This window comes from Chiloscyllium plagiosum, unplaced genomic scaffold (assembly GCF_037043375.1).
Source record: "Chiloscyllium plagiosum isolate Xiang-an unplaced genomic scaffold, Cpla_swu_hap1 HiC_scaffold_7, whole genome shotgun sequence".
Classification (NCBI taxonomy): domain Eukaryota; kingdom Metazoa; phylum Chordata; class Chondrichthyes; order Orectolobiformes; family Hemiscylliidae; genus Chiloscyllium; species Chiloscyllium plagiosum.
In genome coordinates, this window is record NW_028270145.1 from 47,010,425 (window position 1) to 47,510,192 (window position 499,768).

Here is a 499,768-nt window from a genome sequence, read left to right on the forward strand (position 1 = left end):
GTGGAAGGATATCAGTGTACTTCCTGCATGTGCCTCTAAATTTATGATCACTGAAAAACACTGAAAACCGGGTCAACCTTTGGAAGAAAAGCTGTTCAATTAATCATCAAGTTCTACGGGAATCGAGTGGCACAGGCTGCAAACTGGAGAACTTGATTTTCTTTAGTTGGTAGTTTATGCTTTACACAGAACAAATTGAGTATTTGTTTCAATAATGTTGCATATATTTTATGCCTCATGGTGTACATACCCTGAGCACCACAAATTTGGCAAGCATTGAAATCCATTTGGATGGCATTGATCTGGTCAAGCTTGGTTGCATGCCATCTTCAGCAAGTATATACTGCACTTCAGGTATTGTCGTCTCTGCAATGGCACTTTATAACTGCCTTGTGGAAATCAATGTCTCTGACATCCAAGAGTTTTCCCTCAACCCACCCCACGTTTTACATAGAATCGTAGAATCCCTACACTGTGGAAACAGGCCATTCGGTCCAACAAGTCCACACTGACCCTCCGAAGAGCCAGACCCATTCTCCTATCCTATTACTCTGTGTCCCCTGACTAATGCACCTAACCTATGCGTCCCTGAACACTGTGGACAATTTAGCATTGCCAATTCATCTAACCTGCACATCTTTGGATTGTGGGAGGAAACCGGAGCACCCAGAGGAAATTCACACAGATCCGGGGACAATGTACAAACTCCACACAGACAGTCACCCAAGGCTGGAATTGAACCCGGGTCTCGGCAGCAGTGGTAACCACTGAGCCATCGTCTCAAAAGAATTGAACAAATTTGCCAAAACTTATTTCCCTTTTATAAAATCATGGTGAATCTGCCTGATCATATTATGGTTTTCCAAGTAAAAGCAAAATACTGTGGATGCTGGAAATCTGCAATAAAAAAACGTGCTGGAGAAACCCAGCAGGTCTGGCAGTGTCTGTGGAGAGATAAACAGAGTCCATGTTTCAAATTTGTTATGACTCTTATTCAGGTTTTCAATTGGATCTGAAATATTAAGTGTGTTTTTTCCTTCAAGGCAGCTGCTAGATTTGGAGAAAGTGAGGAATGCAGATGCTGGAGGTCAGAGTCAAGGGTGTAGTGCAGGAAAAGCACAGCAGGTCAGGCATCATCCAAGGAGCAGGAGAACCGTTGATTCTCCTGCTCCTCGGATGCTGCTTGACCTGCTCTGCTTTTCCAGCACCACACTTTCAACAGCTGCTCCATTTATATGGTCTTCCAAATGCCTTGTGGCAACACCCCCGAATGACAAAATCTTGCATTTTCTGTTCTAACCATGCCAGGCTGCTTGGCCAGTAGTGCATGCTTTTCTCTCTCCCTCTTTTCTTGAGCAACTTCCTTATTTCCCACCTTCCAATTCGTAGATACTCTTCTAGAACTGATGGTAGATCCAATGTAATGCAACTAGGATTTCAACAGTCGCCTCCTTGAAAACTCAAGGATACAAGTTTTCAGGGGATTTCTTGGTTTCTATCCCCAATAATTTGTCCAGTATGCTTTCTTTCATATGAATGACTTGATTTTCTTCACACTCATTGAGGTCTTCAAAATTGTAAGTGGACTAGATAATGTGAAGCTGTTTCTGTTTGTGAAATAAACAAGAATGGGAGGGCATAGATTAAAGCAATGTGAAAATGGAGCAGGGGGGTCACGAGAAAATATTATCACATCAACTGGTTACTGGATGCGTGGTGGAGGCAGGTTCAATTGAAGTATTCAAGAAGGCATGGGATGATTATTTGGATTGTGATGGTGTGCATGGATATGGGTAAAAGACAGGATTTTAACACTTGATATTAGAGCCAGATGTGAAAATACAGCTGGTTGCAGGCATGATGACTGACTTCCTTCTCATCATAACAATTGTGATTGAACACTTAGTTCCCCACAATTTTTGCCTTTTCCTGTGAAGACAAAGAGAGGGCAGCACGGTGGCTCACTGTTTAGCACTGCTGCCTCACAGCACCAGGGACCCAGGTTCGATTCCAGCCTTGGGTGACTGCCTGTGTGGAGTTTGCACATTCTCCCCGTGTCTACGTGGTTTCCTCTGGGTTCTCTGGTTTCCTCCCACAGTCCAAAGATGTGCAGGTCAGGTGAATTGGCCAAGCTAAATTGCCCATAGTGTTAGGTGCATTAGTCCGAGGGAAATGGGTCTGGGTGGGTTACTCTTCGGAGGGTCGGTGTGGACTGGAGGGGCCGAAAGGCCTGTTTCCACACTGTAGGGAATCTAATCTAATCTAAAATATTAGTTTAATGCCACTGCTGTTTCCTTCTTGCCATTGGAAGATGCTGTCCCCAGATACTGCCAGACCTGCTGAGTTTCTGCAGGAATTTCTTTTTGTTTTAGGTCTTCAGCATCCACAGTTCTGTGTTTTACAATTTATGATGTGTTTACTTCTAAGGAAACCACATCAATATTGGCCAATGTCTTCCTTTCTATGTACTTGTAAAAAGGCTTAGATTCTGTGCTGCTTGGGTATTTCTTGCTCATTTACTTTCATTCAGTTTTTTTCTTCATCAATTTAATCGCTATCCATTCTTTACGTGAGCTTGAAAAAATATACAGGAATATCTTGAATTAGGCTGGAGAGATTACTTGAGTTTGATATGGAGATGGGGACTAGGAACATCAGTAAGAAAATCTGCAAGTTTGTTCAGAAAGTATTGGCTGTAATAGGTTACCCAAGTATGTAGTTAGCATGGTTTCTTTTTAGGCCTTACGGGGGAGCTGGACAAATTCCTGTGGTTTAGTGGAGGTCAGCAAGACTAGTGTTTGCAACGACTGCAGTTTCTTGATTGTTTTGGAGGTCCAGGCGGACTCCCATTGGATGACTGGATGGATGTAGACAGGCTGCACGTTTTGGTGGAACTGAGCTCAGCTGGGTTTTCTCTTGTAGAAGTTACAACATTATCAACATTTGATATCTGAATAAGAACACAGAAACAAAGAGCAGGAATAGGCCAATCGACCCGTCGTTCCTGTCCCACCATTTGATAAGATCAACTACAATCTCAAATCCACCTCCCCTCCGTGCTGTTCTGAACGGAAATCAAAGGGAGCTTTGCGCCTGGGTGATATGTCTTCCTGGTTTTACAATAAACATTTCTGCTAGTGCTGTTGCACAGAATGTCATCCACAATCATTTCGATTTTGTCCAGGACATTCAAATACCCTTGGAAAGCAATGAAATATTGTGAAAAATTGGCTACAATTAGAGTCGAAAATCGGCGGAGCTAACTTAGATCCAGCAGTCGCCACTTTCCAGGGTGTCAACTTGCGTGGTAGACACTATCTTGAAATGAATAACCTAAAAAGGTTTTTTTTCCCCCCCAGCTGTAATATTAGAACATTAGCACTTAGCAAAACATTTCTCTAATTATGGCTGGAGATCTTTAGCAAGCTTTTAATAATCGATTTCTGAGAAGACAATGTTGAGTAGAGAAAAAGGCTAACTCCAAAAGCTGCTGTATAATATTTGCACTTGTTTACAATTATTAACGTGACCATTATCCAAATCACCACGCTTTTTTAAAAATGTGGTATTGATTGTAGACCAGCATTTCCACTGCACTCGGGAAAATTCACAGGGGAAGTTTTGGAAGTTGTCAAAAATCTGATGTTGCCCCTCCCCCCAGGTACAGTGAGCCCGCCGAGAGCACCAGAAACCCATTTTTGCTGTTTCATTAGTGTCGACGTGTTTCCACTCCAGCCTTCTGCGACCGACCTCGTTTTGTACATCCACGAGGCACTATGGAAAGGCAATCAGTATCTTTGCCAGAATTACGACTCCTTTTTATTCACTTGCTGGCCCCTTACTGATTTAAAACAAAATCTCCGAAGCACAGCAAGTGAAGGCATAATTCGAGATGATGTTTTACACCCTGGAACCGTAACGATGAATATATTATCGAATAACGGTGGAAAATCGAAGATCATCAAAACAGGCCTGGGTTCATGCTGAACGTGTTTTTCTAACCTGCTCGCCATCTGTGTTGTGCTAAAAAGGCCTTTTGCTCGATGAATTGAACTTTCACATGACCAGGTCTGATATTGACACAACGAAATGCATTTGAACAACAATAAAAACACTTTCACATGGGTGGTTAAATCCGAACACTTTCGCTGTTAGAAAACCAATGTTCCCCCTCTATTTTTGAAAAACGTACTGAGGATGCTAGAAAGCTGAAATGAAACAGTGTTGGAGTAACTCAGGAGGTTTGGCAGTGTCTTTGGAGAGAGAAACAGTTAACGTTTCGAGTCTACATGACATGACTTCGACTCGAAATGTTAACTCTCTCTCACCACCGATGCAGCCAGACCTGCTGAGTTTCTCCAACACGATTACGAAGGTGCAAGAGGGAGGAAATAACACCGCAGTGTGCCTATTGTATGTTAGCACAGTTCTAAACATAAACTCCATCTTTAATAGCGATACAGTCAATTAGTCTCCATTGAACATGTTGCGCTTGGAGCTCCGTTAGTCGGTTTGTAGGAGCGCGGAAAATTGGAAAATGAATGTCCTCTAACAAGTTGCGAGGAACCGAGCTCTTCCTCCAGTTTGAATTTGTAAGCCATGGTTTGGTCAGAGGCATGGTAACTATACACTGTTCTCGATCTGACCCCCACCGTCTTCCTTTTAATCCGGCTGCCTTCAGCCTGGACAAAACGGTTCAGCACGTCGTCATTTCCCGTGGGACGTGATCGAGTATTTTCCCTTGAATTGGAATGGGAAAGGCGATGGATAATGGATACATTGGCTGCGAGAAGCTCAAAGACAACGAGGTCGGCGCATCATGTGGAATGGGCGTTGGGATCGTCTGTGTTCACTGAGAACCATTTACACCCTGGAGCTCGATGCTGCAAAGAACTAATTCGGGACACAAGAGCCTTGAAGAGGTTGCCACGGATTAATGACTGGCTCAGATAAGACAAATAAGTGGACTGAATAGGAGTACATATACAGAAATACTGGACTTGTGAAGTATGCAACTTGCTGCTGGAACGCTGAAGGGGATCAAACGTGAGGAGTGAACGTGACAGTGAAACGTTGAATTGGAACAAAAATAAACGCGATGAAATAATTTGTACTTAACAAGACCTTGCTTGTCCAAAGCGCTTCGCAGTCGCTTGTTTGAAGTGCAGTTAGTTTTGTTACCTTGTTAAATGCAGTGTCCAATTTACACATTTTTCCGAATATTGTTTGTGCAATCTAACAATGACCAGTTCACCTATTGCTGCTTGAGAGGTGTGTATTGAGAGACGACAAAATGAACTCTTTAATCATGTCTTGTGCCTGAGTTGATTCCCTGTCGGATTTCGGTTTAATACCTTAACTAAAGAAAGAGAAAGACAAATATCTTCCACTCATCAGTGGAACAGTGTAGAGAGTACACAGTGAGGCGAAGGATGTATGAATAGGGGCAAAGGTGCTGCTTGTCTTCACATTTTTTACATGAAAGAGATAACAGGATTTCAAAAAAAAAACGCCACTCTTACTTCGTGATATATCCATTAATATGGAAAAGGCTGTGCTGCATGTCTTATCTGGGCCGAAACTGAAGATGAGATGTGGCTCACGTGCTGAAGTGTACGAAGTTAAAAATCACACAACACCAGGTTATAGTCCAACAGGTTTAATTGGAAGTACTAGCTTTCGGACTCCAAAAGCTAGTGTGCTTCCAATTAAACCTGTTGGACTATAACCTGGTGATGTGTGATTTTTAACTTTGTGCACCCCAGTCCAACACCGGCATCTCCAAATCATGCAGAGCGTGAGAAATGCTGCAGCAGTGCATGGGTAAGGTGGATAGGTATAAAAGTGCACAAAAAGAGGAGCAAGTTATTGGAAGTCGGCAATAAATGTCCGCATCCGAAAGAAGAAGAGATACTTTGTTGTGCGTTTACACGGGGTCATTGATCACAGCGATGCAAACTCAAAAGATCAGCAGAAACCAACGAGAAATGTAAGTTTGCATTAATTCGTGGCTTGTGGACAGAAACGCGCGTAGTCTTGATGAGTGAAGTTTCTGTCCCATTGCGATTCCCATGGGTATGTCAACATTTCTGTGTAATCACAGGGACTGATCAACTGTATCCACCGTTCTGTTCTAAAGGGTTAAGCTGAGCTGTGGATGTGATGTATTTATCTCCGAGCCCGTGACAGTTCCGGTGTGTGTATTTCCTAAGACACCAGCTTGTAGGTGAGCGGGTCAGCCCTGGGCGCGATGTGCGCAGGCTCCTGTGAAAAGCCGGCGAAGGAATCGGCGGAGCGCGGATCTGCCGCTGCAGCCCAGATCAGCGATGCTGGGGATGGGAGCACCGAGATCCTCGAAATCTCGCCCAGATTTTATGTTGAAGCTGCAGCCAGAAGGGACGGCGAACCACGGGCACGAGGTATTTCCAGGGGATGAGGGGATTGTCTTTTCTCTCTGTGCTTACGGTTGCACTGCTTTTGGAGCTGATCATTCCAGCGAAGGTTGTATGTTTCTTTTTCTGAGTTTTTTTTTGCTGGTGTAATTTTAAGCCTTTTCTCTATTATTAGGCGAATCAGGTCGCTGCCGGGTGGTCAGCCCGAGGAAATGTTTTATTGAGAGCTGGAAGTGGTTTAAAATTGTTGTCAATTTCAAGGACTCGTCTCATTATTAAACAGAAATTCTTTGGCATTGAATTCGAAAGGGGCACTTGGAGCATCGGTTTGATGGGGAACTGTATAGAACCGTTGCTTTCCTATTCTGGATTGAGATGGGTGGAAATGTCAGAGAAACTTCAGATGCATGGCGAATAGTTCAACTTGTGCCTTAAATGGCTCCACTGAAGTGACCTACATTGTTTCACGGTCTCGCTCATTTTAAATCTGTAGAATACAAACAAATAACACGATTCCTTTAAAAATAGAAAGCGCATTTGATGTTAAAAGTGATCATGCTTACAATGTATTTTACTGTTTAGTGATTTTGTTAAAATGGGGGCTGTCATCAAATATTTCCGAGGCTTGATGGAGCGGGGTAATCCATCCAACGATCTTGACTAAAATGGGAGGGGGAACTGCGCCTTTATCCAGTCCCTAATTTAAGTTAGACAGCAGTGCTATTGATAAATCATGTAATTTTGGTACAGTGTTTAACTGCCGTATAAAGCGAGGCAAAATTAATATTGTGATGTCTGTAGCCATGTCGCATTGTTTTCGAACGATTGATCCCAGTAGTGTCTTCAATGTTGGAAGCAAGGTTCTCAGTTACAGTGCTCTACAGTTGAATTCCTCCGCGAATAAACGGAAATCTCGTGAGACACCTTCACTGGTTATTAATCCAACGTGAGACTGACATATAGTAATGAAGAAACGGTTTGCTTTGATAGGTTCCTGTCAGTCACTCAAGCCTCAGATGTACTGCTAATCCGCTTTGTTCGAGACAAAACCAATTCAGGTCTAAATATAGCACTGTGGCACGGAGAGAAAATAATTTTAATTACGAGTTGTACATATGGTCATGATCTAGAGAGTCAGACATCTTTTTTATCTTCCCGTGGTTATTTTATCCAGTTCTGATGAGTTCATCTAATGTTCTGTTATTGATTAGAGAGAAGGAAGGTAGATGGATTTCCTCAGATCAATGCTTTAAAATCAGCTAGTTGGCTGTTTCTTTGAAAAGTCCAGAGTGCGGTGCTGGAAAAGCACAGCAGGTCAGGCGGCATCCGAGGAACAGGAGAATTGAATGATTCCTGGTGAAGGACTTACGCCCGAAACGTCGATCCTCCTGCTCCTCAGATGCTGCCTGACCTGTTGTGCTTTTCCAGCACCCCACTCTGATCAGCATCTGCAGTCCTCACTTTACCTTGGTTCTTTGAAGAACTTGACTTGATGAGGTTCAGTTTGCAGCTTCTAACGTGAGCTTCATGGAGGCTTCACTGTGACCGAGATAATTGAGTGTGTGGGCAAACACGTGGAGATGTAGTATAATGTGGATAAATGTGACTTTATGCATTTGCGAGTGGAAAGCAAAAAGACAGACTATGATTTAAATGGTAATTAAATTGGGAATTGTGGATGTACAAAGGAATCTGGGTATCCTTGTCCACCACGCAATTAAAGTTAACAGGCAAGAACAGTAGGTGATGAGAAAGGCAAGTGTGTAGGCTGGGTATCATTTACTTGTAGGTCTGAAAACCGAAAAAGATCCAAAAACAGAACCTCTTTTCAGAAGATGGCCCAAATAGATCTGTAGACACAGAGTTCAGGCCCATTGGAATATTACTTTGCTTAACTTAATCAGTCCCAAACAAATCTACATTTTTTTTCACAAATGGCCAAACACAGCATGCCAATGGTTCTATTTGGATCTGTTCAGGTCCTTTTTGAGAAAAAAAAATGCTTTTCGGTTCATTCAGGTTGTGAAATTCTTTTCCAAAGGACCCAAGCAGACTAGGAGAATCAAAAACCAAAAATATATTTTATCTGAAAACCAGTAGGTGATAAGGTTTGCAGATTAAGGGTTTCCGACTTGTCTACTGGCCTTGAAAGACGATTTGAGTCTTTAAGTAGGCATGATAATGCAGGCCTTGATGAGACCATACCTGACGTATTGTGAGCAGTTTCTTGTCCCTCCCTAAGGAAAGATGCAGTTGCATTGAATTGAATCAATTATTGTTACATTATTCAATATAAAATGCAGTGAAAACTGTGTATCATTGCCATGCATAGGTACCATTCACATTAACTTAAAATGAAATTATTGATAAAGAAAGACAACTCAAAAAGCGTCCAACGTTTCCTCTGCACTGTTACAGTCTCCTGGGCTTCACCAGCCCATACCATGCTGCAGTCAGTTGACGTAGATGAAGGACAGTTCAGGTTCACAAGGCTTGATACTGAGTGCTGTGCGATGAAGAGAGCTTTGTTTGACTGGGCCTGTGTTCACTAGAGTTTAGAAGTCTTCAAAAGGGAGTTAATTGAAAGGCATAAATTCTAACCAAGCTGGACAGACAAGATGCAGAGAGGTGACTTCCCTTGGTTGGGGAGTTGAGGATCAGAGATCTCAGGGTATGGAGAATCCATTTAGGACTGAGGTGAGATGTTTCTCCTCTTAGAGAGTTGTCAACCTGCAGCGTTTGCCACACAGAAGCCTAAGCAGACCAGGTCACTGGGTGTATTCAAGAAAGAGATTTGATGCAGTTTTGGATATTAAAGGCACCAAGAAGTTTGGAAGGAAAGTGAGAATATGGTGTAGAGATAGAGGATCAGCGATGATCATATTGAACAGAGGTACTGCCTCAAGGAGCTGAATGGCCTGCACTGCTCCTCATTGTTATTGAGACAAAGATTCCAGGCCATGTTACCTGTGTTAGATGCCACCCTAATCAAGAGTTAAGTAGGAAGGATTGTGAACCAGAGGTTAGCACCTTTTCAAACCTAGTTTGAAAATTTAAAAAGTGGACTCGAAAGACAGATGCTAGCAAAACTCTTTTTTTTAAATGTCCCAAGGAAAAAATGTGTTAACATGAGTGATGATGAATTTAATCTCCTGTATCATGTGAGTAAATGGGCAAAAGGACAGCTGTGCCGATAGACCAGATTTGCGGCTTGGAAGAGAAAAGAGAGTTCAGATGTCTATTGATATCCCCACCGTGCTTTGATTTGAAATGTATTCTGGAGAAGTTGCCCCCGAGTCGATTATGGCCAAAGATGAAATGGTTGATCACCACTTGGTTAACAGTATTTTCTGATAATGATCTCCAGGTATTGGAAAATTCTCCACAGCAAGGGGTGCAGCACTATAGTTCTGAAATTAATAGCACTGATTGGGAAATGGGCATTTGACATGAAATGAAAGCTGATGTCTTAGACACTGCTTTATTAATGACGACTGATGTGGGAATGATGCTTGAGATGGGAGAGAAGAATGAATATCGATGAATGAAGACTGTTTTGGAATACAGCTATGAAAGTTTTTAAAAAATGGTTTGCATGTGATAAAGATGAAGGAACAGTGTCTTTGGGGGCTTCAAAGATGACACATTCCAGATTGAAGGCGATACAAGAATGGATTGCTAAATCATTGCATTGAGCGGAATGGACTGATTGGTATTAAAGAAAGATGAGTGACTATAAAGTGGAACAGTTTTATGAGTCACTTGGGATGTAGATGTTGCTGACAAGGCCAACATTTATTGGCCATCAGTAACTGCACATGAGAAAGCAGCAGCAAGTTTATTCCTTGACATCTTATAATCCACATACTGCAGGTAACTTGGTGCTTTTGGTTTGGGGAGTTGGAGTATTTTGATTTGTTATATTTCAAATTTGCATGGTGGATGAAAGAAGCATACAATAGTGATGATATTCCTGTGTGCCTGCTACTAATGTACCTGTAGGTTAAAATAAAGTTGGGTGGTGGAAGGGAACAGCGCTGTCAAAGAACTTGTGCCGAATTGTTGCAATGCATCAAATACATGTTGTGATGCTTGATAGGCCAGAAGCTTACAATTATAGATGAGATGTGGATCAAGCTAGCTATTTTGTCTTGAATGTGCGTGAATGATCTTTGGTTTTAAAGAGTTTTACCTACTGAAGTATGTATCTTTTAGGTGGTGGAAAGAGTCCTGAAGAGTGACCCATCTCTGTTGAGGTGATTATAACCACAGCATTTATGTGACTGGTCTGGTTAGCATTTTGGATCCTTCGTGGACTTTGAAGAACAATGATTTAACAATAGTTATGTTGTATAATGTCAATAGAGGTTAGATACACTTGTTGAAAGGCATCACTGTATAGCACGTGCGAGACCATGTTACATCCATCAGCCAAAGCTGAAATGTTCTTATTTGTGTCACGTGCAGGTACCGGCTGCTTCAATATCTGAGAAGTAGCAAAATTGGAACTGAACACACTTCAATCATCAGTTCACTCTCCCATTTCTGACTTCAGATTCAGGCAATGTAATTGATGAAGTAGCTGAAGATAGTTGGGTTTGAGGTACAGTCCTGAAGAAACTCCAGCCATATCCTGGGACTATATTGACTGGGTTTCAATGACCACACCCACCTTCCTTTGTGCTGGGTTATGATTTCAACCAGTTGAGATTAAATATCTCCATTCCCCACACCCCAACTCCCCTATCTGAATTAATTTTAATTTCTATAGGGGTCCTTCATGCAACAGTTGGTCAAATCATGCCTTGGATCAAGGGTTGTGGCTGAGACTCTGGGGCTGAAGTTAATTTCTTGTGCATGTTTGGATCAAGGCTGTAGTAAATTGTTCTCAATAAAATCCAAACTAATAACATTGTCGGTTTTACTGATGATTGAGAGTTCAAGTGTTCTTGTTGCATGTGTTATTGTCCTTATATCTGAGCAGGAGGCCCAAGTGCAAGTCCCACATGCTCCGGAGGTGTATAATAACATCTCTGAACATCTGAAAATATTTCTGCAAGCTAGCTATTTGAATAGTAGTGGGAGTGGATTCATCTGGCCTTTCATGAATGGGTTCACCTCTTAGTTTTCCAATTTGGGTTGATGCCACATTTGTAAATGTACTGGAAAAACTTGGCTAGAGATCCAAATAGTTCTGACGTACTTCATATTCATTAATGACACTTGGTGGTTGCTGTTTGGGCCAGGTCCCTAGTTGTTTTTGAGAAGGTGGTGGTGAACTGCCTTCTTGAACTGCTGTGGTCCCTGAGGTAGCTATCTGATGAAGGAGTAGTACTTTGAAAGCTTGTACTTCCAAATAAAACTGGACCATAACCTGGTGTTGTGTGATCTTTAACTTTGTACACTCACAATGCTATTGGGGAGCATATTTCAGCATTTTGATTCAGCGATAGTAAAAGAATTGTAATATATTTCCAAGTTGGGAAGGTGAGTGGCTTGGAGGAAAACTTGCAGGTGGTGATGTTTCCCTGTATCTGCTGACCTTGTTCTGGATGGCAGTGGGTTGTGGGTTTTCAAGATGCTTTTTAAGGAGATTAGGTGAATTTTTGTATTGCATCTTGTGGATAGTAAACACAGCTGCCACTGAGTATTAGTGCTGGAAAGAGTGGATGTTTCTGCATGTAGTGCTAATCAAACAGGCTGCTTTGTCCTGCATGGTGTGAAGCTTCTTGATGTTGTTAGAGCTACTCATCTAGGCAAATAGGGAGCATTTTATCATAGTCCTGACTTGTGCCTTGTTGATGGTGACCAGTCTTCAGGTCATCAGGAGGTGAGCTATTCGCTGCAGGATTCCTAGCCTCTGACCTGCTCTTGTAGCCACTATAATCACATAACCTCTCCAGTTGAGTTTCTAGTCAATAGTAACCCCCAGGATGTTAATAGTGGAAGACTGTACATTTTCGGTAATCAAGCAAGGGTGATGACAGGGTTGAGAACTTTTTGGCTGTATCTCCACACTTTTCTTTAAGCATAAAAGTGGTCGCATTATTTAGAAAAAAGAAACATAGGACAATTCATCAAATATTCCAGAAATATTATATTTATGGATATTTTACTGCTTAATTTGTTTAGTACATGTCATTTGACAGTTGCAAATTTGAGTGCTGCAGCAACTTTGTGTCAACTGAGTCAACCTGTTTATCTCTGTTTCATTAATAGTAAAAAAATTACTTAGAATGTACAGCATAGAAAGAGGCCACTTACTTCATCTGATTCAAGCTGCACACACTCTTTTCTCTCACCGTAATTTGGCTGAGTTGTTTTCATTTGTCAGATCCTTTCATCTGTTCTCACTTGAGATTATTGGACACTGGGAGAATTGAGGGATATGAGAGGTGGGTGAGAAAGTAGAATTGAGGCAGTTGATGAGCCATGATCTTACTGAGTGGTAGAGTGGGCTCAAGAGGCTGTATGCCTTCTCCTGCTGTTTCTCATATGTTGCGGTCATCCTGAATATTAACTATACCATCTAGTTTGGTATTACTTGCAAGTTTTCAAATTGTTCAAGTACAATTCACAAAAACACATTACCTTTTGTAGGTCTAGATTTTAGAACCAACAATTATGACTGTTTGAACCGCTCCAGAAAGAACAATCCGAGTCTAAATTTTACATCAGCATATAAAACATCAGTCCTTTAAATATTTCTTTCCTGCACGCTCAGTTACAATTTTTTTGTTTTTTAATGTAGTAAATGTATTTTGTTTAGAAACTGTTATACTTGATTTTAAGTATTTGTTCATTCATGCATACTTATGCATTTTTTTTGTTTTGACAAAGCTGTTCTGTGTCAGCAAACAAACTATGATGTTTGTAGTTCATTTAAAGTTATTCTGGCTTGTGGCAGAACTTTGAAATTATGATCGTAGTTTTATTAAAATTATGTCTTATTAAAATTTTCAAGTTGAGTTAAATAGGTGCAGCTTTGTATCTGCTTAAAAGATCTGAAGCATTTGAAGTTTTATCAATTGTCTTTTATTGTTAATTAGCAAGAAACATTTGTAATTTTTCTCTGTTTAAACTTATTCATTATTCATGTAAATAGAGCAAGAAGAATGACATATCCTTTTGACATTAACCTATTTTCACAAGTTCAGAAATAATTGTAACTGGGAAGAAAGTATTATTTTGAGCACTTTTGTATTAACACTACTCTGCTCCTCTAACTGTGTAGTGTCACTTGAGTCAATATTGCCATTCCAATGTAAAAATTTAGCGTACTTTAGTGAACTGCAAAGAACTTCACAGTGGAGAGAGATATGAAAGGCATTTTCTTGGGATCATCTTTGAACCGCAGTACAAAATCTTTGCTTGTCTTTAGCAATCCAGATGTGTTTAGTGAGAACACAATTAATGATTGAGACGGTTTCAATTATGTGTTATTGGGGTCTTCGATCTCAAAACCGAAGCTGTTTTCTTTTACATATCTGTACACTTACTTACTGCAGGTGAATTTTCAGACCTGTGCTATCTTTTAAGAATGAAAATTTCTGAATGAATCTTTTCACTTTTTCTTTCAATCACCTACTGAGTTTTCAAACTTGGCAGCAATCAGTGCTGAACTCCAGTTCGTATGTTTAGATTTTATAATGCTTAATAATTTTATATTTTGTCTAAGAAAAAAATTCTGGGGATCAAGTATTTTGTTTACATGAAATTGCCATATATACCCTTTGGATGAACTTATACAGGGAAGATCAGAAGTTTGGTTATATATCACTTGTGAATTGCCTAGGTCATTTGAAATCATGTTGCAAATGATATTGAAGTTACCGTACTGTTTGGATTTGAACAGGGGTCCAAACTTAGTGGAGCAAACTGTATCTCACCACTTGGACTATATTCCAGTACGTTAGTCATCGCCAGTTTAAAATAAATGTCCTGCTGCTTAAGTCTTTTTCTAAGCTTATCCAGATTAATTTATAGGTTGAATGCAGGAGCTGTGATCCATGGTTTCTTTTTAAAAAAAAGTGTTGTGAAATTCTTGCAAGATAAAATGGCCAGACTGCTTTTGAAGATATGCGCAGACTCCCTCCCTCTACTGTTACAAACAAACAGAATGTATGTTGTACTTTTTCAAAGCACTACACATGAGAAATATACTTGAAAGGCGTGGATGTTTTTATGCAAGTTCGGACCACCCATGCTTAGAAGTGTCCACCCATCGGAAGAATTTCAATCGCATCTAAGCACTGTATAAACAAGGTGCTCTGGCAGAAACATTCAACAATATTGGAACACAATGGAATTTTTGAAACAAGTGATTCCACCAAATGTAACCTTGTTCTTCCTGGGTGTTTCTGTAGTCTATTTCCTTCCTCTGCTCGCAAGGTTATTCCTCTCAATGACTTGAATTACATCATTACAGCACAAAGGGATTGTTAGGTCTGCCCTCTTTCTGGTAAAGTTGTAACTGATGATGTTTGTGTGTGAAAGATTTCATGGTACAGTCTGCAACAGAACAAGGAAGGGAGGATGCCAAACTTGAAGAAATTCTCTTGGTGTCCAAGCCATTACTTAAAAATTTATATCTCAAGTAACATCAGAATAAAAGTGAATGTTAATTTATGTTGCTGTTTTAGGGTTGAGTCTTTTGCTTTGAAGTTTAATTTTCTGGAGCTACATTTGGCAATATCATGTTAGTGTTGTGGAATTCTGCCTCTTCCTCTATCAATCAAAAACATTGAATACAATCTTTTATTACAATCCACACCCAATTTTTGTAACAGTTTAACTGTTCGGAAAATGCTTAATTAGATTGCTAAATTTGGAAATGCAGAGTTATAAAGTTATTCAAAATGTCATCCCTATACTGGAGATCATGACTAGAGAGATTATAAAAGAGGAAACATTAGGCAAAATTGTCTAGACTGGAATCCTTACACCTTGCAGTTTGTTTTTACCTCTTATAAAAAGAACAGAGAAACAGTAGAGAAGGTACAACAAAGGTTTGTGAGGATGACATGGAGCTGGGAATTTGAGCATCTGCAGTATTTTTGGTGTTCAGGGGCAGTTTGGATTCATTTCAAGGTGAGGCAAGGTGAATGAATAAGATGGAAATAAAAAGCAACATATGCTTGAAGGGTTAGATGAAGAGGAGACCACATTTATTTATGAGGAGCTTAGTTACTGGTGGAGATGAGATAAGCTGATTCCCTTGCCTGTGTTGTAGTTTACTTTTTGTGCCAATTGCACACTACAGAGCTGAACAAAACTAATTGTAAGTCAGAGGTACACCTCCTTGACTGTCTTGAAATGTGGTAGCTTCCTGAGGATAACATCAGCTGTGTTTGAGTTTATACCACACGTGCGACTGTCCATACTGTGAGACATACGTTAGGTATATGTGATGTGATGACTAAGCCATAGTTATTTCACTAGCGTGATCATTACAAAAATGTCTCTTCTGTTTCACTGTAAACTGCATAACTTCACTATATTTAGTTCTCTACATTGATCAGCTCAGAGCAATAATTTTAATTAGACTCATGGAGTTACAAGGTTACTTCGGTCCAACTAGTCCATGCTGACCAGGTTCACAAACTAAACTAGTCTGCATTTGGCCCACATCCCCCTCAGATTACAATTGGATCTTGATCAAATGGGTGAATGGGCTGAGAAATGGCAGATGAGTTCAAACTGGATACTTGTGAGGTATTGCATTTGATATAACAAACAAGGGTGTAGGACTTACACAATTAACGGTAGGGCCTTGGGTAGCATTATAGAACAGAGACCTAGGGGTGCAGGTACATAATTCTTTGAAGAGATTTACCAGGATGTTGCTGAGTATGAAAGGATTGAGTTATAAAGATAGGCTGGATAGGCTGGGACGTTTTTTCACTGAAGCGTAGGAGGTTGAGAGGCGATCTGATAGAAGTTTAGAAAATAGTGAGAGGTATAGATAGAGTTAACGGTGGTTGTCTTTTACCTCGGACTGGCGATTTCAAGTTAAGGGGGCACATTTTTAAGGTGGAAGGAGAGAGATTTTAAAAAAGACATGAGGCAAATTATTTTACACAGAGGCGAATTCATGTGTGGAATGAACTTCCCGAGAAAGTGATGGATGTGGGTATAGCAACACTATTTAAAAGACATTTGGGTAGATCCATGAATAGGAAAGGTTTGGAGAAATATGGGTTGGGAGCAGACAGAGGGGACTGGTTTAGTTTGCGATTATGTTCAGTGGGGACTGGTTGGACTGAGTGGTCTGTTTCGGTGCTGAAAGAATCCATAACTGCATTATTCGTGCACTTATCCAAATGTCTATTAAATGTTGTAACTGTCCCTGAACCCACCACTTCCTCTGGCAGTTCATTCCACACGCAAGCCACTCTCTGTGTAAAACAGTTATCCCTCATGTCCATTTTAAATTGTTCTCCTTTTACCTTAAAGATATACCCCCTAGGTTTGAACCATCCCACCCTGAGAAAAAGATCATTGCTATTCACCTTATCTGTGCCCTTCATGATTTTATAAACTTCAATAAAAGGTCATCCTTCAACCTCCTACACTCCAGTGAAAAAAAGTCCCAGCCTAACCAGCATATTTTTTATAACCCAAACCCTCCATTCCCAGCAACATCCTGGTAAATCTTTTCTGAATTCTCTCCAATTTTATAATATGCTTCCTATAACAAGGCGACCGGAACTGTACACAGGACATCTGTACAACCTCAACATGACATCCCAATTCCAGTTTTGATTGGTCTGAGCAATGAAGGCAAGTGTGCTAATGCCTCCTTAACACCTTGTCTACCTGCGACGCAAATGTCAAAGAATTGCGTATCTGAACCCTAGGTCTCTCTCTTCCACAAAACTACCCAGGGCCTTACCATTAATATTTATGTCCTGCCATTTTTGTTTTATCAAAATGCAATGCCTCACATTTATCCAAATTAAAGTCCATCTGCCACTCTTTAGTCCATTGACCCAATTGGTCAAGATCTCTTTATAATCTTACATAACCTGCTTCACTGTCCACTATACCACTCATTTTGGTGTCATTCACAAACATACTAACCATGTCACCTGTGTTCTCATCCAAATGGTTTATATAAATGGCAAACAAAAATGCATGCAGTACTGATCTTGTGGAACCCAGCTGGTCACAGACTTTCAGTCCAAAAAACAGCCCACCACCACCCTCTGTCTCACCATCAAGCCAATTCTGTTTGAGTTACTTTCTTCTTACTTAAAACCTCATAAACTACTGAAACTAATGGAATACTAGAGGATAGTAAGGTTGCAAATTAAAGATCGGCATTGTGCATTGACCAAACTGATTAACACGGGAGAAAAAGGAGGTGATGTCCCATTGATTTCATTCGTTATGTATTTAGGTGGCGCCTCAACTCCTCATCAAGGGTGTCATAATTTTCAATGTAATTTCCAAAGCTTGTTTTTTCAAGTGTTTTTTAAATATACCATTAGTTCCCAGTTTCCCTGCCGCACTAGGGAAGTTAAGAGCAAGGTAACAAGTGTTTTTAATGTCCTGTCTCACATGTTGCGAGCCATTAAGATGAACTTTGGTTGAAATACTGGTTACATTTTTGTGACCTGCTCCTCGTTCTAATGCAATTGTTCTCCTCTCTATCGAAAGTCCGAGATCTTTCCTGAGGTATTGTTCAAATATCTTGCACATGGATGTTCTTCTGTGGAAAAAGTGGAAGAAAAAAAGAGAGATGGTATTTATATAACCTTCAGTCCATCCACCTGTATTTAATAGTTAGTAAACTACTTGAAGTGTAGTCACTGTTATAAACATGGCAGCAAATCTGTACACAGCAAACTCTCTCAAACAGCAATACAATAATAATCCGGCAGTCTGCTTTTTGTAATGTTAATTCAAGGAAAAATATTGATCTAAACGTTGAGGTTAATTCCACTCATCATCATAATGACATATTGGAAATGTTTATGTTTGCCTTAAACTGAGGACCTGGCTGCATTCTAACATCTCAGTTCAAGGTGACACCTTCAATGGAACAGCTGTCATTCAAGAATGCTTATGTTTGGTGTTGATGTCTCTGGAGTGAGGTTTAAACCCAGATAGTTGTGACTTAGAGATGCAACTGCTGTCATACCTATTGAACACATGACATGTTTTAGTAGTTGATTCCAAGCAAGTCAATTACTGGGAGATTAGAACAACAGAGAAAATGCTGGAGAAACTCAGCAGTTTTGGCAACACCTGTTCAGAGAGAAATGTAATCAACATTTTGAATCTGATATGGCTCTTTTTTATAACTGAAAAGTATTGGAAAATTGTGTTTTTTAGTACTTTTGATAAAGGTAGAGCAGGAGCAAGAGAACAGATGGTGTGAAGGTCCAGTGCAAAAGGCAGAGGGATTATTCATAGTACCAAAAGAGCAATAGAGATGTGACTGTACATGAAAGGGCGAGAATGGGTTCTCTCCAAAAATGACTAAGTAATCAAGCCACAAAGAAAATAAGGCTTGTTATTGAGTGCTTGAAAGGGTGGAATGTGGTGAAGTTGCTTTGAAGAGGTTTTCAGATCTCTACTTAGCCTGAAAAGTGTGCTTGGGATTTGGACAGTGAGCAAGGAGAAGGTAAATGGGCAAATGTTACACCTGAAATTGCATGCTAAGGTGCCATAGGAAAGTCAGGAAGTCTTCGTACTCATGGAGGAGTGAGTCAGGGTCTCATAGAGGCAATGGCCCCTGTAGATTCCTTACAGTGGAGGGGAAGATGTGTTTGTTGGAGGCATCCTGCTGAACGTTGTGGAAATGGTAGATGATGATCCTTTGAATGTGGAGACTCTTGGGGTGGAAAGCGAGGACAAGAAGAATGCCATCATTGTACATGAAAGGAGGGCAATGGGTGGGGGCAGAATTTGGGGAGATGGGTCAGACACAGCTTGTGGCTCTGTCAACCACAATGTGGGAGGATCCTGAGTTGGGGAAAAAAGAGCAGCCTGTTGGAAGGTGGCATTATCAGAACAGAAGTGACAGAGGTGGACAAACTGAGCAAATGAAATGGAGTCCTTGCAGAAAGTAGAGCAGAAGGAGGTGTTGTCAAGGTAACGGTGAGCTGATGGGTTTTTCATGGAATTTGGGGGACAGCATACCCCCAGAAATGAAAATAGTGAAGTAAAAAATGGGAAGAGTTAGAGACGGACTGGGTGAAGGTGAAAGAAGGATGGAAATTGGAAGCAAAACTGATGAATCTTTTTCACTTTTGGACAAGAGCAGGAAGTAGGACTGAAGGTGCCATCGGTGTATTTGACAAGGAGTTGTGGGTTGGGACTTGAATGCAGCTCGAATAGGGAATGATTCACATACCCCATGAAGAGACAGGTATAACTGAGACCCATGCGGGTCCCCATAGCCATACCTTTGACTTGGAGCAAATGAGGTGAATTCAAGGAGAAGTTGTTCAAAGTGAGAACGAGCTCAGCCATGCGAAGGAAGGTGGCACTGGGTGGAGACTGTGCCAAGTCTAGATTAGAGTGGTGCTGGAAAAGCACAGCAGGTCAGGCAGCATCCGAGAGCAGGAAAATCGACGTTTCGGGCAAAAGCCCTTCAACAGGAGGAGACTGTGCAGGCCTCTTCATGAAAGAAGCAGAGAGCCTTTAGGTCTGTCTTAAATACAAGCGATTCCATCAATCATTAGGAGCATCATTTTAATTTTGTTTCTTCAAGCATCATGGGATAGAGGACCAACTTGCTTCAGAGCTCCGTGCTTTCACAAGTTATTGTACTTAAAATATCCAAAATGTTTTTTGGCCAAAATATTGTGGTAACAAACCACTGGCACTTGTTAATATATATTAGTGGGAAGTTAAACCACTCAGTTTGAGATACTGCTCAGCTGGTATTCTTGGAATGTAACAAGGATTGCTATTAAAATAGCTAGCTCAGAATTTAATGCATTTTTGTTCTATTTATATCAGTGAGAGGCTTTAAACATAGCAGGTGATAATGAGCTTCCCTGCTAGGTGCAGTTCTGACTAGTTATTTTTGTGTCTAATGCATTGAAATTGAGATTACCATGATGTTTGACTAAGCAGTTTATTTGATGAATCTTTCACATGACTAAATTGGTGCATGCTGTGTTTATTAAAATTTTTGAAATTAAGGAAATAATTAGGAGTTTGGGGAGATTTTTCTCACACTGACGTGTTCACAATATCTCATTGGACATCCTTCTCTTCTAGGGTATGTGGTACAGAAACTAGCCATGCAAGACCAACTGTCCAAGCCAATGTTGATGCTATACTCCAGCCTTCTGTCAGCATTGCTCATATAAATTTATCAATGTAATCCTCTTTCCTGTACTCCCTCATACACTTGCCTGGTTTTCCCTTAAATGCATCTGTACTATACACTTCAACTGCTTCCTGTGGTCACAACATTTAAACAATTATCTCTTTTAAAAGAAAATGATAGGCTTTATAACTTAAAACTATTGGAACAACAGAGTATCCTAGAGGAAAGATGTTGTTAAACTTGAGAGTGCAGAAAAGAGTTAGAAGAATGTTGCTGGGACTGTGAAGGGTTTTAGCTTGAGGGGGTTGCTGGATAGGCTCTTTGTTTTTCCCCTGGAGCATTGGAGGCTGAGGGGTGACCTTATAGAGGTTTATAAAATCATGGATGGATAGGTGAATAGCCAAGGTCTTTTTCCTAGCATGACAGTGTCTAAAACTTGAGGTTTAAGGTGAGAGTAGAAAGATTTCAAAAGGACCTGAGAGGTAACTGTTTTTGCAGAGAGGGTGGTGTGTGTATGGAACAAGCCTCCAGAGGAAGTGGTGGAGGCAGGTACAATTACAACATATAAAAAGCATCTGGGTGGGTTACGAATAGAAAGGGTTGAGAGGAATATGGGCTAATTGCTGGCAAATAGGATCAGATTAATTTAGGATATCTGGTCGGCTTGGACGAGTTGGACCAAAGGGTCTGTTTCCCTGCTGGACAGCTGTATGACTCTTTGATTCTAACTGATGATTGTTTGTGTTGGTGCTCAGTGATTTGAGTGCAACTAGCTGTATTTGTATCTTACTCGGTTTCACAAGTCTTGAATCCTTTCGGCCAGTTGTGCAAACCTTGTGGTTTTAATTCTCGTTTGACTGTAAAATTCCTTACCTTCTACAGTGTACTTCAGTAGTTGAGGTTTGGAACTGCTTCTTTGGCACGGTCACCAGAGATACCCGTCTTTTTAAGCAAAAAAATGAAAACGTTGCCTGTTGGTTAACCTGTTCTGTAAAATTAGTTTATTTGTCAAAAGGTAGATTATTCCAAGTAGTTCCTGGCATCTTATGCTGTAGATGCCATCACAGATTTAAAAGATAGACTGAGTAGTTGTTGCAGGCTCTGAAGAAATTCTCACTGAGAGACCTTTGTGATCAGAATGGGAACATTTGATAGGCAATTGATTGTGCATGATTTTCTGGGTACTCTCAGCATTGAATATAATGTCATGAACAAACAAACACAAAAAAAGGACTAATATACAGAACTGATGTGTTATATTGTTTTTAACTGAACCAGCAACATGTAGCTTTTTAAGAGTCTGGAACTCTCTGCCTAAAAGGGAAGAAATTGGAAAGCAGAGGAATGTTTTAGTAATATAGTACATGGAAATATATTTGAAGTGCTTTGATCTGGAGAGTTATGTAGCAAGAGATGTAGATTGGGCCAAATAACACTTTTCCTGCAGGCGCAAACACTGCCTCCTCTGCTCTAATGTTTCCATGTTTCTCTGATTTTCAGAGACAGCCAACTTGGAAATGAGAAAACAAGAATAACCAAACTGTGTTTTAAAATGTCTTATTGAAATAAAGATTGGGACTTTCAGATCGATGTGAAGGTAGAAGCTGGAACGTTTGGAAGAAATCTTGATTTTAAATTTAAGGAACATAGTTTTCAGAATAGTAATTAATTATATTGGGAACATTGAACTATGTGCTCTCTGTTTTTCAGGGCTAGCTTAGTTGCTCAGCAGTAATGTTCATTAAAATCCATTTGTATTCCTCCTCCTCAATTATATATTCATGGTTGAACTTTGTGCTAAGGTAATACTGTTATTTATCATTTGATTTGTAGAGGGTTATGATAAAAGATCCTGTTTGTGATGAGGGCTTTAATAAGGTGTGTGCATGCACATTTAAGATTCTTGCTGAAAAGATCATACTTGGGACTTATTAGCGAACAGCAAGACTAATTCAGATGTTGTATCTCAGAATAAACAGAAGCATTTGTAATGCATGAAAACGTTAAGAATTTTTCACTTGGGAGTTCATCTTTTGCATGCTTTTTTGAAGGTCCTCCAAGTGCACTTTTTTTGGACTAGACAAGTTTGATTTCTGTTTTCTTGTACTGGATGCCATGCTGGTATCGTTCAGTATGAATTTACAGACTAGACAGTTGCTGTGTGATCAACACTTGTTGGAAGATATTGACAAATTTCTGCAGTTGATTCCAAGAAAAAAAATGAATGAACTAGAAGATGAGCACAGTGACAAAGAAACATGATCTCATCAAGAATTTGAGTCTGACCATAATCTAAATGTTATTTGCAATACCATCTTTAGGTCAGCTTCCATTCACCTGAGGGTCATTGGCTTGATGATTCTCTGGGCCTTCATTGATATAACATAACTTGATTGAGCTCTCCTCTTTACATACATCCACACATGCAGAAGATGAAATATTGGACTGGCAAGGTATGCCACCAGTTTTACACCACGTCAATGAAAAGTTACATCAGAAAGTTTTCAAATGGGCAGTCTATCAATGCTTTAGGTCAGAAAGATTATTTTAATCTTGTTTTCTTTCTCACCCTGCGAGTAAGAGCCTGGTTTCCATTTGGTACAGATTAAAAGTCTGAAGTGCTTTGTGGTAGGCACTGTTAGTACAAATTTATATCTCATCATTCTGCATTGCAGCATTAGTCACAGTACCCTTGAGGCAAAAACTGGGCTAAAGAGTCGAATGGTAAATTTAGGTGATCCACTAATAACACAGTGGGTTCTGCAGCAACCCATCACTTTTTACTCTGCCACTAAGATTTTCTTTTACTTAATTCAAGACAGTTCCAGCCAGAATATGGGTTTTGGGCAACCTGTAGCAGGCATGTCAAAATGTGGTAAAGGGGCACTGAGGATACATTTGTAAGAAAGCCATTGAACTGCAGTGTTTTCTCTCAAGTCGAGTTACTCATTTTTGAGGGGCTGATGTGACATTATCCCCATTGGGCAGGGCACATAGTCTATGTTGAAAAGTGTGGCACTGGAAAAACAAGTGTTTCGGGCTTGTGCCTTGATCTGGAATATGACCATGAAGGGCTTATGCCCAAAAAGTCGACTCTCCTGCTCCTTGGATGCTGCCTGACTGCTGTGCTTTTTCATCGCCACACTTTTCAACTCTGATCTCCAGCATCTGCAGTCCTTACTTTCTCCATATAGTCTGTGTGCCTGATGTGAGATTCTGGAAGCAACTGTTCCTGTCAAATATTGGTCATGGCAAAACAGTGATAATGCTTTAGCAATGCCTGCAAAGGATCTCCAATCAGGTCAAAACTTCCTGCTGACTTATAACTGACCAAAATGAAGAAGTCGCATTCGGGATGGTACCAAACACGTCGAGAGACTTTGGAATGTGCAGAAATGAAGAAGTGGCCAAGGGAGCAGATTCTAAGCAATGATGTTTTTATTTGTGTGTGACTGTAACAAACGTGCATCAAATGATTTCTATTTATATACCAATTTTGTACTTGTCCACATTTCTGTATTTAATTTCACTGAAGGTGGAAGATGTAAAAATGTTTTCTTTTCTTTAAGTAAAAAAGTAACTACATAATTAAAAAGCAGGCTTGATTTCCAAATGAGGAATTCATTTCCTTCGCTCAATTTTGGTTAATGTTTGATTCATGAATATCCTGTCTGCAAAAAAAATGGATCTGAAAGCTGTATGCTTCTGCATGGATAGATAAACCAGAATTGAAAAACTTGCCTGCGCCAGAATGAAATTGTTGCTCAAATAGAATTTTAATTTTGTCCGTGTTCAAGTTGAAGGATCACTGTTGAGATTCTTGCGGTTCTGAAAAATGAATTGCCAATTGGTAGATTCAGGATTTGGCTGAAATTGCATTGAAATCAATTCAGAGATGATTTTGTTTGGAGAGTTTTCAGTGCTGAACATTCGGAAAAAACAATGGGACCATTTATTTAAAAGTTGTTCCCAAGGGCTTGTATTAGGATTTCACCCCACTGCCATGCATCAAGGTCCTGAAGAAGGGCATGTGCCCGAAACGTCGAATCTTCTGTTCCCTAGATGCTGCCTGACCTGCTGTGCTGTTCCAGCAATAAAGTTTCAGCTCCTGATAAAACAACCCTAGCACAGAAAACAGTTTGCATTTATGTAGTGTTTGTTGTGTAGTAAAATGTTTGAAGATGCACAGAAGTTTAATTGGAAAAACAAACAGAATAAAAAGGACAATATTAGAGAAATGATGATTAACAACTAAAATGATGTTCCAGGAATCAAATTTTAAGAAGGTTATTTCAAAAAGAGAAGGGTAGAGGGCATTAGGTCATAATACCAAGCAGCTGAGGGCATATTTGCCAATGTTTTGAGAAGGATAAAAGGGAACCATAAAAGGCCAGAATTGGAAATTGGAGGAATGAAGAATGTGTCATAAGGGTGAGGCATCTAGACTGAAGAAGATCAGGTAAAACTAGGGGGCATAGGTTTTATGTGAGGGGAAAGATACAAAAGGAACCTAAGGGACAACTTTTTCACGCAGAGGGTGATGCATATATGGAATGAGTTATCAGAGGAAGGGGTGCAGGCTGGTACAGTGACAACATTTAAAAGGCATCTGGTTTCAAATATGAATAGGAAGGGTGTTGGGGGATATGGGCCAAATGCTGGCAAATGGGACTAGATTGATTTAGGATATCTGGTCAGCATGGACAAGTCGGACCAAAGGGTCTGTTTCCGTGCTATACATCTCTATGACTATTAACGTGAGACAAAACCATTTCGGGACTACTTCATTTAAGATGAGAATCGTAAATTTGAAGTATCTGGGGAAACAGAAACTAGTATAGTTTAGCCAGATTGATACAGAAGCTGTTCTTATGTGGTAGGATGCAGGCAACAGCACTTTGGGTGAAATGGAGTTTTGGAGGATAGGGATGAGGAATCAGATTGGGATTGTTTACTACACACGTGTTCAAGATTTCAATGAATGCTTTAGTATCAGGTTGACGTGCCATTTTGCTTTGTACCCTTTTGACTATATCCGTTGCAAGACAAGCAGATGCTCACTGAAGGAAGTTAAAAATCTCAACACCAGGTTATAGTCCAACAGGTTTATGTGGAAGTACTAGCTTTGAGTGCTGTTCCTTCTTTAGGTAACTATTGTAGCAGGATCATAAGACACAGAATTTATAACAAAAAAAATCACAATATCATGCAATTAAAATGATACAGAGTCATAGAGATGTACACCATGGAGCCAGACTCTTCGGTGCAACTCATTCATGCCGACCCGATATCATAACCTAATCTCGTCCCATTTGCCAACACTTGGCCCAAATCTCTCTCAACCCTTCCTATTCATATACCACCCAAATGCCTTTTAAATGTAATTGTACCAGCCTCCACAACTTCCTCTGGCAGTCATTTCATACACGTACCACCTTCTGCATGAAAAAGTTGCCCCTTAGGTCTCTTCTATATCTTTCCCCTCACACCTTAAACCTAGGCTTTCTAGTTCTGGACTCCCCCACCCATGGAAAAGACTTTCTCTATTTATCCTATCCATGCCCCTCATGATTTTATAAACCTCTATAAGGTCACCCTCCCAGCCTCTGGTGCTCCAGAGAAAACAAACCCAGCCGATTCAACCTCTCCCTATAGTTCACATCCTCTAACCTTAGCGACATCCTTGTAAGTCTTTTCTGAACTATTTCAAGTTTCTTAACATATTTCCGATAGGAAGGAGACCAGAATTGCATGTAATATTCCAACAGTGGCCTAACCAATGTCCTGTATAGCCACAACATGACCCCTCAACTCCTATACTCAATACTCTGACCAATAAAGGAAAACATACTAAATGCCGCCTTCAATATCCTATCTACCTGTGACTTTACCTTCAAGGAGCCATGAACCTGCACTCCAAGGTCTCTTTGTTCAACAACACTCCCTCGGAGCTTACCATTAAGTGCATAAGTCCTGCTCTGATTTGCTTTCATAAAATGCAGCACCTCGCTTTTATCTAAATTAAACTCCATCTGCCATGCCTCAGTCCATTGGCCCATCTGAACAAGATCCCCTTGTACTCTGAGGTAACCTTCTTTGCTGTCCGCTGCACCTCCAATTTTGGTGTCATCTGCAAACTTACTAATTATACCTCCTATGTTCACATCCAAACAATTCATATAAATGACTTAGCACTGATCCTTGTGGCACGCCACTGATCACAGGCCTCCAGTCTGAAAGACAACCCTCCACCCCTACCCTCTGTCCTCTATCTTTGAGCCAATTCTGTATCCAAATGGTTAGTTCTCCTTGTATTCCATGAGATCTAACCTTGCTAACCAGTCTCCCATGAGGAACCTTGTCAAACGCCTTACTGAACTACATATAGGTCACATCTTCTGCTCTGCCCTCATCAACCCTCTTTGTTACTTCATCAAAAAACAAACTAAATCAAGTTTGTGAGACATGATTTTCCATGCACAAAGCCATGTTGATTATCCCTAATCAGTCCTGTCCTTCAGGATTCCCTCGCAACAACTTGCCCACCTCCGATGTCAGGCTCATAGGTCCATAGTTCGCTGGCTTTTCCTTACCACCTTTCTCAAATAGTGGCACCATGTTAGGCAACTTCCAGTCTTAATATATTGAACAAATCTAGTTAAGTCTTTCATCTTTTCAAATGGGTTGCAGGTTTCACTTCATTAATATGTAAGTCCCAGAACTTCTTTTAAGTCATATTTTCGAGAGAATGTTTCATTAAAAAAAGTGACATCTCAGCTTAGACAATGTATTAAATGTGTGAGATTAGAGTCTGTCTGTATACCAACTTTGAGTCTCGGTCACCCTCCTATGCACACGCAAACATTTCCCTCTCACGTATACACGTACTCAGATGTACATAATTACACTCTGTCTCTCTCCCTCCAACACAGGCATGCGCACACACGTGTCTATGGGGTGAATTTGCATTTGCAGTATTGTATTTGTAGCTATGTTCTATTTTTGCTCAAAGAGCACACAACCTGCAGGTAGTCAACCCATGTAACATTTTACAGATTCCTACTTTGGAAATAGAACCTGTCTGACCCAAGATTGGGATACAGGCAGACTCTAACCTCACATCTTTGACATCTCAGCTCAGACAATGTATGAATGTGTTAAGAGTAAGAGGTTAGAGTCTATCTGTATCTCAATCTTGAGTCAGACTGGTTCTGTTTCCAAAGTAAGAATTTATAAAATGTCATGTGGATTGACTGCCTGCAGGTAGTGTGCTTTTTGAGCAAAAATAGAATGTATCTACAAATGCAAATTCACTCCATACACTTGTGTATGTGTGTACGCGCGTGCATATATGAGGGAAAGAGAGAGAACATAAGTCTGCATGTGTGTGCGCATGTGAGAGAGAGAGTGTGTTTGCAAGTGTGCGTGAGAGCGGCAGAGTCTCAAGGTTGGGATGCAAACAGACTCTAAACTCACACCTTTTATGTATTGTCTGAGCTGAGCTGTCACCTTTTTTTTAAATGAAACCTTAAGTTATCTTGTTACATATTAATGAACCGAAACCTGCAATCCATTCTAAAAGATGAAAGACTAGGTTTGTTCAATATATTGTTTTAAATGCATGACACTGTGATCTTTTGTTATAAATTCTGTGTCTTATGATCCTGCCCCACTAATTACCTGATTAAGGAGCAGCGCTCTAAACGCTAGTACTTCCAAGTAAACCTGTTGGACTAGAACATGGTGGTGTGTGATTTTTTTCACTTTATCCATCCCAGTCCAACACCGGCACCTCCACATCATAACTGAAGGACGTCACAGTCAGGAGAAAGGAATAGTCCATGTTGCCATGGCCATTACTTTGGCTCACACACACCGTGAAACCAAAAAACCTAGACCTCACTTCTGATGTAGAGTCTAGATTCATACTTGCGTTAGCGTTTTTTGTCAGTGCTGGTGGTAATGCTAAATTAAACCAAAAATGTTACAATAGAAGGGACTGTTCATCCCTTGGCTCTAGTCAGTCTGGCCATTGCTGAAATCAGTTATCGAACTGACTGAATTCACCCATGAGCTTTTTGCTTTGTAGTATTTTTCAAACCTTGAACAAAGTTCATGTCTACTGTACCAATTATAGTGTGTGTGAATGATGTTGGAACTGATGTTAACGATCACACCAAAGCAGAATGAATAGTGGGAAGAAAGAAACATGTACAAGATGAAGACATTGCATTGAACATCTGTACTCCATAACCTATAATTGCGTGAATGTAAAGAGCATGAGAGAAACTTGCCCTCGGGTAAGGGTGATCTAGGGCTGCGAGAGACCAAGAGGAATGGTTACCTCATGAGAAGGGAATGGATCCTGGTGTGTCCCTCTCTGTACTAAAAAAAAAATCAAAAAATGCTGTAGTAGAATTTATGTAGAGCATAGAGGCAACAATGGGACTTCAAAATCATACACTGTGAACCAATGAGGCAGAGGATAAAAAAGAGATGACTCCAAAGGGTAGAACAGAAACTCTGAAACAATGTGGGAACATTTCTAGTTTCCTCTGGTGTAAAGAGCATATTGAATTTGAAAAATTATGTTCATGTGACTTTTTATTTTTCTCAGAGGGTTTGATTCGGCAATAATTTTTAAGTGCAAGCAGGAATCCTTTCTTAAAAATTGCATCCATTTGCTTTACCTTCTCTTGTGATTAAAGCTTAATGACTTGCAAGGTCACTGTGGAGGCACAGAAAGGAGTAAGTGCTGTATTACGTTCAGTGAATCATGTTGTGCTATCAAAGATGTAGATGCAGAGCATTCATTGTTTTTTTTCATGGAAGCGTGCTAATTTTCAGGTGTTACCTGTAACTCCAGGACTGCACTGATCTTGCGCCCAAAGGCTGTAAGTACAAACTTATTCTGAGAAGTCAGCACAAAATCACAGTTGATGCTCAGTGTTGGATATGCTTTTTTTTTTGAATAAAATTGTTCACCTAGTGTCCCGTCAGTTGTCAAAAGACTGTAAATATTTTGGCTGCATAGTTTAAAAAAAGCATGAAGTTTTCTTGCTGTTTTAGCCAAACTTTGCATTTCAACAATTTTTCCAAAGTGACCATTGATTTATTTACTTATGTAATTTCACTGTCTCAGTACAAATTGACTGCTGTGTTTGTCTGCATTGCAACTCTGCAGTGCTTTCAAAAACAAAGCACTTCAGAATAAAATGACATCAAGAAATATACTAGGTATTGATTCCTTTGGCTATTTCTTGTGTTAAATAAAGTGTCTGTTATTTGAGTACAAGAGAGAAATACCGGTTGGCACTGCTGTCTCACAACGCCAGGAGCCCGGTTTGACTTCAGCCCCTGGCAACTATGTATTTGGAGTTTGCACACTTGGAGTCGTAGAGTCATACTTTCTTCCCACAGTCCAATAATGTACAGGTTAGGTGGATTGGCAATGCTAAATTGACCACAGCATTCAGGGATGTGCAGCCTGGGTGGATTAGCCATGGGAATTACAAGGTTGCTGGAATAGGGTATGAGGTGGGTCTGGGTGGGATGCTTTTTGGAAGGTTGGTGTGTACTCGAAGGACCAAGTGGTCTGCTTCCACACTGTCGGAATTCTGTGATTCTATGAAATGTTGTGACTGCAACACTGTCCAGCAATAAGGCTTGTTGATTGAATACTCCTGCAAATTAAGGTTTTCCAATTTCAGTGGAATTGTTTTACTGCAAGAATATACATATCGATTTTGTAACTTTAGCATTATCTTGAGCTGTGATTCAGTTGATTGCAAGCTTGCCCATGTATTGCAAGGCTCTGCGTTCAAGTTCCATTTCAGAACTTGAGCTCAAATATCAGGGTAGATACTGCAATGCAATACTGTCAGAGATTATAGGTTTTGGATGAGATGTTAAACCAGTGCCCCATTTGCCATGAAGTAAAGTGAAATTAACTCAAGTTTTCTAATCGAGTGCCCTTGTTCAACATGAAAATGATCTGATCATATTACTGTTTAATGGTGGGGGGGGGGAGGGGAAGGTGGGGTTGCTAAGCACAGATTATTTGCAATGTTTCCGACATTATAATCGACTGCATTTCAGTCAATACTTTATTGGTGATAAAATATTTTGGATTTTGTCCATCTGGTGGTTTTGAAAAACACAATATAAATGTATACCTTTTTTGTTCTGTGAGCTTTTAAACAAATTAGTCAGGTACAAAACCAATTCCAATATTGAAGTATGTTTTTAACTTGTGTTTCCATCACTGAATTTCTGTCATACCAGCAATATTAACATTTATTTTATAGCTTATGGAATGTGGTTATCCCTGGCTTGTCTCCATTGCTGTTCCAATGAGCAGTGGATGGTGAACAACTTTCTTGAATGCCTGCAATCCATGGGCTATAGGTAGACCCACAATGTCATTAGGGAGGGAGTTCAAGATTTGGACCCAGTGACAGTGAAGAAATGGCAATATATTTCCAAGTCCGGATAGTAAGTGGCTTGGCGGGACACTTACAGGGGGAGGTTTTCACATGTGTCTTCTGCCTTTGTCCGCCTGCATGATAGATGCCATGGGTTTTGATAATGCCTTCTGAGGAACCTTGGGGAATTTCTGTTGTGTGAATTTCTGTAGTGTGTCTTGTAAATGGGATGCACTCCTGCTAGTGGGTGTTGATGGTGGAGGTGGAGGGACTGACTGTGGATGGGATGGCAATCAAATGGGCTGCTTTGTCTTGGAAGGTATCAAGCTTCTTAATGATTGTTGGAGCTGCACTCATTCAGGCAAGTAGGGAATGTTCCATCACATTCCTGACTTTTGCCTCAAATGGTGGAAAGGCTTTTGGGAGTCAGGAAGTGAGATACTCAATGCAGGAGTGCCGGCCTCTGACCTGCTCTTGTAGCCCCAGTACTTAGATGGCTTGTCCAGTTCCTGGTCAATGGTAATTCCAACAATGTTGGTACTCAGAATTCTGAGATGGAAATGCCATTGAATCTCAAGGGGCAATTAAACCAAATTGGCCAATATCAAGTTCTCCTATTGTCTTGTCACCGGGCAAGCTCCTGTATCTCTGTGGTATGGGTTAACTGTTGCACCTTCGGAGGTAGCTGTCCTGTCATTCCCTGGGGCCACTGTCCCGATCGGAGTCATTGACGGGAGGATAATGCCATCAGTGTCTTGTTTTGAATCAGACAGAGTTCCCGTTTTGCTCTGCTCCTGGTTCAGAGTGTTGCTGCACGTGGGTGCCCTGAACTATGTTGCGGTGGGTACCTGGGATTCACTGGGCCCCGCGCGGTGACTGTTTCTGGACTGCAGGAGCCTGCTCCTCTCCTTCCCGCAACTTGATAGTTTGCCTGTTCGTTTGTTTGTGGATCTCCTTCTGCAAATCTCTGTCATCAGAGGAGCTGCTGGTGTGACCAACATGCAGCTCTGTCTCTCCATTTTGCTCCAGAGACCAATGGTTGTTGGTTGTTGATGGGCCACTCACCTCAATCCAAACTGCAGGAGTTTCTCAGGATAGTGTGCATTTGGCTCAGAAGTGGGGAAATTCGCTGATGTTTTTACGTTTAGCACTGTATGAGACCGCTCGGAAACTGTCTGTATCCATTTGCAGCAAGATCCTGAGAGTGTCCAGCTTGACCTGATGACCAGCAAGCAATATTTGTGAGATGCGAGTGCCAGGTAGTGATAATCTTCAACGAAGAAGATCCTAACCATCACTCTGCATTCAATGACACTGTTGTCATAAAATCTCCTATTCTTGGCATCCTGCTGATTACCGTAGAGCAGAAGCTGAACTGAATCAGTCACATAAATACTGTGGCTACAAGAACAGGCCAGAATTCTGCTTGGGATAGCTCACCACCTATCTCACCAATTCCTGTCCATTTCTATTGGGCACAAGTCTGGAGTATGGTGGAATTCTCCCTACTTGATGAGTGCAGCTCCAGCAACACTCAAGAAGCTTGACACCATCCAGGACAAAGCAGTCCACTTAATCGGCATCACTCTTCACCACCTTCAGTATTCATACCCTTCCCCAAAGGCACACAGTGGCAGCAATAAGCACCATTTAAAAAAAAAAATACACCATGGTAACTCATCATGGCTCCTTTGACAAACCTGTGACTTCTACCAAATGGAAGGATAAGACAGCAGATGCATGGGAATGTCACTATCTGGAAGTTTCCCACAAAACCATACACCATCCTGATTTGGAATCACGTCATTGTTCTTTCGCTGTTGCTTAGTCAAAATCCTAGAACTTGCTTCCACCAGCATGTGGCCTCACATTCCAAGGACTGAAGCCTTTCTAGAAGACAGCCTGTCAGCACCTTCTTCAGGACTATTAGGAATAAGTGATGAATGCTGGCCGAGCCATGAATATACTTAAAAAAAAGGTCCAGCCCTGTTTTTAGAAGGATTTGTCCCTGCTTTAGAAGTCAAATTATTCACTGCAATATACTGTATTGACGGGTGTAGGAACTAAGAGGCATAAAGGCAATAAATGTGGTTTTGACCGATTTCTGTGCTGTGACAATCTATGTGTAATTTGTCTCCTGTGAAATTAACTCATTTATATTGAACACCAGTTTTTTTTTGTACGTTTACTTTTTTTTTTAAAACTCGTGTATGTTCTGCCCTTTCCTGAGCATGGTAGGTTGTATTGGATATCGTTCTAGTGTTTCTGTCATAGCCTACCCTGCGTATTCAGAGATGCTGATTATCATCTAGACTAAAAAATCTTATCTGTTTTGTCCAGCTTGCTGGAGTGTGATTGTGTACTAGTTTCAGTGCTGCTCTGGCTGAGATTAATTACCTCAGCATGGACATGAACTGAACCCAGGATTCTCTTCCTCTCAGCAAATCAATTGCACATAACTAGGGCAGCTTCATTGTCGGATTTGTTTTCTCAGTTTCAAAAATTCCTCTCCCCTTCAAATCAAAAATGAGCAGTTTGAGTACATGCCTCCATAACTCAGCATTGAGTATCTGGTATGTAACATTTTACAATCATTGTTCTGGGAAACTTCTTTCATTGTTTATAATATTGAGGAATGAGTTAAACTACCTAGTTCAGGAAAGGTGTCTCAAGTGCATTCTTCCCCCTGGCCAGACTTAAATGTTTTAGATTTTGGATTACTTGTTGACAGATTAATGTTGTCATTCCAAAAGACTGCTGACGTGTGCTTAAAATGTACATTTTAAATAGAGGGGTGGATTGGACCTCTCTCACTGAGTTGGATCATGACAAGCTACTGAATATAAACAATTAAAACATATGGACAGGTAAACAATATAAATTTTGCATTGTTGACTGGCACCCAAAGAAAGTAATGTCTGGTATTTGGGCAATTCATAGTTTTGGATTTGAAGTACTATACTTGTGGTACTTCAGTACCACTGGTTGACTACTGTCTTAATACATCTATTATTATGTGGATAGACAAGCACCCCACCTTTTGATTGAGGCAAGATGTTTTAAATTTTAGGGCAGCACGGTGGCACAGTGGTTAGCACTGCTGCCTCACAGTGCCAGAGACCTGGGTTCAATTCCCGCCTCAGGCGACTGACTGTATGGAGTTTGCACGTTCTCCCCGTGTCTGCGTGGGTTTCCTCCGGGTGCTCCGGTTTCCTCCCACAGTCCAAAAGATGTGCAGGGTTAGGTGAATTGGCCGTGCTAAATTGCCCGTAGTGTTAGGTAAGGGGTAAATGTAGGGGTATGGGTGGGTTGCGCTTCGGCGGGGCGGTGTGGACTTGTTGGGCCGAAGGGCCTGTTTCCACACTAAGTGATCTAATCTAAGTAATCTAATCTAATCTAATCTAAATATAATTTAAATAAGACAAAGGTCAAAGATGCACCTCTGAAATTGCACTGCCAATTTTCAAATGATACAACACTTCTGTGTGCTCTGTACAACCGAGGGCACAAAGTGGGTAACGGGATAATGCTTTAAAGTATGTCTGGAGACATGTGACAAGTTTGTGTCCATTCTTTTTATGATACAGTGATGTGGAAGCTCTTGATTGTGAATAATGATAGCTGGTTATACTCAGTGCTTCAGTTAGCACGCAAGATATATCTCATTAATTTAAAATTGTTGAGTGTCAACACAAGGCTACTGTAATTTGCCGTTTGTGAAATGTTATGAACCTTGAGTGTATGTTTTTATCCTAACTTTGATTTTGCACTTGAGTATCATTATCAATGTAGTTTTATGCAGTTAGAATTTGGAAAATCATAATCATATCTCAGAATTGATTGCCTCAAGCATATTTGCACATACATACCCTGTGTATATGCAAGATTAATCCTAATTGTCTATCTCTGCATCACAATGTCTCCACTTCAATGTAGTAATAATGAGGCAAATCAGTCCTGGAATTATTAGGGTCACCTTACCCAAGATGTAGAATTCTGATTACCTTTCGACGCAAAGTGAAGAGTGGTGATGGTTCAACTTTTAAAATTACTGGTTCAATTGAAAGTAAGGACAAAACTGAGACAAGGTGAAGGAGTTGAGAAATTATTTAGAGAAAAGTGGCCTGCCCTTCTGAATTTCTTTCTTAAATTTGAGAGGAGAACTCACTAGGTTCTCTGAAAGAATAGTTAATTCTCCTAACGTTGCCTAATTATCATAATTCTATAGGTCGACATGCATGTGTATGAGACTACCTGAGTATTCCTGAATGAGAAAGTAAAAGATACTAGGAAGTCCCGGACCGATTCATACATTTGACTCATTGTAATCATTACTCTTCAATTTTCAGATATAAAATAAAAAACGTGAGTTAGTTAGTTTTTGTTTTCAGTTAATTATGACATTTAGACATTTGATTTTCAGATGAATAGTATTTCATGTTTACCCTATATGCAATTTGTTGTCTCTAATGTGAATGAAAGGAGTAAATAATGCCTAAAATTTTCTGTTACATTTTCATCAAACACAAAACAGGTGTTAGAACTTTACTGGGAAGAGTGCACCATAATCAAGCCTCACTGTTACACAACTGTCACAAATATGGAAGCCACCAAGGTCATCAATTTGTCTGACTGATTCCTATTCAACCCAAGAATAATTCACACCAAGTTTCATCATTAATAGGAAGATAAAAAATGGTCATAAAAGTTCTTCATTAGCAAATGGCAGAGAAAGTGACAAAAAATTTTAAATCCATTCTTCCGCAACCATCCGACATCACATTCAAGTCCCAAATGCATGTTCTCATTCAGGAGCAAGACTGTCAAAAGAGAGGATTTGACACAAATGTTATGGGAAGAAACCATAGAGGAGGAAATAAATTCTGGAGATCAAAGTACAGGCCATAGTACTTTGAATTTAACCGACAATGATACGTTTTTGGCTATACAGCAATGGTCATTTTTTGATTCACTTGTTGGTCAGATGGACCTAGGTCTGTTGATGTACACAAATTCTTTCCTTTAAGTGTCTTTTTTATTTTTTGTTTGGCTTTTCTCTCTGGTTCTGGCTGCATTGCTCCCACCAATTTGTAGCAACCTGCATCTTGACCAATACCAGGGCTTTCAGTAGTTGAAAGTGCTTGTTTAATACACAGGGCAAGCGGCCTTATGTTTCACTCCAGGAAGAATTTCAGTTTATATGTGATCTGCACTTTTATAATGAAGTTGTAAATGGTCTTGATGGTATGTGGAACTGTCAAGCTGCCATGTTAATTAAATCCTTTCCCTTTCAATATCAAAAGATCCCATAACATCAGGTTATGGTTCAACAGGTTTATTTGAAAGTACAAGCTTTCGGAACACTGCTCCTTCGTCAGATAGCTCCAAAGATTTGTACTTACAAATAAACCTGTTGGACTATAACCTGGTATTGTGTGACTTTTAACTTTATCCACCCCAGTCCAACACCGGCACCTCCACATCATGAATATCAAAAGAAGCTACCTGGCTTGTGTGAGAGAACTATAAATCTGTTCTCGCAACTTTAGCCTTGATATTATTCTGATAATATTGCTTGACAGCTTCCCCAGTCCTTTCTGCAGCCTCTCATTAGCATAGTGGTACATGGTGATACAGTAGTAATGTAATTGAACTGGTAATCCTGACACTTGTGCTAATGGGTTCGAATATTACACTGTAGATGGTGAAACTTAAATTCAATGAAAATCTGAAAATTAATATTTTGATTGACAGTGACTATGTAAAAACCCATCTAGTTCACTCATACCTTTTATGGAAGAACATCTGGTAACCTTACCTGGTCTGGCCCTGATTGATTCTGAATGACTCTTTGAAATGGCAAAGCAAGTTTCTCAGTTCAAGAGGAGTAAGACCTGAATAATGATATTGACATAATTGGAATGTGTACATCCCATGAGTGAGTAAAAAGCTGTAAATTCACATTTTATTTGCTAGCTCAAAATGATATTAAAACAATAAGAGACTTTGCTCTGTCAGAATGAATATAAATGTTTTTATTTTTCTATTTAGGATGCTGTTTTTGAGGGGATTTGGATTAATTGATTGTGCTTGCATTGGTATTTTATATGCTGAACTGTACAATAGGTGTCTAGAACTTAATTTCATTTCCTTTCTATATGGTAGGCACTTGGTGAATTGGCATTAAGAGTGCAAGCCACATAGCGAAGGGCATGCATTAGTGCTGAGTTAAGATAAGGAGCAGTGATGGATGGACAGTTATGAGCTGATAGTAAGATTAGATTTAGATTACATTACAGCGTGGAAACAGGCCCTTTGGCCCAACAAGTCCACACCGACCCGCCGAAGCGCATCCCACCCATGCCCCTACATTTACCCCTTGCCTAACACTACGGGCAATTTAGCATGGCCAATTCACCTGACCTGCACATCTTTGGACTGTGGGAGGAAACCGGAGCACCCGGCGGAAACCCATGCAGACACGGGGAGAACGTGCAAACTCCACACAGTCAGTCGCCTGAGGCGGGAATTGAACCCGGGTCTCAGGCGCTGTGAGGCAGCAGTGCTAACCACTGTGCCACCGTGCCGTCCACGGTGCTTGCTTTCTTAGTGTTCACTCACTTCGCACTTCTTGGATGCTCAAGGCATCTCGTCCTTGCCTTGCTCTGCATTATTGTATATTGTTGCCTTACTTAGGACTCACAGCCTTCCAGTACTTCTGTATTACCTTGCCTCTTAGTGCTGTCACAAAATGACTGGGGTATCTGGAAGAGGCAACGAAGTTTGCATTGAAACCAAAAGCTGTTGGACCGTGGGTTGATATGGAGGTTATGACATGAGGGTGACTGAGTATGTGGGTTAGTTTGGGTAGGAGCACTGGGGAATTGACATGGATGGAGAATGGGAGTGGGTGAGTACTAGAAGGCCTAATGTTGAACAACACAACCAAAACCAAGTCACAAAGAACTAAAGTGAGGACCAGTTCCACCACAGAACACACCAGATGGCCTCCTCCTTTAGAGATCGCAATTTCCCTTCCCACATAGTTAAAGATGCCCTCCAATGCATCTCGTCTGCATCTCATTCACATCCCGCCCCTCCGCCCGTAACATGGACAAAACCCTCCTGGTGCTCACCTTCCACCCGACTAACCTTTGCATAAACCACATCATCTGACGACATTTCTGCCACCTCCAAATGGCTCCCACCACCAGGGATATATTTCCCTCCCCACCCCTTTCCGCCTTCCGCAAAGATCATTCCCTCCGTGACTACCTGCTCAGGTCCACACCTCCCAACAACCCACCGTTCCGTCCTGGCACCTTCCCCTGCCACTGCAGGAATTGCAAAACCTGCACCCACACCTCCTCCCTCACCTCCATCCAAGGCCCCAAGGAGCCTTCCACATCCATCAAAGTTTTACTGCGCATCCACCAATGTCATTTATTGTATCCGTTACTCCCGATGCGGTCTCCTTTACATTGGGGAGACTGGACGCCTCCTAGCAGAGCGCTTTAGGGAACATCTCCAGGACACCCGCACCAATCAACCCCGCTGTCCTGTGGCCCAACATTTCAACTCCCCCTCCTACTCTGCCGAAGACATGGAGGTCCTGGGCCTCCTCCACCAATGCTCCCTCACCACCCAACACCTGGAGGAAGAACGGAACATTTTCCGCCTCGGAACACTTCAACTCCAGGGCATCAATGTGGACTTCGCCAGTTTCCTCATTTCCCCTCCCTACACCTTACCCAGTTCCAACCTTCCAGCTCAGCACTGTCCCCAGATTTGAAAACAGGGACTTAACTTGTCAATGGGTCCCTCCTTAAAGGAAATGTAACTGACTACATTTCACATTTTGCACCACTAAAATCAAAGGTGAAAATGAAGCTTCTCCCTAGTTGCTACAAGCCTTCAATGCCATAAGTGTCAATTTTCACTCTCCCAGTTCCAGAGTAATGCTCCTGGTTGAAACAGAAATCTCAGCAAACTTTATTTTAATCAGGCTGACATCAATGTTATTGGTCTTGAATGTCAAAAGACAAATTGTACTTTGTCACTATTGCACAATGGTTGATCACAAATCCTTTATGTACCCGAGATTCACACACTAACAGCAGGAACTCAGAAGCGGTCAAGAGCAAAGTCGTGGTTGATGTCAGGATCAGAGTCGTGGCTAATATTTCCCCTGCCCAAGGCTGGCAATGTTGGGGTCAAGGATGCAATTACAACTGCATGCCCTAACCAACAGAAATGACCAACAAGCTTAACATCTGTGGTAGCTAAGTCACTTGAGTAGATTCTGAGGGATAAGATATACATGCATTTGGAAAGACAGAGTTTAATTAGGAATAGTCAACATGGCTTTGTGCAAGGGTGATCGTGCCTCACAAATTTGATAAGGGTTCTTTGATAAAGTAACCAGGAAGGTTAATGAAGGCAGGGCAGTAGAGGTAGCCTATCTGGATTACGATAAGGCCTTTAAGGTTCCACACAGGCTGTTTTGGAAGGTTAGATTGCATGGAAAGCAGGAAGAACTGGCAAATTGGATACACAATGGTCTCAATGGTATGAAGCAGAGGGTAATATTGGAAGGATGCTTTTCAGACTGGAGGCCTGTGACTATTGGAGTGCCTCAGGGGTCAGTGGTGGGTTCATTGCTGTTTGTTATCTATATCAATGATTTGTACAAGAATGTAGAAGGCATCATTAGTCAGCTTGCAGACACGAAAATAGGAGGTGGACAGAGAGGAATGTTGTCAAAAATTGCAGCAGGACCTTGATCAGCTGGGGAAGTGGGCCGAGAAATGACAAATTGAGTTTAATCTAGATCAGTGTGAGGTCTTGCATCTTGGAAAGTGAAATCAAGTAGGAGTTTCATGGTGAATGGCAAGGCCTTAGGCGTATAGCGGAACAGAGGGACCTTGGAGATCAGGTGCATGGTTCTTTGAAAGTAGAGTCACAGGTAGACAGGGCAGTGAAGAAGGCTTTTGTGACACTGACCTTCATCAGTCAGGGCATATGGTATCGTAGTTGGGAAGTTATGCTGCAGTTGTATAGGATGTTGGTGAGGCAGCACTTGGAGTATTTTGTTCAATTTTGGTCATCTTGCTATAGGAAGGATGTTACTAAACTGGAAAGAGCACAGAAGAAATTTACAAGCATGTTGTCAGAACTCAACGGTCTCAATTATAGGTAGAAGTTGTAAAAGATAGGATTTCTTTTCTTTACAGCATGGGAGACTGAGGGAGGATCTGACCGAAGTGCATAAGACCAGGAGAGGCATGGATAGGGTGAATGCACTCAGTCTTTTTCCCAGGATTGGGGAATCGAGGACTAGAGGGCATCAGTTTAAGGTGAGAGAGGAAAGAATAAAAGGGAACCTGAGGGGCAATGTGTTTACACAGAAGGTGGGACACAACTGGAATGAGCTGCCAGAAGGACAACATTGAGGAACGTACATTACCAACTTTTAAAAGGACAAATACATGAATAGGAAAGATATAGAAGGATATGGGCCAAGAGCAGGGAAAGGTGGTTACAGCATGGATGGATATCTGGGTTGCCATGAGCCAGTTTGGACCAAAGGGCCTGTCTCCATGCAATAGGCCTCTATGAAAAGTTGAATCTCTTGGTGTTTGTGAATTAAGTCTTTGGAGTAGCAAGTACATACTTAAAAAACAATTTCTTTGAAGCAGAACATTCAATTGTTAAAAATGTAGCTGAAAGAAATAATTAATTGTTCAACACAAATGTTTCACACTTCCCTCCCTTCAAATTTGCCCTTGGTGTGAATTATTGATAGGCATCAACTGACCTTCAGAAATCATAATGTCCTTGCCACTACAGTCATTTATGAAACTCCGCAGGGAAATGATGCACATAGCCAATTTACATCAGTTCTGTACCCCAGCATTCTTGGATTGTTGCCTGAAGCATCCTTCAGAATGCAAGGAAAATTTCATTCATTAAGGAGGTCACTGAATTTTAGAAACTGGGCCAGACTTCAGTTTTTCAACACTGCAATTTCTTCCAAATGCAAAATTGTAAAATTAGTCTTTGTTGAAGCATTTGAATTTACACTCAAGATAGTATTTAAATATTGACCCAACAATTTTTATGGAAGACTGCTCGAGTTGCAAAAAATATCTACATGCACTCACTTAATATCTTGATAAATTAAAATTAAATGTTTACTACAACAATATCCTGCATTTATGTAGCACCGTCAACGTAAAAGCAATGCTCCAGTTATTTCTGTCCCATGGAATAATCCTGTAACAGAGGATCCCTGCTAGTAAAACATTATTAAGCAATTTTAGGTGCAGACTAATCAGAGAATCTGAGTTTGTCACATTATTTATCTTTTTAATGCACAAAGCAATAAATCATTGCAGAACAAAAGAACTAATGAAAGCGTTAGCTTAGTATCTGGTTTTTAGACATCACTGAATTTGGAAAAGCACAGTAGCACTCAGTGTTACTTGTTACTCATTTGTACTGAATACTGTTTTGATGTTGAGAGATAGAATTACTCTTCATGTTTTGTTTAGACATTTTATTTCAGAAACCTCATTAACACACATTAATCACTGGATATTAATAAACATAGCTATTTACATAACTATTTTCTGAATGAAACTATTTGCATTTTTATTCAGTTCGCTGCGATTTTTGTTTGTCTATGTACAACGTCAGGATCTACATTGTTAGCTTGAAACCAACTGCAGTAATTCGCTGCAAATTTGTTCCTTATTAAATTTACACTATCAGAAAAGTACAAATGCTGAATTGTTACTTTAAACTTACTGAAGAAATACACAATTCCACACCGACAGCAAATTTGAATTACAATGGAGCAACGTGAAAATCAAAGTTTGCAACAATCAAGTTATTTGTACAAATTTTCTGCTGAGCACAGATGAATGCTTCATTAAGACAGCTCAATTTTTCCTCTTAGGAAATATATGTCTAAATTATTTTTGTGTCTTTTTACAAGGTAAATTAACTCAGCTCATAATAGCCAATAATACTGATTACCCTACCAGTGGGCAGCATGGTGGCTCAATGTTTAGTCCACTCAGTTTGATTCCACTCGGGTAACTGTCTGTGTAGAGTTTGCACAGTCTCCCTGCGCCTGCGTGGGTTTCCTCTGGGTGCCCTGGTTTCCTCTTAGTCATGCTAAATTGTGCATCGTGTGCAGGGGTATGGAGACTGAGTGGTTTAGCCGTGGGAAATGCAGAATTACAGGGATAGGGTAGGGGGTGGAGCTGAGTGGGATGCTCCTCGAAGTGGCCTTGATGGGTCGAATGGCCCACTTCAGCACTGTAGGGATTCTATGATCAAATACCAACGGGACAAGATCCAATACACCTTTGGGAATACGATCTTGGGAATTTAATTAGGGTGGCACAGTGGTTAGCACTGCTGCCTCACAGCGCCAGAGACCCGGGTTCAATTCCCGCCTCAGGCCACTGACTGTGTGGAGTTTGCACGTTCTCCCCGTGTCTGCGTGGGTTTCCTCTGGGTGCTCCGGTTTCCTCCTACAGTCCAAAGATGTGCAGGTCAGGAGAATTGGCCATGCTAAATTGCCCGCAGTGTTAGGTAAGGGGTAAATGTAGGGGTATGGGTGGGTTGCGCTTCGGCGGGTCGGTGTGGACTTGTTGGGCCGAAGGGCCTGTTTCCACACTGTAAGTTATCTAATCTAATCTAATCTAATCTAATCTAACCATCTGCATACTTATAGCATTGAGGACAGAATAACAGATGAAACACACAGAAAACACTCCCGGTACAGAGAACAGAAGACAAGATGGCCGACAGCATTCATTTCGAACCTGGTTTTGCTGTTTCACTGATCCAGTAAACCAACTATCTGCAGCTTGTCAGATGACATGCAACTGTAAATAGTTGGTTACACTATATGAACTAAATCCCACATTTACCTGAAATAACCCAGAAGAAAAGATGGTTAATGACTGTAATATTTCCATTGAAAAGCATACGACAGCTTGCAGGTGCATTGAATATTGTCTTCTTGGACCATAACAATGTCTATTGCTCATGATTTGTGTGTTTAGCAGACTAATTCACTCCTCAGATTTCTGAAATTCCTATCTCACCAGAAGATTCCATGTTTATTCATTAACAATCTCTCAATCTATAAAGGTAACGAACACTTCAGCAAATGTTTGAATTATAGATTTGTTATCATACTATGTCAAACAGGAGAATGTCAAAGAACATTATTAAACAGAGTGCAAGTCAAGATTGCACTCTCCTATCATTAAATTCTTCAACAACCTGCTTCAAATTTGCATTCCCTTATTTAAAAAAAATGGCAAGTGTAATCATGTGGTTGCTTTTCTCCCTTCTACTCAAGGCAAACTGCCATTGGGGTTCAGTCCTAGGAGTTCACTTTTTTTTTTAATAATAATAAACAAGCATTCACTTTTTAAAAAATAATTGACCATGGAGGTCATCCAGCTGAGTCCAACCCAGTTTTTAATCTGGGAGACAAGACAGTGATCAAAACCAAGAACACAGTTTATCTCCATATGTCAGTAACCCCAGTGCTGCATGATTAAGATGTTCATGTCCCAAGATCAAATCAAATCTGGGACCTTCTGGGACTCTTGTCTTAATCCAACAAATGTTTTGATCTCCACACCATATGAGTTCTATAAATCTGCTTCATGGTAAACCCTAAATCATCACTCACTGATACGCAGTCCAGTATTTTTATTTGTGAATAACCTACATTGTATTCCTCTAATTTAAAGAGCTTCAAAACTCAGTTTTACTCACCTGGGAGATCCTGCAGAATAGGGCCTAGTGACAGATGACAAATGCAGTGAAACTATATTAGTTTAGTCAGCACAACTTAAAATAGTGAAGGATATTACTCATTTGCATCTCAGGTCAGACTATTGCTCCAGAATCAAATTAGAACTAAATTCTAAGTGTACCAGGTGTAATTTGAACAAAATATTCCAGTTCCTCATGTTAGCACCACTATAATTAAAACTGCATGTGAAATATAATGGAATAATATAACTTGATTGGTATATCTTTGTAGTTTCCAGAATGCTGTGTGAGGTGAGATGAAATAAACATCACTACCTAACAGACATAAATGTGTGACATAAAAAGAATAGGATGCAGCAGACCATAAATTGAAAGAATTTCCCTAGAAGACCTCAGGTAACGGAGATTGGGCTGGCTCCCTAACTTATATCAGGCGCTCCCCCAGCTACCCAAGTAGGAGATAACTGGGGCTCTGCTGACAAGTAACAATTGCAGGGCAGAGCATTGAGAAGCGAAACCATTTGAACCTGGGAATGGAGTCAGGAGCCTTGAACACAGATGGAAGAGGTAATCAAGAGAATAGAGGAAGCAGGAAGTAGCAGGGCCATCAGCATTTGTCAACACTTGGCCAGTATCCCTTTAAACCCTTCCTCTTCATGTACCCATCCAGATGTCTTTTAAATGTTACAATTGTACCAGCCTTCACCACTTCCTCGAGCAGCTCTTTTCATACATGCACCACCATCGGTGTGAAAAAGTTGCTCCTTTTAGGACCCTTTTAAATCTTTCCCCTCTCACCTTAAACCTTTGCCCTCTAATTCTGGACTCCCCCAACCCAGGGAAAAGACCTTGTCTATTTACCCTATCCATGCCCCTCATGATTTTATAAACCTCTATAAGGTCACCCCTCAGCCTCTGATGCTCTAGGGAAAACATATTCCAATGGTTAGAAATTATTGCCTTTCTCCTGCCTTTCCCTGTACTCTTGCACATTGTTCTTATTCAAATGATTAAATGCTGAGTTCTTCAATGAGTCAATTGAGCCAGTCTCCATAGTACTTGAGGCAGCGCATTCTTGATTTGAGCCAAGATTTATTGTCCCATCACATTTTCTACTTCTGCAAATCACTTCAACCTATGCCCTCTTATTCTCGATCATTTTAGGAGCAGGAACAGTTTCTCTCCACCCACTCCATCTCGACCTCGAGACTGGAAAATTTCTAATAGGTATTCTCTCAGCTTGCTTTTCTCCAAGGAGAATAGAACAAACTCTCCAATCTCTGCTCATAACTGAAGATTGATATATAAACAGAAAGGGATGCAAATACTAAATAGGTCAGACACTGCTTGTGGAGATAGAAACAGAGATAACTGCTTGAAGTTTTACTCGCAAGGCTCGACAAAGAAGTGCCCCAACTGATGCAATTTTCACTGGCACAGGGTCAGACAAAAGGGTGGAATGGAGTTGAGCACATTGCGACACGACACACTGCGGAAGTGGCTAACGGGACTATCAACTCCTGCAATCAGGTAGTTAGAAGGCTCAGTCTGGATTAAAGTGGTGCTGGAAAAGCACAGCAGGTCTGGCAGCATCCAAGGAGCAGGAAAATCGACGTTTCGGGCAAAAGCCCTTCATCAGGAATTGAGGCAGGGAGCCTGCAGAGTGGAGAGATAACTGAGGTGGGGGTGGGAAGAAAGTGGCATAAGAGTACAATAGGTGAATGGGGGTGGGGATGGAGGTGAAAGGTCAGAGAGGAGGGTGGAGTGGATAGGTGGAAAGGAAGATCGACAGGTAGTACAGGGTTTGGAGACAGATAACAGTGATGATGCCTTGTCGTGAGTGACAAAGTTCTGAGATGTTAGCCTTTTTCATCTGTTTTAATTTTCATTATTTGTTGATTGCTTTCCAAAAGTTTTAGACCTTCCTCAATTTTCTTTGTGTCAATTTTCCAAGAAAAACTAAGGTTGGAAGAGTAATGTCTGAGCTTGGACTTATAAATATTTCCTTAATTGGATTGGGTAAATCGGCAACGTCTTTTTTCCTGGGGTCAGGGAATCCAGAACTAGAGGGCATAGGTTTAGAATGAGAGGGGAAAGATATAAAAGAGACCATGGGGCAACTTTTTCACACAGCGGGTGGTACATGTATGGAATGAGTTACCAGAGGAAGTGGTGAAGGCTGGTACAATGACAACATTTAAGAGGCATTTGGATGGGTATATTAATAGGAAGGGTTTGGAGGGATATGGGCCGGGTGCTGGCAGGTGGGACTAGATTGGGTTGGGATATCTGGTCGGCGTGGGCAGGTCAGACCAAAGGGTCTTTTTCCGTGCTGTACATCTCTATGACTCTATAACTATATTATTTCAAACAGATTGCTTTGTGTGTGATTCTGTAAGAGTGACAGGGTGCAGGAGGGGAAACATCAGAGTGGGGAGGAAGCATGAGCTAGGGCAGAGGTGAGCACGAGGGAGGAAAAGAGAGGAGTGTTGGAAGAGCTGAATGGCAGGGCATAAGGGGAGAGTGTGCATGAGCAAGGAAGTATGGGGAAAGAAAACGGAGGTGGGTACGTGAGGGTGGAGGACATGAGCAAGGGAGATAGCATGAGTGGGGAGAAGGGGGCCACAATGTTTTTCATTCCACTGGAACCTTCTTGGAATCTAGTGAATTCTGAAATAGTTTGACCAATGCCGCTTGCTTCCAGACCCTCTGGCCCAGGTGATTTATCTGTCTTTAGTCCCATTAGTCTATCCAGTATTTTGTCCCTTGTGACAGAGATTGTGATATGATCCTTCCTCCCATTAGCACGCCTGTTTCTGTTATATTGAGTTGTTTCTCATGTCCTCCAAGCTGAAGGCAATTGCAAAATATTTGATTTTAATTACCTGCCATCACCCTGCTCCGCATTTTTAATGTGAGACTAGCTAAGAGGAAAAAGGATGCGTACATAAGGTCTAGGCGACTGAAGTCAGACGAAGCTTTGGAAGAATATCGGGAATTAGATTAGATTAGATTACAGTGTGGAAACAGGCCCTTCGGCCCAACAAGTCCACACCGACCCGCCGGAGCGAAACCCACCCATACCCCTACATATACCCCTTACCTAACACTACGGGCAATTTAGCATAGCCAATTCACCTGACCCTGCACATCTTTGGACTGTGGGAGGAAACCGGAGCACCCGGAGGAAACCCACGCAGACACGGGGAGAACGTGCAAACTCCACACAGTCAGTCGCCTGAGTCGGGAATTGAACCCGAGTCTCTGGCGCTGTGAGGCAGCGGTGCTAACCACTGTGCCACCGTGCCGCCCACTTATGTGGGAATGTAGGACAAATCTGAAATGAGGAATTAAGAGGGCTAAAAGAGATATCCTTAGTTAGCAGGGTTAAGTAAAATCCCAAAGCCTATATAAGGAGCAAGAGGGTAACGAGGGAAAGGGTTGGCCCACTCAAGGACAAAGGAGGAAAGATATGCGTAGAGTCAGAGATTCTTAATGAGTACCTTACATCGGTATTCACCGAGGAGAGGTACAGGGCGGATGTTGAGGTTAAGGCTAGATCTTTGAGTACTGTTAGGCCAAGTCAGCAGGAGGGAGGAAGCGTTGTGTATTCTAAAAGATATTAAGGTGGACAAGTCCCCAGAATGTGAGAGAGGAAATAACTGGGGCTTTAATCGATACCTTTGCAGCATCCTTGAAAGAAGGGAAAGACCCAGAGGACTGGAGAATTGCTAATGTTGTCTCCTTGTTTAAGAAGGGTAGCAGGGATAATTCAAGTAATTACAGATGTGTGAGCCTGACGTCAGTAGTAGGGAAGCTACTGGAGAAGATACTAATGGAGAGAATATATACCCATTTGGAGGAAAATAGGCTTATCAGTGCTGGCCTCTTACCTGCCCTCGATCTCACTCCACGCCTACTACTTCAACCAGGATTCTCGCCCACTCTCTGATGACCCCTTCTCACCCGTCCAACACACCCCATCCACCTGGACAACCCATGCTGGCCTCTTACCTGCCCTCGATCTCCTCCTTCAAAGACCGCAATTTCCCCCCAGACGTGATCGACGATGCTCTCCACCGTATCTCCTCCACTTCCCGCTCCTTTGCCCTTGAGCCCCGCCTCTCCAATCGCCACCAGGACAGAACCCCACTGGTCCTCACCTACCACCCCACCAACCTCCATATACATCGTATCATCCGTCGTCATTTCCGCCACCTCCAAACGGACCCCACCACCAGGGATATATTTCCCTCCCCTCCCCTATCAGCGTTCCAAAAAGACCATTCCCTTCGTGACTCCCTCGTCAGGTCCACACCCTCCCCACCAACTCAACCTCCACTCCCGGCACTTTCCCCCGCAACCGCAAGAAATGCAAAACTTGCGCCCACACCTCCCCCCTCACTTGCCTCCAAGGCCCCAAGGGATCCTTCCATATCCGCCACAAATTCACCTGCACCTCCACACACACCATTTACTGCATCCGCTGCACCCGATGTGGCCTCCTCTATATTGGGGAGACAGGCCGCCTACTTGCGGAACGTTTCAGAGAACACCTCTGGGACACCCGGACCAACCAACCAACCCAACCACCCCGTGGCTCAACACTTCAACTCCCCCTCCCACTCCACCAAGGACATGCAGGTCCTTGGACTCCTCCATCGCCAGACCATAGCAACATGACGGTTGGAGGAAGAGCGCCTCATCTTCCGCCTAGGAACCCTCCAACCACAAGGGATGAACTCAGATTTCTCCAGTTTCCTCATTTCCCCTCCCCCCACCTTGTCTCAGTCCCAACCCTCGAACTCAGCACCACCTTCCTAACCTGCAATCTTCTTCCTGACCTCTCCGCCCCACCCCCACTCCGGCCTATCACCCTCACCTTAACCTCCTTCCACCTATCGCATTTCCAATGCCCCTCCCCCAAGTCCCTCCCCCCTACCTTTTATCTTAACCTGCTTGCCACACTTTCCTCATTCCTGAAGAAGGGCTCATGCCCGAAACGTCGATTCTCCTGCTTTTGGATGCTGCCTGACCTGCGCTTTTCCACCAACACATTTTCAGCTCTGATCTCCAGACTCTGCAGTCCTCACTTTCTCCTCATCAGTGATAGGCAACATGGTATTGTGCAGGGAAAGTCAAAGCTTACAAAGCTAATAGAATTCTTTGAAGAGGTGACAAAGTTGATCGATGAGGGAAGAAATGTAGATGTCATAAACATGGCTAAGGTTCCCTTGATAGGCTGATGAAGGTGAAGTTTCATGGATTCCAAGGTGTCTGGCTAGATGGATGGAGAACTGGTTGGGCAACAGGAGACAGAGTAGTAGTGGAAGGGAGCTTCTCAAAATGGAGACCTGTGACCAGTGCTGTCCCACAGGGATCCGTGCTGGGACCACTGTTGTTTGTGATATACATAAATGATTTGAAGGAAGGTATGGGTTACCTCATTAGCAAGTTTGCAGATGAAAAGAATATTGGTCACAGATAGTGAAGGGGACTGTCCAAGAATACAGCAGAATATAGATAGATTGAAGAGTTGGGCAGTGAAATGGTAGATGGAGATCAATCCAGACAAATGCGAGGTGATGCATTTTGGAAGATCCAATTCAAGAGCGAACTATACAGTAAATAGCAAAGTCCTGGGGAAATTGATGGACAGAAAGATCGGGGTGTTCAGGTCCATTGTTCCCCGAAAGTGCCGATGCAGGTCCGTAGAGTGGTCAAGAAGGCATATGGCATGCTTTCCTTCATTGGATGGGTTTTGAGTACAAGAGTTGGCAGGTCATGTTACAATTGTATAAGACTTTGGTTCGGCCACATTACCAAAAGGAATTGAATGGTTTGGAGAGGGTGCAGAGGAGGTTCACCCGGATGTTGCCTGGTATGGAGAGTGCGAGCTATGAGGAGAGGTGAGTAGATTAGGATTACTTTCATTGTTAAAAAGGCATTTAAGGGGGGACCTGATTGAGGCCTACAAAATCATGGGAGGTGTAGACAGGGTGGATAAAGCAAGAAACTTTTTCCCAGAGTGGAGGACTCAATTACTAGGGGTCATGAGTTCAAAGTGAGAGGGGAAAATTTAGGGGAGATATACGTGGGAAGTTTCTATGCAGACGGTGGTGGATGCCTAGAAAGCGTTGCCAGCGGAAGTGGTAGGGACTGGAATGATAGCATCATTTACAATAAAGGCAGTTGGTATGCTTTCCTTTATTTGTCAGAATATTGAGTAGAGGAGTTGGGATGTCATGTTGTGGCTGTACAGGACATTGGTTAGGCCACTTTTGGAATATTGCGTGTAATTCTGGTCTCCTTCCTATCTGAAAGATGTGAAACTTGAAAGGGTTCAGAAAAGATTTACAAGGATGTTGCCAGGGCTGGAGGATTTGAGCTATAGGGAGAGGCTGAACAGGCTGGGGCTGTTTTCCCTAGAGCATCGGAGGCTGAGGGGTGACCTTATAGAGGTTTACAAAATTATGAGGGGCCTGGATAGGATAAATAGGTAAAGTCTTTTCCCTGGGGTTGGGTAGTGCAGAACTAGAGGGCATAGGTTTAGGGTGAGAGGGGAAAGATACAAAAGAGAGCTAAGGGGCAACTCTTTCACGCAGAGGGTGGTACATGTATGGAATGAACTGCCAGAGGAAGTGGTGGAGGCTGGTACAATTGCAACATTTAAGAGGCATTTGGATGGTATACGAATAGGAAGGGTTTGGAGGGATATGGGCTGGGTGCTGGCAGGTGGGACTAGATTGGGTTGGGATATCTGGTCGGCATGGACAGGTTGGACCGAAGGGTCTGTTTCCATGCTGTACATCTCTATGACTCCAGACAGATACATGAACGAGCAGAGATCAGAGGGATACAGATCCTTAGAAAATAGGTGACAAGTTTAGACAGAGGATGTGGATTGGTGCTGGCTTGGAGGGTCGAAGGGCCTTCCTGCACTGTAATGTTCTTTGTTCTTTTAACCCCGCATTTGTATCCTCCAAGAGTTCCATGCTCATTTTAGCCACTCTATTTTTATATACTTGTAGAATCGCATGCTCTTTGGTTATATATTTCTTGCCAATTCATTTCCATCATCAGTTTTCTCCCTTTTTTAATTAGCTTTTTAATCATAAAAATAAGTTCTTAGTCCTCTGGCCTTGCAGTAGGTTTTGTCACTTTGTGTCCATCAGTTTTTGATTGGAAGCTCTCCTTGACCGTTTTTCTCAATCATGGTTGGTTCTTTCAAATCCTTAAGTCTGCCATGGTAAAATTCGAACTCAGGTCCCCAGAACATTACCTGAGTCTCTGGATTAATAGTCTAGCAATAATACACAAGACCATTGACTACCTCTTGCACCTTGACTATTCACCATGACAGTGATAACTTCCTTTATGAGCAAAACTGCCCCAAGCCCCTTTTTGTTTTTGCCAATTCTTCTGGAATGTCAAATACCCTTGAATATTGAGTTCCCATATTGGTAACTGTGCAACCATGTCTCTATAATAGCTGCCAAGTCATATTAATTTATTTCTCTTTGTGCCATTAACTCATCTATTTTGTTGCAGATATCGCATGCAATCAGATAAAAAAGCCATAAGCTTTGCCTTTATAACCATTATTAATTACTCTAGTTCTGCTTTCTGCTGCACTCTTCTGCTTATAATCTTACGTGGGAGTTTGACAATAATTTGCCTCCTCACTGCCCTGCGACATTCTCTCTCAATCTTTTTGGATTTTTCAAAATCTACCTTAAATGGAACCCTCCCCATTCCCCTCCCCACCTCCCCAACTTAGTTTAAACTCCTATATAGAACCCTAGTTATGTAATTCTACAGGGCAAATGAAGTCTATTGGAACTGTGTTCTCTTTCCACAGTAGTATTGCCAGTGGTTCATGAATTAGAACCCATTTTTCCCGCATCCATCTGTAAGCCACCATTTACCTCTCTAATCTTATTTACCCTGTACCAATGTGAACAAAGCTCAAGTAGTAATTGAAAGATGATTAACTTTGGAGTTTAGCTTTTTGGTTTCTGCCCAAGCGGCTCGAAATGCCTCAGTAGAATTGATTGGAGTGATACTTCACAGGGATCAAATATCCACAATGGATAGGTGAGGAAAAGGATAATCTTTGTTTATACTGTTTAAGTTAAGATTTTTCTAACTTTTTCTTGGATGTAATAAATAATTTGTCCTGCTATTAAAATACCATTGGCAGCCAGTTGTGAATATGTTCAGTGACCAGGGAAACCCAGTGAATGTGGTCTATCTAGACTTCCAAAAGGCCTTTGATAAGGTGCCACACGGGAGGCTGCTGAGCAAGGTGAGGGCCCATGGTAGTCGAGGTGAGCTACTGGTATGGATTGAGGATTGGCTGTCTGACAGAAGGCAGAGAGTTGGGATAAAAGGTTCTTTTTCGGAATGGCAGCCGGTGACAAGCGGTGTCCCGCAGGGTTCAGTGTTGGGGCCGCAGCTGTTCACATTATATATTAATGATCTGGATGAAGGGACTGGGGGCATTCTAGCGAAGTTTGCTGATGATACAAAGTTAGGTGGACAGGCAGGTAGTACTGAGGAAGTGGGGAGGCTGCAGAAGGATCTAGACAGTTTGGAAGAGTGGTCCAGGAAATGGCTGATGGAATTCAATGTGAGCAAATGCGAGGTCTTGCACTTTGGAAAAAAGAATACAAGCATGGACTACTTTCTAAACGGTGAGAAAATTCGTAAAGCCAAAGTACAAAGGGATCTGGGAGTGCTAGTCGAGGATTCTCTAAAGGTAAACATGCAGGTTGAGTCTGTGATTAAGAAATGCAATGTTGTCATTTATCTCAAGAGGGTTGGAATATAAAAGCACCGTTGTGCTACTGAGACTTTATAAAGCTCTGGTTAGGCCCCATTTGGAGTACTGTGTCCAGTTTTGGTCCCCACACCTCAGGAAGGACATACTGGCACTGGGGCGTGTCCAGCGGAGATTCACACAGATGATCCCTGGAATGGTAGGTTAACATATGAGGAACGGCTGAGGATCCTGGGATTGTATTCATTGGAGTTTAGAAGATTAAGGGGAGATCTAATAGAAACTTACAAGATAATACATGGCTTGGAAAGGGTGGACGCTAGGAAATTGTTTCCGTTGGGCAAGGAGACTAGGACCCGTGGACACAGCCTTAGAATTAGAGGGGGTAAATTCAGAACAGAAATGTGGAGACATTTCTTCAGCCAGAGAGTGGTGGGCCTGTGGAATTCATTGCCGCGGAGTGCAGTGGAGACCGGGACGCTAAATGTCTTCAAGGCATTTCTTGATGTCACACGGAATTAAGGGCTACGGGGAGAATGCGGGTAAGTGGAGTTGAAATACCCATGAGCCATGATTGAATGGCGGAGTGGACTCGATGGGCCGAATGGCCTTACTTCCACTCCTATGTCTTATGGTTTTATGGTGATGAACTGCCCTGTAATCAAACTACAAAATGAAACCTCTGATATATTAAGTCAGGTTTCACTCTATGATGACTTATCCAATATTGCCATCACCTTGGATCATAACCTTGGCAGGATAGGAAGTCATTGTATTTCAAACAGAAATGTGATTGTTTGAATGAAATGGCAACGTGGAACTATCATGTGCATTGGACATTGAAAATGGCTTTGTTGCTGAGACTTTTCTGGATTGAGAAGACATAACAAGTGGATTACTTGAAATATCATTGAATAAGGCAAACATTGAGAGAGATAGCATATCAAGGTGAGGATGTGCAAAAGGCCAGAAGTGATGCAGCAGAGATCTGAGGCTCTTGTATGAGATGTTTAAAGGGATTGTTTAACATTGAGAATTAAAAAGAGCAACTTGAAATTGCTAAGTCACAGCTAGAATGAACAAATATTGTTAGAAATTTTTTAAAAAACTTGAATTGGAAGATTTAGAAAAAAATGAAAAGGGAGTTAAAGACAGGAAAAGTGAATTGGAAATAAAACTTGACTTCCAAACAGAGGGAGAACTTTGACAACATCCCTTGGAAACAGAAAAGCTTGAACTATGGGAAGAAAGGCAACTTGCATGCTCACTTGGTGCTGAGCATTTTCATGTGATTCTTTGCTCCAGACTTGGCAATTCCAATATTCTTGTAGCAAATCTGCCATCTTCCATCCTCATTGTAAACTTGGGCACTTCCAAATTCTGATGCTGATATCCTCATCAAATCTCGTTGACCCTTCACTTCTGCACTTCTCAATGAAATGCTTACATTTCAAGTTTTAACAGTGTCAAATCATTTTGTGGCCATGGCTTTGCTATTTCTTTAGCCCCATAATCCTCTGAGATCTCTGCTGCATCAGTTCTGGCCTTTGGTGCACCCCCGGCTTTAATTGCTGCAGTACTGCTTAGCATGTCTTCAGGTACCTCAGCCTCCAGCCTCAGAAAGTTTCCTCCATGGTTAGCACTGGGGCCGCACACAAAATGGATTCAATTCCACCCTTGGGTGACTGCTTGGAGTTTGCACATTCTCCCTGTGGCTGCATGGGTTTCCTCTGGGTGCTCCGGTTTCCTCCCACAGTCCAAAGGTATGCAGGTTAGGTGGATTGGCCATGCTAAATTACCCATAGTGTCCAGGGGTGTTTAGGTTAAATGGATTAGCCATGAGAAATGCAAAGTTACAGAGATAGGGTATTGAGGTTGGTCTGGGTGGGATGATGTTCGGACGATTGGTATGTACTTGATGGTCCAAATGGCTTGCTCCCACACAGTCAGGATTCTGCAGTTCTAATCCCTTGCTTACTTCTCCTCCTCTAATCCCTTGTTTACTTCTCCTCCTATAAGCATTCCTTAAATCATCTCTTTTTTGATCAATCTTTCTTTCAAGCTTGGTGTCAAATTCTATTTGCTAGACCTTGAGATGTTCTACTCTGCTAAAGGCATAATTTGAAAGCCCATTTTTATCATCTGATTTAACAGGTCAAAATTTGGACTTGATTGTGCTCCGTATTTGTGAAATGATCCACAAAACACCATTTTCAGCTTTAAAAAAGTGCCCATGCTAGTTTATTGTTACTGAATCTCTGATCTCCAGCATCTGCAGTCCTCACTTTCTCCTATTGTAACTGAATATCAGCATTAAATAATCTGAAGTGTAGTAAATTCTGGGTTCACTAGTAACATAAATAGATTGACGAAAGGTGTTGAGCGACATGTTGAGCCTGTGTCAGCCATTGAAGTATCCCTGTTGTATTTGTTTCTGCACTTAAAATCCTTCAATGAAGATTCCACGAGTTACTTTTAAGGTTATGCTGCTCTATAATGTTGTTCAAATATAAAATGTTTCCGTGACCTGATTAATGAATGTTACCATTTATCGATATGATTGTGCTGTGCTCCAAACTATACCATACAGATCTGTATGAACTGACGTGCTTTGGAAGTATCATCTGACTATTCATTTGTCTCAGAAAGATTATCAGCTGAAAGATAATGATGACGTTTAATTCAAATCCCAAAGAACAGCAGCTGTCGCATCAGAGCAAGTACATCAGAGAGCTGAGTATACCATCAGGCTGACTCTCTGTTTGCATCTTATTCTTTCCTTAGCTTTTAACTTTCACATAGTCTATCATACCAATATTTTCTATCGGAACAGAAAATAAACTGTGCAATATGCAGTGAGTTTAACCATGAATTATATTTTCAAAATAGGCATAAGGGCATCCTAGCTTTTAGATTGAATTTTCTAACAGAAAATTGATAACTTCCTGAGAGGATTAAGCATTAAGCATTGGTTCCTGGGGAATGAGATTAGACGTTGATTAATGTTGCTGTATCTTTCAAATTGTATACATAATGTGAATTAACAATGACAACAATAGCAACATTAATAAATGTAGCAATTTTATTGAACGACTATGCCACCTGAAGTGAATGCATTACTTGCATAAGCTTTATATTCTAGACAGTTCTTTGAGATAAACAGAAGTTCCTTGGAGGGGAGTGAGGAAGTGCTGAAAAAAAGACATATGTGCTAATTTTACATTTTATGCATGGAATGTAAGCTTTAACTGCAAACAAAGCAATTAATTGATGCGTTCAGTTTATATTCACCTCCTTCGGTTGGTGCCTCAATCTTTAACAAGCTACTCACATATGTCTTTATTCATTCACAAACCATGAACTTTCAAGAGCTTTCAGTTGTGACTTCAAATAAAAAGCACATCACTCAAAGAACCCATATGTCTAATTATAGTGAGTCTTGGTAAAAATATGATGAATGTATGAAGCAGAAAACTGAAACCTGATGGTGTCACCTCTCATAACCTCAGTGTAACCCAAGGAGCTGCATAGCCAAACACAGATTTTAAAATGGAGCCAGTGTTGTAGCTTGAGGAAACATGGCAGTCAATTTGAACAAAACAAGGTTGCACAAAAACAAATCGAGTCACAGAAGAAACTGAGAGAGGAAAGCAGCTGGAAGAGAAATGAGAGGGAGAGACTAACCATGTTACTTCCTGTATATGGTGATCCACCAATATTTTGATAATTTTGTCAGGTGTGTAATTTATGATTTGGAACACAGTACAGGCTCTTTGGCCTATGATGTTGTGCCGAGCATTTATCTTAATCTAAGATCAACCTAACCTACACACCCAGGAGAAAGTGAGGACTGCAGATGCTGGAGATCAGAGCTGAAAAATGTGTTGCTGGAAAGAGAATGTGGTGGAGGCTGGTACAATTGCAACATGTAAGAGGCATTTGGATGGGTATATGATTAGGAAGGGTTTGGAGGGATATGAGCCGGGTGCTGGCAGGTGGGACTAGATTGGGTTGGGTATCTGGTCGGCATGGACAGTTTGGACCGAAGGGTCTGTGTCCATGCTGTTCATCTCTGACTCTAACAGCCCTCAACACTATCTGCAACACCACTGACCTCGTGTCATCGGCAAACTTATTAACCAACCCTTCCACTTGTTCATCCGGGTCATGTATAATAAGTACAAAGAGCAGAAGCCCAAGAACAGATCACTGCGGGACTCCACTGGTCACTAACCTCCAGGCAGAATATTTTCCATCTACCAGCCCTTGCTGTCTTCTTTCGGCCAGCCAATTCTGTATCCAGACAGCCAAATTTTCCTGTATCGCATGCCTCCTAACTTTGTGAATGCCTTGTTTTACTGTTGCTGACTTGTGAGGCAGTCAAGTGAACTTTGAGATTGACAGAGATTAAATTTTATCTGTAAAGAAATGATAACCAATACAAACAAAATAAAAGTTGATTTCATGGAAAAGTTTGTGCATCAGTTTGCATTTGATTGACATTTGATTTATTTTCCTGGTTAGGTTAATGGCAGCTATTGGAATGGTCATGTTTCACAAGAATTATTTATGTGCTGAGGGAAAGTTGAGAAGCCATGTCCATTTGATATTGTTTGTCGAGTGACTGTGGTTTTGGTCTCTCTTCCCTTTTTGTTTCCGTACAGTATGCAGTGCAAACTGAAAGTACTGTGGTTGCTGGAAATCAAACAAAAACAGAAACCCAGTTTTGAGGAAGGGTCACTGGACCTGAAAGGTTAACTTTGATTTCTCTCCACAGATGCTGCCAGACCTGCTGACATTTTTCAGCAATTTCTGTTTTTGTTGTTGTCCATGTACAGTGAACTTGATACAGCGTGTCTCAATGATTAGATTCTCTACAGTGTGGAAACAGGCCCTCCAGCCCAACAACTCCACACCGACCCTCCGAAGAGTAACCCACTTAGACTCATTTCTCTCTGACTATTACACCTAACACTATGGGCAATTGAACATGGCCAATTCACTTGAACTGCAAATCTTTGGACTGTGAGAGGAAACCGGAGCACCCGAAGAAAACCCACGCAGACACTGGGAGAATGTGCAAACTCCGCACAGGCAGACACCCGAGGTCTGGAATCGAACCTGGGACTCTGGTGCTGTGAGGCAGCAGTGGTAACCACTGAGCCACTGTGCTGCCCATATTGGAAATATCTTAACACTGGAAAAGCATGCCTTAGAAATAAAAGGGCATATTAGTTTTCGAGCTGTTTTGCTTTCTCTGCAAAATTAAAACTAATCTTTATTATTGCAAGACTAATGTTGAACTTCTAAGTGTCAAATATAGATTTTTTTTCATCTGGTTGAGTAATACAGGAGCACATTTTAAATAAAAATGGATACTTGATTGTCATGTCCAGAATTAAATTTCATTTTGAGGGGTAAAATAAGTGGAATAGCAGCCTATCTCTTATTTCATTCAATTTAGAAAGAGTAAAAGAAGCATAAATGTTGGTAATTGAACGATGTGATGTTCGATTCATGTCTATTGGTTAACTTCCGTTCTGTGTGCAGAAAGTCGACGTTGACTTTGGGAACAATGACCTTTGCACCTTGCCTGTTCCATGATTCCATGACTAGCTGATAAAATGATTTTAGATACTGTATGCAAAAATATTAAATGTTGCACATCGAAGATCTTTCTAAAATTGCACCAGTTTTATGGAATTAGGTTTTCTCTCATAAAATTACATGGTTTATTTGAATCAAATCTGATGTTCATAATTAGTATTTTGTTGCAAATGCACTGGTGGGATGACCTTCTAGTCGACACAGCTAGTTCTGAGTAACAGATGGAAATGGGTTTCATTTCTATTTTGCTGTCCTGAGGAGAGGGGACAAATGAAGTGTTGTGAGGAGCTGTCATTGTCCTTTCAGTCCCTGCAGTGTTCATACTTAATGCATCACTCCATTCAATATGCTCAGCCAGGTTGTCAAGTTCACTTTGCATCGTGATGCTTGTAATACATTTGCACTGTCAAAGAAAGTCCATTCAGCAATCAATATTCTCAATAGCAAATTGTGTCTTTGTAGCACTAGGTTGTTTTAATGTTTTTGTTTCTGATATTTTCATATTTAAATTACCATAGACATGATAGTAAAATCTCAAGGATATCTTATTCAAAGGGCACACAACACCAGGTTATAGTCCAACAGGTTTATTTGGAAGCACTAGCTTTCGGAGTGCTGCTCCTTCATCAGGTGGTTTTTTCGGAATTGGAATCAGAAGGAAGACAGCATAACAGACTGTGGACTTGAGATTAAGTTAATACCATGTTTAATAATTGTGTTACTGGAGCAGCATATTAATAGAATTGTGTTCAGTTAAGGGATAGTGATTAGTTAGGGAAAAGAGTGTTCGGTTTGTTAATAGTTTAGATTAATGTTCACTAGTAGAGTTAGGAAAATAGATTGTCATTTTTCTTTAAATAGTGGAAATTAGGGGTTCTCTTTTACCCACTCACACTTAGAGCAGATTACAAGGTGAGGTGAGCTTTTCTGGATGTTTGGTTTTAATTAGGAGAGGGGTTCGACCTCTGCATCGTAACAGTTACCGAGTTTGGTACTGGCCTTAGAACATTTTAATGTTTGTGTGACCAACAATGTGCCAGAGATGGTTATGTACATGGACCACAACCCCCTCACATTTTTGGAAAGATTTAATGTTACAGACTTTTAATTTCCAAATTGTACATGTTGTGGATCATAAAAATGTGATTACTGATACATTATCACAGATTTAAAAGAAAAGGAGTAGATAAGATTGGACCATATTGATTCCAATGTTATATGTGTGTGCAGAATTAATATGAGAGGTATAACTTAGATAATGGCATATGCATTTTATAATAATGGTATTAAGAATTTGATTATGATGGTTAATTTTTTCTTAAGGAGGGAGGTATTAGGAAGTCAAAATAGTGTATGTTCACTTTAAGATATAAAGTGTTTTCTGAATTTTAACATAAATTTGAAGAATAGCCTCAGCTATTGTTGAGCTATTTTATTAATAACCTCATCTTTTTTCAGAGACACAAGCAATTCCAGCTCCAGCTTGTCTGCCAATTGCAGTGGCTTTTCCTTGCTCACCTTTTGATAGATAGTGCCTTCTGATTTCTTTGAGATCTTTTCATATGAGATGGGCAGTTAGCTGTCTGGTTCTATGGCAGTTGCTCAGTTGTTCGGGGGCAGTTGCTCATTATCACTCCTCCTCACGAAGCCTACCTTCTAACTTCATCCTTTTAAATTGACTTTCTTGTTCAATTCAAGACTTTGTTGTTCAAAGTTCAGACTCTCTCTCTTTATCTCTGCCTTTCTCTTTCTTCTTTTTTTTTGTTCTTTTCTGGGTGTTGATGCCCTTGAATAATTTGTCTGGTTAGCACGTGAAACAATACTTTTAACTGTATCGTTCATTTATTATCACATGTAAATCGAAATTAAATCAAATCAAATATAAAAGATCCCACTATTTCTGTATAACATAATTTAAAGCCAGGTATGTTTTAGTGATTTGATGAGCTCTTGGAAGTCAACCACAAGAATTTTGTTTTACTTGAATTATCAGATTAGTTCTAATTTAGAAATTAAAATGCCACTGGTAATTTTGGGACAAATGCTAATTTTTCAAAATTAAAGATTATGTTATAGTTTTGTTGAATATATATAAATTGTACAAAGGCAAAATAGTTTGCAAATTGGAAATCTGAAATCAAACAAAATATTGAAAAGACTTGACAGGTCCAGCAGCATTTGAAGAGAGAGGAATAGAGTTAATGTTTCAGGGCAATGGTCTTTTCATCAGAACTGAAAGAATAGTCCTTCGTCAGTGTCACTCAATAGTAAAATCGAGCCATTGGATGCATTTTATTTGCTACATCCTTGACTTCTCAAAATTTGAAACTCCATTTAGTTGAGCAGTTAAAATATGATTTGCAAGTCTTGATGGTTTAATCTGGCCATGGCATCATGCTTGATTATTTAATACAGTTACATGACCTAATGATTAAAAGAGTTAAATGACTCGGTTAAAAAGAATGCTCACTTTCAATCCACACTTTAAAAGTTATAGACATAATTAAAATTGATTTTTGTTCTGGCACAATGTGTCAGGTTATCCTGAATGTGACCAATGAGCATTTTATTTTAGTAAAAGCATATAAATTTTTAAACCATTATCCGAAGTTGAATAGAATGCATGAAATGTGCACCCAGATTTATTGCTGCTTTGGAGATGGAGGAATTTAAAATTTGCAGTTGTATAAGGCTGTGTGTAGAATAAAAGGGAGAAAGGGCCGATCTTTGCTTTGCTCTGCCTCCAAGTGGTTAGCTTGTGAACAGCATGGTCTTAGTAGGATCTGGATGTTATTGCAAATTCAGCTCAACTTGCCTAAAATGTATTTTAATCGATGAACCACTTGTACTGTGTTAAAATATAAATTTATTTTAATCAGTTTGGCTTTCATTGATTTGAGATCCTAGGCATGGAAGGGTTTTCTCATGGAGGGGTTTGTACTCATTGGATCTTAGAAGAATGAGAGATGATCTTCTTGAGAAATGTAAGGTTCTTAGAAGGCTTGTCAGGATAGGTTCAGATAAATTGTTTTCCCCTGTGGAAGACTCTTGAACAAGCAGTTGTAATCTCAGAGGAAATGATAATCAATTTAAGACAGAGATATGAAGGAATTTCTTCTGTGAGGGTATTGAATCTGTGGAATTATGTATTGCAGAGGGCTGTAGAGGTTGGTTCAGTAATGAATTCAAGGCTGAGGTAGACAAATTTTTAATAATTCAGGGAATCCAGGCTTATGGGAATAAGACAGTAAAACAAGTTTGATGATTATCAGATCAGCCACCACCTTACTGAATGGTGGAGCAGATTTGATGGGCTGAATGGCCTACTGCTGCTGCTGCTGCTACATGTTATGATCTTATTACTGTAACTTTATTACTTCACCTTTGATGTCACCTGTGATTCAAAGCCCAACTTTCAAATTTACAGCAATGGAAATGATCGGAAACTCTTCCTATTATTAAAAATTAATCTCTATGCAATAGAAATATATTGGTTCAAGAATTACTTTCAAAGCATTGACAAGGATAATAGTGTTCTCTGCTGCTTAACTGCCGTATCTTTGGGAAAAGTGGATTAAAAGAAGAAGTGAAGAAGCTCCAATTCGAGGTTTGGGTCTCTCTCCCCTTCCCGCACTGTCTCTTCCCTGTCACAATTTCAAGTTTTCTTTATCCAATAAGTGTGTCTCCTGTAGGAGAGCTATATCAATCCTTTCTTTCTTGAGGTTTGATAATATTTTCTTCCTTTTGATTGGTGAATTACTCCCCGTGACATTCCAGGTGCACCATTTAATTGACTGATTAACCATAATCACTGGGCAAGCCCGAGACCCCTCGGGAGAAGAAACCCTATCCAAAACATCCCGAGCATACAGCATATAAAATTCACAAAAATAAAGGCTCTTTAATACACTCAGATCAATATAATAAAAAACTATTTCTATATTAAAAAAAACTTATTTAAATGGAGATTTTCCCCCTTGTTCCCAGGGGGCATCACTTCCTTTCCAAAAGTCCACCATATCCTCTCCCAACCAGTGCCCCACCCTTGACCCAGACACCCCACGATAGGATAAAGAAAACTCATATATACTACTGAGCTAGAGTTAACAATGAGTACCATACCATCCCCCCACTCCCACCCACACCAACACCTGGATATATTTGGTAATGTTAATACCATGTATGAATGTATATAACTATAAAATTACACAGTCTCAACAAATAATAATTAAATATAATAATACAAAATAACAGGGGAAAACAACTCCGCTCCTAAAGACAGAGATAAAATAGGATAAGGTAACCACCTCCCCCCACCTACATTAGCTAGACCCCCCTGGCCTATATATGTATTAAAAAAAAGGGGAGAAAATTGCTAAGTGAAGAACAAATAAATAAACCCCTCTCCCCACCCCCCCGGAGATAATATTAAACAGTAAGGTAACGAAAGGAAAGAAAAGGGGGTAAACTGGGGTGGGGGGGGGGTAAACTGGGGTGGGGGAGGGCAAAACAACATCAATTAACTCTTACAATTTATCTAAGCGAGTTCAAAAATTCCTTGGCTTTCTCCGGCGATCCAAAGTTGTACACGGACCCTTCATGGCTAAAGCGTAGCATTGCTGGATAGCGCAAGGAGTACTGAATGTTTAAGTCCCTTAAGTGCTTCTTTGCTTCATCAAACGCCTTCCTCTTTCAGACCAAAGCTGGGGAAATGTCCTGGAATAACATAATCTTGGATCGTTTATAAATCGTGGCTTACGGATCTTTCCCAAGATTTCTGGAAGCTTCCAGGAGCATCTGGCTCTCCTTATAGCTCTGCAGCAGGAACAGGACTGGGCAGGGGCGCTGGTTCGAGCCGGGCCCGCGCACTGCAACCCGGTAGGCCCATTCCACCCTTACCTGGCCTGATCCAGCCTCCAGATTTAACAGCTGTGGAAGCCACTGCCCGAGAAACACTGTAAGCTGGCCTTCCTTTTCCCGTTCAGGAAGGCCAGCGAACGAATGGTCGTCAATGTGATTTTCTAAGGTCCGGACCCGATCCACGGGCGATTCTGCTATAGTCTTGGAGGTCGCGGCCTTTATCTCCGCCCCTCCGACTCGGCGCTCGATTTCCTCGATGTCTCGGTTGTGCTTTTGTAGCGTGGCCGAGAGTGAATTCCATCTGCTCCTGGACACTTCGATGAAGGCATCGATCTTCGCGTCTAGTTTGGAGATTATCTCTGCGAGGCTCGCCACCGTAGGTAAGTCCCCCAGGGCGGCTGCAGACGCCTCTGCTGCAGCTGGAGAGGGTGGGGGAGGGGCTCCTGCCTGCTGAGAACTGTGGGCTCCTTTTCCCCTAGTCATTTTTACAGGAGATTAGACTGTTTAAATTTAGTACTGAGCAACTAATTACATTATGTAAAAACTATTTTAAATAATTTGATAAGTGTGGAAGAGGCAGGTGGCCCACTTTGCCCAAGTCTTGGGAGGGGCACTATAGATTCAGACTTGCTGGGTCGCCGCCATCTTGGATCTCCAAACTCACCATTTTAACTTCAGCTTTTCTGCTAATTACTTCACGATTCTTGAATCTGCTTAAGATCGTGTTTCTCCTGTTTGTAGGGCTGGGATCTGAGTGGAGGGTGCCATACTATTTACTTAATCCAATTTGCAATGAGCTTTTGCATAAGCATCCAAGACTGGATGGGCAAAGGCATATCATTGACCAGTTATAGGAATCTTTGGTCTAGTCAATATTTATATAAAAAAATTTATGCATGCTCCACAATCCAAAGCTTTTTCAAGAGCGTGTTTGTGTGTATGCATGACTCAGTAGTAGTACTCAGTCACAAGGTTCTGTGTTCAAGTCCCAGTCTAATCCTTGAATATAAATATCGCAGCTGGTTCTCCAGCTGGTATAGAATGCTACGCTTTGCAGGTGTTGTCTTTGAGGTGCAATGTTAAATCAAAACTTAATCTGGAGTAAATGTCAAATGTTCCATGATCTTATCCAGATGAAGCGAGGTCAAGAGTAAAGTTATCCCCTTGTGTACTGGTCAATACTGAGCCTTAATCATCATGACAAAAACAGATTATCAGGTTGTTTTGCAGAAGTCTGGCTAAATTGAGATGAATGGGTAATTTTCAGTTTGCACACTGGAACTAATGGAGTGCCAAAGACATTTATGCTGGGATTTCAGTTGTTCATGATCTGTGTTACTGATTTAGGTGAAGGGAAAGACTGTATTGTTGCCAAATTTGCTGAAAATACAAGGATCGGTAGGAAAATGAGATGTGAGGAGGATGCAAAGTCTATGAAGGGATTTAATTAGGTTAGGTGAGTTGGCAAATATTTGACAGCTGAAGTAATAAGGTGCAAATATGTAGGTTCAATCATTTTGGCAGGAAGAACAGAAAAGTAGAATGTTATTTACATCGAGAGACTGCAAAATATTGCAGCACAGAGGGACTTTGGTATCCTTGTACATAAATCACAAAAAGTACTACAAATAATTAAAGTTGAAACAGCATGTTAGCCTTATTGCAATGGAAATGGAGTGTAAAAGTGCTGAAGTCTTGGTTCAACTTATAGGGTGTTTTATTTAAGTGCAAGCCTTTTTGTCAAGGTGAGGAACATTAGTTTTATGTAATGAAATAATTGTAATTTCTCGCAACTGGTGTAAACATGCAAATGAATTATAGAGTATATGGAATTGTTCTGTTTAAGGTGAAGTGCTACAAACTCTGACATTACTCAATCTGATTCCAAGGAAATTGTCCAGACCATTGCCACATGGCAGTTCTCCATTTCACATGTGAGCATTTGTCGGAGTGCTAGTGTTATGTTCTGTGATCTAACATCCTCAAATGATTGTTATTAGAGGTGGCATAAATCATCTTCGTTCAGGACCTTAAGTAATTGGTTGCCAACAGCACTCAATCAGTGCACCTCTCTCACTGTATCATCTGCAAATTCATTCTGGTATTTATTATTGGCTTTCTGATGCCTTTTTTGGGGAGTAGGTTGCCTTCTGGAGAGAGAGAGAGAGAGATTCCATGATTAAAGCAGCAAACTCATTGCAAAAATAACTCTCCTTGCAGGTAGACGTGATGTCTATAAGAATAATTTTCTGGTGCTTAGCAAAGTTAAAAGCCAAACTAATGATTCTGCTGGTTTCCTGTCTTGGACCCTCACTTGTCAACCCAAGCCTCCAAAAATGTTGGTTGTGTGTTTGTTTAAAAATCTTTTGCAGGATGTAAACGTTGCTGGCCAGTCCAACATTTCTTGCTCATCTCTAGTGATCCTTGGAGATATTAGTAGTGAGTTGCTGGCTTGAACTGCTGCAGTTGGTGTCAGCTGTAGGTACACCCACAGTGCTGTCTTTGTACAAATGCATGGAGATTTGTAAGTTTTTGATCACAGATAATGTATCTTTTTGTAAGAAACCACGTATTCTCATGTTTGCACTGTGGATCAAAAAAGAAAGAAATTACTGCTTTTAAAAAGGAGAGAATATACAAGGTGTTGCTTGCAGATTGGGGAAAACAAAGTGAAGCTAACTGATGCATCTCTCCCGGTTAGTTTCTGGGGATATTCAGTTCAGACAAATGATGGCATAATTTGCTATGGGTTAAGGAGACCTCAGCATAGAAGCAACCCTCTGACTGAACAGTCTACAATGGAACCAGAGGAAGGAAGGACACTTCCAGGAATTGGTTGCACCAGTCTTTTCCTTTTTCTCCCTTCTTAGTAAAATTTCCCTCTTCAATTTTCTGTAGAGTGGGCTTATCTCAGTGCCATTTTCCCATCATCCCTTGATGTCATTAGTGACGAGAACCTCTGTCTTGAATTTAGTTGGAACAAGCAGCCAGACGAAGTGGTAGAGGCAGGTACAATTACAACATTTAGAAGACATTGATATTTGATTTGTTTTATTATTGTCACATGTACTGACGTACAGTAGAGTACTGTTTTCTGTACAAACCAGACAAATCATACATCACATAAGTACATCAACTAATAGAATGCAAAGTGTAGGATTATAGCAGCAGAAAAGGTGTAGAGAAAGATCAACTCTTCCATGAGAAGTTTGTTCATAAGTCTGAGAACAGTGGTGAGCAAGCTGTTCTTAAATCTTTTCAAACTTTTGTGTCTTCTCCCTGATGGGTGGAAGAGAGTAGAACAGAGATGAGAGGGCTCTTTGATTATATTGGCTGCTTTGTTGGGGCAGCGGGAGGTGTCAATGGAAGGAAGGTTGTGGGAGGGTTTAGAGGGATATGGGCCAAACGCAAACAAATGGGACTAGTTCAATTAAAGAAAACCTGGTTAGCAAGGACAAGTTGGGCTGAAGTGCTTATTTCCATGCTGTATGACTCTATTACAATGGCAAAAGATTTGGTAAAATGCAGTGACTGGGACAAATGAGATTCTTGAAGTCAAGAAACAAAAGTCTGATTTTCTCTTGAAGATGAAGCTGCTAGATGAAAATCTTACTATTGGGTAATAAGGACTCTATTTCCATGCTTTTGCATCTCACCATAAGTTAATAACACTTGACATACTGTGCGCAATTCTCCCAGGTCCTACTGAGAAATTGGATAGCACTAATTCTACACTTCAGAGTCTGAGCAGTTACCTGGAAAGTGCAAGTTCCCAGTGTCGTCTTCCAGTCTCCATATAGACCATCATTTCCGCCACACTCTATGGACAGCAGCTCTCTCCACCCTCTGTCCATGGAAGTTAGCATTGTCAAAACACCAGCCTTGCCACATTATGATGGGCAATCACAGATTACCTCAAAAGACACTTCAGCACTTCACTGCTGTGTTTTGGAGTACACAGACATCTTACACTGCCATGCTGCTACCGTTTCACTCCCACACAAGGATACACATCCATCTCGAGCATTTAAAAAAATAGTAATGCTGCTTTGGGCACTTGGCACCCACTCATCTTCTGCTTATTTGGACAGACAAGTATCTCTGCCCTGCCTTTTAGCACTTTATTCAAAACCTACAGGCTTGCAACGTGTCAGTCTTGTGATATGATCCCAGCTGATGTTATTGACTGGACAAATCCGATCCCAGACTGAAACTTGGCTTGATAGATCACACATTGTTTGCTATTTTTGTTTTAAAATAATGGTTTTTCACTGAAAGATAAGAACACAGTGCTGCAGATTTAGTTTTAAGAACAGGGGTTTATGACACAACAAGTAAATAAAATCGAAAAAAAATCATACTATGTATAACACAATTTGAAAGATTTCAAAGAACATAAATAAAATCCACCTATTCCCAACACCGTCATCACTTTGCAGTATCAAATACAAGGGAGAGTTTCCTTCTGCATTCTAACTATAGATTTGACATGACTGTTTCTTTCAATTCCTGGACTTGAAAAGCTTGGTAACCTTTTCCCTGATTTTTCACTTGAGCTTAAACTTTCTAAGGTTCAAATAATCACTTGGGATATCTCACTAAGCATTTGGTCTAGAATGTTCAAACTAAGCCCCTCGTGCTAAGGTAACTGTGAACTCCTCCAACTTTCAATCCAGTTTGCCAATTAACTCTCTCAAACTTTCCTGATGCTTCTGTGACTGTGCATTTGCACAAAATTATTAATGGGTGACTCCAGGGCAAGGAGGTTATGCTGAAACTTTATAAAATGTTGATTAGGTAATACAGTTAGTGAATTGTGTGTAGGTCTGGAATCCACATGATAGGAGGGATGTGATTGCACTGGAGAGGGTGCCAAGGAGATTTATAAGGATATTGCCTTGGTTGGAGAGTTTTAGTCATGAAGAGAGATTAGATAGATTGTGGTTGTTTTCCTTGGAGCAGGGGAGACTGAGAGGGGGGACGTGACTGAGATGTAAAAAACATTTGAGTTGTAGATAGTAAGAGGATTTTCCACTTGGTGGAGGGGTTAATGACCAACGGAAAGGATTTAAGAGGGAGGAGATTGAAAGGGGATGTGTGGATAGTGGGAATCTGGAACTTGCTGCCTGTAAAGGTGGTAAGGACAGAAACCCATATGACATTGCAGAAGTATTCAGTTGTCCATTTGTAGTGCCAAGGCAAACAAGACTGTGAGCCAAGTACTGAAAAATGGGATCAGAATATGGCTCTATTTAACTGTTGCAACCTTGATGGGCTGAAGGGCCTTTTTCTGTGCTGTAGATCTCTATGACTCTAATTGCTACTTTACTGGGGGAGAGCACTGGAAATCAAACCCCACTATCCCACAATCATTACACAAGTTCAAGATTTTATTAAAGCATGCAAAATTCATCAATGTACCTGTCTGTTTGACTCGAGTTAATAGTAAATACGGATCAGGATTCTCTCCTTAATTAAAATTACTTTTTTTTTACAAATAAGTAGATTATGCCACAGGTAAAAAATGATGAACTGTTGACATATAATTACAAGCTAAAACTCTGACCTCCTCCTAAAGACTCTGTACACAGACAAAAAAATTGGTAGAGGAAAGAAACTTGGAAGCAGTTCAATGGCCCCAGTCCACAGATTGGGATAAGATGATCACTTTGTTTGCTTGGACCTTTGTTCTTCAATCTGTCCTTCAGATACTTTCCACTTCTTTGCAGGAAGCACAGGCAATTAGTACACTCACTGCCAAGTCTGTTAGTTACTGGTGAGGGAAAGTAAACTGACTTTCTTCAAGCTTCAGGGATGACACTGGAGAAAAGGATGTACCCTTTGTTTGTTCTTTGCAGCAGTGCTTCTGACAATATCGTTCACATTCACAAGCTGTTCAGCCATGCAGGAGCCAATGAGGTTACTGTTGTCAGGCTGATGGTCTTTGTCATCCTCAACTGATTGTGACTCCACAAACCAATCAGCAAACAGTTGACAGTGAATCCCACTTTGAACACACCTCTTTGTGCTGCCCATCTACAAGCAACTGCTTGAACAAAGTAGCAATGTAAACCTGAATTAAAATGAGTTTCAGTAACTTCTTCCTAAAACGAGTGCAGGAATTCCTTCACCTCCGAGCAGCAGTGGAGGACAGGACACCAGACCATGTTAGCCAACGTTATTACCTTGTATAGAGAAGTCTCAGTCATCTAGAGGAATGCCTACCACTGTAGGTAGACAACCAACGTGCCACCATCTTTTTCCAATACCTCTTTCTCACACTATCTCTGTACCCACCTTTCACCAAGGCTCATGCTCTATCACCCTCATGATTGCCTGCAACATCTTTGCTCGTTCGCTGTCGCCCACCCCAACTCCTAACACCACTAGCCCTGCATGCCCTAAGTGTTGCCTCTGAGTGAGTCAACACACCCATCACCTACATGGATGGTAACAGCTGTGCCACCCACTTCCATCTCCCTGAATACCTGTTTCTCATTTTAGGAGGAAAGCACCCCTCATTGGGACAGCAATAGTCCAGGTGGGTGGTGTTGTCTCTGTCGTTCAGCTCCTCAACTCTGATATGAACAACATCCTGCTTCAAGTAGCCGACTGTCCGTGTCCAAGCCACTTGGCTGGTATCTGAGGCTTCCAGGACCCCTGAGCAAAGGCTCTGCTTTTGCGTTTGGCTGAGATCTGCTGACAATCATGACAATCTTCCTGTCTTGTGATTGTGCGATACAGCACCCGCGAGACCAAAGTGATATCAGGTTGCCAACCCTGACTTCAAGGGCAAAGTGCGCCAAGGCAAGGTCAGGATGCTGTGAGCATCCAGGCAAGCTCAGATCCAAGTTACCAGCCTGGCGATGCAGAGTCCTTGTCCCTGAGCATCAGGGTCTGTGTCCCGGAGAGCCAGGATTCGTGGTGTGTAGGGTATGTGTGGCTACCACCCATGGAGCATTCACTGGGATGTCAGGGTCTAGGGTCCAATAATATAGAGGGCCTTCGGAGCAAACAGTGAGCTGATGTTGCCAGGTACCTGCTCTGATTTCTATGTTGAGATTTCTTGATGTCCAGCTTGTTTGGCAAATTCGATAAGATAGCAAACTGAAATTTAATAAGGTGAGTTGGGCCATCACCAAGGCATTTAGTAAGCACAACTGGCAACTTGCTGCTGCCAAGTCAGAGATCTGCCTCGCCACTTGTGAAAAATATAAATTATGGTTGGAGATGCTCTCGGCTTTGAGATCAGACTTACTGGATATGTCGTGTGATTCTGCTATAGACCTCATCACAGCCCATATTACCCAGACCCCTAGAAGACACCATTCTCTATTTTTATCCTAAAATCACCTTATTATACTTGTACAGACAAGAGCACAACAAGTTCTGATTAATCCCAAAAATAAATACTTTTCAATCACTTACTCCCTCAAAATTCTCTCCACTTCCCTCTTAAAAATACCTGTTCCACCAAACACTACTCCAAAAAACATCACCAATCTCTGCAAAAAGTAATTAAATCTAACTTGGATGCAGCTTTCCTTTTCTAAGCAGGAACCCAAATCACTTGTAGAAATCTTAAACATGTTGTTTTGTTCTCTGTTTACTGAAGAGATTTAAATAAGATCTCTCTCATGACTACTTCAGAATGCAAACAAATCTGTACAGGTCACTGGACACTTTGGAAACATTGTCACAGTATGGAAATCTTTGGCTTGATATATAGGCATAGAGTACATAAGCAGGTAATTACAGTCAAACTTGCTGAAACAGTGGTACATAGGATCATTACTAGAATGCTACTGGGATGTGAGACTTCAGTTATTTAGACAGACTGGAGCAGCTGGATCTTTCTCGTGGGAGCAAAAAGAGGAGTTTCAGTAGAATCATTTGAAAGAGCAAACGGGACAAAGCTTTTGCCAGTTGCAGAAGTCTTAATAGCCAGCCTGCTCAGATTTAAGGTGACTGGCAAAAGAATCAATTCAAATGAATCGAGAGGACTTGCTTTAGTAGCAAATCATCAGCAATTTGCAGCCTAAGGGAGTGATGAAAGAATCATCACTTTTGAAAAGGAATTGGATGAGTACATTGAAACTTTGCTGGGCTTTGGAGAAAGTAGTTGAGTGGGTGTACTTGAGTAGATGTTTGAAAAAGCTGTCACAAATGTGGGCCAGGTTGTCTCCATCCACCTGTGTTACTGTCGAATTCTATAGTTTACATTTGTAGCTTTTTAATCGATTCCAGCTGTTGGAAAGTAAAATTTATGTTCATTGTGGTTGAAGTTATTTTGTGTAAACTGTTTACATTCCAATTACATACCAGATTGGAAATTAATTATTAAAGCAAAAGGTTTTCTGATATTACTCCTTAGAGTAACAATAACTGTTAAGGAATAACCGATATATGACATTATTGATGACTGCAGTTATTTGTGCCATGTTCATTGTGAGAATCAAGTGCTTAAGTGTCCTCTTGGTTGCTTCCCAGTGCTACTTGCTTCGTGTGTAAAGCCTTTGATTTCTGTTTTATTCAAATGAATGGAGTTAAGAAACCTTGAATCAATGGTTTCTTGGGCTTTTCTAGCAGATAATAAGATTATTTAATAAGAATCACATTTATGTCAAATATGAAGCATCAATGTAACACTGAGGTTGATTAAGAGACGCCGACAAATCATACCTGTTGAAATTAACAAGTATACAATGCAACAAAGGGCGCCCTCGAATCTGTTTGGCATTATTTTGAGATTTCAAGGATTTAAGTATCTGTGAATGTTTGTTACAAGACAGCTATTTTCCAGATTTGATGCTTCCTTTTCTTTCAGAAGAGGTCAAGTGTAACATTGAATAAGTTTGTATGTTCCCCATACAGAAGGCAGAGGTTAAAAGTTTTCAGCTTGACTTATCCATGAAAGGAAAATGTAATCACCAGTAATATCACATCATACTCAGTATCTGATCAACCATTGTATTTTTATAGTAAGTCTGAAGCAAAGCAACCTTGTACATGCATAATTATGCAAAAAGAAAATACAGAGAATGTTGATAATCTGAAATAAAATTTAAAAAGCACTGGAAATAACTCACAAGGCTGGTAGCATTTGTAGAAAGAGAACAGAAGTGTTTCAGGCTTAATCCTCTTTCATGAGAACTCTAATACTTACAGTAGATAGTATATGTGCAAGAAGATAATAGAGAATGAAGCTTTACAGTGTTGCATGCAGGTGAAAACAAATACACAGTTTCTAGTGGAAGAGATAGAGAGCAACTTAACTAAGACACATAGCGTGTGATGACATTTTCATTTAAGAAATTAAAGTGATCAGTGAGAGGCTGTTGTGACATTCAAACAGGTAACAGTGAAAACTTTCTTGCATTGCCTGCCTTTGTCAGATTGTGGAATGTTTTTTCTGTACTGATTAAATGTTTAGAGGATGAGAGAGATCATTATTTTCTGTGCACAACTTGATTTCATGCATTTTCTTCCCATTAGGGCCAGGGGTTGAGTTCTCTGAATATACATCTTGTCCATGTTTGGGGGGGTGGGGGGCGTGGAATCTGTATAATTGAAGTTTAGGTACAGTGGCAATATTACTCATAAGTGAAACTAATAATTCTTATGTACACTATTGTCTGTACGCATTCAGTGAAGTTTTGAGTAAGTAAACAGGCTCAAGGTCTTTGGGCTTCTTTGCCATCACTGAAAGTAGATGATGTCCTTTTAAGTCGTCCTGAAAAGGCAGAAGAGCCCTCTGGCAAGAAATCATTTTAGTGGCATGCAGAGACAAAAGCTTGAGGAGACAATCATCCTTTACTCACTCATGTCCTGAAAAGTTATTCCAATTTGAATTGCTGGAGACTTTCATGCCCTGGAGCAAGTTTCTTTCCTGCCCAACTTCAACCCTACCCTCAGCAGTTTATTTACGTTTTAGAATGGCTTTGTGTTTTTTTTGGTTAATGCACATGTTACATCTTGTTTTTTTTTCGCAGTGATGTCGAGGACAAAGGATAGTAAGGAACCTGGAGGTCAATTATAGGTTGAAATATGGTTTACTGACTTCGGTTGCTATTAATTAGATGAGACTGTGCAGGATGTTGGAGGAACAAAATCCTTTGGCCATCCATTGTAGTTGTGGTGATGCACTCTGTGGCCCCCTTAATGCCCCTATAGCCTTCACTCTTTGCTATCTTTATCAGTCACACCTCTATGTTCAACTTTTAGTTTAAAAAGATAGTGTTGTATGTGGATGCTCCTGGCAGTATTTATTGCCCAAACCAATTTACCCTTGTAAAGAAGGCAGTGTAGTTGCTTTCTAGAAAGCAAATTTTAAAATGTTCCATCAGTACCATCTCCATTTTTTTTTTTACTGGGGAGGTTCTGCAGAATTTGATTAATGCTTTATAAATGATATTAAGGAGGTGTATAAGATTTGAAGTCAGACTTCTAACAAAGCAGAATAGGTCTGGAGTAACCTTCAATCAAAAGCCTTATGTGTCATTTGTCACTGATAAAATATATTGAGTCATCACTGCAGATTGAAATTTCATCTAAATAAGCAACACAGCAGATGAGAAACTTGATTGGGCAGTTGAAGTGAGTATGTACTGAGACAAGATCAAATGCTAAATTTGAATTATTGGAAATAAGTAAACTCATGACACAGCTTACATTCGAGGATTTTTTTTCCTGAGCAAATAAAACATTAAAATCATTCAATTACGAGAAAGTGTTTTATACTTTCCACCTTTGCGAACTCAAAGGGTGTAAAATTAGTCATTTTTCGTGATGCTTTTCTGCCAAGTATTCCAGGTAAAGCTGATTTTATAATGGTCATCTTGGGAGAAAATGGAAAATGTGCTTCAACTGCTGAAACACAGACTCAAGTCGAAGCACTGGATGTCGAGTTTTACTTGTGAAATGTTTTAGAATAAATTCCACACAAGGAGAATTCTGAGAATAGTTTTGCCGTTGAATGTTGTATAGATGTTCATTGCTTAAGGAATAAAAAACTTCTGACAAAATGTGTAATTGAGAATGGTTAAAGATTGAACTAGTTTGTGTAAAAGACATGCTAGAAAGAAAAGAAATCTCTAAGCTAGAATGAGTTGATAGCAAGTGGGGAGTGTTTCTGAACAGAGATCTTGGAGTGCAGGTTCCTAGCTCTGTGAAAGTAGAGTCGCAGGTAGATAGGATAGTGAAGGTGGCGTTTGGTATGCTTTCCTTTATTGATCAGAACATTTGATATAGGAGTTGGGAGGTCATATTGCGGCTGTACAGGATATTGGTTAGGCCACTTTTGGAATATTGCGTGCAATTCTGGTCTCCCTCCTATCAGAAGGATGTTGTGAAACTTGAAAGGGTTCAGAAAAGATTTACAAGAATGTTGCCAGGATTGGAAGATTTGAGCTATAGAGAGAGGCTGAATAGGCTGGGGCTGTTTTCCCTGGAGCGTTGGAAGTTGAGGTTTATAACCTTATAGAGGTTTATAAAATCATGAGGGGCATGGAGAGGGTAAATAGACAAAGTCTTTTTCCTGGGGTGGGGGAGTCCAGAAGTAGAGGGTATAGATTTAATGTGAGAGGGAAAAGATTTAAAAGGGACTTAAGGGGCAACGTTTTCATGCAGAGGGTAGTGTGTATGTGGAATAAGCTGCTAGAGGAAGTGGTGGAGGCTGTTACAATAACAACATTTTAAAAGGCATCTGGATAGATATGAATTGGAAGGGTTTAGAGGGATATGGGCCAAATGCTGGCAAATGAGACTAGATTAATTTAGTATATCTGGTCAGCATGGATGAGTTGGACCGAAGGGTCTGTTTCCATGCTGTGCATCTCTGTGACTCTAGGTCACCATTTTACTGATTACAGAAAGGAGTCCTTGTCAAGGAATGATTGGTTTTCTGAGAAAAGTGACATTTGATTTTGTGGTATGCAGGATATGGAAACTCATTTTTTCTCTCTCTTCTGTTTGTTTTGAAATGTTGTTTGTTGGTGGTGCAAACTTTTTGATTTGAAGTTTAAAGGGACTATGTTAACTGGCATTTTCTTTTAATGAGGATTGAGGGCATTGATTGATGAAGCACTTTGAGCAAACATGGAGAGGCTCTTCTGGGACACTGGTCATTAGTTAGGTGGAGACAGATGTTTTGTAATGTTGCATTCTGTAAGAAACAAACTAGTGTTAAGTAAAAGATTAGTGTCTAGTTTCCTTGTTCAGCATCAGGCTGTCAAAGGTTGAACATCATTCACCTCATGTTTATTTGAGTGAAGAAAAAGTTGAAATTTATTCACAAATTTACAAAACTATAATCAGTACCAGAACTGGAGAAATTTTCTGCTATGTTTGAATTTATGGAACTTAGTCAGAGTACATGCGATACAACACTAAAACAACTGCAGCAGAAAAATAATGGTATGGCCCAGACCAAATCCTTCAAAACATGCCAAGGAGATAGCTTAGGCCCCAACTGTTTCTTATTTTAAAGGCAGGTGCCAGGTGTTATGTTCCAGATGTAATTCAATTGGTCAAACTACTGGGCTTGAAGTAACACATACTTTATTCGTATGCTATGGTTAAAATAAAAAGTAAAAATAAAAGAAAAGACTGGGCTTAATTGTAACTCTATTGAAATACATAACAAAATAATAAACTACTTATTAACTGTTCCAGTGTAGTCACATCCCATAAGCACACCCTTGGCAAAGGCAATGCCAGTAAAATAGATTGACTGATATGCAAGTCTAGTGGCAAGAAAAGCACCCAAGTTTTTAGCTCTGCAAAGACAGGGATGTTGCAGTTTTCACAATCCCAATAGTATCTGTAAGTTAAAATTCAATTCCTGGTTCTATGGGAGTTTGACCACACCCATTCAGGCTGCTTCTATTCCAACTTTAAAAATAAAACCTCAAGGACATTAGTGTGAGGCAAACTACTCAGCCCTCTGTCCCAACCTCCCTTTCAAAAAAAAAAGCCAAGGGCAAAATGCATCTCTTCAAGCTGTAGTATTGTTGTAGTAAACTGCGACCACAACCTTATTTTTGATGTAGACTTTTTTAATGCACTTGGTTTTTTTTTAGCAGTGCAATACTATCTGATGCATATTGCTGAACACCAACACTTAATAACATAAATTGTATCCTTTGTGATTATTTTGATTTATTATGAATAATGAGAATTTTTGTAATGCATAGTTGTGTAAACTTTTGGTTTACACATGATAAATAATGTGCATTTTTACTAGACAGTGTATGTTGCTTGAAAGAACAGCAATCAGGAGAAGTGTACTTCGAACTAATAGAGTTATAGAGTTGTACAGAATGAAAATGATCCGTTGTTCCAACTCTTTCATGCCGACCAGATATCCTAAATTAATCTAGTCTCATTTGCTGGTGTTTGGCCCATATCCCTCTAAACCTTTCCTATTCATATATTGATCCAGATGCCTTTTAAATGTTGTTATTGTAACAGCCTCCACCACGTCCTCTGGCAGCCCACTCCATACACGCACCACCCTCTGAAAAAGTTGCCCCTTAAGTCCCTTTTAAATCTTTTCTCTCTCACCTTAAACTTATGCCATCTAGTTTTGGACTCTGCTATCCTGGGGAAAAGACCTGAGGAAAGAGATTTAAAACAGACATGAGGCAAATTCTTTACACAAAGTGTGGTTCACGTTTGTAATGAACTTCCTGAGGAAGTGGTGGATGTTGGTCTAATTACAACATTTAAAAGACATTTGCATGGATACATGAATAAGAAAGGTTTGGAGGGATATAGGCCAGGAGCTTGCAGGTGGAACAAGTTTAGTTTGAGAATTATGTTCAGCATGAATTGGTTGGACTGAAAAGGCTACTTCTGTGCTGTATGATTCAATGACTCCATGACGCTCAGAAAAGTAGCCACTTTTGAAATACTGCCTTCAATTCTGGTCTCCCACCTAGAGAAAGGATGTTGTGAAGCTTGAAAGGTTTCAGAAAAGATCTCCAAGGATATTGCCATGGTTGGAAGGTTTGCTTCTAAAAGTTCTAAAAGTCCATCTCAATGTTGAATTACTGCATCGGGGCTCATGGAGTCTGGAGGAAACAGGCAAACAGAGAATTTAGAGTCTTAGACTCTTCGAGTTTACAGTTGCTCTTAGGATTATTGTGTCCATACCAGTATTCAAACATCCATCTATCCTAATCTGATTTTCCCATAGTCTTGCACTATGGCATTTAAAATAATATTTGTTAAATGTCTTGAGGGTTCTTGTCTCTACCACCTTTTTCAAGCAGTGAGTTCCAGATCTCCAAAATCCACTGCTGATTTTTTTTATTTTCTGATCCCCTCTGAACCTCCTGCTCCATATCCTAAAACTGCATCCCCCAATAAAAGGAACACATTTCTCCCTATATACTCTGCTTGTGGCCCTCAGAACTTAATACACCTCCATCAGATTTCCCACTTCTCCACCCACCCCCAGCTTCTCTGCTTAACAGAAATGACTCCAGCTGATGTAATCAGTCTCCATAGCTGAATTGCTCTAGTCCAGGAAAAATCCTGGTGAATCTCTTTTGCACCCTTTCCCATGCAATTGCATCTATAGTATGGTGAGCAGAATGCAAACCGTGCTCCAGCTGTCACCTCGCTAATGTTTTATACAGTACCATCATAACCTTCTTGCTCTTGCATTCAGTGGCCTTGACTAATAAAGGCAAGTATCCTATGTGTCGCCTTAACCAATTTATGTCCTTGGTTTAGAAGGATTGGTGCTAGATATGAGTTGCTAAGTGACCTAGAAGAATTTAAATGAAGAAGAAAATTGGGAAGACTCTGAAATAAACTACCAGTTGCACTGCATATTTTTTTTTATAAATTTTAACCTGTTACCTTTATGTAATGTCCTCATATCTACATTTCCAAATTGGGCCATGTATTCAGCAGCAAGATGTCCAATAGATTTTTTTTCTTAGTACCAGACATTGAGGTCACTTGCCATCATCTTAATGCTGTTTCAATCAGTCATTATCTTAGCACAAGTTGAGAAAACAGACAGGACCATGTTTGTTTCGAAGCTTTTGTATCCCAGCGCATTTATGCTGTTTCTTTTGGATAATATGTCATTCCTTAAAAGAATTATAGGGACATGGAGAATGTGGATTGATAAAATTTCATAGAAAGCTTGATTTTTCATGATGAATAATTTCTTGCTGTTCTGATCAGAGAGCAACTCTCTGCTTCATTTCATGTTTCTTGTAACAGTTGTTTATTGATTGCTGTACATTTCATTTATATATTTGTGTAAGAACAACATTCCGGGACTGATTTTGCTCTGCGTAAGAAAGGGTAGGCACTTGTTGATGGCAGTCAAAGGTTTCCTTGGGCTTGTCAATGAAAACTTTCTCCAATTTGGCATCTGCAGCAACACACCACCCACTTGGATATGTTTTGTGAACAGGGCATGAGTCTTTATTGAGCAACACCACCAGAAAGTTTAAGATAAGAATTATACATAAGATTTAAAGGGTCCACAGAATGCAAAATGAAGATTAGGAATTGCAATTAAGAAAGAGGCTTAAGGGAAAGCGGGATATAAGATGAACAGAAAAAAAAATAATGATTTTTGTTTAAAACATCTCCAACCCTCTTCCTTTGTGAATGAGACTTCCAAATGCACCAGCTTTAACTTTTTCAGTCACTTGTGATGGGGAACTATAGCGGGCACTCCAAGTTCATCCTGTTGTGGTCCTTTATCTGTTAAACCCATCACTAGAATATTTCAATAGTGCATCCCATTCAGCAGCAGGTATTTCTAACAGGGCCTGCTAGATTTCTGCTTTTAGTTGTGCAAATGCTCAAACTTTGCTGACCAATTGATCCCATAATGATGGTAAGTGCTGTTGGCCTCAGTTTTATCTAGAAATCCCAGAATCAAGACTCTTTTATCCATGGGTTCAGGAGTAGACTATTCAGCTTGATCCTACATCACTATTAAATATGATCATGGCTGATTAACAGTGTCAATGCCCACTTCCATACCATCTCCATATTTGTTTACATATTGGCATTTAGAAATCTGACATTCTCTATAAGTATTTCTAAATGTTTGAGCTTCCACGGCTCTCTGAAGTAGAGAAGTCCAAAGATTCACTACCTTCTGAGTAAAAGAAATAGTCCTCACTTGGTCCTAAGTGGCATCCTTTTTACTTTGGAATTGTGTCCTGGTTCTAGATACAGGAACCAGGAGAAATATAATGCCTGTATCTACCTTATTGATCCCTTTAAGTATCTTAGAAGTTTGGATGAGATCATCTCTCATTTTTCAAAATGCTAGGTAATACAGGTCCAGTTTTTCTAATTTCCTTATAGGACAGCCTCCTATTCCAAGAACAAGTCTTGGTGACCCTTCATTGCATGCACTCTCCGTGCAAAATATCCTTCCTCAGGCACAGGGACCAAAACTGCGCACATGACTCCCAGGTGTGGTCTCACCTAGTACTATAAAATTGAAGCAAGAGTTTGTTGACTCTGTACTCAAGTCACCTTGTGATAATGATCAATCTGCCATTAGCCTTCCTAACTGCCTGCTGCACATGCATGTTAGCCTTCAGTGACTTACAATTGCTAATCTCCTCCTGTTTAAGAAATACTTGCAAATCTGTTATTTCCAGCAAACTCTAGTATCTCTCACTTTCCAATGTAATATTCCATTATCCCATTTTTGCTCACTTACTCAGTAATTCAACATGTTACAGTTTTATCTTAAAAGAAGTAGTGTCTAAGTTTCACATGCAGTTTAAGAATTATGGTTAATGTGTGATCTGGTTGTCTAAATGTCTTGTGTTTAAAACTGTTGCAGGTATGAAACGCCCACTGAGTCCTGAGCAGATTACTGAAGATGTTGCGATGAAATCAGTCGACCTTTGCACTTACACCAGTGGGAAGATTTTAAGTAATGAATACTTGGACTATCAGTTAAACATAAAGAAAAGAAAAATAGGACTAGCGTTGTGTGAAGTGTGTAACATTCAACTGAACTCTGCAGAACAGGCTGAGGTTCACTATAATGGGAGGTCTCACTTGAAAAGAATGAAACAAGTCAATGGCTACACTCCAGTTAATTCAGCAACCAGTGCCATTGTTACAAGCGCCAGTACAGGTACATGGATTTATTTAATATGAATTGTCAAATTGTGCATATAATTATTGTCATAATATTAGATCATTTATTCATTGGTAGTTTCTATTTTGACTTAGTCTTAGTTGAATATTCAGTTGTTTTGTTTGTTTATGAAGTAAACAAAAATGTGTTCCATCTGTGTACTTTTCACCTATTGTGAGCTTGGCTTTTGGACCTGCAACTCTGCAAATAATTTACCTGCTCAGCTGGATACTTTGTAAACTGTTTTTGAATTGCCTATTGTCTAATATGGGTCCCATTGTGAATGAAAGGTTGGAGGTCATTTCCAACTTCGTGCTGGAGTGTAAATGCACTGTTGTAGGCTAGACACCCTCGGCAAATGTGTCAATTTATTTCCTTCTATTCAAATGAGTAGAAAGGAAAATCTGCCAGGGTCTAAAAGAAACACTTAACCTGAAACACCAGTTGTATGGTCTGATGGTAAGTTGAAAGTGATTCATGTGATTCGTAAGAGAAAAGTATTTACTTTGTATTATATCATTCTTCATTAGGATTCCAATAGACCATGACAATAAAATTGGGAAAGGGACATATTGCTCATCAAGATAGTTGAGATGAGTTTTGCAATGGTACATAATTCTAACATGTTTTGCAGCTTTCACAGAAGTATTTGTGGCGAGATCTGTTTTTTTAGTTGATCTCATTGTTCAAAAACACTTGTTTTTCAGTTTCCAGAGCCTGCATCAAACTTTCTCAAAATAATCGCCACTTAGCAATCATATTTATCTAAGTATCCATTTTATTTTGTTTAATCTCATTTCCTTTTTCATAATTTTGTGTGTTCTGTAATGTGAGTCATGTTGCACAACCATATCTATTTTCCTGAGTTTTCCTGAGAAGGTGGGTGCAGTGCTGTTCTGTGAGCCACTATAGTTATCGTGCCTTTGCTACCATCATGTTTATGGTGCATAGGAACTCTGGCATTAGAACTACCATTGATGATTCAACACATGGTATGTCTGAGTCAGGATGATATGTGATTTAGAGGGCAGCGTGCTCCCAGAGGTTTGCTTTGCTTGTCCATTGTGCAATAGGTCACTCTGTTGGGAGATGTTGTCAAATATTGTTGATGGCTTACAGAGAGTGGAGACCTACAGCATGGAGACAGGCCCTTCGGCTCAAACTGGACCATACCGACCAAAATATCCATCCATGTTATAAGCCCATTTCCCTGCACTTGGCCCATATCTTCTAATCCTTTCCTATCAATGTATTTGTCAAAATGCCTCTTAAATGCTGCTAATGTACCCATCTCACCAATTTCCACTGGCAGTTCATTCCATTTGTGTACTACCCTCTGTGTAAAAAAAAAAGTTGCCCCTAAAGTTCCCATTTATTCTTTCCCCTCTTACCTTAAACTGATGCCCTCTTGTCCTCGAACCCCCAACCCTGTGTTAAAAAAACTGAGTGCACCCTATCCACCCCCCTCATGATCTTATGCACTTCTATAAAGCCCCCCCACCCCAACAATCCCCTCAGTCCCCTATGTCCCAAAGAAGAAAAGTCCTCGCTTGCTTCACCTCTCCCTGTAACTCACTCCCTTGAGTCCTGGCAACATCCTTGAAGTTTTCTTCTGTACTCTTTCCAGTTTAATAATGCCCTTTCTATAACAATGTGACCAAAATTGAACACAATACTCTAAGTGCAGTCTCACCAACATCCTGTACTACTAAAACATAAATGCCCAACTTCTCTACTCAGTGCCCTAATTGATGAAGGCCAGTGTGCCAAAAGCCGCATTCACTGCCCTGTCTACCTGTGACTTCACTTTCAGAGAACTGTGCACCTGAACTGCAGAATCCCTCTGTTCCACTACATCCTTAAGGCCCAACCATTCATCATGAAACACTTCCTCATTGACTTTCCAAAATGCAACACCTCACATTTATCTACATTAAACTCCATTTGCCATTTCTCGGCCCACTTCCCCAGGTGATCAAGATCTTGCTGCAATTTCTGATAACCTTCCTCACCATTGTTGCATTGCATTCTGTAAAGAATTACTACTGCACATGTGTGGATTTAAGCAGATTGCTCTGATCAAAATAATGCCATATTCCTTGAGTATTGTAACTATACCTGTCAAAATGTTATGTTTATGAAGCTTTCAAGAATGCTATCTTTTTGGATAGTCTCTTCCACTTAGAGTGAAATAGAGGACTGAACAGATGGGTATTTAATATTTCCACTTGGATACAGGGCCTGTGTGATTCATGTTGCTATAAAGGTGGACTATATAGGAGAGGAGTTCATTAGCAGCCATGCTTTTATCGTGTTGCAGAGTTTGTTTCAGATATCCTTGGACTTTGCAGACTGGTTATTATATTTTTTTCTTAAATGCTTGGATTCTCATTGAAGACATGAATATAAATTTCTGTGGTATGCTTTTGGAAACAAAAATGAATTTGGTGATTTACCACATCACAAAGTAAAAGCTGTAAATTAGGATTTTTAGGGTGCTAGATATTGAGCAATTGTTCAATTTTCTCAAGTAATGTGTTTTAAGCTTGAAACAGCAACTTTTGGACATGAATTTTTCTATTTGTCATATCACCAGCACTTCAGGACTATCTCCTCCTTACCTTCCTCCTCCCTAAATGGTTAGACCTTAAGTTACTCAACTGTACATAAAAGTCACAAGTAGCCTAAATCATCTATGAAATAGTTTTCATTATCACAACATTTGAATGTTTGACTGTTGCCTCTTAAACTGAGAAAATCTAATATTCCCTCAGCTGCAAATAATCTCAAATGATGCTTCATTTGTTGTTAGTTCTTTCTCACAGCCTATCCTTGACATGGAATGCATATTAATTTCTTGACTTACAGAATAGTAATGCCATCTGCAGGCTGCCGTATAAAACAATGTTAAAAATCTCACAACACCAGGTTATAGTCCAACAGGTTTAATTAGAAGCACACTAGCTTTCGGAGCGACGCTCCTTCATCAGGTGGTAGTGGCTACCACCTGATGAAGGAGCGTCGCTCCGAAAGCTAGTGTGCTTCCAATTAAACTTATTGGACTATAACCTGGTGTTGTGTGATTTTTAACTTTGTACACCCCAGTCCAACACCGGCATCTCCAAATCATGTATAAAACAATGATTTGGAAGAGCCGGTGTTGGACTGGGGTGTACAAAGTTAAAAATCGCACAATGCCAGGTTATAATCCAACAGGTTTATTTGGAAGCACTAGCGCTCCAAAAGGTAGTGCTTCCAAATATGCTAGTTAGACTATAACCTGGTGTTGCGTGATTTTTAACTTTGTATAAAACAATAGTGAACACAGCAGGAAATGCCTCTGCTCTCAGTGTCGGAGCCAGTTTTGATGATCTAGTGCTCATTTTGCTAATAGATTGCAGCACACATTAAAATGTGACCAATGATAAACTATCAAGGATTGCTGACAGCCTTTGCTTTAAAACGTGCAGAAATAAGATTTGCTTGTGCTAATTGCTTTTTGTCAGCACACTAATTTTAATTAAAACCATATGGCATTGGTGAGTGAACCCGTATTGAAGTCAAAGGCTGGGTTGCCTAGTCGAATTATAATAATTCACCTGATCCTGAAAAATCAACCAGGGGGCAGGTAGGGGCATAATGAAATGGGCGATTCATACTCCTGAACTATCTAAGATATGTTGTGACAGCAGCTGGAAGGGAAATAAATCCATTGCTGAATTTTGAAATATGAAAGCATTTGTGACGAAATTTTCCTACAGCTCATTATAACTTCTTGGTTTGGAAGTGCTGACTAGGATTGTGTTTTTTTTGAGAAGGACTGTGAAGTGGTTTAAGTTGTTGCCTGTTGGCCGTTTCACAGCAACCAGTCTTGATGCAGAATGCTGAGCTCAGAAGTCAGAACTCCTGTGTAACTAGTACCACCACTTATATTGTTGCTGTGATTACATTTCTAAGTGTGAAGGATAAATGCATCTCCTAGTTTTTACGGTGAGTCCAATTGTTACAAGTGTGGAATTTACAAGATTATGTTTTAAACTGCCTTTGTATTCTCAAGTAAAAGTGAAGCTCCAGGAAAGGGACTTGCTTTGAAGTTGTGCACCCCTGCTTAGCAACATTGCAAGGTGGCTTGGTTACCATGGGAACAAGAGGGCCTCAAGACTTAATGAGCAATGCTCAAAATTCTCACTGCTGAAAATTGAGGCAAGAAAAGCTGGGCTGATATTCTATTTGCAGAAGTGCAGGAAGAAAGAGAAAAATATGAGGTTTTGAAGGGACAAAAGCTTGCAGACAGTGGGTTAGTAGAGAGGGGGAGAGTGTCCTTGCTTTGGGTGATCAGGTGGAGTGTGGGAGGGAAAGCATTCTCTGGTTAAAGGCAATCGAAGGAATCTGAAAGACTTGCCCAGGTGTGTTTAGCAAGGGAGATGGCAGGGGTTGAGGAAAGCATTGCCAGAATGGGCATTACTGCTGATAGCTTGTTTGGAAATTTGCCAGGAAACTGAGAAGATGCACCTTTTGCTGGTTGTGAAATGCTTCAAAACATTGAGAAATGAATTAATTGGGAGGATTCAACATGGATTTCTTAAGGGAAATCTCTAACTTGTTAGAGATTTTTAAAGACGTAATGGAGTGTGTCAATGTGGGAAAGGCTGTTGATGTGGCGTACGTGAACTTCAAAAAGTTGTTCGATACTATCCTGAACAACAGACTTGTGAGGACCTTTAGGGCATGAAATGAAAGGGATGGTAGTAGTGTGAATATGAAATTGGTTGAGATATAGGAAACGGAATACTAGTTAATGTGTATTGGGTTGAGGAAGGTTTGTAGTGGAGTTCCAAGGTGCCTTGCATTTCTTGATTTACATAAGTGGTCCAGATATCAATATACCAGGGACATATTCTAAGTTTGTGACAAGAAAAGCCTTGGGTATGTTGCAAACTGTGAGGAAGGCAATGATAAACTTCCAAAGGACTTTGATGCATTTTGTGAACTGGCAGATAAAGTTCAATTTGGAGAAGACGATATGAGATAATGCATTGTGATACAAAGAAAAATGGAGTGACAGAATGCAGTAACAGTACTATTCTAAAGAGAAAACAGAAATTGCTGATGGGAGAAAGCAGAATTAACATTTGAAGTCTGGTGACTATTCATTAGAAGAGTACTGACGAAGAGTCACCAGACTTGAAAAATTAACTCTCCTTTCTCCCCATAAATGCTGCCAGATTTGCTGAGTTTCACTGGCAATTTTTGCTTTTTTTTCAGACCTCCAGCATTGACAGTTAATTGTTTTATCTTGGTATTATTCTAAAGGATATGCAGGAGCACAGAGACCTGATGATGTCTAAGTTATTAAAGGTGGCAGGGCAGTAAAAGAGCGTTCTTAATAAAACATGCATTGGGGGCAGCACGGTGGCTCAATGGTTAGCACTGCTGCCTCACAGTGCCAGGGACTCAGGTTCATTCCCTGCTTCGGGCGAGTGTCTGTGTAGAATTTGCACGTTCTCCCTGTGTCTGCGTGGGTTTCCTCTGGGTGCTCCGGTTTCCTCCCACAATCCAAAGATATGCAGGTCAGGTGAATTGGCCATGCTAAATTGCCCATAGTGTTAGGTGCATTAGTTGGGTAAATATAGGGAATGGGTTTGGGTGGGTTACTCTTCGGAGGGTCGGTGTGGACTTGTTGGGTTGAAGGGCCTGTTTCCATACTGTAGGGTATTAATCTAGTCTAATGTTCTCAGAATTATTAATTAGGGCATATAGTACATGAGCAGGGAGATTATTCCAAACTTGTATTGTGCATTGGTTAAACCTCTGCTGCAGTATTGTGTATAGTTTTAGATGCCACACTACAGGAGAATATGGACACATTGAAGAGAGTGCAGAAGAGGTTGGCATTAGTAGTTCCAGGGATGAGATGCTTAGTTATGAGGATTGATTGGAGATGTTAGGATTGTTTTTCTTGGAGAGCAGAAGGCCTGAAGGAAGATTTGATCAAAGTTGTCAAAATCATAAGGATCCAGACAAAGTAAGTGGGGAGAAACTATACTTGCTTTTAAACTGATAGAGAACCAGAGGGTCTGGTTTTAATGTGTTTTGCAGAAAAAGTAAATGTGATGTAAAATTAACTTTTTCACACAGCAAGTGGTTTGAGTTTTGAATCCACTGTCTGGAAGTGTGGTGGTGGTTGCTTTGATTGAAACATTCAAGTGGGCATTAGATCATTATTTAAAGAGAAACAATGTGCAGTCTTAAAAGCAAAATGCAGGCAAATGACACAAAGCCATAATGTTCCAACAGTCAGTGCAGACACAATGGAATGACTGTCCTTCTTCTGCACTATAACAATTCTATGATTCTGTGAAATCTTTCTTTTTGAAAAATGGATTGCTGACCTGTTTTGGATTGTAACAAATCCAAGGCTATAATGAAAATTTGATTTTTAAAAATCTCTATGTTCTTTATTTACAGAAATATGGAATAAAGGGACTGAGGATAACTGTGGTATCATTGACAAGTGTTTCTGCTTAATAGTCAGACAGGTGGAAGAGTTTCCTCTTTTTCTTGTTTGTAATCTTGCATGCGTGGCATGCCTGAATGATCAGTTATGCTTTGCAACATTTCCAGGACTTCTGAGAGAATTCTGTACTATTTTCCATTAAGATTAATGATGGATTTAAATTTGCATCTTCATGGAAGGAATGTGTGATTACAGCACCCAGCATTTGGCTCATTATATAACAGCAAAGATTTATGTTCCTGAACTAGCACTGCATCTATAACGCTGGTGCCTATCCAACAAAGTGCCCATGAGTACCCTGTCTCCAAAAAAAGTACAAATCCAATGTTAGCAAATATTGCTCTATCAGTCCATCCTCAATCAGGAACCCCTTGATGGAATATGTTGGTGACAGTGCTACTAAGCAATATGTAATCATGATTACGAGTCAAGATTAGAGGTGTGCTGGAATTTCCTAATGAAGAGCTTTTGCCCGAAACATCAATTTTCCTGCTCCTCTGATGCTGCCTGACTTGCTGTGCTTTTCCAGCACTACTCTAATCTTGACTCGTAATCATGAATAACCTGTTCACCAATAAGACGTCTTTGTTCTGCCACTCAGTTCCAGAACCCACTTCAGCCTGCATCCAGACATGGGCAGAAGACCTGGACATGGGCAGAAGACCTGGACATGAGGTAAAAGAGGGCTGTCCTTGATATTACAACAAAATTTGATCAAATGTAGAATGTTGGAACCCTGGCAAGAGTTGGTGTTAGTAGGAATCTGGGGAGAACACTAAATCCCCAAAGTCTTTCCATCACCTACAAGGCATAACTTGTATGCACATTTGATCATGTAGAAGCAGCAGTAGGCTATATGACCCCTTGGGCTTGCTCCCCAGTTTGAGAAGATCATTGTTACTCTGGTTGTTGCATAAACTCAACTTTTCCGTTTGCTCCCATAACCTTTGATTCTCTTGTCAATCAAGAATCTATATGTTCCTGTCAAAAATGTTCACTGATCCAGTCTCACTGCTAATGGAAAAGAGAATTTGACAGTCCAATTACCAATGAGGAAAAAAAAAACTATCCAAATCCCTTTCTGATGAGAATGTATGTTTTGTGAGTGTTCTGAAATATGTAATGACTGAGGTACCAATTCCCTTTAGTCCCACTTCTCCGCTAATTTTAATTTCGGAAAATGATGCTGAAGAAATAGTGAAGAGGCACAAAGAATTGGTGGAGGAATTGAACAATTACTTTGCGTCAGTTTTCAGGTGGATGACATGAGTAATATTGCAAAAATTCAAGAGAGTTGGGGGTGAGGTGGCAGAGATGTGTGTGTGGTGGCCATCACCAAGAAGGTGCTAGAAAAACTGAAAGGTCTGAAGGTGAATAAATAACCTGGACCAGATGGACTGTACCCCAGAGATCTGAAGGAGATAGCTAAAGAAATAGTGGAGGCATTAGTAGTGATCTCTCTGAATCGCTGGAGTCAGGGAGGGTCCCAGAGTAATTTCCCTGTTTAAGACAAAAGATGGAAGATTACAGGCCGATTAGCCTGACCTCTGTCATTGGTAAGAGTTTGGAGTCCATTGTGAAAGATGAAATTTCGGAATACTTGCAAGTGTATGGTAAAGTAGGGCAAAGTCAGCACGGTTTTATCAAGGGGAGGTCATGCCTGACAAATCTGCTAGAACCTTTTGAGGAAGTAATGAGCAGGTTAGACCAAGGAGAGCCAATGGATGTTATTGACTTCATCTTTTAGGAGGCTACTGAGTAAGATAAGGGTCCATGGTCTTAGAGGCAAGATACTAGCATAGGAGAGTGGACAAAGAAGTGGCAGATGGAGTATAATGTGGGAAAGTATGCGGTCATGCACTTTGGTAGGAAGAAGAGAGGCATGGACTATTTTCTAAACAGGGAGAAAATTCAGAAAACTGAAGTGCAAAGGGACTAAGGAGTTCTGGTCTAGGGTTCTCTTGAGTCAGTAGTCAGGAAAGCAAATACAATGTTTGCATTTATTTTGAGAGGGCTGGAATATCAAAACAGGAATGTACTTCTGAGGGTGTATTAGACTCTGGTCAGACCACATTTAGAATATTGTGAGCAATTTTGGGCCTCATATCTCAAGAAATATGCACTTGCCCTGGAATGGGTCCAGAGGGGATTCATGAGAATGATCCCAGGAATGGAAGGCTTAACATATGAGGAACTTTTGAGGATGCTGGGTCTATACTCGATGGAGTTTAGAAGGATGAGAGGGGCACCTAATTGAAACTTACAGAATACTGAATGGCCTTGATAGAGTGGACTTTGGAACAATGTTTCCATTAGCAGAAGAGACCAGGACCTGAGGAGGTAGCCTTAGAGTAAAGTGAAAGAATAGTGAATCTACGGAATTCATTGTCCATACAAGACTGTGGAAGCCAGGTCACTGAATCAATTGAAGACAGAGATAGGCAAGATCTTGATTGTTAAGGGGATCAAAGGTTACAGGGAGAAGGTGGGAGAATGGAGTTGAGCAATGATTGAATGGCGGAGCAGGCTCGATGGGCTGAATGGGCTAACTTCTGTTCCTATGTCTTATGGTCTTATTTAACCAGGCTAATTATAGAGGTGTTAGGCTGTATTGTTTTTACCAATTCAGCAGGTTTCTTTAGTCAGCAAGGAATAACTCATTTTTGCACATTAATCATTTTGTGTTTTGTGTTTTATGACAAGAATAGGTTTGGGCTGCAAAAATAGATTTAACTTTTAATCAACTATCCTAAACTTCAAATGAGGAGATATAGCTAACAGGAAAAATAATGGTCAAACTTAATATAATGCATCAAATGACAAACATGATCAAGACAGAGTCCATGGATTTGTCACCAATCTCCCCCAAATGTTCATGATAATGTGGGTTACTGTAATTCATGAAATCTTCGCAAAGGAGTATGATGCTGCACTTCTGACAAAACAGCCTTGAAATTCTCTTAAAAGTTGCTCTGTGATAGACTGGCTCACTTTTGCCATCTGGTAGTTCACTTTTTCTGGGACAATGTGGACCATTTTCTGGAAGACCCTTCAGCCAAAGAGTGATGAATCTGTGGAATTCACTGCCAAAGAAGGATGTGGTGGCCAGGTCATTCTGTATATTTGAAACAGAGGTAGATAAGTTCTCGATTGTTAAGGGGATCAAAGGTTATGGGGGAGAAAAGCAGGAAAATGGAGTTGAAAAATAAATCAGCTATGATTGATTGGCAGAGCAGACTTGATGGGCCAAATGGCCTAATTGCCGCACCTATGTCTTATGGTCTTATATTCCCTTGGAATTTTGGAGACCTCTCTCTAGCACTTGGAAATTTCTCTCACAGATGACATTCCAGCTTTGCATGAACAGCTAGTACTGAGCCTGGATTTTTTTTTTCCTGAACTCTAAATGACTCAGTTCCACCAGCAACTACTACTCGTGGGCTTTCAAACTCACCTCTTGCTTCCACAGCTGTCAGTGGCAGATATGTTTTCTGAGTTCCCACAACTCCAAAGAGTTTTCCCTGGATCCCTGATACCAATGTTTGCTGTCTATTAAACCTGGGACTTCATCCTAAGTTCATCCTGACTTGTTGCAGCACAGAGCCATCCAGCTACTCTTGTTCATTCAATGAGTTATCATCTACACATAGGACTCACTGTTTTTTCTTATTTTTGTTTTATTGTTCTGTCAAGTTTGATTTGAAGATCTGAACTGGGAACTGTGAGCTGAAGCTGACCTTTGGGCTGTGAGCAGCAGCTTATGTTTTTTTTTTAAAACACGGGACAAATAAGCTCGTCTTTGAGAGGCCAGGCCTGAAAGTTAATTGCAGGTTAGTTCTTGATCAAAGTACTCCATTGATGCTTTGTCACTAAGCAAAGCAGTATGTCTGACCAGAAAGAGGATGTTTGGCCAGTAGCAAGGTCAGTACCTGGGAATTGGTGCCTGCAAAAATCTGGAAGAGAACATGAAGGTCAAATAGAGCAAGAGGCTGGAGAGTTTGAGCCGTTGTATTTTTTGGACTGGTGTTTTTGAGAGAACGAGTTTGGCTATAGATGCTAGAGCGTGAAGACTTACATGCTTCCTACTACTTTCAGCCATTGGAAGTTCAGAGAATAGAAACAAAGTTGGAAGTTTTGCTCAAACTTCCTCAGGATGAACTCGAAAGATAGCCCCGATCAAAGAAAACCAGCCAAGAAGTCATCATATACACCTGTGAAACAAAGTATTATGAAACCACTTAAGTAATCTCACCAGTTTTGTTACTTTCTCAAATTTATTCCTTAACTGTGTTTGATTGTCTTTCTATGTTTTGTGTGAGTGGGGTTGAAAAGAAAGATTCTTGGGTTCAAATCATAGACACCAATTAGCTTATTGTTTATTTAATTTTGTTAATCTAATATTACTGTATTATTCATAAATAGTTGAAATCTTTTGTTTAAAGTACAAACCTGGTCTCTTGGGTTGAATATTCACAGTCTGAGGTTGCTTTTAATATGTCTGGTTAGGAACAATCGAAGTCAGCTTTTGAGGGTCTTTGAAAGTTTTAATTTTACTATGTTATGAAGATCAAGAGAGGAAGGTTGATGTGATTCGGTTGTCTGCCTTTGTTTGTAGGAGAAAGTGAGGACTGCAGATGCTGGAGATCAGCGCTGAAAATGTGTTGCTGGAAAAGCGCAGCAGGTCAGGCAGCATCCAAGGAGCATGTCTCCTGCTCTTTGGATCTTGCCATTGTTTGTAATCTTACACAAACCTAGTGCAGTTTAGTTAACTTTTGAACAATGCAGTGTAACATTTGCTTCCTGTGTTGAGATTTCCTCTGAGTCTCACTGTCCCTAACTTGACTGTGACTGTGGCTTGGAAATGCTCTTCAGTAACTCCAGAACATTTTAGAGTGACCTATTGAAAATCTTACAACAATCCATGCCATTGTTCGACAAGAGTATTGAACGTAATTAATATTTTGGAGTAGTCAAACATATCAGTCCCTTGGAACTCTCTTTTCTGAATGTTACAACGCATGCCATTTGATAATCCCTGTAGCTCTAAGACCTGTAACAAAAAAGGAATTAATCTCGAATAACTCCCTCAATTTCTGTCACAGCATTTATACTGTCCAACCCTTTAATCCTATTTTGCAATACAATTTTCTGTATGTGGTCCCTTGTAAATGCATTTATTTATATTTAAAATAGTAGCTCTGACCCACTCTTCTCCTCTTAACTGAATCCAAAATTTAATTCAGTTATGATTGCTGCTGACTGGAGTCTCTTGCATGGCAAGCTAGTTAATTAATGTTGTCTCATTGTACCTTAGCAGTTTTAGAATAACGAGCTAACCATTCTGGTGAAACAAGCAGGAGGCTGGAAGAACACAGCAAGCCAGGCAGCATCAGGAGGTGGAGAAGTCGATATTTTGGTGTAACCCTTCTTCAGGACTGAGGGTGGGTGTAGGGGGAGCTGCAGATAAAAGGGATGGCAGGGCAAGGTGGTGAAGTGGGGTGAGGTGAAGACAAGTAGAGGGTATGACATGGTTGGTCAATGGAAGGAATGAATCTAGTAGGTGGCTGGAGGAGTGGAAGGTAGGTAGAGGAAGGAGGTTATTTGAAATTGGTGGACTCAATGTTGAGTCCTCTGGCCTGCAGGCTGCCCAGACAGAAGATAAGGTATTATTCCTCCAATTTGCGGTTTGGTTTGTTACGACAATGGAGAAGACCAAGGATGGTCATGTCGGAAAGGGAGCAGGAAGGTGAACTGTTCCAAAGTTTACGTTTGGTCTCCCTGATGTAGAGAAGACGACATCAGGAGCATCTGATGCAGTAAGCTCAGTTGGAAGAGAGGCAGGTGAACCTCTGTCTCACCTGGAAGGACTGCGTGGATTCCAGCGTCTGCAGTTCTTTTCATCTCTTAAACAATCTGGTTGGCTTTCAAACATTCAATTCTAAGAAATTATCCTGAAAATGCTCTGTGCTTTCCTGTTCCAAGCTATCTTTGCCAATCTGACTCATGCAATCAATATGTAAGTTGAACTTGGCTATGATTATTGCAGCACTTTTCTTTTAAGGTTGCAATTTTATTTCAGGTAAACATTGTCCTACGTTTCCCTGTTCATGGCCCTATCAAGTATGTCTGCAATTAATTTCTTATATTTTTTATTTCTTATCTTTGCCGAAGCTAATTCTACTTCTTTGATCTTTAAAACTAAGATTAGCTCTGAATATTGTACTAATATACTATTCAATTAACGAGATGCCTTAACCTTTCCCTTCCATGATTCTGAATGCCAAGTGAATTTGAATCCTGTATTCAGGTCATGGTCACATTGCAGCCACATTTCTGCATTGGCTAACAGGTCATAGATATTTACTTCTGTTTAAACTGTCAATTAATCCACTTTATGTGCATTCAGGAACAGAGCCTTTTAACAAAAAGCTGCTTTTGCATACTTTGGCCTTATCTGCTGTGGCACTCTTTAGTATGGTATTAACTGCAGTGCGTATAAGGTTAGTCTGTTACGTTCAACAGCAGGTGGCAGTCAAAGCATTTGATGTATTGATGTGTTGCGATCTGCTAACTATGCATATCGATCAGATTGTCTTTTATCTTTTTTACTGTCTAAGCTTAGGTTTTGTCTCTAGGGATCTTTGTGTTGCAAAAATCTGGTGCTTATTATCTGAGTTTTTGTACATTAGAATACATTTGTTACATTTAATGACTCGGGGCTTAATATTCAAACTATCAGTAGTATTATGACTGTGTGCATGATTGAACTTATGGTGGTGAGAATTTTTCAGTGCTTTCAGCACTGTGATATATTTAAATATGAGTGTAACTTAGCAACAACCAGATGTTGAACTCAAAGCATTCACTTCAGCTAAATGTTCCAAAGATGATAATTTTAACTGAATATTTTACACTTTTGCTGTCAGTGTTTTCCATGTTCAAAACTTTATTACCATTAATGACTCAATTAATATGACAGACTTTCCAACTGAAGTAAACATGTAAACTCAAAACCTGAAACCTATTAAATGGATTGAGATGAAATACAAGTAATTTAGCCTTGATGCTTTGACAAGATGCCTTTTTTTAAGGATTGTTCAATGTTAAATTGTATTATTGCAGTCTCATAGAGTCATCGAGATGTACAGCATGGAAACAGACCCTTCGGTCCAACCTGTCCATGCCGACCAGATATTCCAACCCAACTTAGTCCTACCTGCCAGCACCCGGCCCATATCCCTCCAAACCCTTCCTATTCATATACCCATTCAAATGCCTCTTAAATGTTGCAATTGTACCAGCCTCCACCACTTCCTCTGGCAGCTCATTCCATACACGTACCACACTCTGCTTGAAAAAGTTGCCCCTTAGGTCTCTTTTATACCTTTCCCCTCTCACCCTAAACCTATGCCCTCTAGTTCTGGACTCCCCCACCCAGGGAAAAGACTTTGTCTATTTATCCTATCTATGTTCCTCATAATTTTGTAAACCTCTTTAAGGTCACCCCTCAGCCTTTGACGCTCCAGGGAAAACAGCCCCAGCTTGTACAGCGTCTCCCTATATTTGAAATCCTCCAACCCTGGCAACATCCTTGTAAGTCTTTTCTGAACCCTTTCAAGTTTCACAACATCCTTCCGATAGGAAGGAGACCAGAATTGCATGCAATATTCCAACAGTGGCCTAACCAATGTCCTGTACAGCTGCAACATGACCTCCCAAGTCCTGTACTCAATACTCTGACCAATAAAGGAAAGAATACCAAATGCCGCCTTCATATCCTATCTACCTGCGCCTCCACTTTCAAGGAGCTATGAACCTGTACTCCAAGGTCTCTTTGTTCAGCAACACTCCCTAGGACCTTACCATTAAGTCTATAAGTCCTGCTAAGATTTGCTTTCCCAAAGTGCAGCACCTCACATTTATCTGAATTAAACTCCATCTGCCACTTCTCAGCCCATTGGCCCATCTGGTTCAGATCCTGTTGTAATCTGAGGTAACCCTCTTCACTGTCCACTACACCTCCAATTTTGGTGTCATCTGCAAACTTACTAACTGTACCTCTTATGCTCGCATCCAAATCATTTATGTAAATGACAAAATGTAGAGGAGCCAGCACCGGACCTTGTGGCACTCCACTGGTCACAGGCCTCCAGTCTGAAAAACAACCATCCACCATCACCCCCTGTCTTCTACCTTTGAGCCAGTTCTGTATCCAAATGGCTAGTTCTCCCTGTATTACATGAGATCTAACCTTGATAATCAGTCTCCCATGGGGAACCTTGTTGAATGCCTTACTGATATAGATCACATCTACTGCTCTGCCCTCATCAATCTTCTTTGTTACTTCTTCAAGAATCTCAATCAAGTTTGTGAGACATGATTTCCCACACAAAGCCATGTTGACTATGCCTAATCAGTTCTTGCCTTTCCCAATACATGTACATCCTGTCCCTCAGGATTCCCTCCAACAACTTGCCCACCACCGAGGTCAGGCTCAGCGGTCTATAGTTCCCTGGCTTGACTTTACCGCCCTTCTTAAACAGTGGCACCATGTTTGCCAACCTCCAGTATTCCGGCACCTCATCTGTGACTATCGATGATACAAATATCTCAGCAAGAGGCCCAGTAATCACTTCTCTAGCTTCCCACAGAGTTCCCGGGTACACCTGATCAGGTCCTGGGGATTTATCTTTAACCGTTTCAAGACATCCAATACTTCCTCCTCTGTAATCTGGACATTTTGCAAGATGTCACCATCTATTTCCCTACATTCTCTTCATTTAATGTTTGATTAAAAAAATGCAGTCAAGATAACGTCTTGAAGAAGTTTGCGTTTCAGATGTTCAGGTGATGCACATTTCAACTTGAATATCCTAAACTTTAAGTCCCAGAAGTTAGGGAAATACAATAGGTAAGAGAAAGTTTCAGAAACTTGGAGTTGTGACCAGGAAGGTGACACACCTTGTATGAAGTACTGAGAGAACAAAGGGTACAAAAGCCTCAAGGTCAAGAGGGTGGAGAGAATGACTTAAAAGTCATGGAGTGTGGAATGAGTCCTCATTTCAATATGGGGTATATGTGCAGTGTAATGAAAATGCCTATATTAATGGCATAATGTAACAAATGTCATAGAGATTCTGAGAAGAGAGGATGGAATAACCTGTACCAGAGAGCTGTGTTACAAAGGTCAGGTTAATATGCAATAGTTTGTAAATAAAAGAGCTTACTGGAGCTCCCGAGGGTTAGTCGTCACACCCAGATACAACATAGCAAGACTGAAGACCGTATAGTCTTAGGGAACAGTATCTCAGTTGTATAGGGTTGGAACCTGTGGACTAAGTCTCATTGCACCCTAGCCCATGAGAATTGATCAACTAAGTGATGTATCAATAATGACAGATCAAAACAAACTATGGAACATGGAGACAATTTGGGAACAGAAGACCTGAACAGAGTTGATAACTGAACGCTCTGACCAATCTTACCTTGAGACAACCCAGAGTGGCAAGATTTAGACTGAATGTAAGAGAAAGGACCCTGAGTGCACAGCAGGCCACTGGGAGTCTTAGTATTCTCAATGAGCATTTCCCAAAATGTGAGTAGTACTCAAATCTTGTATGAACAAGACATCCAGCAGTTGGGTGTGTGTCAAGGTCGGGTGGGGCTAAGGTTGATTCAAATTGTGATGTATTCCCCAATGGACATTGCTGTCTGCGTCAATGCCAATCTCTTAATACCCTGGAGAAAGCCCACTACAAACTTGCATCTCAGACTTTCAAGTATTATCACAAGAATTTATTATTCATTGCAGGAACTTTATCAGCTCAAATCTCAGACTAGTTAGATTCCTATCCATAGAAATCAATTTTAGCAGCTAGTATGTCCACGAAGACGGTTGCTTAGAGTATTTTCCTTTTATTAGTTCACTGATCCAATAGTAATTTGTATCACAACATTAGAAACAGGAGGAGGGGACCATATAGCTCCTTGAAACTTCACCGCCTGAAAAGATCATGGCTGAACTTTGAATTCACTTTTTACTTTTCCACCAGATTAATTTCACATCATTCAATTTCTATTCATGAAAGCAATTTAAAATGTGTCAACATCTGCAAAGCTCTGATGAGGAAAGAAATGGGCAACTTATTGCTTAGTTCCAACATATATGAATTGATACACTTGGAGAGTTTGAGTTTTCAGTTGTTTTACAATTTACCAATGTTAAAACACATCATTTCACATATTAAATAAATCCCAGCTCATGATGGGTCAAATTAAAAGTCGTCTGTTGGAGCTTTTAGTATGTGTTCATTGGTTGTGGGAATTATGAGCTGGGTCAGCATTTATTGTCCATCCATAGTTGTCCTGGAGAAGGTGTTGCTGAGGTCTCTTTCTTGAATCCCTACAGTTCATTTGGATGCTGATATATCCACAATGCCATTAGGAAAGGAGTTCCAGGAATGTGATCCAGCAACAGTGAAGGAACAATCGTCAGGTTGGTTTGTGGCATGCAAGGAGACCTGCAGGTGGCGATGTTACCATGCATCCTTTATCCATATTGATTGAGGTCAGAGATCTGGAAGATGCTGAAGGAGCATTGGCAAAGATGGTGAAATTGAAGTGTTCTTGTGGTCCATGACAATCAAGCTGACTGCTTTGGCAAACTGGCTTCAAGCTTCTTGAATTTTGTTGGAGCTCTGAGAGAATAATCCATTGTTTTTTTTAACTTGTCTCTTACATGAGGGACAGGCTTTGGGAATCCAGAAGATTGTAAGACAAAGGAATTGAGTAAGCCATTTAGTCCATTCTGTCTACTCTGCTATTCAGTGAGATCATGGCCAGTATGATACTCCTCAACACCACTCAGCAATCTCCAGAGTCTTTGGTTTCTTGAATAGTTTTACATCTGTCTCAGCTTGGAATATATTTAATGACCCAATCTTATCAGACTATTGAAGTAAACATTTCCTCAGATTCACTACTCTGAGAGGAAAGAATCTTCCTTATTTCTGTCCTACCTCGATGGCCCATACTCCGAGATTATGCCCTCTGGTTTGAATTCTTCTACGAAGGGAAAAGTACTTTGTGCATCTATTCTGTCTCGCTCTCATAGAATTTTACATATTTCAGTTAGGTCATTTCTCATTTTTCTAAACTCTAAGGTGTAGAAGTCCAACTAACTCAACTTGACTCTTTTCAGTCCCCTCCTGTTTATTGTGTATTCCTTTGGTTTGTTTGCCTTCTCAAGTGCCTAACCTTGCACATCCATAGGTTGAAATCTATTTGCCACTTTTTTGCCTACTCTGATAAACCATTGATATCATCCTGTGGTCAATAGCCACCCTCTTCATGATTTGCTGTTAACTTCTTTGAGTCAATTTTTTGCATTGTGTGCAAATTCCCCAATAATGTATTCCATATTTAAGTCTATTCATTAATTTGTATCATTACGGTAAAGGACCCAAAGCTGACCCTCGTGGAACACCACTGGAAACTGCTTTCCATTTGGAAAACCATCCATTGGCCATTATCCTTTGTTACCTATCACTGAGCTAATCTTGGATCCATTTAATCGCTTTCCCCTGTACCCCACAGGCATGAACGTTGCTGACCATTCTGCTAAGGGGGCCCTTATTGTTCAACTACTCATGTCTGTGTTGACCGCATTTACTGCACTACCCTCATCAATCCACATTGTCACTTCATCAAAAACATTGAATTGAGTTATTAAGACATGACTTCCTTCACAAGACTATTCTGATTCATCCATACAGTTCAAATGAACAGGCCATCTCTCTGAGTTAGCCCATGACTGAGATCAGACTATTGAAAGAGCCTGGATGAGTTAGTGCTGTGCATCTTGTAGATGTCACTCACTGTTTCCACTGTGTGTTGGTGATGAAGGGAGTGAGTGATGAAGATGGTGGATGAGGTTCCAGTCAAATGGTCTGTTTTGTCTTGGACAATGTCAAGCTTCTTAACTGTTAGCTCCATTAATCTAGGCAACTGAAGGTATTCCATCACCTCTCCTGACTTGTATTTGTAGATAGTGGATAGGCATTGAAGAATGAGGAGGTGGGTTGCCCCAGTGTTGCAGCTGCAGTATTTTTGTGGTTGGTCCATTTCAGTTTCGTGTCAATGGTAACCCTCGGGATGTTAGCAGTAGGAGATCGTGATGCTAATACCAATAATTGAATGTCATGGGGCAATGGTTAGATTGTCTCTAGTTGGAGGCGGTCATTGCTTGACATTTCAGTGGTACAGTTGTGACGAGCCACGTATCCTTGAGCCTGAATGTTGTCGAAGCCTTACGACATACAATGTGGACTGTTTGAGTGTCTAAGGAGTTGTCAATGTTGCTGAACATCCCCATTCTGACCTTAATACAAGGAAAGTCATTGATGAAGCAGTTGAATATGGTAGTGCCTTGCATATGACACTGAGAAACTTCAGACATGTCCTGTGGTTGAGATGCATTGGCGTCCAACCACCACAACGATCTTCCTTTGTGCTAAGTATGACTCTAGTCATTGGAGATGCTGCTCCTATTTACATTTGGCTAGGGCTCCCTGATGCCTTCATCAGTTGAATTGCCCTGATGTCTAGGGCAGGCACTCTCACTTCGCTTCTGGAGTTGAGCTGTTTTGTCTATGTTAAGGAGAAAGTGAGGACTGCAGATGCTGGAGATCAGAGCTGAAAATGTATTGCTGGAAAAGTGCAGCAGATCAGGCAGCATCCAAGGAGCAGGAGAAGAAAGGCTCATGCCTGAAACGTCGATTCTCCTGCTCCTTGGATGCTGCCTGACCTGCTGCATTTTTCCAGCAACACATTTTCAGCAGTGTCTATGTTAAGGAACTGAGTAGCCTGAGTGGAACCCAAGCTGAATGTCTTTGAGCAGGTTACTGCTGTGCAAATTCTGCTTGAAAGTACATTTTGCTCATGATCAAGTGTACATCGATGGAGTAACTTGTAAATGAGTTGGACTTCTTTTTGGAGATCTGTGCAGTTTTCCATAATGCCAGTTAGGTGCCACTGTTGATAGGTGTACTAGAACAATACAGCATAACAAGGACTGCAGCTTGTTCTGGAGCACGTCGTAAGTAGTATTGCTGGAATATTGTTAGGAGCTATAGTCTTTGCAATACCTTGTGCCATCAGTCATTTCTTGATATCACATGGGGTCAACTGGTGAAGACAGCATCTGTATTGCTGGAGATATCCTGAGACTGAGGTGGATCATCCAACCAATATTTATAGCTGAAGATGGTTGCAAATACTTCGGCTTTGTATTTTGTGCTTATGTGCTGGGCTCCTGTTATTCAGAATTATGATTGTATTTGTGAAGCTTCCTCCTCCTATTCGTTCTTTATTATTCACCACCATTCACAGCTGACTGTACAATACTGCAGAGCTAAATGCGATTATTGGTTATGCACTCACTTAGCCATGTTTATTACATTGTATGCCAAGTAGCAGAAGCACAAGTAGTCTCATTATATAGCTTCACCCGGCTGGCAACTCATTTTTGGGAATGCCTGGTGCTGCTCCTGACCTGTCCTTCTGCACTCTTCATTGAACCAGAGTTAATCCCTTGTCTTATTGGTATTAGGAGAGTTCGGGATGTGGGCCAGGAGCTTACAGATTGTGGTTGAACGTAATTTTGCTTTTGACGGCCCACAATACCTCATGGATACTCAGTTTTGAATTGCTCAATCTATTTGAAATCTAACCTGTTTAGTAATGTTGGTAGTGATATATAACAATATTAGCAAGCCAGGTCAGTTATGGTGCTACCAAGCCATTAACTATGAACTAGATCTTTGCAACAGTTTGTTCCATGATTCGATCAGACATTTTATGTTGTATTGCACATCACTCTGAAGAATTGCTTCATAATGAGATATTGTTGCAGTGTAAATGCATGTTTAGTTGAGAGTAGAAAATTATTTCAGAATCAGCAGTTGGTGTCATGTTTACTATGTTAGAACAAAAGTCAGAATAAAATTAAGCTGCTCATGGAAAACATGTGTTTTTTTTGAATGAAAATAAATGATTCTATCCTCAGGTGACTGTGTGGAGTTCGCACATTCTCCCCGCATCTGCATGGATTTCCTTTGGCTGCTCTGATTTCCTCCCACAATGTGCACGTTTGGGTGAATTGGCTGTGCTAAATTGCCCTTAGTGTGCAGGGATGTGTGGGTTAGGTGCATTAGTAAGGGGTAAATGTAGAGTAGTAGGGTAGGGGATGGGTCTGGGTGGGTTATTCTTCAGAGGTTCGGTGTGGACTTGTTGGGCCTATTTCCACATTGTTGGGTTTCTATAAAATATCAACAATGTAATTGCATTTTGAAGTATGAACTAGTAATTATAACTGGATATTTGATGATAGTTACCACAAATTTGACACAATTGTTTGTGACTCATAGAATCCCTGCATTGTGGGAGCAAACCATTCAGCCTATTGAGTCCACACAGACCCTCTGAAAAGCATCCCACCCAGACTTACTCCCCTACCCTATTTCTATAACTCTGCATTTCTCATGTCTAATCCACATAGTCTGCATATCCTTGGAGACAATAGGGAATTTAGCATAGCCAATCCACCTAACCTGCGCACCTTTAGATTGTGGGAGGAAACCGCAGCATCCCACAGAAATGCGCACAGGCATGGGGAGAACGTGCAGACTCCACACAGTGATCCAATGGGTGGAATTGAACCAGGGTGCCTGATGCTGTGAGGCAGCAGTCCTAACCACTGAGCCACCATTCCTGAAAAGGTACAAAATATCAAGCAAATCGCTTTGTCTTTTGAATTTATTTTCACTTTTCAGAAGCCAAATATATGAACAGTTTGTTAAAGTGAACATTTTATTGGTTTTAACATTATAGCTGGAAAATTTAAATTAAAATGAAGACAAACTAACTCACTATATAAATGGACATTTAATTTCATTACATATTTTCCAGATGAAATATTCTCCATTAAGTAAAAAAACCTTACAAATATTACAAATCAAAATAGGAATGGGTATTGCGAAAAAAATAATTGAAATAAAAAGTAGATTATTATTTTGCAGGGGAATCCTTCAATGACTCATGAGTAACATTCAATTATTCTCCTTCAGTTATGCAATGTGCTGCTCTGTATTAACAGCATATTTTAAAGACTTAGATTGATATTAAATTTTGTCAGGAATGAAATGTGTAACCATGAATACAAAAATCTGCATATTTAAAGAAGTATGTACCTTTGAATAAGCTGCTAATTTTGCATTCCTACTCAGTGTACTCTGCAATCCCTCAGAGATTTTAAATTTCACTTGAGTTCAATTCTGATTTGTGCACAGAATAGCGACGTTCACTTCAGAAGACACATGGTTTATTTTATTTAAACATTTGAGGTATTTTCAACAGCATTTAACTGAACTAAATTTCACCTTCTAAAATGTTAGAATGGAAAACATGATTTCATTTAGTTTGGTATTCATGCTACATCTGGTTGAGTAAATGTTAGTTCACATTGTGGGCAAAAGCACGAGTCAGAGGTGCCTTTCTATTAAGCTACATTGTGTAATTGGTACCTATGTTAACAGGACTTTTCATTCTGTGTGTTTTCTTTTTTAGCTGTCATTTGTAATGATATCAAGTTGTTGGTTTGGTCTGTCTGAGGAAAAGCAATTATGCTGATTTTTTGACCCCCCCCAGCCAGAAGAACAACTCATCAGCTTTGGATTTGTCATCCTTTCATTGCGAGAGTGTCATTTAAATTATAGAAGCATAGAACACTGATTTCCTTCTGTCTCTGCTGTTTATCATTGAAAAGGGAAATGCTATTTTTAGCATTAACATAGTGTTCGTCGATGAATCTTCATCTGTAGCTTGGATCTGGCCATGCTGAGAAACCAGTAATTGCGACATTGTGGAATTTGAATATGTTACTGCAAGTGATTATCCTCACTGTCAATGGGGACTTTCTCTGCCTGTTTCTACATGTTCTGCTGCTCGGATTTCTTCTGAGACATGCATACCCTTTACCATAGCATGTAGCAGCACATTGTCATCAAATCGAAATTATTTCGCTTGCTTCATAAAACGAGCCAGTATTCCAATTTCTTGCTCAAGTATCCAGGATTTTAAAAGGCCACTGACTCAAACCTGCAACCGTGGAAATCTGCTGTACAAATAACACCTGATTTCTAACATAGTACTGCAGGTCTTCAAACAAGAAACCAAGGAGTTTTAACAGCACAATTGTCAAAACTGTCTTTTATTCTATACAACCTTGCAATTGGATATCTGGTGATCCCGCCATAATGTGGAATAGATTGCTGAGGAAAGGTGAGTCCTGTGTCATTTACTTTTCTTCTGGATATAAAAACAGCAAATGGATGACCTCGGGGATTAGCATGTAAACCTCAGTTTCTCTTTTTAATCCATTCATTGCCAATGGCAGTTGTAATGGGTTATATTTAAAGCTGACAATTACTGTGACGTATAAATACTATTCACTGCTGTCCAAGAGTGTGTTCTGCAGGCATTAATATGTTCCTCTTAACATGTTTTCTGAAGGTATATTTAATTATGCAAACTGTCTATTTACAGACCGAAAATTCTGAGTGGTGCCATCACCTTACTCACGATGGGGTGTCTGTTGGGTTAGACTTCTTGTCAGTACTTGATTTTTAAAAAATTGATACGATAAAATCCCCAAAGAATTTCGACTGATTTTAATTCTGGGATTTTGTGTGTTTTCGATGGTGAAAATATTGGTGCACCCTTTGAACTGAAGACATTGTGTTATTTTCCTTCATCAGCCGTATATTTTTCTGTACCTATTTCTTACTTTTCTACCGGTTAAGATCCAGTATCAGGTAATACAGAATTCAATCATGAAGAAAACTGTAGCTGACTTTCAAACAAAATCTTGCTATTTTAATAGTGAAATCTTCTATCACTGAAAAGCTGAAAAAAAAGCCAAGTTTTTGTCCGTTGTGGGCAAGTTAGATTAGATTAGATTACTTACAGTGTGGAAACAGGCCCTTCGGCCCAACAAGTCCACACCGACCTGCCGAAGCGCAACCCACCCATACCCCTACATATACCCCTTACCTAACACTACGGGCAATTTAGCATGGCCAATTCACCTGACCTGCACATCTTTGGACTGTGGGAGGAAACCGGAGCACCCGGAGGAAACCCACGCAGACACGGGGAGAACGTGCAAACTCCACACAGTCAGTCGCCTGAGGCGGGAATTGAACCCGGGTCTCTGGCGCTGTGAGGCAGCAGTGCTAACCACTGTGCCACCGTGCCGCCCACTTGCAAATAAATTGAAATCTGTGCAATATGTTATTTATAGTGTATTTTATAATGGATTTAAAACAGCATATCACTTTTTGAATTGATGAGTAGGTATGAAATTATTTCATTTAATGTTTGAAGACATTGCATGCATTTTTAAAGGCAAGATTACTTTTATGACCATCTTCTCCAATTTTTGAATAACCATATGCTGCCTTGTGATGAGCTAAATGATATATGGAATAGTCTGAAGCAGGCTGACAGCTTCCTGTGTTCATAGATGTAACTTCCTGGTTGAGTGCACTGCGCTGAAGCTCAGTAATGTATTAAAACTGATTATCTGCTCGCTATTTTCTGTCTTGAACAAGTGACAAAATAATAGAGATAGGGTCCTTTGAGCTCAGAGCTAAAATAAAAAAGTACCATAAATCTATTTTATCTTTTCCTCTAAGAGGCAAACAGCTTCTGACCTACTATCAGTTTTCAGTACAGTTGATTAAAAATAATATTTTGCTTTCTCTTATTGCAGTTGTGTGTATCTTTGTTACATACCCCCAAAGGCATTTTCTGTCATTGCACCATTGTCTTTAGTCATGAGAATGAAATGTTACAAACTCTGTGTATTTTTAAAGCTGCTGTACATTCTGCCGTATGATCGGTGAACAGAAGGTATGTTTTCTATGTATTTCTTCTGCCATAAGTTGGGTTAGGCCATTCAGCTCATCAAGTCTGCTCCGCCATTCAATCATGGCTGATAAGTTTCTCAACCCCATTCTCCCACTTTCTTCCCATAACCCTTAGTCCCCTTAATACTCAAGAACCAATTTATCTCATAAATATACTCAATGACCTGGCCAACACAGCCTTCTGTGGCAATGAATTCCATTGATTCACCACTATCTGGCTGAAGAAGTTTCTCCTTATATCCATTATAAAAGGTCTACCCTTTACTCTAAGGCTATGCCCTCGGGTCCTAGTCTCTCCTACCAATGAAAACATCTTCCCAATATCCACTCTGTCCAGGCCATTCAATATTCCATATGTTTCAATTAGATCCCCCCTCATCCTTCTAAACTCCATCGAGTGTAAAGCCAGATTCTGCAAATGTTCCTCAAAGATCAAACTGTTATTTGCTGGGGCCATTCTTGTGAACTTCCTCTAAACACATTCCAGGGCGAATACATCCTTTCTGAGATATGGAGCCCAAAACTGCATACATTACTCCAAAGGTGGCCTGACCAGAGCCTGATTAAAGCCTCAGAAGTACATCGAGAGCTCTTCAGGATATTCAAGACCCCTTAAAATAAATGCCATCACTGCATTTGTCTTTCTAAGTACTGACTCAACCTGTAAGTTTACTCTGAGAGAATCCTGGACAAGAATTCCCAATTCTCTTTGCACTTCAGACTTCTGAATTTTCTCCCCATTTAGAAAATAGTTCATGCCTCTATTCTCCCTCCAAAGTGCATGACCTCAGCTTTCTCATGTTGTACTCCATCTGCCACTTTTGCCCACTTTCCTGACCTGTCCAAATCCTTCTGCAGCCTTCCTTCCTCCTCAATACTACTGTCCTCTGCCAATTTTTGTATTGTTTTGAATACCCTTAGTTCCTTCATTGAGATCAATAATGCATAAAGTGAAAGGTTGTGATCCCAACTGAGCCTTGCGGAACACCACTTGTCACTGACTCCCATCCTGAAAAGGATCCTTTTATCCCCACTCTCTGCTTTCTGCCAGATAGCCAAACTTCTATCCGTGCTAACACCTTGCCTCTGACATCTTGGACCCTTACCTTACTCAGTAGCCTCCTGTGTGGCACCTTGTCAAAGGCCGCCTTGAAGTCCAGGTAGGTAACATCCATTGGCTATCCATGATCTAACCTGCTTGTTACTTCCTCAAAGGATTCTCTCAAATTTGTCAGGCATGACCTCCTCTTGATGAAGCCAAGCTGGCTTTGTCCTATTTTACATGCTACGAGAGTTTTCAGTCTGAAAGTGAGAATAGATATGATGAATTAACTCCTGGGAGTGCTCTGAGAATGTTCCAGGCCATCGATGCATAAACAAGGCTGATTCTTTATTACGTGGAAGAAACACAATATTGTTGAAGGCACATTATTTTCAATGAGATGCAAAATCAGCAGTCCTGTCTGCCTGTTGGAGTGATATACTTGACTCATTGGAAATATTTGAAGAAGAGCAGATATTTTCCCCACTGCTGTCTCCTCTTCCTTAATTAACATTGATTTAAAAAAAGACTGCACAATTGCCTGTATACTAACTGAATGGACTTTAAAAAGTAGTTTATTCTAATGACACAATAGGGTCTCGTATATAAGTTGGTATAAGTTGTTCCTTTTTAAGAGTTTCAATTTCCTTACCAGGTACAGTATAGGATGTGAAAATGAATTATTTTTCTAAACCTAACAATTTGACCGAAATGCTTTCTTTTTGCTGATATTTGGAGAAAGGTTTGAATTTTTTGAGGGCTTTCTGGCATAAACCCAACTATGACCTGTCTGATGAACATTCATGGTATATTAGCATTAAGTGGTCAGAACTATATAAAAGTTTAAATTTAATTTTTATTTCCAAGTTGTATATGTTAAGGATATTTTTAGTTTCGTTTTCATGCATGCATCTTACGTGAGGTTTTTAATCCAACCTTAAGATGAATAGTTTACTTTCAAAAATGAGTCAGAGAGAAATATAAAATCAAGCTGTTGCCTCACAACAATGCTTCTGATGGCTCACTGAGAGTGAGATAGAAACAGCTTCCATTTAGTGAGAGAACTATCCTGAAGTTGATTGTGTACTGGTTTCTTTCGGAAAGAAAGGGCCTAGCCAACCAGTAGTGCAGTCTAGCAGTCTTCACAACACTCATGGCAAAAGAGATAAGAACTGAAAGGCTCCAGAAACAGAAGGCTAAGGAAATGGGGTTTAAGGAACTCGCGTAAAGTAATAAATGAGACATATCAGTAGTTTATTTACAGGTCTCATGAAGAAGCATTAAAGAAGCTAGCATCAAGTTATTATGGAGGCTTGTCAGAAAAACAAACTGCATGAATTCATGTAAGATTCTGTTCATTGATTTTTTTTCAGATTAGAATGAGTCACAATAATTAGAATAATTAGAATCACATTATGGCATAGACAACACACAGGGGGCTAACACCTTCAACACATTACCTGGGCTGCCACCAATTGTTAAAGTTAATCCCAGAATGTAACTTTAAAAAAATGTTTTGTGATTTACTTATGAAAGAAGTGAAACTAACATGGTCATTCTAACAGATGAGAGACTTAACAAACCATCCAAGTATTTTTCAATGTATAATTTCAGTTACATCACACTGTAAACTTTTGCTATAAATTCTGTGTCTTACAATTGTGTAGTCCACAATCACCTGATGAAGGAGCAGCGTTCCAAAAACCAGTGCTTCCAATTAAACCTGTTGGACTATAACCTGGTGTTGTGTGTGTTTTTTAACTTTGTACACCCCAGTCCAACACTGCCATCTCCAAATCATAGGTGTATTTGAGCTAACTGAGAGCAATATTAAATTGGAAACAAGGTGAACCTGCACAGAGGTTTGTGTAACCATGAGGAAAAAAAACTTGAGTTTTTATTCCTGGTATTTGCAATAACTCCATTTCAAATAATTCATAGATGATATAAAATAGCTTTCTTCATTTTACATTTACTCAACTCTGTTCTTTTGTTAAAATATACATTTGCAGCTTTTTTTTATGAGTATTTGACATGATTGAAAAACCTGTTAGAATTTTTTGAAGATGGAATTAGCGGAATAGATGAGGGGGGAAGCAATTGGGATTGGTGTATTTGGTATTTGAGGTGACTTTTGCAAGCATCTGATACCAGGAATTAGTAAACAATTTAGATCACATGGGAATGGAGGTAATAGAGGTAATATATTGGCGCGAATTGAGAATTTATTGACAGAAAACATAAGGACTAAAGCAGATATTCTCAGGTTAAAACAGGAAGTGTAGGAGAAACTCAGCAGATCCGATAGCTTTTCTGAAGAGAGAAATAGAATTAATGTTACAAGTCCAGTCTAACTCCTTCAATTCCAAAGGATACAGTGGAATGCAAACTGTACAGATTTTTACGTTTGTTTCATTTGTTTTGCTACATCCTTAGATTAGCAGGTTATAACTAGTGAGGTGTCACAATGATCAGTGCTTGGCCCTTGCTATTCACAATCTGCATCAATGATTTGGGTGTGGGGACCGAATGCAATGTTTCTATGTTTTCAGATTACACAAAACTAAGAGGAAATGTAAATAGTGTGGAGGATGCAAAGAAGTTGCAAGAGGATTTAGGCAGGCTAAATGAATAGTCAAGTAGGTGGAATGTAACATGGGTCAACATGAAGCTATCCACTTTGGCAGGAAAAGTAGAATTTTGAAGTGTTCCTTTAAATTGTGATAGATTCAGAAGTGTTGATATGCAAAGGGACCTGGGTGTCCTTATTCATAAATAACTACAAGTTAACCTGCAGGTGAAGCAAGCAAATAAGAAGGAAAGTGGGATGTGGCCTTTATCACAAGGGTATTAGAATCTGAATGCAGCAGTGAAGTATTCCTGCTGCAAATCTGCAGTGTCTCAGTGTGAGATTGCACCTGGAATATTGCTTCCTGTTATGGTCTCCTTACCCAAGAAGGGACATGTCTTCCATTGAGGGAGGGCAGCAAAGGTTCACCACATTGTATAACCCTGTCATTCCAGGAATCAATGAGGAAAGATTGAGGAAAATGTATTCATAATTTTCAGAAATGAGAACAGTGACAAATGTTTGCATGGATCATGAGGAAAGATGCAGGAAGGATATTTCCCCTGGCTGGGGCTCTGATATCAGGTGCCATTCCCAGAACAATGACTAGGCCAGGTAGGACTGTGGTGAGGAGGAATTCTTCACTCAGGCAATGAACCTGTGGAACCCTCTACCCCAGAGGGACGATTCTGCAGTTGAGAATAACCGAGACTGAGATCGATAGGTTGATATGTATTGAAGTTGTCAAAGGGTTTTGCTGGAAGAATGGCATTGAGGTAGAAGATCAACCAATTTGAATGTTGGAGCAGGTTTGAGAAGCTAAAGGAACTACTCCTCTCCTGTTTCCAATGGATGTGAATAAAAATAGAGTTGGCAAGCGAGCAAACTTGAGGGAAAACAGTGCCAGTCTCCAAAGATAAAATCAGTGGTGGGGAATCAGAAAGGAAGCAATATGAGGATGCATCAACCAAAAGAAAGGGCAATCTGTGGCTTTTAAACAATGTTTCGTAATTCTGGATTCACGCTGAAGAGGATACAACCTTTCTGTGTCCATTCAGGATCTTTTGCGCTCAAATTATTCCATGTTCTCAACTCCAGTGGAAATGAGCCCAGCCTGTCAAACTTTCTGTGATAAGACTATTCCAGGTATCTATCGAATACTCTTCCTCTCAATTGCCTCCAAACACACAGTATTCAGGATTTGGTCTTAGCAGTTTTGTGAATAACTGAAGCATAGCATCCATGAAGCATTCCAGTAGGCTTCTTAATTACTTGTTGTATTTACATACTAACATATTGTCCCTCATACACGAGAATATCTGGTTCATAGAATTGTTAGGGTGCAGGAAGAGGCTATTCAGCCCATTGAATCTGCACTGGCTATGTGAACATTTCAACTTAGTGTCAGTCTCTTATTTTTTTAAATCTTTGGTGCGGACTTCATTATTTTCTCTCTTACTCTGACTCTACCTTTGATCTTCCTATTCTGGATTTTCAAACTGTATGCCTCTTCAGCATATTGTGCACCATTTTGTTATAATTCTAATATTCTCTCCTGGTTTTCTTATATCTGCTGAATTTGTTTAACATCTCCCCAACAACACGAGCAAAAATGCTCCACAAGGAACTCGACATGACTCTGTTCAGAAGCAACCCATCGGATTTGTAGAGATCCTATCTCCCCCCGAGCTGTCCCTGATCGGTCTTATCTTGCTATTTCTGTACTCAGTTGCATATGGCATTGGGAATAATCAGAGCTCACCATGTTAGAAGTTCGACTTATTAATTTTCTACCTAGCTCCGTAAATCCTGATTGTTGGACCGCATCCCACACATGGACCATAATGGCTAGCTGTTTGTCTTTTCTCTGAAGAATGTCCTGCAGCCATTCTGTGTCATGTCTTACCCTTTAATATTCTGTTCAGAGTCTTGGTCATCCTGCAACTATGTAATGTCAGTTTAATCTTCTTGGTTTGCCTCTACCTCTGTTGTCAATTCCAGCCACTTGGTTGTGAATGCAATGTGTGTTCAGTTTGAGTACAATATCTTTGCCTGTTGAACATTTCTCCACAGTTTGAGGCAATTATCACTGCCCCTTGTTTCTGCCAACATCGAGTTTCACTCACTACTTTTCCTTGAACTATCACTAGTTTTCTTTCTCTCCTATCTGAATTACCCCTCAAGGTTTCCACTCCCCTGCCCCTGGAGACCTCTTGATGGCACCAGCAAATCTCTCTGTGGGGATATTGATCCAGTTAACATGTAACCAGTCCTCCTGGTATAGATCTCACCTGACCAAGAACAGGTCCCAACACCTCGGAAATCTGAAATCCTCCCTCCTGGAGCATTTCTCCAGTTATGCATTTATTTTTCTCCGTCTTCCTATTCCTGTACTCACTAGCACTTGGAGTATTTCTGAGAATCAGCATTTGGAGTAGTCCTCAGATTACTACCTTTAACATCCTGCTTTAACATCTCTTTCCTGACTCTCTCAAAAATGTTTTAAGGACTTCATCCTCTTTCTCCCAACAACAGAAGCCATCACTTCTGGCAGTTCACCATTTTGTATCAGAATGCAGAGCAGTTGCTCAGCGACATCCTTGATCCAGGTTTCAGGGAAGCAACATTCAATCCTGGAATCAAGTCTACATCTGCAGAAACATTGTTCTTTTTCCCTATTGAATCCCGAACTAATCTTCCTGTCCTCTGCGACTGAGCCACATGTGGTGCCAGAGACTTGGTTTAGCCTATATTTCTCTATTGCCTTCACCACTATCCAAACTGGAAAACCAGTTAATAAGTGCAATGGACTGAGGATGCTCCTAACTACCTGTCAGGTCCTCTGAGACTGTTTTGACTGCCACCCATTCTCTTTCTGCTTGCACTCTCTCAACCTGAGATGTGACTATCTCTCTAAACATGAACTCCATTTATTTCTCAGTCACATAGATGTGCTGCAGTAATGCTAACCATCACATGAGTTCTGAAGCTGGTAAACATGTGATTTTCTCTCTAACAAAAAGCATGTGACTTCCTGTATGTCACAGGTTGTATGTTCCATGTGGCCAGGCTGCCAGGTCATGCTTTATCTTAACTTGACAGACTATTTATTAGTGTAAACTGGAGGCTAGAAAGTAGAATTGCCCACCGCCAGTTTCTTCTTCTATTTCAACATCACCTTTTATTCCTGGTGTCAGATTTGGAGCTCTGCCTGAATCGCACTCCTGCCAGCAGCTTTTATGCTCAATTCAACTCTCGCTCCTTCTTGTCATTTTCCAGTTGTCTACTTAATTATTTTACTTGTGATTTTTTTTTAAACCAATGTCTCTCCTCACACCCACTTAACATACTGTTTTAAATTTTATCAAAACAGTACAACTTAAAAAAACAAAATGGTAGATAGTACAGCTTTTTATTTGTTTCATTCTTGGATATCGTAATTTAAATGTAGTTGCTAGAGGATTATTTAGCTTCAATTTATTTTTCCATTTTCTAATTTTCAGCTATTTACAAACAGTCCCTCAGAATAGTTAACCCACAACCCAATGTGATATATTTCTTTAATTGTTTTCCAAACAGATTAAGTTCATGAAGTCTTGCTGCTTTAAGCCTCTTGTGTCTGGTAGTATTTTCCTTTGGCTTTCTTTCTCCTGACTCCCTGCTGCTGGTTTTATCTGTGTCGTAACAGCAAAGTTTTTCCATGGCTTGGTTCCCACTCTGAACAAATGCATATTGGCTGCGATTAACAAATTTCGGATCAGTGGTGCTGGAAGAGCACAGCTATTCAGGCAGCATCCGAGGACAGGCAAAATCGACGTTTCGGGCAAAAGCCCTTCATCAGGAATAAAGGCAGAGAGCCTGAAGCGTGGAGAGATAAGCTAGAGGAGGGTGGGGGTGGGAGAGAGTGGCATAGAGTACAATAGGTCAGTGGGGAAGGAGATGAAGGTGATAGGTCAGGGAGGAGAGGGTGGAGTGGATAGGTGGAAAAGGAGCTGGGCAGGTCGGACAAGTCCGGACAGGTCCGCCACCTCCAAACAGACCCCACCACCAGGGATATATTTCCCTCCCCACCCCTCTCCGCCTTCCGCAAAGACCGTTCCCTCCGTGACTACCTGGTCAGGTCCACGCCCCCCTACGACCCACCCTCCCATCCTGGCACTTTCCCCTGCCACCGCAGGAACTGTAAAACCTGCGCCCACACCTCCTCCCTCACCTCCATCCAAGGCCCCAAAGGAGCTTTCCACATCCATCAAAGTTTTACCTGCACATCCACTAATATCATCTATTGTATCCGTTGCTCCCGATGCGGTCTCCTCTACATTGGGGAGACTGGACGCCTCCTAGCAGAGCGCTTTAGGGAACATCTCCGAGACACCCGCACCAATCAACCACATCGCCCAGTGGCTCAACATTTCAACTCCCCCTCCCACTCTGCCGAGGATATGGAGGTGCTGGGCCTCCTCCACCGCCGCTCCCTCACCACCAGACGCCTGGAGGAAGAACGCCTCATCTTCCGCCTCGGAACACTTCAACCCCAGGGCATCAATGTGGAGTTCAACAGTTTCCTCATTTCCCCTTCCCCCACCTCATCCTAGCTTCTAACCTCCAGAAACTCGATCCCCTGACCTGTCCGGACTTGTCCGACCTGCCCAGCTCCTTTTCCACCTATCCACTCCACCCTCTCCTCCCTGACCTATCACCTTCATCTCCTTCCCCACTGACCTATTGTACTCTATGCCACTCTCTCCCACCCCCACCCTCCTCTAGCTTATCTCTCCACGCTTCAGGCTCTCTGCCTTTATTCCTGATGAAGGGCTTTTGCCCGAAACGTCGATTTTGCCTGTCCTCGGATGCTGCCTGAATTGCTGTGCTCTTCCAGCACCACTGATCCAGAATCTGGTTTCCAGCATCTGCAGTCATTGTTTTTACCTCTGCAATTAACAAATGTCAAAGAAAATGTGTGATGTTGATGATTAAGAAACCGCTGCAAGTTCATGTTTTACTTGCAATTACTGACTTTACGATTTAACCATTTTGAATTTCCTTTAACTGATGGAAATAAACATGAGCTGTTATCCATGGGGTCACCTTCAATGAATATGTTTGGTTTGATTATTTTACGATTAATTTTGAATGTTATTAACATCACATATCAAGTGCTAAATAGCATAGATATGTATGACTGGTTTGAACTACTTTTCTTGCAATTAAAATGATGTGTTTTATGAGTGTTTAGCAAAACAGTATTTCTGACAGTATCAGAAGAAATACAGGAATTAATAATTTTATTTATTTTTTCTGAATTTGCATGTACTTGTTTTTCAATTTGCATTTGATTAAATATTTTATCTTATAACTTAAAGTGAAAGGATTTATATTTTTTTAAAAACTAATTGAAATCTATTGAATTAACCAGTTTTAAAATGTTTACATTAAATTGTAATATTTAAGTTAATTTGCATTGTAATATTTAGGCTAGTTTGCACAATTTTATTGTTTGATCAGTAAAGCTATATAACGATAAGCTTGGTTGAAATTATTAATACAGAAAAACAATGCCTACAAAGTCATTCCTGCAGTCCCTGGGGTATTAGGTGCAACTATGTGGTTTAAAAGCATGAAATTAGTTTTACATGGAGCACATTTTTCTCATTTATTTTTGTGGTAATGGTCAATTTATGGTTCACTGCAGTGTTGCCGACTTTTGTTGGACTTGAATAACTTGTGCTAAGGTGATCTTCTGAGATAGAAACTAAATTGCACCCCAGAGAGAGGACTGCATCACTGACCACAGAAAGGAATAAGTTAGTTAGGCACAATTTATCATTTCCAAAGAAGCATAATTTTTATTTGCGTGTTTGTGGTAGAAGATTATGGAGTATTTTGCATATTTGACATAGGAAGTTTAGCTTTCACATTCATGTTGTTACTGAATCATTCCTGTTTGCTGCAGTGGGTTGAATATTGAAGGGGTGTAGATTGAAATTTCCCTTGTGCAAATAAAGCCCTAGATATAACAAATCAATCTCCATTTTTTTCATCACAGGTATGCTGCAAAAAATGACGGAAGCTTTTACTTATGTATATGCATATTGATTATTTCAGTTTTATATTTTACAACATTCTTGTGGGCAACTCAATTCCCTTACCTGTCAGAGCCTTTGCCTTTTCCCAAAACTTACTGATTTCTAAAATCACTCTGCCTGATGAATAGATCTTGTCTAATGATTGTACAGTATATAGTTATTGAGCTTCTCCCATGCCTACATGAATATGCTATGGAACAGATACTAAAAAATCATATTTAGTTCACAATTGATGGACATTTATTTATAAAAGGCATGCAGATGTATAAGTAATGATCTTTTTAATATAGTTATGTATTTACAATGATGCCTTTCTACTTAGCTGTTAATATAGAACAGATTGGCACAGAAATTACAACTGTGGCCCAGCTGTAATTATGGTCAACATTGAACATCTCCACTCCACCGTGTTGATGGTGAAAGATTCACTGACAGTAATGCAGTTATGTGAGAGGATTTAGATGTGAACATTACCCTGAGAAACTCTTGCAGTAATCTTCTGAGGTGATTAGCTAACCGCATACATCTTGATTATCTTGGAGAGCATTTTGTCCCTCGTTCCCATTTCATCAACTGTTATCATTTGCCACTAAATGTCACCTTGATGTTGAAGGAGCACGATTTTCATCTCAACTTGGAATGTAGCTCTTTTGTCCATATGTGGTCCATATAAGATTAGCATCCGGCTGAACAAAATGAGACAGTGGTGACCAGTGTTCCCTGTAAATCCTTTTACCTTCACACATATCTCTGGGGTCCATGTGTGTTGTGGCTTCTGGAGGGAGAAACCAATCATAAGTACACCAATTGATGTTGGAGACCAGGTTATTGCTCAGTAAGTGCCACTTGGTTGGACTGTCAATGATACTTTCTGGTCTTTTCATGGTTGGTCCAAATGGATTGGATCATCTTGGGTGCCACAAAATTATAATTTGATGATCCTTATGTTTTAGGTGTATAACGTCAGTTTGGGAAGTGGAGTTTTTATATATAGAGAAACCTGGTTTGAGGGACTGAACACACCTGAAGCCATTGCTGCTCAACAGATAGCCTGTGTATATTTAGTAAGGTCAAAAACAACCAATGGCCCCACTTTGAGTTTCTTGGTGGACTTGGTGGATTTATACAATTATTTTCATAAGTGTTTTAAATTATTCATATCATTTTCCAAAATAAAGAGAATGCTTGAGCATATGAGATCATGAGTTGGAATCTCTCTGTCAGGGATATCACAGGGTGCTCTGTTATGGGGATAGATTGCAGGGAGGTGATTTGGTATTACAGAACCGGGAAGCAACTGTAAAATGTAGAGAGGTAATTCATTTGAAGCAAAAGGCTATCAGAAATTGGTTGTGTTTTCTGATTTTTGGACTCACCAAGCATCGAAGCTGCAGATGCATGCCCTGAGGTCAGGTATCCACAACAGTGAGTTGCTCGACACTTCAGCTCCGAGTGGAACGGCCCCATGAAATCTCATACATTTGAGAATAGCAACAACACCATGGAAAATCGAAGGAAGTTTCTAAGAGCTATGGCAACATTTGGCTGGAAATGGGCTTCCGAAAGGCACTTGATAAAGTGCCACACAACAGATTTGTCAGCAAAATTAGAGTGTACGGAATAAGGATAGGACAGTAGTAGCATGGGTAAGCCATTGATTGATTGACGACGACCACAGAAAACTGATGAAGGTTTGATTCTCAGAATGGTAGGATATCAGAATGATAGAGTATTCTCCAGTGGGCAATGTTAGGACCTGATTTTCCTGACTTGATGGGCCCACAATAAGCAGGGTAATGCATGGCTGACTACATACTTTGCAGAGCTCATTGACTTAGTTTCCACATTCTTAAACAGCTCACTCCATGCCACGTTGCTGGGCAAGCTCCCAATGACAAGCATTCTGCATGCTGAAGGTTCACTCTGGTTATTATAATTAAGCTGGCCCGAGTAATTTGGTTGAGGTCAGCACAGGGTGAAACTTTTGATACAATCTCATTTCAGGTGGGTCTGATGCCAGGTCTAATAATCTTAGTTTGTTCGTCCAGTACTCCTACATTGCTCATGCATGTAAAGGTCACAATGTTATTAACCTGCTTTGCTTCAATTTAATTTCATGAACCAATGGGCATCAGCCAGGCATGCACTGCACATTGTACACCTCAAATTAATGAAGTTTTTGTGAAGTAAAGTTATTTCTATATTTGGTTTCCTGCTCTTGGAAATCACAATGGCTTAAATGTAACTCTTTTTAAATATTGACTTTGCTTGTTCCATGAAACATTAGCAAGTTTTGAATATGGCACTTATCTGAGATTGTTTTCAAAGCATTTCTCAAAATGTACTTTATTATTGAGTATCTATTACCCCCAGGTCATTCAGAATTAATAGGCTTTAATTTTATGCTGTTCTCTAATGTTTAATGCTTTATTTTAAAGCAGGCAACTGTTTGCTATTAGCTGCCACATAAACTATCACACTATATTGAACTGGATGAATCAGAAGCTTTTGTCTTGCCTTTCATTTTCAAATGCTTGTTTGTATGTTCATTTAGCATTATAGACTGCATATCATTTAGCACTTTATATCCCCACACTTTTAAATTAATTCACTGCAACAAACTGGGATGCCAAAACTCAGAACAATCACTGTTTTCTGTTTAATTTTGTGCACATTGATAAACAAATCCTGATTCCAAACATTTGAGTCAACCATCAGTTCCAGTATTGGTCATTTCGAGACCATTTACTTTGATTTGTTAAGATACACAGGGCTCAGAAGATGCCTCTCAATTTGAAAAAGCAGGCAACTTCCGTACAAGAAGGACAGATTGCACCTAAATTGGAAGAGGACTAATATACTGGCAGGGAAATTTGCTAGAACTGCTTGGGAGGATTTAAACTAGTAAGGTGGGGGGATGGGACCCAGGGAGATAGTGAGGAAAGAGATCGATCTGAGATGAGTACAGCTGAGAACAGAAGTGAGTCAAACAGTCAGGGCAGGCAGGGACAAGGTAGGACTAATAAATTAAACTGCATTTATTTCAATGCAAGGGGTCGAACAGGGAAGGCAGATGAACTCGGGGCATGGTTAGGAACATGGGACTGGGATATCATAGCAATTACAGAAACATGGCTCAGGGATGGGCAGAACTGGCAGCTTAATGTTCCAGGATATAAATGCTACAGGAAGGATAGAAAGGGAGGCAAGAGAGGAGGGGGAGTGTCATTTTTGATAAGGCATAGCATTACAGTTCTGCTGAGGGAGGATATTCCCGGAAATACATCCAGGGAAGTTATTTGGGTGGAACTGAGAAATAAGAAGCGATGATCACATTATTGGGATTGTATTATAGTAGTCAGAGGGAAATTGAGAAACAAACTTGTAAGGAGATCTCAGCGATCTATAAGAATAATAGGGCGGTTATGGTAGGGGATTTTAACTTTCCAAACGTCGACTGGGATTGCCATAGTGTTAAAGGTTTAGATGGAGAGGAATTTCTTAAGTGTGTACAAGACAACTTTCTGATTCAGTATGTGGATGTACTGACTAGAGAAGGTGCAAAACTTGACCTACTCTTGGGAAATAAGGCAGGGCAGGTGACTGAGGTGTCAATGGGGGAGCACTTTGGGGCTAGCGACCATAATTCTATTCGTTTTAAAATAGTGATAGAAAAGGATAGAGCAGATCTAAAAGTTGAAGTTCTAAATTGGAGAAAGGCCAATTTTGACAGTATTAGGCAAGAACTTTCGAAAGCTGATTGAAGGCAGATGTTCGCAGGTAAAGGGACGGCTGGAAAATGGGAAGTCTTCAGAAATGAGATAACAAGAATCCAGAGAAAATATATTCCAGTCAGGGTGAAAGGGAAGGCTGGTAGGTATAGGGAATGCTGGATGACTAAACAAATTGAGGGTTTGGTTAAGAAAAAGAAGGAAGCATATGTCAGGTAGAGACAGGATAGATCGAGTGAATCCTTAGAAGAGTATAAAGAAAGTAGGAGTATACTTAAGAGGTAAATCAGGAGGACAAAATGGAGACTTGAGATAGCTTTGGCAAATAGAATTAAGGAGAATCCAAAGGAATTTTACAAATATATTAAGGACAAAAGGGTAACTAGGGAGAGAATAGAGCCCCTCAAAGATCAGCAAGGCGGCCTTTGTGTGGATCCACAAAAAATGGGGGAGATACTAAATGAATATGTTGCATCAGTATTTACTGAAAAAAAGGATATGGAAGATATAGACTGTAGGGAAATAGATGGTGACATCTTGCAAAATGTCCAGATTACAGAGGAGGAAGTGCTGGATGTCTTGAAACGGTTAAAGGTGGATAAAGCCCCAGGACCTGATCAGGTGTACCCTAGAACTCTGTGGGAAGCTAGAGAAGTGATTGCTGGGCCTCTTGCTGAGATATTTGTATCATTGATAGTCACAGGTGAAGTGCCGGAAGACTGGAGGTTGGCTAATGTGGTGCCACTGTTTAAGAAGGGCGGTAAAGACAAGCCATGGGACAATAGACCGCTGAGCCTGACCTCGGTGGTGGGCAAGTTTTCGGAGGGAATCCTGAGGGACAGGATGTACATGTATTTGGAAAGGCAAGGACTGATTCGCGATAGTCAACATGGCTTTGTGCTTGGGAAATCATGAGTCACAAACTTGATTGAGTTTTTTAAAGAAGTAACAAAGACGATTGATTAGGGCAGAGTAGTAGATGTGATCTATATGGACATCAGTAAGGCGTTCGACAAGGTTCCCCATGGGAGACTGATTAGCAAGGTTAGATCTCATGGAATTCGGGGAGAACTAGCCATTTGGATACAGAACTGGCTCAAAGGTAGCAAACAAAGGATGGTGGTGGAGGGTTGTTTTACAGACTGGAGGCCTGTGACCAGTGGAGTGCCACAAGGATTGGTGCTGGGCCCTCTACTTTTTGTCATTTACATAAATGATTTGGATGAGGGCATAAGAGATACAGTTAGTAAGTTTGCAGATGACGCCAAAATTGGAGGTGTAGTGGACAGCAAAGAGGGTTTCCTCAGATTAAAACAGGATCTGGACCAGATGGGCCAATGGACTGAGAAGTGGAAGATGGAGTTTAATTCAGATAAATGCGAGGTGCTGCATTTTGGGAAAGCAAATCTTAGCAGGACTTATACACTTAATGGTAAGGTCCTAGGGAGTGTTGCTGAACAAAGAGACCTTGGAGTGCAGCTTCATAGCTCCTTGAAGGTGGAGTCGCAGGTAGATAGGATAGTGAAGAAGGCGTTTGATCTCTTTTCCTTTATTGGTCAGAGTATTGAGTACAGGAATTGGGAGGTCATGTTGCGGCTGTAAAGGACATTGGTTAGGCCACTGTTGGAATATTGCGTGCAATTCTGATCTCCTTTCTATCAGAAAGATGTTGTGAAACTTGCAAGGGTTCAGAAAAGATTTACAAGGATGTTGCCAGAGTTGGAGGATCTGAGCTACATGGAGAGGTGAACAGGCTGGGGCTGTCCTCCCTGGAGCGTCGGAGGCTGAGGGGTGACCTTATAGAGGTTTACAAAATTATGAGGGGCATGGATAGGATAAATAGACAAAATCTTTTCCCTGGGGTGGGGGAGTCCAGAATTAGAGGGCATAGGTTTAGGGTGAGAGGGGAAAGATATAAAAGAGACCTAAGGGGCAACGTTTTCACGCAGGGGGTGGTACGTGTATGGAATGAGCTGCCTGAGGAAGTGATGGAGGCTGGTACAATTGCAACATTTAAGAGGCATTTGGATGGGTATATGAATAGGAAGGGTTTGGAGGGATATGGGCCGGGTGCTGGCAGGTGGGACTAGATTGGGTTCGGATATCTGGTCGGCATGGATGGATTGGACCGAAGGGTCTGTTTCCATGCTGTACATCTCTATAACTCTATGACTATGGCTACATGCCTGTCAGAGGGATCCTGACCATTCTTTGCTCACTATATCAGGCCCAGATACTTTGGTGAGTGAAAGTTACTGACTAGGAAAATGTGAAATTTGATTGAAGATCTTAAAAATAATGCACACTTTTTGCACTGATTTAAAATTGACAGTGTAAATCCGTTGTGTCTGATCTAACAGAAATGATGTTAACTGAAGGGAGTGGGTGAGGTGCCAAAGACCTGTTAACATTGTCTCACGATTAGACAAAAGGAGGTAGGGAAAGACCACTTGGCTTTCCAGGCAGGGATGTGAGCGGAAAGAACTCCGAGAGTCACATTATGTCTGCACTTTGAAATATGTGGATTAATCATGTATAGTCAGCATGGGTTTGTTCAGGAAAGTTGTATTTACAGACAAAATCAAGTCTTTTGAGGAGATCATCTGGAGTGTTGATGTGGGGAATGCATGTGATATGATCTGCACTTTCAAGCAAGGCTTTTGATAAGATCCCTTAAGATTTGTCAAGAATGTAAGAGCCGATCAGATCCAAGGCAAAGTCGTATGTTGGATCCAAAATTGACTGACAGGCAGGAGCAGAGGAGATGGTAAAGGGCTGTTTCTGTGATTTGGAAGTCTATTCCCTGTGAGTATGCACAGGGCTCAGTCCTTTCTGTTTATGATATACATTAATGATTCGGACTTAAATATAGAGGGAATGATGAAGAAGTTAATGGATAAAGTTGGTAGCGTGATAAACAGTGAAGAGGGTAGTAATAAACTGAAGGAAGATCAACAGATTGATCAGGTGGGCAGAACAGTGGCAACTGGAATTCAACCTGGGAAAGTGCAAGGTCATGTACTTGGTGAGGGCTGACTGGCAGGGGAATACATGTTGAACGGCAAGCCTTTGGGAAGCAGAGCACTGGGGGGACCATTTTGGGCATATTCACAGATCCCTGAAGGTTGCAGGGCAGGTCGGTAAAATGGTTAAGGAGGCATATGGGAGACTTGTCTCTACTTGCCAAAGGTGGAAAAGTACAGACCAATTGGCCTCGCCTCTGTCATGGGTAAGATGCTTAAATCCATTGTGAAGGATGAGATTGCAGAATACTTGCAAGTGTATGGTAAAATAGGGCAAAGTCAGCATGGTTTCATCAATGGGAGTTTATGTATGACAAATCTGCTAGAATTCTTTGAGGAAGTAACGAGCAGGTTAGACCAAGGAGAGCCAATGGATATTATCTGACTGAATTTCAAAATGGCCTTTGGCAAGAGGCCACACAGGAGACTACTCAGTAAGATAAGGATCCATGGTGTCAGAGGCAATGTGTAACATGGATAGAAGCTTGGCTGTCTGGCAGAAAGCACAGAATGGAGGTAAAAGGGCCCTTTTCAGGATGGCAGCTGGTGACCAGTGGTGTTCTGCAAAGCTGAGTGCTGGGACCACAACTTTTCACTTTATACATTAACGATTCAGATGAAGGAACTTAGAGCATTCTGGCTAAGTTTGCAGATGGTACAAAGATTGGTAGAGGGACAGGTAGCACTTAGGAGGCAGGAATGCTGCAGAAGGATTTGGACAACTTAGGAAAATGGGCAAAATACTGATAGATGGAGTACAACATGAAAAAGCTGAGGTCATGCACTTTGGTCAGGAGAATGGATGCATGGACTATTTTCTAAATGAGAAAATTCAGAAGTCTGAAGTGCAAAGAGACTTTGAAATTCTAGTCCAGGATTCTCTCAAGGTAAACTTGCAGGTTGAGGCAGTAGTTAGGAATGCAAATGCAATAATGGCATTTATTTCAAGAGCACTTGAATATAAGAGCAGGGATGTACGTCTGAAACTCTATAAGCTTCTGGTCAGACCAGATTTGGAGTATTGTGCACAACTGTGGATCCCGTATCTCAGGAATGATGTACTGGCCCTGGAGTGTATTCAGAGAAGGTTCACAAGAATGGTCCCAGGAATGAAAAGCTTAACATATGAGGAACGTTTGAGGACTCTGGGTGTTGATGGAATTTACAAGGATGAGGGGGGATCTAATTGAAACATGCAGAATACTGAAAGGCTTGGATAGAGTAGATGTTAAGATGTTTCCATTAGTAGGAGAGACTCTGACCTGAGGGCATAGCCTTAGAGTAAAGGGCAAACCTTTAGAGCGGAGATAAGGAAAATTTTCATCAGCCAGAGAGTGGCAAATCTATGGAATTCATTGTCACAGAAGGCTGTGGACACTAGGTCATTGAATTTATTTAAGACTGAGATAGATTCTTGAGGATCAAGGGTTATGGGGAGTTAACGGGAGAATGATTGAATGGCTTAGCAGATTTGATCGCCTAATTTCTGCTCCTATGTTTTATGGTCTTATGACTTATTAGCTGAAGCAGAGAATACAAGACCAGAGAAGTTACACTGAAACTGTACAAAAGGCTCATTCAGTCACAGTTGGAGTATTCTGTGCAGTTCTGATGATCGCATTCTAGGAAGTGTGTGATTACACTAGAAACAGTGTAGAGGAGATTTACTAGGATAGGGCCTGGCAGAGAGCATCTGAACCATGAGGAAAAGTTGGATCGACTGGGATTGTTTTCCTTTGAGCACTAAGGGTTGAGAGGGGTCCTTATGTGTGTATAAGATTATTTGGGGCATAGATAGGGAGGATAGGAAGGCACTTCTTCCACTCGGAGAGGGGTCAGTAATTGGGGAGGGGGAGTGCATACATTTAAAGTAAGTGGAGAGCCAAGGAGAAACCTTTGCATCCACAGTTTGGTGGGGGATCTGGAACCTGCTGCTTATAAGGGTGGTTAACTCAAAAACAAAACTCCTAGCATTTGAGGAGTGATCACTTGCATTGCCTCAGCTTCCAGAGCTATGTGACAAGAGGTGAAAATTGGGTGAATGGTCTTTTGTTCTGTCAACGTCTGAGTAGACTAAATCAGTGCATTGTTAAATCTGGTTTGCAGAGTCATACCCTTTTTTTTGGCAGGTTGACGGGTAGGGAACCCTGTGAAATGTCATGGGCACGTGCTTGCCTCTGCCCTGCTACAATTTTACCAGCGTCGCGGGAATTGTCATGACACTCAGTGACTAATTGACATATTCAAGTATATTCTTAGGTGCAGTAGTTGGTACCAGTCTGGACAGTCGGGAAATTCCCCCAGAATGGAACAAGATCTAGACTGGTCTACAATAACATATTCTAGATTTATAACTGCAGTGTAAGTATATCCTTCTATGCTTATAACCCAGTGATGAGTGTTTTCTATTGGGGCTTAAACCTTTTTGCTAGTAATTTTTTTTTTGGAGAAATCTTTTTGTGTGTCTAGATTTGCTTGAGATTAATTGGGTTTCATGAGTTCTACTCTCTGAGTTAAATACTTGTTTTCACCTCCAGCTTCTCAGTGCTTCAAAGACTGGATTATTTCAGCTGCTCGACCTTTTATATCGTTAAAAAGCTTAATTCTGTGAATCTCTTCATATTTGAGAGCTTCAAGTCCCTAGATCCCATCCTGATTATTCTTCCTTGAACTCTGAGGAGGGTATTGACTTTTTTTTACAAAGCCTGAGGTTGAGATTGAGACTTTCTGAGCAATCACATACACAATTCCTCTGTTGGTTTTGGCTTTTGGTGAGTTCATAACATCATCTAAGATATCATTATTATCATTTTAAGAAATGTCAAAATGTTCAAAGTAATCCTTAAAGCCTCAACTGGAGTCACCTTTGAGCCTGATCTGTACCTCTCTATTCCTATGTATATCTATCTTGTCTCAATAATTTATGTACATAAAGGGCAGCCATATTTTGGAGAACTCAGAAGAGTAAAGGAGGATGGAAATAGTCTCACCTGCTATGTGGTCCATGCAAAGCAGGGCGTAGTCAGAGTTTGCTGTAATTCGCATCAATCAGGCACCAAACAGCTCAATTTTAATGAACACATCAATTTCCCTGTTTGCTTATCATTAAAATACTTCTGTCTAACCGTGATAAATACCTGTGTGTAAATGTGATACTAACAGACTCCATTGAAGATGAAAATTAGTTTTGATTCAGAATTGTAGAAAATTTGGTTATGGATTTGATTGTTTACAATGCCTGATGGAAAATATAAACAGCATGAAACTTTAATCTACTGTTACCATATTTTAGACAGAGACTGATATGACATTGAGGTCCTGTGCATGATGGGGCAAATATCATTCAAATATTTGAAAAACATACCTGAAGTACCTGACAGAAAGACGCACGTAGGTGGCAATGCAACTTGAAATTTTCTGCTTCTGGTCTGTCTTTGGTGTATCCATGTAATTGCCAAAAGATGATATTTGCTGTAATCTAACACAGATTCATGGAGCAATTTTATTATAAAATCATATTTACTCCATTGCAAAGCATTCTCATTTTCTGAAACCTCAATGTGGAAAAAAAAACAGTTAATTAAGTGAACGCATTTCAAGTGAATGAGATAGACAGACAAAATTGAATTCATATTCCAAGCTGGAATTAAAATGATTCTCCAGAGACAGATAGTTATAAATCATTTTACAGTCTCCTGCCGATATAAATTTCAAAGAACCTAGTTTTGTTCATGGGAGAATTTAAGTAGAAAAATATCGATTAATTTCTTGTATCTCACTGTTATAGATCTGAGTATATTCTTCTAAATAAAATCACCAGAGATCTCATTTTATCTAAATAATTGTTTTGAAGCTACATATTAATTTTTTACTGAGCCTCCTTTAAAAACAAAACTTTAGGAGCAGTTGAATTACCCATTTTCCACTGTGAATTCTAGAAAGATTTACTTACCACTATATCTCCAATTTTGCAGCTATTTTCTTTGGAGTATAACTGAAACAAAAAACAGAAATTGCTGAAGAAACTTAGTAGGTCTGGCAGCATCTGTGGTGAGAAAGCAGAGCTAACATTTTAGGTCCACTGACCCTTCTTCAGAACGCTTTGAAATGTTAACTTTGCATTCTCTTCACAGATGCTGTCAGATCTGTTGTATTTCTCCAGCAATTTCTGCTTTCGTTCCAAATTTCCAGTATTCACAGTACTTTTTATTATTATAGTAAAACGAATTGCTATCATGTGTACATTGAATACAAACTTAATTCGACATGGGTGAGATATGCAATTTGTACCTTATTAAGGTCCATTTTACGACATACAACCAAAATATGCAGCAGATGTTACTGAGAATGGATAGTGCTGAAATCAATTTGAGTTAGGTGAAATGAAGTTGTCATATTGCTGGAATGCATTACCAAATGATGGTTGAAAGAATAAACTGAACCAGAAGTTTGAAAATGAAGTTGCAGGAGATAACTTTGAAAATACAATTTGAAAACACCAATTTAAATACGTTGTTAAAATAACAGTCAGGAAAGGTGATGTCAAATACACAATGATACCACAATGACAATGATGCTGAAAATGCGGAATAATCCACACAATATTTAGTTTGGACTGCATATAATTGGAAGAGTTATGCAATATTTTCCAGATCATCTCCAGATCTATCAAATATAGCTGCATGCTCAATAACTCTGAGGTGCAAAATTACTTCAGTCTGAGAAATACCTGGGCTTGAAGAAATTCAGGTGTAGGAAAATGAGGGTGATTGGTCAGAAAGGAACCAAAGTAATGCACCAGTGGCTAGAACTGTGAGGAATTCAGTAAATGAAACACCCTTTATCTGAGGAGTTTCTTTTTCCCCAAGTGCAACAATTCTCTCCATGTCCATTTTATCAATGCCCTTAATATATACCATGCCTCTCCATTTACAGTGTTTTTCCTCCTTTCCTACTTTTTCTCTTGTTTTTCATCGTTCTTTTCCTCTACTTCTTCCTCTTTCCCTTTTCACTCTACCTACAGATTTTGACCATTTATGGTGGTTGTCTCCATTCTAAATTCCCACATTTTCCAGCATACATCTGAGCTGCTATTTTCATTGGAGAAACTAAATTTCAGTGTGGTGAGACCCCACTCGGGAGTCATGTGAGAGAAACCAAATAAAGTCACTTTGCCAGAATCTCCTCTGGCCCTTATAAAGTTGATTGAGCTTTTGCTGTTCAGGTTCCTTTCTCTCTCCAGACATGAGACTCATTAAATGTCCCCTGCACCCTTGGCGTTTTCTCAGCAATTGGCTGTTCATACATAATTTTCATCCTTATCTCCTGATCAGCTCCTTCTGCTGGAAACTGCAGGACACATTTTCCTATGAAGGATTGTTGGCCAATCAATTTGGTGTTAAAATCACTGTGGTATATAATTTCACAAACTTATATAATGTTAAATGATTTCCAAAGCAGTGATCACTGCACCTAAATTTTTATATGTTGATTTTCTTTTTAATCGCTACTCAATAAATTTCAGTAAATTCTTCTGATACCCATTGTCCAATAGCAATTAAGTATTTCTGGTTGAGAAACCAATTTAGCCCATTCTTCTCTGTTTGGCTAAAGGGCAGCAAGGTGTGCTGGAAGATGAACTATGATCATGGGTCTAGGATCTAACGAGGACTCACTGTTCGACACAGTGAGAAACTTACTTGGATCCATCCATCTTAGCATTCTTGGTGATGTTAGACAGTGTTTTCTGACTTAATTGAAAGCTCAATGTAATGAAAAGCTGTGATCATGGTACAACTCCTTGATGGTCACTAGTGCTAATATCCTGCCAACTGAAGCATATAACACATTATGCCTACTTTGTGTCTCCTACTCTTGACTATTTCCCAAACCATAGCAAGAGATTGCCTCCAATTCCATGTGCTGTCTTTATTCATTTCGGGGATGTGGGCATCACTGGCCAAGCCGGCATTTATTGCCCATCCCTTAAATGCCATTGAGAAAGTGAAGACAAGCTTCCAACTTGATCCACTGCAGTCAGTTTGGTGTAGGGAAACTCATAGTGCTGCTAGAAAGGAATTTCAGGATTTTGATCCAAGGAATAGTAAAGCAATAGCAATATATTTTCAAGTCAAGATGATGAGTGGCTTAGAGGGGAACTTGTAGGCAGTGGTGTCCCCATGTAACTGTTTCCTCTATCCTTCCAGTTGATGGTTGCATTTTTGGAAGATGCTGTCTGAGCAGTTTTGGTGTGTTTCTGCATTGTATCTTATAAATGGAACACACTGTTGTTACTGAGCATCAGTGCTGGAGGGAGAAAATGTTTGAAGATCTTCTGCCAGTCATGTGGAATGCTTTGTCCTGGATGATGTCGGGCTTCTTGAGTGTTGCTGGGGCTGCACTCTCCAAGCAAGTGGGGAACATTCCATCACAATGTGACTTGTGCTTTTGATGATGATGGACAGATAATGGGGAGTCAAGAGATGAGTTAACAGCTGAGGATTACTGATGAAAGGCTTTTGCCCGAAACATCAATTTTCCTGTTCCTTGGATGCTGCCTGACCTGCTGTGCTTTTCCAGCACCACACTCTCGACTCTAATCTCCAGCATCTGCAATCCTCACTTTCGCCTAGCTGAGAATTCCTCATCTACTCTTGTAGCCACAGTATTTATTTGGCTAATCTAATTCAGTTTCTTGTCAATTGTAACTCCCTGGATGATGTTAGTGTGGTATCTCGAGATGGAATTGCCATTGAATGACAAGGGTGATTCTCTATTGCGGGAGATGGTCACTACCTGGGTTTTGTGCTTGTATTTGACATGTCAATCCAAGTCTGCACATTACCCAGGTCTTACTGCATTTGAACATGGACTCTGTCAGTGTTTGGGGAGTTGTAAATGGTGCTGGACACAGTGGACATAGGCAAACATCCCCACTTCTGACCTTATGGATGGAGCAGCTGAAGATCGTTGGGCCAAGGACACCACTGTGAGAAGGTCCAGCTGAGGTGACTGACCTCCAACAACCACAGCCATTTTCCTTTGTTCCAAGTATGAATGCAGTTCTCCCCTTGATTCCCATTGAATCTAATTTTTTTTTGAGCTCCTTAATGCCACACTAATTCAAATGCGGCCTTAATGTCAAGGACAGTTGAATTCTTCCTTCCCTGTTTGAACCAAGGTTATAATGAGGTCCGGAGTTCTGTGGCTTTGACAGAACCCAAACCAAATGTCAGTGAGCAGGGTATTGCTAAACAAGTGCTGCTTGGTAGTACTGTGGATGACACTTTCCTTCACTTACTGAAGATGGGAGCAGACTCATAGGGCAGTAAATGTCCAATTTGGATTTGTCCTAAATTTTCTATGCAGGGTGTGGCTGGGCAATTTTCCACATTGCCAGGCAATTATTATTCCAATCTATTTATCATCTAGTACTTTAACAAATTCCTTCTGTTAGTAGTCAGTAGTCTACATTTTTACCTGCCATGCTAATGATATAAATATGTTAGCTCAATATTACTTGTACATTATAAATCTGTGCAGTTTTGGTGTAATTCATGGTGTCTCAGTGCCCTGTTACACTGTCACAAATAACCTTCTGATAACTTCCTTATAACAGGAGTGAGACAAATAGATCTATCATTTCCTGGTTTATCTTCCTCTTTATCATGATTTTAACAATCTTCCAGTCATAGGTTCATAAAGATGTACAGCACAGAAACAGACCCTTTGATTCAACTCGTCTGTGCAGACCAGGTATCCCAACCCAATCTTGTCCCACACCAGGGAAATGACTTTGTCCATTTACCCTCTCCATGCCCCTAATGATTTTATAAACCTCGATAAGGTCACCCCTCAGTCTCCAACGCTCAGGGAAAACAGCCCCAGCCTATTCAACCTCTCCTGATAGCTCAAATTCTCCAACCCTGGTAACATCCTTATAAATCTTTTCTGAACCCTTTCAAATTTCACAACGTCTTCCCGATAGGAAGGAGATCAGAATTGCACACAATATTCCAACAGTGGCCTTACCAATGTCCTGTGCTCAATCCTCTGACCAATAAGAGAAAGCATACCAAACGCCTTCTTCACTATCCTATCTACCTGCGACTCCACTTTTAAGGAGCTATGAACCTGCACTCCAAGGTCTCTTTGTTCAGCAACACTCCCTAGGACCTTACCATTAAGTGTATAAGTCCAGCTAAGATTTGCTTTCCCAAAATGCAGCACCTGGCATTTATCTGAATTAAACTCCATCTGCCACTTCTCAGCCCATTGGCCCATCTGGTCTAGGTCCTGTTGTAATCTGAGGTATCCTTCTTCGCTGTCCACTACACCTCCAATTTTGGTGTCATCTGCAAACTTACTAACTGTACCTCTTATGCTCACATCCAAATCATTCATATAAATGGTGAAAAGTAGTGGACCCAGCACCAATCCATGTGACACTCCACTGGTCACAGGCCTCCAGTCTGAAAAACAACCCTCCAACACCACCCTCTGTCTTCTACCTTTGGGCCAGTTCTATATCCAAATGGCTAGTTCTCCCTGTATTCCATGGGATCTAACCTTGCTAACCAGTCTTCCATGGGAAACCTTGTCGAACGCCTTACTGAAGTCCATATAGATCACGTCTACTGCTCTGCCCTCATCAATCCTCTTTGCTACTTCTTCAAAAAACTCAATCAAGTTTGTGAGACATTTCCCCCACACAAAGCCATATTGACTATCCTTAATCAGTCTTTCCAAATACGTGAACATCCTGTCCCTCAGGATTCCCTCCAACAACTTGTCCACCACCGAGGTCAGACTCACTGGTCTATAGTTCCCTGGCTTGTCCTTACCACCCTTCTTAAACAGTGGCACCATGTTTGCCAACCTCCAGTCTTCCGGCACCTCACCTGTGACTATCGATGATAGAAATATCTCAGTAAGAGGCCCAGCAATCACTTCTCGAGCTTCCCACAGAGTTCTAGGGTACACCTGATCAGGTCCTGGGGAATTTATCCACCTTTATGCAATTCAAGACATCCAGCACTTCCTCTTCTGTAATATGGACACTTTTCAAGATGTCACTATCTATTTCCCTACAGTCTATATCTTCCATATCCTTTTCCACAGTAAATACTGATGCAAAATACTCGTTTACCATCTCCCCAATTTCCTGCAGCTCCACACAAAGGCTGCCTTGCTGATCTTTGAGGGGCCATATTCTCTCCCTGGTTACCCTTTTGTCCTTAATGTATTTGTAAAAACTCTTTGGATTCTCCTTATTATGTTTGCCAAAGCTCTCTCATGTCCCCTTTTTGCCCTCCTGATTTCCCTCTTAACTATACTCCTACTGCCTTTAGACTCTTCTAAGGATTCACTCCTGTCTATACCTGACATATGCTTCCTTCTTTTTCTTAACCAAACCCTCAATTTCTTTAGTCATCCAGCATTCCCTATACCTACCAGCCTTTCCTTTCACCCTGACAGGAATGTACTTTCTCTGGATTCTCATTATCTCATTTCTGAAGGCTTCCCATTTTCCAGCCGTCCCTTTACCTGCGTGTATCTGCCCCTAATCAGCTTTCGAAATTTCTTGCCTAATACCATCGAAATTGGCCTTACTCCAATTTAGAACTTCAACTTTTAGATCTGGGCTATCCTTTTCCATCACTATTTTTAAAACTAATGGAATTATGGTCGCTGGTCTCAAAGTGAGGTGTCCCCATTGACACCTCAGTCGCTTGCCCTACCTTATTTTCCAAGAGTAGGTCAAGTTTTGTATCCTGGAACAATAAGCTGCCAGTCCAGCCCATCCCTGAGCCATGTTTCCGTAATTGCTATAATATCCCAGTCCATTTTCCTAACCATGTCCTGATTTCATCTGCCTTCCCTGTTCGGCCCCTTGCATTGAAACAAATGCAGTTTAGTTTATCAGTCCTACCTTGCGTCCTGCTTTGTCCTTGCCTGCCCTTACTGTTTGACTCACCTTTGTTCTCATCTGTACCAGTCTCAGATTGAAATTGTTCCTCACTATCTCCCTCAGTAACACATAAGCTTTCGCTAAACTCCCACATCCAACAAGAAGAGCATATCACTCTACTAAAGGCCATTTTTGCTTCTTTCAATCTACAGACCCAGAAAATAGCACTGTCTTGTTCCTCTACAAAACACTGCTCCAGGTTAAATTAATACTTATGGCTTACATTTTAAGTTTAATCAAGAGACAAATCTCCATAAATAATATAATCAAGAAAGAACCCACTCTACTCAGTACTGCAGACTTATTGTAAGGCAACGCTTATAGTATCCACTTATCTGTTTCTGTGCTGTGATCTCTCTCAAACAGGTTCCTCCAAGATCAGTTGTGAACTTCACTGTTCATTTTCGCAAACGCACTCTGATGTCCAGCAATACATGAATTCAACAGCAAAGGCAGTAACTGTGCAGGTTCACTGCTCTGTCAGTTAGCAATGTGGGTCTCTCTCTCTCTCTCTCTCCCTCCCTCCTGCACTGACCTCACTATGTGCTTCCTTGATCAGTCCCTCTCCCTTTTAAAAGTGCTGTTGCGTTGACTTTTTTTTCTCCAAAGTTCCAAAACAATGAAACAGCATATAAAACAGAAATTGCTGCTCCTGGAATTCGAGAAAATCACCTCCAACCCCTAAAATACCTCAAAAAAAAGGAGCAGCTGTTACAGCCAGAAACTTTTCCTGTCTTCCATCTTGAATTACCCAGAATGAACAATTCCTGAATCAGATGTAATTGTCATAATTACACTGTTTTGAACAGGGAGCAACTGTTTTTAGTGTACTGTTTCTCAGCATTACCATTATCAAGTCATACAGCACTGAAACAGGCCCTTCAGCCCAACCTGTCCATGCCGACCAGGTTTCCTAAACTGAGTTAGTCCATTTGCCTACTTTTCGCCCATATCCCTTTAAACCTTTCCTATCCATATACCTCCAAATGTCTTTTATATGTTGTAACTGTACTCACCTCTATCACTTCCTCTGGGTGCTTGTTGCATATACGCACCACTCTCTGTGCCTAAACTTTGCCCCTCCGGTCCCTTTTTAAAACTTTTCCCTCTCACCTTGAACCTGTGCTCCCTAGATTTGGACTCTTCTACCCTGGAGAAAAGACCCTGTCTATTCACCTTATCTATGCCGCTCATGATTTTATAAACCTCTGATTTCTATGCTCCAGGGAAAAAAGGTTCCAGCCTATCCAGCCTCTCCTTAGAACTCAAATTTTCTGGTCTTGGTAACATCCTTACAAATCTTTTTTGCATCCTTGCCAGTTTAATAACATTCTTCCTAAATATTAGCAAACACAATTATACACAATATTCCAAATGTGGCCTGACCAATGTCTTGTATGGCTGTAACATCATGTCCCAATTTCTTCAACCAATGCTCTGAGTGGTGAAGGCAAGCGTGCTGAATGCCTTCTTCGCCATCCTGTCTACCTTTGCCAGTTTCAAGGAACTGTGTACATGCACCCCTCAGTCTCTCTGTTTGACAACACATGCAATTGTCAACTTTTATAAACCTCATGCCTTTCACTATTCCTGGACTAAAACTCGATGTGAAGGCCACATAATTTACAAACTTCTGGGAAAAAATTAAAATCAGCCTGGAGCTCTGTGTTGGATGGTTTTTTTTTATTGATTTGTTGATGCATATTCATAAAGAAAATTATTTAGGATGCTGCTTGTTGTAGTATCGAATAAATATTATTTGGTAAAGACTTTGGCAAGTTCTGGTAATGTTTAACTCATTTCCATAATCCACAAGAGGGAGTCATTGACCATTCATTGGATTAAATTGGGAGTATTTCGAGACAATGGAATGTGTATTTATTCATACACAAACATATGGATTAGGAGAAGGAGTTAGCCACTCAGCCCCTGTTCTATCATTCAAGGTAATTCTGGCTGATTGGGTTTGATCACTTTCCAGCAAATCCCTGATAGCCTTCAGCCTATTGCTTTTCAAGAATCTATTTACCTCTACCTTTAAAAATATTTAAAGCCACTGCTTTAGAGGAAGAGATTTCCAAAGACTCATGACCCTCTGTCATAAATGAGTGACGACTTATTTTGAAATAGTGACCAGCTGTTCAAGAGAAAGCATTCTTTCCACATGCACTCAGACAAGACCTTGCAGGATTTTGTGTTTGAAACAACTGACCACATATTATTCTTAACTTCAGATGTGAGTCTCGCCCCTACAAACTTTCATCACAAGGCACCTTGCCTATCTCAGGTATTAGTCTAATTCTGCTTCTCTGAATTGTTTCCAATGTATTTGCATCATTCCTTAAATAAGGAAATCAATATTGTTTACAGTACTCCATGTGTAATTGCGCCAACATCTTACTACCCTGTATTTCTGTCCCTACTGAGGTATTCAATTCCCTTTCAAAACTTGCTTTCCCAACTATCTTTATGTTGTCAGCAAATTTACCAAACAAAGCATAAGTCTCTTCATCCAAGTTATTTAGATACATCATAAAAGGCTGAGGCTGATGCCTACGGTGCAGCACAAGCTAATTCTTGCTGACGAGAAAAAGATCCATTTTTTTCCTCTAGTTAGCCAATCTTCCATCCACGCCAATGTGTTACCCTCTTAAACCATGCAATGGTCATTTTCTGCAATAAACTTTAATGTGGAACCTTATCAAAAGCCTCCTGTAAATCGAATTGAAATACATCCATCAATTCCACTTTATTCACGGCACATGTTAGAACTCCAGTAAAATATAAAGCTAATGGTCCTGGAGTTTTCTGCTTTCCGTGTCTCTCTTTTGAATAAAAGAGCCATATTTGCCAGTTTCAAATCTCAGGGAATCTTCTTTGAATCTAGTGAATTTTTAAAAATTAAAACCAACCCATCAACTCTGTCATGAGCCACGTTTAAGGCCCAAAGATGAAGTCCTTGGAGACTTTGAGACTTGTCAGTCAGCAATTCCAACAACTTGCTCAGTACCACTTTCCTGATGATTGCATTTTTCTTAAATTCCTCCCGATCTTCCATTTCCTCATTCACAACTATTTCTGGGAGTTACTTATATCCTCTGTGATGTAGACTGATGTAAAATACCTCCTCTTTTTGTCATCTTCTTATTCTACCTTGTTAATTCCCCAGACTCTCTCACTGTCGGACCAACACTCACTTAGTTATTTCTTTTCTGATTCATGTATCTCTGAGACCCTTACTGTCTGTTTTTATATTTCTAACTAGCCTTCCCTTGTACTTAAATGTTTCACTTTTTATTAATCTCTCAATCTTTTCTATTCTGTCCAATTTACTGGCCTGCCATCTTGGTGTAATTATATGCTCTTGCATGAAGTCTGTTCTCAACTTTAAATTTCTTGAGTTAACTGAAGATGATATGTCATCGTCTTGGTATTTTTCCTCGTCATTGGGATCTAATAATTCTGTGCATTCTGAAATATCCTACATGTCTGCCATTGCAACTCCAATGACATATTCCTTAACCCTTTTTCACTCCAGCTAGCTCTGTTTTCATGTCTTCGTCATTGTCCTTATTTAAGTTTGAGCACAATATCCTTTCCCTTAATCTGAATGTGAAATTCAGTTAGTGTGTGGACACTGCTATCTTGAGCTTCCTTCACTATGAGATCATAAATTAATCTTATCCTATTGCACAATACCAGATCCAGTATAGCCTAGTTCCTGGTAGCTCCAAAACATGCTGTTTCAAGAAACTGTCCAAAAAAAAAATCTTCGAAAGTCTCTTTGAGGCTACCTTTGCCCATCTGATTTTTCCAATCCAAATGTAGATTAAAATCCCCAATGATTATTGCTGTACCTTTCTCACAAAGTCCCATTATTCATTCCGATAGGCTCTATGCCATCACGTGGCATCTGTTAAGGAGCTTGTGCATCACTCTCATGAGTGACTTCTGGCCTTTATCGCTTCTTCCCTCTACCCAAGCCACTTTTACATGCTGGTTTCCTGAACTTAGGCTATCTTTCCCTATTCTGCTAAAACTGTCATCACTTGGCAGAACCAGCCTTCCAGTTTTTCATGTCTTTTCAAAATGTCATGTCCCTTCCAAATTTGATCCCAATAAATGTCATGCTGCAGCCATGCAATGGCTGTCAGTTTGTACTTCCTTATTCCATTTGTTTTAGCACTTCATCCATTTTCTTTCCAAGACTATATGCATTTAGATAATCTTTCGGGAAGGGAATTGTTGATCTTATCTGGTCTAGCCTGCATGTGACTCCAGACCCACAGCAATGTGAATGACTCATAACGGTCCACTGGGCAATTAGGCATGGGCAATAAATGCTGGCCTGACCAGCAACACCCACATCCAATGAATGAATTAAAGAAAAATCCATGACCTTGAATACTATCATTTTATTACTTTTGTAACCTTTAGCTTTACCTATTGAGTGTTTTTTTTAGATTTTTACTCCTTGTTGTAGTCTGTTTATCATTTCCTTTGTAAATCTTTGTCTCTGCCCTTGTCTCTGCTCTTTGATTTGCTGCACCTTCCAAAATGGAATCCCTTGCCCGCACTGTTGAGTTGAAAACCCTGTCTGCTTCCCTATTTATGTGATTCAATCAAACACAGGCTCCAACATGGTTCAAGTGTGGACCATTTGGGCAGTGCAGTCCCCACTTTTTCTGTATTGGTTCCAGTGCCTCATGAGCTGCAACCCCATAGACTAGCTTGGAGCCACATATTCATTGCCTAGGCTTATTTGCCTTATGCCAATTTGCACAGGATTCAGGTGGTAATCCAGAAATTCCTTGTCACTGGTGGATCATAGTGACTGCATCCTCCTCCTCTTATTGCAGGTTCCTCTCCAGTCCTGAGCAGATGCATTAAATCCCGATGCCAGGTTGGTATCACAGCTCTTGTGCTGCAGGGGCCAATGTTAAACCTTCTCACTCTGCTGTCCCATATGACCACTACATTCCCACATAAATGACTCCCTGTACCAGGTTGCCCTGGTCAACGAGCTCATCTATGCTACCACCCACTATTATCTAAGCAAGCTGAAGGAACTTCAAGCGTTTGGACAATTATAAAGCCTGAGGTTGCTACGCTCTTGTTGTTTGGGGTCCCCTTGCCTGCTTCAGTCACGCCCTTTCCTTTCCCTGGTCAGTGACCAAGTCAGAAGCCTCTGGCGTCTAGGTATGACCACCTCCTGGAATAAAATACGCAGGTAATTTTCCTCCGCCCTGATGTGTGTCAGTGCCTGTAGCTCATAAACATTGAGCAAGAACATTCAGATTTATACTTTGAATGCCACAACCTAGATTCCATTGATAGAAGGTTGTTTTCAAAAGGTTTTAACTAATTTTAAGATTTGCCTCTATCTCAAATCTTGTTTGTTTTTTCCTTGCTTTGCTTCAGTATTTATCCTCATGCCAACATCGTTCTCTTCATATCCTTCCCCATGATTCTTTTTCCCTTTATGTTTTCTTCCTTTTGAAAATTGCTGTGAAAAACATAGGTCGAATGATGAATTTTGTCGTCAAATTAGGTGCATACTTGGTTGTAACATTGTGCACAGTTTCTGTAACTTTGGGTGAACACGAAGACTGTTTCTCATTGCTTTCTCTGCAGTTAGCTGTCCTGAAATCTCTCAGCAGTTAATCATTTTAATGAGTTCTAATTTTCTTTAAATAACTAACTCCAGTTTCTCTACTTACTCCCTGTGTGCGCACGCAGTTGGGGAGGACGGAGGGAAGTGTGTGCACAACATTGATAGACTAAAACACCAATTCCCTCACCCTACACTCACCTCACAGGCAAGGGACAGCTGTTGAGCAGCTCTCTGAGCCTTACACCAACCAACCCAGCACCTAAAGAAATGAGGTTGCTTTTCTGCTGTTCAGAGTCACTTTTGCAGATACTCCTGCAGCCCACTCACTGTGATAGTAAAGGAGATGTAGTGGATGGGCCACAGTTTGTACTGGAATGTTTAGGTTGCAAGGTACTTGGGAGGAGTTCCCACTGACAGAAAATTAAGAAAAAAACATGCACTCTCTTCTGTACAGCTGCTGTACATTTGAGAGCTTTGACTGCTCAGTGGGGAAAAAACAGCCAATAAAGTTTGTAAGCAGGGTATTCCGAGATCAGTGCCAGTTTGCATTTTATGTCATGACACTGCCAAGTACAAGATCAGATCCACCACTTTACAATGAATATTGAGCTGCTCTATATATTGTGCATAATAATTTACTTGCTAAGAACAACATTTCAAAATCTCCCTGTGAAAAGTCATTAAAATATTGATGTTGACCCCTAGAGAGTCCATTCTGTGAGAGTTGGGCGTCCCCATGTAAGTTATTTACTCTTGAGTGTTGGATGCTGCATCTTGGAAAGAAGAAAAATTTCAAGTTCTCCCTTTGGCAGCTCCCTGTATGGTCTGCACATGCAAATATTTAATAGCCTGCTACAAATCTCTGGAAGTCATGTGGATTTCCTGATCAAGTTGTGAATGTATGTTGCAAATTATCCCCTGGATTGAATGCTTGAATCCATCCATTTTTGCTTTGACCTGCCTTACAGCGCCAGAGACCCGGGTTCAATTCCCGCCTCAGGCGACTGACTGTGTGGAGTTTGCACGTTCTCCCCATGTCTGCGTGGGTTTCCTCCGGGTGCTCCGGTTTCCTCCCACAGTCCAAAGATGTGCAGGTCAGGTGAATTGGCCATGCTAAATTGCACGTAGTGTTAGGTAAGGGGTAAGGGGTAAATGTAGGGGTCTGGGTGGTTGCGCTTTGGTGGGGCGGTGTGGACTTGTTGGGCCGAAGGACCTGTCTCCACACTGTAAGTAATCTAATTTAATCATAAAGGAATATGAGTCTACTGTATAAAAGCACAGAAAGCATTTACTTTGGCTGTTCGTATTGAAACCCAGTTGCATCCTTCTCGCTAGAATGAAAGCTGTGGAGAACTCATAACTAATTTGTGGTGCGATGGTGAGTGAGTGAACCGATATCTGATATTCCGCTTTTGTCAGCTCTTTAAATGAAGAAAAAATGTTGGCCTCCTTTTCTGTCACTTATGTGGAATTCTCTGCCATAGTTGATGATTGAAGCAAACCGTGCTAACTCTGAACACTAGATCAACAGTTAACCAGTAAAGGGTGGTTAATGGATTATAGAAAAAGAGCAGGCAAACAAAATTAGAGCTAATACCTATGTGGAAAGAAAAGCACCAAACAGAACAGACTGTTCTAAATTACCCTGATCTTGTGGCTAGGGTATTCTAATGTTGATTCTGCAAATATTTGTATCCGATAAATACAGATATAACATCGTCTTTACATTACCCAAATCTGATAGAGCATTAAATTCAAGGTGATATTCCTAAACCACTGTGCCAATCTTTCCAGAATTTTTTATTTACTTAAATCGTTGAAGATGAAAAGTAAATTTCCGTTTGCAGAGTTTCCAGCAGTACAGTTTGGCGTCATTGTACTAGGTGCTTATTTTATTTCAGAACTATTTAGATGTCTTGGACAATATGCCACTGTTACATGTTGAATTTCAGCCAGGTAACCTTGATGCCAAAATGAAAAGAACTGAAATTGATCTGACCTTAGTTTGATGCATGATGTAAAGCAAAAAGTGATGAACTGGTTGCCGAGTTCACGCAGACTAATTAATTTCATACCAAAGAATTAGAGTTTAAATGTTGGTAGTTGGCCAGATTCATGAACTGAAGAATGTAAATATATATCAATATGTTGCAATAATCTCCACTTTGTGCTGTTATTTACTAGTTTTCTTCATATTTGTTTTCAGCTTATTGCATGGTGGAAGGATTGGCAAGAGGACAGGGTCACCATACTTATTCAATAACATTTTCTAGTCTTAATGAAGTGTTCCACTCTTTATATTGACAGAATAAATGCAACGGCAGATTGTCTGGCACGAAAGACGCACATCTGTATGGCTTAAAACACATTTTGGCACAATAATGGAAAGATGATCAAAAAATGATTAACAGATGTTTGACTCAAATAGCTATTTGGAAATTTATGCTCAGTAAACACTTTAGAAAAAATATAAATAATGTAAGTTTAAACTTTAAGCTTTGTCTAATTAAGGCATTTTGCATTTTGTTATTTAAGAACTTGCCTCACAACACAATTCTTTGAAATTTGTATCACAATTTCAAAGATAGACAGGGTGCTTAATATCACGTTTAGCATGTTTGCCTTCATTGCTCAGACCTTTGAGTGCAGGAGTTGGGACATCATGTTGAGATTGTACAGAACTTTGGTGAGGCCTCTTGGGGAGTACTGTGTGCACTTTTGATTGTCCTGTTATAGGAAGAATATTATTAAACTGGAGAGAGTTCACAAGAGATTTACCAGGACATTGCTGGAAATGGAGGGTTTGAGTTATAAAAATTGGCTGAATCGGCTGAAACATTTTTCACTGGAGTGTAGGAGGTTGAGGGGTGACATTTATAGAGGTTTATATGAGATGCATAGATAAGGTGAATAGCAAAGGTTTTTCCCCCAACGTCGGGGAGTTCAAAATTAGGGAGCATATTTTTAAGCTGAGAGGAGAAAGTTTTATAAAGGACGCAGTCTGTATGGATTTCAATAAGGCCTTTGATAAAGTTCCACATGGTAGGCTAGATCGCATGGAATCCAGGGAGAGCTGGCAAATTGGACACACAATTGGCTCGATGGTAGGAAGCAGACAGAAAGCAGAGTGGAAGGATGCTTGTTGGATTGGAGGCCTATGACTAGTGGAGTGCCTCAGAGTCCGGTGCTGGGCCCTATTTGTTTTCTATATCAATGATTTTGATGAGAATGTGCAAGGCATGATTAGCAAGTTTGCAGATGACACTAAAGTAAGTGGTATTGTGGACTGTGAGGAAGGCAATCAGAAGTTGCAGCAAGACCTTGATCAGCTGGGGAAGTCGGCTGAGAAATGGCAAATGGAGTTTAATACAGATAAGTGTCGGTCTTACATTTTAGAAAGTCAAATCAAGTAGGAGTTTCATATTGAATGGTAGGGCCTTAAGGAGTATAGTGGAACAGAGGGACAGGTACACAGTTTTCTGAAAATGGAGTCATAGGTAGACAGGGCAATGAAGAAGGCTTTTGGCACACTGGCCTTCATTAGTCAGGGCACTGAATATAGCACTTCGGAAAATATGTTGCAGTGACACAGGAAATTGGTGAGGCCGCACTTGGTGTATTTTGTTCAGTTTTGGTCACCTTGCTATAGGAAGGATGTTATTAAACTGGAAAGAGTGCAGAAGAAATTTGCAAAGATATTGCCAGGACTCAATGGTCTGAGTTATAGGGAAGAGGTTGGACAAGCTGGGACTTTGTTCTTTAGAGCGTAGAACACTGAGGGGGGAATCTTACAGAAGTGTATAAGATCATGAGAGGCGTGGATAGGGTGAATGCACTCAGTCTTTTTCCCAGAATTGTGGAATCGAGGAATAGAGAGCATCAGTTTAAGGTTAAAGTGGGAAAAATAAAAGGGCAACTTTTTTCACACAGAGTGCGGTGCGCATATGGAGTGAGCTGCCAGCGGAAGAAGTTGAGGCGGGTACATTAGCAACATTTAAAAAGCATTTGGACAAATACGTGGATAGGAAAGGATTTGAAGGATATGGGCCAAGTGCAGTGAAATGGGGTTAGCGTGGGAGGACGTTATGGTGGGCATGGACCAGCTTAGGCCAAAGGGCCTGGCTGTACACTGTAGGACTCTATGACATGAGGGGCAACTTTTTTTTAAATACAGAAAGTGGAATGAACTGGTCAGAGGAAGCGGTGGATGCAGGTACAGTGACAACATTAAAAAAAAATTTGGATAAGTAGATGAATAGGAAAGAATGGAGGATGTGGGGTAAATGCAGGCAGGTGAGACTGGTTTAGTTTAGAAACATCGACTAGTTAGACCGATGTGTCTGTTTCCATGCTGTATGACTCTAACTGAATAACAGATTTGAATCCTTTGTTGCCACAATAAATAGGAGCTGGAGTAGGTTGTATATTCATCAATAGATAAGGTTGATTGTGCCTTTATTCAATCCATCGACCTTGACTTCATAAATAACCCATAATACCTTTGACCAGCAACTGTGATAATGTTGTGACCAGACCAGAATCTCTCAAAATATTATAAGAAGGTTGCCAAGGCCCTAACCTTTACTTACTTTAAAGACAAAGGTAAAATGCTGTCTTCCAAATGCAATTCGACTGGTCAAACTACTTGACATTGAGCAAAACACAATTTATTCAAACACTATAGTTAAAATACAACAAAACAAAGAAGAACTTAGAATAACAACTCTGTTGGAAAACTTAGCAGAATAATAGAGTAACTATCACTAATTAACTGTTACAATATAGTAACATCCAGTAAGCACATCCTTGTGTAAAAAAGGCAAATTCGGGAAACAGATTTTGTCTCGCATGCAATCTGGCAGCCTCAGAAGACATGATCCAGTGTTTGGATGCAATCAAGAGATGGAAAAAAAGCTTCTACTTCTTCAAGTCCACAACAGCAACTGCTGAAAGCTAATAAGATAGCTTGATCTTTGGAGCTTGAACATGGCCACTCAAGCTGCTTCTATTGTTCCAACTTGAAAAAAAGCCCAAGGCCTCACAAGTTGTTTATCTTCTCATAGACTATTCAGCGCCTGTTCCCCAATCTCTCTCTAAAAGAAACCAGGACAAAACCCACATCTGAAAGGCACAGCATTGTCACAATAAGCTGGCCTGTTCTGTCAGAAACCTTCTTCAATCTCTTATACTTTTCTTAACATTTGCATAAAGATGTAATTTCTAACTTCTTCCTTGAATCCCTGGCTCTGATTTTTAGCTGATTGCACTTTGCCTAAGATTCCCTCACCAATGGAGGGGAAAAATACCCTGCTAGCTATCCCAATCAATTGATTTCAAACTTGAGAACCCTCCATAGGATATCCTCCCAACCATCTGTATTCTGTGGAATATAGCCCTGTTGATGTGGTCACAATTTAACATTTAAAGCCAGGGGATTAATCTGGTGCACCTTTCCTGTATTCTTTCTAATCAATACATTCATTCCCCATTACAGTACCCAAAACTGTATACACTACTTCAGATTTGGTCTAACAACGGTGTTTAGTAGCTAAACAAAAGTGCAGAGAACTGCAGATGCTGGAAATCAGAAACAAAAAATGAAATTGCTGGAGAAACCCAGCAGATCTGGTAGCATCTATGGAGAGAAAGCAGAATTATCCTCCTTCATTACCCTTCTTCAGAACACTTAATGGCTGTACCAAATTCAAAGCAACATTAGAAATGTGTATGAATAAGTGTTGTGCTTCCGTGAACTCCAAAAGCCTACTCTGCTATTTAGTAAAATCATGAAAATGTACCTGTTTGAGAGTACGACCCTTACAGCAAATCAAGGGTAATCTTTATGCTGTACATGAGATGCGGTGCATTAGACTTTCAAAGATATCGAATAGGTGACATAAAATGTGACGATTAAATTAGGGACTGATAAAGTTGCAGGTAATATATTGGCATGGATGGAAGATTGGTTAGCTGACAGAATACAGAGTGTAGAGATAGGCAATGCATATAAATGTGGGAATTAGGAAGAAGAGTAGGTGGCTTAAGCCTGTTATAGCATTTAATATGAGTTGGCTAATCATCCAACTCAGTCCCTTTTTTCCGCTTTCTATCTGTACTCTTTGATCCCTTTATCCTGAAGAGCTAGAGCTAACTCCTTTTTGAAAACACTCGATGTTTTGGCCTCAACCAGTTGCTGTCACAGAGAATTCCACATGCTCACCAATCTCTCAGTGAGACAATTGCTCTTCATTTCAGTCATGTACCCTACTCCATATCCCTGTCCTGGAAACCCCTATTCATTAGAAACATCTTTCCTGTGTTTAGTCCTGTTAGAATTTTAAAGGTTTGTATGCCTCACTCTGTTTATACACCTATGACCTGTATGTCCTAGTTTGCTATGATCTCCTTGTACTGTTCGCAAAACAATGCTTTTCACTGTACTTGGGTACATGTGACTCCAAAAAATCAAATTAAATCAAAATCATATTAGATTCCCTACAGTGGGGAAACAGGCCCTTCGGCTCCACAGACCTATCCTCTGAAGAGTAACCCACCCTGTCCCACTTCCCTCTAAGTAATGCACCTAACACTATGGGCAATTTAGCATGGCCAATTCACATGGCCTGCCCATCTTTGGACTGTGGGAGGAAACCGGAGCACCCAGGGGAAACCCATGCAGACACTGGGAGAATGTGCAAACTCAACACAGACAGTGGCCCGAGGCAGGAATGGAACCTGGGATCCTGGTGCTGTGAGGCAGCAGTGCTAACCACTGTGCCCCCCCTGTATGAGATCCATCCTTATTCTTCTAAAATACAAGTGCATATAGTCCTAGTCTTTCTTCATATTATCAGTCCTGCCATCCCACGAATCAGTCTGGTAAATCTTCATTCCAGTGACCCCATAGCCAGAACATTCTTAGGTAAGGAGATCAAAACAGTGCACAACACTGTGTGGTCTCACCAAGGCTCCGTATAATTGCAGCAGGACAGCACTGCTCCTGTACTTGAATCTTATTGCTGTGAAGGCCAACATACTGTTTGTCATTTTCATCACTTGCTGCATCTGCATGTTTACTTTCAGTGACTGATCTGCAAGGAGATCCAGGTTGCATTATAGCTCCTCCTCTCCCAATCTATCACCATTCAGAAAGAGTTACAGCTGTAACAGGGTCTGTAATGGGGTCAAACTTTGTCTTGTCTACAAGCTTGGAGAGACAACATTTAATTTTCTCATCTAAATCATTACTATATATTGTGGATAGCTGGGATCCAAGTTATGATCCCTATACTACCCATTAGTTTTTGTCTGCTGCTCAGAAAATGGAGCTGTGTATTCCTAAGCTTTGTTTCCTGTTTGCCAACTAGTTTTGTTGCATTTCAGTCCACTACCCCAATGTAGTTTTATGTGTTAATCTCTTATGTGGGACCTTATCAAAAGTCTTCTGCAAGTCCAAGAAAACCATATCCAACGGTTGGAGAACATGAGGACTGCAGATGCTGAAGATTAGAGTCAAAAAATGTGGTGCTGAAAAAGCACAGCTGATCAGGCAGCATCCGAGGAGCAGGAGAATCGATGTTTTGGGCAAAAGCCCTTCCTGATGAAGAGCTTATGCTCAAAGTGTTGACTTTCCTGCTCCTCAGATGCTGACTGACCGGCTGTGCTTTTCCAGCACCATACTTTTTGACTCCTGTCCAATGCTTCCCCCTTATCAACCATATTAGTTAAATTCTCAACGAAATTTCAGTAGATTTGTCAAGCATGATTTTACTTTCATAAATCTATGCTGACTCTGTCTGATCCTGTGATACGTAGACCCAGACTATGTAAAGGACAATCACTCAATCACAGAAATTAGCTTCGTCAACTTTGGTTGCACTCCCCCTATGATTATGAAAAATATAAGTATGTCTTTACTTTGGCAAAGAAACCAGTATTACACACAATTCTCCAGCTGTGGTCTTCCCAAGGTTCTACATAACTGCAGTAAGTCACCTTTACTCGTATATGCAAAACTTCTTGTAATAAAGGCTAAAGTCTTAATTGCTTGCTGTAATTGAATTTTACATTTCAGTGACTTATGAGCAACTTTATCAACAACCTTTTGCTGGCAATACTAGGGCAGTCAGATTCCAGGGTGAAAACTGGCTTGACAGGTAATAAGTTTTATTCTTCAATTTTAAAAAAACCTTTGAGTCAGTCACTGAACATGTTCACAGTTCGCTGCCACATCAAAGTTTACGATACAAAAAAAAAGAAAACAGATTATTTTACCATATATGAGAACAAGTTGAAATAGTCTCATTACAAAGACCAGAATGAAATATTCAAGCCTTTTATCATGAACAACAATTTTCCAGATGCACAGATCTCCATGAAGATATTGAAGTTCCTTACTGAGTGGACTCAGCTATACTGGTTTCTTTTTAGAAAGCGTCTGTGTTCAGTTAATGCTTTTTCTTTAGTTAATGTCTCTTGTTTCCTTTAAGGTTTTGATGATGTGACACTCCAATTTCTTTATTGGTCTCATGACTCTGGATTCTATACCTCAAGCAAAGGCCTCTAAACAGTTTGTGCACCGGAATTAAAATATCAAAAAACACCTTTGGTTTCCAAAAGCCCATGTTTTGGTTTTGACTTGTAACCAAGCTGATTATGTCCAGATTGCTATAGATTTCTTTCTTTGGCTTCCAGGTAAATGATTTTTAAAGTAATTTCTACCCTTTCCAGTTTTGTACTGAATTTTGGCTCATCAGCTGCATCATGGAAAATGCATTTAACATTTTCTATACTTCAGCAGCCATTTGCTTGTGCCCAGCACTGATCACCGTGGCTTTCCGTCAATTATTGCTTGACTGACACTTTGTTCACATTGATAAGTTGTCCAACCATTATTTGTCAAGGCTTGTTTGATTGAATATTGTGTACCTATGACCTTTAACATTGAGAAGGAGAAAGGCAATATCACAAGCCTTCCTGACATGGAAATGCAGCAGTTGTAGTAGTTGACTTCCTTAAGAGATGGTCACTAAGGGAGGGGTCATGTGACATGCTATTTCAATCAGAGGTGGATTTGGGAAGTGGTACACGGAGACTTGCCCAGCAGTTGAATTGAGGAGTGAGGCATGTAAAAGACTATAAAGTACTGAGTAAAAATAAATAACAATACTTGTATTAAATTTTGTGCCATATAGGTTAACTGTCAGAGCCAAATGTTGAAGTTAGCATTCCTTTACTGTCACAGGATCAATGTCTTCAAACTTCCTCCCAAACAGCAATTTGGGCTTTTTTCCATACCTCACGGACTGCAGCAGCTCAGAATCTCATGACCTTCTCAAGGGCAATTAAGAATCAGGAATGAATGCTGATCTTGCCATGATTCCCAACCTCATGAATAACTTTTACAGATCAGTCCTCACACTGCCCTTAAAGGAAGATACAGCTGATGCTGGAAATCTGAAATAGTAGCAAAGTGCTTAATAAGCTCAGCAGATCTGTAGAAAAAGAAACAAAGTTAACTTTGATTCTAGTGTGACTTTTCTTAAAGAACAGACTCGTAAGACAGTTGTTAATCTTGTGGACACATGCTGCAACCTGTCTTAAATGTTTGATCAATAGCCCCAAAAACACAGGTGCTGCCAAAATCCTGTACAATTACACCAAGACTTCCTTAGTCTTCAGTTCCTTTATATCACCGAATTTATACCACCTGCCAAAGGTTTGCCTACTCACTGAAGTTATTCATATCCTTTTGTGGACTCTCCACCTTCTTTTAACACCTTACTTTTAAACTACATTTACCTCTTCAGCAAATTTAACAATGAAAGGGAAAAAAAAGCAATATTTTATGAATTGAGTGGATCTCTGTGCTTGAATTGGTGGTAATGTGCACTTGTCGTACAAATGTACTTTTATTATTGCCTCCTTGAATGGGTGCAAAAAGTTAGAAAATAGTTAGGATTTCAAAGGTTGGCAAGACCAAACATCCAATAATATGGCAGCTTCCATAATGACTGGAAATCTCTAAGTATTTTGTGCAGATGTTTGCAACTTTGGGATTGGGAGCTTTAGCGCTATTGGCAAACAAGGATACATTGCTTTCAGTCCCCTCATCTCAGTCTTTAATACAGATTGTAAATAGCTAAAGTAAAGCACTGATTCTTGTGGTGGCTTATTGGCTACAACCTGAGAATATCAAGTTTATCTGTATTTGTTTTCAAAGGACAATCCACAAGACCATAAATAGGGGCATGTATAGATCAATGGGGCCACTTGTCATTCTTTTAAGCAACAAAGAATATGACCCAGTTTATCCAGAGTCTCATCATAGGACCACCTTCATCCAGGAGCTGATTAGTGATTCTTTGCTGTACTGCCTTTGATGCAAGTGTATCCTTTGTAAATGTGGAGACCAAACTGCAGACAGATGTAGTTTTCGAAAAACTGTGTAACTTAAAAACTTTTTAATTCTTGTTTTTAATTCAATGCCCTTATAGTGAAGGCCAGCATGCCATTTGCTTTACTAATTGTTTGCTGCATCTGCATTCTGACTTTATGCATTCCTTATATGAGTAGTGTCTGTACATCAAAACTTAAAAGTTACATACCTTTTTTGAAAAAATTTGCTTTTTCACGCATCGAGCCAAAACGAATAACTTCTCAGTTCTTTGCATTAGACTCCATCTGCTATCTTGGCAAAAGTGAGGACTGCAGATGCTGGAGATTAGAGTTGAGAGTGTGGTGCTGGAAAAGCGCAGGAGGTCAGGCAGCATCCGAGGAGCAGGAAAATTGATGTTTTGGGCAAAAAGCCCTTCATGAGGAATGTCCTCCTGATGAAGGGCTTTTGTCCGAAATGTCAATTTTCCTGCTCCTCGGATGCTGCCTGACCTGCTGTGCTTTTCCAGCACCACACTCTCAAATCCATCTGCCATCTTGTTTCCCACTCAACTTGTCTAAATCTCTTTACAGGCTCTATCTTCTACACATCTGTCTACTTGGCTTTGTACCATTTGCAACTTAAGTGCACTACTGTGTCTTCATTCAAGTCACCAGTACAGGTTGTAAATAGTTTGGGCTCCAGCACTGAACCTTCTTGTCTGTTAGCCAGTTCTCTATTCAAGCTACTTTATTGCACACAAATTCATGACCCCGATCTTGCCTGTTAACCTTTTGTGTGCCATCTTAACAAATGCCTTTTGGAAATCCAGGTATGCTACATCTACTGGTTCTCTTCTTATCTATTTATTAGTTATGTCCTCAAAGGATTCTTAAATTTGTCAAATGATTTCCTTTTCATGAGACCATATTGACTCATTCCAATCATAATGCATTTTTCCAATTTTATAAAAGTTCGTTAATAATTGTTTCCAGCATTTTCCCATGAAAAACTGGCCCAGAAGTCACTTTCTCTCTCTCTCTCTCCTATCTTGTAAAAGCAATATCTGCTGACTTCCAATCTAATGGGACTGATTCCAATTCAAAGGAATTTCATATAACCTCTACCTCTTCAGACCCTTTTTGTAGAACCCTAGGGTGCAGGCCATCTGTTCTTGGGAGTTTGTCAGATTTCAGCCCCTAAAGTATCTCCAATACATTTTCTATGTTGATATTATCTGCCTTAAATTATTCACTCTTTTCAGCCTCCAGGTTACTACCTATTTCTGACGCAAAATTTGTGTCTGTCTTCACAGTGGAAAATACACAATATATTTTTAATGACTCTAGCATTTCCTCAATCCACATTGTAAATTCTCCAATCTCTGTTTCTAAGGCGCTAACATATACTTTTTAAAATTACTGATAAAATCTTGTCCAGTCTGTTGTTTTTAATGTTCCTGTTCAATTTAATCTTGTCCTATTTCTAATCTTATTTATTTTTTGGTGACCGTTTGCTTTTATTAAAAATCGCTCCAAATTTTCTAATGTACGATTACTTTTTTTCAAACATTGGCAGTCTCTTTTTGTAATCTAATATTATCCTTAACTTTCCTAGTGAACCGTGGATAGGTCTGTCTTGCTAAATTTTTGTTGAACATTTTGATTTATTTCTGTATTTGTTTCCTGCTTTTTGTTTAGCACCCTACCTTTTAGTTCTTAGTCAGTTACTAAGGAAAAAATAAAGATTGGGGCGGGAACATATAATTAATGTCAAAGCTAAAACATCTTAAAACATAAATTCATTTTAATTATTTTAAAAATCATTAGCCATGTTATGATAGAGGGAATGAGACTCAACACTTGTCAGAGAGGTTGTTCATTAGTAAAGACAACCTAGTACATTTTTAAAAACTTGGTTACACATCATTAACCAAGATGTAACATTTTGAAAGGCTTTTTATAGTGAAGGGAGTCCATTTGTAAAATGAAATGTCTCATCCCTAAGTTCTGTTCTCATTGCATCTATGAAGATTGCAGAATGTACCATGAGCAAGGCATCCTTAACAACAATCCATCAAACTCTCACTTAATGGTACTTGTGCAATACCAGAAGTTGTCAGTTTCACCTAGAATTGTTGTCAGTTCCATCATTATGATGGCAGACATTGACAGTGTCACCATTATTATAACTTAAATGAAGGAAATTGGTTTCTTCTTGCCAATATTTAATACAAGGAAATTTTTGCACATTTTTAATACTTGATCGTAGACATGTTCTCTGACTTTGGGAATGGAAGGGATGTTATGGATAGGGTGGTAATTTGCATGGACAGAAAGGTCAATCCTGAGTTTTCTGGAAATAGGTTGATCATTACAGATTTGATGGCTGGTTGCAGTTGTACATCAGAATTAGGTACATTTTGTGATTTTTTTTTAACCTAACATTACTCAATTATTGGGATATAGTTTTGGTGATGATATTATCTTTCACCATATGCTCAGCCTAGAGTCAACTTTAAAAAAAGAGCTTGTTATTTACCATAATTAAATGGAACTAATTTTGTTTGCTTACTTCCTACGAGCGTCAAACATGGAAGTCCTCTCACAAAACCAGTCATTGAAATGATATGAGATTCCAACAGTGATGACATTGTAACTTTGTAAATAAGTTATGATGACCAGTCAAAACACAAAAACAATGAGCATTCCTTAAATGCACTATAATTATATAGTATAGAAATACAGGATAGTTGTAAATCTTCCCCAATTGTGAATAAGGATTACAGTTTGAGGCTTTCTAAAACTCTTGTAATATATTCTAAAAATGTAGGCTAAATTTAGCCCTCTTGACTGTACTGAAACAGCTGAGATTCTCTTCAGCTGAGTTTCAAATCAGTTTGGAAACGGTTTGTTCATGTCAGTCAAGTAAGATTACTGATTATACTTTTCTTTGCTCAGAAGTCTGCAACATGTAGAATATGCAACATTGTTATTAAGTCAAACGTTTCCATTGTTGTTCTTGAGTTAATTGGCATCACTTTTAGTGCATTTAGCAATAGCAACTGTTTTAGTCATAAAAGATGCACTTGGCTGCATTTCCTATGTTACAGTATCTCCACTAACAGAGATGACAGTGTTCAGCACATTTGTCACTCTTGACTCTGGTGATCATATTCAAAACACAGTCTACTTTCTCAGTAATCAAGACACACAGTTCATATGAAAACTTAAGTTCCCATGTAACAGGTTGAACAAAACTTAAGTTATTTTTAATAACTTGGTATATTTCAAGTCTTCCTCCACTAACTCTTCAGTTTGTCATTGATTATACATCAATGATTGCTGTATAAAGTCAGAAGTTTTTGTGGAAACTGTAAGATATGAACTGAATACAGAACCAATTGTGAGAAACAGAACTCACTCACAAATCAATCAGCCTGAGACAAAGCCTTGGAAACAAGAACAATTTATTACAGTCTTGCAAGAACTGGACGCTTCTGCAATCAAGCAGAAATGCGCGCCAAAACAGAACCTGTTAGCTTTCTTATTTAGTTTACAAGTTGCGGAATCATGCCTCTCATGCCTCTCATCCTATCATAAGCTGATTACCTCACTTGTTAGTTATTTTCTTATCTGACCATCCTGCTGTCCTTGTCTGCATTCTTTGTTCCTTGTTTGTTACAGCTTGTTCTTTTATCCAGTTTCTCTTATCATACTATAAGCTTTATTGTGAAATGCTCCTGCTGCTGCTTTTTGTGGTTAACTACAACACTTTAAAGTTATTTCCTAGCTTAAAACTATTTTCTTTAAAAGACCCTCTATGTTCATTAAGTTTTAGCCTTAAGTATGCTACATGTTACAAGAATTCCGCAACCGTTTGTATAATGTTCCCCTTCCCTTCCCCCCACTACATCCTCTCACCCATCTGCAAAAACTACATTTCTAATCTCCCACACATTCAAACATCTCTTATGTGCTGATCTGCATCTAAGTTCATTTGACTGTTCTTGACCTTCACTTGAACAGCATTAATTGAGATGGAGTAATGACTTTTTTTATGATAAAGTGAGTATATTTTTTACAATATGAGCATTTTCTTTATAGTACTTAACGTTTTCCATAGTAATGTCCTCAATATTTTTCTGTAACATTTTTACAGTAAATAGTGACTCACCGATTCACGTTGTTAACAATTAAGAATGCAAAGTAAGTTTGATTTGTGATGTCTCACATAAATGCACGTCACTCATAGCCTGCTCATTATTCAAATACATACTTTAATTCAAATGAATACAGTCGGGATGTTCTTCTGGATGCAAATGCATTTGTAATTTTTGCATTTGAGCAGCTAAGGCTGAACATGACAGAGAATCCTAACAGTTTCAACAAATACTGTGCTGGAGCAATAGCAATTGTACTTTACCCTTTCTGTGAATATTCTATTTTAATTATCTCTACAAACTTTTCAAGAGACAAGAGTGAAAGAATATTAAGGTGAATTGGAGGTGTTTTGCATCTTATTTTTAAGAATACTTCTGCATAAGTTAAAACACACTATATCACTGTTGCCCAAACTTCTCCACCATCATTGAAAACCATATTGAGGCATTGCCCATATCTTTTTCTCTCTTCCCTGGACTCAAGGTAAGTGCCATAAGGCTGGAGAATTGCAAATGTCATGCTCTTGTTTAAACATGTTGCAAAGGTTGGGCCAACAATTACATACTATTTAGTTTAATTTCATTGGTGGAGAAGCTTCTCGAAATGATTATTTGGGATAGAAGTAGTAGTTACATGGAAGAATGTGAGAAGATTAAGCAGAGTCAGCATGAATTTTTAAAGGTGAAATTGTGTTCAACTAACTTGCTGAAATGTTTTGAAGAGCCATAATGCAGAATCAATGGTGTTAATGTTGTTGATGTGAAACAAAACTTGGCAGTATTGTAAACTGTGTGTGGAGAACCATGTAAAACTTCAGAAGAACATTGGCAGATTGCTGGAGTGGGAGGATACCTGAAATTCGACACAAAAGTGTAATCTCATGCATTTTCATACAAAGATCGAGAATGTGTACATAAGATTGAGATCAACAGGTCATTGGGGTGAGCAGTTAATAAAACATCAAGCTTCCTGGTCTTTATTTATAGAGGTATCAAAAACAAGAACAAGGAGATTATGTTGAACTTGTATAAGACACTTGTTCGACCTCGGCTGAAGTAGTGTGTGCTCTGCTGGTCACCAGATTTTAGGAAGGATATGAACATATTGTAGAGAATGCAGAATAAATTTACAAGAATGGTTCCAGTCATGAGAAATTTCAGCTCCAGGGACAGATTGCAAAGGTTCTGACTGTTCTCCTTGGAGAGAAGGCAGCTCAGAGGAAGTCTGCGTTTTTCAAATTCCTGACGGTACTCAATAGAGTTGAAAGAGTGAAACTGTTTCTGCTTGTAAAATGATCAGGAATAAGATGGGCCAGACTTAAAATGATTTGTAAAAGAAGCAAATGTGATGTGAGAAAAATCTTTGTGTTTCAGATCTGGAAACACAGCATGGAATTGTGGTGGGGACAGGTTTCATTGAGGCATTCAAGAGGGCATTGGATGCCTATTTGGATAGGGGCAATGTACCAGTGTATGGTAAAAGCGAGGAGAATGGCACTGCCATGATCTTCATCTGGAGAGGTGGTGAGGACATGGTGGGCCAAATATTTTATTTTATTTATTTATTGTCAAGTGTGTTTTGTTAGAAAATACACTTAGAAGTGTTGGATACTCTTCTTCCGCGCCAAAACATTTCTGTGATTCTTTAAAACGACAATATCGAGTACTTTTAACTTTTCGCAGGTTATAGGAAATGCTGTAGGTTTACACTAGATCATTGTTGTTCTTAGTGATATTCATATCTTTTTAACAGTTGATAATTAGCCCCTTTCTGCTTCTCCAAGATATTTGTGCTGTCTTTGACTGAAATAAAAAGTGTGTTGTGCTCATGTCATGTATTTTAGAATTCTTTTGCTGGTGCAACAATCATTCAATATTTTACAAAATCACTAAGTTTTTTAAAAAAATTCCTCTTCTGCATTTGACTTGCTCACTTCTCTTCATCAAATTGTACTGCCATTTGAACTTTTCTTAACTGGTCTCTTTTTCTGTTTTTTCAGCTTTTCACAATAATTTTAAATAATCTTTACAGTTCACGTCTCCTAAATATGATGCTTTAAGCATCCTTTTATTTTTATCAGCCTATTTTGTTTTAAATGTAAGAATTTTCTCTCTCTAAGGGAATTAACTAACTTCAAGTGTCCAATCTCGATGACTGTTTTCTGGGTTTATGACTTGGAATTTTCCCCTTGTAGCTTTGTTTAGACTCTGTGGTTTTCACCGGCTTTTGTGACACGTTTCACAACTTAGAGGTAGGCTATGAACATCAAAACTGCCTGAACTGTCTTGTGTAGATTTGTTGCTGCCAATCCTCCTTAGGGTATCAGTGCAGCTTCTGTAGTAATTCGGAAAGGATGCCCATTCATGATCTTCAACAAAATCTGAGTTTGGTTCTGATTTTAAAAAGATGTTTCTTAGCTAGGAGTTCCATCAGTGTTTAATAGCTAGTTAAGTTACATTTGAGACAAGTGATGGTCCTTGATGAGACAGCAGCTCAACTTAAAAATAAGTGCATGTTACCACTATAGCTGTGTGAGTTTAGCTGTGAAGTAACAACTTAGAAAGACCCTGCAAAATACTAGTAATGCTTCTGGTCACCTCCTACCAGGAACAGTTCTATACATCCTTACGAGCAGAGTTTGTCTTGTAGTGTTGACTAATCCTTTTGGGTTCGCGACATCTTGTACAGCACCCACCAAGGTGATTAATTTGAGTTGGTCAGTTTTGTTATACTGCTAGCTTCCAGCACAATGAATCTTAAACTAGTGCAAAATATTGACAAAACTGAACTTGTTTTCGATATTGCTGTACTTGAAATTCCTCAATGCTTTGCACTGGTTTGGCTATTTTCAGGAGAAAGTGAGGTCTGCAGATGCTGGAGATCAGAGCTGAAAATTTGTTGCTGGAAAAGCGCAGCAGGTCAGGCAGCATCCAGGGAACAGGAGAATCGACGTTTCTGGCAGGAATCTGAAGAAGGGCTTATGCCCGAAACATCAATTCTCCTGTTCCCTGGATGCTGCCTGATCTGCTGCGCTTTTTCAGCAACACATTTTCAGCTTTGGCTATTTTCAGGCAGATTAATAAATGCAACCTTGTGGGAACTTCATGTTCACACAAAATATGCATGAAATTGTGATGAGAGACTTCTAAACCCATCCTGTCAAAGAAATTTAAGCAAGTGGCATAAAAAAAAGTAATTTAACAAAAAACAAGTTTCCTAGATGTAGACTGTTAAATTTCTGAAGTTTAGAGATGATACGTGGCAGTTTGCATGTCATAATATATGTTACATTCTATTCCTGAAAACTAGCAACATATGACTTGTCTACAATGAAACACTATCTGTCAAGAGGATATGTGAAAGAAACAGGATTATGTTTGTTGTATATTAATTTATATTTAATTAACTCGAGAAATTGGCTTTTTCCATCCAAATCTAGAAAGAAAAAAGTCTTAAAATCAGAAAGGGATTCACTGCAGCATTAGAATCATTTTATGATTTTATGCCACAACAAATAATAAAAACTTGTTGCCATCTCATATTTCTGGGTAAAATCATCACAGATTTTTTTGGAGCTTGATCATTTTTGTTTACTTAGTTTCATGGGATATGAATGATACTGAGAATGGTTTTTGTCTGAAGCAATTGACTATGGGATATGAGCATGCAAAACCAGCTTCAACTCTGGTATTATTTTCGGACCTACTTCAAAACTTTTATCTGGAATGGGACTGCTTTGATCGCTCTGCAACGAGCGAACATGTGCTTGAAAAATGGCTTCCTTCATTTTTGTATTGAATGTATGACGTGGGGAGGTTTTGACTGAACTGGAAATTTGCACTGAAGCACATGGACCTCATTGACCCAGAATTAAGTTTATCATGCGCTTGACCCCCGCCCCAAAACAATGCTGAATGTTTCACGATAATTAACACCAGTACAAATTATAGGTGTGGCTACAGAAGGTCTTTAGCAATGTTCAAGACCAGTCATCTTACTTTGCTAAAAGTCTCACTGACAGTTAAATTTCTTAAGTATTAAGAAACTTTATCTGAGCCTAGTGAACAATCGCGATCTCCTCAAATGGAAGAGGAAGGGATCGGAGGCAGGAGGTTCCCGAAGAAGTAGGCAAGAGTGAGGTGAACTTCTATAATTTTAAAGTTCTCAAAAATGGAACAATGGAGTTTTATATTTACTTTACAAGGTAACTTGTCATTTGAGAGCAATTGATTTTTCATGAAGTTGTCCTTCATTCATCACTGCCATTTATGTTTAAAATGGGAATAGTATTTCCTCTGAGTACACTTACATACCACTAATGACATTTTCAAGCTATGAAAATTCTTGTAAAACTACTTTTACATGACAGTTATTTCCTTTAACTTTATATTAGTTCTGAAAAAAGTAAAATACTCTGAAACATGGAAAAACACTTGAGCATTTTACTGCCTATGGAAAAAATAACCAATTTGTTAATTGTTTATCTATCATGATGTAAAACCATTACTGTGGTGATTGTAACAAGGTCAGCCAGCTGGACATCATAGAATATGAGTTCCCTGACTGTGATGTTAATCTAGTCCAATCAGGGAGCCCTTGCTGACAGATTAAAAAGAGGAGTGTCAGGAAGTCTGGCATTCTGATAGCTGACTCTGAAGAGACAGTACTAAAGTCAAGGGCTGTTCATGTATAAATAAAGGGTAATTTGGTGACAGGATACCAGCCTCTGTGGAGTTATATTCATTTACCACACTCTAAATCTGTTGTCTTATAAAATGCCACTGAGCAATTATTTCAAGATTTGTGTAACCTCAAACCGGTGTTAGTCGATGCTAAATTGTGGCAGTGTAACTGTTAGTTCTGCACTAACAGTTGATTGCAATTATCATGAAGACATCAAGAATTGTAGATTGTGACATCTCTGGCCTGGAAACAGTGTTATCAGGGAAATTTGTAATTTCTATTAGATGTGCATCAAATCTGTATCTGTATTTGTATTTAAGAATGTTTGTAAGGGACTTTTAAGAATGTGTATTAATTGTAAAAAAGTTCATTGCAATTTTCTTGAGTGATAACAATTATTGGTCTGTGTATCCTGAGAAACCTTGAATTGGAAATAGCACCAATATGAAGAAAGTTAAAATATTATAGGAGAGAGCGGCAGCAGAGGTGAAAGTAAGAAATACATTGACACAGAACTGTTTGCCTACAGGAAAGAAAGTTGAGGACTGAGTTAGAACCATATTGTAAACTGCATTATTTTACTGCTGCTGCTTCAGTTTTATCGTCGCCAACCAAACAATTTAACTGGCTTTATTCAAGAATCACATAAAGAAGTCTCTGGGAAATCTGTACCAGCAAGACTGTCTTGAATCTAGCTAAAAATCTCACAACATCAGGTTATAGTCCAACAGGTTTATTTGGAAGAACTAGCTTTCAGAGCACTGCTCCTTCATCAGGTGGTTGTGGAACATAAGATTGGTAGATGCAGAATTTATAGCAAAAGTTTACAGTGTGGATGTAACTGAAATAATATATTGAAAAAGGCCTGGATTGTTTGTTAAGTCACTCATCTTTTAGAATGACCATGTTGGTTTCAGTTCTTTCATATGTAAATTCCAAAACTTTTTTTGAAGTTACATTCTCAAGTGAACTTTAACAATAGATGCCATGTCAGCTCAGATAATTCATTGAAGGTGTGAGGTTAAACTGGCACCTCCAAATCATTGAACCTAACTGAGGAGGTTCTGCAGGATGGCCAGATCCTGCACCTGACCCTTCCTAAGATATTGAATACAATATGTCTGCCAGCAAATGTGAGTAGAGGGCTAAATCATTCACGTAGGAAAGTGAGGGGTCCTGCATTCAAAAAGCTGAATCACAGAACATTGAAACTGCACATCATGCTGCATCTCTGTGGGGATGGATGTGAGTGCTTATTCCTTGTTGTGTCAACTATTTTAAATGAACATCCAGATTAGCCATCCTAGCAGGGAGATTTGCTGATACTATTGCGAAGATTTTAAAACAGATTGACAGGGTGTTGTGGAATGAAGGAGCAAGAAGAGGAGGTAGAAAATTACTGAGTGACTCTGAAAAACCAGAATATGCACAGGAACAAATGACTTGGAGGTGCTGTTGTTGGACTGGGGTGGACAAAGTTAAAAATCACACAACACCAAGTTATAGTCCAACAGGCTTATTTGGAAGCACTAGCTTTTGGACTACCACTCCTTGCAATGTCCTAGCGTTCACAGATGTACCTTAAAGATCACAAAATTCCTGCACTGTACTCTTTTGACAGCCACCTGATGAAGAAGCAGCGCTCCGAAAGCTAGCGCATCCAAATAAACGTGTTGGACTATAACCCGACGTTGTATGATTTTTAATTTTGTCCGAAGGAACAAAAAAAAAGTACAGTGTAGGAATTTTGTGATCTTTAAGGTTTATATGTGAATGCTAGGACATTGCAAATTAGAAATGTGAACTGAGAGCACAGATAGACACAGAGTAACGTAATATAATTGCTATAACTGAAACTTGGCTTAAGGAGACAAATTTGGAAGCTGAATATCCATGAATATAGAGTTTACAAGTAGGATAGAGAGGGAGATAAAAATGGTGGGGTTGGCACGTTGTTGGTTAAATGACCAATGAGAGCTGTAAGTAGTGATGTTTTACTAAATATGTGTGAATTGAACTCAAATAACTGTAAGTACACTATCAACCCTCAAATAGTGGGAGGGGATTATAAAAATAATTATATAGACAAATTTCTCAGTGCAAAAATGATAGGGTGATAACAGTCAACTCCACTAATATCATTTGGGATACAAACATCATGACAGGCAAAGAGAACATTAAATTCTTTAGCAATTCAAAGTTTGGTCTTAGGGCATGTAACTGAGCAAGTGGATAAAGTAGCAATGGGTGATCATTTTGGGAGTAGTGACCATGATTCATGAAAATTTTATTATCATTTAAGTTTAGGTTTGAATTTTAAATTAATAACCTATAGGTTTTCTGTGTATCTAAAGTTGATAATTAATTTTTATGTATTTCTGAAGCCATGCTTATTTTCTTTTAAAGCAATTGTGAGGGCTAATTTGGCAGCCTAATTATTTTTATTTTCTTTAGGATTTTACAACTTTAGCAATGTAGACAAGTGTGTATTATAATTTCTGTTAGAGATTTCTAATTTTGGATTTTGTTTTAAGGTAAGGGGAAATACCTTCAGCTGAGATGGAGAGATTTTTGTTTAAACTTTACTTCGGTTTGGACAGTTCTGTGAAGATCTTGCATGGAGATACATGTATAGAGTGATGCTCCAGAGAAATGGAGAACATCTTGAAACTAAATTACTTTAGATGGAGTTAGTAAAGGTCCTAGACCAAAAGTGTTGTGATAAAACCTGAAAAAGACTTAAAGTTGGATTCATTTAAATGCAACCAAATCCAGAAGGTATCAAACACCTGTGAGATATTTCAGTCCAGGAGATAAAATCAGTTACATTAAACCTATCAAGGTGTTAGAGGAAAGGATCCATTAGCCTGCATATCCCTGGATACTACAGGGCAATTTAATCCACCTCACCTTCTGATAGAACACCATAATTTTTTTTTAAAAAATTCATTCACGGGTTGAGGGCATCGCTGACTAAGTCATCACTTATTCCCAGCACTATTTGCCCTGAGGGCAGTTAAGAATCAATCACATTGCTGTGGGTCTAGAGTCACATGTAGGCCAGACTGGGTAAAGATGGCAGCTTCCTTCCCTAAATTAGTGAATCAGGTGTTTTTTTTTTCTGGCAATGACACTTAATTCCAGATTTACAGTGGATTCAGATTCTACCATATGTCATTTGAACCTGGGTTCCCAGAACATTAGGGGAGAGTGAGAACTGCAGATGCTGGAGATCAGAATTGAAGATTGTGAAATCCTGATGAAGAGCTTATGCTCAAAACATTGATTCTCCTGCTCCTCAGATGCTGGCTGACTGGCTGTGCTTTTCCAGCACCACCCCCAGAACATTACCTGAGTCTCTGGATTAACAGTTCAGCAATAATACCACTAGGCCAAGCCTCCCTGACAAATGCTGCCTTTTACATGAAACTCTTTCCCTAGTGCCTTGAAAAAAGTGGAAACATGGGCTGAATCTTAAAGTTGTTTTTTGGCTAAGTGTGATATGTGTTGAGTTTTTAGGAGAGATTCTCATCAGGAAGCATAACCAAATGCTGCTCATTAACTACCCACACCACCCATACAGAGTCCCTCACAGCTGATTTTTCCCAGAACAACTTGCCATTCACTGGATATCTGCCAAAAGACCAGCATCCATTATACCTGTGCTATATTTGAGAGACAACTATGAGACTGGGCAAGCATTGGCAAATTGGCGTTACCCCTCACTGGCAGCATAATAGCACATCATGGAACATAGTGGCATGGTTGGCACTCAGTCGCACATTACACTCCATTCTCTCCTCTACGCTGCAATTTAACCACAAGGTGTCACAGTTTATTTGTCCTGAGCTATGTCTAATCTAGACATCTTCTCTGACTACATGAAACTCTTTCCCTAGTGCCCAGTGGTCATCCACATCTTGTCACTGCCCAGTAAGGGAACATCACATACAGGCAATCATTGGGACCTTTATTCCTGATGAAGGGCTTTTACCCGAAACGTCGATTTCGAAGCTCCTTGGATGCTGCCTAAACTGCTGTGCTCTTCCAGCACCACTAATCCAGAATCATTGGGACCAGTTCAAACAGGAGTTTTTGTTGGGAGCCAGTGAAAGGAAATACCAAGGAAATGAATACAAGTTTGAGTCTACAGCCACAATGCAAGCCAAATGACCTTGCATGTTGACCTTGACAGATCATGACGGTCTTCTGCATCCAGCTAGCATTGACTGGTACTAAGTGTTGATCAGATCCTTTCTGCATTGTTGCGCCCAATGCAACTCTGTATTCCAAGGCATCCTCTAGTTTGATGTCCTGATCTTTCTACCTGGGTGATTGCTCTCATTCCCCTGGCTCCTCAGCAACTATCATTATGTTTTGTTGCCTGCTTGAATTGTGCAGAGCACAGCATGTCAGGATGGTCCAGCACTGTTTATTCTGAGTATGCGGGGGGACCTTCAGACAAGTCTTAGCTGTGGGACTGCACCTATGCAACCCTGTTATCTAGTCCAATATGGCCCTGTCACAACATGTGCACCAACTTGGCAAAGGTGGAACTCTGGCTCAGGACCAACATGTGACATACAAAAAAGAGTGACGCCATGCTCCAACTGCCTTCACATCTCAAACCTACATCATATGTTCTCCTTCCCATTATATTTATTAGAGTGCATTCTTATATTAATATGGTGCAGCGATGTTTCCTTGTGTCACAGCATCCTTGGAATTTAGAACATAAGAGGTCGGAGCAGAAGTAGGTCAATTGGCTATTGAATCTGCTCTCCATTCATTTCCCAACTCTACTTTCAGGCTTTATCCCCATAACCCGAGTTTCTCTGAATGATTTAAAATCTATATCAGCCTCGAATATATCTTAATAACCCAGCCTTCATAGTTCATTGTGGTAAAGAATTATATGGATTGACTACCATCTGAAAGAAGAATGTTTCTTCTCGTGTGTCGTACATGGTACACCCCTGAGTCTGAAATGATGCCCTCAGATCCTAGACTCTCCCACAAGGGGTAACAAGCTCTCCACGTCTACCCTGTCAAGCCCCCTAGGGATCTTTTATGTTGCAATTACATCATTTCTCATTCTTCTAAACTCCAAAGAATTCAAATCCAACTTCTTTGCAGAAGAAAATCCCTCCATACCTGGGATCAATCTGGTGAGCCTTCTCTGGATTGCATCTAATGCCAATAAATCTTTCCATAGATTAGGAGACCAAAACAGCTCACTGTATTCCAGCTGTGGTATGACTATACCTTGATTAGTTTTACTTAGACTTTCCTATCTTCTTACTCAATTCCCTTTGAACTAAAGGGCAACAGTCCATTTGCCTTCTCCACATTGCTGGCTGAACTTGAATTTTAGTTCGTTGTGATTCATGTATGAAGATTCCCTAATCCTTCTATGGTGCAGCTTTCTGCAGTCTTTCCCTATTTAAATAACATTCAGCTCTCATATTCTTCCTGCCATAGTACACAACCTCTTGTCCCAAAGTATATTTATCTGCCAATTTTTTGTCCATTATCTTAACCTGTCATCCCTTTGTAGATACTGTGCCATTCTCACTGCTTGCTTTCCTACCTAATCTTGTCTACTCTGATGAAGAGCTTATGCTCGAAATGTCACCTCTCCTGCTCTTTGGATGCTGCCTGATCGGCTGTGCTTTTCCAGCACCCCACTTTTTGACTTGTGTCACCCGAGGCCTTGGTGATAATAATATATTCATTCTGTCATCCAGATTGTGAATATATATTGTACATAATTGTGGCCCCAGCACTGATCCCTGTGGCACTCACTAGTTACAGGATACCCTCCTATAAATGCCCCCTTTATTCCAGCTCTCTGTCTTCTATTAGCCAATCCTTTATTCTCTATGTTAATGTATTACCCTGAATACCATGGACACTTATAAAGTAGCCTTACATGTGGTACCTTATCAAATGCCTTGTGGAAATCCAAAAATATTAAATCTACTGCTTCCCCTTTATCTATCCTGCTAATTATCTCATCAACATGCTGCATTAAATGTGTCAGGTCTGGTTTCCTTTTCATTAACCCATGTGACTCTGCTTGATCATATTATGATTTAGAGATGCTGGTACTGGACTGGGATGTACAAAGTTAAACATCATAACACCCGGTTATAGTCCAACAGGTTGAATTGGAAGCACTAGCTTTCAGAGCACTGCTCCTTCATCAGGTGACGGAGCTAGTGCTTCCAATTCAACCTGTTGGACTATAACCTGGTGTTGTGTGATGTTTAATTTTTATCATATTATATCTTTCTAAATGCTCTACCTTCCAAAACAATTCCTCACCAAATCTTTATTTCACTGATCACTTCAATGACATACATATCCTTTCATAACCATCAATGATAAAGCCATAAATTGTGAACAATTTTCCTAATGACAAATGAATTCTAATTTGAATTTTTTGACACTCTCACGATGCTGATCAATATGCCAACAACGTACTTCACCAGGGGTAAGCCCTGTTATCAATCACTAATGAAATCACATCAAATTTACAATACAGCAAAAAACCTATATAAAAGAAAAGTCTCATATGACAGGAATTATGGTGGGTATTCTGGGATCAGTTCCTGACATTATATTTAAATCCTCTTGCCTCCATTGCACCACGGTGAAAATATGGTCATCCAGTCCCATATCTAAAAGATGGCTTTGTTATTGGAATATGGTATGTATCTGAACTTGATCTACTTCAATCTGATATTTGCTAAACTAGATAAATTATATTTTTTTTACAAAAGGAACAAAACCATTCTGAAATCAGACTTTGAAATGATTCAACTCATGTAAAAGGCATTTCGAATCTTATTTTAAGTGAATGTCTAAAAAATTGGTTAGAAATTCCACCCATCAGTAGCTGACCACGAACCAAAAGCACAAAGTGTTAGAAAAAACTCAGCAGGTCTAGTAGCATTTGTGAAGAGAAAAACAGATTACACATTTTGAGTCCATTGACCCTTCTGATGATTCGAGTCATTTAGATAGTTAATTTAAGTTTCTGGCAGGTCTAGAATATTCTGGGATAGATAACAAATTGATATTTTTTTCACTTTATGAATGATATTTTGATGTAGGGTGTGCAATGTATCTTTTTAAATGTTAATTATTTTAGATTTTGGTTTTTTGTTCAAGTGAAATATGGATTTTCTGTATGTCTGAAGGGATTTAATTATTAACTTGTAATTATTTCAGAAATCATAGTGATTTATTTTAAAACTCAGGATTAGAGATACACTCCCTGGAGAGTGATAGAATTTTATTTACTTTAAGATATTTTAAAGTGAACAAAACAAAGGGTGCAGTATATTAAGCTTCCCATGACTGCATCACCAAATACCAGACTAATGCCATTTTACAGGTTCGCTGATGACAGCACCATAGTCGGTCAAACCTCATATGGTGATCAAACAGAATACAGACAGGAGGTGGAAGACCCGGAAAAATGATGCTCTGAGAACACCCTAGATCTCAATGCCGGCAAAACCAAGGAACTCGTTATTGACTTGCGGCAGGATGTTACTCATGCCCCCCCTACACAATAACAGCACAGAGATGGAACGAGTGGAAAGTGCCAAGCTCCTGGGAGTGGTCATCCACAACGAGCTTTCTTGGACTCTTCATGTGAACGCACTGGTTACAAAGGCCCAACAATATCTCCTCTTCCTCAGGCAGCTGAGGAAATTTGGCATGATGGCAAATACCCTTGCCAACTTTTATAGATGTGCCATCAAGAGCATTCTGTCTGCATGTATGGCAAGTGTACCAGTCTAGATCGGAGATGGTTACAGAAAGTGGTGAACTTGGCTCAGACAATCACAAAGGTCAACTTCCCACCTGTAGAATCTATCTACCAGGCCCGCTGTCAAGGAAAGGTCGCCAGATTTTCAAAAATCCATCCCACCCTGGCAATGCTTTTCTACAACCTCTACCATCGGAGAGAAAGTATGGAAGCCTGAACACACACACCAGCTGGTTTCAAAACAGTTTCTACCCTGCTGTTGTTAGAATACTGAATGGACTCTCAAACTCTTAGCATTCACTTGTAGCTGTGTTTTAGTTTTTGCTGCTGTTTACCTATTATTTACTTATTTATGCTATTTAACTGTGATCTGCCTGTATTGCTCAAAATACAAAGCTTTTCACTGTGCCTCAGTACACATGACAATAAATTCAGTTCAATTCAATAGAAGATTCTGGAATTGGCATTTGAGTTTACAGGATGCAGTCAAAGTTTGGGAAAAGCTTTATAGTCTCAGTTCGCAGAGTTTTGCAGAAGTCTACGCTGAAATTGGATATGTGACATAGTTGCTCTTTAGGAAAAAGATATTTAAGACTTAAGAGAGAATTTAATTCAGTATAAGGAGTTTAGTTCAAAAGCTCCAGTCCAGAAGTTGGTTAACATCCTAAAGGGGGTTATGTGAAGCTGAAAGAGTCTAATCTCTATTCTAAGCCAAATTAAGAAAAAGCCAATCAGCTTCTCACAGCCAGGAATTTACACGATCACTAAGTCAAACCACATGTGGGAAAGAGAAGGAAGTTATGGTTGGTTTTTGAGTATTGTAATGGGATGTTGTCATAACTAATGGAATTTGCTTGCTGAGCTGGAAGGTTCAATTTCAGACGTTTTGTCACCATAATAGGTAACATCATCAATGAGCCTCTGGATTAAGCTCCTGGCTCACCGAAGATGTTAACTAGTATGGTGACGAAATGTCTGAAAACAAACCTTCCAGCTCAGTGAGCAAACCTACACCTGGAACCTCAGCCTGAGCTACAAATCTTCTCAAAACTCGCTTGTAAATCTATTATATATAAATAGTTAAGTTCTATTTTTGCTTAATTTCTTCTGTGAAATCGAGCTTGCTAGATCATAATTTGTTTTTATTTTGGGTTTTAATGAAATGGCCTTTCCCTGAAACATAAACACGCGATGCTGCAGATTCAGTTTTAACGACAACAGCATCGCGTGTTTATGTTCCAGGGAAAGGCCATTTCATTAAAATCCAAAATAAAAACAAATTATGATCTAGCAAGCTCGATTTCAGCTTGGATCTGACATGTCCAATAATAACTTCAGCTGGGATCATAACAATATGTTGACCAAAACATGACCTTTGCCTATTTTCATATTGCTGGCCTATCAGAGAACGATGTCATCAGAATATTGGGGTATTTTAATTCCACATCCATAAATACTGCTAATAGTTTGCAGAATTTTAAACAAAGGCATTTTAGTCTTTGACTGAGCAGATTATGATTCATGATCCATGACCCAATTCTAGGTTGAAATTGTTCATGTTTCATTTAGTGGAGGTTGCTTCTTTGGGCAAGATATTAATATTAATGATCTTGTTAACTCTTTCAGGTGATTGTAAAATTTCCACGGAACTATTTGAAGAAGTATACCTGAGTTTTCTCAGGATTCTGGCAATCACACTTGAATTGCTAATTCTGAAGCTTTGCTGTGTACAAAGTGGTTGCTCTTTTTGAATTCATTTCAAAAGTTTAGGATTGGTTGTGAGATATTTGAGATGGCCTGAGCACATTAAATCACTTTATTCCACTAAAATAAAAGTTGGCTTTTAATTCCGTTAAATAGAGGAGAGAATAAACAGCAATTGGGTGAAGATACATTCTGTGGCAGATTTGGCAAATGAACTAGCTTAGCCATTTCCAACAGAATAAACGTCAGGATCTGCTCTTTACCCAACCTGAAGACTTTTGATCGCCTCCTGCATTTGAGAGACAGTGGGTGGATGCCTGAATCAGAATGGACCAGGAGAAAACCGTGACAGAATATCATGCACCTACATGATAGCTGTGTGCTCTCCAAAATGGGGTTTGGAAGGAAATCTGCAATTGGATCCATCTACTTACTTGAACATCAATGGCACATATTCAATCAATAGATGGAAATTGAATAAATCTGGAGGCAAGTAAGCCTGTCATCTCATGTCATTATTATGTTTTCTATTAAATCTTCTGCTGAGCCCACAAGGAAGGACCCATTTATTAGAGAGGTGATGATTCCAAGTATTAAAAACACTCTGGTGAAATACTCCCTCCATATTGGTGATACAGCTGCCTGAAGTTCAAGAACTGAGGAGCATCTATTTAACAGATTTCCAGAGTGGAAGAAAATTGCAGCAAGACTGAGGCTATATTCATTGGGACTGGACTGACCAATCCTTTCTCCCTTTCACCATCAAGTCAAGGTTTCTGAATGTGGTTTGGAGGGTCAAGCCATGAGCCTTGATGGAGCATTTAGCTAAGGTGAAACAGAAACTGACCATGTAGGGTGATCATTGAGGGGGAGGTGCACTCTTAAGTGTTAGTGGTCTCATCCATGCTCCACTTCTGTGCTGTTGTCATCAGTCATTTATATGAGGATCAAAACTGTACCATATCGATAGAAGTACAATATAGAAATCTTTTGATGTAAAGCAAGTAATATCCCCTCTGCTTGCAACTGCATCAAACTGTTCATATATCCTCTGTATGCAAGAACCAGTTGTCACTGTGTGCAAGTCTTCTACATGACCGCAGTGTTGCAAAGGACAGATCTGGTCACTTTTCTGTAGAATATTGTCCTACCTGTTTCTTTTGGAAATGTAATCACAGAAAATCATCTTTGACCATGAGTTATAGAATCATTGAGTCATACAGCGTGGGGAAAAAACCCTTCAGTTCAACTCGTCCATGTCAATCTTGTTCCCAAGCTAAACTAGTCTCATGTGCCAATATTCTGTGCTGAATATCCCTGAGGTGCCATGGAAAAAGGCAATGTTAGCTGGCTTCATGAGTAGACTATCTCCTTCATTTGACAGAATGCCATAATTTTCAACAGGCACTCAAGGCTAACTTGGCTGGTAGTGAGAAAGGCCAAACCAATCAGATCCTTCCTATTTCCTTGCAGTCTCACCGCTCCATAAATTGCCATCAGTGCTACTGAGGAACTGACTAATCCCCTCAGCCTTCTGCAATGTACCTTTGCAAATCAGGTCTGGAAAGAGATGTTGTTTTTGTTGAGGGTCATCCTGAGCAGGATATTGTAGTTCTTCAAGCTGTACCCAGAGACACATGCAAAGCTGAACCTCAGCTGCTAAGGAATCATAAAGCCAGTGACAGAACACTTTAATCTGTCGGAAACTTCCTGGTTTTCTAATGCAACTGATGGACTCCAAGGTCCAGTATAACATGGTGAGGGATGCTCTGTAACTTGGAGCAACCATCACACGGGCTTAATGGGGAACAAAGGTCCTCATGCCATAGTACCCTAAGGAGCAGGGAACCATGTAAAATTCCTTGGTTTCAATACACCAAAGAATGTCTGACAAGAAGTATAATTATATATTTGTAAATCTACCCTTTAGGGGCAAGTGTAGTGAGACCCATGTACTGAATTAGAAGAATTATCTGCATTGTACTTTACATAATAGTTAAAGTTTTAGATTATTTTATGTACTTTAAAAATAAATTATGTTTTTGAAGTAAAACCAATTCATGTTGCGGTTCTTTGTTTTTCTAAATGGGAGTCTGTGAGTTCAGTTGTATGTTAAAAGGGAATGCTTTATTTCAAGCACAATATTTATGCAAAGCCAAATTTAAAACTTTTCAATTTAAGATAATTGTTAGGAGGAAGAAGCCACACCTTTAAAGTTTAAATTGAGAGGCTTGCTGCGATTTGGATGATTTGACTTGTGGAAAAGAAAGCAGATTAGCAGCTGTTGATTGGAAATGTGGTTTGTTGACCAACTTTGGAAGTATGTTCAAAAAGAAGTTAGTTCTTCCAGAAATGTTTGGTGTATTGCAAATGAAGCCATAACTGTTTTCAAAATATTTCTCCAGTACCATTTGGTTGTGATTTGAATAGAAGGAAAAATCAAATTAAAGAGCTAAGCGTAAGTTGGCTACATAAACTGTTGTGCTGTCTCCAGCAGGAGTTATTCTGGTACCATGTAATTTTAGAACAGGCCTAAGAATTTTGCTGAGAAGTGGTGAAGACTGTAATCTGGATAGTTCAAGAATCCTTGTTGAAAGAACCCATAATGTGGCATTTTCAGCGAGAAGTTTCACTGATTAGTTTCTGTAAGTACAAACCAAATGAACTAAAGTTGATTTGTCCTGCATGTTTAATCGTACAGTATTTTAAATAAGAAACCAAACTTCACGGCAACTTTTCAAGCTGCTGAAAATTACTCCTACTGCTGCTAATAATTTTGCAGGTCCTACCTTCCATGTTCAGTAGGAAGTTTTTATATTCGAGAAGGCATTGGATGATTGTCCCCATTGCCTTTGGAGAGAAACAAAGCAGGGGATTGGCATAGGTAATGATGCTCACCAATGAGTTGGTGCAGACAAGCTGGGCTGAATGACATCATTCTGTGCCTTAATACTTCTGTGATTCTGTAATATACTTTGACTTATTTTGCTAACATTTTACAGTCTTTTTGGTTGCAGGCTATTTTGTTTTTAGGTACAATGGCTTTTCAACTTAGTTACCTAAACTTAATTTAGTCTTGCTTGCCCAGATGATGGAGGGCTATTGTTTTTCAGCAAATTCATTAGAATATCTCCGGACAGCCTTGTGCCTCTCTGCTTGCTTTCACTTGTCTATTCTTCAAACAGATTAACCGTTAAGTGCTAACGGTAAATTTGAAAGGCAGTGTTGAAGCAACTGATAGAGGAAACTGAATTAACTCAAATTTGAAGATCATTCAAATAACCCAGAGTTGATTACATTTACACATTTACACTTTCCTCACTACATGTTCAGTGCAGCAAGTTTCTTCCCCCCCATCCCCCCAAATCCCTGCAGCAATTCGATCAATGTTCATGTAAACAATATATTTTAAAAATCTGCTGAATTGTCAGTGTGCTCCAATAAAAAAAAATCAAAATTTTGATTTGATAGAAATATATGGATGTGATTTAATTCATAGTTATAGAACATAGAACATAGAACAATACAGCACAGAACAGGCCCTTCGGCCCACGATGTTGTGCCGAACATTTGTCCTAGCTTAAGCACCCATCCATGTACCTATCCAATTGTCGTTTAAAGGTCACCAAAGATTCTGACTCTACCACTCCCACAGGCAGCGCATTCCATGCCCCCACCACTCTCTGGGTAAAGAACCCACCCCTGACATCTCCCCTATACCTTCACCCTTCACCTTAAATTTATGTCCCCTTGTAACACTCTGTTGTACCCGGGGAAAAAGTTTCTGACTGTCTACTCTATCTATTCCTCTGATCACCTTATCAACCTCTATCAAGTCACCCCTCATCCTTCGCCGTTCCAATGAGAAAAGGCCTAGCACTCTCAATCTATCCTCGTACGACCTATTCTCCATTCCAGGCAACATCCTGGTAAATCTTCTCTGCACCCTCTCCAAAGCTTCCACATCTTTTCTAAAGTGAGGCGACCAGAACTGCACACAGTACTCCAAATGTGGCCTAACCAAAGTCCTGTACAGTTGCAACATCACTTCACGACTCTTGAATTCAATCCCTCTGCTAATGAACGCTAATACACCATAGGCCTTCTTACAAGCTCTATCCACCTGAGTGGCAACTTTCAAAGATCTATGAACATAGACCCCAAGATCCCTCTGTTCCTCCACCGCACTAAGAACCCTACCGTTAACCCTGTATTCCGCATTCTTATTTGTCTTTCCAAAATGGACAACCTCACACTTGGCAGGGTTGAACTCCATCTGACACTCCTCAGCCCAACTCTGCATCATATCTAAGTCCCTTTGTAGCCGACAACAGCCCTCCTTACTATCCACAACTCCACCAATCTTCGTATCATATGCAAATTTACTGACCCACCCTTCGACTCCCTCATCCAAGTCATTAATAAAAATTACAAACAGCAGAGGACCCAGAACTGATCCCTGCGGAACTCCACTTGTAACTGGGCTCCAGGCTGAATATTTACCATCTACCACCACTCTCTGACTCCGACCGGTTAGCCAGTTTTCTATCCAATTGGCCAAATGTCCCTCTATCCCATGCCTCCTGACTTTCCGCATAAGCCTACCATGGGGAACCTTATCAAATGCCTTACTAAAATCCATGTATACTACATCCACTGCTCTACCCTCATCCACATGCTTGGTCACCTCCTCAAAGAATTCAATCAGACTTGTAAGGCAAGACCTACCCTTCACAAATCCGTGCTGGCTGTCCCTAATCAAGCAGTGCCTTTCCAGACACTCATAAATCCTATCCCTCAGTACCCTTTCCATTACTTTACCTACCACCGAAGTAAGACTAACTGGCCTGTAATTCCCAGGGTTATCCCTATTCCCTTTTTTGAACAGGGGCACAACATTCGCCACTCTCCAGTCTCCTGGTACCACCCCAGTTGACAGTGAAGATCAAAAGATCATTGCCAACGGTACTGCAATTTCCTCTCTTGCTTCCCACAATCCTAGGATACATCCCATCAGGCCCAGGGGACTTGTCTATCCTCAAGTTGTTCAAAATGTCCAACACGTCTTCCTTCCTAACATGTATCTCCTCTAGCTTACCAGTCCGTTTCACACTCTCCTCTTCAACAATAAGGTCCCTCTCATTCGTAAATACTGAAGAAAAGTACTCATTCAAGACCTCTCCTATCTCTTCCGACTCAATACACAGTCTCCCACTACTGTCCTTGATTGGACCTACTCTCGTTCTCGTCATTCTCATGTTTCTCACATACGCATAAAATGCCTTTGGGTTATCCTTGATCCTATCCGCCAAAGATTTTTCATGCCCTCTCTTAGCTCTCCTAATCCCTTTCTTCAGGTCCCTTCTGGCTATCCTGTATCCCTCCACTGCTCTGTCTGAACCCTGTTTCCTCAACCTTATGTAAGCCGCCTCCTTCCTCTTTACAAGACATTCAACCTCCCTCGTCAACCAAGGTTCCCTCACACGACCATTTCTTTCCTGCCTGACAGGTACATACATATCAAGGACACGTCGTATCTGTTCCTTGAAAAAGTTCCACATTTCCACGACATCCTTCCCCGACAGCCTATGCTCCCAACTTATGCCCCTCAGATCCTGTCTTACAGCATCGTAATTACCCTTCCCCCAATTGTAAAACCTACCCTGTTGCACGCACCTATCTCTCTCCATAACCAAGGTGAAAGTCACAGAATTGTGGTCACCATCACCAAAATGTTCACCCACTAACAAGCCCATCACTTGTCCCGGTTCATTACCGAGTACCAAATCCAAAATGGCCTCCCCTCTGGTCGGACAATCTACACACTGTGTTAGAAAAGCTTCCTGGACATAGTGCACAAACACCGCCCCATCCAATCTACTTGATCTAAAGAGCTTCCAATCAATATTTGGGAAGTTGAAATCGCCCATGACTACTACCCTGTGGCTTCTGCACCTTTCCAAAATCTGTTCCCCAATCTGTTTCCCCACATCTCTGCTGCTATTGGGGGGCCTATAGTAAACACCCAACAAGGTGACTGCACCTTTCCTATTTCTGACTTCAGCCCATACTACCTCTAAAGGCAGATCCCCCTCGAACTGCCTTTCTGCAGTTGACTTCTTGTTTCTCTGAAATCAATTTTGCTTCCTGCGTTTTGATGGTCCTTGCAGCTGCTTTCAGCTGCCTTGTATTCCTCATCTGAAAGGAGAGACCAGTTTAGTTGTGCGCTGGAATTAGGGAAGATTAGAAACGATTCATATGGGACCTCATAATAAAGGATCTGTATTCCACTGTAAGTATGATAATGAAATGGCAATATAATCCCAAGTTAGATCTTCTGTCATTCTAATTTCATTTGTGTTATCTATAATTACTGCAGTGTCTTTTGTTGCTGTAATAGGGCAATAAATGTAGAGGTGAACTCAAAGTTACACTGCAGCAATACAGATCTCGTATTAAATCCTTTTGCCATCAATTTAGTTTAATTTTACATTGTTTCCACTTCTTCCACATGCACTTTGAGATGTTCATTTCATCCAGTTTTGGAAGCACTCCCATTGTATGGAACCCTGGAATTTCATATGAGAATTGCCCTCATTTCTCTCTCTTGCCAGAGTATGAAAAAGGAGAATGGGAACTTACATTAAATGGCTAAGGCAGAAGATCCATCCAATACAATTCAATGATGTTCTTGTTCCTACCTGTTCTTCATCCCAAAAGCTGGAAATGAGTTTCGAGATCTGACTGCAGACCATCTCCAATCTGTCCATCCATTGCTCGGGGTTTAAATGTCACACTGAGAGGAAATTTCTGTGCTGTGTCGAAGAATCTGAGTAAAATGTGTCTGGCCCTACAATTTATGGGGAGGTGGGGTGACCTCAAATGATCAGTAAACCCAAAACATGCAAAATGTCGAGGTTTATTAAAATGTAATGGTAGGGTGTCATTTTGTTTAAAGATTTTTATCTGGCAGCGGGCCAGGCAGAGTGGCTACAGCAGGGTCTGAAGACGCGAAGCTGAAAATTGAAGTCTGATGCTGAAGGCTTGTGGTTGTCCAGTAACAGAGAGAAAGGCAGATGAGAGTGATGCCTCTCTACTTCACCCCCCCCCCCCCCCCCGCCCACACAACCTCACAGCCTATTCCCCTGATCTACCATTTGTGCAAGAAAATCAATCAATGCATATGGCTGCTAAAATTTGAGGTGTGCAGCCTTGTTTAAATTTTATAATTTTCTATTTAATTCAGAGAGCTTACATTCAACTGACCCCCAGGTTGTCCTGTTGAAAATGGGATTAGATATGTTTACAGCAGTTTGGCATTGTGTTCCTCATTTTGAAGAATATAACCGCCTAACCCCCAGTCTGGACATAAAAATAACCCCTCCTGCTCTAGTAGCTTGAGATGATGAGTTTATGAACTTCTATGTTGTATATTTTATTTCAGAACTGTGCAGAGATAACACATTTGTATATCAGTTACAGGTTTTACTTTCATTGCTTTAAAACGTTTACTCCACGTTACAGCTCTAGTGCCCAGTTCTTTCCACATGTGTTTACCATTCTGAGTCAGCACTGAAGCTGCCCCACAGTATCAGGGATCCGGGTTCAATTCCACCCTCCGATGACTGTCTATTTGGAGGTTGCATGTTTTCACTGTGTTTCTGTGTGTTTCCTCTGGGTGCTCTAGTTTCCTCCCATAGTCCAAAAATGTGCAGATTAGGCGGATTGGCCATGCTAAATTACCCATAGTGTCCAGGGATGTGCAGGCTGGGTGGATTACCCATAGAAAAAGGTACAGGGTAGGGGGTGTGGGTCTGGGTGGGATGCTCTTCAGAGGGTTAGTGCGGATTTGATGGGTCAAATGCCCTGCTTCCACACTGTAGGGGCTCTATGATTCTATGAGTCTTCACTCAGAAACAGGAAACACAGTTGCCATCTGTAATAATCAGGCAAATATAATCAAACATAGAATAATGGAGCAGTAACCTATTGCTGCTCATCTTCAGTGTGAGTGTGTCATGCAGATTTAGGGAGTTGTGAATATCCCTCTGCATGAATTTCTGCTGTGGAGAGTTAGTACTACTGACATCAACTAATAAGTTATTTTTCTTCAGCACCACTTTCATCACCATTGTAACATTTCAGCTAGAAAAACAAGTCTGGAATTTTGAACAAATACCACTGTTGTCTTCTACTTTACCTGATGATATCTGTTTACTTGGCAGAACACCAGCTAAGATTTCTAACAGTAATGTCTGCTATATAATATGCCATGTTAGCTATATAATACACAGAAAGGCACCTGCCCCACCATCTGTCTCTTGGTCTACAGCTGTTTCTATTTAGGCCTAGAAATGGAGAAGATACAGTATTAGAATGGATTACAGTGGAACCCAGTTTACTTCGAGGGTTCAGTTTCATGAGTAACTGAAGTTTCATATATTATTACGCTGTCATGCTATTGAATGTATAGTAGGGAAGACAGCCATTTAAACCAAGAAGTAAATCCTGGTGATCATTCTGCATGTGAACATCTTTCCATCCTCCGTTGTCTAATAAATATACAAGGAAAGGGGTATTGGCAGTGCTGTCAAGCAGCACTTGCAGCTCCTGTCATACTGAAGAATATGCAGCAAGACTTGAGCAGCATCCAGGCTTGACCTGGTTTATGGCCTGTATCAGTGGAACCACGCAAGTGCTGAGCAGTGGCCATTGTGATGACACTGTACCTTTAAGAAGTGTGTTCGATGCTGTTTCTCATCCAGAGACGGGAGTGGTTTGTTACAATGGTGCTGGAATGTCTGCTTCAGGCAAACAGTTGATAAACAGCTTTAAGTTCTCCCTGGATTTTTAAAAAAATGTAAGATAAACTAATCAGGGGAGGGTGGGGTCACGCCCACAAAAACCCAAAAGGACTTTAGTTTTGCTTTCAGTTAGTTGGCAGTTTTTGTTGGCTGCTGGAACTCTAAGCTTGAGTTCACTGCTGCCACAATGAAATCTCCGATAAAGAGGCTTCCTCTTTTAAAAGCAAAAGGGCAGATTGTTTCTTTTGGTTTTCTTTCTACTGGACTGGAAAGAGACAGCACATGAGAAATATAACTGTTGCTGAATTGCCTTTGTGGAATGCGGCCTGTTTTGGAACAGTTGAAGATTAGTGGTTGAGTAATATATTAATAAGTACTGTATTTCAGTAAAGTTATGACAATTCTTCTTTTTATTGTATTTTAATTACTATAAGAATAATGTGTTTTGAAGAATGCTTAGTGGTAGAACAATCAAATCAGATAGGTGAAAATGATGACTGCAGATGCTGGAGTTTAAAGTCGAGAGTGTGGTGCTGGATAAGGACAACAGGTCAGGCAGCACCCGAGGAGCAGGAAAATCGATGTTTTGGACAAAAGCCCCTTCTTCAGGAATCCTGATGAAGGGCTTTTGCCTGAAACATCGTTTTTCCTGGTCCTCCAGTGCTGCCTGACCTGCTGTGCTTTTCCAGCACCTCACACACCAATCAAATCATATCTAGAGCACAGAGTCTTACAGTTGCCTTTTCAAAAAATGAAAGTTAGAGTCTAGGCAAATTCCATAGTACTCTTTGGAGGGTCTGATCTGGTCCATCACGCCATTTCCAACACAAGAAAATCTAACTATTGACCCTTGATATTAAATGGTATTACCATTGCTGAATGCCCTACAATCAACACCCTGATGTTATAGTAAGTAGGAACTCAGCTGCACCAGCTATATAAATGCTGTGGCCACAAGTCAGAGGCTTAGAGGTCTGCAGCGGATAACTCACATCTTGACTCCCCCAAAGTCTGTCCACCGTCTACAAGGCACAATTCAGGTACATGATAGAATTAATGGGTGAAGTTCAAACAGCATTGAAGAATATTGTGGGACAAAGCAGCCCACTTGATTGGCACCACATCCATGAACTTTAGCATTTGCTCCCTTTACCAGCCACATACAGGGCATACCATCGACAAGATGCTCTCCAGTAGCTAATCAAGACTTGATGGAAGCATCCTCCAAAGTCATGACTTCTACCATCAAGAAGGACAATCAGAGCAGATGTAAGGGGAGATCAAAGATAGAAATTGCAGGAGAAACTCAGCAGGTCTGGCAGCATCTGTAGAAGGAAGTGGAATTCATCAGAATCAAGTTCAGTGTGTTAATTTCTGCCTTCTTCCCGCAAATACCGTGAGACCTGTTGAGTTTCTCCAGCAATTTCTGTTTATGTTTCAGATCTCCAGTATCTGCAATTATTTGTTTTATGTAAGGGACATCATCTTGACTTGGAACTATGGTAATTGCTGTTCATTTACTGTCATTGGGTTAAGATGCAGGTACTCCCATACAGCACCGATGATGTTCCAACACCCCAGAACTGCAGCAATTTGAGATGCAAGCCCCTCGTCACGAAATCCCAGGCAAGCAGGATTGGGCAATAAATGCTGTGTGTAGCCAGCAATGCCTTCATGACATGAACAAACCTAAAACTAAAGACTTGGTGAAGGAGACTACAGAAATGTCTGCCTACTATATTAAGAAATTTCCTTAATTTTTGCCACATCCTTCCATTGTAAGTGATTAAAATTACATTTGCATGCAGCTTAAGTTAGAACTTGACTAAAGCCTATTGCACAAGCAAATAATTAAATAATAGAATGCCTAATATTTTCCTGACTTGTTAACATTTCTATCTCGGCAAGTTTAGCAGGTCAGTAGGTCTTGAGAAACATCTCTTTAACATCAATAAGATTAATATTTAAAAATAAAGCTAAGATGTGTAAAAATATATCAACCATGATCAAATAGCGGAGCTGACACAATGAGCCAAATTCTGTTTCTGTCTTATGGTCATGCTTTTGACTGTTTTATACATGATGTTTCTGAATAACTGTAAATTATTGATATCTGGGTTATTCATGAAGACTTGAAATACCAAGCATCCATACTTTTGCCCCTGCGGTGCCTTTCAGCATGTTTCTGTCCTGTGATGTTACATAATTTATCTTTCGTTTTAAATTCCCTGATTCCTGTGACCTTTTATTTCTTTACAAGTCTTCCAAGCTGAAAGTGTGTTAGCTGTTGTGTGAGGAGTTCTGCTATCTACTGTATCTGAAAATTCGGAGAAGTTAAAGTGGTTTGTCAAACCAAATCTTCACTATTAAAATTTATGCTGATTCAGTTATTGCTGTGTCAGTCCTGTGTCAACTTACCAAATAAAATTAGAATAATTTTGCCTGATATTGCTGTTTGATTGATAGGCCAATAATTGCTTTGACCTATATACAACCAATTATATCTCAAATGCAGAAAGATGCCTATGGTCCTTTGTGAACTCTGGCTAATTACTGTACGTACTTGCTATTTTGCATCTCAATTTTTTTGGTACAGTCCTGCAAAACTCCATAAGTACATTTTGGTTTCTTCATCATGATGCGCAGTGCACCATGTTTTCTCTTCAACATCATCATGTTATGTAACTTGAGGCTCATGGGAATTGGCTAACTCTAAGTTAAATCAATCCATGAAGTACCTTTTCCATGTGGATCTGAAAATCTGAGGAATTTGACGATGTGCATTAGATGTTGAATACATACTAATATTTTGTTAAAGTACCTAAAGAAAATATTAAGTTGGTATTTTTATTATTTACTTCCTATTTTACTGGTATTTTAATCCTCAGAATTCTGATTGAAATATTGTAAGAATACTTTCAAAATCTACTTTGCATGTTTGCTTGTTTAATCTCTTCAGCCACTTTTGAACCCATATTCCTAAGCTTTTTTTTGATGTGGCTTTCATAGATTTGTTTTTCTAAATTCTATTTTTGTTGCTCTCTTTCAATTTGGAAGTCTTTTAAATTAGTTCATGTTTATTATTTTTTAACTTGTATGTATCTTGGTAACTGAAATACCACTTTGTTCTTGTTCGGACAAGGAGCACAACAGTTTGAACCTTCATTGATTATTAGTTTTTTGATTCAAAGCAAGCAATAGGTCTAAGGTTGTAAATTGTGTGTGTGTAACCTTTCTCTACATTTCTCAAAGCATAATTATTGTGGTCAGAATTGAACTGCATTTGTTATTATTCGGAAAATATGAAATTGAGAGCAGATATATATTTTGCCAGCTGCAAAAGATGTGATTAAAACAAAATAGTTTGCTGAAGTGAGCAATATCACCATGTGCATTTATTTAAAATCCAGAATAGATTGTTTCGTATTTGTCATGCGTGAAGTTTCAAGAAACTTGTTCTGAATGCATAACATATCTAATTAACAGCAATTAACATCATACAGAACAGCTCAACCAATGTCTATAAGTATTGTGGAACCTTAGAATTGCTGCTTAATAATTCATGCCACATAAATTATAAATCACAATGCATCAAGAAATAAGGATCCATTTAACCTGGTATTTTTACAGTCATGAAAAGGCGAAAATTATAAACAAAGTTATTGTCCCCATTTTCTTTCAAGTAATTTAGTTCCACTCTCAGTGAAATGAAATGCATTAGCATTCTGTTTAATATTCCACCCTTCAACTTGTCTGCAAAGTGGAACAAAGAGTACAAAAATGTCTGAGTCTTGATTTATGGTGGGCCTAGATTCTTTCAGGCTCTAAAGCTTAGCCAAGAGGTGTGTGGCAGAAGAAAAGTATGATTAATTTAAATTAATATGAGAGTAGGCCATCCATGTATTCAGATCTTAATACTTCAAGTTTGGAATCTTAGTGCACTGACCTAGTTTTCCGTGGCTTCATGGGTTTGCAGTTTGAGGTGGCTGCAGCTGCTGACAGTCACTCTATTGTTTCAGTTAGTTTCTTTTAAGGAAAACCAATAGAGGGTGAGCATTTCGGTTGCCTTAGGGTGCAATTCAATAGAAGCATGTTTCTGAAGTCTCACGTTCAGCGCTTTGTGAAAACTTTGCGAGACTGATCAAGTCAACCCACAGCTTTTTTCTTGAATGCTGTTTGAGACTACTTTTCATCGCTTATGCTGAACTTGTTAAATGTGAGACATGCTGTTGGGTAAGTAAAACCATGTGGAAAATAGATTTTTGTTTCTTAAGTGCAAACTTAACAGTTGTACGTGAACTATGTACACAGATTGTTTGGTCTTTTATTGCAAAACCATGTATGACTTTGCTCTACTTCAGGTAGATGTGTAGCTAAAGTTAAGAATTTCCATAGGAAATCTTGTTATGAAGTAGTGAAGTAATAATGTAAGTTGATAGACTCACAGGGATACTTCCATGTGTTCTTTGAATGTAAGATTTTAAAGACACTTGGGTAATGTAATTGAAATATTAGAATCATTCGCTAAATAACTTGAAAGTATGTTTTCAAATATCTGATATAAAAAGCATCGAAAAACTAAAGTATATTGTAAAATGTTTAGGAACAGAATTTTATGGCTGTGTGTGCCTTCTAATTTTAAGAAATAACTTATTATTTGTCAAATGTAATTATAGAATATTTAATTACAGAATAGTGTTGTTGTACAATCCTTGAACTTTAACTTGTTGTCAATATATAATTAATCTGTTCATATTAGTTTGACATGATGTATTATTTAGTAAACAGGAATATTCACTTAATTGAAACTTACATGGGTTGTTTTCTGTAAAACATGTATGTTATGAATTTACGAATGGGCAAGAAAAAAAAGGGTTACTTGCATTTAATATGCTATAGCTTGTTAATGTGTTAAATAGTTTGTGCATTGTGGGGAAAGTAACTGACAATGCAAGTTTGGCAGCTGGGTAAAAGGCAAAACAGGCAAATGAATTAATACAATAGATTGGGGGTAAAATTACTAAGCTAGCAGAAGTGAATGGAGTTGTGCCAACAGAAAACAGCTTTTAATTTTCATTTTTTGGCCTCTTGTAAATGTGCACTTAATCGGGTGTTGAATGATGTGAAGCTGAATATGCTATATGCCAAACCATTACATAAACAAAAATTATTGCAAATAAAAATTTTGCAATAATATCCCACCATGAAGCAATATTTAACAAAATATCAATAAGATATGCCAGTTGTAGTCAACCAAGAATGTGATTGATGGACACTAAATTTTCCTGTTACTGTCAAACATTAACATTCTGGCCCCTAGGCGTTTTCTGCTTGTACTGAATGCAGCAGTATTTATCTTTTTGTCTAAATGAGCAGGTTTATGGGAATACACAGAGTTTTCTTTGCATTGATTTAGACACTGTCTTTGGATCAGCCCCAACTTTAATGTATAGTTTTATTTCACCAGGTGTACTTGTTGGATCTTGCTGAACTTCACTTGGCTATTAACTAGTTGCACACGTTAGGCATTTTTCTCATTTGCCTTAGGGCAAGATTAGCACAGATGAGAATTGTCTCTTTGCCTGCACCTTTTGCAGCTGTTTCAAAGGTTTCAACTAGATAAGATTAAGGGCAAGCTTTCAAATCTCCACCCAGATGCTATCAGGTATGTTCCATTATGTTTGTGCAGGTTCACAAAATAACTCCAAGGAACTCTTCATAAACGCTTTGATATACTCTTAGGAATCATTTTGGGAAATAATTTACCATGCTTTACATACTGCACTTGAACAAAATGAACTGTTGTTGATTGCTCCCAGATACTAGTACATAAATTGACCTCAGTTCAAACAGAAATTTCAAAGAGCAAATTACAAAGTGACTAGCTTATGTTCTTTCTCCTCGAAAAGAAGTCTGTGTTTCAGACTGTAAATTAGATGTTTTCAGTTGAACTAGTTACAGCACAAGTAGAACCAAAAGAATGGAGTTTTTCTCACAGTCCTATGTTGAAAGCTATGTCATTCTCATGGATCTGATTGAATACTTAGCATTTAAGTATGATTTACTTATAGCTTTCACAGATTTAACAATTGGGCAACTAAATGCCTCAACAAAGCAAAAAATTTAGAACTGTATACAAGCTCAATTTTGATCTGTACCTAATTTTAAATGTTTCATTGGAATAATTATGAAAAGTTCCCAATCCTTATTTACTTACTGATAATTTCTGTCTTTAGTTGGAAGCTACAGAAAACCCCTTTTAATTAGTATCTGCTATTCCAAATAGTTGCCGAAATTCAGAAATGACTTTTCCCAGTCTTGCAGATAAATACATTCAAAAGGTTAATGGTCTGGGATGATAGCTGTCAGTTCCCCTGTATTTTTGTGAAGGAGAACACTAACAATCATTTGGAAGGTTCAGTCTGGCACAAATACAAAATAGAAAAGATGGCCAAACTGTAGCAGTGGGCAAATGCTTGGCAGCTGTTGTATAATGTGGATTAATGGGAGGTTATCCATTTTGGTAGCCAAAACCAGAAGGCAGATCGTTATCTGAATGGTGATAGATTGAGAAAAGAGGACATGCAATGACATCTGGGTGCCCTTGCTGAAAGTAATGGTGAATGAGGCAAACAGTATGTTAGTCCTCAAAGCGAGAAGATTTGAGTACAGGAGCAGGGATGACTTGCTGCAATTGTACAGAGCCTTGGTGATACCACTCCTGGAGTGCTGTGTGCAGTTTTTGTTGTCTTGTCTGAAGAATGATGTTATGGCCATGGAATGAATGCAAGGACAATTTACTGTCATGATTCCTAGGGTAGCAGGCCTAGGAATTTGTAGAGAGATGGAATCAGACGTATATCATGGAGTTTAGAAGATTGGGAGTGGGGCTCCCAACTAGCAAGAAGTCCAGAACCAGGAGTCACAGTTTAAAAAAATCAGAATAGGCCACTTAAGGTGAGAGGAGAAAAAATGTCTTCACCCAGGCCATGGTGAACTGTGGAATTCTATATCACAGACAATGTTTGAGAGTAAATTGTTGAATATTTTTGGGAAGGAGGTATATATATTTCATAGCTGAAAATGTGTTGCTGGAAAAGCGCAGCAGGTCAGGCAGCATCCAAGGAGCAGGAGAATCGACGTTTCGGGCATGAGCCCTTCTTCAGGACCGAAACGTCAATTCTCCTGCTCCTTGGATGCTGCCTGATCTGCTGCGCTTTTCCAGCAACACATTTTCAGCTCTGATCTCCAGCATCTGCAGTCCTCACTTTCTCCATATATAGTTCATAGCCCTGATGAGACAATGGGCATTATGAGAAAGTGGGAGCAGGATACCGAGTGATCAGCCATGATCATATTGAATGGCAGAGCAGGCTTGAAGGGACCTATGGCAAACTCCTGCTCTCTATGTTTCTGTGTTTCTAGTTTTATATTGGAATTTCATGGAGCATTGTGCTGCCAAAGCTTTGGGACTGGTTATCAAGGATATCTTTGATAATTCATGAAATATGAATGCTGAATGTAATATGAATTCTTTTCATGAATTTGAAATTTATGCACAAGAAAATCCAGTTTTCAAATAATGAAAGTGATTTTTAATATATACGTGCATCTTAGCATTTATCAAGAGAGTCAGATGGCTGGCATCACCTTGCGCTCAATTCTGCAATGCCAAAAGTTTGATGTTTTATGAGGCCACGATGAGGTGTGCGCCTCATTAACCCCCCAATTTTAGTTTGATTTTTATAGATGACTTCCACATATTTGTATCCTCTATTGTTCTGTAAACTCAACTCAAAAAGCAACCCATGCCTCTTGTTTGTATGCTTTGATTCTTAAACTTGTAATTGACAGGTATGTGAAGCATGGTGTAATTTGATTTATTAGTTGACTAACGTGTTCCGTTTTCTGCATTAGCTTGTTTTAGTGATATTTCATGCAGGATTCCTTTTGCAAAAATCTGTAATCACAATACTGTTGCTGCTGGCAGCTGTAAAACTTCCACTTCTAATCATACTGTGCCAAATGGCTATTACAATGGGCTGATATGGTATTTGAGATTGATACGGTACAGAAGTCTGTGCTTCCACACTTGATTGCTGATACCCGCTCATACCCCATCTAGCATCCAAAAATTTAACTTATAGGCACCAATATTTGACCTTTTCTGAATAGATCTACCTTGGTCAGCAGAGTATACCTCTTACTGAAGATGTTTGTGTCTGTATAGAATTTAGCTTGAGAACACTCATACCCATTGCTGTGATGGTTGTCAGGACCCAGACTTTTAATGCGATTGGAACATTTCAAGCTACCTCCACTGACCAATATTATAATACTCAGGATTGGTCCCAACAACAGAGTAGAGACATGACAAAAGCTGTTTTCCTCAATAGAATGACATGTTCTTGTCCTTCAGGAAAGTTTTGTGACTGGCTTTTCTGAGAGGTTGGACTTTTTTGGAATATATGTAAGGCTGCTGACAATAATGCTACCACATGTATGAGTAGTAAGGAATTCCATCAACAAGTACGTATCAAACCAGGTGAAAAATGTGATGGAACTTTGAAACATTGGAAGTCCGGATCATGGATCATTAAACATGCAGAGAAAATCATCAAAACATTTAATGCAATGGTGACTTTACATCTCGAGGGTTAGGATACAAGGGAGCAGGAATCATGCTTCAGCAGCTACACACAGGAATATTTGCACCTGGGACTCCAAGGGTTAAACTCTGAGGGAAGAGCTAACAAAGTAGAGTGATAGTCCCTGGAATTTAGAAAACTGAAAGGTTATTTGATCGAAGTTTTGTAAGATATTTATGAGAACAGACATGAATAGTTTGGTAACAACAATTCCTCTGCTTGAGTAGTCTAGCACTAGAAGGGTAAAGTATAAAGAAGTTTTTAGAATGAAATGAGGATGAAAAGAAGAGGAAGAGTTTAGAACTCTCTTCAATAAACAGTTGTCAAGAAAGAACCTGTGTTAATTTTAAATCTGAGATTGATGGATTTTTGTGAATTGGAGTTAAGGAATATGAAGTAACACTGAGTATATGAAGTTAGGTTGCACACTAGCCTTGATCTCAGTGAATGGCTGAACAAGGTGGAGAACTGAATTGCATACTCCTGTGCTTATATACTATGGCAGCAGCCATGGTATCCTTGCTTTGTGGTAAATCCACTGTGCGAGCACTATTGCTTGGAGCAGATTGACTGCTGGAAGAAAATGATTGTTCTTGTTCTTAAAAACAGTAATGAAACTTTGTTTCGTGTTCAAAGTTCAAAAGGTCATACAATGAGTCTCAAACTGCCAATTAAATTATGGTGAAGTATACTGGAGGCATTTTAAAATAATTTTGCACCTTGCGTAACAGCTTTGAGAATATTCTATAAATGTATTACAAAGGATATACAGCACAGAACAGGCGATTCAACTCGACCTCCTCTTGGGAAATAAGGCAGGGCAAGTGCCTGAACTGTGAGTGGGGAAACACTTTGGAACCAATGATGGTAATTCTGTTAGTTTTAAAATGGTTCTGGAAAAGGATAGTCTAGTGCACAAATTAAAGTTCTACATTGGGACAAGGCCACTTTTGGTGGTAACCAACAGGAACTTTCAAAAGTTGACTGGTAGAGTCAGTTTGCATTTAAAGGAACATCTGGCAAGTTGGGAGGCTTTGAAAAGTGAATGAAACTTCAGGGACAGCATGTCCCTGTTAACGCGCAAGTCAAGGCTGGCAGTAGTAGGGAACGCTGGGTGACTAGAGGTATTGAGGCTCTAGTCAAGAAAAAAGAAGCCTATGTCAGGTATAGACAACCAAAATCAAATGAATCCCTTGAGAACAGAGGGGATTCAGGAGGGCAAAAAAGGGGACATGAAATAGCTTTGGCAGATAGGATAAAGGAAAATCCAAAGAGATTCTACAACTATTTTAAGGGCAATATAGTAACTAGGGAGAGAATAGGGTCCTTTACAGATTAGTGAGACATTCTTTGTGTGGAACCACAGGAGATGGGTGAAATCCATAATGAATATTTCACATCAGTATTTACTGTACAGAAGGAAACTAGGAAACTTGGGGAAATAAATGGTGATGCCTTAAAGTGTCCACATTACAGAAGAGGTTGTGGTGGAGGTCTTAAAATGCATAAAGGTAGAGAAATCCTCGGGGCCTAATAAAATGTATCCCGGGATATTGTAGGAAACTAGGGAAGAAATTGTGGGGACCCAAGCTGAGATATTTGTATCATTGGCAGCCGTGGGGGAGGTGCCAGAAGTCGGCAGGGTGCTTCATCTTGTGCCATTATTTAAGAAAGGTTGCAAAGAAAAGCCTTTCTTTTACAGACCAGTGAGGCTGGTGTCAGTTTTGGAGCTAATTCTAAGAGACAGGATCAACATGCATTGGAAAGGCGTGGACTGATTCGGGTTAGTTATCATGGCTTTGTGCGTAGGAAGTCATGTCTCATAAACCTGATTGAGTTTTTTTTTTAAGAGGTGACTAAGAAGATAGATGAAGGCAGAGCAGTTGTTGTCTACATCTTTAGCATGGCAGACTGTTTAGGAAGGTGAGATCAAATGGAATCCAGGTAATGCTAGCCAATTGGATACGAAACTGGCTTGACAGTAGGAGACAGAAGGTGGTGGTAGATGGTTATTGTTCAGACTGGAGGCCTGTGACCAGTGGTGTGCCACAAGGATTAGTGCTGGGTCCACTGTTGTTAATCATTTATATAATTGATTTGGATGAGAATATTGGAGGCACAGTTATTAAGTTTGTGGATTACATCAAAATTAGTGGTATGGTGGACAGTGAAGACAATTGTCTAAAAGTACAGTAGGATCTTAATCAACTGGACCAATGGGCCAAAGAATGGCCAATTGAGATAAATGTAAGGGGTTGCATTTTGGTAAGGCAAATCAGGGTAAGACCTAAACAGTTAATGGTAGAGCCCAGAAGTGAGTTGTCCAACAGAGATCGAGTGGTACAGGTATACAGTTCTTTGGAAGTTACATTAGAGAGAGACTGGGGGGTGAAGATGATGTTTGGTTTCATTGATTGGAGCACTGAGTACCAGAATTGGGATGCCAAATTATGTCTGTACAAGATATTGATGAGGCCACATTTGGAGTACTGCATACAATTCTGATCACCCTGCTTTAAGAAGGATGTTATTATTACCAGAAAAGATGCAAGAAAAGATTTACAAGGATGTTACTGAGACTGGAAGGTTTGAGTTATAGGAAAGGCTGAATAGGCTGGGATTTTTCTTTCCCTGGAGCCTCGGAAGCTGAGAGGTGACTTTATGCAGATTGGTAGATTTATGAGGGGCATGGATAGGGTGAAGAGCAAGGTCTTTTCCCGAAGGTAGGGGAGTCCAACACTAGAGGGAATAGGTTTAAGGTGAGAGGGGAAAGATTCAAAAGGGATCTGAGGGACAACATTTTTCTGCAGAGTATGGTGTGGATATGGAATGGATTGACGGAGGAAGTGGTGGAGGTGAGTATAATTACAACATTTAACATGTTGTAATTATACTCCCATTTGGATAGGTACATGGATAGGAAAGGCTTAGAGAGTTATGGGCCAAAAGCAGGCAAATGTGACTAGTTTAGTTGAGGAAACCAGGTTGGCATGGACAAGTTGGACAGAAGAGCCTGTTTCTGTGCTTTATGACTCTATGACCTTTTCATGCCAGCATTGAACATGATTAGACAGGATAGTCGGAGAAAGTATGTTCTCAATGACTGGGGAGTCCAGAACAAGGGGCCTCAGACCAAGAATAAGGGACAGGCCTTTTAAGACTGAGATGAGTGGAATTTCTTCACACAGATGGTGGTAATCCTGTGGAATTTTCTGCCACAGGAAACTTCTTGAGGCCAATACATTGAAGACTTTCAGGAAATGTGTGTGTGTTATAAAGATACGTAGTTCTTAGAGCTAAAGGATTCAAATGATTTGGTGAGCATACAGAAATAGGGTGTTGAGTTGGATCATCAGCCATGATAATTTTGAATGGTGGAGGAGGCTCAAAGGACCAAATTGCCTTCTGCTTCTGTTTTATGTCAATGTTGTCCTACTTGAGTGCCCTCTCAATTTCATTTCTCTAAATCTATCGTCATAATCATTTACTCACATCTTCCTCATACTTTGTTTAACTTTCCCTTAACTGCATCAATATTATTTGCTTCAACACTCTGTGGTAATAGGTTCCACATTCTCATCACTTTTTTGCTAAACTTTATTTCACTAAATTCCCTTTTTGGATTTCTTGGTGATTGTGTTATAGCCTCTTCTCCACAAGAAGGAATATTCTCTCCGTATCCACTCACTCAAACTCTTTCATAACTTTAAATGTATCTTTGGTCACCCCTCAGCCATCTGTGCATCTTTCTATAATATGTACACCCACCCATTTCCAGCAGCTTTCCAGTAAATCTTCTCTGCATCCTCTCCAATGCCTTTATATCCCTTTGGTAATATGGTAACCAGAACTGTGTGGAGAACTCTTAAGCGTAGTTTAAACAGGCTTCGATATTGATTTAGCCTAATTTTCCTACGTTTTAATTCTATCCAGAAGTAGAGCCTAGAACCTGATTTATTTTATATAAAATAGGACAGGCATTTCAGGAGTACAAGTGTCAAACGATGTAGCTGTCTTGGGTCAGGTATGTGTGTAGGGTGGGAGGTGGGTGAAGGGTAGCGAGCAGACAGGGGATGGGTTAATTTGCCGGGGGATGAGGGGCATAAGGCAAGAGGTGATTGCGTCGAGTGGCAAACGATTGGGAATAGTGTGCCAGGTGGGTGAGAAGTATAGGTGATTGCTGCGTAGGATGCCAGATGCGTGAGGAGTATAGGTGCTGGCTGAGTAGAATGCCAGGTGGGTGAGCAGTATAGGTGCTGGCTGGGTAGGGTGCCAGGTGGTTGAGGAGTATAGGTGCTGGGTTGGTGGATAAGGTGGAGGTGTGGTAGGATACCAGATGGGCAGGGTGGCATGTAAATAGCTGGCTTTTAAATGGGTCAGCACTTGGGTTAGGTTCGGGGCTATGGGTCAGTGAGGGCAGTTGGCACTTTCAGAACAGGTCTGTTGAGGGTGAGCAGGGATGGAGGGGGGAGGGGGGTGCAAGTCAGGCTAGGTCAGACTGCACTTGAGGGCATAGTGAGCCAGAGTCAGTGGGAAGCTAGTCGAGGCTGGTATTTGTGGGATATACTAGCCTGTGGATATTCAAGATAACTTGTGGTTCAGGAAAGAGTTAAGTCTAGGGGATTTTCGGATTGGAGGGGATTTTGAGATTGACTTGGGGAGGGTGCTGGGTGCTTATTGGCTTTTGGAAGGAGATGGGGGAGTTTAGCAGGAGTTGCAGCAAGTTTTAATTCTACTAATGTTTTCTGGTCAACTATAGTGGTAAATGGTTGGAACCCTTCGAAGATTCTGACTTTGTTAGGAAGTTTTGTGAAGGGTTGTCGATACAGCTAATTGTCCATCACAAGCTTCAACTTCTTCAATAATTTCCTCAAAGTTGGCTGCATTGGGACTTCCTCTTAGTCCTGATGTGCAATTTAAGCAAAGATTATTTTCCAGTTGGAAGATCTTGTCCATTATTTCCATTCTAATAACAAATCCACACAAGTTACTTGGGAGAGTGTCACCACTTTATTTCCTGTTCAACTTTACTACCGTCCTTTACTGTAGAATTCCTCTCCCTGCGGTAAGAGGCCATTTGGCCCATTGAGCCTGCACTGACCCTCTGAAGAACTTTCCAGTCATAGAGATGTACAGCATGGAAACAGACCCTTCGGTCCAACCTGACCAAGCCGACCAGATATCCCAACCCAATCTAGTCCCACCTGCCAGCACCCAGCCCATATCCCTCCAAACCGTTCCTATTCATATACCCATCCAAATGCCTCTTAAATGTTGCAATTGTACCAGCCTCCACCACTTCCTCTGGCAGCTCATTCCATACCTGTACCACCCTCTGTGTAGAAAAAGTTGCCCCTTAGGTCTCTTTTATATCTTTCCCCTCTCACCCTAAACCTATGCCCTCTAGTTGTGAACTCCACACCCCCAGGGAAAAGACTCTGCCTATTTATCCTATCCATGCCCCTCATAATTTTGTAAACCACTATAAGGTCACCCCTCAGCCTCCGACACTCCAGGGAAAACAGCCCCAGCCTGTTCAGCCTCTCCCTATAGCTCAAATCGTCCAATCCTGGCAACATCCTTGTAAATCTTTTCTGAACCCTTTCAAGTTTCACAACATCTTTCTGATAGAAAGGAGACCAGAATTGCATGCAATATTCCAACAGTGGCCTAACCAGTGTCCTATACAGCCGCAACATGACCTCCCAACTCCTGTACTCAGTACTCTGACCAGTAAAGGAAAGCATACCAAACGCCGCCTTCACTATCCTTTCTATTTGCAACTCCACTTTCAAGGAGCTATGAACCTGCACTCTAAGGTCTCTTTGTTCAGCAACATTCTCTAGTATCTTACTATTAAGTCCACCCTATTCCTGCAACCCCACAATTTACGATGGCTAACCCACCTAGTCTATACATCCCCAGTCACTACAAGGCAGTTTCGCTTGGCCAATCCCCTTAACATGCACATCTTTGCTTTGTGGGAGGAAACTGGTGCACCTGGGTGAAACCCCATGCAGACACGGGGAGAACGTGCAAACTCCACACAGACTGTCGACCATGCCTGAACTTGAACCCGAGTCCCTGGTGCAGTGAGACAGCAGTGTTTTCCAGTGAGCTACTCTGCCACCAGTGTCATCCAGTATCTGATCTGTGGCCTCTGCTGCTCAGTACGAACACAGGAAAAGCCGCATGTGGATTTGGTGTGGTCATGTGCACCATTTAAAGCACCCTCTCCAACTCATGCTCACCCTCATGCTCTCTCCCACCATCTCCATCCAGACACACACACGCGCGCGCGCACACACACACACACACACACACACACACACACACACACACACACACACACACACACACACACACATATATACATTCAAACACATGAGCAATAATACATCAAGGGAGTTGAAGACAGAACTATGTCCCCTTCCTCACCCGATTTGAGCAGTTAAATCCAATGAAAACATTGCAAACTCCATTATTCCCAATCCTACTGTACACTCTCCGAATGAATAAATTCAGAATCATTTACCCCTGCCACTGTACAATAGACAAAATTAGAGCAATAACACATCCTTCACTCACTTTCTCTGAAGAAAAAAACAGTTTGAAGAACAAAAGTTCACTTCTACCTTCCATTCCAGCAATACCCTTCTCATCACAGCTACATTGGTGCTTCTTCATAAGAGATGATTGTTGACCCCAGTTTCCTTGAACCATTATTGGACATGACTCCCAAAGGCAATAGGACTGAAGTTATTAAGGAGCACAGCCATGGTGTTACTGTGTCTTTGTCTGTCTCATCACTTCGCTTGTATTGGTGGTTAATAATGTCAGAGGTCAGACAGAGTGCCCTGTGAGTAGTTGGCAACAATTAAACAACCAGACAGCTGTGGTCGATGAGTCAAATGATGTTGATTTCTTTTTTCCTGTGCTTAACCATAATTAGGCTGTGACGTAATGTCAGTTGGTTTGACTCTAATACAAAAACAAAATACTGGGGATGGTAATATTGAGGGAAATTCTCATCAGAACAGGCAGCATCTGTGTAGATAGAACAACACACATGTTTCAGGTGTTGATGAATGCTGGGTAACAGGTATCTGAGTGTAAATCTGGGGGATTAAGAAAGAAACATGAGAAATAACCTCATCAGTGAAATAAAGAAAGAAACAAAATTGGAGCAGCGGTTGTGATCTAAATGATAGAGCTCAGTGTTGAGTCCAGAAGGCTGAAAGTGCCTAATTTAAAGTTAATCCTTTGGTCATTTAATCTGCCCTGCCCTCCAACCTGTCTGAGATCTTTCCTTTTCTTCTCCCCTCCAACCCCCCGTCTTCCCACCTTTGAATTGCTCAAAACCTATTACGTCAACTTTGTTCAGACAGGAGGTCACCTCAACCTGATTCATGAATTCTGTGTTTCTCTCTGTAAGGCTGCCTGACCTGCATTTGTATTGCCAGCATTTGATTTTATTTCAGATTTTCTGCAATGGCAATACTCTCCTTTTATAATCACAAAAACTGATCTTTTGGCATAAGTCAATTTGAGAAGTTTTATCAGAAGCTCTTTCAGTATTCCCAGTTACTCTACAAGTTGTTCAGGGACTTGGCAATAGTTCTGAAGACTTGTGCTCCAAAACTAACTACGCACCAGCTAAGATGTTTCATCTACCTTGCAATGCAGAGAATAGCCTGGATGCATTCTGTTCACAAAAAGCAAGGCAATTCTGACTAATCCAATTACATAGAACATAGAACAATACAGCACAGAACAGGCCCTTCGGCCCACGATGTTGTGCCGAACATTTGTCCTAGCTTAAGCACCCATCCATGTACCTATCCAATTGCCGCTTAAAGGTCACCAAAGATTCTGACTCTACCACTCCCACAGGCAGCGCATTCCATGCCCCCACCACTCTCTGGGTAAAGAACCCACCCCTGACATCTCCCCTATACCTTCCACCCTTCACCTTAAATTTACGTCCCCTTGTAACACTCTGTTGTACCCGGGGAAAACGTTTCTGACTGTCTACTCTATCTATTCCTCTGATCATCTTATAAACCTCTATCAAGTCACCCCTCATCCTTCGCCGTTCCAACGAGAAAAGGCCTAGCACTCTCAACCTATCCTCATACGACCTATTCTCCATTCCAGGCAACATCCTGGTAAATCTCCTCTGCACCCTCTCCAAAGCTTCCACATCTTTCCTAAAATGAGGCGACCAGAACTACACACAGTACTCCAAATGTGGCCTAACCAAAGTCCTGTACAGCTGCAATATCTACTTCACGACTCTTGAATTCAATCCCTCTGCTAATGAACGCTAATACACCATAGGCCTTCTTACAAGCTCTATCCACCTGAGTGGCAACTTTCAAAGATAAATTACTACTGTCTAGGTTTACCATGGATCATCTGTGAAGTGAAGGAAGTGGCCATGTACAGGGCTATCAAGTGGCACTTAGTCAGGAATAAGTCGATGCTTAGTTGAAGTTCTGCCAGGGCCATTTGGCTCCGGGCCTCGTTCCAGGCTTGATCCAAAGACGTGCTAAGGAGCTGAATTCCAGAGGTGATACAAGGGTAACTGCCCTTGATATCAAGTCAGCAATTTGATCATTTGTGATCTCAAGAATCTCAAAATTCAAGTTACATAACGGAAAATGATTGTGGTTTTAGAGGACTAGTTATCTAAACCCCAAGATATCACTGCAAGAGTTCCGAAGGTTAGTCACCTAGAACCAACCATCTTTAATTGCTTTGTTGAGGATTTTCCTTGCATGTTCAAATCTGAAACTGGGAGGTTTGTTAATGTTTACTTTGAGTTCAGTACCATTCTCAGTTAGTGAAGTAGTGTATATGGCCTCATCAAGGCCTGGACAATATTTAGGCTTGATCTGAAAAGTAGCAAGTAATATTTTACATCACACACGTGCTAGCTCCAATCGAAGAAAACATGACCATCTCCTTGATGTTCAAAAGGCATTGCATTGCTGAATTCCCCTATCATCTACATATTGGGAATTCACATTGATGAAAAACGTAACAAGAGCTCGAACAGGTCCTAAGACTGGGAATTCTGTGAATAAGTAATTCACCTTTTGAGTCCTGCAAGTTGCAGATCCATCGACTGAAACATTTGTTACTTCCACCACTTGTGCACAGTATCTTCCATCTACAATATTCATTGCAGCAACTCACTAAGATTCCTTTGACAGGTCTTTCCAAAGCCGCAGCATCGACCATTCTGAAGTGCAAGATCATCTGGGAACACATCTCCTCTCCCAGTTGCCCGCTATCCTGCCTTGGAAATAGTCATTCCTTCACTGTCACTGGGTCAAAATCTGAGAATTCCTTTTCTAATGGGGCTGTGCATGAATCTACATGACATGGAACACAGAGGTTCAGGAAAGGAGCTCACCTTTTACAACGGAAGTTAAGTCTGGCCAATGAAAGTAGAGTTTACCGACAGTGCTTATGACCCAGAAATAAGCAAAAAAAAAGTTACAAAGTATTGATCTATACCCCTTAATATGAACATTATTCCTGAACTGGCATCAATTGTTAACAGTACATGGATCCTTAAAAAAACCAAAACTTTGTGACCAAACTCCAGAGTGAAGTGAGCTACAGTTCTCAAATGCAAGAAGCTTAATCCTTTACCAAATGACAGTCTTTCAACAAGCCACCGCTTATTGTTATAGAAGAGTGTCCAGTGTGTTATGATTTCTTTCTGTGCATCCACTGAGTGTAGCCAAGGAAAGCAGCCAATCCAACTTGGTCAGCAAACCCTTAACATGAGTCTAATAATACCCAATGTGATGATTCTGTGGCTTTCGAGTTTGTTTCATCCTAGTTTTTGTGAAGGGAGGTAGTAGGCAGAGGTGAAAAGCTGTCTGTCAGAAAGTAAACAGGTTGTGAGGCCTTAGGGAAAAAAACCCTAAGTTGGAACAATGGAAGCACCTTGGATTTGGTCAGCTCTCACAGACCAGGCTTTCTAGTTTGTTTAGCTCTTAGGTTTAGCTTTAAGCAGAAGCCATTGGGGTGTAAAAGCTTCAGTGAATGTTTCTGGCTGCTGCTGTCTCTGGATTTTCTCTTGTTTTTTTTTCCTCCTGGATTGAAGAACTGCATGTGAGAATCTGTTTGAATTTTCCTTTTTTTTCACCAAGGAGTATGTTTATGGGATGTCACTATATTGAAACGGTTAATTAGTAATAGTTACTGTATCTATTATTCTAAATTTTCCAATAGAGTTGTTATTCTAAATTCCTCTTTCTTTGATTGCATTTTAAATGAAGTGTTTAAATAAATTGTTTTGCTTAATGTCAAGCAGTTTGACCTGTCGCATTGCATCAGGAATAGACACTATAAGGACATTATACTTTCAAATAAGTAAAAATTAGTATCTAGGCTACGTTAAACTATTTTGAAGGGATCTGATCTGGTCCATAACACCAAGCTCTCACAACCTCCCTGATCAAACAGATTTCAAAGTAACCAAGTTTAGTTCAGCCTCATGGCCACTTCTAAACAAACTAATGTCTGTGTCTTTTGGATTTTGTTGGCTATCCTCTTTGGACTTATGCAGATCAACTGACTAACTGAGTGGGTCAATTATTGAGTCAGGGAATCATACTGCACGGAAACAGACTCTTTAGTCAAACTAGTCCATGCCGACCACGTTCTCAAACTAAACTAGTCCTACCTGCCTGTGTTTGGCCCATATCCCACCAAACCTTTTCTATTCATGTATTTATCCAAATGTCTTTTAAAAGCTTTAACTATACCTGCATCCACTACTTTCTCTGGCAGTTCATTTCACACACAACCAGTCCCTATGTCAAAAAATTGCCCATTATGTCCTTTTTAAATCTTTTCCCGCTTAACTTAAAAATATGCCCCCTAGTTTTGAACTTGCCCCACCTTAGGGAAAAGGCCAATCACTTTATCTATGCCCCTCATGATTTTATAAACCTCAATAAGGTCACCCTTCAACCTCCTATGCTCCAGTGAAAATAAGTCCCACCTTATCAGTCAATTTTTATATCTCAAACCTTCCATTCCCAGCAACATTGTGGTAAATCTTTTCTGAACCCCCTCCAATTTAATAATATCCTTCCCATTACAGGGCAACCAGAACTGCACCCAGTATTCCAGAGGAGGCCTTACCAACATCCTGTATAACCGCAACATGGCGTCCCAACTTTTAGACTCAGAGGTCTGAGCAATGAAAGCAAATGGGCTGAACACCTTCTTAACCACCCTATCTGTGATACAAAATTCAAGGAATTATGTACCTGAACCCCTAGACAGACATCTGATCCTCCACCTGCGTGATGGCTTTCTGGAACCAGCTGCTCGATCACGTAACCAGATCCTCCCGATCCCCAAGCCAAAGTAACAAGATCCTATAATCATCTGGAACTATTTCAGAAATCTTTCCATTGACATTAAAGATTAAAGATCTTTGTAGTTTTGTAGATCTTTGCATCTGGGCTTTCCAGACAGGACTGCTACATGACTTTTGAGCAAAATAAGTTTTTCTAAATAAATACAAAATCCACCTATCCTCAGTTGCTAAAATGTTGCCCTCTCTGATATCATAAACACCAATGGAATCTTTCACAGTATCATTGTCCAACAACTGACAGAGTGACATGCAAATATTCATTGCTGTGGTGACATGAGTTGTCTGGTGTATTTTAACCCATTTATAGCAATTCAACTGCTTAGACGTAATAGGCAATTTTTCAAGAGGATTGTTAAGAATGGAGAAATAGTAGGAGTTATGAAGGAGATAAGAATAACACTGGACAAAAGGAAGTTGTTGATATTAAAAAGCACTGTTCCAAAGAGAGAAGTTTAAAACAAAACTCTGTGAGGATGAATTTGAAAGATGAGATTTATAATTGTTTTCAGACCTCTGAAGTGGACAGCTGGGAAAGCAGAGGCAGTTCACTTCCACTTTGGAGATAGATACATCTGAACAAGGTTTCCAACAGCAAAAAGATTTTTGATGCTTTCTTAAATAAATTTTTGAATAGGACCATTTCTCCTGCAGCAAGCCACATAGCTTGTGTGTGCAGTTCCCATTAATAACATTTAGTGACTAAAAGAAGGAATCGTCTTCAGTACCTTCTGTTTAATCTCTCCCATATATAAATTACATTGAAATCATTGTATGGAAATACTGTCTGTGAACAATTACCCAAATTTAAATTCATGACACATCTGTGTGTAGAGATCCATTTTGCATTATAAATTTATTTCCAGACTTGAAATATGGTGTTTATAAGTTGATTTTCCACTCCCAACCTAAATATGAACTTTTGTGGCTAGCTGCTGGCCTGGATAATTGTGCAGCGAATTGACTGCCTTCAATTTTCCTTGAATAGCTTATTTGAATAATTATTCATTAGTATTGGCATAACTTTGGCCTTGTGTGCACAGATGCATTGAACAAGCAGCCCTAGATGAAAAGCCAGTAAGTCACCATGATGTCTTTTGCAGAATAAAAGCACATGAGTGTGCAGATGCAAAACTGAAGCTAGTTTCATTTATTTGGCTTTTAACCAACATAAAGAGTTTTGACTCCAAGCAGGTATCTTCTCTCTTGATGCTGAACGTAATGTGACACATCTTAGACTGTGTGTGTGTGTGGTGTAAAATTATGTCCCAATACATGTGTGAATCATAATGTAACACATGTATTGGGCCAAGCAGTGGAAAAATTATGTCCCAATACATGTGTGAATCTAACCGGAATGGAGGTGTTGCTTAGTCCCGTGTGAATCTTATTACACACCTCCCCGTGTGAATCTTCTTATCTGTATGTAACCAGAATGGAATGTGTTTTTTAGCCTTGCTCTGCTGTTCACATGAATGTTTATATCTGGAAAAGAGTATATCAGCTGGAAAAGTCTCCAGTTCGGTGATTCTGCTCCGGGGTTACGTTTAACCGCCGAGCGTGGGTTGTTGGCAACCGCTCTACGAGAACTGACGGCTCCCAGTTCCGGTAACATGTAGAGTGAGTATAAGCCAGACCCGGGAGTCTGCTCCGGGGTTACGTTTAACCGCCGAGCGTGGGTTGTTGGCAACCGCTCTACGAGAACTGACGGCTCCCAGTTCCGGTAACATGTAGAGTGAGTATAAGCCAGACCCGTTGTAAGTATGAGACCTGGTTGTGGCGATGCAGCGGGGAATAAAATGCTCATATTCTAGCAGACTCGCCTCTTGGTCGTTTGTTCTGTGTCAGACTACTCTCCTACGAACCTGACCTTGAGAATTTTTTAAAACATTTTGGCGCTGCGAGCAGGGTCACTCGCAATTGAGGAGAGATTTTGATACAGAACAATGTTTTGGAAAAAGACTAAGAAACCAGAAGAACAAACTGTGGAGGTCCCGACCGTCCCGGGATGGCATGGACCGTGGCATGACGTGGCAGTTTGTTTGAGAAATGGTGGGGGGCGACCGGAGGAACCCCAGGGTCGCTGCTGTCCACCCTTGAGAGGATCCCAGTCCTGCCGAAGAACCCCTTGCCTGGGGTACAGCGGAGGATGTGGGCATGTCCAAAAAGCTGAAGCGGAGTTAACAGAATTGAATGGGATTGAACTGAACTGAACTGAGTGGAACTGAAGTGAATCAAATTGAACTGAAACGAATTGAACTGAATTAAGCATAATGTAACACATGTATTGGGCCAAGCAGTGGAATGTGGTGTAAAATTATGTCCCAATACATGTGTGAATCATAATGTAACACATGTATTGGGCCAAGCAGTGGAAAAATTATGTCCCAATACATGTGTGAATCTAACCGGAATGGAGGTGTTGCTTAGTCCCGTGTGAATCTTATTACACACCTCCCCGTGTGAATCTTCTTATCTATATGTAACCAGAATGGAATGTGTTTTTTAGCCTTGCTCTGCTGTTCACATGAATGTTTATATCTGGAAAAGAGTATATCAGCTGGAAAAGTCTCCAGTTCGGTGAGTCTGCTCCGGGGTTACGTTTAACCGCCGAGCGTGGGTTGTTGGCAACCGCTCTACGAGAACTGACGGCTCCCAGTTCCGGTAACATGTAGAGTGAGTATAAGCCAGACCCGGGAGTCTGCTCCGGGGTTACGTTTAACCGCCGAGCGTGGGTTGTTGGCAACCGCTCTACGAGAACTGACGGCTCCCAGTTCCGGTAACATGTAGAGTGAGTATAAGCCAGACCCGTTGTAAGTATGAGACCTGGTTGTGGCGACGCTGCGGGGAATAAAATGCTCATATTCTAGCAGACTCGCCTCTTGGTCGTTTGTTCTGTGTCAGACTACTCTCCTACGAACCTGACCTTGAGAATTTTTTAAAACAGTGTGGAGAGGTTTTCTTCAACAGAGGCTGATTTTGACCTTTGTCATAAGTGATGAAATATGTCCGACTAATGTTTGTATTCTGTCATCTAATTTTAATACCTGGGTCTTTCATGGATTGAAATAGTTTTGTAAAGGAAAAACACTGGTTTAAAATGGCCACTGCAATTACCTGACTGCAGGTTGACCAAGCCATGAAACTAACATGAAATAATAAGTTTGAACTAAAATTAACATATTAGGAAAAGACACTGAACCCAGTCAGGTGTGAAGAAATATTTGTCTCCTATTTAGATTTACACCTTTATATGTATTTTCATACCTAGAAATGGAAAAGCATCCAAAATTAGCAAGCTTAAACATAACTTCCACAAAACTAGCTTGCATTTCAAGAAGCTGTTTTTAGCAGAATGTGGAGATGAATTTGTGATGACAGAATGGGAGAAAGCTATCTGTCTGCCACTCAAAAGGGACAAAACAGTCAGTGACATCACAAATTGGAGAAAAATATCTCGACACCAATTGCTTAAAGAGGTCTTCAATATTCTTGCCTGCTGTTAAACCAAAACATCACTAACAAACCATGGTTCCACATTAAAACCTTGCACCTCAAGGACATCCTAAGGAGTTGCAGGTGTGTGAGTGTATGCACGTGTGCAGTTGATGTTACACGTATATAATGTGGGAGTTAGCAAATAATAGCATTTACTTTTTTTACACTCAGAAAAACCTTATAATTGGATCCTCAGTGTTTCTGAGAAACTAGTTAACAGTATTGTAATTGGGTGAGGTATATCCTCATTACATAAATGCATTTTAAATATTTGTTATTGAAAAGAAGAGTGCCAATTCACTCCTCTTACCTGATATGCCTTCAATTGAATTTGACTCAGGTCTGAACTTGCTTCTGGTGAAACATGTGTTGAATAACTGTTGGTCTTCATTCACATCCCAACCTCACAATTCATCAAAATTTTCTGATTTCTCCTTCTTCATGAATGTCTGAAGGTAGAACATGACCTATAAACACAAACCTAACCCTATCACTACCAAAACTCTTGATCAAATGTTTTGCAAGCACCACATATTTTCACGACTCTCTCTGGTAACCACTTCAACTAGTTAGAATGACGTACTTTCTGTCTAAACTCTGATTTAACTTCAGACTTGGTTCTCTCACTGTGTCTATGATGACTTTTACTTTCCACCATTGTTATTTCTCTTCTGTTGAATGTGGCTTCAGCAGGGAAAACTTAATTGTGGGTTGTCTTTGGAAAAAATAATTCAGCTGGCCTTTTGTCAGCAGTAGAATGAGGTGCAATGTGGAAAATAAAAAGAATATTTGCTAGTTGGTAATCCTGTGAAAACTGACATTACTTCAGATTGATATCTTACATTTGTTTAATACGCACATGCTTAATAATTAGTACTATATGCTCAGCAGTTGTTCTGAAGGCAGGGTATATTGAAACTCAAGTGTGCTTTACTCCCTTCAATTTGGAGGTGCCAATGTTAGACTGAGGTGGACAAAGTTAGAAATCACACAGCACCAGGTTATAGTCCAACAGGTTAATTTGAAAGCACTAGCTTTTGGAGTGCTGCTTCTTCATCAGGTCGTATGAAGGAGCGGTGCTCTGAATGCTAGTGCTTCCCAATAAACCTTTGGACTATAACTTGCTGTTGTGATTTTTAACTTACTCCCTTCATTCCATGAATTGTATGAAAAGAAACCTGTTGTCAGATGCTAAAAATATGTTTTGTAAAATTATTTTTATTCATGAAAGTTGATGAATTTATTCAGCATCACTAAGATCTCGTCAAGCAAAAAGCCTTTTCTGCCAATTAGCACAGTGCAGCACTTTTTTTTTAATATTGTTCACCGTGACATCATTGGTTAGGTCAGAATTTATTGCCCAGCGGGCAGTTAAAAATCAACCAGGTCCTGTGAATCTGGAGTCATTTGTAGGCCAGACCAGATGAGGATGACAGCTTTCCTTTCCTGAAAGTCATTGGTAAACTAAATGGGTTTTTTGACAATCAACAATGATAATTGTTGGACTGTTACTTTCAGATATTTTGGTGATTTCACATTCAACCATCTGCCATGGGAGAATTAGAACCTGGTCCTCAGACATTACCTGGATCCGTGGATTTATAGTCTAATGATAATATCATAAGTTCAGCGACCCCAGATTAAATCACTGGGGACATGGATTCAAATGTAAAGACAGTAAATGGTAAAGTTTCAATTCAATTAGTAAAAAATAAGCATGGTAAGCATTTCAAAAAGCAATATGTAGTAAATCAAAAAACAGAGACAAGGAAGAGAGAAAGGTACTTGTTTGGGAACTGATAGGGTTGTTTTTCAGACTGGAGGCCTGTGACCAGCGGAGTGCCACAAGGGTCGGTGCTGGACCCTCTACATTTTGTCATTTACATAAATGATTTGGATGCGAACATAAGAGGTACAGTTAGTAAGTTTGCAGATGACACAAAAATTGGAAGTGTAGTGGACAGTGAAGAGGGTTACCTCAGATTACAACAGGATCTGGACCAGATCGGCCAATGGGCTGAGAAGTGGCAGATGGAGTTTAATTCAGATAAATGTGAGGTGCTGCATTTTGTGGAAAGCAAATCTTATCAGGACTTATACACTTAATGGGAAGGTCCTAGGGAGTGTTGCTGAACAAAGAGACCTTGGAGTGCAGGTTCATAGCTTCTTGAAAGTGGAGTCACAGGTAGATAGGATAGTGAAGAAGGCGTTTGGTATGCTTTCCTTTATTGGTCAGAGTATTGAGTACAGGAGTTAGGAGGTCATGTTGCGGCTGTACAGGACATTGGTTAGGCCACTGTTGGAATATTGCGTGCAATTCTGGTCTCCTTCCTATCGGAAAGATGTTGTGAAGGGAGCGTCGGAGGCTGAGGGGTGACCTTATAGAGGTTTACAAAATTATGAGGGGCATGGATAGGATAAATAGACAAAGTCTTTTCCCTGGGGTTGGGGAGTCCAGAACTGGAGGGCATAGGTTTAGGGTGAGAGGGGAAAGATATAAAAGAGACCTAAGGGGCAACTTTTTCCACACAGAGGTGGTACGTGTATGGAATGAGCTGCCAGAGGATGTGGTGGAGGCTGGTACAATTTGCAACATTTAAGAGGCATTTGGATGGGTATATGAATAGGAAGGGTTTGAGGGGATATGGGCCGGGTGCTGGCAGGTGGGATTAGATTGGGTTGGGATATCTAGTCGGCTTGGATGGGTTGGACCGAAGGGTCTGTTTCCATGCTGTACATCTCTATGACTCTATGAATAGACAGTGCAAACCTAAGAGCAAATCAACAGCTAAGGCTACATGTTACAGAACAAAGGTCTTAACTAAAGTCTCTGTATCTGAATGGACGTTACTTTCAAAAGAAAACAGACAAACTAATCTGATAGCCATCACAGAGACCTGGCCACAGAGTGACATAAATTGGGATCTGAATGTTGAATGGTAGGTGACATTTAGGAAGGGACAGACAACTAGGAAGAGGTAAACTGGTAGGTCTGTTAATTAATGTTGGAACTGTCACAAAAGACAGTGATGGCCTAATTTCAGGAAACCAAGGTGGAGAGGTGGTTTGGGTGGAGATAAGAAGTGATAGAGACAAGAAGTCATTTGCAGATTCCCCCTAACAGTAACCACATGTAGGATGGAGTATAAAGGAAGAAGTAATAGGAGCTTCTCAAAGATATGGTGATAATCATGGCGACTTTACATATATACTGGAAAACTGGATGGGCAAAGGATGAGGGGTTCATGCAATGTTTTCAGAATTATTTCTTAGAATAGCAAATTCTGGAGCCAATCAGAACATAGATTTGTACAGAATTGGTTAAAGTGAATAGGCAAATTAAGTTAAAGGATTTGGAAGGGACCAAGGGGCAACCTTTTCACACAGAAGGTGGTGTGTGTATGGAATGAGGAAGTAGTATAGGCTGGTACAATTACAACATTTTAAAGGCATCTGTATGGGTACAGGAATAGAAAGAGTTTAGAGGGATATGGGTCAAATGCTGGTGAATGAGACTGGATTAGTTGAGGATATCTGGTCAGCCTGGACAAGTTGAATCAAAGGGTTTATTTCCAGCTATATAGCTCTGTGTCTCTATGATGGGTCAGTAGCGATACAGTGGCAGACATTTGAGAAGACTTCAGAATGCACAGAATAGTTTCCTTCCAAAGAGAGAGAAAAATTCTGAGGATAGAATGTACATTCTATGGTTAACTAAAAAGTCTGAAAGTTATTATCAAACTTAAAACGTAAGTAATTGTGCGAAGATGAGTGGCAAATGGGAAGATTGGACAGAATGCCAAAAAATGTTCAGAGCAATTAGAAGGGAATTTAGCCCAAAAGGATAGAGTGCAAAAGCTAGCTAGAATTATGAAAATAGCTAGACTTGCTATAGATATTTTGAAAGCAAACATGAATGAAGTGCAAGTTGGTCCTGTTGGAAGTGAGTCTGGGCAACTCATGCAAAAAATGAAGAGATAGCAGAAGAATTGAGCAGGTATTTTGCACGGTCTTCTAGAAAGGATGCAAGTAATATTCTAGAATTATCTAAATCTGGAAGGGGATGTGACAGAGGAATGAGGAGAATTACAATCACCAGGGACGCGATACTGAGCAAGTTGCTCGAAGTGCGGACTGACAACTACCTGATGAACTTCATCATAGAACCTTAATAAAAGTGAAAAATAAGAAAGTTGCTTTTCATTTTCCAAAATTTCCTAGATTTAAATAAAGTTCCATTTGATTGGAATAATAGCAACTATAACTAATTGATTCAAAAAGAGTGGGGAAATTAAATACTACAAATCAGTTAGCTTAATATCTGTTGTAGAGAAGCTGTTAGAAACTATTATTAAAGATGTTGTTTCAGGGAACTTCGAAACAATCAAGGCTATAAGCCAGAGCTGACATGGTTCTATGAAAGAGAAATGTTTAACCAATTTATTAGCATCCCTAGAGGAAGTTACATGTTCCGTGGATTGAGGGGAACAAGTGAATATAGTGTACTTTAATTTCCCGAAGGCATTTGATAAGATGGCACATCAAAGGTTATTGCTGAAAATAAAAGCTCATAAAAGAGGTATGGATATATTAGCTATCTGACAGGAAACTGACTATAAGAATAAATAAGTTATTTTAGTCATGGATCATGGTTAGCAAGTGTGGTGAAACGGTTAAAAATTATGTCCCAATACATGTGTGAATCTAACCGGAATAGAGGTGTTGCTTAGTCCCGTGTGAATCTTATTACACACCTCCCCGTGTGAATCTTCTTATCTGTATGTAACCAGAATGGAATGTGTTTTTTAGCCTTGCTCTGCTGTTCACATGAATGTTTATATCTGGAAAAGAGTATATCAGCTGGAAAAGTCTCCAGTTCGATGAGTCTGCTCCGGGGTTGCGTTTAACCGCCGAGCGTGGGTTGTTGGCAACCGCTCTACGAGAACTGACGGCTCCCAGTTCCGGTAACATGTAGAGTGAGTATAAGCCAGACCCGTTGTAAGTATGAGACCTGGTTGTGGCGACGCTGCGGGGAATAAAATGCTCATATTCTAGCAGACTCACCTCTTGGTCGTTTGTTCTGTGTCAGACTACTCTCCTACGAACCTGACCTTGAGAATTTTTTTAAAACATTTGGCGCTGCGAGCAGGGTCAATCGCAATTGAGGAGAGATTTTGATACAGAACAATGTTTTGGAAAAAGACTAAGAAACCAGAAGAACAAACTGTGGAGGTCCCGACCGTCCCGGGATGGCATGGATGTGGGCATGTACGTGGCAGTTTGTTTGAGAAATGGTGGGGGGCGACCGGAGGAACCCCAGGGTCGCTGCTGTCCACCCTTGAGAGGATCCCAGTCCTGCCGAAGAACCCCTTGCCTGGGGTACAGCGGAGGATGTGGGCATGTCCAAAAAGCTGAAGCGGAGTTAACAGAATTGAATGGGATTGAACTGAACTGAACTGAGTGGAACTGAAGTGAATCAAATTGAACGGAACAAAATGGAACTGAGCTAAATTGAATTGAAATGGACGGAACTGAATTGAACACAATTGAATTGAACTGAACAGACCTGAACTGAGCTGAATTGAACTACACTGAATTGACTGAACTGAAATTAACTGAAATGAATTGAACTGAATTAAGCATAATGTAACACATGTATTGGGCCAAGCAGTGGAATGTGGTGTAAAATTATGTCCCAATACATGTGTGAATCATAATGTAACACATGTATTGGGCCAAGCAGTGGAATGTGGTGAAACGGTTAAAAATTATGTCCCAATACATGTGTGAATCTAACCGGAATGGAGGTGTTGCTTAGTCCCGTGTGAATCTTATTACACACCTCCCCGTGTGAATCTTCTTATCTGTATGTAACCAGAATGGAATGTGTTTTTTAGCCTTGCTCTGCTGTTCACATGAATGTTTATATCTGGAAAAGAGTATATCAGCTGGAAAAGTCTCCAGTTCGGTGAGTCTGCTCCGGGGTTGCGTTTAACCGCCGAGCGTGGGTTGTTGGCAACCGCTCTACGAGAACTGACGGCTCCCAGTTCCGGTAACATGTAGAGTGAGTATAAGCCAGACCCGTTGTAAGTATGAGACCTGGTTGTGGCGACGCTGCGGGGAATAAAATGCTCATATTCTAGCAGACTCACCTCTTGGTCGTTTGTTCTGTGTCAGACTACTCTCCTACGAACCTGACCTTGAGAATTTTTTTAAAACAGCAAGGTATGTTGAGAGATCCACAGGCATCTGTGTTGAGGCCTAACTTTGTCCAATTTATAGGAAAGATTGGGTTGAAGGTACTAAAGGCTTGGTTGTTACATTTACTGAAGACATTAAGATAGATTGGAATGTAAGTTGTGAAGAGGGCATAGAGGCCACAAGGGAATAATGAGTGAGCAAGTTTCTGGCAAATGGATATGATAGTATCCATTGTGGGAAATTGTGAAATTGTCTGTTGTGTCAGATAGAATAAAAAAGCATGTTACGAAAATCAGTAGCTCCTGCCAAAATAAACTAATTCAATAAACTTCATAATTTTCAGTTCCCTTTTTATTGATGTATTGTATTATAATGAGAAATTTGCTGAAACTAAGTTAGTGATTGCATCCATCCATGGCACAATAAGTTCATGAATGATTTGATGTTGGTCACACGTTTTCTGGTTATATTCAAATGTAATGCTGAAGCAAGTAAAGGAAGTCAAAGGGTTAGTGGAATCAGAGAGAATCAGGTTGCTACACTGACTGAGAAATTGTAATGTTTGTATGTACATGTTGATGAAGGCAAGTTTTTCAAATATTACCATTTATAAGTTTAAAAACTATAAATGTTTCATTGTGCTTTGGCCATGATATGTGACTGTTAGGGTGAAGTACTGGAAGATTGCTTATGGTTCTGGAACTGTACCCAAATATGAGTCACTGCTTTCACACTTAAGAAGGAGAAAATAGGATCTTGTTTTAAACCTTGTGCAACTCCCTCCGTTCCTCTGACCGTTTGCATTCCATATAAACTGAGACCGTTTCAGTTCTGGAAAATAGGCAGAATGCCATTGTAAATGTTATTTCACAAATGTAGATTGAACAATCATTCTAGTGTCGAGAATGCTACAAGTTTTAATAGTAATTTAAATAAATGTTGTTTGATAATAAAGTTTTCATGTTGTGTGGTATTCGAATTTCAATTCCTTTCCACTTGTAGCTACACTTAAGTCGAATGCAAATACTTGCTGAAGATTTTTTCACAAACAATTGCTTCAATGGAAATTTGCCAACAAGCTGGAAGAAAAGAGAATTCTTTGAATCAGGCTAATTTATCTTCCCACTGTGTTGCACCCAGAGAGCACTTTTAACTATTCTTCGTTCTCCAAAGTATAAAACTGAAGTAATAAGCTTGCTTCAGACACCAATTTCTGAAAGTAAGTTACATTCTTGCACAATTAACTGCATCATAACTAAATGTTTACAGCAGCTGAACCCAACGTTATAAGAGCTCAATGCAAAGTCCAAGTTAATGCATACAGATTGCAGTGGTGACCATTTCAACAAAATTACTTTGTGCCTCTCAGCATGGAAATGCTAACTAGCGCTTTGGTAGTCCTAAAATCATTTGTTTTACAGATATCCCAGTTTAACACTCTTTTGGTTGTCAGGCAAATCAAGGTAAAAAGTGCAGGTCAATAATCTCACAAAATATGTAAACTCTCGTAAAATCTGGGGATGATGTAAATGGGTGGTATTGGGGGACCGTCCTTATTCAGTTGATTTGCTTTATTCCTACACTTAGAAAAGTAGGAAAAATTGTGAGCAGTAATTTAGAATTTGAATGCAGTAGTTGAATTTAAAGCTTCTCACCTTGTGAATGGTGCAGGTTAAACTGGTGTAGACTGCAATATGTCCCCATTGTGTTCCTGCTTCATAGTGAGCACCACTCTGTTTTGGCATTGCTAATTGACAGCTACATATTGGCGCCAACTGGTTGGATCTCCTCAGCTGTTCATTACAGTTGTGCTGTGAGATTTGTTATGTCCATGTGTGAGAACATCCTGGTTTAATGTCTTATCCAAATGAAAGCACCTTCAACAGTCTAGCACTGCACTGGTGTAACAACTCAAATATTTTACCCAAGTCTCTGAACTCTTTGTTTGAACTCTTGACCTCATAACTCATGGCAGTGTCACACAAGATCAAAAGAAATAGGAACAGGAATACCTGATCAAACCAATTTGGCCAATTAATACACTCTTGGCTGATCTGATTATGCTTTTTGTGGCTCCTCCCCAACCCCATTACCATCTTTGTGCATCTAAAAATCTGTTTAACTCATCCTTGAAAATATTCAATGACTCACCTTCCTCTGCTTTTCGTAGAAGAGAATTCCAAAGACGAACGAGTCAATGAAAGTAGCAATGCCTCCTTATCTCTGTTTTAAATTGGAGAGTCCTCATTTTTAACCAGGATCCTGTATTCCACACATTTTCTCATCTCTTCATCAATCCACCCCCAGAAGGGCAAACATTCTGCCACCAGCTACACTGTCAAGCCACTAAGAATCTTCTATGCTTCAATACAGTTGGTCCCTTTTTCCAAATCATAAATATCGATCATAATTAGTTGAGCCCCAGTCCTGATCACTACGATGCTCCACTTATTACAGCTAACAAAACTGAAAGTGATTATTATCCGGACTCCGGACTATTAGTTCACCAGAAAAGATTTACAAGGATGTTGCCAGGGTTGGAGGATCTGAGCTACAGGGAGAGGCTGAACAGGCTGGGGCTGTTTTCCCTGGAGCATCGGAGGCTGAGGGGTGACCTTATAGAGGTTTACAAAATTATGAGGAGCATGGATAGGATAAATAGACAAAATCTTTTCTCTGGGGTCGGGGAGTCCAGAACTAGAGGGCATAGGTTTAGGGTGAGAGGGGTAAGATATAAAAGAGACCTAAGGGGCAACGTTTTCACGCAGAGGGTCATACGTGTATGGAATGAGCTGCCAGAGGACGTGGTGGAGGCTGGCACAATTGCAACATATAAGAGGCATTTGGATGGGTATATGAATAGGAAAGGTTTGGAGGGATATGGGCCGGGTGCTGGCAGGTGGGACTAGATTGGGTTGGGATATCTGGTCGGCATGGACGGGTTGGACCGAAGGGTCTGTTTCCATGCTGTACATCTCTATGACTCTATAATAAGATGAGCTGTTATTTTGTGCAGCAGCATTTGATGTAACACCTTATTGAATGCCTTTTGGAAACCTAAATGCACAGCATATACCAGTATCACTTTATTGTCCCTGCTTGTTACATCCTGAAAGAATTCTAATACGTTTTACAAATGCCTTGTCCCTTTCATAAAACCATGCTACATTGCCTGTTTGTGTTGTGACTTTTTAAATGCTCTACTACTTCCTTAATGATGGAGTCAAGCTTTTGTCCAATGATAGAGTTAGACTAACTGTTCTGTAAATTGACTGATTTTTGTTTCCTTCCATTCTCAACAGTGGTATTAGATTTATGTTTTTTTAAGCTGCTGGAACTTTTCCAGAATCTAGAGAATTTTGGAAGATGACAACCAATACGTGCACAATCTTAGCAGCCATTTCTTTCAAGACCCTAAGATAGAAATCATCAGATTTAGTAGACATGTTAACATTCAGTACCTATAGTTTTCTTTGTATTTTTTCCTCTTGTAATCATGATTGTCCTCCTCTCTTGCGTCATGCCTTACTGCCATTCTTGGTGTTTTCTGTGTCTATTTTGCGAAACCAGAAGCAAAATAGTTACACTAAGTCTCTGCCATTTTCATGTTTTCCATTTCTAATGCCTCTAATAGACTGATAAACAGTCGCTTTAGCTACTCTTGCATTTCTCATATTCTTGTGGAAGTTTTTACTGTCTTTGTACAGAGCTCTCCTCAAAGGGTTTTGACTCTGGTCTGAACTCCTGCCCCCCCTCAAATGTGCCACAAGTTAAAATTAACCACGGGATGCGAATTGCAATTGCCAAATAAATTGTGACTGCTTTTTCACTGATATGATTCCATCAATACGTTCGTAAGTGATAGATAAAAATCATTTCTGTGGATTGTGAAACATCTGGAACTCTTCACGAATTAACTTATTCTGTGACTGGAGCTCTTTTATACTTTGTTAACTTCATAAATATTTCAAACTTGTGCATTCTATTTACCATTACAGAATTCAGCATGTGTTAATTGATCACCTTTTGAATATGCCAATGATCACTCAATGATGAGTGAAGATTACTTAACAGCTGTCGCAAAATTAAATATCTGTCTTGAACCAGTCATGCATTTATAAGGATTACTTGAAGCAGAACCGAATACTTAAACACATAGCTTTTTCATGATTATAGAGGTCGCAAGAACTGATTGTAAAAAAGTTTGCAAAAAGACAAAAATCCTTCTGCAATGCATTTTAAGCCACATGGAAGATGAACAGGTTTTGTATTTATCATGTGCGTCTTATGGTAATTGGTAATCCTGAGTAATGAGAAGCTTAGGAAATTTTAAAAAGGTGTATAGTCTCATGAGTCTTAAAATTAACAATTTTTAAATCATTTTGGGTGAATTTTCTGTCCACAATACAATTGAAAATTTCTCTTCCTGAGCACCAAATACAGAGGAACCTCGCTTATCCGAATATCAGATTATGCAGCAAGAATGCAAGGTCCCAATGCTTGGCTAAACTATGTTATCCAGCATTCGGCTATCTGGAATTCAATTAACCGAATGAAATACTCCCCACCTGTGCCCTTCAGATAGTTGAGGACTATCTGTAGCTATTAGCATCCTACATGATTACAATGGGAAGCGAAGTTCACTCTTCATGCCTTAATACCTTTCTGACCTGTAGCCTTTAGTCATCATTTTTTGTATTTTCTGTTGGTAACTACCTGTTATGGTGCCTCTAGCATGCTTTCAGTTTTCATCAGGCATTTAGCGTATCTGGAGTTGAGAAAATTAAGTCCGTACATTACTACCCTTAAGCACCAGGGCAATGATACACCAAATGCACCTCCTATAAATATGGTCTGGCCTGTCAACCTGCTCTGTTCAATTGATTAGAAGAATAGGACAAAAATAAATAGCTTTTGTATGTTGTTATTTGCTAAATGTTTAAAACATGTTTCCTGGCGATTTCATCAGAACCATGTTCAGAATTCCGATGGTAGTTTAAGAGATGTGAATTGAGGGTTTCTGCATATATTGTATACATTGTCTGTAACAAAACTATTAGTATCAGTTAAAAGCAACAAACTGTAAAAACTGAAGAAGTACATGCAATGGAAGCAACATCCAGCTACATTGTAGGCATCCATTTGCAAGGCTCTGCTCAATACATCTCAAGAATGGAGTGTTGATTGTAGACACAAAAGCAAGGTGCTGAAAATGCTCAGCAGGTCTGACAGCAACTGTGAAGAGAAATCAATGTTAATATTTCAGGTCCGGTGATCCTTCCTCAGAATTCTGTTTTTGGTTCTGATTTACAGCATCTGTCATTCTTTTGGTTTTTATGTAGATTGCAGAAATGGCCTTGGATGTGACAGCATAATCTTTCACTATTGCTTTCGGCACTAGTGCAAGAAACAAGAGCCTCATAAAGTTACTCTTTACTTAAACACGGAAAAGTCATTGAATTTAATCCAAGTCTTTAGGTATCAATACAATCAATACAAAAGGTAGAGAAATAGATACCAAAAAGTCATGGTGTATCAATATGAAAAAGTAGTGACACATTCAATAACTATCTTCAATTATTTGTTAGCAAAAATTCCATCAAGAGTACACATGCATAGTAAGTTGGTACCTATCATTAAATCCCATACCTTGGGTGATTTCTAAGTGCACTCAGTGTTCTCTTTTAGGGGCTGATATTTCTAAACTAAAAATGTTGCTGTAAAATAGGCACTGTAATAGCAGTTCTGTTTTCAATTACAGCAATGTGTTTAGTGATGCCTAACAAACCTGCCAATTTCATTGATCTTGTGTTCACTGTACTTCCACACAGAATCTCCTAGTTAGGTGAAGTTTATTTCTCCATATTTTGTATTTTCTCTTAGAAATGTAGGAGTTATGTAAAGAGGAAAGTGGGAGATTTTACCATGCATTTTTATGTTTTATTTGATTAGATTAGATTCCCTACAATGTGAAAACAGGCCCTTCGGCCCAACCAGTCCACACCGACCCTCCGAAGAGCAACCTACCCAGACCCATTTCCCTCTGACTAACGCACCTAACACTATGGGCAATTTGGCATGGCCAATTCACCTGACCTGCACATCTTTGGAAACCGGCAACCAGAAGAAACCCACGCAGACACATAGAGAATGTGCAAACACCACACAGACAGTTGCCCAAGGCTGGAATCGAACCTGGGACCTTGTTGCTGTGAGGCAGCGGTGCTAACTACTGAGCCACCGTGCCCCCCCCCCCCCCCCAGCCTTTTTTTTAATAAAGAGGGGTTGAGACAGAGTTGTTGTACAGTGTGCTGAAAGCCAATAAAGCAAACAGCTTGTAAAGACTTGGTTTTATTAAAAAGTTGTAACAATAGAAGCAGTCTAAAAGGGTGGGGTCAAGGTCCCACAGAACCAGGATTTTTAGTTTAGCTTTCAGCAGCAGTTGCTGGGACCTTGAAGCTGGATGTGGAAGCTCTTATTCTCTCTCTGTTACAGCTAAAAGCAGGGGTTCTCTTACTGCTGCTAGAATTGCATGTGAGACAATCTATTTTACTAACGTTGCCTTTGATAAGCGTGTGCTTATGGGATGTTACTCTATTGAACAGTTAATAAGTAGTTTATTTTTAAAAAAAGTATTTTGCTGGAGTTACAGTTAAGCCAATTCTTTTATCTTTATTTTGTCTGTATTTTAACTATATTGTATGAATAAAGCATGTTTTGCTTCAAACCTGATAGTTTGGCCAATTGAATTGCAACACCTGGCATTTATCTTCAAAATAAGATAAAGTTAGGGTCTAGGCTATCTCTTTGACGTGTTTCCTGGGGTTTCATCTGTTCCATAAAAACATAGTTTATGTTTGTTTAACAATTAATGTTTTCAAGATTTTTAGTTGTCTGACCAAACTTGTCAAAAACTGAGGATAATTGTTTGAAGGCTAGATTTGTCACAATGAGTGAGTGGCACTATACACAATGTTATTGTCAATTTCTGTATTACTACCATCTTTCAAAGATTGAACACAATTGTTTCCTTTATCTTGCATCTGTTTCCACAGCCTAAGTCCTAACTTTTATTCCACTTTGTATTAAGCAAACTTCATGAAGAAAAACATTATATTTGCCGGTTTTTACATTTATACAACATCTCTCCCAGTTTAGATTGTGGCCTCACATCATTTATGAGAGAGGAGGAGAAAGGAACAGCTAAGAAATACATTTTCCAGGAAACATTCAGCCCAGAAAATATGACACATGGAGAGGCTACTTGCTTTTTAAGGGAAAACCTGTTTACTAAAAACCTTGCAACACACATCTTTTTAAACACTAACTGTTTAAGTATCTGGGAAGAAACCTTCCTTTCAGTATTTCCAGGAGGTTATTTTTATAACATGGAGCCTACTTTGTGGTTGGAAAGTATAGGTTAAGAAATTGTGCTTTAAAACCAAGGAATATATTAATAAACTCAACATCTTTTGCCAACAAATGATATACCGTTTTCCTAACCAAGGTAGATTGTTTGAATTTGTATGCAGGATAAACATTGGATTCAACAGTTTAATATGTTGAGATCAATACAAATCTAACACATGGTAGATACCTAAAGGTAGCTGCATGTGAGTCCAAACAGTAAGGCCTCCAATATAAGATAGTCACTAGGAGATCACTAGATCTGGACGTCAGAGGTTGTGGGTCAAGGAGAAAAGCTTAGTCATCGTCTACATTAGATTTAACATGGGGAAGGAAAGGTGAAGTTCTACACTGTTTCAGAAGCTCAGGAACAAGTTAAAGAGCAAACCTCAGATGGGATCATTGCTCGGTTACTTTCAGTGCCATGTACTACTGGGTATCGGAAGAGTCGAGTCACAGAGATGTACAGCATGGAAACAGACCCTTCAGTCCAACTCATCTATGCCAACCAGATATCCCAACCTAATCTATGCCCATTTGCCAGCACTTGGCCCATATCCCTCTGAACCCTTCCTATTCATATACCCAATCAGATGTCTTTTAAATGTTGCAATTGTACCAGCCTCAACCACCTCCTCTGGCAGCTCATTCCATATACGCACCACCCTCTGTGTGGAAATGTTGCCCCTTAGGTCTCTTTTATATCTTTGCCCTCTCACCCTAAACCTGCCCTTCAGTTCTGGACTCCCCCACCCCAAGGAACATACTTTGTCTACTTACCTTATCCATGCCCCTCATAATTTTGTAAACCTCTATAAGGTCACCCCTCAGCCTCTGACGCTCCAGGGAAAAGAGCCCTGGCCTACTCAACCTCTCCCTATAGTTCAAATCCTTCAACCCTGGCAACATGCTTGCAAATCTTTTCTGAACCCTTTCAACTTTCGCAACATCCTTCTGATAAGAAGGAGACCAGAACTGCAGGCAATATTCTAACAGTGGCATAACCAACGTCCTGTACAGCCGCAACATGACCTCCCAACTATTATATTCAATGCTCTGACCAATAAAGGGAAGCATACCAAACACCACCTTCACTATCCTATCTACCTGCGAGTCCACTTTCAAGGAGCTATGAACCTGCACTCCATGGTCTCTTTGTTCAGCAACGTTCCCTAGGACGTTACCATTAATTGTCTAGGTCCTGCTCTGATTTGCTTTTCCAAAATGCAGCACCTCACATTTATGTAAATTAAACTCCATCTGCCACTCCTCAGTCCCTTGGTCCATGTGATCAAGGTCCCGTTGTAATCTGAGGTAACCTTTTTTGCTGTCCACTACACCTCCAATTTTGGTGTCTTCTGCAAACTTACTAACTATATCTCTTATGATCACATCCAAATCATTTATATAATTGCTGAAAGGTTGAGGACCTAGCACCGATCCTTGTGGACACCACTGGTCACAGGCCTCCAGTTCGAAAAACAACCCTCCACTACCACCCTCTGTCTTCCAACTTTGAGCCAGTTCTGTATCCAAATGGCTAGTTCTCCCTGTATTCCATGAGATCTAACCTTGCTAATCAGTCTTCCATGGGGAACCTTGTTGAACGCCTTACTGAAGTCCATATAGATCATGTCCACTGCTCTGCTCTCATCAATTCTCTATTTTACTTCAAAAATCTCAATCAAGTTTGTGAGACATTATGTTCCACGCACAAAGCCATGTTGGTTATCCGTAACCAGTCCTTGCCTTTCCAAATAAATGTAAATCCTGTCCCTCAGGATTTCTTCCAACAATTTGCCCCCTACCGACTTTAAGATAAGACCATTTAAATGCAGCTGGAGATCTGCAGTGTGGGGGTGGCGGGGGGATCAATTTCCGAACACTAGGGCATTAGACACTGATAGGATGGAGCTGTTTACACTAAATGAGTTTCAGCTCAAGAAATGTCTGGAAAAGCTCAGCAGGTCTGACACAATCTGTGGAGAGAGAAAAATACTTAAAAGTTGCAGGTCCCATTTGACTCTTGGGAATTGAAAGCTGAAAAATTATGTTTTTTTTTATGCTAGTCCAGAGGTGGAGGAGGAGGAAGTGGAAACTATTTGCCATTTCAGTATACCACTTGCTCCCATGTTTATATTTCTGCCCTTGGCCTGCTGCAGTACTCCAATAAAGCTCAACACAAGCTGGGGAACAATACCCCTTTTCCACTTAGTTCCTTTCCTTTCCCAAGACGAGTCAAGCTGGACTCAAAACATTTAACTCAGTTTTTCTTTCTCCACAAATGCTATCAGACCCCCGGCTGAGTTTCTCCATTTGCTGTTTTTATTTCAGATAGTCTGTATCTGCAGCATTTTACTTTCATTTGAGTGTCCATCTCAACAGGTTGGGATAGGTGTCATTCATACCACTTCCCCCCCTCCCCCCCACCCCCCGCACCGAATAGATATTAGCCACACATTTCTGGTATCATCCGTGTCAGTTGTTTGTAGACTTACTGTGTTCGACAAGTGCAAATTTCATACTTAACCTCTCTCTTATTCAGCCAGCCTTTTAAATATGTGTATCGTAGGTATTTTGTATCAACCTGTTCAGAAATATAATGACACGCCTCTGGGGCAAGTGGGGTTTGACCTCATGGCCGTGAGGCAGGAAATAGAGGTATTGTAGCTCCACATTCACTAATGGCATCAACTTAATGACCTGCATTGGGAATAGACATAATAAGCAATTCAAATTTTAAGAGCAACCTGAAGATATGTATCACCATGATTGTTCACTGGGTGTGGGTGTCACTGGCTGGGCCAGCAATTATTCTCCAACCCTAACTGACCTTGAGAAAGTAGTGATGAGCTAACATAGAATCATAGCATCCCTACAGTGTGAAAACAAGCCATGTGGCCCATTTGAGTTCACACTGACCCTCCAAAGAGCATCCCATTCAGACACCGCCCACCCCTATCCTATTCCTGTACCATTGTATTTTCCAGGGCTAATCCATCTTGCCTGCACAGCCTTGGACACAATGGACAATTTAGCATGGGCAGTCCACCTAACCTGCACTTCTTTGGACTATGGGAGGAAACCAGAGCACCCAGAAGAAACCTACACAGACACAGGGACAACATGCAAACTCAACACAGACGGTCGCCAAGGCTGGAATTGAATCCAAGTCCCTGATTTTGTGAGGCAGCAGTGCTAACTACTGAGCTGTTGTACCACCCTATCTAGAACCACTGAAGTCCATGGGAGTAGGTACACCCACAGTCACGTTTGGAAAAGAGTTCCAGGATTTTAACCTAGTAACAATGTAGGAACAGTGATATAGTTGCAAATCAAAATGGTGCGTGCCTTGTGGGGGGTAGGGGGGGACTTGCGCGCAGTGTTCCCCTTACATTGTGTGCATAGTCTTTCAAAGATTCCGCACATGGCATTAGCATCAGCGTGCCAATTGTGGCCTTGATTTCGGGTTCTGAAAATCGTTGCTGTTCACAGACCTGAGACACCTGCACATCGGAAAGAAACTCCGAGGGAATGCTGCTTCAAGGTGGTAATGATCCCCTGGATCTGCCCCTCTTCCAGACTGTAGTGGCCATTTGATTGGAAGTTGCTATTGATGGAATCTTCCTGAATTGCTGTTTTATCTTGTAGTTGGTGCAGATTACTGCCAAAATGCATAGGTGGGGATAGGAGTGAATGTTAATGGTGATAGATGGGGTACCAGTCAAGCAGGCTGCTTTGTCCTGGATGGTATCAAGCTTCTTTGGTGCTGTTGGACCTATTCTAGTAAATGGAATTCTTCTTGTGTACTTCTGTTTCGTGTCTTGTACATGGTGGACAGGCTTTGGGCAGTAAGGAAGTGGGTTACTTGATGCAGGATTCCTAAGCTCTGACCTGTTCTTATAGCCACACCATTTATCTAGCTGATCCACTTCAGTTTCTGGTCAATGGCAATCAATCGGATGTTGATACTGGGGAATTCAAAGATGGTAATTCAATAGCAGCTTCAGTGCTAAAAGGGTAATGAATGCTTATAAATATTATGTATTCATCATTGAACATCCTCATTTTTGATCTTATCTTGCAGGGAAGGTTACTGGTGAAGCAGCTGAATTTGGGTGGGCCTAGACACAACTCTGAGAAACACCTACAGTAATTATTCAAACCACCAACAACTGCAACTATTTTCTTGCCTGCTGCATGTAACTCCAACCAGTGGGAGTTTACCCTTGATTCCCATTGACTTCAGTTTCTCTATGGTCCTTGATGCTACCATTGTATACTGGTAAAGGTACAATCACCATCGTCCCAGGGGATCATGGGGCAGTTCTCTCATTAGAGAGAGATGACTGGTAATGGTTTAACTTGAGGGTCACCACACCTCAAGCAAGCGGAGAGGTTGAAAAGAAAATTCCTTAATGGTAACCTCAGCTAGTGCAGGAATTGAACCCACGCAGTTGGCATCACTCAGCATCACAAAGCAGCATTACAGCCAACTGACCCCAACTGGTTCCACAAAAAGGCACAAACATGTTTTGAAAGAAGTAGCAAGGCGGCAATTTCAGAAGCGATTTGCAGTAAATCTGCTCGAGAGGTTAAAAGTTCTGCAATCACATTTTGCAGGAAGGAATGTAAGACTGAAGTGACAGGTATGTAATGCTGGAGGTGCCTGCAGAGGTCTGGAGTACAAGCCCAGGGAGGGTTTAATAAAACGAGTGTGATGATTTGAATGAAATGCATTGAAAGGTAGCCAGCCAATTAAGGTTGGTAAAGCAAAAGGTAATGTATGAGATCTGAGCTGTGATTAATGTGGAACAAAGTGCATCTGTTAAAATTTGGGCCTTTGTTTAGTGTGAAGTTCTGTAAGCCAGCATGGAGTGTGTGTGTAATATTCAGCTGGAAATAAGAAACTATAGCTCCGTAAGTGATTTTCTGTGCCCCATGATATTGCATGTGTAATGACAGTTGTTAAATAGGTTGAACAAATGTAATCCTATCAGAGAATGGGTGGTGGTACTGGTTGAAACAAAGCATTTTTAAAAAAATGTTAATTCCCTGGTATTAGGAAGAAAATTCTTCAAATTTTAAGCTCCTCTTTCCACCGCTGCCAGAGTGCTGGTTAACCAAGCACCAGTTATACTCTCACACTGTCATGTTTATTGTTGGAAAGACATTAATGATGGAATAATACTATATGATAGATTCCTAGTGTTATCTGCAATTTAGTATGTGAAGTAGATAAGTTTTAGATGGTTTATATACGAAGTTTATTATATTAGTTTTTAGGATATAAACATTGCTGTTTTATATTTTTGGAATGTAAATGTTACTGGTATTTCTCATTCTTAGTTGCTCTTGAGAAAGTCCATCCATGAAAGTAATGTAGTTTCAAAATCAGGATCATGGATGAGAACTTGCACAGTGTGCTGCTCCCATACATCTGCTGGCTTTGGCCTTGTCGGTGGTAGAAGTCATGGGTTTGAAAAGTCTTGCAAAGAAAATTGTTGAGTTGTTGTACAAATTATAAATACCCACTGCTTCCACTGTGTCAGTGGTTAAGGGAGTGAATGTTTAGGGTAATGACTTGTGAGATGTGGGTGTCATTGTCAAGTCCAGCAATTGTTGTCCAACCCTCATTGTCGTTGATAAAGTGATAGTGAGCCTCCTGCTTAAGTCACTGCAGTCGATCCGGTGTAGGTCCACAACACTGTTGATTGGAATGACTTCAAGGATTTGCAACAGTAAAATAATGACGATATAGGTTAAAGTCAGATGGTCGAGAGTATGGTGCTGGAAAAGCACAGCAGGTCAGGCAGCATCTGAGGAGCAGGAAAATCGACGTTTCGGGCAAGAGCCGTGGAGGGAATCTTGCAGATAGTATGCTCCTCTGCAACTGCTGCCCTTGTTCTGCTATGTGCTCGAGATCAAGAGTTGGAAGATATTCTCAAAAGAAGCTTGAGAATTTTTGCAGTGTATACTTGAAATCGTATGCACTGGTGTCACTGTGCCTTGGACGTAGAGTTCAAGGTAGCTTATCAAATGTTGTTAAAGCAGACTGCTTTGTCTTGGATGATGTTGAGATTCTCAAGTGTTTTTGGGGCTGTACTCATCCAGGCAAAGGAAGATTATTCTATCACAATTCTGACTTGTAGATGGTGGACAGCATTTGAGGAATCAGGAGATGATGAGATCAGGACATGAGTCCAAAGGTTGAGCCTCTGGCCTACTCATGAAGACGGTTGATTCTAGACACTGTTTTATAAGGGCTGTTTGATGTAATACTTGATTAAATGTTATTTTATTGTTAGGGGAAATCACTCGCACCTTACACCTTGCCACATTACTATAATATTTATATTTTTAAAATTCTGTTTGGTTTCTGGTCAATGGCAGATCCCCAGATGTTGATGTTGGGGATCTGAGGGAGATAATGTCATTAAATATCAAGAAAGGCGATGGTTTTCTTTCATATTTGAGATGGTCATTGCCTGATATTTGGCATTTGTTATCCTAAGACTGAATGATATATTCAATCACAAAACACACAATGTCTGAGGAGTCATGAATGGTACTGTACAATGTAAGATCATCTGTATACATCTGCACTTCTGACCTTATTTTGGAGAGATGGCCACTGGTGAAACAGCTGAAGTTAGTTGGACTGAGGGCACACCTTGTGGAACACCCCTTAACAGTGTCTTGGTAATGATACAATTGGTCTCCAATCACAACCTTCAACCTTTGTGCTAGGTATGACTCCAACCAGTGCCTTCAGCTTTGCTTTGGCATCAAGATGCCATACTCAATCAAATGTTGTCCTGATGCCAGCATCTATCACTTCACCTTTGGAATTCAGTAAATTTTTTTCAATGTTTGGACTAAGTCCATTTTAATTATGAATTAGGGTGATGATGCGCCACTCTGAATTAGCAAATGAACCATGAGCTGGATCTTACAAGCACTTCACCCCACACCCCCAAAACACATGTGTAGGGTGGCATCCAGAATGCCACCATTCCTACTGCCCATTATGTGGTAGATGTACACGTGTAGAAATCAGCAACCCTCCTGCCATCTTTTGAACAATTAATGGGCAATTAACCTGTGTGAGAAATCATTTGATGCAAAAGGTATGCTGCCAATACTGTAAAATGTTTGGTATTGATGGACAGACAAGATTCAGAGGACTTTTTTTTAAATGACTGTGGAAAAGATGGGAAGGAAAGGCAATGCATCCTTTGGGGGAAACATTACAACCTGTGGGCTCAGTTATTCTGCAGAAACCACCATCTTAATATTACTAGCTGCCGGCAATGCTAAGTTTCAGAAAGCTCATCTGTAATGGCAATTATCTGCCATTTTATAACAACAGTCTTTCAAGAATAGCTGGGCCAGCAAACATCCTTATTCGTGCACAAATTGGAACAAATCTGCAATTACATTCCAAAACCTCAAAGTACTTTGCAAAATTAGTTATTTTTTTGAAATTTGGAGATTTGTTTTAACTTACTTACTGGATGTGAATATTATTAACAAGTCTCTGTGCTTATTACCAATTCTGGAGTTTCTTACAGAATGTGGCACTGAGGCACTTTTATGAAATGCTGCAAACTGAGGTGAGAGTATACCCATATGCTGTTAGATAGGGAGTTCCAGAATTTTGATCCTGTGATAATGAATCCAAATATATTTCCAAGTCAGGATTGTGTGGCAAGAGAACTTGAAATGACGGTGTACCTACATGGGTTGATGACTTATCTTTTTATGCATTCGTGGTCTGAGATTTGGAAGAAGCTACAGAAGAAACTTTAGTGCATCTTGGAGATAGTAAGCATTACTGCCAGCGAATACTATTGGAAGGTAGAGTAGATGTTTAAGGTGGTGAATGAATAGCAAGATCGGTTCCACGCAATGGATTGGAGGATTTTCTCATTGGAAGGACAGGTTTTCACCTTCCCAAGGACTGATAGTGGCTGCATGAATATCCCCTGGCCTCGGTTGGTGAACTATTTCACTTCACAGGGCTGTGAGGGAGTGCAGAGGCATACCATCCATTTTATCAAAGGAGTTAAGGCTATCCAAGGAATTGCTGAAAAATGGAGCCGTAGTCTTCAGCTTTCTCCTCAAGCTGTACAGTCATGCCAGTCGCTGTATTCCTTTTACATATGAATGCTGTAGATCTGAAACAAAACCTGAAATTAGAAGAAAAGCTCAGCAGATCTGGCAGCATCTGTGGAGAGGAAGTGGAGTTAATGTTTCAAATCCGGTGGTCCTTCACTTCCGACTCAACTGTTTAAGGGGCAATTTGGGCCTGACGTGAGTTAAGCTGTAAATCCACATAAAGTCTCAGCTGGGATTAGAATGAAGTTGAGAGATTCAGTTAACTTCATAAGCAATAATTATTTAAGATTCATTTTCCTTTATTCTCATTCAAAAAACAGTCAACTTAAAAGGAAAGGCATTGAAACACCATAAACATGCTCAGATGCTGATGCAGCAGACAGACAGTTTTTCTGGAAAAGCAACACGGCTGAACCAGCAGTCACGATGAGGAAATGGTGTGGTGTAAAATTATGTCCCAATACATGTGTGAATCATAATGTAACACATGTATTGGGCCAAGCAGTGGAATGTGGTGAAACGGTTAAAAATTATGTCCCAATACATGTGTGAATCTAACCGGAATGGAGGTGTTGCTTAGTCCCGTGTGAATCTTATTACACACCTCCCCGTGTGAATCTTCTTATCTGTATGTAACCAGAATGGAATGTGTTTTTTTAGCCTTGCTCTGCTGTTCACATGAATGTTTACATCTGGAAAAGAGTATATCAGCTGGAAAAGTCTCCAGTTCGGGGAGTCTGCTCCGGGGTTACGTTTAACCGCCGAGCGTGGGTTGTTGGCAACCGCTCTACGAGAACTGACGGCTCCCAGTTCCGGTAACATGTAGAGTGAGTATAAGCCAGATCCGTTGTAAGTATGAGACCTGGTTGTGGCGACGCTGCGGGGAATAAAATGCTCATATTCTAGCAGACTCGCCTCTTGGTCGTTTGTTCTGTGTCAGACTACTCTCCTACGAACCTGACCTTGAGAATTTTTTAAAACATTTGGCGCAGCGAGCAGGGTCAATCGCAATTGAGGAGAGATTTTGATACAGAACAATGTTTTGGAAAAAGACTAAGAAACCAGAAGAACAAACTGTGGAGGTCCCGACCATCCCGGGATGGCATGGATGTGGGCATGTACGTGGCAGTTTGTTTGAGAAATGGTGGGGGGCGACCGGAGGAACCCCAGGGCCGCTGCTGTCCACCCTTGAGAGGATCCCAGTCCTGCCGAAGAACCCCTTGCCTGGGGTACAGCGGAGGATGTGGGCATGTCCAAAAAGCTGAAGCGGAGTTAACAGAATTGAATGGGATTGAATTGAACTGAACTGAGTGGAACTGAAGTGAATCAAATTGAACGGAACAAAATGGAACTGAGCTAAATTGAATTGAAATGGACGGAACTGAATTGAACACAATTGAATTGAACTGAACAGACCTGAACTGAGCTGAATTGAACTACACTGAATTGACTGAACTGAAATTAACTGAAACGAATTGAACTGAATTAAGCATAATGTAACACATGTATTGGGCCAAGCAGTGGAATGTGGTGTAAAATTATGTCCCAATACATGTGTGAATCATAATGTAACATATGTATTGGGCCAAGCAGTGGAATGTGGTGAAACGGTTAAAAATTATGTCCCAATACATGTGTGAATCTAACCGGAATGGAGGTGTTGCTTAGTCCCGTGTGAATCTTATTACACACCTCCCCGTGTGAATCTTCTTATCTGTATGTAACCAGAATGGAATGTGTTTTTTTAGCCTTGCTCTGCTGTTCACATGAATGTTTACATCTGGAAAAGAGTATATCAGCTGGAAAAGTCTCCAGTTCGGGGAGTCTGCTCCGGGGTTACGTTTAACCGCCGAGCGTGGGTTGTTGGCAACCACTCTACGAGAACTGACGGCTCCCAGTTCCGGTAACATGTAGAGTGAGTATAAGCCAGACCCGTTGTAAGTATGAGACCTGGTTGTGGCGACGCTGCGGGGAATAAAATGCTCATATTCTAGCAGACTCGCCTCTTGGTCGTTTGTTCTGTGTCAGACTACTCTCCTACGAACCTGACCTTGAGAATTTTTTAAAACAAATGGAAAGTGAGAAAGACACTGTGCCACACCAAGAAAGAAAAAGCAATGGAGTTTAATCAAAGCTGGAAATGAAGCACAGAATTCAGAGAGGAGCTCTGATGTCACCTGGGAAGATAGGAAATGGGTGAGACTAGGAATAATAGACTCCTTGTCAATTTTAGAACATGCAAGAAAAACAAAAGGTGTTTCTCTTTAATAGATCATTCCAGAATTCAAGTAATATACTGTCCATGTGACTTGCAATGTATAAATACCTGATGAATCCTCATTGAGTTAGTGTGTTACCTCAGAATCTTTTCTGGGGTAGACTCTCCCAACATTGGCTCAATAAACAATCAGCGATGTGTACCTCAAGGCTCTTGTGATTATTTCATAAAATAATCTCCCATAACAAAATGTTAACTTTGTTTTTGTCCACAGATTCTGCCAGACTTGCTGGGTTTCTTCAGCAATTTCTATATTTGGTCTATTCCTCCTTTTGGTTATACTCTCAAGCTGAATAAAATTGTTCTCAATTTTGCTGTTGTATTTTGTATACTTCCACCCCATTCCTTGTCATCCTTGCTTCTACCTCAGTCCAGCTGACATTCAAACTCTCTTCCTCTGCAAAAGTTCACAACTACAGTGTTTCTTGACTGCCTTCCCATCCTCCCATTGAAATTGCAGCCACAAATGAGCAAGCAGCTGATATATTTGTGCCATTTTGCACTGTCTACCTAATTGTCACCTCAAAACTGACCAGTATTTTCCACAAAATGAAAGCCAAATTCCACTCTGCAGCTGGGGTGTAGTAGCAATATTCTGGATACATTTTAACATACTTATTTTGGCGATTAGGTTGGGCTTTGGCTTCCATAATCTGCATGGAAATGATTCTTTTGCTGGCAAAGTTGTTGGTCAGCACCAAACAATACTGATATTTGAGACTCTGGTATGGCTATGCTGTACTAACTCAGATTGTCCCATTCATAAGAATCTTACTTTCAGCAATGCAGTTATTATGCTGGAACTGGTTAAATGTGCCTTATTATTTGAACTCCAGTTCTTCTTCAGGATCATTTCAGGTATGATAGAGAGGGATGTAAAAGGGATGGGGTTGTATTGCTATTGTGGAGAATGTCACAGCTGTATTAAGAGGGGACATCTTGCTGGGCTTATCCACCAAGCCAATATGGATAGAACTCAGGAATAAGAAAAGGTAGAATTGCTATGATATGGTTTTACTACAGGCGTCCCAATAGCCAGCAGGATGTGGAGGAATAGATATGTAAGCAGATCATGGAAATATGGGGAAAAAAACAGGTTTGTTGTAGTGTGTAAATGTAACTTTCTCAATATTCATTGGCACTGCCTTAGTGCCAGGGGCTTGGATGGAGTAGAATTTGTCACATTTACCCAAGAGGGTTTCTTAAAACAATATGTGGATGGTCCAACTAGGGATGGTGCCTGACCTTGCATTTGGCCTGGCCAGGTGATTGAAGTTGCAGTGGGGAAGCATTTTGGGAACAATGATCATAAGGACTGGTTAGGGATAGTCGACATGGCTTTATGCATGGGAAATCATGCCTCACAAAATTGATTGAGTTTTTTGAAGAAGTAACAAAGAGGATAGATGAGGGCAGAGCAGTACATGTGATCTGTATGGACTTCAGTAAGGTGTTCGACAAGGTTCCCCATGGGAGACTGATTAGCAAGTTTAGATCTCATGGAATACAGGGAGAACTCACCAATTGGATAAGAACAGGGTCAAAGGTAGAAGACAGAGGATGGTGGTGGTGGAGGGTTGTTTTTCAGACTGGAGGCCTGTGACCAGTGGAGTCCCACAAGGATCGGTGCTGGGTCAACTACTTTACATCATTTATATAAATGATTTGGATGTGAGCATAAGAGGTGTAGTTAGTAAGTTTGCTGATGACACAAAATTGGAGATGTAGTGGACAGCGAAGAGGGTTACCTCAGATTACAACGGGATCTTGATCAAATGGGCAAATGGGCTGAGGAGTGGCAGATGGAGGTTAATTTAGATAAATGTGAGGTGCTGCATTTTGGGAAAGCAAATCTTAGCAGGACTTAATGGTAAGATCCTAGGGAGTGTTGCTGAACAATGAGACCTTGGAGTACAGGTTCATAGCTCCTTGAAGGTGGAGTCACAGGTAGGTCGGAGAGTGAAGAAGGCGCTTGGTATGCTTTCCTTTATTGGTCAGAGTATTGAGTACAGGAGTTGGGAGGTCACGCTGCGGCTGAACGGGACATTGGTTAGGCCACTGTTGGAATATTGCGTGCAATTCTGGTTTCCTTCATATCGGAAAGGTGTTGTGAAACTTGAAAAGGTTCAGAAAAGATTTTCAAGGATGTTGCCAGGATTGAAGGATTTGAGCTATAGGGAGGGGCTGAACAGGCTGGGGCTGTTTTCCCTGGAGTGTCGGAGGCTGAGGGGGTGACCTTATCGAGGTTTATAAAATCATTAGGGACATGAATAGGATAAATAGATAAAGTCTTTTCCCTCGGGTGGGGGAGTCCAGAACTAGAGGACATAGGTTTATGGTGAGAGGGGACAGATATAAAAGAGACCTAAGAGAAACTTTTTCACACAGAAGGTGGTATGTGTATGGACTGATCTGCCAGAGGAAGTGGTGGAGGCTAATACAATTGCAACATTTAAAAGGCTTCTCAATGGATATATTAATAGGAAGGGTTTGGAGGGATTTGGGCAGGGCGCTGGCAGGTGGGACTACATTGGGTTGGGATATCTGGTCGGCGTGGATGAGTTAGACCAAAGGGTCTGTCCCGTGCTGTACATCTCTTTGACGCTTTGACTCTTAGTCTTAAGATGGATATAGATAAGACTGGTGCTTGGGTGTAAGTGCTAAGTTGAGGGAAAAATCTTCTAGGAGAAAGTGAGGACTGCAGATGCTGGAGATCAGAGCTGAAAATGTGTTACTGGAAAAGCGCAGCAGGTCAGGCAGCATCCAAGGAGCAGGAGAATCGATGTTTCAGGCATGAGCCTTTCTACAGGAAACCTGAAGAAGGGCTCATGCCTGAAACGTCGATTCTCCTGCCCCTTGGATGCTGCCTGGCCTGCTGAGCTTTTTCAGCAACACATTTTCAGCTAAGTTGAGGGAAGGCTAATTACAGCAATAGAAAAATTGGAATGGGGGTGACTGTACAAAGGTAAAACCATCTCTGACAATTTGGAGTTTTTTAAAGACCAATTGATCAAAGTTCTGAACTAGCATGTTCCTGTGAGGATGAAAAATACAGAAGATAATACCTCATCATCAGAGTTCCCGAATCTTAAAAGATGAGTCAAGAAGAAAAAGGAAGCATATGTCAGTGGAAGGAAACGGAAATCAAACAAGGACCTTGAGAAATATAAAGGAAACAGGAAAGAAGGAATAAAGAGGGTTAGCTTACATAGAACATAGAGCATTACAGCGCAGTACAGGCCCTTCGACCCTTGACATTGTGCCGACCTGTGAAACCAATCTAAAGCCCATCAAACCTACACTATTCCATTTTCATTCATATGATTATCCAATGATTAAATACCCTTAATGTTGGCAAGTCTATTACTGTTGCAGGCAGAACATTTGACACCCTTACTACTCTCTGAGCAAAGAAACTACCTCTGACATCTGTCCTATATCTTTCACCCCTCAATTCAAACTATGTCCCCTCATGCTAGCCATCACCATCCGAGGAAAAAGGCTGTCACTGTCACTGTCCACCCTATCTAATCCTCTGATTATATTGTATGCTTCTATTAAGTCACCTCTTAACCTCTTTCTCTCTAATGAAAATAACCTCAAGTCCCTCAGCTTTTCTTCCTCACACTCTGGGTGGCATTGTGGCACAGTGGTGAGCATTGCTGCCTCACAGTGCCAGAGACCTGGGTTCAATTCCCGCCTCGGGCAACTGTCTGTGTGGAGTTTGCACATTCTCCCCGTGTCTGTGTGGGTTTCCTCCGGGTGCTCCGGTTTCCTCCACAGTCCAAAGATGTGCAGGTTAGGTGAATTGGCCATGCTAAATTCCCTGTAGTGTCTGGTGAAGGGGTAAATATAGGGGAATGGGTCTGGGTGGGTTGCTCTTCAGAGGGTCGGTGTGGACTTGTTGGGCTGAAGGGCCTATTACCACACTGTAATTAATCTAATCTAATCTAAACCTTCCCTCCATATCAGGTAACATCCTGGTAAATCTCCTCTGAACCCTTTCCAATGCTTCTACATCCTTCCTATAATGCGGCGACCAGAACTGTATGCACTACTCCAAGTGTGGGCGCGCCAGAGTTTTGTACAGCTGCAACATGACTTCATGGCTCTGAAACTCAATTCCTCTACCAATAAAAGATAACACATTGTATGTCTTCTTAACAACCCTATCAACTTGGGTGGCAACTTTCAGGGATCTGTGCACATAGACACAGATCTCTTTGCTCATCCACACTACCAAGAATCTTCCCATTAGCCCAGTACTCTGTATTCCTGTTACTCCCAAGTGCCATACCTCCCTCTCTTTTGCCACCTTCTCTGATCTTACTGAAACATCTAAACCCCAGAACCTACAACCTGATCCATTTCCTTGGCAAATATGTTTAAAGAGCATCCCAAGGCATTTTATACATCTATTAGGAGGAGAAGGTCACTTGGAAAATGACAGGTCCACTCATTGACAAAGATGGGAATTTATGTTGAGAACCAGAATTACATTGGAAGTAGGTGAGATCCTTAATGAGTACTTTATGTCAGTATTCACCAAGGAGAAGGACATGGATAAAGATTAGGGAGGTCTGTGTTGATATCCAGGGCATGTCAATAATTAGAAGGAGATGGTGTTCGGAAAAGCATTAAGATATTTAAGTCTCAGGGCCTGATGGAATCTCTCCCAGGATAGTGAGGGAGGCAAGAGAGGAGATTGCTGGGGCCTTGACAAAGATCTTTCTATCCTGTTTAGGTACAGGTGATGTCCCAGAACAGTGGAGAATAGATAATGTGGTTCCTTTGTTTAGGAAAAGCAACAGGAATAATTCAGGAAATTATTGGTCAGTGAACATTACATCAGAGGAAGGGAAATCATTGGAGAAGATTCTTAGATTCAGGATTTATTCACAGAACGGATTTATTTGGGGTCATCAGCAGGAGGAAGTCTTGTCTCAAACTTGATTGCTGTACTGTTCTATGTTCTACTGCTCTATTATTTTCTGACTGTTTGTTTTAGGGAATGCAATGAAAAAGTTAATCATGCCACTTGATTTCTCTTATGTTTCCCTGGAATAATTCGATAAGTGCCAGGTCAGGCAACTATGTGCACGTTATCCCTTTAAACATAAAAGTACTAGGAATGTAAAGTTGGTATTGAATCCATGGAGCCTGTATTACAAATGTTGTGTTCTGTCCCATGGTCAATATCTCTGTACCTTTAAGAGATATACAGTGATAATATCATGAATATATAACCCGAGATTATAAAGATCTCCAATCCCAATTTATCTCGGATTGCTTGAAGGATGGCATGCTCCTCTGCTGTCCCAGCTAATTTAGTGTCTGAGGAATGTAATGTTTGTATTTAATAATTAAATATAATAAATGTCTGAAGGATTTTTCAATATCACAACTTCCGCACAGTTTTTTATGCTACGGAAGATAACATAAGCATTAGTACAGCAGAAGAAAACACTAATTGTGGCACAATCATTATAACAACGATATTTGTTTCTCTCCTCATTGTAAATATAATTTTATTTTTGTGGAAAGTGTGTTAACTGTTGTGTCATTTCTTAGATATGTCAGCATATGTTTTGCTTCATGTGTACATTGAGCTAATTTTTAAAATTGTGTCCACAGTGGATGTGTACATTGAAAATTGTAATCTGCTAAAAGGAGAATTTTCTATTAACTCGTTAAAATACATTTGCAACATACCGAAAGAAAGAGTTAATTTTTTCTCATACATGGTAAGCAAACTATAGATAAAACGTTTACAGAACTTCAGTGCATCATAATCAATATGAAAATGTAAAAATAAGTAGTTTTTCCAATACCGAACCAGGAATCAGTTCAGTCCAACCTGTATATCTGTCATGAACCAGCCAGTAAAGATAAATTTAATGATGAACACTGACTTGAATTGAATTTATCCAAATGCTTTATAATTTTCATTATTTTGGAACTGGAGTATGATAATTAGATATGCTATCAGAGTATTATAATTGGAAGGTATATCAGGGAGATGATCTGTCTTTGTGCCAATTGGTCTTGTCGTATCTTCCCACTAAAAGGCAAAGGAATATAGTTTACACAGGCTGCATGTCAGCAGTTTTGCCAAATGTTGCAATGAACTCTCCAGCTAACCGGTATGAATAGCAAAGTAATGTTACTGACAGGTAATGCAGCAAAACTCTATCAGGTTTTCTGTGCCTGACTCACTCTAGGCTAACATCCATTAATGTGGTGTTCATGTATGTTGGTTTATTTTCCAGTTGGCTAGCCCTATCATTTGTTTTCCTACCGAGGAGTTGCAGGTATTACCCGATGTGGAATTTCACCAAATATCTACATTTGAGGTATTAAGAGCAGCAATGTGGCTACTTGACCTGAAAATCCTTTTCCGTCCTAAGCTAGAAGCATTTTCTCTTCCTTATCTGTATACTGACACCTATCCCATACTGTTAAGTCAAGCTTACTAACTGCATTCCCCAGGATGTGTGTAGCTGTTTGACATTTATGAATGATGCTAAAAGATAACTGGCAATATGATGACATCCTGTCTCAGTTTTAGGTAATGTTGGCAAGCTCTTCCTCAAGGCCTTCAATGGCAGAAAAATTATCCTTTGCACAGATCATGGCAAAGTAGCAATAAATTTAAGGAGAAAGAATAAATGAAGGAAGCTTTCATCTATCTTTACTATGCCTTGTTTTTGGATGCATTGTTGTTTAAAATGACGTCCTCTTCTGAGCCAGTTTGTTTCCTTATATTTTCCTGTCACAAGCAAATGACCTATTGTAGACTAAATAAATCCATGTTCAGGGGCATATTTTGCTGTTTTATAAATAGCTCAATATTTTAAATCACATTGCTTGTCTTATTTTTATCATTAGAATTGCTTTTCAAAGTGGAAGCAAAGTAAATTTTTCTCCTTGGGATATTTGGAGAGGAAGTTGTATTAGGTTATATTTGGCTGGGACTGTGACGTCAGAAATGCAGTCAGGTTACCCACCCACCTGAGATCAAGTTTCATACATCAGCAGCAGCAATTAGAGCTTGGCAGCAATTAACTTCTCTTTGTCTAAACTTACCATAGCCTGCTGTTTCCTAGCATCCATTTTTGCATTGAAATAGTGCAACGCAATGAACAGGATTTTTTGACTGCTGAAGTCTGAGCCTTTGACACTTTGGAATAGCAAATAGTCTGTTGGACACACTCACCATGCAAGGTATGTCTTCTACAGTATTCTGTACTTCAGACTCTTGTGCTGTTAAATAACAACTTACTTCTTGTGTGTGAATGACTGGCAGAAGAAAATTAGTTTGTAAGTTTTAAACCAAGTTAAATTGATGGACATCTTTAAGGGGCAATCACATAGATTGTATTAAAACATTGACCTGTTTAAAATCTGCAACTAAAAAGAACTGAAATAGCATAAACATGCATAACAACAAGTTTGAACCAGTTGGAAGAATATTTTAATAAAATTGAAGTACTGTGCAATTCCTTATGAAGCAACCAATAAATTGTTATATTTTCCTCAACAACCCTCCTTAATATGTTCAGTGTATTTATTTTTATATTCATTATTATTCGGGGACAAAGGAGGTTAGCTTAGTCTTCAATTTTTTGTGCTGTTTTTAACTTTTATCAACGCTGTCCATTGTCCACTTCTGCAGCATCAACCCACATGATTGCACATGCATTATGTTATTCAAATTTGGTGTGTTGTATAATTTATGACACTGGTGACAGAGGAGCATTTACTCTTGATCAACAAGGTTGATGTGATAAAAATTGACATGCCATAGTCGTGAAATATTAGATTTTCTGTGATTACTTTTTTTCTTTATAATAATTATTCTTCAGTTCATTTTATGGGCTGGTATATTTGTAAATTGGAAACCTTACATTGAAATACTTTACCACAGGCATTATCTGCTTTGGTGAAACCTGACATAAAGATGGCTCTGCCAACCTTGCCATCCCTCTGTCCCCCGTGAATTTTCATAGGGAAGCTTGTTTGAATAATTCTGAAGGGCTCATGTTGGAACTGTGTCAGGAAGCCCACTGCAGGAAAAGGGTGAAAGAATTGGCATTGAGGTAAAAATAATGACTGCAGATACTGGAAACCAGATTCTGGATTACCTGATGAAGGGCTTTTGCCCGAAACGTCGATTTTCCTGCTCCTTGGATGCTGTCTGAACTGCTGTGCTTTTCTAGCACCACTCTAATCCAGAATTGGCATTAAGCAAAATAAGCGCTTGTAATAGTGGAACCACTACATCCTTGGTACTTCCAAATATATTTTAATTTTAAACATTTCCCCCAGATTGAGTGTAATGAGGCACAATATGTTTGCTACTACAGCTGTACGCTAGTAAGACTGCATTCTTAGATCTGCCATATAGCAGGATGCTTTATAATGTTTTACTTCCTTAAGATAATTTCATATGGTCCCTCGTAATGGTCTGAATGGTCCAGTGAGCCGTCCAGTTATACAAACTACTAAAACATCTGTAGAAAGCAAATAAATCAGCTAGGCTACCTGGTATTTACTAAGACACAATGGCAAACCTGTCGATCTTGCAAAGTCCTCCTTGCCACCATTTTTGTGCTTAGTGTCAAAACTGGGAGAACTGTCTCACAGACTCATTAAGGAGCAACTGACAATCATACTCACGGATCAAAGCTCAAACATATTGTCCCAGCCAGCACCATCGTCATCCCTTGGTGTATCCTGTTCCACTAACAGGAGCGTTTCAGCAGAGGTGAGAGTACAGTGGTACACAGTCAGGAGTGTGTAGCCCCAGGAGCCTGCTGAAAACTCCTGCTGATCACCTTGTACCACCACAGGGGTGAGGGAACCAACAAGAAGGAATGACATGTTTGACCTCATCCTCCACATCCTGCCAGCTGAAGATGCCACTCTCTGTCTTAGCATCAATAAGAGCGTAACCTGAGCATTTGTGAGCAGGTTATCCTTTTGCAACTGCTTCTTCATAGCACAATCTGAAGTCTGACATGACGTAAATTCTTTTTTCAAGAAACATAATATTATGATCTTATCATTATAAATTAAATTAGGCTATGTGGCTTATCTGGTTCTTTTCAAATAGAACATTTGAATCCCATGATCCTGGTATCAAACTGCCCCAGTGCCTTAAACACATATGTTTTCCATAAGACTGTTCTGGCTGTTAGTAACTCTGTGAATCGTAATGTTTGCGTAACCCTGTCCTTGTTCCTCTCCCACAAATTTATGTTTTGTTGTTTTTGCCTGTGGTGATTATTTAACTTAACTGTTCAAGATTCATTTTCTCTTCTTCATAATCAGCTTGCAAAACTCCCAACATTAGATTTGATTGCGCAATTGTACAGCATTTGCTAGATAACACAAAGTATGTGAAGAATTACAATGACAACAAACTGAGAATAGTCATTTTGGCTCCTGATTTGGTGCACTTGCAGGTGTTGCAATGTATATATTAATACAAAGACCCTGTTCTTTGCAGACGGGAAGAACATGTATACAGACTGCATCTCAACAAATGCCTTGACCAATTGGAGTCAACCCATCTCAATTAAAATTTAACTTCAAAGTTTGTGAGAAGATTTCTACCTCGGGTGCTCATTGTTGTGGTTGTGTTCGCCGAGCTGGGGATTTGTGTTGCAGACATTTCGCCCCCTGTCTCGGTGACATTCTCAGTGCTTGGGAGCCTCCTGTGAAGCGCCTCTGTGATCTTTCCTCCGGCATTTGTAGTGGTTTGAATCTGTCGCTTCCGGTTGTCAGTTCCATCTGTCCGTTGCAGTGGCCGGTATATTGGGTCCAGATCGATGTGTTTATTGATAGAATCTGTGGATCATAACAGCACGCAAATCCACAGCCACTCTCAGACAACAACTCACTAGGACAAAGGACCCGATACCCAGCATGAGCAAAACCAACGTAGTGTACAAAATCCCATGCAAGGACTGCAAAAAACACTACATAGGGCAAACAGGAAGACAGCTAACGATCCGTATCCATGTACACCAACTAGCCACGAAACGACACGACCAGCTATCCTTAGTAGCCACACACGTGGATGACAAGCAACATGAGTTCGACTAGGACAACGCTACTATTATAGGACAAGCCAAGCAGAGAATAGCCAGGGAATTCCTAGAGGCATGGCACTCATCCACAGATTCTATCAACAAGCACATCGACCTGACCCAATATACCAGCCACTGCAGTGGACAGCTGGAACTGACAACCAGAAGCGGCAGAGACAAACCACTATAAATGCCGGAGGAAAGATCACAGAAGCGCTTCCAGGAGGCTCCCAAGCACTGAGGATGTCACCTAGACAGGAGATGAAACGTCTGCAACACAAATTCCCAGCTCGGCGAACAGAACCACAACAATAAAATTTAACTAATGCTTTACAGTCAACTCTCAGTCATCTTGAACCGGTTCATTCTTCATGCCAATCAGAGTCATTTTTCCAACAAATCTACACTGTCCTTTCATTCAGTAGAAATGTTAGTTTTCCCATTAAATTGTTGTTCTTGTGAATTGTCTTGATCAGTGCAAGATTAAAAGCTTTGACAAAATGTCTTTTTTTCCAGCAATATGCAATTTCTGTACAATCTGAGGGCCTTTATTTTGTGATAGTCCATAATATTCCCCTTGCTAGGCATCAAAATCTCCAACAATATTACATTTAAGCTATGGATTTTATTTTGAAGACTTAGCTTATTTCTAAATAACATATAATGTATGTAATGTTTTGAATGCTTTCTGCATGTTAAGATCAAGATGTAAAGATCGAGATGGTGGCTCAGTGGTTAACACTGCTGCCTCTCGGCACCAGAGACCCGGGTTCGATTCCTGCCTCGGGTGACTGTCTATGTGTAGTTTGCACATTCTTCCGTGTCTGCGTGGGTTTTCTCCGGGTGCTCCGGTTTCCTCCCACAATCCCAAGGTGTGCATGTCAAGTGAATTGGCCATGCTAAATTGCCCATAGTGTTAGGTGCATTAGTTACCTAACACTAACTGACATTAGTCAGGGGTAAATATGGGGAATGGGTCTGGATGGGTTACTCTCAAAGGGTCATTGTGGACTTGTTGGGCAGAAGGGCCTGTTTCCATACTGTAAGGAATCTAATCTAATCAAATCAAAATATTAGGGAGGTTTAAATGGTCTTGACCACAGTAATTTATTCCTATTTATTATCCAAATAACTCAATTCCTAAAATTTGTAGGTCTTTCTTGCAAACCTGTTTTAAAAGTATGATGTTGTGTGAGCATGTTTGTCAAGATTCTTCATGGTGATGCTTATATATTGAAAATGTAACAAGCAGTTATGCCATTAATAAATTTGTTCCTCTCCATAAACTTGACAACACCAATGTTATAAAAAGGATCAGGTGCATGATGTATGTTAATCATCTGTAACTTTAAAATGGCTAACATTCCTGAAGAAGGGCTTATGCCCGAAACGTCGATTCTCCTGTTCCCTGGATGCTGCCTGACCTGCTGCGCTTTTCCAGCAACACATTTTCAGCTCTGATCTCCAGCATCTGCAGACCTCACTTTCTCCTCTAACATTTACCATAGCTTATTAAAGTTCTTTACAAATGAGATAAATATTTAAATATCCACATTTGGTATTAGAGATAAGTTTTTATTCTGCTTCTTTCATCTAAAAATTTAATGAACCACCAGCCCAGTTGATCTGAACATCTTGACATACAATGTTAATACTTGAGGACTAAATGGGACTATGTAAAACCAAGAATGAACATTTGAGGTGCATTGCAAATCTAAAACAAAAAAAAGTCTAATGGTTTCAGCCTGTTGCTTATTTATCAAGAGTCAATGTTACTAATGTCAGGAAATGTGATGCCATTATTTCAGAGAACAAGCATCATCATCAGGGAGCAAGCAATCAAACACATTGCATTCCACTGTCTGTAAAGCTGTCCCCACAGAAACAATATAGAAAGCCTGGCAGCATTCTGCTCCATTAGACGCGCTTATTTGGGGTCATTTCATGAGTACGTGGGCATAGAAACAACTGTTACAGCAGGTGTCAATTCAAGATGCTTGGTGATTCTCTTTACACCACTTTGGCACTGTCAGGAATTAAACATTATATTTAGTGAATCAATTACAACAGTGACATTCACTGATCTCCAAAGCCTGTTTCACAGTGTCATGGGAGATGAGATCAGAAGTGTGAGTGGATCAGCAATGTTGTGTCCTTCATCCACCTGATTAGCAGGCTGCCTTTGCACAACTGAATTCCTTTATATCTCTTTTATAAATACACATGAAAATCTCTCTGAGACCTTTATCCATGCTTGGGGAATTTTTCAATCCTTTAAACTCAGTCTGGGTGCGGAATGATCATTGGTTCTATAGAACCATGTTAGCTCCTGGCCATGATTGCAACAAAATGAAATAGAAATTCAAAGCAAAATAATTTCTAAAATAATCTGATGATTTGGGGGGCCCTTTCATATTTTGTCATGTACCTCGGAGCCCCATGAACTCCCAGCTGAGAACCCTTACTTGAGTGTATTTGTTATTATTTACAACCCTGCTGTGCTCTTAACTGATTCTAATTCTTCCTTAATAACCCTCTTTGTTAGAAATAGAAAAAAACTGTGCATGCTAAATTTGGCTTCTGAAACATTACTCATTTCTAGTTCCCTCTTTGTCTCTCTGACTGGAATGTTTACATCTTTGAATCTTCAATTAATCTTCCTCACATATCTCCCATGAAGCAGTAGAATTCTTTCTTCCTACTTATTTTAGATTGTATTGTTAATTAGTTTAGATCAAATTTCCTTACTCTACGTTTTTAATCTTTAATATGAGCCTCATCTCTTAACGATAGAATATCTATCGTTCGATAGAACATCAATTGAACTATATCCCATTGGCACTCACATTACACTCTTGTACTCTTATTGCTCTATTACTTAACAATTGACCCTTTTTATGTGTATACCTATCTGTTAGTTTATAGTATTGATTTATTACCATTCATGTAAAATACAATGATCTCTGCTACATCGAGTACCCCTCCTTCTATGTCTAGGATACTATCTGGGTCACTTATTAATGGCAACCTGAGTGCATAATTTCTTATAAATATTCTAGCAGTGAAAGGCAATATCTTTTTGAAATTACAGAACTACATTAAACGGTTGACAATTCATGGGCCTGCATGCAGTGATTTCAGAGAATGTGTTTTTTCTCAGCACTGCATCCTTTTGGCAGTGCTGGTCCATAAAATCACTCCTTTGAATAGATTTAGTAATTTACATGGATTAGGCTATGTTCACTTACCTCTTCAGTATTTTCATAACTGACAAATAATGAATGTTCATCAGAAATGCATTTTACAGAGAAAAGGATCAACACTTATCTGAAAAGCCTTTGACTGTTCCTCTTGATTTGGAGCATGCGTATTATAGGAGAACCTCATTATTCAAGTCCATTGACCTCATTAAACTAATATTCACATGCCAACAATACCATTCAGTAATGTATGCAACAATAACAACAGTGGAGAGTTTGAGAGATGGTGGAGGATTTTAGAACTGAGTATCGTCCGTATGTATATACAAGATCCTATATTTATGGGTTATGTCACCACTAACCAGCATCTAAGGCAGAGGTGGGGCCAAGGTTAGATCCTCGGGAACCTTGGAGGTAATAGTACAAGGGCAAGTGGAGATGTTAATTTTGCAAATGCTGAATTTATGATTGGACGAAGAAGATTGGAACCGAGGGTATTGGGCAAAGGAGAGGTGTTGGAGGGCATGCATTGTTGAGAACGAGAAAGGTTGCAGCAAAGTTAATAGTTACAGTCACAGTGTTATTTGTGACTTTCATTAAGGCAGGTTCAGTTCTGAGGGAGGGGGCTGAAACCCATTTTTTTAAAGCAAGCTCCAAGGCCCTATGATTTGCGAGTAAAATTTTGTACAATGACACACAAGTGAAGATTTGCTGTTTCATTTGTCATTTAACTGAGCATTACCTTCTTCTTTGTGCATGCAGATGTTCAAGTCACATTGTGTACACAAAGCCAGCAGTTTACAAACTCCAACAAGTATGAACAAATATTCAAGAGACTTAATAATTATCAGTTATTCAATGGAAAATCATGTAATTGCTGTGAGAGAAAACCTACAGAAATACCATGCAACTAAATCAGCAGTTATCAAGTAATTAACAGAATATAATGACAGATTAAAATATATCTGATACTGGGGACCGTCCCACCATGCTATATTCTGTACAGCCCAGTTCCAAACCCACTAATGGACTATAGGGGTGTTATGATAAAGAACCTTTTATAGTAGTCATTGTCAAGTCACTTGCTAAATCAAGATGCCTGTTAGGAGTAAAAAAGAAATTGGACAGAAAATACAATATGCCGCATCAGTCCTAATCATTAACATACTGTCTCTGTGCTCATTCTAATGTTTCCCTCTGATTTGGGGTAATGGGAAATACCAAATGTGTGCACACTCAGTTTTCTATTGAAAACTGATGGAATCATTGTACATTCCGCAGAAGAATAAATAAATTCTGACTGTCTCCCCATTAAACTCACCACATTTGTGAAAAGGAGGTACTGATTTTGGTTTTTGTTTATGCAGCCTAAAATCCTCCAATTTACATTTCAAAATAAAGCAAAAGAGCAAGTAGAGAAAGAATAGGGCCCCTTATTTTGCATCAGGTTTTATGTGATGAAAGAAATAGAAGCTAGAGAACTCCGGGAAATAAATATTGATGTTTCAAAAGTAGTTCACATTACAGAAGAGGAAATGCTGAAGATTTTAAGCAAACATTAACATGCATAAATCGCAGGGACCTAATCAAGTATATCCCAGAACATTGTAGGAAGTTAAGGAAGAAATTGAGGGGTGAGGTGCCAGAGGTCTGGAGGATGGCTGATTTTGTGCTTTTATTTAAGAAAGGCTGGAAGGAGGGCTCGGAACTATAGACCTGTGAGCCTGACATCAGTGGTGGAAAGTTGTTGAAGGTGATTCTGAAATATAGGATTCACATGCATTTGTAGGGGCAAGAACTGACTAGGGATAGTCAGCATGGCTTCGTGCGAGGAAATTGTGGCTCACAAACTTGACTAAGTTTTTTGAGTAAGTAACCAAGAAGATTGATGAGGGCAGAGCAGTAGACATTGTTTACTTGGACTTTGGTAAAGCCTTTGACAAGGTTCTGCATTGAACTAATGAGTAAAGTTACATCACGTGGGATTCAGACTGAGCTTGCCAATTGGATACAAAATTAGCGTTATGGCTGCCTAAGATGGTGGTAGGAGAGGGTTCAACAGGGATCAGTATTGGGTCTGTTTTTGTTTGTCACTTATGTGAGCAATTTGGATGAGAATTTCAGAGGCATGGTTAGTAAGTTTGCAGATGACACCAAAATTGGTGGTACGGTGGACAGTGAAGAAGGTTATCTAAAAGATTACAAACAGACCTTGATCAATTGTGTCAATTGACTTAGGAGTGGCAGATGGAGTTTAATATAGATAAGTGCGAGGTATTGGATTTTGGTAATACAAACAAGGGCAGGACTTATTCAATTAATGGTAGTGTCCTGAATAGTGTTGTAGAGCAGAGAGACCCTGGGGTTCAGGTGGAATATTCTTTGAAATTTGTGTCATAGATTGGGTGGTTAAGATGGCATTCAGCACACTTGCCTCCATTGCTCAGACCTTTGAGTATAGGAGTTGGGACGTCATGTTGAGGTTGTGCAGAATGTTGGTGAGGCCTCTTCTGGAATATTCTGTGTGCAGTTCTGGTTGCCCTGTTATAGGAAGGATATTAATAAACTGGAGAGGGTTCAGAGAAGTTGCTGGGAATGGAGGGTTTGAGATGTAATAATAGACTGGAATGGGTGGGACTTTTTTTATACAATGTGGTTCATATGTGGAATGAACTGCAGGAAGAAGTGGTGGTTGCAGGTATAGTTACAACATTTAAAAGACATTTGGATAAGTTCTTGAATAGGAAATGGTTGGAGGGCTACGAGCCAAATGCAGGCAAGTGGGACAAGTTCATTTTGGGGACATAGTCAGCATGGACTAGTTGGACCCAAGGATCTATTTTCATGTTGTATGACTCTATAACCATGCTTTAGAAGTTTGGCATTAACTTTGAAATTAAATCAGAAAATATTATACTCCTTCAAATTTGACTGTCTTTCTCTTCAGTTATATGTATTACTTATACATGAAATTGCATCTCCCACTGACAAATAATAATTTAGTTTCAAAATCAAAACTGTGGCACATTCCAGTGATGCTGCTAGATTCATCCAAGTTCAGGAAACCCATGTTTCAAATGAGTATTGTGTCAGCTTGGCTCAGTTGCTAGCCATTTTTGTGGCATGGAAATGCTGGTTTTTGGATGAGATATTGAATGAAGCAATAACTATTGCGTTTTAAAATCATTTGGACATTCTTTGGTTAGAATAGGATCCCTTAAATTTTGATGATTCCTGTAGTGACTGATCATTTTTATGAAAAGATATAAAATTCCCAGTGTCCATTGCCACGAATCACACAATAAGATTTCCTGATTTAAAACTTTGTACTTAAACAAACTAAAATCAGCATTGTTTAAACATTACTGAGGCGACTAATACATGAATATGTAAAAAATATGTTGTAAATGTGAATTACAGGAAAAAGTACTCAAACATTTTTACATAACTGAAGATCTGATATGACAGTCATACATTACACTGCACCCGTGAGCAGAAACAGAGTGGAATCTAATTGGGGTCTGAGCAGCATGAGCTATGGTGAGATTTGTAGCAGCATGAGATGGGAGGTCCAGCAATGTATATCTTGATGTCAGGAGCACATTACATTGTCTTTTATACTCCTGCTGAATGACGAGGGTCTCACTGCAGAGTTCTGCTGAGTGACGAGGTTCTCACTGCAGATTTCTGCTGAGTGACGAGGGTCTCACTGCAGAGTTCTGCTGAGTGACGAGGGTCTCACTGTAGAGTTCTGCTGAGTGACAGGGTTCTCACTGCAGAGTTCTGCTGAGTGACGAGGTTCTCATTGTAGAGTTCTGAGTGACGGGGTTCTCACTGCAGAGTTCTGCTGAGTGACGAGGGTCTCACTGCAGAGTTCTGCTGAGTGACGAGGGTCTCACTGCAGAGTTCTGCTGAGTGACGGGGTTCTCACTGTAAAGTTCTGCTGAGTGACGAGGGTCTCACTGCAGAGTTCTGCTGAGTGACGAGGTTCTCACTGCAGAGTTCTGCTGAGTGACGGGATCCTCACTGTATAGTTCTGCAGAGTGACAAGGTTCTCACTGTAGAGTGACGAGGTTCTCACTGTAGAGTGACGAGGTTCTCACTGTAGAGTGACGAGGTTCTCACTGTAGAGTGACGTGGTTCTCACTGCAGAGTGACGAGGTTCTCACTGCAGAGTGACGAGGTTCTCACTGCAGAGTTCTGCTGAGTGACGAGTGTCTCTCTGCAGGGCTCTGCTAAATGATGAGTTTGTCACTGACACATCTGCAGGCAAGTGTCTCACTGAACAGCAATGAGTTGCCAGCTCAGGGAGATTATTGTTTGTTAAATACTTTGTTAATTGTTTGACTCACTGTGACACATCTGCAATATGCTTACAGTATGCCTTTGGACTTTAATGTCACTCATGGGAGCACACTGACACTTATCACTGGAATAGCAGTGCTGCTGCAAGGGCACTTTAAGCGGTTGCATTGGGCTGCTTGTCATGGCTTCTCAGTTGCTCTCTTAATGCTCACTCACTTTGCATCTACATGCAGGCTTACAGAATCTCTGCCTGGTCGCCTGAGCCAGAGCTTGAGAGTGTGGTGCTGGAAAAGCACAGCAAGTCAGGCAGCATCCGAGGAGCAGGAGAATCGATGTTTCAGGCAAAAGCCCTTCAGGATTGAATTAGGGCATCATTCATTCCTGATTAGCATTTATTGCCGAAAATGAAAACTATTGGAGGTCATGTTGCGGCTGTACAGGACATTGGTTAGGCCACTGTTGGAATGTTGCATGAAATTCTGGTCTCCTTCCTATCGGAAAGATGTTGTGAAACTTGAAAGGGTTCAGAAAAGATTTACAAGGATGTTGCCAGGGTTGGAGGATTTGAGCTATAGGGACAGGCTGAACAGGCTGGGGCTGTTTTCCCTGGAATGTCGGAGGCTGAGGGGTGACCTTATAGAGGTTTACAAAATTATGAGGGGCATCGATAGGGTAAATAGGTAAAGTCTGTTCCCTGGGGTCAGGGAGTTCATAACTAGAGGGCATAGGTTTAGGGTGAGAAGGGAATGATATAAAAGAGACCTACGGGGCAACCTTTTCACACAGAGAGTGGTACAGGCCGGGTGCTGGCAGGTGGGACTAGATTGGGTTGGGATATCTGTTCGGCATCGACGGGTTGGACCGAAGGGTCTGTTTCCATGCTGTACATCTTTATGACTCTATTGGCGTACGAGGTAAGATATCGTGGATAGAAGATTGGCTTACCAACAGGAAACAAGTACTAGGAATAAATCAGTCTTTTCCAGGTTGGTGGAATGTCACAAATGGTGTGCCACAAGGTTCAGTGGTGGGTCCTCAACTCTTCACAATTTATGTTACGGAGTTGGATGATGGGAGCAAAGGTATGGTCGCTAAATTTGTCAATGACACAAAGTAAAATAGGAAAGTGAGTTGTAAAGAGGACATAAGAAGCCACCAAAGTGATAGAGGTAGGTGGTGAGTGAATAAAGATCTGGCAAATGGAGTACTGTGTGGGAAAGTGTGAAGTTGTCTATTTTATCAGAAGGAATAAAAAAGCAGCATGATAACTAAATGGTGAGAAGTTGCAAGCTTGCCAGAGATTCATAGAGAAGTGGGTGTCCCAGTGCATGAATCACAGCAGCTAGTATGCAGGTACTGCAAATAATCAGGAAAGCTAGTAGAATGATATGATTTGTTGTGAGGGGACTTGAATACAAGGATGGGGATGTTATGCTTCAGTTATACAGACTATTGGTGAGACTGTACTGTACTGTGTACAATACTGCTCTCTGTACTTACAGAGGATGTCACTGTGTTAGAAGTAGTTCAGAGAAGGTTTCCTAAATTAATACCTGGATTAAGTAGATTGCCTTTTGAGGAAATGCTAGACAAGCTAGGTCTGTATCCTCTGAAGTTGAGAAAAATGAGGTGACGCAATGGAAACATGCAAGATCCTGAAGGGACTTGACTGGGAGAATAGTGAAAGGATGTTTCATGTTGTGAGGAATTGAGAGTTAGGGCTTTAAAAATAAGATGTCACTCATTTAAAACTGAGATGAGGAAATATTTTTTCTCTTAGAAGGTTAAGAATCTTTGTAACTCCCTGCATCAAAAAACCATGAGCATAAACTCATAAAATATTTTAAAGCAGATGTAGATAGATTCTTGATTACCAAAGGAGTGAAAGATTATTGGGGATATGCAAGAAAGTGGAGTTGAAGTTAAAATTGGATTATTTATTGAATGGAGGGAGCGGGTGCGAAGGGCCCGGTGGCCTACTCTTATTCATTGTTCATATCTATTTTAAAGGCAAAGGTGTACTCACTGATTTTCTTCCTGTCTTGTGATTGCTGTGCTTCTGCATGTTGGGATCTTGATTGTTAATTGTAAACCTCAGTTGTGGGCTCATATGGATGATGAGGAGTCACTGTTAGGAAATGAAAATTCTTAATGATTTCCACTGCTGCTGTAAGCTTTTTCAGCTTTTAGTACAGACTGGTTTCCACTGACCTCTGGTGCCCACTTATTGCCACCATGATGTGGCTTCTTAGGTCAAATAAGAAAGATAATGTCTGAGTGCTGACCTACATAGAATCATAAAGATGTACAGCATGGTAACAGACTGTTCAGTCCAACTTGTCCATGCTGACCAGATATCCTAACCTAATCTAGTCCCATTTACTAACACAGATCCATATCCCTCAAAACGCTTCCTATTCCTCATCCAGATGTTTTTTAAATGTTGTAATTTTATCAGCCTACTTCACTTCCTCTGGCAGCTCATTCCATACACACAGCATCCTCTGTGTGAAAACATTTCCCACCTAGGTTCTTTTTAATTTTTTCTGCTCCCACCCTAAACCAATACCCTCTCGTTCTGGACTCCCCCACCCCAGGGAAAAGACCTTGTCTAGTTACCCTATCCATGCCCCTCATGATTTTATAAACCTCTATAAGGACACCCTCTATCTCCAACACTCCAGGGAAAACAGCCCCAGCCTATTCAGCCTCTCCCTATAACTCAAATGTTAGCTCACATAACATAAAACAACAAAGATTGCGTGCTTGTTAAGATAGGTGTCTTGGAAATTTCTTAATAACATTAAATGTTTACATAGTTAGAACATATCAGCTTTATATCTAGTCCTGATTCTATGCTTACTAATGTTACAGCTACATATTGTAACACTACACGTAGTTGAATGCAATAACTACCTGCTGTACAGCTCTTGTACTGAGAGACAGATTGCTCAAGCTGAGGCAGGAAACTTGGAAACACATGAAAGAATGACATCTCACTGCCTTGAAAGTACTTTACCTTTCTTTAATCTATACAATACAACAAAGATGTACTATTCTTCCAGACCTGGCTCTTCATGACAGCTGATATCCAGGCCATTGAGGTAGCCATGTATTTGCAAGCCAGGGTCAAAACATCAGTCAGAACTCATGCAGACTCCTCCACCCTTCACATCGGTCTGTGCAAGGTCTCTGGCCAGCTCTCTGCCAGCTGTTCCTTGCTTGCCTCTGCATCTCTGTCAGATCATTAATGTCTGTGTCCAGAGTTGGTTCTTCAAAATAGCAGGAGTCTGTTTTCCCACTGCTGTCAGAGCAATAGAGACCTTAGCTGTTTCTTCCAGCTCCAGATGCAGACCAGTGTCAATGTTGTGCTCACTAGAATGTGACCCTGAGCCTGCATTAGATACATTGCTGATGTAAATGCCTCAATTCTCTTGGAGTTTAGGGAGGAAAAATCTGACGGTGCTTCCTCTGAAGGCTCTGACTTGTCAGCAAATTGGTAAATTATGGATTTATGACAATGATTGCAATTGAAGAGAAATGTAAAATCTCCCTTTGAAAATAGAGGAACAAAAGTCAAGATCTATAATTTGCCCAATGGGAGGTGGGAAGGAGGAGACGTGTTTCAAGGACCCAAGCAAATCATTTCCAAGAGAGAGTGGCCATAATCTTCCAGCCATCCTCAGAAAATTACTGAGGGTTATGTTTTCCAATTGCATTCTTTTAAAATGTTTAATTCAGTTCAACCTGATTTATTCTTTCCAGTTTGGATTTGAGTTAGTTAATTGTAGATGTAACCTGAAGAACACCATTAATTTTGTGTAGAAATATTTGGATTTGGTACAAATAAGTTTTACATTGATTAAACACTTTGTGCAAAATAATTTTGAGAAATGTGAAGCTGTCTTATCACTTTTGGCACACCAGGATTCAGTTCTGGTCTGCATGAGGGGATAAAACTGCCCATTTTAATGTGAACTAAATGTGTAGGTCGAACTCATTAACAGTTGTAATAGTCATGCTGACTGTACACAGTTGAGTGCTTTGAAGCACCAAACGTTTTAATCCACTAAAATGGATTAAGCGATGGCACAGTGGCTCAGTGGTTAGCACTGCTGCCTCACAGAGCCAGGAACCTGGGTTCAATTCCCACCTCAGGTGACTGTCTGTGTGGAGTTTGCACATTCTCCCCGTGTCTGTGTGGGTTTCCTCCGGGTGCTCCGGTTTCCTCCCGCAGTCCAAAGATGTGCAGGTTAGGTGAATTGGCCATGCTAAATTGCTCATAGTGTTAGGTACATTAGTCAGGGGTAAATGTAGGGGAATAGGTCTGGGTGGGTTGCTCTTCAGAGGGTTGGTGTGGACTTGTTAGGCGGAAGGGCCTGTTTCCATACTGTAGGTAATCTAATCTAATCATAAATAGACAAGTGTGCACTGTAAAGAAATTTAAGTTTTGAATAATGATGAAGTAGCAAATGTGACCTGCCTAATTATATTTTATGCACAGTTGGGTTTAAAAACTTTGTGGCTTGCACTAATTGCTAATGTATAGCTGTGGAAATTCAATTGCATTATCCTGACCTGCATGGTACCGCATAGTTGGGGCTGATAATGGTGGAGTTACTGGGCTCGTAATTTGTGTCCCAGCGTAATGTTCTGAGGACATTGTGTTAAAATACTATAAGGGCAGCATTTTATGGCGCAGTATTGCTCTTGCTACCTGTGGATCAGATGCATCTCAGGGTTCAAGTCCCACCTTAGGGTGTGATGTGTCATAATGTGCCAAACAGATTAATTCATGATTTTGTAAAGCTACTTTCAATAACAGTAAGCATGACAACTATCATTGATGTAAAAACCTATCTGGTTCAGTACTGTCAAGTTAACATGTGAATCTAGACCTACAGTAATGTGGTTAACTCTGAAGTTGCTGAGTAGGTCACTCTGTTCAAGAGCAATTAGGGATGCACAGCAAATGTTGTCCTTACAAGTGACACTTGCAATCCATGAAAATAATAGAGTTGGAAAGCACCTAGATTGATTGTAACATCACTGTTTGCATTCCTTTCAATGTTCACAGCTGTTAAGTTGGTAACAAGTGTTTACTATACAGGAACTCTTCATGTAAGTATGATTTGGTAGCTCTTTGTTGGTTGACTTATGCTACACTGCTACAAATGTGAATATATTTGAGTTAAGGACAGAAGTCTCCCTTGCTTCCTCAATTCAACTCAGAGTTGGTCATTTTCAAAATTTATTCATGGGACATGAACATCGCTGGCTGGACGAGCATTTGCTCTTGACCAGCATTTGCTGCTTGACCATGATTGCTTTTGAGAAGGTGGTGGTGAGTTGCCTTCTTGAACCGCTGCAGTCCACGTGCTGTAATTAGACCCACAGTGTCTTTAGGAAGAGAATCCCAAGATTTTAACCCAGCCTCAATGAAAGAACAGTGATATATTTCCAAGTCAGAGTGGTGAATGACTCAGAGGAGAACTTGTAGGTCATGGAATTCCCATGTGTCTACTGTCCTTGTCCTTTTGGATGGAAGTGGTCATGGGTTTGGTAGGTGTTGTCTAAGGGTCATGAGTGAATTTCCATAGTGCATCTTGTAGATAGTACATGTTGCTGCTACTGAGCATCAGTGATGGAGAGTGTGGTGCTTATGGATGTGGTGCCAATGAAAAGGATTGCTTTGTCCTGGATAGTGTCAAGCTCCTTGAGTGCTGTCGGAGCTGCATCCATCCAGGCAAGTGAGAAGTATTTATCACTCTCCTGACTTGTGCTTTGTATAAAGTGAACAGGCTTTGAGGTGTCAGGAGTTATGCACTGCAGTATTCCTAGCCTCTCACCAACTCTTGTTGCTGATGTGTTCATGTGGCGAGTCCAGTTGAGTTTGAGGTCAGTGGTAACCTCCGGGATGTTGACTGGGGGTGATTTAGTGATGGTAATACCATTGAATGTCAAGGTGTGTTGGTTAGATTTTCTCTTATTGGAGATGGTCATTGTTTGACGTTTGTGTGGCGTGAATGTTACTTACCTGGATATTGTCCAGATCTTCTCGTATTTGGACATTGGCTGCTTCAGTATCTGAGGAGTTGCAAATGGTGCTGACTATTGTGCAATCATTTGCAAACATCCCCACTTTCTAACCTTATGGCAGAGGAAGATTATTGATGAGTCAGCTGAAGATGGTCAGATCTAGAATTCTACCCAGAGGAACTGCTGCAGAGATGTTCTGGAGCTGAGATGACTGACCGCCAACAACCATCCTCCTATGTACCAACCAGTGGAGAGTTTATTTCTGATTCCTACTGTCTCCAGTTTTTCTCAGACTCTTTCACTTTATTGATGATTTGAGAGTTGACTGATGGGGCGGTAATTGGCTGGGATTTGTCCTGCTTTTGTGTACAGGGCACACCTGGGCGATTTTCCATTATTGGAAAATAACGCCAGCTGTACTGTAGCAGCTTGGCTAAGAATATGCCACGTTCTGGAGCACACATCTTCATTACTTTTGTCAGATAGTTGTCAGGGCCCATTGCCTTTCCCATATGCAGTACTTCCAGCCATTTCTTGATATCATGTGAAATTAATCAAATTGGCTGGAGTCTGGCACCTGTTGGCAGAGGCCGAAATTAATCTTCAAGGTGGACTTCTGGTTGAAGATAATTTTGAATACTTCAGCCTTATCTTTTGTACTGATGTGCTGGCCTCCCTCATCATTGAGGATGGGGATATTTGTGGAGCCTCCTCTGTCAGTTAGTTATTTAATTGTCCACCAACATTCACAACTGGATGTGACAGAAATGCAGAGCTTCGACCTGGTTCATTGCTGGCATGATCACTTAGCTCTGTCTTTCACTTGATGCTTTTAGCCCACAATAAAGGACTATTGATATACTGCTTCTTAAATAACAGCTTTGTTTTAAAAATGTGTGATTCAGTAAACCCACATTGTATCTGATATGGGAATGGTTAAATTTAAATCTCTAGGAAGAACATAGCAATTAAAACTATCGGCCTGATATTTTTTTCATCAATCAAAACTTGTTTTAAAATTAGAATTGTATATACTAATTATAATTTATAATTGAAGCCTATTACCATTGCAGGAAAATTTTCAGGGATTTTCCCCTTTCAGGTGATCTTATTAAACTGTGGAGTATTCCCATCGACAGATGCTTATCCTATGGCATTAACTTTCTTCATGATGTGAAAGTTTCATGTAGATTTATGGATTGTGCTTCCACTGCACAGTTTAAACTTAGGAAATTGTTGTGCATTTCCTTTCATAGTTGTAGAAGCCTCCTCTTAAATCACTCTTTAAAACACATCACTTTGACCAAGCTTTTGATCATCTGCTCCAATATCACTTTTCTGGCCTGATGTCAATTTTTGCTTTATAATAATACTCCTGTGAAGCATCTTGGTGTATGTTATCCTAACTGTGCTATGTAAGTGCAAATTGCTATTCTTCAGTGTTATAAATGTGCAGAATAAAGTCATGAAAATTAAATGAATTTTCAGAAAAATTGTAATAAATAGAATTGTATTATGGAGCCCATAAAACTGACTCGCGTTGAAGTGAATTAGTATTATGTTCGAAGTTTACAGAATAGCAGAGCATTCTGCAGATTGCTGGCTCTTTTGAACAGCATTCCAGTTATTAACTTCCATTTTGAAAGTTAAAGCTGAATCAATATCCTCCACACTGTCAAGCTGTTTATTCAAAATTTTAACCTCTCATTGATCTGATAAGGGTTTTTCCTCATGTGTCCTCTGGTTTCTCTGTCAGCCTTTTTAAAACTGCAGTTTTGTTATGATCATTTGGTTTCTCTGTATTTACTCAATCTAAAGCTTTTGTGATTTTAACACCAGTAATAAATCTCTTCTTTGCCTTTCTACTGAGTAACCCCAGGTTATCAACAAAAGCATAACCGTCATCCATCAGACAATGATAGTAAATTTCTCCTTGGGCTCTGCATGCACTTCCTATCATGTCCCCTGCATTGGACACAATATTGAAGATAGGTTGAAATACTGTTCCTATTGGGTTCAGCAGACCATTCTAGGTTTATTTTACTGTGTTCCTCTAGTTATAAAACCATGGATCCCATCTGTTTTATTTTATGCAAAAAATTAATTGCCTGCAGGTCATTAGTGATTTATTTTACAACAGTGCAATGGTTTCCTGGTCACAATTACTGAGACCAGCTTTTTATTCTGTATTTGCTTAACTAGCTGCAGTTATATTTCCCAACTGCCCCCTGTGTGATGTGATTTCAGTGATTTAATGATTTCAGCTGGATTTAATGGTTCCAGTGTGGGTCCTGCCCATCAGTAAAACACGCTGTCTCTTCAGTGGGGGTGGTCTGGCACTCACTGGCCACTGTCAAAGGTAACCCTTGATTTATGGTTTGTCCTGAAGAGTTGCTGGCCAATCAGAGGCTGGCATCTTTCCATTGCCAGTGGTACCACTGAGAGCAGTGGCTGCTGCTGTTAATGCTGTGTGGAATTTGCACATTCTCCCTGTGTCTGTGTGGGTTTCCTCTTAGTGTTCCGGTTTCCTCCCGCAATCCGAAGATGTGCAGGATGGTGAATTGGCCATGCTATATTGCATGTAGTGTTAGGTGCGTTAGTCAGAGATAAATATAGGGTAGGGGAATGGGTCTGGTTACTCCTCAAAGGGTTGGTGTGGACTTCTTGGGCTAAATGGCCTGTTTCCATATTGTAGGGAATCTAATCTAATCTAATACAGTGGGGCTTTCACCAGAGATTCATCATAGGGATCCCTGGAGAGAGGTGTGTGAGGCAGAATGGAGGTCATTAGTAGGACAGGAGGAGAAGATGAAAATTCCTGTTGAGGGTTGGCAGGGGTGGGGGGACCGTTGGGTAGGGATGGATTGTGTATCAGATGCAAAGGCAGAGGAGTCGCTCTCCTGGGCACCTTCTTCTTGATTCTGGATTTCTCAATCACACACACAACCTATCTCTTTGTGAGAAGGAGTTTCTGGGACACTGCTGCAGTATGATAAGCAACCTTCAGGAGGCATGGCAAACCCATAGGTGTTTGAGAGAATCTCTGCACCACCATCAAACCCTGGTGGGAGAGCTCAAGGAAAAGTGTTATGACCAGATACTGGACAAGGTTTCCAATTTACTGGATTTCCAGAGGGGATACCCCAAATTCTCGAGCTCTCAAGTGAGGAGGGCATACTCACTTCTTCTCTTTATTCATCCAGCCCCTTATTTGGTCACAACAAGTTTACGTTATAAAGGATCACTTTCTCCCAGACCAAATGAATTTGCCTTTTAAAAGGAGTCAATTTAACCAGTCTTTCTTGAGTGAAGAATTAAGTGGATTTATCGCTACATAGATAAAGATAAGGAATAAGAAGCCAGTCCAAAAAAGATAAGTTTTAAAAAAGACTCTGTCTCTGAGTCATTCATGGAAAGTAGATGGCAGAATGATACCTTTATTCCAGTGAATATTCCCGTTAGTCTTTGTGTTGGAAGTTGAATAGCTGATTTCAAGGTTCTTGATTTTGAATCTTGATTGAAATGCTGTTATCCCACTCCTTTTGCTAGTGGCTGGCTGGCAACACTGAGTGGGAGTCTTTTCCTTTTCTTTACTGAGGATGCTAGTTTGTTTAATATCTGTTTTCAAAGCTGTGATCGTGACAGCACACTAGCCTATACACTAAAGGCAGCAGACAACTAATGCATAGAGACCAGGGTTGAAGCTTACTTTTAACCACTGTCCCTTTTATATTCTTTAAAGATAAAATGTTAATTTGTCTCTCACCCAAACTGCTGTCTTTCTTTTAACATTGCATTCACAGTCTAAGATAATTCAGGAGGTGATAGTACATTGTGCACTTCTCCCTTTTACATTCTCTCTGAAGCTAACTTGACACCTCAACATCATCTCACTTTACCTGCCAGGCTCTCTCTCTCCAGATAACCACTGAATTTACAGTTTTTTTGTTGCATGTCTTTAATTGTTTTAATTAAAAGTTCAGTCTGTCCGCAGAGTTATGATACATGGTTATGATGATAAGGACCTATAAGGGGCTCAGTAATACACCTAAGTAGCCAGCTGATGGATTCTCTGCTTTGGGACATGTCCATTGTTGACTTACTGGGTTAGGTTTTCCCACCAGAGGAAATAGGCCACATGGCCTCCACTCCAATGATGTGTGCCAACTTACCACCCAACCCATTCTGGCATGCTCCATCAGGCCACACCAATAATGTTATCCTATTAGACCAGTAACAAAATCCTTATGCTCTCATATGTCTTGCCACTTAAAAAAAAAAATTGATTGATAGGAAATACTATTTTCTGTTAATGATCTTTCCCAGATGATGCTTCAGTATTACAAGTATCTTTATAGCAGGTAATATTCTTACATTGTTACTTTAATTTCAACTGGGCGGCACGATGGCACAGTGGTTAGCACTGCTGCCTCACAGCGCTAGAGACCCGGGTTCAATTCCCGCCTCAGGCGACTGACTGTGTGGAGTTTGCACGTTCTCCCCGTGTCTGCGTGGGTTTCCTCCGGGTGCTCCGGTTTCCTCCCACAGTCCAAAGATGTGCAGGTCAGGTGAATTGGCTATGCTAAATTGCCCGTAGTGTTAGGTAAGGGGTAAATATAGGGGTATGGGTGGGTTGCGCTTCGGCGGGTCGGTGTGGACTTGTTGGGCCGAAGGGCCTGTTTCCACACTGTAATGTAATCTAATCTAATCTGATATGTGTTGATGGAATATTGAAAGTTTTGCAGCAGCCAAGGCAAATATTTGGGCTCTGACTGACTCTTTTACAGTTGAAATGTACTAAGCTTTCTGAATGTATTAATTAGGCCCTTTATCTTTTGCATCCAGTCTCCAGAGAATTATAGCTGAGACAAAATCTGAAAACTTGATTAAGCTTGGGCTTGAAACTAAACTAGAGATTGTAAACTACGATTTAGCACACTTTTATTTTCCCATTCCTTCCATTCCTATTCTATTCAGCCATGGCTTCCCAGTGAATTCTTGATGTGTCCATTCCTGCTTCTCCTGCTCAGTTTTAGCTTCTCTGGTCTAAGCCTTTAAATTGAACTGCCTGAAAAGCTATGTTTATTTCTCATGACATCTGCTTCTGATCTTGACTGCAGTTTGCTGGTGCAGTGAGATGAAACCAATATGCTTGATAGCTGATTTGGAGAGGCTGGTGTTGGACTGGGGCGTACAAAGTCAAAAGTCACCCAACACCAGCTTATAGTCCAACCGGTGTATTTGGAAGCACTAGCTTTCAGAGCATAACCATCCAATGAAGGAGCAGTGCTCTGAAAGCTAGTGCTTCCAAATAAACCTGTTGGACTATAACCTGGTGTTGGGTGACTTTTACCTGAGAGCTGAATACATTTTACTTCAACTTTATATTATTTTTGAAAACACAAAAGTAAGATTTGAACAAAGGAATTTGAAACAAAATAATCTTATTGATTTATATCCACAGTTGCTTGGTTGTATGAAACTTGAAAACTGCTGGAGAAATAGACATGTAACCAAAACATTTAGACTTGCATGTATCAGGCAAATGCAAAAATGATTTAAAAAATCAAATAATCCTAAGTATAAAACAGGGAAAAAAAACCTTTTGATTGACAAGTTGACTGATTATCCTCGTGTGTTTTCAAGTTTCTGGAAGTATTTTCCCATACAAGTGTCTTAGCCAATCAATCCGCACCCTTTCTTCCCCATTGTATAAATTGTTGCGATTATTTGAAACTTATCATTCTTATATTTGTTATGATAAATGCAAAATGAAAAGCTTCAGCAACATAACTGTTTTTTCAATAATAGTTTATATCTCTTCCATCTCTCCCGCATCTGTTAAAAACTGCAGAAATATTGTGGCAAATAATACATTAATTAAAACATCATTTGATTCCAAGAAGATTAAATGCTTATTGTAATATGGCTCAGTTTGGATTAGTCAAATAAACAGTATTGTCAAGCAGACATCTCATCTTCTCTCCATTTTCTTTGACATAACCTTGATGACAGAACGACCTGCTTGAACTAAGAAAGCCAACACTCATTGTGAGAAATGCAGAAACTAAAATGCTTCTGACACAGAAATTCTTAAGTAACAGAAAATTTGGAAATGCTGGGTGATTCAGTAAGCATTTGTGGTGGAAGAGTGGTAAGATTAATGTTTCAGATTGTTAATCTTTCATGAGATCCCTATTCAGGATCGCAAGTCAGAAACTTCTCATTACCTGCAGTGATGTCCTGTAGTGCTGTGAAAGGATTTCTTCCAAACTTAATTTGCAGCAAGTTCAATTGGGAGCAAATTCTCAATAAGAATTTGGGGCAGCATGGTGGCTCAGTGGTTAGCACTACTGCCTCACAGCATCAGGGTCCCAGGTTCGATTCCAGCCTCAGGTGACTGTCTGTGTGGAGTTTGCTCATTCTCCCCGTGTCTGCGTGGATTTCCTCCGGGTGCTCCGGTTTCCTCCCACAGTCCAAAGATATGCGGGTCAGGTGGATTGGCCATGCTAAAGTGCCCATAATATTAGGTGCATTAGTCAGAGGGAAATAGGTCTGGGTGGGTCCCTCTTCGGAGGGTCGGTGTGGACTTGTTGGGCCGAAGGGCCTGTTTCCGCACTGTAGGGAATCCAATCTAAGAACAGCAAGAAGAATTGTCATATTTCTGTTTTAACTCCTCAGTTTTTTTGTCTTCCTTGAGTAAACTTTACCCTTCTCATTTCCTGAACTTTCTGTTCATCCACCTGAATTCTTACCATCTCTGGAGGTGAGTTTTTAAACTCCTCCAGCAGAATAATCTCTCTCAGAGCCTCAAATGTCCTATCTATTTTCAAAGCTCACACCCAGCCATCGAAGTGACTATGTTTAATTCTTTCAAACTCAACATGAGTCTGACCTGGTTCCTTCTTTGTGTTTCTGAACTGCTTCCGGTACCAATTCATAAGCACTTAAAATAGCCTGTTTAACCGCTTCATGATCTCTTGACACCTCATCTGACAATGCAGCAAATACCTCACTAGCTCTGCCTACCAATTTAATCTGAATTAGCATTACCTATAAATCCTCGGACCACTCCATCTGCCTTACCAATTTTTCGAATGAAATAAAGAAACCTTCAACATCTTCCACATCAAAATGTGGCAGAGTTTTGACATATTTATATATATCACAACCTTCTCTTCTAATCTCTTTAGTCACAATTTCTCAAGTACAAATTCTCTCTCTCTCTCTTTCTCTCCTCTCTCTTTGCCCAGCCAAGAACCTTCTCTCTCTCTCTTTTTCCTCTCTCTCTCTTTCTCCTCTCTCCCTTTGTTTATCTTCTAACTCCATTTTCCTCAGTTGTAATTTAAGTTTTTCTACCTTTACTGCACTTGTCTGTTTCTCTGATACACCTAAGTGTTTGAGTAATTCCTTTACAATTTCAGCTTTACTTTTGTCTTTGGTTAAACCCAAATCTAACTTATTTGATAATTTTAAAAGTATAACCTTTTTCTTTCTTCTAAACCTTATTGGCAAACTTGAGAATCATCTTCAAATCCCAGAACCTCTGTAGCAATTTTAAGAGCCATTTCTCTCACTTTTAATTTAATCAACCACAAATCACCGACATTAAACAAATTGTCTCACCTACGGTTTATTTAAAGATCTCGGACACTAACCTGCAAGTGTTTAAATCAGCTGGGATTTTTCATACCCCCAAACCTGTTCAAACCTGTCTAAACCAGTTCAAGTCATGGACCCGAGCACCCAAGCTGTTACAACACGGGTAAACTTTCCTGCTTAATTTAAAACCAGCAACACAGAAAAGATTTATCCGTGCAGTAATTTGAGTGGCCAAGGCCTATTTAAAGTAAAATTAAGAAATTTATTTTTTAAAGTATAACAGAGAATAATTAACTAACCACTATTTACAATTCCTTATTCTAACCTATCTTTTACCTTCCCTTCTATAATACTAGTCCGATAAAACTCCCAATTAAGATTTACAAAACAACACTTCTTATCTCAAAACCTTTAGGTTTAGGTTTTCGTCTTTGGACCTTCCTGTGTCGTCTTTTCTCCTTGTTATGAATTTCTGCATCACAGGTTACTGATCGAAAAGATGCCTTTTTAGAGAACTATTTTTCAGGCAGTCTGTTTACATGCTGGGCTTGTCAGTTCTCCTCTTGACTGTTCAATTCTCCCCCGGTCTTATACCCCAGAACATCAGATTGTGTCATTGGCTTTTAAGATTGTCAGTTCAAACTTAGTTGGAAATTGGTACTTTTTATTGGGGTATAACTTAAACTGATTGCCTGGAGACAAAAATAAATTTGAATTTAGCCAATGAGCTACTCGAGTTGTTCAACTCAGTGTTACATACATTGTTGCTTTATTGAGAACACTTGGTGTGTCCGGTAGTTCAGCTGCTTTTAACTCTCTTCATAACAGAAGGGAGTAGTCAGAGATGGACGAGGCGAAGGTGAGAGCAGGTTGGAAATTGGAAGTAAAATTGATAAACCTCTTCAATTCTGAACATGTATTGAGCAAATTCTCAATAAGAATTTGGGGCAGCATAGTGGCTCAGTGGTTAGCACTACTGCCTCACAGCACCAGGGTCCCAGTTCGATTCCAGCCTCAGGTGACTGTCTGTGTGGAGTTTGCTCATTCTCCCCGTGTCTGCGTGGATTTCCTCCGGGTGCTCCGGTTTCCTCCCACAGTCCAACGATATGCGGGTCAGGTGGATTGGCCATGCTAAAGTGCCCATAATATTAGGTGCATTAGTCAGAGGGAAATAGGTCTGGGTGGGTCCCTCTTCGGAGGGTCGGTGTGGACTTGTTGGGCCGAAGGGCCTGTTTCCGCACTGTAGGGAATCCAATCTAAGAACAGCAAGAAGAATTGTCATATTTCTGTTTTAACTCCTCAGCTTTTTTGTCTTCCTTGAGTAAACTTTACCCTTCTCATTTCCTGAACTTTCTGTTCATCCACCTGAATTCTTACCATCTCTGGAGGTGAGTTTTTAAACTCCTCCAGCAGAATAATCTCTCTCAGAGCCTCAAATGTCCTATCTATTTTCAAAGCTCACACCCAGCCATCGAAGTGACTATGTTTAATTCTTTCAAACTCAACATGAGTCTGACCTGGTTCCTTCTTTGTGTTTCTGAACTGCTTCCGGTACCAATTCATAAGCACTTAAAATAGCCTGTTTAACCGCTTCATGATCTCTTGACACCTCATCTGACAATGCAGCAAATACCTCACTAGCTCTGCCTACCAATTTAATCTGAATTAGCATTACCTATAAATCCTCGGACCACTCCATCTGCCTTACCAATTTTTCGAATGAAATAAAGAAACCTTCAACATCTCCACATCAAAATGTGGCAGAGTTTTGACATATTTATATATATCACAACCTTCTCTTCTAATCTCTTTAGTCACAATTTCTCAAGTACAAATTCTCTCTCTCTCTCTTTCTCTCCTCTCTCTTTGCCCAGCCAAGAACCTTCTCTCTCTCTCTTTTTCCTCTCTCTCTCTTTCTCCTCTCTCCCTTTGTTTATCTTCTAACTCCATTTTCCTCAGTTGTAATTTAAGTTTTTCTACCTTTACTGCACTTGTCTGTCCACACAGCTGTACCGATGATGTCACTAATGTACCAGAGAAAGTGTTGTGTGGAGGGACCCAAATAAGATTGTAACAAGGAATGTTCAGTATACCTCACAAAGAGACAGGGGCACATGCAGGCAACCATGTCCATGGCTCTGACCTGAGGAAAGTGAGAGGAGTTAAAGAAGAATTTGGTCAAAGAGCAGACAAGTTCAGACAGGTGGAGGAGGCAATGTTGCATAGGGGATGGTTTAGGCCATTTTTCTGGGAAGAAGCAGAGAGCCCTGAGACCATCTTGATGGAGGATAGACATGTAGAGGGAATGCACATCCATTGTGGCTGATGGCCACGAACTGGAAATTCTGAAACTGATGTGAAGTGTCAAAGGATTCGTTGACTTCAGTGGGAAGGGACTGGACAATGGGAGAAAAAAATACAGACGAGGTAGGAAGAACTGAGTTTCTGGAGGTAAGAGCAGGCAGAAACAATGGGCCTGCCAGGCCGTTGTGTTCTTCAAATTTGGGAAGCAGGTGGAAGCGGGATGTATGGAGTTGGGGGACTATGAGCTTGGAACGTTGTGGTGAGGGGGGAGGTGATCATCATGGATACAGTAGTTTGCTTTTCACTGATGGCATCATGGTCCAGAGAGATAGGACGATCTGTCCAAGAGCTGGTGCTCAGCCTTAACAATGTAAATTAGACAGGCAGGAGGCTGGAAAAACACAGCAAGCCAGGCAACATCAGGAGGTGGAAAAGTCTATGTTTTGAATGTAACCTTTCTTCAGGTTGGGGGTGGGTGTGGGGAGAGCTGCAGATAAAGGGGTAGCGGGGCAGGGTGGTGAAATTGGGATAGGTGAAGACAGTAGTGCTAGAAAAGCACAGCAGGTCAGGCCACATCCGAAGAGCAGGAAAATCGATGTTTTGGGCAAAAACCCTTCATCAGGAATCCTCATTCCTTTAGGGCGGCACGGTGGCTCAGTGGTTAGCACTGCTGCCTCACTGCACCAGGGACCTGGGTTCAATTCTCACCTCGGGCAACTGTGTGGAGATTGCACATTCTCCCGATGTCTGCGTTGGTTTCCTCCGGGTGCTCCGGTTTCCTCCCACAGTCCAAAGATGTGCAGATTAGGTGAATTGGCCATACTAAATTGCCCGTGGTGTTAGGTGCATTAGTCAGGGGTGAATGTAGGAATGAATGGGTCTGGGTGGGTTGCTCTTTGGAGGGTCAGTGTGGCCTTGTTGTTTCCATACTGTAGGGAATCTAATCTAATCTACTCAAACCTTGACTCTAATTTCCAGCACCCACTTTCACATCAGTAAAGACAGGTAGAGGGTATGACCTGGTTGGTCAATGGGAGGAATGATCTGGTTGGTGGCATGGAGGAGTGGAAGTGAGGGGGATGGGGAGGGGCAGGGAAGGGAGCCAGGGAATGGGAGTTTATTTGAAATTGGAGAACTCAATGTTGAGTCCTCTGGGGTGTAGACTGCCCAGGTGGAAGATGTGGTGTAGTTCCTCCAATTTGCGGTATGGTTTGATGTGGCAATGGGGGAGGCCAAGGATGGTCCAGTCGGAAAGGGAGTGTTTGGGGGAATAAAAATGGGTGGTGACTGGGAGGTCTGGTCAGCTGAGATGCTCAGTGAACCTTCCCTAGGTTTACATTCGGTCTCCCTGATGTAGAGAAGATCACATCGGGAGCACCGGATACAGTAAACTAGGCTGGAGGAGAGGCAGGTGAACCTCTGTCTCACCTGGAAGGACTGTTTGGGGCTCAGGATGGGGGTGGGGTGGTGTGCTGGCATGTTTTGCATCTTTTCCGGTTAGAGGGGAAGGTACCTGGGGGCTTGGGGGGTATTGATGGGGAATCTGTTGAAGGGAATGGTCCTTGCGGAAGTCAGAGAGGGGTGGGGAGGGGAAGATGTCCTTGATGGTGGGGTCTTGTTGGAGTTGGCAGAAGTGTTTGAGGATGATGCATTGGATGCAGAGACTGGTGGGGTGATAGAGGAGGACAAGGGGGCTTCTGTCTTTATTGCGTTTGGTGGAGACATTTAGAGCAGTGGAATGGGGAATGGACGTGGTGCAGTGGAGGGCTGTCTGGATGACAGAGGGAAGAAAAGCACATTGTTCAAAATAGAAGGAAATATCTGGGATGCTTGGGAGTGGAATGTCTCCGCGTCCAAGCAGATGCAGCAGAGGCAGAGGAATTGGGAGAATGGGGTAGAGTTCTTACAGGATACTGGGTGGGAGGAGGTGTAGTCCAGGTGGTTATGGGAGTCTGTGGGTTTATAGTAAACTACCATCTGGAGACTGTCGCCAGAGATGGAAATGGGGAGGTCAAGAAAGAGGAGGGTGGTGTCTGAGATAGACCAAGTGAGTTTGAGGGCAGGATAGAAGTTTGAGTGAAGTCGATGAACTGCTCCAGTTCAGCCTGCGTGCAGGCGCTGCACTGATGAAGTCATTGATGTAACAGCGGAAGAGTTGGGTCACTGTGCCTGTGTAGGTACTGAAGAGGGATTGTTGGATATGGCCGACAAAGAGGCAGGTGTAGCTGGGGCCCATCCAGGTGCTCATGGCTACCCCCTTGATTTGGAAGAAATGGGAGCAGTTAAAGGTAACGTTGTTGAGGGTGAGGACCAGTTTGGCGAGGCGGAGGAGGGTATTGGTGGATGCGGACTGGATGGGTCTGTTGGAGAGGAAGAAGCATAGGATCTGGAGGCCATCTTTGTGGGGTATGGACATGTATAAGGACTGCATGTCCCATAATGAAGTTAAAGCACTGGGGCCGGGGAACCGCAAGTTGCTGAAGAGGTAGAGGGCGAGGTTGGTGTGGCGAGATATTTGATTTCATATTATTTCACTGTTAACATGACAGAATTTATTGTCATTTTACAGAACAAGTAACTCAAATCTTCTCACAGAGTTAAAATTTTGAACTCATGATAATGGAAGAAGCTTGTGTTTCGCTCTTGTCTGTTGAAAGTTCTGTGACTGAGATGAGCATGCAAAACTAACTGGAATAAAGCCAGCATTGATCTTAGCAACAAGAGGCAGTTTGAGCATTTTTCAGTTTTGTTTACTAAAGTATATGGATAAGGTTACGGTGCGCTCGTTGGAACGATGCATTTGACAAAGGAAGTTATTTATACATTATTTTCAGTGCTATGAAGGATTCCTGGCACTGAGTCCTTGTTGAACTGGAATGTAGTGTCAAAAAGGAAATAGCTGTTGGAAACTATTTCCACTAAACACACACAGATCCTGGCACTTTCAAATAATGTTGCCCCCACCACACCCTATGATGCAAATGTTATAATTGATACCATGTGTAAATGTAAAGCAGCATAAGTCACCAGATGAAAAATGTCCATATTTTGACACATTTTAGACACATGAGCTGGCTTATATATTACCTGAATTACTTTCATGACCTTTGAATCAACTATTAGAGTGTTCCTATCATCTTAAATAGGATTAGTTAAATTAATTGATTCATCATGAACACTGTAAATCATAAATGCCTTAGTATTTAAAAGTTATCATTTAGAAGTAGTGCAAAACTGAATTGTTACACATCTGTAATATTATCTGCATAAATGTTCAATATTATTTGTATAAGAGATTATGTATGAGAGATATGTAACTGAAAACTTTCAGATTGTAATTTGGAATGTTGAAAAATTGGTGCCATCTAAATTCATTTTATCTTTGGAAATCTTATATGTGGAAGTTATAAAGCTCTTAATCTTCTGCCAGACCAATCTTAATCTTCTGTGAGCCCATGTGAGGGATGCAACAGCTGCAAATTCATAATATGCAACCTTCACATTTTTCTGCAGTACTATTCTTTATTCAGAGTGATCATGGGCTGAAAAGAAAACCTGAAAATTCCTCTCATTCTCAAACTTGTTAAGGAAATGCAAAAGAATGGAAAAGAAATTTGAAGTGACTGTGCAACAGTCTTCTAGTGCATGATTATCAAAGATGAATTTTACTCTCAACAAAATTATAGTCATTTCTGTGGTAAGTTTATGAAATTAATCCATCTACTCAAAACAGCAGGCTATGGCTTGAACAAGGACCTTAATCCACTGTAATTATGAACTGTTTAAAATTGTGAAAGTATGTGTGGTTTTCTTCACGTTTAGTTTCAGGGACTTCGACTGCAATTTCGTTTTTCACTTTTTTTTGTAATTCAGCAGCTGTAGTTTTTTTTACAATCAGCATTGTTTTTCTCTTCACCTTTCACAAGTATTTTCCTTTAGTTGACACACAAGCTGCTTTCCGTTTGCACTGAGCACTTGTATTATTAGATATATTGTTTCAAAAAGGGACACTCACATCCAAAATACTCAGTTGCTGAATACTGAGAACATGAAAGTTAGTTTCTTGCCTAGCTAAGAGATTAATGCACAGTTTAGTGCACTGAATTTGAGTGCCAGGTTCATTGATACTCCTGATTGTTTTCTTATACAGATGCAAACATGACTAATCTTGTTTACATTAGAAATAGCAATTCCACCCCCCCGCCCACTTTGTTCAAGTCTGTGTAAACTCATATCTTATTCAAGCTCTGGTGTATGAATATTACAGTGCATTTACAGAAATTGGTGGGACTGGGTGGTACTGTCGGGGGGGAAACTTGATTTTTATAGCTGGGATCATAGTTCAGAAGTAGCCTGTGATGCTAAGGTGAAGATTGACTATATTCATCAACTTCTACATTCAAAGCCAAAACAAAAGATTGACTGATGGATGTGATTAAGCAGCACTTGTTGAATGATCCCAAGTACACTAATTGTTCCACTTACATCAAATTTAAGATGATTATCTGAGCTGGCAATTAATTTATCTTGACTTGAAGTAACATACATTCATATGCAAGGACGCATTCTCCACTAACAAAGTTAAAAATCTCACAACATCAGGTTATAGTCCAACTGGTTTAATTGGAAGTACACTAGGTTTCGCAGCGACGCTCCTTCATCAGGTGATAGTCTGATGAAGGAGCATCGCTCTGAAAGCTAGTGTACTTCCAATTAAACCTGTTGGACTATAACCTGGTCTTGTGTGATTTTTAACTTTGTCCACTAACAAAAGGATTGTTGAAGCTTTGTGTCTTTTTTCAAAAACCCAGACACTTGGGGTTCCTGCTGCTTCCTCCATGATTATGTCTCAATGAATCGAAGTCAACTTCCGAGCCAATCAGTACACATTCCTATTGTATTGCACATTTTTTGTGATCATTTGAAGTTTGCTATTCTTGCATTAGTCCTGAAGAGTGCCAGACCAAAAGCTTTGGTAGGATGTCTCTCTTTTCAGCTAAATTCATGTTAACCTCTCTGTGCAAATGATTCTAAGTGAAATGGGTTTGGACGAATCTGTTCAAGTTATTAATGGACAAAGGCTTACTGTTCAGATGTTCCCTGAGTTTGATTCTTCTATGTTGTCCTGATAATTCAAGGTCTCTTCAGGTGTTATAATGATTGCTCATTTCAAATAATTGAACAATTCATTGTAAGTAGTTCAGCAAAATGGGAATTTCATGTGAAAGGAGTTGTAATCAGATCGTCTAAATGAAACAGCTTTTAATTAAGTAGAGGAAACTGGTTATCACTGTTACTCATTTGGTTTAGGATGGTCATTGTAATAAATTGTACATGATGTGCACCTGGGTGCACATTCGAGGTTTGGAGCTGAAGTAATTTGCCAGGATGGCTATCAAACGCATGTATACTCCATGATCCCAAAGTTTATTTTATTACTGCACAAAATAGATGATAAAATTCGAATATCTATATCAATGGAACTGATATACAATAGGCTACTGATAATCTTCTGTGACCACTGACTGTGATGGTGTGTGTTCCTTGAAGCCTGAAGGGATCATGTATGGATTAGGTTGTCATCTTTTAGAAAAATCTCACTGAGTAAACAAAATTATGTTCATTGCATTACTGCAACAATTTACACTTTACATTAATATAACCTACATTGCCACATTGACAGTTAGCAGCACACTAGCCCCAGGTCTGTCTCCTAAAAGCTCCTTGTTTTAATGTTATTATTTATTCACTCAATGAACAGAGATGTTGCTGGCTGACCAGCATTTATTGCCTATCCCTAGTTGCCCTTGAGAAGTTGGTGGAGGGCTGCCTCTTGAACCACTGCAGTCCATGTCATGTAGGTAATCCCATAATGCCCTTAGGGAGGGAATTCCAGGATTTTGACCCAGTGACACTGGAGGAATGGTGATATATTTCCAAGTCAGGATGGGAGTGAGAGGCTTATGGGGAACTTGCTGTTGGTGGTGTTTCCATGTATCTGTTGCCTTTATCCTTCTAGAATAATGTGGTTGTGGGTTTGGAAGGTACTGTTTTTAAGATCTTTGGTGAATTTCTGCAGTTCATCTTATGGATAATACATGCTGTTGCTGCTACTGAACATTGGTAATGAAGGGAGTGGATGCTTGTGGTGCCAATCAAACTTGACTTGGACTAGTTCCATTGACAAACATGATGCATATACAATGTCTGGGTAGCATGGTGGCTCAGTGGTTTTCACTGCTGCCTCACAGCGCCAAGAACCTGGGTTCATATACACCCTTGGATGACTGTGTGAAGTTTGTGCATTCTCCCCCATCTATGTGGTTTACTCCCAGTGCTCTGGTTTCCTCTGACAGTGTAAAAGTGTGCAGGTTAGGTGGGTTGGCCATGCTAAATTGCCCATGGTATCCAGGGATGTGCAGGCTCGGTGGATTAGCCATGGGAAATGCAGGGTTCCAGAGATGGGGTGGGTCTGGTGGGATGCTCTTCAGGGAGTCAGTGTGGACTGGATGAACTGAATGACCTACTTCCATACTGTAGGGATTCTATGATCTTCCCCCAAGACATTTTCCATGTTACATTTTCCTACATTTGTTTAGATATTTACATTTTCCACTGCTCCAGTTCCTTCTAAGTCTTTAACTTTACAAATTCACATGCCATTTTTTGCTGTTTGCTATTTCTTGCTGTTTGCTATTTTGTGCTATTTGTCCCAAACATGTTGGCCAGAAGGTAGTTTTGCTTGATTGTTTTCTTGATGTGTTGAGGTCTGTCGTTCTCCTGCGTTTCCATGTTTGGCATTCAGTTCAATCCAGTATATAGGTTGTGGGTGACTCAACTATAATGGGATCCTGCTGTTCCTTAATATAGCCCTTCGGCAATATGGATGATGTGTGTTCTCATATGGTTTGCATGTTTTTGGACAATTGTACCTCTTCTGTTTAGATCCCTGATCCAGGTCTGTTGCTCTGATCCAAGCTCTGACAACTTTCTTGTGTAATGTTAAAAATCACACAATACCAGGATATAGTCCAACAGGTCTATTGGAGTTTTTATTGTAATGTGTGGTCGACAGTTTGTAAGAGGATTACTCTCTATAACTTAGTGCCTTATAATTGTGAAGGCATAAATCTGAAACTAATTTCTTAGGCAGGAGAGGAAGCTGAGTCTTCAGCATCCTGCCCATCAGTAGTTCTAAAGGTGCTTAACCAAATTGGAATGGGGTTGGTGCATGATTCCACAAACCTGTGTAGAGGTTGGAATTATTCTTCAAGAGTGATTTTGCCAATCTAACCCCACGTTTGACCTGTCTGTTAGATTGTCGATGGCACAATGAACTCATGGCCTGGTCAAATCCAAAACTGGCTGGAGTGGTCCATCATTTGAAACATCTTAACCTTAATCCATTAGCACAATGATGATGAGATCAGACTTCCTGTCAAGAGCAAGCTCACCCACACTCACCTGTGAAGGTGAGGTGGGGAAAACTTAGTGGGAATTACAAGTTCTCTTTGTTCTGGCAAAGACAATGGCAATGGACACTATGTTCTTCAATTTCCTTGGAGACTCAAGTCAACATACTGATGGCTGAGCTGTGGTCCAGCACTCGATGATTCTGAATTGTCCTTGGTGCAACCTCCTTAAACCGTCCTGTCTTTGTAAAACAGCAATAATCAGTCATTCACCTTATACTAGAGTTTAATCAATGATGGCCAAGTGTTTCCTGCATTCAAAATATATTTTTATGGCCACAGAGCTCGACCTTTGACACAGCAAACCCTTGGCACAGTATTCATCGATGTTGAGACATTCCTGGATTTTCATTGCCCTTGTCAAATTTAGCATCTTCAGTTATGATTTGCTGGCATTTGTGCAAGCTATGTATGATCAAAGTTTGTGAGAAGATTTGTAGCTCGGGTGCTCGTTGCTGTGGTTCTGTTCGGCGAGCTGGAAGTTTTTGTTGCAAACGTTTCGTCCCGTCTAGGTGACATCCTCAGTGCTTGGGAGCCTCCTGTGAAGCGCTTCTGAGGTGTTTCCTCCGGCATTTATAGTGGCCTGTCCCTGCCGCTTCCGGTTGTCAGTTTCAGCTGTCCGCTATAGTGGCCGGTATATTGGGTCCAGGTCGATGTGTTTGTTGATGGAGTTTGTGGATGAATGCCATGCTTCTAGGAATTCCCTGGCTGTTCTTTGTTTGGCTTGCCCTATAATGGTAGTGTTGTCCCAGTCGAATTCATGTTGCTTGTCGTCTGTGTGTGTGGCAACTAGGGATAGCTGGTCATGTCGTTTTGTGGCTAGTTGGTGTTCATGGATGCGGATTGTTAGCTGTCTTCCTGTTTGTCCTATATAGTGTTTTGTGCAGTCCTTGCATGGGATTTTGTACACTACATTAGTTTTGCTCATGCTGGGTATCGGGTCCTTCGTTCTGGTGAATTGTTGTCTGAGTGTGGCTGTTGGTTTGTGTGCTGTTATAAGTCCTAGTGGACTACGACCACTAGGACTTATAACAGCACACAAACCAACAGCCACACTCAGACAACAACTCACCAGAACGAAGGACCCGATACCCAGCATGAGCAAAACTAATGTAGTGTACAAAATCCCATGCAAGGACTGCACAAAACACTATATAGGACAAACAGGAAGACAGCTAACGATCCGCATCCATGAACACCAACTAGCCACGAAACGACATGACCAGCTATCCCTAGTAGCCACACACGCAGACGACAAGCAACATGAATTTGACTGGGACAACACTACCATTACAGGGCAAGCCAAACAAAGAACAGCCAGGGAATTCCTAGAAGCATGGCATTCATCCACAAACTCCATCAACAAACACATCGACCTGGACCCAATATACCGGCCACTACAGCGGACAGCTGAAACTGACAACCGGAAGCGGCAGGGACAGGCCACTATAAATGCCGGAGGAAACACCACAGAAGCGCTTCACAGGAGGCTCCCAAGCACTGAGGATGTCACCTAGACAGGGGACGAAACGTTTGCAACAAAAACTTCCAGCTCAGCGAACAGAACCACAGCAAGCTATGTATGATTTTATTTCTTGAATGAGTTTTGCATCACAATTGGTAAGGCTGCCAACTCTCATCCTAGAGAGTGCATGTGCTGCCACCTTCAGTTTTCACTAAACAGACTTTTATGTAATGACTCTCATGAAACAAATACAAAATCTTTGTATTCTTGGAGATATTCTTGCAACTTTCTTCTTGTCCAGGAGAAAAACAAAAGCTTTATGGTCTGTTTCAATATCTACTTTCAAGACAATAAAATTGTATAAAAATCTATCGCATGTCCACAGATGCATATACACATCTTAAATACATATTGTGTTTTTTGCGTCAGATAATGCCTGCACTTTTTGCAATTTCTTGAAGACAAGAAAAACATGCACTGTGTCTTGTTCCAGTTCAGCCAAATGGGTGTCATTCTTTCATTTGTTTCTCAGCAATGTTCTGACCAATCGGAGACATCCTGCCTGTTAACTGTCAATCATCATCTAACTAGTGCAGTCTCCATGGCAATGCCAATATTCAGAGTCCACTTGCCAACCAATCAGCACTCTTCTCTCACACAGTTCAAATGTACCTGTCCCTTTACTTTCATATCTTTTGTTAATTGTCCTGATGAGTGCAAGATGAAAGACTTCAACAAAATATATTTTTTCAGAAATATTCAGATACAAATGGTTTGTGGGTTACACAGAGAGCAACCTTGACATGATAAAGCACACGAAAGCAGGGGGAGATGTTGGAATACTGCTATTGTCGCTGGTCCAATAAAACAGAGATCCAGTGACCTGGCACACACCGGAATTTAACCTAATGAAGAATGGAAGCTCAAATTAAACCATTGTTTAACGAATCCTTTGTTGTAAAAACCGATCTTGTTCATTAAGCTCCTTGACCTACCCTAATCTATGTGTGATTCCAGAATTATAGTAATGTGGGTGATACTTAACTGCCCCTCTGACTTAATTAGATTACTTAAATTAGATTAGATTAGATTACTTACAGTGTGGAAACAGGCCCTTCGGCCCAACAAGTCCACACCGCCCCACCGAAGCACAACCCACCCATACCCCTACATTTACCCCTTACCTAACACTACAGGCAATTTAGCATGGCCAATTCACCTGACCTGCACATCTTTGGACTGTGGGAGGAAACCAGAGCACCCGGAGGAAACCCACGCAGACACGGGGAGAATGTGCAAACTCCACACAGTCAGTCGCCTGAGTCGGGAATTGAACCCGGGTCTCTGGCTCTGTGAAGCAGCAGTGCTAACCACTGTGCCACCGTGCCGCCCCAATAGTGCCACTGTGCCACTGTGCCACCGTGCGACCAGCGACAATAGCAGTATTCCAACATCTCCCCCTGCTTTCATGTGCTTTATCATGTCAAGGTTGCTCTCTGTGTAACCCACAAACCATTAATCTTGTAAGCTACTCAGTAACCATATCTAACTGCTGGAAGGACTCAAAAAAAGAGAAATGATGGACCTGGATGAACTACCTGGCCTCAACCCAGGCATCAAAGCCACAATAGCCCTTGATTTGATCCTTCCTGACTAACATCATGGCTTAAGTACCAAAACTACAAGAGTTTCAACCTTTTGGACTGGAATATCTCCCATTAGGTTCAAGCCAGGGGATCAAACCTGATTCAAACCAGGAGCAATACCAGGCACACTTAAATGTGTTTACCAATCTGATGAAACTACAAAGTAAGACTAAACAGCATAAACAGCAAGTGATAGACAGAGCCAAGCCATTTCACAATTAATGGATCAGACCTAAGTTCTGCAGTCCTGCCACTTCCAGTCATGAATAAAATTGGATAATTAAACAAATACTGGAGACAAGGTTCCACAAATAGCTTCACCCTCGAAGATGGGAGAGCACAGCACATCAGTACAAAGGTAAGGCTGAAGCATTTGCAACAATCTTCAGCCAGAAGTGCCAATTGGATGATCCATTTCGGCCTCCCCCAGTGGTCCTCAGCATCACAGGTACTGATGCTCTACTAATTTGATTCACTCCATGTGATATCAAGAAACTGTTGGAGACACTGGATACTGCAAAGGCTATGAACCCTGACAACATTCTGGAAATAATACTGATAACACATGCTGCAGAACTTGCTACATCGCCAACCGAAACTGAACAGGGCCAGACATATAAATGTTGCAGCAACAAGAGCAGATTAGAGGCTAGGATTAATGAGGTGAGTAACTCAACTCTGACTCCCCAAGGAGTGTCTGCCATGTACAAGGCACAAATCAGAAGTGTGATAGAATACTCCCCTGGATGAGTGTAGCTTGGAGAACACTCAGGGAACTTGAGTGAGGACAAAACAACCAGCTTGATTAGCACTGCATCCTCAAGCATTCATTCAGTCCCTCCACCACTTGGTGCAGAGTAACCGTAGTGTGTACCATCAATAACATGCACTGCTGCAATGCACCTTTGACAATGGTTTCCAAACCATTGACATTTACCATCTTGAAGGACAAAGGTAGCAGATACATATGAATACTGCCAACTCTAAGCTCCTCTCCAAGCCACTCAGCATCTTAACCAAAAAGTGCATTGCTGGTTAAAAAGAGTTTTTTTTTTTACACCAAATGGACTGAAGCAGTTCCGGAAATGAGATCAAGCGCAACAAATGATGGATAATAAATGCTGACCCAGCCAGCAATGTCCATGTCCCACTTCTGGAGCTAAAATCTTCAGTACTATTGTCAGAAAGTTGTCAGGATCGATTGTCTTTACAATATCCAATATCTGCAATTATTTCTTGATATCAAGTGGACTGGCATTTGTGACACTGGGCAATCTGGAAGAGGCTGAGATGGATCATCCACTCACCATTTATGGTGGCAGGTTGTTGAAAATGCTTTAAAATTAGCAAATGTTTCATAAGAAAGTTTCCTTGATTGAGAATTGAGTTGTGTCAGGAGCTAAACACATCAACTTTGATGCAGCTGGCACTTTAATGCAAAGTGTAGTTTTGTTGCAGCATTTCGAAGTCTACATTATTGGTGTGTCATTTCATAGACATTTCCTGAATTGTTTCAGTTTTTTTTTCATGCAGAATTAAGGGTGCAAAGGATAGAAAAAGGCTATTAATGCAGGGAGGTCTGTGCACGTTTTCAGAGCAGGGAAATGAGCTAGCCAGTGGAATCTTGGAGCTCATTGAGTAACTCATTCCTTGCTTTCCTTTCCAAAGGACATTGACTGTGCCTGCCTTCTGCTGTTGCTTGTTTTCTTTCATTCTGATATACATTATCTGATGAAGGCTGATGGAGATCTCTCTATGTGGCACTATTTCCATAATGTGGACCACCTTAATACAGGCAAAAAAGGAACAGATTATTGGGAATACGATCAAATACTAGACCTCTAATTAAGCAAAGTTATGGTGACCTCAAAATATGTTGGATAAAGTTTTAAGTATACTGGAATGGTGAAGGACTGTCATGATCCATGTTTGTTGAATATTCAGTCATGCTTGTGGTCTATTGAATATTGTTCATTGAGTCTTCGAGATGTACAGCACGGAAACAGACCCTTCGGTCCAACTCGTCCATGTCGACCACATATCCCAACCTAATCTAGTCCCATTTCCTAGTACTTGGCCCGTATCCTTCTAAATCTACCTATTCATATAACCATCCAGATGCCATTTAAATGCTGAAATTGTACCAGCTTCCACTACTTCCTCTGGCAGCTCATTCCATACGTGCATAACCCTCTGCGGGAAAATGTTACCCCTTAGGTCCCTTTTATATCTTTACTCTCTCACCTTAAACCTGTGTTCTGGACTCCTCCACCCCAGGGAAAAGACTTTCTCTATTTACCCTATCCATGCCCCTCATGATTTTATAAACCTCCATAAGGTCACTCCTCAGCCTCTGATGCTTCAGAGAAAACAGCCCCAGCCTATTCAGCCTTTCATTATAGCTGTAATCCTCCAGCCCTGGCAATATCCTTGTAAATCTTTTCTTAACCCTTCCACGTTTCACAACATCCTTCCGATAGGAAGGAGACCGGAATTGCACGCAATATTCCAAAAGTGGCCTAACCAACTTCCTGTACAGCCACAACATGACCTCCAAACTCCTACACTAAATGGTCTGACCAATAAAGGAAAGCATACTTCACTATCCTATCTACTTGTGACTCTACTTTCAAAGAGCTATGAACCTGCTCTCCAAGGTATCTTTTTCAGCAACACTCCCGAGGACCTTACCATTAAGTGTATAAGTCCTGCTCTGATTTGCTTTTCCAAAATGCAGTACCTCACATTTGTCTAAATTAAACTCCATCTGCCACTCCTCCGCCCATTGGCCCATTTGATCAAGATCCCAATGTACTTTGAGGTAACTTTCTTTGCTGTTCACTACACCTCCAATTTTGGAGTCATCTGCAAACTTACCATCTATACCTCCCATGTTCACATTCAAGTTGTTTATATAAATGACAAAAAGTAGTGGACCCAGCACTGATCCTTGTGGCACTCCACTGGTCACAGGCCTCCATTCTGAAAAGCAACCCTCCACCACCACCTCTGTCTTCTACCTTTGAGCCAGTTCTATGTCCAAATGGGTAATTCTCCCTGTATTCCGTGTGATCTAACCTTGCTAACCATCCTCCCATGGGGAACCTTGTCGAACACTTTACTGAAGTCCACATAGTTCACGTCCACTGCTCTGCCCTCATCAATCCTCTTTGTTACTTCAAAAATCTCAATCAAGTTTGTGAGACATGATTTCCCACGCACAAAGCCATGCTGATTATCCCCACTGAGTCCTTGCCTTTCCAAATCCATGTAAATCCTTCTGTCAGAATTCCCTCAAACAACCTGCCCACCACCAATATCAGGCTCACTGGTCTATAGTTCCCTGGCTTTTCCTTATCACTTTTCTTAAGTAGTGACACCACATTTGCCAACCTCCAGTCTTCCTGCACCTCACTTGTGCCTATCGATAAGGCCCAGCAATCACTTCCCTAGCTTCCCACTGAGTTCTAGGGTACACCTGATCAGGTCATAGGGATTTATCCATTTTTATGCATTTCAAGACATCCAGCTCCACCTCCTCTGTAATATGGGCATTTTTCAAGATGTCACCATCTATTTCCCCACATTCTATATCTTCCATGTCCTTCTCCACAGTAAACACTTATGCAAAATACCCGTGTAGTATCTCCCCCATCTACTGTGGCTCCATACATTGGCTGCCTTGCTGATCTTTGAGGGGGAAGAGTCAAGATTAGAGTGGTGCTGGAAAAGCACAGCAGGTCAGGCAGCATCCAAGGAGCAGGAAAATCGAAGTTTTGGGCAAATGTCCTTCATCAGGACGGTCTTTTTCTGATGAAGGGTTTTTGCCTAAAACGTTGATGCTGCCTGACCTGTGCTTTTCCAGAACCACTCTAATCTAGACTCTAATCTCCAGCATCTGCAGTACTCACCTCTGCCTTGTTACCCTTTTGTCCTTAATGTATTTACAAAAACTATTTGGATGCTCCTTAACCCTATTTGCCAAAGCTATCTCATCTCCCTTTTTTGCCCTCCTGATTTCCCTCTTAAGTATAGTCCTGCTGCCTTTATACTCTTCTAAGGATTCACTCGATCTATCCTGTCTATGACTTATGCTTCCTTCTTTTTCTTAACAAAACCCTCAATTTCTCTAGTCAACCAGCATTCCTTTCACCCTTACAGGAATGCAGAGGAATCTCAATTATCCAAACCAGATGGGCGAGCACTATTTCGTTCAGTTAATTGAGTATTCGGTTAATTAATTTCCTCTGGGGTTCGGAGTTTTCTGTGAAGTCTGCTCCCCGTTCAGGAGACAAGGCAGCAGCACATTATGCGCGAGCCCCTACCCCTTGTCCACGCCCCCCAAATTCACCTGCCTCCCCAAAACCCCGTCTGCCCCCGCCCGCCCATCACCCAACCCTATCCGTCCCACCTCACCCCCACCCTTCCCCAAACCCCGTCCGCTCTCGCCCTGCCCGCCCTCCAAGCCACGCCCGCCCCCCAAACCCCATCCACCACCAACCCCATCCGCCCTCCTGCCTGCCCGCCACCCAACCCCATCCACCTAACCCATCTACCCACACTGCACCCCCAAACCTCATCTGCTCCCACCCCACTCCCATTTTGGGTCAAGTGACCCTTCCTCGAAACTGATTGTAGCTCGGACAATATCAATTTACGTGCAGTTGTTTCCATTAGGTGGGAAGAATTGGACCCGTGAGCGTAGTCTTAAAATCAGAGAGGGTCAATTTAGAATGGAAATGAGGAGACATTTCTTCAGCCAGAGAGTGATGGGCCTGTGAAATTCATTGTCATGGAGCGCAGTGGAGGTCAGGACGTTGGCTGGCTGCGAATTAAGGGCTATGGGGAGAGTGTGAGTAAGTGGAATTGAAGCACCAATCAGCCATGATTAAATGGCAGAGTGGACCCGATGGGCCGAATGGCCTTGCTTCCACTGCTATGTATTATGGTCTTATAACATCGGGTCAGGGAAGGTGGCAAGGTGGGTTTGGAGCCCAAAAATAGAGAAGAGCAGTAAGTAGATAATGACAAAAGAAGTGGATAACAAACTGGCTAAGAGAGTGCATGGCTGTGCATGGGGACTGTTCATGGCTAATAATGGATGGTGTGTAACAGCAGACGATGTAACAACAAGGCCTGGGTGTGGGGGTTGGGGTAAGGATATGAGAGAGCTCAAGCCATGAAGCTATTGAACTCAATGTTGAGTCTGATAGGCTACAGGGTTTCAAGGTGGAAAATGAAGTGTTGTTCATCGAGCCTGCAATGAGCTTTGCAGAAGCAGTGCAGCAAGCCTGAGGCAGAGATGTTGGCCAGGGAGCACAGTGATGTGTTCAAGTGGCAGGCAACTGGAAGTTCAGGGTCTTTCTTGTGAACAGAGCACAATTGTTCTGCGAAGCAGTCATCCAGTTGATGCTATGTTTCCTCAGTGTGGAGGAGACCACATTGTGAGTAGCGAATGCAGTAACTGAGATTGTGGGAAGTACATAGATACGAAGATGTGTCATGACATGTCCTAGCAGGTTGATTTTGAAAACAAAATGGGTTTTATGTCATTGGGGTTGTCCATAACTCTGGACCCCAAGGTTCGGGTTCAAGTCCCATCTGTCCTGACGGTGTGTCATTGCATGTCCACATAGTTAATTAAGAAGAATTTCAACTTCCATACAACATTTTGTTATGAAACTGCAAACACTAAAGGGCAGCACAGTGGCTCAGTGGTTAGCACTACTGCCTTGCTGCACCAGGGACCCAGGTTCGATTCCATCCTCGGATGATTGTCTGTGTGGAGTTTGTACATTCTCCCCGTGTCCCCGTGGGTTTCCTCCGGTTTCCTCCCACAGTCCAAAGATGTGCAGGTCAGGTGAACTGGCCATGGTAAATTGCCCAAAGTGTTCAGGGATGTGTAGGTTAAGTCCATTAGTCAGGGGTAAATATCGGGGAATCGGTCTGGGTGGGTTACTCTTTGAAGGGTTGGTTTGGACCTGTTGGGCCGAATGGACTGTTTCCACATTGTAGGGATTGTATGATTCACTAATTGAAACAGCTGGGGAGCAAAATTGTGAATACATTTTCAAAGGAGCCTTGGTTAAGTACTTGAAAAGCAAGACTTTTTAAGACACTGGTGAAAGAGGTGGGGTCAGGGTCGCAGGGCCTGTTCCTGTGCTGTAATTTTCTTTGTTATTTGTTCTAATTGGACAGCATGTTTGAGAACCAGGACCAATAACTTGCCTCCTTTGCAGCATATCACACGATGATTCTAGGTACTGTAAATTCTGATTTCACTTAGGGCCATAGATTTTACACTCAGATGCATTTTAACAATCTCCACTAAATCCAAAGTGCAATCTAACACTTTGATTCATAGCTTGACTTCAGATAGCAGAGATACAGAGAATGAGAAAAATTAGTGGCTGTACAGGACATTGGAATATGTACGCCACTTTTGGAATATGCGTACAATTCTGGTCTCCCAACTGCAGGAACAATGTTGTGAAACTTGAAAGGGTTCGGAAAAGATTTACGAGTACGTTGCCAGGGCTGGAGGGTTTGAGCTATAGGGAGAGGTTGAGTAGGCTGGGGCTGTTTTTCCTGGAGTGCCAGAGGCTGAGGGGAGACCCTATAGAGATTAATAAAATCATGAGGGGCATGGATAGGGTAAATAGCCAAAGTCTTTTCCCTGGGATGGGGGAGTCCAAAATTAGAGGGCATAGATTTCAAGTGAGAGGGAAAATATTTAAAAGGGACCTAATAGACAACTTTTTCACGCAGAGCATGTTGCATGTGTGGAATGAACTGCCAGAGGAAGTTGTGGAGGCTGGTACATTAACAACATTTAAAAGACATCTGGATGGGGATATGAATAGGAAGGATTTAGAGGGATATTGGCAAAATACTGGCAAATGGGATGAGATTAATTTAGGATATTTGGTCGGCACGAACGAGTTGGACCACAGGGTCTGTTTCCATGCTCTACAGTTAGCTGTTTGACTCTGTGAGGTTGACGAGTCAAAAATATTATTTTTTAAAGTTCTGTAGTTTCATAGCTACATTCTGATATACAGTATTTTAAATTCAAAATCACACAACGCAACCTGTTGGACTATAACCTGGTTTTGTGTGATTTTCAACTTTGTCCACCCCAGTCTAACCCCGGCTCCTTCACATCATGGCTGCATTTTAAGTTAATGAAGTTCCTATGGAATGTTCCTTAAATATAGAAAAAAGTATTTTAAGGGAAACTATTAATTGATTCACTCAAAGTTTGCACTAATTATGAATTAATGCACTAACTTCTTGTTATCCGCTGATTCACTTGTGGTCAGGTGACCCATGACCTCCAGGATTGTTGAAGGAGTCTTGGTGAGTTTTTGGAGTGAATCTTATATTTAGGGCACACTGCTGCCACTGTACTTTAGATTGATACAGAAATAATGATGTTTCTCATGAGCACGGGTAAAATCTGGAAATGTGGGAGCCAGGTTTAAACCTACTGGATTCTGTAATTTGTAAACTGCGGTGCTGGAGCAGACCATATTCATGTAGCCAGGCTTTGGGCAATCCCTGTTGAAACCAGACAGGTCAGGAACTGCCTGTCCAGGTACTAAACAGAGATATTGTTTCAGATTGAACTGTTGTTTATATCTCCAGTGAACCTGCTTTGTTCGAAGAACGCTATGCAGACTTGGTGGCACCCAGCTCAGTAGGAGGCCAGAAGCTGACAAGGAAGCGGTTGACCATTGTTACCCACATTTCACTTTACAACAGCTACCCACTGATCCATGTACTCACAGGGCTGGCCCCAGACCCCAGTTTTCTTTTCTCACTGACTCATCCCATCTGATTGCATAGTTTTTTTGTGGTACATGGGAACATTATATAGGAAGCAGTATCTGCGGGAAGGTCTTGCACCTATCCCTTATGAAAAATGACAATTTAGTGTATGAGAATTTGACATAGAGTAAAGATTATTTTTGACATGTTCATATTAAGAATACTTGATCTCTTTAAATTGTTATTTTGAATAATGTCTCCGATTGATCTACATTAGATAATAAAGTTTTTTAAATTAATAGTCAAACTATGTTCAATGGTATGTATCTTGCATCCAAGTTGAACTAACAGTCATGGCAATCAATTGCTTGAATACCTGTAGAAAATAAATCATGATTCTTCATTCACTGTTCATAGTTTGCCTTTCTAACCAACTGTCTGTTTGGTTTGCAAATTATTTCTGATTTGATATCTCTGTCTTATTTAAATAATCTTAATTAAAAAAGGCTCTGTCAGCCTCTTTCCTTCTGCATTACAGTTTTAGTTGCGTAACCTTTAGATGTTTAATTTTTTGTTATTTTCAAGTAACTTCGAAATACTTTCAATATTAGATGTATTTCTTTCTGTGGGAAAACTTTCTGATTATTTGGGTGACTTTTAATTGCCCTCTGGGAAATTATGGATCGGCAATAAATTCTGTCTAGCCTGCGATACCCTCATCCTATGAATAAAGGTAAAAAAGACACCCAAAATTGACAGAGTTACAGAAAGTGAGGAGGATTGTCAAAAGATTCTGCAGGATATATTGATTGCAGATTTGGGCAGAGAAATAGCAGATGGAGTTTAATCCAGACAAATATGTGGTGATGCATTTTTAAAGATCCAATTTAGGTGGAAATTATACAATAAATGGTAGAACCCTTAGGAACATTGACATAGAGGGATATGGGCATATAGGTCCACAGATGCATGAAAGTGGCAATAGCAAGTGGATAATGTGATCAGGAAGGCACACAGCATGCTTGCCTTCATCAGCCAGGGCATCAAATATAAAAGTTGACAAGTTATGTTACAGTTGTACAAAACTTTAGTTCGATCCCATTTGGAATATTGTACGCAGTTCAAATCACCACACCACCAGATGCTTTGGAGAAAGTGCAGAGGGAGTTTACCAGGATGATGGCTGGTCTGGAGGGTTTTAGTTATGAGGAGAGGCTGGATAAACTTGGACTGTTTTCACTGGAAAGACAGAGACTGGAGTGGAGGGGATATGTGTGTGTGGAGAAGGGGGCAGGGGCAGATCTGATAGAGGTCTACAAAATTATGAGTGACATAGATGGGACGGATAGTCAAAGGCTTTTTCCCAGGTTGGGTCAACTAAAAGAAGATTAGTACAGGTTCAAGGTGAGAGACGAAAAGTTTAGGAGAGAAGTGCAGAGAAAATGTTTCACCCAGAGAATGGTGAGTACTCAGAATGCACTGCCATTGGAGGTGGGGGAGGCAGGCACAATAGCAGTATTTAGGGCCTATCTTGATAGGTTCATGAATGGGAGGCAAACAGAGGGATAGAAACTGCACATGGGCAATAAGTAGTGGGTCTAAATAAGGACTAGGAATCGGCACAGGTTTAGTGGGTCAAAGGGACCGTTCCTTTTCTGAATTGTCTTGTATATGACTGACTGCCACGATGGCAATGCAATTTCCACTGCAGTAAGAGTCTTCAGTGAGTCCCAGTCAAGTTGACAAACAGGGGTGTGTATAATATTAGAAATTTTTGTAGTGTACCACTTAAAGGAAACTGGACATTGTGTTTTAGTTCTGTTACTTAAGACAATCTTAGAGATATGGCATAGGATTAAGATTTAAAGAAAATTAAAAAGAAAATGAATTTGACTAATCCAAAAAGAGTATAAAACTGTAGATGGGATTTGGTAATGCCACTCACAATTGAGTTAAAAGGGTGTAAATCCGTGAAATCACTGCTCATCAATTTTCTGTCACTGGAAGATGCTGAGGGTAGACTGAATGATGCTTCAGTGTTTAAAATGACCTGATTGATTAAAGAGATAAATAGTTTTGGAAGGGAACAGCAGAACAATGTAAAAATGAGTTAGGAAACAGAATCCCGAGCATAGAACATTACAGCGCAGTACAGGCCCTTCGGCCCTCGATGTTGTGCCGACCTGTCATACCAATCTGAAGCCCATCTAACCTACACTATTCCATGTACGTCCAGATGCTTGTCCATTGACGACTTAAATGTACTTAAAGTTGGCGAATCTACTACCGTTGCGGGCAAAGTATTCCATACCCTTACTATTCTCTGAGTAAATAAACTACCTCTGACATCTGTCCTATATCAATCACCCCTCAATTTAAAGCTATGCCCCCTCGTGCTCACCGTCACCATACTTGGAAAAAAGCTCTCCCTGTCCACCCTAGGGTCAGTGGTAAGGCTTTCAAATTTACAGCCGGATCTGGGAGATGACCTGTTGAAGAAAGCACAGCCAAGAAGGGCAAACTTCTAAAGATTGTGAACAAGAAGTGTGGCTCAGACTCTATACAGTGAAATGAAAGAGATCTTGACTGCAACCTCCACTGTGCCCCATGGAGCGAAACATAGTGCAGGAAAGCTTAATGGCTTCATAATGTTGGGAAAAGTAAGCAAAAGCCATGTTTAGCTTGCCCTCCTAAAACCCTGTGATCTTTACCACAAAAAGGACAAAGCCAGCAGACACATTGGAAGATCATCAAATGCAGAATCTCTTGAAGTCATACAACATCTCGGCTGAGCAATGTATCACCATTCCATCATTGGCACCCATCCAAATCCTGGAAGCACTCACCTAACAGCATTGAGTGAAACTTCAGTGTGTGGAGTGTGTTTCAAGCAGACAGCCCATCTTCTCTGGGGAAATTAAAAATGCACTACAAATGTATATACCTTTCCAAAGATGCCCTCATTCCATGAATGAATAAATTTAAATAAAACAACAGGAGGAAAAGAGATATCACTCTTCTTTACATCTCCATGATTTCTATGTCTTTTCCTGGGTGGTGGGAAAACTGATCTGGCCGCAGCAAAATCTTGGTTGACGATGCTCTCCACCGCATCTCCTCCACTTCCTGCTCCTCCGCCCTTGAACCCCGCCCCTCCAATCACCACCAGGACAGAACCCCACTGGTCCTCACCTACCACCCCACCAACCTCCAGATACATCGTATCATCTGTCGTCATTTCCGCCACCTCCAAACAGACCCCACCACCAAGGATATATTTCCCTCCCCTCCCCTATCAGCGTTCTGGAAAGACCACTCCCTCCAGACTCCCTCATCAGGTCCACAGCCCCCACCAGCCCAATCTCCACTCCTGGCATCTTCCCCTGCAACCGCAAGAAATCTAAAACTTGCGCCCACACTTGCGTCCACACCTCCCCCCTCACTTCCCTCCAAGGTCCCAAGGAATCCTTCCATATCCGTCACAAATTCACCTGCACCTCCACACACATCATTTACTGCATCCGGTGCACCCGATGTGGCCTCCTCTATATTGGGGAGACAGGCCGCCTACTTGCGGAACATTTCAGAGAACACCTCTGGGACACCCGCACCAACCAACCCAACCACCCCGTGGCTGAACACTTTAACTCCCCCTCCCACTCCGCCAAGGACATGCAGGTCTTTGGCCTCCTCCATCGCCAGACCATGGCAACATGACGCCTGGAGGAAGAGCGCCTCATCTTCCGCCTAGGAACCCTCCAACCAAAAGGGATGAATGCAGATTTCTCCAGCTTTCTCATCTCCCCTCCCCCCACCTTATCTCAGTCCCAACCCTCGGACTCAGCACCGCCTTCTTGACTTGCAATCTTCTTCCCGACCTCTCCGCCCCCACCCCCTCTCCGGCCTATCACCGTCACCTTAACCTCCTTCCACCTATCGCATTCCCAACGCCCCTCCCCCAAGTCCCTCCTCCCTACCCTTTATTTTAGCCTGCTTGGTACACCCTCCTCATTCCTGAAGAATGGCTTATGCCTGAAATGTTGATTCTCCTGCTCCTTGGATGCTGCCTGACCTGCTGCGATTTTCCAGCAACACATTTTTCAGCAGCAAAATCTTTTGCAAATAATGAATTATCACAGTTGCAAACTACTTTGTAAATGCTTATTGCTTGATTGTAGATGTTAGTTCCAGTGGAACAATTTAAAAGGAGTCTCCATCTGCAAACATTATGATCATGGGACGATTGTGGACAACTACATGAATGGACAACTTCATGTTCTTTTAGGAACTGTTGCATTTTTACAAAAGAAGTTAATGTAACAGGATGTTGGTGTTTCTGGGTTTGTGCTGAAGCAAATAAGATAGGATGATAATGTTGTTGCAGAAGAGCCAGGAGTTAATACCTTATTTCTCCTCAAGAGGAGGAAGGCGGCTTTTGTTCGGATGAGAATTGATGCCTCAGTTAGAGTGCTTGAGAGTTATAAATTAGCCAGGAAAGACCTAAAGAGAGAGCTCAGAAGAGCCAGGAGGGGAGTTAAGAGGTCATTACTAGAGAGGATCAAGGAAAACCCTAAGGCTTTCTATCGCTATATAAGGAATAAAAGAATGACGAATGAAAGATTAGGGCCAATCAAGTAGAGTAGTGGGAAGTTGGGTGAGGAGTCAGAGGAGATAGGGGAAGCGCTAAATGAATACTTTTCATCAGTATTCACACTAGAGAAAGACAATGTGGTCGAGGGGAATACTGAGATACAGGCTACTAGACTAGATGAATTTGAGGTGCATAAAGAGGAGGTATTAGCTTTGACCTTTATGTCGTCATTGTCTACAGGAATAGTGCCAAAAGACTGGAGGATAGCAAATGTTGTTCCCTTGTTCAAGAAGGGGAATAGAGACAACCCTGAAAATTATAGACCTGTGAGCCTTACTTTGCTTGTGGGTAAAATGTTGGCAAGGGTTATAAGAGATAGGATTTGTAATCATCTAGAGAGGAATAAGTTGATTAGAGATAGTCAACACGGGTTTGTGAAGGGTAGGTCATGCCTCACAAACCTTTATTGAGTTCTTTGGGAAGATGACCAAACAGGTGGATCAGGGTAAAATGTTTGATGTAGTGTATGTGGATTGTAGTGAGGCATTTAATAAGGTTCCCCATGGTAAGCTACTGCACAAGATACGGAGGCATGAGATTGAGGGGGATTTAGCAGTTTGGATCAGAAATTGGCTAGCAGAGAGAAGACAGCAGGTGGTGGTTGATGGAAAATATTCATCCTGGAGTTCACTTACTAGGGGGGTACTGCAAAGATCTGTTTTGAGTCCACTGTTGTTTGTCATTGATATAACTGACCTGGGTGAGAGCATAGAAGGATGGGTTAGTAAATTTTCAGATGTCACTAAGGTCAGTAGAGTTGTGGATAGTGATGAAGGATGTTGTAGATTACAGAGAGACATAGATAAGCTGCAGAGCTGGGCTGAGAGATGGCAAATAGAGTTTATTGCGGAAAAGTGTGAGGTGATTCACTTTGGAAGGAGTAACAGGAATGCAGAGTACTGGGCTAATGGTAAGATTCTTGGTAATATAGATGAGCAGAGAGATCTCAGTGTCCAGGTACACAGATCCTTGAAAGTTGCCATCCAGGTTGATAGGGTTGTTAAGAAGGCATACAGTGTGCTCACTTTTATTGGTAGAAGAATTGAGTTTCAGAACCATGGGACCATGCTGCAGCTTACAAAATTCTGGTGCAGCCACAGTTGGAGTATTGCATACAGTTCTGGTCACCGTATTATAGGAAGGATGTGGAAGCTGTTGAAAGGGTTCAGAGATTTACTAGAATGTTGCCTGGTATGGAAGGAAGGTCTGTTTTCATTAGATAGAAGAACGTTGAGAGGTGACTTAATTGGGACAGGTAAGATAATCAGAGGGTTAGATAGGTTGGACAGTGAGAGCCTTTTTCCTCGGATGGTGATGGCTAGCATGAGGGGAGATAGCTTTAAATTGAGGGGTGATAGTTATAGGACAGATGTCAAAGGTAGTTTCTTTACTCAGAGAGTAGTAGGGGCGTGGAGCGCACTGCCTGCAACAGTAGTAGACTCGGCAACTTTAAGGGCATTTAAGTAGTCATTGGATAGGCATATGGATGAGAATGGAATAGTGTAGATGGGCTTTAGACTGGTTCCACAGGTCGGTGCAACATCGAGGGCCGAACGGAATGTACTGTGCTGTAATTTACCTGAAGTACAGGAAACTGGAAGTTTACGAAGTCTGAGTGCAGATGGGATGCAAGTGTTGTCACTTATTGGAAGGTACACAAAAATGGTCATGAGAGATGGAGATGTAGGGCATGAAATGTTAAGGTACTGCAGGCAAAAACGCAATGTGTGCCGCATAGTCATAGAGATGTATAGCACAGATACAAACCCTGCGGTCCAACTCATCCACTCTGACCAGATATCCTAAATTAATCTCGTCCCATTTGCCAGCACTTGGCCCATGTCCCTCTAAACCTTCCTATTCATAAACCGATCCATACACCTATGTCACCTATTTAATGTTGTAATTGTACCAGCCTCCACCACTTCCTCTGGCAGCTCATTTCATACACGCATCACCCTCTGCATGAAAATGTTGTCCCTTAGGTCCCTTTTAAATCTTTCCCCTCTCTCCTTAAACCTATGCCCTCTTGTTTTGGACTCGCCCAATTCAGGGAAAAGATCTTGTCTATTTACCCTATCCATGCCCCTCGTGATTTTATAAACTTCTGTAAGGTCTCCCCTCAGCCTCTTCCACTCCAGAGAAATCAGCCCCAGACTATTCACTCGCTCCCTATAGCTCAAACCCCCCAACCCTGGCAACATCCTTGAAAATCTTTTCTGAACCCTTTCACCTTAGCATTGCAATGGACATTGCCTGAGTCAGAATTGCATAGGAGAAAGTGAGGACTGCAAATGCTGGAGATCGGAGTGAAAAGTGTGGTGCTGCATCCAAGGAGCAGGAGAAGGGCTTATGCCTGAAACGTCAACTGTCCTGCTCCTCGGATGCTCCCTGACCGGCTGTTAATTTCTAGCACCACACTTGCGTGATTGTATACCCAATTAAAAGGTGCTTGTGTTTTTAAAAGCCATGGGTGTAGTTCAAGAAAGAGGGAAAGCCCCATGTCATGACCAGGCACTATTTCCTTTCTATGTCATCAACATTATCATGGCATCTTGCATATTTCAGTGCAAACCAAGAAAAGCACACTTAGGAAGAAGCACTTGGTGAATCAGTGAATTTTGACAAAATGAAGTGCTAATAGTGAGCATTGAGCGAGAGGAATCCAGACTGTTGAGAAGAACATAAACAGGAGCAGGAGTGGGCTATTTGGCCCTTCAGGGCTGCTCCACCATTCAGTAAAATCATGACCTGTTAGACTGTGACCCTAACCCCACTTTGCTGCTCATAACACAAAATCCTTGACTCCATCGTAGGTAAAAATCTTTCGAACTCAGTCTTGAATATGTTCAATTCTCGGGCCTTCACTGTTCTCTGTGGAACAGAATTCCAAACGGTAATAATCCTCTGAGAGAAGGAATGCCTTGTCATTTTCATCTTTAATGGGTGACTCCTTTACCTTTAAATTGCGCCCCTAGTACTAAACTCCCCCAAAAAAGGAATCATCCCCTTAGTTTTATCAGACCATGAAAGCCACAACCACTTCCAAGTGGTCAAGAAGAACAAGAGCAGCAGATACATAAGAACACCGCCACCTACAAGTTCCTTCCTAACCACTCATCACCCTGATTGAAATATATCACCGTTCCTTCAGCCGCTGGGTCAAAGTCCTGGAATTCCTTCCTTAACGGCATTGTCAATCTACATTCAACACATGAACAGCACCAATTCAAGAGGGCAGCTTACTTCCACCTTCTCAAGGGCAACTAGGGATGGCCAGTACATGCTGGTCCAGCCAGTAAGATCCATGCCCCCAAGTGTGAATAGAGGCTGAATGGCATACTCCAGCTCCTTGTTCCCTTTTTTTTTATGACCCAGTTATCTATCTCCTGTCAGGATCAGGCAAAGGCACATGTCTGAATTTTCACTTCGGGAATGGATACAGGGGCCAGCACTCTTACTATGCCCCAATTCTTCCCCACAATGGGAAACAGCTGCTGTATAGGATTTCAATTGGCACATCCCCTAAACTGGCACAGAGACAGGTTGCCTCTTCAATTAAGGTTGGCACACAGGCTGTCAAAGCAGCTGCTACCCTCATTCAAAGCCAGCTGCCATATGCCAGCCTCCAGGGCGCTCCCCTCGTATTAGAAGACTAGAGATCGACTGGAATGTCCTAATTAGCTTCCCCTTACAGTCATTAACCAAACTCAAAACGAGCCTAAGTGGCTGCCTACCCTGAACAAACTGGTCAATGGCTGGAATGGAGTTGTGTCAGCTGGATGCCAGTCTTTTCAGGTCTTGTCCTTCATCCTTAGTATGCCTGAAAATCCTGCCCCTTGACTATGTTTGGTCATTTTAATTGGATTAAAGTTGATCTGCATTTAACTTACTGCCTTTGCTCCATATCCTTTAGTATGCCAACCTAGATCATGAATTGCTGAGAATTTAGACAAAGGGAGCAGACATGCCATTCAGAGATATCAGTAGTTAGTCTGTAAAATGCTATTTGTTAAGTGGTGACTATGTAGCATGAGAAGGAAGCAATGTCAGTCTTTTAAATTATTTCAAAGCCTCACAATACAGATCTCCAAACAACTAAGATAATCAAAAAGGTCTGAAAGCCTTGTGATCAGAACACCGTATATCTCGTTATAAAGCCATTACTGTTAATTAAATATTTGTGGTCTTCAGAATTTGGGCAAGCATCACTGGTGCAATAAATCATAGCATAAGCTGATACCGAATTGGAATTTTACAATTGGTTTACTTAATTTTGCAAGAAGGTTACTGAAAATCATTTCACTAGGTAAGCCGGGCTGCTGAACTAATTAGTTATTCATCGTGTTTATCCAACAATTCAGAATTATGTAGAATGCAGAATATTAGTTATCTTGTAAAAATTGAAAGGTCACATCAAATTGAAATGTTCAATAAATGCCATGAGCATGGAAACATTTTTAGTTTGTGTTCATGATTTGAACCCTAAGTTGAAATTACATTTCAAAATCACTCAGAACAATTTCTTTTTGTTGTTTATGCATTAACAATATCAGTTGACATGAGAATGGAAGCTGACTTTTGCAATTCTTGTTCCAACAGAGGCTATAGTTGTTCACCTTTATGGAAGATATCATTCACTTCTATGTGGTAGTAATTGGTGATATCAATACTCTAGCTTATCAGAAAATAATTTAATTGCTAAAGATCAGTGTTCTCTATTATCTGTAATATTATAGTTCTAAATGTAAATAATTATCATGAGCTTTTAATTTCACATAATTTCTTCATCTAGAGAAAAGCAAATTCATCCTTCACCTTATGCTTCTTTGGCCTTATTTTATTCAGTAGAATGTTGCTTGCCCTGGATTTGTGCGCTTCTAGATATTGCATTATATAGTGTAAAACATTGTGAACGGCTAAATATTTTGTGAGAAACCTCACGTTTAACTGCTTTGGAGCTTTTGAAGACCATAGGAGTATTTTGACTATTAGCATAATCAAGGAAAGTATTTCTTAAAGAAACAATACATTGATCGATCAAAAACTAAATGCTGTTTTATTCAAAGCATTTGAGTAGTGTAAATAATGCTTCACAGTTCTCAGAATTCTGCATGCAAATATGAGTTGAATCATTTTTAATGCTAGAAACTTGATAAATTTCTAGACTATGATGCCAAGGTATTCAAAATGTTAATACAATTGTGACACGATTTAATTGTTGCATTTCAATTATTTTATTTCACAAAACCACCAGGAGTGCAATCAAGAAACTTAGATCATTCCAAGCCAATTTAGATGCACTCCAGAATTCTAAAGCAGAAAAATTGTGTTAAATTTGCATTGAACCGAGGCCATGTCACAATGGAGACTATCACAAAAGTCAGATTAAACCGGGGCCCTTTTCTGTCAAAAAGAGAACTACTGTGACCTGAAAGGAGTCTTTAACATTTGGAAAGGTTAGAATTACAGGAGGTATTTCCACATCTGTGGGAGTCCAAAACTGGGGGCCATAAGATATAAAATTGTTGCGAATAAATCCAATTGGGAATTCAGGACCAAATCTTGACGAGAGTCTTGTGAATGTGGACCTTACTACTCCATGGCTTTTATGTGACCAGCATAGAAGCATTTAAGGGGAAACCAGGTAAGGAGAAAGGTATAAGGCATGTTAATAAGATAAGATAAAGGAAGATGGGAAGAGGTGCACATTGAGTATAAAGCCTCACATAAGTATATTGGTTTAAATGGCTGATTTCTGCATTCGAGCAGTTAATGTAGTTCTGTTATGTTAGTGCTAATAGCACAGAACAGTATTTTCTGAGATGATGGACCTGCAAATTTGCTTCCATATTTCCCATTTCCAACATGAAAGACCACTCCTGTTAATCATCTGTGTGCCCTTTGAGCCAGTAAGCAGTTTTCTGCTCCATTGAGCATGGTGGGCTAAAGTGAGAAAGATGGGAACATGCATCCAAAATGAAAACATTAAATCTGGACATGGAGGAAAACTTTCTGAACATTCTGAATTTCCCCATAGAGTTTAAATAGCAAGTTCAGAATCTAGTTATTGTGTAACGACTGCCTCATTTCCATGTAGTTGTATCTTTTTCATGGCCAACCTTGCCTTAATCCCATGCACCTTCCAATTCTTCTCTTTACCCAAGAAACTAAACAGTTTCATTTTTTGACATGCAAGTCGGAAAGGTTACCTGGTGGGAACAGATCACCACACAATGCACCTAACCTTCATCCAACTCTGTCGTCTTCATGTTGTGACATAACAAATTATAGCCTTGAACTATCACAATCACTACACCATTTGTATTAATTTCTACCTTGACCAATCTGCTTGGCAACCATAGTCAGATATTAACTTACACTGTTACCTGGGCATTTCTAAATACATTCCTTAGCTAACATTGGAAGACAATGGTTCAGAGCTGTCACATTCACACACTGAACTGTCGGTATGCTAGGATATCACTTGTGATGTTCAAGGGTGCATTTATTTTGTTGCGGGGGAATCGTTACAATGGCTTACTTCCAGAATTGTGCACTCTCAATGTAGCATGAACATTCTGGTTGTGCAGCATACAATAAGATAAGATTACATACCTCAGAACTCCCTATTAAGGCATGACATCGACCTCCTTGCAAAGCCTCCATGGCGTTTTGCGTAAGAGCATAATATGGCACTTCATTGTGATTGATATGAAGGCTCAGGAGTACTGTTGGTAAAATGGTGTTCTCTGTTAACATTTCCCACAGATTAGTGATTCACATATCTGACGTGGACTTCATTGTAGATGGAGTCCTAGTAACATTGCTTCGAAGGTCAAGGCAGTGTTGAAGGAGTTTGCATTTGAACATTGTTCTCTCTCAGCTTGCTAACAATGACCTCCAGAGAGAGAAGCAATTATTGAAGATCTCCCATGGAGGCAGAGGAAAATGATGCAATGGCACATTTGTAGGCCTGTCACTTCCAATAGCTCTTGGAAACGCTGTGAAGGCACAAATTAAGGTTGTTCTGGGTCAAATTGTGTCACCTACTACAGCAGGACTTACGTTTGGAAGAATTGGTGGTGATCTCATCCCACTGCCTGTGAAGATTTTAGGTGCCCTGGATTTATAAGCCAGTGTCTAATTTCAAGGAGCAGCTCAGGCTCTGTATGGCATCTCCCAAGCCACAGCCCATAAATGCATCCAGGAGGTTGCTGTTGTCATTTTCCCTAAATCTTAGCTGTTCATGCCCTTCCCTTGGGATAAGAAATATCAAGCAGCCTGGACAGTGGGATTCTCCACCATTGCTGGCTTCTCCTGAGTGCAGGGTGCTCCAGAATGCATTCATGTTGTTTTAAGCTCTCCCTATCACTCACTTGCAGAGTTCATTAACAACAAAGATTTCCATTCCATCAATGTTCAAATTTTGAGACCGTCAAACTTGTCTGCAAAAGTTTCTATATTTGAAGCTGAATAATAACCATATCAGTAACTAGAATTTAAAGTGACTGCCATTTTTCTACTTAGATATATTGAAATATGGAAACACACTCATGATTAGAATTGAGATTGAAACTCCCTCGTTGTCACAGATGTTTGAAATGTTGCCTGTGGAACCCAAGTGCCTTGATGTAATGAATTAACACAATTCGGTTTTTAGCTTTGTCACATTTACTGTGATCATTATGTAAACACAACAATTTTGAAGTATTTGAGAACTGCGTGAAAACTTATCAACAATGTCATGTAGTTCATGTAAGTAATGCAGTAATTCAATAAAGTGATATGATCACGAGAGAAGATATTATTCCCACAGCCTTTTGGAAGTAAATGTTTTCCTTACTTCATTAAAAGTAGTTTTATGAGCAGGTGAGAAGAGATCAATCAGCTGCCCGCCTTTGTTGTTCATATTGGGAGGAATATTATTGAGGTCTGAACAATATTTGTGATCGAGTCCCAGCCAATCTTGATGCCTTAAGCAACTAGCACCATCTTCTGTGCTTTTCACAAGGGGCATGATGAGTTTCTTACTAGGCAGCCAGTTGTGTGGATTTAATGCTTGTTAAATGCACTGTTGACAACCCAATTTATCTAGGTGAAAGTGAGGACAGCAGATACTGGAGATCAGAACCTAAAGTGTGGCGCTGGAAAAGCACAACAGGCCAGGCAGCATCTGAGGAGCAGGAGAATTCATGTTTCAGGCAAAAGCCTGGTGAAGGGCTTTTGTCCAAAACATCAATTCTCGTGCTCCTCGGATGCTGCCTGACCTGCTTTGCTTTTCCAACACCATATTCTCGATCCCAATTTATTTACCTTACTAAACTCTCCAAACAAGCCAGACATAAGAAACCGCAACCTGGAAACCAGTGCATGTACCTGGTGATTTCAGCTTGCTGCTTACTCTAAATGACCTCCATGTTGGACACAGGGCAACAATGTGCTGGTACTGGCCCCATGCACCCAACATTCACAAATATAGTCAATTAATATAGTTAATAACATTCACTGAACACCTTTGATCCACTTATAATACACTTCTGCACATCTGACTGCACTGATAACCGTGATTGTAATACTCCAGCAAGGACACTTTTTTTTGCTCAGCGACACGATCCAACTTATAGACTGGACCAGGCTGCAATACCAGGCTGTTCAAAGTGCCCACTCACTTTGAACCTACCTGGATGCTTAGACCATCCCTGTATTGCTGCCCGTTACTGCTTTACCCCCATCAGCCAGAGATACTAGGCTTATATTATTGCTGTTGTGCATTGCCATTCAGTGCAGGCACAAAGAAAGAACACTCATCATGGTTGTCAGTAGGCATCCATCAAGTCAAAGGAGATAGCTTTCATTCAAGTGGTCCCAACACAGTACATCAAGGGCAGTTTCCAATACCAGTCCAGGTGCTTGGACACAGTCAGTTAGCCACGTATTTTAGCTTTTCTCTGCGTTTACAGAAGGGATGAGGAATCAACTGTTGAACAACTCATCTTGATTTTTTTTATGCTCTCCTGGATTGAGAAAGAGGCCACTAATAAGGGAATAAAGGTGATGGCACAATTGGTATTTTTGGTACAGATTGGGAGGTGACCTGAGTAATTAAGTCGGTAACACGTAGGAAATGCAGGGTTCTTGTGTGGTGGGTTGGGGGTGGGTGACAGCAAGTAACGTTCTTGCCACACTGATACCAGGCAATGACCATCTCCAATGAGAGACAATGTGAACACTGCCCCTTGATATTCAATGGTGTTACCGTCACAGGATCCCCACTATCAACATCCTTGTGGTTACCATTAACCAGAAACTCAACTGGGCTCACATGTAAATACATTGGCTATAAGAGCAGGTCAGGCACCAAGAATACTGACATAGGCAAGGAATTTAATACACGCCGTGACGTCGAACAATTCTTCCGTCGCCTCCGCCTCTGAGCTTACTTTCACAATCAGGACTCCCGCCCACCTTCCGAGGACCCCTTTGCCCACCTCCAACACTGCATCCACCTGGACACCCCACGCTGGCCTATTACCTGCCCTCGATCTTTTCATTTACAACTGCCACCGGGACATTAACCGCCTCAACCTGTCTATCTCCCTCCCCCACTCCAACCTCTCACCCTCACAACGTGCAGCCCTCCAATCCCTCTGCTCCAATCCCAACCTCACCATCAAGCCGTGGCGGCACGGTGGCACAGTGGTTAGCACTGCTGCCTCACAGCACCAGAGACCCGGGTTCAATACCCGACTCAGGCGACTGACTGTGTGGAGTTTGCACGTTCTCCCCGTGTCTGCGTGGGTTTCCTCCGGGTGCTCCGGTTTCCTCCCACAGTCACAAAGATGTGTGGGTCAGGTGAATTGGCCATGCTAAATTGCCCGTAGTGTTAGGTTAAAGGGGTAAATGTAGGGGTATGGATGGGTTGCGCTTCGGCGGGTCAGTGTGGACTTGTTGGGCCGAAGGGCCTGTTTCCACACTGTAAGTAATCTAATCTAATCTAAAAAAAGCCAGCGGATAAAGGGGGCACAATGGTAGTCTGGCGCACTGACCTCTACACCGTTGAAGCCAAACATCAACTCGAGGACACCTCTTCCTACTGCCCCCTCGACCATGACCCCACCCCCCCATCACCAAACCATCATCTCCCAGACCATACAGAACCTCATCACCTCAGGAGATCTCCCACCCACAGCTTCCAACCTCATAGTCCGGGAACCCCACACTGCCCGGTTCTACCTCCTTCCCAAGATCCACAAGCCTGACCATCCTGGCCGACCCATTGTCTCAGCATGCTCCTGCCCCACTGAACTCATCTCTACCTATCTTGACACTGTCCTATCCCCCAAAGTCCAGGAACTCCCCACATACTATCGTGACACCACCCACGCCCTCCACCTCCTCCAAGACTTCTGTTTCTCCGGCCCCCAACGCCTCACCTTCACCATTGATATCCAATCCCTCTACACCTCCATCCGCTATGACCAGGGCCTCCAAGCCCTCCATTTTTTCCTCACCAGACATCCCCAACAGTGCCCTTCCACCGACACTTTCATTCGTTTGGCCGAACTGGTCCTCACCCTTAACAATTTCTCCTTCGAATCCTCCCACTTCCGCCAGACCAAAGGTGTAGCCATGGGCACACGTATGGGCCCCAGCTATGCCTGTCTCTTTGTTGGCTACGTAGAGCAGTTCATCTTCCGTAATTACACCGGCACCACTCCCCACCTCTTCCTCTGCTACATTGATGACTGCATTGGCGCCACCTCGTGCTCCCACTAGGAGGTTGAGCAATTCATCAACTTCACCAACACATTCCACCCTGACCTTAAATTTACCTGGACCATCTCTGACACCTCCCTCCCCTTCCTGGACCTCTCCATCTCCATTAATGACGACCGACTTGACACTGACATTTTTTACAAACCCACCGACTCCCACAGCTACCTGGATTACACCTCTTCCCACCCTACCTCTTGCAAAAATGCCATCCCGTATTCCCAATTCTTCCACCTCCGCCGGATCTGCTCCCAGGAGGACCAGTTCCACCACAGAACACACCAGATGGCCTCCTCCTTTAGAGACCGCAATTTCCCTTCCCACGTGGTTAAAGATGCCCTCCAACGCATCTCATCTACATCCCGCACCTCTGCCCTCAGACCCCACCCCTCCAACCGTAACAAGGACAGAACGCCCCTGGTGCTCACCTTCCACCCTACCAACCTTTGCATAAACCAAATCATCCGCCGACATTTCCACCACCTCCAAACAGACCCCACCACCAGGGATATATTTCCCTCCCCACCCCTTTCCTCCTTCCGCAAAGACTGTTCCCTCCGTGACTACCTGGTCAGGTCCACGCCCCCCCACAACCCACCCTCCCATCCTGGCACTTTCCCCTGCCACCGCAGGAACTGTAAAACCTGCGCCCACACCTCCTCCCTCACCTCTATCCAAGGCCCTAAAGGAGCCTTCCATATCCATCAAAGTTTTACTTGCACATCCACTAATATCATTTATTGTATCCGTTGCTCCCGATGGGGTCTCCTCTACATTGGGGAGACTGGGCGCCTCCTAGCAGAGCGCTTTCGGGAACATCTCCGGGACACCCGCACCAATCAACCACACCGCCCCGTGGCCCAACATTTCAACTCCCCCTCCCACTCTACTGAGGACATGGAGGTCCTGGGCCTCCTTCACCGCCGCTCCCTCACCACCAGACGCCTGGAGGAAGAACGCCTCATCTTCCGTCTCGGAACACTTCAATCCCAGGGCATCAATGTGGACTTCAACAGTTTCCTCATTTCCCCTTCCCCCACCTCACCCTAGTTCCAAACTTCCAGCTCAGCACTGTCCCCATGACTTGTCTGGACTTGTCCTACCTGCCTATCTCCTTTTCCACCTATCCACTCCACCCTCTCCTCCCTGACCTATCACCTTCATCCCCTCCCCCACTCACCCATTGTACTCTATGCTACTTTCTCCCCACCCCCACCCTCCTCTAGCTTATCTCTCCACGCTCCAGGCTCACTGCCTTTATTCCTGATGAAGGGCTTTTGCCCGAAACATCGATTTTGAAGTTCCTTGGATGCTGCCTGAACTGCTGTGCTCTTCCAGCACCACTAATCCAGAAATAGGCAAGGAATGGTCAGGTGAAGGAGCCTTGGATGACAAGAGAAGAGGAGCTTCTTGTCAAGAGAAAAAAGGAAACTTATTAAGGTTGAGGAAGCAAGGATGTGGCACAGCTTTAGAGGATTACAGGGTACCTAGGAAAGAACTCAAAAAATGGCCTGAGGTGAGCTAGGAGGGGGCATGAAAATGCCTTGGAGGGAAGAATGAGGGAAAACCCAAAGGCATTCTACACTTACATGAGGAATAAGAGAATGACCAGAGAGAGGGTGGTGCTGATCAGAGATTGTGGAGGGAACTTGTGCCTGGAGTCTGAAGGGGTGGGGGAGGCCCTAAATGAGTTTTTTGCATCAGTATTCACTAGAGAGAGGCTCTTTGTTGATAGTGAGAACACCGTGGACCAGGTTAATAGGCTTAAACAGATTGATTTTAAGGAACTGGATGTGCTGGAAATTCTGGGAAGCATCAAGGTAGATAAGTCCCCAGGGCTGAATTAGATATGTCCAAGGTTACAACGAGAAGTGAACAATGAGATTGCTGCGCCTTTGGCAATGATCATTGCATCCTCACTCTCCACTGGAGTAGTACCAGCTGATTGGAGGGAGGTGAATTTGTTCCTCTGTTCAAAAAAGGGAATAGGGAAACCCCTGGGAATTGCAGACCATTCAGTCTTACATCTGTGGTAAGCAAGGTACTGGAAAGGATTCTGAGAGATAGGATTTATGACTATTTGGAAAAACATTGTTTGATTAAAGATAGTCAGCATGGCTTTGTGAGGGGCAAGTCATGCCTCACAAACCTTATTGAGTTCTTTGAGGACATCACAAGACAAGTTGACGAAGGTCGAACAGCGGATGTGGTGTGCCTGTATTTCAGTAAGACATTTGATAAAGTTCCCCATGGTAGGCTTATTCAGAAAGTTAGGAGGTATGGGATACTGGGAAATGTGGCTGTCTGTATAAAGAAGTGGCTGGCCGAAAGAAGACAGCGAGTGGTAGTCGATGGAAAGTATTCCGCCTGGCGGTCACTAACCAGTGTCCTTCAGGGATCTGTTCTTGGGCCTTTGCTCTTTGTAGTTTTTATACACGACTTGGATGAAGGGTGGGTTAAAAAGTTTGCAGGTGTTGTAGATAGTGTCGAGGGCTGTTGCAGGCTATAAGAAAACATTGACAGGATGCAGAGCTGGACTGAGAAGTTGCAGATGGAGTTCAATCTGGATAAATGCAAAGTGATTCATTTTGGAAGGTCAAATTTGAATACTGAATACAGGGTTAAAGACAGGACTCTTGGCACTGTGGAGGAACTGCAGGATCTTGGGGTCCACATACATAGGTCCCTCAAAGTTGCCACCTAAGTTGATAGAGTATTTTGGCTTTCATTAACAGGGGGATTGAGTTTAAGAGCGGTAAGGTTTTGCTGCAACTCAATAAAATCCTGGTAGGACCATACTTGGAATAGTGTGTCCAGTTCTGGTTGCATCATTATCGGAAAGATGTCGATGCTTCAGAGAGAGTGCAGAGGAGATTTACCAGGTTGCTGCCTGTGTTGGAGGGCTTGTCTTATGAAGAGAGGCTTAGTGAGGTGGGGCTTTTCACACTGAAGAGAAGAAGGAAGAGAGGTGACTTGATAGAGGTGTACAGGTTAATGGGAGGCATAGATAGAGTAGATAGACAAGAAACTTCTCCCAGGGCAGGAATGGCTGTCACAAGGGGTCATAATTTTAAGGTGTTTGGAGGAAGGTATTGGGGTGATGTCAGAGGTAGGCTCTTTACGCAGAGTGGAGGGTGCGTGGGATACACTGCCAGCAGTAGTAGTAGAGTTAGAGACATTAGGAACATGTAAGTGACTGCTGGACAAGCACATGGATGGCAGTAAATTGAGGGGTGTGTAGGTTAGGTTGATCTTGGATTAAGATAAATGCTCGGCACAACATTGTGGGCTGTAGGCCTGTACTGTGCTGTACTGTTCTGTGTTCTACGTTCTAATACTGCAGTGAGTAATTCACCTCCTGGCTTCCTAAAGCCTGTCCACCATCTACAAGACACAAGTCGGATGTGTGATGGAACATTCACCAGAGGCCTGCATGAATACAGCCCCAACAATGCTCAAGAAGCTTGACGCCATCCAGGCCAAAGCAGCCCGCTTGATTGGCACCACATCTACAGCAGATTTTGTATAATCTGTATTCCCTTCCTCAAAAGGCAGTAGATGCAAAATCTTTCAATACTTTGTAACAGAGGTTGATAGATACTTAATTATCAAGGAGATGAAAGATTATTGGGGATATGCAGGAATGTAGAGTTGAGGTTGAAATCAGATCAGCCAGGATCTTATTGCATGGTGGAGCAGGTTCAAAGGGCCTTGTTTGGATGTTTATGAGATACTTCAATCCTACTTTATTGCACATTACCTGATCTAAAATAGCCTGTTCCTAAGTAGATTATGTTACTTATTGCTTTAAGAAACAATCCCTGATGCACTTCACAAATTCACCTTCCAAGATATCCTTGCCCATTGGATTTGTCCAATCAACATGTGAATTAAAACCCTCTCCTTGCACCTCCATTATTGCCCGATTTATATTTTGTCCTACAGTGAGGTAGTTCTTCAGGGCATACTGACTGTTCCGACTGATAAATTCTTTCCTCTGCTTTCCCTTATTCCATCCAAACTGTTTCCGCATCATAGTATCACCACCATGCTGATTCCTTTTCTTATTAACAAAGTTACTTGACCCTGTATTTTTCCCTTTATGCCTATTCTTCTAGGGGGAATCACTCTGGAGAGAAAAGTAACCGCTGTTACAAAGTATTGAAAGATTTTGCATCTACTGCCTTTTGAGGAAGGGAATTCCAAAAGCTCTCAATCCCCTCTGAGAGAAAAAATGTTTCCTCATCTCTGTTTTAAATGGGTGCACACTTTATTTTTAAACTATGACCCCTAGTTCTAGATTCTCCCACAAGAGGAAAAATCCTTTCAATATCTCCCCAGTCGAGACACCTCAGGAGCTTCTATTTTCAAATTAAGCCACGTCATTCTTTTCTAAACCCTAGGGCAGACAGGCATAGCCTGTTTGGCCTTTTTGTTTAAGGCAACCCACTCATTACAGATATCAGGCTGAACTGCTTCCAATGTATTAATATCTTTCCATTATTATGGTGACCAGGACTGTCCATGGCAATCCAGTTGCAGTCTCACTGATGTCCTCTATAACTGATACATAACCTTCCTACCCATACGTTCAATTCCCCTTACAATAAACCAGAACATACTATTGGCATTCCTGACTACTTGCTGTACTTGCATTCTAACCTTCTGTGATTCATTCACTCAGACTCTCAGATCTCTTGACAATTCAAGAGTTCTGCAACCTCCTACCATTTAGATAATATGCTTCTTTTTATTCCTTCTGATGAAATGGATAATTTCACTATTTCCCACAATGTACTCCATTTGCCAGGTGTTTTCCTATTCACTTCACCTATATCCTTTGTTAAAAATCACACAACATCAGGTTATAGCCCAACAGGTTTATTGGGAAGCACTAGCTTTCGAAGCACCGTTCCTTCATCAGGTTGTTATGGAGAAGAAGACCATAAGAATTTATAGCAAACGATTACAGTGTCATGCAACTGAAACAATATATTGAACAAACCTAGATTGTTGTTAAGTCTTTCATCTTTTAGAAGTGGTTGCAGGTTTTGGTTCATTAATATGTAAATCCCAGAACTTCTTTTAAGTCACCTTCTCAAGATAACTTAAGGTTTTATAACAAAATGTGACATCTCAGTTCAGACAATGCATTAAAGGTGTGAGGTTAGAGTCTGTCTATATCCCAATCTTGAGTCAGAGTGGTTCTAGTTCCAAAGTGAAATTTACAAGATATTACATGTATTGACTGTCTGCAGATTGTGCATTTTTTGAGCAAAATAGAATGTATCCGCAAATATAATTCTGCAAATTATTCACCCTGTAGACTTGTGTGTATGCACGTGCATGAGAGAGAGTGTGTGTGTGAGTGCATGTGAGAATGTGTGCGTGTGTGTGTGATGGAGTATAAACCTGTGAGAGGGTGTGATTGTGGGGTATGTTTGTGTGTGTGTAGTGTAGTGGGGTCACCTGTAGTGTGACATGAACCTAAGGTCCCGGTTGAGGACAGCTCCAAGGGTACCGAACTTGGCTATCAGCCTCTGCTCAGCCGCTTTGTGCTGTTGCCTGTCCCAAAGTCTGCCTTGGAGAATGGCTATACGAAGGTCCTTACATACTTACACACTCACGCAGACCCTCTCTCATACACACACACTCTCTTACTCTCCCTCTCTCTCTCACCCACGCACACACCTCTCACATACTTGTACTCTATTACACCCACACACACACTTTACCATGCTTTCACACGCAAACACGTGCTCTCCTACATGCACTCACACTCACACGTACACACTCACTCTCTCTCATGCATGCGCACACATATAAGTCTATGGAGTGAATTTGTATTTGCAGAATTATATTGCATTCTATTTTGCTCAAAAAATGCACAAGCTGCAGGCAGTCAATACATGTAATATTTTGTAAATTCCACTTTGAAACTAGAACCAGTCTGACTCAAGATTGGGATACAGCCAGACTCAAACCTCACATTTTTAATGCATTGTCTGAGCTGAAATGTCACGTTTTGTTATAAAACCTTAAGTTATCTTGAGAAGGTGACTTAAAAGAAGTTCTGGGATTTACATATTAATGAACCGAAACCTGCAACCAATTCTAAAAGGTGAAAGACTTAACAACAATCCAGGTTTGTTCAATATATCGTTTCAGTTGCATGACATTGTAATCTTTTGTACAAACTCTGTGTCTTGTCTTCTTCTCCATAACCACCTGGTGAAGAAGCAGCGCTTCTCTGTTTTAAATGGGTGCACACTTTATTTTTAAACTATGACTCCTAGTTTTAGATTCTCCCATAAGAGGAAACATCCTTTCAATATCTCCCCAGTCGAAACCCTTCGGGAGCTTCTATTTTCAATTAAGCCACCTCACTCTTTTCTAAACTCTAGGGCATAGAGGCGTAGCCTGATGGGCCTTTTTGTTTAAGGCAATCCTTCGAAAGCTAGTGCTTCCAAATAAACCTGTTGGACTATAAATGGTATTGTCTTCTGCCTCAGAACACTTCAACCCCAGGGCATCAATGTAGACTTCACCAGTTTCCTCATTTCCCCTCCCCCCACCTTACCCCAGTTCCAACCTGCCAGCTCAGCACCATCCTCATGACCTGTCCCACCTGCCAATTCTCCTTCCCACCCATCCACTCCACCGTCCTCTCCGACCTATCACCTTTATCCACACCTCCATCCACCTACTGTACTCTTAGCTACCTTACCCCAGGTCCACCCCCCTCCCATTTATCTCTCCACTCGGAGGCTCCCTGCCTCATTCCTGATGAAGGGCTTTTGCCCGAAATGTCGATTTTCCTGCTTCTCGAATGCTGCCTGAACTGCTGTGCTTTTCCAGCACCACTCTAATCTTGACTCTGATTTCCAGCATCTGCAGTCCTCACTTTTGCCTATAATTGGTATTGTGTGATTTTTAACTTTGTCCAACCCAGTCTAACACCAGTTTCTCCACATCATATATATCCTTTGTACTCCTTATATCTTCTTGACAACTCTGTCTCCTACCTATCTTTGTGCCAGCAACAAATTTAGTGACCATACCTTCAATCCCTTTAGCCAAATCGTTTATACAAATTGATGTCCCAGCACCAACCCCTCTGACATGCCATTCATGATGTTCTGCAGCCTAGAAAGGACCCATTTATTCATAGGAGCAGGAAAATCGATTCCTGAAGAAGGACTTTTGCCCGAAACGTCGATTTTCCTGCTCCTCGGACGCTGCCTGACCTGCTGTGTTTTTCCAGCATCACTCTAATCTAGACTCTGATTTCAAGCATCTGCAGTCCTAACTTTTGCCTATCCATGATATTATGTTAACTCATACACCATGAGTTTTTATTTTCTGCAGTAACCTTTGGTGTGGAACTTGATCAAATAAATCTAGACTTGTAATTACAATACACTAGTTCCCCTTTATTTACAGCACATCGTACTTCTCGCAAGAGCTCCAATAAATTAGGTAAGGATCATTTTCCTTTGACAAAACCATGTCAGCCTGATTACCTTGAACTTATTCAAGTTCTCTGTTATAACATCTTTAGTAATAGCTCCTAACATTTTCTCTATGACAGAAGCTCTGGGTGAATAGCAATCACAATATGGCTGAATTTCAAATTCAGTTTGAGTGATGGCACTTTGGGTCTTAAGCCAGTATCCTGAACTTAAATCAGGGCAATAACATGGTTATGAAGAAAAAGACGTCTAAATTAGGCTGGGCAAGTACAATAAGGAGAAAGTCAATAAATGGTAAGTGGCAGAGAATTATGTAGATATTTCATGATGCTCAGCAAAGGTTTATTCTGGTCAAAATGAAGGACTCAATGAGAAGGATAAACCACCTATGGTTAACTAAGGTGGTCAAGGAGACTATTTACTCAAAAGCTAAGGCAAATGAAGTGGCAAAAACTCATAGTAGGTCAGAGGATTGGGTTTCTTTTTTAGGAACCAGTTCTAGGTGACTAAAAGTAATTAAGAGAGAAAATTGATTATGAAAGTAAATTGACAAGAAATACAAATAAAAGCCGGCAAAAGATTCTACAGATATATAAAAAGGAAAAGAATAGCTAAAACAAATGTACAATCATTGGAGATTGCAACTGGGAAGCTAAATAATGGGGAGCAAGGAAACAGTGGATAACTTAAACCACTATTTTGTATTGGTTTTCAGGTGGAGAACAGGATAAACATCTCCAGCATAACTGATAAGCAAGGAGTTAGTTGGAGGAAAGAGCTTATAATAGCTGCTATTCCAAGGGAAAATTTAGTTGGCAAACTAATGGGACTAAAGGCAGATAGATTGCCAGGAACCGATACCCGACATCCCATTCGGAATATTCCAGAACTCTCTCACTTCCAGGACGGTTCCGATGGATTTGAAAAATATACCTGTTTAGAAGGGAGGAGACAAAGGAAACTATAAACCAGTTATCCTAACATCTGTCACTGGAATAAGTGAGGGTATTTAGAAAAGTTTAATGCAACCAAACAAAGTCAACATGGTTTTATGAAAGAGAAATCATGTTGACCAATTTACTAGAATTCTTTTAGGATGTAATAAGCAGAGTTAATAAAGTGGCACTGATTGATGTAGTGCATTTGGATTTCCAAAAGGCAGTCGATAAGGTGCCATATAAAGGTTATGGAACAAGATAGCCCACGGCATTGAGGGATGTATTAACATGGCTTGAGGATTGATAACACGCAGAAGACAGAAGGTCAGGATTAATAGATCTTTTTCTGATTGAAAAAATATAACTAGTGGAGCGCCGCAAGGGACCTTAACTATTTACAATATATATTAATGATTTAGAGGCATATGCAGAGTATAATGTATCCAAATTTGCTGATGATGCAAAAACTAAATGGGAAAGGATGTTGTGATGAAGATGTCAGGAATCTGCAAAGGTATGTAAAGGTTGAGTGAATAGATAAAACTTGGTAGCTGCAGTTTACTTTAGGAAAGTAAGACGTTCTGCATTTTGGGAGGAAGAATCAAAAGACAGACTATAATACCAAAAAGTAGAGATTCTAAAAAAAAAAGCAGCACCGAGGGATCTGGGTATTCTTGTCATGGATCACAAAAGGTTAGCTTAGAGGTTCAGCAGATAATTAAGAAGGCAAATGGATTTTTTGGCCTTTATTGCTCAGTGATTAGAGTTTAAAAATAGGGAAGGCTCATTACAACTTTAGAGTTGGTGTTGGTGAAACTGCACTTGGAGTACTGGTACAGTTTGGCTCCGTGCATTGGTACTGGAGACAGTTCAAAGGAGATTGCTTGGCTAATTCCTAGAATGAAGGGTTTTATCAAGAATGACTAAATAGTTTAGGTTTTATTCATTAGAGCTTAGAAAAATGAGGGCTATTCTTATTGAAACATATATGATTCTGAGAGGAGTTGACACGTAGGTCAGCTTTCCCCTAGTGGGGGATTCTTGGACCTGGGGATATAGTTATAGAAGAATAAGTTACACCATTTAAAATGGAGATACAAAGGAATTTCTTCTCTCAGGGAGTAGTGAATGTCTGGAATTCTCTACCCCAGAGAGTTGTGGAGACTAGGTCACAAAGTATTTAAAGAGGAGGCAGATAGATTTTTTTGAAGTATCACGAAGTCGAGGGTATGATAAGCTGACATGAAAAAGGTATTGAAGTCTGGGGCAGAACAACCATGATCTTATTGAACAATAGGACAGGTCTGAAAGGCCAAATAGCCTAATCCTGCTTCTATTTGTTATGTTCTTCTGTCCACTCTAAATTTTATTTGTCTATTTTATGTTAGATGCCTTGCATGTTGAACAATCAATCAGCATTGTAAGGTGTCCATTAGTGGAAGTTTACCTTCTTTTAGGCTGTGGCTTCAGTTGCTTTCAGCCATGTCCATATGTTTCTGTATGTTAGATTGACCATGTTTACTCAGCAAAAGGGTTTATGCCTTTGACCAGCAAATAGAATCTACTCCACCTCTTAAATGATTGATTCTTAAGTACTTGTTTTCATTGCAACATATTCTTGCAATGAAAAAAAAATCATTGCAACATATTCTTGCAATGATCAGAACACTCCTTAGATGCCAGATGCAATAGTTAAAACAAGATTACTTACATTAATTTGATTGCATATCCTATATACCAATCCATTTCACCATTGGACCCTCACCCTCAAACCAAAAATGCATAAAGAGATTTGGTTGAGAGCCCGACATCCATTAGTCTGTTTAAACAGATGTGCACAAGAGAAAACATTGCTTGGTGACAGTTTTTCTTTCTTCGCTTTGTGAATTTCACATTGTTTGTTTAAATCCAATAAAGAGGTGTCAAGTATAGTTTCTGGTTTTGGGAAATTGAAGATCTTGGTGATTGATATTTTTGCTACATTGCCATAACAGCAGGGTTTTATTTGCTTAGGAAAGTTATACATGCCATTGATAATGTATGATTCATTGAATCTATACAGTGTGTCTCTGTTGAGCGAATCATTCACAAAATGTGAATTGCTGTGAAGGATAGTTAGGTGTTGGTGGGGAGCATGGTTTTGCCTGAATAGGGCATGTGATCTGGGTTTGTGAGGTGGGAGGTTTTGAAGTTTGAGGCTCAGATTGAAGAAAGTGACTGGGACGCAGTCCCAGAGAGCTGAGGCAGGTTGGTCAGGCTTTTCAACCAACCAGCTGGGTAGCTGTAAATTACTTTGTCTGCCTTCACCTTTTTTCAGACCAGCGGGTTCTATAATTACCAGCGCACATCCCACTCCTCCTCCCCACCAAGAATAAAAGTAAGACCTTGCTGGACTCTCTTTTTCTGGAAGTGTATGTTGCTAAGATTGGAAATTTCCCAACTTCTATTATACCATCCCCTATCACATAAATCCAGCCCAAAATGACAGTATTTTAATTTCTCAGAGGCATTTGGGGATTTCCAAAATGGAGACTGCTGTTGGCAAACAGTCTGGGATTCATACATCTGTAATTAACAGCTCTGCTTGAGGAGCATAGTATTAAACAAAAGAAAGCCAGAAGGTGATTTTTCAGCTTGTGAAATGCCAAACCAGAGCAGAATGGTGTACGTTGGCCGTCAGGTTAATAGAGGTAGTTAGTGTCAGATTTTGATGGACCACTTTAGTATCTGAGGTAGCTTGCTCTTTATTGAGTTAAGCTGTTATCCTGCACCATTATATTTGATGATTGCGTGATGAAACATCAAAATGTGCTTCACAGAGAAACAAAAGTATTGAACTGTATAAGGAGATGCTCTATCAAAGGACTGATGCTTTGTCAAAGAAGAATCTTTGAGGAAATTAAAGTAATAATGCAGAGAAATGTCGGGCAGTGTTCCAGAGCTTGGCCCCTAGGCAACTGTAGGCATGGTCATCATTAATGGAGGACTTATAGCTGAGAGTTCACAGGAGGACAGAGTGGAGGATTACAGGTATCTTGGATTGACTGAAGGAGTTTACAGAGAGAGCGTATGAGGTGAGGCCATGGATCATTTTAAAAACAATGATAAAAATTTTATAGTCAAAACATTGCCAGGTGGAGAGCCAATGTAAGTCAACAGGGTTGGTATGGGAATGGGTTTACGGATAAAGATAATTTTGTCATTGTTACTTCTAAACTCATCTATTTTGAAAATTATGGAAGGTAGAAAGAGGGCAATTAGTGGGAATTAATTGTAATAGGTGAGTTTAGAAGTAACAGACAAATGAGAGCTTCAGTAGCTGATCAGCCGAGACAAGACAAAGTCAGTCAAGTTTCCTCATATTTAATTGGAAATATTTAATCTTGCTTTCATCTAATGTTATCTCTTTTTGCTTAACCATGGTTGGAGAACTTTACTTGTGGAACTTTTAAAATTCCTGAAAATAATGTAAATTTGTTGCAACTTATGCGTTGAGTGTTTAAATGGTAGCAATTGTTTATCAAGCATGGCTCTGTCTCTGGACTGTTTTCATTCCAGAAGGATCAGTGTGGGGGTTGGTGCAGGTGGAGCATTTAGTATCTATGCACCTGCAAGCAGAGGCTAGCTCACATGGCCAATTGTGGGGCTTTTAAAGTGAAAAAGGACCGAGTGATGGCAGACCCCTGGAGCAGGAGGTGCCAGAGCTCCATCCCCATATGGAAGCCCTGCACCTGCTAAAATCATTGGGCCATAGCTGTGGCCACTAGCTGTCGGCAGATATATTTCCCCACTACAATGATGGCCTTTTACACATTTAAAATCTTTTAGACCGTATCTTCATCTTGAAATGTTCTCTCATACACCCTCCTGTTCCCACTGAAACTGGTGAGATTGCAGATGGGTGATTGCTATTGAAAGTGTCTTATTGGCCGTTGAGTTTCAGGAGCCTGCCTGCCATCTTGAATTGGATGATGATGGCACATCCTGCTATCTAATGGACCACCTCGTCCAAAGCCATGTCTGTTGTCAGCTGCCAGTGTGACACGTGGCTGGGCCATGCAAATTCTCTAAGTGTCAGGTTTCCAATCCAAGAACAAAACTTCAGTCTCAGAAGTCAGCATTAGTACAATCCAGTACGTGCTTGATGATAAGACCTTGGCCCTTTTGTACTGAATGAAATTTGCATTTAATTGGCTCTCATAAATCTGATGTGCATTATTTCCAGTGGGAAAATTTCAGAGGCTGTTTAATAAATTAGTTACCTTTGTTGTTTACAAATTACTGCAGTTTTAATTCGGAGCATACTGAAACCACGCTGTTTTAACATTGAATATTGAGAAAAAGAAATTGAACCAAATGACAAATGGGCCTGTATTTTCTAAGATTTACTTAATATCCTTATAGTCCTTCAATTCACTGCTCCAGTAGGTTAGCCTGCTTTCAGTAAGCATCTGGATTTAATAGGTGCCTGTCCCCAGCTTCCTCAGCTCATCAGAATTGTTCAGACAAGGGAGGCACACACTCATGCTACCTGCCAGAATGACTCACACACCATATGTCTCTTCTGAATTTCAACTTGAATGGCTTTGGGGAAATGCGTTGCTTCAGCTGGAAAATGATTGTGAGAGTTTCACTTCTCAGTTGACACGTACATTATAAATGTTTGTTCTACGTAACTGTTTTATCAGTCAAAATGTATTCCAAAGGACTGCAACTGTTTTATTTTATTAATTCATCCATTTTCTTTCACACATTGACAGGAAGTACATGCCATGCCAGCACACTTCCTGCATTTGTGCGGGCACCTACCCTGATGATGCAGCCATCGCTTGATATTAAATCATTTATGCCCTTTCCAATGGATACTGGCTCAGCTGTTGGACTCTTCCCGAATTTTAACACAGTGAGTAACAACTGGATTCTTTTTCTCTCTGTCGTTCAGATTGATTCAAATATTGGTACCCAGTAGATGGAGCCTTTCTCACAGAATGATACAGACTCCAAGTCTTAGGCTGCAAATATTAATCCACGCTTCCAAATTGTTAGTTGATTTTATTACGTCAGAGACTTTGTCCATTTGACATTCCATATTCGTCTGTGCAAATAGTCTTTTCTGGTTTCTGTTAACCCACTACATTGCAAAATAGCTGAAGCTGTGCAGCATTAAGCTACAAACAGCCGTGAACTGTTCAAGCTATTAAAATGCTGTTGGTCTGCTTTCGGAGGAGCTAAAAGAGCAACAGAGTAAGAGAAGGGAATATTGATTTTGAGCTAAATGGAATCAAATTGATTTTGGCAGGTTTATGTAACCAAAAAATGTTTACATTTTTGTGGTTAATATTAAGTTAAAAACTGTCATTTTCATTACTTAGAAAAAAATATTTTAATATATAATGTATTTTTTTTCAACTGTTATAATTTTGCATTTGATAGTTAGACATTGGATGACAAATTTTGAGAATCGGCAAGCTAGTAGAAATTAATACAATTAAATAATTATTGGAAAACTCTTTAATAGAGCAGTAGATGTAATCGTGATTGGTTTCAATTGCTGTATTTAATTGTTGACTTATTTTAGTGAACCTTCAATTGCTCCTTTTATGGTGGTATATAAAGCATTATGATGTTAAGAGAAGGCTTAGCTTTAGGTTTATGAGAAATACTGTTTGCAGAATGCACACTGGACTATCAGAGATGCAGCTATGTTGTAAATGCCTTTGAAATATTTACAGCATGTGCAGTGGTCAGTGCACAATGAAAATTGTATTTGGTGTATTCAAAATATCCTAACTAATTATAGCTTGGTACAAAAAAATCAGTTTGTAGGACAAAAGCAAACCACATATGGATGTGAAAGATAAAGTTGTAGCAGACAAAATATTCTTGGCTCCTTAGAGAGTAAAGATTATATACATGGTAGTTGGATATCTGGTAGAGCATCATCAATGCCTTTATAATCAATAAAGAATTATGTTATCAACAGGAACAGACTGGGTGTTTGAAATATAGCCAAGTGGTTAACGACATTAATTCTTTTAGCAAATTAATCTAGCGTGAAAAGAGAATGTAACAAGGGATTTCTGATGTGTTGTAAATTAAGCTGTTGTCAAAGACATTGTTTTTCAGCCAAGGTTGTGTTTTTAGAATCTTTTGTATGGTTCACAGTTTTCTAGTTCTAATTAATTACGTTGAAATTGGAAATTAGGAACTGAGAATATTTCAACCTCTGCGTTATTCTGTATCTTTTTTTTAGCCAGAAATCTGGAGAATTATGCCGTTCATTAAAATCAGACAATTTTAATAACAATAGATTTTAGGTATTCCAGATTACAATTTTAATGCCAAATACTAAAACACAACCTGTTTTGAATGATATACAATGTTAACTCATTGTTGTCATGATATTGGCAGGGATTGTATATGTCGGCACCAGTAAAATGGATAAAATTAGACACTATGCCTTCATCACTGAGCTGAATAGTAAATCAACAAAACCAAGGACCACAAACATCCCATCATTTGACTGCAAAAAAAAAGAAATCCTCAGGTAGACTGCTAGGAGTTTCATTTCATTCCAGGCATAATCACTGGTCTTCCTGAAATAACAACAAAAAAAGAAAAATAACACTTATTTTGATAATGTTGCCCAAAACCAGACATTCCTACTTATGAACATGTCAATCTATGAAGCTACATTTAGAAGAAGTCAAAATAGAACCTAATAAATGCAGTTGACATTGTTTATGTAGTGTTACAAATGCATAATTTTAAGATATGGATTGTAACATTTGTTCACGTTATTTTGTTCTATGAGACTGTGACTTAAATGTGGAATAGATGAAAGAAAGCTTGGTTTGGATAGCGTAAATAGTTCTAGAATTGTAGATTAGGAGGCAAGTCATATTGTGTTGCTGGGCTGATGGCGAGAGAAATTCACATTTAGGATTATAATGGAACATGTGACTATCTCTTGAACAGCTGCGTTGGCTGTACTCAGGTTGGGAATGGTTTGATGCCGAGGTAGAAACCTGGAGAAGGGGATTCACTTATTTATGAAAAAGATGAGAAGAAAATTTGAAGGCACTGGTAAATAAAAGTTTTAAAGTACCCATATACTTGTCCGATCAAAAGACACATTTACAGCGAAAAGTAATTCATTTGTGTTTCCATCAGGGAATAGGCCCTATGTGCCATGATGCTATGGAGTTGAACTGTGAGTAGGTGGGGTGGGGGCGAGGACTGATGGTGCAGTGATTGTGAAGTAACTCCAAGGAGGCCAGTATCCCATCACCAAGGCACTCTTTTTATTTACATATGTACAATACATGACCTCAGACCCAGCTAGTTCAGAGTCAGTCTCAAGATTAATAAGAATCCCTGACACTCCTGGTTATTTTTTTCTATTTTTTCTTTTTTCTTTTTTTTCTTTGTTTTTCTTTTTTAACCCCCACACTACCACCTAACTGCGGTAGTGCTTATTTTTTCCCCAGCACCCATGTTGTGTGTGTGCAGGTGTGAGACACAGTGAGAGACACAAGGTGTACAAATCTTTATTCAATTTCCACCATCAGGAAGATAGGAAAACACCCGAGTGGCCAGTGACAAGCAGTGCCCTTCACAAAAAAGGCAATGCTGTGTGATCAAACAGTGAAGGGGAGGGTAGCGACTAAATCAAAATAGAGTTGGAGGGGACACTCCTGTTTATTTTTTTTATTTTTTTAAAAGGGAAAACACCCGAGTGGCCAGTGACAAGCAGTGCCCATCACATCAAAGGGCAACGCTGTATGATCAGACTCTCTTGTTCTTTATTTATTTATTTATTTTTTAATTTAACCTCCACACTACCGCCTAACTGCGGTAGTGCTTATTTTTTCCCCAGCACCCATGGTGTGTGTGTGTGCAGGTGTGAGACACAGTGAAAGACACAAAGTGCACAAATCTTTATTCAATTTCCGCCACCAGGAAGATAGGAAAACACCCGGGTGGCCAGTGACAAACACTGCCCTTCACATCAAAGGGCAGTGCTGTGTGATCAAAACAGTGAAGGGGAGGGTAGGGACTAAATCAAAATAGAATTGGAGGGAGAAATGATGCACTTCACTCCCTGCGGCGCCCACCTCTCCCTGAACAACTCCAGGGTGTTGGTCGACACCGCGTGCTCCTTCTCCAAGGACACCCGGGCTCTAACGTAACCGCGGAAGAGGGGCAGGCAGTCGGCCCTAACGACCCCCTCCACGGCCCGCTGCCTGGACCTGTTAATGGCCAGTTTGGCCAGGCCCAGGAGCAGACCCACGAGGAGGTCTTCAGAGACACTCCTGTTTATTTTTTTTTTCTTCTTTCTTTTTTTTTCTAAGTGCGGTAGTGCTTATTACATTCCTGTGTATATTTTTTTTTCCCTTTAACCCCCACACTACCACCTAAGTGCAGTAGCGCTTATTTTATCCCCAGCACCCATGGTGTGTGTGTGTAGGTGTGAGACACAGTGAAAGACACAAAGTGCACCAATCTTTATTCAATTTCCACCAGACACTCCTGTTTAATTTAACCCCCACACTACCACCTAAGTGTGGTAGTGCTTATTTTATCCCCAGAACCCATGGTGTGTGTGTGCAGGTGTGAGACACAGTGAAAGACACAAAGTGCACCAATCTTTATTCAATTTCCACCACCAGGAAGATAGGAAAACACCCGGGTGGCCAGTGACAAACACTGCCCTTCACATCAAGGGACAGTGCTGTGTGATCAAAACAGTGAAGGGGAGGGTAGGGACTAAATCAAAATAGAGTTGGAGGGAGAAATGATGCACTCCACTCCCTGCGGAGCCCACCTCTCCCTGAACAATTCCAGGGTGTTGGTCGACACCGCGTGCTCCTTCTCCAAGGACACCCGGGCTCTAACGTAACCGCGGAAGAGGGGCAGGCAGTCGGCCCTAACGACCCCCTCCACGGCCCGCTGCCTGGACCTGTTGATGGCCAGTTTGGCCAGGCCCAGGAGCAGACCCACGAGGAGGTCTTCAGAGACACTCCTGTTTATTTTATTTTATTAAACAAATTACAAAACAGTTTACAACAAACAGTTACATTTACAGCTGCATACAAGAGACAGCAATTTTACAAGGGAGAGGAGCAGCAAAGCCAGGCCCCAAACCCTACCATTCAAACAGTTTACAGGGACATGAGGACAAACCTCAAATCCCAGTTTCACAAAGATATAAGGAGACAACAGCAGTGACAGTTGGACACTCCTGTTTATTTTTTTTTCTTTTTTCTTTTTTTTTCCTTTTTTTTTCTTTTTTTTCCCTCCAAGGGCCGGTGCCTCTTCCCCAGAGAGACCGGGAGGGGGGGGGGGATTTATTTTTTTTTTGCGGTAGTGCTTATTTTATCCCCAGCACCCATGGTGTGTGTGTGTGCAGGTGGGAGACACAGTGAGAGACACAAAGTGCACCAATCTTTATTCAATTTCCACCAGACACTCCTGTTTATTTTTTTTATTTTTCATTTTTTTATTCTTTTTTTTTCTTTTTTTTTTCTTTTTTTTTTCTTTTTTCTTTCTCTTATTCTTTTTGGACACTCCCCTTTTTACCTTTTTTTTCCCCTTTCTTTTTTAACCCCCACACTACCACCTAAGTGCGGTAGTGCTTATTTTATCCCCAGCACCCATTGTGTGTGTGTTCAGGTGTGAGACACAGTGGAAGACACAAAATGCACAAATCTTTATTCAAATTCCACCACTAGGAAGATAGGAAAACACCCGGGTGGCCAGTGACAAACACTGCCCTTCACATCAAAGGGCAGTGCTGTGTGATCAAAACAGTGAAGGGGAGGGTAGGGACTAAATCAAAATAGAATTGGAGGGAGAAATAATGCACTCCACTCCCTGCGGCGCCCACCTCCCCCTGAACAACTCCAGGGTGTTGGTCGACACCGCGTGCTCCTTCTCCAAGGACACCCGGGCTCTAACATAACCGCGGAAGAGGGGCAGGCAGACACTCCTGTTTTTTTTTTTTCTTTTTTTTTTATGTGTGCAGGTGTGAGACACAGTGAAAGACACAAAGTGCACCAATCTTTATTCAATTTCCACCACCAGGAAGATAGGAAAACACCCGGGTGGCCAGTGACAAGCACTGCCCTTCACATCAAAGGACAGTGCTGTGTGATCAAACAGTGAGGGGGAGGGTAGGGACTAAATCAAAATAGAGTTGGAGGGAGAAATGATGCACTCCACTCCCTGCGGCGCCCACCTCTCCCTGAACAACTCCAGGGTGTTGGTGGACATCGCGTGCTCCTTCTCCAAGGACACCCGTGCTCTAACATAACCGCGGAAGAGGGGCAGGCAGACACTCCTGTTTATATCATCAGCCAGGACTCCCTGATTGGCTCGGTTTAACAATCCCAATCACAGAACTCGTACTCAATGTGATCCACCTGACCAACCTTGTTCCAATCACTACAGACCGTTAAGAAGTTTTTGGTTCCTTTGTTTTGCATGGAACCTTGGCTGTACTGTTTAGTATGTGTCTCGACCAGTTTAGAGAAGGCAGAAAGAATGTGCAAAGATAAGAAACAGAGAGCCATCATTAACCAGTGGTGTTACTTTGTAAAGATGCAAGTGAGGCCTATGCTTAAGCTAGAGAATCCAAATTCATGAGATGTTGAAGTAGGGCTGGAGGATTCCCTCAGTTGGATACAAGTGGGACAATTCTCAAGAAGGCCCTCACCTCAGACGATAATTGGGACTGACGGAGAATCTGTTTGAATTGTTGGGGTGATGATGTAAGTGGATTTGGTTGCAAGAGAATTGAATAACAATAAGTATCAGGAAAGAAAGCAGTTCTCGGTTGAAACTACAAGTGGAATGGGGACAATTTCTGTGAGGAAGTTTGGTTTAAGGTGGAAGTGCTTACAAGTTATAAGATTAAATTAATGGTGCTTGCTTTCTTGTTTTTGTTGGTCAAAGTTCTTTCCTTTAATATGTGAAATTTTGATGTGTGGTCAGTTAATAACTGGAAATTCAGACTTATGTTAAAAAATAATTGCCTTTCCGCCACAGTAAATTTGGACACACAAACCTTTGATCATGTGATGAATCTTCCGTCCATGTATAATAAATAAGCAGTTATCATACATTGTTAATGGTTTACAGAGTTCTTTTATATCCTACTATGTCCTGCTGCTTTAGTGTACTTAGTTAAGTAGAACTACAATCTTCCCCACGACCAAACTCAGAGTCAGTGTAATGCATTGCTGCTGGACTGCAGAACTGAGATTTCTTGCAGACACTCATATTAAAATGATAAGCCAGATTTCAGATACTGCATTTCATTCTTTGAAGTTCCGAACAGAACTCGCCTGTTTAGGTCATAAATGCAAAGAGTAGAGTGAATAAAATGGAATCACCTTAGGAAAAGCAGAAAAAAACTTTAGCATTTTGTTTCAGGGAGTTGGAATGATTTTTTTCAGGTATAATGTGTGCTAAGTTTATCATTTAATTGATGTATCTGAAGATGTGACTTGCCATTCAGTGGCCTTCTTGTTTAACTGAAAGATCTGTTGGATATGAGTGAGTTTGTGTTGTTGTGCCATTGCTCCAATGGTAGCTGTAATCCAGGTATTGCTGCAATCAGCCTTGATGGGATCTGGTAGAGGTCAGTACAATTAAGTCATATGGCATATGGTGAACAAGGGAACAAGTGTCGGTGTGAAGAATGGTGGTTCATGGTTGACTTGCATGGAACCAGAAATGTTCAGGGTTTTGTGGGGAGGGGATGTTGGGATTGAGTTTGGGGTGGAAGTGGAGTCTTTTTTACACTGTGGCTCAGAAAACAACTGGCAAATGTTTTCAATGCCTCTTGTGATTGTTTTCCCTTGTTTGCATCCAAATAAGCCATACAGTAAATAACAGGAGCAGCACATTACATTGTTAAGTGTAACAGCGTAGCAGCATCTATAAGGAATTCTGAAGAAACAATGCATCTGTAAGGAGCAAAACATCTGTCAGGCAAAAATAAATATATTTCCTGTCAATCCCTTGGGACTGATAGTACTGACAATTTCAATTAGGCTAGCTAACCCCTAACATAGGGTTCCCAGTGTGCAGCCCACTCAAGAGCCCCATGTCACCTAGCAGGCATGACCACAATTTTTAGCTCTATCAGTTTGTGTTGCTTATTCATGATAATAATTGTGATGTGTAGCCCAATGAAAAACACACTGATGACTGTCCGGTCATTCATTAAGGGAAGAATGGGAGCAGATGTAAGTGTAACTAGAACAACTTGCAGCTAGCCAGACCACCAACCCCTCTTCAAGGGTGTATGAATTTCAGTTACTGATACATAAAAAAACTGCTTGTGAAAAAAAGACTTTGAGAGAGCTATTAGTAGAGCACCAGCTCAATGACAAGACTCCTGGGTTCTGCGATGTGATGCCGGAGGCATTATTATTAGAGATGGATAGGAAGAGAGAGGCCATGTTTCTGCAGGAACGAGGAGGCCTCCAGACACACACTGTGAAAGGAATGGGAGGATGTATTTAGGATGGTTAATGAAAGGAGTCTAACTCTAAAGCTTTGGCTGCAATGTCGCTCCGGATGATCCGTGATCACACACAAGCTATATAAATCACTGTCTGCTTCTTGCAAATGACATCAGCTGCCCATTGTTCCAGCAGCCTTGCATGTTTCTCAATACCACCCCATCACTCATCCATCAACAATCTCTAACAATCAGATTCATGGATAACATTCAGGTGCTCTACCAATTGTCACATATATGTTAATGCTGTAAGTGTTGGACCTGTACTTTTAGTTTTGACAGACTTTCGGCTGTGACTAACCACGTCATCCAAGCACCTCCCAGCATCCTCACTAACACGCTTCCCTCTTACATATAGCTCACATGTAACAAAACACAACAATAGAGAATGAATGGGAGCATCTCCTCAACCCTTTGGATCGATGATTCTCTGCACAATGGAGCCAGCTGTGACAGAGGCTGGTGTATCCTGTGATATACAAACTGCAGAAGATACTAACACAGACCTCTTACTTTCTATGTCACCTCCTTGCCACAACCTAACCCTCACTTCGACATTTCCATTTAGATGCCCAAGGACTGACTCCTACCCAGCCAATGCAGCCTCCTCATGAAGGGTTCAAGTGGCTATTGGGTGAAGAGATACAGCTCAGATGCTGGCACTCTGCAAACTTTGGAGACAATATACATGTGAAATCTGCATGTGGTGAATCAGCAGACACAAATGGACTACAGCAATGGCAAAGGCAAGGGTAGTGTGAGTTCCAGCTCACCAGCAGGCACAGTCCTGGATGAGTTTTATTTAGATACATTCTGGTTACAACTTTGATGACAAGGAAGACAGGAGAATGCTGATGCTCCTGTACTCAGAGATACTTAATGCAGTGGCCAGCATACCATAGAAACTGTTGTTTAGACACATAGCAGCAGTCCAGCTTCAGCTGAGCACAGATTTTCCCTCAGATCTTGGAGTCCATTCTTTCTCACCCATCTATCATGGCCAACTCCATGAGGTGGTTACGGATCACACCACCCATGAAAGAGTAGCATTTGCCCTCTGGACTGTGGCAACTCTTATTTGCTTTTCATTTGATGAGGAGGTAGCAGGCCTACTCTTTGAGGATCCTTGAAGAATAAGATCTTCTGCAACAAACCTTCCTGTTCCTTCTCCTTATCAAGGCTTCATTGTTGTCTGTACTCTGTGACCTTGTTGTGCTGAAGCCCGAGAGAGTCTGCATTTATGAATTTCAATTACGTTACCAGACTTTCTGTTTGTAGCTCTTCAAAATCGTCTGCGCTCCTTGTAAAAAGTCTAGCAACACTTCTTTCTGACTACCATTTCTTTAACTTTTAAGAGAAGAGAAGGTGTTACCAAGATCCGCAAGGTCCAAAAATGGTGGGTCAGGAGCGAAGTCAGCATTTGCCACTGAATATGTAGTCTTGTTATCTTTCATTTCCTCATCCCTGAAATAGGCATGTGTTTAAATACTAGTGCCCAATTTCTGATGATACTCCAAAAGCCCTTTTTATCGTAGCTATAATTGATGTGTAGATCAAATTCCCTTTGTTTCTTTCAAAGTGCATCCTGCCTCAAGGCATTTGAAATATCAGCTCTTGCATCAGCTTTCTCATTTTGCAAAAAACATTCCTGCATCAGGAGCAGTAAAATTAAGAATTCCTGTGTCAGATGCAGGGCTGTTAACTTTTTGCACAAGCAACAAGCAACTCAACTACTGCATGACTTCTTCATTATAGGAATCTCCAAATTGCTGTCTTTTTCTTTGCATTCCGACTGCTCAGCCAGTTGTCTTATCCTCTGCTTCAAACCACAGAAAAAATTAATCACTGTGCCAGGTACCATTGACTCATCCTTGACAGATCTTTGGCAAAATTATTCCCCTTCCATCATATCAATAGCACAGATTAATACTACGGTGCTAAATTGTTTCTGGAAGTAATGTACAACAATTACAGCCAACGGTGAATTAATTAATAGATAATAGTTCTACAAGCTGCTGAAACAGGTTGCAAGTGAAATTATTTCCAATGCTGTAACAGACAATAGTAACAGACATTACACAACTAATCTGGTCAATACAAACCTGTCTCATTGATCATTATAAAGAAATGGAACTAAATGGATACATTGGATGGAATCTTATAGTATGAATGATGTGGGCACGGTGAGCAAGTTGGGAGAATTGTGTGAGAAATACAGCAAAGCTTTTCTTGCATCTATAACAATGAGTTACATTTCCAAAAGAGTTCCAGGCTTCTTGAGTTTTTTGCTAGGGAACAGTGAGATGCAAATTAATAGGAATTATTGCCCATTATTACCCTCATTAACTGCATATCTCACCTCATTAATGTGCAGCTTCGTATCTCAGAATTCAACACAGGGAAACTAAATGCTGAGTATTTCCAACATGAAAGGTGGGGTAGTTACCAGGTGACTCCAGCTTGCCACTTCCTCCTCCAAACCTCCATCTTGGACACCCAGAACCAGCACCCAGCATGCTCCCTGAGTAGTGCCCACATGCACCACACATCCATGAACATTGGCATCAAACACTATAGCCTCTCTGCATTGACATGCTCATCTCCAATCCACTTGAATCACAGTGTGAGTAGCCTGCACACTTAAATTGAGAAAATAGTCACATCCTTTAGGTAGTGGTCAGAGAAAGGAAGGCCAGACTGAGAGTCATACAGACAAGGGGGCCCCAGGTATCATGTTGCAGGATTTTTAAAAAATCCTATCATGGGGTGTGGGCACCACCAGCCAGGCCAGCTTTTATTGCCTATCCCTAGTTACCCGGAGGACAGTTAAGTGTCAACCACATTGCTGTGGGTTTGGTGTCACATGTAAAGCCAGACCAGGTGAAGGCAGCAGGTAAAGGTGTTTCTTTCCCTAAATGGCATCAATGGACCAAATCGGTTTTTCCTGGTCACCATTAGACTCCTAATTCAAGATATTAATTAAGTTTGAATTCAAACATCTGCCATGGCAGGGTTCAAACCCAGGTCTCAGAACCTGACCAAGGTCTCTGATCTTTCCACCTCCGAGGTTTCCAGCCTCAATCCTGATGAAGGGCTCCTGCCCGAAACATCGATTTTCCTGCTCCTCGGATGCTGCCTGACCTGCTGTGCTTTTCCAGCACCACTCTATTCTTAACTCTCTGGATTAATAGGCTAGCAATAATACCTCTAGGCTTTCACCTCCCCTTTTGACTTTGGCCCTTATTCAACAAATAAAAGCTTCTTGTTGCCTGTGTGGATAAGGACAAAGTGTGCACGGCAGATAAGCAAACTGATCATGGCACCTTGATAAGGAGTCAAAAAGTGTGGCGCTGGAAAAGCACGGCAGGATATCATAGCAGTTACAGAAACATGGCTCAGGGATGGGCAGGACTGGCAGCTTAATGTTCCAAGATACAAATGCTACAGGAAGGATAGAAAGGGAGGCAAGAGAGGAGGGGAAGTGGCATTTTTGATAAGGGATAGCATTATAGCTGTGCTGAGGGAGGATATTCCCGGAAATACGGAGAGGATATTCCCAGGGACGTTATTTGGGTGGAACTGAGAAATAACATAGAACAGTACAGCACAGAACAGGCCCTTCAGCCCACGATGTTGTGCTGACCATTGATCCTCATGTATGCACCCTCAAATTTCTGTGACCATATGCATGTCCAGCAGTCTCTTAAATGTCCCCAATGACCTTGCTTCCACAACTGCTGCTGGCAACGCATTCCATGCTCTCTCAACTCTCTGTGTAAAGAACCCGCCTCTGACATCCCCTCTATACTTTCCTCCAACCAGCTTAAAACTATGACCCCTCGTGTTAGCCATTTCTGCCCTGGGAAATAGTCTCTGGCTATCGACTCTATCTATGCCTTTCATTATCTTGTATACCTCAATTAGGCCCCCTCTCCTCCTCCTTTTCTCCAATGAAAAAGTCCGAGCTCAGTCAACCTCTCTTCATAGGTTCAGCCCTCCAGTCCAGGCAGCATCCTGGTAAACCTCCTCTGAACCCTCTCCAAAGCATCCACATCTTTCCTATAATAGGGCGACCAGAACTGGACGCAGTATTTCAAGTGCATTTTATAGAGCTGCAACAAGATCTCATGACTCTTAAAATCAATCCCCCTGTTAATGAAAGCCAAAACACCATATGCTTTCTTAACAACCCTGTCCACCTGGGTGGCCATTTTAAGGGATCTATTTACCTGCACACCAAGATCCCTCTGTTCCTCCACACTGCCAAGAATCCTATCCTTAATCCTGTACTCAGATTTCAAATTCGACCTTCCAAAATGCATCACCTCGCATTTATCCAGGTTGAACTCCATTTGCCACCTCTCAGCCCATGTCTGCATCCTGTCAATGTCCCGCTGCAGCCTACAACAGCCCTCTATACTGTCAACAACACCTACAACCTTTGTGTCTTATGCAAACTTGCTGACCCATCCTTCAATCCCCTCATCCAAGTCATTAATAAAAATTACAAACAAAAGAGGCCCAAGGACAGAGCCCTGTGGAACACCATTCACCACTGACTTCCAGGCAGAATATTTTCCTTCTACTACCACTCACTGTCTTCTGTTGGCCAGCCAATTCTGTATCCAGACAGCTAAGTTTCCCTGTATCCCATTCCTCCTGACCTTCTGAGTGAGCCTACCATGGGGAACCTTATCAAAAGCCTTGCTGAAATCCATATACACCACATCCACAGTTCGACCCTCATCAACTTTTCTAGTCACATCTTCAAAGAACTCGATAAGGTTTGTGAGGCATGACCTGCCCCTCACAAAGCCGTGTTGACTGCATCTAATCAAGCCATGCTCTTCCAGATGGTCATATATCCTATCCCTCAGAATCCTTTCTAACACCTTGCAGAAGACAGACGTGAGACTTACTGGTCTGTAATTGCTGGGGATTTCCCTACTTCCTTTCTTGAAGAGAAATAAGAAAGGGATGATAACCTTATTGGGATTGTATTATAGACCCCTAATAGTCAGAGGGAAATTGAGAAGCAAACTTGTAATGACATCTCTGCTATCTGTAAAAATAATAGGGTGGTTATGTTAGGGGATTTTAACTTTTCTAACATAAACTGGGACTGCCATAGTGTTAAAGGTTTAGATGGAGAGGAATTTGTTAAGTATGTACAAGACAATTTTCTGATTCAGTATGTGGATATACCTACTAGAAAAGGTGCAAAACTTAACCTACTCTTGGGAAATAAGACGGCAGGTGACTGAGGTGTCAGTGGGAGAGCACTTTGGGGCCAGCGACCATAATTCTATTAGATTTGAAATAGTGGTGGAAAAGGAGAGACCAGATCTCAAAGTTGAAGTTCTAAATTGGAGAAAGGCCAATTTTAACGGTATTAGGCAAGGACTTTCAAAAGCTGATTGGGGGCAGATGTTCGCAGGTAAAGGGATGGCTGGAAAATGGGAAGCCTTCAGAAATAAGATAACAAGAATCCAGAGAAAGTATATTCCTGTCAGGGTGAAAGGGAAGGCTGGTAGATATAGGGAATGCTGGATGACTAAAGAAATTGAGGGTTTGTTTAAGAAAAAGAAGGAAGCATATGTATGGTATAGACAGGATAGATCGAGTGATCCTTAGAAGAGTACAAAGGAAGTAGGAATATACTTAAGAGGGAAATCAGGAGGGGAAAAAAGGAGACATGAGATAGCTTTGGCAAATAGAATTAAGGAGAATCCAAAGAGTTTTTGCAAATACATTAAGGACAAAAGAGTAACTAGGGAGAGAATAATGCTCCTCAAAGATCAGCAAGGCGGCCTTTGTGTGGAGCCGCAGAAAATGGGAGAGAGATACTAAATGAGTATTTTGCATCAGTACTTACTGTGGAAAAGGATATAGAAGATATAGACTGTAGGGAAATAGATGGTGACATCTTGCAAAATGTCCATATTACAGAGGAGGAAGTGCTGGATGTCTTGAAACGGTTAAAGGTGGATAAGTCCCCAGGACCTGATCAGGTGTACCTTAGAACTCTATGGGAAGCTAGAGAAGTGATTGCTGGGCCTTTTGCTGAGATATTTGTATCATCGATAGTCACAGGTGAGGTGCCGGAAGACTGGAGGTTGGCTAACGTGGTGCCACTGTTTAAGAAGGGTGGTAAGGACAAGCCAGGGAACTATTGACCAGTGAGACTGACTTCGGTGGGGGGCAAGTTATTGGAGGGAATCCTGAGGGACAGGATGTACATGTATTTGAAAAGGCAAGGACTGATTAGGGATAGTCAACATGGCTTTGTGTGTGGAAGATCATGTCTCACAAACTTGTTTGAGTTTTCTGAAGAAGTAACAAAGAGGATTAATGAGGGTAGAGCGGTAGATGTGATCTATATGGACTTCAGTAAGGAGTTCGACAAGGTTTCCCATAGGAGACTGATTAGCAATGTTAAATCTCACGGAATACCGGGAGAACTAGCCATTTGGATACAGAACTGGCTCAAAGGTAGAAGATAGAGGGTGGTGATGGAGCATTGTTTTTCAGACTGGGGGCCTTTGACCAGTGGAGTACCACAAGAATCGGTGCTGGGTCCTCTACTTTTTGTCATTTAAATAAATGATTTGGATGTGAGCATAAGAGGAATAGTTAGTAAGTTTGCAGATGGCACCAAAATTGGAGGTGTAGTGGACAGTGAAGAGGGTTACCTCAGATTACAACAAGATCTTGACCAGATGGGCCAATGGGCTGAGAAGTGGCAGATGGAGTTTAATTCAGGTAACTGCGAGATGCTCATTTTGGGAAAGCAAATCTTGGCAGGACTTATACACTTAATGGCAAGGTCCTAGGGAGTGTTGCTGAACAAAGAGACCTTGGAGTGCAGGTTCATAGCTCCTTGAAAGTGGAGTCGCTGGTAGATAGGATAGTGAAGAAAGTGTTTGGTATCTTTTCCTTTATTGGGCAGAGTATTGAGTACAGGAGTTGGGAGGTCACGTTGCGGCTGTACAGGACATTGGTTAGGCCACTGTTGGAATATTGTGTGCAATTCTGGTCTCCTTCCTATTGGAAAGATGTTGTGAAACTTGAAAGGGTTCAGAAAACATTTACAAGGATGTTGCCAGGTTTGGAGGATTTGAGCTATAAGGAGAGGCTGAACAGGCTGGGGCTGTTTTCCCGGAGCGTCGGAGGCTGAGGGGTGACCTTATAGAGGTTTACAAAATCATGAGGGGCATGGATAGGGTAAATAGGCAAAGTCTTTTCCATGGGTGGGAGAGTCCAGAACTAGAGGGCATAGGTTTAGGGTGAGAGGGGTAAAATATAAAAGAGACCTAGGGGGCAACATTTCCACACAGAGAGTGAAATGTGTATGAAATGAGCTCCCTGAGGAAGTGGTGGAGGCTGGTATAATTGTAACATTTAAAAGGAATTTGGATGGGTATATGAATAGGAAGGGTTTGGGGGTATATGGACCAGGTGCTGGCACGTAGGACTAGATTGGGTTGGAATACCTGGTCAGCATGGATGGAATGGACTGATGGATCTGTTTCCATGTTGTACATCTCTATGACTCTAGTAAAGTTAGATGGGATTCAGGGTGAGCTTTGTCAATTGGATACAAATTGGCTTTATGGTAGGAGATGGAGGATGGTAGTGGAAAGTTACTTTTCAGACTGGAGGTCTGTGACCATCTGTGTTCCATAGGGATCGATACTGGATCCACTTTTGTTTGTCATTTTATATAAAAATGATTTGGATGAGAATATAGGGGCATGGTTAGTAAGTTGGAGGATGACACCAAAATTGGTGTCATAGTGGACAGTGAAGGTGGTTATCTAAGATTGCAAAGAAATCTTGATCAATTGGAACAGGGGGGCTGAGGTGTGGCAGATGAAATTGATTTGGATAAATGTGAGGTGTAGCATTTTGGAAATGAAAACAAGGACAGGACTTATATAATTGATGGTAGGGTCCTGGGTAGTGTTGTAGAACAGAGAGAACTAAGGAATCAGGTAGATAATTCCTTATTGTGGTTTATAAAATCATGTGAGGCATAGATAAGGCGAATGACAAAGATCTTTTCCCTAGGGTGGAAGAGTTCAATATTAGGGAACGTATTTTTAAGTTGAGAGGAGAAAGACTTCAAAAGGACATGAGGGGTAAAGGTTTTATACAGAGAGTAATTTATGTGTGGAATGAACTGCCAGGGAAAGTGGTGGAAGCAGGTATAGTCACAACATTTCAAAGACATTTGGGTAAATTCATGAAAGGAAAGGTTTGAATGGATAAGGGCCATGGCCAGGCCAGTGGGAATAGTTTAGTTTGGAAACATAGTCAGCGTGGACTGGTTAGACCGAAGGGTCTGTTCCCATGCTGTTTGGCTCGATGACTCTTTGGGAGTGTAATTGTGACGAAGATGATAGCGGGGAAAATAGGAAAAAAGGTAAATTACAAAGAACTATATCTGAATACACAGAAAACATACATTAATAATATTGATCTAAATGTGTTTGTTAAAACATAGACATGAGCACAAAGTAATAAGATTAGAAACTAAATAGAAGAGCCAAGCAAAATAAAAAATGAGTAGTGGTAACCCTGAAAATAGTGGATTGAAAAAATAGTCAAGAGGAAGGATCTCACTGAGAAAAATTAATACTTCGAATTAGTTTGGGTGGATTAAAAATTACAAATGCCAGAAAGCACAACTAGAAGAAGTTTATAGATCTCCTGACTAGTGTTGGGCAAAGTATAAGTCTGGAAATTAGAGGTACATGTGACAAGGGTAATAAATTAATCATGGCAAACATTCATCTTCATGTAAACTGAACAACCAGATTTGCAGCAGTACTGTGGAGGATAAGTCCATTAAACTCATTCAATATAGATTTGTAGATCAGTATGCCAAGATTCAAAAAGGAACATAGCTACTTTAGATGAAGTATTGTGCAATGAGTCAGGGTTAATTAATAACCTTGCAGTAAAGGACCCTCTGGGGAAGAGTGATCAGAAGATGAAAAAAATTGCATATTAAATTTGAGAATGATTTTGCTTCATCCAGTACGAGTGTCTTAAATCTGAGCAAGTCAAACTGCAAGAACAAGGAAAGAGTTGGTTCAGATCGGTTGGGCAACTCAATCATGTTATGATAGGAGTGAAATACATTTTGACTTCCATAATCTGATTTTCATACTTGAGACCTTAACCGACTTAATACAATTTTGGCAAGAAAAGAAACACTGACATAAAATGGCGCAAAAATCACCTGAACGCAGGTTGAGCCAGGTAGTGAAACCATCAATCAAACTGAACTAGTCAGAATATAAACCAACCTTGTTATCAAAAAGCATTGCAACTCAAAACTTTTTTTTTGTTTGAATTGCATCTTTAGGGATAAGTTGCACTTGAAGGTGTAAGATTTGTTGCCACATTATCCAGCTTGGAAAAAAATTGAGGTCTCGTGTGGGTTTAAAGCAGCTGATTTGCCAGAGCAGCAGGGAGAAGAAAAATAGGTTTGTAACAACTAAACCAAAAGACACACTTTTTCCCTGTTTTGTCTCAGCCCCTCAAAAGACAGCACCCAGCGATAAAGGTAATTGGAGAAATATTAATTCACTGAGATTCAAGATAGCCGCAGGTTTCACTGCTGCTGGTGTTACAAGGTATCAAATAAACAACCATTGTTTGAGGTTGACTCTCGTACTTCAAGGGGTCAGAAGATTTTTAATCAACATATTGGGTGGTATGGTGATTCAGTGTTTAGCATTGCTGCTTCACAGTGCCAGGCACCCAGGTTCAATTCCAGCCTTGTGAAGTTGGCACATTCTCCCTGTGTCTGTGTGGGATTTCCTCCAGGTGCCCTGGTTTCAGCCCACAATTCAAAGATGTGCAGATTAGGTGAATTGGCCATGGTAAATTGTCCATCGTGTCCAGGGATGTGTAGGCTAGGTAGGTTAGCCATGGGGAATGTAGGGTAATAAGGTACAGAGGTGGATCCGGGTGGGATATATTTTGGAGTTTCGGTATGGACTAGATGGATTGAATGGCCTATTTCAATAGTGTAGAGTGTCTATGTTAATCTTTTATCTTCCTGTTAGGACTAGATTTTCTCTCCTTACACTTTATATATCTTTATTTTGTGTGTATTGAATGTGCTTTCTTGGGATTAGTCAGTAATAAAATTCCTCCTTTTTCTCAGGAAAGCACTATATTTGGCTCCAGAATTTTGAACTCGTGAACTACATTTTAATTTGAATGTGGCATAGCTCTGTTCTAAAAAGAATTATAAACTTTGCTGTGGCCAGTCAAGGGGATTAAAACAAGGAGAGTTAATTCAGCCCTTCTCAACAGATTCTAACAATCAAGAAATATGATGGAATGTATAGCTATAAATCACAAGGAATGTACATTTCCATAAGGATTAAATGCCTTATGGGAAAATGATTCAAGAGAATTTTAAAGATAAAGTTAGATGAAAAGAAGAAGCTTGTAATGTTGCTAACTAAGATTGTAAGAGTATTTTAAAATTTAGTAAAGGGTGGACATTCACAAGAAGTAGGGCAAATCAAAGCCAGCTAATCGTTACTCCACAAGTCTGCTATCAGACATCAGCAAAGTGATGCAAGATGTCGTCAACAGAGCTATTCCACTATGTGTGCTCAGCAATAAGCTGCTCACTGCTCCTCACTCTGGCTTCATCCAAACCTCTGTGCCTCATACCTCATTTCAACTTTCATCTAAACAGGGACAACAGAGTTGTACCCCAGATTTGTTCTTCCAAGTGGTGTTCAGTCTTGAACAGGCACTAATTCATCAGCTGGGTAAAGTTAAGAGGGGATAATTAACATGCAATTTCCTTGCCCATGTTCAACCTGACATAATAAATATCAATGAGGTCCAAAGTTAATGTTGAGGAAATATAGGGTCACATGTGATGGAGGAAGGTAGACATTGTAGTGTATGACTCACTGACTATTGCTACATCAACCCTGTCGCATGACTATTTATTTTGATCCACATTCCCATGTGTTAGTGAGGAGGACTTTGCGGGGTTGACTGAGCAGGCTTTGCCATTTTTTTGGAGCCTAGGTCAATGCTGGATGGCCCACCTGGTTTTATTCTCCTTTAGCTTTTCTGCAGCAGCATAATGCTACCAAGTGGCTTGCTAGGCCATGTCAGAGGATAGCTAAGAGTCAACTATGTTGCTTTGGCTTTGAAGACCAATCTGGTAATGATTGCAGATTTCCTTCCCTGAAGGCCTTAGGTGAACCAGATAAGTTTTATGTCAATCTATGAATTTCATGATAGTTATGAATGAGATAGGTGTTTTATTTCAGATGTATTAAATATATTGAATTTAGATTTGAACAGCTCCAATTTGAATACCCATCTCCAAATAATTAGCTAAGGCTTCTGGATTTCTAGTCCAGTAACATTACCGTTTTGCTACCCTGGATCTGACTTCATGGTAGAAAACTACTGAAAGCCTATGGATATAATGGGAAACCAATTGTCCAATCAGAATAAAGAAGTTAAAAGAATTGGTTTCAGAAATTGTGTTCAAGAAATGAGAGGAACTAAAATCCTAGAGATCCCCTTTCTATAAATATAGTTGCAGAGATTGTAGGAGGATATATAGAATAGCTGGAGATGATAGAAACACCAAGACTTGGATGTAGAATTCCTTCAGAAATTCTACAGATTATTCAATGTTGTTTTACTTTTCAGAATTCCAGAGCTTTTAGAATTGTTTGCATGGATTGTTGGGTAGCAAATGTAACCTTGTTCATCAACAGAAGAGGGAGAGAGAAACGAGAGAACTGTACAGCAATTTGTCAAGTGTGGCAGAGAAAATTAGAAACTATTATTAGGGAAGTAGTGATAGGACTCTTTGAACTACCTATGTCATTGTGTGATTTTCTATCAGGAGTAGCATATTCAGTCACCTGAGCCTTTCAACCAGATCATGGCTGATCATCTGGCAATGCCATTTCCCCACACTATTTCCATATCTTTGATAGCTTTAATATCTAAAAATCTATCAATTGGTTCGAGTATATATACAATGAATGAGCCTTAACAGCATTTAGTGGTACAGAATTCCAAAGATTCATTACCTTCTGAATAAAGAAAGTCATCTTCATCTCTGCCCTATCTCTGCATTCTTTATCCATTTTGGTCAGGAAAATAGAGAAGCAGAATGTTTCTGCATGGCAAAAAGCTTGGAGATGTTGCCATTGAGGGGACCCGATATCCTTACACACAGATTACAAACTCTTACAGATACTGTAAGGAACTGGCAGAGCAAGTGATACATTAATCTTTATTGGAATGTGGTTTGAGTAGAAGAGAAAGTAAGTCTTATGATAGAGTGTTGGGGGACACCGCCTTGGAGTACTGAGCACAGTTTTCAAGTTTTGACTTACCTTAAACTGACTAGACTAATTATATTTTATCACGACTAATTCTGGGATGTGTCCATTGTCCTATGAGGTGAGGTTGATTAGCGTAGGCCTATACTCACCCTGAGTTCAGATGATGAGAGGAGATCTCGTTGAAAATATGAAATATTAAAGGTCTTGACAAGGTAGAATTGGGAGGATATTTTCAATTGGTATGGATTTGAAAACTAGTTACAGGCTCAAGATAAGGGATCAGCCACTTAAGACACAGGTGAGGAAAATGTCTTCACTCAGTTGGTTTTGAAAGTTTGAAATTCTCTACTTGTGCTCAGTACTCCAAGGCAGTGTCCCCAACATCCTACTGTAAGACTTACTTATACTCAAATCACATTCCAATAAAGATTAATGTACCACTTGCTTTGCTGATTTCCTACCACAGAGAATCATAGATAAGTAAATTCAAGTCAGAAATCAACAGATTTTCGGGACACTAAGACAAGACTCCTACCCCCGTTGTACTCCCTTCCACCCTTTTCCATCAGGCAGAAGATACCAAAGTTTGAAAACACTTCCCAACAGATTCACGAACAGCTTATTCCCTCCTGTTATCAGACTGATAAACGGACCTCTCACATATTAGAGTTGGCCTTTCTCTGCACCTTGTCTTTAGCTCTTAACACTATATTTTGCATTCTGTTCTGTTACCCTGATGTACTTATGTAAGGTATGATTTATCTGGTTAGCATGCAAAACAATACTTATCACTGTATCCCAGTACATCTGACAATATTAAATCAAATTACGTTAAAGGATATGAAGATGGGGTGAGGAGGTGGAGTTGAGTTAGAACGTCCACCATGATATTAGCAAATGGCAAAGACAGTTTCAAGAACAAAATGACCTACTCCTGCTCCTCTGTATCCTCTTTAATGGGGTACACATCTTTGCAAATATAGAAAAATCCCAAAAGCCTCTGTAAGTAATAGGGAATCAAGGGTTCAATGAGTATAAGGAATTTAAAGAAATTTCAGATATTGTATTAAAGGAACTAAAATCTGGAGCTTTTTTTATAAGGTAGTTTCAAGAAAGTAGGAGGATATATAAAATAAGTGATGATAAAAATCATTTACAGTAACCTTTGCATTCTGTAAATGTATATTTTGTGGCGTAAATGAATGGTGTGGGTGCATTGATGAGATTGAAGGGCTGGCTGGTACTTGGGAAGGTGATGTGGAGAGCAACATTTGAGGTTGAAATGACAGAGACCTCAATGGAACAGTGAGTCATATTTAAGTTGAGATGTGGAATTACCACCACTTGGTCGAATTTCAGCTTTGGAAATACATGTGGGGGATTTGAGGTATTTCTGTTAACTCTGTCACAGAGTCTATAAGTTGCACAACATTTGCAGAGACAAATATAGTACCTGCCCTTCCCAAGCTTTCATTTCACTTGTATGCTGCTTCATTTTATGATCAACAAAATGGCATATACAAATCTCAGTCCTGTTGCAACTAAAATGCCTATTTTCTCCCTGTTTTAATTGCTGGAAAACTAATGAATAGTTTCCTTAACTATCCATAGGTCGCATACCCTTACTGAGGTATGGGGCTGTAATCAAAGCTTGCCAGACAAACTGTGTAACTTATAATTTCCTAATGCATGTTATGACAATCACAGTAACTAAGTAGAAGTGCATTACTTGCACAGAGGGTGCCTACTGAACTTTGATAAAATTTCTCTATTTCAGTCAGCACAAATTTGCATGCCTAAGCTGAACCACAAAAGTAAACTCAAGATATATTTCTCATTTTTACTTTTACCCTTAAAACTGAAGCTTAAATAGTATGAAACGTACCCAACTCCTTTTATAATCCTGCCAGTGGTACATTTTTGTGGTAAAATAGTTTACAAACATAGATGACTTATAAGTGCACTATGTGAAGCTATAAAATATATTTCATAGAATCCCTATAGTGTGGGAGCAAGCCGTTCAGCCCATTGAGTCCACGTCAACTGTCCGAAGAGCATCCCACCCAAACCCATCCCCCTACCTTATTCCTGTAACCCTGCATTCCCACAACTAATCCACCTAGCCTGCACTTCCCTGGACTATGGGTAATTTAGCATAGCCAATCCACCTAACCTGCACATCTTTGCTCTTTGGAAGGAAATCAGAGCACCTGGAGGAACCCCATGCAGACGTGGGGAGAATGCAAACTCCACACAGACAGTTGCCTATGGGTGATTAGTGATGTAACCTCAAATATTGCTTTTTCAAAAAATGCAAATATATTACCTGAGGTAATTTTAATGTGTGCAAAAAATTTGAAAGCTTCTTGCACAATCAGTTGTCCTTCGGATATTCGGAAAGCCTGCAATTTAGCAAGTAACTTCTTCACTTTCGGGCAACAGCTGCAGCATTCAGAAAATGGATTGAATTACTTTTTGTTGTGTGCCCACATTTTGCATGGTGGTATTCATTTTAAGTTTCCATGTGCATAAACTATTCCATTCATAAAACAGACAGATGGTTGTCATTGATGCAAGAAAATACAAGTTGACTCAAGGTAAAGAATTTCTTGTTTTTCTTGGAGAATTTTCTGTTCAACACCTCTTGCTTTTGCCCGAAATGTCGATTTCGCTGCTCCTTGGATGCTGCCTGAACTGCTGTGCTCTTCCAGCACCACTAATCCAGAATCTGGTTTCCAGCGTCTGCAGTCATTGTTTTTATCTCTTTCAGACAACCTAGTTGACATAACAGTATTTTGTGTACAGTCTGTTCTAATATAGCGTGATAGTTCCATTGCCGTGCAATCCTGTGTTATAAGAAAATTGCATATTAGCAGCACCACTTAAATCAATGAGGTTGGAATTACGTTATAGCCAATAAAGGTAAGGGAAGTTCACATTCTAAAAATAATGGTCAATCGCATTATAGCCAATTAGTGTTGAAGAAATGTGCATTTTAGCAGCACTACCTGTACATGAAGTCAACTGTAATTCAGAATTGCAATTTAGAAAGTTGATCAAATAGATTTGTTGTATCTTTATGGGGATTCTATAGGGATTCTATGAAATATATTTTAGATATGATGCAGAGCTGGGGTGAGGAGTGGCAGATGGAGTTCAACCCTGCCAAGTGTGAGGTTGTCCATTTTGGAAAGACAAATAAGAATGCGGAATACAGGGTTAACGGTAGGGTTCTTAGTGAGGTGGAGGAACAGAGGGATCTTGGGGTCTATGTTCATAGATCTTTGAAAGTTGCCACTCAGGTGGATAGAGCTTGTAAGAAGGCCCATGGTGTATTAGCGTTCATTAGCAGAGGGATTGAATTCAAGAGTCGTGAAGTGATGTTGCAACTATACAGGACTTTGGTTAGGCCACATTTGGAGTACTGTGTGCAGTTCTGGTCGCCTCACTTTAGGAAAGATGTGGAAGCTTTGGAGAGGGTGCAGAGAAGATTTACCAGGATGTTGCCTGGAATGGAGAATAGGTCGTACGAGGATAGGTTGAGAGTGCTAGGCCTTTTCTCATTGGAACAGCGAAGGATGAGGGGTGACTTGATAGAGGTTTATAAGATGATCAGAGGAATAGATAGAGTAGACAGTCAGAAACTTTTTCCCCGGGTGCAACAGAGTGTTACGAGGGGACATAAATTTAAGGTGAAGGGTGGAAGGTATAGGGGAGATGTCAGGGGTGGGTTCTTTACCCAGAGAGTGGTGGGGGCATGGAATGCGCTGCCTGTGGGAGTGGTAGAGTCAGAATCTTTGGTGACCTTTAAGCGGCAATTGGATAGGTACATGGATGGGTGCTTAAGCTAGGACAAATGTTCGGCACAACATCGTGGGCCGAAGGGCCTGTTCTGTGCTGTATTGTTCTATGTTCTATGTTTATTCACCCCAGTATATGTGGAACATCGATGTACAGTTGAGATGAATGACATGTCTTTATCCTGTTTGTTATTTGAAGGATACTGTTCACTTGAATGTGGTGTCACCTGTCTTCTGCTTCTTGAACAGAAAAATATCTCGACAGTAGCTTTTTCAATCGTCTGCTCCTGGCATGGAATCTCATGCTTCCAGAGCATATCATGGGAAAATTCCTGTGCACAAATAGGACAGAAAATCATGGACTGCATGGTATGATTATCTAATGTTGGAAAGAAAAATTTACCTTTTTAATGGTGCATCCAAAAGATGGCAACTTGAACAATTCCTTCATCACTACATTAGAATGTCAGTCTGGGTTATATACTAAAATCCTGGAACGAGATTTAAAACCTTTAGATGTAGCAACTGACTGAATTAAGGTGAAGTATTTAGTTATTAGTTGAAAAACATCCACACTAATGGTTCCCTGCAGGGTTATTTGTAATGATGAACATTTTGGGATAAATATCCAATGGTGAAGTGCTTTGTGAAATCTATAATAAATGGAATTACATAGAAGTTATCATTTTTATGAACTTATAGTAATCAGAGAGTTGAAATGTTTGTATAATTCTGAAAGAATGAGGTGATCCCTGTAAATGTGAAACATTGGCAATGAAATTTTATACTTGTTGAATGAATGAATGAACAGATAAAGCTGCCCCAGCTACCACATAATAATATTCTATTGATCCTCAGTTTTTAGATTAGGTGATACCATACTCTTGTTACCAAGTCACATTGATTATTTCAATAAATGGCTTACTATTACAAAAATAGTCTGAATGGAATCATTAGTATGATTAAATATCAGAATTTTATGGTAGTCTAATGAGAAACATGACCACATAAGACACTAAAATGCCAGTATTGAATTAATTTTGATTTTGTCCTAACTACTTATGACTAGAATGAACATTCCAGCAAAATCCACTGAAATGTTCATGATTGCTATGTTTATGGAATGAATCACTAAGTCACCCTACTCTAGTGCGTATTAATGTGTGCTAAATGGATAAACTTGAGTTTTAAAAAGACTTGCCTCTAACTTGCAGTAATAAATGATTTTGGAATTTTTGAATGTTCAGCACGCTACAAAGCGTTATCAGTGCTAACTGTAATCCTGCTGGAAGAATCTACATTCAATCACATGAAAGATGTGAAATTGTTGTACTTAACACTGGTTACCCATAAAGACACCAGAAAAAGTAAGACTTGGATATTTAATCAAATTTTTAATCATACAGATTAGCTTTAACGACTGGCAAGCAACCTATTCAGTGCTCAAAGCTGATCAAAGCTGAAAATTTATCTTCACAAGGGATGACTCCTATTCCTTAAAATGTTTTTATTGGTGGTGATTTTATTAAAAAAAGCTTTACTTTTTTATTTCTGTCTGTCTGATCCATGTCTCTCAGTGCCACCTTTCTGTGTATGCTGTTTAATTCTGGGAAGGATGGGTGCAATTTCACAGGAACTTGACGGCATGTTTGAAAGTGGATTTGCCATATCCTCAATTTGTATTGGCTGATTGTACTTCATGGTGCCTTTTGAATAATGATATTTATCCACTTAGTCATGGCAATAGGCTGATTAAGGCTCATTAAGAGAAACTTTCTGGTGTAAATGGAATTTTACCAGCACACACAGATTTCTGCTGTAACTGTGGCTCTTGCAGCATTGGTAAGCATGTGCAGAGCTATCAGTCGGAGTACCATAATAAATGAATTAAATCTATAGCCTTAAGATGCAAATCAACAAGCCTAATTAAGACATAATGTTGGTTGTTGGGAAATGGTGCTTTATTCCTTCTGTATTTTTCTTGCCTTTTTGTATGTCCAACACACACCAACAGCACTTCCATTGCATGCACAGGGAAGGTTGCTGGGCAGCTTTGCAGTCTCAAGTACTGACTCACCTCCCTGTCTCTTCAACTTTCTCACCATCCCCAAAGAGCAAAAATCTTGAGGAAATCTTTACTGAGAAATTACTTTGATACTTTGCATCCTTACCCATAATTAGTCAGTGATAGTAAATGCATGCTGTGAGCTCAAGTAACAAAATTATGAAATTTACAGTCAGGCTGCTAAACGTTTCCTTATAACAAAATAAAGCAGTTTCTTTTAAGCCCAGAACAGTGTGATATGGTTTGCTTTATTGTATATATTTAATTAGCCATTTTTTTCATATACCTGACAACACATCTACATTTTATAGGATTTGTTGGGACCCTACTAGTCCTCAATGATCCTATTACCTTGAGCCCCAGGAGTTCTTAGTTCAGTTCTTAATGTATAAAACAGTGTATCTATCAGCTATGAAAAACAGTTAAAGTAGCCATAGACACGAGGACTAGAGGTCTATAAGACTGAACTCTCATTAGAGAAAAATGACTGCCAGTAGGTTAATCTGAGGGTGACCATACTTCAATCAAGGGGAGAGGTTGAAGAAGAGAGTCCTCCATGATAAGCTCAGTCCGTGTGGAAATTTAGCTCACGCTCTGCAATGTAAACTGGTCATCTAGTCAACTGAGCTAATGGCACTTGAGATTTATGAACAATTGTTTTATGTCAGTATTCATTCCTAAAAGGCTATTTTATAAGTCCGATAATCTAACAATGAAATTAATTGATTTATTTAAGACTCTAAATTCACAATAACATATTTTTATGAAGTGACTTCAAGAAACTAAAATATCTGACAGTTCTTCACTTGAGCAATATGATGCTTTTATCACAAGAAAACATTAGGACAGATGATCAAAGCTTGGTTAAAGAGCTGATTTTCAGGAATATTTTAAAGGAGGAATGTGAATTTTAGAGATGTAATTCAAGAGGTAATTCCACAGCTAACTGACTGGTTAGACCGTGAAGGTTTTGAAAACAAGAGTAAAAATTTAAAAATCAAAACGTTACATGACCCTAGCTGAGTTGCGGGGGAGAGGATGATAGATGAATGGGACTTGGTGCAAGTTGAGACAGGGAGATCTGAATTTTGGAAGACCTCACCTTTGTACAACCTAGAATGGACGAGTCAGTCAGGGGTACATTTGAGTAGTAAGAGGGAGAAGATGGCACAGTGATAATGTCATTTGACTCATAATAGAGGCCTTGACTGATGATAACAGAGTGTGGGTTTAAATCTCACCAGATCAATTCTTGGAATTTTAATTCCATTAATAAATCTAACATATAAAGCTAATCTCAGTGATGGTGAAGATAACAGCTATCATTAATTATTAAGAAAAACACAAGAAGGCAAATGTGTCACCGTTATGCAGTCTGACCCAAGTGTGACTCCAGACCTACAGCAATGTGATTGATTTTTAACTGCCCTCTGAACTAGCCTGATAAGCTACTCAGTTTGGGGGCAATTAAGAATGGGCAACAAGTGCTAGCCTAGCCAGCATCATTGAGAGTTTCAGCAGCAAATGATTTAAAACTGAGCAGACGGATAATATAATGAAGATGAAAATAAGGTGATAATGCAACAACAATGATTATATCTAAATATGATAAGGAGGAGTAGGTGCTGGACTGGGGTGGACAAAATTAAAAATCACACAAGACTAGGTTATAATACAGCAGGCTTTTTTGGAATTTCAAGCTTTCAGGGTGCTGCTTCTTCGTCAGATAGCTAGTCACCTGACAAAGGAGCAGCGCTCCATAAGCTAGTACTTCCAAATAAACCTGTTGGACTACAAGCTGGTGTTACGTGATTTTTTTTTTAACTTGGAGTATTTGTTTGGACATAGTTAGTGTGGCAATGATAACCTTTTTAGGGCCAAATCTATTAATTATGTCAGAGAACAACATAAGCAAGAAAAGAGTCACCTTAAATTTTCATAATGAAGTTGTCGGATGCAAGTACTATAGATATAAACTGCTCAGAAGTTTCAAATGAACCAAAAATAGACTAATTCATGTGTTTTGTAGATTTATATTAAGTCAAAGTGTGACATCCCAGTAGAAACTTGAAAAGTATGTAATGGACATACTTTGAATTTCTTTTCAAATTCGAAATCTGTATTTTGTTGTGTACAATTCTTAAAACTTTGCACAATCACTAAACTCGATTTTAAAAGTTAGAGATTTAAATTTTGACCGATTGATATCAAATTAATCTTCATATTAACCAAATATACTCTAACCCTGTTTTCAGTTATTTGTTTGAAAACATTGCACATATATAAAATTGATGGACAAGGAAAGACCAGCTGTCCCTATTCTCAATCTGGCTGGGAATTCGTGAAAAAACACCATTTCCCTCCATTACCACTCCCCATGCTCTCAGTTATGTAAGCCTTCTGCTAAAGGCAAAATAAGGAAGAGGTTCTTAGGCTGACAATTGGCAAGTAACAGTCACACCACACAAATGCCAGGCAATGACCACTTCCAATAAGAAATAGTTTAATCATTGCCCCTTGACATTCAATTGTATTACCATCACTGAGTCCCCCATTATCAACAGCTTGGGGTTACCATTGACCACGAACTCAACTGGACTCATCATATAAATACTGTGGCAACAAGAGCAGGTCAGAGGATAGGAATACTGTGGTGAACTCACCTCCTGACTCCCCAAATCCTATTCACCATCTGCAAAGCATAGGCCAGGAGTGTGATGAAATACTCCCGACTTGCCTGAAGCTTGACACCATCCAGGATAAAGCACCATTTGATTGGCACCACATCCACAAGCATCCACATCCTCTACCACTGACGCACAGTCGCAGCAGTATGTGCTATCTACAGGATACGCTGCAGGAATTCATCAACGATCCTTCAACAGCACCTTCCAAATCCACGACCACTACCATCTAGAAGGACAAGGGTAGCACATACATAGGAACACTATCACCTGCAGGTTCCCTTCCAAGCCACTCATCATCCTGACTTGGAAATACATTGCCTTTTCTTCACTGTTGCTGGGTCAAAATCTAGGAATTCCCTCCCTAAAGGCATTGTGGGTCAACCTATGGCATGTAGACTGCAGCAGCTCAAGAAGGCAGCTCATGACCATCTTCTCAAGGCAACTACGGGTGGATAATCACTGCTGGCTAGCCAGTGATGCCCATATCCCATGAGTGAAATTTTCAAAATTGGTATCAGTAAGGTGAAAAATAACTATAAAATATCCCTCAGGTGATCATAGCAAGGCCAAATGATCACACGGTCCACAGTGATCCATAAAGGCATAAGTTTCCCAGCTCCCCCTTGAAGACACATGAAGTATCAACACTTCCTATACCAGCTCCAGAAGCATACTAGTATCTGGGAGAAGAGTAGTCTATTTCTACCCATATGTATGATGAACTCACATAAGGTCTCCCTCAATTCTTAGACTGGAACAATCTAACAAAGAGATCCTATATCCAGCACCTTGAATTATTTACAAACATGGATCAGCTCATCACTAAGTCTGTACTGCCCTAAAGTCAATAGATTCCCACCTTCAGTCTGTCTAAATAACTGACATTCTTTAAGTTAAGAATTATTCTCGCTTAAATAAATATTTTGTTTTCTTTGCTCATGGGATTCAGCTAACTTAATGCTCCAAGATCTTCATTATGTCTCCCAGCTGAAGTGCAAAGCTATGGTATTGTATTACTGAACTTCAGCAACCAGCAGCTTCTTCTTAAAGTAATGATTTGGAGGAGTTGGTGAGAGAGACTTAATGTGCTCTAATCATTTAAGCGCTGAGTACTTCATCTCTGGAGCCCACGTTCACAGCACCTTTCTTTTACTGTGCATTGTTCTGAATCTTCTTAGAGGAGTTAGTCATTGCATTGATGGTGTGTGGTTTAGTAAGTTGATTTCACAGCTCAGCATGTACAGATTTCAATTTGCCTTCCTTTTAAAATAGCAGGCGATGCAGCAGGCTGTTTATTTATGGTTTAACAGAGCAAAGCCAAGTCTAAATAAAGGCTGGTGTACATTATTCCTGTGATAGACTGGTTGTTTGGATCTGGCACAAGATAATTGTATGCAGGAGTTGTTCATTCATAAGAACTGGGAGCATTGTCCAGGAGTGGGGGAGGCTTAAATATAATGTGAAATAATTGTTTAGTGGTGTGCAAGAAGGTTGTTAATTTGTAGCACCTTGGGATGTTTTATTTCATTACAGGCACTGGAAAAATATTATTGTCAAAGATGTGAGGAAATCTGTCTTCACCTGTACAGGAGACATGAGCTGAAGCATATTGCAGATAGCTTGTGGATAAAGGATATCTAACCCTGCTCCCAAGTATAATGGTAACACTGAGAATTACATAGACACCATATGCCTTCACCAGAGTGTTTGTTACATTAGATTGTCTGGATTAACAAAGTAATTTCACTACCTTGACAGTTCAGGAGGGATTCTGCACAACGCTACCACTTATGTGTTCAGCACAGTTATAGCCTCCTGTGCTGTGCACAGCAATTAGCATCTAAAAACAGGCATACATAACATTATTGGGGAGGTTATCATGTTCTTTTGGAGGCAGAAGCACACAGTGGAGTGCATCAGGTTGAATGTCACGCAGAGGTCTCCTCAGTCACTTTTGCAGTGATTAGCAGAACAAAACTATTGCCTAAATGTTCTCATCTTCTAACCACAACCGACCTTTCGTCACCTCTGCTTTTAATCCTTTGCCAGCAACTCTGAATCGCAGAAAACACAAATCAATTGATCCAGTGTCCATTCAATAACATTATAACTAATCCACACTCTTTTGCCTTTACATCAGTATGTCAGTAATAACAGCCTGCTTGAGGAAAAGGGCTAGTACCTATTTGGTTCAACTCCCTATGAATATCAAAATGGTGTGTAACTGAGCTGGCCTTCATGTCAAAGCAGCTTGTTCCTGGCGGGGAGTCGAGAGAGCTGCTGCTGGCTGTTTCTCTGAAGTTTGTGCTTGTATGGTGCTATCAGTTTTAGACCACAGGAGTTATGCTGTGATGGAGACAGCAGATGCCTGACACGTGTAGCTGCCCTAAGAAACTATAGTCTCTGATAAACTGATTATTTTCATTCCATGGTGGATTGGACTTGAACATTAAGAAAAAGGTGCTTTTCCATGAACTGTTACAATCTCAGGACATAGCTATTGAAGTGCTTTTGAAAGGCAGTTACTGTTGTAACTTGAGAATCGTAAAGGCAAAATCTTATTAGCTGTGGACAACAGGATCCCAAATTACCAATGTGCTGAACACTAGGTCACCTGTTTTAGTGATGTTGGTGGAAGGATAAATAAGAGCAAGACACCAAGGAGTACAACTCCCATATTTTCAAAATAGTGCCTATGGATGTCTTATGACTACCCGAGAGGGCAATCAGAGCCTTGGTCTAATGTTGCCTTTGAAAGACAGCATTTCCAGCAATACAGCAGTCCTGCAATACCTTTGGAGTGCCAGCCTAGGCTATGTGCTCAAGTCTCTCAAATGGAACCTCAACCCAAACTTTCTGACTCCAAGGTATTACCAACTAATCCATAATTGATACCAATGATCAGCAGCATGGCCTGTGTTATGGTCAGTATCTAATCCTGCACTCTGAAGTGGGTGTTCAATGAAGGGTGCAGAAGGACACATTGGGAGCAGTGCCAGACCTACCTAAAAATGAGGTCTCCTCCTGGTCAAACTGTAACACAGGACTGTTTGCTTGCCAACCAGCAGAAGCTGCAAGTGATTGAACTAAAGCAATTCCACAACCAACACATTAGATCTAAGTTCTGCAGTCCTCCCACATCTAGTTGTGAATGGTAATGGACAATTAAATAGCTCATCAGAGGAGGAGGGTTCACAATATCCCCAACCTCAATGCTGGGGGATTCCAGCATTATGGTATAAAAGATAGCGCTGAAGCACCGCAGCAGTCTTCAGCCAAAAGTGCCAGATGGATGATTCATCTTGGTTTTCTGCTGATATCAGATGCCACCCTTCAGCCAGTTTGATTTACTCCAAGTGTCAGCAAGAAACATTTAGAGATGCTTCATACTGTAAAGGCGATAGGCCTGTCAATGTTCCAGCAACAGTACTATCGACTTGTGCTTGAGAATGTGTTGCATTCCTAGCCAAGTAGTACAACTGCAGCACTGGCATCTACCTGACAATATGGAAAATTGCACAAGTAGGTCCAGTACACAAAAAGCAGGATAAATATAATCGAGACAATTACTATCCCATCAGTCTACTCTTGATAATCAGCAAAGTGCTTGAAGGATGCTTTCAAACAGTACTCACTCAGCAAGAGCCTGCTCAGTGATACCCAGTTTGGCCCATTCAGCTCCTGACCTCATTATGTGCTTGGTCCAAATATGGAAAAAAGAACTGAAATCCAGAGATGAGAATCACTGTCCTTGACATCAAGGCAGCATTTGCCTGAATGAGGCATCAAGGAACCCTAGCAAAACTAGTCATTTGGAATTGGGGTAAAATTCTTTGCAGATTCAAGTGATACTTTGCACAAAGAAGATGGTTTTGGCTATTTCAGGTCAATATTCTCAACTCCAGGACACCCTCTGAGGGCAGGAGTTCCTTAATAGTGTCCTCACCCAACCATCTTTGGCTGCTTCATCAATGACCTGCCCTCCATCATAAGGTCAGAAATAGGAACGTGTAACCATTAACAAACAACATTTACCACTAATTGTGACTCCTCAGATACTTAAACAGTCCAAGTCCAGATAGGAAGACCAAGAGAATTTCTAGGCTTGGACTGAGAAGTGGCAAGTAACACATGCAGCACACAGTTTCCAGACAATGATCATCTCCAACAAGGAAAATCTAACCATCACCTCTTAACACTCAACAGCATTACCATCACTGAACCCTCTACTAGAAACATCCTGGGAGTTGCCATTGACCAGAAACTAAACTGGACTCACCATATAAATACTGTGGCTACAAGAACAGGTCAGAGGTTAGGAATCCTACACCTTCTAAATCTCCAAAGCCTATCCACCACTTTCAAGACGCAAGTCAGGAGTATGTTGGAATTCTCCCCAAATGCTTGGATGAATGCAGATCCAACAAATTCTCAAGAAGCTTGATGCCATTCAGGACAAAGCAGCCTGCTCTATTATGCCAAAGTCACAAACATTCAGTCCCTCCACCACTGATGCCCAGTGGCAGCAATGTGAACTATCTATAAGATGCACTACAGAAGTTCACCAAGGTTCTTTAAATAGCATCTTCCAAACCCAAGTCTCGAAGGACAAAGGTAATAGATACGTGGGAACACCATCACCTTCCAGTTCTACCTACGTCAGTCAATATCCTGACTTGGCAGTAGATTGCCATTCCTTCACTGCCATTGTGTCAGAATGATTGATCCCCTTCACTTAACAGCATTGCAGGTCTGCATATGCATTTGCAGCAGTTCAAAAAGGCAGTTTTAAGTGCCAGTCTCTCAAGGGCATTTTGGAATGGCCAATAAATGGGCAAAAGTGAGGACTGCAGATGCTGGAGATTAGAATCGAGAGTGTGGTGCTGGAAAGCACAGCAGGTCAGGCAGCATCCGAGGAGCAGGAAAATCGATGTTTTGGGCAAAAGCCATTCATCAGTAATGGCCAATAAATATTTACTGAGCAAGAGATCCCTTTCTTACATGGTTAAGTTAAAGAAAGCATTGAATCATTCCCCATCGTTTCTTAAATTGGAAGATGCCAAAAATTCTAGTACAGCTACCTTGTGATCCATTAGTATCTGCAACAATGAAAAAGCTTTCTGAAAATCACTATGGTAAATTAGAGTTATAGACTCAAGAGTCATACATACCTGTTACTATACATCCTTGGAATCTCACATCTGCACATAAGATGTTTCTGAGCATGCTACTTCTTATGTTTACTGGACTTCACAACCTTGAAACCACAGCAGCTTTCTCCTGCGACTCACGACGAAGATGAAACATTCTCAATCAGTCCTCTGCCATTCTTTCTGAGTCATGAGTTCCACAATTTCATGAACACTATTCAATGACTGAAAGCATCGCAGTTGGTGCATCACTGTGAAAAATCAAACAACAGCAGCTTTCAGATCAAGAATTGTGATCATAAACACAGGCTGGATCTTTGTTTAGAAATCCATGTGTGGGTTTGACTTTAATTTCTTCTCCCTATTCGCCTCCTTCTGCAGCATATCAATATTCAGATCTCCACAAGGAGTAAATTCTGTGTTCTCCTCATCATTATTATCATCCTATTCTCCTTCCTTATCCTCTGCTCTAACCCCCTCCTCTTACCCAATGGATTTTCAGTTTAACCAGAGATAAGCTAAAAGTGTATATGTGTGAAAGTTGGCGCTTGGTGCCAGTGCCAATTTTCTCCATATGGCACAAGACATTTTTAGAGACATTTTGTCATGTTGGTGCAAACATCATTTTCTCTTCAGCACAGTTTTGTTGAGAAATGTTTCAAATTTGATCACAGTAATGTTCTGAGCACCTTTTTGTGTCTTTTTGAAAGCACACATGACTTGCCAGAGACTGGCAGATATTTATTAATCAACTTGTTCAGAAATTTTATGGTGCACCTCTGGAGCAGGTGGAACTTGAATGGGTCTCCTGACTTGGAGATAGGGACATTATCACTGTGTTACAAGACCCCTCATCAGAGACTTTTTTTTTCCTCTTTATATCCAGAAGTGCTATCATACATAATAGACTGGCTTTGCCTACCACCAATTTTGGCCAGCATGGTCTACTATTTTCTAATCAAACTATTCAGAGATGTTCAAACACACCTCTCGAGCAGGTTGGACTTGAACCCAGGTTGCCTGGTCCAGAGATAGGGCATCTGAGACTGTTTAGATGTGCAACAACTGGCAGTCATTGCTGTTAAATTCCTTTTCATATGTGACCTTCTAAACCTCAATTCAGTATCAGGAAGGAATTCATCCCTGACGTGAGACCACATGGCCTGCTGGCTCTGAGGGATACAGAAACAAGCAAGAAAACAAATTAAATAAAGTTTCTTATCTCTTGTATAAGATGGCATGCTTCAATTGGAGAACAGGGAAGCATGCATCTATTTGAGAATTCAGGTTGACAGAGTCTTTGCTAATACTTAATTATAGCTAAAACTCACACTGAAGGTAACATTTTATCTGATTATAATTTACAAATTTGAAAACATCGCATATGTACCTCTAAATTCTGAAGCAAAGCCATGGATATTTTTGTGGGCCATACATTTCTGCTCAACTTAAATGTTGCCACCATCTATTTACTGCATCGTGCAATCTTTTGTGAGACAAAATCCTTAAGTTTGAAAATCTACTAGTTTTAAGCACTTTATTCTTTCATTGAGACTAAAGACCAGCTCGTGTCGTCCATCCCAAACTACCTATGAAAGTGGCTTGATGAGCAACTTTGTTGAACGATTGCAATCCATACAATGAAGGTACCACCCATAGGGCTGCAATTCTGTATTGTCAACATTTCTCTGGGACTTTGGGGACTTAGTCCAACCTTTGGTAAAACACAGGTTGCTGCCACCATCTACAAATGTAAACAGCTTGCATACCTTCCCATTATAACAATATGGGACCCCTTTCATCCCTAATTATCTAATCATCCAGACTCGCTGTCAGGTAAACTTCAGAATAGGCCAAAACTAACGCTTTCATTTTACCTTCAAATACATAGTTACAAAGCATAATAATCATATAAATCTCGTAAATGTAAAAGGGGACACCTGCAGTTCCAGCTTAAGAAATTTGATACAATTCAGATGGGCCAATGGGCTGAGAAGTGGCAGTTGGAGTTTAATTCAGACAAATGTGAGGTGCTGCATTTTGGGAAAGCAAATCTTAGCAGGACTTATACACTTAATGGTAAGGTCCTGGGGAGTGTTGCGGAACAAAGAGACCTTGGAGTGCAGGTTCATAGCTCCTTGAAAGTGGAGTTGCAGGTAGATAGGATAGTGAAGAAGACGTTTGGTATGCTTTCTTTTATTGGTCAGAGTATTGAGTACCGGAGTTGGGAGGTCATGTTGCGGCTGTACAGGACATTGGATAGGCCACTGTTGGAATATTGCATGCAATTCTGGTCTCCTTCCTATCGGAAAGATATTGTGAAACCTGAAATGATTTAGAAAAGATCTACAAGGATGTTGCCAGGGTTGGAGGATTTGAGCTACAGGGAGTGGCTGAACAGGCTGGGTCTGTTTTCCCTGGACCGTCGGAGGCTGAGGGGTGACCTTATAGAGGTTTACAAAATTGAGGGGCAGGGATAGGGTAAATAGACAAAGTCTTTTCCTTGGGGTTGAGGAGTCCAGAACTAAAAAGCATAGGTTTAGGGTGAGAGGGGAAAGATATAAAAGAGACCTAAGGGGCAACTTTTTTACACAGAGGGTGGTACGTGTATGGAATGAACTGCCAGAGGAAGTGGTAGAGGCTGGTACAATTGCAACACTTAAGAGGCATTTGGATGGGTATATGAATCGGAAGGGTTGGAGGGATATGGGCCGGGTGCTGGCAGGTGGGACTAGATTGGGTTGGGATATCTGGTCGGCATGGACGGGTTGGACCGAAGGGTCTGTTACCATGCTGTACATCTCTATGACTCTATGACTGTATATAGTTGTTTCAAATTATTTACTCCCCAGCTAAAAGAAATTCAGAGTCTTGAGGATAATCAGTTATTCTACCTGGATAGCTGTTATATGTGATTCAGTGTTGTCATGGATATTAGTTTTGAGAGGGGAAGGATCAAAGATATCCCTGAAAACTTCCATATGGTTAATCTGTCAAGATTTGCAGCAGGGAGACAGCAGTTTTGGCAACAAGATGCTGTGCTTCACCAAACAGGAATGCAGGGAGGAGCTCACACTCAGACTGAAAAGTTCAAATTCACCAGGAGTCGGGAAAATTGCCTCGCTTGCAATAGAGGAACAATGTTTGAGGAAACAAAACTCACTGTTGGACAGTTCTGAATTTCAGATTTCCCAGGAGCAGAAAGAAAAAGAACAGAAGTAACCCTCATGAGTTAAACATCACTTTGGACTGGTTCCAGGAGTATTGAATGCCCACTTGAAAAACAGCATAAAGTATATATAAGAAGTGTTTTTGATTGAGCTATAAGAAAACATATATGGTGCTGACAAAGATAACATTCAGTCAATCGTGCTTTTAGTTTTTTTGCTAGAGTCAAAGTCTTAAAATGTGAAACCTCATGTCCTTTCAGCTTTAACTGAAAGCTCAAATTTCATTTTTTAAAGTTATTGGTTTCAACAGAGATTGTAACACGGGCAAGTGGAGAATATTTCATTAAATTCCTGATGTGTACCTTAAAGATGATGGAAATTCAGGAGATCACAGAATTCCCAGTCTCTGAACTGGACTCGAAGCTGCAGTATTTATCTGACTTGACCAATTAAGTTGTTGGTCAGTGGTAATTCCCTGAAAAGTGATGGCACCAAGTATTTGCTGAGGTTTTAAACTTATCTTTTGCTAATTACTCAAATTGCAAGGATCTTGCTGTTTTGACTTACATTAGTCTCATCCTTCCTCTGTAATAATTATATACATACTTGAGCAGTATTCTAGCCATTTGTTTTCTTATTTGTTCCAGTGTTTCTTGGGGCCAACATAGTGTTTCTTGATGCAAGGGAGCCATTGATCTGGAAGTAGTTTATCACAGTATCCTGGAGAATGTTGGTGAGCTGAAATTGTAATTTTGATTCATGTTTTCAGGGAGGCAAATTTGAAACGGAAATTATGTGTTGATAAAGATTTAATTATCACTGAGCTGTTGGGAATGTTAAGTGTTTTTACCCACTGCTTGTAGTGTTGCCATAACTCCTAACCCTTTGTAGAATGTCAGTGAGCATTTTAATTTGTGATATTTTAAGATATTTGAATATTAAGCAAGCATGAATATTCGTTTCTGAGAAAGAAGTACTGCAAAAGAGCTTCTAAAGTTTAAAGGAAACTAATACAGTAGTAATGAAAAATAGAAAATCAAATACTCATTGTAGGTACAACCCATATTTGTATTGCAGAGATTTTCAGTCTTATTTCCTAAGTTGAATTTCTAAATCTCTGCTGTACTGGTGTAAATGCATCCAACAGTGATTATATACTCCATGAGAAAGAAAGCAGTAAATTTGGAGACATTTTTAAAAATACCTTTGACACCATTGGTTGTCATGGGGGGGAGCGGTGTAAAATAGAAAGATTTGAAGGAAAGTTAGGCAAATTGACAAAATGTTAGGTATTTTTAGGAAAGAAAAAGTAATAATAATGTTATATCTTGTATTCTGTTAGCCATTTTACGGTTAGGTTTGAACTGTGAAGGCTGTCACGACCAAACAATTTTCTTATGCTAAAAAGTGATTAAATTAGAGAAATAATTAAAAATTAATGAGGCTTGGTGGCTCAGTGGTTGGCGCTGCTGCCTCACAACACCAGCAACCTGGGTTCGATTCCAGCCTCGGGCAATTGTCTGTGCGGAGTTTGCATATTCTCCCCATGTCTGCATGGGTTTCCTCTGGGTGCTCTGGTTTCCTGCCACAATCCAAACATGTGCAAGTCAGGTGAATTGGTTGTGCTAAGTTGCCCATAGAGTTCAGGGATGTGTAGGTTAGGTAGATTAGTCAAGAGTAACTATAGGGTAGAGGGAATGGGTCTGGGTTGGTGACTCTTCAGTGGATTGGTGTTGACTTGTTGGGCCGAAGGGCCTGTTTCCACACTGTAGGGACTCGATTCTGTTGGAATTCTGTAATTTTTGCACATCACTGTAATATAAAGTTAGATTAGTGTTTGATGTTACTTATCTTTACATTGTAAAATAGAACATGATGTACAGTGTTGAAATGCTGGCAATAAATTAATTATTACTCATTCCGAGTTATTCAACAAAATGGTGGGAGACTTTGATCTTGAACTGCTATGGTTCATCTGATTGGTTCTCTCACAGTAGTGTTAGATATGAAATTCCAGAGTATTGATCTAACAATGGTGAAGGAATAGTGACAAACATCAAATAACATGTGACTTGAAAGTGATGGTATGACATTACCACCAAGGGAAACAGAGGTTTTAAGGGAGGAGGACTCTTTATTTCCCTTTTATGGTATGTGGACTTCTCAGGCAAGGCCAGCCTTCATTGTTCTTCCTAAATCTCCTTTGAACTGAGTGGCTTGCCAGGTGAGTTCAGAGAGCGCAAAAGAGTCAATAACATTGCTGTCAATTTGGAGTTGCATGTAGGCTCACATTAGTGAACCAGATCATATATGCAGCAGCTCATTATGGTTACCATCACTAAGATTAGTGCATTTGAACCTGTGTGCCCAGAGTTTTAGCCTGGTCATCTGGATTACTAGTCCAGCCATCTCTTGCTCCTTAATGAATTTGAGTAATTACTGCAGTGTATCCTGTAGATTATGTGTAACACAGACACAGGAAACCAGTACCAGTAACAGTGTTATACAAGGTGACCTTTGAAGCCTTTAAAAATAATTTCAAAACATTTGTCAATTTTTTTGCACATTTAAAGTGTAAACTGCTTGTGTAGGCATGGTGGGATTGTCCTTTTGAAATATAAAATAGTACACTGGTAATTCACATTAGATTCATGTGGTACAGTTTATTAAACAATCTAATTGTATGTAGATATCTTTAACCACGATAAAAGTTTTTTTAAAAAATGCCCTTTAAGTTTAGCATCTGACTCAAAGAGGTCATCCAATTCATTTTGAGTCACTTGGATTATAGCATTGTTGTAAGGATCCCACATTTGATCAGAAGTGGTCCTTTCAGTTTCAGAATCATTCCCCCTTGAACATTCAAATTACTTTGAATTCCATTGAAATAAATATTCTGCATTTTTGGAACCATCTGGCGACAATTTGCATTCTACAATTTAATGAAATCACACAAAACATAGAGCAGGCTTCCACGCCTTGGGGAGGTTTTATCTCCTTCACCTATCCACCAGTTCCATTTTTTGTGTGAATGTGATTTTTGAATGATTTGTTAATTCATTCAAAAGTTGAATTATGGACATCAAACCCCTGGATATAACTGCAGCTTGGTGTTATTTTGTCATAGCCAGATCCAGATTTTATCCATTGTTTGGTATCTACACATACTGCTTTTTTCACCTAGGTCCCTGCCTATCCCACACAATATCAATCCATAACTTGCCTTCATCTTCATCTATCTTCATGAGCACACACAAATACTCCATGATTTCACCATGGTATTACATTTAAAATTACCATTGGCTTTCATTTTGTTCGAGCCACTATGTAGTCAGGTAACACTATCAATTTTGGCTTGTCTTGTGGATTTCACCAGAACTGCTTCTGGGCAGAATTGGCATATTGCAATTAATGGTGTTTAATTCATTTGTCAAAATAGCTTCACTGTTTGATGTTGAATCATTGGAAACTGATAATGATGGCACTGGTATATTTTGCTCCTCACTGATTGATATTGGTCTTCATCTGCAAGACTAGACATCTTTGTTCCAGAAAGTGGTTGTATGAGCTACTTGTTGCTATGAAATCTTTTCTGGATTTGGGGTTTAATTTTCCCACTTTTGTACATGTACAGATTCTGGTAATGATGAACCCATTCTGATACCATGCTTCTTGAGATCATGCCATAGCTGGTCCTTATTTACATGGGGCATTTTGGCTAGGGCATCATCTTCAAGACAGATTCCTTCTGTTCTTGTGCAGATTTTCACAGTAAATCCTGTCATTGCACCATGGTTATTTAACAAGTTAGCAAATGTTATGACTTGTAGCTCAAAACATATTCATGCATCATTCATTTTATTGAAAGATTAATTCCTTTTGGTTCTTGCTCTGGGTGGGCTGTAGTAAACTTCAGTGCATATTTGTAAAACAGCCTGTATGGCATGCTCAATGCTTTGAACTCATGTCTAGGTTTAACACGGGTCAGAACTTTTAAGATAGCAGGATTTCCTTTCTTGCCATCTGAAGAGTTGTTTGTTGCCAGTACTGACTGCTGTATGTCATTGAATGCTCCAATAAGTATTAACGAACTGGAGATAGCACTTCAGTCAGAAAGAAGTTCGGTATCAGAGAGTTGCCTGGATGGTGTTCAGTTTTTGATGTTACTCCCATTTTGATGAACAGTTAGTAATCCATCACAATCTTGACTAGCTGCAGATGATGGAGAGGTGTTGAGGGATTGCGGGTTAAGGTAATCATCAAAGGGCATGTGCATTATGTCTGGTTCTTGTATAAACAATGTTAATCTGGCTGGTCTGATTACCCTGTAGGTTTGGCACTGAACCTTATGACCCAGCATTCAAAATAAAATCTGCAGCCAGCTGAAAAACTGCATCGATTTATCGATTAGCTTCTCACTAACGCGCAGTGGCTTTGTACTTAAGCTTTTCAAAGTCTACATGTTTATCAAAATGAAAATGTATTTTAAAACTTACCTAATGTTTTTTGGTATTTTTGACACTTTGTATATAAGGAAATTCTTGATGACTTGGTGATTTATGTAAGGGTGGCATTGGGAAATTTAAGTCTCTCCCAAATCCCTCACATGTCCCAAATTTGTAATATTTCCTTTTGATGACATTTTTCCTCATTTTTCTCTCTCTCTCTGATTAACACAACATACTTCAACCTTGCTTCTCCCTTTTTTGACTTTTCCATAAACCTATTTCCTTTTCATCTGTTCATACAAACATTCTCCAGTTTCACATTTTGGATTTGTTTCACTTGTCTCTTCCACCTTGATACCAAACTTATTATGAAACGTATCACCTTAAGCTTCTCATTTGATAAGTTCCTTCTTCTGCACCCCATTATTTTATATGCTGCTCTTTTTGATTGTTCTTCTTACTCTGTTTTACTTCCACTATCTTAAAATGTAAGAGCCTTTCATAAATGTGGCATCCATTCCACTCTTTCTTCAATGTTCAAACCCTGTTTATGAGCTGAATGACATATTAATTGGTGCCTGTTAGCTGCAGGTGTAGACTGCAATGAGTAGTGTCTTGTGTCAGTTCAGAGAAGCTAATGGTACTTGTGAGAATACTCATAAGCCATAAGATCTTTCACAGTTTCAAATCAATCTTATCAGGACTGCCGAAAGCTGTATCTAAGCTGGTTGAGCTATCAAGTAAGGGATTTCCACATCTGGAGCCCAGATTTCTTTTTATTATCCCTGTGAGTGACAAGGTTCCAAGCAATTAAATAAAGTGCAGGCACTGGATTTATATTTAAGAGTTGTAGCACTACACCAAAGAATTCAGGCACGTCTGACCACTGTATGTTGCCTATCTTAGAAAGTTTTTTTTAACTCATAAGTGATCTGTATACTAACTTTCTAATCTCATAGCAAGAGTCTTTTATTGTTATGTTAGCTAAACTAAAACAGGACTTATTAAAAGATGTCATGGGATAAAAGATGTCCGTTTCTAAAAGATCTGTATTGACATTCCACATAGCTTAAGCTCATTCACTGATTATTTTAGCAATGGTTTTGCCATTAAACCTGAAATAACCGAAATATTTGCACTTACTAACAATGTCTGTCTGCATTTTGCACTTGCAATGAGGGAGAAACTGTCAACATTTGCTGCTATTACAAATGTGAAACTGACAGCAACGTCTGATGTCTGCACAGGCAGAAATTCAGAAGTTATTGTTGTTGATATTCTGATCCTCCACAATATGTGCTGTCCATGATCCCGCTGGAAACGATCTTTCGAAATCATTTGAATTGACATGGATTCCACTTCTCACATGCTAATCTCACTGGAGGAAACTCAGGAAAAGGTGATGCCTTTTTCATTGAACTGCTTTATAAATGGTGTACTAAATTGTAATCCTATAGGGTTGAGAAGTGTATCAGGCATGATTGAATGGCGGGGCAAACTCAATAGGCCGAATGGCCTAATTCTGCTCCTCTGTCTTATGGTCTTATGAACAACTTCTTTGGCCCTGTAAAACAAGTTTGCATTTTAGAAATGACATCACATCATAAAATTTAAATCTTGTGAAGGAAAACATCAAGCTGCACCCTTCTCCAAATAGGTGATGTTTCCCCTTTTAAGTACAGTAGCACACTTTTTAAAAAAAAAATCATTTATAGCTTTTAATTTACCAATGGCAATTTCTTAGGCAGTGCACATGGTAAATCAGTAGCTTTTGTTGAAAATTACTCACTAAATAATCCAGATTGTGTTAAAAATTACAAGAAAACCAATTTAAGGTTGTCATTCGGGCTTAGAATCTGATGTATTTTCACATGCCAGAAGCTACTTGTTTCTGATTTTTCTTAAACTCTTTTGAGGGATGTGTAATTCGCTGACGAAGTCAACATTTATTGCCTATCTATAACTGCCCTTGAGCTGCTTTCTTGAACTTGCTGTGGTCATTGAGGTGTAGGAACACCCACAGTGCTAATAGGGAGGGAGAGCCAGGATTCTGACTCAGCAACAATGAAAGCGCAGCAAGTCAGGATGGCGAATGTCTTGGAAGGAAACTTGTAACTGGTGACATGTATCTCCTACCCTTACCTTTCCAGAAGACAGCGATCATGGCTTTGGATGGTGCTGTCTAAGGAGCCTTGATAAATTTATGCAGTGTATCTTGCTGTGCATCTGCAGCAGACAGACTGACTGTTATTTACATAAATGGGTGGCTTTGTCCTGGATATAACAATGAGCTTCTTCAGTGTTGTTAGAACTGCACCCAGCCAAACACGTGGAGACATTCTTTCACATTCCTGATTTGTACTTTGTAAATGATGGACAGCATTCAGGAAGTCAGAGGATGAATTACTCACTGCAAGACTTGTAGCTTTTGACCTGCTCTTGTTGCCATAATATATACACAGTTACACAAACAGAAATTGCTGAATAAGCTGAGCAGGTCTGGCAGCATCAGTGGAGAGAAAGCAGAGTTAATGTTTCAGGTCCAGTGACCCTTCTTCACACCCTTCTGAAGAATTGTGATTTCCAGCATCTGCAGTTCTTTGGGTTTTTTTGTTTCATAATAAAATGGTTAGTTGCTTTCTGGTGAGTGGTAATGTCCAGGATGTTGCTAGTGAGGGTTTCAGCATTGGTAATTCCATTGAATATCAAGGGATGATCTCTTTTGTTGGAGATGGTCATTGGCTGTCACTTATGTGCCATGAATGTTACTTGCCACTTGTCAGCCAAGGCTGGATATTATCCAGATCTCGCTGCATCTGGACATGGACTGCTCCATTTGTATAAGGTGTTGAACAGCATGCAATCATTGCAAACATCTTGTGATGGAGAGAGTGTCATTAATGAAGGGGCTGAAAGTAGCTGGGCTGAAGCTGGTTGAGCCAAGGATACTCATACAGATGGAAACAGACCCTTCGGTCCAATGAGTCTGTGCCGAACATAACCGCAAACTAAACTTGTCCCACCTACTTGCTCCTGGCCCATATCCCTGCAAACCTTTCCTACTCTTGTACTTATCCAAAAGTATTTTAAATGTTGTAATTGTACCCACATCCACTATTTCCTTAGGAAGTTCATTCCACAAGTAAACTGCCCTCTGAATAAAAGATTTGCCCCTCATGTCATTTTTAAATTTCTCTCCTAGTCTTGCCCCCTTGTCTTAAAACCCTCATCCTAGAGAAAAGACATCTACCATTAACTCTATCTGTACACTCGATGATTATATAAACTTCTATAAGGTTGCCTCTCAACCTCCTACGCTCCAGTGGAAAAAGTCCCAGCTTATCCAGCCTTTCTTTATAACTCGAACCTTCCACACCTGTCAACATCCAGGTAAATCTTTTTAGAATCCTCTCCAGTTTAATAATATTCTTCCTATAACTGGGTGACCAGAACTAGACACAGTATTCTGGAAGAGGCCTCACCAATGTGCTGTAAAACCTCAATGTGACTTCCCAACTCCTGTACACAAAGGACTAAGCAATGAAGGGAAGCATGCCAAATTATATGTGATGCAAACTTCAAAAAATTATGTACCTGAATTCCTAGGTCCTTCTGTTTTACAACACGATCCAAGGCCCTATCCTTAATTGCAAAAGCCCTACCCTTAATTGTATAAGCCTATCCTTATTTGTTGTATCAAAATGCAATACCTCGCATTTATCCAGATTGAACTCCATCTACTATTTTTCAGCCCATTGACCCACTTAATCAAGATCCTTTGAGGAACGCCTGTCGAGATATCCTGGTGCGGAGATGACTGATCTCCAACAATCACAACCATCTTCCTTTGTGCCAGGTATGACTCTAACCAGCAGAGAGGTTTCTCCTGATTCCGGTTTTGCTAGGGTTCCTTGCTGCCACATTTGTTCAAATGTGGCCTTGATGTCAAGGCAGTCACTTATACTTGACCTCTGGTGTTTGGTTCATTTGTCTATGTTTGAACCCAGCTACAATGAGGTTAGGAACTGACAGTATTCAAACTAGCATCAATGAGCAGTTATTGCTGAGTGGATGCTGATTAAAGACATTTCAATAATTGAGAGTACACTGATGGGGTGGTAGTTGGCCAAGTTAGATTAGACCTACGTTTTGTTTATAAGAAATATCTGGGCAATTTTCCTTGATGTTGGTGTTGTAACGATACTGGCATAGTTTGGCTAGGAGCACGGCAATTTCTGGAGTCTTCAGTACTGTTATCGGAATGCGGTCAAGGCTCATAGCTTTTGTCATTTCCAGTGCCTTCAACTGTTTCTTGATATCACATGGAGTAAATCAAATTGACTGAGGATTGGTGTCTGTGATGCTGGGGACTTCTGGAAGAGGCCGAGGAGGATCATCCATTTGATGCTTCTGGCTGAAGATTGGTCAGGATGCTTCAGCCTCATAGAAGCTGGGAACTTATGTAGACCTACTTCCTCCATGACTTATTTAATTGTCCACTGCCATTCACAACTGGATGTGGCAGAGATTAGATCTGATCCATTGACAGCAGGATTGCTTAGCTCTCTGTCATTTGTTGCATTTGCTGTTTGGCACACAAGTGTTTTGAAGCTTCATTAGGTACCTCCTTTTTAAGTATGCCCTTTTTCACACCTCATTGAACCCGGTTTGATCCCCTGGTTTGATGGTGAGTTGGGGATATGCCAGGCCATGAGCTTCGCAGTTTGTGTTGGGATCCAATTCTGCTGCTGCTGCTTTTGGCCATCAGCACTTAATTAATGCCCAAACTTGAGTTTCCAGGTCACCGAGCACAATGGAATATTTAAGTCTGGCTTCCCAGAGCATTGTCTGGGTCTATGGATTCATAGTGCATTAACAATTTGACAATGCCATTGTCTTCCCTTCAGTAGGAAAGAGGAATTCTTACACACACATTACACCTGCTTTGTTAAAAAAAAGGAAAGTGACACTACTAGTGATAGTCCAAAATAATCAGTACCCTGTCCACATATTGTAGAAATTTGTGGCCCTGTTTTATTTGTCCCAAAAAACTCTGACTTCTTGTCTCCTTTTAGCATTGTCTAAGTTCTGCACTAAGATCACTGTGATATGTCTTTTACAATCTCGATTCTCTTCAAAGTTTCACATAGAACAGTACAACACGGAAATGGGCCCTTCGGTCCATATCCTTCCATTCCTTGCATATTCATGTGCCTATCTAAAAGTCCTTTAGATGCCCCTGTCATTCCTGACTACCATGTCTGGCAGCATGTTTCAGATTCCTACCACTCTCATCTCCTTTGAACTTCCCCCTCTCACTTTAAATGCATGCCTCCTAGTATTATACATTTCAACTCTGGGAAAAAGTTTCTGACTGTCTACCCTATCTATGCATCTCATAATTTTCTGACTTTTGTCAAGTCTCCCCTCAGCCTCCGCCACTCCAGAGAAAGCAACCTGAGTTTTTGTAACCTCTCTTTATAACTCATGATCTCTAAACCAGGCAGCATCCTGGTAAACCTCTTCTGTACCTTTTGCAAAGCCTCTGCTTCCTTCCTGCAATATGGTGACCAGAATTGAATGGGGTATTCTAACCAAACACTTATAAAGCTGCAACATGACATCCTGTCTCTTGCACTCAATTCTCCAACCGATAAAGGCAAACATTCTATATGCCTTCTTGAACACTGTATCTATTTGAGTGGCCACTTTCAGAGAGCTATGGGCTTGAACCCCAAGATCCCTTTGCATGTGAATGCTGTTCGGGGTCCTGCTATTAACTGTATACTTTTCCTTAACGTTTGATTTCCCCATGTACAGCAATTCATACTCATTCAGATTAAACTCCATCTTCCATTACTCTGCCCATATCTGCAACTGATCTATATCCCGCAGTATTCTTTGACAACCTTCTACACTATTTATAACTCCAGCAATTTTTGTATCATCTGCCACCTTACTAACCCACCCATCTACATTTTAATCCAACAAGGTAAAAACAATGACTGCAGATGCTGGAAACCAGATTCTGGATTAGTGGTGCTGGAAGAGCACAGCAATTCAGGCAGCATCCGAGGAGCTTCAAAATCGACGTTTCGGGCAAAAGCCCTTCATCAGGAATAAAGGTAGTGAGCCTGGAGCGTGGAGAGATAAGCTAGAGGAGGGTGGGGGTGGGGAGAAAGTAGCATAGAGTACATTGGGTGAGTGGGGGAGGGGATGAAGGTGATAGGTCAGGGAGGAGAGGGTGGAGTGGATAGGTGGAAAAGGAGATGTGCAGGTAGGACAAGTCATGGGGACAGTGCTGAGCTGGAAGTTTAGAACTAGGGTGAGGTAGGGGAAGGGGAAATTAGGAAACTGTATAAGTCCACATTGATGCCCTGGGGTTGAAGTGTTCCGAGACGGAAGATGAGGCGTTCTTCCTCCAGGTGTCTGGTGGGGTGAGGGAGCGGCAGTGAAGGAGGCCCAGGACCTCCATGTCCTCGGCAGAGTGGGAGGGGGAGTTGAAATGTTGGGCCACGGGGCGGAGTGGTTGATTGGTGCGGGTGTCCCGGAGATGTTCCCTAAAGCGCTCTGCTAGGAGGCGCCCAGTCTCCCCAATGTAGAGGAGACCGCATTGAGAGCAAGGGATACAATAAATTATATTAGTGGATGTGAAGGGTCCACTAATCTTTGATGGATGTGGAAGGCTCCTTTCGGGCCTTGGATAGAGGTGAGGGAGGAGGTGTGGGCGCAGGTTTTACAGTTCCTGCGGTGACAGGGGAAAGTGCCAGGATGGGAGGGTGGGTTGTAGGGGGGCGTGGACCTGACCAGGTAATCACGGAGGGAACGGTCTTTGCGGAAGGCGGAAAGGGGTGGGAAGGGAAATATGTCCCTGGGGTCTGTTTGGAGGTGGCGAAAATGTCGGCGGATGATTTGGTTTATGCGAAGGTTGGTAGGGTGGAAGGTGAGCACCAGGGGCGTTCTGTCCTTGTTATGGGTTGGAGGATGGGGTCTGAGGGTGGAGGTGCGGGATGTAGACGAGATGCGTTGGAGGGTATCTTTAACCACGTGTGAAGGGAAATTGCGGTTTCTAAAGAAGGAGGCCATCTGGTGTGTTCTCTGGTGGAACTGGTCCTCCTGGGAGCAGATCCGGCAGAGGCGGAGGAATTGGGAATACGGGATGGCATTTTTGCAAGAGGTAGGGTGGGAAGAGGTGTAATCCAGGTAGCTGTGGGAGTCGGTGGGTTTGTAAAAAATGTCAGTGTTAAGTCAGTCATTATTAATGGAGATGGAGAGGTCCAGGAAGGGGAGGGAGGTGTCAGAGATGGTCCAGGTAAATTTAAGGTCAGGGTGGAATGTGTTGGTGAAGTTGATGAATTGCTCAACCTCCTCGCGGGAGCACGAGGTGGCGCCAATGCAGTCATCAATGTAGCGGAGGAAGAGGTGGGGAGTGGTGCCGGTGTAATTACGGAAGATCAACTGCTCTACGTAGCTAACAAAGAGACAGGCATAGCTGGGGCCTATACGTGTGCCCATGGCTACCCCTTTGGTCTGGAGGAAGTGGGAGGACTCAAAGGAGAAATTGTTAAGGGTGAGGACCAATTCGGCCAAACGAATGAGTGTGTCGGTGGAAGGGTACTGTTGGGGACGTTTTAATCCAAGTCATTTATATACAAACGGCAAAGGCCTCAGTATAGATCCCTTTGGAACACCACTGGGTCGGGGTGTCCAGGTAGAAAACTACCCTTCCGCCCACTACCCTCTGCCTTCTATGGGCAAGTCAATTCTGAATCCATGTGGTCACGTCACCGTGGATCCCATGCATCTTAATCTTCGCAATGAGCCTACCATAAGGGAGCTTGTCGACAGCCTTATTAAAATCCATGTAAGCACCATCCATTGCTCTATACTCATCGATCACCTTTGTCACCTCCTCGAAAAATTGAATACTTTTTTAAGGAAAACATGCCTACTCTGTGACAAACTATCTCCATTGGAAGGTCTCCATTGGACAATCACTTGATGACCTGTCAATTTTTAATTTCATTCCAGCTGGCTCATTTCAACTCATTGTAATTTGTTCTTCTCCCGTTAATGATTTTCAAGCTTGACTTTCCTTTTTCATTTTCCTTGACACTTCTAAAATAATGATCTGCCTCAGTTCCTCCATATCTGAATAAAAACTTGCACTGTCTCTCCATTTCCTTACTTTGGCTGTTTGGTTGGCTACAGTATACATCCGCCTCTGTAATTCTTTAATCAAATACATTTTTTTTTGCTGTATTTCATCAGCACCATCCTTCTCTGGCACTAGAACAGTTTTTTTTATCAGTATTCCACATCCCCTTCCCTGTTCCTTGTAGCCAGGAATATTAAGTTCCTAATCCTCCTCATGAGCTGTTTTTCTCGTATTGCCAAATGTCGTAGTCTCATGTGGCTACTTGTTTATGCAGCTCACCAACATTATTACACGTATATGCACTCCATAACCAGTTTTGACTGCTTTGTGTGACCCCTCCTACATCTGAAGCATGTTTTGCTCTGTTACTTGTCACTGTACTCCTAATTCCTCCACTCTATTGGTTCAACTTGATGCACATTCCCCCCCGCCAAACTAAATTAAATCAGCCCCCCTGGCACTGTGTCCATTGCTCTCGAAGTGGTCTCCTTTACATTGAGGAGACAGGACACCAACTTGCGAAATGTTTCAGAGAATATCTCTGGGACACACACCAATCAACTCTACTGCCCTGTGACCAAATACTTCAACTCCACCTCCCACTCTGCCAAGGACATGCAAGTCCTTGGCCTCCTCCACTGCCAAACTCTAGCCACCCGACACTGGAGGAAAAATGCCTTATCTTCTGCCTTGGGACCCTCCAACCACATGGGATCAGTATTGATTTCACCAGTTTCCACAACTGTCCTACCTGTCCATCTCCCTTTCCACCTATCACTCCACCATCCCCTCCAAACTATCACCATCACCCCCCGCCTTCACTTACTTATCGCAGCTACCCACCTACCTTCTCCCCAACCCCCTCCCATTTATCTGTCACCCCTCTTGGTCACCCCCCTCCCCCATTCCTGATGAAGAGCTTTTGCCCGAAACGTCGACTCTCCTGCTCCTCGGATGTTGCCTGTCTGGTTGTGCTTTTCCAGTGCCATACTTTTCGCCTTTGGTCCTTGCTAAGATTTATGCAAAGGCATTGGTCCCAGCTCCTTTGGAGTGTAACCAGAACAGGTGCCCCAGAACCGATTCAGTTCACCAGAAGCTTGAAATTCCTGCTCCTCCTTTCTTCCACTGACGTGTTAGCCACTTCTATGCTGCTGTTTCTGTACTCCCTGGTAGATGGTACTGGGAGGCATCCACAGATAGTTACCTTTGTGTTCCTGCTTTTTAATCCCCTTTCAGGTTCTTAAAATTCAGATTGCAGAACATAAACTTTTCCCTTCGTATGGCATTGGTTCCTGTACGGACCATGATGTCGGCAGATCCCTTCAATCCCCTGAAAATAATCTGCACCCTCTCAGTGACGTCCTTTATCCAGACACCATGGAAACCATGTACCATGTAAGGCTCACATCAACAGTTACACAAACACATGGCTTTTTTTTTAAAGTTACTCTTGCTCAACGTTCCTCTTGCTTCAGTGCCAGATGTAGGACTGATATTCCAAGAAAACAGATTGATTTCTTCACAACATGAGCAAGCTGGTTTTATTTCTGAGTACCTCGGGGATTAGATGGGCAATATCTCAGACTATGAGGAAATAAACTAAATCATCATCTCAGTGGACTGATTCATCAGCAGCATATTAGAGGAAAAGTAAACTATGGAGAAAGTGAAGGCTGCAGATGCTAAAGATCAGAGTCAATACACACGGCGCTGGGAAAGCACAGCCGGTCAGGCAGCTTCTGAGGAGCAGGAGAGTCAACATTTTGAGCATAAGCTCTTCATCAATAAGCGGTGTCAAGGTCTACTGCGCAAACAAGCAGCCAACAGAAACTGAACTGCACAAGCCATTTAATACTAAAATAAGCACAAAACATTGCAGTTGCTGGAAATGTGAAGCAAAAACAGAGTGATGGAAAAGACAGCAGGTCTGACAGGATCTGTAGAGAGAAAAAAGATTGAATGTTTCAATGTGGACTCAAAACATTAACTCTGTTTTCTTTCTACAGATCCTGCCAGACCTGCTGTCTTTCCCCAGCACACTCTTTTTTGTTAGCCATTTAATACAATGGCTTCATCAGCAGGTCAGATGCTAGCATCGCTGCAGCAAGTAACTCAGCTCCTGACTCCTGAAAGCCTGTCCATTATCTATGAGGCACAAGTCAGGAGTGTGAGGGAATACTTCCTACATGTCTGAATAGGTGGGGCTTCAACAACACTCGAGAAGCTTGACACCATCAGGACAAAGCAGCCCGCTTGATTGGCACAATATCCACAAACATCCACAGACAGGAGTCCACCAGGGACCTGGGTTTGATTCCCACCTCGGGCTACTGTGTGGAGTTTGCACATTCTCCCTGTTTCTGCGTGGGTTTCCTCCCACAATCCAAAGATGTGCAGGTCAGGTGAATTGGTTTTGCTAAATTGCCAAGTCAGGGGTAAATATAGGATAGGAGAATGGCTCTGGGTGGATTACTCTTGGAAGAGTCGGTGTGGACTTGTTGGGCTGAAGGGAATCTAATCTAATCTAATCTATTCTAATCCACTCTAATCCACTCTCTCCACCCCCGATGCTCAGTGTGTACCATCTTCAAGATGCACTGCAAAAGTTCATCAAACATCCACAGACAGCACCGTACAAGCCCATGAACACTTCAATCTCAAAGGGCAAAGGCAGCAGATATGTGGAAGCACCACCAAGTTCCCCTCCAAGCCATTCACCATCCTGACTTGGAAATATATCACTGTTCCTTCACTCTTGCTGATTGAAATCCCTCTCTTGCAGATTGTGGATCTACCTATAGCACAAGCACTGCAGTGGTTCAAAAAGGCAATTCACTTCAACTTTCTCAAGGGCAACTAGGCACAGGCAATAAATGCTAACCAGCCAGCAACATCCACATCCCATGAGTAAATTTTAATAAGCTATCGCAAAAAAGCCATATCATGGTATAAATAGACTTCTAGAGATAATGAGCAATAGATTGATTATTTGATTGCTTTTCAATTTTGAAATTAATGAATAGACTTCATTTATTTGCAAAAATTAATGAATAGACTTCATTTATTTCTTCACCTTCACCCACATGCAATCTCCACATTGAAATCAATGAAATACTGTTTCCTCCAAAGTTCTTGAATGATATGGACTGGGCTAAAACCCTAAGGATAATACTTGACCATTTCTAGTCTGAAATTAATGAGAAATAATTTTATTAGTGTTGATTAATACGTAATTACCCTGGATGTAAATGTGACTTAATGTCAAAGAGATCACATTTACCATCTGGGCAGCACGGTGGCACAGTGGCTAGCACTACTGCCTCACAGCGCCTCAGGCAACTGTCTGTGTGGAGTTTGCACATTCTCCCCGTGTCTGCGTGGGTTTCCTCTGGGTGCTTTGGTTTCCTCCCACAGTCCAAAAATGTGCAGGTCAGGTGAATTGGCCATGCTAAATTGCCCGTAGTGTTAGGTGAAGGGGCAAATGTAGGGGAATGGGTCTTCAGAGGGTTGGTGTGGACTTGTTGGGCCGAAGGGCCTGTTTCCATACTGTAAGTAATCTAATCTTTGAGAGCTACCAGAAATGCATCTCGAGATCGCTGATGAATTCTATTTCATTCAAGTGGTAAATATTAGTCCAGCCAGATAATAATCTACACATTCCAGACATCGGACCCAAACAGAGTTGATATGCTTATTCATTTATCTGAATTTTATGCAGCTAGGATGATGATCCTGCTTTTGCTTTTAATTTATGTACTGGTCACTGATGCTACCACTTAATTTCTAATAATTTATTATGATGGTGTTGGAATAAGCTTGTCAGAATTATGCTGGAGAAATTATTGGCTCATCTCAAATGCTCTCCAGTTTAATTTGCTAACTGCAACAGCTCAATGTTGCCCACATTCAATGATTAATGGCTCTCAAAAAGTATGTCACTTCATGGATATATTTGAAGACCAAGGGCAACTGTAATTAAGACAAAGTTTAAGAATTATAATCCAGCATCCAGTTACCAAATAACCAGACATTCTACCCATTTTTGTTTTGCATTAGTATTAGCTACAGCACAATTTCCAAATTGTGGAAAGACATTTGCTGAGAAAGCATCAATCCTTCCAAATCAATTCATTGTCATCTGAAAAGGAAAATGTTAAAAGAAAAACAATTGATGGAAAGCATTAATATTAGTGGGAAAACTGTTATTTGTCCGCCTGAAATTAAATTGCTGCCACACTAAACACAAATACTGAGGAAACATTACTCTTTGGCAAATATTCCCACATCCCTCAAAGATTCTCTTTCCATTTAATCATCAACTGCAAATTGCCCTATCTGGTATTGCCTGACTTGCTTTTACGGTTTCCCAGAGAGGGATTACTGAATATAATCTGACAGCCATGACCTTGTCTCCAAGGTGAATTGAAATTGCCACAGCACTCAATCATTTACCAGACATTACTGTGTACATCGGAAGAGTCAATATAGGAAGAGAATAACACAAAGCTAATCAATACCCTGACAAACAACACTGCAGGTGAATAATTGGGAAACAAAGTGAATTGAGCTCTGCTGATGAAAACTCTAATCAGGATGGAAAATTTTTTGACTACTATTTAGAAAGAAGGAAGTATATAAAGGACAGATTTTCAAGGCACATTGGGACGCGATAATCATGCAGGTATCCCTTTGCAGAGATTCTTATCCATTAGAACTGACTAAAATACTCAAGCATGAAATGTGAGAGAGCATCACTTCAATTCTAAAGGACTTTAAGTTAACAACAGTATGAAATAGTTTTTGTTTGGCTAAGTGTCTGTTTAGCCAAGAAAATTTTGTTGCTGCAAATCCTGTCAGAATCTTTGACTAAGTCTTACCAAACTTGCTTCATTAGTAGCTGGAAATATGTTGCTGGAAAAGCGCAGCAGGTCAGGCAGCATCTAGGGAACAGGAGAATCGACGTTTTGGGCATTAGCCCTTCTTCAGGAATGGCCATTCCTGACGAAGGGCTTATGCCCGAAACGTCGATTCTCCTGTTCCCTGGATGCTGCCTGACCTGCTGCGCTTTTCCAGCAACACATTTCCAGCTCTGATCTCCAGCATCTGCAGACCTCACTTTCTCCTCCTTGCTTCATTAGTAACCTACCCTGCTGTTCTAAGCCATTCTTTCCACATGCTGTTCCTGGAACAACTTGCTTCTCATCAAATATAAATATATATTTAAAGAACAATATCCTTGACACTGAGCCATTTTAAGAGGTTGCTCTTGGCCAAGCATTGGCAATCCAGAATTGAGCCTTGCCAACAATTCAGTGGCACAGCAGCCAGGCGGCCATGCTGCTTGTGGCCTAAAACCAGCCTGACTGATACTCCGTCACATTTACAACCACATTCTCTCATTCTAGTCACAGTTGAGTTACCACACTAGTCACTCTCTGTCTGTTGCAATGTCCCTTCTAAACACTGTCTGTCAGTCACTATTCCTCTGTCCCCTGTGCTGACTATAGACCCGCAGCTTCTCGTTACCCAGTAGGGAAACATCAGGACCATCAGTGTCAACATTCGGACAATTCCAAACATGAACTTATATCTACAGTCAGCAAATGTGAAAGCACACAAACCAATAAATGCTGCGGTTTACCCTAGCAATGAAATTCTAACCAAATGTGGCCTGATGACCAATGACTATTTTACGTTCCATGACACCTAGCTATCATTGACTGGAACCCAGTGTCAATTAGGTTCAGCACCTAGTGCAACTGAACTTTCTCATGGACAAAGAAAGTTTCCTTCTCCCAAATTTCTCTCTTCCTCATCAAAAGACTGCTCCTGTGGCCCCAGTTCCTCAGTGACAAGCACATTGTCTTGCGGCCTGCTGTAATTGTGCAGAGATAGTTGTAGTATACTATGTCTAGAATGGACTGGAGGGCCTCTCCGTAATGTACAGCAGCCTTATTGCTGCCATCATCATGGCCCTGGTCTAGGCATGGGCTGTATTGCACTCTGTATCAGTCAAGGAGTTGTGCAATAGCAACATGAGACATGGCTGCAGTGGGTATCCCTGGTCCCTCATTAATTAGCGTCAGAAGACCCTCACGCACAGCAGGTACACAAGAGTGCTCCAAGATATAGGAGTTGTGGTAGCTACCAGCACAATGCCAAGCATCTCAGTAAAAGCAAAACAGCTCTTGGGTCTGAGAACAGTCAGTGGTGGCATACCCCATAGATGAGGATTGCATCATGATCCTGTACACTCCCACAGTAGAGTAGTGGTGGTTACAGTCAACAAACCAAACCCCTTCCCATAACCTACCATGTTCTCCAGTGCTGTTCTGCATACCCCTCAGTTATATACTCTCAGTTATTCCCCATCACTGTCCTTGCCTCCACCTCCACACAACTTTGACTGCCCCCCCCCCCACATCTTAGGCAATAATACCCCAATGCACCCAAGCATTCCCTGGGATCAGAGATATACCATGAGGATCCTGACAGATTGGCAATTATCAGATGGCAGTCTCCATGTATGAGAGAGGTTTGTGTCTGGTGCTCAGGGATATGCTCTTGAGGTGCTGTTGCTTGGTGATCAGCATAGCAGCTCTTCACAGCCAGTGGTGAGCTGAAATCTCAGGGTGTCCACTCTAACCTGCATATCGAGAATTCTCAGTATCTAGTCTGCTCTTGGGAAGTGATTGGATGTTAATGAAGAGAGCTGTGCATTTAATAAAGTCATTAACAAACAGTATCGCCCCATAATGGGTAACTCTCTGCTGCTGAGTGAGAATCTTACCTCAATGCCTGGAACTTGCTTCAAAGATGCAGCGAATTGCTCCCAATGTCTCGATCATCCTCCCTAGACTTTTGTCCATAGCCCTCATCTTTTAGGCCCTGATAAATTTCAGACTCTCATGGTTTACTTAAAAATCTGAAATTGGTGGAAGTGATCAAGCCCTTTAAAATTTGTCACTGTCAGATTGTAATCATTGTGTTTATTTGCCTTGTTCAGTGTTGTTCTTCAGAGCACAAAGACGATTTATGGATTGAAAGAAAAACAACATCTTTGAACAATTAACCACATTTGTAACATTTTGTAAGACAGGCAGAACTTTAAAAGGGGGACATTTAAGCAAGTTCTAATTAATACAAACTCAAGGGACCTCTCAGAACAAAAACAAATTTGAGTATGAGCTGTAAGGCCAGTGATAGTCACTAAGTCAAATTAAAATTGCAAACATATGAAATCTGAGTAGAAGTAGACTGATCAGCCCCTCGAGCCCACTCTACTATTCAATAAGATCTTGGCTGATCTGCTTGCGATTTAAATTCCCATCCTGACCTGATTATCCTTCATTCCCTTGCATGACAAGAATCTATCTGTCTCTGTCTTAAAAATATTCAAAGGCCCGACCTTCACAGCCTTCTGAGGCAGAGAATTTCAATGTCTCACAACATGGAGGAGAAACTTTCTCATTTCTGTCATAAAAGGGTAATATCCAATGTTAATACAGTGTTCATTTGTGGATTGATGACAAAGGGGAAACATCCTTTCAATGTCCACCTTATAAGGACCTTTCATAAGAACCAGGAGCAGGACTCGGCCATCTGGCCCTTTGAGCATGCTCAGCCATTCAATAAGGTCATGGCTGATCTTTCAGGACCTTATAAAGTTTTATAAAGTTCCATCAAATCATCCCTTGTTCTTTTAAAGCCTAGTGGAAGCAAGCCCAAGATGCTCGATCTTTCCTCATAAACCAATCCACTCTTTCAAGGGTGTTAGTCTCATAAAGCTTCTCTGAACTACATCTGAATATGTACAGTCTTAAAATTTAACACAGCATTGACAAAGAGAGAAAATCAGACCAGGTATCAGGTCGATAAGCTTTCATCACAATAACACATTTTCCTTCTTTCCCTGCCAGTATCTCTGAGCAAAGGTGAGGCTGACAACAAGGCAGTGCAGCTGAAGGTGATTAAGGCAAAGGAAGTGACTTTCAAAAAGATGGCAGTTGCCTGTTAAGCACTTTCTAGGCACATGGCCATGGCAGAAATGACTTGTTTTCACTGATCAAAGACTTTTATCCTGCCATTTTCGCTGAGGAAGCACTCCATGATGTGCATTGTCAGTATTGACCTTGATGAGATGCTAATACCTGAAAAAAAATCGACTTATTTTCATAACTGAAGTCGCCCAATTCAGGTAAATTCCCTGTGTCATTTTAACACATTTACATCTTTTCAGAAATGTGATACCCAAAACTGTCTCTTATGTTCCTGAGGCTTAATGAACAACTTAGAGGAACGATGACTTTTTCATGCTTTGTTCTTTTATTTATATTCTTAGGTAATCTGATTCTTAAAATCACCTAATCAACTTGTCCTGCCACCTTTAAAGACTTTTGACTATAAGTTTTGACAAAGTCTCTTTGTTCATTTACACTTTTCAAATCCTGCCATTTGTAATATACTCTATTTCCATATTAGTGATCTCATGGTACATCATTTATCATCTCTCTACATTAAACTCAATCAACCACGCTTATTTCTTTTCATCATCATGTTTGATATCTGAAGCCTGTGACTATCCTTGTCCCTATCTACCATAGTACTTTGACAAGTTCTATATATACTACTCCCAACATGTGGGTCTAGATCATTTGTAACAATTAAAGACTTTAACAAACCCAAATCTATTCCCTGGGGAGCAGCATTGCAGATCATCTCCCAGTCTCAAAAGTATTCATGCACCACCATTGGTTTCTATCACTGAGTCAACATCCCACCCATTCTGTAAGTCTCCCTTTCTTTCATCACCTCCTTCTTCTTAGTAAGGCTCCTGTGTAACACACCAGCAAAATTCTGTGCATACCTTTCTTGATCAGCTTCTGTTATCTACCTTGGTGTAAGCTATGATTTTTGTGCTTAATTTCTGGAATTGGACTTAAAACTGCAGTTAGTGATTTTGCTAAGAATGCTGGCAACTGACCCATGGCTGGAACTGCGAAGAGTCATAATGGGGAAACAAAAGAGATATCAAGAGAAAGTATGAAAGCAGAATAAACAGCTGCTGTATGGAAGCAAAGAGGGGGAAAAATGAGACAATAGCCAAAATTTGCAAAGAGAAGGGAAACAATGAGGGCAAGAGTACAGTACCTAACTGAAAGATGATGACCTGTTTCTCAAGCTTGCATTCATCATTGTTGGAACATTACAGGAAGCAATGGATGGAAAGATCAAAGTAGGAGGTAGATAGGAATGAAAATTTCATTCAACTGGAAATACAGGGTCATGTTTCAGACTGAATGGAGCTGTTCTGAAAAGCAATCACACAATTTGTATTTGGGTTATCCATTACTGTGGAGAATATATTGCATGCAATGAATACAGCATACTAAGTTGAAAGAAGTACATGTAACTTGGTATTTTAACTGAAACAGAGAGATGAAGAAGGAAGTTATGATGAAAAGTTGAACAGATTGAGCTTATATACTTTGGTGTTTAGAAGAATGATCTTATTGAAATCCTAAGGGAATTTGACAAATACTAAAAAGATGTGTCCTCTTGTAAGGGAAGCTAGAAATAGTGGACACATTTTAAGAACAAGATTTTAAATTGGAAATTTGGAATTTTTTTACCTCCGAGTCATTCATCTTTGGAATTGTCCATCCATTGACTACTATTTTCTGCTTCCTATTACTCAGCCAATTGGATGCAGCATTGGCTGAGTAATAAGAAACAGAGAGTACTGGTCAATGGGTATTTTTGGGGCTGGAGGAAAGTTTGTGGCAATGTTCCTCAGCTTATGAGATAAAAATTAATGTTCTAGATTTTGGTGTTGTAATAGACAGTTTAAAAGTTTGCACATGAAAGAAAACTTGGAAGCATTGTAAACTGAGAGAAGGACAGTGATAAGGACCAATGGTGGAGTGAGCATCAAAGTGGCAGATGAAGTCAATTGAGCAATTCAAGAAGTCTTTGAACGATTAAATGAATAGAAGAAATGTGAACGGGTTTGGAGAAAAGCCAGGAGAATGGCATTAAATCACAATCCTCATTCACTGAGCTGGTGCAGACATGATTGGCCGAATAGCGTCCTGGGCTGTTAGAACTCTGTGATTTGCAGAAAGCACTGGAGGCTAGATCATTGAACTTATTCAACACTGAGCCAACAGATTTTTGATAGACAATAGAGTGAAGATTTAACGGCAGACAGACAGAATGATGGAATTAAGACCACAGCAGATCAGCCATTATCTTCTCGAATGTCAGAGCACACACAAAGAGTCCATTCGTAGTCTGCTATGTTTCTCAAGCAGAATCCTTGCATAGAATGTAATTATCTATTCAAATACTTAAAGCACCTTATCCAATAGAACTAACACTGCAAAGTGCTCCTTAGTAACATCTGGGGCTTATGTCACAATTGAGAGAGCTATCCCCTGTGGGGGATAGCAACAGCTTGACGTGATAATACTCACAGAATTATACCTTCCCATGTCCCAGACATCACCATTACCATCCCTGGGTCTGTCCTGTGCCACTTGCAGGATTGGCCACTCGTGGTGCCGGCACAACAGTACACATAGAAACATATGAACAGGAGTAGGCTCATGAGCCTGTTCTGTCATTCAATGCAATCATGCCTGATATGTGGCCTATCTCCATATACCTGCCTTTGGCCCATATCCCTAATATATTTGCTTAACAAAATAATTATCTATCTCAGATTTAAAATTAAAAATCCAATAGGCACTGCCATCTCTGGAAAAGAATTCCAAACATATACCATCTTTATGGTGTGGAGTTATTTTCCAACATCTCTCTTGGACAGAGTGTGGCACTGAAAAAGCACAGCAGGCCAGGCAGCATCCAAGGAACAGGAGAATTGACGTTTTGGGCATAAGCACTTCATCAGGAATGTCCATTTCTCTTGGATAGTCTGATTCTAATCCTCAGACATTGCCCCTTTGTTCTAGAATCTCTAACCAGTCAAAAATAGTTTATCCTTAACTACCTTTTATTTTCCTGTTAATACCTTGAGAACATTGATCACATTACCTCTTAACCTTCTAAATTCTAGAGAAAACAAGCCTAATTTGTTTGATCTCTCTTCATAGGTTAACCCTTGAAGTCCAGATATCATTGTTGTAAACTTATATTGTACTCCCTCCAAAGCCAGTGTATCCTTCCTAAGGTTTCACGCCCAGGTCTGCTCTCTGTACTCCAAGCAGGTCTAAACAGGGTTTGGTATAACTGCAGCTTAACTCTCGCATCCTTATACTCTAGTCCTTTAGATATAGAGGCCAGCATTCAATTTGTTTTCTTGATTATTTTCTGCACCTGTTCATGAAATTTTTAAAAATCCATGTACCTGAATTCCCAGGTCTCTTTGGACAGCAGTCTCGAACCTACACTGATCTTTCTTTTTTCGTTCCAAAATGGATAGCCTTAAACTTGCTTATTTTGAACGCCATTTGTCACAAGTTTGCCTATTCACTTAATCTATCACTATTCTTTTGTAATTTTTTGCTATCATCAACACTGTCTACAGCTACCTAGCTTTATGTCCAAAGTTAAAAATCACACACCAGATTATTTTGTTCATTCTATTTTGTTCAAAAAGCACACAATCTGCAGGCAGTCAATCTATGTAACATTTAATAAATTCATACTTTGGAAATAGAACCAGTCTGACTCAAGGTTGGGATACAGACAGACTCTAACCTCACACTTTAATGCGTTGTCTGAGCTGAGATGTAACTTTTTTTAAAATAATACATTAAGTTATCTCAAGAATGTGACTTGAAAGAAGTTCTGGGATTTACATATTAATGAACTGAAACCTGCAACCCATTCTAAGAGATGAAAGACTTAACAGCAATCTTGGTTTGTTCAACATATTGTATCAGTTGCATGACACTGATCTTTTGCTCTAAGGTCTGTGTCTTATGATCCTGCTCCACAGCTACCTGATGAAGGAGCAGCGGTCCAAAAGCTAGTCCTTCCAAATAAACCTATTGGACTGTAACGTGGTGTTGTGATTTTTAACTTTGTCCACCCAAGTCCAACACTGGCACCTCCACATCATAACTTTGTGTCATGGGCAAATTTGAATATCTGACTTTCTATGCCATTATCCAAGTCATCATTAAATAATATGAATAATTCAGCCCCAACACAAATTGTTGTTGGACACCACTGGAACATCCTGCCAATTTGAATATCTACCCATTGTTCCTACTTTCTGTCGCCTGCTACTCAACCAATTTCCCAACAATGTCAGTAATTTGCCCTCAGTTCTGTGGGCTTCTACTTTAGTTAATAACCTCTTTTGGGGGACTTTATCTTTTGGAAGTCCATACAAACAACTTCCACTGACATTCTGCTAATAACTACCTTAGTCACCTCTTCAAAAACTTCCACAAGATTTGTCAGTCATGACCTATCTGTCATGAATCCAAGTGGCGCTCTCCGATGTACTGAAAAGTTTCAAATCTAGATGCTCACTTATCCTGACCTTGATAACAGAATCCAACAACTTTCCCACCACAGATATTAGATACAGTCACACAAGTCCATGAAGTCACATAGTATCAGGTTCAACATGGTCAGCAAAACCTCCTGCTGGTTACCACAGAGTACTGCCCTTGCCTGATGAAACAGGATGCCTCCATGTTGAATTAGAAGAAGCATAGCAAGATCACAATATATTTTGGTTGGGGAATTTCAATGTCCATTACGAAGAAGGACTCAATTACTGACCGAAATGGTCAAGTCCTATAACTGCTAGCCTGGGCCTGCAGAAGTGATGAGGGAATCAGCAGCTGTAGAATTTAATTCAACAACAATCCTTAATATTACAGACCAGCACAATCCCCACTTTGCCATTTCCACAGAGCTGGAATAATAACCTTGGTTCATCGAAGAATGTTGGGGAGGTGGGGGGGGGGGGGTGGAGATATGGTTATACAGAACTAAGCAATCAAACATCCTATAAATCTGATTTTAAAAAAATCAGATCACATCTAAGCTCTGCAGTCATGCCACGTCCAATTGTAAATAGTAGTGGACAAGAAAACTACTAACAGGAGAAGAAGACATGATAAATATCCTCAACAGTCTGGAAGTATTTGCATTCATCTGCAGGCAGAAGTGCTGAGTCGATGGTCCACTTTCGACGGACCTCCTTCTCTGAGGTTTCCAGCACCACAGAAACGTCAATTCAATTCAATTCAAACAACATGATCATGAAAAACCATAGAATTGTAAAAATGTTAAAAGCACAGAAAAAGGTCATTCAGTCTATCATGTTACATGGCTGAAGAAACTAATACTTCCACTGATTAGCATGTGGTCTGTGGTATTACAGCTGACAGTGCCTCAGTTACAGATCCAGATACAGATTCCTTTTAAATCAGTTGAGGATTTCCATTTCCATTTCAATCACCAAACTGAGCAGTGAATTCCAGACACACACTACCCTCTGGGTGAAAATATTTTTCTTCATGTCTCCTCTAATCTGGGGCAATACTTCAGTCCGGACTTGAGGTAGTGTTGCATTGCTGGAATTTAACTTAAAATCCATTTAAATGTTCAAATGGGCATAAAAGATGGTTGGATGCACTTTCAAAGAAGAGAATAAATCTGTGTCTTGATCAACATTCATTTTTGAACCAACAAAATCAAAATCAGCTTAACTATTTACTCATTTCATTGTTGTGCCCAAATAAATGACCATGGTTTTCTACATGATTCGGAGATGCCGGTGTTGGACTGGGGTGTACAAAGTTAAAAATCACACAACACCAGGTTATAGTCCAACAGGTTTAATTGGAAGCACACTAGCTTTCGGAGCGAAAGCTAGTGTGCTTCCAATTAAACCTGTTGGACTATAACCTGGTGTTGTGTGATTTTTAACATGGTTTTCTACAACAGTGACTGTATTTCAATTAGTAATTTGTTGGCTTTGGGATGTAACTGCAGCATTGCAAAACTGTTTCACAGTTTCTAAAGCATTCAAAAAGGTTGAGAAAAATTATGCTCTGTAATGTAGCTGTTTGTTGTTAACTTGCCCCATCTCTTTAAACTTCAACACACGAGCCTTCTCTTCTGATGCTGCTCCCCCCAGCCACCCCCAAACGAGCTCTCAATTGCGGTCCTAATCCAGCTGATATCTTTCTTGATTGCCAAATGAAGGTAGACCTTACAAAATTCAACAGGGTCAGCACATTCCAAGTCTGGTGAATGGAATATCCTACAGGTTTATATTTATGTCTGCACAGTTAATTCTAACGGTTGGTTGCACTGTATTTCCTTGTAGTTAAGATTATGCCTATGTATTTAGCATTGATGAAAGGATTAGCCAAAGGCTATAACATAAGCTTCTGGTTTATTTTATCAGCAGAGAGTTTTATTATGGTGGACAATGTTAAGTGTTTTTTAGCCTTCGTACTGCAGCCTATTGACATAGCAATGTTTTGTTCCTTAATCTCTGTCTCTTTCGCTGTTGAATAAATTCTGGCATTTTTAAAAAGTCACCAAGAAGCCATTCTAATACACTGGTTAAATATAACTGAAAAAGTTTGTTTACCGTAACAACTGATTTTTGAGTGCAGTGCATTATCTAATTTTCACAAAGATAGAACTCTATGTATTTTGTGAAATTAAATTTGTCTCCAAATCTTTTCTCAATAGAAATGTTTATTTAACTTGTTAATCTGTATTAGCAATTATATTGGGTTCTCTGAATTCTCAAATGTAGCATTGTGGCCCTCACTATTAAATATGCTCTTCCTTTTCCTCTGTGAGCAATATTAAATGATGGCTTCTGACATAGTTAAAGCATATTAAATGTTAATGTTGCTCTTTCTTGTAACTTAATCTTCATCTGACTTTATCCATTCATTGATTGTTTATAAAGAAGCGTTGCCTGTTCCCTGGCAATTGTTTCTCCCTAAGTCTCAAGAGACCTGATACACTTCATCCTTGTACAGTTCTACATTGTTGTAATTGAGACTTGTGTGCATGGCCTCCTCTGCATTGTAAAAATAGCTGTGCTGGCCTGAAGTTAATGCTTTAGGTTATTACCCAGTAGGCACTAGATAATCAGTATGTGCCAGCTTTTCAGCTTCACAGCACCTTTGGGTTTTTTTTTTCAGTTTTCTCATGGACAATTTCCAGATATTTAAACCAGTCCTATTTGATATTTCAATTCTATTTTCCTTCTGCTGCATTTACCATGTGTTCAATAATTAATTTCTGAGTGTAGAGGAGAAAAACAAGCATTCTCTTGTGACAGTGTTGCTTGTCAGTGGTGTCAGCAGTGAATTTTCCATGCTTCTCTGCACATTTTTTTTTGAATAACCTTGCCTCAAAGACAACACATGCATAGCTTTATAATACAGTATCAACAAAACTCCCACCGTGAAACAATCATTGACATTTCAACCTAAACTAGTGAGCAACTACTGTAGATAATGTTTGATCCGTCATAGTATTTATTTGCATAGTCAAATTGATCAATATTTAATTCTAGACTGAATGCAGTTAACAGTCTCCTTTTTATTATAACAGTTGAGCTGCCAAATGCAGGAAATGTATCTCTACTGTCTTTACCTCCCCATGTTATGTAATAGTACCTCTGAAATACAAAACCTGAACATATGTTGCCTTTTATATGATTGCTGAATTTGAGGAGCTTAGTTGTTATGTACAGTAATATTACAAGCACCACTGTGAAAGCTTTCTCTGCAAGCATTTATCAAAAGAATCTATACATTTTTAAGCATTTCTAAAATAGATTACCAGTAAATGCATTTTTATTCTATTGACTTTCCAGATGGATCCTGTGCAGAAAGCAGTCATCAATCACACATTTGGAGTTTCGGCTCCTCCTAAAAAGAAGCAAATTATTTCATGCAATGTCTGCCAGCTCCGATTTAATTCCGAGGTAAGGACCAGCATGCATTTGGGTTCAAATAATTCTTCATTTGAAATCTATTTATAAAAAACAAACTGCTGTAGTCACAGTTCTATTGACATGTTTATGTCAGAGCTCAGTATTAGAAATAATCTGACATGTGCTGCATGTTATTAATTAATTTAACAAGCTTCTACGGTGGTTAACGTGCATGGTACATTTTACACTACCAAAGCAGCTGCTTACTAAGATGGTAAGTACAGTAAACACCTGTTTTAGAACTGCAGTCACACTGATCCATGGTATTGATTTCCTTGGTAATGATTACTTTGTGTAAGTTACCAGGTACTGGATTTCTTCAAGATGAGTATTAGTAATTATTGAGTTTATGTTACAGCTCTTTATAATAGTTTAAAAAAATCACACAACATCAGGTTATAGTCCAACAGGTTTAATTGGAACCACACTAGTTTTCGGAGCGACGCTCCTTCATCAGGGTGATAGGACACCTACAGCAATATGTTTCTGCAATTGAAAATGTTTAAACATCAAGTTAAAGAATATGGTCTGCTTTGAAATTGTTCTCCCACAATACTATCAGTCAGCAAACATACATGAATTCTATGTATACAGTTTAACATGAAAAAAAGCTATAAACATAATACTGGTGCATTCCAAACAGTAAATCTGAAGTATGTTCAGAGTTTCTAAATTATCAAGAAATTATGTGTGCTCCACTTAGGAAAGCAGACAATATTTTTAGAATTGTTGATTTAAAATATTTAATTGATTATAACTACAGCAAGAAACGTAAAGGTACAAAGCAGTTTTTTATTTTAAAATGTAAGCAATATATCCCAGCATTACACTGGAATGACTATAAATAAATACAGACCATTGGTGTTAAGTGTATTGAATCCAGGCAGCAGAATTCATTTCTGACTTAATAGGTATTGCTGAAAAAACACAAGGGAATGTGTCATTATAGCAAAGACTGTCATGCAGTGCAATTGTTAGATTTTTTCATTTCAGATCTAAGCATGCTATTACTAGGAATGGTAAAAGAAAAGACAACTAGGTCATATTTTGTACAATATCTTATTCAGCTAGTCCCATGAGTTAGTGAGATGATTACTTATTTGGTTAAAAGAAATCAGTGCATTTCACTGTAGAATATTCGCTTTTCGAGAAGCATGGAATGCGAAGTAGCTGCTGTCGACTGTTTTCCCTCATTTCCTACAATGGGTTTTTATGGTAGCTTTTTATAAACATTGGAATCAGTCTTGCAATGCTTTAAGGTATTGATTTGGGTTCTTCAGTTGCTATTTATCACATTTGTACAATCTGTAGACAATAATTGCCAGTGGACTAAAATCAATTGAAGCAGAAAATGAAATCAGTTAATATATTTGCACAAAATGTTTTTAAACAAAAGAGAGACTGGAAATTTGTTTTAATGCTGAGATGTTGTATATGTGATGGAAGAGAATATGCAGACTTGGATATTGCGTAGGGTGACATTTCTGCTTCATTTGCTACGAATACCAGTGTTTTTGCTGTGGACGGGGGTGGAAGCTTCCAGCTCTTCCTTTAGTCATGCCACTCAGAGATGAGACTGGCATGATGCCTTCTGCCAAAATTGGTATCTGTTCTCATGCCATTACACCACATTATATGAAGCAGTCTGTCATTTGTCAGCACCACTTTGTGGTGGCTGCAGGCCCTGGAAGACTTTGAATGGCAGAACTCATTTGGGGCATCTGATTAGATTGTAACTGGCTAGGCAGCATCTGTGGAGAGCAATATATTTGATCACAATGATTTTTTTATCAGAACAACTCTGAAAGGTTACCACATCCTGAAATGTTAACCCTGTTTCTTTCCACCAATGCTGCCTGACCACCTAAATATTTCCAGCATTTTAAATATTTATTTCAAGTTTACAGCATCCATAGTATTTTTCTGTTCTGATAAATAAACCAACCTTTTGGGATAAGCGTCAAATTGAAACCTTTTGTCCAGTATTCCAGGTACCCTTCCAGTATTCCTGCATGTGCTGCAAATTACATAGGTTCCATTGACTTTGTGCTAATGCCCCTGATTCCAGGAGCATGTGGTAATGTCCAACAGGCAGAAGTTCCCTCTACCATTGTTACAGAGGTAGAGCAGCAATTGCAGATTTTCAGAATCCAGGTTTCACATTTCACAAGTAAACACACCTTAAATTTGATCTCAGGCGATTGAGTTTCTGAGACAAGAGCTACATTAAATGATAAGCAGGGATGGAAGAAAAGCATGGGAGATAACAAGCACCAGCAACACTATAGAGTTACACTGCAGGGGTACCTGCACAGGTTAAAACACAGCTGCCTCAGGCCAATCTGAAATTCATGAATTGGAAGTCCAAAATATTACTTCTATACTTTAGATGAATACCTATAGAACCCAGAGTCCTTTAGAGAGATTGCATACTTTTATGATATGGTACTCATACACTTTTAGCAGAGATCAGATCTCTTTTGGAAGGCTAAAGCTTAGTTTTGACATGAATATATGTAAAAAGTTCATAAACTACTTGAAACTGTCAAGCTCATTTGAACTATTAACAGGCGCTGTCAAAGGGAATTGTCAAGCTGCAAAGACAAATAAACCTCTTGCTATTTGGAAAGAAATGTCTGAAGTGCTGGTTACTTTAATCTCTCTGTTGACATAAGGCAAGACTGAGGTATTACATAACTGACATTGCAACCTTTCATTATCATAGTGGGGTTCCTGTCATTTCACAGCTTGACAGCTCCAAGTTGTTCTAAATTCTTTGGAGAAGGTCTATGAATTCCACTGCTGGTTTGTTGAATGAATTAAAGGAAATTAAATGTAGCAATTGGATTTTTAATCAATGTGTGTTTTTTTTTTAAATAGTTAATTTATTATTATTGAAGACCTTTGTTTTATCTGATCTCAGCATGGATCCTGAGGTCTCCCCATACTGGCTAATGGATAAGTTGACATGGTAGGGGTAAGAGTTATGGGTAGTGGGTGGGAGCATGAGTTGGCACTGAGTCAACTTTAAGGTATAAAGTGTCATGGGAGGAAAGAGGGCATAAGTTGCCATGAAGCATTTGAGTGGTCATGGGGGATAGGTCGGGATGACAAGATGGTGTGCAGAGTATAGGGTACATGGCAGATTTGTGGGATGCGTAAGGTGGCAAGGATGGAGTGTGGTGGTTTTGGTGGGAAGTGAGGTATGAGTGCTGGATGAGCAAGTTTTCTCTTTTTATTTCACATTCTTGACACTGTACTGGTGCACCTAGGCCGGTCATTTGCCAAACTGTTTATGCATCTTGCAGCTTCTACTCTCCTTCTGGAGTTGTTTGCCATGACTCCCATGTAACATGCATCCATCAGAATGAAAATCACAATAGTAGTGCCACTTTCTAGCAGGTCTGGTTTGCAGAACTAACAGTTGTTCCAATACTGCTATCATGACCCAGTGTGAAGATGCTGGTCAGAATGTTGCAGATGAATTATCTGTACCCTACCCTGAACTGACTTGTTTGCAGCATCAGGGTAATGGCAAGTGGCATCTTTCCAACTGCATTCTCCAGTTCTAAGTGGCAGTCATCCATTCAGGGAGTTACAAGCAATGAAAATATATGATTTGATTTATTTATTGCCACATGTATTTTGTATTCATCGCTGCTGAAATGTGGCTAACACCGAGAGTAAATGATGGAGAATCAAGACGGTGGGTTTGCTGTATAAAGAGAGATTGACCAGTTTAGGCCCATAACCTCTGGAATTTAGAAGAATGAAGGGAAGTCAAATTGAGGTCTCCAAGATGATAAAAGGTGTGGATAAAATAGACATGGAGCAGATGCTTTCTCTTGTGGGGCATTCTAGGATGAGAGGTCGTAGTCTTAGGATAAGGGGTAGCAAATTTAAAGTAGAGTTGAGGATAAACTACTTCTCCCAAAGTGTGGTGAATCTGTGGAATTTGCTACCCCAAAGTGCGGTGGGTGCTGGGACAGTGAGTAAATTCAAGGAGGAGTTAGACAGATTTTTAATTGGTAAAGGGTGAAGGGTTATGGGAAGAAGGCAGAAAAAGGGAGTGAGGAGCATATCAGCCGTGATTGAATGGCGGAGCAGACTCAGTGGGCCGAATGGCCTAATTTTGCTCCTATATATTATGAACTTACCCCAGAAGCCCATTTAACGTATATATGGATAAAAACTGTGTAATATATGCAAGTTGTAGTCCCCCTTAGTTCAGGGTGTGTGGATTTGTTTGTCGTACACCAATGGAACACACTCCAATTCCATCCAGATGTAGATCCAACATATGTTTTCACTTTCCTGGCTTGGGCTTAACCGAATCATTGCTGGAGTAGCTCCACATACTGTTGCATGAGTTTTTTAGAGTTCAGTCATCTTTTCCATTCCAGTGTCTCTACTTCTGTTTCTACTTTCCTTTTGAATGCTCCCTCTGTAGGACAAGATGGTCTAATTTAGAAACAGATCATTTAAGACAGAAAATGTGATAGTTATTGTTAATGCAGAAGGATTGAAAGTTCAGTTTGTATTTGAGAGACTCATACTTGTCACTATATAAAGACATATTCTATTTATTTTGTAGAGGTATCATTCTAGTTTGAGTTTATGTCCTTCTACTGATGGAACTGTCTCATTGATAAATATTTGATCTTATTTGTGAGTGTGAAAATAGTCTAATTATTGCCCTCCTGCTCTCCTTGTAGTGACATTGTACCCACTTTCACAAAGACAGAGATACAGTTCTTTGCTGCTGTGAGAAGCTTATTGACAGAATTTTTAAAAATAGCACCTACCTAAACACAGCACATATGGTGCATACACAGTAGCTTGAACATGTGTTGTACTTTGCATTAGAAAAGTGAATGTATTTTCCCTCAAATCTTACATTGCTGAAGAAACAGTGCACCAAGAGACTCTTAGAAAAAAATCATGCTCTGGATCCAGAGGGAAATAGAGCTTTAGATAGTCACAAGACAATAATTTTATTACATAAAATTACAGTGCCTTCACTTTTGACTTCCACACAACCTAATGCCTTTGAATTTTAGAAAAGTAGCAAAATATTTTCTTTTCATAAGTTGAGAAAACTGTTATTTTTAGAATTGGTTGAGCACCAATAAATTCTTGTTCAACTCATTTCTCTGTGTGAAATTTGCTGCTTCTTCAGTTTGCAGTTATATTATTCACATTGGCTGCTATTCAAGCATGATGTCTGATCAGGGTTATGGGTTTCTGCTATGGGTCTTCATGGAAAGGAACAGGCTGATTCTTCACCCATTCCTGATGAAGGGCTTTTGCCTGAAACATTGATTTTCCTGATCCTCAGATGCTGCCTGACCTGTTGTCCTTTTCCAACACCGTTCTAACCTTAACTCTAATCTCCAGCATCTGCAGTACCCACTTCTGCCTAGTTAATTTTAACTCTACCGCGATTCCTCTTCCTACCTTGAAGAAGTTCTCCTCCTCTCTCTGTAAGGATCTCAGTGAGTCTCTCTTTCACTGCAATGCCCAGCCTCATTCCTGATGAAGGAGTTTTGCCCCAAATGTCGATTTTCCTGCTGCTCGGATGCTGCCTGACCTGCTGTGCTTTTCCAGCACCACTCTAATCTTAACTCTAATCTCCAGCATCTGCAGTACCACTCCTGCCTGATTCTTGACCTACATAGGATATTTTTGGACATAGGGCAGGGCACCCCGATGTCATGGAGAGTAAAATTTGCTTGCTTTTCTTTTTTTCCCTGTTCTGCCTTATCATTAAGATGTTGTGACCGCAGCTTGAGAGATGAGTTGTTACAGTTTTAAAGAATTGTCAGCAAGCTCCTCTCACTCATTAATATCAAAGCTGCCACACTTCATGAAGAGCCTCCGAATGTCTTTAAAGCAGTTTCTTTATCTTCCCTGGGATCACTGGCCAGTTGAGAGGTGAGAAGAAAAAGTCTGGTGGAGAGATGCTGTTCAACCATCTGGATGCAATGACCAGTTCATTGAAGCTCATTGTCCGGGAGTGCTGCTGAAATGCTTATAGAGATGGCTCCAAAAAGATTAATGGATGTCTGTTCAGCAATCCCTTCACTGATTCCAGAGGTTGGAATGGAGGAGCTGCACTGCATGGCTTCTAACATTGGCCCAGACATGGCAATCAGGGAGACATTGGTGCTGCTATTTGTGAGCAGGGTCCTGGAGGTCTTACTGAATAGGATGGTGCTCTCACAGGATTTTCTCCTCTCCCAGAGCCAGCGATAGAGGCCAGCATGCCAACCTACTCTGAGATTGCCCACTTAGATTGAAGCACACTCAGCTATCTGGAGGAATACCCAACATTGTGGGAAAAAAGTTCAATGCCCTTCTCCACACCTTCAGGATAAAGTCTACCATCTTTTCTTCCATACCCTTAATTCTGATACTGTATCCACTTCCCACCAAGGCTCATTGCTCTATCACTGTCACTATTGCCTGCATAATCTTCTCCATTTGTTTTCACTCACCCCCAACACCATTAACTCTGTATGCCTCTCTGCTGCCTACTCATTTATTCAGGATGCATTCTACCAGAGCTAATATTTAAAGGTATGCCACCATCTGACATTGCCCAAAAAAACTGCCTCTCTCTCATTGCAGGTGGAAAATAGCCCCAAATAAGGTAGAAAAACACGAGTCATGTGCTTCTCATCATTTGGCTCCTCAGCGTGTTATGAAGAGAGGATCCTTCATCTGCGTGGCCTCAGTAGGAACTGGACTGGTATCTGAAGCTGTCCTTGACTTTCTGCGCCTGTACCCCCAGTGTGAAAGCTAGCCTGCCTTAGCTTGACTGAGGCCTGTTGACAAGCTGCCAGGCTTTGTGTCTGTGCTAAGTGGCACATCTAGTTTGTTGGGCTTAACAAGTGGTAATCTCCATCAATTGGCAACTCGCCACTGCCAGATAAGAATTTGCCTTGCCGTACAGTAAAGGTGTACAAGATGCAGTGAGATCATCGCAATGTCAAGAACGGCATCACTGCAACTTCTTGTCTTATTCTGCCACACATCTTGCCTTGGTCTATATTGTTCAGACCCATATAAAATTCTGCCCTCTGATCTATTGCTTATTTACAGCCGTTAGTGTCTAGCTCTCTGAACTTGGTAAGACTAAACTCCATAACCCTGCAGGAAATATAACTAGCTAAATTGTATTTTTACATGTCTGTCCTTACAGTTAAATTTTGTACCTGCAAACTTATATGACATTATTTTTAATTTTCTTTGGTGAGATAAAAATCATCAATAAAAACCTTCAGGGATTCAAGATTAATTTCAATAAAATTGAACTCCTTGCCACTAGATATAATGACTTTTTTTAATATTGTGAGTAATTTTACATACTGACCTACACTGAATTCAGTGATAAGTTTTGAGTCTTAGTGTCCACAAAATTTTAAATATAGTTGAATTTTTCGTACTGGGTTCGTAACTCAAATGTAAAGATTACATTCTTGATGGATTAAAAAGTTGATGTTTAGATTTAATTTGCAATTATTCAGTGTGAAATGTTAAATTGTCAAATATTCACACTATTTAAATCAACCTTGAACAGATTTTGAATCTATATTTGACTTTTAGATGAAAAGGAAGTAAAATTGGTTTTGATCAGTGGCATAAGGTAGTTGATAACAAATTCACACTCATTTTAAATCCCATCTGATTACTTCCCTTTTTGTGCTACATGACTCTCAGCAAAAATGCCACCCAAGTAAGGAGGAAAGATTCTAAGAGAGGGATCAACCAAACCTAGCTAACCAAAGAAATTAAGGAGAGTATTAAGTTGAAAAAAAAACATTCAAGGAGGCAAAATCAGTGATGGCCCTGAAGACTGAGATAAATTCAGAATCCAGCAAAAGAAGACTGAAGAATGAATCAAGAGAGACAGAATAAACTATGCGGGCAAACTAGTGAGGAGTACAAAAACTGACAATAAGAGCTTCTGTAAGTATTTAAAAGGGAGAGGTCAAAGTGTACATAGGTCCTTTATAACTATCTCCCCAGATTAATTTTCTAGAGTAGGAGGAAATGACACAGGAGTTAAGCAGGTATTTTGCGTTAGTCTTTACAGTGGAAGATACTTTAATATGCAATTAATACTAAAGAATATGGGGGAGGAATGATGTACCATCACCATCACTAGGGAAGTAGTATTAGACAAACTCGGATTCTGGAGAGGTGCTAGAGGATTGGAAAACTGCTAGTGTGACCCCCCCCCCCCCACCGAATTCAAAAAGGGAGGGAGCCAAAAGGAGGTAACTAAAGGCCGAATATCTAACATCTCTTGTTGGAAAAGTATTGGAATCAATTATTAAGGAAGTAATAAGGAAAATCATAATCACAAGCATAGGTAAGCATGGCTTCGTGAAAGGGAAATCGTATCTGATGAATTTTTTAAAAAGAATTTCGAGGAAGTCTCATTCAGAGTGAACCAAGGGGAACCAGTAGATGTGTTGTTTTTAGATTTCCAGAAGACATTCAACTAGGTATGTCACAAAAGGTTAAGTCGTAAGTTAGGAGTATTGAAGATATTATATTGCCATGGATAGAGAATTCCCAATGGCAGGAAACAGCGAGTGGGGATAAGTGGTTCTTTTTCAGGTTGGTGACCTGTGACCAGTGGGGGTTCCACTGGAGTCAGTGCTGGAACTGCAACAGTTTACAATAATGGTTAATGACTTGGAGGAAGGAAGAAAATATACTGTAGCCAAATTTGCAGTTGAAAGAAGGAAAGGCAGGCTGTTAGAGGGATAGAAACAACTTACAGGGAGATATTGACAGATTAAATAAGTGGGCAAAAGGAGTATAATGTGGTAAAATGCGAAGTTGCTCATTTCAGAAGGGAGAACAAGCAAACAGAAAATTATTTGAATGGAGAAAAACTGCAGAAAGCTGAAATCTAAAGGAACTTAGAGGTACATATGAAAAAAACACACAAAGCTAGTACACAAGTGCAGCAGATATTCATGAGGGCTATTAGAATAATGGCTCATATTTCAAGGGGGTTAGAGTCAGAAAGTCTGATTGCAATGTTACAAGGTGCTGGTGAGGCTGCACTTGGAGTAGTACTGTGAGCAGTTTTGGAAAAGATTATTTCATTGGAGGGTATACTGAGCAAGTTCACTGGGATGATCCCTAGTATGGAGGGATTATCTTCCGAGCAAAAGCTAAATAGATTGGGACTCTACTCAATGGAGTTGAGAAGAATAAGAGGTAATCTCATTGAAGCATATGGGATTCTTAAGGGGCTTGATAGGGTAGATGCTGAGTGGATATCTTCCCCCATGGGAGAATCTATGAATAGAGGGCATCCTCTTTGAATAAAGGGGTGCCAATTTAAGACTGAAATGAGGAGGAGCTTCTTTTCTCAAAGGGTTATGGACCTCTTTGCCACAGAGAGATATGGGGGCAGAGTCCTTGTGTATATTGAAGGCTGAGATAGATGGATTCTTAATCAGAAAGGAAATCAAGAGTTTGGGAGAAAAGGGCAGGAAAGTGGATGTGAGGAATGCTGGATCAGTCGTGATCCTACTGAGTACTGCAGCAGGCTCAAGTGGCTAAATAGCCTGCTCCTATTCCTGTTTCTTGTGGTTTTATCTTATCAAACCAAGAGCAAAAACATTCAATACGGTGATGAATAATAGTAGGTCAGGGATTTGATAGAATTTAGAAACGATCTAAGAATTACAAATGGAAAAATGGAGAAAATAAAATATGGAAGAAAGCTAGCTAAAATGTAAGGTATTTAAAAATAACAGTGGAGTTTCTGTAAATATTTAAAGAAGTCCGCCCACAATCCAAAGATGTGCAGGTTAGGTGAATTGGCCATACTAAATTGCCCATAGTGTTCAGGGATGTGTAGGTTCGGTGCATTAGTCAGGGGTAAATATAGAGTAATAGGATAGGGGAATGGGTCTGGGTGGGTTACTCTTCGGAGGTCAGTCTGGACTTGTTAAGCAGAAAGGCCTGTTTCCACACTGTAGGGATTCCGTGAGGAGTAACAAACACAACATTAGTCCGTTGGCAGTGAGATTGGGGAGCTGATAATGGGAAACAAGGAAATGGGGGATTTTTGTGATGGGTGTTTTTGTCTGCCTTCACTGTGAAGATACAAAAAACATCCCAAAAGATAAATCAAGAAGTAAAAGGGAGGGAGGAACTGAAAACATATCACTAGGGAAAAAGGAGTGGGAAAACTGGTGTTACTAAAGGTTGACATGACACCTGGAAGCAAAATACAGATTGCTGAGGAAGCTCAGCCGGTTGGCAGCATTGGTGGTGAGAGAAACAGAATTAGTGTTTTGAGACCAATCTGACTCTTCTTCGGTACATTTGCTCCCACCCCCACCCCCTCATCTCATCACCTCCAGATCCTGCAATGTGGGTAAAGATGTGCCTTATCTTTCACATAACTGTGTAATCATGGGTTAGATTTGGTGGTGTGTGGCAGGAATGGGCTGGATCATTGGGGGTCAGATCCGGTGGAGGCAGAAAGTGGGTTGGGGCTCAGGCCCTGTGCAGGGCGTGTCAGGTTCCGGGGCGGGGGTTTCAGCTCCTTGAGGATGAGGGTGTCAAGTCAGGGTCTTGGGGGGAGGGGGGAGCTGTCAACATTCTTTAGTAGTTGGAGGTTGTGTTAGGTACATGAGAGGTCCATTTAATAGTTACTCAAAAGTGAAATTAATATTCTAACATTTTCTGAGCAGCTACTTTAGTTAATTTCATCATAATTCCATAGTTCCCAATCATAACGGAGAATTTCAGGCAGTTCCAGGTATAGAGCAATTGACCAGAGGAAAATTCAGAATCTGCTATCAGGAATGCCGCAGGGCCACTGTACAAATCCCATCTACACTGGCATAACCACTGCGCACTAGTGAAAACTCTGCCCCGTTATAACTTCTGTAGTCACAGCCAGAAAGGGACTCAGTTCTCATGTAGCTTGGCAAATAAAATGAATGACTCAAATTATATTGTGTCAAAATGCCTGTAAGCAGCCAAATATCATTAAGGTTAATAGAAGGAGGGTGAAGTTAGAGCACTTTGTCTAATAATGTTTCACAGAGGTGAAGGGCAAGGAAATCATTTGGAAGCTTAATTTCATATAATTGAATAATTTGTGCATATTGCAATGACAAGCAAATCAGATAATTAAAGTTTTCTTTATGAAACAATAGTGTTATCAAGGTTTAAGGGGTACTGTACCTTGAAGAGAGAACTATTGAGTTTGCTACTGGCCTTATAACATTTTAATGTGTATGTCACGAATAATGTGTTGGAGACGGTGGTGTACACGGATCACAATTCTCTTACATTCTTAGAATGCTTTAAAGCTGAAAATGTGTTGCTGGAAAAGCGCAGCAGGTCAGGCAGCATCCAGGGAACAGGAGAATCGACGTTTCGGGCATAAGCCCTTCTTCAGGAATGCTTTAAAGACAAGAATATGAGACTATTTCATTGGAGTCTTATGTTACAGACTTTTAATTTAAAAATCGTACGTGTTGCGGGTCATAAGAATGTAATTGCAGATGTATTATTACAGATTTAACTGATAAAGTTTAGGTGAGATTTGTATATTTTTAAAAAATATATATATCATAAACACACAGGTAAATAGGAAGAAGTTAAGGTGATCTTATATTAAAGTTATCTGTATGTTAGAGTAATATGTTTAAAGAGTAGGAAAAAAAAGCCATTTTTCATTATGTTGGTTCATTTTTTTCTTGGGGGGGTGTTATGAAGTTGTAAGGGTTCCTGTACCTTTAAGAGGAATTAGCATTACCCATAAATCCTTGGGCCACTCCATCTGCCTCACAATTTTTCAAATGAACAGTTGTGGGAGAATTGCAGAAAGAACAACAGATGTAGGCTGCTCGTCAGAACTCTCTTAAAGGTACAGTACCCCTTACACCTTCATAACAATAGTGTTGGGTGGGGAGAGACAAAGGCCCCTTGCAGCGTATTGATTTTATAGCCTTCACTTCACTTCACACACTATGATGCCAGACACAGCAGAATAACGAGCATGTATGACTCCCTAAGATAGTTGTGAGCATGAGAAAGTATAACTAATATAAAGAAAAGACTAAGTAAATTGTATCAGGAATAGCTTGTTTCTTGTTCACAAATATTTATTATAAGCCAAAATACCAATCAAAGTTGAGTACTGATCTGCAAGTATTTATTTATAGGGTTAAACAGCCTGAATGAAACTTCATTGGATTAATGTGAAATATTTAACAATGCCATTGATGAACATTCTTGAGGTTTTTTGTTGCATTTTTGTTGAAATAATTATTTACAAAGTCATTGTAGTTTGTAATTTCTTTTCAGTCGATTTGAAAACAGTTAATGTTAAATGACCATGTCTTCAACTATAATTTGGAGTCAGCAGTGTAAGCAATGGAAAAAAAATCACAACAGTTATAGAACCTTACCCTCCATTTTACTAGGAGGCAATCGTAATCAGTCAGGGCACAGTGATCATGTGGGAGCATGACCAGTCGACATCTTTGCTCTGCCAAGAATATAGCCAGCTCCAGATCTGGGCACATCCTTCTGTGTATGTCTTTTCACTCTTCCTGACATTCTAAATCCTGCTCCAGATACAGTTTTCCAATGGTCCTTTTTTTCTGAATTGGCATTTTGCTCTCCTTATAATATATGTTGTAGAATTTCCTAGTGAAAACATAACATCGTTTCTTGTAACACAATTGTTTTATCACCTCTAACCACCTCCCACTCTATTAATTCACTCAAAAATGACTTCATTCCACATAACAGTGATGGCACTGATTAATTATGATATGACATTCAGGACTAAATTATGTTGTCTATCAAATACAGGGTCAAATTTAGACTTGTATAAAACAGAGTGCACCAATACTGAATTAACAAATTCCCCCTCAGTCAAGTCCCACACAGATATCTGTTGTTGCCCTGATTAACTCTTTGCATATTGGTGTATTACAGATTCCAGTGGCAAAACTGAACTCCATAGCACTGGTATTACTGGCACTATGTCAGCCCTGAAGTTGGTAAATGGCACCCACTGTGCTTCTGGGCACTTCCAGCACATCTCACAAGGTGCCTCATGGCATGGAAGGGCACCAGCATGTGCCAAAAGTGTGAAGAAAAGTTGACTGTGAGAGAACAGCTGCTCCTGCTGATTTACTGCGTGTTTTTGAAACTTGGATCACACAATTCTGGAAACTGCTGTGCTACTCACTCACTCACTCATACGTACAGCCATATGAGGGAATAGCACTGGTGCTATTTAAAGGGCCACCTATCCAAATCGCAGCTTGAGGTGCTTATGCGTTACTTCTACTGTTGGAAAGTTTTTAGAAGTACAGTGGCTTGCTCTCAGAGTTCTTTAGACGAATTAGTGCATTCGTTCATTGAAGGGACAGGATTTGGTCATCTGTACAGACCAAATGTACAAGTGATCCAAGGACTTTACTTTTGGTGCCTCTGTGGTTCTGCAACAAGACTGAGAAATTGAACAGGGGCTGCAGGGATGGGAAACCCTGTGAAAATGGAGGAAGAGGATGAAGAGCATTTCCAGAAAAACCCACCATCACAGGCTTTGAAAGGAGACTTCTCATTGTTCCATCTCACCCTTTGCCTGGAGCAAACTCATATCCAGCCAGTAGGGCACCAAATAATATCACATCCTTCATGAGGAGCTATGGCCTCACACCAGGGCAGGAGTGGTGCTGTCAGTGATTGTAAAGATCACAGTTGACTGAAACCTTGACAAAACCAAATCTTTCAAAGGCAGTGGAGGTGAGAGAGCAAATGGTTTAAAGAGCATCATCCATTGTTGCATCTGGGAGGTGATGGAAACTCTGTATGTGACGAGAAATGAACTTCCCTGAGGCCTCGGTGGGATACTACACAAAATATCCTCTCCCTTTGGCTCAGCCGCAGCCTGGTTGTACTGAATACGAGTGGCCATACTTTAATGTGAGGAGCACCATGCCTCAGGTGAGGGGAGAGTTTGAGAAGGAGAACTGTTCATGTAACCTCAGTCCATGTGGGAATTGAACCCATGCTGTTGGCATCTCTCTGCATTACAAACCAGCCATCCAGCCAATTGAACTAACCGACCCCTAGGAGAATTGAGAAATGCATGAGTGTACAGATTAAGAACTGAAGGAAGCCTTTTGAGCCTGCTCCACCATTCAGTGAGATTGTTGGTTCTGGCCTGTCAAAGGTCTGAACTCCATATTCCAATCTATGCCGATAATTTTTGATTTTCTTGCCTAACATGAATCTAACTACCTCCACCTCAAAAATGTTCAGTGACTCCACCTTCACCTACTAAGGCAGAGAATTCAAAAGTCACACATTCTTCTGGGAGAAAGCATTTCTCCTCATCTCTGTCCTAAAAGTGCTGCCCTAGTTCTGAACTCAATGCCTGTTCCAACTATTCAGGAGACTGTTCAAGATCTATATTCTACAGTCGAGTAACTCCTCTCATTCTTCTAAGCTCCAGTGGATGCAATCCCAGTTTGTCCAGCCTATCCTCATAAGACAACCTATTCATTCCAGCTATCAGGCTGGTAAACCTCCTCTGAAAACCGTCCTTTGCATATACATCCTTGCTCCAGTAAAGAGACAGATACTGCAGACAGATTTTAAGATATTTTCACCAACGCCCTTACATTTATAAAATCAGAAGTTGCTGGAAAAACTCAGCAGGTCTGACAGCATCTATCAAGAGAAAGCAGAGTCAATGTTTTGAGACCTGAGTTTCTCCAGCAATTTCCATTTTTGTTTTGGATTTCCAATATATGCAGTTCTTTGGTATTTTTATTTAGTATCCTTACATTTATGTTCAATTCCTCTTGTAAGAAGGGATAGCATCTCACTGGCTTTCTTGATTATGTATTGTGCATGCATACTAACCGTTTGTGACTCATGCATTAGAACACCTAAATACTTCACCACATGACTCTACTTCTTCACTCTTACTGCCAAAATGAAGAACCATTTTCCTAGTTTATACATTTTTAAATCACTCATAAAATGTGGCTTCATTGGCTGAGCCAGCATTTTATTGCCCATCTTAGTTGCCTTTGAACTGTTGGAATCTATATACTGTAGGTAGACCCACAATACCATCAGGCAGGGATTTCCAGGATTTCGTCCCATTAACACTGAAGGAATGGTAATGTATTTACAAGTCAGGACAGTAAGTGAAACCTCCTATCTTCTTCACAGCATACTTTCCTACCTACCTTAGTTTCCTCTGTGAATCTGACTGCCATCTCTTAGATGAGGTGAGCAAAGTAAATGGTAATTGATGTATATTGTAAAAATTTGAGGTCCCATCACAGGCCCCTGTGGGACTCCACTCGTCACATCCTATCAATCGAACAAAGACCAATTTATGCATGCACTCAGTTTTCTGACGGCCAGCCAATCTTCTGTCCATTCTAATATATTATGCTCTATACAATGAGATTTTCTTTTCCCAATAACTTTTGATGTGACTCCTTATCCATTGCCTTCTTGAAAGCCAGGTACAGTACATCTATATGCTCACCTTTATCTGTGGTACGTGTTACTTCGACAAAGAACTTGAATAAATTGGTGTAACATGATATCTCTTTTATAAAACCATGCTCACACTTGTCAATTATCTCTCATTTTCCTAGGTCTGCTGTCATAGCCTCTTTGGTGATTGATTCTAATACTTTCCCTTATGCAGACATTAAATTTACTGGCCTATAGTTTCCTGTTTTCTGCGTGTCTCTTTTCTTGAATCTTGGGGTCATATTTGCTACTTTTGGTCTTGAGGTTTTGATCAGGTGAACCTAAGGACTGTTATGGCTAGAAAGCCCAGGCATTCCCAAAACGGCTTCAGTGGTTTGAAATCCCGTAGGCCTTAGGGTGGCAGGTAGGATGGAGGTGGAAGACATGGACATCTCTGACATGTCTTGAGAAATGACCTCTGAGTTGCCTGTATCCAGTCACTTTCAGGTGGGTACCTACTGGCATCACCCTCTTTCCTTGTGATGAAGGGGCATAAGGAGTGAGAGCAAAGTTCATTTGTCCCCCCCGTCCCCCTTGACCTTGAACATCCGTCTACCCCTCCTGCTGCTTTGTCAACAGCATAAACACTGACATTTTTGAGCCCCGTTCAGTTCTGAAGAAGATCATCTGACTTGAAATGTTAACTCTCTCTTCGCAGATGCTGGCAGACCTGCTGAGTTTCTCAACACATTGTTTTTGTTTCAGATCTCCTTGGGGTGCAGGTTCATAGTTCCTTGAAAGTGGAGTCACAGGTAGACAGGATAGTGAAGAAAGCATTTGGCATGCTTGCCTTATTGGTCAGTGCATTGAGTTGGAACATCATGTTGTAGCTGTAAAGGATGTTGATGAGGCCACTTTTGGAACACAACATTCAGTTCAGTTCTCCCTGCTATAGAAATGATGTTGTGAAACTTGAAAAGGTGCAGAAACAATTTACAAGGATGTTGTTGGGGTTGGATAGTTTGAGCTTTGGAAAAATGCTAAATAGGCTAGAGTTATTTTCCCTGGAGCATCAGAGTTTGAGGGGTGACCTAATAGAGGTTTATAAAATCATGAGGGTCAAGGTCTTTTTCCAGGAATGTGGAGTCCAAAACTAGAGGGCATAGGTTTAAGGTGAGAAGGGAATAATATAAAAGCAACCTAAGGGGAAACTTTTTCCCATAGAAGGTGATGTGTGTATGGAATGTGCTGCCACAGGAAGTGGTGGAGGCTGGTACAATTACAATATTTAAAAGGCATCTAGATGGCTATATGAATAAGAAGGGTTTAGAGGGATATGGACCAAGTGCTGGCATATGGGACAAGATTAATTGAGGATATCTGATTAGCATGGACGAGTTGGACCAAAGGGTCTGTGCACCTCGATGACTCTATCTCCAGCATCTTCAGAACTTTGCTTCTATTTGAGTGCTTCATACCTCATGACTGGAGCTGGTTGAAACATAACCTCCATCTTGGAGACCAAAGTGTTTGGCAGCACTTGAGAATTTGTTTATCATGTTTGGATGTCTTCCTTGCTATGTGCAGCTGGAACATTCCTGATGAAGGGCTTTTGCCCGAAATGTTGATTTTCCTGCTCCTTGGATGCTACCTGACCTGCTGTGGTTTTCCAGCACCACACCCTTGACTGTAATCTCCAGCATCTGCAGTGCTCACTTTCACCTGTGTGAAAACAGGCCCTTCAGCCCAAAAAGTCCATACTGACCCTCTGAAGAGTATCCCATTCAAACCCATTCCCCGGCATTTACCCATGACTCATGCACCTAACCTATACATTCCTGAACACTATGGGCAGAGCCAATTCACCTAACCTACACATCTTTGGATTGTGGGAGGAAACCAGAGCACCTGGAGGAAACCCATGCAGACACAGGGAGAATGTGCAAACTCCACACAAACAGATGCTCACAGCTGGAATTGAACCCAGTTCCCTGACGCTATGAGGCAGCAGTGCTAACCACTGTGCCACCCCAAAGGGATTTAGAGGGATTTGGGCCAAATCCTAGCAAATGGACTAGATTAGGTTGGGATAGCTGATCACCATGGGCGAGTTGGACCGAAGGGTCTGTTTCAATGCTGTGCATCTCTATGACTCTGATTCTCAGTCCTGTCACCAGATAATGAACATTCGTTAGAGTGTTAAGTTGCTGTGAAGCTCCTTTGATGGGTGTGGATACATTCCTTTCAAGGGCTAGGCTGGAAACCTTGCCATCTGAAAGCTTTAAGCACCTGTATGCTTTAAGTGTCTCCACTTGGATCTTTAAGCGAGTGACAAAATATAAGGCTAATTGGAAAGGAAAGGAATGATGATTCTAGATGAGTAATAAAACTTTTGTTTAACTCAGATTATGAATATGGTGCACACCAACATTTCTGTGAAGAAACCTCTTTAATTAACTTAGTATCTCTGTAAGATAAGTCAACAATGTGAATTCCTACCTGCTAATGTCAATCCCTGTTATTGTGGTTTGCCAAAGTAGAGCAATGTGACTTGTATTTAATAAACTTAGGCACTTCATTAATTCTGTTTCTACTACTGAATTCCAAAATTTTGAAATTTTGTTTAAAATGCTTTCAAGTAAAGGTTTGTTTTCCATCTTTGTTTTTGATCACTGTGTTTGTAGCAACTGAAAAATGTTTAACTGAAATTAATTTTCAGTGAAACTGAACCTATGTGGGCAGTTTTGAGCCCAGATGAAACAATATAAATGACTATTTGTTCATTATTACTTCATCATAGAATCCCTATAGTGTGGAAGCAGGCCATTTGGCCCATCGAATGTACACCAACCCTCTGAGGGGCATTCCACCCGGACCCACCTTATCGCTATAACCCTGCATTTTCCATGGCTAATCCACCTAACCTACACAGCCCTGGACACTGTGGTCAATTTAGCATGGCCAATCCACCTAACTTGCACATCTTGGGGCTGTGGGAGGAAACCTACACAGATACAGAGAGAACGTGTAAACTCCACACAGACAATCGCCTGAGGGTGGAATCGAATCCAGGTCTTTGCCTCTGTGAGGCAGCAGTGCTAACCACTGAGCCACCGTGCCGCCTGCAGAAGCTCTGATCAATTCATTCTTGAACAGTTTAATTTTATGAAGTTTTTGCTTTCGTGGAGAAAAGGTTGCTTGTGTAAAATATTGCTGTAATGCCCATTTATTGTGGAGGGTTTTGGTTATCACTAGAAGTTCCATTTCAGATTCTAAGGTTTCTACAAAATACATAAATGCAGTAAAATGTGTTACTCAGGCGAAAAAAAATCAAAGTATCCGAGGGTTAGAATTTTAAATCCAGTGAAGTTACATTAAACTTACATACAGCCTTGATTAGACAATGCTTGTAGTAATATAAACAGTTCTGTTCTACCTATTATAAATTCAACCCAGAGGCACTGAGGAATTCTGAAGATAGGCTTACTAGAATTAAACTAAAAAAAAAGTGGGAAGGAAGATTGAACAGGCGACAGCTTTTTTCTCTAAAGAATTAGATAAATAAAGGATATTTGATGGAGGTTTTCAGGCTAAGAAAATGGTTTGATAGAGTATATGTTGGAGAGATGTTCCCACTTTCAGATTAGACCAGAGATGAAAGCCATTGATATATGATAGTAATAAAAATAAAATTGGAAATTCTGACAAACTTTCAATACTCACAGAGCAATTAAAATGTGAGAGTAGCGACCACAAGCAGTAGTTGAGACAAATGCAATCACTGCAGAAGGAAAGGTTCAAGCATTCGCAACAATCTTCAGCTCGAACTACTGACTGAATAACTCAGCTCTGCCTCTTCCAGAAGTCTCCAGAATCACAGATGCCAGTGTTCAGCAAATTTGATTCACTCCATATATCAAGAAATGTTTGGATGCATTGGGTGCTACGAAGGCTACAGGGCCTGATCCTTTTCGCAGCAACAGCAAGACTTCTCGTGTGAGTTTGTCAATTAAGAGCCCATTCTCCAGAGCACATGGAATAAGGGCTGGTACTGAAAGAGGGGAGTGAAAACAGTATGGTCCATTGCAGGTGAAGCAGGTGATCTTCATTGTATAAGCAGTGAGGGCAAAGTGGCAGGAACGCAATAGAAGCCCTGTCATTATCAGAGAACTGGCTAGCACTGTTTGAGTCCCAGCATTTCCAAACTATCAACTCCCAGGGAGTTCTTAATTATAGCAAGCCTATAAGACCATAAGACCATAGTCCAGGATTCTCTCAAGGTAAACTTGCAGGTTGAGTCAGTCGTGAGGAAGGCAAATGGCATTTATTTGGAGCGGTCTTGAATATAAAAGCAGGGATATACTTCTGAAGCTCTGTAAGGCTCTGGTCAGACCACATGGGACAGTTCTGGGCCCCCTATCTCAGGAGGGATGTACTGACCCTGTAGGGACACACGTTCAAGCTTCTGTATCTTCCACCTGATGGAAGGGGTTGGAAGAGAGCATTACTAGGGTGGGAGGGGTCTTTGAAGTTGGCAGCCTTTCTGCGGCAGCGAGAAGTGTATTTGGAGTCCATGAATGGCAGGTTGGCTTCCATGATGGTCTGGGCTGTCATACAACCTTTTGTAGTTTCTTACAGTCCTGGGCAGAGAAGTTGCTGCACCAGGGTATTATGCTCCCAGACAGTGTGCTTTCTAATGTGCATCTGTAAAAATTGGTGAGGGTCCTTATGGACATGCAGAATTTCTTACGCTCTCTGAGGAAGAAGAGGCATTGTTGTGCCTTCTTGACTGTCATATCTACATGGGAAGTCCAGGACAGTTGTTGGTTATCATCACTCCTAGGAACTTGACACTCTCAACCTCTTCACTTTGGCTCAGTTGATGTAGATGGGGTGTGTCCTCCTCCTTTCTTCCTGGAGTCAATGATTAGTTCTTTTGTTTTGCGGACATTGAGAGAGAGGTTGCTAACACAATACGGTTGTCCGTGCAATTCTTGAACAATTATCTCTGCTGAGAAAATCACTGAAAACTAATCCCTTAAGTACCCTAATTGACCTCCTCTCAAATTTGCTAATATTGGACACAGTTCATCCTTTGGTAAAGTGGTCAGAGGTGAGAACACTACGTCAAACCAGCACAAAGCATTTTCTTCCTGAATTTCTTTCCAACCCCAAACCTCACCTCTGCAGTGAACATTCTCCCCAGAATGTTCTATTTACATCCAATAAGCTATAACTTTGTTGCTTTCTAATTCTACTTGCATTTTTATACAAGCACAAAGAAAACAAAATTGGTGTTTTTGAAATCGATTATTTATTTATTAAAGTGTTCTGATCATACTATACAGGAACAAAATGGTTGGAATCTTTACATAGGTTATTAAGTATTCTGTGATAGTTGCAATTACCTGAGATTAACCCTAAAATTAACCCTAAAAGTACAGCAGCGCCTTACAATCACCATTATATTCAAAATAATTCACTCCAGATTTTGACGGCACAAACAGTTTCATTCAGTCATTTGCTTTCAAAAAGAAAATAGGTTTCAACAGAACTCACAGCCAACTAAAGTAATCCTGGTCTGAACCACAAAGGCAAAGACAAACATAAGCTATCAATCTATTGTTGTACAATTGGACAACAACCAGGAGGCTGGGATACAGATTGCAATAGTTTATTCAAGTGTACACAAACATAGCCAGCCTTAAAGAGTCTCAGATTGAACTCTGGAAATACATGGATGTTCATTTTTTTAATAACTTTATTTATTTACATTACATACTCAATTTTAATCTGGTCAGTTTTTATGCAGATATTAAATAGATGTCCCTAGTGTTAGTTTACTCATTTCTTATAGTACATAGGTCAGGCATTGTTTGTATTCACCGAAGATTTGTGAGATTTTTGCCAGTTGGGTTGTTTAGCTTGTTCCCTGTTTCCTTTCAAAAGATCTAGCCTTTTGCATGGTTCAGTCCTTATTTTAGCCCTCTGTACTTCTGTTATCCTTCAGTCCAGCTCACATTTTCTTTTTACAATGAAGTGCCTGTAATGGAAACTGCTTAACCCTTGTTTAACCTCTTCACAGCATTAACTTTTTCATGGGATTTTTCTGGCACATCTTTTCTGTCGTTAGGTTGAAACATTAGTCTAGCATTAGTAAGGATGAAATACCTATCAGCATCACTAATGACCAATTATACACCCTTAACATTGTTTTTCAGCATTCCAGATTAAGTCTCTACAATCTTTGCTTAACAAAGCAATGCTCACTAAATGCTTGCATTTTGGTCAGGGTTACCATAACTGGGGAATTATACAGTGAATTTTAATGATTCTCTTCAATTATTCAGTTTATTGATTTGCTATTAACTAATGCAGTCCTTCCCAACATGATTTGTTAAGTAGTACTTTGTTTAGTGTCCAAACATCGAGAATGGGTAACAAACCTTGAAAGGAGGTTAATTTTGCTTTAGCAGCTGTACAGTCCCGAGGAGAGTTTGCACTTGTTATAGTGTTATATTATTCCACAGAGTTCAGAGCTATTTTGCAAGTTATACATATGGATGTATATTCAGAGTACCAGCTCGCACATAATTGCCCCATGGTTTGACTACCAAGTTAGCATGTACTATTCCAGAACATATTGATTTGGAAAAACTCAATATCAATGAAAATTACAATATCAATGTCTAAAAATGTGATCATTTCAGACATTTGGGAGCCATAAGACAAACCATATAAAAATGATTTTAGTTAAACTGTTTAAACATGTAAGTACAAGTCCATAGCTGGTCGGATGTTGAACCTGGACCATTTGGATCAAGGGTCACTGCCATTGTGGCACAAGACTGCCTTAAGGCATAAATACAGTGACATTGGGTGTTTGTGAATAAAACTCATGTATTCCAAACAAAATCAGTCTGTATTAGATGGCCAAAGATTGACCGCATTAACACCAGAGACAGATTAAAAACATAACCTGAATGAATTGTGTGAAAGTTAAGTGGCTGCTGGAGCTCAGGAAGCATTGGGAAACTGTTGATCTCACAAACGTGTTTGAGCAGTTTAATAAAAGATGCAGATTGACCTTCAGCAGTCTTATAAAAGGCACTAATAAATAGGAAAGGGTCAGCTCTATCATTTTATGAGCAGGAGCGAGATCTTTTGATGTCTTCGATGGCTGGTAAATGAATGACGATAATAGCATCAGACAGAACTTTGGAGAAATTCAGTACATTTCTGTGGTTTAGCTCACTGAGCTTTCACAACAAGTCTCTTTCACTTTTTTGAGAAATAACATGTAAAACCAAATAAATGGAGTGCAGACAGATGTTGAATATCTCAATGCACAAGGACCACTTGATAGAAGAGGAACGAAAGCTAATTCAGAACATTCACATAGCTGAAGAAGATGAGTTCCAGATATTTACAGAACTCCATGAAAGTTAGAACTCAAGAATAAATTTGCTGGTCAAAAAAGCTTGAAGTCTGATGAGGAGTGGCACAATGAAGAAGGAAACATGGAAGAGAACCTGCTATACAGTTAGCAACAAGACATCAAAAGTGGGATTCTGAACCTCATAAAAAAGCTTCAATAACATGACTTTCAAAGAGACAAGTACATAATGATGGTACTGAGTTCAGAAGCAAGTTGGTCAAATATAGATCCATGTGCTATTACAGATGGAATATGATTTACTGGATACCAATGACAAACAGTGAGATATTCTGGAGCATTTAAAAAAGGAAATGCAAAATACAAGAACCCATGCAGCGAGCACAGGAAGAAGTAGAAATACTTGTAGAAAGCAGTGAATAAAATGATTAGAACATAGAACAGTACAGCACAGTACAGACCCTTCAGCCCTCGATGTTGTGCCAACCTTTTATCCTACTCTAAGATCAAACTAATCTACATACCCTTCAATGTACTATCATCCATGTCCCTATCCAAGAGTCACTTAAATGCCTCTAATGTATCTGACTCTACCACCACTGCTGGCAGTGCGTTCCATGCACCCATCACTCTCTGACATTTCTCCTAAACCTTCCTCCAATCACCTTAAAATTAAGCCCCCTTGTGATAGTCATCTCTGCCATGGGAGAAAGTCTCTGAATATCCACTCTATCTACGCTTCTCATCATCTTGTACACCTCTATCAAGTCACCTCTCATCCTTCTTCACTCCAAAGAGAAAAGCTCGAGCTTTCTCAACCTTTCATCATAAGACATGCCCTCCAGTCCAGACAGCATGCTAGTAAATTTCCCCTGCATCCATTCTAACGCTTCCATTTCCTTTATATAATGAGGCGACCAGAACTGAACACAATATTCCAAGCGTGGTTTAACCAGGGCTTTATAGAGCTGCAGCATAACCTCGTGGCTCTTAAACTCAATCCTCCTGCTAACGAAAGCCAACACACCATATGCCGCCTTACAACCCTACCAACTTGGGTGGCAATTTTGAGGGATCTGTGGACATGGACCCCAAAATCCCTCTGTTCCTCCACACTGCCAAGAATCCTGCTTTTAACCCTGTATTCTGTATTCAAATTCAACCTTCCAAAATGAATTACTTTGCACTTTTCCAGGTTGAACTTCATCTGCCACTTCTCAGTCCAGCTCTTCATCCTGTCAATGTCCCGTTGCAACCTACAACGCTCCTCCACACTATCCACAACTCCTCCAGCCTTCATGTCATCAGCAAACTTAATAACTCATTCTTCCACTTCCTCATCCAAGTCATTTATAAAAATCACAAAGAGCAGAGGTCCCAGAACCGAACTCTGCGGAACACCACTGGTCACTGAGCTCCAAGTTGATACCTTTCATCTACTACCACCCCAACCCTCTGTGGGCCAGCCAATTCTGTATCCAGGCACTGAGATTTCCCTGTATCCCATGCCTCCTTACTTTCTGAATGAGTCTACCATGGGGAACGTTATCAAACACCTTGGTAAAATCCATATACACCACATCCACTGCTCTACCTTCATCAATGTTTTGTCACATCCTCAAAAACTTCAGTAAGGCTTGTGAGGCATGACTTGCTCCCCACAAAGCCATGCTGACTATCTCTAATCAAGCTCTGCTTTTCCAAATAAGCATAAATCCTGTCTCTCAGAATCCTTTCCAATAATTTAACCACCACCGACGTAAGTCTGATTGGTCTATAATTCACAGGGTTATCCCTATTCACTTTCTTGATCAAGGGAATAACATTTGCCACCCTCGAATCATCTGGTACTACTCCAGTGGACAGTGAGGATGCAAAGATCATCGCTAAAGGTGCAGCAATCTCTTCCCTCACTTCCCATAGTAACCTTGGGTATAACCCATCTGGCCCAGGGCATCTATTTATCCTCAGGTTTTTCAAAATTTCCAGCACATGCTCCTCCTTAACATCAATCTGTTTGAGCATATCAGACTGTTTCATGCTGTCCTCACAAATGACAAGGTTTCTCTCAGTAGTAAATACTGAAGCAAAGTATTCATTAAGGACCTCCTCTACCTCCTCTTACTTCAGGCACAAGTTCCCTCCACTATCCCTGATCAGTCCGCCCTTATTCTGGCCATCGTTTGTTCCTCACCTAAGTGTAGAATGCCTTGGGATTTTCCTTAATTCTACCCATCAAGGTTTTTTTCATGCCTTCTTGCTTCCCAAGTCCATTCTTCAGTTCCTTCCTGGCTACCTTGTAACCCTCGAGAGCCCTGCCTGATCCTTGCCTCCTCAAGCTTAAGTAAACTTCCTTCTTCCTCTTGACTAGATGTTCCACAACTCTTATCATCCAAGTTCCTTCATCCTGCCACCCCTTCCTTGTCTCAGTGAGACAAACCTATCCAGCACTCACAGCAAGTGCTCCCTGAACCTCCATATTTCTAACATGCATTTCCCTGAGAATATCTACTCCCAGTTTATGCTCCATAGTTCCTGCCTAATAGCATTGTAATTTCCCCTCCTCAATTCAGTACTTTCCCATACTATCTGCTCCTATCCCTCTCCATGACTATAGTAAAGGTCAGGGAGTTGTGATCACTGTCACCGAAATGGTCTCCCACCATTCGATCTGATGCCTGACCTGGTTAGTTGCCAAGCATCAAATCTAATATGGCCTGCCCTCTAGTCAGCTTATCTACATATTGAGTCAGAAATCCTTCCTTGACATAACTGACAAAATCTACTCCTTCCAAGATATTTGCACTAACGAGGTTCCAATCAATATTAGGGAAGTTGAAGTCAACCATGATAACCCTGTTACTTCTGCCAATCTGCTCTTCCATGTCTCTGTTGCTATTGGGGTGGGGGGGGGGGGGGGGGGTCTATAGAAAACTCCCAATAAAGTGACTGCTCCTTTCCTGTTTCTGACTTCCACTGACTCTGTATACAAACCCTCCTCGGCGCCACCCCTTTCTGCAGCTGTGATTCTATCCCTGATTAACAATGCCACTCCTCCACCTCTTCTACCTCCCTCTCTATTCGTTTTGAAATATCTAAACCCTGGAACATCCAACAACCATTCCTGCCCCTGTGATATCCAAGTCTCTGTAGCGGCCACAACATCATAGCTCCAAGTACTGATCGATGCTCTAAGTTCATCACCCTTATTCCTGACACTTGCATTAAAATAGACACATTTCAGCCAATCACACTGACTGAAGCTTTGCGCTATCAACCATTTATCCTTCCTCACAGACTCTCTGCACCCTATATCTGCCTGTTCACCAGCTACCCCATCCTCTGATCCATAACTCCGGCTCCCATCCCTCTCCCATCCCATCCCTCTCCCTCTCCCTCTCCCATCCCATCCCTCTCCCTCTCCCATCCCATCCCCATCCCATTGTCACTCAGGTGGATAGAGCTTGTAAGAAGGCCTATGGTGTATTAGCGTTCATTAGCAGAGGGATTGAATTCAAGAGTCTTGAAGTGATGTTGCGGCTGTACAGGACCTTGGTTAGGCCACATTTGGAGTACTGTGTGCAGTTCTGGTCGCCTCACTTTAGGAAAGATGTGGAAGCTTTGGAGAGGGTGCAGAGAAGATTTACCAGGATGTTGCCTGGAATGGAGAATAGGTCGTACGAGGATAGATTGAGAGTGCTAGGCCTTTTCTCATTGGAACGGCGAAGGATGAGGGGTGACTTGATAGAGGTTTATAAGATGATCAGAGGAATAGATAGAGTAGACAGTCAGAAACTTTTTCCGGGTACAACAGAGTGTTACAAGGGGACATAAATTTAAGGTGAAGGGTGGAAGGTATGGGGGGATGTCAGGGGTAGGTTCTTTACCCAGAGAGTGGTGGGGGCATGGAATGCGCTGCCTGTGGGAGTGGCAGAGTCAGAATCATTGGTGACCTTTAAGCGGCAATTGGATAGGTACATGGATGGATGCTTAAGCTAGGACAAATGTTCGGCACAACATCGTGGGCCGAAGGGCCTGTTCTGTGCTGTATTGTTCTATGTTCTATGTTCTATGTTCTATCCCTCTGCCAAAATAGTTTAAACCCTTCCCAAGAGCTTTCGCATACCTCCTGCCCAGGATATTGGTATCCTTCCAGTTCAGGTGCAACCTGACATCCTTGTACAGATCCCGCCTCCCCCAGAAGTTATCTCAATGATCCATATATCTGAAGCCCTCCCCCCTACACTAGCTCTGTGGCCACATGTTCAGCTCCACTCACTTTCTGTTCCTTGCCTCCCTAGCCTGTTGGAGGAGAAATAGAAACAATGAAATCAGAATGCAGAATTTAAAGATAAGTATTGCCAATGCAAAAGACCGACTGCAATGTGCTGCTTGAACACAGTAAAAATGCATTTTACTACCTGCGTGATACCATAATTAATGGGTTTTTTTTGCAAGGAATACAAGCAACAAAGTACTCTTAAATGGTTTAGTTTAATTATAAATTTTGTTAATATTTTGCTTTTTTTATATCGTGTAAGCAAAAGTTAGAATAGTTATATTGATATATAGAGACATTTTTTAATGAAAAAAGATGTTATATCTTTATATTATTACAAACTGATTTAGGAACCATATCCTAACCCATATGTACATATATCCTGAGTAGCATATCACTCACTGCAGACTAGGCTGACAATATTACCACTCAGTGTGTGGCAAAATCTGAAAAATAACAGATGTGACACAACCTTTTCTTGGCTTCTGAACTTGATCAAAGTGCAATTGTACTAATTTAAGGATAATTACTCAGTTTAGATCATTGAGGCAAAGCACTCCAAAGGTCACTGCCAACAATCAATCTTAAAGATGCGCGCTGTGTCTAACCTGATGCAAAATTGGCTCCTACTACCAGAAGATAACTGAGTAAAGTGAGAAAACTTGCAGCCTGCTGTGGCAAGAATACCCGCAGTTTAATGTGGATCAACTTGATGCATTTTTAGGGAACTATGAATGGGAAAATATAGATATTGAACCATTTGTAATTGGGAGCTTGTTCTGAAAATGCAACTGTAGTTAAATAAAGCTGTAAGAGAAACTAATGATGTCAGATATGATGCAGTTATTGTGTAATAGAATATACGCATAGAAAATTGATGAACTTGTTTAAACCACAGTGAAATGAATCCTTTGTGCCGTTTTCATTGCTCTCATTTGGAAAGGGTGTGAAAGCCAAAAAGCTATAGTTATCAGAACAACTCAGCTCCGAATCTTATTACAGCCTTAATCCAAACATGCATAAAAGAGAAATTCCTGAGATGAATTGGCAATGGCTGTCCATGACAGCAAGCCAGCAGTTGACCAAGTGTGTCATCAAAGAGCCCAAGCAAAATTGAAGTCAGTCGGGATGGCTGGGAAAATCTCCTGCACAAGAAGGAGCAACTAGCTCAGTGGAAGATGTTATGGTTGTGGAAATCAAGCATGTGAGTTGCAGGATACATGAGCAAAAGAATTCGGCGCAGAGGTAGTTTTGACAAAGGACCTGAATATTCAAGGGTACGGGGCATTTAGAAAGGACAGGAAGCTAGGAAAAGGTACACTTATTAATGATAGGATCAGCACAATAGGAGGTGAGTGATTTAAATTGAGGAAACCAAGGTGTAGAATTGATTTGGAAAAGTGAGAAACAATGAAAGTGGAAGTCACTTGTGCAAGTGGTGTACAGACTCCTTAACAGTAATCGTACAGATTAGTATACAGGAAGAAACAATGGGAGCTTGTCAGTACAGTAAGGAAACATCACATACAGACAAGCAATCAGACAGTTCCAAATATGAGCCTTTATTCACAGGCAGCAAAAGCAAACACAAACAAAATCAGTAGAGGTTGAAGATCACCCCATAAAGCTAATCAAATTCTGTCAAGATAACCAACCAACAACCATGATGGTCTGCTGTAGCCAGCTCTGATCTATGGAAGCTGGTGTCAGGGAGGTTCTGTCTGGCTTGTAGCTGCTGATACAGTTGAGCTCTGTCATGGACAAGGGCAACTTCCTCCTCCTCCTCAGGAGACTGCTGCTCTTCTCCAAGTGCTCTGCATCCAGCACATCATCTCGCTGTTTGCTCCAGTTGTACAGAGAAAAGCACACCAGGATGATGCAGCACAATCGAACCAGCCTCCCCATATTGGGCCAAGCATTTGAACCTCACCTTCAGCAGCTTCATGGTCTGCTCCAATATGACCCCAGGCCCAGTCAAAGAAGGGCCAGTGTTATATCTGTACTGTGCATCAGTCAGGGGCTTGTGCAATGGTGTCCTGAGCCCTTGTCCCTCAATAACCAGCCTCATAAGGCCTGGACTCTCAAATGCATCAGGTACATGAGAGAGCTCCAGGACTTAGGAGAAATGCCAGTTGCCAGGGTAGTGGGCACACACCTCCAGGAAGTGGAGGCGGTGATCACCTATCAACCAAACATTAATCAAAATGGATTCCTTCCTATTGGTGAATTCCATAATATTGTGATACTACCCTCTTAGTGCCATATGTGTGCCATTAATCACAGTCTGTACCTGGGAAAAGCCACGTTCCTCAAACCCTAGCCCAGGTTGCAGCACTGACCACATTGTAGAGGTACAAATTTAACCTGTGCAACCTTGCTCAGAATTCTGGCTGCATGACAGGGAGATCCAACACTGGTCACCCATTACTCCCTAGATTGATTTTTTTTGCAGTCACGTGTACCTAAGTACAGTGAAAAGCATTGTGTATGAGCAGTACAGGCAGATCACAGCAAACAAGGACATACTGACCATAGGATGTTTAGACAGAGTGAGCCATACAGGTTATACTGCACAGGAGGTGCACAAAGCACGATCAACATGAACAAGATCATTATTTGAAGTTAGAGAGTCCGTTCATCAGTTTAATAATGGCAGGGAAGAAGCTGTTCTTGAACCTGTTGGTGCATATGTTCAGAGACGAAAACACTGCAGATGCTGGAATCCGAAGTAAACAGGGGCAGGAGGCTGGAAGAACACAGCAAGCCAGGCAGCATCAGGAGGTGGAGAAGTTGACATTTCTACTGCAAATGTTCAAGCTTCTGTATCTTTTCCTGATGGAAGAGGTTGTGGGAGAGCATTACCAGAGTCGGAGGGGTTTTTGATGATGTTGGGAGCTTTCCACAGGAATGATACATGTAAATGGAGTCCATGGATGGGAGGTTGGCTTCCGTGATTATCTGGACTATGCACACAACCTTCTGTAGTTTCTTACAGTCCTGGGCAGAGCAGTTGCCGGACAGTCTGCTTTCTATGTACATCTGTAAAAGTTGGTGAGGGTCTTTATGGACATGCTGAATTTGCTACTTCCTCTGAGGAAGAAGAGGCATTGTTGTACCTACATGGGAAGTCCAGGACAGGTTGTTGGTTATCGTCACTTAGATTAGATTCCCTTCAGCCCATTAAGCATCCACACCAACCCTCTGAAGAGTAACTCACTCAGGCCTATTCCCAAACACTATATTTATCCCTGACTAATGCTCCTAACACTATGGCAATTTAGGAGAAAGTGAGGACTGCAGATGCTGGAGTACCAGAGTTGAAAAATGTGGTGCTGGAAAAACACAGCAGGCCAGGCAGCATCCTCATGGCAGCAGCCAAGAGGAAGGGCTTATGCCCGAAACGTCGATTCGCCTGCTCCTCAGATGCTGCCTGGCCTGCTGTGTTTTTCCAGCACCACATTTTTCAACTATGGGCAATTTAGCATGGCTAATTCACCTGACCTGCACATCTTTGGAATGTGGGAGGAAACCAGAGCACTCAGACGAAACCCACGCAGACACGGGGAAAATGTGCAAACTCCACACAGACGGGAAGTGGAAATCAAGCCCGGGTCTCTGGCGGCGTGAGGCAGCAGTGCTAACCACTGAGCCACCGTGCCGCCCCTTCTAGGAACTTGACACTCGCACAATGATTATGACCTCTCCCAATGTCAGCGAAACAAAAGAACTGATCATTGATTTCATGAAGAAAGGAGGAGACCACACCCCCATCTTCATCAAGGTTGAAAGGTTTGAGAGCATCATGTTCCTCCTGTATGTGCCTTTGTATTCTTAGGAAGGCAACCACCGAGACCGACATGCAGAGTGCAGGACCCTTGCTGGACATTGCCTACAATGAGATCAGAAGGAGCAAGAGGTTTTCAGATGCCAGAAGAATTATCAATGGCGTAACATAGAGTTCACGACTGCAGGATAATCCAAAGCTCTTCACAGTCCATGCAGAGTGTTAATAGTCAGTGTTGTGATCGAGGGGAATGCAACAACTAAAATGCACAGTAGGATCATGCAAACATTAATGAAGTAAATGTTCAAATCATCTGTTTGATGTATATTGAAAGATAAATATGGACAAAGAAAACAAAAGATTCAAGTTACTCTTTCTTTAATTGCCTTAGGGGATCATTTTAACTCTGCTTTTAAAGAGGAAAAAGATTTCAGTTTCAATTTTTCTAATAGTGCAGCAAACCTCAGTATTAGACTGAAGTCTCTGAGAAGATTATATGATCAAATCTCTGGAGTGAGAATAAGCCTGTAATCTTTTAACAGAAAAGCAAGAGAGCTATTGTGAAGTCTAAATCCTATGTTTATATTTATAATAATAACTGCCTACATAAACTTGAGACAGACACCATATAATTATAAACTCTTCAAGCAGGTTTCACAATTTCTAGTTGCTCAATCATGTACTGGAAAGAAATTCCTATGCAGCAACTGACTCTGCTAATGTTTCTTCCCCATTTGTAGTGTATGTCTATGTAATTTCTGGTACAATTGTCCCCAGTGTGTGCATATATATGTGTGTCTATATGCATGGTGTTCTTATTTATCTGCTTTTTCTATCATAACAGTTATTTGACAGATTTGTTTTTTAACAACACTTTCCTTAGTAATTAGAAACCACTCCTGCAATGTTGAGACCAGCTATCAAAGTGAAATCTCCAACATGCTTGAGCTGGTGGTATCATTCTTGGCTTTATGAGACTGCAAGATGTGAAAATATAAACCAAATTGGGACTCAAAGCAGTCTTGAGAATAAAAGTTATATAGCAGCTCCCAAATATCTGTTCATTCACTTCAGTTCTTGTTTGTAGGACAGTGCTGTGCATAAAATACCTTTTGCATTTATCACATATCAGCTGTAAAATGTTCTTTAACTATTGGTGCTGACATATAATAAAAATGATATGTACATGTACTTACATGTTTGTATATTCAAATTTACACAATTACTATTTTGCTGTGTAGTAAAATATGACTGTCTACACTTTTTACACATCCTATGTTTAAAAACAACTCGTATTTATCAGTACTGTATTTCCTTATAGTGTTGGGAAGTGATGATACAATAGGATTTTCAATGCAAATTTTATAATCTCATCAGTGTTATCTCCCTACTTGTACCACCAGATGATGCTGTCTTTTCTTCCCATATTATTGAAAATATTTCATGAAAACAAACCAGGAGTGCCATTTCCACATCTCTGTTGTGGCATGAGCCATGCTGAGAAAGATCATAAATTACAGAGAGAATAAAAATTCAGAATCTCGACAGAGACAAAAGATTTTGCACTGTTCTCTCAAATCTTAAATGATGACTTCAGAATCTCACTACTTATCTTATTTTCAATCATTTCCATCTCACTGAAGCCTCAACCTTCCTTTTTTATGCACCACACCTTTGACTCCTCATCCACAAAAGTCAGAATTGGCAAACCAGCTTCACCACCTCATCAGGCCTGTTCTCAGACCAACACTCTCATCACTTCAGCCCTTCAACTTTGGAGATCAGGGACACATAAGACCTGCATGATTCTGCTAGGTTGCTTGTTGCACAAGGACAAACGTACATCTCATACCTTATCGCTGTTAGCTGTCTTCTCACTGCAGAAGGTCTTCAGTGCTCTGATACAGGCTGACCGTTTTTGTGCCTTGCATTGCCTTTCAGTAGAGGCAGGCAACTTGCCACAGTAGAGGAAATGAACAGTCAATGATTTTCATTGGGCAGTATGAGGCCTTTATGTTATGTCAAAAATCACATCTGCAGCATGTCCCAGCAGTTTATTTCATAGAATCCACAGTGTGTCTACAGTGTGGAAGAATGCCATTCAGTCCATCGAGTCCACACTGACCCTCCAAAGAGTACTCCATCCAGGCCCACCCCATCCCTGTAACCTTGCATTTCCCATTGCTAATCCACCTAACCTGTACATCTTCAGACTGTGGGAGGAAACCGGAGCACCCAAAGGAAACACCCACAGACACAGGAAGAATGCGCAAACTCCACACAGATAGTCACCTGAGTCTGGAATCAAACATGGGTCCCTGGCGTTGTGATGTAGCAATGCTAACTACTGAGCCACCATGCCACCCCAACATGGCCAACACACTATGTGCTTCAAACAATGGCCACGTGTGAAAGTTAAAGGGGAACAGTGCTTATTGGGGTGAAGAAAGGGGTACTTACACAGTCATTCCAGAAGCTTCTTTGAATTCAGGCCAAGGTATTCACCATGGTCAGTCAGGCACTTGGTCCTACCAGAGTCTGGAAATTCATGTCCTTACAGTCCAGAGATTGGGCTGCAGTTTGCCCTACTGGTCAAGTGCAACTAGTCCTGGAATTCAGGCAGGTCAGTCAGGGTGCGGGAGAGACATCAGTCTGTGTGGATGGCTAATTTTTCTTGTTATGAGTTAAAGTGTGAGATCGTGTATGATGGAAGTGATGATGCAAGCACAGGAGAGGAGAGGTGTCCCCCGGGAATGAGTAGAAAGTGCAAAGGGTCAGAAGAAACAGTAATTTGGGAGGCTGAGTTGGATGAGAGCTGTTGAGTGGACATGATGCATGCATTAGTGAGAATCCATGAGCCTTTGAGAGAGCAGTGGCAGAGGTCGAGTAAGTGGTAACTAAGTGTGAGTGAGCTGAGAGAAGATGGTGCCATTGACCTTGCAGAGCACAGAAGATCACTTGACTTGCTCGCACTACTAGGTGTTGCTATTAACCTGCGATTCAGGATCAACCCCGGCCACTATCTGGGGTCTAGTCTGGCTGTGTCTGGTCAGGTGGTCTCCAGCAGTATGCGGGATAAAAGATAGCCCTCCTCTTCACCACACCATATAGAAGTATTTCCAGGATCACAAAGCAGGTTGTGAATTTCCCTTTCTGAGCCATGACATCAGTAATGATAATGGTGTGATGAAGTTGCTCCTTTAACAAGGTTATGTTGTCCTTGGGTTTATTTTCAGAGAGGTTGTAAAAGACACAGAGTCTAAGTTGAAGAGTTTTCAGGCCAGTTTGATTATAGCTAACAGATATTGATTAAGGCAACATGTTTTTAAGTTTTGAAAAAAAAACACTTGTACAATTAAAGGGGAACAGCCAGTTCTCTCAGCTCAGCTTTTCTCCTGTTTGGTTTGGTTTTTAGCAGTAATGCTTAAAAAGCTGCTGAACTCATAGAAGCAGACCCAGGCTGGTCCTCTCTCTCTCTCTCTGACTTCTCTCCTGTAAGACCGTGTTTGATTTTATCTTTTGTGCCAAGGGATGTTTATGAAGATTGTTGCAAGTATTGGGAACAGTATCATTAAGTTGAGATAATCTGTTGGGTTTTTGCATACGTTGAGTTATTCTGTATTGTGTCCTTTTTTGTTTGTGTTTCATTTGGTAATCTTGTAAATAAATTTAGTTTTGTTAAAAACTAAGTGGTTTGACCAGCAACATCTCTCCTGGAATTTCCACTATACACCTGCTTAAAGCAACTGGCAAAGTTAGATTCTGAGCTGCCTTCTTGAAATGTTTTGAGGGGGTCTGGCCTGGTCCATAACACATGGAAAGACCAATTCCTGGCTTTAAATCTGGTGCCAGCAGCATGAATGATGCATGGTCCCACCAACACCACACACTTCCAATTCTCTTACCATGTGATTGATTGTCTGGTCATACAATTAATGAAGTGAAGAATGGAAGATGGTATGTGAAAATTCACTCTAAGCTTTCACGGATTGGCTACGATGAATCTCACTTGATAAAACACATCAACTGAACATGGGAGAATTCTGCTCCTTGCAACATTTTGCTGATTACATTTCTAGAATGTCCAAAAGTAGGCTTTCATCCAAATTTTCAAGTTAACTAATTTCACAAGAGCCATCCAGCATGTCATATTTTGTGTTTCTCAAAGTCTATATTGAAGCTTTTTATTTGAAAGCTTGGTCCTTTCTGAAAAGTGTGGGTTGGGTTTGCTCAGTTTACTTAAAGCTTTAATATAGCCCGTATTGCCAGCTGAATGCCAATTGTTCTGTGTGGACATGTGCAGTATACTCAGACTCTTTGCAGAATCAGGTGAACTGCTGGAATATGTTTCTTCAGCTTTTAGTCATTTGTGTATGGTTAGTCAAATGTATTTCAAGAGGGAAAGTTACAATTGCTCTAATCAGGTAATGTTCCTGATGAGAGCTTTTTAAAAGATTTTTTGGGAGAGTTTTCCACTTCTATATTCTGCTCCTCTCGTACCTTCACTTATATTAGGATGCTGTAGCTGTACTTGATGATGCTTTTCCCTTATTATTACTTGATGTTTTTTTAACCAATCAAATAAAAGTAAGCAAATCAAGTAAAGGTAAACAAAGCCTCTTTAAGGGAAATAGCTAGGAGGGGAAGGGAGGAAGAGAAAGTTAGTGAGGGTCTTACAGTCGAGCAACCTTTGGGGAGAGAATTGGAATGGATGACTAAGATATGGGGGTGACAGTAGAGAAGGGGAGAATGCAGGAATTGGGCAGGTAGGTTCATAGAACAATTGTCCTTAGGATGTAGATGTGCTGGCATGACCACATTTATAACCTGTTTTCAATTGCGATATGAAGATTTGATGTACTTCCTTCTTGGATTGCTAGTCTTTGTGTGAATGGTCCTATAATGGCAAAATGCTACCCAGTGACAATGAAAGAATGGTAATCTATAACCAATCAGGATAACTTGTGATTTGGAGAGAAACCTGGAGATGATCCTTATCCAATTGCTGTGACCAGGTGAGGAGGAATGAATCATTTCCCCTCTTTTCAACTTTCATAGTTGATCATAACAAAGATATAAGTGCAAATTTTTCATACAGCTATACATTCTTCAATTAAAATGTAGTTAACCATTTTCACTGAAAGCAAAAGGAGCCCAATGCTATGTTTTCTTCAGTGGAAGTAAACAGTTTTATTATATGCTAACTCTGAGAAATTTAACAAAGATGCAAAATCAAGCAAATGGCTTTTGTGCAGTCACCCAGGCCCTTATACACATGTACAAGTCCCACAACAAGCAAAGTTTAAAAGGGTTAGCATTCATGTAAAAGGAAGATAAAAGAATATACAATTTAGAGACCCTTTGGATGAGCTTGAGGCATAAATTTTAAATCTGAGACCATAGCTTGTTAGCTGTGCCCTTGGGCTATCAGCGGTGGCGAATATTGCAGTCATCTTTCAAGTTCACAGTTTACTGATGTTTCTTTCCAATCAGTGTTACCCCCATTGTCTTAAGATGCAGAGAAAGTACTTTCTCAAGCCTGTTTCAGTTCTGCAGTCTAAAAAGTGCATCTGTTCTGCATCTGTGACAGACAGCTTCTTGAAATAAAACCTTGTTTCAATCTGATAAGTTTGTTTTTTTTTCCAGGCTGGATAATCATAAACAATGTTTCGTTTCCAACATGTGAATATTCTTAATGATAGCGTAAATCAAACAGCAAGAGAGGGTGTTCTCATGCCCCTGGGGTAGTGAGGCGAGGTTGTTGCTGACTAGGTTAATTGCCTTTGCAAAAAATGCTAATCGCTGTTCAGATTGTCTTTTGTGTAATCCATGTTTCATGAAGATTGACCAACCTGTGTAGGTCAGGTGATGCCTGTGGCCATTTTAAGTTCTAGCTTTTGGTCCCTTTTTAAGTCATTTCATTGATGAATGTATAGCTGTATGAAAAATTTAGTTATATCTTTGTTACGATCAACTGGGAAAGTTGAAAAGAGAGGAAATGATTCATTCCTCCTCACCTGGTCACAGCAAGTCCCCATATTAAATCAGGAGATGGAGTTCAAAGATCAGTATTTCATATTTTAATCATTACGACTCAATATCATAAGGACAAAAGCAGCAATGTCAGAGGTGATAAAGGAGCGAGATACTACCAAGGTTACCTTGGCAAGTAATAGCAGTATATCCAATCCTATCAGTGATGTAACCACACTGTGCAGAAGGAGTGGATATTGAGTCCACCGGCAGCAAACCGCTATGTCCTGGCAGGTGCTGAGCTTCTTTAGTGATGTTCCAGCTATACCTACCCAGGACAGTAACAAGTATTGTATCATAGGTCTGGTCAGCCTTGTAGACACTGAGCTGAGAGATGAAATAGTAAACCATTCATCATAGAGTAATCAAATCTAGCTGGCTGTCAAAATGGAAGATATGTGGATGATAATGAGTTTGTGTAAAATGAATGAGAGGGAGACAGAGAGGCACTGGACACGATGCATGGAAGAGAATGAGAAGACAACCATGCTGTGTAAGGGGTAGGATGGAAAAACTGTCGAGGACTACAATTTCCACAACCAGAATATGCAGTATACAGATTTTAGTAGTTTCTTTCTCCACCATGCCAACCTGTACCTTTCATGTGAAAATAAAGGCAAACTGAAAAAAAAAGATTTTAAAAGGGAACCAACCTTTTAAGAGCTTGTGGCCCTTCCCAATCCCATGGTCAATGCGTCATGTACTCAGTGCACCACAATATGTGGAGGAATTGGCCTTATCTTATTGTAAGTGCATGTAGTAAAATAAAACAAATGCTCCTGGCACCACTGAACCTATCCAACATTGACACTCTGCTAGTTGAGCTTTAATTGAGAAATTGTGAAACTATTTTACAGAAACATTGTTCAAATACTGACACATTGAATACATTTTTAAACTTATTTTAATTGTTCAAGTTCATTCTGAAAATAATTTATGGATTTTTTTGTTCTGGGAGGGCTGATGACCTGTGTATTTAGGTTCAAAGCTGATGCTGAAAGTTTGCATAAAAGAACGGTAGCAGGCTTTCTAATAATTTTTGATGGAATCATGTTTGACAGTGACATATCTCCAGCCGACAAAAATCCAATTCAGACAAATTGTGTTTAAATCTACAATCCTGCTTGATTACAAAATTAGATAAGTCATGCTGAAGTATGGTGCTTATGAAAGTAAACAAAAACTCCCAGCTACATTTCATTTAGCTTAGTGAGTGCAATCTGAAAGAGAAGATTGACTAATATGATAAATTGTATATTTTATTCAAGTATTATACTAAATATGATTTGAAAAATTACAATTCCATTAGAAGTGCTGCTTAACAAAATTAAAGTTCAGAGCATAAGAAAAACAATAGGTAAATTACAATATCCCAGTTTCATCAACTGGTAATGTTACAACTTTGGCCCAGCCTTGGGAAGACTGAATCTGTTATCTTTGCCACAGTCAAATGCCACTAACTCAATTGTCCTTGTCAGAAAACCTGTCAGACTGTACCTAGAGTTTTCACAGCTTTAGAGTCTTAGTTTATCTTTGAGGAGAAAGTGAGGTCTGCAGATGCTGGAGATCAGAGCTGAAAATGTGTTGCTGGAAAAGCGCAGCAGGTCAGGCAGCATCCAGGGAACAGGAGAATCGACATTTCGGGCATAAGGGCTTATGCCCGAAACGTCGATTCTCCTGTTCCCTGGATGCTGCCTGACCTGCTGCGCTTTTCCAGCAACACATTTTCAGTCTTAGTTTATCGTAGGCTGAGCTGAAACCTCATAAACTGGTTGTTTTGACCATGACAAAATTGCTTCACCACCATCTTTATACTTTCCAGACTTGATTATTCTAATATTTTAGCTGTTGATCTCTACCCTCCCTTCTCTACAAACTTACGTTTCCCTGCTACTCATATTCTGCTCCTAAGTCCATCTGACCATTCCTGGATACATCTCTAACCTCCTGACTCTGATCTCCTAATATACTATCTCTTTAACAACCAGTTATAGCCAAATAATGTTCAACGTAAGTAAGTACCTCCTCAAGTCGCCTTTTCCCAACACTGACAGCGTTCACTTCCAAAACAATGGGACAGGAGTATTTGGATGTCTTTTTGGGGATGGGGGTGGAATGCTGAGAATTACCCAATTTTTGTTTTGTCTAAATGTTGCAGCTGCAGCTCCTACAGTGACACAAAGGAGTTATCCCCATGCTTTCCCACAAGAGCAAGTTTGCTCTTGAATCCATCATAAGCAATAATGATGTGAATTTCTGGCCTGCTCCCATGATATTTGATCACACAATCCTGTGGCTACTGGCTTGCCTCCTGATCTCCAATCTAGCTGTGACTGTGGTATTCAGCCAGAATTTCAGTTTTTGATTTTTTTTTTGACGGGTTCATCTGTACTGCCGAACTTCTAAGATATCTTCAGGTAGTCATTGATAAGCAATCTGCTGTCCGTTATTGGGCTTGCTGGTCAGAATTTTTGATCAGTGCTGTCAACCGCTTTATGTAATTTTCTGAAAATTCCTCAAAAACTGCACCATGTTGTACTATTTATTCCTTTTCTATGTGTTTGATATAGGAGTCTCAGTAATACAAACAATATATAATAAATATGTTGGTTATTTATTGTAAATTAAAATGAAGCATTATATATACGTACTCTGCAAGAATCAGAGCTTATTTATATATCTCTTATTCAGTTGGTCTATACCACACGATGTTAGTGTATAAAGCAGTGGTGATCCCAACACTCCTGTTTGCATCAGAAACTTGGACAACATACCAATGTCACCTGAAGACACTTGAAAAGTTCCATCAAAGCTGCATTTGAAAGATCCTGAATATCAGCTGGGAATATAGAAGAACCAAGATCAGCACGTTGAATGAAGCAAAAGCAACAAGCATTGAAGTATATGTCTTCAAGAACCATCAACATATCATCAAGTAAGATGGAGCCGTCATGTTGTTTGGATGGAAGACAAGCGTTTGCCAAAACAAATCTTATAATCCCAGTTTAAAGAAGGCAAACGTAAAAGAGACGGACAACAGAAGGGATTCAAAGACGTTTTAAAAGCCAATATGAAGAAATGTAACATCGACATCAGCAATTGGGAAACCAATGCCAAGGACAGGAAACTTTGGCAAACCATCATCCGAGAAGGAACAGCAACTTTCAAAGCCAACAGATGTGCAGAACTAGAAGAGAAGAGAAGAATACGGAAAGTGAGACAGCAACAACCAAAGCCGATCTGCCATCTGGAACTACTTGTCCTGAATGCGGAAGAACTTTCAAAGCCAAGGTTGGACTCATAAGCCACCTGAGAGCCCATAAATAGATCAACGGAACGAAGATCATCGTCCTTGACTTCGAGGGATAGCCATAACGACGACTCCATATCCACTGGGTCAGATGTAATATGGCATCAGTCCCTTTAATAATTTGTCACTTAAAATATTTTAAAGCGATCCTACATTAGCTTCCCCAAAACTTGTGCAACCTGAGATAGGCAACCATTCAGCAGCATATGGCAGGGCTGGACTGCACACACAATTCAATAGCACTCTGAGTTACATGAAACTACAACGATTCAAGAAAGCAGCTCCCAACATCTTCTCAAGGGCAATTCAGGATGCGCATCAAATGTTGGTTTAACTAGTGACATTCCCATCTGCGAAAGAATTTTAAAAACAGGAATTGGCAGGCAACGTGACAGTTGCATGTTCCTTGTATCACTTTGAATAGGTGTGGGGTGATCAAGCATCATGATCTACACACCCAAAATCGGGGGCTGTCCAATTTAGCACCCTACATATACAGATCTACTCGATTTCCCTTGTTAGTTCACCTTTCTCCAATGTTCCTCAAATTAAGTGATCTGTCGTTACAAATCCACATGATCTGTTTATGAGTAGCCCGTATGTAACTAATGTTCCTGAAGAAGGGCTAATGCCCGAAACGTCGATTCTCCTGTTCCCTAGATGCTGCCTGACCTGCAGCGCTTTTCCAGCAACACATTTCCATCTCGTATGTAACTAATCTCAATTACTACACTTTATTATAATTTCTAATAAATTAATAGTGCCAATGTAAGCCTGCCTGATGTGCTATTATTTTCTCATTTTGGACATTGCTGCCCTCCAATTCTGTTCTACAATTTCAGGGTATTTTGGAAGATAATAATTCTGTGCTGTTGCTTTTGTTTTTATCAACATTCTTCAACATTCTGAATGGAAGTCATCCACTGACTCTGATATTATTTCATAAGAAATATGAACAGGAGTAGGTGATTCAGCCTTTCAAACTTGTTCTATCATTTGATAAGATCATAGCTCATCTGACTGTAGCTTTAACTCTTCCTTGTGATGCAGTGGTCATGTCCCTACCCTTGACCAGGAAACTTGGGTTCAAGTCTCACTGCTCGTGAGATGTGTAATGATCTCACTGAGTAGGTTGATTAGAAAAATAGATGACAAAATTTCCTGTCTGTCTCCCATTCTTAATCAAAAATCAAACTCAATCTTGAATATATACAATAGCACTGTTTTCTGTTGAAGAGAATTTTTAAAAATTGATAACCCTCTGAAAAAAGAAATTCTATTTCATTTCCACTTTAAATCAGAGATCTCTTATTTTGAAGCTGTGTCCCTAGTTCTGAATGCTTCCATGAGAGGAAACATCCTCTCAGTATCTACGCTGTTAAGTTCCTCAGAATCTTCTATGTGTCAATACAATCACCTCACACCCTTTTAAATTCCTTTGAGTACAGGCCCAAGCTGCTCAATTTTTCCTCATAAAACAAATTCTCCCTGTGGCACTCTTCCCAGGGAGTATGATTGGTTGCACAATTATCAACACACAAATGTCCATCACTTGCAGAAAAATATAACATTAAATTCAGTCATTTGGTTCATACTTGATAGTCTGTTCTACAGTGGTGATATTATAGCGCATGATGAGTTAAGCATTTAGAAATATCCATAAGCTACTGTCAATCATTTTAAAGCAATCTGTCTGAGAACAAATTCCAGTGGATAAATTTCTGTGAGATCTTATATCATCCTCTCAACTTGGTGGAGGATCAGCAGAAATTAGAGAAGCAACATTTATAACAATTTGTATGGTACAGATTCCAAAGTACGATCTCAGTATTTTTTTGATCATTTTATTTATATAAGAGTCTATTACATTGAAAATGTTTTAACATGCAATTGTTGTTATATAGCTTATCAAGTACTGACATTAAACTAAGATTGAAGCAACAGAGCTAATATGATTTTGGAGATGCCAGTTTCAGACTGGGGTGTACAAAGTTAAACATCACACAACACCAGATTATAGTCCAACAGGTTTATTTGGAAGCAATAGCTTTCGGAGCACTGCTCCTTCGTCAGGTGGCTAGTGCTTCCAAATAAACCTGTTGGACTATAACCTAGTATTGTGTGATTTTTAACAGAATTAATAAGGTGCGATTATAGTTGTATCACCGAAACAATGTTTTTATTTGTTACTGCTAACAATGGACAATGGCAGTGCCATATATTTATGACACTTTGGAGGCTTTTTAAGTTGAAGACACCATGAAAAAGTCGGTTTTTGTTATTTTGTGTTGACAATAATGACAATAACGCTGCATTTTAGGTACCTACTAGTTATATTTGAGAAAGCCAACTGATGTTTTCATACTGTAATTTATTTCAAAATCTATTTTCTGAGTGACATTTTGGCAATAAGGTTTGAAGTTGTGAATAATGTGGGACAACAAAGATATGCCACTTCAAAATGAAATAACACACATATAAAAACTCAGGGCTTTTTTCATCTGATTGAACAATTCAAGAGTTAATCACGTTATTTCCATGAATAGGTATTTTCTGAAATATTAGTAGGAATTGCTAAATTTGTTCTATTACTATTTTCCTCAAAACATTTTAAAACTTTAACTTGAAGCTGATGAAAATTATGGAACCACTTCTAACCATTATGTAACCAAATGTTATAATTTCCATGTTTTTTTTCCCAAATCATTACCATAATAATCATATGGTGCTGGAATCATTTAAGAACAGAGAACGACTATGATTTTGAGGTAACATGGTTGGTACCTAGAATGAAATGAAAGAGACAATAGGACCACCATGCAATGGACTTTTCTGGTGACTTTCAGTAATATAAATATAAGCACAACTCTCTTGCCTATGACAGAATCATTTAGAAGCCATGAACTTCTCAGGGCAAAGAAGTTTTTGGAGGCAAGTCAACCTACATATTTAAAGATTGTAATGAAGTAAACCTGACAGTAGTGGGATATGTCCAGGTCATTTTGGGAATGGCATTTTAATACAGAGGATTAACAGAGGAGTAAAAATTAAATTATGCATATGTAGGTTACTGGGTGGAGAAATTTAGTGACTAACTATTGCTTCAACTTTTATTTGTGAAAAGGAAAAACTGGCATTTATTAATACATAGAGGTCCCATTTGCATTGTAAACGAAATGAATTATAGTCAACGTTCTACAATGTTTAAGTTCTTTCTTTAAATTACTTGTGTTTCAACAGGTGTCATATATATAGATGGGGATTGATTGAAGTGAGTCATTGACAGTAGTAGGTTTACACTGATATTGCAGGCTAAGAGTTTGTTGCAAATATCAGCAGAAAGACTTACTAGTAGATAATTGACTAATAAGCCTTTCTATTGGGTGCAAAGAAGTTTCCTTTGTTTTATTTATTAATATAGCCTGTGTTCTACAATTATGTATAATCTGAGCCGATGAGTGCCTACTGCAGTATTAACAAGGACAGCAAATGTCTTCAATTTTATACGTAATTGTCCAACAGCTTTTCTTAAAATAAACTAAAGAACTACACTGATCAATTAGATCAATGTTATTCATATTTGTTTATGCAACTGACAATGATGCTGCATATGTGTAATTAACTATTTTTCTTTATCACCTCGAAGTAATTTTAAACTAATCATTGGTGATCTTAATGCTGCAGACATCTTTTCTCAGAGAAGATATCCATTAACAATCATAAAGATTTTGTTTTGTGTTCCCGTGTTTGTGCAATCTGTGTCTACTGTTTTCGTGCCTTGCTTCACTATTGCCAACACAGTGAGCTGTATCCAAGATGGTTAGTTGGAACGATACAATCACGTGTTCTAGATACATCTTTGTATGTACCAGCCAAATGTTTCTCATACAAAGTATATTTTACCAGTAGCACTGTGGTCTATACAGTCACTCTGTTTCATTGCGTTAATAGCATGCTTCCTGTAAGTTTCTTTTGTTTGAGTAGAATGACGTTATTAACTAGATGAAGTTAATACATATCTTTCAATAGAGGCACCTATTTACCTCACTAATTTGCTCGCAGTTTTCTGACATAGCCCATTTATGCCTGGTGCCTATTATTGAAAGGTTTTTTTCTGTATTGTCACCCATGAAGTTAGTGAAAGTATGAGAAATGAGCCTGATTGCATGGTTCATTTGTTCTCCTTTGTAGAGCCAAGCCGAGGCGCACTACAAAGGCAGTAAACATGCCAAGAAGCTCAAAGCACTGGAGGCCTCGAAACATAAGCAGAAAACTGCTCCTACCAACGACAGCACAAAGGCTATCACCTCCTCCACTGCAATCACTCCCAACAGCTCTGAAAAAACAGGTTAAAAAAATCTTTTGTTCTTCTCATTCATATTCTTTCTTTGTGTTGTATGTTTGCATGAAACTGCTTATTTCTGCTTTTACTGTTATATGTTTTATTAATGCTGTTTGCTTGATCATAATGAATGGCTGTCTAATTATTTAATAATGATGGAACATATGACATTATAACTGTGAATTCAATCAATTGCAGCTGTATTTTGTTTCTTTTGTCAACAGGGTTGGCTTTATTTAATAAACCATTTAAATGACACATTATACTTGAGGTTACATTCCAATGATACTGTGTTTTTTTGCACAATCTCACTTTTCATTTTTTTAAACCTGTCAATGATGCTGGACAAATCAACCTATTAGAGAATCAGAAATTAAGCTTAGTATTTAGCAAAAGATGTCAGGAAAATACAGAAGCCTCTATGGTATTGGACTGGTTCCCTAAGTAGATAAAGTGTAATTTTACAAAGCTCCTGTGGTAGCACAAACTTGTAAAGTTACTACTTATGTTTGAATAGCGACAGACTGTTTCAAATTAAGGAAATGAAAAATAATATTTAATGTGGCTCTTGTGATTCTGATAGTTCTCGTTTCAACACATTTAATTTGAAACATCTAATTTAGACCTGCTTTAAAATACCCTGAATAATGCACTCATCAATATGTTTAATTTTAATACTGAGAAAAAGCACAAGCAAATTAAGATGCACTTTCTAATGTTAAAATAACAATTCACATTTTCAGAACTTCAAACAAAGCTTTCAATTCAATTTATCAGCAGTGGCATTCTTAAAATCTTTAAGTAAAAACAAAGTAGATATCAGTGTAAAAGAAACCTTTGAAGCCTCAAAAATAAATCCTTCCACAAATTGGGATGGATTTATATGCCAAGTAAAATGTGAACCACTGGCATAGGTGTGAGTGGTCTCTATCTTTTGTTGTTCATCATATGGGGTCTGCTGGGTGTGGATATCTCTGAATTCCTGCACATCTTCACAACATAGCTCATATTGTCTACTTGATCCCTTGTTCTCAGTCATGCCTTACTCGTAAGTAAAACATCTATTTGTGGGTGGTATGATTGGGACTGGCTATTAATGCGAGTATAGCACACTGTGGCAGATAAAGGGAGCCAATTTATACATTGAGTATGTTCAAAAACATAGTTTTTGGGGTAGATAAAATCAGATTCTGCTTCACACTTAGAACAAAAGTGTAATTTTACAAAGCTCCTGTGGTAGCACAAACTTGTAAAGTTACTACTTATGTTTGAATAGCGACAGACTGTTTCAAATTAAGGAAATGAAAAATAATATTTAATGTGGCTCTTGTGATTCTAAGATAGTTCTCGTTTCAGCACATTTAATTTGAAACAGAATGAGGGGGGCATATTTTGAAGGTGAGAGGAAAAAGATTTAGAAGTGACCTGAGGAGCAACCTCTCCACACAGAGGGTGGTTAGCGTGTGGAATGAACTGCCAGAGCAAGTGATAGATACCGGTATAACTACAATGTTTAAAAGATATTTGGACAGGTATATGAATAGGAAGGATTTAGAGTGCTATGGGGGCAAACACAGCCATTTGAACTAGGTTAGTTTGTGAATCTTGGTTGGCATGGATGGATTGGACCAAAGGGTCTGTTTCTGTGCAGTATGACTCTGTGACCCTACACTTGGCTTGACTTATACAACCAAATTATGGTAGCTTGAACATTTAATAGTACAATGGCACATTTAAAAAATCAGCATTAAATGTTATTCTTTAAATCCCCATCTACTAATAGTATTTTAAAGGAATTTGTAACACAGTATTCAGCTGTGCATACTTATGCCTTAAGGGCCTTTTAGAGTCAATTCTCTAAACAGCTGGCAAATAACTGAATGTTTCTGGCAGCAACTCTTTTATTATTCACAAGAGTTTTGATAAAGAACTAACGTGAGTTCTTAATGTGAAATTCTTGAAAATTTCATTGTGATTATACTTTCTGATATGTTTAAAAATGTCTGTGTCATTAATACTGTGAATAAAGTGCAGTTTGAGCTTGATTATCCTTTCATTTTGTTGTTGCCATTTTCTTGAACAAATAATTAATGGAAAATAGAGCTGTTGTTCACTGATTCTCTCCACATACAGTGATGATGCTAAACTCCTGATGCTCATAGAAGTTATGATCACACAATTGCAAACTGGTAAAAGAGGCCATTTGACCCAAGTACCTTATACTTTTGTGGAAACATACTTTCCCTCCTAGCTTCCATCCCAGCCTCAAATTGTCCGGTGAATGGATAAGGTTTCTTTATCTTTACTTTTTTGAAAGAAGGAAGGAAGAATGATAGTAAAAGGCTCTGAGCTCTTCTGAGATTGGTGCTTCATGTTCAGATGTTTGGTGCCCAATGTGAAGTGGCAGAAATGAGGGATAGTACAATGGTGAAAGGAGATTGTGCAGAATGAGTGAGTAGGAGGAGGTGGTGATGATGCAGTGATTGACGATGGATTAAGGAAAATAGAAAAAAAAATTGCACAATTCCTGAATGTGTATGGAGAGTTTAAATAAGACATAAGATTCTTACCTTTGAAATTCTGTTGAGGTCATTAAATGGGATTTTGGCAGAAGTCACCCTGGGCATTCTATTCCTTGAACTTAACTTCTCATGGCCTCTTTGCACTGGTATTGTAGGGCTTTACTTCCCCCCACAACCATCACTGAGGGAGGTGGAGGTTGGATAGGATCACCTTTTCAGGTTCACCCACCTAGACTAATTTCATTGGAGAATCTTGGCATTTTCAGAATCTCTTATAGCTACTTTCTACCTAAGAAAGGAGTTCCAGGATATTGACACCAACGATGGTGTTAGGGTCGGGTGAGACTCAAAGAGAATCTTGCAAGTGATATTGCTACCGTGCATCTGTCACTCTTCTTCTTAGTGGTAGTAGTCAAAATCGACAGAAGCTTGTCAAGTTGCTCTGGTAAAAACAATGACTGCAGATGCTGGAAACCAGTTTCTGGATTAGTGGTGCTGGAAGAGCACAGCAGTTCAGGCGGCATCCAAGGAGCTTCGAAATCTTGGATGCTGCCTGAACTGCTGTGCTCTTCCAGCACCACTAATCCAGAAGTTGCTCTGGTAAATCTTTTATATGATACACGCTCCCAGTGTGAATGCTTAAAGTCATAGATGGGGTTCAGATCAAATGAGTTGCTTTGTTCTGAATGAGGTTGAGCGTCTTGACTGAAGTTGGAGCTGAACTCAATGAGGCAGTTAAAGAGTGTTTGATCACACTCCTGATTGATGCTTGTCTTGATGGTGATCAAGATTTAGGGAGACAGGAAATGATTTTGTCACTGTTGCATTTCCACTGACTTGCTCTTGTAGCAAAAAGTATTTATATGAATGGGCTAATTAAATTTCTGGTTAATGTTTGCTGCCAGGATGTTTTAGGTGAGGATTTAGTAATAGTAATGCTGGTGGACATCAAGAGCGATAGTTAGATTCTCTCTTGACAGACACAAACATTGCCTGATACTTGAGCATTTTAAAGGTTCTTTGTTGCTTATAACCTAAGCCTCAATATTGCCCAAGTCTTGCTGCATCTGGCAAAGATTGCTTCTCTGACAGTTGAGCAGTTATCATTGAACATTCTCACTTCTGACCTTATGTTGGATGGGAGATCATTAATGAAGCTGCTGAAGATTGTCATCTCAGGACATTATAGAACATAGACATAGAACATAGAAAAGTATAGCACAGAACAGATCCTTTGGCCCACGATGTTGTGCCGAGATTTAATCCTAATGTCAAATATAGTAATTTAACCACACACCCCTCAACACACTGCTATCCATGTGCGTGTCCAGCAGTCGCTTAAATGTCCCCACTGACTCTGCTTCCACCACCACAGCTGGCAACGCATTCCATGCGTTCACAACTCTCTGCGTAAAGAACCTACCTCTGACGTCTCCTTTATACCTTCCTCCTAATATCTTCAAACTATGACTTCTCGTACCGGTCAATCCTGCCCTAGGGAAAAGTCTCTGACTATTGACTCTATCTATTCCTCTCATTGTTTTGTACATCTTGATCAGGTCTCCTCTCTTCCTCCTTCTCTCCAGAGAGAAAAGTCCAAGCTTTTTCATAAGGCAAGCTTTCCAGTCCAGGCAGCATCCTTGTAAACCTTCTATGCACCCTCTGCAAAGCCTCTGTGTCTTTCCCATTGTAGAGAGACCAGAAGTGGACACAATATTCCAAGTGTGGCCTCACCAGGGACTTGTAGAGCTGCAGCAAAACCTCGTGGCTCTTAAACTCGATCCCCCTGTTAATGAAAGCCAAAACACCATATGCTTTCTTAACAACCCTATTCACTTGGGTGGCAACTTTGAGGGATCTATATACTTGCGCATCCAGATCACTCTGAATCTCCCTACTGCCAAGAATTTAATCCTATATTCAGCAATTGAGTTTAACCTTCCATAATGCATCACTTCACATTTATCCAGGTTGAACTCCATCTGCCATTTCTCAGCCCAGCTCTGCATTCTGTTTATGTCACTCTGCAGCCTACAGTAGCCCTCTGTACTATCGACGACACCTCCAACCTTTGTGTCATCTGCTAACCCACTAACCCACCCCTCAACCTCCTCATCCATGTCATTTATAAAAACTACAAAGAGCAGAGGCCCAAGAACAGAGCCCTGCGGGACCCCACTCAACACTGTCCACCAGGCAGAATACTTTCCATCTACAACCAATCTCTGCCTTCTGTCAGCTCTCTGCCTTCTGCTTTCTCTACTGAAGGAACTCTAGTGGTGAGTTCCTGGATCTGAGTATTGAGCTCTGACAACCAAAACCATCTTCCTTTTTGCTCAAACTGACTCCAATCAATGAAGATTTTCCCCCAGTTCCCAATGATTCCAGCTTTTCTTGGGATTTTTGATGCCGCACTCAGTCAAATGCTGCCTTGATGTCAAAGTAGTCACTGTCACTTCACCTCTGGAGTTTAGATAGTTTAGACTTAGCAAATGAAGTCAGGAACCAATATGTCCTGAAGGAACCCAAACTGAGTGACAGTGAGCAGGGTATTCCTTTCTATTTGCCATTGATAGCACTATTGATGACATGTTCCATCATTTGCTTAAGATTGAGAGGAGATTGATAGGATAGTAACTGGCCAGGTTGGATTTAGCCTACTTCAGGTGGGCAGGTAAAATCTGGGCAGTTTTCCACTTTGTTGATTAGATGCCAGTGTTGCTTTCTCCTATTGGAGATGGTCATTAACTGGAATTTGTATGGCACATAAGTTATTTTCCCCTTATCAGCTCAAGCCTGGATACTATCCAAGTCTTGCTGAATGTGGATATGCATTGCTGAAGAGTCACAATTGGTGCTGAACTTTGGGTAACCATCAGTGAGCTCCGGATGAAGGGCTTTTGCCTGAAACGTCGATTTTCCTGCTCCTCAGATGCTGTCTGATCTGCTGTGCTTTTTCAGCACCATACCCTCGACTCTAGTTTCCAGCATCTGCAGTCCTCACTTTCGCTGACTTGACATCAGAGCTTACCCAATTCTGATCCTATGTTGGAGAGACGTTTATTATTGAAGTAGTTTAAGATGATTAGACTGAAGATACTGCATTTAGGAAGTTGTCATTATTTCCTGGGACTGAGATAATTGACTTCCAACAACCACGACCATCCTTTTTTGTCCTAATATAATTCTGGAGAGCTTTCCCCCATTCATCAACTTCAGTTTTGCTTGGGCTCTTTGATGCTACACTTGATCAAATGCTGCCTTGATGTCAAAAGCAGTCACCCTCATTTCCCGCCTTGAGTTCAACTCTTTTGGCCCTTCAAACTTGTCCTGCCATTCAGTACAATCATGGCTGATCATTCAACTCAGTACCTTGTTACTGCTTTTTCCCCATTCCCCTTAAACTTTGAAAGTTTAAGCTCTTTTGTACAAAGGGTCCAGGAAGAGGCTATCAAATTCTGAAGAAGGGGAGTTGAGACCACAGTTCAAATAATTGCAATGGGTGATAGAGAAGATAATTCTGCCTGCTATGATTACAGTAAAGGGATTATTTTTGGATTAATGAGATTATATTTTTACTGCGTTTTGAACTCTAAGTGTGTGCTACATGTAAATAGTTTAGTTAAGTCTATTTTATCTTAATTTCTTTTGCATGATAAACATCAGTTCTATTGTTATATCAAATCTAACCCATCGTATGCTTATGTTTCACTGAGAGACAACCTTATTAAACCAACCAATCCAAATGTCATCTAACAAGCCAGATTACAGTCTGTGGTCTTACTTGCCCAGTAATAACATCAAGTGGAATTCTAACAGACTCAACTTCTTTAAAGCATTGCAATGATCTTCCAGGGAGTTTCCTGTCACAACCATGGCACGTGGCCTTTATCTCAATGGGTTTGGAGTGCATGAGTAAAGTCCTGCTAGACTTGTTTCGAGCTTTGGCGAGCAGTACTGTGTGCAGTCTTGGTTTTCAAGCTAGAGGATGTACTTGCGTTTGATGCAGTGCAGTGAAGGTTCACTAGATTGGTTGCAGCGATGGGAGGTTTGTATTACGATAAGTAGCTGAGTAAATTGGGCAAATATTCTTTGAAGTCTGCAAGATTCCGAAGGAGCCTGACAGAGTTGACACTGATATTTCAGCTCGATGGACAATCTAGAACATAGACCACAAGAAACGGGGATTATCATTTCCTGCTGCGATCAGGATAAATAACTTCATTCAAACGGTTGTCAATCTTTGGAATTCTCTGCCTCATAAATATGTAGATTACTCTATTATTGAGTTTATTTAAACACAGATTTTAGTGGTTTCAGATGTAAGGAAATATGGGGAGTGGTGAGAATTGAACTGTAAGGTTAGCCATAATCATATTGACTGTCAGAGCAGTCTTGATGATCCATATTTGGCAAATAGATTAAAGGAGTCTCCAAAGGGTTTTTACAAATACATTAAGAACAAAAGGGTAACTAGGGAGAGGATAGGATCCCTCAAAGGTCAGCAAGGCCACCTTTCTGTGGAGCCGTAGAAAATGGGGGAGATACTAAACGAGTATTTTGCATCACTGTTTACTGTGGAAAAAGACATGGAAGATATGGAATGTAGGGACATAGATGGTGACATCTTGAAAAATTTCCTATTACAGAGGAGGAAGTGTTGGATGTCTTGAAACACATAAAAGTTGATAAATCCTCAGGACCTGATCAGGTGGGAAGCTAGGGAAGTGATTGCTGGGCCTCTTGCGGAGATGTTTGTATCATCAATAGTCAAAGGTGAGGTGCCAGAAGACTGGAGGTTGGCTAATGTTTAGCCAATGTTGGCTAATGGGGTGCCACTGTTTAAGAAAGGTGGTAAGGACAAGCCGGGGAACTATAGACCAGTGAGCCTGATGTCGGTGGTGGGCAAGTTGTTGGAGGGAATCCTGAGGGACAGGATGTTCATGTATTTGGAAAGACAAGGACTGATTAGGGATAGTCAACATGGCTTAGTGCATGGGAAATCATGTCTCACAAACTTGATTGAGTTCTTTGAAGAAGTAACAAAAAGGATTGATGAAGGCAGAGTGGTAGACGTGCATCTATGTGGACTTCAGTAAGGTTTTCAACAGGTTTCCCCATGGGAGACTGGTTAGCAAGGTTATATCTCATGGAATACAGGGAGAACTAGCCATTTGGATGCAAAACTGGCTCAAAGGTAGATGACACAGGGTGGTGGTGGAGGGTTTTTCAGACTGGAGGCCTGTGACCAGTGGAGTGCCACAAGGATCGGTGCTGGGTCCACTACTTGAAGGTGTAGTGGACAGCAAAGAGGGTTACCTCAGATTACAACAGGATCTTGACCAGATGGGCCAATAGCCTGTGAAGTGGCAGATGGAGTTTAATTTAGATAAATGCGAGGTGCTGCATTTTGTGAAAGCAAATCTTAGCAGGACTTATACACTTAATGGTAGGATCCTGGGAGTGTTGCTGAACAAAGAGACCTTGGAGTGCAGGTTCATAGCTCCTTGAAAGTAGAGTCGCAGGTAGATAGGATAGTGAAGAAGGCATTTGGTATACTTTCCTTTATTGGTCAGAGTATTGAGTGCAGGAGTTGGGAGGTCATATTGCGGGTGTACAGGACATTGGTTAGGCCACTGTTGGAATATTGCGTGCAATTCTGGTCTCCTTCCTATTGGAAAGATGTTGTGAAACTTGAAAGGGTTCAGAAAAGATTTACAAAGATTGGAGGGTTCTGAGAATTTGAGCCATAGGGAGAGGTTGTGTAGGCTGGGGCTGTTTTCCCTGGAGCGCCGGAAGCTGAGGGGTGACCTTACAGGGGTTTATAAAATCATGAGGAGCATGGATAGGATAAATAGACAAAGTCTCTTTCCTGAGGTGGGGGTGGTTTGGGGAATCCAGAACTAGAGGGCACAAGTTGCTGCCTGACCTGCTGTGCTTTTCCAGCACCACTCTAATCTTGACTCTGATCTCCAGCATCTGCAGTCCTCAGTTTCGCCATATAATTGTCATGTCATTCCCAGGAGAGCTGGCTTTGACTAATTAAAGACTTGTTGATGAGCATGTTGGCTAGGGAGCAGATGCTGCTATTTCCTTGTCATTGATTTTGGAGGATCTTACAAAGGCATTGCCAGTGGTACTCTCCAGTGCTCTCAGGTGCAATCTGTATGTGCATATTTTTTTTGGCGTGTGGAAAAATCATCAGGATGGAGAAGGAACTAACTGTGAATAGCAAGAGGAGCATAGGAGCAGGATTAGACCCTTTGGACTAATGGACCTGCTCCAACATGATACAAGATCATGGACAATCATTTACCTCTGTCCCACATGTGACCTATTAAGGGTGGCAGATTTCCTTCCCGAAAGGGTATTAGTGAACCAGATGTGTTTTCAAAGCAACCGACAAAGTTTCGTGGCACTATTTCTTTTAATGCCAGTGTTATTCATTGAATTTTAATTCTGCCAGCTGCCATGGTGAGATTTAAGCCAGAGCTTTAGTCTGAGCTTCTGGACTACTCATCCCTGTCATTACCAGCACTGCACCATTTCCCTCCTATTCCACTACTGCCAGCAAAATTGCAGGAGTATGAAAGTGACAGTAAAAGGAGTTGCAGTGATATGCACAGCTTTGGTTAGAGAAGATTGATAAGATGCTGGAGAGGGAGAATGTGTGGGTGCACAGGCTGCTGATAATATTGAGCTGAACAGAGGTATGAGAGTGGGAGTCTTATCTTGACAGTTCAGATCTTTGATTTATTTCTTCAGTGTTGTTGACAAGTCCTCGGTACAGTGTTATGTACGTTCCACTGCTTTGACCATCTCTGCCTTCAGTTGCCAGGTAGGTTTTCATGGTGCCTTTCCCTAATCATGTGAAGCAGCAGCACCTTCTCACTGCTCTCTTCCACTACAAAGGGATTTAGAAGGTTGCCAAAAACATTTGGGTGGCTTTGCAGTGCTTATTCTTATAAATACATGCCCTTATGAAGTGCAGGCAGCTTTTAAATGTCACTACTCCTACTTCAGTTCCTTTACCTCCAATGAGTGAGTTGCCAGCAATCAACAGAGAAACATTAATGGTTCCTATGTCATTACAAAAGCAGCCTCCTGCCCACATCATCATGTACCATTGAAAACAAAGATAGAATCTAAGTTGAAATCTTTTTAAATTGGGATTCTTTAAAATAAATGCTAACATGACTGTGGATGAGTTAATGGAACTCAAAGTAATTTTATCCTTCAGTTCCCAGAACTGCCTAACATTCTACAATTATGTGTGTCCAGTTTTGTCATTCAAAAAGATGATATTCTTCAATATTTATAATTGAAACTCTTCATGTTTCTATGTTGAATAAAAATTAACTACTCAACAGCTCTGAAATATCAAATATAGTGTAGCCTTTGTATTATTTATTGATAGCACGAAGTGAAGTAGTATTGTGTTGTATGAATTAAATATTTCTAATCACCTTGGGGAACATTCAAGAAATTAGATTTCTGAACTGGACCATGTTAAGTGCTACAGTTCCCAAGCAAAATAATCTCTTAGTTTGAACTTTCATGGAATGAAGATACAAAGGACCAGTGCATTTTAAGAATACTGCAAGGGTATATGTAGTGCTATTATTACATTGTAATAAAGCTACTTGCTTTTAAATTAATTAATAAATTTACTTGTCAGCAATAAAGAAATTCACAACTTAGGTGTGATTTAATGATTCAATCCATAAGCTGCCTTCTGGAACACGACTTAACCCTGTCTCAAACATATTATACTATTTAATTTCATGCAAGGTATCCTGACATGGCTAATGAGCAAACTAATGAGTTTATGAAATACCATTACCTAGTATTCCAAAAAACTTAGGCAATGAAATGGAATGTCACTTACTTCATCATCAAAAATCACTGAACCTCATATGAGCTACCAAAACATTAGTGAATGAATTTTCATTCTACAACATTGTAGTTCCAAAAGGAGCACATTACAATGTATCACCAAAGTTACCTTCGATTATGTAAATTCTGAAGATAGTTCAGAATTTTAAGAAATATTTTAGTAAGGTGTAAACAAGGATAAGGTATTATAACATTTTTATCGAATAGAATTTTGGAATAATTGGAAGTTGTATTGTTGGTACACAGATGATCTTTCAACATGTTTCACTCGTCAAAAGCAATTTAGTGCAGGTGCTGGGCCTCAGGAATACAAACAAGAGATGCTGGAAAGACCCAGCAGAAATTGAAGCAGCTGTGGCGAACTGTGCAGAGTTAATGTCTCAGATGTGTGCCTTTCATCGGGAGCTTTCTCACTTGTCAGGTCTCCTCAGTATCATCACTGGACAATATCACCCAGACCTTCCAGAATGTGGAATGTTGGAGACTGGACCTATGACCCGAGATGACCATTTCCCTGAATAGCTGCCAAGAAATGTTGGACAGAGAAATTTTAGTTAACTCCTGGGTAATGCCAGAACTGATCTGCAATGAATCAACCCGACCATTGCAACCCCCTCCCAAACTAACACCCTAATATTTGCCCCCCCCAATAAAACAACTTGACTACCCTTTCCGCTACTGTACATGATTAGCCTCCAGACAAGATCCAACTAACTCGCTGACATGTCCACCCCTTTTAGACCAAAGTATGGAGCAACATCGACTAGGAGGAAGGTTTGAGCAATGTGGCGATCTGTCATTTCTGATGATTCTTACTCCTTAGAGGTTCAAGCTGATAGATTGTGCAGTGTCTCCTAATAGCATGCAAACATGTCAACGAAGCATGTAAATATAGAGCTGTGAACATTAAACAAAATGTACTGAACCATGGGGAAAGATGTGACCTTTTAAGGAGCAATAAAACTAAACAATAGTGCAGAGTAAAGGAATAATAATGACTCAACAGAAAGTTGCAAAGATTGTTTGATGGAATACAGCAAGCAAGATCATTCCTCCTGACACATACAGATAACGTTATAAATAATGTCAAAATGTGTTTGGATTTGGATTTTTTATCTGTTTTGAAGATAACATCCGAATGGAATATTAATTGATCAGACTCGCAGATTTATTTGTGGTATATTTCAATCATGAGACTGATTCAAAGGACAGGTTTTTCTCTGGATGTCAGGGCTCAGCCGGCAAGCAAGGACTAGAAGCTTGCACTGTAGAGAACAACCTGTGATTTTCTCTGAATTTGCCAATTAAAGACCAGAGGATGGGCTTACTATGCTGTTCACGACAACAAGTGGGATTCCTGAATCGTGAAGGCCACTGGAAAAGCCTTCCGGTTGAAAGCAGCTGCTGGGTGTCATGGCAGTGAAGTGAGAGTGCGGGTTCCTCCAAATGAGGATGCCTGCTGTATATGGGCATCAGGACCCTGGAGCAAGATTGTGATGATGTCTTCGAACTGCATGCCAGTTAGTATAAATGGACAGAGTGGGCAGAGTTTGCAGATTTCTAAAATCTGGGACTCTGCACCAGACCAGACTACAACATGCTCATGAACACACAAAGAATATAATGAATTCCTTATCTAATGTAACTATAAGTCAGAGCCTGGCATATTTATGATTGCCATCTGCTGCTCTACTCAGTATTAATGTATTATAAATAATGTCAGTTTAAAGTATCAGCCTGAAGGCAGTCCTTGAGTTTGACCAGTTTGTAATGAACCTAAACTCATAGCATATCAAATCACACAATAAAAGAATGCCCGTTCTCCAAGCTTTTCAAATGTTTTATAAAAATGGCCTTGCAGCTGTGCCACTACAGTGGGGTAACCCCTCCAATGATGGTCAGCAATGTGGTTGATTCCAGCCAAGAATGGAAGGCTTCTGAGTTGCTTGGAGCATGAACCTGCCCCATTCACCTGCCCCTTCCCATCTCCCAACCACTTTGGCAGCAGGAGGTTGCCTTCAGAGATAAAACCACCACCATGGTGTGTGGATGCCGAGAGGTTGAATGTAAATTCCCATTTGGGCTTCAACAAGCAATCTCAATTAGCTTTTCAATAATATAATGGGAAAATGTCCCAGGGGCAGAGTGGAGGGAGGGAACTGGCAGACCAGCCAGCAGCATTATTTTTTTAATGCCCTTGTGCCAGTCCCAGGTGGAGACACAGGTCCTGCCAAGTGTCAGTTGATAGCAGGATCCGGGGAGGGGGAGACTGGGATCCGGGAAGCAGGGGAGCTCGAGACCTTCAGGAGTGGGGTGTTGGGGAAAACTGGGAAGGAGAACTAGTCAGGATAGTGGGGAAAAGAGGGTGGACAGAATGAGAGAAGCCTTTCAATGTGTCCCCACCAGTCCAATAACCTTCCCCCACGACCCTGCACCCCTCCACCGCCACCGACAAAACCCCACCCACTTCAACCAATCCCAGAGGTATTTTCTGCTTCCTAACCCTGTTTCAATGTCACATCTGTTCAATATGTACTTTGCACATGATGCAACAATGTAGAGGGTCTGGACCTGTGCGCATATGTGTTTCCAAATGAGTGTGAAGAAACGGTTTTCCTAAAGTTGCAAACACTGCCTCAAAACATAAGACAGTGGAGCAGAAGTGGGCCATTCAGTCTAACCAGTCTGCTCCACCATTTAATAAGGTTGATCTAATAATCCTCACCTCCACTTTCCTGCCTCTTCCCCATAACCCTGGATTCCCTGAATGATGCAAGTACTGTCCGTTGAAGCCTTGAATTTATTTAACGACATTGCCTCGACAGCCTTCAATGGTAAAAAAAATCCACAGATTTACTAACCTCTAGGAGAAGAAAGGTAGGTAGATGCAGGTGGGAGATGACTGTGGTAGGTCAGTGGGGAGGATGGAGCGGATAGATGGGAAGGAAGATGAACAAGTGGGCAGGTCAAGAGGATGATGCTAAGTTGAAGGTTTGGATTTGGGATGAGGTGGGGGAGGGGAGACTTGGAAACTGGTGTTGGAGAGTTGGATGAGGCGATCTTCCTCCAGTCAGTGGGTGGCTTTGAACTGGCGGTGGGGGAGGCCCAGGATTTGCATGTCCTTGGGAGACATGCCTCTATGCTGTAGATTTCTGCATTCTTCCTGTATTTAAGTAATAGTTGACTCCTCTATTTTTCCTGGAAAAGTGCTTAAATGCACATTTTCTCACATTATATTCCCTCTGCCAAGTTTGTGGCTACTCATTTAACCTGTCTATATCCCACTACAGACATTTTGTGTCATTGTCACCACTTGTCTTCCAACTATTTTCATGTTTTCCACAAACCTGAATACAGTACATTCACTTTCATGTTCCAAGTCATTGATATAAATTGTAAATAACTATGGGTCTAACATTGATTGGTGTGGCATGCCACTAATTACCATCTGCCATTCTGAAAATGCCCTCCTCCTCTTCCAAACTCTCTGTTTTCTATTAGTTAGCCAATCCTCAATCCATGCTAATATGTTATTCTAAACACCATGAGCTCTTATTCTACTAAGTAGTGTAACGGTGTTTACCTTATCAAACTCCTTCCGAAAATCAAATATATTACATCAACTGCTTCCTCGTTATCTATCCTGCTCCTAATCTTCTCAAATAATTTTGTTCAGCAAGACTTCCTCATTTTGATGCTTTGCTGATTCTGTTGATCATATTCTGTGTTTCTAAATGCTCTATACTATAGATTCTAAATTTACTATAGATTCTAAAATTTTCCTAACAGGTGTTAAGTTAATTTGATTGTAGCTACCTTTATATGCCTCCTTCCCATTTTACATAAAGTTGTTACAGTGGCAGTTCTCCAATAATCAGAGGCCTTTCCAGAATCTAAAGATCTTTGAAGTGCATCCACTATCTGTCATTCCTTCCTTTAATAACCCATGATGCATCTCTTCAGGTCCAGGTGACTTAGCAGGTTTTAACCCCATGCAATCCCCTAGTAATTCTTTTCTATTGATAGTTTTTGTATTTATTTCTTCTCCTCCTTTTACCTCTTGATCATTTTAGTATTTTTGGAAAGGTATTAGTGTTCTTCTGCTCTGAAGACTGATGCAAAATTCAACTCCTCTCCCAATTCCTGGTTCCCCGTTACTATTTTCTCAGCCTCATTCACTGATTCACCTGTGTTCACTTTGGCCTCTATCTGGTAATTTCAGCTTGCTGTTTGTTCCAGAGGACATGAGGCACCGACATCTCAGGACACGTTCCATGCGTTTCACATCCACAGACATTGGCACTTGACATATGGCAGCCTTTAAGAGTCCTCTTGCTACATCTCCAATTCACTTACACATGTTTCTGCATTTTAGTACTGCACTAACAACTCTTGTTGTAGTGCCACATCAAGGACACTGTATGATTAGAAACACACTAGCTATGGACTGGACTAGGCTGCACCTCCAGCATGTTCGCTTGCTGTCGCAATGCTCAGTCACAGTGAGTCTACTTGGATGCTCAAAGTATCTCTGCCTTGCATGGCCTTGCCTTTTTGTTTTACCTCCTCAGCTGGAGGCACCAGTCTCACAGCTGCATTGCCATTTTGCCTAGCACAGACACAAAGCAAGAAAGCTTGTAATGGTTGTCAGCAGTGCTCAGTCCACAGTGCTACCATAGAGTGTGGCTTAAATGAGTTTGATAGATGCCCCTTCAGGGAAGGCTGGTCAAACAGATTAGAGAGAAGGGAATAGTTGATTTTGATGGAAGAGGATCAAATGGAACTTACACCTTGGCATGGACTGGTTGGGTTGAATAGCCTACTTCTGTGCCATATATTTTGTGTAGTCCTATGAAATTTTATTCTTAAAAAAAATCCAAGTATTGTTGTTTATACATATAATGTTCTTAAATTCCAGTTAATCTATGTCTTTAAAAATCACTTGAAATCTGCTGTGGAGTTCCAGAAACTAGCCTCGGCTGGAATTCATATTGATGTATTCATTTTAATTTTAGTTGCTTCAATTACCTGCTGCAAAATCATTTTCTCAGGTTATACCCTAAATTAAGAAACAATTAAACACTAAGGAACAAAATCTCTGGAAAGTGATGACGTGAAACTGTGCAGAATGAGACTATGTAGTTTGTTTAGTATGCTTTGCCAATTAAGCCTTTCTCCAGAAACGTTTCCCTTCAGTTAGTTATGCAATTCTTTTTTTTTAAATGTTCCTGCATTAATTAATCTGCTTCCACCACCATTCCAGGCATAGTATAGCAACTCACTCCATAAGAAAGTGTTTTCTCCTTTCACCTTTATTCTTTGCCAATTACCTTAAAATGGTGTTATCTAATTACAATATTTTTTTCTCTTCTCTATCAAAACCATTCAGTGCCTTTCATGACATTGACCTAATTTCATCTCCTCTCTGCTCTAATGAGAACAACAGCAGCTTCTCCAATCTCCACATAACTGAAGTCCCTCATCCACAGTAAGAAGAAAAGACCTGCAGTTATATAGAGCCATAGAAAAATCACAGCACAGAAAGAGGTCATTCAGCACATTGTATCTGTGCTGGCTAAATAAGCTAGTGCCATTCTAATTCCATTTTCCAGCAGTTAGTCCATACTCTTGCAGGTTACAGAGCTGAAATGCAGATCCAGATTCCTTTCAAAGAAGTTGATGGTTTCTGCCTTAACCACTGAACTATGCACATATTCCAGACATCAATCACCCTCTTGGTGACAAAGTGTTTCCTCATGTCCTCTCTCATCCTTCAACCTTAAATCTATGCCTTCTGGTAAAGGAAAACAGTCTTCCCTGCCTAATCAAGCCCTGTATTATTTTGTATACCAATTAAATCATACTTTGGCCTCTTCTGATCGAAGTAAAATAACCCTCACTTATCCAAACTTTCCTCGTAGCTGCAATTTTCAAGCCCCAGTGATATTCTTGTAAATTTCTCTGTGCTCTTAATACAGCAATTATGTACAGCACTTCAACTAATAAATAACTCTTGAAGTGTAGTCATTGTTGTAATGTAAGAAATGCAGCAGGCAATATGTGCTCAGAAAACTCTCTCAAAATGCAGTGTGACATTTTCTTTTATTTATTCATGGGATGTGGGTGTTGCTGACTTAGTGAGCATCTGATGCTCATCGCAATTGCCCAAAAGACAGTTAAGACTCAATCACATTGTGGGTCTGGATTCACATGTAGGCCAGACTATGTTAGAATGATAGATTTCTTTCCCTGAAGTACATTAGTGAACCAGAAATTTTTAAATAACAATTGACAGTGGTTATATGATCAACATTAGATTCGCTTTTATTTCAAGATTTGTTTAATTCAGATTACACTACCAACCATGGTAGGATTCAAACCACACCTCCAGAATATTTGCCTGAAACTGGTATTACTAGTCCAATTAATTATCACAATGCACTGCTATATGACTACATAATCTTACTTTTGAGATCTTTGTTGAGGGATTAATATTGTCCATGACACCAGGGTTATCTCTCTCACTATACTTTGAGGTTTTGCTAGGAGACCTTTTACATCCATCTGAGAGGTAGAACTGAAGGCTCATGTTCTGAAGGAGTCATACTAGATTTGAAATATTACCTCGGTTTCTCCCTCTACAGATGCTGCCAGAGCTCCTGCTGAGTTTATCCAGGATTCTCTGTGTTTGTTTCAGATTTCTAGCACCTGCATTTTGCTTTTGCTCACTTGGTTGATTGGCTTGTGTTTGTTGGGTCTGTACCTCTCTCCCTTTTTTAAACAGCGTGGTGTCATTTACAACTTTCTAGGAATCTGGCACTGCTCCCATATCCAAGGAGGATTGGCAGGCTGTGCCTGAAAATCTGCAATTCCCTTTCTCTATTCCCAAGTGCATCCTGCTGGAATCTGGTGACCTGTCTACTTTGAGCCTTGCAACCAGTTATGTTGCTTCACTTTATGTATTTTTTTATCTCATTCAGTATCATTTCTGCCTGCATTAGATTAGATTCCCTACAGTGTGGAAACAGGCCCTTTGGCCCAACCAGTCCACACTGACCCTCCAAAGAGTAACCCACCCAGATCCATTTCCCTTTGAATGATGCACCTAACACACACACGGGCAATTTAGCATGGCCAATTCACCTAACCTGCACATTTTTGGACCGCAGGAGGAAACTGGAGCACCCGGACGAAACCCACGCAGACACAGAACGTGCAAACTCCACACAGACAGTCACCTGAGGCTGGAATCGAACCTGGGATCAAGGTGTTGTGAGGCTGCAGTGCTAACCACTGAGCCACCGTGCCGCCCATTAGTAGCATCTCTGTTTGCATGCGAGGCCAGAGACCAGGCTCCCAATAGTAGGATGAAAGTTTGCAATCACATTCTCAGAACTTGAGAAGTGGATCATGCTTCTGAATGGTAGTTGTCTGGAAGATCCCTTATGTGTATTTCAATGCCATACATGTTCATTAAAAGACCAGCTCACCAAAATTAATTTCCTTTCACCAATCAAGTTCTCCATAAATGAGTATGTGCCATTCTGAATCTCGACTGCATATAAGTGGCATGCAGCAGGCAAGGGGCTGTGCTTGCAGGACTTTGGAGTGAGTAGCCACAGCATTGTCTTGTTTGGGGGAGCATTTGTATATGATTGAGATCAAGTGGCTGTAGTTTACGTTGCATGGAGCATGGGTCGAGGTGGATGGCCACAGGTGGTAGAAAAAAGGCAGGATGACCAGGGAATGGTCTAGAACATTAGTTGCAGGTGACCATTTCAAAAGCCTGAATGATGCTTCAGGATTGCAGGAAAAGCCTTCGCAAGTGCTCATGAAATATGGTACCAACACCTTAAAGTAATAATGGAGGGGACACCAACTTTCTGCCTTCACTGCTCCCCCAACCCCACCATCCAAAAACTACAAGATTCCAAAACAGATATTGCTGGCAAAATGCAGCAGGTCTGGCAGCAACTGTGGGAGAAGGCAGAGTTCATCAGAACTACAAGATTAATTAAGCTCATGCATTTTTAATGAGCTGGGAACCACATAATCACTCAAGATAAGCTAACCAACCCCTGAGGGGAAGTGGTTCTCACTTCCATGTGCTCTGCCAGACTTTGCATCATGGAAGATTCTGCTCAGTATCTCAGTTATGCCCCTTTGTTATCACAAAGATCTTTTTGGTAGTGAACCAACCTCACTCTTCTTCTGACTCCCCTTTCACTATTATTGCATTGTGAGCTCTTTCTATATTAGCTGCTAATCTATTGTCTATCATTTGTAGCCTCTTCCCTTATTTTGCCGTCCTCTTGAATCTATATATTCCGCTTGAATCTCCACTGTATTAATGAATCTCACAATTGTCAAAAGCTGCTATTTTCTATATACTTTTATACTTTATTGGAGAATTTTCTCAGGCAAAGAGCCTTTGAAAAATTAAATGCCTGAACTTGGGCATGGTTGTGAATTTGATCTTTTATTTCATGTTTCTGCTGCGGCAACAGTCAAGATAAGGCATCTGCAAGCACATCTTCTCTTCCTGGCTTGTTTCTCAGAGTGAAATTGCCTCAAGAATAACTTCTGCAGTCTTGCTGGAATTCAAAACGGATTTTTCTGATAGATCTGCTTGAGTGAATGATGACCACAATCGACTATGAACTTCTTCCCCATAGTGATAGGTATCCATCCATACATTCTCATATCCATACATGACTGCCAGAAATTCTCCTATGTTGGGATATCTAGTCTCAGCTGATATTAGAGCTTTGAGTACAAATTATTTTAGTGTTCCCTCATGTACTAATGCAGCTCCCATTTCTTTTATAGATGCATCTATTTGCTCATTAATATCTTTCTGTTGTGGTATGACAAAGGTCATATGCAAGGAGGCAAACCTGTGTTTGTTGAAACTCCTCTTGTATGACCTGAACCACTGGAACTGAACATTCATCAACTCTCATTGTTTTGCAATGTGTTCGGCAAGGAAAATTTCTTCTTGTTTTCTGAAACTGCCAACTCAGAGATGACTGTGATATTTTCAGGAATCTGCTTTACTATGTCAGGTACACTATTCCAAAGACCAAGCATTTTGAATGCATTTGTCTGTTTATCGTGATTTCAGCTTTCCTTTGTCTCTCCATGGCTTCACGTATATTGGCCATTTTGTTTCATCTATACCATAGATCTGGATACATCAGCTACTCCAATTGATCCTTTACATCCTCTTTATGCTTTGTCATCTTTTTGCTGCAATATATCCTGGCTCACTTTCTGGTAAAATGTAGTTTTCAGGAATTCTCACTTTCTAAAGGGTACATTGAATATTGTCAACAGTGAAGATTCCTTGGCAAACTTTATGTTTCAGTATCTCCTTCTCGCATAAAACTTGCTGAAAATTCTTTGACCTTCCAGTGCTGATGTGGTTTCTCCCTAGTGTTGAAATAAGGTAGCAATTGTCTTTATTTGATTAAGAACATTGTGATCCAAGCAAATTCTTTACCATCAAGTTGATTTTGCTCTCACCACAATTGATTTTTCCAATCTTGTGAACTGTGTACTTAAACCGTCCCCTGTTTGAATGCCTCCCATTGTTTGATTACTAGTTTGCCTGCTAATTTTGGATTGAGATTCACCCAGGGCAAATTACTTTCCAGTTAATTAATGCTAGTGCTCCTCCAGGTAATGGTTTATAGACTTGATTATCAAAATTAGATTACTGCTGTGAGCATAAATGTTTTATAAATGCTTACTGTAATAAGATTTGAAAGGAATATAAAATACTTGAAGACTAATGTTTGAGTTTTTTTCCTCATTAAGTCGATCAGCAACTTGTATTGACATAACACTTTTAACATAGTAAAATATCCCAAGGCATTTTGGAGGAATCTTATAAGGCAATATTTGATACTTTCCCACAAAAATACATTTAGGGAAGATGGTCCAAAGCCAAGATAATAAGATAGGTTTTAATGAGTGCCATAAAGGACGAAAGTGAACTCGAGAGGCAGAAAATTTCAACTCATAGTGAAGTGGAGCTCGGTGTCATCAATATCTTTGTCAGAACTGATGTGTCTTTTCATATGATGTCACTCGGTGGGATGTTGACAAGAAATGGGAGTTGTCATGAATGTATGTTGTGTGAATGTATCATACATTTTATGAAGCCAGTGTAAAGGTAAATGTTTATTTATGTATATTTGATAAGATCATTATATTTTTATGTCCAAAAGGTAGACTTGGGTAAATTGGCAAGTGGGGGAATGAGCACTGCAAATGTGTCTATGACTGAGTGGGTGCTGACCTCCTGCTCCTGGTGCAAGTAATAATGTTAGCAGTGCCAATGTCCTGTTCCAATGCACTGGCAGGAGGTAGAATGGACTTTAAGTGCGTAAAATGTACATCCACTTCACGTACTGACTGTCTTTACGAGGACTGCACTAATATCAAGTAGCTTACATTGCGAAGTCGCAGATTAAAATGTCGAAACAGCTTTTCTTTCTCAGCCGTAGATTCTGATCCTCTATAAGCTTAGGAACTATAAGGAATGGTCTGGATTCTGATGCTGACAGTTGGGGTAATACCATTCATGACCAGTAGGTGGGTTACTACACTTGGATAATTTATCTTGGGTGTGTCTCTGATAATGGGCTTCAGGTAATTGAGAGGGGTCCTCCTCGTTTAGGTTTTGAGGTTTTTAAATTGGCAACAGTTTTCCATTTCATATTATTAATTGGTCTTTGAAGTTATAATGGAATGTAATACATTGATGTGAAACTCTTTGACCTGTTTTTTTTTCCAGTTTCCTGTTTAGTTCATTGTTTGCTGAAGTGAGCCTTTAATCTTTTACTTATCTTTGGGGCAAAATTCATCTCATAAAGTGACACATTAAGAGTGACAGCAGCTAGTTGCCCATTTTACACTTCACTTGAAACAAAGACATACAGAGTATAAAACACTCAAAAATAGAAATTGCTGGAGAAATTGAAGAACTGAAGAAGGGCCACTGGACTCAAAATGTTAACTTTGTTTTCTCTTCATAGATACTGTCAGACTTGCTGAGTTTTTGCAGGAATTTCTGGTTTTATTTGTTTCAGTTCTCCAGCATTTTCAGTTCTTTGTCTTATTTTAGTGTAAAGCAAACTGCCAATTCGTTGTTGCCCATTTTGTGCTACCTCCAGTATTTACATAAATGATTGACAGTGGCCTCATAGTACTATCACTAAACTATTAATCCAGAAACTCAGATAATGTTCTGGGAACCCCCGTTCAAATCCCGTCATACAAGATGCACTGCAGAAATTCACCAAAGATCCTTCAACAGTACCTTCCAAATCTGCAATCACTTTCATCTAGAAGGACAAAGGCAGCAGATACAGGGGAACATCTCCATTTGCTTTTTGAGTATTGTGCAGAGTTTTCTTTGATGGTCTTGGAGAAAAAAAACAGACAAGAAAATTACTTTCCTATCCTTTACCTTTTGAACTGTTCAGACAATTGCACCAGATTTAACCATTTGTGCATGAAAGCAATAACAACACTCAATAAATTATTCAACTTCAACTGCAACTTAAACATCTAGAATGCTTTACTTCATTTCTTTTTCATTCTTTGAAGAGTTCCATTAAAAATGTTAAGATATGGATTTAGCTAAAAGAATATTAATTGTTAGTGGACAAAATCAATATTGACATTAAAGTTTGGAAATGTAACATCTTTTGTTCTTGTTTAATGTGTGCTACAAATTGTTACTTTTAATAAATCTGGTAAATTGAATTCCTTGTGCCACACAGTTCTCAGGATGGTATTTGTAAATGAAGCAGCTATTCAAATTAGTAACCAAATTAGTAAAATTTAAAAGTCTAAATGCAAAGCAGCACAAATATAGATTTAACTATCATCATTGGCATGAAACAAGACAAAATTATGCCTGTCCTGAATATTCCCAGTAATGCTCCTTTGCTGCTACAGCTGGAACTAATCAGCTCCAGAATTTTAAAAATCATGAAAATATATCACTATGACCTCCACTGCATTTTGTATGTGCTGGCTGAGTCAGGCATTATCTGTAGCCTCTCCTATCACAGACAAAGAAGACAGCTATGAGCATGACAGGCTGTACAAAACACAAATGGGGGTGTGGAGTCAAGAAAATTCATGCAGAGAAAATTTACTTAGCATTGATCTAAATCTAGAATTGTTCGATAATGGTGAAATCATAAGTTTAGTTGCTTTCTGTCAACAGCTAGGACTTTTATGTTCAGTGCTGTTACAGTTATTGAATATTAGCAAAATTATTTCTCTTTTACTCACAGATGCAGTTAGGCTGGAATTCAACAGTGTAACAGTGAATAATGTATTGATACATACGAATGTAGGCACTGAGGTACCACAACCCACTTCGGTTATAGGAGAAACTGGAAATCTGAATGCACATTCAACAAAAACAGTAATATCAATGGAAGCAGTAAATGTTGAAGACACTGCAACCACATCTACTGAGTCAGAGGAAGAAAAAGCAAAAAAACTTCTCTACTGTTCTCTATGCAAAGTAGCTGTAAATTCATTGTCACAGCTGGAAGCACACAACACAGGTCAGTACTATCGTGATAATTAATTTGGCAGAAAGATCTGCTAAACTTTCCTGTAATGTAATACAGTTGTTCCCGTGGGACCCTTAAGGATCTAAGGAGAGATATTAATTAATTATGTGGGCCCAAAAAACTTGCATAACTGGAAAATGTATTGTTTCCCAGAAAACATTGTGAATTAAGGCACAGTGCCAACTAAATAAGAAAGAAAAATCCAATTACTGTCAATTCTGAAGAATAAGTACATGTATTGCCTGTCAGCAGGCATGCCAGAGAGATTATTAATGTAGGCAACCAATTCGAAAATATCTGAACTGGCATATTTTTTCCAACAACATAAATTCAACTACAAAGCAATCATCAACAAATTTGTACTTTGTATTGTCATTGTTTAAATAAAAATACATTTTCCTACAAAAGATTTCACTACCTTAGGATTGAACTCCCAAACTCATTCAATTTTATAAAGCCCCTCTCTAATCACCGGCCTCTTGAGCCTAGTTCCCCTCATCTCTTCAGCAAGTTTTCCAACCTGAGATTCAGGTGGACTTCTCAACGTGGTGAGATTGCCTATCACCCCAGCAGTTGTCAGTGCTTCCACTGGTAGGACTACAGAGCTGCTGGTCAGCTGAATTGCTCTGCAAGGCAGAATTTCCTCCTGAGATGGGGACAGAAGTCATCTTGGCTTATTACCACAGTCCAAAGATGTGCAGGTTAAGTGGATTGGCCAGGCTAAATTGCTCATAGTGTTAAGGGATGTGTAGGTTAGATGGATTAGCCATGCGAAATACATGAATAGGGTAGTAGAGTCGATCTTGGTGTGATGTTCTTCACAACGGGCTGAATGACCTGTTTCCACACTATAGGGATTCTATGATCTTTACCTGGTTAGCTTATATGTGACTCCAGTCCCACAGCAATGTGGTTGATTCTCAGGGATGGGCAATAAATTCTGGCCCTGTCAGCAACACCCTCATGCCATGAATGAATAAAAACAGAAGAGGGTGCAGTAAATTTCAGCTTATATAGTCTGATGAAAATAGGCCGTTTACGTTTAAATGGCATTAGGGTAGATTTAAACCAAGATGTGTATGATAAATAAGTTTATGAGGCACTGTAAGGCTGTTTTCTATTTCAGCTGCTGTATTCCTCTTTCTTTTATCCCCTTCCCCTCAGCTTACCTTCTGTACTCCATTTATCAGCTCACCATTTTCAATTTCTAGTGACTAGATTCAGAATTAGTAAGATGATATTTTATAAACTTATTCAAAAACTTCCACTCTATTATAGCAACTGGAATTTCTCTATATTAAATCGTTTTTCTTACACCAATGGTTCTGGCAATGACAGTGAACAACCAGTAGTCAGGTAGCAGCAAGATAAACTAAAATGGTAATCATTTATAAAATACAAGAATGTTGGTAAGCCTAAAGGTAGCAGAGCATGACTGCGTGATGAAGTGGGAACCATTAATCCTTGAATCTAGGTGTATCCTATGTATACCACATCCCCAGGCTTGATTCTTTCCTCTTACCCAATCATCCTGAGCACCCTATCCCCTCCTTCCACAAATGCCAACATAAACCGTACATTATGAAGTATAGGCAAGTATTGAGATTCTAAAGTTATTATATTTTAAACAGGCTCCAAGCACAAAACAATGGTTGAAGCTCGGATTGGTGCCGGTCCGATCAAATCGTATCCCAGACCAGGATCAAAAGCTAAACTTCAAAATGGTACAAAGGGTTCAGGATTACAAAACAAAACTTTTCATTGTGAAATCTGTGATGTTCATGTCAACTCAGAAATTCAACTCAAACAGGTAAATAAATAGTAAACAATACTCAAGAAATGAAAACCACTTTCAAAATAAATGACTTCTTTTTCATTATATAGGTCAGTTTCCTGTATTAAATAAATTCTTGATATTTTATCTCTTGCAGCATATTTCCAGTAGGAGGCACAAGGACAGAGTAGCAGGAAAACCATTGAAACCTAAATATAGTCCCTATAACAAACTGCAACGCAACTCAAGTATTTTGGCAGTAAGTTTATTAAAAATCCATTTCCAGGTTGATTCAGTGCTAAAAATTATAAAGTCTTCCATTTGTGTTAATGACCTGCATATAATGTGCTCTGGGGAAGAGTGCCACACCCAATTTGTTTGGCATTTTCCCTGTCCGTTCTCTAAATCATATAACCTGTGTATTCAGGTCCCCAACACAAACATCCAGCAGCCATGTCTCAAAACTCTTGTGGCCACCTATTTAGCTTTTCTGCTAGGACTTTGGTCCCAAGTCGGTTCAGGTGGAGCCCATCCCAACGATGCAGTTCATACATGTCCCAATGCTGATGTCAGTGTCCCACAAAATGGAATGCCTCTTTCCTGCACCATTCCTTTCTTTATTTACCTATTTTTCTTATCTCAATGTCAGTTTGCAAGTGGCACAGGTAATAAAATCCAGAGATTATAATCCTTGAGGTGCTGTTCTTTAATTTTGTACCTAATTTCTGATATTCCGCAAACAGCACCTCTTTCCGTTGTTCTTGGACTCAACATGGACCACTACAACTGATCCTACCTCTCCCACACCAAAATCCTTTCAAACTGGTCTGAGATGTCCCTTGGCTGAGTTTCAAAAGTTACACTTCATTTATCGGTTGATACAGAGTTCACTATTTGGTTGACAATTTTAAAAAGTTAATCTTTTTTGAAAATCTTTTAATGTAGGATGTAAAGATTTTTAAAGAGATTAACTTTTGAGGTTTACTGTGCAAGCTTTGAAGCATTTCTTGAATGGGAATGTTTGCACTGCTAAGTGTGTGTGTGTGTATGTGAATGAGAGCCACATTTGATTGTTATAAGTCTTTTTTTCATCTCCATGTGACTCCCAAGGTCTACCTCTGGTGGAATACTAGTAGTGGCTTTCCAGGTCACCAGGAGTATGAGGGCCATATGTTTGTTGGTTTGTTAGGCAAGAACTACCATACAAATAGTGGAAGTATTTCATGATCATTATTCCATACATATCAACCCTGGGTCAAGCAAAATATTAATTCACACTCAGTATATTTGTAAAATTTAAGAAACAAATTGCAAGTATTGAATTTTTATTATTAGTCGTTTGAAATTTCATAAGGCAATTTTTGTTTTTCTTATCACCAGGCAAAGATAGCATTTCAAAAGGATTTAATAAAACCGTTGGCACCTGGTTTTCTGTCAAATCCTTTTGCTGCTGCTGCAGCTATGACCTCTCCACTGCCTCTCCATGCCCGTCCAGCTACCTCGCTGTTCCAGACCACTGCATTAACTCCTGCCCTTTTGAGGCCAGCACCAGGACCCATTCGTGCATCACCTGGCTCAATTCTCTTTGCACCTTATTGATTCCTTCCTTTCGTGGGACAACATGAGGCCAGTAGAGACAGGAAAGCAGAAAACACTTTTTCCTTATGTTTGTCCATGCTGTAAAGATTGATACCTGGTCATAGGATCTTCCATGGACAGTTGGATCTCAGTGCTGGAATTATGAGATTTTTAATTAATTTACCAACACCAAGTTGTGATTTACAATGGAACTTTTATAGGGATTTTGCCCTTAAGATATATAATTATTTTTATTTGGAGTGAGTCTGTTCACTGATGGAATCCATCTACAGACCAAGAGCAAATAATTAATTCCTGTTGCTGCAGACTTGAAATCGAGAGTCTTCCTAATAAACAGAGGTATATAAGAAGTTTGTTGATGTAAATGGACATCTCCTGGTACATAATGTAATGCATTATGTAGTAAATTGTGAATAACATATGAACAACTGAATCTGTAGTTTAAAACAATGTTGTGCAGTCAGGGATTGTGAAATGCTGTTACAGACCTGAGTGCAATACTGTTATAACTTGTGTAGTGATAGAATTGTTTCAGGTCTAATTTAAAAATCTAATGGTAATTTATGTTTAATTGCAGTATAGGTGCTTGCAGATATTTACAGAACATTCTGTGAACTTTTTCTTTTACTTATTATTTCGTCAGGGTAACTTACCCAGTAAGTTCATAAAATGCAGATAGTACTGGCTCATGAAACATAATTCATGTATTGATGTTTTCATTTTTTCTCTGTGTTAAACCGGTTTTACTTTTTTGGTAGCATTTTGCCAGTTTTGCTGCTAAATAATGTGAACGATGCATTTGAAGTATCAGCTCAGTGTATTGCACAATTTATGATGATTCTCTTACAGAACTTTTTAAAAGATATATTTAGGTCTTTTTGTTTTACACATCCTATGACTTCTTCCATTGTCATGTTAAGCAGTCGTGCTGCTACATTAATTTGTAGCACATCAATGCAATAATGTACAGAAAATAAATAATTTTAGAGAATATATAATTTTAGGCTTTACTGAACGTGTTGCAATACCATTTGCCTTGAAAATAAAGGCTAACAAGATATGCAGTGCATAAAACAAAAAAGTTGGTGTTTGTATTTTTCAGTACTCAGTATACATTATAGCAATTAACTCTGGGTGAATTCCATCAAGTACACCTTATAAAATGTCCAGTGTTTAATACATGTCGAAATAAAACTAACACTGTGTACCATTTCAGATGCGATTGATTTTTTTTCAAATCTATTGATTGAAAATTGTTCAACCATATTTCTTTTAATGTTAGTAATATTGCTGCTTTGATTCCTTGTTTCAATTGCTGACATTTATAAATAACTAAAAAAAAGTAACTATTGAAGTGCCATACAGATCAGTGCTGGGGCCATAATTTACAGAATATATTAATGACTTGGGTGAAAAAAGTGTATGTATTATCGCCAGGTTTGCAGATCACACACAGGTATGAGTGTAACAGAGTCTGTAGACGGATTTAGACAGAGTAAGCCATTGGGCAAAAATATGGTGATATTGTGTGAAATTTATGCATTTTGGCAGGAAGAATGGAGGAGCTGAATAGTGCTTAACTAGGTAAAGACTGCAGGAAGCTACAGCACAGAAAGGTTTGGGAGTCTTTATGGATAAATACTAAAAAGCTAGTATACAGGTTCAGTACATAATAGCAAAGACAAATTGAGTGTAGGCCTTTATTTCAAAGGCAATGGAGTAAAAAAAAGGGAAGTGTTGCTAAACTTATTCAAGGCACTAGTCATATCGCCGCTGGAATACTGTGAATAATTCTGAGCTACTTATAAATGAAAGATAGACTGGATTCGGAGTCAGACCAGCGAAGGTTTACCAGGGCTGATCCCAGGACATGAGGAGAGGTCAAGTCGGTTGGGCTTGTATTTGTTGAAGTTTATAAGAATGACATTTGACCTTATTGAAATATACATGATTCTTTGGGCATTTGGCAGTGTAGATGTGGAAAGGTTGTTTCCCCTTGTGGCCGAGTCTAGAACCAGATTTCTCAATCTCAGTAAAGGGATCATGTATTTAAGACAGAGATGAGGAATTTCTTCTCTCAGAGGGTAGTGAATTTGTGGAATTCTTTACCACAGAGGACTGTGGTGGATCATTAAGTATACTCAAGGTTGAGATAGATTTTTAATCAGTAAGGGAATCAAGGGTTGTGTGGAAAAGGCAGGAAGGTGGAGTTGAGGATATCAGAGCAGCCATTCTCTCATTGAATGGTGGAGTAGACTCGATGGGCTGAATAGCTTCTACTCTTACATCTCAACCCTTTAACTACAGCCTAGAAAAGTTAAACAACAGACAGCTTAAGTAATTTAGACTGGCACACTTTGTTCTTCTGTAATGATTCACAGAGAGGGAGTGAATTCCAGTTAGATGTGGTCTTCATATGCAGTGCATAAATCTGAGGCTTATATTCATTTTGTTTTCAAAGCTCCAATGCTGCAGATGCAAAAACATTAATAGTTGACAGAGACTTATCTAATCAATAACTGAGTTTCTTCCTTTCAGTAATTGAGAGTATGCTGCAATGACATGATAATAGCCTTTAAATTAAATATGTATTAGTTCTACAATACCAACAGGCAAAATTGACAAAGCAGCACCAGTGTCAGTTACACCAATTGTTCTGTCAGTTAAATAGTGTAAGCCAAGGATGGAAACTAAATAAATTAATTAAAATGATCTGTCAAAATATGTCTTTAGAAAGCAGTCAAGTTTAATAGCTATATAGCTTCTCCAATTTATCTTTCCTCCTCCTTATCATTCATTTAAAAAAAAACTAAAAGTTTACATCTAATCTTCAAGCTTCAGGATTATTCACCTTATTTGAAAAGTGGATCATTTAATTCATATTTAGCAACTAACTTGTCTTCTCTTCGGGATATCCAATTAAGAAGGTTGGATTTGAGACAAGGATAATCTGATCTGTATATAGTTTGTTGACATTGAATTACACAGTTAGCCACCTTCAGAAATGTTGAATGTTACTAAGACTGGAGACAAAATCAAACAAATATCAGCTGATTGCCAGCAACTAACATGCTATTTGTTCAGGATTCACATCCTCATCTAGATAAGACTGAAACTCCCATTACCCTTAACATCAACTAACCCTCATCGTATTGCTATATCCTAATGAATGACTTTTAAATCTATATACTTGCTTTCAATAGCTTCCATAGTATTACTGGACCAGCATTAGCAACTTCTTCCTTGGCTACCTTCGGGTATGCACTGCTCACTTCACTAACACAGATTCACTATTCTGCCCATATTTTTGAGTGCTCCTTCAGGATCCTCCACTCTGAAACATCCTCCAAAACATCTCTTGGACTTGCAACATCCCATCCTACCTTGGCATCTTATTTTGGTTATTTGTTTTTGGCACCATTTCCCTGATATAGATATGAACAACTCAAAAGATCATAAGCAAAAATTATGATCAGTGCAACTTGAGTTAGGCTGCCCATAAAAGTAACAATCCATCTGAGGGTGAATTATTCCCTACTGAGAGCATCGACTAATTGTGTTCATTTATAGATTTCAATGAAGCTCCAAAAATATCCTGCAATCTTTCTTCAGATAGAAGGACATTTCAAAATGTTTAAGTTTTCAAAATGCAATGTTCTGATTTTGCTTTATGTGTAAGGAAATTAATCATGAACCCCAATCTAACTAGAAAAGAGTCTTATATACATTTTCAAAATCACTTTTTAGTCATTCCAACTCAGGTAGTATATTAGCACTGATGTGAATCACTTCTTTTGGTAATTATTAAGCCCAATTTCTTCTGCCAAATTTTCTCATACTTTTATACCAAGGAGTTTTTTTTTTAAATTGCCTGATTGAAGCAGCTTTTATGTCAGTTTTGTGTTCTTTGAGCAAAGATCAAGATGCCTAAAGTACTTTTCAAAATAGGTGTAATTTTGAACACCATATACGATAGAAACACCACTTACAACAAAAGTAGAATCTCTACCCCAAGCTCTTTGACCTACCACTCCCTATTCTCTTCTTCCTGTTTACTCCTATGGTTCATCCCTCTTTCCTTTCATATAATCACTTTCAGACCACATATGAATAGTTTATGTTGCAATATGGGTGTAGCTCTGGGGACCACTGATGGTACAAAATAGGTACACAAGGCCATCAATATGTATGGCCAAACTGTAGTCATGAGGAGGGATGTATATTTTTATGTACTCAAGCCAAACCTCAGCTAATGCTGACCACCTACATAGTCATAAACAATTAATAAGCAGTTCACAAAATGTTACCTGTTTGGAGCATGGGTATGCAACACACAACAATTCAGAATGTAGCATGTGGTGCAATAGACACAGTGTGAAACAAATTAAAATCAGAAGGAACATTGACCAGCGATTGGACACGCCATGAGTTTGGGTGTCTGATCAAGGTTGCTCCAGTTCTACAATGATAAGTAATGGTCCAGAAATTCCAAACAAGGTTAGAAAACGAACCTGGAAGATCTTTTAAAATCCTTATGTTTTGATACATTCTGCTATGGAATTTTTCTGAACACGAGCTTCCTGTTAAGGAACATTGGAGACTAATCCAGAATTCATTGCAACAAGCAGTGGAGTAGTTCAGCATGGAAACCACAGTAAGTCCAATATTCAATAGCATTCTAAATGACCCCAGCAGCCCACTTCGATGGCTGCTGTTAGAAGGTAAGTTTGCGAATTGGATGTCAAGTGACTAGGACAAAGGGGACAAGGCGGCAGGTTAGTGCAGGATTGGAGAGAAAGGTAGGCTGAGTGTTGCATGAATTGGGTTTTCAGTTCAATAGTTACCCATTGAGTTACAGCAGGTTTTTAAATCCTCTTCAGTAACTGCTAGGTTTGAGTGAGTTAGTACCCTCTGAAATACGATTCTAAAAGGAACTTATTTGAAGGGTTTCAGATGAAGGGTAATATTTTAGGCAATTCACACATAGCCATCTATATGGGGCTTTCTGCATATTCCCAACACACAACTCCAATCTACCCTGCAGGGACAACTATCTGGCCATCAAAATGTCTGGCACATTATACTTAGTTGAAATAATGCAGTCAATTTAAAGTGAGATTATTGTCGAAGATTGGATTTTCAACACACAGTAGGCCACTGACCAGACCACACTTTTGCTGGGGCAGATTAATCCCATTTTCTATATCTTATATCATCTTTTTCAAATATCCAGTTCCTTTCTTTTGATAGTATAAAGCCAGGTTTTCAGTGTTGTGTTCACAGAAGTGCTCATTCTTAAATGCAAAGTTTAGAACAGAAAAAAAACAAATGAGCCATTTTGATTTGTCTTTAATCCTCTATCTGTGCTAGGCCTACAGGAACACAGACCCATTCTTCCTACAGCGATGAGGCTCATGGAATTGCTTTCAGTTTCCTCCTCCTTTTCCTTGAATTAAGGAACCTGGGCACTGAATGCAAATTAGGAAGGTCCCTAGATGGGAAGGCCACCTTAAATCAGAAGGGATAAGAGCTGGACAGAGACTCAAAATGCATCCTTGGCCTCAGTAATATTTTTAATTTGAATATCCTATCAATTCGGAATACTTCAATTCTTTTAAAGATTTCAATCATATCTTTTTGAAGTCAATGTTAGAATTCTCTGGCACCTCAAAACTGAGATTCCCTTAATCTAGGTATTCCCCTCAACCTTTTCTTGGGTTTCTAGCTCCCTGAATGTTCAACTATAAAAACTGGAATAATATCTTGATGCAGCCTAACCGCACTTTGGATAGAAAGGACTGTATTTCTTGTTTAATTTTCAATTAACCAGACAATATGTGTTAACACTTTATTTGCTTTTAAAATTACTTTGAAGCACTGGTCATTTATTTGAAGTATTAATATTTTTCCTTGATCTTATTCCATCAAATATCTGTCTGATCATTTTATAGATATTATATTAGATTAGATTAGATTACTTACAGTGTGGAAACAGGCCCTTCGGCCCAACAAGTCCACACCGACCCGCCGAAGCGTATACCACCCAGACCGATACTCCTACATTTACCCCTTCATCTAACACTACGGGCAATTTAGCATGGCCAATTCACCTAACCTGCACATTTTTGGATTGTGGGAGGAAACCGGAGCACCCGGAGGAAACCCACGCAGACATGGGGAGAATGTGCAAACTCCACACAGAGTCGCCTGAGGCGGGAGTTGAACCCGGGTCTCTGGCGCTGTGATGCAGCAGTGCTAACCACCGTGCCGCCCCATATTTTTTTTTTCAAGGTGAAAGTCACAGAATTGTGGTCACCATCACCAAAATGTTCACCCACTAACAAGCCCATCACTTGTCCCGGTTCATTACCGAGTACCAAATCCAAAATGGCCTCCCCTCTGGTCGGACAATCTACATACGGTGTTAGAAAAGCTTCCTGGACACACTGAACAAACACCGCCCCATCCAATCTACTTGATATAAAGAGCTTCCAATCAATATTTGGGAAGTTGAAATCGCCCATGACTACTACCCTGTGGCTTCTGCACCTTTCCAAAATCTGTTTCCCAATCTGTTTCTCCACATCTCTGCTGCTATTGGGGGGCCTATAGTAAAAACCCAACAAGGTGACTGCACCTTTCCTATTTCTGACTTCAGCTCATACTACCTCTAAAGGCAGATCCCCCTCAAACTGCCTTTCTGCAGCTGTTATACCATTTCTAATTAGCAACTTAAACTGAATAGAATAGAAATTTATTGTCATATGTAATTTTATATGAAAAATACAGTGAAAAGCTTTATAAGTCATCCCACTATGGCAACTACATCACTGACAGAAGTCATCCATAATAATTTTAAAAAGTAAAATTATTTAATCAGTATTCAGATAGAGATAAAATTGCATTTTTAATTTAGTAACCACTAGGATATTTCTGGATACATATCCTTTTAAAATATAGGGATTCAATGATAGTGGAATGAAATAAATGTTCCAACAAAATAAGTTGAACAGAGTAACACAGACATATTAAAAACATATTTACAGCACTGATGGAGACCATTCAATTCATCATTCTCATGCTGACCAACAAGTAGCTACTGAGATTAATCCTAATTTTCAACTCTTGCTCCACAGGTTATAGCATTTCAAATGTGTATTTGAGTTCTTTTAAATGTTTTGAGAGTTTCAACCTCCACCTCAACCTTCAGACAGTGAGTTCCAGATCCCCACCAACCTCTGGAATAAACACTTTCTGCAAATCTCCTCAAAACCTTTTATCCTGGATCTGTAGCTCCCCCCACCCCCATCACCTTAATTCTGCAAGTAGCATCAGTAAGTAAACAAGCTTGTGATTGGTATTTCAACGGTTATATTAACACAAATATTGTACCAGGGATTCGAGAAAGCATCACATACTACTGATGTTTTTTTGTGAATTATAAGCCAGTTATTCAAACAATGACATTCTGTGCAATATTATTACTGTTCATCGAAGGAATAAAATGATTATGAGCGTTCACCTGGCATTAAAACAAATAAAATGTTTTTCTCATCTTCTGGAATCAATTGAGCAGGTTGCTGTTGGTCCTTGAGAAATAGCCAGTAGACATAAGGCTTGTCTTAAACTGCAAGCAATAATATTCAGTTAATACCATTTATCCAGCTTAGTTCTTAATTCTACTTGCTTGTGATCTTAACTGGTCGATCCTGACTTTTATCATTCTCCATTTTGTTAGCTGCTACTCTTTGTTTTATGTGTCATGCTCTAATGAAGAAAATAAAAGTACTTACAGCAGAGGTAGCAGTCACATGACTCACATTCCCTCTAATTTTCTTTCCAGTTGTATGTGGCTGTCCATGCATGACAGCAAATTCCAAAACCAGAAGTTAATGCTTCAATCTGTGTGCAGAAATGTAGAGTGGCTGTGTTTGCGGAGCATAGAGCAAATATTTCACATGACTATGACAATCCACCCAGTACGTTACATACAAATGCATTTCTCCAGTATTTTCCTCTTCAAAAAGCAAATTGCATTCAAAACCATTTGCAGTTCCAAGTTACCCAATATCCATGAAACAATGAAAATCATCATTCATTAAAAAAAAGCTCTATGGAACTTTTAGTTTGACATACCTTTGTTGGTCTTTGCATGTGGATTGTATATGTAATTTCCAAATCAGCGGATCAGTTTAGCTCAGTTCACCTGTTGGTTGGTTTACAGAGCAGTGTGATGCCAACAGCGGGGGTTCAATTCCCATGACTGGTTTGAGGTTACCATGAAGGACTCACCTTCTCAACCTCTTCCCTTGCCTGAGGTCTGGTGGCCCTCAGGTTAAATCACCATCAGTCGCTTCTTTCTAATGAGAGAGCCGCCCATATGATCTGGTAGGAGAACAATGACATAACATTCCAAGTCAAGGTCTAATGGTGTAATTCTTCTTTGTCATTGGCTGTTCATCAAATATCTGCTCCTTCCTTGTGTGATGGTCCTTCTCTCGGGAGTAATGTTCCTTTGGCGAGGGCTGTTGCCATGGTGACTGTTTTTGTTTACCTCTGAAACTAATATTTGTTCTGTGCAAATGGTGAGATCACAGCTTCCTGATAAGTGTTCTGTAGTGAAGTAACAATGAGGCCTCTCAGTTCAAGGCTTCAGCTGCCTCAGTGACTCCCTCACTTGAATTTCCCCAGGCCTGGTTTGGGGGCTTGTGTGTGTTTTGAGTGTTGGCAACGACTACTGTTGTTTATGCTTGGAAGCACAGCCAATGATACATTATCCAGAATGCATCGCGATTATCCAAAGGACTTGGGCTTTGACTCCAGGACAATTGGATCTTGAATGCTAGAACTTTGTCCCAGAATGTGGCACCTGCCAGCCAATTGTTTGTGAACAGACAAGAAGACACAGGCCTGACCCTCTCCCAGGCCCTGCTTCCGAGGATGAGTATCATTCAATTGTATAATCTCAAAATTTCCTTCAAGGGCCTTATTTTTGCGTCACCATCTTGAGCATTTCGTATAGATCTACAGAGTTCATAATTTTTTGCATGAAGCACTAATTTTATCTGATACTTTACATTCACTTGCTGCTCTCTTTGCACAGTCTTCAATCTGTCAGTCAGAAACCAGTTATCACCTTTAGACCTGTCGATGCCAATTTTGTGTGTAGAGTGATTCATCAGGATTCATCTCTTCCCCAGCCACCTGTCTTGGCTTTCTTTGCTTCTTTCTCACTACACACACGTATGCAAATTGATTTAGCTTCTTGCAATTAGAGGACCACTTTCCCAATTCTGGCCAGGCTTCTCTTCTTTTGCATGATGACCTCCATGAAATTTACATGCTGCACTCTAGCTGCCACTTCTTTTTTTTATCCAATATCTGTTTGCATTTGTCTAGAATATCTCTGCACATCATGCATAACCCTGTCAATTCTTCTATTAATACATGCTAATGAATATTTGACAATCTCAGAGCTTCTACAAATGCCAACAGCTTTCATGAGAGTACATTTTTTCTTCTCAGCAGACATGCTCCCAGAAAGGATATCCATGCTTAAAACAGTCCTATCCCTGATGACATCATCATTTAGTTGTCCAAACCTGCAGGATTCAACTTGACGTAGCAGTGAGGTCACATTCAATAGATAGTCTCCCTGCTACCTCGAGTTCTGATGTTAAACACATATCATTTACAATTAACAAGAATAAGGTTCACTATTTGTTCAAGGACTTTCATAATTTCTGCAATTTTTTTTCTGCTTTTCACTGTGCTCTCTTTGCTTCACTTATTTATGATAATCAAACTCTCACAGTGCTCAACTACAGATCTCATCTTATCCATGAGCAGTAGATTTATGAGGGGGCATCTCACCTGTGAGGCCTCTACATCTCTGCAAATATTTCTTTCTTTTTTCCCCAATAGGTGTTTGTATTTGTCCAAAATATCTCTGCGCATCGTGCAAAACCCTGTCTGTTCTTCTATTAATACATGCTAATGAATATTTGACAATTGCAGAGCTTCTTTAAATGCCGATAGCCTTCTTGAGGGTACGTTTTCTCTTCTCTCAGGAGACATGCTCCCAGGAAGGATATCCATGCTTAAAACAATCTTGTCCCTGATGAGATCATTTAGTTGTCCAAACCTGCAGGATTCAGCTTGACATATCAGTGAGGTCACATACTCCTGAAGAAGGGCTTATGCCCGAAACGTCGAATCTCCTGTTCCTTGGATGCTGCCTGACCTGCTGCGCTTTTCCAGCAACACATTTTCAGTTCTGATCTCCAGCATCTGCAGTCCTCACTTTCTCCTTACAGATAGATAGTCTCAACTTCGAGTGATTGCACACCCATTTACCTACATACAACAACAGATCTGGGAAAATCCCCCCCAAAAAAATCCTGTGAACATTTCAACTTGGTAAATTTAATTAAGGAGCGCCTACAGCACCAAATAAATGATCCAAGCCATCCCACAAGCCTCCGCAGCACCTGTTTGGGTAATAACAACGGGAGCATCCTCATAGGATATAACAACCAAGGAAGAACATTCATTTTAATCAAAAGTATACGGCCTAGCCATGATATGGGTAGTCCCTCCCATTGTTGCAAGCCTTGCTTTATTCTCTCAAACAGCTGCACAAAGTTCGCTCCATATAGCGACCAGAAGTAAGGGGTAATAAAAAAATTCCCAGATAGAGAAAACTTTTCTGTGACCATCTAAAAGGAAACTCCATTCCGTCCTCCAGCTTCGGTACTTCCACCAATCCCCCCATGGGCATGCCTTCATAAAATTTATCCTGTATTCCGAAAAGCTGCTTTATACAAATTTAATTTTTTGTATTAGCCGGGGTATGGACTTTTTGGGATTAGCCAAAAACAGAAGGACATCATCTGCATACAGAGTGATTTTGTGTTCCCCAACTCCCACCTTCAGTGCCATTATTTCAAAGTCCTTTCGGATGGCCTCCGCCAGTGGTTCAAGTACCAAGGTAAACTGCAGCGGCAACAGGGGAACATCCCTGTTGGCTGCCCCTCCCCACACCAAAATTGCTCAATTTAACCCCATTCATGATAACCACCACCTTGGGGTCTTTATATAACACTGCCAACCACCTGGCGAAGGCCCCTCCCAGACCAAAACGATCTAGAACAGCAAAGAGATACAACCATTCCACCTGATCAAAAGCCTTTTCTGCATCCAGGGAGACCACCAAACCTGGAATAATTCTCTGTTGACATATTTGTACTATATTCAATACCCACCTGATATTATTAGAGGAGCTGTGGCCCCTGATAAAACCCGTCTGGTCCTCTTTTATAATAATGACAGCACCTTCTCCAACCTCAGAGCCAATACCTTTGATAAGGTTTTAAAATCCACATTCAACAATGAGATGGGTCTATACATGCGCAATCCTTGGGATCTTTCCCTTTCTTTAAAATAAGGGAGCTATTAGCCTCCCTAAGAGAGATTGGAAGGCAGCCCTGGCTATACATCTCCAGCAGTGGTTCAGCTAACGTGTATAAACTCCTTGCAAAATTCACTCGAGAACCCATCTGGACCAGGTGCCTTACCACCTCCTGTACTGTCAGAGCTTCTGGAATACACAGTATTCCAGAAGAGGCCTCACTAATGTCCTGTACAACCTCAATGACTTCCTAATTCCTTCAATTTTCTATTTTAAAGACTATGAGAGGGAGTATTTTCCTCTGGGCAATACTCATGCAACAATTGGATACCCTCCGGCTCACCCTTATCAATTCCTAAATCCATTTCCATGTGTCAGAATCAATTATCCATGTTCCAAAAACTTCCTGGATTCTTCCTGTCATTGTCATTCCACTATTGGAGGTTAATCATCAAGATGTCAAGGCCCTGAGCTCTGGAATTCCTTCACACAACATATTCACTGCTGTCAGATATTTCTTCAATCAACCTCTGGGTCATCAATCCTGACATCATCTTCTCCTGCACGGCTTCAAATTTGGTTTGAAGCATCGTTTGATTCTATTACACTGAAGGCAGCATGTAAATGTGAGTTGTTGTTGTTTAATTATTGTACCTGTTCCGGGTGAGATTCCAAATCAGAATCCCAGTGGTGTGTTTCAGCAAGGAGAGAAGAGGCGGTAAAGACCAGTTTAGGGTGAGGGAGGCCAAAAGTTCAGGATGAAATCCTTGACTGAAGATTTGGGATCGGATCTTCGATGTTCTGGGGTCTAATGGAGGGGAGTATTTTCTTTGCCCCTCTCACAAGACCTTGGATGTCTTCACTAGCTGGTCCTTGAGCTCAATTTGTTATCTTCCTGACTGTCTCCTTTTATAAAGGACTTTTTTTAGGGACTTTTTAAAAAATTATGGATGTGAACATCAATAGCGTGGACTGTATTCATTCCAGATTTCCCTTTGACACACGGGACAAGCAGTAGAGAGGACTAAACATGCGAGACGTCTTTTCTATTGAGAAAAAGAAGGCTGAGACAACTAATAGAAATCCTCATAATTAACACAGGAAAGGTTAAGGAAGACGTTTGTTTGATTTAAAAGGGACCTAAGGGGCAACTTTTTCATGCAGAGTGCGGTACATGTATGGACTGATCTGCCAGAGGAAGTGGTGGAGGCTGGTACAATTACAAATTTAAAAGGCATTTGGATGGGTTTATGAATAGGAAGGGTTTAGAAGGATATGGGCCAAGTGCTGGCAAATGGGACCAGATTAGGTTAGGATATATGATTGGCATGGAGGAGTTGGACCAAAGGGTCTGTTTCCATGCTGTACATCTCTATGATGTCTCTATGAGAATTGAACCTGGGTCCCTGGCACTGTGAGGCAGCGGTGCTAACCATGAGCTGCTGTGCTGCCCGCTTGGCCTAAAAAAGAAAGAGGAACTACAGATGAATCTATCATATAACATGATATGACTGCAAGTTGAGACAGTAATTTCAATGAGATCGCCCTGAATTTCAACCTCCACTTTCTTGGTAAGTCAATTTATTGTGCATTGGGCTGGAACAGAGGTGTCACAGGAAATGAAACTTTGGAAGAAGATGTGACATACACCATCTCCTTTGTACGATACAAGATCGGTCTAGAACAAGATAAATGTTATTGCCAGAAAAGCAATTATTCAATAATCCTAATAATGATGACTGTTCCACAACAATTAATTTGGACTTTAAGAAACATTTTTAATACTTGAGTTTTATGATCCTATCATCTATAAACACATATTATACAGGTGTTCCTTTTACCTTTTCTGTGATTTTGGACAACTGATTGCCCAGCACATTAAAAGGTAGCTGATTTAATGAAAACATTGTCAACTTCTTTTGCTTTAAGTGAGGATCTGAAATCTGAATACAGGCCGACATAAACAATTGTTCCTAACAACTAGTTAATACATGCTGTTACTAACTTAGGCAGCAATAAAATGGCTTCCTAATGCAAATAACATTAAAAAAAGGCTCCTTGGCTGCAAATTGACAATTCTGCTTAAAAGTTGCATAAATTGGCATTTAACCCTGTTAAAAGCTGTATTCCTGAACAACCATAGTGTGCCTCAGCAAAGATTAGTAGACAATGCTTCCCCTATAGCATAGAAATAACTAGACTAAATAAGATATTACTAGCAACATTCCTGAAGAATATCTCAATGATTTTTTAAAACTGAAGAAAGCGGTTGCAGGTAACAAGCAATGTTAATGGTATTTTTTTATCTTGCCATTTTAAGAAATCATTTTTTTTTACTTTTCAGTTTTTCATCACCATATCTTGAACAGATCAAATCTAGCCTAGTAACTGGAGATTCTTCACATTAAGGTGCAGTAGAGGTGATGATAAAGACTGTTAAAAATGTTGGAGAAGCAGTTCAAGCGAAGTAATTAACTAATCCCTAGCACTGTGCTTCCCACACGTTTCCCCAGTAAGAGGTTTGAAGATTGTCAAGGCCCCTCTGTGGGAATGATGAAATGAGGTTTGGGTAGTGGCAACACCTATGAGAGCTGGAACAAGAAAAGTGGGGTGAGAGGTCAGGACAGGGCTACATGGAGATGCTGCCTCTGAACTCGCTACCCCAAAGTCGTAGTGTGCAGACCCCACTTGGGAAGTCCTACCCGAGCAGAAGACTAAAAGCTGTGTTTTTCATTCTCCTGATTCTCCACCATCCCTGTCAGATGTGGGAAGATCCCTCGATGTTCTTGCATATCCCATGTATTATTGAGAGATTATGCACAATTTTTTAAAAAATAATTTGTGCATGGGATATAAATATCATTAATATTTGAGGTGTTATTTAATTCCCAGTATTAATAGTGAATTGCTTTCTCAATCCACTGGAGTCCTGATGATGTAGAAAAAGGATTGAGGATATAAAAAGTGATTTCAGGGAGTTAGGATGGAAGCTGCAAAGCAGGACGAACAGAGTAGTGTTCCCTAGTTTACTACAGGTGCCATGAGAGAGCGAGGCGAGGAACAGGGAGCGGGCACAGCTTAACACATGGCTGCGCAGCTGGTATGGGAGGGAGGGCTTCAGATATGCAGATAATTGGGATGCCTTCTGGGGTAGGTGGGACCTGTATAAGAAGGACAGGTTGCATCTGAACTGGAAGGGGACCAATGTCCTGGGTGGAAGGTTTGCTCGAGTAGTTCGAGAGGGTTTAAACTAGTATGGCAGGGGGGTGGGAACCTGAGCTGTATACCGGAGGTGAGAGTTGATGCAGATGAGGCAATAGCAAGAGGTAGACCAGCTAGTGGGAAGGATTTTCCTGGGAAGGAACCAAGGGATCAGTTAAAGTGTGTTTGCTTTAACGCAAGGAGTATCAGGAATAAAACTGATGAACTTAGAGCATGGATCAGTACCTGGTGCTATGATGTTGTGGCCATAACAGAGACATGGGTTTCTCAGGGGCAGGAATGGTTGCTGGATGTTCCAAGATTTAGAGCATTTAAAAAAAATAGGGAGCGGGGAAAGAGGAGGGAGTGTAGCACTACAAATCAAAGAGGGTACCACAGCTACAGAAGCTCCCATTGTCGAGGAAGATCTGCCTACCGAGTCAGTATGGTGGAAATTAGGAACAGCAAGGGAGCAGTCACCTCATTAGGGGTTTACTACAGGCCCCCCAATAGCAGTAAGGAAATTGAAGAAAGTATAGGTCGGCAAATTTTGGAGAAGTGTGGACGTAGTAGGGTTGTTGTAATGGGTGACTTTAACTTTCCCAATATTGATTGGAACCTCCTTCGAGCAGAAGATTTGAATGGAGCTGTTTTTGTAAGGTGTGTTCAGGAGGGTTTCCTAACTCAGTACGTTGACAGGCCGACGAGGGGAGAGGCCATTCTAGACTTAGTGCTCGTGGTGGGAGAGCATTTCAGTGATAGTGACCACAACTGCCTCACATTCTACATAGCTATGGAGAAGGAGAGGATTCGGCAAAATGGGAGGATATTTAATTGGGGAAGAGGAAACTATGATACGATTAGACATGAGTTAGGAAGCATGGATTGGGAGCAATTGTTCCATGGTAAAGGCACTATAGACATGTGGAGATTGTTTAAGGAACAGTTGTTGCGAGTGATGAATAAATATGTCCCTCTGAGACAGGCAACAAGGGGTAAGATAAAGGAACCTTGGATGACGAGAGTGGGAGCTTCTCGTCAAAAGGAACAAGGTAGCTTACATAAGGTGGAGGAAGCTAGGGTCAAGCTCAGCTCTACAGGATTACAGGCAGGCAAGGAAGGAGCTCAAAAATGGTCTGAGGAGAGCCAGGAGGGGGCATGAGAAAGGCTTGGCAGAACGGATTAGGGAGAACACAAAGGCATTTTACACTTACGTGAGGAATAAGAGAATGGTCAAAGAAAGAGTCGGGCCGATCAGGGATAGCATAAGGAATGTGTGTGTGGAGTCTGAGGAGGTAGGGGAAGCCCTAAATGAGTTTTTTGCTTCTGTCTTTATGAAAGAAATGAATGAAACCTTTGAAGAGCAGGTGTGCTTGCTGGAATAGACAGAGATAGAGGAAGCTGATGTGCTGAAAATTTTGTCAAACATTAAGATTGACAAGTCGCCAGGCCCGGACCAGATTTGTCCTCGGCTGCTTTGGGAAATGAGAAATGCGATTGCTTCGCCACTTGCGAAGATCTTTGCATCCTCGCTCTCCACTGGAGTCGTACCTGAGGACTGGAGAGAGGCAAATGTAATTCCTCTCTTCAAGAAAGGAAATAGGGAGTTCCCCGGCAATTACAGACCAGTTAGTCTCACGTCTGTCGTCTGCAAGGTGTTAGAAAGGATTCTGAGGGATAGGATTTATGACATTTGGAAGAGCATGGCTTGATTAAATGCAGTCAACATGGCTTTGTGAGGGGCAGGTCATGCCTCACAAACTTTAGAGTTCTTTGAGGATGTGACTAGAAACGTTGATGAGGGTCGAGCTGTGGATGTGGTGTATATGGACTTCAGCAAGGCATTTGATAAGGTTCTCCATGGTAGGCTCATTCAGAAGGTCAGGAGGAATGGTATACAGGGGAACATAGCTGTCTGGATACAGAATTGGCTGGCCAACAGAAGACAGCAAGTGGTAGTAGAAGGAAAATATTCTGCCTGGAAGTCAGTGGTGAGTGGTGTTCCACAGGGCTCTGTCCTTGGGCCTCTACTGTTTGTAATTTTTATTAATGACTTGGATGAGGGGATTGAAGGATGGGTCAGCAAGTTTGCATAAGACTCAAAGGTTGGAGGCGTCGTTGACAGTATAGAGGGCTGCAGTAGGCTGCAGCTGGACATTGACAGGATGCAGAGATGGGCTGAGAGGTGGCAGATGGAGTTCAACCTGGATAAATGTGAGGTGATGCATTTTGGAAGGTCGAGTTTGAAAGTTGAGTACAGGATTAAGGATAGGATTCCTGGCAGTGTGGAGGAACAGAGGGATCTTGGTGTGTAGGTACATAGATCCCTTAAAATGGCCACCCAAGTGGACAGGGTTGTTAAGAAAGCCTATGGCGTTTTGGCTTTCATTAACAGGGGGATTGAGTTTAAGAGTCGTGAGATCTTGTTGCAGCTCTATAAAACTTTGGTTAGACCGCACTTGGAATACTGCATCCAGTTCTGGTCGCCCTATTATAGGATAGATGTGGATGCTTTGCAGGGGGTTCAGAGGAGGTTTACCAGGATGCTGCCTGGACTGGAGGGCTTATCTTATGAAGAGAGGTTGACTGAGCTCGGACTTTTCTCATTGGAGAAAAGGAGGAGGAGAGGGGGCCTAATTGAGGTATACAAGATAATGAGAGGCATAGATAGAGTCGATAGCCAGAGACTATTTCCCAGGGCAGAAATGACTAACATGAGGGGTCATAGTTTTAAGCTGGTTGGAGGAAAGTGTAGAGGGGATGTCAGAGGTGGGTTCTTTACACAGAGAGTTGAGAGAGCATGGAATGCGTTGCCAGCAGCAGTTGTGGAAGCAAGGTCATTGGGGACATTTAAGAGACTGCTGGACATGCATATGGTTTTCCTCCTCTCTCAACAAGATTCTCAGGGAGTCCCTCTCCCACTGCAACTACCAGGTCATTTCCTCTGCCCTGAAACTCTTCAACCATGTCCTGAAACAAACTCGCTACCACAGCCACATTTACTTCCTCAGTGCCTGCCTCCGTAACCAACTCATCCCCCACTGACTCCGGACCACCTTTAAACCAGCAGAGTTCGGACCCAAACAGGACAAACAGTACAGACTACAGATTCAAAAACACCAGCAACAATTCTCCTTCAAGATCCTCCGCTCCACGCTCGCAGCAATGCGCCGGTACCTAATCTCTCTACAGTCAGCCCTGCCTCAACTGAGGGCCACACTCTCTCAGAATTGCAAAGGATCCATTCTGTACTACATCCTCAGGAGAATTCATACTCTCAACAAACAGTATTTCAATTCCATCTCAAACATTAAAAACTGTAAGTATAACAAACTTTTATCCAACCACCTCCATAACCAGCGCTCCTCAAACATTCCAGAAGATTCCCCCGGCCTCTGCAATTGCTCAGACACCATTAGCCATGTGGCTGGTGCAGCAGCCACCCCCACGCTGATTGATTATGTCACTTCCGCCCACCCACCACCCGCCCCCCCCAACATGGCCGTTCCCACAACCACTTCCGCCCCTCACAATTCCTCATGCATCACACAGGAAATCACTTCCATCCCTCACATCATCGCTGATGTCACATACTCAGTGACTTCCGCCACCCCTACTGCCGTGTCTGCCACCACTTCCACCCCCACCAACGCCGCTCACCTGCATTCTCCTGACACGCCCCCCACAGATCCCATTGTCACCATCCCTGCCCCCCAGAACCCTGAGGGGAACACTACCTCTGCTCCCATTCCCCCCACCATCACACCCACTCCAGTTACACAGCTCCGCCCCCACTCCCAGCTCCACACCCACACCAGCTCCCAGCTCCCAGCCCTGCCGAGTTTTCACCATCGCTCCAGACCTTCCCCTCACTAAAGACGAACGATCAGTTCTCAGCAAAGGACTCACCTTCATCCTCCTCCACCCACGCATCAATGAATTTAATACACGCTGTGATGTCGAACACTTCTTCCGCCGCCTCCGAGCTTACTTTCACAATCAGGACTCCCGCCCACCTTCCGAGGACCCCTTCGCCCACCTCCAACACACTGCATCTACCTAGACACCCCGCGCTGGCCTATTACCTGCCCTCAACTTCTTCATTTCCAACTGCTGCCGGGACATTAACTGCCTCAACCTGTCTAACCCCCTCCCCCACTCCAAATCTCTCACCCTCACAACGCACAGCCCTCCAATCCCTCTGCTCCAATCCCAACCTCACCATCAAGCCAGCAGATAAAGAGGGCGCAGTGGTAGTCTGGCACACTGGCCTCTACACCGCTGAAGCCAAACGCCAACTCGAGGACACCTCTTTCTACCGCCCCCTTGACCATGACCCCACTCCCCATCACCAAACTGTCATCTCCCAGACTATATAGAACCTCATCACCTCAGGAGATCTCCCACCCACAGCTTCCACCCTCAGTCTGGGAACCCCACACTGCCCAGTTCTACCTCCTTCCCAAGATCCACAAGCCTGACCACCCTGGCCGACCCATTGTCTCAGCATGCTCCTGCCACACTGAAATCATCTCTACCTACCTCAACACTGTCCTATCCCCCATAGTCCAGGAACTCCCCACATACGTTCGAGACACCACCCACGCCCTCCACCTCCTCCAAGACTTCCGTTTCCCCAGCCCCCAAAGTCTCATCTGCACCATGGATATCCAATCCCTCTACACCTCCATCTGCCATGACCAGTGCCTCTAAGCCCTCCATTTTTTCCTCTCCAGACGTCCCCAACAGTACCCTTCCACCGACACTCTCATTCGTTTGGCCGAACTGGTCCTCACCCTTAATTTCTCCTTCGAATCCTCCCACTTCCTCCAGACCAAAGGGGTAGCCATGGACAAACGTATGGACCCCAGCTATGCCTGTCTTTTTGTTGGCTATGTAGAGCAGTTCATCTTCCGTAATCACACAGGCACCACTCCCCACCTCTTCCTCCGCTACATTGATGACTGCATTGGCGCCACATCGTGCTCCCGCGAGGAGGTTGAGCAATTCATCAACTTCACCAACACATTCCACCCTGACCTTAAATTTACCTGGACCATCTCTGACACCTCTCTCCCCTTCCTGGACCTCTCCATCTCCATTAATAATGACTGACTTAACACTGACATTTTTTTACAAACCCACCGACTCCCACAGCTACCTGGATTACACCTCTTCCCACCCTCCTTCTTGCAAAAATGCCATCCCGTATTCCCAATTCCTCCACCTCCGCCGGATCTGCTCCCAGGAGGACCAGTTCCACCACAGAACACACCAGATGGCCTCCTTCTTTAGAAACCGCAATTTCCCTTCCCACGTGGTTAAAGATGCCCTCCAACACATCTCGTCTACATCCCGCACCTCCGCCCTCAGACCCCACCCCTCCAACTGTAACAAGGACAGAACACCCCTGGTGCTCACCTTCCACCCTACCAACCTTCACATAAACCAAATCATCCGCCGACATTTCCGCCACCTCCAAACTGACCCCACCACCAGGGATATATTTCCCTCCCCACCCCTTTCCACCTTCCGCAAAGACCGTTCCCTCCGTGACTACCTGGTCAGGTCCACGCCCCCCTACGACCCACCCTCCCATCCTGGCACTTTCCCCTGCCACCGCAGGAACTGTAAAACCTGCGCCCACACCTCCTCCCTCACCTCTATCCAAGGCCCTAAAGGAGCCTTCCACATCCATCAAAGTTTTACTTGCACATCCACTAATATCATTTATTGTATCCGTTGCTCCCGATGCGGTCTCCTCTACATTGGGGAGACTGGACGCCTCCTAGCAGAGTGCTTTTGGGTTACATCTCCGGGACACCCGCACCAATCAACCACACCGCCCAGTGGCCCAACATTTCAACTCCCCCTCCCACTCTGCCGAGAACATGGATGTCCTGGGCCTCCTTCACCACTGCTCCCTCACCACCAGACGCCTGGAGGAAGAACGCTTCATCTTCCGCCTCGGAACACTTCAACCCCAGGGCATCAATGTGGACTTCAACAGTTTCCTCATTTCCCCTTTCCCCACCTCACCCCAGTCCCAAACTTCCAGCTCAGCACTGTCCTCGTGACTTGTCCTGACTTGTCCTACATGCCTATCTTCTTTTCCACCTATCCACTCCACCCTCCCCCCGCCCCCAACCTATCACCTTCATCCCCTCCCCCACTCACCTATTGTACTCTATGCTACTTCCTCCCACCCCCCACCCTCCTCTAGCTTATCTCTCCACGCTTCAGGCTCTCTGCCTTTATTCCTGATGAAATGCTTTTGCCCGAAACGTTGATTTTACTCTTCCTCGGATGCTGCCTGAACTGCTGTGCTCTTCCAGCACCACTAATCCAGAATCTGGTTTCCAGCATCTGCAGTCATTGTTTTTACCTCTGCTTATGGTCACGGAAATTTGAGGGTGCATACATGAGGATCAATGGTCAGCACAACAGCTTGTTCTATGATCTATGTTCTGTTTGTGATGGCATTCCAGCTTCTTGACCAGCAACAATGAAGGAATGACAATATATTTCAAAATCAGGATGGTGTTTGTCTCGGAGGGGACTTTGCAGGTGAATGGTCTTTCTGCAATAGATTAGGGTTAGGGTGTCCCTGCTGTCCTGGTCAACCACACTCCTGTGGTCTAGAATCACATGTAGGGCAGACTGGGTAAGGGCAGCAGATTTCTTTCCCCAAGGAATGTTAATTAACCAATTTCTTTATAAAAAAAGCAGTGATATTGGATCATCATTGGACAGACTAACTTTTTGGCATACATTTCCTGTAACAATAGTAGTGAGCATGATAACTTAATTGGACGAGAGCCCAAGATAACTTTCTCACCGTCAGGTGTCAAGTAGCCTTTCTTCATTCATTTGCAAATCATTAATTGTACAATTCACTGAAATTCCCTTCCCCTTCTAAATTAATTTCTGTGCAAACAAAGGATTTGACACTTCGGACTGCAACTGCATAAACCAAGTGTTTGCCTGTTGACTTTTATCTTCGTCTTCTAGTCTAGGTGACAACATGATTTTGGCCACTTGAAAAAAACCTACTCATTGTTTCTTGTCTTCAATTTTGCTATAAACTCTACAACTAGTTGGTTCTCTGCTGTGTCCATAACAATGACCCAATCTTCCAACTGATTGCTATTTCAATATGCCATCTTATTCTTGTGATAACAGTTCAGTCCTAAGCCTACTACAGTGCCAGGACTTCTTGGGGTTTCCTGACAGTGGTGCACTTTTGAAGCTCAGACCAAATGCAAAGGCCAAATGCTGCCAGCCAGGAGTTGCCCTTCACCGTGCACATGACAGCAACCAGAAACAAATGCTCCTTGTGGCACCTAGGTGACAAGGTTGACACTTCGTTACACATAGAAGTACACATTTGTCCATCTATTGCCATTTAAGAGCCAAACTACATGGCCTACCCATTCTTAACCTCATCCCATCTAAGAATGTGGTTAAGGGAAGTGTTCTTCTTTCCCTAAAGGCCAGCATAGCTCTACATCAGAGCTAAAGTCTGCAGGTACTTGTTCTGACTTTCATGTCAGGAAATTGTGCCATGTAGTTTTTGTCCAGGGGTGGGAGTGAAAATGGAAAACTGCATATAAATGAAGCCTAATTAATTCAATGACATGCCAATGGATGTAAATAGGCTTCTCACTGCTCACTCATGCGATTCCTGTCTTGCCGTTCAACACTTCTTCACAGAATGGAACTTTTGATGTCAATAATCTCATTTCTGCCAGGCTGACCCTATTTTCCTAACTTTTCCACCAATTCCTATGTCATTCAGTGACTAGGAAAATTTTGCTCAACATCTCTTCAAACAATGCCATAGCAAACAGATATCAATTACCTCCCTGAAGGTGGTTGGGCACTTCAAGTACTATTTCTGTTTGCTGTTCCTAAAGCTCATCCAGAGCTTGATGGAGCATCCAGGTTTGTTGACTTAAAATGGGTTTGATATTTATATAGCATCTTGGAACTCCAAATAGAATCTATTCATGAGGCCCCATACAGCATATATCAGGGAGGGGCTGGGGCTGCCAGTTAAAAACTCAAGGAGATTTGGCAACAATTGGGAAGTAAGCAGGAGTAAAGTGGCAAGTCAACAACTACAAGTTGAAATCCCTGTTCTTCCATTTTTGTTAGACAGAAGGAGTGAAAATAAATACTTACTTTTCAACATAGGTAGCTGGAAATGAACAGACATGAAAATATCCAAAGTACTGCAAATGCTAGAAATCAGAAACAAAAACAGAAATTGCTGGAAAAACTCAGGAGGTCTGGCAACATCTTTGAAAAGAAAGAAGAATAGCATCTTTCTTCAGATCTCAGAGAAAGGTCTGTTCTGAAGACAACTCACTGGATCCAAAATGTTAACTCTGCTTTATCTCGTCAGATGCTGCCAGACCAGTTGAGTATTTCCAGCAATTTCTGATTTTGGAACTGAACGAGCCCTACCTCAGAGCTGTACGTTTACAGTTTTAAATGTTCACATCAACAACTGTTTTAATCTTTGAAGCATTACCTATTCATTAACTGCGTCCACTATACTTAAAATGAAGAATTATGATCAATTCACACCACACCCATACAACTTTATTATATCTTCCAAAGTCTCCCTGATGTTTCTTAAGTGTGATAACCAATGATGAGAAGAATCCAGCCTTACTATTCTAGCCAAAGATTTAGCTTATGATGACATTTAAGCAAACATGAGGATCTGAAATATTTTTGGCTTTGAGTTCTAAGTTTACTTTAAGACTTTTTTTTTAAATAGACTGGCGTCTGCAGTTTACAATGCATAATTTAACTTCTCAAATAATTGTCGGCTACCCGTAAAAGTGTAGGGCGTTTCTCTGATGGTTTTCATTAGTTAAAATTTAGCTTTTCTATTTCTGGTTGAGTATACCACAAGCTGAAGATTTTGAGACGCAGTCCAATGACAACCAGAAAGATTGTGACGCAACCATTGTTGCCCCCTACAGGAGTATTGGAATAGTGTCTGAAAGCTCATCACTTCACAGCAGCAGAAGAAAATAATTGGCTCATTAATCAATGAGAGTTGATTAGAATCCTGACGTGTTTAAACAATGTGCTAGATCAATTCAGTTAGATTTTGAAATCAAACTTCTCTAGTTACACCAGGATTGTTCGTAATTGGGCAGTATAAAAAAGAAAATTAGTCTAAGTTTGTGACAAAATGTTCATTCTGTGATAAATGATAATATTATAATTTTCTTACCGTACTCACTCTCAGCCTCAAAATTTGATCATTCTTAGAAAGTTGTAATATACATTAAACTATAACCCTTAAACGTATCCTCATGCAGAAGCCAGGGATTCAGGTCAATCCCTTTCAAGGTTAGCTGCTTAATTTTCTTCATGGTGTGCTTATGTAAAAATATAGGATCAGTGTTTATCTTGAATGGCATACCAACAACTAGAGTAGATTTAACAGATGTTATTATGGTATCCCTTGAAAAATATTTACAGTATGATTCCAGTTTCAGCATAAATTGTCTATTTTTCCCAACATTAGTACTGAAGAAATACTGTAGTCCCAACGCAATAATGTGAACAAAAAGCTGACGCTATTTTTATGCTATTTGCTGACATGTATATATGGATGTTGAAAATTAATATTGGTGCTACATGGCACTATTTTGAGAATCAGAGTCTCTAAGATTGTTACAAAATGTAGAATATGTAAACTAAACAAACTACGTTTGCTTGACAAGTAAGTGGCAAAAACTCATTTGAATATTATTGTGTTACTCTTGGTGCAGAGTCGGTGAAATAGGAGAAGCAGCAAAGGTTTAAAAGTCAGAGCACTAGTTACCAGCAGCTAATGTGATGAACTATTCAGCTGCTCTTGGAAGTGGTAAAGATTTTTATGAATGTAGTGAGAAACTAAAACCTCTTTCAGGAAATAATCCATCGGACATCAAATGAAAATAAGGCTTGTGAGTAGTCATGACAGCAGAGAGGGATGATATTTGGTCCTCAAGCTCATGCTGCTTCGCTGTAATGAACCGAGTCAATTCCACCTCCCTATTAAGTTCACGCAAAAGGTTATATATCTCGAGAGTCCATCCAATCTATTTCTGAAATCATTGATCATCTCTGCTTCTACCATCTTTCTCAACAGCTCATTCCAGATTACAGAACAAAGTGTAATAAAAAAGATATTTCTTCACATTCGAGCCAACATGCACTGCAGCTCAGAGGAACTACGCAGAGCAGAGGAAAATCACCTATACCGTGTATTCAAAAAGAATGGGTACACAATGAACACAGTCCGTTGATTTCTCAGCAACAAATCCAAACAAGCAGACAAAACACGTCCAGAAACCCTAGCCACTCTCCCCTACATCAAAGACATCTCAAATGACTGCCAGACTACTCCGGCCCCTTTGCATCATAGTAGCCCACAAATCCACCAACACACTAAAACAGCAGCTAATGAACTTGAAAGACCCTATACAGACAATGAGCAAAACTGACATAATTTACAAAATACTATGCAAGGACTGTAACATACACTATATAGGACAAACAGGCAGAAAACTAGTCACCAGGATATATGAACACCAACTAGCCACAAAATGACATGACCCTCTCTCACTAGTATCCTCACATTCAGATGAGGAAGAACACCACTTCAACTGGGACAACACATCCATCCTAGGACAAGCCAAACAGAGACACGCATGAGAATTCCTAGAAGCATGGCATTCCAACCAGAACTCTATCAACAAACACATCAAGTTAGACCCCATCTACCATCCCCTGAGAAAAGGAACAGGGAGTGACTTCACCACAGGAAATGACATCACCAACCCAAAGAATCCCAAACATATAAATAGAAAGGAGGAATTTTCAGCATTGCTTTGCCTCAGGCCCACTGAAGATGTTACCTAGCAGGGTAACAAAATGTCTGAAATGAACCTTCTAGCTCAGTGAATAAACCTACATCCAGGATAGTCAAAGCAAAAGATATCAATGCAATAACTGATAAACAGACTATGGCAAGCAATGATAGAGAGTACCAATCCAAGAGTAAATCAAGAGGTAAGGTTAGAAGCTATGAAAATGATACAAAAGTTTTGTCCTTAAGGGCATTCTAAACGAAACAAGTGATCTAATTACACAAATTGAAACAAAGAAATGTGATCTGATAGCAATTACAGGGATGTGGCTGTAGAATGACATACATTTTCAGAGATCTAAGTATTAAAGGGTGCATGACATTTAGGAAGGACAGGAGGCTGAGAAAAGGTGGAGGGCTAGTTTTGATAAATTAACCATAGTATAAGCATAACAGTCTGGAGAAAATGCTAGAAAAAAAATCAAAGACAATGAAAAATGTTCCACCCAAAATCTTTAGCAGGTGATTTCATTGTTCTGCCATTTTCATATTCCAATCACTTCATCTGAACTATCAACATCTTTTCTTCACCAGCATACCTTTCTTCTCTTCCCCCCCCAAACTATAGCATAAATGCTATCCCCTCCCCACTTTACTTTAGCTCTGATGAACAGCCATTTAAACTCAAAACATTAGCTTGCTCTCTCTCCATGGATGTGTCTGACTTGCTGTGATCTCCAGCATTTGTTGTTTTCAGGTGATTTCAGGAATTAGATGCAATGGAACAAATTATTAAATTTATCTCAAATCCATTCCTTCAAGTAGACATTGGTGGGTTAGATACCAGTTTCCATTAGGTGGTTGATTTACAAAACAGTGGAGTTGATGTGAAGATAATTGCCGTGTAAAATGATGTTGAGCAGAAAGACAGATCAAAGAGCAACGAATTGTGGGGACTTGAGATCAGAGAAAACTATGCACTCCTATTAACCTGTGTTTTAAAAGTGAAAGCTTACTTTAACCCTACATACCTCTGTGAGATGCTGTTCTCCCAGCTGAAGATAATTAAGTCCAAGTATCACACCTACCTCACAGATTTGCTGGGCTGTATACAATTAGCAGTCTTAAACTACAACCCAGACTTCAAGGCACTAGCAGATAATGTGCAATTATGGGTGTCATCCTGAGACTTGGTAAGTGATGTCAAAATTAACAATTATATATACTTGGTTTAAGATGTATATTGTGCTAAATATAAACTATTCATTGTAAATCTTCATTTGGGGTAGACCTTGGATTGCAATTTAATTTAAAAAGTGACCTTGTACTTAAAAAGGTTGGCGACCACTGATCCTGTACTTTAAAAGGTTGGAGACCACTGGTCTAGAACTAGAGATCGCTGTTTAAAAATAAAAATTCACCGATTTAAAGACCGAATTGGGGAGGAGTTTTTTTTCTTATGGGGAGTTATAAGTCTATAAAATACTCTTCCTCAAAAGACAGCAAAAGCTGAGCCCTTTAATGCTTTTCAGGGCATACAGGTTGATAAGCAATGGGGGTGAAACACTATAGGGGCTAGGCAGGATTGAGAAATAATCAGATCCACCATGATCTTGTTAAACAGCAGAGCAAACTCGAAGGGCTAAGTGGCCTACTCCTGTTCCTAATTCAAATATATATTTGTGGCTTCCCCAAGTCAACTTGCTAGCAAAGGTACCTCATCCTGGAGTTAAATCTTCTTGACATCTTCTAAGAAGCCCTCATATACTTGACTAAAATGTGATCAGAGCTTAATGAAAGCTCAGTGTAACCTCCCTGCATGTGTTCAGTGTGTTAATTTGTGAAGACCTTCACTAATTTTTAATTATAATTTCAATAAGTCATACCACTTAGAGTCATAGGACAATGGTACATACCTCTCAGCCCAACTGGTCCATGCCAACCATATTTCCTAAAGTGAACTAGTCCCATCTGTCTGCATTTGGCCCATTTCCAACTTTCAAAGATCTATCCACGTGAACCACAGGGCCCCTTGTCCCGATTCAGTCTTTATAACTGTGTCATTATTGTCTATATTGTATCTCCTTATTTCTTCTACCAAAATGCTTACCTCACATTCCACTTGCCATTTGTCTACCATTCTGCCAACCTGTCTATATCTTGTTACAGTCAATTAGTATCATCTTGCTATTCGCTATACCTTCAAGTTTGGTATCATCAACAAAATCAGAACATTTCCTTTGTATTCCACATTTCAATATATTCAATGAGCATATGTGACAGAATAGGCTAATTTTAATTCTATATTTACTCATCGAAAAACAAGTGGCCCAAGCATTATGCTTTGGGTAGCAGCATTATTTGCTATCTTTGATGGAAAAACAAGGATTTATCTTGTACAGTTCCAAAGAAAATGTAGTCCAAATATTAGCTCAGTTTCTTTCTCTGGATGCTGACAAACCTGCTGTGTTTTTCCAGTATTATATTTTATTTATCGTGACATATTTTTTTTTTGCTCTTCAATTTTTTTTTAATCCAAGTTGATATTAAGTCTCAATTCATTAACTGGCCTTTTGTATCAAATGTTTTCATAGCTCTTGGCACTTTTACTACCATAACAAAGCAGGATTTTGTTTTGGAATTGGAGCCTGATGATTTGAACATGGATGATTTTCATGAACAATATCGATCAAAATGATTTACTGATCGCTTATGAGGTATGGTCAGACATTGAAAAATTTGGAAAGGGTATAGTTGAAGCCATGGAATACTTTATATGGAGTTCAACAGACTGTATATAAGGCTGCAGCAATATTGAAATTCATTCACCTGTGCTGGTATTTAAGTTATTAGGTTGTGCCTCAGTATCAAGTAAGGACAGACTTTTAGTTTTGATGGGAGTTAAATTTGCAGATAAATGCAAACAACTATACCAAATATCTGAAGCACAAATGAAATTCCTTGGAAAGCATTCCTTCCAACAGTATTTGTAGTGCAGAGATGGCAATTGGAAATACGGCAAAAAATGGAGGGCACAATGTTAATGGTGAGATCTTCAGGTTACATGTAGAAATAAGAAATGAGAAATGGAACTAAAAGAAATGAGGACAGAAACATATCTGACAGTTTTGAGAAGTGAAAAGAATTTGAGATTTACAGTAAGAGTGAACATCAGAAATGCCCACAATGTAGTCAATTAATGTTTTAGATGCATTTCAAAGTACCAAACTCCATGAATAGTTCCAAGCGGTATAATAGATTATTGAAATTAAATATGAAATGGAAGATTCAGGAAACATGGCAATATGAATGAAAGAGAAGGCATTTGTATTATCATCCCAGAGATGAATACCTTGATGGATGAGTTTTTCAATTGTGCAGTATTAGACAACAGATGCACATCTACAGTGTGTGGAATCGACTGACAAAAATCCTACATAGACTGTCTGAGTAATAAGGATCAGAACAAAGTTAAGGAATTTGAAAGTACCATCAGTTTCAGGTATAGATATGATAATATGCTAAAAATCTTTTTTTTTGGTTATTTTACAAGAAATGACTTAGAGTCAATCATTTTGTTAGCATGGATGTAGTAGCCACTGAAATGTCATTGTTATTAAGTCAGTCATTGATGAAGAAAAAACAGGTTAAACTGGACGTGAAAAACAAAGTACCTATTGCATTTAGACAGTCTGTGAATTGCATCTTACACAATTGGAATGGTATTACACTCTTTTAATGTAACATGACCTCTCCACTGAAGAAATTAAAGAAGTGGTATTCATAACAGAGGACACACATTCTGAGCACAAAAGACTTGTCAAAAATGCCTCAAAATTGCCCATCTATGCTCCAAGAGATTAAAAATGTTAATGAACTATGCAAGGTTAAGGGATGTGGAGTAGGATAAACTTGTAGAACAGAGGTGGTGCATGTGCACAAATCAGGTAATTCTTGATGGAATGTATGAACTAAAGCAAGGCTCATGACTTGAGGTTTTGAAGAAAAACTTGGGAACTAAGACATAAGAGTAAATTTTGAAGATTCTCTTGGATTTGTTTGCAACAGATACTTGGGAATGTAAATCAATTGATATGAAAATTGTATGTTTGCAGGAAGATCAGCTTAAAAGCAAAGAAGAGGGACTTAATGTTATCAGGACATTCTAAAAGTAAGTAAATATGTTTATGAGCTAAGAGATAAGTGTTTGGTACTTCTCAGTAAGGTACATCCTGTTAAAATTAGATTGTCTCTGGTTAAAAGTAGATCATACTTTATTGGTACCATAGGAGGAAGCTTTCGGGCATCTTAATGATGCCTATGAATTATTTCTTGGAGGGGTGGGAGTAGCAAATTTGAAAACATTGTCATTGACTTAAAGCAGAATTCAAAACTGGAAGTCTTTAGCAGCTTTTAAATATATATTATTGGATCTTAGACAATAAGTTGGACCAGACTAACTGAAGACTCTACAACTAAGGAAAAAGCAGACAAGTTGAGAAGTTTAACTAGACAAATAAACGGGTTATGCAAGCTAGTATTAGAAGCAATCAGCATGTTGAAATATGCTACTGTTATTGAAATACTGAAGACAACTAAGACATTGAAAAAAAATGTTTAGAACAGTATACACGCAGAATTCCAGCCCCCAGGGACCCAGAGGAATTAAATGTAGTCATTTTTGGTGATGCATCATATGCTAAATCTTCCCAGTGGTTTTTAAATTACAGCAGGACTCCTCATATGTTAGTGCGAGGAAATGAAAGAAAATAAAAAGAGTAGTTAAAAGGATCTTAGCTGCAGAGGTGCTTGTGATGATATAGTGACAGAGATGGCTATGTACTTAGTTTGTGTTTTAAACAAACCCCTGTAAAAGGGCAAGTTGGGGAAAAGATAGTATTCTATGGACATATGTTGATAATCAATCGCTGTCAGACATTGTCCATTAGATGAGGAGCATGGCAAAAAAGAGACTGAAGATTGATCTCACATGTATAAAACAGATGTTAGAAAGAAAGGAGATTTTAAACATAAAATGTATTGTTGCAAAAAATCAGATATCAGATTGCTTCACAAAGGAAATGCTTTACTAAATAATTTGTTGGATGTTCTCAAACAGGGATGCTTTGTGTTTTCATCAATTGTGAGAACAAAGCAATATTCATGTTGTAATCTTATGCTTTCTTTCAACATGGGGAAGAATTTGTATTTTATGTGAATTGTGTAGTTAATTTTTTTTGCTCAATTAAAAAAGAGGAATCTGTTAGTATTTATTTCTGGTAATAGAATCTTAAATACCTAGGAGCTGAAGCTAACAAGGTGAACTGGTGTTGGAAAAGAATTAGTAAATTGTATTAAAACAGATAAATGGGGATCTTGTGGTGCTGTGGGAGTGTCCCTGCCTCCGAGCCAGCAGCAAAAGTTCAAGTCCCACCTGATGTGTGGAGTTTCATTACAACATATCTGAGCATGTTGATTAAAATAACTATTAAAATTTATAGGAACTTTTTTGATACTGGGATAAGTATCTATACCCTGGGCCAGAAAGTCTTGGTTTAAGTCCCATTCTCCCAGAAGGTTTGTCATACACATCTAAACAGGTTGATTAAAAGTATGTATTTTTAAAATTAAAATGTATATAAAGCAGTGTGAACCAGAAGGTTAGTTGGTTTTAGTGTGTGGTTGATTAAACTTAAACTCTAATTAGAAAGGGTATGTCTGGACTCTATTTCAAAGGTTTTCAATTCTAGGATATAATAATTAATATATGGACAGCATATGAATTTTAAATTAATTCCACCCAGGCAGAATTGTTATCTTCCAAAAAGACAACTATGACATCCTACTCTTCTGTGTGGAGCACCTGAGATTGCATATGCAAACCATGAGTCTCGGCATGAAAGGAAGAGAACAAAGCTTTAGCACGAATCCTGCACTTTCATCTGATTCTTCTCAACTACTGATTCTGTTTTCTCTATTGTATTCCTCTTCAATGGCAGTACAACTTTGACGCTTGATGTATAAAACAAAGTGCTAGAGAAACTCAACAGATCTGTGAGCATCTGCAGAGAGGAAATGGAGTTAACTCTTTAGTCAAACTAAACTTAAAACAATGATTCCTTTTCTCTCTCCACTGCTGCCTTATCTGCTGAGTTTGCCCAACATATTCTGTTTTATTTGAGTTTTGCAATGTCTGCTCTTATTTGATGCTTGACACTTTGTTTGTGCAAGTGTTAGTAGAAGCTGACAACCTTGGAAGCTGGGGCAATGCCAAGTTCAGGAATTTTATGTACAGAAATGACAGCACATCAGTTTCTGTGGTGCAAACAGTCATCATGTTCAGCTGTTGACTGAAAGGATAGTGATTTGAGTCTGTCCAGGATAAAACCTTTATTGTTTTCACCACACCAGCTTTCTTTATAGGATTCTTGTGTACAATAGTAGTGTGATAACCTCTGTGCCAGGAGGTCCATGTTCAAGAGTCTATTCCAGAGATGTATCATAACATATCTGAATAGCTTGATTATAAAATCTTTTGAAATGACTGCACTTTTTATCAGCATCACAGGTTTGTTAACCCTATGGATGGGTCTCAGTAATCTTCCATTCAGCCCTTTGAAAGATAAGCAAGTGCAGACCCAAAGTGGTCAAAAGACCTGATCTATATTGATGAAATACAATAACTGATGCACATTTATACTCATGCATTGATCAGTGTATAAGGCTCAGAAATTTACACTACAGTGAATGATCACCAAGCAACAATGCAGTAGCTCAGAATTTTCTACCCTCTCTTTGCTTTGTAAGTATACAGCTCGACTGGATGAACGTGATGCTGGTAGAATGACCAATACAGAGACACAGTGGAATAAATGCCATGCCCAAAATTTATTTGCCTTCTCATGTGCCATAATATATTTGATAGTATTTTGAGGGCAAGAGATGAAATTTGTTGACTGTATGGAGTGTAGCCACGACGATCAGCCATGTCTATGGGCTGTATTGTACCAGAATTTGGCCAAATGTCAACTTTGATGAGTTTTGTGGAGGATTTCGCTCCATGAACTCGAACAGGTTTTCTCATGTTGTTGTTCAAAACTCACCTCCTTCACTAAGTACTATGTAGTTATGACGCTCCACTCATCCTATCTACTCTTGTTTGAGGTGAAAGTATTCACCATGGCTGGGACTTCACAAGGGTCATGGCGTCAGCACCATTTTAAAAGCTCAGCTGTGCACAAGGTCAATTTCTGCCAGTCAGCTTCATTGTGCACATAGTGGGAGGGGAATCAAAACAAGACACTTTTCAGGGCTGACACTAGATTGCAAATATTTGCACATTTGTAAATCTACTATATAAAACCAAAGCTCCACAGGTTACCCACACTAAATGTCATCCCATCTCAGAAGCTTGTCTAAGGGAGTTCTACTTTTTCCCTAATGCACAACGCAACCTAACATCTTATTGTTCAATGTGGCACCATCACTTACTGGAGGTCCCTCAAATGATTGAAAACATTCAGCAATAACAAAAGTGAAGCCAAAATGAGCAAACAAACAAAAGCTGCATTTGCTTTTGGGAACAGACAGGGATCACTTGTCTTTCATGTAACAACAAATTTATAGTTAATGAATGATTGTTGCACCTAGCTCACCTCTACAGGGACACAGCAATCAGTGAAGCCCAGTTAAGTCTGACTTGTTGCACATGACATTGTCACATTCAATCATGGTGAAGGTGATGTTTCTTCTGCTTAATGTCCTCAACTTCCTCCTCAAAATGCTGTCTTCACTTTAGCATCCATCACATCCCTCTTTGCCTGCTCCAATTGTGAAGAGCACAACATGCCAGGATTATGCAGCCACTCTGTCTGGGTATACTGAAAGGCTGCTCACCCAATCCCCTAACTGGTCCAAGCATCAGAGATCATCTTCAGGAGGGCTATCTTCTACTGTACCATCACTCTGGTCAAAGAATGGGCTGCAATGTCACAATGCTTGGTCTCAGTTAAAGGGTTGAGTAAAGGAGTTACCAGCCATTGTTACAGAGGGTAGCTGTTTCTTTATTCTCACCATCGCAAGGTATCCAGCTTTGGTAATGAAGCAGCAACATGGGTTTTGACATTTGACAAGAATTTAGACATTTTGATAGCTCCCAGTGTACTTGGAATAGTTTTCTAAGACATAGTACCAATAACCACAGGTGACTTGTACATGGATGGAATGAAATATTTCTCTGTTTGTGAAGTTAGCTGTGTCATCACAATATATGTGCAGCCTATAGTGTCTTGCACCTGAGGAAGCCAGCTTTTCTAGAAAAGTCTACAAAGCAGCATGATCTGGCACAAATTGCCAAATACATTTGTTGATCAAAGGCTGTGAGATCACACCAAGCTCTCCAATAGATCCTTAGAAGCAGTCAGTTGCATAATGTTGTGGCTGGCTTCATGCAACTGTCTCCTTAATGACTACTGGTATAGAATGGTCACACACCCCTTTGGGTTGCTGGCCCTTCTCCAGCAGCTAGCATAGTTCAATAACAATGTCCCAAGATATCCTCTGCCTTCAGGGACAATGTGCCTTCATGGAGCTGTAAATGGTACCAAACCAAGGATAGCGTCACAGCGATGTACAGCATGGAAACGGACCCTTCGGGCCAACTCATCCATGCCGACCAGATATCCCAAGCACCTGGCCTGTATCCCTCTAAACCCTTCCTATTCATACACCCATCCAAATGAATCTTAAATGCTGTAATTGTACCAGCCTCCACTACTTCCTCTGGCAGCTTATTCCATACACACACCACCCTCTGCGTGAAAAAGCAGCCCTTTAGGTCCTGTTTATATCTTTCCCCTCTCACCCTAAACCTGTGCCCTCTATTTCTGGACTCCCCCACCCCAGGGAAAAGACTTTGTATATTTATCCTATTCAGGCCCCTCATGATTTTATAACCCTCTATAAGGTCACCCCTTAGCCTCTGGTGCTTCAGGGAAAACAGCCCCAGCCTATTCAGCCTCTCCCTGTAGTTCAAAGCCTTCCAAATCTTTTTTGAACCATTTCAAGTTTCACAATATCCTTCTGATAGGAAGGAAACTAGAATTGCATGGAATATTCCAAAAGTGGCCTAACCAATGTACTGTACAGCTGCAACATGAGCTTTACTCAATGCTCTGAACAATAACGGATAGCATACCAAACACTTATTCACCATCGTATCTACCTGTCACTCTACTTTCAAGGAGCGATGAACCTGCACTCCAAGGTATCTTTGTTCAGCAACATGCCCTCGGACCTTATCATTAATTATGTAAGTTCTGCTCTGATTTGCTTTTCCAAAATGCAGCACCTCACATTTATCAAAATTAAAATCCATCTGCCACTTCTTAGCCCATTGGCCCATCTGATCAAGATCCCAGATTACTCTGAGGTAACCTTCTTCGCTGTCCACTACACCTCCAATTTTGGTGTCATCTGCAAACTTACTAACTACACCTCCTATGTTCACATCCTAATCATTTATATAAATGATGAAATGTAGTGGACCCAGCACTGATCCTTGTGGCACACCACTGGTCACAGGCCTCCAGTCTGAAAAACAACCCTTCCCCACCACCCTCTGTGTTCTACCTTTGAGCCAGTTCTATATCCAAATGGCTAATTCTCCCTATATTCCATGAGATCTAACCTTCCTAACCAGTCTACATGAGGAACTTTGTTGAATGCCTTACTGAAGTCCATATAGATCACATCTACTGCTCTGCCCTCATCAATCCTTTGCTATTTCTTCAAAAAAACTCAAAAGCAAGTTTATAAGACATGTTTTCCCACACACAAAGCCATGCTGGCTATCCATATTCAATCCTTGCCTTTCCAAATACATATAAATCCTGTCCCTCAGGATTCCCTTCAACAACTTGCCCAGCACCAATGTCAGACTCACTGGTCTATAGTTCCCTGATGGAATCCCAGCCTCTGTGGAGTTATTTCAAATCAGCCATGTTTTGCTGGCCACAGCTCTAGCTTCTGTCCAATAACTACCATACTTTCCTTACCATTTTTCTTAAATAGTGGCACCACGTTAGCCAACCTCCAGTCTTCCGGCACCTCACCTGTGACTATCATAGAATCTGAAAGAGGATGACAGCAAGATAGAACCTCACATATCTACTTCACATCCTGAGGGGACCTTCAGCTATGACCTCTTCATGTGGAGGCTGTTTGGCTGTCATGGGAGGTTGCTACTGGGCCTTGGGCTTGCTTCCTGCTTTCCTTCATTTCTCTGTGATTTCGTATCACTGTAACAAGAAAAACCACCACCACGGCTATGACTCCCCCACAAATGCGCAGTAGCAGCAGTGTATATCATCTACAAGATGCAATGCAGAAAGTCACCATGGCTTCCCTTGGACAACACCTTCCAAACCCACAACTACTCGCATCCAGAATGACAGGGGGACTAGGTTAATGAGAACACCACTACCTGCAAGTTCCTCTCCAAGCCACCCTCCATCCTGACTTGAAAATATATTGCCATTCCTTCAGTGTTTCTGGGTGGTAATGCTGGAACTCTCATCTACACCAAATGGGCTGCAGTAGGTCCAAAAGATAGCTCACCACCGTCTTCTCAATGAAATTTGGGCATGCACAATAAAAATGCTGGCCCAGACGATGGTTCCCCCATCCCACGAATGTATTTTTGATTGTGGACTGAAATGGGAAAATGACCTTTAAAACCCAAGGATGGTTAAAGAGATTTCTGCACTTTTTAAAAGGAAGTTACCCACAATTTTTGTTTACACTGCTGTTTGGTCCAGTAGTGGGTAAGGATGAAGGGGGAGTCTGGTAGTTATTGCAGAGAAGCTAGAGCTGTGAGTGTGTTCAAAGGGAGATTTGGCCAGCAAAACATGGCTGATTTGAAATAACTCCACAGAGGCTGGCATCCCATCACCCAATCACCCTTTATTTCGAGCTGGATAGTGATAGACACTGATCCAGCTTCCTCAAAGTCAGCCCCAATCAGGAACCATATTCTATGAGGTGCACCCTGGCTGACCTTGTTACAATCATTGTATGATTCATCTGTGGATGGATGACCAATTGTTGGTAACAAAAGCCTTTTACTTGCCCACAGCTATACAATTGGCTCCCAGGCAGCAAAATAGCTTGTGCGTGTGAATGATGGCACAACAGCCTATGGCCTTCTGGAAAGGAAGGTGCTGTCATTGTCTCTACAGTGAAACATACTTAAAGATTCAAGCCAGTTTATTTTCTTTCATCAGTTCCTGACTGCTGCAGGAATAGTGGGGCTTAGTTTCCAGCATGCCACATCAGTAAGGCATGAAAATGCATTTAAAAAAAGATGCAGAGGTGGTTTCAGCACAGAACTACAATGTAAGTGGGTCAGATAAGTATTTATCAGTTAAGTCAGATAAGAGGGTGCTGTGTGGTTGGTATGTGTCCATGCCAACCTCTACAGGTGAAGGGTATGGTGGTCACTGCCTATGTCTTGTGCACTGAGATGTGGATGACTTCAGTCCACAATGGAGGACCTGGGAGCAAGCGGCAATCTTGCGTCGCCATGCCCCCACTCTGACCTTTGGGTCAGAAATTGTCACTGTCTAGTTTCTGTCACATGTGAGAATAGGAAATGAGTTGACAGCAGGCAATAATAGCATGCTAATGCATGCAAATAGCCTCTCACTGCTCACTGGCAAGAATCTTGTCTCACCATCCAAAACATGTTTGGAGAATCAGACTTTTCTTTCCTTGACATGAGAATCTCGTTTCTACTGATTGCAAGCTTTTTTCCAAATGACCCACATCATTCAGGGGATGGTACAATACCATCGTTTCAGTCTACTGATGCTGAATTGGTCTAGCCAAGAATTTGATTCAAATCTAAGCAAAGTAGTGACCTGACAAACCCGAGCAGAACATCATGCCTCTAGTCAATGACAAGGCGACACTTGTTTTCCACTTGCTTTAACTGCTATTGAAGGGTTACTCCGGGATTCCCGTGAGACACATCAACATCGACAAGACAAATGGAAACACCGTGTTTTCTGCAATTTAGATAACCAAACCTCCCCGTTGAAATGCGTCATATTCATGACATTAGTTTCTTCAGGGAAATAACATGTTTCACATAGCGGGGGAGTCCCTTTGCATTGATTTCTCCTTTGCAAAGATAACAGCTTGTATCAGAACCAAGCAGGTACAACTTTCCAAGTGTCTCATAATGTGGCTTCAGTTAAGAATTTATGCATGGTTTTCTTTCATGAAACGTAAAGTCATAGAGATGTACAGCACGGAAACAGACCCTTTGGTCCAACTTGTCAATGCCGAACAGATATCCCAACCCAGTCTAATCCCACCTGCCAGCACCCGACCCATATCCCTCCAAACCCTTCCTATTCATATACCTATCCAGATGCCTTTTAAATGTTGCAATTGTACTAGCCTCCACCATATCCTCTGGCAGCTCATTCCATACACGTACCACCCTCTGTGTGAAAGCGTTGCCCCTTAGGTCTCTTTTATATCTTTTCCCTCTCACCCTAAACCAATGCCCTCTTGTTCTGGACTCCTCCACCCCAGGGAAAAGACTTTGTCTATTTATCCCATCCATGCCCCTCATGATTTTATAAAGTCACCCCTCAAACTCTGACGCTCCAGGGAAAACAGCCCTAGCCTATTCAATCTCTCCTTTTAGCTCCGATCCTCCAACCCTGGCAACATCCTTGTAAATCTTTTCTGAACCCTTTCAAATTTCACAACAACTTTCCAATAGAATTGCTCACAATATTCCAACAGTGGCCTAACCAATGTCCTGTACAGCCACAACATGACCTCCCAACTCCTGTACTCAATACTCTGCCCAATAAAGGAAAGCATACCAAACGCCTTCTTCACTATCCTATCTACCTGCGACTCCACGTTCAAGGAGCTATGAACCTGCACTCCAAGGTCTCTTTGTTCAGCAACACTCCCTAGGACCTTACCATTAAGTGTATAAGTCCTGCTAAGATTTGCTTTTGCAAAATGTAGCACCTCGCATTTATCTAAATTAAGCTCCATCTGCCACTTCTCAGCCCATCTGGTCAAGATCCCATTGTAATCTGAGGTAACCTTATTCACTGTCCACTACACCTCCAATTTTGGTGTCATCTGCAAACTTACTAACTATACCTCTTATGCTTGCATCCAAATCTTTTATATAAATGATGAAAAGTAGTGGACACAGTACCGAGCCTTGTGGCACTCCACTGGTCACAGGCCTCCAGTCTTAAAAACAGCCTTCCAGTCTTAAAAACAACCCTCCATCACCACCCTCTATCTCCTTCCATTGAGCCAGTTCTATATTCAAATGGCTAGTTCTCCCTGTATTCTGTGAGATCTAACCTTGCTAACCAGTCTCCCATGGGGAACTTGTCGACCGCCTGACTGAAGTCCAGATAGATAACGTCTACCGCTCTGCCCTCATCAATCCTCTTTGTTACTTCTTCAAAAAACTCAATCAAGTTTGTGAGACATGATTTCCCACGCACAATGCCAGAGGATGTGGTGGAGGCTAGTACAATTGCAACATTTAAAAGGCATCTGGATAGGTTTGGAGGGATATGGGTCGGGTGCTGGCAGGTGGGATTAGACTGGGTTGGGATATCTGTTCGGCATTGACAAGTTGGACCAAAGGGTCTGTTTCCGTGCTGTACATCTCTATGACTTTACTTTTAATGAAAGAAAACCATGCATAAATTCTTAACTGAAGCCACATTGTGAGACACTTGGAAAGTTGTACCTGCTTGGTTCTGATACAAGCTGTTATCTTTGCAAAGGAGAAATCAATGCAAATGGACTCCCCTGCTATGTGAAACATGTTATTTCCCTGAAGAAACTAATGTCATGAATATGACACATTTCAACGGGGGCGTTTGGTTATCTAATTCCCTAATCAGTCCTTGCCTTTCCAAATACGTGTACATTCTGTCCCTCAGGATTCCCTCCAACAACTTGCCCACCACCGACATCAGGCTCACTGGTCTATAGTTCCCTGGCTTGTCCTTACCACCTTTCTTACACAGTTGCACCACATTAGCCAACCTCCAGTCTTACGGCACCTTACCTGTGATATCGATGATACAAATATCTCAGTAAGAGGCCTAGCAATCACTTCCCTAGCTTACCACAGAGTTCTAGGGTACACCTGATCAGGACCTGAGGATTTATCAACTTTTTTATGTGTTTCAAGATGTCCAGCACTGCCTCCTCTGCAATATGGACCTTTTTCAAGATGTCACCATCTATTTACCTCCATTTTATATCTTCCACGGCCTTTTCCACAGTAAATACTGATGTAAAATACTCGTTTAGTATCTCCCTCATTTCTTGCAGCTCCACACAAAGGCTGCCTTGCTGATCTTTGAGGAGCCCTATACTCTCCCTAGTTACCCTTTTGTCCTTAATGTATTTGTAAAAACCTTTTGGATTCTCCTTAACTTTATTTGCAAAAGCTATCTCATGTCCCCTTTTTGCCCTCCTGATTTCTCTCAAGTATACTCCTACTGCCTTTATACTCTTATAAGGATTCACTCAAACTATCCTGTCAATAGCTGACATATACTTCCTTCTTTTTCTTAAACAAACCCTCAATTTCTTTAGTCATCCAGCCTTCCTTTTCACCCTAATAGGAATATACTGTTTCTGGATTCTTGTTATCTCATTTCTGAAGGCTTCCCTTTTTCCAGCTGTCCCTTTACCTGCAAACATTTGCCCCCCTTCCAGCTTTTGAAAGTTCTTGCCTGATACCGTCAAAATTGGCCTTTCTCCAATTTAGAACTTCAACTCTTAGATCTGATCTATCCTTTTCCATCACTTTTTTAAAACAAATAGAATTATAGTCGCTGGCCCCAAAGTGCTCCCCCACTGACACCTCAGTCACCTGCCCTGCCTTATTTCCCAAGAGTAGGTCAGGTTTTGCACCTTCTCTAATAGGTACATCCACATACTGAATCAGAAACATTTCTTGTACACACTTAACAAATTCCTCTCTATCTAAACCCTTAACACTATGGCAGTCCTAATCTATGTTTGGAACGTTAAAATCCCTGACCATAACCACCTACTATTCTTACAGATAACTGAGATCTCCTTACAAATTTGTTTCTCAATTTCCCTCTGACTATTAGGGGGTCTATAATACAGTCCCAATAAAGTGATCATTCCTTTCTTGTTTCTCAGTTCCACCCAAATAACTTTCCTGGATGTATTTCAGGGAATATCTTCCCTCAGTATAGCTGTTATGCTATGCCTTTTCAAAAATTCCACTCCCCCTCCTCTCTCACCTCCATTTCTGTCCTTCCTGTAGAATTTGTACCTTAGAACATTAAGCTGCCATTTCTGTCCATCCCTGAGCCATGTTTCTGTAATTGCTATAATATCCCAGTTCCATGTTCCAAACCATGCCCTGAGTTCATCTGCCTTCCCTGTTAGGCACCTTGCATTGAAATAAATGCATTTTGATTTATCAGTCCTACCTTGTTCACTGCTTTGTCCCTGCCTGCCCTGACTGTTTGACTCACTTCTGTTCAGAAATTGGCAAAGATGTATTGTCAAGATTCATTGTCTTAGCACTAGGGAATTCACTGATAATGAAATAATTCTCTATGCAATACTTACAGATTTGTGCCCCACCAGCAAAGCACATGGAAATGTGTGGTTATAATAGGACAAGAGATGTCATGTGCATTAATAGATAATGTACATCATAGATGTCACATATTTCCTATAGTGAGCCTACGCAGAGATCCTAATTAAAATTGGGTCTCCTGAAGAAGTTCTTCAGCTGCTCTTCAGCTGTTCTTCTAGCCCTCAATAAAGGATAGCAGCTGTTGCATAGACCCTCCCACAGCTAGGATTTGTGCATTCATTAATACCACTGCTGTTGCATATATACTTTATCACAAGGATTTCAGAACCTGTGAAACTTAAGCACAAATTTCCATTCATTGAAATGCTGCTGTAATAAATACAGACATCAGGAATTTGAGAAAAGGCAATTCAATAAGACAAAGCAAATCACCCCGATGTTCTCCAGAATGACCAGGCTTTAATGTAAGGATTGTTGTTGTTAATGCAAATCCAAGACTGTAGTTGATCTAACTGCATAAATAAATGAGTTGTCTTCAACAACGTGTAATTAAGAAAGATTCCTTCTGCCAGATTCTGTTCTGTTTTCAGCGAAGGGGTGTCTTAGAGTACAACAGGATCTTGATCAGATGGGCCAATGGGCAGAAGAGTGGCAGATGGCGTTTAATGTGGATCAATGTGAGGTGCTGCATTTTAGAAAGGTGAACTGGGAAAGAACTGTTGTATTCCAATAAACTCATCTTCAGTGTTGACTGCTGTGAAAGAAATGGTTGAGGATGAGCACATGAACACATATCACTGTCCCTTAAAAAGACATGGACTAGTCAGGAATAATCAGCATAGTTTTGTTAAGGGAAGGTCATGTTTACAAATTTGATTGAATTCTTGGGGAAGTGACATGGAGGATCAATGAGGGTAGTGCAGTGGAAGTTGTCTACATGGATTTTAGTAAGACATTTGACAAGGACCCACATGGCGGACTGGTCAAACAGTAAAAGCCTCAGGATTGAGGGTAATGCGTTGAATTGGATCCAGAGTTGGCTTAGTAACAGCAAACAAAAGGTAATGGCCAATGGCTGCGCTTGCAAATAAAACGCTGTTTCAAGTGGTGTTCTGCAGAGGCCTGTTGGGACCCTACTGTTTGTTTTATAAATTAACAGCTTGGATGTGAATATGGCGGGCATGATTGGGATTTTGCAGGCGACACAAAAATTGGCCATATAGTGGATATGGTAGGGAATAGCTGTAAGCTCCAAAATGATATAGCTGGGTTGGTGGAGTGGGCAGGAAAGTGGCAAATAGAGTTCAACTCTGAAAAATATGAGATATTGCATTTAGGGAGGTTAGAACAGTAAAAGGGAATACACAATAAGCAGGGACATACTGACGGGTTGGTGAAGTGAGAGACTTTCAAGTGCACAGGTCCCTAAAAGTAGGAACACCGGTAGATAAGGTTGTAAAGAAGGCATATGAAATGTTCTCCTTTACTGGCAGAGGTTTAGAATACAAAAGTTGGCATAAAATGATGAAAAACTGTATAAGACATTGGTGAGGCCACAACTGGAGTATTGTGTGCAGTTCTGGTCATCATATTACAAGAAGGACATAATTGCTCTAGAGAGAATGCAGAATAGATTTACTGGAATGCTGCAAGGGTCGGAGAATTGTAGCTATGAGGAGAGAATAGAGAGGTTGTGGTTGTTTTCCTTGGGACAGAAAAGACTGAGGGATGACACAATTAGGGTATACAAAATTATAAACAGTAGTGCAGACAGGAGGAACCTTGACAGACAGTTTAAAAGCCAGGAGTCATAGATTCAATATCAGTGGCAGAAGATTAAAGGGGACATGAGGAAAAACGTTTTTATGCAGAATATTGTCGGTGTCTGGAATTTGAGTTAGTGGTCAAGGCAGAATCCCTAATCTCTTTTCAAAAGTATCCGGATCTGTACTGTAAGGGCTTTAGGCTGTGTGCAGAAACAGAATTGGAAAGGGAATCTTTGTGTCCAAAGGTGTCTTTGGATCGGCATGGACAAATGGGCTAAATGGCCCCCTGTTATGCTGTTTAGTTTCTGTGGTTCTGTGTTGAAGAGGAATTGTTTCGGTCATCAAATGAAACATGGGGCCATTTTAGCACAACAGAATGGCAGCTAATAGGTGCATGGTGACAGTTTTACACTCTTCACAGTAACATAAAGGATTCGGAGCATCTCGGTTTTCACTATCTTTCATTACAAAGAGTCAATGGAAGTTGGCTGCAAGGAAACGCTAACTGTGCCCATAGATGTCACTGCACACCTGCCACTATGACTGTGTCTCTTTAAGACAATGCCTCTTCAGAGACACAACTCAAACAATCACGCACATATCTTTTTAAAACTGAATTCTTACCAGCTCCAGAAGCTGTCATTTGTCATATCAAAAATGTGTCATCATAGCCAGTTGCCTACCGATTCAATGATATCTTCAAGATTTCTGGCAAGGCAATGAAACAGACCAGACATGTACTTGACTGTTTTTAGGGAGAAGATGTGTTTCATCCTCCTCCAACTATTATACAAGATGGATTGAAGAGACAAGATTTCCTTCACCAGCAGTAGACTTAGTGATCAGACTAAAAAGGATCATTATATTACACTTTTTCTTGGAAGAATTTTTAACCAGAAAATAGACAGTGCGGATTTCAGGAAGTTCACTTTGGAAACTGCATCAGCCAAGTGACATGTTTTCCATCCTATCCTTGGTCAAATAGCAAGGTGAAAAGAACTGAAGTCACTGATGAATTTGAATCCAGACTGGCAATTAATTCTTAGCAATAGAAAAAACTCAATTAAATATTGGATATTCAACTGCAGAATTGTTCATGTGGAGGAAGTTAAAACTAAATTTACCATTTCTAGACCACAACCTCAAGTCAAACATAACTTCTCAAGACCACAACAAAGTCAAAGAATCAGAGAAAAGCCACCGCAAATAGCAGCAGAGATGGTGCAACTCTAGACATAGGGTTCAAACTCTGTCAACTTTAAAGCTACATCACAAAATCTAGTTAAGGGACAAGAAGTCAGAAGCCACAGTCAGGACATTCAAGAGGAACAGATGAATAGAAAAGGTTTGGAGGGTTATGGGCCAGGGACAAGCAGCTGGGGTTAGTTTACTATGGGATTATATTCGGCATGGACTGGTTCGACTGAATGGTCTGTTTCCATGCTCTATGACTCTATGAATGCAAGTTGTTGAGTTAAAGTGAAGGAAATATAATTATGTGCGAGAAACTAATTCTTCACTCAAAGCATTGTAAATATTTGGGCTAATATATTAGAAATCCATTTTTTTTAAAAATCAAAGGATATTAGACTTGTTTAGTTGGCTCTTATAATAAGAAGCACAGCATAACTATGGTTTCAACAAAAGCCATATATCATTTTAGGTCATCAGTTTCTACCTGGAAATTGCATTTGTGCTGCAATTCATTTAAAGCATCAGGGGTCTTTCTTAGAACTTGTCATCAGTACTTTTTGTCTTTTCTGAAGTTTCACTCATGAAATTTGAAATGCTGATGATCCACAAATTTCTCAATGTATACCAGAGCAAAGTGCATTTGTTAAAATGATCAATGTGATTGAAGAATGGAAAGCTATTATCTGACTGAAAATATTTTCAATACATTATCATTTCTCATCTACATTTAGATAGGCTAGCATGTTTAAATGGTTTTGTGTGAGATATAAAAAGCTACAATATAACTTCTGCACATTAATCTCAATTCTTCAAAGTGGTTAACAATGAGTTAATAAGAAGTATTTACTTATTGTAATTTAAAGTCATCCATGCAGAACTGTGGTTCGTGAATTACACATAGATTACTGTGCAATTGTTTACTTTTGCATTTAATTCTAAGACAGTCCAGTCTTAGTCTCAACAAGATTTGTCCTTGTACAATATGGTTTATTGTTTCAATCAACATGTTATTTTTTAAAAAATAGTAAATGCAGGAGAAATTCCGAACTAGCAACATCTGTGGAGAAAGTATTTTGCTTTTATTTGATCTTTTTTTGTTTCAACCATTGGCTATCACGCTCAATTGTGGTGCGTTGGACTGAGCTAAAAGTGTTTTGTTTCCTTGGAGCCTGGAAACAGTTAGGGTTTGGTAATGATGACTTAACATTAATGTGCTATCTGGCTTTTTGATAATGTTACCACCTACCTAATGGTATACCAGTTTAACCCACACTTAACTTGAAGCTTTCAGTTGACATTTTGCTTTAAAGTTCCCCAACGCAATTTACTTGAATGTCTTGCTTCTGAATGAGGACTATTCCTAGACACTGTCATACAATGGGATGGCTTATTTAAATTTCCATTGACACATTATCTGTGCTAAATGGAAGTTGTCCTAGAGTACCAGGGATGCAACCTTTAAAGTGTTAGGAATAACAGAAGATTACACCAAACGATAGGTAAGGAAATATTTGTCTGTAACTTTGATTGTGAAATTGCTGTAATGGATTGTTCGCCAGATTTCATGGAACTTGCAAAGCATTTCTTTCAAGTTGAAAACTTGACAGCAATACTCAAAATTGAAGAAGGACAATACAAGAGATAACCCAAAAAGAACATAGTTTTAATTAATCAAACTTTCTAAAGCACTTACAGCACAATGTGGAGAGACTGGTATATACTGGTGGGGGAAAATGTTTATTAGCTCATGGATACTTTAATGTCTCCCTCTCCTCTTTTAATAAGAGAACAGTAGAAAAACTCAATGACCTAATGAGGGAAGGAAAATTAACACAATGGTCATTATCTGTCTTCATTGTGCATCATGAACACTGATGCACACTTTATACTGCAGTTTGATTTTGGAAAAGGATGAGTTAGGCTTGTCATTTACTATAGAATTTCACATTGTTATCATCTCTTCACAATTATTGAAACTTTAAGTCCCCTTCCTATAATTTCAGCACAGTACCATCTCTGTCATATTACTGAAAAGGCATTTCTCAGATCCTCAAACGTGTTTTGTTACAGAAGAAATTTGCACATAATTACTGTGGAAAAGTGTTGACCCAAAGGGGGCATCTGGATGTTGGATAGATCACTTCTGGATCAGAAAAGTACCTCTCTCTAGCTACAAGAGTAGCTACATCAGTGCAAAAGGGAAGGTAGTGAGTTTGTGGGTTCATACCTACATGCACACCATTGGTCAGTAAATAAACAGATGCCCAGATGTTTCCATCCTTTTTCTGTCCTTTCAAATCTAAAGAAGCCAAACAAGTCTACTTGTAACTTATACCTGCCTTTTCTACAGATCCATCATGTTGACATTGAGGATTGCTGACAAAGTGGAAGAAGATGAGAAGAAGGATCTGGAGCAGAAGAGATGGAAACTGTTATATTCTGTGACCTCTATATAATTGAATTCTTGTGGGAGATAAACAGAGTTCACCCCTTAGCCCACAAGCCTCATTCCTGATGAAGGGCTTATGCCCGAATCGTCTATTCTGCTTGACCAGCTGTGCTCTTCCGGCACCACATTCTCAACTCTGATCTCCAACATCTGTAGTTCTCACTTTCTTCTAGTACCTCACACTATTGTTTAGTCTCATTTTGGATTACACTAAGTCCTTGTTTAAATAGTGCTACATAAATTATTTACTTGTAATGCCATAAATTAATAGGGCCTGTAATTTCATTGAGATTCATTTTAACATTTTCCTGCACATTTGTGATTGGCATCACTTCCCTCTCCCCAGAGTACCACTTCCCTTGCCTATACTTGTGTTACCATTCAATCTGAAGCTGGACCTCCAATGCCATGGAAGTCCTTGCTGCTGTTCACCCAAGACCTTGTTCACTGTAAGGGTTCGGGAGAGCAAAGTGATGAGTGCGAGCATTTTATATTTTTAAAAAATAGATTGTTGAAGCCTCAGTGGAGAAAGAGAGGATTAAGAACAGGGAAAAGGCCATAACTCAGTAGGTTGGGAAAGGAGAGGCTCTGCACGGAGCAGGACATTTGGGAAAGAGGTCTGTTAAGTATCAAGTTAAATTTTCCTTAACATAAAAAAGTTTTAAAATATTTCATTTGCAAATGAGCAATGTAAAATATTTCAATTTGAAGGGCATAATATTGAATTTTGTAAGCAAGGTCATAGAATCATAGAAACCCTCCCATGTGGAAGCAGGCCATTCAATCCACTGAGTCCACACCAACCCTCTGAAAAGCATCCTACCCAGACCCATCCCCCATTACCCTAACCCTGTAACTTTGCATTTCCCATGGTTAATCCATCTAACCTACACATTCCTGGACACTACTGGCAATCAAGCATGGTCAATCCACCTAACCTGCACCTTTTTCGACTGGGGAAGGAAACCAGAGCACCTAGAGGAAAACCACGCAGACACAGGCCTAATGTGCGAACTCTACACAGATTGTCACCAGAGGCACAAATTGAACCTGAATCTCTGGCACTGTGAGGCAGCAAAGCTAACCACTGAGCCCCTGTCCTACAAAATCTAACTTCAGTTTTACAATTGATTCCTATGGAAACTTTAAGTAAGGACTTATGAATATGTGGACTACAATAAAACCGTAATCGTTTGTCCTACATACCATTACTTCCTTTATCTTGTATGAAATGGTTGATTGTTCCTTAATTTTGGAGAAGTAAATCTGTTGATGGAAGCTGCACTTTGCTGTTGATTAATGACTAAAGAATACAAAATTAAAACACAATTATGGAAATACTTGGCAGGTTTAGTTGTATCTGTGGAAATATGGAAATAACATCACAATCTGAAAATCTCCAAAAGATGCTGCTGGATCTGTTGAGTATGTCTAGCATTTTGTTTTTATTTCCAATTTCCAGCATCCAAAATATTTTGGTTTTGGATTAAAAGAGTTGACAGCTGCCTCGATTTGAACAATATAAAACAGAGAAGTGAATATATCCCACTGCTGAGCTGGCATGGTAAGGAGACCAGAATGGAAAGTACATTTAAGCCACTGAACTACATCAGTTCATGACCAGAGAATGCTTTTAATTTGAACAAACACAAAGGGATTTTCGAAATCAAAACCTTTTATGCCAAACCTTTAAACAGGCTGGTTAGGCTTGCAAAAGAGGAAATTCAATGGATATTATCAAAATTGTAATGGATGTTTTATGGAGTAAATTTGGGGAAACTGCTTGTGCTGAACAAAGAACTGAGGATGCTGGAAATCGGAAGCAAAAACAAAATTAGTGGAGAAAGTCAGCACATCTGGCAGCATGTGTGGAGTGAAAGCAGAGTTAACATTTTGGGTCCAATGACCTTTCTTCAGAATCATTTCACTGTCTGCCATTTTTACATAGTAAAACAGCAGAATCCTTACACTGATTCTTGGTGCACACCACTGTCTGATACCTCTTATCATGCCCAGAAGAAAAAAATTAGAGATCCTGAACTGTTTTTCATTAAACTATTTTCTCTTGCTTACGTTTTCTGAAAAATGGAGACTTTTGCTAGACTGACAACGTGGCTGCCTATGATGAAATGCTGCCAGTTCACCACAATTTAGATATTTCTGATCAGTAACCAAGGGACAAACATTCTTTTGCATCCCTTCCTGGTTAAACTTGTTGCATTGCACAGACATTCCAATCAAAAACATACAAAGGAACCACAGACAAGACACCAGTCTATTCTGAATGAAGGGAGAGCTATTAGATATAAAAAGGTGCTAATGACCTCCCAATTATTTATTACAAAACAATGTTTTTTTTGATGAAGAATATTAAACCCATCTCATTAGCAGAGAAGCTAAACTTGGAGCCCCAGACTTTAGAATAATTGCTGGCTTATATGAAGAGCCTAAACATGTCTCCTTTAGTCTGCTTTTTACCTCTACAATCAATAACAAGGCAGCATCAGATTTAGCTGCAGCCTGTCTCTATTCTGGACTTCTGCCTAGAAATTCTTTCTGTCTGAAACAATTCTGTATGTTGTCTAAAATTTGAACTAGTTTCAAGAATTAAATTGCCACTCCCTTAATTGCAATCTACCTGCATCTGAGCTTCAAAGAAACTGAATTCTGTCAGTCCAATCATTTGCAAACTTCAAGTGGTTTACAATTATTAGACTTGAATTCGTGTGAACTAATGCTAATGTTTTTCATTTTGAAGTACTTCATAACAGCAACTCTTTTCCTCCTATTCTCCTCTTTCTTTTGTGTGTATGTTGCAAATTATCCCTTGGATTGAATGCTTGAATCCATCCATTTTTGCTTTGACCTGCCTCACAGCGCCAGAGACCCGGGTTCAATTCCTGCCTGTGTGGACTGTCTCCCCGTGTCTGCGTGGGTTTCCTCCGGGTGCTCCAGTTTCCTCCCACAGTCCAAACATGTGCGGGATAGGTGAACTGGACGTGTTAAATTGTCCGTAGTGTTAGGTGAAGGGGAATAAAAGGGGAATGGGTCTGGGTGTGTTGCGCTTCGGCGGGTCGGTGTGGACTGACACCCTGATTCTATTTTGTTAGCAAACCTTTTGTATAATTTGTAAAATGATATCTTCTACAAATCTGTGAGTCTTTAATATAATTACATCCTCTCCAGGTGTCTGCTATTTTTCTCTATTGTTTCTGATTTATTTTCTCCTCTCCCTACATCTATGCTCTTTCCCTTTCTCTTTCTTCAATTCCTAATTTATTGCTAAGTCCAATCTCTCTAAGTTCTATTTTGTTTTCAGGTCTGGTCAATTTTATTCAATAATAAACAGACCTGGTTCTTCCTTTCCTTGAGCTCCATGTGTATGGCCAATTCTTCAAGGAACCCACCATTTTTAGTTCCTGATTTTGCATCACCTGCATGAGGTATGCTACAGCTTATAAATCTATTTTTTTCTCAGCATTTTCAAATCTGATTTGGATCTTTCAACAAAAGCTTGCAACTAAAAAGGTACACATTTGATTTCTGAATACAATTTAGTATATTGGTAAATTCCAGCACTTTAATCCTAACCTGAATTCAACCTTAGGTTCCTACCCTGTCTCAAGCCTCAGTTTTGCGAAGTTAGAGGGGTGCACTATCGCTTTAGTCCCGTCATTCTGTGGGTCACAAATAAAATTAAAATACATTTCCTATTTACTAAGATGGCCAAATAAATGTCTTCTCCAAGGTTTAAGTGAAAAGTATCAACAGGTTTCTTTACTGGATATAAGTATTGTTTATTATCAAAACAAAACTTCTTCAATGAAGAAACAGAAACAGAAATTGCTGGAAAAGCTCAGCAGGTCTGGCAACATCTGTGGAGAGAAATCAGGGTTAATGTTTTAGGTCAAGTGACCCTTCCTCAGACCCCTCAATGAAGATGCTAGTTAACATAGTAGCTTTAACAAAGTCCCTGTAGATTCTATCCACTGCAAGGCCTTCATCAGTCGTCTTCTCAAAGGACTCAATCAAGCCTGTCAGACATGATCTTCCCCTGTCAAAGCCATGCTGACAATCCTAGATTAATCTTTCCTTCTCCGGATTAATCCTGTCCCTCAGAACGTTTTCCAAATGTTTCCTTATCACTAATGTTAGACTCACTAGCCTACAGTTTCCCTACCAGCCCTCTTGAATCATGGTGCACATTAGCTGTCTTCCAGTCTCCTGGCGCTGCAACCAGAGAGGACTTGAAAATTAATATTAGGAGCCCTGCAATCTCCTCCCGTGCTTCCCACAACAGCCTCATATTTTGGCCTGTGGACATATTTAAATTCAAACCTTTTAGAATTGTTTGTATTTCCTCCCTCTCATCTGTACTTTATTCAAGCATAATCCAGTTCCTTTTCCTGATTTTTATACTTATATCATACAATCCAAAATGTGAGTTGGGATGAATGTCTTGTCCCTGATGATTTGGTAATCCCAGAAGATCTAAGTCATACCATTAACATCATATCAGAGGATATTTTCTGTCTTAATACATTGGAAAAACATGAAAATTGCCATACTCCAATAAAGTCACCAATGTCAAGAGTTCCACCAGATGTTCTCTAGATCATTATAGGAAGGATATGGAAGCTTTGGAGAGGGTGCAAACGCAGTTTACCAGAATGTTACCTGGATTGGAATGTACTAGTTATAACAACAACCTTGGATTGTTTTCACTAGAACATTGCAGGCTGAGGGACACCCTGATAGAAGTATATAAAATTAAATGAAGCATTGATAGGGTGGAAATGTCCAATACTAGGGCCATAGCTTTAATGTGAGGGGAGAAATTTAAAGGAGATGTGCGAGGAAAGATTTTTATATAGAGGGTGGTAGGTGCCTGGAACATGCTGCCAGGGAAGCTGGTAGAAGCAGATATGATGGCAACATTTAAGAGGCATTTAGACAGACACATTAACAGACAGAGAATAGAGGGATATGGACGATGTGGAGGCAGATGGGAATAGTTTAGAATGGCATTCTGGTCAGCACAGACATGGTGGGCTGAAGGACCTGCTTTATGTTCAGAGCCTAGCACATTCCTTGTCATCCGAAGACTCCCTAAAGGCTCTTTGTGACAATGGATAGCAATAACGATACAACACTGTGGAAGCCTCTATTAACCAAGGCGATCAACAGTGCTGGATTTCATGGCATCATCCTGTATCGGAGACAATTGTCCTCTGTCCTGTTGTTGCGATATTTGTTCAGTGTTCACCTTATCATGCAAGCTGCATTCTCCTCTGGATACCCTAATGGTATGGATCAAGATGGCTCTAGTCATCATCTTATCCAAGAACCAATTTGCTAAAACAAGCAAATTCTTCTAACTTTTTTTTTTCCCAAGAACTCCACATCATTTATTAATTCAGTTTAACTGAGGTTAGAAACAATGCAGGTTCAGAAAATTGAATTTTCTTTCTTGATGTGTGTGCGAATGCTCTCATCCCAGTGGAGTCAGCATTTTACATGTTAACTCTTTTCAGCCAGGTCATCGAACAAACAATGGCCAGAAAACAAGTGTCCTGTGTCCTACCCTCGGAAAGGCCAATGCATGGCCACAGGCCTAATTTCTGTGGATATATGAATTTCAATTTGATTCTTTCTACTGACATTCATCATTACAAGGGTTGGAATGTTCCCAGAATATCCGTGGGCTGAGTCCAATGAGTGAATTCTCAGCAATTCTGGAGTTAGGCATGTCTCTGGCACGGGACAGAATATTTCAGATAAGCCACGACTATTCAGCTACAAGAAAATCTGTCTTTATATGTGTAAGTACTAATTAGGTCTGCTGGTTGTTTAGCCTGTTGTAAAGGAATAAACAGACATTATTCAAATATTTCAGAAGTTACAATATTACCATTAGCTGGCGCCTCAATAGAAGCTTGAACCTTGACAAAAAGCCTGAAATAGTTGAACAGTCGGTGACTCCAAGCACAGCAGACCTAATGTAGCTCTGTTAGCACACAAAGCTTTGCAAACTGCAATTCCCATTTCCTGTGTGGCACCTTGTACTAGAGTATATTATTAGTTTCCATAGTAACTTGCTGTCTGAAAACATGCAATTGAAGATTTGAGGCACGGTACATAGCTACTGTATTTCTCACATGCAAATGCAACTTGATGGAAAATAATGACTTTGCATTTTTTGCTTTGAAATGTTATCTTTGATTACAGTATTGAAGATTATCGACCCTACTCCAGAATGTAATACTCATGCAAAACAGTGCTGTTTTGGCCACAACACTACTGCTGTTGCACAACTTCAATCTCATTGTGGGGGTTGCATATAGATTCCCAAACTGTCATAATAATGTTGGGAAGGCATCAAGCAGGAAATTAAAGATGGAAGCAATAAAGGTACCACTACAATTATGGACAACTTTAATGTACATATAGATTGGGCAAATCAAATCAATAACAATACTGTAGAAGAGGAATTCCTGGAGTATGTATAGGATGGTTTTCAGGATCAATGCATTGAGGTACCAATTGGAGAAAATGTTATCTTTTGACTGGGATTGTGAAATCTAGCTGATCGAGGCCCCTTGGGGAAGAGTGACCATAATATGATAGAATTCTTCATTAAAATGGTGAGAGGCACAGTTGAGACTAGGGTCCTGAATCTAAATAAGCGAAACTACAATGGTATGAGCCGAAAATGATAAACTGGAGAACTTACTTAAACATATGATGATTGATTCAATGGCAAACGTTTAAAGAGCACGTGGAGAAACTAACAATTCTTCGTTCCTTCCCAGCATAAATATAAACCGGGTCTGCCATGGTTAACAAGGAAAATTGGGAATAGGAGTAGATCAAAAGAAAGTATACAAATTGGCCAAAACAGAGTAGACCTGAGGATTAGGAACAGTTTAAATTTCAGCAGTGGAGGACAAAAAGATTGAGTAAGGGGGAAATATTGAATATGAGAGCTTATGGGGAACATACAAATTGATTGTAAAAGCTTCAATAGATCTATAAAGAGTAAAAGATTAGTGAAGATACATGTAGATCCCTTATATTCAGAAACAGGACAAATTATAATTGGGGACAAAGAGATGGCAGACCAATTGAATATATATATTTTAGTTCTATCTGCACAAAGGAAGACACAAATAATATGCCAAAAATATTGGGAAACGCACAATCTAATGAGAGGAAAGAACTGAAGGAAATCCGTATTAGCAAGAAAATATGGGGGGAATTGCTGGGTTTAAACACCAATAAAATCCCCAGAGCCTGATAATGCACATTCCACAGTACTTATGGAAGTAGCCCAAGAAATAATGGATGCATTTATAGTCATCTGTCAAGATTCTATAGAGAGTGAAACCGTTCTTATGGATTCTAGAATAGCTAATGCAATCCCACTACTTAGAAAAATAAGTTTGTGAGAAAATAGGCAATTATAGACCAGTTAACCTGACGTTGATTGTGGGAAAATTGCTGGAGTCCATCATAAAAGATTTAATAGCAGAGCACTTGGAAAATAGTGACACGTTTATGTTAATGTTAATTAACTTTTTGCATCTGTCTTTACCAAGATAGTACCCAGACCATGGAGATAGATGAGGAAAATCAGTTACAAGATGGGTTTAAAATTGATGAGGATGTATTAGAGAGGCCTTTGACACTTGTTTAGAAGACAATTGTACCAGTTCAGATGCACCAAAGAAGATTGAAGGAAGTGGAAGTGGAAGTGTAAAGTGCAGTGTCTCTGACAATAATCTTTCAGTCATCCTAGTACTCAGGATTGGCACTAAAGGACTGGAAAATTTGCAAATGTTATATTCTTGTTCAAACAAACATGTACAGATAAAATCATCAATTACTAACCAAACTGTTTAACTTTAATCATGGGAAAACTTCTAGAAACAATAAACCACGATAAAATTATAGTCACAAGGACAAGTTGGATTAATTAGAAAGAGCCACAATGGATTATTTTTTGAGGACCTAACCAAGAGGATAGATATGGGTAGAACAGTAGATAATAGACAATAGGTGCAGCAGTAGGCCATTCAGCCCTTCGAGCCTGCACCACCATTCAACATGATCATGGCTGATCATTCTTAATCAGTATCCTGTTCCTGCCTTATCTCCATAACCCTTGATTCCACTATCTTTGAGAGCTCTATCCAACTCTTTCTTAAATGAATCCAGAGACTGGGCCTCCACTGCCCTCTGGGGCAGAGCATTCCACTTAGCCACCACTCTCTGGGTGAAGAAGTTTCTCCTCATCTCTGTCCTAAATGGTCTATCCTGTATTTTTAAGCTATGTCCTCTGGTTCGGCACTCACCCATCAGCGGAAACATGTTTCCTGCTGCCAGAGTGTCCAATCCTCTCATAATCTTATGCGTCTCAATCAGATCCCCTCTCAGTCTTCTAAACTCAAGGGTATACAAGCCCAGTCGCTTCAGTCTTTCAGTGTAAGGTAATCCTGCCATTCCAGGAATTGACCTCGTGAACCTACGCTGCACTCCCTCAATAGCCAGAATGTCTTTCCTCAAATTTGGAGACCAGAACTGCACATAGTACTCCAGGTGTGGTCTCACCAGGGCCCTGTACAGCTGCAGAAGCACCTCTTTGCTTCTATACTCAATTCCTCTTGTTATGAAGGCCAGCATGCTATTAGCCTTCTTCACTACCTGCTGTACCTGCATGCTTGCATTCATTGACTGGTGTACAAGAACACCCAGATCTCTCTGTACTGCCCCTTTACCTAAACTGATTCCATTGAGGTAGTAATCTGCCTTCCTGTTCTTGCCACCAAAGTGGATAACCATACATTTATCCACATTAAACTGCATCTGCCATTCATCTGCCCACTCACCTAACTTGTCCAGGTCACTCTGTAATCTCCTAACATCCTCATCACATTTCACCCTGCCACCCAGCTTTGTATCATCAGCAAATTTGCTAATGTTATTGCTGATACCATCTTCTATATCATTCACATATATTGTAAAAAGCTGCGGTCTCAGCACGGATCCCTGCGGTACCCCACTGGTCACTGCCTGCCATTCCGAAATGGAGCCATTTATCACTACCCTTTGTTTCCTATCAGCCAACCAATTTTCAATCCAATCTAGTACTTTGCCCCCAATACCATGCACCCTAATTTTACTCACTAACCTCCTGTGTGGGACTTTATCAAAAGTTTTCTGAAAGTCTAGGTGCACTACATCTACTGGATCTCCCTCGTCCAACTTCATAGTTACATCCTCAAAAAATTCAAGAAGATTAGTCAAGCATGATTTCCCCTTCATAAATCCATGCTGACTCTGTCCTATCCTGTTACTACTATCCAGATGTGCCGTAATTTCATCCTTTATAATAGACTCCAGCATCTTTCCCACCAATGAGGTCAGACTAACTGGTCTATAATTTCCTGCTTTCTCTCTCCCACCTTTCTTAAAAAGTGGTATAACATTAGCCACCCTCCAATCCTCAGGAACCGACCCCGAATCTATCGAACTCTGGAAAATAATCACCAACGCATCCACGATTTCCCGAGCCACCCCCTTCAGTACCCTGGGATGCAGACCATCAGGCCCCGGAGACTTATCAACCTTCAGACCTAACAGTCTCTCCAACAGCAAATCCTGGCAAATATAAATTCCCTTAAGTTCAGGTCCTTCAGCCAATGTTACCTCAGGGAGACTGTTTGTGTCTTCCCCAGTGAACACAGATCTGAAGTACCCATTTAATTCCTCTGCCATTTCTTTGTTCCCCATAATATATTCCCCTGTTTCTGTCTTCAAGGGCCCAATTTTAGACATAGCCATTCTTTTTGCCTTGCACATACCTAAAAAAAGCTTTTACTATCCTCCTTTATATTATTGGCCAATTTACCTTCGTCCCTCATTTTTCCTCTGCGTATTTCCTTCTTAGTAATCCTCTGTTGCTCTTTAAATGCTTCCCAGTCCTCAGTTTTCCCACTTATCTTTGCTATGTTATACTTTTTTTCTTTTAACTTTATATGTTTCTTAACTTCCCTCATCAGCCGCGGCCGCCCATGCCTCCTCCTGGGATCTTTCTTCCTTTTAGGAATGAACTGATCCTGCATCTTCTACATTATACACAGAAATATCCACCATTGTTCCTCCATAGTCATCCCTGCTAAGGTATTGCACCATTGAACTTTGGCCAGCTCCTCCCTCATAGCTCCATAGTTCCCTTTATTCAACAGAAGTACTGTCACTTCCGACTGTACCCTCTCTCTCAAATTGCAGATTGAAGCTTAATGTATTATGGTCACTACTTCCCAATGGCTCCTCCACTTCGAGGTCTCTGACCAATTCTGGTTCGTTACACAATACCAGATCCAGAATTGCCTTCTCCCTGGTCGGCTCCAGCACCAGCTGCTCTAAGAATCCATCTCTGAGGCACTCCACAAAGTCTCTTTCTTGAGGTCCAATACCATCCTGATTCTCCCAGTCTACCTATATGTTAAAATCCCCCATAACAACTGTAGTAACATCTTTACGACAGGCCAATTTCAGCTCCTGATTCAACTTACATCCGACATCCGGACTACTGTTTGAGGGCCTGTAGATGACTCCCAAGAGGGTCTTTTTACCCTTAGTATTTCGCAGCTCTATCCACACTGACTCTACATCCCTGACTCTAGGTCCCCCCGCACAAGGGACTGAATATCCTCCCTTACCAGCAAGGCCACCCCACCCCCTCTGCCCGTCAGTCTGTCCTTACGATAGCACGTGTAGCCTTGAATATTCATTTCCCAGGCCCTGTCCACGTGAAGCTACGTCTCAGTTATCCCCTTCAAGTATCTGCCAATTTCCAAAAGAGCCTCAAGCTCATCCATCTTATGTCTAATGCTTCGTGCATTCATTGTCTACATGGGCTTTAGCAAGGCTTTTTACAAGGTACTGCATCGTAGACTGGTCAGTACAGTTAGATCATATGAGATCCAGGGAGAGCTAGCCAACTGGATATGAAATTGATTTGACTGTAGGAGACAGAGGATGGTGGTGAAGGGTTGTTTTGCGGAGGTTTGTGACCAGCAGTGTTCTGCGGGGATTGGTGCTGGGTCCACTGTTTGCCCTTTATATAAAATGATTTTGATGAGAATAAAGGAAGAATGGTTAGTGAATTTGCGGATAACACCTAAATTAGTGGTATAGTGAATAGTGAAGAATATTTTTAAGAGTAAGTGGGATCTTGATCAATTGGCCAATGGGAGTTTAATTTGGATAAATGCGAGATGTTGCATTTTGGTAAGATGAACTGAAGCAGGATTTACACAGTTAATGGTAGAGCCCTGGTTAGTGTTTTCAACAGAGAGACCTCGAGGTTCAGGTACATAATTCCTTGAAAGTGGCATCACAGGTAGACAGGGTGGTGAAGAATTGAATTGAATTTATTGTCACGTGTATCGAGGCACAGTGAAAAGCTTTGTCTTGTGAGCAGTACAAAGTGTTTGACACACTTGCCTTCATTGATCAGAGCATTGAGTATAGGAGTTGGAACATCATGTTGAGGCTGTATAGGACATTGGAGTACTGTGTGCAGTTTTGGGTGCTCTGCTATTGAAAGGAAATTGGAAAGGATGCAGAAAAGATTTGCAAAGTCTGCAGGCTTTGAGTTAGAGGGAGAGCCTGGATAGGCAGGGACTTTTTTTCTTGGAGCATAGGAAGTTGAAAGGTGACCTTATAGAAGTTTATAAAATCATGAGAGGCATAGATAAGGTGAACAGCCAGGGTAGGGAAGTTCAAAACTAAAGGGCATAGTTTTAAATTGAGTGGGAAAGATTTAAAAGGGACCTGAATGCAACCTTTTCACATAGAGGGAGGTGCATACATGGAATGAGGAAGTGGTAGAGGTAGGTACAATTACAACTTTTAAAAGTAATTTGGTCAGGTGCATGAATAGGATACTTTTAAAGGGATATGGGCCAAACACAGGCAAATGGGGCTAGTTTAGTTTGGAGAAACTGGTCGGCATGGACGAGTTGGACTGAAGGATGTGTTTCCATGCTGCATGACTATTTCTTAAGTGAAAATTATGTTTAATTAACTTTCTGGAATTCTTTGAAGAAGTAATAGCATGTATTAATGCAGTTAATGTTGCTGATGTCGTTGTACAGTCTTCCAAATTGTATCCGATACAATGCTGCATGACACAGTTCTGAGAAAGGTTATACTCATGGAATAAAAGTAACATATGCAATGTGGGTGCAAAATTGGTTGAATGACTGGAAACGGAAAGTAATAGCTAATCGATATTTTTCAGGTTAGGTGACATTTTGTGGCTCTTGCTTTTTCTGATGTTATGATCAACACCGATGTTATTTCCTAACTCTTCTGAACTTCCCTTTCTCCAGGTGAAATTATTTCTTAAATTCAACTTCAACTAAGGCTTCTGTGAACTTAAATTTTTTTAAAAATTGTAAATTATGGATGATTTGCAAATGCAAACAAAAAATTAATTCTGTATCTTTCTAACTTAAAGCTAGCTAATGTTCATAAAGCTCTCTCAGTGTCAACAAGTTCCCATTAGCACTGCAGGGACCATCTCTCAAATTGGTGGTAAAAAAAAAGGCTCCAGAAATACTTACAAGTTAATCATTAACTCCCCTCAAACACACAGACTAAAACCCACATTCCATAAGGTAAACTCTAAGCTCTAAAATAAATGATATGAATACATATATATTATATATATCACAAATCATCTATGTCACACTGATTTATATTAATGCCTAGCCTGTTTAACATTTCCTTGTAATGCAGCCTGCCCAATTAAGGTATTAGTCTCGAAAACCCTTCTCTTAGCTGCTTCCAAAACATTTACATCCTTCCTTAATAAGGTGAACAATCCTGTAAACTGTACTTTAAAACAACATTGGTTGTAGATAAAGTTCAATCTCCACACTCCATGAATATTTCAATGTGAAGAAGTATGAAGTGAGATATTTTGGGAGAAAGAACATGGAGATACTGTGTAAACTAAAGGTCACTGCTCTAGATGGTGTGCAGAGAGACTCTAGTGTATATGTGCATAAGAATTAAAGGTGGTAGAGCAGGTGGTCAACATGGCTAATAAACCATACAGCATGCTTGGCTTTATTAATAGTGGCATAGAGTACAAGAGCACATATCTGTGTGAGATATTAGTTAGATTTCTGCTGGAGTATTTCATCCAGTTCTGGAAGCCACACTTTAGGAAAGATGTGAAAACATCGATGAGAGAGCAGAGGAGGTTACAAAAGTGGTTCCAGGGATGAGAAACTTCAATTATTAAAATAGATAGGAGAAGTCGGGAATGTTTTTCTTGGAGAGAAGAAGGCAGAAGAGAGATTTATTTCAAGTTTTTCAAAATGGTGATAAGTTTGGACAGAGCAGACAGAGAGAAACTATTGCCAGTGTTAAAAGAATCAAGAATGAGAGAGCACAATGTAAAGTGACTTGCAAAACAAGTAAATGTGATGTGAAAAGTTTCTTCTCACATAGCAAGTGGCTCAAATTTGGAATGGGCAGCACAGTGGCTCAGTGGTTAGTACTGCTGCCTCATAGCACCGGGACCTGGGTTTGATTCTACCTTTGGGAGACTGCAAACTCCACCCATTCTCCTCATGTCTACATAGGCTTCCTCTCACAGTCCAAAGATGCGCAGGTTAGCTGGGTTGGCCATGGTTAATACAGCATTATGAGATAGGGCAGAGGGGCTAGGTCTGGGCGGAAAACTCTTTAAAGTGTTGGTGTGCACTCGTTGAGCCGAATAGCCTATTTCCGTACTGTGGGGATTCTATGTGCTGTTGAACGTACCCAGAAGGCAGGATTAATTAAGACATTGAGGAGGGCGTTAGATGAATATTTAATTAAAAATGATGAAAGGGTAAAGGCAAAGGACAGGAGATTGGCATTAAGTCATGATCCTCATTTTGAGAGCTAGTACAGAAACCATGGGATAAATGGCGTTCTTCTGCACTGTGATTCTGCGATTAGGTAAACACTCAGGGGAAACGATTTGCAGGATTATGGGGAGAGACTAGGAGAATCGGGCTGACTGTTGTTTTTCAAAGAGGCGACGTTGACACCATGCTTCTGATGACCTTTTCCTTTGTTTTAATAACTCAATGACTTGGACAAAATACTGTAGGGCTACTTGGAAACTATACTTCAGTATCT

At 40.5% G+C, this 499,768-nt stretch overlaps 1 protein-coding gene and 3 long non-coding RNA genes across 13 annotated transcripts; 1 reads left to right on the forward strand and 3 right to left on the reverse strand.

Annotated features, from left to right (window-relative positions):
* The first annotated feature begins 6,303 nt into the window (after positions 1–6,303).
* Positions 6,304–440,224, forward strand: znf385b (zinc finger protein 385B). 10 transcript variants are annotated; one of them, XM_043693506.2, is made up of 9 exons: positions 6,304–6,419; positions 80,000–80,299; positions 302,408–302,550; positions 367,849–367,959; positions 412,469–412,625; positions 435,352–435,630; positions 437,271–437,449; positions 437,571–437,672; positions 438,794–440,224. In XM_043693506.2, the coding sequence occupies exons 2-9, from the start codon at positions 80,002–80,004 to the stop codon at positions 439,010–439,012; spliced, it is 1,488 nt and encodes a 495-aa protein (XP_043549441.2). In that variant the 5' UTR covers positions 6,304–6,419; positions 80,000–80,001; the 3' UTR covers positions 439,013–440,224. The 10 variants fall into 10 exon arrangements, with proteins under 10 accessions (XP_043549441.2, XP_043549442.2, XP_087845100.1 ...); XM_043693507.2 differs by having other exon boundaries at positions 6,416–6,501; XM_087988974.1 differs by lacking the exon at positions 367,849–367,959 and having other exon boundaries at positions 6,416–6,501.
* On the reverse strand, positions 13,411–57,048 carry LOC148149605 (uncharacterized). The gene is made up of 3 exons (XR_015757529.1): positions 56,930–57,048; positions 36,925–37,000; positions 13,411–18,105 (listed from the first exon to the last, which is right to left on the reverse strand). It is a non-coding gene; the product is annotated as an uncharacterized LOC148149605 (long non-coding RNA).
* On the reverse strand, positions 114,918–189,775 carry LOC148149606 (uncharacterized). Its single transcript, XR_015757661.1, has 3 exons — positions 189,637–189,775; positions 124,622–124,735; positions 114,918–115,278 (listed from the first exon to the last, which is right to left on the reverse strand). It is a non-coding gene; the product is annotated as an uncharacterized LOC148149606 (long non-coding RNA).
* Positions 423,224–446,640, reverse strand: LOC148149607 (uncharacterized). Its single transcript, XR_015757660.1, has 3 exons — positions 446,535–446,640; positions 434,364–434,467; positions 423,224–423,559 (listed from the first exon to the last, which is right to left on the reverse strand). It is a non-coding gene; the product is annotated as an uncharacterized LOC148149607 (long non-coding RNA).
* Between the last annotated feature and the right edge of the window lie 53,128 nt (positions 446,641–499,768).

Coding starts and splice junctions, on each gene's coding strand:
- znf385b (XM_043693506.2), top strand. CDS start 80,002: ATGAAACGCCCACTGAGTCCTGAGCAGATTACTGAAGATGTTGCGATG. Junction 412,626..435,351: donor CAACAGCTCTGAAAAAACAG/GTTAAAAAAATC, acceptor TTTTACTCACAG/ATGCAGTTAGGCTGGAATTC. Junction 435,631..437,270: donor GCTGGAAGCACACAACACAG/GTCAGTACTATC, acceptor TATTTTAAACAG/GCTCCAAGCACAAAACAATG.